Source organism: Pseudopodoces humilis, chromosome 6 (genome assembly GCF_049639895.1).
Source record: "Pseudopodoces humilis isolate 2021_Gansu_Grassland_sample_001 chromosome 6, ASM4963989v1, whole genome shotgun sequence".
Taxonomy (NCBI): Eukaryota; Metazoa; Chordata; class Aves; order Passeriformes; family Paridae; genus Pseudopodoces; species Pseudopodoces humilis.
In genome coordinates this window covers 70087926-70658776 of record NC_142205.1, presented here as the reverse complement: position 1 = coordinate 70658776, position 570851 = coordinate 70087926, and the positions used below count along the sequence as shown (strand labels likewise).

Sequence of the window (570851 nt, the reverse complement as noted above, 5' to 3'; positions counted from 1 at the left end):
GCCTGGGCCAGTGTCTTGATTTCCATTTCAGAAGTGGAAATACCCTGCTGTAGATTGAGCCAGGAGTAATTGGCCAGACCTTGTGTCTTAACAGAAAGTTTTGAGCAGACAGATAGAAGGAAAGATCACAAAGTGTGAGATGGACAATCTCTGTTTGACCATTTTATCTCTAGTCAAAAGCATTTTTAGAGCTGACTGGCAGTGCTGGTTGTACATGCAGGGAGGAGGTTCTAGGCAGGAATGGTTTCCAGGGAATGGATGTTCAGGAGAAACCATTTCCTATGCTTTACCAAAGCCAGAGAAAGATTCTCTGGGTATAAGATTTTATCATTAAAGGCCTGAAAATAAACTATTCCAAACACATTTGGAAAGGTACCTGAGCGTGATGACTTATTTGAACCTCATGATAGTGTTTCCATGCCCTCCTGGGGAAAAGGAACCTCCCTGACAGATAAATCATCCGGGACAGAGGTTTTTAAGTGCAGCCTGCAGGGCTCTGGAGGCTTGACAAGCCTCTACGTGCAGCCTGTCAGGGGATTTCTTTTAAAGCAAGTAATTGTGTTTTTCTGGGGTATTTATTGCACTGTGGGTGAAGGAGATGTCACCCAGGCCTGGCAGCCCCCTGATGGAGAGGGGGACTGTGAATGGGAATAATCCTGGGGGAGGGCTTTTCCTAGCAAGAACCTGCTACAGCTTTCTTTAGGTGTGAATAAGGGCAGTTTGAATATTTTTCAGTGCCTGCTGAGGGTCGTAATTACTTTTCTGAACTCTTGTTTCTGGCTGCATCTGTCCCAGGTAACCAGCCCCAAAGTGGCTGGAGTAGTGAGAAACCACCTCCTTTGCAGTGTGCATCCTCTTTATGGTGGTTAGAGAAAAGCCAGCTAGGAGCTGCATCTGCGTGGAAATATGAACAATTTGGAAAAGTCTGGCTGCAGAGCCCCCTCAGCCCTCAGGGCTGTGTAAAATGGGTCACTGGGAGTGTGTAAGCAGAATGAAAGGAAAGCCTGTTAATCCTGGGGTTTTTGGCTCCTTGGGCGCAAATTTAATGTTAAACTACTTTCTGACTTCAGGGATTGGCACGTGCTAAAAAGCTTTGCTACAAAGAGGGGAGAGAGCAGCAAGGCATAAATGAAAGGGTACTCCTGTGCCTCTGAAAGCAGCAGTGATTCGGTGATTTTACTGAAACATTTCAGAAGGCATGGCAGAAGACTCTAGGAAAGGGCTCTGAGGGTGAGATGTCAGTAACTTGAATTCTTCTCATTAGCTCAAATCATTTCCACCTGCCTCCCATCACCAGGTAGCTGAGGAAGGCAGGGAAAGGATCTCCCCCACGTGCTCAGGTGGGAATAATTTGCAGGGAATTGGGCAGCCGGGCCGTTCCAGGCTGGGCCCAGGCGCAGAGGCTGCCCTTGCAGCGAGCTCCCTGCTGCTTTTGGGAGACCCAGGGAGCAGGACCACCTTTCTCAGGAGAGAGGCTTGGGAAGCAGAGTTTGGCTCCAGAGGTGATGGTTCTTGCTACTCTGCTGCTCTCAGGGCTCCTGATGTGGTCACGCTTTCCCCCTGTAAGTACACACAGTTTTTCTAATTGTTTCCTTGTAGTTATCTGATGGCTCCTATTGAATTGTGAGAGGAACTTGTTTATGCACAGAAATATGCCTCACCTTGTTTCAGGGGCAAGGAGAAGTCTCTGTTTGCACAGTGTTTCTCTTGGCCAGGTGTTGTCAGGCAGCACTTTGAAGAACACAGGCTGGTTGGTGTGCAACTCGTCATGGAAGCAAGTTGAGTTGGAATTTATTCTTTGTTAGAGTTCTTTGCCAACTGCAGTTTTATAAAGAGTTGAAAAGATGGTTTTAAGGGAAGAGTTTGTTTTCTCTAATGAATTTGGAATGTGGAGAGCTGTTGTTAGCCTGTTGTGAACTTGCAATGACAGCCTTTTGGGTTTTTTTGCGTCTTGTTTCTTCTGGTTTGTTCTTTCTGGGGAGAGGTGTAAGATTTTGTGTGCCTGACCAGTCTTGTCATGCTGGAAGTAGAAGGATAATGAGAGAATGAGTGCAGGAAGGAGCAGAGCCAGGATTCTGCTTTTTCCATGCAAACTTTCCCATTGTGTTTTTGAACCAGAGCCTGTCTTTCTCAGTAAAACAGTGTCCACAGAACAGAGGTTTAGGGTTAGGACAGCAATTTTACTTCCATTTCAAGTACTTGTAACTTGCTGTGGCTGCCTCATCCCTGCAAGTGTCCAAAGCCAGGCTGGATGCAACCTGTCTAGTGGAAGGTGTCCCTGCCCATGGCAGGAGGGTGGGATTGGATGGTGTCTAAGTCCCTTCCATCACAAACCAGTCTGGAATTCTATGTGCAAGTGGCTGCAGCAAGCCCCTGTTGTGACCCTGAAATGCAAGTGCTTACGTGTGCCTCAAAAGAAGGTTTTTTTTTTTCTGTGGGTGTGGCAGAAACGTGGGCTTGAGGTTGGGCAGGAGGGTGACTAACCTTAGGAGAGGCTGGGGAGGGAAGGTGTGAGTGTGCTGCTATTTATGCAAACACTCTGATAGCTCAAGCACTTGAGAAAAGAGTGTAGAAACTGAGGAAATATCATCAGGAAATATCAGTTGGGCAGGGCAAATTGCTGTGGCGTTAGTTGTGGGGGACTGTGATGGCTCAGGAGCTGACACAGACACGGTGTGATTGGATGTGCACCTTCACCTGGATTGCCCCGGCCTGAAGGAGGGGAGGAGGGAGGAGAGGACGTGGCAGGAGCAGCCTGGCACGGAAGCGGTGCAGGGCCAGTGATGGGCAACACGTCTGCCTCCCCTCGGAACGCAAGTGTATCACCTTGGAGCCGTGTGACGGCTGGCATGGGGACTGTGTGACCTCCTGCACACCATCACATGTCTGGTGGCATCAAGGCAGGATGCAGCAGCCTTCCTCTCCTTGCCTGGGGATGGTCCTGGGGCTCACGGAGCTGGAGCAGCAAAAATATCTCGATGGCATTTAGCACTGTGACCTTTAAACACTTCCACAGGCTGACCCAACAGCACGGACCACACTTGGGGTGAGGCAGGGCTCGATGGAAATGTGCTGTGAATCACACTCTTGTGTTGCTGTTGGTCTCTCACTCCCAGGCATGTCAATTTGGGACAGATAAACATCATTTCCTTTAGCTTGACGAATTCAGCCGGGGAGGGCCCATTGCAGTTGCCTCCAAAGGCTGGATGAGTGTTGAAGCAGTGGGATAGACTTAAATCATTGGTTTACTTTGGCTGTAATTTCCCAAATATTGAAATTCCCAGCTTTTGAAGATGTTTGGCTTGGAAATGCATTTTATCCACACTCCCTGCAAAGCTCTGTGCTCTCTGGGGAGCAGCTGGATGCCCTGCAGTCCCATGGGGTGGCTTTCCCAGTATCACTCCCCTCCAGCTGGAATGATAACCAGTCCTAGCAGACAGGAAAAACCAGGCTCAGGGTGGCTGGGACATAACTGTCAGGCTGGTTATATCTGCCAGGCTCCAGGGCTGGATTCTTCCTGGGAGGCAGCTTGCATGAACCCTGGGGAAAAAGCCCTTTCCACAGGCTCTCCATCCTTTGTCTTTCCAGAGGCCTGACACTGAAGGCTGGCACCCTTGTTAGTGTGTTGGGCTAAGCATGTCTATGGGATACAAAACTCCCTTACAAGCAGAACCCCAGGAGAAATTAGCAAGGATGTTTGCCCTGTGCTCCCCTACGCTTGGATCCCAAGTTGCTCCTGTTTGGGATTCAGTAAAGAGATCCCAAGTGTGTGCTCTGCCAGGGTTTAACCACGAACAGGGTGGGGTGGCACACTCGAGTGACAGCCTGTGCTCTGCTTGTCCAGCTGCTCCCAGTGGTAAGCCCCAGCCCTTGTGTTCCTGGACTTGTGTGGCACTCAGCAGCTTCCAGCTGTTCCCAGGTGTGCAGCTGAACCCTCTCAGGCTCCTGGCTCAGCTTAGGACTGCTTAACCTCTCAGCTTTCCAGCTGGGAATAGAGGCAGGGCACACTTGCTGGAAAGGCATGGCACAGAGCTCTAGGTACACCAACAACACATCTCTGGCGCTGGGAAAGCGCAGGAGTGATGTAGATTTCACCCAGCCCCCAGCCATGCAGGAGGAAGAAGGCAGCTCTGTGTATTCCTGAACTTCGAGGGTGAGCCGTGCAGCGATGTTCCTCAAGGTCCCTCTACATTGCTGCAGGGTCTGTGGGGTCTAACCTGCATTTCTGGATTTCCAGGATGCCTCCATGCCTCTCCCCATCCAAAAACCTCCCCTAAACTCTGCTTTGCTGCAGAACATCAAGACAAGCCAGTTCTGCTGCTGCTTTTGCCTGGGAATTGAGCAAAGAGCACCAACCTCTCTGTTTTGGGAGAGGAGGGAGCCCTTTGTTCGATTTCAGCTCTTGCCTCCTCTGTCCTTCCAGTGGTCTGAGTTCTGGTGGTTCAGAAATGCTCCTGAAAGCTTTCTTTCAGGGGGAAAAAAGCCCCTCTGTGATGAGAGCAGGCCCGTGTAGCACCTACAGAGATCATTCCTTATTTCTCTACAGTCAATTTGCTCGGATTGTGATCCTCTGCCTGGGATCCGGGGGCTTGGGCAGATCCGGTTTTTCCTTGCTGGTTTGCTCTCTGTGACAGTGGTGTCTGCTGCTCTCTAGTGGTCTCAGCTCTGAGCCTGCACGCGCTGCAAAATGAGAACCTAGGTGGTGCTTTTAGATATATATTTATTATTTTTTATTTTTTATTTTAATTTATTTTTACACAGCAGACTCCTGCCACGGCAAGTCTAAACCTTGTACCTCCAGAATGCCAGCATTTAAGCTGCCCACGTTCCCCCAGCCCCAGCCTGGAGGCAAGAGGAAAGTCCCTCATTTGTTGTGCTTAGGTTATGTTGGGAGACATCTTTCCAAGTGCATTCCTCGTGCTCCACGTGGCCGGAGCTGCCCCAAACACCACGGGAATGTGGGGTATGGGAGGGAGGGGAGATACCCAGACAGCTTCAGGAATGTTCTGTATCCAACCCAAGGCTGTGCCCTGTGACAGATTTGAGTCTTTCGCCCTTATTAGCTCTCAGGGTGTGTTTCGTAAGTGACAGGCGAGATAAAAGCTGAGGGAAGATCAAAGAGGGTTTCATGGTTTTTATGGCTTTGTGCTTCTTGGTTTCACTTTCATGTGTCTCCCGGAGCCTTTCTTCTCTCCCTGTGCGCTGCCCTTTCATCTCCCTCCCCGTTTCCACCTGGCAGGACCTAGCTTGGTGACCTCCCAGCCTGGGGCACGACTTGTGTGCTCCATCCACCTTTCTTTCAGCCCCCCAAATCTGAGCAATGCTGGGTTATTTAAGCCCAAGACAGCTCCTTTCAGTATCGATTCTTTCAGCTGCTGAGATTTACCTCCTTTGCAGAAGTTGGGCTGGAGTTTCTCTTATGGGAGCATCTCCCAGTGTGAGTGCTGATTCAGGGGTGCTGGTTCCAAGAGAAAAGTGGACAAGGGGCTTTCCAAAGGGAGGGCTGCTCATTTCCTTGGTATTGCAGCTTCCTTCTCAGTGAAGACCTGGATTTCCCCTCCTTGCCATGTGCATTTCTCCTTGCTGCTGGAGAACACTTGCTCTTGGTTTGTTTTGGTTTTTTTTTCCCTCATATAAAAATCTGTGCTCCTGTGGTGGCTTGTGGGTGAAATGTGGGGAAAGCATCTTCCCCAAGGGGAAAAAGTGGGGAGACGCCTGGCAAGAGGAGGAAGGGCCTCAAAACATTTAGAGGACATGAATAATGACTCTGGGTGTAAGCCCAAGATGCACGGTTGAGTTGGGGTCCGTTCCTGGAGTGTATTTACCTTTGTGTGTGGTTGAGGAGAAGCGCTGTTTTCCGTGGATGACCTGCTGTCTTCTGACTTAAGCTGTAGAAGATGGGTCAAGGCCAGGTTAAGCTCTACCAGAAATAACAGTTCTGGGTTATTCTGCAAGTAATGTGGAGACAACTAAATGATGGGCTCAACTGAAACGGAAACCACGAATAATGGGAAAAATATAAAATGCTTTACCAGACTCTAACCAAACTTGTAGCTGCTGCATTTATCAAGATGTCAGACTTCAAGGGGAAGGGGAGGAGACTTTGCCATAACACTCCTGGAGAGCTTGGTGCCAGGACTGTTGCCAGGTGTTTGCCTGAATGTGCCACCCCAGTAGGAATAACTCGGCTCCAGCAATCGCAGCTCAGCAGAAACTTCCCAGCTCACAAAGCACAGGCTGGATGTAGCTGGAGGAGTTTCCAGGAGCGTGTTTTGGTTTTGTGAATGGACCTGGAGTGCTTCTTCACCAGCCCCAGAAGGAAGGAAGTGCTGAAAGCCAAAGACCTTCCAGCCAGCCATGTAGAACACGAGGTTGACACGAGGTAGCAAGGCCGAGTCTCCAGGCACAGCTCGCTTACAGCATCCCCAGCTGCTGTTCCTTGGCTCCCTCCTGCCCCCAGGATGAAGGTGTCCCTCCTCATCCCCTTGCTCCACGGCCAGGGTTGAGCCATCACTGTCACACCGTGGCCCGATGCAAATGGCCAACGGCGCCCGCGGGCTCGGCGGCACCTGCGGCGTCTAGACCGGTTCCTGTGCCCACATGCAAATTGTGGGCAGGGAGCCGGGGCACACGGCCCCAGTGACACTTCCTGGGAAAGTCCTTGCCTCCCATTCCTGCTCCACATCCTCTGTGCCAGGCAGAAGTTATTCCAGTTGAGGAATAACGCCGTGTCTCTGCTCGGCGTTGGATCTGTTTTGGAGTAACTGGGACTGGAAACGAGTCGAGCGCTCTGGAGCAGCGAGGGCATGCCGGGGTGTTCTCCACGGTGCTTTTCTAGCAGCAAGGACCAGCTGGCACAGCAGTCTGGGGCTTTTCTCCTGCGCTTGCTCGGTGCCATTTGCATCTCTGGGGTGGCCAGGACTTCCCAGAAACGTTCCCCGTTGTGGGGCCACGCGGTGGCCATGTCTGCTGTTCCTGTCCCTTCAGCAGAAAGCCGCTCCACAGAGGTCCTACGGCTCAAGATGGACTGGGGAGGCAGGAATATTAGATTTACATTTCTTAAAAGTCTTCTTTAGTTTCTCTTCTTCTTGCTCCCAGCCTTTTTCCATCTTCCTTATCCCATCCCTTCCGAAGCTCCATCTTGCCATATTCCCTTCTTTAGCCCTCAGCACACCAAATACATTTCTAGATGCCAGAGCGGGTTTCTCATCTGCTTGCAGAGGTGTCATGACACCACTCTGTCTCCAAAAATGGGCCAAACCCACAATTTCATCCCCTTGCATCACCAGCGAGCCACAAATCTTCACTTGAAGACAGCAAGTGACAGTGAGCTCGATGTGTTGTTCACCCGAGCTAATTTCGGACTGATTTCGTTAGGCTTTGGCTAATTCTGGTGCTCTCACGTTGATGCTGAAACGTGTGTGGGTTTCAGGTTGCTTGGGTTTTGGCAGGAGGCATCTTTATCTTTGAGGCAGGTGATGGACCACAAACCACAGTGGTGAAGATTGATTGCAGTTGGGGTTTTTGGGGGATAATTTTGAAAAAAAACCCACAGGTTTGGGGTTTTTTGTTTGGTTTTTTTTTGTTTGTTTGTTTTGTCTCCTGCAAGGAGCCCTGAGTGAGTTGTGGGCAAAGGAGGGGTAAGCTGAAAAATCACTTTCTCTCAGCACAAGGGGAGTTAATGGTTTCAGTGTGGCTGAGAGGTTTGTTTGCTGCAGATGTTTGTGATGCAGCCTCTTGTGAATCCTCCCTGAAGGGCTGGAGAGCCGCGTCTCCTTGGCACTGACGTCAGGGTTGGGTTTCTGCCCATCCTGGTAAACATGGAAAAGGTTTTCCATGTGGCCTTTAGGTGCTGTTTGCACCACTTTTTTTGGAGGTGTCTGATTTAGGTACCATGGGAAGGGTTAAAAAGTATTACAGGTGTAAAAAATATTGCGAAAATTCAATTAAAATTAGGTTAAAAATACCTGAAATCCAAGTCTTGCCTGTACAGGGGCAGCTGCTGCAGAAGACGGAGCAGCTGTGAGGGTGCTTTGTACTGTGTTTCAGTTGGTGCTGGCCTGGATGAGGCCACACATCTCTATGTGAGGGCCACTCCTCTGAATTCCTGGCATCCAGGAAGCAGTCAGCTTAAATACAGCCACGGCTCACATCCTCACCCTGCTTCTCCCTTGGCAAAGTTACCACTCGTCGTGCAGAAATATCAGCCGCCGCCACGACTGCGGCTTTTCCTTCTGAGAAACCACCCCGGCACTCATCACTTACACGCTACTCATCCACCACAGACCCTCTCAAAATCCATCCAGCTGGTGCCTCTGTGGCTCCCACTTCTTTCCAGGGCAGGCAGGAGCTGGACACCTTCCCTGTGGCCACAAATCAGGGGCATGATCTGGATCCTCTTGGTCTGTCCGTTGCGTGTGTCTGGGGATAATTTTCTTGTTGTACCGTTTTCATTAAGCACTGCCAGGGATGCTGTTGGATTCCTCCAGTTCCCATCTTTTCCATTGTGCAGCTCTGGGGAAAGTTGATTTCACTTCTCTTGTTTTTTTCTCCCAGCTCTAAAAAGTAGGATCATTTTGTAGTCAGGAGCTTCAGAAGGATTTTCAGATGCCCTTTGTGTCTCCATAGCAGTTTGCATAGGTGTCCTGACATCTCGCCGAAAAATTGCTGCCTTTCCCACTGTTTTTCCCAAGAGACTCCTGCCACAACCCAGCAAAACCAGTCCTTGATTGTGTTCCTTCTAATAACTCTTTGCAAGGAGATTGAAAACTCTGAAAGAATTAAACAAAATCCCGTTTTAAGGCTCCTCTTCCACTGCTGTGACAGCAAGGCACCCCATTCTTTCTGTAGGACTTTGGGAATAGTTCATGGAAATTGTCCCTGGCCTCTCTGTGACCCTGGTGTACAGGGAGTTGAAGTCTCCAATCATCTCTTGGACAAGCACTTCACAAGACTTTTGGACCTATCTCAGAAGAAAAAACAAGGTGTTCAAAGAGAGATGCGTAGCTTGAGTTTGAGCGGGAGACTTTTTTAAAATTGACCATTTTGGTATTATATAAAATGCTGATGTGATTTGAAAGCTCCAAATTACAACATTACCACGCAGCCACATCTCTTTTCTTCTGCCCTCTTCCTTCCTCCTCGCCTCACCACGTATCCCCTTCTGCTTTTGCTTCCCGACTGGTGACTTGGCCGACTTTATCCGGGGCAAAGCCCCCACCCCACCAGCACCCGAGGGCACGGGGTGCTCCTGTGGCCATCCTGGGTGAGTTCCTCACCCAGCCAAGTGTGAAATTTGAAAGATCTGAGTGGAAACACAGAGCAGGGAGATCACCATTGTTTTTTATTGCTTTTTCATGGTACGGCGTGAGGCGTTTTCGCTGATGTGAGAGGCAGCAAAAATAGCGTGGGGAAAAATATAGCTTCAAGAAAGAAATATGTAAATGTTTGAGTAGACTAAAAACCCCCCTGCTTAGTCAGGGGCTTGCACTCTGCTTTCATTCTGGGCTTTTTTTGTGGCTGAGGGGCAAGTGCTCAAGGGAATGAAGGGCGATGTGGGTACAGGAACAAGGCGCGGGGGAGATGTGTGGGGGCTCCAAACGTCGCGCTCCGTCCCAATGGCTGCTTTTAATTAATAATATCGCCCACTGAGCTTGTGGGGAGCATCTGAGAGATGACATCAGCTGTCTCCATGCTCCGCCAGCCGGCTGTGACTGCTGAGGTGTGAATTCCGTGTCGGAGCGTGACCCTCCCTGATAAATAGGGGTGTCGGTACGCCCCGTCCCGCAGAGCGTCTGTGGGGCTGAGCCTTCCCTGAGGATGGGAGCCCCCCTGCTCCCGTGGCTGCTGCTGCTGCTGCTGGTGATGTCCCACTGTGCCCACGCAGGTGAGCTCCGGGTGGCTTTGCTGGCACCGTCCTGGGCCCAGAGCCACTGGGGAGCTTGGGGTGCTCCTGCCTGTTTGGCTGAGGGCTTGCCTTGTTGCCAGGGAAAAAGCACAGCCGTCCTTTGCAGGGGTCTGGTGTAGCCTTTGGGTGCTGTGTGGGAGCAGGGAACAGGTGGCAGCTTGTCACCATGCTCCCTGCAGTGCTGTCAGTGGAAACATGGGAAGGGGAACTTGCTTTGGCTCCTGGAGCTGCTGCATCCCTGTCAGCTCTGTCTATAAGTTGTTTCCTTCTCTCTCTCTCTCAGCCATCCTGGAGGTGAACGGGAACCTGAGCTGTAGGTGTGCCAAGACAACCTCGGAATACATCAGTCCCAGGAAATACGAGAGCATTGAGATAAGGCCTGTGGGCAGCAGCTGCAGGCGCACGGAGATCATGTAAGTGCCGTGGGCTCTGCTGCTGCCGCCATCCCGCTCCTCCGCCGCCTTGCTGGGATCTAAACTGGTCCAAAAATGCTACCAGCTTACTCGCTGGAAAACATCAGGTGCAGAAAGGCAGGTCTCCAGGGCCTAAAGGAATCTCTCCAGCAGGGGAAAGGGTGATTTCCTGGAGCTGGAGGTGTTTGCAACCTGGAGGAAGCATTTCCTCAGACACTGAGCCATAACCGATTTTCCCAGGTTTTTGTAGCTGCTCGATGTCGTTACGTTTGTAAATCTCCAGAAAAAATTGTCTTTGAGTGATGTTCTGGGCTTCAAGTCTCTGCTTCATGTGTTGTGCCTTGCTTGTTCCCAGCCATGCTGTGGCTTCCTCTGTCTCTGGCAGCTTTCTGCAGTCGCTGGTGCTGTGGGTGAAAGCTGAACCTTGCCCATCAGCTCTGGCTGCTTGAATCCCTGCCCTTGGAGGGGACAGGAATGCTCAGGAACTCTCCTTGCATTTCAGAATTAAACTAAGAACCTCAGGGAAGGTGTGTGTGAATCCCGAAGCCCCCTGGGTAAAGAAGCTGCTGAAGCGCATCGCCAGCACGTAAGTTGTTGGATGGAAACTCGTTTGGCTCAGGTGTCCCTGGACAGCATCCCAGCACATCCATGGTTCTGGGAAGCTCTCCTGGGCCCAGGAGCTCTCTGCTGCTGTCCAAAGGAGCCACTTCCAAGCGAGGAGGAGCAACACTTGGCTGTGCAAAGCAGCGTTCAGCCCAACATGACCCATCTATGTGTCATGCTCCCCCTGGCTTTGGCACGGTGCTGCACTTCCAGAACAGTTTGGGGGGACAGCCAGGAGGGGAGCAGTGGCAGGAGCAGGGTGTGCTGGTGGCAGGTGCAGTAGTGTGTTGATGCAGGGCTGGGAGAGCTGCAGGGCTGGGAGAGCTGCAGGGCTGGGAGAGCTGCAGGGCTGGGAGAGCTGCAGGGCTGGGAGAGCTGCAGGGCTGGGAGAGCTGCAGGGCTGGGAGAGCTGCAGGGCTGGGAGAGCTGCAGGGCTGGGAGAGCTGCCGTCCTCGGTTGTGCCTGCGCTGGGTTTGTGGCCATCCCGGCGAGCGATGCCCACCGCGGGGAAACGGCAGCGACTTCCCTCGGCTGGGACAGGAGCTTCCTCTCCCAGAGCTGCTTTTCTCTGTGTTCACACATTTCTCCTCCTTCTGCTTTTCGCAGGAAGAAAAAATAAGTTTCCTGCTAAGGAAGTTGGTGCCCAGAGCCCCGAGGCAGGCTGGCAGACAATGCCCAGGTGTGCAGACCTGGCTGCTCCTCACTTTGCTCTCACTTCCTCCTCTTCCCGAAAGCCCCACGTCTGGCTCTGGGGGCAGTGGCTGTGGGGAGGGTGGCTCACTGCTGGCCCCAGCCCCATAGCAGGTTTGTGGGGGGGTTCTCCCCTGCTCTCGGTCCCTGGATCAGCGTGAATGTGAATCCTTCATTGATTTAGTTGCCTGTGGACTGCGAAGCTCTTCCCTGGCAGGGGCTGCTCCTGCTTCTTTAGGAATGACTTTGTGACTTCTTCCATGTGAAGTGCTTGGTGACAGAGCGTGTGTCTGAGGGTTCTGTGGCACAGCGTGGCATGTCCTGTTCCGGAAGCTCCAGTGCAATAAATTTCAGGGTTTTCCTTTCTGTTGCATTTCCCCTGGATCTCCTAGCTTAGAGGCCATGTATGACATAGAATCACAGAACAGCTTGGATTACAAGTGACCTCAAAGCCCCTCCAGTCCCACTCCCTACCGTGGGCAGGGACATTTTCCGCATTCCCAGGTTGTTCCCAGCTCTGTCCAACCTGGTGTTGGATACCTCCAGGATCCAGGGATCCAGGGGCAGGCTGGGAGATGGGACAATACAGCCCGAGTGCCTCACATCCAAGTAATGGAGCTGGGATTTACTGGTGGCTGTAAGGCTTTAAAAACCAGTCCAGGTCAGTAAGGAAACACGTTGGGAACGGGCATGAAGTCACTTGGCAGAGTTTTGGGGTAAAAAAAATTCCAAATGTCACCAGAGCGCTGCTGGGCTGTGCCTTGCTGGGGGGCAATGGTTGTAGGAGAAATGAGTAATACCCGATCGTGCAGGATAGAGAAGCACCCCAGAAAACCTCCGGGCTCGTGGGGCTGTGAGCGCTCAGAACCAGGAGGTTCTTAAGAATCTGGAGGAAACGACAAAGAAAGGAAGGGGAAAGCAGAGCCGGTTTCGGGAAGCTGCCCCCCCCCCCTGCCAAGCCCCAAGCCACGTTTTATCGTCAGCAGGGAGAGGGGTCGGGCAAAACCACGGCGACCCCGGGGCCTCCCGCGCCGCCTCACTTCTCCTATTTCCCAGCTCAAATAGGGAGAGGGATGGGGGCCGGGGCTGGGGCCGGCATGGCTGTGCGGGCAGCCCTGCTGCTGGGGGTGCTGCTGCTGTCCCACCACCCCGGGGACACAGGTGAGGCTCCCCTGCCCCCACGGCTGGGCTTGGGGGTTGTGGGGGCTGCCAGGCTTTCCGGGTACGGGGATATGGGGTGGGCGATGCGTTGCCCGGGGAGGGTTTTGGGGTTGGCAGCGGCTTTTGAGGTGATGCGTGTGAGCCCCTCCAGCAATCCTGGAAGCCAATGGCAACCTGAGCTGCCGCTGCCTCAAGAGCACCCGAGCCTTCATCCCCCCGGAGAAGTACAGCAGCATCGAGGTGTGGCCCGTGGGGAGCAGCTGCCGGCGCCTCCAGGTGGTGTAAGTGGCTCCCGGGGGTCCGCCCTCCTTCCCTGTTTTTTTTCTTCAGTTTCGTGCTGGTTTTGGTTGCGAGAAGGGAGCCTGCAAAGCGGGGAAGTGGCGCTGCTGAAAGGCCCCGTGTTTTCTAGGATTAAGCTAAAGAGCCTGAAGAGGGTCTGTGTGGATCCTGACACCCCTTGGGTGAAGAAACTCTTGCAGGACCTCCCTCAGCTGTAAGCTCCCCTTTGGCCCTGAGCACCAGGGGCTCCCCGCAGGACCAGGGGCATCCCGTGGGAACCTGTCTTCACACGTTCCTCCCCCTTCTGCTTTTGGCAGGAGGAAGAAAAAGGCTCCCCGCTGAGGAAGCTGCCGCCAGAGACACGGCCAGATGTGCTGGGCCCAAAACTGCCTCTCCTCCCCATCCTGGTGTTGCCTTACCCCGGTCCAGAGGGGAGCATGCTGCTGCCTGAACCCCTTTTTATGCCTTTAAACCCTTTTAAACCCTTACAGATGCCCATCCCTGCTTCCAGCCTCTCCCATCCCGGAGCCACGCGCTGGGTGTCCCTTTCGGGCATGACCCAATAAAGGTGGTGGCCTTCTGTCACTGTCCCTTGCCTGCCTTCATGTGACATGCCAGGGGCTTGGGGTGCCTGGGGAGGGTGGCACGGGGGGCACCAGCCTTTGGCCAAAACCACGGCAGGTTTGATGAGGAGGCCACAGCATTTCCTGCTTTCTTTTTGGTGGGGAGGCAGCACGGGCCACGTGCAGTGCGGGGGGGAAGCGATGGCAGGGAAGTTGAGGTGTGGGGCTGCCCCTTTTTCCACCCCCCCCTGGCACTTCCCAGCCCTGGAGGGGGATTGTGAAATCCCCCTCTGGGGCGAGGGGCTGGCTATAAAACAGGCCTGGCCTAGCTCGGGGCGGGCAGCGAGGATGCGGCTGCTGCCGGCGGCGCTGGCCCTGCTCCTGCTCCTGAGCAGCTCGGTGCCGGGGGGTGGTGAGTGCCTTTGGCTGTCTGTCCATCCACATTCCCCTCCAAACACCCAGACAGTGGCACTGGATGTCCCAGACGGGGCTGAGCGTGGCTTCTCGTAAGCTTTCAGATGGGTTTCTTGGCTGCCTTTGAGCTTGAGTTTGTGGCTCAAGCTGGAGGGGAGTACTGGGGGTGCAGAGGGGGGTTTCGCCTCGTGGCTTTAGGCTGCTTTTTCTTTCAGACCCCCGCAAAACTGAAGTGCTTGCTGGGTTGAATTCATGAAATGTTGGTTAAGTTTTCCAAGCCTGCAGCTAAAACCCCTTCCATGTACAGGAAGAGAAGGTCTGAGGCTGTGCTGGGAGGGATTAGCTGCAAACCCCATGAGCAGCAGCCCGTGGGTGTCAGGGATGGGATCCTGGCGAGGGGGTGTCCCCATGTGGCTCCCCCACGGGGGGCCAGACCTGGTGTGGGCTGTCCTGGGGCACAGGTCTGTCTCTGGAGAGCCTGCTGACCAACATGAGGTGCAAGTGCATCAAATCCACCGCCCACGTCATCAACCTGGGGCTGATCCTCACCATCGACGTTACCCCGCCGGGCATTCACTGCCGGAGGAAGGAGGTCGTGTAAGTGCAAAGCCTGGAAACCAACCCCTGCAAATTGTTCCTTTGTGCAAAAGCACGTGGTGGGGGAAGCCCACCAATGGTGGGGTGACTCTCTTCCCAATTGCAAGGGGGTTCCTTCCCTGTGTGGCTCAGGGTGTGAAGGTTGAGGCCCCAAAATTCCACGTCTGTGTAGCCCAGGGATCGTATCCCTGCCGAGGGAGCGGAGGGGTTTTCTCTGTGGGTTAGAAAAGCTTTGGGGAAGGGACGTGCACGGGGCTGAGGGGCCTCCTGGCCTTGCAGCCTCACCCTGAAGAAGAACAGGCGGGTGTGCGTGGCCCCCGAGGCGCCCTGGATCCAGCTGCTCATCCACAAGCTGATGCAGAGGTATGTGATGCCTGACACCTTGGCAGGAGCATCCCTTCCCCCTGACCCCCCCCAGATTCCTTTCTTTCCTCCCACAAAATCTGCAGGAACGGCACCAAAAAAGCGTTGCCTCGGCCGCGGCGGGACGCACCGTGCTGCCGGACCCCTTGGAGACCCCCCACCTTCCCACTGTCCCGATCCACGGAGTCCACGGTCACCAATTCCTCGTGGGACAGCAGTGACGCAGCCCCCCTGCCCTGAGACACGCTGGGTTTAGTGGCACAATGCTGGCACTTCCTCTGCTCCCTGGGTTTTGGCAGGGCCAGGAGCCTTTCCCTGCTTTCCCTCTGTTTCCCTCCGTTTCGGGTGCCTGCGCTGTTCCCAGGCGCCACCAATAAAAGGATGAATGTGCTTCCCCCCACCCTCGGCTGTGGCAGCTCCTTCTGCCCGGATTTGTGTCCAAATTGGGATTTTTGCGGTGGGGAGTTAGGCTGGACTGCGGCACCGTGAAGCCTTTGGTTGATTTGCCAAGCGCGCTTTCCTCTGCTCCAGGATTTGGTGCCTTTTTCTGACAGCTCCTGGCAGGAGCTGGTAATTGCAGGTGTTGGGTAGGGTCTGCTGCTGGCTCCTGGCTGTGGGAACACAGAATGGGAAATTTCCCAGAGTCTGGCTGAGGCTTTCTGTGGAGTTGCATTTTCCTGGGATGGGGACCCCAGCCTGGCGCAGGAATGTGCCTTGGCCACGCGGACCGAGGTGACGCGGGTGTGACTTGTGACCCTGTGCAGGATTATCCCCGTTTACAATCTGGTTTGGCCGTTCTGGGAGGAGGATTTTAACGTCCATAGGAACCAAATTTGTGTTGCCCACCCACTGGATGCCCAAAATGTGTCCCTGGGCAGTGGCAAACTGGGAAACACCCACCCAGTCCCTGTATCCCCCTCCGTCCTGCCCTGTGCTCCTGAGGGGTAAGACTTGTTCAGAAGAGCTATTTGTTGACTCCAGAAGGACGTGGAAGTACACAGGTGGGAAGAAACCGGTGGATGTTTAGCCCTGTCCATCATGTGGGTGAGCTCTCCCATCTCCATGGTGGGCAAATTAAAAAAAAAGTAGTTTTTAAGGGGAAGAAAAATGTAGCAGTTCAGGGGTTTGATGACCTCCCTTTCCCCAGCTGCCCGAAGGTCCAGGGCAAGCGGTGTTTCCTCATCCCAGAGCTCAGCACGCTCTCAAAATTCGAGCAAAGCTGCCACTCCCATGGGGCAGGGCGTAAATCCCCCTGAAACTGTAGCATAAGCACGGCCGGGAGTGACACGCTGCAGCTGCCCCTGCTCCACGTGCACTTCCATCTTTTCAGGGACGGGACACGGGAAAGAAATCTGTCTCAAAAAAAACCCCGAGCTCTCAAAGCAACCGCTGTGAGATGGTGTGGGAGCCTCCAAAGAGGCTGGATGAGCCCCAGGATTGCTCTCACCTTCACCATTCCCACAGGGAGGGGTTGTGCCATACCTGGATCTAGATGTTTATAATCTCCACCTAAAGTTATTTCTAATTAAAGTGAGTTCTTGGCTGATGCTTGGCACGGAGGATTAAGATGTGAGTGGTTCCCACCAGGTTCTCTTGGGATCTGCATCACCTTGGAACACCGAAGGGTGAGGAGGAGGAGGGTTCAGTCTCCTTACAGTGAAAGAAGGAAGCGAAAATATTCAGCTACATTGTACAAAATTCTCTTTTTTATATATATATATGTATATATATACACACACACAAAACCCCGTATCGGACAGATTCACCAGGTTGTTTTAAAAAGTTGCTTGTAGAAGGGTGCTGGATTTTGTTTTCTCTGCTGGCTTTAGGCAGTGCTGTCGCTCAGGAGTGGACACCAGGCACCACGTTTTGGGAAGCAAACAGAGGCAGTGAGGAGCAGGGAAGGGCCTGGAGCCTTTTTTCCAGGTATTGCCTTCAACATGCTGGGAAAGGAGGCTGGGAAAAAAAGCACCATCCCCTCACTGCTCCTGCTGGGAAGGGAAAACCAGGAGGAAAACAGGAGGGAGCCGCACAGGGAGAGGCAGGTGAACATGTACATTGACTGAAACATAAACAAAACTGGTTTTTTTTTTTGGTGTGCAATGTCTGTTAAAGTAACATTATTGTGTTCAAAGCCACACGGTGTGACGAGCGTCGGGAAGTGCAGCAGAGAAAATCCGATGGAACACTTCCACCGCTAGAAACCGAAGGAAAATCCAGCTGGAGCAGCTTACAACGTTTGCCAAGGTCTGGGTTTTCCCCGTCCCCGTCCTCTCCCACCCCCGTATTACAAAACATTGGTGCTGGGTTTGGATTTTTATTACTAAATGGGCTCCTCTGCAGTTCATAGACAATCACGGGCGAATTGGAAATTCCATTTTATACAAACAGCTCAAAAAAATATTGGGAGTGAAGTATGATTAGGAAACACTGCTCATCACGCTGGGATGGCCGTGCGTGGAGGAGGAACAGGAGGAGCAGCCTCAGGAGCGCAGCATCCACCCCCCTCCTCCCCAAAAAACATACAGCAGCTGAATACAGAAAGGTAATGTCCACAAAATGAAGTTTTTCATGCTATTCTACTTTCCAGTGCTCTCCAGTCCGTGTGCCATGGCCAGGTAGGGAGCGCTGAGGTATATTCCAACCTGCACCCAGAGGAAAATCCATCTCTGGAAAAAGGGCTTCCTTTTTTTCCCCCCCCCAATTCTTTTTTTTTTTTTTTTCATTTGGGTTGGTTTTTGCACAAAGCAAGTGCTGCACAGGAATTTCCCCCAGCTCCCATCGCTTCCAATTTGATCCATAGATGACACCTCCATTTTTTAGGCACTTTTCCAAGGGAGTTGTCACTTTGCTGAACCCATTTTTGCGTTCTGGCCCGCTCCACCCCCTCCCTGGCCCCCACTCACAGTCAGGAAATAGTTTTTCCTCTAAGTCAAATTGATTTTTTTTTCCACCCCCCCCCCCCCCCCATGGAAAATTTCCTGTGTATAAAATGACAAAGGAAATATTTAATTAAAGAGGAACAGCCTGACTTGGCAGTTTTGCAGGACAGAGGATGGCTCTTTAGTATTTAAAACCAATTTCACAATTCAAATTGGACTTTTTTTGAAGTATACGAATGAGACATAAATATAGGCTTATCAATCTGCTTAAAAATTTCAATCACATCATGGAAAATGTTTTTCATTTATTAAAAATATCACATTTGGAGACTAGAAACAGTAAAGTGCATGAAAAGTTTCAAATAGAAATTCAAGAAAATCTTATAGCAGCAAAAAAGCAGAATAAAGAAAAACTTAAAAACACAGACACGACCTTTTCCTATCACTGTGCCTTTTTTTTTAAACATTAAGCAGCCAAACAGGTTTGGGTTTTTTTTGTTGTTGTTTTTTTTTGTTTGTTTTTGTTTTTTTCAGAAAATTGCATCATGTTTAATGCCTCTCGAGGCACAAGGTTTTGAACTGGCCACCCAGAGCATGAAAAGGAAAGAAAACAAGGATTTCCAACACATCCAAAGAGCATTAACATTTGGGAAGGAACCAGCAGTTTTTTTACTTCAGCCCTGACTGACAACAGCTCCCAAACAAATTGGAATCAGGAGGATTTAGAGCTCAAATTTGATCACAGATGCTTGGCTATCTTTGGTTTTCTGATAGTATTGAGATGAGGGGCAGGGCCATGCTGCCAATCATTTATAGTCAGGTATTAAGTGCTTTGCTAATGTGCAAAATTTATATTGGATGCAGAGTTGAGTCTCCGTTCCGGATTCAAACAAACAGTATTTCTAATAATATTCTTCCTACAAAACAAGCATCTCTAGCTTTGTTCTTCTTTCTCCTAAAAGTTTGGCTCAATTTGCCACGTTCTGGAAAAAAGCATTACCTTGAAATATGTTAAATGCAAGTTTTCAAACCTCTTTTGTCCGTTTAGAAGTGCAGCTTCCTACTGAAAAGAAAAAGCCAGTTTAAAGTAAAAAAAAAAACCAACCAACCAAACAAACAACAACCAAAAAAAAAACCCAAACACAAACAAAAATTAAATTAAAAACCTGGAAAGGGGAATAATACTTTGGTTCCAGCCCTAGTGCCAAATAATACCGATATGCACCAAAATGTGCAAAAATCTCATATCAAACACATAAGGAAAAGGAGCTCGAAGAAGCAGCTGCAGGTTGGCCATACTTCACTCCTATCTAGTGGGATTTACAAGTGTACAGGTCCGTGAGGCAGGTCCGAGGCGCCCTGGGGCTGCACTACCTGCGGGAGGGCAGGTGCACGCCGTTCACCAGCGGCAGCAGCGGCGGGTGCAGCTCCAGCTGCGTCAGCAGCGAGAAGTGGTCGGAGGGGATGTGCGGGTGAGGGCAGCCCGTGATGTTGTTGTCCACCAGCCACTGAGGGTCCAAAGGCCCCAGGACTCCGAGCACGTTCATGTGGGTGTTGGAGTAGAAAATGTAGTCAATCACACCCTGCGAAGAGAGAGGGAGAGAGCGCAGTGAGGGCAGGGCCCGGCCGGCCGGAGGCGCCGCGCCCGCTGCGTGCGCCCTCCTTAACCCGAGCTCAGGGAACTGACACGGCAGAGGCAGCTGACTCCCAGAGAGCGGAGCTTACTTTGAAGTCAAAAGTGTAATTGGTGTAAGGCATCAGGTTGTTCTCGTAGGCGCTCTTGAGCTGGAAGCCGTGCGTGATCCTGCCCTCCGAGGCTCCGTTCTTCCCGTTGCCGCTGAAGTTCATCAGACACTCGTTGTAGCGCAGCTCCTTGAAGTCCTTGTGGTTGTCAGCTACTATGCCGTTGCTCAGGTACTCCACTACACCTGTTGGCGAGGGGAGGGGTTCAGATTGTTGCTTTGAAGGACAGCTTTGGCCCGGGGATGTTAAAAAGCGGAACGCCACCGAGGCGCCGTGAGATGAGAACTGGCAAAGCGAACCCCTTTCCTTGGAAAGTCTTCATCGGGAACTCGCATCTTTCCTACTTCTTATCGCTGCTTCGGGCACGAGCGTTTATTTAATGGTTTATTTAAGATCTAACTGTGCTTTTCTGTCCTTTTGTAGGTGCAGCCAGCTCTCCCTCCTGTTCATGCTGGGCAAGAAAAGCAGGCCCCTCAACCGGAGCACTAGCGGTCTCTTCAGGGCAGCTGTTCCTAGGAAACCTTTTACTCATACCTTCCCCGGGGAGTGCAGAACAACCTCATTGCCTTCAGAGGAGAAAGTGGACTCGAAAGTTGTAAGGTAAGTTAAAAAGCAGGCCAAAAAAAACCAGCCTTACCTGAATCAGGCAGCGAGTTGAGATCCGCACACAGCACCAGAGGGATAGAGTTGGGATCTGCTGTCGGGCTACTGGGCCTGCTTGAGGCTTTCTCCAGGATGTTTTTCAGCTCTGAGACGAACATCATGGTCTGGATGAGTTTCACATCTGAGTATTCGGGGTCCCAGTGCATGTGGGCATTGGCCACGATGAGCAGCTGCTTGTCCACGTGAAGCGATTTCATACCTGGGTAAACAATTTTAGCGGTGAGAGGTTCTGTGAATGCAGCGCGTTCCCGCTTGCTCATACTCGGGGTGCAGCTCCTCAGGGTCAGACACACCAGCAGATGGGTGTGTTTTCATGGCTTAAACCTGCTGAAATGCCTGTGAACAGCCCAGGAAGCTCCTTCCAGCCCTGGAATTTCTCCTCCTCTGAAGCCATGAAAACCCCAGCCAGGCAGGCAGAGCAGGGTGGCAGTTTTAGCTGGGTTTGGAACTGTCTGCTGCATCTGATCAAACCTGATGAAAATGTGGCAGTCAGTCAATCAAGAGGCAGGAAAAGAGACCCGATCATCTCCTCCTTCCACACCAGTACATGAGCACTGACATCTAATCACTGGGGGAAGGTGGAAGGAGTCAATCCAGGGGAGGAAAAGAGAGTTGAAAACAGAAGATGAACACTGTTGACAACTACAGGTAAGAGCAGATGTGTGTAAACACCGTGACCTTGGCTTAGGTTGAGCTGCTCAAGCAGAATGTAACAGTGTAAGTAAGCAGGGATAAAAGCTTGAAAGGAGAAAAGCAAATGCTGGGTGAGCACAACCAGACCATCCGTGCCTGTCTGGGCCACCCAGGGGCTGCGTTGGACTGCGCCACCAACAGGCACAGCGTGGGTTACCTAGGAATAAATCACACCTGCCGGTGGAGCTGAGGAGCGCTGCGGACACCACAGTCGTACTCACTTGCTCCGAACAACTCCTTGTGCACCTCCAACACCACGGCGACTCCGATGTTGTCCTTGGTCATCACTCTGTTCAACATGGCTTCCGAGCCCTCCGAGTTGGCCATGGCCACCTGGTTGAACTCCACCGTGTGCTTCTGCACCAGCGTGAACCTGGGCAGCGGGGAGAGAGCCACGGTGAGCAGCTGTGAGCGCGGCCCCCGTGGCACCGTCCCCATCTGAAAACCATCCCCGTCTGCTCCCACAGGCTCCCTCTCTTCCAAACCGCTCCAGCTGCTTCTAGACACTGCCCAAGAGCTGCATTTTTCTTTCTGGAAGCAGCACAAACTCTTGAGAGGCAGCTGAGGCTTTGGGAAACTTCCATCCTAATTACTGGAAGCTGTCCTGAGGTTTTAGTGTAAAGTTTGAAAGCTGCTGCCGCCCCTTACTTGTCCGTTTTGAAGAATATCGCGCAGCCGTCCACGTGCTTTTTCTCCTGCTCGGACATGATTTTGGCACGTGACTTTGGAGAAAAGAATCCGTCGTATCCCCGTTCTTTCAAGGCTGGCAGGAAAAGGGTGAAGTATTGCTCCGTTTCCACTTCCTGGAATTGTACACAAACACCTCAGGCTAAAGAAGTGAAGGAAGCCCTTCCTTGTGCCTGCCCTGGCTCGCGCTCGGAAAAGCTGCACAGTCCATGTCAGTGCCCAGACTGCTGGGAACTGATGTGCATTCCTGGATTTCCTGGAATCTCTCCCAAAGGCCAAGTGACAGGTGTGTTTTGAACAGCAGTAAACCACACCTGATATGTTTGACACTGGAATACAGCTACAGAGCTTGCATTGGGAAGACCTGCAATGTGCTACCGAGCAGGTGACTACGGTGTTCCCGAGGGAACAGTTAATCCTCAAGGTTTTCTGTTTCTGATGGAAGATGCAATTATTTTTAATTACCTGAAGACTAATGATATCTGCATCACAGTTGACGATTTCTTCCATGATTCCCTTTTTCCTGTACTCCCAATTGAGTGCCCAGGATGGGCAGTAGCCATAGAGCTGCCGGGTGGCGTATTTATCACACAACACATTGTAACACATAACTGTAAATGAAGCTGCGAGGAGAGACAGAGAAAGAAAGGAAAAGGTTGTCAGCCTCTGGAGATTGTCTCTGGCTTGGACAAGAGTGGCTGGAAGAGCTGTGACAAAGCCCAGCATGGACAAGAAATGCCCAGCATCCGGTTCAAATGAGAAAAATGATATTGACAGCACAGCCGTATGTTGATTTTTCTATTAGTACAAATGAACAAATTGCTGTTTTCACCCTGATCCTGGAAAACAAAGCCCAAGACAAGTTTCCCAGCGTGTCACCTTGTGAACACAGATTTACCTGAGGGCAGAATTTGGTCTCGTTCTTTTAAAGTAATCCATGGCCTTGGAGGCAGCTGCTCTGGATGAACTAGAAAAAAAATTAAACCAGTGATTAATTCAGAGTTTCCATTTGGAAGTTAAAACTTCTAAGTCAAAGTGTGATGACTGAACAATAATGTGTTTTGCATCCCCAACTCCCTGAGTCTTCAGGGGAGGCAAAAATAATTTAAATGAGTAGCTCTAGTAGGAGCGAAAACTGTCATTTTTAAGATTCCTGACTACTTTTGTCTCTTGTTTTGGGATTTAGAAGCACCACCGAAATACTCCCGCACGTTGAACAATCTGCTGAAGAAGGAGGGGTAAATCCTGGCATGGCTCAGCCATCCCTACTCCAAGGACCTCGCCCTGCTTCCCTCGTTCCTGCAGTGCCTTAACTTGGGAGACAGCGAGTGGCAAAGCAGAAGGCTCAGTCACAGAACCACAAAGCAGGACTGAAGTCAGGTACTGGATGTTCTTAATGCTGTTTTTTGAGCTAAATTTGATGTTCTGCTTGCATTCAAATGATTATTTCTGGTGGGGAGAAAAAAAATGGCTTCGGCAAGGCAGACTTTGCCCTTGGCTGGTAATTGAAGGGTTTCAAAGAGAACAGAGAGAACATTTGGTTGTAACACAGGAGAACCTTAGACAGTACATATCAGCCTCTTCCACTGGGGGTGAGGCTGTGTTTTGGGATGTGACTGGAGCCACCTGACAAAAACACTAAAGCAGTGAGGAAATACTGTCCCTCCAGGGAGTCAGAGTCTTGCTTTAGCAGCAAATCCTACTTTTAAAGGCTTTTGTGCCCACCAGATCCGTAGGGCTGTACCTGCTAGATTGTCAAGCATGTAGTTCAGTAGCTTTCGGGTTCCGTCTGGATCCTGGTAGAGGCTGAGAATATCTTGGGATAAAGGATTGCCTGCCAACAGTACAAAACAACAGCGGGGGGATCAGCTGCCTGCCTTTCTTGAGGCTTTCCACCCAAAGGAAATCTCCCAGAATGAGAACAGACAAATTAATTCAGCAGGTTCAAGGGTTTATTTCCCTGACTGCAGATTTGAAACGAGCTCCTAAGGAAGTTTAGCAGCATTAAGAAAGACAAGCATTGTTTTCCCAACTGCCTGGTCATTTTTGCTACCAACTTAATGCTTTAAAATAACCTGCAAGAAAACCTTGAGGTAATAGAGGAAGGTTTTGAGCCCAGCCCCCCTCAGGATTCCTGAGAATTCGTAGGAATATGGAACTGGAAAGAGCTCACCTTTCAAACCCAGGGTTTGCAGCTGGAAGAGCCGTCCAAGTTCATAAGGCAAAACCCGTAACAGATTGTTATTTAAAAGCAATTCCCTGCAGCAAATGCAAAAACACTCTGGGTGAGCATTATTGCAGAAGAAACTCCTGAAGTGCTCCTTAAAGAGAACACTTTTCACCCTGAATTTTATTATGGGAAGATATGCCAATCTTCCCGTGTCAAAGCACGACTGAAATACATGCACTGGGGGGAAAAGAGGCACAAAACCCAAGATGAAACCAGGGATCAAAACAGTGTTATATCAACAACCAGAAAAAAAAGCCCAGTGAACCCAAAAGTAATTATCAGCAGCAAAGCTCTGCACCAACCTGGAGTTTTTCAGCATTATTCGAAATACAAGCGCAGGAAACAAACTGAAACTCTCGTTCCCGATCCCACCACAGAGAATTTTTTGGGAAGTCAAGCAGAGTAATTCCCCTCACCTGAGAGACACCATGTTTCCTAGTTCTGCTGGTAAACTTCTGAGTTTGTTGGATGACAGATCCAGGTAAACCAGATTGTGAAGCTTGGCAATATCAGGTGGAATGCGAGTAAGGTTGTTGTCATTGAGGTGCAGAGCAGTCAGGTGTGTCAGCGACCACAGCGACGTACTTAAGCTCCGCACTCTCCCTGAAAGAGGAAAGCAAGGATCCACCTCTTGACTCTGGAACCACCGGACACAAAGTGGATCTGGAGCAGTCTGGGGCACCAGCTAGGGGAATTTAAACCCCAACCAACTCACCCGAGATCTCTAATTCAGCCCAGTGCGACTTCTTCCCGTTGGCCACCTCTTCCGCTGACATGATGGTGTAAATTCTGCGAGGATCTGGAGGATCATATTTTTCCTTTGGCATCCCTGTTAGTCTGAAAGACCATCACAACTGTTACTCCACAGCATTCCTTCGTTTCTACCCCACCACGAGCTGACCTTTCCCAGGGACACCCCGCAGCGACGCGTCCCGGAGTTTTACGCGCAATAAATACTGGGCTGCCAAGCAGATGCTCACACCTGGGCAGAATTCCGGGATGGAAAAGAGCATTTCTTCCTAGGAAGTTGGGGTTTCTGCAGTCACCTGCTGGCTTTCCCACTTTATCCCCCACAACCCACGGAGCTGTTTGCCGTGTGCAGAACCTGCAGACAAGATCAGGGTGTTCCGCTGTTCCTGGATTGCTCTCTCCCGTAGTTTGCACAGGGAACCAAGGATTGAAGGGAAGGCTTTTAATTTCAGCATACAAAGTCCCACTTCTCCACTGCACTTATACAAGGCTTGAAATTGCAGTCTGAGAGGGAATTAGCTCTATTTTCCCATTAACTATCCAGCTTTTGTGTTTTGTGCTTTTTCATGCTCGGAATCAGTCAAGACCTTTGTATTCCTCATGGCCCCGGAGCCATAAAAAGAGATCAGGTAAAGTTCCCATTTAGCTGTTCTGGGGCACGAAGGGCTCCAGCCCAGTGCAAGATGTCAATATCAGAAGCCTAAGGATGAGCCTGCACACACCAAATTCATCCAATTGTCCTGACTGCCAGAAAGGAGCTCTGATGTCCCATTCAAAAACCATCCACTTGCCAGGGGACACAAGGAGAGATGTTATTCCATGCCTCCCTAGGCTGTTGTGCTGAGCAGGACTGTGTGTGATTTAAAAACACCAGGTTACCCGAGTTTGCTGTTGGCCGGTCTTTTCCTCCCCAGACACACAAATCCACAAGCCTTGATTTTATACAAATCCAAAGCAGCTGCTCCAGAGGATGCAGCTCTTCCCTCATACAGACATCTCTCCCAGAGCCAGCTGTTCAAGCTGACCTAACTTGAATTTGAGGTAACAAGCTGAGGGTTTTGTTCAGTGAGTCCAACTAACCCAAGATCCCACTTTCCCTTTACGAGGGTCGCGTCCATCCTGCAGAGTTTTCCAGCTGATGCCGACAGCCAGCCCGGCGTTCCAGCAGGGTGCCGGAGCTGTCAGGGCTGTCCCCTGCCAAGGGTCTCAGTTACAGGGCTGCTGCTTCCTCCTCTGATGAAGGCCCAAGGAAAATGCAAATGGGAGCCCCACATCTAATTATAGCCCCCTGTTATTTCCAGGTGAAGTCACACGGCGAGCAGAGCTACGGGATAAGAGGATTCTGCGCTCACACTGCCTGGCATGGGGCCACGAAGGGAACCAGTTACTTAAGGACAAGGGATTAGACCTGAAATCCTTCCATCTTTGTTCCAGAACCCCAAAATCAGAACGGCCTTCCCCTCCCCTCACACGAGCAGGCTGCGCTTTGGGAGTGCCAAGTCTCCGGCGTTTGGATTTTGCTGGGTTTGTCTTGGCTCTTCAAGTGCTGGTGTGAAAGTGGGGAGTGCTTGAACAGACTCCTCACAGCCCCTGCCAGGCCACAGGAGCCCCATTCCACCTGCCCTTGCTGTTTTTAACCTGTCAGATCTTCAACTGAGCTGTACCTCTACGGCACCTGCACCCAAAGCACGGCAAACTTTGCTGTTCAGAACCCAGGATTTGGGTGAGTGCTCTGTGATGAAGCCCTTCAAACCGTGGTGCTGAGACCACCTGAACCACCCCCCGCCCACCCACACCAGCCCCCAGATGACCACTGACCCCCTGACACCATCTGAAAGCTCCAGGATTGCTCCTGAAATGATGTCAGAATACGGCTTGTTAAAGACAAGTGCTCTGCCCGTGTCAGGGGCCTTCCAGAGAAGTGAGCCCTGAGCTGGGAGGCAAAGGACACGCACATTTTTCAGCCCTTAGTCACTTTAATATTGCTTTGAAATAGTGGTGAGTCAAACAGGCAGCAAGCAGCGTCATTGCCACAGTTACAGAAAGGAGAAAACAAACCTAAATCAAATGCACTTTTATGTTTTTTCTCCTTCTGCATCACAGCAACATTGAGCAAGTTTTGAAAGTCACCGTGTGTATCTTTTTTTTCTCAGCCAAAAAATGAATTCTGCTTGGGTTCCCAACTCCTGCCGTTCCTATCTCCCACTCTGCTTGTCCTGGAACTAAAATAATATCCAGAAATCCCAACCTGTTCTTGCTCAGTCTTGAGGCAGCTACATGGAGCTCCCTGAATCAGTTAACCCCAAAATCCAACGTGCATCAGTGCAAATTTTGGCAGGCTTTTCTCCTAAAGGCTCCCCTTGGAAAACTTCTGAAGCTACTAAAACTTGTTCTCTGCTACAGATCCAACCCTGTAAACTTAAAATAGTGTGACCCTGATTTCTTGTAAATGAAACACAAAATCTCTTCTTGTTTTTGTGTAAAGAAAACCTCAAGATGAGGACATCAGTGTGTTACTAAGAACAGTATTTAAGCTCTGGGGATTCCTAAAGTAACTCTTTGGGTCCAAGTCCATCCCCAAAAACCCAGAGATGACTGGCAGAGTAGGATTACTCAGTTGGAACCTTAGGTGTGGTCCTGGGTGAGCCAAAGCAGCTCTCTGGGGTGGCTGTAAGCAGGGGCTCTGTGCCTGCCTTTTCCTTGGACTTTTGGGGTTTTACACTATTTTATTTGCTGTTTTTTTTTTTTTTTTGCTGACTGCCCTTTAAAGCCTGGAAAAAAACCAGATGAATAATGGAACACTACTGAAGGTGTGAAGAGTGTCAGAGAGGAAAAGTCCAGCTATTGGGTTGCAGCAGAGGCTTTTACTAGGAAGAAATGGGTTTTTTTGAGCAACAAACAACAGGAACTTCTGGGTTTCAAACACACAGCCCCTTCCCCAAGAGAAGATGCATTTCTAACTTACAGTGACCATAAGATGTTTTAAGTTCTTTCACACTTCAGTGCATAAATGAGTTGTCAAATGGAGAAGAGCTGTGCCTGCATCCTGCTGCAGCCCTGTGTTCATGGATGTTTGGCACGGTTCCAAACCCTCCCCTTCAGCCCAGTGACATTCTTTGCGATTATTCTTTTTTTTTTCCCCTCAGCCTCTGTATGTGGATGAGTCAAACCGCCAAAGCATTTTGGAAACAATCCAGCAGCCAGCCCTGAGTGGCTCCTCCTTCCTCTGAGCACAGCTGACCGTCCATCCCTTTCCATATGGTGATGCCTGCCAGGAATCAGCGCTGCTGTTGGCTCGACGGGGCACGCGCGTGTGTACGCACACGTTGTTGTCCGGCGTTGGGAAGTCGGGCTGAAAGCTGGGGAATGGCCCCATTTTTATCTCTCCATCTAAATGTCTATTTATGTGTCTTGTAATCGGGCCTGAGTGGCTGCAAAGGGCGGGAGAGGAAGGCTGCTCCTCTGCGCCGCTCTGCTTTTCGGGGAGCGTGGCAAAAGTCTCCCCGTTTCGGCCTCCCCAGGGAGAAGAGAAGCGTGGCCAACGCTCACAAACAGAAAAACTGGCTTGGAGTAGTCTGGGGGGAGGAAAATCAGGTGATTGCTCAAGGGGGTGTTAAGGGGATTTAAAGGAAGGTGCCAAGACTGGGGGGATGTACAGATATGTTAGCTTAAGGTAAACTATTTGCTATATCCCTATACACAGGATCTAGTGTGTATAAATCAGCAAGAAAATGTTGGAGAGTGGGGAATTCTGATGGGATCTGAGCTTTTTCCATGGTGCTTTCCTGCAGGAATATGTCCAACCACCTCTGTGTACACTGCCTCTCCCAAGAATTCAACGAGCATCCCCGAGTCTGCCAGCCCAGGTACTGTGTCTTTCCAGCTTCTTATTCCAAGTACCCTGACTGGGGATAGAGATTAGCAGGGAATCAAATATAAATGACTCATTTTAATAAAAAAAACCCCACCCAAACAATTAAAAAACAATGTTTGAGGAGATTGGAAAGAACCCCCGAGGAAAGGCTGACACAGAGCACAAGGAAATTTGAGTTGGGAATAGGGAAAGGTAAGAGGTAACGGTGAAGCTGCAGCTGTAAATTCAGTGGTGCTGGGGTCCCAGGGGGCTCCACCTTATCTCTTTGAGCCCAGAGAAGCACAGACAAATCACAGAAGCAAACAGCAAAAGCCAAGGGGAGGAGTGGGAAGGGAGGGAACGAGCTGCATTTGATTAATTCCAGAGCCAACTGGCACTCGCTTGATGGAAATGCTAATTTTCCCCCTGACATACACCCACTAGTCATTCCCCTCATCTCCTCTAAATGAAGCAGTCTTTTCTTAAACCACAGGTAGTAACACAAGAATATCCAGGTTTCCACCCTTCCTTTTCCTCTGTGTCACACCCCCACTTACAGGACCAGCTGAACTATTTACTGCGTGGAAATGCTACACAGCTGCTTTTTATTGCTGTGCTTGGTTAAGAGTCAGCCCTCACTCCAAAGGAACACTTCCTGCCCCGCTGGAAGCAGCCTGGGACAACTCCTGAATATCCACACCAGGTCACTGAGCGATACCTGCAGGTGCTTTTTACACTTTGTGCTCCCAAAGCAGCTCTTGGGGCTGCCTCACACGCAAACACAGGGCAGGCTGCTCCCCAAAATAAAGCTCTTTCTTACCAGAAACGCATGTGAGGGGCTACTGTAGAGGCAGAAGCGTTTCCAGCAGCCAGCCTGTAAATAAATGTCATCAGAAGCCCCTAAAGGGCTGGTTTAAACTGTGTGCTTATTTATTTACACAAGTATCTTGCACTGTTTCAGAGAAATGACCCATTTGCAGTGTTGCTGTATCCCCTGGAGAGTGCTGGGCTTCTAATGAGATCCAGGACAGAGTGGCTTAAAGGATTAGGAGCTGAAGTCACCGGGAGTCTGGGGAAGGAAGAAGCCGGCACTGGATCAAGACAGGTCCTGGGCTGTGGGGATGGAAGAGAAGCAGCCAGGGATGGCTGCAGCTTAAAGCAGAAGGTTTCCCTAGGTCTGGGCAGGCAGAAAACTCCCACCAGCAGGAGCAGAGGGAGCGGGCAGTGCCGTGGAGTGCCCCGAGCCGTGAGGGCTGACAAGGCTCATCTGACACCCATTCAGTCACTCCTCAGAAATGATCAACATCTTCCTCAGGCTGCTGCTGTGAGCCAGCACCGTGCCTCATTCAACTCCTCAGGATCAATACCTGGAGAGAAGTCAGCTATTGACCTGTTCTTTGGGCAAAACTGCACGGGAATTACCAATCCATGCACGCTGCAGGAACTCGGGAGAGGTCTTCTCAATGAACCAACCTTAAGATACACTTGGAATTATCAATAGCCTTTCATCCTTCAAAGCAAAGTTTGTGCTAGGAGGAAAGAAATGAGATTATTTCCACGGTGTCATCTTGCCTTTTTAGTGGGAGACTGCCAGCTCTTCCACAAAACAAGCAGAGCCCAGCAACACTTGAGTTGCTCTCCCTCTACAATCCAAAGAAAGCTGCCACTGTAAAACTTAAACAGCTTTGGAGTTACAAGGCTTGCCTTGTTCAACCACAGGTAAGTTGGGATGAGTCAAAGATTTTAAAAGGAAGGAGGAGGAAAAGGAAAAAAAGCCAAAGGAACAAGCACACAGTGATAGTGGAAACTGTTTTGCAATCACTGGCACAAGAAATGAGCCTTTTCAGTTGGAACAGGCTGCAGGATGCTGCACTAGTGCTCAAAGTAGCTGGGCTTGTATGCTCAGGAGAAGAGAGAAGGGATCTGTTCAAATCCCCCCCCCCCAGTTTACAGGAATAAACCCTGTTCTCCAGAGGGTGTGTTTAAATGTACTTTGCATTTTAATCTCAGAAGAAGCAAAGTTTGCCTAATAGCCTGAGCAAAGCATATTATTTGAATATTGAAAGATAGTTCAGCTGCCTCTGTATCTGATTGTCCCAGTCCTTCCCATGGGCATTTACACCATGCTTAAACTTCCAAACAGAACCCCAGACTGGTTTGGGCTGGAAGGGACCTTTAAGCCCATCCAGTTCCACCTCCCTGCCATGGGCAGGGACACTTTCCACTCTCCCAGGTTGCTCCAAGCCCTGTCCAACGTGACCTTGGACACTTCCAGGGATCCAGGAGCAGCCACAGCTGCTCTGGCTAACCTGCTCCAGAAGAGAGGCTGAACCTGTGTGGGTTCCTCTGTTCAGCCACGTGAAGGGATTTCACCTAAAGCCAGGGAATACCTTTGGCAAGTTTTGCTGTAGTTTTTCAAACAGGTTTGTTTTCTGGTATTTCTTAACATACTGGAGGGTGAGAGGTTGATTACTGAGCTCTCTAAAAGTTAAAGAAGACAAATGCAGTCCAAAGCCCTGGTGCCACCTCCCCTGCTGTACAGGAATTGAGAGTAAAGGAAGAGCACAGACACAGTGGGTTAGGTGCAAGAGGCAGGTATGGATTCAGGAATGCTGAAGCCTTGTTGACAGCCTGAGGTTTTCAACCACGTAATTTTCCAAGCAGAAAATACTTGTGAGTCGTACTCATCTCCCCACGTCCAAGGTTGTTTTGTTCAGACCTGCAGCTGCCATGAAATAAATGGCCAATGACTTAAACTGAATTATTCCCCCTTTACCTGCATGGGAAGCACCTGGGGGTTCCTAGAGCAGGCAGAAAAACACCTTGCAATTCAGTCCCAAACCTCCTGCTCTATCCACAGGTCTCAACATCCTTAACAGATCTGCTTCTCCCATCCACTCCAAACATTCCTAATTCCTCTGATGCACTCCACTCCTTCCCAATCTTTTGCTCTGGACTAAGGAGGTGGAGGAAGAGGTTTTACACGGGTACAAACAAGTCCCTGGAGACTCCTCCACTGCTCCCAGTGGCCAGGAGTGACTTGGACGGAGGAGAAAACGTGAGCCTGGCTCTTCCTGGCACCTGGGACTGTTCTGGTATGTGAGAAGTCATCTGGCCCTGCTTTCCTTTTGCTTTCTTAACCTTGCAGAACAAAAAAGGGATTAAAGGAAAGGCGTTCACAAGTGGAAATTTTGGCTGGGCAGTCATTCATCCTGTACTAGCTCTTTCCCACTGCCAGGGCCAGTTGTAAATTAATGTAATACAATAAGTAAGAATCGAATTTTAAGCTACAGGGGGAGCAGGAAGAGCAAAGGATATTCTCCACGTGTCGAGGCTGACTCAGGATAAAGAACATTTTTTATATCCAGCAAAGCACACAAAGTATGTTTTCTGCTTTCCCCCTTGCTCAGTTTTCCTGGGAGTATCCTATGGAGAAAAAAAAAAAGGAGCCACAAATCTGCAGAAGGAGGGCTTCAGCACTCTCTTCAGATGGTGCTTAAATCCAGAGCCTTCTGAAAGGGCCTTTAGATTGATTTCTTACGAAGGAATAAAAAAAAAAAAGCAAAACTAATTTGTGATTAGAAGGCACAAAGATGTTCACTCAGATGGAAGCATTCCTGAAAAGCGAGGGGAAAACTACTGGAGCAATTCATTCAGCTGCCCTAAAGGGTAAACAGCAAACTCCAACACCATCCACAAATCCTGATTATTATTAACAGCTTGACCAAAAGCTGGTGGGTTTTGTACTTTTCTTTGTACTCCTGGAATCCGATGAATTTAAGAAAATGTGTTTGACACCAAAGCAAGGAGGAGGGTCCCTCTGCAGCAACACGAGGCTAAACATTCCTCCCTCTCCTGCAGCTTTTGGAGCTGCCTCGGCCTAGGAACGTTTTTTGCCTTTAAAAAAAGCAAGTCAGATGTTAAATTGTGTCTTCCCTTGCAGGCCTTTGGAAGGAGCAGTGTGAGGAGCTGCTGACTTGCAGAGGAAACTCTGGAAGAACCGGTGGCCAGGATGAAGAACACTCAGGGGCAGCTTTGCTTTGCATTCCCATTCCCAGCCTCTGGAGAGTGCAGGTGGGTACAGAACTTGGGAAGGGGACAAGAGCTGCCTCTGGTAGTTTCCCTGCAATAAAAATTCCTGCTGCTCCTAGCTGAGTGCACAAGAGGTTTCTCTTGATGCTTTGTTTAAAGTAAGGAATAATCCAGATTCACATCAACAGGGCTGGTGGCAGGGTGTTCTGAAGGATTTGCCTCTTCATGTTTGAAATTTCCCAACCTTCCAGCTGCAAGTGGGGGGGAAACCAAAACTAAACTCCTGCTGAAGGGATGTATTTAATTTAGAACAAGCACTTACACCCTGCAAATTTGCATTTGGAGTCCCACAGCCCCTTCATTCACATTTTTTCTGTCTTTCTCAGAAAAAACACCAAGCTCCTCCCCAGGCAAGCAGGACGGGGAAGACAACACAGCACACACAGGTGAATGCTGAGCACAAATGGTGCTGTGCAGTCATAACCACCACTGATGCCAGCCCTCAAGAAATGCCAGAGCAGGGGGCAGCACACAGGACCCTCACTGCTCTGTCTCTGCACACACAGGTTACGAGCTGTAGGTAAATTACTCCTCTGCCAGACACCCAACAGCTCACTGGGGTTCTCTTCTCTTCCCCCGGTCTGGGTGCAACTCCCAAAATCCCTGACTTGTAGCTACAATTGCTTGGAGCTGCTTTTTGTTTGTCCTGGAGCGTTTTTCAAAGTGCTGGTTTAACATCTCCCCCTAGAAGGGGGATAAAGTGTGTTTCTCGTAGATCAGTGCATTTCTGAACATTCCTAAAGTTACATCTCTGTAGGGAGATGCCCAAGAGGCTGCAAAAGTTGTTCTTCTAAACGGGATTCCACAAAGATTTTTATTTTTTTTTTCTTCCAATGCTCTCTTTTATTCAGAGTAACTTCAGTTTGGTGATTGTTTTTGTTTTGGGGAGGGTGGGAGTGTGGATTTTTTTTTTTTTTTTTTTTTTTTCAACTCTAAGAGGGGAATTTTCTCCCACACAACAGCAGCCAAGTCAGGCCCTGAACCTTGCCACTGCAGGCAAGTGTCACATAGCCCTTTTGTGAATTTACTGAGCCAGTCAGCAAGTTCAGCTAAAGGCCTTCCACGGTGCCCTCTGCATCCCCCTCTGAGACCTGAAGGCACAAATGGATCCAGCAAATCCTGTGCATGTTAAATTCTTTCTGCCATTTGCTGCCAGACGCTTCAGTTTACTTGAAGTTGATGTTTTTGGGGTGGTCTTGTGGTGGGAATTTTGATGACAGCCTCGAGGTGCATGAAAGACAGGGAAGGAGAGCAGCAGAATTCCAGAAATATTGTCACCACCTAAGGATCTTGATAAAGAGACCTTTTTTTTTGTTTGTTTTTAAGTCATTACAGGTGAGATGGAGAAGCTGCACAGACAAATCACTGGAACCCAAGGAATTAATCAGAAGGTGAGGCTACACCACACTGTCAATGCAACAAGCACCCAAGCCTTGATTACAGCCTGCCATCAAGAGAACCACAGAATCTGGACAAAAAAATAAAAAAATATTACAAGAGGCTTAGCATTTAATGCTCTAAAGCACTAAACCCACAGCAAATCCTCCTGAATCTAAATATGCCTAAGACATCTCTTAACTTATTTTTTTCAAGTTTTCACAAATGCCATCTTACACTCTCAAAAAACTAAGCTCTTCTTATTTAACTCCAGGAAAGTTACTTTTGCTTTCTCAGTAGTCTGCAAATCTGGTTACATCCTGTGCCTCGAGTGCCCTTTTGGCACTCCCAAAACCTCTCTCCAAAAAAGAGCAAGCAAGTAAAAAGTAAGCACTTATTTGGATTTATCTCCCCTTTTAAGCCCAAGTAACCCAAAAAGCGTGCAGCAGATTACAGCTGACAGAAGCAGAACTTCTTGGGGGAGGTTCAAGAAAGTTTGCCTGGAAATTGTGCACGTTACTGATGCATAATTTCACCACTTAAAACCTTGGGGAAGGTTTTAGTAAGAAAAAACACATCCCCCCCACTTGTGCAGATTGACTCAAACAAAAAAGCCAGTGGCTGCTGTGATCCACCTAACTCTAAGTTTTAATTCTTGGTGGTTTAGATTTAAATTAAGTAGAGACTTAGACAGTGTGGAAATTAATTAATTTTTCTCCACTGGTGCTTTTTCATTCTTCTAATAAGAGTCTACACACATGCCTTGGGATCACTTTCTGGCTTATTTCTCCTAGGACTGGTGTGAAAGCTAAACTTGGTCAAAAGCCTGCCTGGCTTTTTGCAAAACCACGGCTCTTAATGGAAAACAACGAAACGATCCCAGTTTATCCCATGAAAGGGAAGTTTCATCAGCACCTTCCGATGGGAAGGGAACAGCTATAACCTCACTTAATTCCACAAGACAATCCTCACTGCAAATGTGATGGAGCTCCTACAGCTTGTGGATGGGAAGAGGAGAGCCACGCACGGGAAATACACCCGGAGCAGCCGTCCCTTCCCTTCCCAGCCTGAGCAGGCTACATCCCTGCTACCAGGGACAGGGAAAAACACCCTTTAGAAAACGAAAACAAGCTCTATCAGTGAAAGTGCACTTCTGCAGATAACTGCTCCTGCAGCTGGGACTTCTGCTGCCACAGCTCTGTCATTCACGGGTCACAGTCCGTCACCGCTCGCGCAGACAGAGCTGTGCCAGCAGAAGTTTGCCGTGCAGACCCGGTGGGAAGCTCCACTGACACGGATCTGCAAGGTTTTGCCTTTTTTATTCTGCAGCAGAGGTAAGCTCGTCCAGCAGGCTGCTGATGGGCTGTCTCACCCCTGACACATTAGGGTCTGGCCTTCCAGGGACAGGAGAAAACTAAACTTTGCACAGGGACACCCATGGGCCATTTACACTGAGTTTTATCCTTCAGTTAAATGCACAAACTAAATGAGAAAGAGCCCTTGTAGGAAGAGATAAAAGGGAATAAATTAAATTGTGCTTCAGCACTTGGAGCAGCCCCCGCTTTTAATAGTAAGAAGGGAACAAAACTGCAAGTGTTGAACAGGATTTGTTTAGCAGACAGCAGAGCTCTGCAGAATTTCCACTGCTCTGTGAAACCCAACAGCCACGCTGCAGCGGGGCTTTTGGCCTCCTCAGTCACCTCTGGAGGAGATGGCATGCCCAGGCTGCAGCTCAAACACAAGTTCTGTTTGGGTGAACCGACAGGATCCTGCAGCTAGGTGATGTGGATCCTTATTCCAGAGCAGGCAGCAGGGAGCTGTCAGCAGTGCACATCGTCCATCTGCTCCAGAGCAAAACTCTAACATCAGGCTGGGAATCCCTCCCTCGGTGAGGAGGGAACGGGGCTCCGTCCAGGACACCAGGTCGGGCTGTGGTGCTCCAGATCTCACCAGCCTGGATGCTGGATGCACGTGGCCCGTGGATGCTCCCTTGCGGGACAGGGATGTTTGGCAGGACCACTTTCCCTATTTTTCACAGAAATAAAATCACTGGCAGGGCCGTCTCTGTAAAGGCCGTGCTCTGCCCTCACCAGAGAGCTCTCTGGGATACGGCTTCTAGGAATTCCCAGGGTTGTGTCACGTTGTTGTTAGGAATAATGTGCTATTTTTTTTCATTTTAACAATAACCACATTACTGTTGCTTTCATTATCAGCCCTGTCTACACACCATGAACAGCTTCTGGGTGGGTGTTTGCCCCTCTAGGCTAGCTTCAAGCTGTGGGGAGGGCATCGATACAGATTTAATTGTAAAAAATTCCCTGCTTAACCAAGGCCGTGTGAAATCCTTATCAGCACGGCAACTCAGGAGAAGTTGTACCTCCCCAAAACAAATACTCAGCCTATTCAAAGTTTCCCAATGGGCTCGATAATAGCCACTGGTCTAAAGATTTCCAGAAGGTCAGATAAAATGTGATGTGACTGGGAGCGGCAGAGCCCTCCACCACATTTACCAGGAGCACTCACTCCAGTTTAACAAGGGGGCCCCAGACTGTATCAAACCTCAGTATTTAAGCGTGTGCTTTCACTTGCAAGCACCACCGCGCCTGGGCTGGCAGCCCAGGTTTTATTGCAGGTGCCACTCCTGTCATCTTCTTCCTACAGAACTGCTGCGGACCATCGGGAAACCACTGGGAAAAGGTGGAGAGACCGGGGTCTCCCCAAAACGCCCTAACCCCGAGAGCACCCTCACCCCGAACACACACTCACCCCGAGCACACCCTCACCCCGAACACACACTCACCCCGAGAGCACCCTCACCCCGAGCACCCTCACCGACACGCTGGGGGTCACCCACACTGCCGGGCCGAGCTCCCACCGTGGCACGCCAAGGAGATTGGGGCCGAGCGCTGGCCCCGTGGCCAAGTATCACCCTACAGCCGTGCCTCACCTCACGCCTGGGGTTAGTCCCGTGCCTGAGGTTCACTTCATGCCTGGGATTTGCTCCGTGACCGGCATTTACCCCACGACCAGGATTCACCCCACAGCCGGGGTTCACCCCGCGGCCGGGATGTGTCCCACGGCAGAGGTTCACCTCACGGCCGGGGTTCACTCCGGGGCCCGGGTTCACCCCACCGCCACTCTTCACCTCACGGCCGGGATTCGTCCCGCGGCCGATCCTCCCCCCATGCCCGGAATCGGCCCCACGAGCACGGCTCGCCCCACGGCCGCCACCCGCGGCCCCGAGGCGAGCGCGGCATCTCCTCGGGCGGCTCCGGCCGCCGCGGCCTCTCCGCGGGGCCGATCGCCATCTCCCCTCGGCGGGGGCCGTGCCCGCCCCCCTCCCCCACGGCGCCCGCCCGCGGCGCTGCCGGCGGGGCCCGACATGGCGGCGGGGCCGCTCTCACCTGCATGCGGCGCGGCGGGGCGGCGGGGCCGGCGGCGGCGCGGCGGGGCGGGCGCACACGACATGCGGGCGGCGGCCCGCGGGCAGCGGGGACGGAGCCGCGGGGCCCGGGCGGCGGCGGCGGCAGCGGCGGCGGAGAGCAGGAGGAGGAGGAGGAAGAAGAGGAGGAGGAGCGGCGGCCGGGGCGCGCAGGGCGGAGGAGACGGGGGCGGGCGCGGGGAGGCGGCGGCGGGCGGCGCCGGGGCCGCGGCGGGGGGAGCGCGGGCTGTGGCGGGGCAGGGACAGCCCCCACGGACGGGAGACGGCAGCACCGGCAGGGGCCCGAAGGAACCCCTTCCCCAGGCCCGTTTTACCCCCGCAGTTTTCCCCTTCCTTTCCACATCCCCACCCCGGTTTTACAGGCGAGGACGCGGCTGTCATCGCGCTGCGGTGGGAGAAGGAAGAGTCCACCTGGGAAGGCGGGGTGTGCCGTGTTTTTGAGCGTGCGGCCATCCCGTCGGTGCCTGGCACCTTTGTTTCTCCTCCTCTAGGTGCTGGGGTTTGATTCGGCGCCCAAGTGTCAGCGGCACGGATCCTTGTGCAGGTAAATGAGGCTCCGGTGCTGAAGTCCATCGCTTCCCAAACACGCCGGCATCCCTTTGGTGGCCCGCTAGGATGGGCGTGAGGGAAAGGTGGACTGAAAGATAAAACACGAGCCCGGGCGCGGGGAGGGATGTGGCTCTGTGCGTGCCCGAGTGGGAAAACGGTGCTGGAAAAAAAATAAATAAAATAAAAAAAGCGCCAGGGAGACGTAGGGAGTGTCTGAGGAAGCAGCAAGTGGTCGAGAGAGCACAGGGAGGGACAAGACATCAGGCTCTGGGGCTTTTAAGTGGAATTTGCTTTCTGTTGCAGCTGCCGGTGAGCTCACGCTGGACCCAAAAATTTCATTGATGGCCGGAGAGCGGGACGTGGCTCAGCGATGGAGCAAGGGGTGTTGGTAGGAAGCGGGCTTTGGAGAAAGTGAGGTATTGGGGATGGCTGCCCATGAACTGTGAGCCCGCGTTTCTCCCAAAATCCGTGGTCCACGGCAGAGAGCTGGCGTGCAAAAAGCCGGAGGCTCACAGGGGAGATGGCGAAGGGCGCGGGTTACCCGGCCACAGGTGCACACTGAAGTCTCCTCTGACATCCACCACCTCCACAGGAGCCACCCACGCCCGTCCAAAATCATTTCATTTCCCCCCCAAGAGTTCTAAACAAGTGTTCGTCACTCCTCAGCTGAGGCTTTTCCCCCACACGTCCCCACTCCGTCCTTGCCCAGGATGCTGAGCCAGGAGTTGGATTGGATGAACAGAGTTTTGTTACAATTCCTTTTACACAGCCACCCGTGTCTGATCCCAAAAGTCTTGGACGAAGATCGATTGGGGAAGACCGCGGGATTGGAACGTTTTTAGTCCAAAGCACATGGGCGTGGAATAAAAGCCCCCTTTAACCATTGTAGTTTGTGGCACCACTCCGAACAGATCGGGAGATGGTTCCACAGTCTTTCTAAGCGGATGCTGCTCCAGGAGAGTGAACGAGGCATCTCTTTTCCCACCCAATCTGCAAGGGAATAGGGGTGAGATGGCAGCCAGGAAATCTCATTTTGGAATTAGGTGTGCCTTGCAGCGGACAGTACCGAGCGTGTGAGGAGCAATGTTCTCCCGACCAGACGCGTCTGAGCAGCTGTGAACGCCCCCATGTCTGAGGGCCGCGGCTCCGACTGCCCTCAGCAGCCGCCGCCATGTTGTTTCGGGGAAGGGGGACCAGTTTGTCCTGCAGCGCTACGAGACAAGCGCGGCTTTGCCCTGAGGCCCCTCTCAGGCCGGTGAAGAAGCGAGCCGAAGGCTTTTAAGCAGCCCCCGGCAATCGGTCACCTCTCCCCGGGCAGCGGGCAGGCACCGGAACCCCGCACCCGCGGAACGACAGGCCCGGGCGCGGCGAGCGGGGGGGACGGCAGTAGGGGGACACCGCTAGCGGGCCCGCGGGCGGCCGGAACGCTTCTTCTCGGTCTCGGGAGCGGGTTCCGCGGGGAAGCGTTCCGGGGGTGCACCGGGCGCAATGGCGGCGCCCAGCGCTCGCTGCCTGTGGCGAGGTGAGGGGGCCGCGCTGAGGGACCAAGGGCACCGCGCGTCTCTCCGCCTCCACCGCCGCTCTGGGGCTGGAGGGGGGCGAGGGGATCCTGCCCGGGCGGGTCAGGGGCGCGGGAGGCCGCGGCGCTTTGTCTGAGGCGGTGTTTGCTCTTGTCCCGCAGCACTGGCCCCGCGCTGCGGGCGGCTCCTCCCCGGGCTGGAGCAGCTCCTCGCCGTCCCCGCTGTGGTGAGCCCCGCCACCGCCCGGCCCTACGCGGCCGCAGCCAAGTGAGTGCGGCTCCGGCGTCCCGGGAGGCTGCCTTGGCCTGTGCGGGTGGTGTTTGGGGGGTGTGGGGCGGGTTTGGTGTCCGCAGTGCCGCTCCAGCAGCCGCCTGACCCTGCGGGCATCCCGCGGGCTCCCGGAGAACAGCCCGGGCTCGCAGGGAGTGTTTTCTGTGGCAGCGGCACAGGGAAAGCTTGACGCTGATGGTTTTGCGGGGTCACAGGTCGGCGTGAAAGCTGGTGAGCGCCTGGAATGGGTTTCAAACCCTTCAGATGGCTTTTTATGGTTTAGTTTGCCATCTCTGTAATAACTCGGCACGGCTGGGAGAAGCAAAATTGACCTCTGTGTACAGCGTTGCCAAGTGCTGCAGGCCCCTTTTGCCCTGCTTATAGAGGAATGGAGCATCCAGTTATCATTTTAATGTTCTTTTCCTCGCCCGGAGACCCTCTGAAAACAGGGAGGAGGATGAGACAAGGGCGTTTAGCTGAACGCCAAATGGAAGGGGAGGAGAAAACCTGTTCTGCCTGGGGTCGGGCTGCCGAGATAATTAGCCAAACCCTCCAGCTAGCCACTTAACAACGAGTTTGGGTGGGGTTTTTTTTTTTTGGCTTTTCTTGTTCTCAGAACTGCCAAAAAAGATGCCAAGAGGCCCAGGCAGGAGAAGGTGAAGGAGAAAGCCCCGCCCCGGAGGCGGCGGCTGATGGCCATGCCCGTGGACGATGTGTACCTGACGTGGCTCTACAAGAGACCCTCCTACGAGCTGGAGCAGGCCGTGGGCATGCTGAAAAGATTCCAGGAGCTGGATTTCACCCACCCCAAGCAGTTTGTGTACATCAATGTGTTCCTGGATATGGCTCTGCAGAAGAAGGTGGGCTGGGAGAGGGGCCTGGGAATTGGGGCGCTTCCGGAGGCGTTGGGTCCATTCAGACTTGGGGATTGTCACAGGGGGGAATTGCAAAGACAGGCTGCAGCCCCTCACCTCGTTGGCATTTTTGGTTTTTTTGGTCACATTTAGGGGACCAACTCTCTGTGATTGTATAATTTACCCTCAAGTCATAACTTCTTACTGTTTGTTTTAATTTTTTTTTTTTTTTAATTATATTTTTTTATTTGCTCGCCAGAAAAAAGTGGATCCATTTTCCAGCAGTGTCACTCTTCCCCATCGCTTTACGGATGAGGTGAACAAGGTTTTGGTGTTCACAGAGGTGGGTGAGCCAGGATTCCTTTATTTTCTTTATAAATTCCTTTATTTATGGAAGGATTCCTTTATTTCTTGCTTCTTTCCCTAAATACCAACCAATGTCAAGCTACCACTTTATTTTATTTTCATTTTTTTTCTCTCGACAGAATGAGCAAGAAGCTGAAATAGCTCGAGAGCATGGAGCTGCCATCGTGGGAGGACTGGAATTAATCAAATGGGTACCTATTTTCCTTAAAGAATTCCATAAATATCCTAATTAAAACAGGATGGGGGCCTGGGGAGGGGGAGAAGCCTGATACTCAGTGAGTATCAGCCAGGGTGAAGAGTGCCAGGTGGGTTTCTGTGCCTGGACACTTTTATAGATATGAATGAAATGTGTTGAACTGTGCTTGTTGCAGATCTTGGAGGATGAAATCCAAGCTGATTTCTATGTGGCCGTCCCTGCCATAATACCCAAGTTAATACCCCTGAGGAACAAACTGAAAAGGAAGTACCCCAGCAGCAAGAGGAGTAAGAAGCAGTTCTTTGTTGCAACTGTTACAAATTGCTGGTGGAGATGGAGCCCCGGGGGTGCCACTGAAATGTTTTTTTTGGGGAGGATGTGTAGTTCCATTCGGTGTTAGGCTGCAGGGCGACCCCACCACTCGTTTTAGGTCAAGGTAACTCGAGGAATCTGTGTTTTCCTACAGCAGGCAAATCTGGGATTAGAACCCAGATAAATTTACCTGCTTATTGATCCTGATGAATGGGGAAGGAGGGAACAGGGGGAGCTGTTTTTCTCATCTCAGTGAGGCCACCATTGTCTTGTCTGTGAAACTGCGTTTTGGAGTGGCCTTTGCTTGCCTTAATTAACAGATTGAATTATCTCTTTCCTGATTCCACACCTATCTGTGCTAATGGGCATTACTCAGACAACTTCTTGGCTTTTTTTGGTTTTTTTTTTCAATAGATTCCCTGGGCAGTGACATTCCCAAAATGCTGCAGTTCTTCAGAGAATGTCACGAGTACACGGTAGAGGATGAGGATATAATCAAGACAAGAATAGCCAGAGTAAGTTTTGTAGAGAGCTCTTAAATTTTTCTCTCCTGAGCGGAGCTGTAGTATTCAAAGAGGGGAAAAAAACCCATGTTTTCAGTCTCTTTCTGAAAATTGACCATTTTAACTAACCTTAAGAAAGAAGGAAATAGAGCTCCTTGTTGTGTGGCATCTTCAGCTGGTTGTAAACTTTTTCCTTTTTTTTTTTTTGGTAAGTAGATAAACTGTGAGCTTTTAAGTCTGTGTTCAGTATGCACAGGAAAGTCCAAAAGTCTTTGCTTTACCCAAATAATTAAAGACTTCTAATTTTGATAACTATAGTTATCAGCTGGAGTAGAAAGCAAGAACTGTTTGTGTTACACCTGAAACAGAACATTCATTTTTACTTTTTTTATTTATTATCTCTGCCCTAAGCTGTGGGGTTTTTTTGCTTTCCTTCTGGTTTGTGTCTTTGTAATCCTGCCTGATATTTAGTTTGAGTGTGGCCATGGAAGGAGGGGTGGGAAAGACCTGAAGCTTTACCTGGCAGTGTTGGAGATAAATGAGTTTATGAATTCTGATTAGCTGCTCTGAGCTGTGCACGGGCATCCCAAGGGCTTCCTTGTCTGCATTTTTGTGTCTAGTTGGAATTCTGGATCTTGCTGTTGAAGGAGTCAAACTTATTTAAGAAATAAAAAGGGAACAAACAGCTTACCTGAACCTTTTTGCAGCACCTTGTGCTGCTCTGGAGAGCAGTGTTCAAAACTTCAAACATCAGGATCGGTGTGCATCCACAAGGATTTCGTGTGGAAAGCTGGCTTGGAAGCTGGGATATTTATTTGGATGTGGGAACTATTTTGAAGTGTTTGGAACCCTCTGAGCATTACCTGTCTTCATTATGGAGCTGCTGAGTTGATTCTTTTGATTGGTTTCCTTCTATTCAAGCTCTTAATGCCTTCAGTTTTAGGTGTGTTGATGTTTTTGGAGTGGATCCATTTCATGCTCTTTGACAGCTGCTTCTTGAAGCTTCTTTCCCCAAATCCTCTGTTTTAATAAGGTTTTTGCAAAACCTCTTGTGCATGTATTAATTTTTTTTTTTTAAAGACTTCTCACCCCCCACCCTAAGGCTACATGTTGTTACAGAGCCCTGGGAATTTGGTGTCCTGAGTAGAAATCTGGAGACCATATCAGCATGTATGAAATAATTATTTTCTGAGTCACTTGGATTTGTCCATGGGATTTGTCCCTCCTTCACAGGGAACACGGACAAAGGAAATCTATCCCAGTGCTGAATAACCTTTCAGATGTATTCAGTGCTTTCTGATGTATTCATCTGGGCTCCAAGCATCACCATAACTAACTTGGCATTATCCTTTTGCAGCTGGATATGCCTGCTGAGCACATCATTGCCAATCTGAAAACAGTTATCCACGACATCTGCACCTTCAAGCCATCAAATTTTGGTAAGGAGTCCTCCTGCTAACGTGCTTGTCCAGGTTGCAGCCAACAAAAGTGGGAAATGGATGTTCTTTGCTGGATTGTCATTAAATTACCTTTCTGTTCTCAAAGTGAATCTCTGAAATTCCTGCTCCTCGAAGGGAAAAGCTCTCTCTCTCTGGTTTTCTCTGTTTATTTTCGGGTTTTTTCTGTTTTTTTTTTTTCTGTTTTTTTTTCTGTGTTTTTGTTTCTGGGTGTTTTTCCTGGATGTTTTTCCTGGATGTTTTTTCTGGATTTTTTTTTCCCCCTGGATGGTTTTTTCTGGATTTTTTTTTTTTTTTTTTCTGGATTTTTTTTCCCCCCCTGGATGTTTTTTTTCCTGGATGGTTTTTTTTCCTGGATGTTTTTTTCTGGACTTTTTTTTTTTTTTTTTCCCCTTTTCTTTTCTGGATTTTTCCCCCCTGGATTTTTTTTTTCTGGATGTTTTTTCTCCAGTTTTTCTCCAATTTTTCTCCCTCCCTCTCTCCCTCTCTTTTAAACTCCTTAGCAAAAGGAGCTACAAAGGACTAATCAAGCCAGCTTTAAGCAAAGGGCATCTGCCTAATAGGTAGAGGAAATGGTGATTCGTGAAATCATTTTAGGCAAGGAGCTTTGTGTGAGCTAAAAACCCATTTTTTTATGTTACTGCTTGCTTAATGTCTGCCAGAAGAATCATCTTGCTTCTCTCCCAGTGATTCTGTTCATAGTAGCTGCAGAGACCAGACCATAAAAAGCCAACTACACATGCCTTGAGAAGCCTAAATAAAATCTGAGGGGTTGCCTGACTTGCAATACAATAAGTAGATGGCAGGAGGGGTGTTTTGGATTGTTAGTTTCTTTTTTTAAAATCAATTTAAATCAATTTACATCAGAACTAAGGATTAGCTTTTCTGGTCTGAGTAGCTTTTCCACTGATTTGGAGAGTCAGGCTTGATTCTTGTGGTGTTCTTTTACTTGATTGAAAACATTTTCTGAGAGCAGTCAGCCTGGAGACATGGAGAGGGGTGGACTGACCAGCTTGGTGGTGGACTTTTGTTTCGTAGATCCCATTGTGCGGAGGTTGGTTATCAGATCTTCCACCAGTGAAGGTTTGCTGCTGAACCTTGATGGAATCCTGCCTCAGGTGGAGAAAGCAGAAGAAAAAGAAGAGAACGCGGTGGATGAAGATGAACAAAAGCCAGCTAACCAAGAATCTGTTAGTACCTGATGTCTTCCCCTTGCTCTAGCAGGGGGAGCAGATGGTGTCATTCAAATCATGCTCTGTGAGAACAAAAAATAAATGGGACTTGAGGATTTCAGGTGTAAATTCGGTTTAACCTTGTCACAAACAGGAGCCTGCTGCCAGAACCATACCGACCTTTTCTCTAAGGAAGAATTGGATGTGTTTTGGGGGGGTGGCAGTGAATGTGCACTTGCTCTGATGTATTTTCCCGCCTGGTTTGCTGGAGTATGAACTGGAGATCCGGCTCTCCTTCCCGGTGCTTTCTGCTTTATTTCCAGGAGGTGGCGCTCCCGCCCTTCCCTCCTGGATAGGCGTTGGAATTTCTCCTCGGGTGGGTTTTTTTGGGGGGCTCTGTTGCTTAACACATATTTGTAAAGCTGCACCCCGAAATGTAAGACAGTCCCAGAAAGTATTGGCTATTTACAACAGGGATGAGCTGGTCCAAATTTGGGCAGGTTTGTGGCTTTCAATCATTCCTATTATTCTTTCAGCTCCCATCTGAAGCCTTTGGCTGCTGTCAGTCAGGGTCGCCAATGCCTGTCAAGGCCGTGCTGATTATTTTTGGTTGTGTGGGATGCTTTGCTCAGAGTTGGAGCAAAAAAATCCCTTTAGGTGTGTATAGGAAGCTTTCATACAATAGACTTTCCGTGTTTTAAGTGGGAAAATGAATGCCAGTGCACTTGAATATCTTTATTGCTCAGGCATTAGACATGTAAGGAATATTATGAGGCATTCCAGTGGCTGTGTGTTGTGACCCAAAAGGAACAATTGGAAGGTGAGTTTCCTGTTGGTGTAGAAAAGCAAAGCTTGTGGTATCACCTGCATAGAATTCCTTGCCTTTTCTCTGTTCTCTTGGCCTGTTTCCAAGACTTCACTATCCATTTTGGAAAAAGATAGGCCTGCCCTCTTTGATGGGTGGATTTTTAAAAGAAAAAAAAAAGTGATGGTTTAAGCATAAATGTAGAGGTGAGCTTAAATCAGAAGCTCTCGGACTGCTGAGTGCTCTCTCAGAGAATAAAAGCACGGAATAACCAACTTTTCTGCAGGAATCTGTGCTTGGAAAATCCCAGCACGGTGGGGACAGAGTAAATCTGGACCTCTGGAGGTCAGGTGAGCAAGAGAAGTAGCTCAGCAAGTTTTGAGGCGCAGTTCTGGACTGGTGTCACTGCACCACTGATTGCTAAAGGAGTAATGCCCCTGCCCTGTGCCATGCTGAAACAGTGCTGTACAAGCTGTTGAGTGCACTGTGACGACTTTTTGTCCTGGGATGCTTGATTGGCACGGGGGGAGAGATGAAAGGGAGGGAGACAACGTGAGGTGATTCCTCTTTAATAAGCTTAGTCCCCAAACACGCGGCGTGGGAGCTCGTACGTGCGGTCCTTGGGCCGGCGTGCCTCAGAAATCACTTGAGTTGTCACACTAGGCACGGTGTTGCTGGCTTCTGGAAATCACTGTGGGAGAGAGGGAGTGCTGCAGCACCTTCAGCAGCGCAGATGATGTATGGTGGCTTTTAGATTTGTTTTATCTGAACCTGCTGTTAGTTTAGCTAAGGAGAAGAGCCGGGGTTCACACACAGAAACGTTTGCCCAAACAAGGAAGAAGTTGTCCTAGAAACCTGTGTGCAGTTGTGGGGAGTGCAGGGTTTAAGCTGCCACTCAGTCTCAACCTGGACTTGTAGGGGAATTCGTGGCACTGCAAAAAACCTGGAATTTCTGTGGGTCAGACTGAGTTCATGGGGCTTGTGCTGCGAGTTGTGCCACGGTTAGAGGAGCAGGGCAGGGATGTTCCAAGTGCCACCAGGGATGGCAGGTTTTTAGTGCTGAGATGGTTGTTCTGAATGATTAGGTGTGATGATTTTATCCATTGCTCTGCAATACCATTGGTCTTGGCAGCCTCCAAATTCTGGGAGAGGCTGATGCCAAAAGTCTGTCTGTGGGAAAACTGAAATAGGACAGAGGGGGACAAAAAGCTCTTGAAGCTGACTAAAAACACTGCTAGGGATAAACATAGTTCTTCTCCAAGCATTTACTTCTGTCAGTGCCTCAGCTTGAAGGTGACTAGAGGCTTCATCCCACCAGGACACGAAGGGAGAATTGTCAGTGTGTCACCTCCAAGACCACTTGGAAAACAAGAGGAAAACCTTCCCAAATCTCCAGGTACTGGGAGATGCTGGGTTAAGTTCCCACGAGGTGACACTGCAATGCCAGATTGTTTTCATGGGCTGATCGCGTTGATTTTAAACAGGCTTATTCAAAAAATCGTTAAAAACCCAGTTAAAACCTGGAAAAATATTGAACTGTCAGGCACTCTGGAAATGGGGAATCTGCATAAAAGCTGGTTCACTTGCTCCAGAGATGGAGCCTTCTCAGAACCACGTTTCTCCAGCTGTTCTGGGGAAGCCTGTGCCAGCACATGCCCAGCTCTCCAGGAACACAAGGTATGTCTGGCTCCAGTCTCTGGATTTGCCAAGTGGAGAAAGGGATCTTTCACACCAGCTTGCAGAAAACTGACCCCTGCCCTAGAGGTTTGATAAAAGGGGGGCTAAAAGTGATTTATTTCTACAAGCCCAGTGACTTTTTGTGCCGGTGTTTCTAAGATCCGTGGCAGCAGCTGACAGCTGGGCCATGGCTTTGCAAGTTGCACCATTCAAGCTTTCAGCCTTAGAACTATCTCCTATTTCTCCTGAGAGAGCCTGAAGCTTATTTTATATCTTTATTTGCTGCTAATCTGTAAAGAGAATCAAAACAGAAGTGCTGCTTTTGTGTTAAGTAGGATGTGAAGGACAAAACTTCACCAAACTTTGAATTTCTGAAAATCTGAAGTCTTTGGTGCCCAGTGCAAATCTTGAGAAATGCTGGAAATGAGGGAAACGCTCTCCCTTCACTCTGTGGAATGGGTAAATCTGCAAAATTATGTAAGGTAGAGGTCTTGAGTTCTTCTGACTTTTAACAGTGTCTTTGGAGCAGTGCTCTCAGGACAGCAGGAAGGAAGGTAGCAGAAACGGAGGAGGAAGAGGCTGTAGCTAGGCTTGTACAACTTGTTTCCCTAGTCCAAAGAACAGCAGCAGGAAGATGAACAACACAAATGATTAAAAGATGTAATATGTTATTTGTATGAAGTTACTGAACCCTCTGTGTGCTTGGTTTTGATTGTTTCCACCTGTTCTTTCTTGCTGGTGCTTCTCTGAATTTGGTCAAGTTTCACCTGAGGAGTTAGGAGGGAACTGGGACTCCTGTATTTCTTCCTTTTGTCGTTTCTGCTGTGTTTGAAAGAAACATGAAATATTTCTCTGCTCAGTGATGGTGTGTGCAGAGGTAGTTGTTGTGTCTCCCTGCTCCTGTTTTTATAAAAAGCTTTATAAATTTTTAGGTTTTTTAATAATAAGCTTTTATAAAAACCCTCTGCTAATGGCTGATGAGTATTAACTGGGTAGAGCAGAGAGAAACTCATCATGCCAATCACTGTTTGGATCTCAGAGCGCTGTACATTTCTCTTCTCCCGTTCCTTGTGGGAATTCCAGCACGGTGACTGAAGGCATACAGTCCTGGGGAGGAGAAAAAAAAATAAATTAAGAAATCTGACCTCCAGCTCGGAGTTTGAGATGGTAGTGTTCATTAGGAAGTGAATCAGAACTGAACAGATGGAATTACCACGGGGAATTATTATCAAATTGAGCTGCCATCGTTGCATTTAATCAGGCAAGCAGGAGATGAAGACAGCAGCAGCCCAGCCCTGTGCAAACCTACTGCTATGTGGGAGCTGGGATACTGCTATGAAGCAGGAAGGCTGAAATTAGCAGGGAAAAAAAACAACATTTCATTCATAGACTAGTAAAAATAAGCTCGCTTTCTGAGTTAATTTTAATTTGAGGCTTTGGCTCGTAGCAGTTTAATGGCTGTAACGTCGAACTTGGGGCTGTTTTTCTTTGTCCTGTGACTCGTAGGAGCCGAATTGGATTTGGAAACGTTGGGGATCTGTTGAGTGTGCAGTGCTGGAGAGGGGTGACATGGGAAGCTTTTTTTCAGTGGACTAGAACTGTGTGTGTGGAGGTGCTTAAAGTAAGAGAACGCTGTAAGGGCAAGAGTTTAACTTGAATTTTGGGGGGATTTGTTGTTTTTTTGTTTTTTTTTTTTAGTTTGAGCGGTTAACTCTTAGTTGGATTTGCTCTAGAAAGGAAGAGCAAAGCAGCAGGCATGGCAAGAAGAAATGGACGTGTGAACAGACCGGGCTTTGATAACTTCTCCTTATAATCCTACAACCCAATCTGGCACCCAAAACACCCCAAGTTAGAGGCTTCCAACCCCGGCGGGAGAGAGGGTGACCTCTCCCTTCCAGCCGCCGGGCTATGGATCAACTCAGTGAGGTCAGATCCAACACAAACACGTTGGTTTTGCCTAATCCCGGCACTGCCGCGCCTGGGACGGGCTGCGGGATTCCCGGCGGCTGCTCCATCCCCAGGTGGCCGGCGGGGGAGGAGGAGAAGCCAGGCTCCTCTGGCCCCGCAGCCAAGGTGCCGAGGAGGAGGAGGAGGAGGCGAGGCTCCGGTGCCGGGAGGAAGGAGGGAAGGAGGGCGCAGCGCTGCCCGGGGCGGGGCGGGGGGCGGGCGGGCTGCGGCGCGGAGCTGCCCCAGTGACTGCGGGCAAAGTTTGGCGGCGGGGCGGGGGCCGAGGCTCTGCCCCGGCACCTGCCGCGGGCCCGGCGGGCACTCCCGGCTCGCTGCTCGCCGCCCCGGGGCCATGAGCGCCGCCCGGGCCACCCCGCTGCTGCTGCTGCTGCTGCCGCTGCTGCTGCCGCTGCTCCGCGCCGCGCCGGCCGATGCCGCCTCAGGTGAGTGGCCGCGCCGGGCGCGTCCCCGTCCCGCGGGCTGAGGGATTCCTGAGGAGAAAAGCCGGCTCCGAGGCACCTTTGGCTGCGGCGAGCGGGACGGCTGTGCCTCCCTGGCTCCCTTGCCGCTCTCCCGGCCCGGGCGGGGGTCCGCCTCCGCCCCCCGCCATCTTGTGGCGAGGTGAGGGGGAAAGGGGCGAAGCCGTGCCCGGCTCTTGCCGCCGGTGGCTGCCCGGGAGCGGCCGCGGGGTGCCGGGCGTGGAGGAACGCGCGTCCCGCTCCGGGCATGGCGGAGCTGCCCCTCAGGCCGGGCGGGAAGGGAGGGCAGCCCGGCACTTGGCCGTGCTCAGGTGAGGGGGTGCTGGCCCGGAACGGCGTGCGGAGCCCGCAGCGAGCGGCCCCTGCCCGCGCTGAGGGGCCGAGGCGGGGCGGGAAGGGCCGGCCGCAGCCCTCACACACCCCGCGGGCGGTGCTGGCCCTGGGGAGGGCTCGGGAATGCGGCGGTGGGAGCCGCTCGGTGCCCGGGAAGCGTGAGGGGAGCCGGCAGCAGGCATCCTCTCTTTCCCGTGTTAGGAGGGGGCGGCTGGGTCCGAGTTGGCGTGTGGGGATGCCGCGGTGGGAGCGCTCGGAGGGAGGGACAGCGGGCGCTGGGTTTTGTCTGGGTGCGCTGGACAGGCTGCCCGGCAGCCACACTGATGGTATTGGGAGTTTGGGAGTGCGGACTGGCTGCGATCGTGCTCTTGGGTCGTTTTCCAGCCTGTCCTTCGGCTGTAGGTTGTTGGTTTCCGAAGTGGCACTCTCCGCAAACCCTGCTTCCCAGCGTGATTCCCGTTTGGCATAGCTGTCTTAGTGAATAACAGCAGTTAAACTCAGCGATGTGTGTGTGCGAGCTGAGCAGCTGCTCGGTGGGGATTTGGGATGTTAACTCGTTGGGTAGGGCTCTGACAGACCTGACTTTTACCAAAAATAAAGGCTTTCAAACCAGAAAACTGCATTGCATCCAAGAAATCCCCCACAAAAATACCACAGCAGGAAGTCTGGGGGTTTCTTCAAGTCAGGTGCTTGAGCATGTGGAAGTCATAATTTGCAGAATGCTTTTCAGGTGTGCTTTGCAACAGGTGTTGATCACAGCCAGGACTTGGAGTTGCGTGGAAAATCAGGGTGCTGTTGTACGGCAGCCTCAATTAACGTGTCTGTAGTGTCTTTGGCTCCCTCATAATTGGGAATAAAAGTGAAATTTGTTTGTAACTAAGGATTTTCCAGGTCCTGCAAAGCTGGGTTATATCTTAGTATCTCTTGGTAATGGAGGGAGATAGGTCTTTGCCCTCGTTGGGGAAGGAGGATCAGACTTGTGTGAGTTTGCTTTCTGGTCCTACATGGTCCCGATTCCCTGCTCTGGCCCCAGAGGGGATGAGCACACTGGTATTTTAGGGAACTATAGCTGTCAGTGAGCTAAAAAGAAAAGGCAGCCCTGGAGGGGTAAAACAGATGGGTTGTACTGGTCTTAACTAAATGATATTAAGTTTTCGTTGTTTTCTGTTTTTTTTTTCCCCCTTGTGCCTTCCAACAATGTGTGACCTTGTGGCTTGCATTGAATTTTGAGGTGCAGCTGGATGGTGAGCCTTGAAATTATATTCTCTTGCCTAAAGAACAGCTATTTGCTGAGTTTGAGAGAAGTGTGACTGGGCTCCCGTGGCTCATCCTCCTGGCAAGGGAAAATAATTCCCCATGGTGCCTCCACAGCCTCTTGCAGCTGAGCTGAAGATGAGCTCAAAGGAGGAGCTTTTGATTCTGAGAAGTGTAGCTCCCAGGTTTTCTCTACCGATTTGTCTAACCTGCATTTCTCGGGGAAGCTCCGCTCTTTGAGGAGGAAATTCTGACTTTTCTGGGTGGTCCCTCGAGGCAGCCTTTCCCGTGGTCTCTTTCCTTTTCATCTTGGAGTTCCTTTGACAGAGGAAAACTATTTTAGCAGGTCCCCCCTTTTTGTCTCTGCCTCATTTGTGCCTTTTTTGAGCCCGACTAGGCTGAAGGTCCTGTCCCTTATCCAGATGTTGCCCAGCTGCCCCAAAACTGCATTTTTTGTGGCTGCCCAAATGTATTTTGGTGGTGTGACAGAGCAGGTTCACTGGAGGCTCTGCTGCTGCTGTTACTCGCTTCTAACCATGTTTATTTTTGTTTTGGTCCCTCAGGTGCCTGTGTCTACCACGGCTTCTTGTTTGAGGTAGGTGAGCTTGATCACGTTTGTGCTGGGGGACGGGTTTGTGAGGGTGCTGTTCCACTTGACTCTAGTTTCTGCTTTTTGTCACCCCTGTGACAAGAGTGACAGGTCTGTCAGCTTCCAGTCTGCTGGAAAATTCTCTCCTTGGAGAGGTTGGGAATTCTCCCCGGGCCTTTGGGCCCAGCCAGTCTGACCGGGGCTTCAGTGGGTGAAAAGATGCGAGGGATTTGCAGGGGTGGGCAGTCCCAGGCAGGATGGAGGTGGTGCTTTGTAAAACATCAGTGCAGGGCCAGGCTGTGTTCTGCGTTTCTTTTCCTGAATTAATGAGCTATTAATGACAACAGCTTAAGGCTTTTTCCCCTCAGCTGATCACGGTACCCCGTCTCATCCTTACAAACACGACACATTTTCCTGTCTGGTGTCTCTAGAAACGTAACCCATGAGTGACTTGGTACAAGAATCAGAGCTTTTAAGAATTCATGAACAGTGTTTTGCTGGGTAGCACTTGTCAGCCTTGCTCCGGTACTCTGGGCTAAAAGGAGGTGGCTGAGCTACTTTGTGTCTCTGGAATGCTTCTGGATCTGCTTGCAGTCCCACCGCAGGCTGGCTCAGGGATTTGCTAGCCGAGGCTGGGAGGCAGCAGCTGTCGGGGGTTTTGTTTCTCCCCGGGCAGAAGTGGATACGTGCTCTGCATGAGTGGCACTGTGGAAACAGCTGGTGGCTCCTTTGGCCTTCCAGGGTGGACTCCAGGCCCGGGAAGTTTTTGTGCTCCAAGAAGGGCACGTAGGGAAATGGCTGGAAGGGGTTGTTTTTGGTGGGTGGCTCGGGAGGGAGTTGGGGCAGGCTAAATGTGTTTGCTCCTGTCAATGATGCTCTGTGGAGGGTCTTGACAGCCCTCAAAAGAATCCTGTAGCAACTTTTTGTTGTGTTTTAGATGATGCTTGGAAACACTGTTTCCTTTCAGCGTCTCCTGTTACAGTCAGCATTTTAATCCGTGTTTGGTGCAGAGGAGGCCAGGATGATTAGGGGGATGGAGCCACCTCTTCCATGAGGAGAGGCTGAGAGAATTAGGATTTTCCAGCCTGGAGAGGAGAAGCTTAGGGGTGACCTACGTGTGGCCTTCCAGTGCCTGAAGGGAACATAAAAGATGGAGAGAGGCTGTTTCAAAGGGATGGAGTGACAGGACAAAGGGGAATGGATTCAAATCGGCAGAGAAGGGGGTAGGTTTAGATTGGATATCAGAAAGGAATTCTTGGCTGTGAGGGTGGGCAGGCCCTGGCAGAGGTTTCCCAGAGAAGCTGTGGCTGCCCCTGGATCCCTGGAAGTGTCCAAGGCCAGACTGGACGGGGCTTGGAGCAACCTGGGTTTGGGAGAGGTGCCCCTGCCCGTGGCAGGGGGTGGGAGTGGATGGTTTTTAGGTGTCTCCCAAGCCGTGCTGTGATTCCACGTGGAAGTGGCTGTAGGTGAGCTGCTCCTGTGTTATTGTAGGGATTCTGTTTGCCGCAGAAGTCACTTGGAAAACCCTGGGTGCATAAATGCCACCTTTGAGCGCAGCGATGCAGGCACTGCCGGCGTTGGTAACGCTGCCCAAGTTCTGCCTCCTCCCTCGGGCTTCTCCTGTCAGGGAGTTTTCAGCCCCACACAGCCAGCTCCCTTTGCTCAGAAAGAGGAAAACCCAGGTGATTTCCTCGGAGCTGTGGGCCACGAGGAGACACGCTGGTGTCACCCTGCAAGTCGGGGTGTGTGGGAGGTGTTGAGCAAATCCACGCTGCTGGCGTCGTTCTGCCAGCTGGCTGGTGCCAGGATGAGGGGAAAAGGAGAGGGGAAGGACAGGGCTGTGCCTTGAGGTGCTTGGAGTGCTTGGAAAACGAGCCAGCCTCTGGTAGAGGCTGCAGCACGGAAGGACGAGTCCGGCTGAGCAACAAATGTAGGACATTTTAATTTTGTCCTCTTTTAGGATGGATTTCTAGGCTGGCAGATTATTTTGGAAGTTTCCCGAGACACAAAAATAGGTGCTTTGTTTTAACACCATAAAGCACTAAGGAAGCATTTGTTGAAAGGAAATGTTTTTAATCTTTGGGTTGAAAATTGTGAAGAGATTTAAAAGCCTTAATTCACAGTAAATGGTACTGTGCTTGTGCTTCTACCAAAAGTTTAGCTTCCCTATTTCCTTTTGAAATGTCTGGGTATGCTTTGTTGTCAGAAGTTTTAAGAAATCCTGATTTTATGCTTTTAAAACCAGATTTCTGTTTCTGTCAGTAGTTTGTGTTGAGAGTGGAAAGGTAATAAATAAAAAATGCTGGGTTTTTTTTCTCCCCCCAAATTTTAAATCTCTTATTCCAGATAGTCTCTACTGTGAATAAATTCAGTGGCTTTTAAAATAAATGTTAGCAAGCGCAGAGCACTTCTGGTTAGGGATTATTTCAAATTAGCACTGGAAAATGAGCTTCATTTTAATTTCATTAGAAAGATAAGAAGTTACTACTGAAAAATGAGATCAGAATTGAATATTTCAGTTGAAAAGTTTGCTTGTTAACTCTCACAATGGTCAAGATATTTTTGTTCTTAAATAATGTGATTTAAATGCCACTACTTAGCCTGGGGCTACATCCTCTGCATGTTTTGTAGTTAAGATTTGTTAATACAGTAATGCTCTTGTGGAGCAAATCTCATCTGCTTGTGGGTTTCAGAAATCAACTGGGATCAACTAAAATAAAAGCCATTTTTGAATCAAGACTGTGCTGCATGTGTGTTCCTTCTTTGTTTTCCTTGAAAACAGCAGTACAATACAGAGGGATGGGGATAGGCACTTTATTTCATGGTAAAAGAGAAGTCTTACATCTAAGGTTGTCTTGAGGAGGAGGTGAATTCTTGTCCCTTCATCAGCAAGGAGACAGAGGCACACGTTTTTTTGAAATGAAATAATTTTTCTTTTTTGAATCTTAGTGGTTCTGAATGTCACCTTCTTGCCCAAGAAAATGAGCCCTGGTGTAGAAGCATCTCTCAATTCCCCCTGGGCTCCAAACCCCGGTGTCTGGGAGCAGCAGTGGCTCCAGCAGGGCCCACTCCTGGGTAGCCCTGTCCTTTTCCATGCCATGTCAAAGCAGGGATGAGGTGCTTTCCTGCACCGAGCACATTTGCCCTGCTGGCAGTGAAGCACCAAGCCCATGTCTCTGCTTACCCTGAGGTGATTTATCTCAGCAGGCATTGCACAGCAGGCTGCAAATACATGGAATTTATCATCACCTTCCCTCCCCTTCAACCCTTCTGTGCAGGTGGGTGCGTCTGTGCTTTTGCACAGTGCACTCGCTGCTCAGAAATTGTGCTTTTTCCTCCTCCTCCTCCCTTCTTTTTTCCTCTTCCTCCTCCCTTCTTTTTCCTCCTCCTCCTCCTCCCTTCTTTTTTCCTCCTCCTCCCTTCTTTTTTCCTCCTCCTCCTCCTCCCTTCTTTTTTCCTCCTTCTCCTCCTCCCTTCGTTTTTCCTCCTCCTCCTCCTCCCTTCTTTTTTCCGCTTCCACCTCCCTTCTTTTTTCCTCCTCCTCCCTGCTTTTTTCCTCCTCCTCCTCCTCCCTTCTTTTTTCCTCCTCCTCCTCCCTTCTTTTTCCTCCTCCTCCTCCTCCCTTCTTTTTCCTCCTCCTCCTCCTCCCTTCTTTTTCCTCCTCCTCCTCCTCCCTTCTTTTTCCTCCTCCTCCTCCTCCCTTCTTTTTCCTCCTCCTCCCTTCTTTTTTCTCCATCTCATATTCCAGCAGTCCAGAGCCCAGCAAGGAAGTTGTGCCTCTCTTCAGTTATCCGTTCACATTTAAGAACAGCCTTTGGCTCCATGTTGGCATCCATGGGGTGCTCTTCCTAACATGCAGGGTATTTTTTTGGCAAGAAGGGATTTTAAAACAGCCCCCCCTTTCCTTTGGATAGGAGAAATTCCTGAACTACAAGAGAATTCTGGGAGTTGTGGGGCTTTTGAGCTTTAATCTGAGACTGTGGTCTGTCCATAAGGACTTCTCCTTGGAGCTGTGAGTGTCTGCTGGCTCTGATGTTCTGTGCCAGAGGTCTTCTCCATCCTGCTGGTGAAAGACTCGTGCCTTAATCTTCACTGTGTTGTGGGAGATCATCTGGCTTCAGATTTTTTTTGGAGATCAGGATCTTTACAAGATCTGCCCTGCTCCACGTTTTCCATCCCAGTGAGCTTCCCAGACAGGAGCTGTTGGTCCACGAGCGCTGACTGGAGTAGATGATTAACATTTAATAACACAGTTATAGGAGCTGTTTGCCAGAGCCTTGGCATAGCTTTCCCCATGGATTCATTCACTGGGACAGGAATTCAACACTTACCCAGCTCTTAGAAATTTTCCTAGTTGTTGTGCCTTCCATCCTTCAGGATGCATTTGAAGAGCTCTGTTTAGGAAATCACACCTTACAATTCACCTTTTTAAATCCCCACTGTGCAAAATGCCTTTTTCCTTTGCTTTTCCTCATTCCTTCCCTCTCCTCGACCCTTTCAAAACCTCGCTCAGGATTCCCATTAAACCTTCGGCCAGGATTCCCATTTGCATTTTCTCTTTGGAGAAGGGCTTGCAATGTCTAAGTAATTGATAAGGGAAATTTTAGAGCTTTGCTGTACATTTTCAGTGACCTCCAAAGAGCTTAAGGGTTTTGTGAGATAACTGAGGGAAGTGGATCCTCGCTTTGTTGGCAAATTAAGCATTTTGCCAGGCCAGGGTGTGTTTGAGACCTTGTTCTTCACCCTCAAAACATTGAGGGTCAAGAAGTTAAAAGGAACTGAATGCTCTCTCAGGCTTTTGAAATAGATTGTTAGTGCTTTAATTCATCTTAGGCGAAATTAGACTGCTGTGTCTGGACAGGGGTCCCCTGTGGAATTTCTCATCTCTGGGGTGATTTCATTGTGTTCCTCTTTCCCTTTCCCCCCTCCCCAAACAATCCCCATCAAAAATGCCATTATAGTTAAATTACTCTGTTCAGTGTTGTCCAGGATAAATCATTCCCAGTGCCTTTTCAGCAAACATTAGCTCTTCAGTTGTTGTAACCACTGAGTTCACCCAAGATACTCCTTGGTGCTTTCAGGAGGACAAAAGCTCCCAAATCTGGAGCTGTTCCCGGTTGTGTGCGTTGATTTTATGACCAATCCACTTTGGGAGGGGCTGTCCGGAGCCACGTGGTGCCCTGAAGTTTTTGGTGCCAATGTTTCTGCCATGCATATTAAATAGCTTCCAGTGGGAATGCAGGAAACAGACTTTTCTGGGAAGACTCCTGTAATTCTCCTCGTGCTGTGGTTTATTTGCTGAGCCGTAGATTAAGGAGACCCTTGAGGATAAAATACTCGATTTTGTAATCTTTATGTGTGCTCCAGAACCGTTCTGTAATGAATCCTCTAACCTCGGGAGCTCAGCATCCAAAGGATCTTTGTATTACCAGCTGCCATGCTGCAGCTCAAGGAGAGTCCCAGGCTCTGTGTTTCTGAGGATCAGCCAGGGGAAAAAAAATCCTCTCCCTCCTCCCTCAAAAGATAAATCCTGAACATGACTTCTTCCCAGATTAATTTGAATATTTGAATAATTTTAAGCCAGATGTTTTTTTACTAAAAAAAAAAAAAAAATTAGTTTCCTAACCTGCTTTGCATGTTGTTATATGGAGATCAAAATGAAACATCTTCCGGGCTGAAAACTGGGAAATTTTAATTTAAGGATAATAATTTTTTGGGGACATCAACAGGAGCTGAAAGTCGGGATCTTGCAGCAAGATGGCAAAGATAAGAAACTTTGAACCCTTTGGTTATCAAACCAGATATCTTGTTTCTAATGGGAATGTAGAAAATAGAATGTAGAAAAAACATCCCTGGAAGTGTTAACCTTTTCCTTTCCTGGGCATTCACCTGTTGTCCTGCATGAATCCATTTGGTCACGGTCGTGTGGGATTAATTCCTTTCGTGTGCTTAGCCAGCTCGAGGCTGATCTGCCATACATCAGGTGTTGTGGTTCGTGGCTGTTGGTATTTTCAGAGGAAACACAGGGTTGCTTGTTTAATTATGAAAAACCTCTGCTGATGGAGGCACAGTTGTCATTACTGACGTGCCAGGAGCCAGCTCCGAGTTAGTGGATGCAGTAAATCCTTTTATGCATCAAGCCTGGAAAAGTGGTTTCAGGGGAAAACATGAGCAAACTTGTCTTTCCCACTTTTTTTTTTTCCCCCTGCATTTTTATGGATTCTTCTGTGTACATAAAAAGCCTGATTTTCTTGAGTGCCTCAGGAATTCTCAGTATTGCAGGGTAGAAGTAACTTGCTAAACTTTTATTCCAGTGGGTTATTTTTTTGTCATTATTTTAAAAATCAGGATTCTAAAAGCGTTCCATTTCGAAAACCCGGGTTTGGTTTTAAATTGGAGGCACTTAAAAATTGCATCTGCTTAAAATTGCAGCTACTCCTTCCTGTCTCAATTTCTCAGCGAAACGGCGAGATCGTCGCTTTTATGGGAAGGGAACCCTAAAAGTGCCTCGATCTGCTGTTAAATGGAAATCTTCCAAACCAAAATTGAATTATGTGCTTCCATTGAGTGACATAAAGGGTAATTCTTAGGCCTCTTTTCCATGTTTTATTTAAAACAAAAATTCCCACAATGAAACAATAAGCTTAATGAAAACCTGTTTAAATTTTAATGAAATCTTTAAGGACAAAGCAAAGTCGAGTATGTTACTTCCAAAGACATGGGGAGACTTCATATTGGATAAAAAGGAACCATCTGAGATACAGTCCATTAAAAATTGAGGAGAATTTGTCCCAGAATTTAGGCTTTAAGCCCTGTTAGTGCATCCCACAACTCCAGAAGTCTGGCCATGACTGCAGGGCAGTTGTTTTGTAGTTATCTTTTTTTTTTTTTTTTTCCCATGTTGTAACGTTACTTCCTAAGGGGTTTTTTTGGAGGCTTGAATGCAATCCAGGGAGGGATCCTGTGTATGTGGTGTGTGATGAGGCAGGATAGCTGAGGCCCATTTTACCAGCATGGTGAAAGCAGAATGGATTTTAAAGTCATTTATCTCTCTCTAATGTTGTTCCTTTTCTGCCTGGTCCCTTAATTCCCTTTGATTCTTCTGAGCAGACTTAATGAATTCAACACAGGTGTTTCTTTTGGAAGGCGATGTGGCTTTAGCCACCCTGTGTACATCCTGCTGTGCCCCATCGAGTTTCTCTAGTCACAGGAACCTTTCCAGGGGGTTTCAGAAGGATTTGCTGGCTTCACAAGAGTGGTGAGGCTTCGCTCTTTGGAGAGGAGTGTGCTGGAGTTGCCACAGATCCTTCCTTCTCCTCTGACCTCATTTTGTGGGGGAAGATCTAAGCTCACAAGATGTAAGACTGTCAGTTCTCCTTCTTGCTTCGGGCAGAGAAATACCTGTGAGATCAGAGACGAGCCTCTTGAAATCCCTAGGAGAAGGCATCATCCCTGATATTTTGCAGCCTAGGAGGGAGCTGTGCAGCTCAGCTGCTTTTCCTGCTGTGATCAGCATCCTGTGTTGTCCAGTTATCCCCTTGGATGGCATTTGTGTCTGCTGAGAGCTGGCTGTGGGCACCTGGTGTGTCCAGGCTGCCAGAAGCACTGATTTGTGACATGCAGCCCTCTCATCACCAACTTTTGAATTATTGTGGCAATGCTGATTTATCTCGTTAAAATAGGAAGTATTAGTATCAAAAATAAACTGGGTATGATGCTCTGTAGGCAGAATTTTTTTGCTGGGCTTTCACTGCTTATCAGCAAGCAATGCTTGATGCTTTTGAGCCTGTGGCTTTGTGAAGAAAATGCAGGATTGAAATCTAGCAGTTTGTTCATATGTGATCGTTCCCCTCCTTTTAGTCTAGCCTGGGAAGAGGCATTTGGTTCTGCAGGTACCTGATCTGATCTTCAAGGTCAAATCTTTTCCTTGGCATCCTGTTTATACAGATGCCTTCATTACATTACTACATTAGCCTCTACAAATAGCTGCTAAATCCACATCTTTGGACCGAGATGATAATTCCTCATGTGGCAGCCTGACTGAGTAACCTTGTTAAAGTCAGCTGTAGTGCTATGTAAAAGGTGCTGTGAGGTCTCTGTACCTAATATTTTTAGTGCATTCTGTGTGGTGCCAGAGCGTTTCTAACCTTACTGAAGTCATTTCATGCTTCTGTAATTCACTGGGTTTTTAGTGTATTTATAGATGCTGTTTTATCAAGCACTGCAGTAGAAATGATGAGAGCATCTGGTTAAATCCATCACATCTTGTGCAACAACCTCCGAAAAAATAACCTTGGTAATCGAGCCTTTCCCCCTTTAGATGGTTCCACTAATATTTTTAAAAGGCTTTAGATATTTAATATCACTGGGGTGCCATAAAGTGTCACTGCTGTGCTTTTCTGTGGTGGAAACCCCATCAGTCAGCGACGACGCCCGAAACAGCGGAGCCGCGTTCCAGCTCGTGCCAGGAGCCTCGGCCGTGACGGTGTGGAAGCAGCAAAGCTGTGATTTGTTGGGATTCATACTGGGAAACCTCCCTGAGATGGTGTTGACAGCAGCATCTGTGTGGAGCGACAGAGCGAGGTTGTGTGAGGAGCGTTGGGCAGGCCAGAAAAATGGGAAATATCTGGCTGTGCTGGCAGGGAGAAGCTGTTCCCGCGCTTCATCTTTCAGTCTCTGGGAAGCGGTGCTGGAGTGATTTAGGTGGGGTTTGCAGCCTTGCCAGCTCGCAGCCTTGCAGAGAAGCTGGAGGTGAGGCTTAGGGAAACACGATCAGCACAGTTCTATTTGGGAAGCCCACATTCCTGCACTCCTGAGCTTCTGGAAGTGCTGGAGTTGCTTTGATGTTGGTGGACCCGGGCATTTTCCCAGCTGAGCACTTGACCCTGGCGCTGGCAGTCAGCCTTCCAGACACTGAGCTCATTTAATGAAGCGGGGCTGCAGGCTGGCAACAGCCTTGCCAGTTGGTGTTTTCCAGAGAGAGCGTGGATTTGCCTTCTCACTTGCCTTGCAATGGATTTGCAGCAAGCCCAGCCGCTGTCTCTTTTTCTTACATTGCCTTGGCCCTGCACGGGAAGTTCTGGCTCTTGGTGTGAGCCAAGCTCCCACCTTCACACATCAAGAAATGATTTGGCATTGGATCTGGAAGTTTAGGGAGGAAGCTGGCTTTGGGCAATGTGTTAAAAGCGGGATGGAGATTCCCTTCACGTGGCTGCCTTTAGGCGCCGTAATGCTCAGCTGCCTTTTGGGAATGCAGCTGCCTGTGTGATTCTAGTGCTGAAGAACCACTTTTGTGGGGGGCAGCATGCTCTGGCATCCAGAGGCTGCTAGTCCAGGCTGGAATGCCAAAGGTGTTGTGGGGTTGGCAAGGTCTTTCCTTCACCCATTCCGGTGTGGGTACAGTCCATGTCCCGGTGACCTTCTCGTGACTGAATTGGGCAGGCAGGGCTGTGGTTTGTGCTCTCTCCGTGTTCCTGCAGTAGCTGCAGCAGGGTTACTCTTACTCCAGTCAAACACGATTATCCTTGCCCTCCCAGGCGCTTGGACTGTTGGAAATCCATCCGTGCTTTTGCCTCTGGCTTCCCTGGGAGCAGCTCCCGGCTGTGCTTTGTGTTGGTGTCTCTGTTTCCTGGCAAGGCAGTTGCTGTGGCTGCTGAGAAGTCAAATGAGGTCCTTGACTGGGGTTTATTTTTCTCTTTGCACAGTCCATTTGGTCGCTGGGAAGGTGATGATCCCTAGGTATCTGAAGGAGATGGAAAATGGTATTTTAGGAATCCGAACAGAACTGCATTCCCTCATTTCCCCTTTCTCCTAATCACCAATTTGCAGAGACTTCCAGAGGGTTTTCTGATGAGCTTTTGGCCTCCTTGTGTTCTAAATGCTGCTTTACTGACCCTGTTGTCCATATGGGGACCTGGAAATGAAAGCAGTGCAGTGGGACAGGTGTGCAGGAATCTTGTGGTATCCTTTACACAGAGAGTAGATTTTAAATTTTAACGGTATTTTTCTATAGGGAAGTTCCTTCTCCTAGTCTTTTTACTGGCATTTTAATGTGAGCATGTATACGAATAAATAAAAGTTCCTGCATTTTTTTTTTATTTTTTTTTTAATTGTACTTTTAAATAGCTGTGCTTACAGGATACTGTTTCCAATTTCATTCCATTTTTTACAGACCTAAGGAAAGAAAAAGCCTTTCCTGTGGTTTTTTACACAGCAGAGGCCAGAGTTTAAGTCCTGTAGGAGAAGATCAGCAAGGGGCACTCACCCCGACCCTTTGAAGTGTTAAAAGCAGGTATGCACCTCCTGTATCCAGTCTTTGGGCAAGGTGTGTGCACCCTTTTAAAAAAAAAACTAACTTGGAAGCTGAACTCAACAGTGGTTGGTTGTATTTCTGTGTCCTAGGGTTTGCTGGAGGTTTGTTTTCTGCCAGGTGTTTTGCTGTTTAATTTTGCACACAGCGAACCTGAAGAGCTGCTGTTGGTGAAGGCAGTGTTTTGTTCCAAGCAGTTCCTTGGAGTAGCATTAAAAAGAAAAAGAAACCTAGAGAAAACTCCTGCAGAATTTATCAAACAGAAGAGGCTGTGCACCAAGGGGTTTGTTTGTTTTCAAAATAGTTTTTTTTGTTTGTTTGTTTGGTTGGTTTTTTTTTAAATTTTTGATTCAGGATTTAGGCCAGCTCTGGTAAACCTGTCACCTTTGCTGGGGTTGTAGATGATGGTATTTGGGAGAGAAAAAACCCCTTCTGGTGTGTCTTGGATCTGTACCCATCTTAATTTCCTCTGAGTAGGACATGTCCCAGCCCCAAGGAGAGGAAATCTCATTTGTTTAAGTGAACCCTCTCTGGAGAAGTTCAGAAGCTCAGGGCTTGCTCCTCGTTGTCCGTCTCAACCAGATTTGTGCACAAAACAAACACAAAGCTGGACTTGCCTTGGAAAGCACTGATTTATGGTGTGGAGTCACTAAACATGTTTGCACATGGGTCCTTTGGGCGTGCAGAACAGCTCAGCTTGGGAACCTACCACAAAAGCTTATCTTGCCCCAGAGGCCAGGGCCAGTGGTGTTCGTGTTCCCAAAGAACCGGCTGCAGGCAGAGATGAATTAGAGGGGGGGATCTTCAGGCCTTCTGAAAGGGGGAACAAAGCGATACACTTCACTGTTATTTATTAAAAAAACCCCTCATGTTATGATAGATTACATCTGAATACATAATACAAACATCTTGGCTTTTACTGGAAATAGTGTGGCCAGCAGGACCTGGGCAGTGACATTGAATTTTAGGGAAAATTTCTTTAGTGGAACAGTGGCCAGTCATGGAAACAAACCTGCCCAGTAGTGGAGTGCCCATCCTGGAGGGATTTAAAAGCTGTGTGGATGTGGCCTTAGCAGTGCTGGGTTGATGGTTGGACTCCATGATCTAGAAGGCCTTTTCCACCCTGAAGGATTCCATTGTTCTGTGATTCTGTAAAACCTTTTGGGGGCTCACGGCGTGTTAACACTCTAGTGTTAAGGCGTGATAAAATTCCTCTGTGAGTATTAGGGGCTTACAGTTCAGGAGGAGCAGTGTTACATTAAGTGGGTATTTGGCATTGCTGTCACAGCTGGAGGAACATTAATCTGATTTTTCACTGTTCATTTGTGGTGAGGTATTGGTGGGGGGACGCACAAGGATGGAGGGGATCGGGAAGAGAGTCATGATTCCTCATTACAAAGGACTTGAGCTCAGTCTGCATCGGTTCTCAAAGGGAAAGTTAAGGGGTAATTTGTAGAATGCTACAGAGGGAACAGAAATTATTATAAATAAACCTCTTCTACCCATAAGAAAATGGAGCAGCCAGAAAATGAAAGCTAGATAAATTCAGCTTAGGAACTAGGTAGACTTTTACTGTGTAGATTGAAAATCATTGGAACGGTTTCCTGACGTGTGCCATGAATTATTCTGTATCACTAGAAATCTTTAAATCATGGTTGACTTTTTTTTTTCCCCCTGAAAGTTACACTTTGGTTAAATTGAAGCTTTTGGACCAGAGTCAAGAATTCATTTATTAACTAGCACAGCCCCCCCTTGCATTATGAGCCAGGCAGGCTCCGTTTTGGGGTGGCATCTGTGGAAGAAGGGTGGCACAGGGACAGCACTGGACACAGGACAGTTGTGGGGAAGGTGTAGAGCTCATCTCTCCTGCCTTTTCACACCAGAGGGGAGGCTGGGGCAGTTTTGTCTTGCTCCTCTGACGTGTGTGTGGAAGGTAAAGCCCTCTCCTGTCCCAGGATTAAAAGCTGTGTCTTGCTTGCACGTAACTCTTGCCGAGTAAGAGCAATATACACAGAAATGGCCAAATGGTTGTGCGCTGCTTTATGCCTTGCTCTGGGAAAAGGGAAAGGAGGGAGGGAAAGGAATCCTTCCCACCTGCTGGTAGCATCCAGCTGATTTACACCCTCTCCCCGTGGGTCTTGTTCTCCGTAGCTGGGGTGAGTGGCCAAATGAATGGCGATGGCATAAAACTGATGGGAGAGCAGAATTATGGAGGTCATAAGCTTGTTCCACATTAGAAGCCCAGCTCGCAGGAACAAGCTGTGCAGCGTCCTGGCTCCTGGGAGGATTAATTACAGATGGTGGCTGTGGCAGCTAAATCAAGCACCTCTAATGTTGTGTAAACTTCATTAAACAAATGCCGTAGCAGGGGCTGTAATCTATGAGAAATGGGATAGGATGACGAGGGTAGAAAAGGAAAATACTCTGTAGGAAGTTAAAAAAAAAAAAGAATCCTCAGTGTCTAAATCCACTGAAGCAATTTCTTCTACCTCTTGTGCTTTAATGGTAGAATTTGAAACCACAAGCTTTTAAACTTATTATCTGGTAAAGCCTCGGTAGCTTGAATTAATAACAACGTCCTGCTAATGCCTTGCTGAATTCCTCTTAGTCAGCAAATCCTGATATGCTCAGTCCTTCCTGATATTGTGATATCCTGATATTCCACCTGCATTTGGCCATTTCTTTTTCACCTGTGCAAGTCACAGAGGAAGACACACCGATGAACATTTCCCCTGCCTCCCTCAAAGGAGGCAGAAGCCTGAATCAGGGAAAAGGGAATGAATCTGTGCTGACTTAGCAAGTTAAATCTGGCTGGGAATCAGGGCATGGAGGGAGGACTGCTCTGGGGGAAGAGTTTGTGACAGGGGCCATGGTGGGATTAATTCATCTGCAGCTTGTAATTTCACCCTTACTCAGTTATTGCTGTGGTGAGGAATTGAAAAGCCAATTAAATTAACTGAGCTTTTCCAGACAGGGAGAATTAACTGAGGAGGAACAGCCAAGTGTCTGCTTGAAAGCACTTTTGGTGGCCAGTGAAAAAAGTTTTGTGCTTGTTTAGTTCAGTTGTTTGTTGGATATTGGATAGTTGGGGTTGTGTTAGACATTTGTCACTACACTCTCAGTGTGACCCTTTGAATAAAGTAGATAGCAGCTTGTCCTTAAAGAAACTACAGGAGACCTAATACCCAAGGGAGTGCTTTTCTTAATTATTATTTTCTCGCCCTCTCCCAAATCCTTGTCTATGGACAAGGTGCTTTAAGGTGACTTGTGTAGCTCTTTCAAGATCAGGAGCCTGAAGTTAGGATTTGGGGATCCTGACTGTGGTTTGAATCTTTTCTCTGCTGTTTTAGCTGTATGGTGGCTCCACAAGTCTTGTGAATGGTCAGCTGAACACAGGATTTTTGGAGAGGAGCAGTGAACACTTTGGTGCATAAATTTAGGCTCAGGAGCTTGACTTAGCTCAGCTGGTTTGGAAACCGCTGACTTTTGAAAATGTCATCTTTCTCCAGCAGTTTAGGAGGGCTTAAAAAGAAACCAGTCTTGTCCAGTGTCTCTTTTTTTTGATGTAGGAAGCGAGTGAAAAAGTTGTACTGTTTAAAGAAAGGTAAATTTCAAGCAGCAGAAATATTTCAGCTTTTATGTTGGCATTACGTCAGTTTTGGCTTTGAAATGCATTTTTAAGTCCTCTGTAAGGACTCCAGGACTAGAGGGCTGGCCCTGCACTGCCCTGCAGGTAAATGCTCAGAGGAATTGCTTTTGGTTCCCCATGGTTTAGATGCAGCTGAAGAGAAATATTTTGGCCTTTGGGCTTCATCAGATAACACGTCCCAAGCTCTGTGATCAGTGGGAGCAGCACATGTTCTTAGGGGAAGTGCTGGAATTTTTATAATTTGTCACAAAATGCTGCGAAATTCCTTTTTCTTTTCCTTTCAGAGCTAAAGGGGAGCCCTCATTCCTTCTCTAAAACTGCTTTTTGCAGTAGGAAAAACAACACAACAAGCAAATAAACGCTGCCTGTCCTTCCCTCCCTTGCTCCCTTCTCCTCAGGAGCAGCTCGGGAAGCGCGCGCGTGGTTCGTGCTCTGTGTATGATTAATCCTGAGGAGTTTTACAGAGCTGATGGTATCAGTGGGATCTCTCTTAGCTCGTTTTTCAGGAAGGAGGGATGTGGCTTTCCTCAGACTGGCAGTTTGGCAAGCAGCCAATGGGGTACCAAAAATAATAAAATCGTGCAAGTCTGGACACAGCCGAATTGCAAATGACTTTGAATGGGCCTGCCTGTCAAATCCTGGGGCCATAATGATGGAAAGGCCTTAATTGCATTTCTTTTTTGAAGAAGCATCTCCAATTCTGACAGTCCAGAAGTCCACATGGATGGGATTGGGGGGGAGGAAAGACTGATAGGTCCACATGTGCAAACATTTAGTCATTGCATTTCTTTTTTGGATGCTTGATACCTAAAATGAGGGGAAATTGGAATTAAAAGCTAGTTTAGGGACAGGTAACACCTGTACATTTCTAGTTACCAAGGCATTTATTTTGTGAGATCTCTGCCAAGCCTGGGAAATACTTTTCTGTAGATTCCTTGAAAAGGAACATTCCTGAAGAAATCTCAGGTTTATGATCATTTCTTTAACCCCATTTCCTTCCTGTTGTTTGGATTTATCTGTACCACTGTGAGTTATGCTTGCTCAGGAAAATTATTTTCCAAGAAGGGCATTTTCATGTATGGAGGATAATTTGTTTATTTGTTTCTCCTTGAGGCGTCTGTTATATATTTATTTATTTATTTATTTATTTATTTATTTATTTTTTTGAATCATGGTTTTTTGGGTCTTCTTAGCCCTGTTGGGAAGTGTAAAAAAACCCAAACCTATAAATCATGGATCCTTTGGGAGGATTTCCAAAAAATCCCATGTCTGGACAGTTGGGTGCTTTGGAGCCAGGTCTTTCTTATTTCCCTTTCAAAAGACTAAAGTAGGTTTTCTGGCCTCCTGGGTAAAGCTCGTCCTAATTTGCATCCCTCTCACCTGCCTCGGTCTACGTGAAGCTCCAAAACGTCTCTAATTAGGGAAAACATTGAAATGAAAAGCAATTAAAAGAAGAGTTGTTTCTAATGAGGTTTTGACACGGGTGCTCGTGCTGAGGGCGAGCTTCCAGGAAAGGGGGAAGTGCCTCACGGGGAGGAATGATGGCAGGCTTTGGTGGATCTGGTTAGCCACTGGAACACATTTTGCTGCTTTGAGCAACACAGAAATTCTTCCTGGCTCTATCTTACCGTTCCCAAGCTCTTCCTGGAGGGAGGTGACAAGCCATAGCTGCTGCACGTGAATGCAGGAGCAAGCAGCCTCGGAGTCCCGGGAATTGGGATAATTTCTGGAGATACCTCCTCACCCCTCACCAGGAGATCTGTGTGGGGGAGAAGAGGAGCTGGGTTGTTTTTGGAGCTTGGCAGGCAGCTGGGTGTGAGCCTTGGGCTCGGTTCAGTCGGTAGGAGATGGTGTTGCTGAGATTGCACCCACGCTGCGTGTCCGGCCACGCCGACGCGTGCCGGGCTGCGGAATCCGTGGCTGAGCGCTCTCGGATGGAATTCCAGGTGCCTGTTTCAGCACTGCCAGGCAGGGCTGGTAATGAAGGCTCCAGCTCACGCCACTGTGCCTGGTACAAGGCTCTTAATTGCAAGTTCTGACCAGTAAATGCCTGTTGGATGTGGTGTAGAAGAATTAAATCCTAATGGCCTGAGCAGATGACACAAAGGCCTGTGACAACTGATGGATGATAATGGTTCCCTCAGTCACTGGAGATGCAAACAGGCGCTTCATGCACCATTTTCCCTGCAACTGTGCTTTAGTAGAAGGATTGGTTGCCTTGGATTTGAGAAGGAGGGGAAGAGGGGAGAGGAAGCCTGCGCTTGCTCATGTGTCTGTAAAATGCTGAACACACAAAGATGGAGTAATTGAGACAAGCCAAATGTTTATACAAGGGCATTTCTAGTGCCCCCATCCTTAGCAGGACCAGAGTTCAGCTTGCCTGGGGGAGAGGATGAAATGAGACCAGAGACCTGTTTTATTTTGTTTATCTGCAGGAGAATCAAAGCAGGGCAAGGGACGGCTTTGATGCAGGGTCAGACATGGGTTTTCTTAAGTGCCGGGTTGGGTTTTGATTCATTAGCTGGATGCAGAGGGAGGAGACCTTGCCTGGATGAACACCAGCAGGGATAATTGTTTTGCTGGGAGAAGAAGAAAATCTAACAGTGGAGTAAGGCTGTGTTTCTGCTGACCTTGTTGGACTGCAGTGTTTGAGCAGTGAGGCACCATAGCTTTTCTTCTGACTTTCCCAGTGGCAGATACTGAAATGGCCTTCAGAAGGGCACCTGTCTGCCTTTAGCTGGTCCTTTTTAAAGAGCTTATTGTGGAGCACCTCCTCTTATGGCTTTTTGCAGTTCTCATTTTTTTTTTTTTCTGAAGGCACATACCTCCCCTGATGATTCCCTCTGAACTAAGAGCTCTTGGATGAGTTGCAGCCTGGTACCTTGCATGTGCATGGAACAGCCAGGGTTCTCAAGTTGTCAGCAAATGTTCCTGGCTCCTACAGACAGAGATTTTGGAGATTTTTGGAGAGATCAAGCAAGTTGTGTTACACTACACTAGCAAATTATTGGTGCTGGACACTTGTCTTTAAAAAATTGCTTACAAAGGGCATATCACAGCCAAAACTTCCACAGGTTTTGGCTGCTCCTGGTTGTCTGATCAAAGTGCTTTGTGGGGAATCAAAGATCACCCTCTTAATGCTTCATTGGGTTTTGTCTCTTGTGCCGTTTAAGGGGACACTTGTATGATTAAATCACTAAATCACCATGTGATTTAGAGCTGTGACTGTGCAGGGGAAGGGCTGTCACTGCCAGCTTGTTTTGTGAGGGTCACCAAGCAGGAGTGGCCATCATTCATTAACACCTTTCTGAAACAGAAGCAGAAAGCTCTGCTTTTCTGCCAGTTTCCCGAGATGTTCCTTGCTCTCTCCTTCCTTGGAGCATGTGCAATTTGCTGTTACATTGGAACAGTGGACAAAGTGCGAGTATTGTCTGTGACAGGCTGCTCCTCCTAGGACTTCCATCTTGCATAAATCACTTCTCTTATGCCTCACCATAAAATTTAAATGACATCTGGAAGGAAGGGACCTGCCAGCCCCATCCATCTGAAATATTCAGGTTATTTTACATTACAGCGGCGTTGCTCAAATCAAAATCTCAGCCTTTGGGATGGGACTTGTGACCACCTAAAAATTAGGGCACAGCATCCACAGGAGACATTTTGGAGAGAAAATGTGATATTATTTCTTACCCTAAGGGTGTGTGAGCTGTCGATTTTCTTCTAGTGTCACACTGGCTGCTGTGACTCTTCATTGAGAGCAATAACTGCGTGCAGTCCTTGGTTTTTGGGTCAGCAAAACTTCCAGGCCTGGGTCTACTTTACATTCTGGTCCAGGAAGAAACTGTCCATTGTCTAAAGTGATTTTCCTTCAAACTGTTAGGTCTTGGAAACAAATGTTTTCATGAGACAAGGTGGTGCACTGGAATACTTCACCCTGTTTTTCCTCAGAGGTATTTCTAAGCAGCAATAAAATGTCATCTCCTTTCAGAGTCTCTTTACGTTCTGGGAAGGTTTAAAAACTTAAATGTTGGAAGAGAAGTAGGCTTTGCAATCTGAAATTTGTGAAGAGATTTGAATGATGAGATGGCAACACAGTGGCAAAATTTGGGTTTTTCTTTTGTCACAGTGGTGAAGTTTTGGAAAGTCACAGCAATTAGCAGAGCCAACTCCCAAAGCAAGCAGGGAAAGGTAAATGATGTGAAATGGGCTGAATATTAAGAATGTAATGAATGATGTCTGAAAGAAATGGAAAAATATCAGGGAGAAGAAAGGAGAAATGACAGGAAAGAAGGACATTCTAGGAATGTGTGGAGTAGTGAAAGCATTTGGAAATACCTCCTGACATGATGGATTTTCTGAAGGTACTTTGTGTTTTCCCAAACCAGCCCCTTGCTGGCCATGGGGATTTCAGTTCAGGAATGCTCAGGGGTCGGGGCAGGAGGCTGGATTAACATTGTTAGCAGGCTCTGGGGTTTGGACAGTCCCTGTGATCTTTTCTTATCCCCTGCGACGTGGTGGGAACCGTGCGCTGATGATTCCGAGCAGATGATGTCGCTGGAGGGGATTATTGGAAGCACAACTCCCTTTTCTTTGCCCTGGCCACTGCTTGGAGGTCTGGCGAGGAGCCTGGGGGCCTGTCTGGTGTCCTCCTGCCCCAGGTTTTCCTCCTCTTTGCTCTTGGAGCCAGAGATGTTCACTTTAGCATGGCAACATGAGAAAAACCCCATCCTTTTCCTGGCATCCTGAATGACATTTTCCTTATGCTTGCAGACACGAGGTGGAAATGCAGCTGTGACAGTGTCTGGATAAGCTTGCTACAAAAGCTCAGGTGGGGTAGCTAATCCTCTTCCCTGAGAGGAGAACTCTCTTTTGTTCAAAACCTCTATTTTTCCAGTGCAAATGATGGGGTGGGGTGGACACGACAGGACTTGTGCACGTAGCTCATGGGCGCTTCAGTCTCGGTGTACTCCGTCTGCAGATGTGGGAGTGGTGCCCAGGTTAATCATCCAGGGAAGGGTAGGGGGAAAAAAAAATCCGTGTGTTGGCTTGTTTTCAAGTCAAGCGTGCTCCGAGCTAGGCTCCGAAATTCTGCCTCTCTCTGTTCCTCATCGTGGGGCGGGAAAGCTCTGCAGATTAATAAGGGGTTAAGCAATTTTTTTCTGCCTTTGTACATCCTCATTTCCAAGAACAGCGTGTCTTGTCTGTCTCAATATCTCAGCCCCTTGGGAGCTGGTGTGGGCTGGGGAATTTGGGATTTCCCTGGAGCAATCTGCTTTTGCAGGGAGAGCTCTGGTTGTCTCGAGGCTTTCATCGAGCGAAGGTGAAGGGAAGCTGGAGGATTTTTAGTGTGCTGTGTTCAAAAGAGTTTCAAGCATGCCTTCCTCTTTGATTTTAGGAGTCTCCCCTCAGTGGGAAGCTGTTTCGAGGAGAGGATGCTGGATGGCTGCAGTTCCCTCGGGGTTTAGCTGCTATTTTAGCACGTTTGTCCTGGAAGGTGATAATGCAGCAGCTTCCCGCTCGTCCCTCACTGCACGCCCTCTGTTCAGCGTTTCCTTGTGCAAGGACTTTTGTGTATTCCTAGAAATAGGAGACAGTCTTAAATGACATCAATGACACGCATTTCCAGCCCTCTGCCGTGGGCAGGGACACCTGCTAGACCAGGTTGCTCCAAGCCTCATCCAGCCTGGCTTTTGAGCGCTTGCAGGGCTGGGGCAGGCACAGCCGTAGTTCAGATCCCAGAAGCTGAAGGTTGGATTCCTAGCACGAGTTAAAACAGCTGTCAGGTGGATTTGTTATTTACTGCACTGTAGAAAAGAGCACCCAAGTACTTGATGTTCCCAAGCTCCTGAAAAATGGGCTGTCTCGCCAGGAGTGCACATCATGGCAGTTTCTTTCCAGAGCCTGAAACAACATTCCTCACGGAGAGGGAAGCATCAGGCACAAGGTGAAGGCTGTGATTTGGGGCGTGCTCTCCTCTGGGTCGGTGCAGTCCGGGAGCTGTGGCTGATCCAGGCGCCGCTGACCCAGGGAGTCACGGTTGTTTCCCTGCAGGAAGGGAGGGAACCTGGCTGCCAGCTTCACTCTGGTGACCCACATGGCTTTCCTTTTTTAAGATAAAAGTAACTAAAGATTCAGGGAAGAATGTGGCCTCTGAAGGTCAAATGAGATGATGGATGCAGGTGTTTGGAAAAGCCATCCATCCACGCTGTTGTGTGTAGACCTCTGGGAAGCGTGCCAGTGCAGAGGAGTGGAAGAGCCGTGCAAGAAAGAAAGTTAATTCAGTAGTCTCCAATCTCCCAGCTCAGGTTTTTGTTTTGCTGAGGGCAAAACAAAATAAAATAAGGGAAAGAAAAGGAAGGAAAAATACAACAGAGTATTTTTCTAAATCCCCTAGCCTTTTTTGTTATCAGGTCCTGCTTTATTGACGTGCTGCTGGTTTTGAAAGCGTAGGGAGTAACAGGTAGAGAGACACCTGAAAGGCCTTGCTGCTGAGAATTCCCATCCCCAAGATCTTCAGGAGAGATGGATGTACGGAAACCAGGATCATGATTGGAGCTGCTCTAAGTACTTGTAGTTCTGGGAATGTTCCTTCTTGCTTTGCTGCAATGTTCTTAGAAATAAGTCTTGTGCAGCAAAGGAGATTAACCTGCTTTTGCTTCAGAGGGCTTCTTCCTTTGAACTGTGTTGATCCCTGTGATCACATAGGTCCCATTTGTCCCTGGTGTGGGATTTCTGTAGCTCTAGGAAGGTGCTGGGCTGGTGATTGCATCAGTCACATTCATGGCACAGTGGGAGTGAAGGTGGGGAAAGTGCGGAATAATCTCTCAGGTTTCCCAGCTGTGTTATGGGGGAGCATCTCCCTCTCCATCCTGGACTTTTCATTCCTAACCCATTCAGCAGTGTCCTGGTTTAGGACAAGTAGAGAGGGCATCACTTCCCTCAAGAGTGTTTCCTGTGCCGCTTTTCCTAAATCTCTGCATTCTTCAGGGAAACTCTGGATAGTTCAGGGTACAGGCAAACCCTCAAGTGTGGGGCTCTTCTACTTTGAGACCTTCTCAAAGTAGATGCAGATGAAAAAAAACCCTAAAAACCTTAGGATCCTCCCGGAATCAGGCGCTAAAAGCATTGTGAGATGTTCCTTAAGCCATGTAGAAACTACATGAACAAAACCTTGCAAAATGGGATTTCCTTCTTTGAGGAGGGGAAAAAAAAAAAGAAATTAAAAATACCTAGGCCACATCATAATGGTTCATCTGTTTCACATCTTCAAGAAGGAAGAGAAGGAGATAGCGAGGAAGAATTCTGCCATATCACAGTGTCATGATTAAATTTGTAATGAGGCAGCAATTACTCCTAACCAAGCGTGAAGTAGCCTGACAGGAATTGGCTCACAGGGTGTCAGCCAGCAATCTTCAGCCTGGCAAATATCCATGGCACGAGGAGGGATGTGAGGAGAGCTCTGTGTTCCTCCTCTCGCTGGATCCGTGTGGATGGTGATGCCTGAGGCTTCATGGGCACCTGGGACGTGCTTTGAAAAACACCAGGCACTCCTTCAAGCTTATTAAGGAAGAAGAATTAAAATGGTTGGCAAAAGCACGTTCTTAGGCGTTATTTACTGTGATACCCAGCGCATTCTTGCTGCCTGAGGATGGATGGAAGTGCAGCCTGAACTTAAGGGATGCATATGTTTTGCCCCTGCTAAATATTTCATGGGGCAGCTTCTGTAGATTAAGACATCACTACAGTGAAGGAGCCAAGTGCTTTGATATAAAACTGTCCCTTTTTCAAACGATGAGCATTGGAGAGATTTAGGAACCCCTCCCCAGTCTGTTTCCAAGAGTATAAATAAGTGCTTATGCATGTGCTTCCTCTTACCCTTGCTGCTCCAGCCCCCATTACGGGCTTGCCGTGTAAATTGTTCCGAGCTTTTAGCACAGATTTATTCTGAGAGAGATGTTAAGTGCTGAGAAGGGGGTGAGAGACAAAAATTCATGTGCAGGAGCTGTGGAGGGGATGGTAATCCTTGTCCCTGAGCTTGCTTCTCCTGTGGACAGGCAAATTTTGTCAAGTTGGTCTTTCTATGGAGGGGGAACTGTGGTAAAGGGAACAAATTGGAGAAATGCTCTAAGTATGGATCATGGTTATTTTCAGAGCAGCTCCTGACATTTCCCTGGCACTGTGTTGGAAATCAGGTCACAGAGTCACGGTGTTACACACCGAAAAAATAAATATGCTTTAGATAGGATTACAGGGCTTTAATTTTAAATAAATATTTCTTTTGGCCATGACCTTTCTCGTGGTGCTTCCGAGCAATGAAAGCAAAAGGAACTGTTCCAGCACGAGCTCAGAGATATGTGCAGTTTGTTTCCTGTTGAATGCTGCCACTTACCAATGGATAATATGATTTATTTCTAACTGCTGGCCAATCATGCTAATTAATAGACTGGTAAGTCTCCTGAGGCCAACCCTGTTTCTCTGTTCATCTTCTGTCTGCCCCAGGGGAGGGAGTTTAAATGCCTCACACAGCTGTTCTCTGAAAAGCAGTGCTTTGTGATTGATCTCACCACCCTTTCCAGCCCTGGAGATACTTTTCCCTCCACTGCACCTTCTGGCCATGGCTGCTTCCCTGCTGTTGTTATTCCACAGGTTTTGCCTCCTCTCCCTCAGTTTGCTCACCCAGGATAAGCTTTTGTACCCCTAGCCATTCCTTCTTTCATTAGCTGTAGTTCTCCTCAGTTGTTAGGTGTGATTTTGTTGTCACTGTAAAAAAAAAAAGAAAAAGAAAAATCATCATTTTTAAAGCTTGTGTGACCCAGTGAATGCCAAGGACGGTGCTGCTTGACTTCTTCTCTCCTTCCCCCCTGTGCTGTCCCTCTTGAGCCCAGTGAACTCCATCACACTTCACAATCCTGAAGCACGCCAATACATACAATCATCTTTTGTCCTTTCCAGGATATTTTAAGCCTCATTTTGTTTTTGGGCCTGTACTTTCTCTGTGCCAGAGTCAATTAAGGGAATCATTTGTAACAGAAAGCAGCAAGGAGCCTGTGTTTGAGTCGAGCACTGATGTGTTACCCACCTTCTGCTGCTATTATTTGGTTTTGGACATAAGACTGTCACCCTGTTGAATCTCAACAGCTCCCAGGGAACCAGAGCAGTACTGGGAACAATCCTGGAGGACAGTCTGCACATTTCACTTATTCTCCAGGCTTTTCTTCATCATTTTTGCTCGGTAATGAAGCCTTTGTTCTCCAAGATTAATGACTGTGCAGTGGTCCTCTTTCACTTTGGAAGGGAGGAGAGAACCAGTTTATTAATCTGCTGCACAGGGAGCTGAGATGGAAGATAAGGCCATAAAGGGTTGTATTTTCTGGGAGCTGTGTGGGAGATTACTGTGCTTGGACCCACAGTGACAATAGTAGGATTCGAGGTGTGTAATTCCTTGCTTTGAAAGGATACATCCTAAATATCCAGCCTGGAACTGGAGATAGCTCTGTATTTGCTGACACGGCTTGCAAAATTGCTCTAGAGCGGATTGTTGCCTTCAAGAAGTAGAATTCAGAGTTATGTTTCACCTGGTGCAGAGCTTCCCAGGGCCGTGACTGGTACTCAAGGAAATTTCCTTTCTCTGCTGAATCAGCTGCAAGGATTTTCATGGCCTGGTAGGGTTTTTTTGTTGTTGTTAGAAATGGGATAAAAGGCTTAGTCTGTCTTGTTCGCTCTGCCCCGGCTTAGACGCATTGGAAGCATTTGGCCCACCATAACCTACATTTTTAATTGAAATCCCTCATCCTGCTGGCAGTCTCACTTCATCATTTCACACATCAGTCACTTGCTGTTGGCTGCTGATGTCCTGGTGGCTGTCCCAGGTTCAAATTTTGAGCAAGTAGCATCATTTGAAAGGGGCAGAACATCACCTCCTTGGTGCTTTGCCATCGGTTCACCTGCATCCAGAGCATCCCACAGCAGAGAAGGGCACCCCTGCTGCTCCAGAAATAGCCATTATATTGCAATAAGTGCTGTCGTTAAAGCTGTGATCTAGTTCAGATTAAATTAATCCCTTACCTCCCTTCTTTTTCACAGCTGTTCAATCAGGTGCTCTGGGTTTGGCATCCATTAACAGTTTGATATCCATTCAGAAGTCATTTTTGGGGGGAGGATGTTTGAAATTTGCCGGTTGGCAGGTTAGGAACTACTCGGGCAAAGGGGAGAAAAGCCAGCTGGAGGACCCCAAATGTTATTCCTGGATGCTGAAGAGGATTTCTGGTGTGTGCAATTCATCAAAACACACAACTGGGCACGGGAAAAAAATCTACAGCATAAGAAAATGGGAGAAAACAGTCATTGTTCGTGCTGTCAGTCATTCACCGTGTCCATTTCTAGATGGATTTAGTGAGAAGGAAGTTTACAAAGAGGATGCAAGTTGTTTTGGGTGAACCTAATTGTGCCAAACCAAAAGGCATTAACCTTTCTAAAGGATCACTGCTGCTCCCAAAATATTCACCTGTTGGTCCGAACAAAGGTCTCTGTGTGCTGATTTAAATCCTGTTTAGATCTGATGATTTGAAACCATAGTTTTACTCCCTGTACCCCGTTTTCTCCGTGCATTTGGTTCATTGGGACCCTTTCCTGGTGACTGCTTCTGTGCCTGTGTGAAAGACAGGATGAAGATGACAGCAGCACCTAAGTACTTGAAGAAGATTTTGGCATATTGTATCCCTGAAATATCTTAGGACTACTGGGAAATGTTATTTTTGGACTCTTGATTTTTACAAGGCTGGTACAACTGGTGAAAGACTTTCACAGCTGGAAATGTAGTAGACTGTTGAACTGTGAAAACACTGCCTTGTTTTACTTTATGTAACTTGTTAATTCCCTGACTGGAAGAAGGGGAGAGCTAGTTCCCAGTTCCTGGAACAGAGTGTTCACGTTGCTTGCTGTTAATAAAGCCCTGGGCTTTGCCTTAACTGCTCTGTGCTCTCCTAGGAGTGTAGGACTAAAGCTGTTTCCATTGAGAGGAGCTGAATTTCCATTTGATTTCCGAGCCGAGTCGTTCCCGTGTTGTTCTCCCATTGCGGGCATGCTGGAATCTGCCCATTAAAACCCCCTTGTCAAGGAGTTTCTATTATATGCCAGCAAATAGCAGATCTGAAAACACACCCAGCAGAGCAACAGCTCCCCGTTGCCAGAGATAAAACATCAAATCCAAACCGAATGGACGCTGGGAATCCTTTATGTGTCTCTGAGTTCCTTTCATCTCCTCATGGCTCTGTTAATGGGTATCCCCACAGACCCTGCAGTGCTCTCTCTGCTTCCCCCTCCATTCAGGCTTCTCCTGCCAATTGCCTGGCATTGTCGAATAATTGGAGTGGAAATGACAAGTGAAAGCGGGGCTGTGGCCATGCCAAGGCTCCTCGCCTGGCAGCCGGTGGGTGATGCTGGTAATTGTTACCAAAAGTGTAATTGCTCCGGGCTCTGCCTGCGATTTCAGCAGAGCAGCCTGCAGTTCCTCCTCTGAGACACCCGATCCCTGCCTTTTCTCCATGGTCTCTGGCACAGGAACGACTTGGGAGGTAAATCCGACCTGGCACTTGGACCTAGAGAGCTCCCTTGGGGTTTCTCCACGTGGTGTGACCTCCCCGCTCCCCACAGGAGAGTTGGGTGGTCTGGGGACAGAGCAGCCTCTGGGAGAGTTCATCCCAGAATCCCAGAATAGCTGGGGGTGGAAGGGAGCTCTGCAGATCACCCAGTCCAACCCCCTAGCCTAGGCTGGGTCACCTGGAGCAGGTGACACAGGAATGAGTCTGGGTGAGTTTGGTCCCGGGGCAGCTGTTCCACCTGGTGAGCTCTGCCACCCTTATGGAAAGAAGTTCTTCCAGATGCTGAGGAGGAACTCCCGGTGTTTTAGCTTATGGCTCTTACTTGTCCTGTCACTGGGTGCACCGAAAAGTCTGGCACCATCCTATTGACACACCTTGGAGGTATTTGTATGGATTGGTGAGATTCCCTCTCAGTCTCCAGGCTAACCAACCCCAGCTCCTGCAGTCTCTCCTGATGAGAGAAGTGTGCTGGACCCCTCATCATCATCATCAGGTGATTTGTGGGGTACAGGATAAGCAACAATCCCCTCGTTTTTGGTGTGACACCACAAATGTGCAGCTCGACCCCTGGCTGACGCGAAGGCTGCAGCTGGGCTCTGCTGGCTTCACCCTGCTGAGCAATTGCAGCAATGCCACCACCCCAGGGACCGGCTTTACAGCTCCTGCGTGCTGCAGGGGACAGCCCAGCTCCCAGTGACATTTTAGGGATGGACTGGATATTTTCAGGAAGCCGTAAGAGCTGGAAAGGGGACACAAACCAGCTGTTGTGTGCTTCTTATTTCGCCAGTCTCTGCACCAGAATAGCACGGACTGTTATCTGGTGGGACGATATCCCGTGATGAGTGGTACCTGATTAAATTACGGAGGCTTTTCGCATATTAATAGCAAGCAGACTGGTTATTTTTGATTTGTTGGGTGGGTTTTTGGTTTTTTTTTTGCTGAGGCAGAGGAGGGACAGGTGCAGCTGTGTGAGGTTACGATAGCCAGTTGAAGAAGCAGTGGTGCAAGGGATTTAGGTCTTTCTGTGCTCTGGTTAATGTGACAGGGTGACAGCAGCAAACCAGGAGCGCTTACAGCTGCTCTGGCCTCCCTTTGCTCAGTGTCTGCTCTTTCTCTTTAGCTTTTTTCTTTGCTTTTACTGCTTGTTGTTTTCTTGCCTCCTTCTTTTATCTTTCTGTCCCCTGTCTTTTTCTAAATCCTCATCAGTATTCGCCAAACCCATCACACACTCACACTGTGCTCCCGTGTCTCCAGCTTTATCTCATTTTGTCTTGGACTGGGTCTCTGCAGGCTCGAAAGGTTTGTGAGAATTTCTTGTTCTTTTGGCCCCTGTTCTGCAGCCTGGCCCAAGTAATGTGGATGTATCTCTTCTTGCAGCATGGTGTTTTAAAATTCAGTTCAGTTCAGTTTGAATTAGGTATCATTTCTTCTTTTGATGTAGGGAAATCCAGGGAATTAATAAATTATAATGGCTCTACTTGGCGCTTAAGGAGTGCTTTCCATCTTCAAAGCGCCCTTTGTGTGGTATTTCATTATTTATGCTGTTAATTATATTAGTTATTATAAGGGAAAAGCCCTTTAAATTGTCATAGATAAAAATACACTCTCAACAGGATTGGAATCTAGCACTTAGATTGCAGCAGATAATTTGTCCACTGAGGTGCAGAGCCTTGAGGAAGATGTCAGGTGGATTTCCAGCAGTTCTTTAAGCACCTACTGAAAAAAGTCTTGCTTCATGTTTAGAACTCTGTTGCCTAGGAGCTTTCAAGTGTCCTGGTACTCGCTGGGTGAACACTAACAAAGCCTCACAACAGGACAGATAGGTGGGATCCAGACCTTCCAAATTGCACTTCAGGTCTATTGCCAGGAATCTTAAGCTAAATATTGAATTGTCCAAAGACCTGCACGCTGAGACCCGTGAAGAGCTTGGAAGGCTCTCATATCCCAGAAAATCTGGTGGTAGTTTCCTGACTATTAACTAGATATTGAATTATTAAAAACTCTGCAGAGAAGTGTCGGTTTTGATCCGGTACCTGGCAAGAGGAATTTAAAAGCAGCTGGTTTGAGCCCAGAGACAGAAGCCAGCCTGCTTGGGCTATGGTAGAAGCCAGGGGGAAGCAAGGAGAGCAAAGAGGGCTTTACTTTCACAAGCCTGAGCATTTAATCTCAAAAGGCGAGTAAGGGTGGCTCGGTGTTCCTGAGTGGTAATTACCCTCCCTCTTTGCCTTACCCCAGGGGGCTGTGCACCTTCTAAGGTCAGCATTGCCACCTTCCTTCCATTAACAGAGAATCTCCCAAATTTTCTGACGCTTCTGAAGCATTTGTAACCTTTGCATGAGCCTTGCCACAGAGAGGAGCGCAGTTTGATCTGGGAGAAATGCTTTCAGAAGGCAGGGGAGAGAAACAAGGAATTTTTTGGGATGTTTTTGGCCGTCCCGCTATTTGCAGATTGACGCTCTTGATCCAGCACCCCACAGAAGTGCCCGAGCAAGTGGCCTGGTTTTTCAGGATATTTATTCTCTCATTAAGCGGCCTAATGGGCCTTCAAGGCACATTTCTGTATTTTATCGTTATGTTTAACAGTTTTAGTAGTTAGCTGTAAATGTGCTCATGGCAGTCAGCTGTTAATCATCCTTCCTAGCTTAATTTGCCAAAGTCATACTTTGCACTGTGAGTAAATTGAAGTAAATCGCTGCATGGCCGAAGTGAGCAGCAAGCTCTGGTCTCCTTGCAAATCCCTTTGAAACCAGGCTCGATGGCTGGAATAGAGGCTGTCCATCCTCCCCAGGAAAACATCCTGGGTGGTGTCAGTTTGGGGTTGTCTAGCTGAAAACGGCGTTTCAGATGAGAAACTGATCCTCCTCTTCCCGTTTTCTTGTGGAGGCAGCGTGGGATCGCGACCTCAGCGCGGGGGGAACGGAAGGGGGTCAAGCAGGGGTGGTGAAAACCCTGGTGAATTAGCTGTGGGTGTTCCACTTGGGTGCACTGATGTGCTCTTTGCACATCTGTCCCGCTCTCTGCTTGGCCAGAGTCTCCTCCGTGGTGTTTTGGGATCGACGTGCCCGGGTGGAACCCACTCGTACCTGGCCACGCGTCCAGGGGTGGGTTTGCCTCAGAGCCACCTCTGCTGCCTCAGCACGACCTGGGATCAAGCTGCAGTGTGGACAGGCTGAACCTGATCACAGGGAGGTTTTCCAGAGCTCTCGTACCCACCTGGAGTTCTTGGAGGTTGGATTATCTTGCTGTCAGGGCTGATTATTGGCTGTGCACGGCCTTGTCTTTCAGCTGTGTGCTGGAGGCTGTTGAGTGAGAAGTGGGCCTGATAAGCGTGTGGGAGGGAGGGGGCCTCTGTTTCAGTCTGCCTGTGGAGCTGTTTTGTTCAAACAGGACGTGCCTTGTGCTGCATGGGTCTCGTTTCCAACTTCATTTGCAGAATAACACGTTCTGGAAGCCGGATTCTTGCCAAGACTGCCGATGCCGGAGCAGTGTTGTCACCTGTGAGCCTACAGCCTGCAGAGCCCCTCAGTGTGACTTCCAGAAGGTAAGGGGCGAGCGTTTGTGGCTGTCCAGAGCCAGGCACAGGCTCTGTGTCCTTGTGCTCCTCCTTGGAGTGAAAACATGTGCTGTGAGAAGCCTTTGTCCCCCTCGCCGCGCTCCAGAGGCCGGGTGTCGGAGCAGCTCGATCCCAAAGGATGCCCCTGAACTGGGCTCGAACCTCCCAGCATGAGCCCAGCTTCCAGTCCCCCTCGGTTTGGAGGTGGGGCTGGGGCTCCCTGGAAGGTGCAGATGGGCACTTTCCACTCTGCTGAGCAACAACAGAGCTGAGATTGTCTGTCTTCCCATTTCTTCTACCTCGTGATGGTTGCTGAGCTCTCCTTGTCTCCTGCTTGTCTTTGTCTGGGTCTTCATTAATTGGCCATGGAATTGGTCTTGCATTAACATCTGGATTGCTGGGGTAGAGTGCACAAATAGCAGTGAAAATGAGTGCTTTAAAGAGGCTGTCAGTATAATTATATGGCTTTGTGAAGCAGGTTAAAATGTTTCCCAATATGACAGCACTAATGAGGAAGTAGTTTTGATTCTTACTGGTTTTCCCCGTTATTATTGCTGTATATTGGTTAAAGCTAGACTGAACTATTAGGAATTTTTGTGCTAAGGAGGAGGGAAATCGAGTGCTGTCGTGGCACACCTGATAATGAATGCACTAGATAAAATGATAAAAATCAGATAAATGAAAAGGTGGTAACTTTAAAGCTCATAAAGGGAAATAAGTTTATAGTGTGAAAGGAATCTGTGTGACTCCTTGACGTGGGCAATCTTCAAGACATGAAGTTTAAGTGTTCCCAAAAGCATCTGGCCATTCAAGCATGGAAAAGGGTCACCAGGGATCTCTGAAGAAGAAAAATACTTTCATGCTTCAAGGCTGAAACACCAAAAGAAAAGCAAAGTCAGAAATCACTGTCCCTCTCCATGGTTTGTTTCTCATCTACTCCTTATGAGGTTTATTAGCAAATATTGTTGATCTTGTTTCAGCAACATCTGTCCCATGTTTCTCAGTGGCCTTTCAGTGAAGAATCTTGAGTTTTGTCTTGAACAAGTGTTTTCTATTCTTTGAAAACTTCTGGTTCAGCTGAAGAATTCCCAACTGCACTCTTGGGGAGGTGTAAATTCTGCTGTTATTTTGAGGGTAAAACATCAAATGCACAAAGTGCTGTGCCACCTCTCAGCAAGGGGACATGGTGTAGCAGCATTCTCTATTTCACTGGAAACCTTTCTGAGCTGAGAGCACCAGGTCCAGCAGGGCCTCCTGTGAAAGTCCCTGTTTGATGGCAGCTGTTCATTGGAATCCTGTCTTCTCATTTTAGGGAGAAGTGCTCCAAATAGCCTCCAACAAATGCTGCCCCGAGTGTGCCTCCCGAGCCAAAGGATTCTGCCAGCACGAAGGACGGATCCACAGCGTGAGTGCTCCATCCAGTTCCTCAGCAGGGAAACTCCTTACCTGTTTGTTCCAGCCAGTGGAGGATTCTGAGCTGGTGTGCAGGGGAAGGATAGATCATCACATTTATATCCTGTCACTGTCAGATGATGGGATTTAGCAGGAGTTTGGTCAGCAGGGTGTGCAGAAAGGGAATGTGTTGCTGAGCAATTGCGTGTCCTGCACGACTTAATGGGTGAAATTTCCCCACTTGTTCCTTCCTTTTGCTGTTTCTGTGGATGACTGAGACAGTGCAGTGACATCAGGAGGGGAGCAGAGCACAGTGGACTTGACATATTAGCTGTGCTTTTCTCTCAGTAGCCATCTGTGCTGCTGGAGATTGATTGCTGCTCTGCGACCTGGGTTCTGCATTCTGTAATCCTGAATTATTCAAGAAGCAGGTTCTGGGATGTGGTTTCACCTAAGGGGGTTGAAAGGCCAAAACAATCAGAATAAGTGTCTGGAGATAAGAAAAAAAATCAAGATTCACGGGTAGTAGTTAATGAATCATGTCAAACAACTGGCAAATGCAGAAAAATGGCTTAACAGCCAACTCAAGTCCTATGTGTGGTCTCTTACAGACTTTTCTGTTTGACAAGGGGCAAGTCAGGTCCAAATCTCAAGAAATATGCTAGAGTGCCCAGACACATGTGGGCTGCACTCTCCACACCTGAGATGGATGTTGTAACCCTCTGTTCCAGCATGAGGTGTGGCCAGCATGAAGCTGGTCCGAGCTAAACAAAAACTGGAACAGGAGGGATATCACACCCATCCCCTTCTCAGGTTTCTTTGTGCCTTGGTGGCACTATGGTGCTGAATTTGGTGGTACTGTGTCCTATCATAATGCATTTTGTTTCCTCTTGTGCTATTTCTGCATTTTCCTGTGCTGTTCTCTTGCTGCAGCTTCTGTCTTTTGGCTGTTTTTGAGCCTGTTCTTTGGGTAGGCATCCCCACAAGAAGGATATGGACCTAGAAGTACCCACAATCACATTTCACATCCCAGTTCCACTGTCACAGGGTCAGAAAGCCACTTTGTCACCAGTGCCAAGTCTCATCCTTGAGAGAGGAGGAGCTTGAAAAGGGAGAGGACTTACTTACAGCTCTCACTGTGCTTTCTGTGTCCTTTTTGTCTCGTGTACAGCACGGCACGCAGTGGGCCAGCTCGGGATGTGTCCGGTGCTCCTGTGCCCACGGGAAGGTGACCTGCAGCCCCAGGACCTGCCCAGCCCTCACCTGTGGGCAAGGGGAGCTGCAGGACACTGCCCAGGGCTCCTGCTGCCCCAAATGTGTGGGCCGTGGTGGTGAGTACTGTCTGGTTTCATTGATCTGAGCTCAGAACCTCCTTCTTAGCCCCAAATCTGGAAAGCTTTTCTTTTCTTGTTCACTTTTGTTGGGAAGACGCTGGGGGCAGGCATGTCTCTTAATTCCCTTTCTGTCCTGCTGCCACATTTAGATTTTTAAAGGCTTCTCCCATGGGCCGGGAGGTGGGGACATGCTTCAAGCACTGGGAAGATGTGCATAATGTGTCCTCATTTTGGAGATTAAAATTGGGGAAAAAACCTCAGGTATTTCCTAGGAACTTGGACTTGGAGAGTTCCAGAAATGCTTCTTCAGCTGTTGGATGCCTTTTCTTGTAGAGTCCCAGTGGGAGAAGTTCATCCTTAAATCACAAGCCCCTTGGAAACTGGTGGAGTTGTTGCCCTCTTCACCTGCTTTGACAGACTACAGATTTGAATTCTGAGATGTACAAAAGCTGTGTGTTCATGATGGGTGACAGGGATTCAAGGGTGTTGGAAAAGAAACGTCCTTCTTGTTTTCCTGTCCCTTAGAGCCTTGCTCCTTCGACGGCCACGTGTTCCAGGACGGCGAGGGCTGGAGCCTGGGCCGCTGCTCCAGATGTGTCTGCAGGGATGGTGCAACTCAGTGCTCCACAGCTTCCTGCCAGCCTCTGCTCTGCAGCCAGGTCAAGGACCCTCCTGCCTTCTAGGAAATGTTCCTCAGCACCTCCTTTTCCTTGGGCAGTGTGCATTTCTCGTGCTGGGGACCAAATCAGCAGGCAAAGCTTCTGGGTGACGAGTGGGTGATGTGGAAAAGAGATATTTGACCTGCAGAAATGGTGTGGACTGATGGTGAAGCCTGTGTGTCTCTTCCCTGGTATTGTCTTTCCCCAGCATTTTATTTTTATCATCCCTTTGCTGGTTAATTAGGCACAAATTCTGTTTAAAGAAATTGCTTTTTGTTTTCTACCCAAGAAACATGATCTGGAATTGATCAGGAAATGTTTCTATTTCTGTTGAGCGAAGGAATGAAAGCACAAGATTTATAATGGGGTTTATCTTCACAAATTTCAGTGTTTAGTTTGCAGCTGGAAAGTTTGATTTGCAAGTCTTGTTACTTTTTTTTTTTTTTTTTTGTACAAGAACTCTAGAAATGCTTCTGAGGATAGCCAGCTGTGGATGAAATTCCCCTTTTGCCTTCAGGAGTTCAGAAATACAAGGCAGTAAAGTCTCGGAGCAGTGTTCCTTCCGTGTGTTGGTGTTCAGAAAACAACAAAACTGGGAAGAGGAGTTAGGCAAGCTCATGGTTTTAGTCCAGTTGGGAGAACACAGAGACATTGCTGTTTCCAAGGTCTTTGCTGTGCACAGGTGATGAGTTTTTTGCATTTATGCAGGGATCAACACAGCCAAAACCCTACAAGACTCTACAGAGTGTTCACACAGGGTTAGTAAAGGCAGCAAACTGCACACAGTACTCCAGACTCCGGGAAAATCAATTTTTGGAGTTCTTCTTATTGTATTCCAAGTGCTGAAGGGTGTGACTGTGCTCTTTGGGTCTTTTTCATTGGGCCCATTGTACCCTGGTTTTGGGCCCCTTGGTGTACTCCTTTGCAACAGCACGCCTGGAGCTGGCTCCCTGGAAATCCTCATCTCTGACCTTGACTTGATGTTTTAGGGGCTGCCATTTTCCAAGTATTTTTAGGTCTGTTACCACACTTCAGTGACAAATCCAGAAGCTCCCTGACTGAGAAGTCTTCACTGAGAAAATCAAAAGCAGTACTCATAAACTTTTTTTTTTTTTTTTCTTCTGTTGATGCTTTCCCAGCTTTCTGTTACTGGACCAGATGTTTGGACAATTAGCACTATTTTTTTAAATTAATTTTTATTTGTTGGATAGAAGAAACCCCACCTGTTTGTGTGTGTGTGTGATAATTGTGTTTTGCTTTGTCCTGAGATATTCCATTAGTATTCATTTACTAAGTACTCTGCATGAAAACAGATTTATGCTTGCTCTAGATCCCTCCTTTCCCACTCCAAGTGGACTGGTGTAACCTGCTGAGCCATTGCACTAATGTTTAATCAGCTAATCATTAGGATCTAATTGGTGGATTCGGGAGTGACTGTGTTGTTGCTGTGATGTATTTGAGAGTAATTGGCTGGCAGCATCCAAGTTAATGCGGCAGAAAGCCAATTCTGATGGTGTTCCAGATATTTCCTACCAAGGACATTTCCCGGTGGAAGGGACGTTAGCAGGATGTGCAAGGAACCTCTTCTGATCTCAATCAAAGCTCAGTTTTCTTGCATGGGCCTTTATCTCTGTCCCTTCCTTTGTTCTCCACTCCATCAAAAGCCAAGACAGAAATTCTCCTGGGATTAAACTCTCATCTTCCATCTTTCAGATAACTTTGCTCTTCCCTAAGTGCTGAGGGAGAAGAATGCCAAAAAATCCCTGTTGCATGCCACCAAAATACACAAAAAAAAAGTCTTTTAACTCTGCTGGGAAATCTGTCCTTGGTAACTTTGGCACAAAGTCTTCCACTCTTTCTTTGGAAGCCCAGGATTTGACTGATGAAGAAGATGAGATGGTGGTGCTTGGCATTTCTACTGTAATTCCAGGGTCTTCTGATCATCCTGGTGTGGCTGGAGGGAGGTGCTGATGAACAGTGCTGTTCCCAGCTGGGTATTGGATGTACAAGGACTGGGAGCAGTGGAATTAGACAGGTTTTGGATGGTTGGAGTTGGGCCACACAAGTTATATTGGTGTGAAGTGCCAGCCTTTTCCAACGTGATTGAAACCTGTCGTAAAAAAAAAAATTGAAATGAGAAAAATGCAGTTTTAAGCATAATTTAACATCTGCACAGACAGTATGGATGGATTTAACTAAAACAGTGCAGATGCCTGAGAGGTGGTGAGTGTAAATCACACCTTCCAAACCTCAAAATGTGGCAATTCCAGAAAAAAACTTCTCTCATCCATCTCCTGCTTTATTGTGCTTCCCTGCATAGCTGTATGTTTATTTTTTCCCCTGTGTATCTGCATGCCTGAATATAAGTACTTTATGTCATGTGTATGAATTTATCTGCATCTCTCCATGTATTCAGACCTCAGCTGCCACCTAAATAAGCCCAGAAAATGAGGTGGAGGAAACATCTTTCAAGCCTTTTACTCTGCCCTTGTGCTGCTTTTCGGGCCAAAACGAAACCCTGAGTGGCAGTGGGTTATCCCATGGATGCTAAATGCCTGGAATTCCAAGCACTGATGCTGACCCACACGTTAAGTGTTCATTCTTTCTTCTCCTTGTCTCTGCCTTCTGTTTAGGAGGAAGTCATGGTTCTGTCTCCTGGAAAATGCTGCCCAGAATGTGTCCCAAAGCCCTGCTCCGTGTCGGGAAGAACGTTCCAGGTGACTTGTGACAAACCACACCAAAACCACTCACAATTTTTGGCACATCTCTCTTTCCCTTCTCCCCAACCTCTGACTTGCTGCCAGCACTGAGAGCTCAGTACAAACACTGCTTTTTTCCCCTCCTGGAAAGGCAGGAGAGTTGTAATCCATCAGGCCTAGATAAGAATTTGCTGGCCAGCAGAAGGGAAGTTTGCTGGGCCAAGCAAATGAGGCACTTTTCTTTTCACACTTGCTTTGAAGGAGGAAAGCAGAAAGCACTGGTGGTCAAAGTATTTATAGCTTTCATTGTGTCATCTGGAATTAATGGAATGCATTAGTCAATGAATGTATGTATGTGGGATTTTCTGTCCATGATTTTTTTTTGCTAATAATAGCAGTTCAGGCCTCCCCAACGCCACTAGCTTGCAATGAATGAGAAATACACACCCGGAGTGTCATCTAGACCTCAGTCCCTCTTCTTCCTGTTTGCTGAGCATGTAGAGATCAGCATTTGTTTAAGAAAAGTTTATTATCTGATACAGACGTGCAGAAGGAGCCATCATATTCCATAAGCAGCTCAGGTTTCTGGAAGGAATTTGGTTGTTTTCCAAGAGTGTTCAACAACTGCATCCATGTTCTTTTTCAACAGCACGGGGAGCAATGGCAAAAAAATGCCTGCACTGCGTGTGTGTGTCAGAGAGGGGAAGTGAGATGTCTGAGGGAGACCTGTGGCTCTGTCACCTGCCAGAAGGTACTGAGAAATCACTCACCTCTGATGCCCCAGCCGCACCTTCTGCTGTGCCAAGGGCTTCAGGCAGCCCTGCTCACTGCTGGCTGGTGTTTTTAGGGGGAGAGCAAGGTGCAGCGCCCTGGGAAGTGCTGTGAGGAGTGTGTGTCTTCCAAAGGGAGCTGCTTGCACGGTGGCACCGTCAGGTACCACGGAGAGATGTGGAACAGCACCAGCTGTGACTTCTGCCTGTGCCAGGAGGGGCAGGTCACCTGCCAGGGAGCTGAGTGTGCCAAAGTGGAGTGTGCCAAGGTGAGAAAGGCTTTCTTCTGCCAGGATGGACCTGTCAAGTCTTGGGATTTTTATTATTTTTTCCCCACCTCCCTTTCTATTTTTTCTCGGCTTGAGACACTTGAAGAACCGGCCCTTGTTTTGTGCAGTCCCCTCAAAAACATTTCACAGGGAAGGAGAGCAAACCTGGAATATCCCATTTTTTATTCCCATTGCTGTTTGCTGCAAAACTAATACCCTCCCTGCCAGGTTCTGTTCTATTTGCTCTGCAGTGGATGTGCAAAATGCATTAGATAGGGTCAAATGCTTCACCCACACAGGTACAAAAATGCTTTGAATTGGCTTTTTTTGCAGTGGGATAAGACTTGTGCTTTGTTTGTCACTGCACGGGCTGAGAGGATTGGGATTGCTCAGCCTGGAGAGGAGGAAGCTTTAGGGTGACCCAATTGTGGCTTTCCAGTACCTGAGGGGCTCCAGGAAATATGGAGAGACTTTTTACAAGGGTCTGGAGTTTCATAAGGGGGGAGTGGGTTCACAGTGGCAGAAAGTAGTTTAAACTGGATATTAGGAGCAGGTTGTTCCCTTTGAGGGAGGTGAGGCCCTGGCACAGGGTGCCCAGAGAAGCTGTGGCTGCCCCTGCATCCCTGGAAGTGTCCAAGGCCACTTGTCCCTTCCAACCCAAACCATTCTGTGATCTGTTTCAGTTGGTGGGCTCTTACCTGTTTTATACCTACTGCTCCACAGTGTCAATGAAGAAAAGGGAAAGAACTGTGGCCTCCTGGGTTTTCTGTCTCAGTGATGATACTTTTTCTGCTGCTAAATCTTGAGCAGCAGCACCCTTGTGGTGTGTCTGAGGTCCAGCCAATACCCAGACATAACAGTTCCACGGGATTACCTTGTTTTAATGAGTGTTCAAAGGAGTGAAAATCCACACACAGACTCCCAAACTGTACAAAAAAAGGGTGCATCAAGGTGTAAAAAGTGTGTGTTCAGCTGTGACCGTGCCTTTGAAACAGCCAAAACGCAGTGAGCCTGGGACCCAAAGTCACCCCTGCCAGGGTGCTGCTGCTGATCGCACAACCTGAAACTGCTCAGAGAGATTTTTTTTTTTTTTGCTGGATGAAAAGTCGTGGTTGTCATAAAATCTCGTGCACTTGCAGCTGTTTGAGCGAGCTGCCTTCGTGCTCCTGGCTGTAAATTGGATCATTTACACTAATGATGATGGCGTGTTGTCATGGCTCAGTGGGGAGGATTAGTTAATATTCATGCTCACATCTTGGGTACTGACAAAAAAAATTCCATTATCCAGAAAAGCCAGGGGTGTTTTCCAGGACAGGAGCTGGAGATGTTAATCTGTAGGGTTCAGGACTCCTCAGGTCATGCTCAGTCCTAGTTTGCCTCAATAGTGCAAGGTGTGCATTAATTAATTACAAAAAAATATTTATTCAAAAAACAAATTCCATGTTTTCTTTTTCCTTTGTATTTTCCTTGTGAAGTTCATTGAGGCACCTGCCTCAATAAAATCAGAGCCCATGAGAAGCCAGGAGCACTTGGATTTCTCTCTTCATAAGGCACCTATTTATTTCCTGGTCACATCATCCTACTGGAAGTGTAATGAGGCCACAAATAGGAACTGTGAGAGGTTTAGCTCCAAACCCTTTCAAACAAACTTGTCCAGCCAAGTGTCCGTGGTGATTCTGACCTAATCCTCAAAAAGCCGTTTTCAGTAGGCTGTGAGCACGTTCTCAACCTGGAATATGATCAATCTCTCTGCAGCAAAGCCACAGCTTATCTCCCACAGCCTCTCCCTTTTCTGAGCCTTGGCAGAGCAGCATAGCTGTGTTTTTTTGGACTAGGCAAGCTGTGTTCCATGGATAGTCGCTCCCAGTTTTCCTGTAGCCTGTGTTTGTGGATGTGGGTGGGAGAGTTTACAGTACACAGTAGTGACATGAGAGCCAAGCCCTGCCAAAGGCATTTTGGAGTAATTCAAGAGCAGAAATGCGTAGAAGCAGCAGAGGGAGGTTTAGGCCGTGTGTGGTCCTCAGTGACTTAAGAAACCAGATGGTTCCTCCTCTGGCATCCCCTGCTCAGGAATGCACCAGGGATGTCAGAGTGTGTCACTTAGGTGTTCTCCCTTGGTGAACCTAACAATGAGCAGTGCTGGTGTCACCCTGTCTGTGCCTTTAATAATTCCCCTACAAAAACTGAGTGTGCCAGTGTGGCACAGGGAAAATTATCCTGGAGCAGGATTGGCATAAATCAGAAGAACTACTTGGTAATCTTGGAAACTGAAGCTGTTTCTTGTGAGCTGTGTCCTGGTTCCCTAGGAAAAAAAGTCTCTCTCTTTTCTAAATATTCAGCTTCCACTTGGGCACAAAGAGTTGTGGTGAATTGGGGCACTTTATTCCTTTTTCCTGCTGCTAAATTCTTATCTTCAGACTGAAGTTATTTAAGTGGAATCTGTGGAGCTGTACAGTTGTGACAAAGAACAGGCTTTTTCCATCTGGGATAAATAGAGCATGTGCTTTGAAATTCTCTGGGGGAAGTAAAAGTAGAACATTCAAAATGAAGGTAAGCCTCTATGCATTGAAATCTTGAGGTTGGTCCGGTGAAATCCTAGTGATCCACGGAGAAGAAGGGGGAGTATTTCTCTGCGGGATTTAGGGATGAAGTAATGGCCTTATCGCTGAATTCCGAGGCCTTTTCTGAGCTTTCTTCAGCAACTGCAATATTGCTAAGCACATTTTTCAAACTATACCTGCAGAGATGAAGTGGGATACGGAGAAGATAAGGTGAAATTAGATATCGGAGATTGCATTCCAGGGCAAGAGCTGTTCTGCCTCAGCATTCCACAGCGGTTTTGGTGATGTCGATTCCCTTGGAATTGCTGCAACCTTTTCTCTTCCTCACAGGGTGAAGACTTAATTCACTTAGAGGGGAAGTGCTGTCCCGAATGTATCTCCAGCCGTAGTTACTGTGTTTACAAAGAACATACCAAAGCTGTGAGTATCCTTGTACTTTGCAGCAAGGAATGGAGAGTTCTGTTCATAAAGGTTTGGAGGGGTTGGCTCTCCCTCTCTGGTTCTGAGAAGGATATTATTTGCAAGTGTTAGCAGAAAAATAATCCATTAATATCGTCTGCAGATTGCATTTGCAGTTTGCAGAAACACTCGTGTGCATCGGCTGCAGAATTTCACTTTTCCTTGGTCTCCTTTGTGCAGCTCAATCAATCATTTCCCTTTAATATTTAATATCCCTGCTCAGAGGTTTCCTGCACATTTCATAAAGATAGTTGATTTTAATCCTATCAAGTAGAAGCTACAGAGCTGGGGCAGTGTGTAGCTTTCTGACAATGTATCCCACTAATTATCATCTTTACAGCAACAGGAGCCCATTATTAATATTTTCAAGGAACTTCCCTCTGAAGTTGAAGAGAAAGGAAACATTGATTATCTCAGTTTAAATATACCAGTGGTGGATTTTTCCTTGCCCTCACAGATGAGCACTGGAGCTGACAGCTGCTCTTTGCCAACAGATGCGGGAAATGGGAAATTTAATATTGTTCGGGGCTTTTTTAACATGCTGAGCCTTTCTTTGCTCAGATCCCTTTCCCTGCCCCAGGTGAGGTAAAACACTAAGGTGGGAGCTTTTTTCCAGTTGCTGCTTTGTCCTTTCTGAGAGAGGAGCTGGCTTTGTGAGCATTTAAAATGCCTGCTTGTCTCTTTTCTGCGGAGCCCTTCATCCCTGTGCTGTTTCAGCCGGAGATCTCTACACCTGCCAGATCCACTCAGCACCGAGGTTTTCCTTGGCTCCTGAAGCTGTGTTTCTTTCTCCTGCAGAACGGGGAGACCTGGGCAGAAGGGCCGTGTCGGGAATGCGAGTGCAGGGATGGGGATGTGACCTGCTTCCAGCGCTCCTGCCCGCCCTGCCCGAGGGGCAGCCGGCCTCTGGAGGCCAAGGGAGACTGCTGTCCACGCTGCCAGCCAGGTACAGAGCCAGGGAAATCCTTCTTCTGGAATCCCTGCGGCCTTCACTCCCCCAGCAGCACTCTGATCCCCTGTGGAATCTTATCTTCTCTCCACTTTTCAGTTGCTAATTAACTCGTTTCCATACAATTTAGTTCCTAGATAAGTTTGAGGCTCCCAGTGACTTCCCCTGATTTAAATGGCAACTTTATTTTGGCGTAAGAACTTCTCCTCAGGGTTGGTGTTTTGGAAGAGTTTTGTCTTTTTCTCTTTTCTTTCCCTGCTCCTTTCTGAATCCTAGCGTGAGTTTCGGAGTTTTTGGGCCCCTGATTATCTCTTGGGAGTGGGAAGAAGAAAGAAAGTGCATACACTTCTATGCCACAAGCTCACCTGGGGCTGAATGGCTGCCAGTTAATAATTGTTTGGAAAGACTAGCATAGCCTTGGCTTATATGGTAATTTTGCCTATAAATTCCTTTTTCTCCAGGATATTGTCATTCCCCTGCATTTACGTTTCATGGTTGGGAGGCTTTAGCTGTGGATTGCTCCTTCTTTTTGGTAGCTCTTCTTGTTGCATTCATATAACTTTGGTTTTATCAGGGTGCTCCAGTTAATGCTTCATCTCAGTAAAAAAGAGAGTAGCTTCACAGTTTAATTGTGCTGGGGCACATTTAGCATCTCCTTGTTTTAAAGCTTGTTATTTGCTGCATGCTAATGGAAGTGCAAAGCACTACAGAAAGAGAAGTGAGGAAAAAGTGGGTTTGGTCAGTTCAGATGGAATTGTCCTGGATTCTTGAGAGGGAACAGCACCTGCACAGGCTGCTGAGGGAGGGATAGATGATGTAGTGCTCTCAGCACCTCTCCCTTCTCCTTATCAAGAAGTACCTCTGTCTGCTGGTTATCCCTGAAAAAGTGGTGGCATCGTGGTAGCATTTTGGGAAGCCCAGGCTTTGGAGTCATAGAGAGACATACAGAGCCAAGCCTGCATTTTTTGTGTCCTGAAGGGTAACTGGCAATTTCCCTTACCCAGGCCTGCTGTTTTCCCTCTGTGTTTTTCTGTCTCGCAGCGGTGGGGGATGAGAAACAAATGCAAAATGCAGCCTGCAGCGGTTCAATCTGTGAGCTCAGAACACCAGCCCCTGCTGCATCTGCTTCCATAAAGCCAGCAAAAATTGATTGCTGCTTCTCAGAGGTGTTCTGGGGGAAGCTGGCAGAGAGAACCCATTCCTTTTCAGGCAGGGGAAACCAAAAAGCCCTGGGCACTGGTGTATTTATGTTGAAACCAGCAAATATTCCCTCTCACTGAGAACTTTTGGCTTGGAGTCTCGCTGAGAACACTTGGCTGGGAGCAGAGGGGCTTTGTTTTGTAACCAGAGAAAAATTGCTCTGTTCCATATCTCTCCAAGTACCTGTGGCCAGGAAGTACTTCTGTGGTGCTGTGCCATCAAGGTTTTTCTGGAGGTGGAAGCATTCTTCCATCTCTACTCTGACCTGGCATGGACACAGAGTCTTGACATACTGCAGGGTTTGGCTTTAAGAATCTCAAATTCAGGTTGTTTCGGGCTGTTAATTCCTGGTGGCTCACAGTTTTTACTGCTGAGAAACCATGTGGACAATGAATACCCTTTTAATCAATTGCCTAGAAAATCTGAGTCTATATAATGACTCCTCACATAGTAAATCGAGCAATAAAACATTTAGCCCCTTCGATATAATCCAGTATATAAAAACCCACTCCAAAGCTAACGCACCTTGTACCACCCAGGGAAACAAGCCACGAATTTCACTTTGATTTTGGAGTGGCGTTGTTTTGCTCCTTCCTGGCTGCCAGCACTGCTCTGTGTGTTCCCCCTGTGCCAGGTGAGTGCCACCCAGACTGTGTGAGCTGCTCCCAGGCCTCTGATGGCTGTGACTCCTGCCGGGACCCCGGGAAGCGGCTGCAGGACGGGCGCTGCGTGGAGATGTGTGGACAGGGCTTCTACCAGCACGGGGGGGCCTGCTTAGGTAATTCCTGCAAGGGGCTAGACCTCTCCTTCTCTGCTGCATGCTGTACTTCTGGTTGTGGGATCCTGTGGGTTCATCCTGAAGAGATTGCCAGGCTTTGGTTGGAAGAGCATCCAGGCATGTGCTGTGTTGGAAACACGAGGCTTTGTGAGGTTTCAGGTGGAAGCAGACGCAAATTCTTCAACTCTTTAGGCAGAATGAGGCAAAACCATCTCATCAGGGCGGGGGTTCTTTCTGCAGCAGGGATTTGGCATTGATTTTTCTTCTCTCTTCTTTCCCCTGGAAGCCTGCAATGAGACCTGCTCAGCCTGCACCAGTGGATTTGAGTGCTCCTCATGCCAGGCACCCCTGCTGCTGAAGGATGGGCAGTGTGTGAGTTCCTGTGGGAAGGGCTACGTTCAGGATCAGCTCCTCTGCACAGGTACCTGGGAGCAAAAGAGGCTGCAGTGCTCTTGTGATGGCAAAAGCTGTACCTGGGCTATGGGAACCCTCTCTCTTGAGGCACCTGCTGTTGACATAGGTGTTAGTGTTTACCCTAGGGTAAAGGAAGGAGTCAGTGAACAGAGGAACCAAGTCATACAGGGTAAAATTGATCACAGCTTGGGGAAATAGTCACGGCAGCTCCTCAGTGGATCAGTTCTGTTGTGTGTTTTTTTGACTTCAGTGCAGACTGCCTGCGCCTGCTCATGCCAGACCTTTCAGGATATGTTACTTTGAGGTGGATGCAAAATTGCTTGGAGGGGTGGGGGATTGATAGCACTCAGGAGATACTTTCTGGGGAAGTTTCCTCCTTAGTTTTTTTCATTCATCTGCTCCGTACTATGTGCACTTCCTGGAAGTGCATTGAGTTCGCTGCTCTCAGGAAGCATTTTCACAGAGTGAATTGGCAATTCTATAAAACACTGAGATGTGTCTCAATCCTTTATCTTAGCACTTGGAAAGAGTGAGAGTAAGATGTGGAAGTTAGCTTTCTCTTTGAAGGAACTATGACAGTGCTTTTATGAGCTTCCCCATCTCCTTTGAAATAACTTTAAACTCTCCCCAAACTGTAGAGCAGCTGCTTTTTCATCATGGCAGTTTAATTGTTTTCTCTAAAATTAACACTTTTCTCGTCTTGATGTTGGCCTTTTGTAGAAGGCTTCTAATTATTCCTGCAGCTCTGATTCAGCAGAGGGGTGGAACAACTGCTTAACTTCTGAGCCATCTCTTTAATTTCTTTGGAACTAACTGTCTTGCTCAGAATTTAATACAGGCTGGGGGCTTTTGGCACATTTCAGGGCAAAGCGCTTTAGATGGGAAGTCCAGCTTCCTTTTCTCAAGTGCTTTCCCTTGAAGAGCTCACCACTTGTTTCAGATTTTGAAAGGCTGAAAAAACTCTGTCCTCCAGCAGCCACTACAGCCCAGGACTCTGCTGTGGATGTATAAAATAGACAAGAGAGACCCAGTCCAAAAGAATTTATAGGCTTAAGTATCAAATAATCTTCTACTTCATTGGGTTTTATTTTATCATTTCCTTTCCACCTGCTCTTCGTGTTTTAATTGGCAGTGCACATGTACTGCTGAAGGGGTAGGGAAAGGCTAATGTTTCATTTTATTGCTGGTTTGTAGATTACCGACTGTACGCTCCATCCAAATTTGCAGTCACGCATGCTTGTAGCTGAACGTTGCTGGGAAAATTTGTTCCTCTTTCCTCAAGGGAATTAAACCAATTTGCTTTAGTTCTGCCTGGCTGCATTTTCTGCATAAAGTCAAACCAGTGGAGAAAGTCTTACATTTCAGATGCGGTCCGTAATTCACGGCCGTTCACTCTTTCCTTGTATCCTCTTTATTCCTGCAAATCTCTAATCACGTTGTGGAGACGGGCCTCAGACTGCTCCCAAAGATTTTCCTCATAATGGTTTTAACATCCACAATAAGCATGTTCCAAAATCACAGCAAGGATGAACTAGACTGTGTTAATTGCTATAGTTCCAGTAAAGTCCCTCTTGAGGAATTCGCTCTGGACTTAAGAGAGACTTAGCACCAGGTTCCTTGCTCTGTCCTCTTGTTGAAACACTGTTGTCTGTGTTGTAGAAAAACACAGTGAATTAGCCTTTCCTTTTGTTCATGTTTTGTAACAGCTGGTCTAATTGAGTCCCTTTTCAGTTTTTGATTACAGTTGTTTGATCTCTGCCCTATTTTAATCCTACACCAGGGTTGTTTGCTGCCCCCATCCCTCCACTTGCTTCTGTGAAAGTGGATTTAATTAAAACCATTAAGAGAAAGTAAAATGGAGAGTAAGAGGTAATAAGTTCAGTTATGTAGCAGTGGATTAGAAGATCATGGTTGAGTTTGTGTCAGGCGGAGTGGCGGGTTCTCCCTTGGCAAAAAAAGAGCTTCCCCACCGAAGGCAAAGCGAAGGGAAGCAAAGATAAACTGCGTGGTAGAATGGAAGGGCTCGAAGGACTTGCAGTGTTTAATGCTCTCACTGCCTTCTCCTAACTTAATTATTTATGTTTTCAGGATTATTCAAAAGCCCAGGCAGAGCTGGAGCGTTTCAGCTTTCATCTCCCAAAATGCGAACGTTGAAGTGTGTAACTTGACACTAACAGACCCATCTCACTCTGGAGCAAAGCACTTGGATTTCTGCTCCCTACATGTTGCTTTTCCCTGCTGTCCCTGCCTGTGGGGTCCAGGGCTGAGTGTGGCTGAGCTGAGCTTGCCCAGCTCCCAGGGTGGAGTGCAGGGGAGAGGTGGCACGCATCTGTGGGACCCCCAAGCCCAGCAGTGCCTTCTGTGTTCTTGCTGGGATACCACTGGCATTGCCCTCCTGCTGTGGTCAGACCTGGGAAGAGAGAGTTTGGTGAGCTGCAAAACAGCCCCTACAAATCCCAGCTGGAAATAGCCAGGGGGTTGGAAATAGCTTCCTGGCCGTGCAGTCACTTCTGTTGATTTATTTTCACACAGCCACTTTGTTGCTGCAGGCAAAGATGTTTGAGCTGATGGTGACTCATTTATGCTTCCATTTTTCCCTTGTTCTTTCTGTGGAGTTGGTGCCTGGCTGTTTGGGTGAGGAGCAGCTGTTAAGCCTGGCAGTGATCCAGTGCTGAAAGAGCCAGGGATTCTGGAGTCCAGGGTGTGTAATCACGGAATCACAGAATGGTTTGGGTTGGAAGAGACTGTAAAGATTATCCTGTTCCAACCCCTCTGCTGTGGATGCTTTCCACTATCCCAGGTTGCTCACAGCTCCATCCAATCTGGCTTTAAACACTTCCAGGGATCCAGGGGCAGCCACGGCTTCTCCCAGCAACCTGTGCCTCACCCCCCTCACAGGGCTTTGCCAAGGGCCAGCAAGAGCCAACTGGTAACTGTTTAAAAACAGGCTGCCAGCAGGGAAAAGTGTCTCTTGGAAAGGAGCAGCACCTCTAGGGAGGAATTGAGAGCTTTGCAAATGACTGGGAATGTTGAGAAGTGCTGACATACTGAGGCAGGTTAACAGGCAGGGGTCCCAGCCATGCAATGGGAAGTCTGCAATTAAGGGATCTGAGTCCTGGCACCCACTCTTTCAAATACATGGTGAAAGTTAGACTTAGCTCAGAGAGGAGCAGAATAGGCAGGTCTGGAAGGTGAAGTGAGGACATTCCACTGCTTAGAAATTTACAGCATGAACTCATACTCTGCAGTTAACTTTGGAGTGTAGACGTGCCCTGAGAATCATCCAAGCTGGAGTGAGATGCAGGCTTTTTTATCAGCAAGGGAAATGATCGACTGGAGCAGGAAACTCTGCACATGCTCTGCCTTGGGATGGGATGGTTGGTGCTCATTGTGCTGGGATTGTGAGGGGAAGATCCTATCCAGTACAGGATGCCCAGGGTCCTTTTGAGAGACCCCTCACACTGGAGTGTTCAGGAAGCAGAAGAGCCACAGCATTCTGGAAAGATCAGGAATGAGGTGGAGGGAAAGACGATGCAGGAGGGTGAGAAGGGGGAGAGCAAACAGCTAATCAAGACAAGAAAAGGGAAGATAAACCAGGATGGAAGCGTGGAGAAAAAGCATCCAGAATGCCAAAGGACCACGTGCTGGGCATGAGCTCAAATTGTCCTGTGTCTTCCCCCCTGAACACTCCCTGTTCTAACCCCAGGTGTTCCAGTTCCCTCCGTGTGAGATGGAGCTGATAGCACTTCCCTGCCTTGGGCAACAGTGAAATCTCCTGGGATGGATGGGGTGTTATGCCTCTCTGTGTATAATGTGCTCTTAGCTCTGTGGATGAGCTGCTGCTGGTTTCTGCCTTGCACTGATGCTACTCACAGATGAGATTTTTCTTGGGTGGCTGCAACTTCGGACATGTTTGCAGGGCAAACATCGAGAAGTTTCCTTTCCCCCACCTGCCACAGACTGGGAGCACGAGCACGTACCTGCCTTATTGTGAAATAATGAATTGAAGAACATCTTTGGAACATACTTGGGTGTAATTAAGAAAAAAAAAAAACCAAACCAAACTTAACAGCTAAAAGAAGTGTAATTTGCACCATTCCTGCAACACTGGGAGTACATGATCTGATAGGAGTCTGTGTCCTTATTTTCCCCAGGAATTACTCAGACTGAGCATGTGAGGATTCCTGATAAGTCAGTTCCTTCTGCACATGGAAGGACAGGAGGAGTTGTTCCTGGAAGCAGGCTGGCTTGTTTCTCATTTTGCCAAACATTGAGTTCAGCCCCACAGTGCAGTTCTGCGTGTGTGTGCCCGGAGCTGGGTTACTGTCAGCAGTCACCCCCAGGATCTGAGACGGGATCTATTCCTATTTCCCTTTGTGCTTCTGCAGCCCCTGGCACCAGGCACTTTACAGTGTTCCCAACACTCTTCCTGGGCTGATAACAGCTACTCTGATCTGTGCTGCTGTCACATTCCACGTGCAAAATGCAGCTGGAAGTCGTCCTGCCGGGATGGCTTGGATGAAAGGTTCTAACCTAAGAGTGACAGTGGGTTGTGTTTGTTATTTTTTCATCTTCTGGAGCAGTGCAAGCCTGAGCAAACCTGTGAAGAAGTGAAGTGGTGCAGGCTCTTTGTTGTAAGGAGCTGGCTGGAAGCGGGTTATTGGCTAATCCTGCACTTGTCTCCCCTGCAGCCTGTCACGAGTCCTGCTCCTCGTGCTGGGGAGCTGCAGAGAACCACTGCCTGTCCTGCAAAGACCCATCACACGTGCTCCAAGCGGGGCTCTGCCTGCCCAGCTGTGGCCAGGGCTTCTACCCAACGGATGGCATCTGCACTGGTAAATAGCTGGGAGAGAAATGCTCTGCACGAGCGGGAATCAATATTTCATTTAGCCGTGCAGCAGCTGTGACTTTATTCGAGTCTGACAAGCCAGCTGCAGCTCGTGCCTTCCTGCCGGATGAGGGAAGCTGCTGTTTGTTTGTGAGATTATTAAATTCATTAACGCTAATCAGATGCTGCAAGGTTTAAGGGGTTTTTCCTCGCCGAACAGCTTGAGAACCCGAGTTGTTTCTGAGGGCTTGACAAATCCATTTGTCTGCAGAAGGAAAAATGGCTTTTGCTGGCAGGTTTCTGTAAATTTAATTATAATTCAGCATCACAGTAACTAATACCTGCACAGCAGATGTGCCTTGGGAGCTGGGAAGGTTTGCTGGGAGAAAGGGAGAAGAGGTGGCTAGAGGGAATTAAAAGACCTAAGTCAAACAGATCCTGAAGGGGGGTGAGAAAAAAAATCTCAAGGAATCTCACATTTGCCATATGCATTTCAGAGGACTGTGCATGGTCAGTCAGGGCTTGTTGGGCTTCAGGTGTGTGGCTCACACAGGTGTGTCTGGGTCACACTTCGCTAGAGAGAGTTTAAAAGCTGGAACATGGTAGCAAAATGATTGCTATTTGTGCTTATTCTGGATGACCAGGTGTTCCTCTTCATTTTGGTCCATGTCTGTACCAGGTAGTTTTATTCACCTATGTTTTAAGTGTGCAGGCTTGAAATCTTATGGCTGAAAAGGAAATTTAACTTAGGTTTGGTTTTTATTGCCAGTGGTTTCTCGAAACCCCATAGCTGCTCCTTGAAACCTCTGAGGTTCAGACCTTTCACCTTCTACCACAATCCATGCATTTTGATACCCAGCTGGAGATCTGCTTTGTGCTTTCTAGTGAAAAGAGACAGAAATTGGTTAAGTAAAATGCTTGACATAAAAATATCCAGCAGCATATTGCCTTAGGGAAGCCAAAGTTCCATGGTGCTCTTGGACAAGAGGTCAGTTCAGAGCTGATTGCCTGGGATAATATAGACCACAGGAATTGATAAGAAAAATTATCATGTTTGATCTTAGCTGCATTTTCCCCCTTTGAAGAAAAGGGGGAGGGGGGAAATTACCATTTGTTGAAATCATCTTTCCCCCGCTCCTTCCTGAGCAGTCTGGTAACTGCTGCTTGCTGTGCACTGCCATGTAAAGATTTATAGGGTGGTTTCCATACGTGGGGAGAGGTTGATGGCTCTGCTGTTGTTCCCTAATTGAGTGCATGTCATTAATGAGCTGTTCTCCTGGCAGCTTGTGGCCAGTTCTGTGAGAGGTGCTCTGCAGAGGCAGCCAGGTGTGTGAGCTGTGCTGCAGGGAAGCTGTTACACGAGGGGAAGTGCATCCCTCGGTGCCCAGACGGGCATTTCCCGACTGCCAGTGGGAGATGCGGAGGTAAGAGGTGGATTTTGCATGACCCTTTCCAAGGCTCTCAAGGCACTCTCCTTGCATTGTCTGCTCTTCCATAAATGTGGGGAGGGAATTTTAAGAACAGAGAAATGGGAGTGGGGACAGGGAATTTTATTTTTTTTGCTTGTTTTCCTTGGGTTCACTTGTGATGGATTGTTTCAATAACCTCTTTTCCTTGCGAAACATTCAAAACATCGTGTGAGCGAGAGTTATTACTGTTAGTACTTACTAATACATGGGCACTTCTGCTCTCACTAGTTCACCTAGCTGAGTCTCATTCCAGCTGGGAGTTTTCCACAGCTGGAGAAGGCTGTAGTCAGCAACACCACTCTCAAGGAGTAAAAATGGGATGTTGCAGCTCTGTGTGCTCTGTTTCTTTATCAGCTTGTCACGCTTCATGCTCCACGTGTGAGGGACCTCTGGCCACTCACTGCACCTCCTGTTCCTTCCCTCTGGCATTGCGCCAGGGCCAGTGCCTGGAGAGCTGTGGAGAGGGATTTTACCAGGATCACAACATCTGCAAGGGTAAGCTCTGTACTTGGGATAAGTTCCCCAGCTGCTGTAAACCAGGTTTTGTTTTTCCTTTCTCCAATGCTGAAGCAGTGAGTGCTTAATTCCTGCCTTTCCTGTTGATTGTTTTCTGCTTTGAGAAAAAGCAAGTTTTCCCACATAATTTCTGCTTTCACACCTCCAGGATTTAGTGATTTCAGGGACTTTTTTGGGCTTTTTCCTTCTTCTCTATGCACACTGCTGAAATAAATGTTCATTGCTTCCGGTTTTTACCTCAACACAAGTTAAGAGGTGGATGAAATTCCACATCTACCTGGTATGAAATTCCACATCTACCTGGTATGAAAGTCCACATCTACTTAGTATGAAATTCCACATATTCGTGGTATGAAGCTCCACATGCATCTGGTAGATTTGCAGAGACTGAGGTCATCTTTGCAGTCGGGGGAAAAGCGAAAATAGGGAAGGCGAATTTCTGCTTCGTGTGAGCCCTTCTCACTGGCATTCCTTGCTGTCCCTCCTAGTGAGATGGAGCTCACTGTTGCAGTTCCACAAATTAAAGGAGAATTGGCTGCCTGTGGCACAGGGCTGTGGTTTCTTACTTGTTCATCAGCTTTACTCGGGGGAAAAAGCGCCGTTCCTTGCGGGCGAGGGGAATGATGTCAAAGTACTTTTCTAAAATCCCTGTTCTGTTGTAGCAACCAGGACCAGATGCTGTTGGGCCTTGGGAAAGCTGTCCCTTGTCCTTCTCCCTGGCAAAGCTGTGGCTCTGATGGCTCTCTCCCCCTGTGCCCAGGTTGCCACCCGTCCTGCCGCTCCTGTGCCGGCCCGGGGGCCGCGCGCTGCCTGCGGTGCCAGGCGCCCGAGGACGTCCTGCAGCCTCACCTGCCCGGGGAAGGAGCTCTCCATGGCCTTTGCCTCCCCCTCTGCCCATCCCAGTTCCATGTGGATAGCACAGGAGTCTGCAGAGGTGAGAGGAGCTGTTCAAAGCCCTGGAGCGTGGGTGTTTGGGGGGAGCTTGTACCATGTTTGATTCGTATATGCCGAGAGCCCTCGTGACTGCCATGAGTGTTTCAACTCTGTAACTTTCAAAATGGCAAATCCTAGTACTTTTGAGGGAAAATGTAATCTACATAAGACTCGTGACTAAAAGGCCCAGGTACTTTCTTTTTAAGTGCCTCTGTTCAAGCCTGCACGGCTCAGCTCAGCGTAGCCTCCTTTCCATTGAAACTGAGTACGTGATTTTTAGCACCGACTTACTTTGAAGCAGGATGAATCCTTAAAGCCTTTTCAAAAAAGACTGAGCTTTCTCCTTCTTAGTCCTTGGAGCAGGTCAAGACATCCCACAGCAGTCTTTTCTTTTGAGGAAGCTCTTCTGCTACATGCCCTGCAGCACACCTGCCATCCCTGCTCCTGAAATACCAGCTAGCATTTCCATGAAAGCTAGAGTTTGGAAAAGTGGCTCATGTGGTGTGCACTGGGGATATGTGTGGTTTCCCACCAGTCAGAGAGATAGTGACTCAAGTAAAGTAGTAGTAATAACAATACTAACAGCACGATTGGTGGCTATTTCTTCCACTTGGAAAAAAAATAAATCTTTTAAAAGTGGACATAATTTAAAATTGAGTTATTTAATGCAGTTATTTTATGGCCTTGTCTCGGCTCATTGGAATGAATACAAGCTCATTCCAGTACTTTGACCTGATTCCTGAAGGCATTAGTGTAGTGTACAATCCATGCAGTGGCTGTTCCTTGGCAGGTAATGGGTTTTCCTGGCTGAGTCCAGGTCATGGGGTAGAAACTGTGTGAGGAAATCCATATATCCCTGCCTCAGGTGGGTGACCAGGCCTGAGCAGAGCTCAGTGACAGCACTGAATTATCTCATGGGGCAAGAATCCCAGCACAGCCCTTGTGGCATTGGCTCTGCTGTGTCAGGGGTGGCATTAGAGTGGGAGGTTGATTTATTGTAGAAAGGGGTGAGAGCTCAAGATGTCAAGCTCTGAGCTCTCACTATAAAATACTCATGCGAGGTTTGGAGGTTCAACCTTTTGGAAGAAGCAAACCCCCACAACATTGTGCAGAACAGAAACATGTTCATATGTAGGGCAGAATGCTGGTTTTGTAGAATCGTAGAATGGCCTGGGTTGGGAGGGACCTTAAAGATCTCCCTTGTAGCCAGCTAAGTGTAGTTGTATAAATTATTTTATTTCATTTAATGTCTTCTCTCCAGCCCTGTGTCTTGTCTCCCCACAGTCCAGATGTCTGTGTTCAACCCACACGGTGGAACCTGTGGCCTCCAGCCACTGCTCTGATAAACGTGAGGTTTTTAGCTAGTGAGTTGATGTATTTCTTTAATCAGACAGCTTAGTTGGAGATGGTTTGCTTTAGGGTCAGTGCCAGGAAAGAAGTGCAGTTTTTAACTGCGCTCTTCCTTCTTGCTGGATCATCCTTGTGATGAGCTTCAGGTGGCCAGTCCACCTCTGTGGATGTTTGCTCCAGAATGGCTGATGGTAACTGTGCAGTGACAGGAGAACCTGCCTGGAGTAACTGCAGGGTGATAACAGAAGGTGGTTCCAGCAGCTGGTAAGTTTGCAGAACCCCAGAGCTCTTCTGGGGAGGACAACAGCATCACACGGTGTTGGGCAGCTCAGCTTTGCATTTCAGTAATGAACTGCGTGGGTGCAAAGAAATATTAAATATGCAGCTGCCTCTGCTTGCTCCTTATCTTCAGGAACTGTGCTCCACTTTGTACTCCTTTCTGCCTCTTACAAGCAGAGAATTCTGTAAAGGAAAAAAATCCCTTCCTGTCATCCTTGGGAAGAAAGCAATCTGGCCATATTTTGAGGCAGTAAGAAGCGAAACAAGCCAGAATTAATTTGGCTTTCTGTGTGTTCTTGTTTTTTTTCCCCCTTCCCTGCAGAGTGCCACCCCTCCTGTGCGAGCTGCGTGGGGAATTCTTCCCAGGACTGCACGGCTTGCCCGGCTCCTGCCGTGCTGCTGGAGGGAAGGTGCCTCCCCACGTGTCCCCAGGGAATGTTCAGCCACGGGGATCGCTGCTCCTGTGAGTGCCCCTGCAGCCTGCCCTGTTGCTTTTTATGAAGCTGTTGAAGTGTTTTCAGGGGAGAATAGGGTAGTCCAATTTCAGGGAACGGAATCTCCTCCTAATGGGAGAGAGATGTACACTTGGAATCATAAATTATACTCAGTTTTGCTCCTCGGGACTGTTTCCCTGAAGATGTTTTGTGCTTGATTCCAGGATGATGTTCCTAGCTTGTGTGCTGTGGAAAAAAACCTCTTTAATGGACAACACCAATAAATAGAATGCTTCTATTAGGCTAAGCCTCAAATTCAGAGAGAAGAACCTTTTCTAAAATCCGTTGCTCATTTATTCAATTTTTCCAGCCAAGGAACAGCTCTATAAATAGACTTCTTTGGCAGACCATTGTGAAGATTCATCAGTTCTGAGGTGTGCACTGCCACCTTAGAGCTGAGGTAACTGCTGAGTGCTGCTTTACGTGGTTTCAGGCTCATAAAAATGTCTTAGAAACAAAATTTCAGTGTCAGGAAAGTGGCTTCTTGCAAGCTGTGTCCTTTTATTCATAAAGAGCTTTGAGAGTAGTTTTTAAGATTTTTTTACTGACTGTTAGCCGTAGTATTTTTATCTCCCTCAGATCTGTGGCATGGAGATCTGACATCTGTCTTTCAAGCTGGAAGGATACAAAAGCAGTCCATGAAATGTTTTCTGAGCGCTCTTAAGCCGCTTTCTCTGCCATGTCTTTGCTGAGCCTTTAGCAGACAGAAAATGGCTAATGAGCTGGCTGGGCATTCCTGCTTCAGAGGTTTCAGTCTGGGAGGGCTTGGTGGAGAAATCCTTCCTCAGTTTTCCTCTCATGCATATCAAGCTCCACAGTGGTGTTCATACAGTCCCAAGAGAAGTTTAATTTATCTCCCCTGTGCATCCCACTCTGGTTTTTTATATGCACAAGCATATGCAGGAGGGAGGAATAACAGGGCCAGTCTCTCCCTCTCTCTTTTATATTGTGCCTGGATCTATACCTTGATTAATGCGGGGAACAAATCACATTTCTTAAACTGGCAAGCCATTCCTCATCTTGTTTATTCAAAATGAGGATATGAGAGCCTTCCAAACCACAACCCTGCCGTCCCCTGGTGTCATCAGACCATTTTATGCCCGTGTTTTGTAGGAATATAAATGATGGTGGGAGCTGGTGTTTTGGGAAGGGAGAGGAGAGGGTGCATAACCAGGAGTGTCGATTCTCTTCCTCAGCCTGTCATCCATCCTGCAAGACATGCCATGGCCCCTCTGATTGGGAATGCTCCACCTGCCACCCCCATGCCACTCTGGATCGTGGGAAGTGCAGGACAAGCTGCAAGGAGGAGCAGTACCTCAACCTGGTGGGGTATTGTGTGGGTGAGTAAGGGGAGCTGCTGTGGGGGATGAGCCATTAGTCTGTGCCATTAGACTGCTGCTTCACACTGCCAGGAAAGCTGCTTAGGTCCTGCTCAGACCTTCAGGGAAAGGAGTTAAGTTAAAGTTTGTGATCCAGAGAAGCAGTTTATGGGGCCCTAAAGAAAAGCTGGCGCAGCAAGCATTGCCGTGTGCATTTTTGGGAGGTAATAGGATTTCTGGATAGGGGTTATGCTGTGTGGGTGCTCAGTGCCTGCACTTAAACCCATCATCTGAAACCACTGATTGCGTTTATCTGTTTAAAAAGAAAAATCGCTTTTAATCCGTCACACAGACACATATAAACCTATCCTGGGAACTGCTCCAACAATTTCTGAGCTTTATCAAGCCTTTATCCATTTTTTTTTGCCTTTATCAAAAAAAGCTACGGTGTGTGAAGCTTAATCCAAGCTGAACAGTTCCAAATGAGATAAGGAATCCTAAGTAAAGGGAAAAAATGCATTAGAAGTAATAAATATATCCATTGGAGAGGCTATTGTTCTCAGCTTAATATGATTTCCCTTCACTGAGCCTTCTTTTTCCTTACATCTATGTCCTGGATGTTTTTTTGTGAAAGACTTGTTTCGTTGCTCTCCACAGCTTAATTCTGTGAACCATTTCTTCATCTTCCTTTTAAACAGCAGCAATTGTTTTGTCTGCAGAGACAAAAAGAGCGGGGAAAGGAAGTGTGTGAGGAGTAGGAAAGTACCCTAAAAGTACTGTACAGCTCCTTAGGAATTCAGGTTGGGGAATGGAGATATTTCATACAGTCAGGTAACTGCAACCTGGAAATAATTCAGCTTCTCAGTGTAAAGAGGTGGATCTGTCCTGTACAATTTCAGGGCATACAGTGGTGTACTTAATAATGTCCTGTCACATCTCAGAGCTCTATGCACTTTATTTCTTCCATTAATTCTTTATTTCCCCATTAATTTGCACTACGCTTCCTATGAAAGAAATCCCGTGGAAAAATGGCCTTCCCCTGTAAATTTAGTTGGGGAAAACCTTAGTACCATTTGTCATCAGTCAGAGACTCTTTCTGAGGAGGGTTCATTCTGCTGCTTCAGTTACCCCTTTGCTTGGTGTCATGGACACCAAAGCTCCCAAATCCCCGCCATCAGGGAGATGTCACAGTGCTGGAAGCTGGAAGCAGTGGGTTCCCTCAGGCAGGGTGGAGGGAATTCCTCGTGGCATAGGAACCCTCAGTGTCCAGGTGTTTCTTTGTCTCACTGAAGCTGTGAGAACCCTTGCAGAGGAACATAACTGAGGCTTTTTTTTTGCCTCCACAAACAAAGCTGCGCTTTGGCCCCGGCTCGGCAGCCTGAAGTGTGTTTGTGCTAAATTTATGCCTGGAGTTTAAGCAAAGGATGTTTGTCGCCAGTTCTCCTAGAGATCAAGAGGTCCACGTCCAGGTTGTTAAGTTTCACTCCTTCTTCTCATTCAGCACTGATTGAAACGCTGAATTTGCCCTTGCAAGTTATTAATTATCGGTTAAAGAGCAGCTGTCCCATAAAAGAGGACATAAAAACTCCTGACACGCTCATAAGATATGATTTGCATCAGAATCTAACAAAGCTTTTTCCTTTGCCTCCCAAAGCAATATATTTTTACAATTATCTTCCCATTTATCTTCAATTCCCGGCCCTCCAGGCAAAATTGTGTTATGGCTTATAGGGCCTGCTGTGCGTTATAGTCACCTGCCACACTTTATGGACCTGGAGGGGAAAATCTTTCACAGAGGCTGGAGAAAACCAGCTGTCACTCCAAATCATTGCCTGGGAATTAATGGTGTTACTGTGCATGGTACCTGAATGAGGATTGGAACATTTGCCTTGTTAATAGGAAAAAAAAAACAGGGTCTTGTTTTCAGCAGTTAATCAAATAAGCATTTCACGTTTAATCAGAAGCAAGACAAAATGTCCCCAATTTCCAAAAAATCAATGAGTCTCTGAGCTCTGCTTTGGGCACACAGAATTTGTGCCAGTTCTTCCCTGAGAGTGCTCAATTGATTAATTTTATTGAATAGCCTGAGTGTGTGTACAGCAATCTGCTTGAGACTTGATCCATCCCCTGCTGGATCTCACAGCTTCTGTGGGTTTTGTTTTCCCAGTTTGAAAACACTCCATGATTTCCCTCTCCCTCTCATCCAACTCGATTGCAGCTTGAGGAAACTTTGCAGTCACCAATCTGAAAATCCCAACCACTGCTAAAAGTCTTGTCCTGCTCATAAAGCCCTGCCCTCGCTTTTCTGACTTGCAGTTTCCCTGGAGATCTGGAAGCTTCCCTGTTGATCTTTTCCTGACTGTGTGGAAGGGCAATTAGACAAATGCAGAGGGACTGGTGTGGAAGAAAACTGTGAACACCAACTGGTACAGAATCCCTCCTACCCTGGTCTTAACTCCAGCTGCATCTTCCAGCTGCAAGGGAGCTCCCAGTCCGCGTGTTCCGCAGGCCCTCGCTTTCTTAGGCTGTGTGCAATTGGGAAAATGTTCAAAGCTAAACCAGAAGAGCTCGCTCAGGAGGGGGCCTGTAACAAGCTTTGCTGCCTTGCTCTTAAAATTCCAGAGGGGACACTCTGACAACAAGAAATATACTCGGTTCCTTGTAAAATTAATGAGCTGTTGCTGTCCTTTTAGAGAGACATTGATATCATCACAGAGAGCTGAGCAGAGCAAGAGGGGCTTAGCTCCACTTACTCACTGGCGTGCAGCCTCCTACAGAACCAGCAGCTGAGCTGCCAGAGGAGGAAAAATCCTTTCCCTGCTTTGGTCTGGGCTCCTTTGTGCCAGGCACCATCCAGCTGGATCTCCCACCTCACACTGCCTAGGGAAGCTCTCACACAGGATACAAACCCCTGCAAACGAGGTTGCACTTCACCAAGAATTCACTTGGCTTGTTTGAGTGACAGAGTCCCTTTCAGGTCATGGAAAAGAGAGACAAGAAAAACGTTGCATATCCTTTTAAACCAACCACACTGACTTGCTTTCTGGATTTGCTGTAAGACCAGAGACTTCTTTGCAGGTGCCTGCAAAGTGTGTGGTGTTTTCAGTGCTGATTTTAAGTCATGCTCTGTTGTAAACCTCAGGTCTCACCTTAGAGCACAGCACAAAACTCACATCAGGAAATAGTTTTGTGGAGAGCCCCTAAGAGAGGTGATGTGTTTAAACAATATGAGTGGGTGATTGCTTAGCAGATGGTGGAGCAGAGAGGCAGAAATGCCACTGGTTTCCTTTGTGAGCATTCACAAACACTTCAGAGATGGTTTTGTCTCCTCAGCAGCCTCTTGTGTCTTAGAGCAATCTGTAGCAGATAATTTCCACATAGGAAGGGCACAGTTTTCTTGCTTTATTTGCTAAGAGAAAGCTTAAAGAGGCTGTGCAAGTCAAGTAAGTCTGGAAATCCATGTAAGTGTTTCCATTCTATTTTACAATGAAAGTGGCTTTATAGGAAGGTCAGTGATAGGTGTTTTTGCATAGAGGTGAAGAAGGAGGAAATCAGAACCAGCTGGAAGGAGAGCAGGAAAGCATTTTGCTTGGAGAATGGGAGGAAAGGCAGTCTCAGAAAGATGAGGAGGGAGGCACTGGGGCTACGAGCAAAGTGGTGAGAGACTTGCAGAGAATCCAGTTTGCATACTGGAATGGCTCTAAGGGAATTAACTAACTTGTGTTGCAGTGACCTGCAACAAGCTGGGGGATGTGAAGGCTCCAGAAAAGCCAAATCCCACAGGATGCAGGGTGCCTGCTGGCCAAGCTGGAGGGAGGATTGACAGGGAGAAGGCAGAAGCAAGTTGGGCTGTGGGGTGTTAGTGAGAAGCACAAGGAAAACATCTCCCTTCTGTTAGTCCTCGCTTCAAAGGGAGCCTGCTGTGAAGAAGTGAAATCATCTCTCCCTAAACAAAGCCCTTCAGTTCTTCCCTCACTCTCACTCGCTCCCCAATGTCCCTCAAATTCACCATGAGCGTCAGCCCCGGGTTTTTTCTTGGTGTTGTGTGTGCTTTGATCTCCAGGCTTGCAAAGGAACAAGAGAGTGATGGGGCTGATTCATCCTAAAACAGTAACTGAAGAAACTCTTTCCACTCATAGGAGCAAAAATAGAGGCTTGTAAAGAGAAAACTCTGCTGCAGCAGCACGGAGTTTTGTAGATACCTAGATTTTTAAATGTTAGTTTGGGAGACTCTAGATTTTTTGTTGCGTGTACTGATTGTTTCTCCATTTATGAAACCTTTTGACCAGATTTGTTACTCATTATACCCTGCCAAAGCTCCTTATTAGAGACCAGTGGCTCCAGCAGGAGATTCAACTGGAGGAGCATTATTTTAGTAGTAAGGAGAGTCAACATATTACCAGATAAACGTGGAAGTACAAAATCTAATTGGATTTATGTTAATTTTCTTGGTTATAAGTGCATGAAACTTGTCACCCCACCTGCAGCCCAGGGAGGCTGCGGAGCAATAACCCCCGTGAGCTGGAACCCCTCTGGGGAGGTTCTGAGCTTGGTCACTGAGTTGGGGAGCATGACCTGGTGTGCTGTTTTGCTTTTATCTGACGCACAGAGCCTCTTCCTGCACTCCTTTATCCCAGCTCTGGCTGGTAATTTCCCAGCTCTCCAAGGCTGAGAGCACGGGGCAGAAACTCGATGGATTCCATACCCTGGGAAAGCAGGAGGTGAAGGAGGCAGCTCTCTAAGAAGCTTGGATCCCTGCCTGCAGCCAGGACTGGATCAGTTCCTGAGCTGCTTCTGGGCTTTTGCAGCAGTGTTTGGTAAGAATCACCTGTGTGTGATGTGCAGGAGACATCAGGAGCTGGGGCGAGGCTCCGGTCGCTGCTGCGCTCCTGCAGCTACGGACACGGAATTCCTCCAGGCTCCAATGTGAGCCTGTCTTCAGCTTGTAAATTTAGATTGCCTGACAATCTGTAGTAGTGTTGTCATAAGAGACAAAAGACAGAAAGGTGAAGCTGCAGCAGAAATCTGACAAGAGGCCAGGTACTCAAATCAAGCCTCATTGTTGCATATCTTTCAAGACACTCGTCATTTCCTTTATCATTTTCTCAATTACCATAATGAGGATTAATTTGGCTTCCAGGTTGCCTTACACTGTACCTTTGTGCACACAAAAGGCTTGTTGTCAAACCTTTTGAAGCACCTAAGTTCAGGCAGAGGTCAGGAGACACAAGCTTGTGTCCTGCTAGGGGAAAATGGGAAAAGAAAAAGGTTTTGAGGCACTCTGATGCCGCTCTTGGCCTGGCTTTGAGGGCTGCTGTGGCTGTTTCAGGGTATGGATGTCTTGTTAGTGTGGGAAAATGCAAACAGCAGGAACTACAGGAGAAGGTCATGCAGCTGTACAGGTTCTGCTCCTCATTTTTCCAATGGTGGGAGCAGAGGGAGGTGAGTGCCTGAGGCCTCCAGCAGAGCTAAAGAGAAACCTGTAGGCAGAAGCACTCAAAATCAGAGAAGGGTTTTGGGAAGCAAAGGGCTTTGAGCTGGATTTGTGCAAAGCCTTCCCAAGCTCACTCAAGGGTGGGAAAGAGGATGCTTGAATGGGGCAGGAGGGATGCAGAGGAAGAAGAAAATGCTGTGGTGCTCAGGAAGAGCACGAGATGAGGAGGAGGAGGAGGCAAGAGGAAAGGACTGCTCCTTGGATGCGACAGTTCCAGGTAGCAGGATTTGCTCTCAAAGTTCAATCCCTCGTGCCCACCTGGAGTTTTCAGCTAAGCTCTGTGCTGTCCCTCTGTTCTCAGTGTCCTCTTGTTCCCTGTTCCCTCTAGACTGCCACCCCCTGTGCCAGCAGTGCGTGGCCAACCTGCGGGACACGGGCAGCGTGTGCCTCAAGTGCCAGAACGCGCGGCACCTGCTCCTGGGGGATCGCTGCCTGCCCGACTGTCCTCCGGGACACTACGCCCAGAGCGGAGCCTGCAAAAGTGAGTTGGGCCCTGCACACGCCTCGAGTTGCTGCAAGGAACTGCCTGGATCCTTGTGAGAAGTTCCATGAAGCGGTTCCTGTTTAGTAGAGAAGCTCTGTCCGGCTGGCAGGATGCTGCACTTGAGCGGTTTGGGGTTTTTTTCCTCGCTGGTAGGAGTTCCTCAGGATATTTTGCAGCCTGAGGTGGAACATCACCCTAACTAAGGTCTGTTATTGAGGCTTGTCTTGCTGCAGTGATGGCCCAGAAGGTGATGGCTTGTAGCAGCTCCTAAAACAGAAAGCCAATTCCATTCATCATTCTAGGCTGGCACAATGGATGCAGTGCTGGCGGCGTGTTTTATTTTCTAACGTGTCCCTGCATCTCCTCCACTTTTAGTTGTTGATGTGGTTTGGTATTCCAGTCATTGTCTGAGCTGCTTTATACTCCCTGGGCTCTTAAAAGGAAGCAGGTTCCTTTTCTTGTTCTGTGGCTGATAGAGATGTGGTAAAGCTCAATGCTGAACAAAGGGTATTTAGTTTCTGAGAAAGGAACCAAGACCAGAAATTCAGCGCAATGTAGATGCTCCTTTTGCAGCAAGTGGCATTTCCTAATCTAGTTTAGGGTGGGTAATATTTCAAAGCTTCTCTCCAGCATGCCGGGAGCTGTGTGTTTATTTACCTGTTTTTGACAGATGAGATCTCAGAGCTATGAAACATACTCTGTCACCTGATTGGAAAGGCCCCTGAGAGAGAGAGAGAGAGGTTTTGCCTTCCTGGAAATGTAAGCCTAGGGATAACATATCTTCCCTTTGGTTTAAAGGTTTCATTTAAAAGGAGTTGTGCATTTTTCAGACTATGCCAAAACTCATAAGACATTCTGTTCTGGCTTTTAAGATTCCCAGCAATCCAGTGTGGTTGCTTCTGATTCTTTTGTCCACTTTGACTCATGATTAATTTTACACCTATCATGATAGGTGTAATGATGACATCAATCTTTAGGTAAAGGCCTGTCAAGAAGTAAAACAGACTAATAATTTTGTGTGTAACCTCTCAGGAGAAAGTAATAGGGTACATTGACCTCAGCCACTGTGATATTTTAAATTTCTTTGGTCAGACTAAGAAATGAGCTTGAAAAGTCATGAGGGTGCATGGAGGTAGTCTGGTCTCCATCAGTGCAATTCCTGCTGAAGGGATGGATGTGAATCTTCAGGGAAGTGTGGAATTGTCAGAAAAGCAGTAGATGGTTCCTGCATAGACAAAGAGGATCTAACCTGAAGCTAGTTGGGACAAAGTATGAGAGGGAGGTATGTGCTTGCCCTTTTTAATTTAGACAGGTCCTGGCCAGATCCTGCAAGGGTTTTTCTTAAGAAGGGAAGCTTGAAGAGGGTAAAAAGAGAAAGAAAGGAGAGGATCCTTTCTTGGGCAGGAGGCACTGGGCACCACTGAGGACTTGGCAGGAGCTTCTGGTGCTCGCCATCCCTGCTCTCAGTCTCTGAGAGTGTTTCTGCTGAAGCTTGTGAAACTTGCCCTGAGACCTGCTTTTCCTTGAACAGAAACACTGCTTTTTGCTGTCCCTGCAGGGTGCCACCCTTCGTGTAAAAGCTGCACCGGCGAGGGTCCCTTCTCCTGTTCCTCCTGCAACGCCAGCCTGGTTCTGTCCCACATGGGCGCGTGCGCTCCGCTCTGCTCCCTGGGATACTACAGGGATGACAGGCAGACCTGCAGACGTGAGTGCCTCCCCTCCAGCCCTCTCTCCTTTCCTCAGTGCTCTTACCGACGTGTCTTTTCTTGTTCCTTTGCTCACTGTTCCTGTTGGCTGGAAAGGAAAGGTTTCAAGTGCCTAAAAACGCGATGTGAGTTGACAGAGGTGATGAGCTGCCTCAGGAGCAGAGCCTACAGCAGGGCTGAAGTTTGAAAACAGTTGCAGTTTTGTTATTGACCTCAAAGACAAGAGGCTTTGTGTCCTGCTGTAAAGAATCTGCAGGAGCACTTTATGTAGGTTTCCCTGTGAAGGATTCTGAGCTTGATGGAAACCTGGCGAGTTGAGACCAGTTTTAATCAATCCTTACTAAGGCAAACCCCCTCCCCACTGCACTGCCTGCCAGTACATGCCATGGAAGCTGCATTGTAGCATTTATATCCATTTCTCCTCATGTGAAACCCCAGAAGAAACAAGGTACACCTTGGTAGACACAGACCTGAGCTGATCCTAATCATCTGGTGGAATTCATCTGATATTAAGTTATGTTTTCTCCTATTCTTGCTATCCTTTGTTAATCTCTCAGGGCCTCTCTTTTCCTTTATTATTTTGTGTTCACTCTGGCCCTGGGTTATTCCTCTCATAATTATTTGGCTTGATGCTTCAAAATGCAAAATGGTATGGCCCAAAGATAGAATAAACTGGAAAAAGCTCTGCTTGAATTGCCCCACTGTAATACACACATGTGAAAATGAGTGAATAGTGGTTTGGTCACTGTGAACCTGAATACTCAGATTATTGAAGTCCTGCATTACCTTGATTTAAATTCTCCGGATTTATGATAAAATAACTCTGTTACACTGAGTCCAGGTGTCAGTGTCATCCTACCTAGACCCAATTTTGTCACTGATGAGGTCCTGTAGGAGGAAACGGATGTGGTTGTCAGCTTTACCTGCCTTTTGTTGAAACAGATGGTTCTCCTGAACCTATTATTTCCATCTGATCAGCAGAAATGGAGACACATAGGTTCAAGGAAATAGACTGGAAAGGTGGGAAGGACTTGTGCCATTCTTCTGTTGTGGGAAAAAAAAAAACAAAAGGATTCTTGCTCTTCTGGCTGGTTTCCTACAAGCTCAACAAAATACTTAGTCTTCTCCTGCAGTAGGGATTCCCTGATTGCTTGCTGCACCAGAATATCTCCCTTCCTAATTAACATGCCCCTTTCTAATTAAAGTTGTCCTGCCGACAGCTCCTGCCTCAGGATATCAAGGTAGACCAGGAATGTTCCTGAGGCCTGCACCCTTCCTGAATTTGGTTCAGGGGCTCAACTTCAAATAGATTTTTTTTTTATTATTATTTTTTTTTTTTGCAAGGCAATTCAGCTACTCTAATCTCCTCATTGCAAATGGCTTTTTAAGAAGTGTTTGTAATCCTTGGAGCAGCAGGCTCAAGGCCAAGTGTGTTGGATTTTTGTCATTCCAAGTGTCACTTGTGCCTTTTCAAGTGCTGCTGATAAGCCACGGAGATCCAAATTGTCCCAGGCTGCTGGGAAACTGCCACTTGGAGGGAGTGAAGATTGTTTAATGGGAGGTTGGCTGTTAGGCTGAGAAAATCTGGTCTCTCTTCAACGTTTATTTTAGTCTCTTTGCACTTTTGAGGAACTCAGGGTTGGAATGAGGTTCAGAGAGATGCTAAGTGCACGTATGGGCTCTGGGAGATATTTTTAAACTCAATGACATCCTGGCCCAGGAACAGGGAGAAGCTTAACAAGTCCTTCATGGGCTTAAAAATGCAGATACAGAGTCATGCTGATAAAGCAAGCAGACAGGTTTGCTTCCAGACACAGCTTTTGCTTGCTCTTCTGGCATGCCTCCATGGATAGCCTGATTTCCATGGATTTAGACCTCATGTAGAATGCTTTACTGTATTTTCAATAGTTGGTTCTTTGGAGCACTTTAAAAAAGTGATTTTTTTTTTTTTTTTTCATGGAGTGTTCTTAAGTGAAGAAAAATCGGAGTGGCACCTAACTTGAGTCTTTAGGTAAACATTTTGATAGAAATCATTTGTTCATCACTAAAATGCAAACCTTCTGTGACATTTTTTAGAGGAGCTAAAACAAGGAACTGTTTTTAAAAACACCGTGTTCTTGCTTCAGTGAGAGCAACGTGGGTATTTTGACATTTCCTTTGGTATTTGGAGGTTTTTTGGTTATAAAACTGTGTTTTGAATTAACATGTCAGTATTTATCACCCAAACTGTTAGTACAGCCTCCTGTGAAGTTTAGTTCCTGGACATCAAAGAGGTGAGTTGAAATATTCTGAACCTCTGGACTTTGATCCTAGATTCAGTAAATCCTTGAATTACTTTTTTTTCCTGGCATCTTTATTGCTCCCTGCAGCTCCAGAATTTCACACTGTGTGCAGATAAAAAGGTGGAAACGTTAAGTGAAATTACATGGGCCTTTGGTCCCACCAAGGATTGCAGCAGTCTACTCTACTCTCCAAATTCTCTTGTTTCTGGGTAAAGAGTTATATGAAATTCAGGTTGCCCAAGGGAAATTAAGAAAAAAACAGAGACAGGGAAAGCTCTTATCTGGGGATTTGGATTCATGTTTTACTTTGACCTGTCCAGAGAAGAGTAAGAAGCAGCATGAAGGGGACATTCCAGCAGATTCCAAGTGGAATGAGGCTCTTTACACTTTAGAGAACGTGAAACAAAACAAGCAAAAACTCTGAATTCTCCACAGAAGACAAGAGGAGCAGGAAGGCTGCAGGGTTAACACCATTTTTACTGGTGCAGGAATGACTCTGATTTTCCTTGTCTTTGCACAGCTTGCAGCAGCCAGTGCCGGAGCTGCGATTCTGCCGCCGGCTGCACGTCGTGCAGAGATGCAGCCAAGGTCCTGCTCTTTGGGGAGTGCCAGGATGACAGCTGTGCTCATCAGTATTACCTGGATTTTTCCAGCAACACTTGCAGAGGTGAAAGATACGTTGCTGGTTTCAAGGAAAAATTAGAAATAAAAAAAATTAAAAATTAAAAAAGGAAAGGAAAAAGGAAATAAGTACAAGTGCCTTGGCTAAGGATCCGTTAGATGGCAGCGGGAACTGTGCAGGTGGCTTGCTTTAAAAAGGGTGTAGGAAGGGGAAAATTGTTCAGTGACAGGTTGCTTGCGAGGTTCCTGCAGGTTTTTTTTTGCTTTTTGGGCAGCCTGCTGTCACATACTTGAGCCTTTCAGTGGAACAAGATTATTGCAAATCGCTCTCTTGTAAATGATTTTGTAACTGAGCCAGCAAAGTTTTCAGGGGTCAGGTCCAGCAATTCATTTAGTCACGGGTCAGCTGATAACGAGTGAGCTTGCCAGGATAAGTCTCTTTTAGGGGGCTTATCTGGCCTCCTCTACTTACCTGTCTCTCTCTCTCTGTCTTATTAAATCTTGCATCACTGGATGGCTGTGCAGAAACAGCAGTTTGGAGTGATTTAAAAGACATGTGACTTGAAAGATTTCCAGAGCTCCTCAGCAGAGTGTTCCATAATGAAAATAAGTGATATTTTCCCACAGCTTGTAGACCCCGAGTGCCGAGCCCTTGTGCGGGGTGAGCGCCCCAGAAAGGGCTGCCCTAAAGTGATTTTTGTTTTCTTCCAGAGTGTGATTGGAGCTGTAACGCCTGCAAAGGTCCCCAGAGGACTGACTGCCTGCAGTGCATGGAAGGCTATGTTCTCCATGAAGGAGCCTGTGTGGAAGAGTGCCCTCCAGCTTTCTACCGGGAATCAGACACGTGCCAGAGTGAGTTTTTATGGAGCATTACTTCTGACACGTTTCCCTGCTTGTCTCCCATGTCAAGTTGAGCTCTTTGCCTGTGTGTGTCTCTGTAGGGTGTGATCAGCCCTGCCTTCAGTGCCACCAGGCAGACAAGTGCAGCCTTTGCCCAGCCCCATTCTTCCTCCTGGGCAGCCTTTGTGTTCCCAAATGTGGGCAGAGACACTTCCCAGACGAGGCACAGCGCCGGTGCGCAGGTGAGAACAGCGAGCTTGGTGCAGGGACAGTGGGCAAACGAGGAAGGAACTTGTTGCCCACTTCTGTCATAACTCTCTGCCCGCTGTCTTGACTCTTTTTGTCAGGTAGGTAAGACACACACCCTAAGTGGTGTTTGTGCTCTGACCCTGGGGACGGCTCTGCGTGGTTTTGCAGTGTCTCATTGGGGGTTGTGCTTTCCACTCGATGCAGCTTGTCCTCCTGGGTGCCTGGAGTGTGACAGTGGCAGCCTGTGCCACCTCTGTGATAGCACCACGTTTCTGAAGAACAAGACCTGTGTTTCTGCCTGTGGCCAGGGTTTCTATGGCAATACACGGAGCAGGGAGTGCAAAGAAGGTGAGTGAGAGAGCACCATTTATCATCAGTGTAAAACCAGTGACAAAATATCTTGGGGGAAATCCCTTCCTGAATCGAGTTTAGTGGCTGCTTATCCATTCTTTATTCTAAATGAAGATTTACTAGCCTGTCTGCAGGGCAAGCCAGAGAGTGTTGGCTTTTAATTCTGTGATGGGGAAATCGGGGTGGGAAGTGATTTACCCAAGTCGTGGTGGCGATTGGGATGGATTGCAGTTCACCTGGAGTCGGGAACGAGCAGGGCACCCAAAAAACAGTGGTGACAGGCAGGATGCCAGCACAGCCCGCGGTGATTCCTGCAGTAACCCCTCTCCCTTCTTTCCCTTCAGCCAGCAGGCACCCCTCGAGCTCCCGTGTGAGCAGCACCCTGGCGGTGGGGATCGGTGGGGTGCAGCCCCTCGACCTGGCCTTGCTGGGTGTGTGTGATGCTGCCGGTGCCTCGGGCCAGCCGCTGTTCCACGTGGAGAGCGTTCCCTCCACCGGGCGGCTGGTGATGCTGCGGGATGGGCAGGAGCTGCCGCTGAGCCGCGGCCAGCGCTTCAGCTGCAGGGATGTGCGGGAGAGGAGGGTCCGCTTCGTGCACAGCGCACAGGAGCCCAGGTGATTGCAGGGAAGATTTTTTTTTCCCCGAGTTTTTGCCTCACAAAAAAATTGCTGTGTCTTAAGAAGGGCTATTTCCTTCTTCCTTGGAAGCATTCCTGCAGGGAGGCACGCTTCCCACTGCGGCTGAATCAACTTCCAGCATACTTACACTGTACCGTAGTGTAACCGGTGGTGCAAAACCTGTCAGTTCATGGTACAAGAGGTCACTGTGACCCATCTCCCAAACCTGCTGTGCTTTTGGGGTGCAGCAATCTGTCCCATCTTCAGGATACTCAGCTGAGAGTTAAAACTGGCATGTTATTAGTCTGATTGTTACCACAGTTTGTTGATGCTGTTAGGAAGATGCTCAAGTGACATCACTGCTGTGCTGTTTGTTTAGTTTGCCTTCAGCCATTCCTCATTTGCCTCCAGTATGAGCTGTGTTAGTACCCTGGAATAATTAGTGGTGATTAGTGACTGGCAAAGCTCACACTGGAGGGATGGTGCAAGGAAGCAGGTTTTTCCTGCAGCCAGGCAATAAGCCAGTCATGCTGCCAGATTTCCCACTTGATTTGCATCACCTTAAAGCCTTGGCAGCAGAGTGACGTCGGTGGAACTGTTCTGACTTTCTGGCTGTATAAATCAGGGAGGTCTTTGATGTAAATAAGATCTGAAGAAGACTTTCAGGGTGTGCTGGTGCCAAGGGTTAGTTGGCGTTCATCAGACTTCAGGCATTTGTTCCCGTGTCCTGCTTTTTTTTTTGTTCATCTACCTGGTAGTCACCATGACATGTTAGCATCTCGTCTCGAGAAACAAAGCTGCTTTATTACTAAATATTACTCTATTTATTATTCATACTGTTACTTTAAACTTCAGGGTGTTTGGGTGGCATCACTGAAAAGTAAATGGGAAGGAAAAACCCTGGCAAGTCCTGAAGCCAGATAAGTGACATTTTTGTTTAGCAGCAAGTGGCTGACATTTCCAATTGGCACTTTATCCTGGGGATGCCATCCGACGTGGATAACGCTCTTTAAAGGGAGATGAGGGTATATTATTGCACAGCTAAAGGTGTTTTTTATTACCTGTTGTGACTGTTGTGAATCTTGAGGTAAAAATACTATAAAAACGTAATTGAAGAAAACTTGAGCTAAAGCTTCTGTCACTGAGCCAGTCATTTTTGCTGAATATATAACATGCTTATCATTCTTGATGATAATGATCATGGAAGAGTACTTCATTAATTTATATTATCCTGTGTTTTGGCTTGCTGGGGACCTGTTTAGGAAAGGACAGTTTTCCTTGAAGGTCAGTGATCAGAAGTCGTTCTCCCACCTTGAGGTGATCAACATTCAAGCCTTCTCAACACAGGTAACCAAGCCTGGAAACAACCCCAAATTTTGTACCATTTGAAGCCCTGGTTTCCTGCAGGGATAACAAAAAAGCTGGGCAGAACTCGAGCAGGGGTTCAGATCAGACAAATTGGACTCAACTCTCCCTTAGGGGCAACAGCCGAGGGTCACATGGAGGAAAGGGACTTGGGGAATTGACTGGAAAAGCTGGCCTGTGTCATCTTGCTTGTGCAGGGAGTTGCAGCTCTGCAATCACAGAGCAATTATCAGCAAGGGCTAAGGAATCCCTATTGCTTCAATTATCCTTTGGATCTGCTGATGCTCCAGTTCAGCCTCTTGCTGCAGGGCAATTGGGCCAGGATTGATCCCGATGGCAGGAAGGCTTTGACGTTCAAGTTCTGTGCTCAGTTCGAGGGCGGCTGGGAATTAAATCAGCATGAGCTATTTCAAGTTTGTCTCTTAAACTTCTCACCACTTGTGGGCAAGGTGATGGTACTGCCTGTTGTCCATGTATTACTGTTATTTAAAGTCTGTGGGACAATACATGGTTCTCACCCCAGAATGGGTACAGGCACCTTAAGGGGTTCTAGGTTTCCAGGGGGGCTTTGCAGCTTGCACTGAGCTCAATCAGAAGTTGTGACTACTTGGCATATCCTTACAAACAGAGACCTTAAAGTGCAAAAGAGAATCTGCTGCTCTTAAGGCCCATTTGCATCCTCAGAGGGGCACCAAATGACTTGACAGAACTCTTTGGTGCTGGCTCCTTCCTGCCTACAAGCCTGGCTCAGCCTCCACCCTCAGCACAAGTAATTTATATTCCATATTAGTCATTCCCATAACTTCTGGAAATTAGAAACATTCTGGTTTGTCCTTTAGAATAAGACAAACTGTGGGTTTTGATCCTGCCATGTGTATATTGATTCTGGCTGGTGCTGAGATTTTGGCTCAGCCTAATCTCTTGTTTACCTCGGCAGGAGGTTCACCTAAGTTAGAGCTGCAGTCACTGCCCCAGAATACATAAGTGAGGTTTAATGATAGGAATTTTGCCTGATGATCCCTAATAACCCTGGGAATTGGTGCACAGGTGAGGTGGCAGCAGTTGGCTCCCTGATGGATGATCCCAGGGCTTTGACTTGGTCTCTGCGGGACCGCCTCCCTCCCGAGGCAGCGCATTACCCTTGGCAAATGATGTTTGTTGGGATCAATAGAGACTGCAGATTGAAACTTTCATGATGACAAAGAACTGGAGAACTAATTTAAACCAGCAGAAATGTGGCCTCTAGCAGATCTTTGGTGTAAGTTGAGTAAGGCTGTGGGGAGTGTTGGAAATGAAATAAATACTGATGATGGAGACACCCAGTTTCGCTGTCATCTCAAAGGGCTAATGAGGATCAGCTAGTCAGATGCTTCCTATATACATGTCCTAAGTTTTTGCCTTTCCTAAGCCTAATGTGGCATGAGAACCTCCTTTTAATGGCACTAATTCTGTTTAAATGCTAAATGTTATAAGATCTGCCCATCAGGGGGAAAAGGTGTGGAGAGTGATTCTCTTCTGCTAAGAAACAGGAGATTTCCAGGTGGGAAGTGAGCTGATGTCCTTATCCCCAAACTTTTAATTCCATCCTTTGATCGTGATCCAGTCTCCCAGGTTCACCAGACGCCTCAGAGCTGCTTTTGTGTTCCAGGCCCCGTACGTGTTCAGGAACGAGCCCCTCCTTGTCGGCAGGGGGGAAACAGGGACGGTATCGGAGCTGGTGCTTGGTGTGGGGGACAGTGACAATCCTCAGGACGTGGTGCTGATGGTTCTGGAGCCTCCACACCACGGGAGGCTGCTGGGGCCCTCTGGGAACCCCGCCACCTTCCACCTGGCTGACCTCGCGGGCGGGCGGCTGCGCTACGCCCACGACGGCTCCGACAGCCGGCAGGACGCGGCTCTTCTGCAAGTGAGCGACGGGTACCACTTCCAGAACATCCTGCTGCACATCAGGATTGCTCCCAAGGTATGTGCCAGCACATAAACCCTGGCAGGCAGATGGTGAGCGTGGAGAAGTGCAGCTCTGTCCCTGAGGTGTCACTAATCCTGAGTAAGCAGCCGGAGAAAGGAGTGGATGGGTTGGGTTTTGGAGGTCGCCCGAATTTTTGGTTTGCAGCAGCTCGAGTCGTGCAGCTTCGATGATTCAAAGTCCACAGTTCTTTGATAAAAAGTAATAAACTGTAATAAGAAGAGAAGGAGAAAAAGCTGAAGATATCTTCATTCCTTATTCATGTGAAAGAGTAACAAAAAGTAGAGCTGTCATTAGAGCTGCCAGTAGAGAAGGTCACAGTTTGCAGTCTTTTATGTAGAGATCTGACACAGTGTCTTCGAGTTCCCTGGGAAGGAGTTAGGAGGAGATGACATCGCCCCTCGTTTGCCCTCTCTGCTGAGTCAGATGTCTTTCACAGCCACTTGGGCATGAGAATTTGAAGGGAGCGTGGCGAGCACTCTGTGCATCCGTGGAGTTCCACACACTGAGGCACTGATCCCATTTGGACCCTGCAGGTTCTCCTAAAGCTACGGTAGTAATTAACGTTAATTAGCACAGTGACTCACACAGCGCTCTGGGGATGAAAAAGGAATTGCTTTCAAGGCTGGTGCTGTTATTAGACTCCTGGAATAAGAGGAGCTCTGCCTGTGGTTTCTTCACCCAGACCGCTTCCATGGCTCTAAGGAGCCTGTATAGGATCACAAGGACTGTGAAAATGCTTGGACACCACTCTGTGTTCTTTGTAACGCCTTTCTCCCCCCACTGTTGATTAAGCTGGTTCTTGTAAATGCCAGTGAGGGTGAATTGCTGAGAGCAGTTCTTTTATTACCCTGTTTCGGCCTCCCTTGTCTCTCCTTATCGTTCCACGTTTCTCTGTGCAGCACTTGGCTCCAGAGGAGAACGAAGGTGGTGACAGAGGTGAGAGCAGGGCAGCTTTCAGGGCTTTTTCCAGTCCCTTTGGTTGCTCATGGCTGCTTTTCCCATCCAGACCCTTTGCTGGAGCTGTTGCAGTCTGAAACAGGGACGTGGAAGCCTTTCTTTTCTGCGAGGCCAGGGGAAACACAGGAAAAAAAGGCAAAAGATGTTTATTTTTGGGGTACCCCAGACCTCTAGAGATCCAGCTAAGGGAGGTCTCCAAGGTATTTGCAAGGCAGCTGACCTTGCCTTGCCTGGGAGCAGGTAGCTGGAGCATGGGCCAGGGAGCTTGTGAGCCTCCCTGAGCACTCTGAAAATGCTTTTACTGTGCTGTGAATTCATTCATGTTAAATATGTTTTTAAAATAGATTTCCAAGCAAAAAGGGCTGTCTCATGAGTCTGTTCTTACTAACAAGCAGCATCAAAGCCATGTGGGAATGGCATCACAACATGCTGGGTGGGTTTGATGTGGCCAGTGAAGGAACATTCAGTCATTTAGTGACCTAAAAGCTGAAGGTTTCCATGTTTATAACAAACCCACAGTGCAAGTGGAGTACAAATTAGGTGGGTGCACGGCACACATGCCAAAAAGGAGGTGGGAAATCATCCTGTAATGGGGCTCCTTTTCACCAACATCCTTTTAGCTCTCTCTCCTGTCTCTGTGGCAGATCCAGAAGAACACAGCAGTGAGTCATTTATCAATTTGATTATGTGGAGTAGTAAATGAGGAGGGAAGGATCTACCCTTAGATGGAGCAGTCAGGGTTTTGAATGATCACACAGTTCAGGGTGAACTGCAGCCGCAGCCAGTTTCAAGGTGAATGTGCAGAAATCTAGAAAAGAAGTCACTTTTACAGCAGCTGGGGTTATAAGAAGGAGCCATGGCATGGAAGAGGTCACGGGGATTTTGATGACCTGTCCAAAAAGGAAATTAGAGCCAAAAAAGAGCTGATATAATCCTCAAATGCCAGAGTAGTGGTACTGAAATAAATGGAAACCGTAGTGAAACTATTGCTGCAATCCAGTGCTGACATTCACATTTCAGGAAGCTTAAACTAATATTAGATAAATATTCATTTGGGAAAAGAACCCCAAAAAGCAGCAGGAATAGTTTGAAGGTTAGGAGCCACTGAGTAACTAAAGATTTGGGTGGATGCTCAGAGGAATGAGGATGGTGGTAAAAGACAAAATTATGGAGGGAGACTTGGGTCAGGAAGGTTTAGGGTCAGCAGCAGGAAATTAGGAATTAGAGGACAAGGTCAGTTCTCCAGGCTGGGAATTGGGTCTGAGGGATTTCTTCAAGCAGACAACCAGGGTGGAATGCATATGGAATTCCAGAATGCTCTCCTTGATCCTCTCTTTCCCCTTGCAAGTCTGTTTCCATCAGCATGGCGTTGCTCACATTCCAGTTATCCTTTTTCCTGCTGTTCCCCTGCCTGCAGAGTGACGGGAGCCCCCGGCTGGTGACCAATTCCCTGGTCTGGGTGCCCCAGGGAGGAATGCTGCAGATCTCCAAGACAATCCTGCACGCCGAGCTGCCGGGTGCCCGCGACTCTGACATCACCTACACCATCTCCAAGGACCAGCCCAGACATGGTAAATCCCTCTGGAGTTCTGCTCTCCGAGAGCAGCGCCCTTCCACGGTGTTGTGTGCACCAGCAGTAGCATTTGGGGGAATATTTCCTTGGAATGGCACCCTGGGGGAGTGCTGCTAACCTCATCTTTTCCCACTCCTAATGGTCATGTGAAGGAACAAAGCACTTCTGCCCTTCCTGATCATCTGTGTTTCTGTGGTGGTGGAATCCTGGCGTATTTACAGCTCTGGGAGAGCAGAATCCTACTGCCAAAAGATAATCCTCCACGGTGAATGTCTGGTTTGAGGAGCACAGAGTAGTATCTACCTCTAGAAACTGCTGAGCAAAAGTTTACCTTGAAGAATTCCTTAAATTCCGTGCCGTGGGATTTAATTTGTCCCAGAGGAAGGGGTTGCCGACCGAAACGGGAGTTGGTGATGTTTGGATCTGTAGATAATTCTTGTCCCCAAATTCCTTTTGAGAAGCTCTGAGCTGAGCTTTCACCAGCAGCCCCGTGTTTAGGGAGGATCTTCTGGGCACAGCTTAAGGGGGAGTGTGGAAGGTTCTGGGATTTGTGACTGAGCTGTAAATGGAGAAAAACAGGATGAAAAAGAGGTGTCACACAGAGGGTAACGAAATTCGGATAGAAAAGAAAAATGTTCTTTTCTTACTCAGCATCACCATTTTCCTCACAAAAACCATGTCTTGGAATATCACATTTTGCACTTGTGAGAAATGGTACCACATTTAATTTGCTGATGTGGGAAAATTAGAGGATCCCTCTAGCAACATCCATGCTTTTTTCTTTATTTTTTTTTTTCCTTTTGCTGTGAGGACAGGCTGGTTTCCATAACAGCTGCCAGCACCTGATGGAAACAGAGATAATGAGAGTTGTTCAGTTTAGAAGAGAAGTAATTAATTTGTATTCCCCTTTTAGTTTTCTGCAGATGAAGGTCTGTCTTCTCATTTTTAATAAGCATTTACATGAAAACAGGATTTTTTCCCCGAGGAGCTTGTCTCCTGCTGCCTAACCCTAACTAAAATTTATAGTTTTGTGTTTGTATCACCATAATTATTGCTGCTGTGATTAATTGCAGGAACATAAACAGGTTTGTAGCTGCAGGTGAGGAATAAGCAGCAGAAATCAATGCTCTCCAAAATTTTATCTAAAATACTGTTTTGCAGAAAGGGAGGGGAAAAAAATAAGAGAGACAGAAATGTGGGAAATTGATCCTGAATCCAGGAGGGCTTATCTTCCTAACTTAGTCTGTGACTAATGGGAAAGATATTCATACCTATAGCAAATATAGATTTTGATTTTTAGGGGAACTCCCATGAGCAAAACCATAAGATCTGGAATATAATTGGAGTACTGATAGAGGAATTTTAGCTCAGAGTTCGGTGATGGAATGGAAGTGTGATACTGCATCTTGCTGAATTACTTTTGTTGTTGCTCCAACTTTCCAAGGGTGGAAAGAAATGGGAGAGCTTAGGATGGATGTTTCACGTAACAGAGTGATGAATTATCAGCCAGCAGAATTATCAACCTGGTTAATGGAATTAATTAACAAGATTTCCCAATGTCACCGGCATGTCTCAATTTCTGCCGATGGCTTTCGGGAACTCTGCCGGTGTTTCTGTCACTTTACACTGCATGGAAAAAAGCTCTGACTGGGTGGGAATTTACCTTGGCTGCTCCTTAGTTGGTGCAAAGGCACCTCTTGCTCCCTGTGTTCTCCCAAGTTCCTCTTTGCTTTTCCCAGGGGAAGTGGTGCTGCTGGTCCCGATGCCGGCAGATGGCCCAGCAGGCTCCTGGCAGCTTTTACCTGATGGAAGAGCAGCCTCACCCACAACCTCCTTCACCCAGCAGGACATCAGCGATGGCATCGTGTGGTACAGGCACTCTGGAGCTGAAGTTGAGAGTGACTCCTTCCAATTCCAGGTATTCCTCACCGTGTCCTTAGAAACAGCACGTGGCAGTTCTCTGAGGTTACTCCGCTCGCGTCTTGTGAGCCCGAGTTTTAACAGTAACACAGATGTGTGTGTGTGTGAATACACCATCCTCTCGTAAAACCTACAATATTTACACCAAGTGAAAATACATTCCAAGTGCCTTTTGAGAAGTGGTGTGTTTTGTGAGCCCCAGAGCCACGCAACCCTTGGTTTCTAAGCTAATGATTTAATTTTGCTTCAGAGCCCTTCGTCTCGCAAACAGACCAAAAGGTAGAAATACTCCCCAGCAGCTGGGAAACTGAAATAAATCCCCACTCCCCACAGGTTTGAGAGCCATAAAATTCCTCAGACAGGTCCTTGCTGTTGGCTGGGAGGGTTTCAGAGCCTCCCTTAACTAAGCCTGCGTGAGCACTGGCACGCAGTGTTTGTTACATCTGGTTACAAGGCAGAAGCAATTACTGTAGCACGGGAGAGGCAATTAAGGTAATTTCTAAAGTAATTAACATAAGTGATAATGGGGAATTTGTGAGCTTCGGTGTTGAACAAGCTAATCTTTGGCTTAATTGCTGCATTCCTCTTATAGACTATGCATTTTGCATGAGTTGAGTGTTTGGGTTTAGTATCTGGGAGCAGCAGTAATTGTTCAGAGAGCTGGGAACACCTGGTCACATCAGGAGACAGTGGCACTCCTGTCCAAATCTTGAACTTTGGGACATTTCAGGGCCAATGTGTTGTTTTCATCTGTTTTAGGACAGAGCAGGTGCAGCAAATGGCTAAAACGACATTGTTCCTTTCATCAGAACTTTTATTTTTATGCATTTTCTAAAAATTAAGCTTCAGGATGTCTATTCCCACTCAGAAAGTTCTCTGTGGAGTTCCAGAGCACACTGCCATCCCTACTAAAAGATGAAGCCATAACTGAGTCTATCAAAGAAGGGAGCTGAATTTTTTTGGGTGCTTACTTCACCCCAGGATTGCTGGGAACATTTGCAGGTTCACCTCTAGGGAATGCTTCTGGTACTCTGAGTTTTTACCAGTTTAATAAAATTAGCTTTATGTATCTTGGCTGCAGGCTTGCAATTAGGAATTAGATACCTTTGACTTAATTTTTTGGTGCTAGAGTGGAAAATACTTACGAGTCTGTGAAACACAATTGCAGTTTACACTATTTATACTATTTATAATTACACTGTCTTGGAAGCTGTTGGGATCACAGGGAGCCACTACCAAGGGGCAGTCTGAAACTGGTTGAGAAATCACTTACCCATTCAAGTGATCTTTCCTTCCCAGGTGTCCAGCTCTGCCAGTCCACAAACCAGCTTGGAAAGCCACGTGTTCAACGTTGCTGTTCTGCCCCAGACACCCAAAGCCCCTCAGCTTTCCCTGGGCTCCTCTTTGCACATGGCTGTAAGTGATAACACCACACAGATGGCTGGAGTAGCAATGGGGGAAAAACAGATGAGAGGAGTAACTGGTGTGGGAGTGCAGGAAATACCCGTGAGAAGTTGAAGAACTCGGTGTTAAAAGTGATGAATGTACAGACTGTAAAGGAGAAGGAGAAAAAGATGCAAAATCAACGTTTTATAGAATTCTTACCCTTTGCTGGGAAGCCAGGAGGAATGGCAAGAGGGGAAAAACTGTGGGTTATGTGGGTAATGAGTGGATTTTGCCAGTGGTTCCACTGTAAACTTGATCCAAACTGTGAGTCTGGGAATGACCATGTGGATGAGAGCGGTCTCTCCAAGGCGGTTCCTTCCCCGGCTGTGTCGATTGGAAAGATGATCTCGGAGTTTAAAGTCGGTTTTGTGGGCTCTCAGACTGTGGTGCAAGCCTTCCCTGTGTGTCCCCATCACGTGTGGGTGAAGTCCAGCTGTCCCCTCTCCTTCTCCTCTTCTGTGTGCCAGGCATGGGGCTGGGAAAGGCAAAGGAAGCCATGGGAGAGCGATGAGTACAAAGTCCATGGCACAGCAGCCTTGTCAATGTTTAAAATAGTGGTGACCTTTCCTGGGTGATAATGAAACATGGTCAGACTGCTGCTTGGAGCCATTTCTCTTCCTGCTCCTGACTTTTTGTTGTTGTCATTATTGACGAAATTGATGGGAGAGATGTCTGGTGGAGCCGCGCGGCACTGGGTTTTATAGCTAATTACTCCCCACAAAATTCAATAGGGCCATAAAACACCTTTTACCTCACCACCTGCGAGTCCCACCTTTGGGAGAGACAAATGGGCCTTGGAGGCAGCGAGGAAGAAACATAACCTTAAATCTTTCCATCGAAAAATTGCACTTCCCCTGCCCCAGCGTGATCGAGTTCTGTTCATTCGTCTTCAGACTCCTTCAGAATGAGACTTCTAAAGCTGAGAGGAAAGCACAATGTTTTGAGTCTTCCCATCCCTCTAGCCTTGACTTTGACTTGTGCTGCTGAGAAAGGTCAAGGGAAGTTCCATGACTCTTTTTGTTAAACTGGACACAGCATCTGTATTGGTTTTTCTTCAGTCCAGTTAACCTGCTTCCCCTGTATGGGAAACCCTATATGGGTTACCCTATATGGGTAGCCTTTCATCTTCCAAAGCAGATTATTTAAGTGCCCATATCCTTCATTTAGCTTGTTCTCTCCCTGTTTTGCTCGAGATTATGAAATGAGCTGGATGCTTTTCATACCCAGCTGAGCTGCTGTTTAATTTGGCGACTTCTCGGAGCTGCTAATTCTGCAGAATTAAGGGTCATGAACATGTGGAAATTAACTGGTTTTGGGCACTTGAGTCTCTTCAAGCAGCCCTGTAATTCCTTTAACGCCCTGCCTGCCTTTGGCTCACGATAATCTTGTTATGGAAGGATCAGAGCAATTTTAGACAGGTTTAAAACAAAAGGGAAAGCTTTGGTTCCTCTATATTCCAATGGGAAGGGCTGAGTCATTTTCAGGGTTTCTTTTAAATGAGGATCCAGTCCAGCCACATCAGACTATATGAGAAAACCACACAGACAATGAATTATGTGTTCATCCAGGGAGTTCTCGATCCAGCTAGGTTTTCCTTCCTCTCTTTTGAATTGCTGCAGGCCAAAAGAAAAGCCTCACCCCCTGTGAGTGTGGAGGTCGTGCATCTCCAGGGGTCAGGGGGTCAGGCTCAGGTTTAAGGACCGGGCCTTCACATTTAAAGACTCTCTTATATTTAACTAGAGCAAAGCAAATTCTCTTTCAGTGCGTTTTTGGGTGAATCTTCCCATGTCTCTGGCCTTGATGCTCATGGTCTGATGTGTTTATTGAGGTGCTGGAGGACCGTGTGACAGTGATTGAGCCCCATCACCTCTCCTTTGTAGACCCGGAGATCCCCAGTGAGAAAATCCTGTACAACGTGACCGTGCCTCTCCTTCCCGGGCAAGGCAAGTGAACCTGTCGCTGCTTCATTAATTGCCATTTTTCTGAGCACATCTCCTTCTTCCCTCGGAGTATCACTCCGTGGAGGCACCTGTTAATCCATTTGGCCTCTCTCCTTAGCTTTTAAACACCTTGTTCCTTAGCTCCCATTTCTTTGGCTTCTTCCTGAATGTGCTGCAGAACTCAGACAGTTTTTGCTAATGTCTGAATAATACTGAATGTTGTGTCCCGTGGCTTTCTGCTTCCCACCTCTCCTAGTGGGAGGTTATGTGAAGAAATGCTTCAGTGAGGGAATCCCTGTTTAATTTCTCTCGTCCCTAGAGCCCATCCTCGATGCACTTGCATCCGTACGGCTCATTCTGGAACGGGTACAAAGAAGTACAGCAAAGGAAGCTGTGGAATCAGATGGAGTAATGAAGCCCTCCTGGTAATGCTGGTGTCTCTGCATCCACAGGTATTGTGGAGCACAGGGACAGGCCTCTGTCCCCAGCCAGGTTCTTCACCCAGGCAGACATAAACCACGGCAGGATTGCTTATCGCCCGCCGACCGCCGCCCCTCACCTCAGGGAGATCATGGCCTTCTCCTTCGCAGGTGAGTTCCCCCCAGTGCTCCTTGCAGGGCTGGGACAGACAGCTGGACAGCTGCTGTTCCTCCTTGCTGAGGAAAGACTCCTGCCCTGCTAAACGTCAGCGCTTGCCATCTCCAAAATCCTCCAAATCCACATCAGCGCGTGCTTTCCTGTCCTGACCGCAGTCACTCTGTGCTTGTGTTTGTCCCGCCAGGTCTCCCAGAGTCCGTGAACTTCCGATTCACAGGTATGTGAAACCACTTGCTCTTTCCTGGCCAGAGCAATTTTCATCCTTCTTCTGCCCTTCCCAATGCCTGTTACTCCTTGGGCTTTGTTCTGCTGCAGGCACACCTGTGGGCACTCGCTAGGAATTTCTGGAAATGCTTCTGCCTGGGGAATAACAGTTTGTCTGGTTCCCAGCAATGTTTTACAGAAGCTGAGCTGCAGCTTGCTAGAGACATCTTTTTCCGGTGGCTGCCTGGAATCAGTCCTAAAAGCCTGATTCATTCCTGTTGTCCCCACAGTGTGAGCAAGGAGTTTTACACTCTCATTTTTTTTTAATACACCGTGGAGACATTTCTCTAATTAAATTCACACAGATAAGCTGATTGCCTGTTTAACACATCCTTCTGTTCCCATGTGCTTTCTGGCTTCCACCAGCAAGGAGAAGTCTATGGAGAAGTTCTGGGTTAGGGACAGAGCTCTTGGCCTGTGTGAAGTGTGTGTGTCTGACCACAGACAGAGGTGTGGCCTGGAAAGGTGTGGGAGATGAGTCAGGGATGTGGGATGGTGATTTTTGTACAGACAGGTGAATTTCCCAGGTGAAGGGCCCCTGCAAACCCATCCCTGCACTCAGGCATGGTTTCTGTCTGTGCCTAGTGTCTGGTGGGGAGCACACGACCCCGGAGATGGTGTTTGTCATCCACCTGCTCTCCGCCGAGCAGCAGCCTCCCGTCTTCCAGATCACAGCTCCGTTCCTGGAGGTCAGCCAGGGGGGCAGAGCCACCATCGGTGAGTGGGGGGCGTGGGGCAGGGTGTGGGGCTCAGCTCACTGCCAGGAGGCTCAGGTTCACTTGCACAGGGGTCACTTGAGAGCCACTCGAGGGGAGAATTCCCTGGTGCAACCTAAGCATCATCAGGGGACAAACTATTTCAGTGAAACCTGCAGCTCTTGAGCTAGGGCAGCTCCAGAATTATCTACTTTTCTTGTGCTGACTGAATTAGGGGGTTTTTTGGCTCCATTCACACAAGCTGTGCTCTCTTTCCCTGGCACAGGGGTCCAGCTGGCTGTAAGTGACATGGACACAGCTCCTGAGGGGCTTTTCTTTGAGCTGGTGAAACCTCCCCGTCATGGCATTGTGCTCAAGTACAGCGCAGATGTGCAGGAGCTCATGAGAGCAGGTGAGTGGAGTAAGAGTTTCAGTGCAGGAGAGGGGTCAGCCTGGCTGGTTTAGCTGAGCAGGAGGAGACAGATGCCCCTGGCAGATAAGGATGCATCCATAGGGAAGCTGTGAGCTCACGAAGCTTTTGGGAAGAAAAGGAAGGTTGCTGCCCTCCTTGAGAATCACGAGGAGTCGCTGTGTCCCTGGAGCTGGAGAGGTCACAGCTTTTCCTCTGCCCTGCCAGCTCCTTAATAAATGTCCTCATAACTCACAGGCCTGGCAGGATGGGATTAAATGCCAGTTTAGTTCTTGGTTAAGGTTGTTTGAGTTGGATTCCTGCTCTGAACAGAGCCTTTCTGACTGGTGTGTCTCCTCCCTGGGAAGGCGACACCTTCACCTATGAGGACGTCACTCGGAATGCCCTGCAGTACGTGCACGATGGCTCAGCAGCAGCAGAGGACAGCATGGAAGTCTCTGTCACCGACGGTGTCACCACAGTCACCACGCTGCTGAGGGTGGACGTGTCCCAGCTGGACACCCACGGCCCACAGCTGGCCCCAGGGTGCTTGTTGGCCGTCACCGTGGCCAGCAAAAGCTCTGTGACCCTCTCCCGACAGCACCTCGCTTACACGGTGGGTTTTCATCTGTTCCTGAACCCAGGGAATGCTGCCAGCCCCCCTTTCCTTATCCCACACACACCTCTCTGCTGTCAGTGTGGATTCTGGGTAGAGAGCTCAAGTTCTGACTGCTGCCAAGAAGGGGATAACACACTCTTTCATCCCACAGGGGTTTAAGGTTATCCCCATTTGACTGTAACAGAGGTGAACTGCCATGCTAAACATGAGAACCTAGTTAATCCCAGATTTTTCTATCAAACAGACTAATAAAGCACATGGATTTGCTAAGTGTTAATCCCTTGAAAATTTCAGCCCCCTCACTCGCCTTCCAGAATTGTCTGGTTCTTTTTCTGGGCAGGTTTGAAGGGGGAAGGATTTAACAACCCCAAGATGCTGCTGCAGCATCTTGGTAACTCGGTCCCAGGGCTTGTGTGCTGTGCAAGAGTTATCCTGCTGGTGACCTTCCCAAGAAAGCTCTGTACTCCTTGCAGATGATTTAGCAACCTCCTGAGGGGAGGAGAGATGGCAGTACAGGTGTGAGGCTGGAGAGATCTGAGCTGAGATAAGCTGGCTGTCAGAGAGATGGTGGGGAATTTTATTTTTTTTCAAGGGATCAGTCTAGATTCAAGTCTGGAATCTGTCCTGTCCTCCTCTTGAGGACAAAAGCTGACAAGGGAGCTGCTCAGGTTTAATCTGAGCAAGAGGACAGCTAGGGAAAAGAGGATTTCACTCCTGACCCATTTGCTCAGGATGTGTTGATTTCTGCTCTGGGTCTTATTTTTCAACCACCTAACAAAACTCTTCTAAGAAAGATGACGTCTGAGTTGTGATACCGTAGTGTGGTTGTACTTAATGTGGTTGAAAAGAGACAAATCAGCTTTTAGTTCAGTTTGAAGTACTTGGGAAACGAAAATACCAGGTTTATGTCTGGGAGACTGTGTTCATGTGATACAAGGACATAGAGAAAGCCTTTCTGAGCTGAGAGAAAATGATTTTATGTTTGATGATGTGTTTGAAAATGTCAACCCTCTTGACTCTCTTCTCATCAGTAGAGCTTCGTTTAATATTCATCTGTGGGTCTGACCCAGCTAGGCAGGTGTAATTCCCTATAAAATACTTACTTTTCCTTCCACTTTTAGTGGAACAAAGCAATGGCTATTTTTGCCCTGTTTTGATTTGGTTTGCTTCTTCATGCTTAGGACAACAATTCTCCTGACTCAGAGATCAGAATCCAGTTGATATCTCTGCCAGCCTATGGAACCCTCCTAAGGATGTCAGGCTCCCACAGTGAAGAGCTTTCCAAGGTTTATAATTTCACCATGGAAGACATCAACAGCCAGAGGATCAGGTAGCAAAGAGCACTGTGCTCCTTCAAGCCACACCAGTTAAAAACTCTCAGTGGGCTTTTCCCCAGGGATCTCTGGGCTACTTAAAAGAATTCAGGGAATGAATTTGAAGGAGGGTTGGGAACTGAGACACCGCCTCTCCTCCAAGAGGATTGCACTCACTTGTAACTGCAGGGATGGGATGCATCTGCCTGGGGGTCAGGGAGACTCCCTGACTCCCTGTCTCCTGATCCCACAGCTACTCCACCACGTTTGAGACCAGCAACCAGCCCGTTACCGACATCTTCCACTTCTCTGTGCTCGATGCAGACAACAACCGGCTGGACAGGCAGATGTTCACCATCACCATCACATCTGCCCTGGCACCGCCCGCACTCATCGCCTTCGCCGACCACGTCACTGTGAGTGGCTGCCCAGGACCCTGGGGATGGGCACAGGGACAGGAATGGCTGAGATGGGAGCAGCTGAACAGTTTTCCTGGACTGGGGGGGAATCACTGAATAAAACGTAGTGCCGTGCAAAGGGTGAACGAATCTCTTGGAGGCCAGAGGAGGCTGACAGTCCATCTGCATCCCTGAACTTCATCTGTTAACATCTGTTGTAGTCAGGAGCTGCTTGTCCCTAGCTTGTCCCTTCTTGGTATCAGTGGAGCAAGTCAGATTTATCCCTACTGAATGTTTCACCCCTGATTTCACCAGTGTGTGTGCAAGAGATGAGCAGAAGACAACGCTGGAGACACTTGGTGCTTTGGACTGACACAGAGTGTTTCACACTCCTTTTACCAAAGCCTTTGGAAGTCATCTCCCTCCTTTCCAGCTTTGCATTCCCCCTCCCTTGCCTTCCAAAGACTCTCCACAACAAGAAATGTGCAGGTCTTGCCTTCTGAGAGGTCACTATGACTCTGCCTGTTCCCTTCCTGCCTTGATAAAGAGCTCACAGGTTCCTCTTGGAGGCCAGGCAGGCTTTGTTCTTCCCATCCCACCCCTCCTCCCTGCTGAATTCCCGATTCACAGACCTAGGGGAGGATGGGACAGTGCTCCAGAGCCCGGACAAGCCTCTTCCAGGGAGTCAGCCTCATTTGGTAAGGATTTGTGTTGGCTGCTGTTGCTTTGCAGGTGGATGAGGGAGGCAGGGTCCTGCTGCTGGCTCATCACCACTTGACTGCTGCTGATGATACTGCTGCCAGGGAGGACCTGAGGGTCACTGTGGTCACTCTGCCTGTGTATGGCTACATCGAAAACACCAGGACAGGTAAACTGCTTGGCTCTGCCTTCTTTCTCCTGGTTGTTTGTGCTCCTAAGAGGAACACATCTGTCACATGCCACGGAGGGGATCGCTTGTGCTGCCTCTAAAACTGCGGCTTCCCCAGTGCCCACTCTAACACAGCACATGTTGCTTCCCTCAAAGGCCACAAGATGTGGGAAGTCAAGTTGTAGAAAGGAACCTCCCTCCTTCTGCAGCCTTCGCAATGTGCCTTTCTTCCCCTCATCCTGCTGGGTTTATGTTGAGTTTATCAGCCACTTGAGCATCCTTTCACCAGCGAAATTCTGGTTTGCAGGCGAGAGCTTTGGCCCACGGAGTGAGTCTACAGGGACCACAGATGCCTCCTTTTCCCTTCAAGATGTCCTGGAGAACAGCATTTACTACTTCCAGAGCGTCCATGAAAGCATTGAGCCCACAGGTGATGTTTTCCGCTTCTATGTGAGTGATGGCTTCAGCCGGTCAGAGGTGCAGAGCATCAACATCACAATCCAGGTATGCCGGCTGCCAGAGCCCTCTCCTCTCACACAAACACTTCCAAGGGCAAGCTTTACTCCTTGCTTTTTCATATGTGGGAAGGAGATTAAAGGGAGGTTCCTTCTCCTAGCACAGGCACATAGTTTAGGTCTGCTCCCCAAGGAGAGCTGTGCACTGCAGCCTGTTCACCAGGGGTTATTGCTCTGCTGTCTCCTCCCTCTTGGAAGCAGCCATGATGCTGGATAGATTTGGAGGGGCTGGTGATGCCAGCACCACTGCTGTCATTTGGGAGCCTGTGTTCCATTAGGGTGGGTCTTTCCCTGTGCTCATTTTCCTTTCTCTGGCTGCGTGCCTTTGTGCAGCGGCAGAACGACGAGCCCCCGAAGATGGCGCTGGAGCCTGTCCGCCTGCAGGAGGGCTCAGCCGTGGTTGTTACCAACGCCTCCCTCAGCCTGCAGGACTTGGACACCAGCAGCAGTGAGCTGGTCATCGTGGTGAGCCAAAGTCCTGAGCATGGTATGTCCTGACAGGCCGGGGGGGTGAGGGACAGGGAGTCTTTCTGCGTCGGTGTCTGTCTGTCTTTGCTGTGCGCGTGTGTAAGAGCCCCTGGCACGTGGGATAAAGCACAGTTTGGAGCAGGACAGCCCTGTTCTTGGCGAGCTGTCCCTGGCTCTTTGCTGGAGAGCAGAAGGGGGCAGTGCCTGTGCTTCCCTGGGAAGTTCCCCGCTGTGTTCCCAGCTCCCTGCTGGCAGGTGCAGCACCCGAGCCAGGCAGGGTGTCAGGCGAAGGCTCCGTCCCCCGCAGGCTGTGCTGATCCCTCCGTTGTTTGCCAGGCCAGCTCCGCAGAAGGCAGAGTGCGGCAGAGGCCCTGGAGCAGGGACAGGTGCTGTCCAGAGGCTCCTCCTTCACCTACCAGGACGTTCTGGATGAGCTGATCGTTTACACTCGGAGCGGTGCCGCAGCACAGACGGACGAGTTTGGCTTCTCCCTCACGGACGGGCTCTACACACAGGCGGGGAGGCTGGAATTCTCCATGGAGCTGCCGAGGAAGCAGCCCCCCACGGTAGCTGTCAACAGGGACCTGCAGCTCCCAGCTGGTAAGGGGCCAGGGAGGAGAGAGGCATTGCTTGGTGCTGCTGGATGGTCCAGCCTAAACCAGTCGCTTTGCTGGGCTGGCTGAAGCTGCTGAAGGTGGGGTTTGCTTTCTCTGGTGTAGGCTCCACAGCTCGGCTCACGGCTCAGCACCTGAAGGCAGCTGCTGCTCATTCAGGGGACACGGCCATCAGATTTGTCCTGAGGAGGGACCCCAGCAGGGGCCAGCTGCAGCTGACCACAGCTGATAGCCCAGTCCAGATCTCTGCCAAAGGACCCCTCCAAAGTTTCACCCAGGCCGATATAAACAAAGGTGAGTGCAGGGTTTTAGGCAGTCACAGCAAGTGTATAAACAAAGGCTGGTTTAGGTAGTCCCGTGAGGAGTAGGGAATTGGACCTGATGATCCTTATGGGTCCCTTCCAGTTTGAGATATTCCATGATTCTGTGATTCTTTATGAGAGAGGGAGGGAAAGAAGTAAGAGCTGTTAGATTAGAGCAGAACCATGTATCATTAAACAGATGTTAAAACAGCTCTCTCAGCAGGAGAAAAAGAATAAAGAGAGGAAGTCATGAAACCCAAATTCTGGAGCTCTGTCAAGCCCCAGGTGCCTCAGCTGATGGGGCCAGCCTGCTTCCAAAGTAAGAATTAGAAGCTGCAGCCTGTAATGAAGCATCTCTTTTCTGCTGTCCCTCTCTCCAGGGCATGTGGTGTACAGCCACAGGAAAGGGGATCCCGGCGGAAACTTCCCCTTCACCTTTGATGTGATGGATGCAGATGGCAACAAACTGATGGACCAGGTTTTTTACATCCATGTCATAGGTAAAAGGCAGTTATGCTTTCTTTGCGGCAGCGCTCAGGGCTGCTCCCAGATTCCATCCCACATGCACTGCAAGGCGAAATGTAATTCTTGAGACTCGGTTCTGATGCGCCGTCAATTCCAAGGCCTTTGAAGTGAGGGGCACGGGGAGATTTTGCAGATGTAAGGGTTCATTCTTTGGCTTCTGACAAGCTCAGTGAAAAGGTAGAAAAATTCCCCTTAATATCTTTCTCATTTTGTTGAGATTGTCTATAAGACATTATAATGTTATCAACCCTGATCAATGGCAAGGCCTAAGTTCCTGTTTTGGAATTATCAAAACATTTGTGCGTGCGTTTTGTTTTCCTGCCCAAGTACCCACGGGAAGAAGCATCTCCCAACTCAGCTTTGTGTTTAACCCTTCCAGAGGACAGATTTCCCCCCTCTATCATCACTAACAAGGGGCTGGTGTTGGATGAGAACTCGGCAAAGACAATCACAACCCTCCAGCTCTCGGCCACTGACCAGGACAGCGAAGCCTCCCAGCTCCAGTTCAAGGTCACCCGGCAGCCACAGCTGGGGCATCTGGAGCACGTGGCTTCCCCAGGTGAGCTGGGAGGTGTTGGGCCCTCACAGCAGCAAAATGCTGGAGGCTTTTGAGCCCTAAACATTCACTGCAGGAAAAATGTGCCCCAGAGGCAGCGACACACAATTCCAATTCGTGTTAGAAATCAAAGCTAAAAAAAATGAGCCCAGAGGGGAATAAGGTGAGTGGAGGCAGAGCAGCCCAATAATCCCAGTTTAGGATTTATTCAGCCTCTGAGCCAGTTTCTGGCCCTACTGCTGCTTCTGCAGTAGGTTTTCCTTTTCTCACAGGAAAACCTTTGGCCTTTGCTGTAAACAGCAAAGAATCCATCCCTTAATGTCCTTGGAAACAGCTCATCTTGGTGCACAGACTGTCCTCCTTGGTGCTTTCTGTCCTCCTCTTGGCCAGTATGTCCCTTGATCCCTAAAGCCCAGCCTCTTTCCCTAAGCTGTGCTGTGGAGAGAGGAAGGGAACTGTCTACTGGGTTTAACAGGAAGCAATGTTGGGGTGTGATGGTTGTGCTGGATAATGAACTCTGGTTGTTCAGGGAAGGGGCTTGGTCAGTTCTGCAGATGTGATCTGAATTTCAGAGCTGCCTTTCGTGCCTGCTGACTGTGTGAGTGTGCTGCCTCTCTCTGATGAATTAATCTAAATCTGTGGTGTCATAAAATACGCTCTTCTGATTTTATTATACTCATCTAAGGTTGTATTTCTTCTTAGCTTTAGATTTCTCGTTAATCTCTCACCCTGAGATTAAAGTGGAAGTATCTGCTGTGTGTTTTCAAGATGCAGACAGTCCCTGTACAGCTCAGTTTGGGTGTGTGGTTTGCCTCATCTTCTCACAAAAACATGTTGAAAGGGCAGGAATAATGAATGAGTTATAATAAGCAAACCTGCTGTGAGAGTAAATTAAAAACTTGCAGTATCTTTGTCTAAATTGCAAACTAACCAGTGAATCTTTTACTTTGGAGACTTGAATTAAGGGCTTTGTTTCTCCTGTTATTTAAAATCTGATGATGATTCTGATTTCTCTGCTTTTTCATGTCTGTGAGGGACTAATAAGGCTACAGAGTCACAGACTGGGAAGTAGCTGTAACCATGATTTAAATGACCTAAACCTAAGGAGAGAGTACTGAAGTGTTCAAAAGAGAACCCAAACCTTTCCGGCTGATGAGCTCTGAGGAAATATTAGCTGATCATTCCATTGTGGCTCATTTATTTAAATCAGATCCTGGTGTCTTCTGTAGTGTGGCCAGCACTTGTCAGCAGCCATTTAGTGTGGTATTTTGGTGGCAAACTTCTTGTCAGGATGTTGGTTGATAGCAGCAGTAAAAACTGTTGAACACAGCAAAGAGATTTAAAAACGCTCAAGTGTTTTTTAAAATGCTTGTCAGGTACCTTTCTGTGGCTGTGTCACACCTAATGGGCTGTAAAGATGTCACTATAAATCAGTGCTGGAAATGGGACTGGGTACTAAATGCAGGGGTATAAGGAAGGGCAGAGAGAAGAGATCCTTGGAAGGCATTTTGGAAAACTGCTGTGAGGCCAGGAGTAGCTCATCCTCAGTGATGCCATGTTGGATTAGTCCTGCCCAGCAGTGACAACCCAAGTGTTACATAGACAGTTTTTCTCCCAGCTTCTCTGCCCCAGGAGGCTCACTGCCAACAGGAGGAGCTGAAAAGAAGCCTGGACTTCTTTTTGAGAAGGAAATTTTAGGAGGCTCTGTGCCAGCTAAATCCCTGGCTCAGCTGAGGGTTCACAGGGCAGCCTGACTTGGATCAGAACCAGCCAAAACCGAGTCCTCATGCCTAAATATGTCCTGCTTCCTGTAGTTTTTCCCTGCCTTGCTCTTTCTGCTGCACATTTCCTCCCCGTTGTTCATTTTCCAGGGACAAGAATTAGTTCCTTCAGCCAGGCAGACTTGGCCTCTGGCAGCATCCAGTACATCCACACCAGTGACGAGGAAAAGCACACGGATGCCTTCACCTTTTCTGTGTCCGATGGGGCAAACGAGGTCAGTCCCAGCCTGACTTTTGCCTGAGTGGGCAGATGTGGCTGTTCCTCCTTCTCCTGCTGTGGGATTTCCCACATCCCTCAGGTCAGGGAGGGAGCAAGGCCTGTGCAGGGAACAGGGAGCCACCTGCCCTGTGGGCTCACCAAGATCTGAGTGCCTGGTTTTCAGCTGCTTGCCAACTGCTCCTGGAGCTCAGCTTTGATCCAGTGCACTGACAGCGTAGTGATGGCAGCCAGCCCCTGGAGAAATGCCTTTTTCCTGCTTTCTGAAAGAGAAAAAGTCTAGCTGCACATAGAGGGAGAGGGGCAAAACAGAGTGAGAGAGGGAGGGAAAGTGGATGTCCATAAATATCACAGAAAGAGGGAGAATTAATGAGTGGGGAGGGATAAAGAAGTGATCTGGGCTTAGCAGCTCAGACAAGGCTGAAATGAAGAGACCCAAACTGGGGATCGCTGTGCTCTTGCGGTGAAGTCACACTCTTGGAAGGCTGAATTCAGCAAGGGAAGCTTTTCTTCCTGTCCCAGGTGAGCCAGACATTTGACATCACCATAAACCCCGTGGATGACTCCTTACCCATCGTGCAAATCTTTGGGATGACAGTTCAGGAAGGGGTGAGAAAAACCATCACGGAGTTTGAGCTCAAAGCGACAGATGCTGACACAGAGGTAAGGCAGGACCACCCCCAGCCTCCTTGCTCCCCTCTTGTGCTGCACATCTGGGCTTGTGTTTAAAGACTTAACGCTGAGTTTATGCTCCGCATGGATGGAAATGGCACTTCCTCTTCTTCCTGGGTCTGGCCAGAGGCTGAGCTGTCTAACACTGGCTCTATCTCACTGCTGCTTCCCCTGCAGCAAGAGATCTGTCTGCCTGAGCCAAAATCCTGCCCCAAAGGTTTCTGCCCTGGCAGAAGTGGCAAGGGACACACTGCCCGGAATGGCTGCAGGACTGGGGACTGCTCTTGTGTTCGTGGAGCAGGCACAGGGGTGGGTGGGAGCTGTCTCAGACCAGCTGAAGCAGGAATTCGGTGGGATGTGCCTTGTTTTATAGGGAGACACCTACAAAACAAAATCCCTTGGGTGAGGGACAGGGACAGGGCGGGGCTCAGGGGGAACCAGGAATGTTCTGTGCTAACCCTTGGGTTGGGAACACCAACGCAGGGGAGCTGCCTGGCCAGAATCCCTGTCCAGGCCTCCTGAGCTGGAAGGGCAGTGTCCTGAGGTCGTGTCCCCAGCTTTGCCCCTCCATGTCCGGGCACAGGTGGAGTCCCTGACATTCAGGGTGGTGCAGCCGCCCCGGCACGGGCTGATCGAGTGCAGCGGCCGCGGGCAGCGTCCTCTGCAGGCCACCACCTTCACCATGGATGACATCTACCAGAAGCGCGTCAGCTACAGCCACCGCGGCGGCAGCGCGCTCAGGGACCGCTTCACCCTCACCGTCTCCGACGGCACCAGCCCCCTCTTCGTGGTGCAGGAGGGAGGGAAGAAGGTCAGGGAGGAGAAGGGATGGGAGGGGGCCTTGGGATCTCACAGGGAGCTGCCTCCTCTCGGGGCAGGGGGGACTGAGATGCTGACTGAATGTTCTCAGTCACGTCTTTGCTCCTTCCCCTCCCTGCAAACTCTGCCCTTGCTGCCAGCAGAGCCGAAGGGAGCCGAGCTGGTGACGTGGTGGCTGAGGCTCTGACTCGCACAGTAACCCCCCGTGTCTCTGAACTGTTGTCAGGTGGTGACGGCAGCACCGCAGCGCTTCCAGGTGGACATCCTCCCTGTGGATGATGGGACACCCAGGGTGGTCACCAACCTGGGCCTGCAGTGGCTGGAGTACACGGATGGCAAGGTAACACCTGCCTGGCCTCAGCTTGGGCTGCTTCTCAGGCTGCTCCAGGAGAAGAGGCTTCACAGGAGAGCATCCTCATCCTTCAGCACTTTGATTTTTGGGATGGAGAATACCCTCCCCAGGGTACATTTTTAGCTTTGCTGACGGTGGAGATGTCTTGATGATGTGCTGCAGAGATAGATGGCTTTCCAAGGATACGGTGCAGGAGTTTCTTGCTGTAACATGCCTTTGTTGTGCTGAAATCCAAACAAAACCCCACAAAACTCTCAGCTTGTTTTTGAGGAGCCAGCACTAACTGTAAAGAAACACTTTGGTTCTTCCCAGAAAAAAAATGAGTGGAAAACGCTGTAGTAAGAAATTGCATTAAGAAATGGCTATCTCAGCTCAAACTCCTCACTTCAGGAGAAGCACTCCTGCAGCCTCGAGCAGCACAATTTTCTCTCTTTCTCCTGCTGTCAAAAACGTTCTGCTTTTGAAGAGAAAGCAAAATGTGGTGGAACTGAATCAGATCCACATAAGGGCATTTGAAAAGTGCTCTCCTGGAGGCTATCCAGGCTTGTGTGAACTGTCTTGAGTGAGTCCTTCGATCTGAGGCTGTTTGCAGATGTTTTTTTGCCAAGCAGGGCCTCACCTGAGCGTCAGCACAGCTCGTGGAACAGAGCTTTCTAAGTGAAGCCCAAAGATTTGTCCTAGCTTTTAGCCCCAGCTAAATAAGGCTGGGCAGCTGCTTTGGAATTTTCTTTTCTTTGAGCCACATCTGTCTTTTTAATTAAACTAAATCTGGTTTAATTAAACCAGATGAGAGGCAAAATTTGAATCTTTGTTGTGTTGTCAAACACGTTGTGGGATATCTCAGTTCAAGGCTGCTCTGTGCTTTCACACCCCTAGATTTTCCCTTTGTCTGTTTTGACAGAGGGATGGTCGGGCTTTTTGTGTGAACAGTCAATCAGACTTGCACTGCTGGAGCTTCAGTTTTACTCCCTTGGTTTTGGCTTTAATCCAGGCCACCAATCTCATCACTAAGAAGGAATTACTGACGACAGATCCTGACACAGATGACAAACAGCTGATCTATGAGATAACAGCCGGTCCCAGAAATGGCCACGTGGAGAACAAGCTGAAGCCGGGCACAGCTGTGACCACCTTTACACAGGGTATGGAGCTGGGCTGTGTCCTGCCGCTTTTTTCCATCACTTGATTCAGTCTGTTAAAATCAGGAAAAAATAGGTGTGAGGGGAGAAGACAGGGGGCAGATCTCCAAAGTGTGTTGACAATAAGCATTGAACTTGGCTGTCAGTTGCAGAAATCCTGTCATTTCTTGGAGACACCAGCCTGTGTCCTGCAGCTTGTCCCAGGTTCTCCAGGCTTGTTAGAGCTGGAGCTGTGACTTGGGGCAGTGAAGAGGGGTTATAGATCTTGCAGGTGTTCATCACAGTCTGGCAGAGGTGTAGCTAGCTGTGCAGAGCCAGCACAATGTGGGGAGAGTTCACTCTTGCGGGGCTGAGGGAAGGGGAGGTGAGGGGGTAACTGCTCCCTGTGATCCTCGCTCCATGTGGCCGTGCAGACCCACACTGCTCATCTCCAAAGCTGCCTTGGGATTTCTGTTCCAACTCCTTGGACGTTCCCTCCCGGCAGAGGATGTGAACCAGGGCCTCATTCGGTACGTGGCGCACGAGGAGAAGGTCCAGGAGACCGCGGACAGCTTTCAGTTCCTAGTGAAGGACAGCAAACCCAACGTGGTCAGCGGCAACGTCTTCCACGTCCAGTGGTCCCTTCTCAGCTTTACTCACGGCAGGTAAGTGGCACGAGGAGCACTTGGCTGGGGGCTGGGCTCTTAGCTGAGCTCCCTGCAGCGTGGGAAGGCAATTCTGTCAGTGAGGAGAGGGGCCTAGAGCGTGGAGCAGCTGCCCCGTGCCCAAGTCCCCGGTTGTTATTGTTCCTCGGATCTCCCAGGCAGGCCGTGCTCACCCCCACACACCCGCACGGGGTTTGCTCCCCAGCCCGTTACCTGTGTGTGCTCGATCCCTTTCCAGCTACGAGGTCAGGGAGAGCGCCGGCTCCGTCAGCGTCGCCGTGAGGCGGGTGGGGAACCTCAACCAGTACAGCATTGTCCTGTGCCGCACCGAGCAGGGAACGGCCACCGCTGGAGCCACATCACGGCCTGGGGAGCAGGACTACGTGGAGTATGCGGGGCAGGTGGGTGGGCCCGACCACACCTGCCACAGAGCCTGGAGGAAAGTACAGACAAAAAGTGCTAAAAACACCGAGGAGGGTGTGTTTTATTCCTAAAGTCACGCGGGTTATTTGCTGTCAGAAGAGGGAATGCCTCAGAGCAGGGTGAGACGGGAAGGACGGGAAGCTCCAGAGCCCGGTCCAAGGACAGCAGCCAGATTTCTGCCTTCCAGGTGCAGTTTGAGGAGCGGGAGGACACCAAGGCCTGTACCGTCACCATCAACGACGACGACGTGTTCGAGGGCACGGAGATCTTTTCCGTGGAGCTCAGCATGCCGGCCTACGCCCTGCTGGGGAACGTCACCCGGGCCACCGTCACCATTGCGGACCCCGAGGACGAGCCCACACTGCAGTTCGACAGGAGCGCCTTCCACGTCAGCGAGAGCGCCGGCTTGCTCTCGGCTCCCGTGCAAAGGAAAGGTGGGTTGGGCTGGGCAAGACGTCCTGAGCCCCATGGGAGGGACATGTGGCAGAGGGGGAACCCTCGTGACAGAGAGCGAGCCCTTGGGCTGTGCCTGCTTGTGGTTTTGGGGTCTTCTCTGATGTTCTGTGGCACGACTGTGAAATGGCAAGCTACACACACTGTGTTTGTTCTTTAAACCTTTCCTGTCTCTGCTGTTAAAGCTTCTTGGGTTTGGATTTGTTTCAGCTCCCAGCAGGAGCAAACCCTTGTATTTGTTTGCTGCTTCTCTGTGATCTAGACAGTGTTTTATGTGGACCCTGTCACTGGGCTGTGTGTTAATAGGCAAGTGCCACCGGTTTCCTGAGTGTGGATTTAGGAGCATGCCTGGAAGTCATGTCTAAGCCAGCTGCCATGCAAGTTCAGGAGCAGAGACAGTGTTCTTTTTCATTCCTCACCCTCTTTTCCGAATGCTGCTTTATTATTTATGTGACCTGTGCCTCCAGCAAACAGATTAAAAGTATTTCCACAGAATTACGGAGTTTTCCTGTTGCTTCCTAGGGGATGCCAGCAGCACCGTGTCTGCCATCTGCTACACCATCCCCAAATCGGCCAAGGGCAGCGGCCTTCACATGCTGGAATCCGGCTCCGACTTCAAGTCCCGGGGGCTGTCGGATGAGAGCCGCCTCATTTTGGGGCCAGGTGTCACCCTGGTGACCTGTGATGTCACTCTGATCGACGACAGTGAATATGAAGAGGAAGAGGAGTTTGAGGTGGTGCTGGCCGATGCCTCGGACAACGCCCGCATCGGCAGCCGGGCTTCAGCCAACGTGGTCATCGCCGGTCCCAATGATGCCTCCACGGTGTTCCTGGGGAATGCCACCTTTACTGTCAGCGAGGCTGCAGGTGAGGAGCAGGGGGTCGTGTTGGGATGCTCACTGTAGAAGCTTTCACCACCAGGAGGTGCCAGAAGGAGCGATTCGGGGCACAGCAGAACTTCAGAGATGTGCAGATGGGCTCTGGTTCCCTGTGTGCCCAGGGGGAGCCTGGGAGCAGGAGCAGTGCTGCAGGGCAAGGCAGGGGTTTGTGGAACGTGGCTGCTCTCTCAGTTTGTGCTCTCTCAGTTTGTTCTCTCTCATGTGCACGTGCTGCTGCAGGACACATTGAGATCCCAGTGCTCCGGCAGGGACCCGACCTCTCCACACCCACGTCAGTGTGGTGTGCCACTCGGACGTCAGACCCGCCCTCGGCCAGCCCGGGAGTTGATTATGTCCCCAGCTCCAGGAAAATAGAGTTCAGGCCAGGCAAGACAGAAGAGGTGAGGAGCCACTTGGACTCCTGCTGGGTCTGCTTTGCCTGGTGACACTTGTCTTGTGTTTCTGTGCATATCTACCATTTGTTTTGAAAATCCTCTCTGGGCCACTTGAGAACTGTTAATGAGTCTGCTAAGCACAGAATCCCATCCCATCAGCACTCCAGCCAGGAGAGATTTGGTCATGCCACCTCTTCCAGGATAAAGATGGCTGCCCTGTTCTCTGAAATGATAAGCTGGATTCACGTAGAACGTTCTTTGCATTGATTAATGGATTCAGAAAACCCAATGACATAATGGCTTTACACTAGACTGCCAGATGTGAGTGCTGGGAGGGATGAAAGCTTTGTACGTCTAACAGCAGGAATTCCACTTTCCTCCCAGTTCTGCCCCCTGACAATCCTGGATGATGCTCAGTACCCAGTGATAGAAGGGCTGGAGACATTTGTTGTTTACCTCAGCTCCCCCTACGGAGCCGAGCTGGCAAAGCCGTTCCAGGCCGTTGTGGCCATTAACGACATTTTCCAAGACGGTAAGTTACCCCTGGCAGCTCTATCTGCTCCATTCCGGCCCCTTGGCTCCCTGAGGATCCTCAGCTCTGCTGGGCTCTGTTTCTGCCCCTCTGCAGTGCCCAGCATGCAGTTCACCAAGGACACCTACACGGCCAAGGAGAAGGAAGGGACCCTGCACATCCCCATCTTCCGCACGGGGGACCTGAGCTACGAGTCCTCCGTCAGGTGCTACACATGGAGCCAGACGGCGCAGGTCACGGAGGACTTCGCGGAGAGGAGGGATGCAGAGGAGTCTCGCATCACCTTCTTCAAAGGGGAGAAGGTGAGCTGGACCTGCCTCGTGGGGGAGCGAAGAACCGGTGCTGGAAGAGAGGTTCACGTCTCCTCCTCGGCTCTCTGTCGTCAGAGGGAGCTGGCAGAGTTGTCCAGGCTGGTTTCAGGTGACACAGATTCTTGTCCTAGCAGCGTGAGCCACTCTGAAGGGGCTGTGCGTTTCATGATGAAACTGGTTACATTATGAAATGTAAATCTGATGCATCAGGAGGACTCAGGGTTGTTCTACAGAGAGCTGTGGGATTGTGGAAAGAGATGTCTTTGCTGATGTGTCTCCTCATGTAACAGGCTGTGCTTTGTCCACACTGAAGTAGCAGCCCTAAAAATAGAAGGGTTTTTTCCAGGATGGACAGCAACCCTGGATAGCAAGGCACAGCCTGGCCTTTACAGGGCTTTATCAGATGTATCAGTGTGCGCTGCTTTCTCCTCTTCGCTTGGCTGTAGGTGAAGAACTGCAGCGTCCACATCAGTGACGACTCTGCCTTCGAACCAGAAGAGCAGTTCCAGGTCTGTCTGGGTAGCCCCCTTGGAAACCATTGGAGCGGAGCTCAGGTTGGGAAGATGGACGTGGCAACCGTAACTATCACCAATGAGGAAGATGGTGAGTGAGGCTGCTCTGCAAGGATGTCCTGCTGCTTCCCAGGGAGTCGGCACAGTCCCAGGGCTGCAGTGAATGCCTTTGGTGCCGTGGTCACAGCCCTGTGCTGGGCTGAAGGGAGGGCTTGGCTAAGAGAGCTCAGACCCACCACCTCTCCTGTTTCCATTGCTGGAAGTTGCTGTGCTTCCCCTGGGAGATGTTCCTCTCCCTCCACAGCATCACAGCCTGGAGAGATCTGTGGGGGGAGAAGAGGGATGCCAGGGATGGGAGAATCATTTGCCATCCTCTGTAACCCAACGCCCTCGTTAAGTTCTGCCCTAAGTCACACCCAAGCCTTTTTGGCCCCTGCTTTGAGGAGCCCCTCGCTCCGAAGGCGTGTAGACGAGTCTGAAAGGAGCTGAGGTGAGCCAGTCAGGGGTGCAAACCCGGAGCTTTTCCCCTCCCTGCTGTGCCTGCAGCCCCCACCATCGAGTTCGAAGAGGCCGCGTACCAGGTGCGGGAGCCGCTGGGCCCGGAGGGAGTGGCTGTGCTGAACATCCCGGTGATCCGCAGGGGCGACCAGAACAGAACCTCCAAGGTGCGCTGCAGCACCCGCGACGGCTCGGCACAGGCCGGCGTGGATTACTACCCCAAGAGTCGGATGCTCAAGTTCAGCCCAGGTGAAGGGGCCTGGCGGGGAGGGTCAGAGATGGGGACGTGACCAGGGACGTTTTGTGCGCACCAGGGACGTCCAGGAGGTTTGGGAAAAGCCACTGGAAAAGCATGAAGTTTGCTGTAATGTTGTTACTCAAAATTAGCTGATGTGTTTAAAGGAAGGCTGATCAGAGCAGGGGAGGAAGCGCTGGCACTTGGCAGAGTCAAGTCCTGAAGGAACATAGGGCTGTGAACACCTCAGACCACCTTGCTGGACCAAGAAGCCCTCACCAAATGGCTCTGCACACTGGTCTGAGGAAGAGGAGGGATGGGAATGTGCTTTGCATCCCAGATTTTTCCTCCAGACAGCTACTACAAGACAGTCATTATTAATCCTCTGATGGCATCTGCTAGTAAATCTATCACCAGATCGATTGGATCAGTTGTCATAGCTGGAGTTTTATGTTTATAGTGGGCTCCTCTGGGTAAATTATTACCAGCAATGAGTGGAAATAAAATTTATAATGCATATTTTACCTAATGGTCTAATGCTCAGACCATAATGCTGCTGGTCACAGCCAGGAGCAGGGTCTGGATGAGAACTTCAGAGCAGTCTCTGATGATGAATCCACTTCTCTCTGTTTTTCTTGTACTCGCTCCCTCAGGCGTGGCCCACATCATGTTTAAGGTGGAGATCATGTCCAACGAAGACCGGGAGTGGCACGAGTCCTTTTCTCTGGTGCTGGGCCCAGATGATCCTGTGGAAGCAGTTCTAGGAGACACCAGCACTGCCACAGTGACTATTTTGGATCAGGAGGCAGCGGGGAGCCTGATTCTCCCAGCACCTCCCGTGGTGAGTGGATGTGAGTTGGTGCCCTTCAAGCACAGAGTGGAAACCACAGTGGGATTTGGGAAATAGAAGGTGGGGCTGCCGTGGCAATGTGGGAGGCGAGGATGGCTTTTTCCACCCTTTCCCTCGGCTCCAGCTGAGTGCTGCCCTCTGGTTTCCCACAGGTGGTCACCCTGGCTGACTACGACCGCGTGGAAGAAGTGACCAAGGAGGGTGCTAAGAAATCCCCCTCCCCGGGCTACCCCCTTGTCTGTGTCACTCCCTGTGACCCTCACTTCCCCAAGTACGCCCTGATGAAGGAGCGCTGCGGCGAGGCCGGGATCAACCAGTCTTCCATACAGTTCAGCTGGGAAGTGGCCGCCCCCACGGACGGGAACGGAGCCCGCTCGCCTTTCGAGACCATCACGGACAACACGCCCTTCACCAGCGTCAACCACAGGGTACGCGGGCGGGGAGGCACCGGCACGGCGGGGCCACAGAGATTCTGGCCTAAAAATCTCCTTGGATTTGGGACTAGCTGGGAGCCCTGGGTGCTTGGGGTTAGAAAATGGAGCGCTGGTTTTCCTTAAGCCCGCTGCTTTCCCCCTCCTCGTTGCCTCAGGTGCTGGACAGCATCTACTTCAGCCGGCGGTTCCACGTGCGCTGCGTGGCCAAGGCTGTGGACAAGGCTGGCCACGTGGGGACCCCCCTGAGGAGCAACGTGGTGACCATAGGCACAGACAGTGCCATCTGTCACACGCCAGTGGTGGCGGGGACGGCCCGAGGCTTCCAGGCACAGTCCTTCATTGCCACGCTCCGGTACCTGGATGTGAAGCACAAGGAGCATCCCAACAGGTACGAGCCTGGAGAAGGGGGAGTGCAGCCCTTCAGCAGCCCCTCCCCGAGCTCACAGGGCTGCCTGGGCTCACAAGCACGACGTGTGTGTGAAGCCACATCACTCCTGGAGCGTGGGGTTTGTGCTGTGCCACTCTTCTCACACCCTGCTCGGCCGAGGGGGTGCCCTTCCCCTCAGGAGCTGGGAGTGGGTGGGACAGCCTAAGGAGCAGGTGTGTAGCTGGGGAAATACAGCTCAAACTCCACATCAGGCTCACCTGCCGGGGCTGTGCTGCTGTGGGGATCCTGTGCCTGCCAGGCTGTGCTCCTGTTCTGCTGTCTCATGTGCTGCTTGTTCCAGGATCCACATCTCGGTGCAGATCCCCCACCAGGATGGGATGCTGCCCCTCATCTCCACGCTGCCACTGCACAACCTGCATTTCCTTCTCTCCGAGTCCATCTACAGGCACCAGCACGTCTGCTCCAACCTGGTCACTGTCAGAGACCTCAGGGGCATCTCAGGTAACCTTCAACGCCAGCCTTTGCTTCCTGAACGTGGAAGCCTGGAAAGAATCACAGAGAAGGGTGGCTTTGTCTTCCTCTGGGCTCTCTTGACGTGATGTAAATGGCAATAAATCTTCCCACTCTGACAGCAGTGACCGGAGTTGCCCCGTTGGCGATGGGATTCCAGGCGTGGGAATGTTTGAGCTTGTAGCTTGTGGGTTCATGTTGTGCTGGTGATTTTCTGCTTTTCACATCTGTCTTGTGATATCCACTTGGGCAGAGAGGGATCTGCAGGGCTGGATGGCTGTGTCTGGGTCACTGAGGTCTCCCATGAGGCAACAAAAGCAATTCACTGCTGAAGGAAATGTCAGAGCTGAAAAGAACAGGCAGATTGGTGTCTCTGATACTGCAGGCAGTGAAATCCATGGTACATCTAGGCGGGCAGCGAGTTGTGCTTCACTCTGATAATTCCATACTCAACCTGTTCCTCATTTCTTAAAGGTTCACTTCAGCCTTGAATCAGCAGGTCCCTAGGTTCGATTTTTTAGCATGCCATTCCTGTAAGATTTTCCCCTGTGAAGACCCGAGTATGTCCTCCGAGTTTGACCTCCAGGATAATGAAGGGAGAGGAGCTCCCGTTGATTCAAGAGTGAAGCAAGGCCTCCGTTCTTGGCCTCGGGCTGTTTCAGATGGGGAGGGATCAGTGTCCTGACTTCTCTCCCACAGAGGCAGGGTTCCTGGACGAGGTGACCCAGGACAGCTTCGTGCTGGGCCCGGGCTACGACCGCCCCTACCAGCTGGACCCTGCGGTGAGGGAGCCCAAGAGCATCCAGCTGTACCAGCACCTCAACCTCAAGAGCTGCATCTGGACCTTCGACGCTTATTACGACATGACCGAGTTAATTGATGTCTGTGGGGGCTCTGTCACCGCTGACTTCCAGGTGAGAGGCCCATCCAGAGCTCTCCAGGTATCCCAGATCTGTCTCAGTTCTCAGGCACAGCTCTGCCTTGTGTGGAGCTGCTGCTCTGCCCTGCACAGGTGGAGCGTGGCTTTTCCCCCCCTCTCACCTGGAAGAAAACAGTGCTGTGTGCATTTATTTCATTTATTTTCCATTTCATTAATTTTCCATTTATTTTATTCTCTAAATCTTCAGAGTGCCAGGAAAATACTGGGTTTTTTTAATGTAGGGCCATACTGGAAATACAAAACATTCTCAGCTGGGCTCTCTTTTATAATTTTGACTGTGTTCTCGGCCAATAGAAATGAGCAGAGGACAGAGCAGAGGCGGCTCAGTCCATGCTCCACAATATGGGATATTTCAGCTCATTTCCTAATTAAGAGACCAAAAGCCAAAAATGTTCCTCTAGAAACGAGTGGCTTTCCCTATTTGGGGTGTCTCACTGCCCTCTCCTGGCTGCGTTATCCATCTGCAGCCCGCTCCATCTCCCCCAAGCTCTCCCATTAAATTCCCAGCCCACATTCCTTGGACCAGCAACATCTCTCTTAATTCCTGCCAGCCTGGAACTTGTTCATGAAGTTTCCTTTTATAGCTCCAATTGTTTGCACAAACCCAGAGGAGCCGCTTGGCTGGAGAAACTGCCCAGTGGAGCATGTGGAACCTGGCCCCAGCCAGGCTGGAACATCTCCCCGAATTCTCCAGGGCCTGCAAAGTACAGCTGCACTCTGCAGATAATAAATGGAGAGCTCTGGGAAGCCTGAGCAAGCAGAATTGCTCATTTTTAATTCACAGCCTTGGAAATCAGGGGGGTTTTGAGGTGAAATTGTGCCCAGAGTTCCTTTGTCCCGTGGTCCCAGGGAGCCTTAGCATCGCCCCTGGATTACAACGCAGGTTTGTCTGAGGTACCTGCGCGTAAAGAACGTCCAGAGTCACCTCTGACTTCACTGGAAGGTGCGTAACCCCCTTTTTGGGGTTTTATTGCCAGGTAAGGGACTCTGCCCAGTCCTTCCTGACAGTCCACGTCCCTCTCTACGTGTCCTACATCTATGTGACGGCACCGAGGGGCTGGGCTTCCCTGGAGCACCACACCGAGATGGAGTTCTCCTTCTTCTACGACACCGTTCTGTGGAGGACAGGTGAGCCTGAGGCACTCCAGGGGCTATGGAAGAAGTGGTTCCTTCATGTTTTCCCCTTAGCTCCTGCACTGCCCCCAGAGTCCTGAGGGAGCGGGGAACTCGGAATATTGCCTTCCTCTGTGCTTGCGGGAGGCTTAGGCAGCCGATGGCTGACGGAGGGAGCGTGCAGCTGGCTCACTGGAGGGCGATCCCAGCTGAACCCTGCCTTGTGGAGGTGTCCCAAACGCTTCTGGGGCTGGCAGAGCCCAGCAGAGGAGAGCGAGGGTGCTGTGTGGGCTCCCAGTGGCGCTGTCCTTGCAGGGATCCAGACGGACAGCGTGCTCTCGGCCCGCCTGCAGATAATCCGCATCTATATCCGCGAGGACGGACGGCTGGTCATCGAGTTCAAGACGCAGGCCAAGTTCAGAGGTGAGGGCAGTGATCCTGGCAGGGACACAGAGCAGGGTCACACAGAGCTCTGCTCTGACGGCACAGGCAGCGGAACGAGTCCCCGTCCCCGCCGGGAGCCCCTCTGCCCCTGCGAGGTGGGGCCTCTCCGCGCTCTGCCTCCCGTCACCTCCTTGTCCTCCCCCAGGGCTGTTTGTCATGGAGCACCACAGCCTGCCAGATGTCAGGTCCTCTTTGATAACTCCAGAGCACCTGGGAGGCATCGAATTTGACCTGCAGCTGCTGTGGAGTGCTCAGACTTTTGATTCTCCCTACCAGCTCTGGAGAGCAACCAGCTCCTACAACAGGTGAGGGCTGGGGGTGCAGTCCCCTCCAGCAGCTTCCCCCACAGCACCACGTTCTCCCTGGCACCCCTCCAGCAGCCACGCCAGCAATAGCACGGAATGCTCAGGAGCTTGGTCAGAGCTGGAGCACCGTTGTACTGAGAGAAAAATCAGCTCAGCCTCTTGGAAAGGAATTTTTCCAGCAGTGCAGCCTGTGGATAGACTGATCCCAGAGTCACACTTGTCCCTCGGGGACTGCTGGATGACATTGCTGGGGCAAGGGAGAGGGTGAAGAGCTTTGAGCTCTGCTTGGTGACTGCAGGGTCTCCTGTCTGTTCCCAGGAAGGATTACTCTGGAGAATACACCATCTTCCTGATCCCCTGCACGGTGCAGCCCACGCAGCCGTGGGCAGAGCCTGGAGCCAAGCCCCTGCCCTGCACAGCTCACGCTCCCGAGCGGTAAGAGGGCAGGAGGGCAGGCTCGGCCCCTTTGGGGTGCACACCTGTCCAAACCTCATCTCCCCTTTGTTTCCTTCCTTGTCCCAATTGCAGGTTTTTGATCCCGATCGCCTTCCAGCAGACAAACCGCCCAGTTCCGGTTGTTTACTCCCTGAACACAGAGTTTCAGCTCTGTAACAACGAGAAAGTTTTTCTAATGGACCCCACCAAATCAGAAATGTCTCTGGCAGAAATGGATTACAAGGGGGCTTTTTCCAAGGGTAGGATTTACCTCTCCTCTTCTGCCTGTGCCCAGCATTTCTGCTTTCACAGCTTCCATTCCCTGGAGAGGAAAGGGCAGAACCCACATGTAGTTTTGCCTCTTCTACAGCAACAATTGACATCTTACAGCCCTGTGAAAGAACGGCGTGCTCTGGCACCGCGTTTTGTCACTCCCACACACCGAGCCCTTCCCAAACAACCCAAACCCTTCTGAACACGGACACTTGGCTCTAGCAGCGTTTTCCTGCTTGGGAAATTTCACCTGCCCCTCTTTGTCCTGACCTCCCCAGGGCAGATCCTGTACGGGCGCGTGCTCTGGCACCCGGAACAGAACCTCAATGCCGCTTACAAGCTGCAGCTGGAGAAGGTCTACCTGTGCACAGGCAGGGATGGCTACGTGCCCTTCTTTGACCCCACGGGCACTGTCTACAACGAGGGGCCCCAGTACGGCTGCATCCAGCCCAACAAGTACCTGAAGCACCGATTCCTCCTCCTGGTGAGTGCTCTGCTCCTGCTTCTTCCCGTTTGGGATTTGCTCTGGCAACCAGCAGGTGGTGGCTGCAAAGGGATGAGGAAGGGAGCCCGTGGGGGATGTTTTGTGCTGCTGCTGCTGCCAGCTGTGAACACCAGATCGGTTTTTGCCCACCCTTTGAGTGTGTTCCTGAATCGGTGCCCACGTGTAAGATGGGGCATTCGGACTAGATCCCTGACACAGGTGTTTGGTGGGGCTCTGGCTTTCCAGCCTCCCTTGGGAAAGCAGACAGCATCCCTCACGACACTTCTCTGACTTTCCAGGACCGAAACCAGCCAGAAGTGACGGATAAGTACTTCCACGATGTGCCTTTTGACGCCCACTTCGCTTCTGAGCTGTCCAAGTTCCACTCAGTGAGCAGCATGCCCGGAGTTGATGGATTTACTCTCAAGGTGGATGCTCTCTACAAGGTATGTAGTACCCAGTGCTTTTGGTAGCCCAAAATGGACTTCTCTGTCCAGGACCTCCCAAACACTTGGTGAATTGTAGACTCTGGGCCTTCACAATTCACCTCTGATACAAGAAATGAAGATTAGGATGTTAGTCCTGTAATTTCATTTTTTGTTTTTCCTGAGGCACTCATGAGAAAGCTCTTTAAAAACACATTATTCATGTTCCTGAACGAATTAATGCCATTGCAAAGGCTGGACACCTCACTGGGTGGTCAGTGCTACTGCAGGTGCTTATTAAAACCCACTGAGCTGACTTGGCCAGACACAGGACACAAAACACAGCAGCCCTTAACAGAACCACTTGCTGTGACAGCCACCGTTAACATCCCCTCCCTCCGTGCCTTCCCTCGGGTACAGGTGGAAGCTGGGCACCAGTGGTACCTCCAAGTGATCTACGTGATCGGCCCGGAGGGCACGGCCGGGCCCCGTGTCCAGCGCTCCCTGGGGCGGCGCTGGCAGCGCGGCCGCCGGGACCTGCCCGGGGGGGCCGGGAGGCCGGTGCTGGATGACCCCCTCATCTACGACAACGAGGGCGACCAGCTGAAGAACGGCACCAACATGAAGTCGCTGCTCTTGGAGAGGGAAGAAGCTGCCGTCGCAGCCTCCTTGTCCCAAGCGGGCGCTTCCCTGGGCAGCGCCTTCGCCGCCCTCACCCTGCTGCTGCTGGTGCTGTCCGGAATTTGCCTCCTCGCCAGGAAGTGCCGGCGGCTGCGGAGGAAGCGGGAGGCGGCCAGGGCCGCTCCCGAGGAGCTCCCCTTAAACACCAAGGTGGAGCTGCCCCGGGGCGCCCCGACGGCGGCGGGCAGCCGCTGCTGCACCGTCAGGAACCTTCATCCACCGAGGGACAGCGGCGGCCTCTGCCAGGGCCAGGGCAGGAGAGTGAAGCAGGTGAACTTGGAAGTCAAAGTCCACAGCAATTTGCACGACGGCACGGAAGTTTAATGGAGCACATGCATTGGGAAAAGCTTTTTATAAACTGTAAAATAAAGATAATCCAAAACTGAAAAGCCACACGGGTATTTTTTTAGTCTGGTGAGGAGGGGCAGTTGTCAATTCCACCTGCTCCCGTCTTAGCGACTGCACCGCTGCCCTCCCTCCGTGCTGCTCCAGCTCTCCCGGGCTTAACTGGGCAGGGTGGCGAAGGCATCTGCCACCCCTGGCATGTGGGACCGCTGAGCCAGCCGAGGAGCAGCCGGGTTCCTCTTCGTCCTCCAGAAGAGAGTAAAGCTAAAATAACCCGCTGTGATCGGGGTGTCCCTTCTTGCGCCGCCCCGCCGATCCCCCTCATTCCCCTGGGGCGCGGCGGGCCGGAGCCCCACGGAGCTGCTGCGCCGGGGAAGGGAAGGAGAGAGACGCGGGCGCCCAGCTCGGCTCGGGCCCCGCCGCGGCCTCGGGGGCGGCGGAGCGGGGGGACCGGGCCGGGAGCGCTCCGGGGCTGCGGGACCGGCCCTGCCCAGGCGGGGGCGCCGCGTCCGCACCGGGACCCGCAGCGCTCCCGCAGCCGGCACCGCCCTCCCGCGGCCATCCCGGGCCCGGTACCGATCCCGATCCCGGGCCCGACCCGCCCCACGGGGGAGAGGCGGCACCGCCCGGGACCCCAGGGCGGACACCGGCAGGACCCGAACCCCCCCATCCCAGCTCCGGCTGTGGGCTCCGTCACCCGCTTTCGGTCAGCCCCGTCCCGGCATCGCGGCAGGAGGGGGAGTCGAGTCCCGGCGAGGGAGTGCCCAGTCCCCAGCCTTGTCTCAACCCCAGTCCGGCCATGCTCCGCCCCCCCCGAGACCCCCCAGCCGGGGCCGGCCGGGGGAGAGGCGGCACCGCTCCGCCGGCGGACACCGGCGGGACCCTGCCCCGCTGCAGACCCCGTCCCGAGCCGCGGCCCCGCCGCAGCGCGCAGGGCTCGGAGCGGAGCCCGCCGGGAGCAGCCCCCGGGCCGGGGCTCGCCCGGCGCCGAGCGAGAGTCCCGGGCCAGCGGCACGGGGGGCGGGGCCGCATGAGGAGCGGGGCCGCGGGACACCGCCGGACCGCGCCGGGGAACTGCGGGGGGTCGCGGGCGGCGCCGCCTCTCCCCCATCGGGCGGATCGAGGCGGCATCGGGCCCGGGATCGGTCTCGGGCCCGGCATCGGTCTCGGGCCCGGCATCGGTCTCGGGCCCGGGGTCGGTACCGGGTCCGGGATCGGGACCGGGCCTGGGATGGCGGCAGCAGTTCCCGCTGCTGACGCGGCGCCCCCGCGCGGCCCCAGGACAGCGGCACGAGGGGGGCGGGGCCAGGGAGGGGCGGGGCCGGCGCAGGTGCGGGGGGCGGGGGCACGGGGCGCGTGCGCAGCCCGGGACAGCAGAGCGCGTGCGCGGCGCGGGGCCGCCTCAGGTGTGCGGGGCGGGGCCGGCACAGGTGCGAGGGGCTCCAGAGCGGCTGCGCGGGGCGGGACCGAGGGCACTTAAACCCCGGAAGGGCGGCGGCCGCCATTTTCTCCCCAGTGCCGGGAGGAGCCGGCTGCGGCCGCTCCGGTGAGGCGCTTCTCGCTCCTCTCTGCTTTTATCTCTCCTCTCTGCTTTTATCTCTCCTTTCTGCTTTTATGTCTCCTCTCTGCTTTTATTTCTCCTCTCCGCTTCTCTCTCTTCTCTGCTTCTCTCTCTCCTCTCTGCTTTTCTCTTTTCTTTTTCTGCTTCTCTCTCTTCTCTGCTCTCTCTCCTTTCTGCTTTTATCTCTCCTCTCTGCTTTTCTCTTCTCTCTGCTTTTCTCCTCTGTTTCTCTCTCCCGTCTCCTTCTCTCCCCTCTCTGCTGTTCTCCCCCCTCTCCCCTCACCCCCCCCCCCCCTCCTGCCCCCCCTGCCCCCGCCTCTGTTCCTCCTCTGTCTCTTCCTGCCGCTCCCTCCTCACCCGACCCAACCTGGCTCTGCCCTCCGTTCCCCTTCTGTCCCCGCTCCCTTCCCCTGCTCCTTCTTTCTCCCCTCCGCCGTCCCTGCCCCAGCCGCCCCGGCCTCTCCCTGTCTGCCGTACGGCCCCGTTTATCCGTGTCCCCCTTCTCCCCTCCTTGTCGGCGCTATGGCCCCTCTGTCTCTGCCGCCCCTTCCTTCTCTGTCCCTTGTCCCTTTCTCTCTTCCCCCGCAGCCGCGGGGCTCGGGGCGCCGGATAATAAAGCCCCGAGGGCCGGAGCCGGCGCTCCCGGCGGGAATCCCTGCACGGGGCCGGAGCCCGCGGTGCGGGTCCCCCCACGCACAACACGGCCCCACACTGCCGGGTGTCCCCACATCACACTGGGGGCTCCCGGGGGGGCCGGGGCTGGGAGGGGGGCTTAGGGTGGGCCCCCTCCTCCGGAGGGGTCTGGGGTGGGTTAGCGAGGGTTGGGGGGCTGGGGGGGTTCGGGAAGGGCCCCCTCGTTAGGAGGGGTCCGGGGTGGGGGTGGGTTAGGGAGGGCCCCCTCCGGAGGAGGGGTCCCGGGGACGGGCGGGGGGCGGTGCCCCCTCCGGATGGGGGGGGCCGGGGTGGGGGGGGCTGGGGGCTTCCTCCCCCCTAAGCCCCTCTCACCCCGGGCCCTCCCCTCCGGGCGGGGCCCGGCCCGGCCCCTCCCCAGGACCCCTCCTCCGGACAGGGGCCCTCGGGGGGCGGGGTGGGTGGGGGGAATAGGAGGGGGAGCGCTGTCGTTTGACACAAATGTGCGATTACCGTGCAGAGTGACGAGACCCCGCCTGCTGCCCCCCACCCACCCCGCCCCCCCCCACTATTTACTTCTATCTAATCCCTAAAATATTCCTTCTGTCCCTTACAGATTACTTCAGGTAATTCCCCCAAATGGTCTTTGTTCCTTACAGATGATCTCAAATTTTAAAGCCAAAACTTCACCTTACCAGTACACTACTGATTACTTCAGTTTGCCTCAACATTTTCTTTCTTTACAGACTCAGAACCCGAGATTTTTCCTACCTGTTACTATTCACTACCTCATTTTACCTCACAATGCTCCTTCTCTCCCCACACAACCTCAAGTTTTAATCCCAAATTTTTCCATGCCCATCTGCTAATGACCACCTCATTTTTACCTCGGGATTTTCAGTCTCTCCTCTATGAGTTAACTCACATTTGAACTCTTAAACATTCATTTTTTCCCTATAGATTACTTCTACTTTCCCACCAAGACCCCTCACCAATTACCTCTACCTGTGTACCACTCCAGATTACCTCAGTGTTTTCCCCTGAAATTTTCCCTACCTGTCCAGTACTTTTTAACTCCATATTTACCTCAAAATGTTGTTTTCTCTCCTCTACACATTACCTCAATTTGACCCCTAAAATTTTCTGTGCCTGTCCACTACTGATTCCATCTGTTTACCTCAAAATGTTCATTCTCTACCCTGGAGCTTATCTCAGTTTTTAGCCACAAGTATTTCCCTCATGTGTGCTACTGATTACCTAACTTTTAACTCCAAATTTTCATTTACTCTGCTAGAGGTTATCACAAATCTCACCAAGGTTTTCCCTACCTGCCTCCACTTTTGATTTACCTCAGTTTTACCTCAAAATAATTATTCTCTACCCTAGAAATTATTTCAAGTTTGACCCTCCAGTATATCACTACCTTTGTGCTCCTTATTACCTCCATTTACCTTGAGATGCTCATTCTCTCCCCTAGAGATTGCCCCAGGTTTTATCCTCAAAATATTCCCTCTGTCCACTTCTGATGAGCTAATTTCCCCCTCAAAATCTCCACTCTCTGTCAATATAGAGTACCTCAAGTTTACTCCCAAATGATTCCCTCTGTGACACTGCTGATTACATTGTCTTTCCCTCTAAATATTCATTCTCTCCCCCAGAAAGCACCTCAAGCTTATCCCCCATAAATTTCCCTTCCTTACTCATTGCCTCAATTTTTACAATAAATCGATCACTCTCTACCCTCAAGATTATCCCATGTTTTACCTCCCAGATTTTCTTTCCTGTACACTATTGATTTCCTCTTTTTCACCCCAAAATGAGCATTCTCTCCCCACAGCTATTCCCTCAAAATGCCACTCATTCCCCTCCACATCCCCTCACACTTTCCTACACAAACACATGTTGGGTCCCCTCTAAATTACAGCAGGTTCTCAGCCAAAATAATGTCACCTCTGTCCCCTCTAAGTTATGCCAGGTTTTCCCAGCTCAGAGCTGCAAAGAATTCAGGCAGGTGAAATGACATCAGGGAATAGCTGTAAACAGATTTTACCTAGGCTTTAACCTCCCAAGTTTTCATTGTACCTTACTTCAGAGCAAACCCAAAAACTCCCCTACCTGGACACTGCCGATTACCTGGACTGACCTCAAAATGTTCATGCTTTCCCTTAGGTGTTACCTCAGATTTTACTGACAATCATTTTCCTCAAAAAGGCCATCTGGCTCTTCTCTACCTGAGATCTCCTCCAGCTTCCTCCCAAAAACATTCCTTACCTTTTACTGACTTCCTCAATTTACCTATAAATGTACATTTGCTCTGCTAACAATTATCCCAGATTTTACCCCCAAAACTTTCCTTGCCTTTCACACTTACAGGTAAACGCTGACCTTACCTGGATCAGTCTTAAATTTGGCCCTGACTGATCTTTGGCATGGTCCCTGCCCAGAGCTGAGGGAAATTTGACCTAAAAGCAATAAATAACCTTTGCTGAGAGCTGTCCACACCCCTGTCCTTCAGGCTGTGCAAGATTTTGTAGTGAGGAGACCCAAATTTGAATTCTAAATCTCAATTTCTGTCAGCTTTCTCTGGAAAGATACTTGACAGGAAGTCATACAGCAGAATTAAAAGGCTACACAAGGAAAAACAAAAGATCTTCCATGACTAAGGAGAAGTTCCTTTTTTTTCTCATCTCTCTGGGACTGTAGGACTGAATCTTTGCAACCAAAAGACAGCACAGTTGTTATTAATACTTAAACCTTTCAAATATTGCAATTTCTCAGAGAACTCTTCTGTCTTTAAGCTACTCCCACATGCCTGGAATGGTTTTGGGAATGGCAAGACAACATCCCACTTATGTTTGGAAAAATATAAGATAACATAATGTAATTTCACTTCTTTCTCTGACCCATAAGCAAAGTGTGTAGAACAACACAGACTATTCAGCTGGGGGGAAAAAAAGCAAAACCAAAAAAAAGCCCTAAACAAATAAAACCACCCCACATTTCAAGGTGAAGACATGTTGTTTCCTTAACAGGAGCTCACAAAACTAATTTAAATCAAAAAGGAAATCACAAACCAGAAAAAGAGCCAGAAGAAATGCTCTCCATTGATACCCTCTGTGGTTGATAATTCCAAAGAAAATTCCCCATGGATCAAAAGTAATTGCTAGTATTTTTTCCCCTGTAAAAATTACTGCCATGAGTTTCTCAGAGACTCTGTCCTCTGAGGGAAACACAGCCTGATGAGACACAGCTCTGGCACCACACACCCTCCTGTTTCTGGTGTCCTTGGAATCCACAAGTCAATACAATCCCTTGGACCGTGCATCCCTGAACATGAGGATAAATAGAGTTTTAACCAGATCCCACTAAACAGTAGAGCTGTGCTTACATTTCCTGGAGAGTTAACCCCAACAGACAGGAGAAGGGAAATGTGTCCCCCTGACTTACCCCACGGCATGTGCAGGACCAGGTGTGCTCCAGTGCAGGCTGTCAGGGCAGGAGGCTTTTGGGTTTGGCTGCTCAAACCCAGACAAAACCACAGGTTTAGGCGTGGCTGGGTCGAATTAAATGGTTTTTCCTGTCCTGAAAGAGAGAAGAAAAGGAAAATTCAGTTAGCTGTGCAAGTCACAAGCTCCTGGCTTTCACATATTTGTTCTCATTGCTTATTATAGAGCTTTTAATTTAAAAAAGGAGAGGTGACAGCCATATTGAATATATAAGTGCCCTCCTCCAGGATTTTTATTCAAACCTCTTTCAGACATGAAAAGGATGCTATTTGTTCTTATTGTATTATTTGCATGATTTTAACAGACCCATCATGGTCCCAGACCCCGCTTGTGAGCTATCCTTTGGCACTGGACTTTAGACAGGAGATATCCAGGATTACTTCTGCCCTTTGTTCACAGAGCTCAGCACCATCCTCTCCTGAGAGCAGCAGAAAACTGCTCCAGAACAAGAGGCCATTTGGTCACAGCCCTCCTTCTTCCATAGGGATGTGGCTGCAGCTCACCAGAGGCAAGAAAACTGCCTTTCAACTCCATACAAAAACTACCTGAAAAGAGCAGGACATCAGGAGCAGCAGGAATTCCTTCATGTTTCTTGCTCACAGGTATTTTCATGGTTATTTGCTTCACAGGGGCTTTCCCACCAAGCTCACTTGAATCTTGTTTTATCTTGAAAAATAACTTTGAAAGCTGAGTTTGTTGAGAACTGGTTCATCTTTGGGTTATTCCTAATCTGGAGTTTTTAGTGCTACACTTGCCATGATTCTTAAGGCACAAGGAACTTTCCAGATTGACCCAAATCTTCACATCCAACTTCCTCTGTTCATTGCACGTTATAGCAGTTCACTGCCCCCTCAGAACAAGCAATGGATCTTCTTGAGTGCCAGGACCTCCTGTGCAGCACAGGGCATGGAAAGGGTCACAGAGCTCTTTCTGAAGCCACAACATCCCCGGACTGGATTTCCAGTGAAGTATTTTGCTCCCTGCACAACTAAGAAGACCCTGTCAGTGCTTTGTTACTGTTATCCAAAGCCTCAAACCCCATAACCTGCCAGGGAGGGATGTCTGTGCTGCAGGAACATCATTCCAAACCTGTTGCTGCAAACCCTCAGCTTCTCACACCAGCCCATACGGGACCAGAACCGTCACAGCAGGCAGAAATGCTCCTTTAGGGAGCACCACAAGCCATCTAGGAGGTCCCACTGGAATTCCATCTACTCTACAAGCTGTGAGAAGCAGTGAACCAAGCCGTGTCCTTACAGGGGAATCAGGAGCTCCTGTTCAGCCAGCAGCAGCCCCAATAACAGCACTGAACCAAAACCTCACCAAAAATGCATTAAAGCAAATGCCAACACCTTGACAAGCACTTCAGTTCTCAATTTATAAAATAAAGCCAAAAGAGTTTTTCAGACACTTGAGGAAAAGCCAATCCCACTTTTTTAAACAAATTTCTGGGAGTTGTTTCCAGGCTCCTGATGTTCTTTTCTCAGCTCACAAGTAGCTGCCAGCGTTACAGCTGGTTCTACACAGAGGCAAGTGGCTGCTGCAACTCATCATGCAACTCAGCAGTTCCTTGAACCCACAGTGCACTCTGGGCACGTTCAAGTTCCAATTTCGTGCCTAGAGATGTGGCACTGATGTGGCAACGCCCAAAGTCAAATCCCAGTTCCCTGGTTCTTGTTGAAACTCCATTGTCTGTTTTATCCAGTCTTCTGCTGTTCATTTCTTGGCTCGTTTGAAGTGTTCATAGCCCCAGGGTGCCACGCTGTGCTCTCACCAGCCCCGAGTCCATCCAGCACTGACACAGCTGCTGGGAGCTAAAACTCCCCCTGATACCTCTCTTTCCCTGCCTGGAAAACAACCCCTTCCAGATCCTGCACCCCCTCCTCTTACTTCCTTGAAAACAAGAGCTGCATCCTCCTGGATCCCTCAGCTGGATGCTCCTGGCAAATGCTGAGCCTCACTGAAGGATGCTGGACTAAAGCACGAATTAAAGTGAAGGGAGTCACTGACCCATCTGTCAAACTCCTCCAACCACTGCAACTGGAAATTAACTCCCAGAACTTTCCTCTGATCCTGATTTGCATCTCCTCTGTCCTATGAGACTCAGGGAGTGAGGAACACCCTGACATACACAGACTGGTAAATGACACAAGTGAAGTGGCTCATTTGGGCTGTCCCCAGCTACCATGAACACTCTGGATTTAAGGTTATATCTTGCCATTACAAATTTTAATTTGCCTGTTATTACCTCTCTGCTTAATAAATAAGTCATTGTCTGAACAGACTTGATCTGCCATCCTTAGAACTTGTGAGCCAGAGTGATTCCTTACATTATAAGTGTTGACAAAAATCTGAGGCTAAGGCAGGGCTTGCCTAAAGCTGCCACTCATCCCATGACAACCTGGAGCCTGAGGATGCTCTGGGGATTGCAATTCACAGCCTCAGGCAGCCCTGCATGGGAAAGCCAAGTGGGTTTTCCTCTTCCCAGGGAGGAAAAGACAAGGCAGGAGGGGCTGTCCTAGCTGACCTGTCCCTTGTGGGCATCCCTGAACAGGATAATCCGTCATGTCTCTCTCCGTTACTGTAAAACACTGCAGACCCTGTGCTCCTGGGATTTAAAAGCTCCGTTTGTGTCAGCGAAAAGCGAGGGAGTGCAGAGAGCAGAGGGGAAAAAGCCCCTCAACTATATCATTTGTCCTCCTCTGGGGGTCACAAGTGGGGAATGATCCCTAATTTAGACTCATATTGGGAGCTTCAAAGAAAGTAATTCTCAAGGTGGCACTGAATACATCAAATTCCTGACACTCCTGCCCCAGAACCACGGCCCATCAGGTTTCTGTGGGAACCTGAAATATCTGTGTCATTCAGAAGCTGCACACCCCTAAAGCTTTCCTGTGGGACCGCAAAACTTCCCACATGTGTTCAGTACACCAATTTGTACTTCCAGTGCTTTCCAAGAGAGTTTAAACGAGAATGAGCTGACTTGGTGACAGCACAGCATCAGATCAGGGGCGTCAGGGCACTCACTAGACAATGTCCAGGGCTCCAGCTTTTCAGTACAGAATCCACTGCCCCTGAACCTAATGTAAACCACCTGGCAACAATTAACATTAACCCAGTGCATCACCTATGTGTCATCTCACTAAGTATAGCTGCATAGTCAGTGGCAGGCACCTGACTGAAATAAATACATATATAATACATTACATTATGCTGTTTTCTGAGAGGTTTATGTTCTCCTGGCATTGCTTCAACATGCCTGAACCCAGGTTCTGCTCCCTTTTGTGCCCTCAGTCCTAAAGAACAGCTTGGATATCATCAGTGATGCAGCTCTAGATAATGAGATTACTGCTGCAAACAGAGAGAAACCAATGGTTGGGGGAATTATTGCAGAAAAAAACCCTGTGCACTTCCCAGTCCCTGCCCAACACACCCCAGTTCTCTACTGGGAGCGTAAGTCCAGTTCTTATTGCAGAAACTCAAAGATTTCATATAGATGTGTTTTAGAGAAAAGCTTTGCAAGGCAATTGCCTCTCCCAGCACCAACAGCAACCCTCTGCACTCCACCAGCCCCACGGGAAAAGCCACCTAAGGCTTAAAAGGCACAAAATTAGCAAAATGCATTAATTCAACATTAAAAATATCAGTAAACAACGGATTTAGAAAACATTCGCCTCATAATGTGCACGGAAAGAGGCTGTGGGATGCCAAGGCAAGCTCAGAGATCAAGAGATCCTCATCCTTGCCATGGCTTTACCCGGGGTCACTGAGTACCCGCCCCACCAGCATCTCCCACACTGAAACATCACTCCAATTTCCACACATCATAAATAGATGACTGCAAATTAACTGTATTAACTGCTAATAAACTATAATTTTACCTCACTGATGCAGGAAGCAGCAGCCCCAAACCAGGCAATTCAGATCTCCGGCCTCAGGTAACGGATCTTATATACCCTTGGCCGGCTCGTGATTGGTGGGTGCCGTGAGGCGATCGCAGCGCTGATTGGGCAGAGGGGGGCGAGCCTCGCTCCCGCCCCCGCCCGCAGGGGCGCGCGGAGGGCTCGGGGCGGGGCGCGCGAGCCTCTCCCGTCCCCGAACGCCGGGATCGTGTGAGGGGAGCGGGAACTCCGTGCCCCAAATCCCACTAAAACTTCTCTTTTCCCGTCTTTCAGGTCAGAGCCAAGCGCTCGTTTGGTGTTTCCCTAACTGGAGATGGAGGGAGACAAGGTGTTTGCCTGTGGGAGAAACGTTCCTCGTGGCCATAAAATCGGAATTGTTCGCTGCGTCAAATGAAAGTTTTGAGGTAAAAATGAGTCAACAAGTAGTGGACAGACAGGGAAAAATTTTGGAGGAAATCTGAGGCAGTCTATAGTGCAGACAACGAACATTGTGAGGTAAACGGAGGTGATCAATAGTGCACATGTAGGTAAAGCTTTGGGGATAAAATTTAGGTAAGGTGTAGGAAAGAGAATGATCATTTGGAGATAAACTGAGGCAGGCAGGAGGGAACAGTAGGCAATGTCATAATGTACTGGATTTGGGAGTTTCCCACTGTCAAAGGCCTGAAGTTATAGGCTGTAGTGTGTGGAGTAAATGGCTTATAGCTACAAAATCCACTTATGACCTGCCAGCAGAGAATTTGGTCTGTCAGTATTTTCCAGCTCATTGAATTCCACATTGTGAATCTTCTTGGAAGCGCCCACAGGATGCTCCACTACTTGTAGTCCAGTTTCATGGACTGTTAAGTGAAAACATAAAGTCATCAGTGGAAGGAGACAGCGACCACCCTTGGGTGGTTCCTACTGGTAAGGTTGTCAGGGATGGTGGAATTTAATAAACAGCTCTCTGCCGCTGGTCACAGAGGCCCACTGGCATCTTCCAGCGTTTGCTGGGAAGAGAGGCAGGACGTAACAAAATGTCAGTAAAACTCATTGGTGAGCTGTGTTGTGTTCAGAGTAGAAAAAAGCTTAGCTAGTTCTGGTTCATATAATTTGTAGGCAGAAATAAAAAAAATAAAGCTTTTTGCTTCTCAAGGGGGAAAGCATGACTAACTTAGAACGTGACTCAAGGCAAGGTGTTTACTTTAGGTATTAATGAGAAATGACCAGTGTCTTTCAGCAAAATAGCGTTTCTCTTTGGAAGTACTGACATTGTTGTGTGAAACTGGTTGGGCTGGGATTTAAAAACATATAAAAGCCAGTGCTAGCCTACCTCTGTTCCCTGACACTGCCATGCTGTCCCGGGCACACTCATCTCTGTAATTCCCCATTAGTTATCCCTGTCTGTTTTTCCCCACTTGTCCTCAGGCCAGCGGGACAGCTGTGTGCTGGAGGGGCATGTGGGTTTTTTGGCTTGCTCTGTGTGGGTTTGACTTGGATTTGTTTGATTGTTGGACTTGTTCATACACGGTTGTCTGTCATTGGAAAAGGAGGAGGGAGAGGAGCTGTGACAGTAAAAGCCAGCGAGCCACCGTTGCTACATTTAACACTTGTACATTTTTATTTAGTTAAATCAGCCATTGTACACATTGCAGCTATGTATTGTTAGTGTTGTATGTTTTTAATTTTTAACTAATACATGCCCTCATAGATATATTCAATTAGTGTTATCACCATGGGAACAAGATGCTGATTCGTCAACTTAAAATTCACTTCTTCTCACAGTATTCAAGTTCTCTGATAACACAGCAAAAAATCAAAATAAGAGGTGAATAACCATTATGCTGTTACACAGAACATCATCTGCACCGCAAATAACACAACAGAAATGCATTTCTTGAGAGCCCCATCCTTGAAGACCCTCCTGTGCTGTCTCGGACAGTCAGGAAGCCACGATGCGCTGTGAGATGTTTCGCCACGGGTCTCGTTCGGTTTGGCTGCCAAAACACTTTTTTTTTCTTTCACTTTCCTTTCTTGCCTGCCCAAAAAGTGTCAGCACGGCACCTCGGGTGGTTCTGCCCACAGGAAGCCAGAACTCCAGAGATGTTTCCATGCTTTTGGCATCATTACCTTAATGAGGAAGTGCCCTTGTTCTGAGCACTGAGTGAGTCGTTAAAAAAAGCCCAAAGAACCCTATAATTGTAGAAGGCCAGATAAGCTTGGACAAAGGATTGCTCCTAGAGCAGAGGGTTGGTTTTACTCTGGTGTTGAGCCTACTATTAAAAAAATGAAAGAGCTGTTTAAAAGCATTAAGTTGGTGTGTTTGTGTGTATGCGTGTTATGCTAAAACCCTACAGAGCTCCCTCCATTAAATATTAAGGTATAGAACACTCAAAACTTCAGATCCCTATGTTCCCTTTTGGAAAATAAAAGTGCAGACATGCCAATGTGGTTTCCAGAGGGTCGGTTTAGAAATATATATATATAATATATAGTTACATAACAAAATATGAACAGAAACCGGCTGCAAAGGATTGTGAGCACTTGTTCTTTAAAAAACACTTGATCAGAAGATAAAAACTGCTCGCTCAGTGCTAAGAGGGCCAAGAAGCTGACATGTTTCTAGGAGGGTTTGGTTTTGACCTTCAAATGCCGCATGCGTGTATCGGCTAAGAGGCAATCTCGATAAAACACGGTGAATTAATTATTCTCCTTGTATAGTGGGTTAAGTCTTTGTCCCGTAGTTATCTACAGTGCAGTGGCCAGCAGGAAGCACCCCCAGTCGGTCGGTGAGGTCGGCTAAGCGGTGATGGGAAGGGGAAGCTACCGGAGTTAGGATTGTTTAATACGCCCCGCCACAGGTCCGGATCTATAGGCTCTAATACCACAGGTAGAGCTGCTAGCAACTTGGGTACCTAGTGGGGAAATTTTCCTTTCTTTTTCTTTTGGAAATGTTTCGGTGGCTGTCTGAAGGTGTCTGCACTACTGATGGCCACAGTCAGCTGTGATTCACGTGAACAGCTGCCTTTCGCCTGCCTCTCGCAGCCTTTGCCTAGACCGGATCTCTAAACAGTGAGTCGTGGTACTCGGTAGCTCTGCAGCGCTTCCTCCCGGGTCGGTCAGCGTTTGCAATCCGGGTGGTGCCGTTCCGCAGGGTCACTGCACCCCGTAACCCACGACACCGACGGGCAGCGAGTGTTCTGCGGTCTCGTGAGTTCAAATACTCTGCTATTTACAGTTTACACGTCAAGTCCTTCGTACGGTGCATGTACACAGTCAGTGGAAGAGGCCTGTCGATGAAGTCTGCTTGGCAAGGGCCGTGTCAGTAAGCGAGCGCCAGAGCGAAGGGACAGGGACAAGTGGCGACGCCGACAGGGTGCCAGAGTGGCGGATAAACCATCCTGCCTGAAGGATGCTATCTTTGGTCACAAATTAGCTTACAGGGTGAAAAATCAGAACAGCACAAAATGAAACTTGGGATGGGGAGAAATGAATTCACTGCAGCTGCACAGGTAGGAGCGGCAGTGGCGACTCTGCTACCCGGGGACGGTGACGGCTGCGTACGGGAGGGGGGTCACGTGGCGCTGTGCAGGGGAGGCAGCTTCTCACTTGGCCTCCTGTGTCCAGTCCTCTTGGCAGAAGTGCCTAAGAAGCTGCTGGAGGTCATGCTGGAGGTCATCCCTGGGGAGCGCTTCTGGGGTGTCTTCCAGCTCTTCTATGCGAACGTGTTTTCCATAGCGGTCCTTCATCACGGTCCTCTTCTGTGTGCTGGCTTTACTTAGTATTGTCCTGGAACCAAAAAGAGGAGAGACCTGACTTAGAAAGGCCACAGTTCTGGAGGTCTGAGAGGATTTTTAGGCTTTTCCAAGGTAGGGTTACACATGCTGGAGAGAAGGCACTGCAATGTGTAAGTACGTGCAACAGCCAACTCCTACGGATCTCTACCCCTTTTCTTTTATATACTCTCTGCATTCTTTGCACATATATTTGTAGCCTATTATTGTAACTGAGCTTCAGCATTTTCCTAGGCAGAAAGACAAATCAAATTCCAGGACCCCTATGCTATCTTAGTATTCCTTAGAAACCAAGATTGAAATCAGCTCTTTAGGACATATTTTTAGCAACAGAGCCGAATCCTCATCCAAGGGGGGGATTTGGAAGGTGTTAGAGCTGGAGTCATTACTTCACTGTGTGTGCTTTTAACTGGGGGCTCTTGTCAGATATGCTGATTTGCAAAACTGATGAAGATTGTGCATGCATCATGCAGGGTGTGCATCCTCAGCGTTTCCCACCTGAGGGGCCTTATATAAAGCCACCCCTGTTTACCACCCTGTGTCTGCCTCTTATTTCTAGGACAAGAGAGAAAGGCATCAGAATGATCCATCCATCCATCCATCCATCCATCCATCCATCCATCCATCCATCCATCCATCCATCCATCCATCCATCCCTGTGCTACTTTGCTAAACTGATAAACCTGTATTTGCCCCATGTGCAGGTGGGCACGTTCCCATACCTGGCCCTGGGGGCCTGCAAATGAAGACAAGCCTTTTTATTAACTCCTGTACCAAGGTTGTGTGCAAAATCTTTTATTTCCGTGCTCTTCACGCCATTGCCAGGTTAGTCACTGCTTTAGTACCACTGCAAATAAAGCTTTGCAGGCTCTCACTGCAATCCACTCCTGTGACTGTTAATTTGTCTGCAATAACACTTCAACTTGCCAAGCCAAACCTTTTAATGACTGATCCATCATCTTTCTTGATTTCTTTCTCCACCAAAGCAGGGACTTGCACTGCCATGTGGTGACCTGTATAGCTCAAAGCCTCCAATGACAACACAGACTTCATATTACAACATACCCAAAATACCTGGAGCTCTTCCTACCTTAGTCCTTTGTATTCACACAGCCCAGTGCTGAGAAGATGCTGAACAGGTACCTGAAAGCATCAACTGTGGCCCTCTCCTGAAGACACATCACACACAGTTTCTGCTATGGGGCAGTTTCATTTCAGTAATGATTGTACCAAAGCCTGTGGCAGCAGTGGCTCCAGACTTCTGGATTTACTGAGGCCATAGCTGGGAGCGTTCCTTCCCAAGCTGTCTCTTTGAGCCTTTACCAGACAGTTCTTGCCCCTTGTTTGGCCTCTGTGAGAAAAGGGGGACCAGGCTGCTCTGGAATCATCTGGATTCCTGGTGACAAAACCCAAACCCACGTCACCTACTGCCACACAGCTTTTATCTATCTATTGATCTATTTTTATGTATTTATTTCAGCCTCTAAGACATGGAAACAAGAGACTGGATTCAGGGGAGGAACACACCCCTTTACCCAGGGTGGGGGCTTAACCGTAGCCACTCCTACAATCACCTCCACAAGCGGTAGCGCAGGAATGAACTTTAACTGTACTCACACCCAAGACTTGTGAGAACTTCACACAAAGCCTCCATGATGTTTTTCTTTAGTCTTAGCAAGTTTCTTAGCTAATTCTGCATGTCAGCTTTCACGACACATTTACATATGGATTGTTTTGTAACATGGCTGAGTCTAAGAGCAGAGTTGCACTCAGCCTGAGGCTGCTGGGCCACCAATAAAACCTCTCAGGAGCACAAGCTTTGTCCCTGGGCCCGTGGCGATGCCTGCTGTAAGGCTGTAATGGACCGAGGTGATTTTTACCTCTTCAAAGTCCTCTTTGGCTGATGGAAGATCAGAAGCCAGGCTGGCATCCCCCAGGTGTTTCTCCATCCTCTCTCCATGCACTACGGTGGTCTTTATGACCTTGCTGACTTTCCGGCCCTCCACTGGTTCGGACTGGAATTTGGAGGCACTAGAGAGAACGGCGGGTTCAGACAGGGTCACCTGCAAGGTTAGAGAGCACAGGTAAGCTGGAGGTGAATTCCACACCTCGGGATGGGCACTGGCCAAATCAATTTCTGTGTCTATGGGCTCCACAGGGTAAAGTGCAGATCTGTCAGGATCAGCTTACTGGAAACAAAAAGAAAGAACCCAAAAAAAAAAAAAAAAAAGGAAAAATAAGGGGGAAAAGAAATAAAAGGGGGGAAAAAAGGAAAATTAAGAAAAAAAGAAATAAGTTAAAAAAAGGAGAAAAAGAAAAAACAAAAAAAAGGAAAAAGGAGAAAAAGAAGAAGGAAATAAGTGGGAAAAAGGAAAAAGAGAAAAAAGAAAAAAGGATAATAAAAAAAGGGAAAATAATGAAAAAAGAAAAAAGAGAAAAAAGAACAAGAGTAAAAAGAAAAATAGGAAAAAAGAAAAAAGCAAAAAGGAAAGAAGAAAAAGAGGATAAAAAGAAAAAGCAAAATAGAAAAGAGAAAAATAAGAGAAAAGAGAAAAAAAAGGAAAAAAAGGAAGAAGAGGAAAAAAGAGGAAAAAAGGAAAAAAAAGAAAGAAGACAAAAGGAAAACAGAAAAAAAGGGGGAAAAAAAGAAAAATGGAGAGCGGGAAAAGGGAAAAAAGAAAAAACCAAAAAAGAAAAAGGGAAAATAAAAAAGGAATTAGAAAAAAGGAAAAAAGTAAAAGGAAAATAGAAAAAATGGAAAAAGGAAAAAATTAAAATAGAAAAAAGGAAAATACAAAAAAAGAAAAAAGGAAAGAAAATAAAAAAGGATTAAAAAATATAAAAAGGGGGAAAAAATTAAAAATAAAACAATTAAGACTCTTGTCACTTTACTCCTAAAGAATGAACTCTGATGAGTAATTCTGGCAAGCAAAGGTATCAGTGATGTTTTTCCCAATTCCAATAAATGCTTGCTACCCTTGCTTTTGGCCCAGCACTGCTGAAAGCACATCCAGGGCCAGCTTCTGGCCCTCCCTCAAAACTCAGTTGTGCTGATCCAAACGCCTGTAGGGCCAGACAAGTGAGGTATGGCACTTACCTTCCCAGGTTGTTTTAATTTTTAATTCCCTGGCTCTGAAACAGTTTTTGTTTAAGCCATAGATGTTTTAGCTTCTTCAAAGCAAGAACAGACCAGCAAGGTAAACTTGCTGTAACTGGGGGGGGTTCTAGGACTGAGTGGCAGGATGAGCACGCTAAGCTGCAGTGACTACGAGCCCTACCGGGGTGCTGCTGCTCTGTGCCACAGCAGGCAAAGCACACCCTACCTCTGAGTGCTCACTGCCACTCTTGAGCACCACTCGCTTCACCACTTTGGAATAACCATCTCCCTCTTCCACAGTGACGGGGGCTTGCGGTGTTCCCTGCATTAGCACCTCCTCTTTTTCCGTGCCATCTGGAGCAACGCATCGCCGGATGATCTTCCGAGTCACCTGAAGGAATGGAGTTTAGACCCCAAAGAAGCAGCAGTAAAATATTCCTCTTTGTTCTCTAGCTAGTATTTGCTACTCAAAGGCTGTTTTGTCCTGCATGAAAGAACCTTTGTAGATGGTTCTATTCCTCAATGCCTACTCAAGAGACTCAGCTGGTGCTCTCGAGGCACTGGCTGACCAAAGCAAGAAGAGAATTACAGGGCTCAAGATGTGAAATTGCCCAGGAGGATGGGTGTGCATCCTTCTGTGGATGACCCAAACATTTGCGTGGCATGGTTCAAGGCACAGACCTATCTGTGAGAATCGTCACGCTCACCACTGTGCAACAAGACCAAGGAACCTTTGGCTGGAGCAGTTTACTGATGTCTTCTCAGAAGACAGAAGATGGGGTTTGCCACTGGCCCAGCTCAGCTAAATCCCAGACCAAATCTCAGAGGATCGAGTTGTCAGATAAAAAAAGGACCACAGAAGTTTCACTTTCACTTCCATGCTGTGCAGAATTTGCTTTTCTAAGCATGATCTGATTTTCAAGATCTAGTCTCTGAGTTTATCTTACTCTTTCAGACCCAGCCTTCCTTTGCCTTCATTAGGACAAGTAAACAAACATGTCAGGTAAGATTGTGGTGGAGTGCATTTTTTTGTGGGGTTTTTAATAAACAACTTTCCTCTAAAACGTGTGGATCTATGCAGAATTTTCCTTGGACTTAAATGAAAGTTAACAAAATACATCCTGTTAGGTTATACACCATAACACAGAATGATTTTGAGAATCTAAATTATTGTTCAAACTTTGCTGTCTCTCATGAGCAGAAATTCTCATTCCTTCCCCTCTCTACTCTTCAAATCACACCCCTTCACAGCAGAAAGGCTGGCATTTCTGTGGATAATTCTTCCTTCCTTTTACAGGAGAGGAAGAAGTTAGCAAGTGGCAGAACTGACAATACCTTCTTTACCACTGTGTGGCCATGCTCATCTGTGTACTGCTCTTCTGTGACTGTTTCTGGTGGCATTTCAGGCATACTATCGGCCTGTACGACAAAGAACAAAGTTGGGTGAAGCCAGGCCTTCACGTGGGTCTTGAAATAAGCCATTTTAAAACCAGTTAATTGGTTGCAGAATGAAAAAAAAATCAGCAATGTTAAGAAAAAAAACATGTTATGCAAACAAATCCTTAGAAAGGCATGCAAAGATAAGTGATGCCACAGCATACAGGCTAAGATATGTTAGTTGACCTTGTTGCGCATGGGGCTGTCAAGCCTTCATCTTCCTCCTACTGAGGCATCTATGGAATTTAGAGCGGGGTTAGCTGTGTTACTGTAATCCTAAGGAATTGGAACAGTTTATGCAATGGAGATGCATTATTTGGGAGCATCCCAGCTTGAGGTGCAACACCAACTCAGGGCCTAAGGCAGCACAGGCTCGTGCAGTCGTTCACCACTCGGTACCTGAATGATCACCCGGCGCCGAATGACCCTGGTAGTGACCATCTCGTCCTCGTCCGAGCTGAGCTCCAGCCCACCTAACTCTTCTGCTAACTCCTAGGGGAAGCATGACTCTGTATGTGGCACTAGCAGTAGCTACAGCTTCTGCCTTCCTACACCAGCTCTGATTCTTACATTTTGCATATGTTTTCTAGGCTAATTTCACAGAAAAAATATACAAAAGCTTTGTAATCCTCCACAGGGGGAAGTACAGAGCACAGGTTACAGACAGTAGGACTGATCAGTTTTAACTAGAGGACAGTATAGCAGTAGCCTCAGAAAGATCAGGAAAAATTAAGGAAGAATTAAAAGTTTAAACAAACACGTCAGAGGGCAAAGAGAGGCTGAAAAGAATCAGTTGGAAAATAGCTCTAGTATAAAAACAAAACAGGAAAAATAAATAAGGGGGGGATGGAGAGGGTATTTTTGGTGGCACCAGCTGCTGTTGTCGCTTCATTCAGGAAAAGAACTGGAGGGAAAAAGCAGTACATTATTTCGAGGGCAGCCTGTCTTCTACTGAGCCCTGCTGTAGATACTCTTTCAATCATCTGATATACTTAAAATTCCACCCTTCCCTGAGATCCCAGAAGCAGAGCTCTGAACCCTTCATTCTAGAAGTGATTGATACCTCTGGCCACTCAGCAAAGAGAGAAGGGCTTCTTTCTAATGAATGCAAAGGTGAAACAATTTCTGCCTCTACAGCTGCACCTTCCTGCTCTAACTTGACTTGTTCATTGTTATTACTTTGTCTGCATTACATCTGTTCCAGTTTGTTACTGACACTCTCTGTCTCTCAGGCACAGATCTAACTGTCACAGGCCAAAGGACAAAGAAGGGTAGTGCAGAACCAGAATCAGCAGTCTAGACTTGGGGATCTGGGATTTGCTCCCACTTTGAAAACCTCAGGAGAAAAAAAGCTTTTACTTGACCCTTTTAACCACAGAGGGAAGGAGAAACAACTTGGTGCCAGATGCAAAGCGAGACTTAATAATTGGTTTATTGTGTCAATTACATTGAGGCAAAGTTGTTCATTTACCTTTTCTAAAGATTCCTCTTCATAGCCCCTTCCAGACTTCTCCATCTGCTCCTCAGTGGACTCCACTATCACGAGACTAGATCTCCTTGGAGAGAGGCTTTCCTGGTGGAGCTGGGGCTCCTCAGGCTCTTGGACGATGGGGGAGTCCCCTCTCTGCGCAGAGGACGGGGGCTGCGGGGGCGCTCGCTGCGTCTCTCCCTTTGCCGTGCTTGAGTGCGCAGATTTCCCGCTCGCTGCTTTTCCAGCTCCTGCGGACTGCTCGGTTCCTGGAGTCGTGATGCTGTGAATTACAGGTCCAAGCGAGTTACCACCGTGCAGCGCTTCCCAGTTTCCAGCAATGGAACATTAGGCACTTCATATTGTTATGTTGCCTGTTGTCCAGCAAAGACAAGAAATACTGATACTCCTTGACAGGAGCTACAGAGTGGAGACTGGCTGGGAATCCCACCCATCTTCCTGAGCAGATCTCCAAATGGACATCCAACCCTTCCATGCAATTCTGCAAAACTTGGTATTTGTAAAGTACTTCAGAGAGCTTTGCTGTCACTTGTGCCCTCACATCTCTACATGCTACCGTTTCTTTTTTCAGGGGGAGAGCCTGGATCGCTGTAGAAGAATGTGAGGCACCTACAACACTGAGCACAAGCTGTGCAGCTGCAAAGTGGAAAAAACAGCTTTCAGGTGTAATTCTGGAACTTTTAGCAAACAGAAATTTAGCAGAGGTTCATGTTTTGTTTGTAATGGAATTTTCATGGTCTAACCATGCTGTGATCAATCATTGCCCCAAGTCAGTTAAACCTATTATATATGTTACTATGTAACACATATATAAAGGAAATACATCTAGTCCAAGTATATGTACATTCAATATTGTTTCTAATTCCTCTTGCAGCCTGTTCCTTACCAGCTATTTAAATCTAGCCTGATTTCCCACATAGTTGAAATCAGACCTGCAGTATAGTGACATTCCCCTGTCATCATTATTCTCGTGTAGTTGTGGCACTATTGTCTCACAAGTATTCTCTGTTCCTCAAAGACATTCATTTCCTGATGCAAATCCTTAGGAAGCATTGTTATTTTTGCCTAACACTGCAAGAGAAGCTTTCCTAGATGGTATTTTCTGTCTCCCACACTCTTTCCCAGCATATCCTGAGCAGAAGAATTCCCTAAAAGTCCATTTTCTGGACTCAGCTGCCCCGTGACTGCTGGGAGCTGAATCTCCACAACAAAGCTAATCACCTCCAGGAAAATCACTTATTTGGATAGGGATTCTTGATATTTTGCTGGCTTATTAATACCTGACTCTACCCTGATGAGAGGTCTCAGCGTGGGCACATAACCAGGGAAGTTGTAGAGAAATAAACATGATCTATTTCAAATGATACCAGCCTCACTGACAGCCCCACCTCAGAATTTCAGTTTTGTTTGCAACAGGTCTTCTAAATGTGTACTGTATCATGTGTTATTACTTGTGTCTCACCTCTGTAAAACCCCATTTCAGTTCCTTTGACCATCTGAAACACACTTTTAAAAGCCCAATTCTTAACAGGTAGTTATGAGTTTTTTAAGTAATGATTAAATGGAATAAATTTTGCCTCCATTGAAAAAGCCATCCCCAATCTGAAGAAAGGGTTCTTTAGGACTCCTTTCATTAAGATGTTATCACTTGTCTTCCAAAACATGAAAAATATACATAACCCTCCCTCCACTTCTCTATTAATTATTACTATTAATTGTTCATTATTACCCTCTTCTCTTCTAACTGTACTAGACACAGTTATTGCTTTCTGTTCACAGTGACAAACTGACTCTCCTCAGCCTTAAGGCTTCCTCCACATGGATTAAAAAGCAAAAACCACAATTGAAGGAAAATTCTAGTATGTTCAGACGTTTCAAATGCAGCTGTAGAATCCTCTTATCACACAGAGAAAAAACAACCTGTTCCCTACGGCTTCATCCTGGTCTTTTGGCACTTACAAATATTCCTGTTGTGAAGCAGATGGTTTCCCTGGCACATCTTGGGGTTTCCCTGAGAATTCAGCTTCTACTTGTTCCTTGTGTGCTTGCCTCAGAAGCTCAGCCATGGACACGTCTGCCTCGCTCCTGGGAGTACTGTCCTGGAACGGGGAATAACTGACAGACACGTCTTCCTCGGAGACCAGAGGGGGGTGCTCGGTTGGCTCGCTGTCCTTGGATATTCTCTGCTGCTCTTGCTTGTGTCTCGAGCTGTACACTTCCTCTTGCAGTGCTGAAAACCCTTGCCAAGACAGAGAGATGAGAAATATCGTTACGAGTCTGACCAGAAAGCACAAGTCCTTCCCGTGCTCCATGTGCACTGAAAATCCCCGGGCGCAATATGTGACCTGGAGCTCTTGAACTCCTTGAGTGGGAGGGGACCTGGCCTCTAAGAGTAGCTCAAGGAAGGCTGGATTGCTGCTACTGTGGCCAGATTTGGACAGTAACAGGCAAAATAGCATTTACCCAGAAATTTACCTCGAGTAATTGTGCCCAAACCCCTCCAAGTATAGAAGAAGATTCACAAAATATTTTTTTTCCAGCTGATTAAGGATAGATTTTAGTGACTTGTCCCTTCCATATCTGTTATGTATCTGCTTCTGGGAAAATTAAATGTATGAAAAAAGATGAAAACACTTCCTAGAGGGCTAGGTGCAAGAAGCAGCTCACTGATGTGCCAGATTCACTGGAAACCTGGTGAACGCTGAAGAATAAATTGGGGGGAAAAAAGAAAGCTTGTATGGAATTTGAGCTGGATGGAGAGGTTAACATTCTGAAACTACTTGGCTGTGATATGAGAACACTGACTGTAACAAACAACCTTCTATTCCTACATTCTCCTCAAGACTGGGACCTCTGCAGCTGCCTAATATGTTTCAATATTGAGTTAGGCACACAAAAGCATCACTTCTGGAAAAGAGGATTCTGTAGCAAATAAATTTGGAGGTGTTTCTTCATTTTGCAACCACTGGATCTAATCCAATGAACTTTCAAACTTAGGAAATGCAATAGCATCCTAACAGAATTACAATATCCTGTATATTCGGATCCAAAGGGGTGTTCTGTCAAAGCACCGAGGAGTTTTCCTTTTTAATATCTTGGTCAAATTCTAATACAACCTTCTGAACTTTCATGAAAGCACTTGTATAAGCAAAAAAACCCCAAACCCCAAGGTAAACTGGGAGAACGTTGCTGGCCACAGCGTTTGCTTCTGAAGAATCAGCTAAAGCGCAGATCTTCTACCTGGTGAAATGTGACCCCTGTGATGCCATGCTTGCGTCCGCCCACACTGTCTGTGCTTTCACAATGGGATTCCTGTGCTCTGCCACGAGAGCTGACAGATGAGCCTGGGCCAACCCTTCAGAGCAGAGTGATGCTTAGAGAGGCACCCTGGGTCAGGAGCCACTTACCTTCACTGTGGTCCAATGCCAAGGACTGCTCCGTGTCCGCGTAGGTGCGCGTGCCGTGGCCCTGCATGGGGTCTATGCCGCTGGTCTCCATCAGGTGAACGATGTCCATGCGGTTGATTTTCGTGAGACATTGGGTCAGGTTGGTATCTGTGCCATTGGAACGACAGAGCAGCTCGGTTAACAATCAAGCACGCTCCCTCCCTTCTCCATAGGAAGGGCATATACAGGTGACTGACTGGTATCATATATAAATTACAGATACATTTAGAAGCAGTGCTATATAAAATCTAAAAAGCACCAAGCGGCTGCCTACAAAATCCAGCGCTCTGGTTTTTTCCTTTTAACAAATTTATTGATTTGCTGTGTTTCACAGAAAAGACTAGAAACAACATTGAGTGCAATCCCTGGTCATCCTTTCTGTAGCCTCAATTTCCCCCAAATTTTCTTTGTGATTACAACACACACCTGTCACCTCAGCTAGCAGATTGGAGACAGTTACACACAACAACTGGAGACAAACCTGTTGCATGTTTCCCATCTCTTTCAAGCCAGTATTTGAGGAGTGCATGGCTCTGGTCTTGAAGCGAATTGGGATTTTCAATTCGGATCTGGTGAATTTGCTCCTCTGTGAAGTCCAGCTCTCTTGCTAGCTCTGAAAAAGAAATCCACCTCTGTAAAGATGTCTGCTGCTGCTAGTACTACTACCACTCCTTGGTCTAATTTCATTCAAAGAAAAGTAAATGTCTGTGAAATATCGTTTAACCCCAAAACCTGAAAAAACATTGCATCTTGTTCCACGCCACTTTCACTTGTCTCCACTACCCTTTGCTGCCTCAAGTCTGTTAAATCCACGATATTTAAAAGGCTGTTTAGAACAGGCTCCTTGTTAACACATTAAGGACTCTCGGTATCCCAAAGACAATAAGCTTCTGAAATATTTTTATGAAACATCTTTAGATAATCAGAAAGTCATCCAAAATAAACATGATGGGATTGTGGGCCAATCCCCTCCTTGCTCTGGCGCAGACAATGTGCACTTTACCTGTCCAGCTGAATCCAAGATGATCTGCAATGTGGGCCAGTCTTTCCTCTGTCCTTTCCTGATCATCCTGTTGATCTAAAGGTCAAAGAGAGCTACAAGTTGCCTTTTGCAAGTTAAAAACCATTTCCATAGGAGAGAGAGCCCAAGAAGGGAAAGCCCTAGTCTTTTCATAACTGCTGTGTCTAAACATGGACAAGCTGCGTAATTCAAGTGAGGCCTGTAAATGCCTAAGTCCAAAATGAAACCAAAAAGCTTGGTTTTTTAAAAAGCACAGGACTACCTAGTTTTGCTATCTGAAAAACAGGCATTCATGTGAAAATAAAATCTAAGACTGAAGCACCTACTGTGTCTACTTTGGCCAGGCTTTTTTACTCTAAAACTTAATTTTAAAGTTCAGTTGAAGACTGGCTAAGTCAAGAGCCATAGTTTTCCATGCCTCCTTAGTAAATGCCAGGGTTGAAGAATTCATTGAGACCAGTGCTTCTGATCACGTTCGTTCTGTTGTAGGGCAAGTTTTGTTCAAACAGTCCATACATCACTTCAGATTATGGTCTGCACGTGAGATACTGCTAATTTCAGCGTCTTTGACCCTTTGGACGGGGAGTGAGACAAAATACTGACAACGAAGGCAAGGGAAAATCAGATAGTCATTCGTCAGTCCTCATTCACTTCACTAATGGTGAGGCTGACGGCTCCTCCCATCCCCAGAGCTAATTTGAGGATGGTGGAATTTGAGTTTTGATTTTCCCTGAATGCACACGTGGATTGCGACACCTCCAAATCGGGAAATTGCTTAGGGTTCGTGATATGCACGTGTCATTCCGGCACCTGATTTCCATTAGGGCTACTCAGTACTAGCACACAAATAGGCGAGAGGAAAACCAAGCACCAGAAAATGTGTACTAAAGTTACTGGTGACTCAGAGTTTCCTTCAGACACAGACTGTCAGAAAAAAGGAACGTAAAAAGCTTCCTTCTTCATAACTCCTGCTGATCTCTTTGTGTACCAACTCAAAAGCATAAATTTGCCCATCTCGCTTTCAATTGACGCCCCGAGCATTTTATTATTAGTAGCAGTTAATAGCTAGTAATAGGGCCAGGGAAAGTCAAAAGCCAAAACGTGCATGACCTAAGCAATCAGTTTAATGACAAAACCATACATATCTCTAGAAGTGTTTTTGCTTCTTAAGGTAACACTTCCCATAAGCATTTATGGTTTGCAATCTTGAGATCGTTTCACAGACAAGAACACAGACACAAAACAAAAAAACCCAAACACAGCTCACAAGGGGAAAAAAAAAAAAAGCACAACTAACCACCAAAAGCTGAAAAGAAAGTGCCACACGCATTACACCTGTACACAAACGCACACGCACGCACACACCAAAGAAAACAAAAAACTAAAGAGTTTAATTCATGACATGCGTCGCACAGGGAATCCCAGTCGTTGGCAAATACCTTCAGCACGGTCATGGGCATTTTCGTCAGGGATACGTTCAATCTGAGTCTCTACAGACTCATCCCAAATGGGTCTGATGTCAAAGATGTCTTCAGGAACTGACTGCTGAGTCTCACTGGATGGCACATTTTCAATAACTGAAACTTCTAGGGCGCTACTGCTTTCATCATCTGAAACTAATTCTTGTTCTCTCTCTGACTGCGTGAGTCTTTCCACTAATTTAGAAGCTTCGTCACTAATTTCTTCAAAAAACTCTATGGAGTTTTTATAAAGATCAAAAAAATGGTCCTTACTTTCTTTTGTGGGACTAAAAGCACCGCGGGAGCCTGTAGTGCTTCTGCTTTTAACTGGCAACCGTGAAGAAAATACCTTCGATCTTGCTGTTGTTGCCTCATCTGAGTCTAGCTCAAACTTCATCTCGCTCTCCCTCTCCCTGGCCTCTGCCTCTGCCTCAGCATAACTCCTAGCTTTGATGGAACGTTTGGTCTTTGGGTCCACGGGGCTACTGGCGTCGGATTCTGATTTACTGCGGCTGTCTGGCTTTGCAGGGACCACGCTCGTCACGTCGAGCGCTTTGGGTGACTCTGGCTTGCGGACGGACGTGTCCGCGTACGAGTGTTGTGGTTCGGCTTTTTGGAAAGCGGTTTTCACGGGAATTTTAGACTTTGGTTTCGCTGGGTCATCTTTCCCTTCACACTGCGAACTGTCCAGGAAGTCGTCTGGGGAAAGGCTCTCGTTTTCCGCCTGTTGTGAGGATTGCGATGTGGCAGCAGCTGTTCTTACAGGGATTTTGGATTTGCTTTCACAAGAAGGCACACTCTCCATTAGAGCAGTGGGGATTTCAATCACAGATCTCTGTTCCTCTGGGGAAGAGTCTGGGGACTCAGCACCCTGTTCAGAACTAACCAATCGAGTGACTTTGGAAAAATCTAATTCATCTTCTGCCGCACACTGCTCGGGAGAGATGGGGCAAGGCACCTGACTGCTATCGACCGTGTCGGTCTCCGTTCTGGAGAGGGGCTCAGCTTCAGAGGCAGCGGTTTCTTTCTTTGGTGATTTTGAAGAAGCTGAAATACCCATTTTAATTGGAATTCTGGATTTAAGATCTGCTTTCGCAGTGCCTGCACTGGCACCTTCACCCGTCATTTCTTCAGATCTATCACTAGACTCGGGTGATGGGGGTGAATATTTCAACGCGTCTTGTTCTTGTATATCTGGCTCCTCTGACTCTGAAGGTGCAAATGGGTCCGGCAAGTCCTTCAGCTTTGGAGATTCCGCCTCTGCTGCTTCTTTCACTTCTTCACATAAAGAAACTTCTTCCTGAGGCTCCTGCCCCACCTGGAAGAACTGAAAGCTTTCATCTGGGTAGTTCCTTTTGGTCATGTCAATGGCTCCACTTCTAGTCATCTCAAACAACTTGCCTTCCTGAAAAAGAAAAGGATTTTGTTCACTGAGTGGCGTCCCTTCTTCGGTGGGTGTCCGGGCTGGTGTCGTGTCAGGGGTTGTGCCTTGGGATCGCCTGTCTACCATCAACCCAAATATCTTTTGTTCCTCTTCTTTCACCCGAGCTTCAAAAGCTTCATCGTCTTCACGTATTTCGCTCCACATGTCAGAATCCACATCGGTTCTAGTGATGACAACCTGACCCATCAATTTCTGTGTTTCATCTCTTATATCCTCAAGGACAGATTCAGATAATTTTGTTGAATCTGAGGTCGGAGACCCTTGTGACATTGTCTGAAATCCATCCTCTGGTTTGGGCGCTATTTCCATGTACACCTCCTCTGAAGAACAACATTCACTGCCCGTGTCTCTGCTAAGTAAAGTTTCACCAGTCTGATCTTTCCCTTCTGCAACAGAACAGGTTTCCCTAGATAGCAGACTTCTACCAGATCCTACCTCACTTTCAGAGTCAATGAAGAAATGTCCAGAAGACACATTTTCATAAGGGCTCACTATATATGGAGCACTACCGTCAGCAACATCTGCTGCACAGCTGTCAAGTTCCACTGTGTCAGCGCTTAGGGATGAAAACTCTGGTAAGGGCTCCTCAGCATGACCAGCCCTGTGAGATGTCTCACAACTTGTATCTGCTTTCCCCAAATCCCCTGCCGAAGCAGAATGGTCAGTGGTGTCACCTTCGGCCAGTTTGCCATCGCGTGGAACAAAGTACTCGGTGGTACTGTGCCCACGAGAAAGACCATCTGCCTCCTCTGACACAGCTCCCGCAGAAAAGAGATCGCTGTGTGGTGACGGGGCTGTGGCTTTGACATCCTCTGCAGCAGCATCGCACCGCCCCATCGTTAGTGAAGACTCGGCGTGAACCTGTGTTTGACAACAGTCACCGAGAGAGTGACAGGGAGCACACCCAGATCGTGTGACCGGGGCGTCGGGACTGACTGTCTCACAGTCACCTCTACCATCACAACATGTTGATTCTGTGCTTTCTGCTGATGCACAACCATCGGAAGGACAAGTGCCCGTGGAAGGCTTACAGCTGCGCCCAAGGATAAGCGGCTCCTCTTTGTCACCTTCACCTCGTGCTTTAACCTCACCTATCCCGACAGAGCACGGCTGGGAATCAATGGGTTGGAAACCTGCTTCGTCAGGGCTAGAGCTGGAGTCAATACTAGATGGTAAAGGTGAGGGTGGCTGCACTCGGATCACAGGCTCCATTAAGAGGCCTGAGTCAGCTTCTTTTTTGAGCCGAGTCAATTCAGGCTCGCTTTCGGAAGAGGAAGAACTCTTTCTAGACTCAGCAGCAGGTGCCACCACCGTGGGTATGTCCTTTTCTACTGCAGCAGCTGGCTCTGATGTTTCAGCCTCACGTGAGGCTTCTGAATTGGCAACCACAGAAGATTCATCTTGCTTACAACTCTTTTTATAATCTCTTTTCTGCTTTGCTTCTTGTTCCAATTCATCAAACATTTTGATTTTGGTCACCATTTTAAACATCTCTTCTTCAGGGGTAAATCTCTTCTTTGGTTCACTTTCCGAATCGTCCTCCGGTTCTTCGTTGACTTCAGGGATGGTGGCTGACTTGGGTATGTCTGCCATTTTAGGTGTGATTTCATAGCTAATTTCTTCCGAACTAGGAGTTTCGGGGGAAACGGGGCTTTTCCCTGAGCTCTCCATGAGGGATGTTTGCTCTAGACTGTCGTCATCGGCACTTCCCTCAGGGTCACGGAGAATCCTGGAACGCACCGATGCCAGCTCTGGGCAGGCTTCTGCTTTGCTAAGAACAGACGGAAGAGGACCCTGCCCCAAAATACAAGCTTTCACTGTTGGTTCTACAGGGCTGCTTTCAAGGGAATCGCGGCAGGGGGACTCTTTCATAGGGCTGGGCTCCAAAGAGTCAGGTGTTTTGTGTGATGAGTTATCTTCTAGCACTGGGCTTGCTTCCAGGGAGTCTTTATGACTTATAGTCAAAGAGTCATCTGCAACTGGGCTAAAGGCTTCACTATCATGGCTAGCAAGTGAAAGTTCCAATTTCTGGGGACTTCTAACTGTAAGACGGCGTTCACAGGCTACATCTTTTTCTTTCTCTAAAGCAGTGTCATGTGTTTCAGAAGACTTAGTGAAATGTGCAGTGGTTCTGGATTCTTTATCCCTGCTAATATCTTTCATAATGGAAGCTGAGCTACTTTCTTTAAGTTTATCAGCCTCTTCTTCAGAGGCTGGAGGTACATGCTCTTCTGATACACGGTCAGAACGAGATTCACTAGTCTCGGTAACAGCATCTAGCTGCCTCTCAGTAATACCTTTTTCATCTTCCTTTGAGGAGAGTTCCTTCGTAGAACATGTTTCTGCTGTTGTGTGTACTCGAGCCGCTCCTTTAGCATCTTCAATTTGCCCATCAGTTTTCTTTGGTGATAATGAAAGACTTTCTGGGCTCGTTTCAGGAGTCTCTGCCAGACCCTCATGCTTGTAACTTTCCTCCGAGCTGATCTGAGGGGTTCCGTCAAGTAGGCTGCCTGGAGAGTCAGCCACACCTTCATGTTTAAGGCTCTCTGAGCTCCCCTCAAGAGCAGCACTCTGCAGAGAAAGAGCAGGAAGGAATCCGTCTTTCCCATACTCTGTGGGAAAAGCAGCACCGAAAGGACTGGTCAGTACTTGCTCCAAGTTAAGCTCTCCCTCCTCAGTCACTGAGAGGTGTCGGAACTGTTGGTATTTGTCATTATCCTCCAGTTCTTCTTTAATGACATCAGAGAAGTCTGTTGAGGTTTTCCTGTCAGGGCTGATCTGGAAGTCAGGATCTCCCTGATCATCAGGAGTCCTGCCCTTCCCAGCTGCCGTGTCTTTGGCACTTTCAGCAACTATTACCGGAGGGAGAGGTTCAGTTGGCTTTTTGCTGCTCTGCTCTTTCACTTGGTCTTTGCCACCAGCTTTCTTGGCAGTTTCGATGGTGGAAGTTTGCGTTTTTCCTTTCTTAGATTGTGGCTCTTTCTCTGCTTTTGACACCGTGCTCGGTTTGTCCTTCTGTTTGTCTGTCTTGAGGTTTGACACTCGCCTCGTTTCACTCTGGGAAGGAATCGTTTTCTTGCGCGGAGTTTCCTTCTCAGGAGCCTGTTGCTTCTGTTTGACAGATTTGTGCTCAAAGAGTCCGGAAATATTCTTGGACGGGTCTTGCCCTGACTGGAAGGCTTTCATCAGTTCCCGAACGGACATGGTCTCTTCGAGTCTCTCTGTCTTGGATGAAGGTGAGACGGGTGGCTGGGCTTTGTGTGCTACCGGCTTCTTGACCTGTGCTGGTTTTTTAGGCGCCTTTTCGGCAGGCCCTTCTTTTGCCTGAACTCTGACGGGCAGTTTTGACCGTACTTTTTGCTCGTCTTCCACTCGTTTCTGAAGAGCTTTCACTTTATCTTTTATTGAGCCAATGGGAGTTTCCTCGATTACAGGGGACACGGCTTTAGGCTCTGGAGCACCTGTCACCTTTAGGCCAGCCTCCCCAGCCGGCGCCTCGTCTGCAGTGAGCTTGGGCAGCCTCAGTTTCTCTCCGCTGCTGTTCACCTTGCTTTCCTTTGGCTTTGGCTTTTCTTTTAGCTTTGTCCTAAGAGGCTTTTTAATTTCTGAGGCTGCCTTCTGTTGCTCCTGTGAGCTTGGTTTCCCAGTTTTTGGAGATTCTTTTCCTTTTTTTTCAGAATCCCTGCTTACTACTGCAGCTTTGACTTTCTCTTCTACTACCTCCTCGTGTAAGGCCTGTGGCTGTTTCTCATGAAGAGAAACGCGTGTTTTTAAATCCTTTCCTTTCGTGTCCGGCTCCCCCTTTTTTGTTGTCCCTTTGCCTACCCTGACTTCTAGGCGGCTCGGCTCTGTGACTTCTGATGGAGCATTTCTCCTGGCCTCTTCAATTTCTTCATCACTGACAATGATCCATTCTTCTTCTAAGGGTTCTTGTCTGGAAAGGGACTTCTGCAAAACATGTTCTTCCCTGGTGTAGGATCCACCTCTCAGAATTTCATTTACTTTTTCTAAGTCCTCTTTCACTCTTTCAACTATTTCAAAAGGTTCTCCTGGCTCTTCTTCAGCGGACTTTTCAAGATCTTTCACTTTAATGGAGCCTGATTTATCAGAAGGGTCAGTTGTCAGGATGGCAGTCATTTTGATCAGATCTTGTTTCATCTCAGAAACTTCAGACAACAGGTCTGGACTGGCTAGTACAGGGACTTCATTAACCAGATGGCTTTTCAGGACAGATGTTTCTGTAGATTCTGTCTCGTCATCTTTGATGCGAATGAAAAACATTGAAAGTAAAATGGAAATCAAAAATAGAGATTGGAAAATGCAATCAGGACTGAAAATGACAGTCTTTGGCTGTAGTGGTAGGAAGGTCAACAAAATGGGCCGGGAATGGTGGATCCACAAGATCTGAGGGTACAAGAGCAAAGCAAAGCTAACGGGGGGGTGGGAAAAAAAAACAACTGAAAAGGAAAATGGCAGGAAATAACTTGCTTCACTTTATCGCTAGAGCACAACCACACATACAGTATCAAAGCTGGAACAAACCAAATCAGGACACCACTAAAAAAAACCCAAAACAACAACAACAACAAAATTTCAAATCAAAACCAGAAGAAACACAGTGAAGTTACACAAAGAGAGGCATCTCAAGATTGTTCAGATGTTACAGATCAATGTTCAAATAAAAAGAAAAACAAGAAAAAAGGGGGAAAGCATTAGAACTGATTGAAAGTCAATTTCCTCTAAGAGAAAGCCAGTGTTAGCAAACTGTCAGAATAACATCGGGTTAACGGGTTTTTTTTTCTTAATGACCAAAATAAAAAGTGAAAAGTAATTCTGCAGTAATCTAAAATATGATCAAATACGTAGAGATCTGAATCAGCTGCAAACCGGCATTTCATCTAAGGGGATTTCACACCTACACAATGAAACAAACAGGCTTTTGTTTTAAGAGGCATGGTCCTTTCCTTGGAACATCCTCATTGACAACTAATGAACTGACTGAGGAAAGAGAAGACAGAGAAGAAAAGGAGAGATAATAAGAAAAAACTGTGAATCAACTTAGAAGTGATTTCAGAGTTTTAAAAATGTAATGTATGGCAACCCAAAGTCACAGACAGTCACACTAGACACATACGTACAATTCATGTAAGGCAAGTTATTTCCATGCAAAGCAAAGGTGTTGCAAATGCTGCTGGGTATGTAGCTTTGGTTAAAAACAAGAGCTCTAAAAATTATTCATATAAATTAAAGGTACATGAAAACACTGTAAAACATACTGTGGTGAAATATTTGTCTAATCTGGCAATCAATATACAGGACGGTGGCTGCAGGTAATTCCCATTATGCCATAACTGCCTGCCGGTAATATTTCATTTCAGCAAGGACTAGCAGAAAATGGATATTGAACAGAACAAAACACTGGAGAACTGAAGCAAGTTACAAACAGAACACAAAGCTTAGGAATCACAGATGGACATTTTTCCTTTAAAGGTAGCACGTCACGTGGAACTGCACATTTCGGCACCCCAGTGAAAGTCAAAGAACTAATGCAAATATGGAGACCTTAAGCAACACATAATTAACTTATTTGTAAAAAAGATCCATTTTGCAACGCTGTTCTCCTGGGTGTAAGGAATGCTAAATACTTGTGCTGTACATTAATTAGAGCCAGATTGCTGCAGGGTATTGTGGTGCTGAAAATGTGGTCTTTTGGTGCTGCTGCTTTACAATGAACTGTCTGGTGCACGCTGAAATGCCAACCAGTAATTTTGTAAATTTGTAATATGTACTTTCATAAATAACAAATGTGTGACTTTCACTGGCCAATAACTGAGTTAGTCAGCCTGAAGCAAAACAACTCCAGTGGGAAATAAATTGGAAGTGCTATCCAGACAGTGTGTGGCTGGAGCAGGAACACTCTCTAGGGTTCTCTGGGGCACTCAGCAGTGAGAAAGCGGCAGGAGGACAATACAAGACGTTGCACTTTAACTGCAGACAAGGCGAGACGTTGCACTCCAAATTGGAAACACAACAGATGTCATTCTTTTCCTGAACAGATCCAAGAAAAGGCTGCATTTGGAAGCAGCGCTCATTAGGGACACTTCCATGTGTTCAGATATTAGTTTGATTTGACTCTCCCGTAAAGGAGACGTTTGCGAACCCCTTGCCCGCAGTCTGTCATGGTCATGGCCTGACTGTGCATTTACAGGGGGTGTTTGTGCTGTGCCAAGCCCTCAGGTCAGATTTCCAGCCATATTTCACCACAGTAAAGGGTGGGGCAAGGGAGGGAGGGATAAACAGCCTGATTCCTTTGGACAGTATCACTTTTTGGCATGGTTGTATTCCATGAGATTAATGAAATATATTGGAGTCCTCATTAGGTTTTCATTAAAAGTGATACTGTCATCTGTCTCAAATATGAGGCAAGAATGTGTGTCAACAAATGGTGAAAACAAAAGAAATGGAGGGATGAGCATTCATACAAGCAAAATAGCAATAGCAGGTTCACTAGGGATGTCAAAGGAAAGTAAAGGCTTAGATGAACGGTTTTTAACTGTATTACTCGTTAATTTACATGTTAAAGTGTATTGAATTGGATAGCTGCTGAGATATTAAATTGGTTTTTATTACATTTTTTAACTATTGATGTTATTAGCAATAGCAGTTAAAACTTAGCTCTCTTTCATGCTTATCTTTACTCTTAACCATCTCTCATACAAATTGCATTATAACAGTCTCAAGAAAAAGAAGAAAATCTTACTTTTTTCTGAAGTCATATCAACCTGGAAGAGGAAAAAGCAGGAGATTTAAAAGTTCAAATATAACTGCTACACAGAAGCCATGGGTGAAGTGTTAGTTGTATGGAGACACATGGACTTAAATGGAACCAAGAGTTCATTTAAAATAACAGTAAAAGCATGGCTTAATTTATTTAGGGTCTCCAGTATCAGAAAAATGCTTACTTCACAGTAGCTTCAAAATGTTGCAGTGTATTTTCTTTAAATGCTCTTTAGCAAGTCTGGAGGACCTAAACTTTTGCATTACCAGGTGTTTGGTTGCATTGCTCTCAATTTATTTCTTCCTCTCTAACACAAAATAGTCCAATATGGTTATGTGAAGGCATGTGGTCCATCTGGAAGGCAACCAGGAGGTTTCATCCATTGTGTTTCCTTGGACACATTCACTCTGAGAGCATCAATCACATTTCTGCCTCTGTGGTCAGTGATGATGAAATGCAGGTGCAACAATGAAGGCAGAACTGCCCAAGGCATGACCAAGGGCTGGATGCCACTAATAGCTATTGATACCTTTAAATGGAAGCTGTGGTGACCCTCACAGGCACCCTTTTTGATTTTTCAGAGTTATTTGGGTACAGATCAAAGAAAGCCATACAATTTTACTGTTATTCAAAAGAAAACACAGTCCTTGTCAAAAAATAATTAAACAAAACACCATCTCAGACCACGAAAATTCAAGAAGCAAATTTTTGAGGTTGCTTTGTAATTTCAGTTTATTTCAGTTCTGCGAGCATTTGTCCACACCAGCACATGCTGCTTAAATCTGGCTATGGAAAAATATGCAAAGTTGCAAGTAGCATTAAAGCTCTAATTTCCTATACAAACTTGTGGTAGGGGTAGGACAACTGTGAAGAATGCAAATCAGCTGTGCAGTACTGCTGGTACAAGATACTGTGTATGGTAAAGCCCCCAAGGTTTTAGTGAGTGCTGAAAAGGTTTAAATAGCTCAAACTGTTATTTATAAAGATAAATGCAATATGCAGTCTCAGTCAAGATGTTAGAAATCCGTGCCTTTCCACGAGCTGACGCTGAACAGAAGGAAATCCCTGGCCACATGCGCATGTTTGTACATGCCTGGTAATCTTTCAGGTTCACATAATTACACCTCACAGTCTGCAGTGTGTGCAACACATGCGTAATAGCCCGAATTCCTCTGATGCACACATGGCCCTGCATGGTAACCCTGCATCCCTAGGATGTTCCAGCTTCCCTCACTTGCAGTTCTTCCACATCAGTCCAGATTTATGTAAGCATAGGAATTAATACTACTGACATAAAAATTCATGAAGTCAATAAAAAATATTTTAAAATGCTTATAGCTATCATTTGAGCTTGTCTTTTTGTGCTTTAGTTTCCCATAGAAAAATAGAGGTCATATTTACCATAGGAGTGGTAAGTACTTTTGTAATGATAATAGGAAACCGCATGCCAAGCCACAGACCTGCTGAATCTGTCGTGCAGGGCATGGAAAAGATGTGCATCATCTCTGGGGAGCTGGCTATTCTCACAGTGTTTCCAACAGCTGAACATCATCAAAATGTGAGGACACTTCTCTAATGTTACTCCTTTGTGTAGAGGTCAGACCTGAAGTAACGTAAGTGCCAGACCAGGGCTGGGAGCTCTGGGGGGAGCTGATACAATTTAGTTTATGCTAAAGGTGAAAATTCTAAACTTTTTACTTGTTAACTTCTGGGTTAACACTGGTTCTGTACTGGATGTCAGTCACCCAGCCCAGTAACCTGTAACGTCCTGTCTACTGGATGTTACCAATGGAGAAGTCTGGTCACTTTAACATGGGGGAAGATCAACTCTGTCTATTCCCAAAGTGAGTCTGTGCAAGGCCCTCGGTGCTGTGCTTGTAGCACTGAGCTAAGGATCAGTTCCGAGTTGTGTCTGTTAATTGTGTTTGAGTAACGTGTGCAGGCAAGAGCACGCCGATTTAGCAACATTACCTCTTCTGGTTCTGGATCTGAATCTGATTCCTTTTGGTCCCAAAGTGACATGCAAAAAGAGAATGGGGAAACAGAGCAGGCAAAAGGCAATTTTTAGAAGAGAGTAGGAAAAAGTTAACTTCCCACAACATTTAACAGAAAAGAAGAAAACACAGCACATTTCTGCAGTTGATTTCTTACGTCCAAAAGCAGCAAAACTAAACACAAAAGGCTACAGAACCGAGCAAAATACAAACAGAAAAGTTAGACATCTAGTGAACCTTATTTATACAAAACCTTTAAATATATAGGTGCTTTTTCACCCATAAATTAGCATATATAAAGACTTAAAATGTTCAAGAACTATTACCATTTAAAGTCACAAAATGCTGAGATGCTCTGTTTTAAAATCATACTATAATGCTAAATTGCTATAATAAAGATTAACTATATTCTAAAAAAAGCTGAGAAGAAAATGATCACCATTTTGGGCAAATACATCCCTAAAAGGCACACGGCTTCTCATCTGACCAGGATAGAAAAATAACTTGTGTTTTCAGAGAATAAATGTAAACTGACACTTTCTAAGGAATGAAATGTTTAATATCTGAGGACACTCCCCTTCATCTCTTCTGAGTCCTCAGGAAATACCTGATGATGTCTTCAAACACTGGCATTAAGAGTACCAAACCCAAGACACTGAAACCCCTTGCATGGAATTTTTTCCTCTTTCAAGCCCCTGCCCACAAAGCTTTAATCCTGTTTAGCCCTCCCCCTCATTTCTTGTTTGTATGATAACGCTGATGCCTGCAGCTGGGTATCATTTCACAGTACCTTTGTGTAAATGGGTAAAGTGATGTTTAAATTACATATGGCTTGATGAACGAGGCCTCTGGTAGACTTTGGCTCTTTCATGAATGATAATCGTCCGCAGGGCTCCTGAGTGCTATCTCGGACCTGGCACAGTAAAAATACACACATTTAGCCTGCTGCTCTGCTGTGTGAGCTACTTGTGTCTCTCAAAACTAGTCAGCAGGAGGGACCAGATGGGGAGAAAAAGTCCATGTAGGCAAAAATAATGTGTTTTCACTTCTCCCCCCCTGCTGTTTGTAAATGTATGTACAGATGTATTTATGCATTCAATATATGCTGAATGTTGTTGGTGGAAATTTCAGCAGGGGGGAATATCTGCAAAGCCAAGGGAAGGCAGTGGCACAGATGAAGTTGTAAATTAAAACAAGCTTACCAAATATTGCTGGTAAGGAAGGAGAAAGTTTAAAGTTTGTCTAGCAGCACACAGCAAGTATAACACGATGGAGTGGATTGATTTTCTCCACTCACTGGAAGTTTCCATTCATAAATCATTTCTCTAGGGCTGTTATTTATAGAACAGTAATAGTTTCCTCCTTTGTAGTCAGAATGTCAGGGTAGAGGGAAAAGTTTGTGGAAGAGGTTTCCAGTGCTCTCTAGTCTGCCTCTCAGAAGAGGTGGTGATGGTGGTTCGGTGACAGCAGCACTTCTGACCACAGTGGGTTAATGCATTACTTAATTTGAGAGGAATGAAGGGTTTTCACTTTGGCTTTCATTTTACAAATTTTCCTACTCATAAAAAAAAGCTTTTTAAATGGAATAGTACAGGGATAAAATTAGGTTGCTGTTGGGAACTGACATAAATTAAGTAGTTTGGTTTTCCTTTGTTCACAAAACATATGGTAAAGAGTTAACTTGAAATATCCAAAAAGGAGCCATCAACATTACCTTCACAAACAGAGGAAGTCTGTTTTCTTTGAAGGCAAAGAAACTGAATATATGGTGCTGCCCACTCTTTGTGAGTGGCACCAAATTGCCAAAGCAGTCAACGTAGATGGGTTTTCCTTCTAATACCTGTTGGAAAGGAAAAAAAGCAAACCATCAATTTATTATTGTGAGGTGATTAGGATTGCTTCTGAAGGATAATTCTACAACAGTTCAAAATCAGTTTCTGGAATTGTTAGGATTTGTCCTAAAAATTTACAGGATTTGTTAAGTTCAGTGACCTAAAATGTTTGGAAACATTTCAAATTATTAAATTCCAAAGAGAATAGACTGTTAATTTAGTAACAATAGTGCAGTACTTTAAATGACAGCAGTATATGACTTAGTGTCATAAATCTGGGCAAACTTTTACATCTAGATTTTAATTTGGATTTTTGATTGACTCCAATTTTAGCACACTTTGTTAACCTGGCCTCACCACCACAGTCAAACAAACATTTTCTTCAGCAATCAGAATTCAGCGTGTGTGCCTGCTGAGTCCATTTATTTCAGATGGATCTGTAGAGGCCTCAGGTAAATATCCCTGTGAAATCTCTCTATAATACAGCTTGTATCTTCAGATTGCTGCTGTTATGGCCCCTCCACATGTCTGAGTATCAGATCAGCAGTCTGGGAGATGCTTCATCCAAAGTGCCAATCTGTTCATGGCTCATCCTTACTTTCCAGAAATTGAGCCTTGTCATTCAGTTTGATAAGCCCATATTTTATCTTGTTGCTCTGCACAAGAGATGCTTGTCAGAGCTTCAGGAGCAGCGAGGACAAATCTTTTAAAGGTGGGATTCTCATGGAAAAGAGACTGAACTAAGCAGAATGTGCCACATAAGTTAAAGCACCTTCAATTTGTCATCCCTTCTGAGGAAGCTGACAGAGCCAGAAAAACTGCATTTAGCAGGCAGTTTGGTGAATTCTGCATAGGAAAGCTTTTGCCTGCTCAGCGACAAATTTCATGCAATTTTATTTTTTTAAAGCAGAACATTAATCAAACCTGCTACTTTAACTTCTTGCTATGTGAATGTGCTGACCCCTGTCAGTTGCCTTTTTGGTTAGTGATGTGCATTTATGGGGTTACTGGAAGACAGGATTTAGCCATCATTTTTGGCCCCAACCCTCTCCCTTTAGCCCTATGGACTGAGTTTGTCAGTGCCCCTCTGGGAACAGGATTTCCTCACTACTTTCTCCTTACACATGACTCAAGTCCAAGTTTCCATCTTATTGTAGCTGCTGATACTGTGTTGTGACAGCAGCTGTTGACAGATTATTTTTCAGACATTAAAAAGCAGAGAAAACTGAAAGTCTCGTACAGTACCTCTACATCCCTGCTTCTGGCAACTTCAGCAAAGTTTTCTTGTTGTTCTAGAGTTTTATCCACCTTGTCATCCGTCATGCAGAAACATCTTAACCGTGCTTCAATGGGATCATGGGATTTGGCAAACACCACAAATTTGGCCATGTAGGGGACACAGATAATTTCTCTGTACACTTGGGAAGCAAAAGTAACAGATTCTTGTGTCTGACGACAGTCTATCAACCAAAATCTGTAAAAGAAAATGAAGAGTTGTGCCAACGGCAGAGAAGGATTTAAGAAAGGAAATTCTATTTTTACCCATCCTGGCAGCATTAGCTCATATCTCACAGCAATGGGAGATAACAAGGCAGAATAGAGTAGAAAAAGAATTGTCACTCTTGGTTTTTGTCTCCCACCCAACTTAAAGGAAATAGCAGTCAATTCCTTACATACAACAGCAAAACCTGAGGTCTTTAGGTGAACGCGAATGACTTTGTCCACTGCGCAAAGCTGCACGCAAAATCAGAAATTATTCCTATGTGAATTTAGTCACCGGGCACTTTCCTAAGAGTAACACATCCTGCCTTCTTTCCCAGCTACCACTTGAGTTTCTCTGTGGAGTTGAAGCCATTTCTTTTCAATAAAATCTACTGTGTGGGTGGAAAGCTTGAGTTTCCCAGCCAGCAGATGAAGGTGGAAGTCAGGAAAGGTCAGAGGCAGCTCAAAAGCTGCTCTGTTCTATAGGGGTGTTACTCCTCATGGTGCTTACACTGTAACCCCAAAGCACACCTCTGGAGTGTGACTGCCCTGCACTTGCACAAATGCAGCAGAATAACAGCAAATTCCACGCTGTGCTCATCTTTAGAATGTTTAACAAATGCACTGCTCAAAGCCCCCGGCTGCTGACATTCGCAAGAGGGAAAGCATGTGTGCGACAGAAAGGCTCTGCACGCTGATCCTCTCCTTTTCCTGCGTGGGAGAATTATGCTGTGCTGGACTCCAACTGGAGAGGCCACATCCTCTGAGAAACCACCAGATGCCTCAGTGATTTGCTGTCAAACACCAGTGGCTAAAAAGCCACAACAGATATTAAGTCTTTTAAAAGCTGCAGCTCAGGAAATGGAAAACAAACACTGTGCCTCCAAGTCTGCAGTGTAGTTCACATGGCAAATGTATCTCTTTCCCTAGCTCATTTTGGACAGAATTAGTTTTATGAATGGTAAAATTGTTGCCCATCATTAATGCTTAACTAGACATAAAAAAATTACTGTAAGTAGCAAAGGGCCAGAAATTAGGTGAAAAATCCAGTTTTTTTAACTGTACATCATGTTTGTGGCAAAGTAGATGGCTGAACATTCATTGACATTAAAAAGAAGAGGCAGAACCCATTAAAATCTCTAGATGGGACCCTGCCTCAATCACAGAATATTAATAAGAGTAACCAGTTTTCATGCCATCATTAGGATTAAGAAAGATCCACCAAAAATACGGGTTGCAGCACCATAAAGTGTCTCCCTCATTCTGGCTATCATGTGTGACTACACAGTCCCCTGCTGCTGGGGACTTGAAAATTTTAGGGATTTGGACCTCTCAAACTCTACATCTCGTTTCCACAAGTGGCTCTTAAATTAGTCTTCCACTCCGGCCTCCAGCTCTGCAGCAGCAGCACTGAGCAGAACGCGCTGCAAGATCCCCCTCTCGTGGCCACCGCTGCTACAGGGGAATGTTCAGCGGCACCAAACAGAAACTTGCATCAGCAAAGCAGCCAGCTGAACGGGAAAACAGCCCCGTTCTGAACTGAGAAAGGATAAAATAAATAATGCTTTATTTCACCTAATGTTAAACTGGAGGTTGGACTGCAAGAGCTGACCTCGTTTTAACACTGAATACGCTATTTCGATAAATAACAAACCGAATTAGCCGCAATAACTGCCCCAGACATTGAATGTTTGCACTGAATTTCATGGGCAAGTTATCCATGATTTTTTTTAAGTGTTTGCTGGAGGACACAGCCTAGATGGAATATTTCCAGGTCACGGATTGCATCTCCTGTTACAGAGGAGGAGATTTTTGGGCCTTTCTGTGATATGCATCATGGACACAAACTAAAATGCATTCATACATTCATATCTGTTATTCCTTTTTTAAAATGAAAATCTGTTTTCAATAAGAGAGCAGTTAAATCTCATCAGAAGAACAGATGTACGGAAGAGTCGCTTCTAGACCCCAGTCTGGCACACCTACAGGCCCTTTCTGCCTGACTTCTCAGTTTTGGATATGCCAGAAGTAATATCTCCTACAAGATGTCTAGTGTGGTACCCAAATAAGGGATTTCTGTTTCCATATAAATTTTCATAATAATCAATATTTCTGTTTGTTCTACTCTCCAAACTAAAATAGTTTAACAGAAATATTTGTATTTGAGAGTACTCCTGTATAAGTCCTGTTTGGTTGTGTAGGTACCTGGCAGACACGTTCGTCGTGAAGGAAACACATTCATTAACAAATGTCAGTGGTGTTGTCCCAGTGATGTCTTCCCATTGGGCAGGGGTGGTTCCTCCTGAAATTGCAGAGGATTAAAAGTAAAATGAAAACCAAGCAAGTCTGCGACTTTTTTGCTTCAAAGAAATTCTTAACGGTTTTTAATTGCCATGAAACAAGTAATAATCCCAGATATGCCTTCTCCTTGGGTCCACTAATGCTAACAGGACCAGATGGGCTTACTGTGAAAAACCCAAATGCACAAATGATTTTGAAGTGATGAGCCCTGTGGTACAGGATTTAATTAATTAAATTAAATACTTGCAGCTCATTTGTGTCTCTTAAGGGAGACTGAAGGAGATGTTAATCACTTCAGAGCCATGGCAAGTTAAGTGTTTAACTCCAGTATTTTCTTCCTAAGCATCCTGCAACTTTAAGTCTGTACTACTGCTACTCTGCCAGGCAGAGCTATGTTGGTTCTCAAGAAACAAACCGTAAGGAAAATGCAAAAAAACCCACCAAACCCAAAGTATGTGATTAGACACATCTCTTGTTAGTGCACACAACAAATGTTATTTCTGGTATAAATCAATTGTTTGGAAAGTAGCTTATTTTCTCAGCTTCTTGCCCCACTCAGATTTCCACCCAGCTTCCCCTGGGTGCAATCAGTTCAGCATTTCCAGCCCCTGGGGACTGCCAGTTTCAGGATGCACATGGAGAGCTGCAGGCCTGGCATCCTACCTGTTATGCTGCATAGTAACCTTAGAGTGGGCGTGTCGCCTCCATAGCCATTCATGAGCCCATCGCTGGAGGCCTTGGGCACGGGAATCGTCATCGTGATGGGCTTATGGAATTTCCTTCTCCTGGGCTCCAACGTGACTATGGGGCTGAAGGTAGCCTTGTTGCCCAGAATTTTCTTTGTAAGTTCAGTGTGCATAGGCTGAGCCTTTCCAAAGCAAGAGGAAATAACAGAGCAGTTACTTGAAAACAGTTTAATGACATGTAAAGAACTGGGTCTGTATATTGCCCGCAAACCCCTTAACTTTTCAAATGGCACAATTTCCTATGAAAATCTGCAGACAGAAGAACTGACTGCCAGTGAGAAGGGGAGAGCTCACTTTTTCAACTTTGCCATGCCTGCCTCTTCTTCCTATCCCCTTTCTTGCTGCCTATCAGATTTTTACAGCATCAATTTAAATTTACTTAACCAGTAGCTAATGATAACCTGGTCACTTTTTCCCCCGAGAACAAACTCTGGCTGTTTTGCAGTGCTATTCAGCAAATCCCAGGAGATTTCAACAAGCTCAGTCTCCTGGACAAGGTAAATCATGGATGCATGCAGCAGGAGGACAGGATGAGACCAGAGAAGACTTCCCTCTCTGCAGGAAGTGAATTGTTACACTGGTTCGGTCACACTGAAAATCCGTACATTTAGTAATAGTAGCACGGCTAATTATTGCAGCACTTTGTACTTCTCTGATGCCTTTCATAAGAAGTATTTAGGAAATTCTATGACTCATATCCGCATCATCACCAACATTTCTTCCCAAAGTTATAGTGACATTTAATAGACAATAGAACTAAATGGAAAACCCAATGCTTTACCACTTGCTTTAACCTTTGAATGGATCTTTTTCTTTTATTGCTTTTTTCTAGAAGCGTTGTAGCCAACATACAACACGACAAGCTGGATAGGCTGCTTCTCCGTTCCAAAAAGGAGATTTGTCACCAATAACGAAAGCAAAACTCTGCGAATGCTTCGCTGTACCTGGAGGCCAACGCGAATTCTCTTGGTGAGTGCCCCTTCTGGGAAGACTGCCTGCACCTGTGGGACCACGGTGCTGCTCAGCACCCCTCCCTCGGGCCCGATGAGGTTGCTGTCCTGTTTGATCCGGGACACCACTGCGAAGTACTGAGGGAAATCCCGGGTGATGATGCGACAGATCCGCTTCTTCTCGAGCTCCTCTGGAGTGTCAAGTACTGAGGGCAGAAGAGGGGATGGTCAGAAGACCAGAGTTTTATAGAAACACTACAGCCACCTTCAAAATGCACTCAAGCTTTCCACAGTGTTGCGCAAGTTACACGAAGTACTTTGTCTAGAAATAACGGGAAAAGGAAACACATGCCTGTGTTCAGCTGAACCAGAGCACTCAAGACAGAACAGACAGACAGATCGAGCCGTGAATTGAAGGCAGCAAACAGAACAAAGTGACAACAGCTCCAAGATCAGCAGCCAAACAAGCCAAGGGATTGGTTCCAGCCCCTTCTACCTCACCTATTTACAGTGTCCCACGAAACAAAATTTCAAAACAGTATCAAAACATGAGTTTGGCTTTAACGCTGTGAGTTGTCTTGTTTACTTTGGGATTTGTGAGGTTTTTTTTGAAAAAAACCACAAATTAATAACAACTTCTGCAGCTCCTAGACAGCCCGAGGCCATTCTGTTCTCTCAGAAAGCAAGAGTACCCATGACTGACATTTCCTCCCACACACAGAGCTGCTCTGAAAGGATCAGTATGGTAATTGCCTTGTTTTGGAAAGATGTTTGCTATGGAAGCTTTTTGTTTAACACCAGGAGAAGGAACAGGAGAAAACACACGTCTGGAATCTACTGTCAGCTTCACGAAGGGGAGACATCCTGTCCCACTGCTTCAGCAGCCCATGCAAAGGAAGTGAGCGCCATGGTAAGAGCCGCTACCCTCAGGGTACAGAAGGAACACGGGAGCAGGATAAGAAACCAAGTGCCACCGGATACCTTCATCCATCCCATTCAGGATTTCGTTCAGTTCATCCTCAGTGTATTCACAGAAATGCTCCTTCCAGCTGTCCCCGTTCTCGCTGCGCAGGATCACCAGCTCTCTCTCCTTCCCGCGCAGGGCGGCAAAATGGGGAATCTCCACAATCACGGGCCTGGCACAGCAACACAGCGCATTAAATGCACACGGGAGAGAGGAAGAAACAGGATTAACAGCAACTCTATTCAGTCTGCTACAAAGTGACCTGGAATTCTACCTATTTGGCTGGAATGCTTTGGCATTGTCCTAAACTAGCAGGCCACTAACACAGACTAGATTGTTACAGGGACCCAGTAAGTGCTGAAGGACAGATGAAAAAGTGCATTCACCTTTTTCCACAGTGTGAATGAGATTTGGTAAGATAACAGTGCTTATCTGGAAATTTGGTGATTGTTTTTGCAAATCCATCAAAAACTCATGCTCGTTTTAGTTGTCACTACTGTCTGGGTTAACCTGTGCAACTTCATTTCAAAGAGAATCTACTGTAACGTATAGGAATAGAGGGACAAATTCTGATCTCACTTATACTAGTGCAAATCAGAATAATTTCATTGCAATCCGGAGGCGAGTGTGTCCCGTGCCAATTTAACTTTGTAATTCTATACATTCCAATGAATTTATTCCTGATTTACACCCTGGGGGAGATACAGGAAGTCTGAGGAGATTGTCTGGGTTACTATTGCAGTATAAGAGATAAGAATTTGCCTTGTTGCCTTGCAAGTCAACATCTGCACCAGCATATGCGCCCATATATATATATAGATATATATATACACACACACATATACAACACATATGTGTACATATATCTGTATTGAGATATACATATACATACATAGTCTTAGAAATAAGAGAGAAGATATAAAGATATTTGTAGGTTACACTTCTCTAATTAGAGGACTCACACAGGTCACCAGGTATGTAGTAAATGCCATGTGTTCTATCACACTGGTGGTACCCAACATATAACTTATTGATTGATCGCTCCTTGATACAAAAAGAACAGTTTAAAATTTACAGTAGATTCTTTTTTTCTTTTTTTTTTTTTTTTTGTGGTCCCAATCCAGGTTGCTTTGCTACAGACATCAAGCACAGAACTAGGAAGATTTCATGCCAAAACAAAAATGAAGGCCACAGTACTTGAAGAAAAAGATACAAACATACCACCAAAACAAAACCACAAACCACAAAGGTTGAAAAATGGTCCACTAAGGGTTAAGAGTACAAAATTTCAAATGATAGAAAGGGACGATATCATGGGCATAATGACATAAAAAAATCATATTGCAGAAGGAGGAGAAGAATGGGGAGGTCAGCATCCATCAATTTGTTTCAAGTCTCTCCTACCCAAGGAATTTGGTCCCAGGAGGCCCCAGCTGAAGGATTCGGCTGACCAAGCTTTCTCCCTCATTAAGTGGGGGAGGAGCCGTAGGCAGATGAAGTTTACTGAGTACATCCAAAGCAGCAGTGAAAGAAAGAACATAAATAAACTTTATGTATTTTTTGTGCCAGAACGCCAGTGCCACTGTCTGGTCCACAGAGTGGAATTAGGCTGTACACTGAATAAGGTTCCGTCCTAGCCGTGACAATTTGGTGACCCAAATCAGAAAATTCGTTTTGTTCATTTAGGATCTTTTCTTTCTTAGGGGGGTTTTGGCTGTGTACTGAATGGGAGCAGGATCTGGACCTCAGAATGCACCCCTGCAAACAGTACAGTGATTTTCTGATCTCGCTGCCAGCACAACACCTTGGAAAACGCTTCCAGGAAGGGCACAAAGACCTGAGAGTGAATAAACTACACTATATGCTTGTCTTGCAGGGGAGACACTCTCATCAGATAGGAAAACCATTAAAAAAGAATGGGAGACATACTTAAAATCCATTTGTGAGTGACAAAGATAATGGGAAGACCGAATGTGACAGCACAGTATTTCTTCTGCTCTTTAGATTTCTTTCTCCTTCTTTTTAGAAATGACCAAGATGTGAAAAGAATAAGTGGTAGCACTAACAAAGATGGTGGCTCTGACGACTGCCTGTTGTAACAGGATTTTAAAGCAACTGAGTTGTTTCCAAATGGATTTAAATTATTGGTGTATTCAGCCACTTTTTTTACAGTTTCTGAATGAAGTTAATTTACTGCATTAGAAGGGGTTCCTTCAATCATCCACTTTTGGATGTCACAGTCTTTAGGGAGAATAGTTGGTAAAACTAATTTTCAGAAGTGCAAATGACTGCTGCTTTCAGCTGAAAATTGCTAAAATGAGCTCAGTAGCAGACACAGATCTGATCTTGCTATGGGCTTCGCAGCACAGGAAGAGAGAAATGGCCAAAAAAAATCCAGAGTTGTCCTATTGTTTAATTTAGCAATTTCAGCCCCAGAAAAATCAACAGCACTGTGCATCCCTGATAGTCCAATTTACCGATGCCATAACACAAGACCCTTAAATAAGCTCCTGTTACCTTGTGTTGTGTAGGTAGCAGGCTTCACATTTGGGGGGTTTGATCAGTGCAGTACCATTAATTTTTTTGATATAGCATGAACTGCCTTTTCTGGCTGCAAAATTCTTTTCCCACTGTAATATCACAACACCGAGCAACAATAATAATATCCAAGGAAGCACATTAATCGCAGCGCTGATGTTTGAAACAGCTGTTTTGAACAAGAAGGTGTAAAAGCTTTGCGAATCGTTCCCTGCCAGCTGCTCTGCGTTTCTCACGACTGCTCCGTTTGTCACCACACGCTACAGAGATCCTTCTCAGCTCAATTTTGCCAAAGGAACCATTTCAGTGCAACGCAAACACGAAAACAGGCTGAAGGTTTCCCTTCGGGCCACGCGGCCCCCCTTACCCAAGGAACTGAGCCCCAGAGGGTCCCACTTCGATGAGGCGGCTGGCCAGCCCTTCTCCCTCCACCATGGGCGGCATGGTGGCCAGCCTGTGGCGCTTCACCAGGCGGCACGTCACGCGTGTCGGCGCCGTGCACTTGCGCGGGGGGATGATGATGCGCAGCCCGTTGTGCCGGCAGCCCCGCATGGCGCCGCCGCGAGCGTCCACCATGAAACTCACCAGGAAGCTGCAAAATCAGGGCAGACAGTGAGATCCAGAGCACCAACTCCCTCGGTTATGTTCCACATACGTACGAACGACGTATGCAAGTAGAGCTCTCGCTCAAGAGGTACAATGAGAAAAAGCCTTTCTCCCGTGTGAAGCACCAAATCATGCTGAGTTCATTATTAATTAAACTGGCAACTACTACCCAATAGTTCTTCACAGAAAATCTTATGTCACGGGGCCGCTGTTGGTAAAATACCAGCAGACTGTGGTCTGTACCTATTGCAAATGCAGCTATCGCTACTCTATACCTGCAAGCAGCTGTATTTAAAGTTGGCACTCTTCAAATACTTCACGAGCAAATACATCTTATTGAAAAAAATTATTTATGATTCAAAAATATAAAGCCAATTTTGATTGGATGGCTCAGGTTTTTTAGTGTTTTGGGTTTTTCTTTTAGATTCTCAATAGTAGTTCTCAATAGTTTTCTAGTTATTTGATAAACTATAATTTCTTAGAGAAATGGGTTTGGATATTAAAAAAATCAAATTTCATTCTGGGATTAATGAATACAATTCATACTCCATCAGTGGGGTTATCACCTATTTATATTAAAAACCCCAGTGTGTCATTTGAAGGCAAATTTCAGGGTTTGGTTAGATGAGAAGAGCTAGAGCCACTATAGACAAGGTTTTTTTACGGATTTTGGGTTTTCTGTGATACAATGTCTGGCTGGAAAACTTAGAAACGTAGGAAGCCATCTACAGGGAGCCTACTTCTAGCACAAGGTCAATTGTTCATTCCTTTTTCTCTAAAAAGGAGAAAAACATGTCATTTTGTTTGGAATTTCTCTTGCGCTGAATTTTTTTGTAGTTCCACATGTACCAACAGGTAGATTTTGACAGATTGGGGACATTCTTGGGAAACTACTAGAACTACTTCCAATTTAATTTTTACTGTTTGATTACAGGATCATGCCTGATGTGGGATGGTAATGTCAGGTTGCTGGAAGTGAAAATAAGAGTAGATGAGACAGAAGGGTGTCAGGCCTACTTCTAGCCACTAATATAGAACCAGCACAATGGGGAGTCGCAGAAATGCTACTGAAGGACCTGCAATAGAGAAAAGCCCTTATAACAGGAGTAACAAACACAGGGATTTTTCCACTGCCCCCTTGACCGTTCTGTGCAACAAACATTGCATCCATTCATTGTCCACACAGCTACAAGAATTCCACATGCTGTAAAAACACAACACTCGACACACCGTGCAGGTCAGAGATGGACGATGGGAAGGAGCCACAAGCGCCAGTCGGAAGCACACCATGCACCACGGATGCTAGTCTGTCTCACACATGCAGGCTCCTAGTCTACTGCCATTCAGATACCTCTAGGATTTGCTTAGGGTAAAACTCTGGGCAGTACAACCATTAGCTCATTCCTTAGAGGTTGGTGTTTCTGTGGTTTTAACAAGGGGGAAAAAAAGAAAATGAAAACATTTTACAGCTTCGATTGTCTGGGGATTTGTTGAGAAAAATGGGAGCTTCCTTCACAAAATACATTATTTGTACATATTAGAGATGAAAGAATGATGAAAGAAGAGCTTAAGAGACTCTAAATGCTCAATTGTTGCACTAATGCTCACGGCTTGTGCTGCAATTGCCCCTGAAGCACATGAAATAGTGCTATCAAAACGGTTCTGCGTGATGTTTCAGAGAATGTGTCCAAGACTCCAGTACAATGGGTGTGTTGGAGGCAGTCAATGACACTGCTGGAAGAAGAGTTCCTCATTTTACGACTAACACAAACACTCCCCCCACAACTCCCAGAAGCTAATGAGAGCTCTGACTGAATTAAAGCAGCATTCACATTTCTCACTGTGCGAGCTGTCATGAACTCAATATTTAGGATTCAGTTATTTTCATTACTGATGTAATACTCAGGATTGTATGCTTTAACACCAGGATCACCTTTTTTTTGCTGTCCGTCACTAAAATATTACTGCTGGGTCACCTGCTGCCCCACGTTCTCCTTAGCTTATCTCCCTACTTGCCCCCGCAATGCCAAACCCGCTGCTCACTGCCACAACACAGACACACCAAAGGTGAGGATCCAAATACAGAAAGTAATCTCCTTTCTGGATTCTTTTTTCGGTATGGTTGCAACTCCTTCTTTTAGTTTGAGCTCACTGAATGTGCCTGATGGGTCAGTGAATCTATCACCAAGTCTAGCTCACTCCAGCCATCTCTCACTGGAACCACCCATGGCTCCAAGGAGTGGAAAAGCAGGCAGAGGTAAGTCTCACTGGGAGGTGAGCACAGAGCTAACAGTGCTAGGATAAAACCAGTGGGTTATTTTAATTATTATTTGCTGTAAAAAAAAAAGCAGTTTCTGTCATAAAGAAGATCTAAAGCTGTTATTTAGACAGCACAGGAAGATTACTGCCAATTATCACATTAACTATGGAGGAGCCAGTACTCATACCCAGCTAGAGTACTATGGAATTCCTGGAAAGGAGATTTTGGAGAACTAGCATGAATAGAGTGCAAAGGAAAGAAACTGAAGGGGAAAATGTTTGAGCTTTAGACCTGTAGCATAATCCTGTAAAGACAGAACATCGACACAGGGTTTGTAGACACAGAGTGTAAAAGTACATCCTCTTCCACTATACCACTTTGCTTTTTTCCCACATTTTTACTACATTCCTTTTTTCATCCACTTATTCAATCAAATTTCTTTTCATCCTTTTTTTTTTTTTTTTAAATCAGCACATTTCACATAATTTTGGCTATGCAAAAGTGAAGCAAATATTTCATAAGAAAGCCTTTTCTGAATCACACCAGCCTCTTATTCTGCCTATGTGCTACATAATAGGGCATCTGGATGGGGCCATCACTGTTCCAAGACTGAAAAAGCTATTCCCTTCTGAAGGAGTGTGTCTATCAATATACAAATAATTTGTACAAAACTAATGCATGACATAAAACATGCTTTCTGAAGCGTGCATTTAGGAAAGTGAAAAATTTCTATGACTAATATAGAGTAAATGTAAAATTCAAGCTAATTATTTTGTTGCCCACGCACACACACGTTGTTTTTCCTCTTCCACCTCTGTTACCAAGTGTTGTTAAGCGACCAGACTGAGATAGGAAGAGATTGCACTCAACAAACAACACTAGCAGGGATAAATGGCAGATGAAGCCATCACTCTGGGAAGTGATACCTTATCACGCTAAATTCCCATGGCCAGAAAGAATCTAGTGCATAACACTAGCACATGAATAACCCTAACATCCCATATACTCTCCAAAGCTAAGCAGCCAACTCGGATCTTAGTCCATGTTCCAGCTGCATGGAGCATTACTACAGCACTATCAGCCACCTACGTACGGAGAATGAAAGGGAGAGGGATCATTAAACACAAATGGCGGAGGAGAGTTCAAGAGGGGAGAAAAAAAAGAAAGAAAAACCCAGTTAATAAAAGGGATTAAAGGAACTTGAAATTCAATTAAATGATGACTCAAAGTCAAAGCAGATTGCAGGTTAAAGCTGCGTCTTTCTCAGTACTAACACAGCCTTTGAGTAAGTTTCATTTCCAGTTTTAAAGGTTCTGTTAGAAACAAAGCACGACACAAACTTGCGACCCTGGCAGTCTCGCAAACTGGATCAATACTGAGATTTCCTGAGCTTTGGAAAGGTGGTAGAACAATATTGTAGCCAAATTGGTGAAACAAATCAGGTTCAGGGAAATCATTGCCCTCTCTCTTTTAAAGAGAATGAAGGGTAAATCAGAAATAGAAAAAATAAAGTACAAATGCAATTCTCTTAGACTGCAGGGGAGTCTACACATGCTTCTTTTAAACACACAGCAGTCAGCTCAAGCATCATCCATTCTTTCTCAATTTAGCAATCTTACTAATAAATTACAGAGGCCATTTAATTCTTCTTCAATTTTAGAGCAATTGAGAACTTCATACTTGCCATATGAAAGATATATCAAAAAACACTGGCTCTAGTGGCCTTGGGGTTGAGTATACACACAAAAGGCCCCTAAATCCTTCAGGCTGTTTTCACACCTCCTACAGAAAGCAGAGCAAACAGCTCTCAGGGTTTCCACTTGATCAAAACACAGACAAAATATATGCACTGGAAAGAAGAGGCAAAAAGTTGGGGTGTATTTTGATGAAATATTTGTATTTTAGATCTGAGCCTGAGTTACTCCCTTTGCTGATTTTATTCTTATAGAATTAACTCGCCTTTATTCCGTGTCTATTCTCATGTGAATGATAACAGCAGGATGAACAAAGACACTGGAAACTGGATGTGTCAGTGCTGGAGGGGGTGAAGGAAGCCACTTGTTGTGTGCTTTGAGAGGAGTCCCTGCTGTGTCAAGAGGTTGGCGCAGGCAGAGTTTCAGGCGGCCACGGCCGCAAGCATGGGGGCACTCATTCTGCAGAGTCGTCGGGGGAGCCATGCAAACCCAGCAGGTGAGGGGGCTTTCTGGGACAGGCAACAGCTCTTGGAACACACGGAACCAAACCAGACAAAGTCTCCACCACCACTTCCATACGCTGGGCTTGGGGGCGGTTGCTCTTCCCGAGCAGCTGGGCAGGCACACATGCGCTCGGCAGATAGCAGGGAACAAAGCTCCAACCAGAGCACACCCGGTGTAGACACAGTCAAAAACTTCTCAGCACACATTATCTCAATTTATAAAAGAAACTGGGAAACAAGGAGATAGCAGCATTCAGTGTTAGTCGCAGTGTGAAGAAGCAGCAACAAACAATCGGGGTGCTTCGGCCATCGGAAAGTGTTCAGCGGGAGAAGGAAACCGGAGAGAGGCTGCAACCCAGAAAAAAGGCCTTGATCCAGCTCCCACTGAAGTCAACAGCAAAGTCATTCAACTACCTCAGAGTGCTTTCCAGCAGGCTGCAACTATGCCATCCAGAAACAAGGCAAAATTCACATTCCAGGAGGACAAAAAACATGATCCTAACATAGGAAACTGCTACAATATTAACTTGTGGCAGCATTCTCTTCACTGCATTAGTCAGCTGCTGAGAAATTCAGGGACATGGCCTAAAAAGATGGGCCACTTGAAAATTTTGCAGAGCTTAATATTTAAGGCAATTTTCACCTTTCTAGGGTTAGGCTGGAGGAGGTGAACAGGTCCTGTGCCAATTAACAGCCATTTTGCCAAGAGAAGATAATCTCCTTTGGGAAAGTTCAGCTTCAGGCTTTCTGTGCAGGATGTAACGTGCCAGTGGTTCAAGCACTGATGAACCGTCACACAAAAAATAGGTGTGGCATGAAAAATAATATATACTAAGTCTGGGCTGTTATTCTACCACTTCAAATATGGTGGCACAATTTGGGAAAGGTGGCTTAGAGAGTGGCTCTGCAATATTCTTTATACAGACAGGAGAGGTGAAAGGCCCACTTACCAATATAATAATTACAGGGGTTTGTGTTGAATTATCTGGGGGGAGGACTACTTCTTTAAATATTAATATTAAACCATGCCACCAACGAAGAAAAGGTATGGTTAAATACATCAATGGTTAAAACAAGCTAGGATGGTATAAGGAGGTTTGTTAAGACTTTTTGCAGTGTCCAGAATTTGTTTTGTTAAAGATGCCAAAGCAGATGGGAGAAAGTGGACACTAACTGTACAAGCAAAGTAGTGCCCTACTTAACTATTACTGCTGGTTAGATTTATTTTTTTCTCTTGGCTAATGGGCACTATCAAGACACTAAAGCATCCTGAAGTGAGGTAAGAGGGGAGGATAAATAGGGTGGGTGAGAAGTGCAATGTATTAAAGAAAGAAATTATGCAGAAGTTCACCTGCTGTTGTCAAGATCAAGACATGGAGAAGAGCATCTGCAATAGAATAGATGGTTTAACATCACAAAGGAACAGAAAGGGGGAAAAAAAGAATGAGTTAAATGAAATACTGAAGTACTGGAAAAATGAAACAGATTTCTAAAGCAAACACATGAACATATACATATATATGCATATTCCTCACATGTGGGAAGGTAGAAGTGAGTATGGAAAACAAGCCTACATAAAGACCCTCAGCTCCAAGTGGCCACTACCAGTACAGCAGTGAAAATGGAGGGATCTGGTTTCTCTATGGACATTCTCACACTGGAAGCCAGACACCTAATATGCACACTTGGATTCTGAGTAAAACTTTCAGAAGCAGTTAAGAGGAAATGCTGCTTGGTTTAGGTATCCACATCTAAAATGTGGACCGAGGGATACCAAAGGGTAAGGAACCTAAGGTAATTCCAGCCAGCGCTCCTGATAGCACAATAAATCATATTTTTCTTTTCTTAAAATCCTCTATCAATACATTGTCCTCCACTTCCCTCCATTTTAACATGTTTCTTGTCCTCCTTTTGTTCTATAAAACAACAAATTTCAAACTCTCATTTTGACCTGTTCAGGCTCTCAGTAATGACTTAGTGTCACAGGGACAATTAGTTTTCCAATGTCCCTTGTTATTATATGGATCTCCATTGCCATTTTCTTCCATTGACACGCTTTGCTATTAATGCAACACACTCACTGTTTCTCCTCATTGTAACTTTCTGAACAAAGGCCACAAAGCTGCAGCATAATTTGAAATCATTTAGACTTTCAGATTTAAGAAATGACTATCAGCTGGTCGCTGCCAGGTCCTGTTTCCATAACGATTTCCAGGAAATCAATCTCACGTCGGGAAAAAAATATTATGGATTCAAAATACAACACTTGAAATACATTTTGTTTACCTTGTTAGCAAGGATCCAGCGTCCTTTTTTGCAGACATGCAGCTAAGAATGATAATTTACATTATTTGTCACATTAGGAGCTGCCCAATCCCTCACCTTTTCATTGATGGAAACAATGACTTCCAGCAAGATAAACTCAATAATAATAGCCCAACTGTGTAATTTACTTTAAGACACTGACCACCCGTTAGTCAGACAGGGACTTCTTCAGCAAATTATGTAAAATAAATTAGGATCTTTCATCAAACAGGAGTTTTACTGTGAGTCAGAGTTGGAAAACCTGCTGGGTATTTGCTCTAGAACACAATACCAAGTTAGTATCAAAGCACAGACCCAAAGCTCCTTCCTCTCAGTGCCATGATCCTGACAACATGTCAGATTTGCTCTCTTATCTACTGTGCCTCTACACAGCTGTCAGGAAAATTCTTAGAAATATAATTTATACAACTCATTTCACTCCATCACCAGAACACAAGTAAGAGAACAACACAGTTTTGCACACCGTTAATAATTTAAAAATCTTACAGTCACCCTTATCTTCACCATTCATGCATATTCTTATGGGAGATAAAAATATGGTGGTGCCAAGCAATGTCTAAATGCTGCAAATCCTCCAGTTCAGTGATTTATTTTTTTTTCTGCCTTCCAACTTAATAAAGATACACATGTTCTTCCACAACAGGATATTGTGTGGTATAAGACTAAGACTGTGAAACATATTTGCATTTTTGTAGGCAGTAGTTCTGTCTCTCACATTCCAGCACGAAATTATAAATTATAGCCCCTAATACCAGCAGCCAAAAAGTCATAAAACTCTATCTTACTAGATATTCAGCACCCAAATTTTTTGGCATATTCAGAGATCCTTAACTTTGCTCAATATGTAAGATCAAGTAGTTTTGTGAGAAGAAGAAAATCTGATTTGCTTGAAAGGGAGTTTAAGTGCAGGAATTGATACTTTTTTTTCAGCCAAAGTAGGAAACTATCTGGAAACTGTCAGCTGTGTAAAATGACCAGGAGATCTTTATTTTGAGATTTTGAGCCCCGCAAGAGCATTAGAGAAATATTTTTGGGATTTCAAGATGGTTGCTAAAGACTCTGACCAAAGAACCTACTTTTTATTCCTTCCTGATGAAATTATCAACCTACAGGAGGAGCAGTTATATTTAAAATTTAAATGGATGGTTAAAACATTTTTCCTTCTAAAATTTCACAAGATTTGGTCAGTCATGCAAAGGCTGAAATATGTGCCTGTGAAGGTCCACACTGGGAGAACAGCTCTCTATGAATTTATCCTTTTGCCTGGGGGTGTTAAACTGTGACCCACAGCAACACTTCCCTACAATGGGAGATCAGTAAGGACCCTACAGCAATTTGGGGTTCACCACGGGACTGGTGCACAAAGAGAAGTGTCATTTCTCTCCTCAGATTGTACAGAATACAAACTTGCACCTGTGACAAATAAATTACCGTCCAATACTTGGCTGATGTGTTATTTCTCAAAAATACCATCTGAATTCAATTAATTTTCAGTGTCTTGGGCAAAACCTTGCATGGGACCACTGACAATGTTTATCCAGGATTTCTTGGAAAATTCAAAGAGTTTCCCTTCATGGTAGGTAACTACTAGTTCAGTGCATGCCCTAAATGTCAGCAGTGCTGCTGCTTTATAAGAACCCACTAACAGTGTGTGTCTGCATGTGGAGGGGAGCGTGGCTGACCACAGGGCTATGAATCACAAATACATTTGTTGTTCCAGCAGAGTGAGCACAACAACCATCACCTTCTACAACTGTTTCACTTTTAAAATAAGGTCCTACAAGCAAAACTCTATGATAACTTAATGATTCAAACCAACCTAAACAAGATAAAAATGAAGTGTTGTACTGCCTTTTTCAAAGGCTGAGGGATTGTTATTCGAGGTTTCTTTATTACAATATTTAGTGTCAGGTTAGTGTGTATATATAGAAAGAACATAATTTGTGTTGTATTAAACTCCACTGTTTCATATAAGGCTGCAAAGAGTTTTGCTCCTATTAAAATCAGATATTTTATCCTACCATTAACATCCTGGTCATCCCAAAAAATGGAACATCACTCACATTTTTTAAAAGAGAACAACAAAATAATTGCACATCCAAGAAATAAATTCCACTCCTCTACAAATTACTTAGTTAATCATCTTCAATCACAGCAAAGACCTACCTTTCAGAAAAGGCAAATTAATACATCCTTTGGAAAAATATCTGTAAACTCTCTAGAGTTAGAATAAAGCACCAAAGCAATTTTAACACTTTCATACCAGCATGTATATAAACAGATACACACTTTACATATTAAGCATTTTCATTTAATTTGTTAGTTTTGGAGCTCATAAGAAGCAAATCCACACAGTGGTGGTCACAGTCAACTATCCTACAATCAGCTAACAAGCAATATTCTCAACTATGTCACGTGAGTCGATCTGGCAATATTGTTCCTCCTCTAGATCAGGACTGCCTGTCATTCCAAATGGGACCTCAGTGCTATTTTTTAAAAATACTGACTGTAGGATAGTATTGAACTCACTCAAGATTCACAAAAATAATCTTTCCCCTTGTGCTGTCCAGTCATGCTGTGTACACAGCCCACAGAGATTAAATGCTTTTAATTACTCCAGTTTCTTCTGAATTCATCTGCATGTTCCCCATCTAATCCGATGACAGGACATAAATAAAGAATTCAGTGTGAAGACTGAAATTACTTAAAATGCAGTGAGAGCATTTAAAACAAATGCAGTCACTGATTTTAAGGCCAGCCAGGATAAGGTTTGTAAATATGATCTTGGCTGGGCCTGCATTTTGACCTGCCTTATGCCATGACAGTGAGCTTGCCTAAATGCAAATGCTTACAAAGAGTCAGCTGTACATGAGGAGAGTGGTCAAATATGTGCAAAGCACCATGATGTTTAGGTTGCTTGTCTGTTCATGTAATTTAGAAGGCAAACACTGGAGCTGGTGCTCACCTCAACTACCCCACCAGCATGGTAAGTACAGACCATCTGGAGTGATTAAGCACTTGGTGTCAGTAATTATTATTAACTCTGAAAGTCATTGTACTTATTTCTCCATAAAATACACACAAATGCCTGTTTGTATGTGTCATTTATCACATCCATTCCCCTTGAATTTGACTGAGGGCTCAGTGACTCGCAGTGATTTCAGTGAATAGCCTTGGTACTCAGGCTTGCTTGGTTGTCAGAGCTTAAAAGATCATAACAATTTACTAGCAGCTCCAGGAGGCAATGAATTAAAATACAGCTCCTAGTTAAGCATTAGTTGAAGCTCGTGTCACTGCAGATACTCTTTTTCTCACTATGCAGCATAATGTTAATTGACAAACTCACCCAGAATGAATAGGGCTGGAAGAAAGAGCCACATTGTCCAAGATTTCAGGGCCCAAGCTTAAGCGATATGAATTCCTTTCAGCTTCTTTGGCCAGAGTTGTTACCTTGGGAAGCAAAATAACCCCATTTTACTACAAAGAAATCAATTAACGGACAAAAAAATAATATGTATTTTGCATAGTAGTGGCTAAAGCATTTAAACATTTTCTTTTAAAACAACAGACTACTAATAGCATTAAGATAACAGAAATCCTTATTGTAGCATTTGCATTTCCCTAAGTAATCCTACATTAGTGGTCTCAGTGAAATGAATCCTGTGATTTAACTAAGAAGGCATTTCCTAAATCTCTTTTCTTTTAACTACAAGCACATTTCAAGACAGTATCTTTTAGGACAATGGCTATGAGTTCATTACATCCCCTGAATGTGTAGCACGGTGTCTATTAGCAACATTCAAATATCAGTTAAAATGGAGAACATCCAGAAAACAGTCCCTGTGCTATATTCCATTTGTTTCGGAATCGAGTTCAACACAGCACAGCACGCCATTAAATATGCCTAGAAAATAGAGAGATTTGTACTCAAACACACCAAGCAGCACACACCACACAGTCTCACCAGAACAATTTGCAGAGCAACCTTTCCCTGTTTCCTGATGTCTGCAGCCAAGAAGGGGCTTTGAGAGGTTTGCTCACCTGCTGGCTGGGGATGACCACGGTGTCGTCGATCATGGCGCTGTCGCGCAGGTAAGAGGCGTGGCTCAGCGTGTGGGACCTGTCGGAACTGAAGGACCGCAGGCTGGGAGGTTGGTAGGATGCCAGAGCAATGCATCAGCAGCACACAGGATGTTGCAAAGGTGTCATGAGATCGAGTGGGAGAATGAGAAAAGCGTGCTATTAGCAACACCATGCAGCTTCCAGGGGCAGCAGAGCGCAGTCAGGGGAAACACGGCTTTACACGCCTGTGTTGTGCCACGGGCCACAAAGCCTGTGCACTAAACTATTTGCTTCCAAATGCAGAATCTAGAGATTAATCTAAATGACAGTTTATTTTAAACTCACAAATACTTGAGATTTGGCTTTGTGGCATAATGGTTTCCTTACGACAAAGAGCATTCACTTCTGTTAAGGCTCTTTGGAGAACTCCTCTGCTGCATCACACAAGCAAACCACTATGGAAAACCAGGATGCTACCACCTGAAGAAAAGCTGGAATGACTCTTTCTGAAACTTTGTTAGAACCCACTCTCTCCCCTTAAACTGTAAACCAGTAAGCCTGACATTGTCCCCTGGAAGGTACACACGGAAAGGCGAAGTGTGGCCAGCCGCAAGCTCCTGTGTAAAACAGAACCTTCCCCCAAATCCCAACAGCATCTGCAGGGAGCCAGCCCCGGTGTGAGCACTCATCTCGCTGCAAGTACACACAGCTCTACAGAACACTGGTTGCTGTAGCAATGAGAGGTGCAAGGCAGTAAACAGGCTGCTTCCAAGCACTGGCTTAGAACGTAGCTGCGGTATTCACCAGCAAAAAGCAGAACAAATAGACAAATAAAACACCACAATTGGACATGTTGAGGTAAATGGGGCTTCTGCTACCAAACAGCACGAGTTTTGTCCTTTTAATATTCACTAGCTGCAGTATGACAACAATGATTTTTAAAACCAGATCATCCACCTTCAGTTGTTGTGCATGTACTCTGTGATGTTGATGTAGACCTTGAGGAATATCGCACCTCTAACTGAAGGGAGCAGTTTTGTGTTCCTGGCTTACACATCCGTGAGTAGTGTTCATAATGACTAACATGCTGGATCAGAACAATAGGCCATTTATCCAGATCCACAGAGTTTTAAGGGATAATTCATTTTCAGCAGTTAGCAATAGAAGTCATGGGTTCATTACAGACGTGAGTTTCAAATGCTTTAAGTGCATATCAAATATCATCTGAATCACGGCCATTTTAAACAATAGTTACATTCACTCCGTATTTTTTTGATCCATTTCTAGGAGCAAATGGTTATCTTATTTTTATTAGAAATAAATGACATTGAAGAATAATGAGTGCTGTTGATCATTAGCTTATACCAATGGCCTGTTCAGCATCCCAGGTGGATGGTACAAAACTGAAAGCAAAGACAGGCGTTGTACAACTGTCGGCCTCCAGAAAGCCTTGAGAAAAAAGCAAACCAAAAACAAACATTTTTTTTCTATGGTTAAGGAACAAGCCTCAGTAGCAGACCCCATTTGCCATCATTATCCTGCGCTCATTTCCGTGTTTGACACTTCCAGAACCGTTTTGCTGAGCCATGCAATGCTCGTGAGTCACCATCCAAGTTGTAGGTTCTGCTATTCAGATAACACCACGGGCTGGATAGATACCGAACGAAGGGAAGTCTGAACTGCATTTGGCTGGTTATCCCTAGGGTGATTCTGTCCATCCCCACCACTACGAGTAGCCCAGTGCTATTCACTGTGTAGAACCTGTACATAAGCTCTAATGAATACATCAGGGAGTGGGCTTTATCTGCAGACAGAAAAGACTGAGGTCTGTGGATAGTTACAGGTTTAAATTCCCTGCTACACTCCATTTCAAAGGTACTGCTCAGATGGCACCGCTCCATCTGTGCATCAGACCAGCTCAACAAAGAGCAAACCAGCATTTAAAAGGTCTGTGCTGCTCAGACTTAGGAATAAAGTTACTGATTGAAATGACAGTCCCCTTACGGACTGAACACGGGATTTAATGTTAATCATTGTCATAAGCATTCAGGAATTCTACTAAATGTAAAGAAGCCTACCTAAATCAGACACAAGACCATCACCTAAATGCAGACTCTTCTCAAATGTGGTTGATAAATCTGAAGTCTGAAGGGCTGCGGGACCAACAGCACCCAGTCCCAGAGGCAGAGCTGTGGAACCCAGGAATGCCGCAAAGCTCCTGAACCTAAGAGTGCACCTTTCCTGTGTGCAAGGGCACATTTCACCCACCTCTAACCCAGAACAGGACCCTGTTGGTATCCAAAAAATAGGATCAGCATCCCCATGCTCAGTTCCTAATCTGCTTGACTGAAGGACTTGCAGTGCACAGCCACTTCCCAGCCTAGACCTAACGAGCTCTAGTCCAGCTGAACATATCTTTTATTTATATATTAGTGTACATTTACGTATGTTCTTTCAGGAGCTGAGGAAAAACTCTGAGGCCACTGAAAACTGTCTAAATCAACTGTGAAAACGTTTCTCAAGAGCAGCATCTTTCCTTTGGTTCTCCAACTCAACTTTCTGCATACAGCAGGCCTCCAAAGTGGATGAACAGAGACAGGTGCCACAGGAGGAGATAGAAACAAGAGGTGTTCATGCTGTGTTGTACCTACCTGGGCATGATGCTAATGAAAGCATATGGAAAAGAAAAATGAAGGGGAGAGAAAATAAAATAAATAGGGAAGATGGTTACAAATGAAAAATATATGTTTTTAAATCAAATTGTTTAATGCATAAGATTACATGAGTCCAGACTACTAATACTATCTTGCTTTACTGAATTTCCTGAATAAACAAAGTCATTGTAATGCAATGAAAACCACATTAAAAGGAAATGGAAAACAACTGAAGCAGTCTCTGAAAACTCTTAAAATCAGTAACCTGAAGGTGACAGAAAATGAGACCATGGAGTTAGAAAGAAGTCCTTCTTTCATTATTTCTCCCTTTAGAATTTTGCTACATTTCAGTATAATTTTGCTTGATACGGGATTTGAAATAATTTTCATACAAAATAAACCATATCAGAGACATGCCAGTGACAATCTACTGAAATTTACTGACAAGATTTAAAAGCTAAAATATTCTAAATGAGAACTTAACTTGAACTGGCTTAACTGGCCTGCACAATCATTTCTATATTTCTATTCATCTTAAAACCTAAAATCTCCCAAAATTTGTTACCTTTGAAAAGAACAAAAAGTTTTGATTTTAGGCATTCTGATGTAGTTCATAAAGTCCCTCAGAGAGTTAAAAAGCCACACAGTCACTTTGTTTTCGGTGGACTCACTGTCTAAAAACCAGCAGAGACTCCAGGCTTGCAGGACCTGAATGATGGGATTTACACATGCTGTGAGGCAAACCAAACTGTTTCCTGACATCTTTTGTTCCAGAAGCAATTCCCAGCCTACTCAAGTAAACAGAACGGATCCTACTGATTCCACTGAGTTTCAGAAATGCTGCCAGAATAACAACCAAGACTGGAAAAACGAGGTAGCCTCAAGATTCTGTTGCCAAGATTTCAACCTTTATTTCTTTTATTCCCTTTAGTGTCTCCCAGTTCTAAAGACAGTGAGTCTGGAGACAGCGCTGATTACACCCAGGCATGCCTGGGTGGCTGCTCTGAGCTAGAACTGTGGGGGTTAACCTGCCAACTTGAGCCTACACTAATGAAGGCTTTCCTTTTGGGAAGGGAGCTCCATATTTTTTGTACACTTCAATGACACTCTCAAAAAAAACCCCCAAAAACCTCCAAATAAATAAATGAATAAATAAATAAAATGTAATCAAAGCTGCAGGCATTATTATTCCACAAAGACATCTAGGCTTAGGTTCAACTTGTTAGATATAAGCAAATTAGTACGTTGTCTTTACTGAACACACTAATATTTCCATATTATTATTATTACTGTTGTTGTTGTTGTTGTGTCAGTAGAACAATTATTCTTTCCTGCTAATTCAACCATGAGGAACCAGATAGAGTGAATGTGCTTGCAGACACTCACTGCCGGTCCATTGCTCCTCTCCTGATATCTTGAGCCAGCAAACCACTCCAAAAAAGTCAGCTCACCTGGTGCTCAAAGCCTGTCCACCCACCCCCTGACCCGTGGCAGCAGGAGATGAGGGTGACCACACCTTCCTCCTGCCAAGTGGTGACTGCCACGCTGCCACACCGAGTACACCAACGCTGACCAGTGCACGCCAAGCAGAGAGACCCTGCACAGGGATTTCACACTCACAGCAAAACCAGTGCAGAGCTGTCATGAGCAAAGTTACGGATTTGGGCAAATACCTGTCCGAGCGTCCTCCTTCCAAGCTGTACCTCAGGTAGTTCATTCCATCTAAGAACTGGCTGCTCGGCAAAGAGTCATCTCCCAGCTCCCGCAGGTCTTCTGGCCTAAGGTACTCCCCTCCATCTCCTGTCATTGTGTCATCACCTGCAAATCAACCACACCAAGGGTAAGCACACACACGAGTTTGATTTCATTGGCACCTCAGGATCTAACAGCTGGATGGCACAATGAACAGGAAGGCAATTTCCACTCAGGAAACACTGCAAACCACAAGCAATTAACGTATTTAATCAAACTGGCACGTCAAGCAAGATATTTTGAAAAACAAAAGGAAAATCAAGGCTATTAATCGATTAGATTTCAAATGCGTTTCGCTGTTACACACACTGGCAAGGAGCACATCTCTTGCTATGCTCTAAAGTGTGTTCTTTAATCCATCTTAGCTTCCTGAACACAGCTATGCTGTATCCCAGCCTGACAATTTATGGTTAAATACCACCACATATTTGATTGTAATCTACGTGTTTTCAGATGAAAACATGTTTTCTGTGGCCTTATGCCTTGTCGTTGCAAAGGCTAATTTAAACACTCTACTATCCCAGCTCTATATCATACCAGGCTCTGTCACCCGTATTCCAACATCTTTCTGTGATCAGCAACAAAATTTATATTTCTAGAATGTGGCAACATCCATAAACTGGATATAAGCTCACTTACATAGATGGGAATGATCATAATTCGTAATAAATCCCTTCCTAAATGATCATTTGCTATCTGACACAGTAACCTTTGTGCATATACTCTGAATAATGAAATTGAATCCTTTTTTTTTAGGTCCGGAATTCTTTTCCCCAGGAAATTCTGTCTATATGAAGTCACAGTTTGCTTTTCCCCAGCAGACTAACAAAACAGATTCCATTGCCAAGCAACGTGTAGATGTTTCTTTTCATTCCCACTTGCAAGACACTTCCTCTCCACAGTCTCTGCCTGGACACTTCAGTCCTTTTCCCGCTGGTAAATCACTGCAGTGTGAGGCTGCCAGAGGCTTGGTGTGTCCCACAGAGGCACACAACATGACCCCAGGCCACCAAGAGCTTCAAGCCTTCTCATTTTCTAGGCTTTTCCGAAGCTCATCTTGATACTTGTTTTCACAGAGCAAATCAAGCTATTTTTTCTAGCTTGACATTTCAGCTAAGAAACAAATAATTTAATTATTTCTCATCTAAAACTGAGTAAACTTTGGGGAGGGGGTGTTAAGATTTTTATGCACACACAAATATATGTAAAAATGAGTCTTGAATCTTCTCAGTGTAACAACAAAAACTCTTGAAAATTCCATCTGCCCACATTAAGAGGGAGAAACTGGGCACAGTTTCACAGAAAACAATAAAATGCACTTAATCATTTAATGTTTCCTGTCTTCTGACAGATGATGCCTCCTGTTTCCTGGGAATGTCACATTAAAAAGCACAGGGCTTAGTGAAAACTTGGAAGATATTAAGGCAATGCTGTTAATCAAACAATAAAAGGAATTTCAAGTTATATTTCAAATAAACTAGATAATTATAATCATGCCAGACATTCCATTTATAATAGAAACAAAGGCAAAATCTTTACTGCTTCCATCACACCCACAACCTTTTTAAAAAAAAAAAACAAAAACAACAAATCCAAAGTCTGCTCTGATTTCAGCTTTGGCCTCTCATCTGAGAGCTGTCAATAGCGGGGCTAAGTCGCAGCGTTTGATGTGATGGGACATCTGCAAACAGTAACCAGACCACGCACGGATATCTCGCAGCAGCAGGCGAGGGCTGAGGGAGCTCCCCCCAGCCCCTGTGCCCTCCCATCTTCCCTCCCTGAGATGAACATGCAGTGCCTCCTAGCACATGGAGAGAAAAAACAGGGCTTTAACTCAAAATGACTGCACGTTTGGCTGACCAAGGGCTTCCTGACACGGCAGATCTCACCAGATGGTTGCTTTGTGGCGATACGGGAATTGCCCTTCCTCATCGTGCCAGAAACAATCCGTCTGCCATCTCATTCCCCATCAAATTAGTGCCAGGAGCATTTCCATCACTTACTAACCACTTTGGGACAAATGTAACCCTTGACATTGATGCTCCATGGTTTGCAGTGGCCATCTATCAATTTGCAAAATCCAACTGCTGTACGAGAATTGCTCTGGAGTTGTTTCTCACAAAACATAGAGAAAACATAGAGAAAACTTTAAAATAAAATAGTAAAGGAATGGGGACTCTGTCAATCTGCCAGAAATTGCTTCTAATAGACGTTTTTAAAGCCACATACAGCTATGAGTTTGCCAAAATTATTGTTTTCTCTGCAGCATGCAGGTAAGTCTAAAGCTCACCACAGAAGCGCTGTAGATGGAGAAAGGACAACTATGGCAATAACAATTTTTATGGAATTAATTTTTTTAGGGAATATTCCATAAATGCAGAGCTTCTCTGACACCTTCTTTGGACGCTTTCACTTCCCTAAATCAATCCTCGATTTAGTGGCCCACACTAGCAGCTTCCCTGGATTATAGCCTGGCTAATGCAGTAACTTCGTTTATTTTTAGCCAGCCAGGAAAGTGGGGTTTCACATGTGGTTTCAGATGTTGACACATGACTTAAAATGAATGATCTTGTCAGCTATTGGGAGCTCAGGGCAGCACTCACAGAGTGGCAGGAGGTGATCTCAAAAAAAGAAGTGCACTTCGACTCCCAAGGACCTCTGGGGAAAGAGTAACACCTTGATTTTGTTTTCTTGCATATTTACCCATTGCAAAAAGAATTCCAGTACTTGACAGGTGGTTACTGTGGTATTTAGGAAGTTGCCCTTGAACTAGCCCTAAGCCACCGAAGCTTTAATTCTGTAAACCAGCATCCTGTGGCTACTTTTTAGACTACTGAATACAAAGTGCTCTATTTAGAGGGTGAATTAACTCAGCGGTGCTGCTCTGAATTTACTGTGCTCTAAATGCGCAGTAACAGCAACATAAGTCTATCAAGAAAAATCCCTGGCTGCAACTTTAATTTCCAGTTTTAATTAAGGAAATTACGTTTTCCCACAAATTCAGGTGCTTCTTCAGAGGAATTACGTGCATGTACAACAGCAGTGGATTCTGCCCAGATTTAGCTGCTCATTTCTCACGTATATGCAGCAGCATTAGCTACTCCAAGGCCATGCGTGGGGGCACTCAGGAAATTCATTGCTGTATTTCAGCACGGTGGGGGTTTTTCTTTCTCATCAGAGATCTGATGCAGCCAGATATAGGATCAGCTGTGAACTGCTTCCTGGAATCCAAGGTCACTACAAGGCAGTAGCTCAGAGTGTCCGTGAACTCTTTGCACATGACAACCTTCCTCCATCCCTTCTCTGCGACTGCAGGGTCAGCACTAATTACAGTTTGGTGTGAGTCAACTTTCCTGGTTGCCATCGCAGGCCATGCTGCTCCTGACAGTGGTGTTTCACCTTCGACTTCAGCCTTTCCATTCCCTCCTGCCTGCAAAAGTTGTCTGGCTGGAAAATAACTCATCAGGACAAAGAAAGAGATGCATTTGCAGACAGACGGGTTCTCTGGGCTGGGTCACCACACGGTGAAACGCATGTGCTGCCAGAATGGAGGATGTGGGGCAGCACAGTCGGAGCTTGACAACTTCTGCAGCAGCCAGAACTTGGTCTCAAGCAGACAGTAGAACTACAACTTTTGAAAATTAACTGGCAATGAGGAGGCTCAAAAAGAAACCAATGAGAGCTCTTGAACATCCTGTTTTACCAGTTGTATTCCCTCTCTATAGCACTACGCTTACTGCACTATCTCCCACGGGAGTCTCAAAGATAAACCACTGTATGTTTGTGCAGCTCTTCCTCACAAAAATGAGGCATGGAATGAATACAGAGGAGCATATTACTATATGGGAAAATAAGAAAGAAACCAGGTTCCTGCCTTTTCTACATTTTCCTGTGTGTCTACACAGACTCAGCCCTAACAAAAATATTTACTTGTGCTTAACTTCACTAATTCTGTAGACATCACTAAAATACATTTCACAACATGCTTTGCAGTAATTTCCCTTTACTGTTCTACAGATCCCTCAGGTGCAAAATGCTTCTTTTGTGGTGACAGCCTTAAAGCAACTGAACTTGGCAGCAATACAGCCAAGGCAGACACAAGGATGAAAATGTACAGGGTTTTTAGTGCGACTTTATCCACACCGAGCGTTTCTGCTGGCAGGGGTACACGTTGCACAAACCACATCTCTTAACAGCTCTGCCTATGGGAGTCTGCAGTGAAATCCCCATGAACCAGGATTAACCACCATTTCAAATAAATGATTTGTTTCTGTACAGAAGGAAGATTTGGTTCTGCAGGTAGCATAAAAAGTAAAGAATTATGAATAATAATTCAGTGGATAAAGACAAAAATGCTGCAAGAAAATGGAAGAATTAAAGTGACTCTTGGTCCATTCAAGGTATTTTAAAATAGGCTACGCCTATTTTATAAATATAAAGTATCAGGACCTTTTTAATTTATAAAATAGCAGCACCTTCCATACCATGATGAGCTATCTGGTAGATCTTTGTCTTTTATTTTATACTGCTAAGACTGGATGTTAACGTTGTTTTAGGGATACAATGAAATATTGACAACATGACAGCAATTGTGCAATATAACTATCTTCCAAGCACAATGCAAAGTACTTATCATCAGTGATGAACATGCTACACAATGGGGCCTGAAATACTTTGCTCAAGTACTTTTGTGTTTAACTTAACAATTCTATAAATACAGCTGGCGGGTTTGCAGCAGCACATCGATTTATTTCAGGACATATCGCGTCACTTGAAGGAACACAGCGTCACAGAAACTTTACTGCTAGCCTCTCATGAAGCTACGCCAGCACTAAAAGGTTCATCCTCTCTCTGTTCAACAAGTTCTGCAGCCTTCCTGTCCCCAACTATTTTAAATTTCTGTGACAAGAGCCATCCACATTAGGAATTCTTGCAGCGAATGTTAATTCAAAGCACAGGAGAGCATTAGTCATGCGGGGCAGCCCCTTCAAGTTCTGCCAACACGCTCAAAATATAGGTAATAAATCTGAGACTTTCTGGCTTCCCTTCCTCCTCCCACCTTTCAGGAAACACACACTCAGCCACACTTCAAAATTAACAGAGAGGAGCAGTGTTAGGTACCCAAATTATACAAACATGTGTTGTTGCAACACAAAACAATAAACCAAACAGTCATAGTTAAACAAAAAGAGAAAGTCTGTGGGTCTTACTCCACGAGCTCCTGCTAACAGCACCCGTGCCACTATATGCCTCCCCATCACTGAAGGGCTCCTCATCAGAGTGTTTAAAGGCTGTACAACACACAAATTGGTTGGAGAAAAAGGAACACCCTGGATTAATCCTGTAGAAGCAGGAAGACATACTAGGCTTTGTGGATTTAAAGATGATTCAACAGCAGATGAGGAGAAAACTAAACAAGGTGAACATAAGGAAATGAGAAATTTAAAGGCAATTCAACTTAATAATTACACAAGTAGTTGAATGTTTCTTAATCAGAGACAAAGCAGCAAAATAATTTCACTGGTCATGATGCAGCAGAAGATAATTGATTTTTAAATCACACTTGTTTACTTTTGCACTTTAAAATAAAAAGTTGTGTCTGGAGCCTAAGCATCATATTTTCTCAAGAGTATAACTCATTTATCAGCATAAATCCCATTGCTAAAAGCAATACAAGCACTTGTAATTAATGAATGCCATTAACTCTGTGCACCATTTAGAACCACAAGTGCATCTGTATTCTTTGTAGAAGAGAAATACCAACCCTGTAACTTGAGTTTCTAAATTCCCAGGACTTTCTGGAAACTACTCACTCCACAAATTATTTGCATGAAATAATAACAACCACCATAAAATGGTACACATAGGATATTGTAATATTAACAGGGCCAAGTGTAAAAAGGAAAAGAGAAAATCCTTCCAAATGTGTTTATTAATATTGCTGTGACTAAAATTTCTAAGTCACTTTTGAACTCTTAGGAAAGGATGGGTTTAGGCCATTTCTGCAATTCTGAGCTGTGTAGAAGCGTGATACGTTATCACTTCTCCCAGAAGATCACTAAATTTCCTTGGGATGTAGCTAAGTGGTGCAACACATTTCCTGTCTCTGTGTGCTAAGGCCTCTGAAACCCAAGCGCCAAACTTATCAGCCTGTTGTTACTTTATATCACACCACGTGCCAGTTGTTACTTTATATCACACCACCATCCTTGAGCCTCCCTGCACCAAAAGCTCCCTCAGGGGAATGCTCTCCTCACCCTCCACCTTATGCATCTTCTGACACAACTGTTTCCAATTAGGCGAAATTCCTGGATATTTGTATCTGATACAGGTGGCACAGATCCAAAAAAATGTATAGCTCAGATTGCTCTTTATGGAGGGCTCAAAGCCATCTTTGGGACAGCTCTACAGTGAAATTTTAAAGACTGTATTTGAGAAATGGTCTCATTTGCCAATTTGGTTCCGATCAGTTTTTTCTGGCAAAGGCACAGGGGTCCAGGATTTTGCTTTCTTTCAAATTTTGGCATCTGTATATAAATACCATAATGATTACACCATTAAAAAAAAAAAAACAACTTCATACAAGCACAGCAAAATGAAGATGTCAGAGTACTCAAGCAGCTTTTTTCAGCCTATATAACAGGTTACATAGGTGATATGGAAGAGGAATTTAGCAAAGTCACTCACCTTCTTCATCTGACACATCCAGGACTTCAGTCATTGTCTCGGGTACATTTAGCTTGTGCTTCTCTGTTACAGTCTGCAAAGACAGAATCATCAGTCAGAGAGCAAAGTTTAGAGCAGGGTGTTTTCAACAGACAGCAGCAAGATGTGCTGAGGCTTTTCATGAAGTGTTTACCCTTCCTCTAACTCTCCTTTTCATCTTTAGTCCAGAAGCTCCTATTCTCAGCGCTGCATAAGGTAACATTTCTTCTGGCAGAGAAGTACAAAAACATAAGATAATGAGCTGGTCAGAGAAATGAAATTTATTTATAATGGTGCATGTAGGACAATTCAGCTGAATGTTTCCAAGATGATTTTAAAATGAATTAGGTAATGTCTACAGAAGAGCTTCAGATAGTTGTATGGGGCATATGGAAATTATTAAATTGTAAAGCATTTGGAAATGAAGTTATGAATGATGTGAAATTCCTAAACTAAAAGAAGATGTGAAGGATTTACACAGATCACTTGAAACATTTCTCCTCCCTCTCCAGAAAAAGGTGACTACAGTGAATATTAATTATATCCTTTTCATAAATCATGTATATTCCTCCTAGGCACATACACATCAGAGGAGAAAAAAAAAAAGTTGTTTGAAGATTCTGAAACATCTTGTGCATCTAAAAACTCAAAATATTGTGAGTCAAGGCAAGTACGGACTGAGGAATAGTGGGAGGATTCTGGTTAAACATGAGAGCACAGAGCACAAAAATACTGGATGTTTGTTGTTTTTTTTTAAAATGCAATTTCATCTTCATAAATGAATTCTGGGAGGAAACAGAAGATGTCCAGGGGTGCTGAATCAAGAGTGAGGACATCTTTTTAGGATGCAGATTCAGACTGGAGAAGGAGATGAAGAACATAATGCAGAGGAACTGTAGGAAGCGCAAGATGTGAAGAAGTTGCCTGCAGGGAACTCCTCAGTGCGTTACGATACAGGGGACAAAATGCCAAGGGCTTCAGAAGGAGTGGTGATCACAAGTGCCTCGGTCACAACCAACAAGTACCAATTTCCGTGGCTCCTCCCAGCCGAGCTGGGGAGCTGCTGAGGGCAAGGGCCCTTAAGGATGTGTGGGAGCACAGGTGCCCCTCTGGCATGGAGAGGAGTGCCAGGAGGCCGCGTGTCTCCCCTAAGAAAGCCCCTCTGAGGCAGCACTCACTCCACTGCCGCAGATCCCCTCTATCCCATGCACGCGTTAACGTTACGTGCAGAGGAGTGAAAGTGTTTCACGGGAGGGATAATTAAATCAGCCAAACCCTCAGCCCCTTATGCAATATTCTTTTGGGAAAATGCCCACTGATATCAAGCAGTGAAGTTAATAGCAGCTTTTGTTGCACAAAACTTACTAGTTATTTCCTGATCCTGTTATGTGCTTCTCTGTTTCTAACAAACTGACAAAGCCAGCATTCTTGCTTATTGTAAAATACTGTACTTTCATAAATAACTAAGTTACCAACCATATAATTACTTTGGAAATTAGTTTTTCAAGTCTGCTCTATATTTCTGAAATCTATTTAACTCTGACAGCAGTTCCAGTTTACCCTCCTGAGGTACAGGGAAAGAACAATGCCCTTTGCCTCAACTAGCAATCCCAATTAGGCTCCTAAATTCACTCTTCCCCATGAGTAAAAACAACTAATTATTTCTGTTGCAGCAGAACACATGCTCAGGGCTGCAAATTAGTTTATATTCACCAAATGTCCCCACCACCAGCACTGACTTTTCCCCTGTATTCCCATGGCTTTCCTGGGATAGAAATGTCAGGCAGCAGTGGGGTGACAAGGCCAGCGATGACATATGGGGAAGTGCTATCATTCAGGTGGCACTGACTTTGTTAACTCTGGTGTTGAAGAGACAAAGAAGCTGAGCAATCAGCTAAGTTAAAGCACAAGCTGCAGGTAGAGATGATCACTGTCCACTTTTCTATCACCCAGGCAACCAAGGTTTATAGACCACTACATCCATCTAGGCATTACTTAGGTTTTTACAGGCCCCTATATAGTCTGGTCTCTAAGACTGGCAGACATTATTATCTATTTACAGGGAGGCAAGGATATTTGATTGACTTCCTGGCTTTCCCCCATCAGTAAGAAAAAAATTACTTCAGAATTGAACAATTGAAACAAAGCTTGGAGAAGAGATTCACAAGAGTGTGTGCGCACATGCACATTACAGAACAAAAAATCTTCAATGCCATCTTTGGAACACTGAACTCGGCAAGAATCATTAAGTGATTCTGCATTAATTCTAATCCAAACAACTTCTGTTGGGAATTAATGTTTTTAAAGGAGCATCCAGTGTGATATGAGATTTTTTTTAACTGACAGGCACATCAAACACTCTCAAAATTTAATATCCATATCTAGCCCCATGAATGGCCCACGTGGAAAACTGCTCAGTGTGTATTTCTCAAACTCCTTAGGTTTAGTGCCACTGAGAATTCCATGATGGAATTTAAATAAGGCCTCTGTATTTGAGCCTTCAATTGTAAGGCCAGAATTTCATTGGCTGGCATAGAATAATTCCAATCTATAATTCAGGTACGTAATCCCACATGTGCTTTCAGCAATGACTTACTCACAGCAGCATGCTGCAAACAGCCTGAAAGCTCCTCATCTGTTCATCCATCCACAGCTTGTTTGTATAAATGCCCCCAAACTTAATTGCATAGCAAACCTCTTAAAGTCCAGTTTATCCTCATTTCCTACTGCTCCCTAGTTTGTCAGTAAAAAAAGTGCATTTTACTCTCTCTGTTGCTATATATTCATGTGGCTCCACTAATAATACAAGTAAGAGGAAGATTTGTTCCAAGTTAGAGTGAAGAAAGGCTTTGGATCTTTCCCTCACCTCGAGTGGCAGTGACTTGCATATCAATCATGTCCTCGGTGCAGGGCTCAGCCCAGCCTCAGGGAATGAGGTAGCTATGGTGACAGCACCTTCTCTCAGGGCTCAGGTCTGGCAGCACCAGCCTCGCCATCTGGAGAACCTGACTGCAGGGAGCACCTGCTACTTAGGCCTCCTTCACAGGAATTGTTCTAAATTATGTTTTAATCAACATCCCCCCCAACAAACACCACCACTCCATAATCCCTGAGGTACAAGGCTTAGATGAACTCATAGCTGGAGAATCTGATGAGTTTATCGAGGGCTCCCACCTGACTTTTAAAGTATGCAGACACAGATCAAGATTTCAGATTTCTCTGCAATCTGCCCTAAAGGTCAACTCTACAAGTAAGTTTTCAGTACTTGACTCAGTCCTAAACCCCAGGCATCAGGTGTCTGGTAGGAAAAACATTCATCCTCAATGTTTAAAGAAATATTTTTCCAAAGTAAATAACTCACGTGTGTCTTTCCGTAGTGTGATTCTTTATTTTAGACATCTAACACTTCAGGCGTCCTCTGAAGCTTGAAAATATAAGAACTAAAGTTTCTCCAAATAATTTTCCTTGTTTTCTATTTTTATAGAATCTATTTAGTTATAAGTAATTTTTTCTATTTTCCTAAACTTCTGGTTTTTACACATATGTGTTTGTGTATGTACACGTGTGATGTGCTATATGATTAAACAAAAACATGAAGTAGTAACTGAGACACAAAGTCTTTATCAGGAGTCTTCTGGAATTATGCCGAAATTCCTTCTCCAAACCTGACTCAGCCTGATCTTTGCAGTTCATTAATAAATTATGACTAATTCTATTTGTAACCTTATGCCATGTTCCTCGGTTCTTTCACCATTGCATCTTCCTTGATTCATATCGAGTGGGATTTGCTGTCAGCATGCAATGAAATCAAAATTATTTTCCTATTTCTTTACAAGAGAATTTGGATTTCTCATCTTATAATCCTCCCCTCGACTAAGAAGTGGCATCTTTTTAGTAATCTAGAGATTTTTACAGCTCTAAGCTCTTAAATGTCATTCAGAGCTGATGAGGTTTCTATATCACTAATCTTGCATTTTAAAAAAAAATAAAGAAACAAAATAAAAAAGCATGGCCTTACAAGAGTGTTTCAAGATAAATGCAGTAACCAAGATATAAATTAAATATAATTTCTTAAATTATGCACTTTTCCTAAGGTTCTCCCTTCCTAGCTGCTATGACAGTTGTAGATGGGAGGTAAAAGTGCAAGGAGGGAAAAACTTCTCCTCTTAGGGTGTCCTAATAGATCAGCTTTTCCTGGCTTAAAGCTGCAGTACCACCTTGCTGATGTTCAGCACACAGCATTCACCAGCCCTGATATCAAAATAGAGACTCCAGGAGTGTGGAGCACTGAGAGGACTGAGCAAGGAAAGATTCCTCTGCATTTTGGAATAACAGGATCTGTTTGAACTGGAAGTGACTGAAGTAAGAAGATGATGGATGTGATTCACAGCCATCCAGTGAGCATCATTCAGCTTGGCTCTGGGCCATGGCGGGTGCAGTCCAAACGTAGAGATGCTGCAAGGATTCAGGAGCCTCAGGAGGTGCCAAAAGTGTGGAGATGTAAGGCCAGATGGAAAAGGAGAGGTGAAAAGAAAAACAGAGAAACAGGGCAGGATCTAAATTACACGGCACAAACTTCTGCAAAGTTTGGGTTTGCAGTTCAGACCGGGTCTAGAAACAAGATTTACTTTGAATTGCTGTTTACCATGGCTGTGCACAGAGAATTTGTTCCCTAGCTCAGGGGAGCCTGTTGCCTTGCACACATTTCCACATGCTCCTAAGATACACTCAAAGCACTGTAGCAAAAATGCAACAGAAAGGGAAGGGGAGGGGGGGGAGCTAAAACTCCCCAAACAGAACAGAAAAGGAAAGAGATGCACGGAGAGCCTGAGGGGAGAGCAGCAAGACAACACTCTGAGTAAAGAAGAGGCACATTTGAATGCATGTGCAACTCACAGTTGTGGTGGTGGTGATCTCCTCCGTTACAACCTTCAGCGTATCGACCACGGAGATGTATCCCAGGCGCCTGGCGATGGCTAAGGCTGTGTTACCATTCTGAAGGGAAGAGAGAGGGGGAGAGTGCGCTGAGAGAGAGGGAGGATTGTGATGTGAACCAATGAGATCACTCTCCACGCTGCATGAGCCAGCATTTCCATCCAAAACAAGGCACAGCCTAGGAAAATCACGGCTTTTTTACCGTTACATCTGACTCTGTCTTTGTAACTTCTTTAAGACTATAGCCCCAATTGCCATGGTAACACAACACACATCTGCCAGCGATTCCAAATACTACGGCGCTGTATGGTTTAACCCCTCAGGGCTCACATTTCCCTATACTGCCTGCATCAGTTTGGGGTTTATTTTGCAGAAATACTCCTCTAAAAAGTAAGAAGTATTTTAACTTTTCACAGCTTCACTCCCAGCTGAAACTGTTACACCTTTACCAGGTACAATTCCTTATCTGGGGAGTATAAAATTACAGCTGTGTTGTCCACATATACTCCTATGCCTTCATACAACAAAAAAGTACTTCCATTAACAGTTCACAAAAGCTAATGATTTAACAAATGCAAATCACAAAAAGCTTGGAGGTGAGGAATATAGTTCCATTTAAATACCTTTACTTGCAGTTTGAATGTTCATAACACATAGAGATGTGTCATTCACTAAATGTACACTAAAATAATTTAGCAAGGGTTTAGGCCTATTTATCCCTATTTCATGTCCTGGAACACTTGCAGTCCACAGTCCCAGTGTCACTGAGATTAGGGAGGGGAGGAAGGGATGTGCTCCATGCTTCTCTGTAAAGAGAATTGTTCCATGCTATTTCACACTGAACCAAGGGACAACATGCTGTCCTCCTGAGGAATCGTGGACCATCACTCTACCGCTCTTTGCACGGAAATGGTTTCCCTTGTGACCCTGCTGCACCATGAGCAGGGTTTATCAGGGCTCTCTCTTATTTAGCTTCTTTAACTTTAGTTATCTTAATTAATCTTAATCTTATAATTTAAACTCTTCTGTATTAGTCTAGCTCAGCCACCCTGAAGCAACACAGAGTTTGTGGATTAGCAGCGCACCATGAAGAGATTAGCACCTTCACAGCACAAATAATTTGACTGGTACTGTCACTTGCACATGAGCTGCTCATACACCACTCCCACATCTCCCTGCCAGATGTCTCAGGTTGAAATTCTCTCTTGTCTCAAGACAGAGGTTGCTCTGCATGGACAAGGACAGCTCAAGTATCTGTAGCAGCAGCCCAATGCGCAGCAAGGACACATGACTAAGGCTGCTTGGACTTGGGTTAGACCTGGGCATGACAGCCCCAATGTGAGGACTGAAACCAAGTCAAGAGACCCTCAGGTGAACACCCCAAACAGTACCTACAGCCCCAGAAACTGACTACAGTGGTCTCTCTTGATGATCCAATGCACAAACTGGAATTTTGGATAACTTTCACACAAGATTATTCCACTTGATTGTTCCAGGACCAAATATGGTGCCAATGCTGATTTAAACTCTAAAGGCATATGGAAAACCGATCCACTCTGGGGAATGGCAGGAGTTTTGGACACTCTGGCAGTGTTCTAATGATTACCCAGTTAGAGGTGACTAACAACAACATCAACGTGAAATAGGACAGTCGTGTTCCTGGCTGGCTGACTGCAGAGGAGGAGCTGTGCCAGGAGCTATTGATGGTCTTTGAGGAGGTATTAACTTAACTGAGTTCACTGAGGTGAACACAGTAAGAACCTGAAACCTATCCAGTGGGTGGAGGGACAGAAATTTGGGTCTAAATTTAAAAAAAAACCCTAAAAAACCAGAAACTCAGGTTCTGAACTGCTCTTGATTTTTATGGAAAACTCCTTCTGGAGGTATCAGTTTCCAGAGAGAAGTGTTGAGGCGGGGGGAAGCTGAATAAGTTTGGCACAGACAGCTGTGGCCAGCCTGATCCTGCAGCTCAGGAATCTGCTTCTCCACCTCACATTTAGCTTAGTGCACAGTTAGGTCGGAGTGAACTACCTTAAGAGGATAAGGGAAAGCAGAGGAAATTACATTTCCACATATGACAACCAGCTGTATGAGGAATACTTTCACCAAAACAACGGCATGCCCTTGAGCCCTAAGGAAGGAAAGCAAAGAGCTGCCCAGGGAAACAAGTTCCCAGTGGCACGCCAGACTTACCGTGGTGATGGCGTTGGGCTTGGCCCCGTGCTGCAGCAGGACGTTGATGATGTGAGTGTGGCCTTGCTGAGCAGCCTGGTGAAGAGGGGTGTACCCATTCTGTTATCCACGGCGGTGACAGCAAAAGCAAACAAAGAACAAGAACCCATCATCAGATCAGACGTTTCACTTTGCTTCCTTCTGCTCCTTTTCAGATATTTCAAACGTAAATTATGACACAAATCGACCCCAAAATAATTCTCCTTCGGTAATAATAATTCTCCTTCCCCAGATAAATGAATATATAAAGGAAGGTAATATTCTTATTCAAAAATTATTTCTCTCACAATAAAAGAAATCTATGAAAAGACATTTCTCCCCCATTTTCTAAATCAGAGGAAGGAACAACGTGGAACAGCAAAGTTAAAGGGGCACTCTGAGGGCACAGAATCACAGCTGAGGCAGAGAACATTCCTCTTCCTCTCACATCCTGGTTTTCAACAGAGGGCCCAAGATTTGCCTTGAAAATATCTGAGTTAATTTAAAAAACACATCATTTTTAACAGCAGTGATTAAAGCCTATTTGCTTTTTAAAAGGCTAACAACAAATACCTACTACAAATGTCAATCAACTTTAGCTTCTCTTGGCCCCCAAAAGGCTGGACCAAGCTGTAATTACACTTAGAAACTTGTACACAGTGTCTACCTTAATAAACATGCTTAGTTCAAGACACTCATCCGCTCCAGTGGTTTGCTCTTGTGTCACACAGTACAGAAACACAACCAAAGCGTGCTTAAGCTGGCTGATCTGAGATGGTATTGTGTAAGTCCAGTCAGGCAATTGATTTACAAAATTATTTGCAACTGGCTTTGCAAGCATGCAGAGAAGAAATTGGAAGAAAACCCCAGGTTGATCTCACTGTAGCCTTACGTAATGCCTGGGGCAGGCTCTGAAAACGTGCTCTGAGAGTTCTCGCAGAGCTGCAAACAAATAGGTGCCAGCACGCTTTGCACTGCTAATTAGACACTGATTGATAGGTCAGAACTGTTAGGGTTCTTACACTGACAGTGTGAGTGCATGGACTGCTAAGAACTACTGCTTACTGTAGGTTCTAGTGGAAAGTAGATTCACTACCTTTACCTGAAAAGTGCAGTCCTTCAAAAATAGAATTCATGTGCTTCTTTGCACATGGAGGCTTTCTCTAATGAAAGCCCAAGCTGCAACAGGGGTTATTTGTTCTTTACCACGACCATCCTGAGTTCAGGATTTATTCTTTAAACTGAGTCCACAGCACCACTTGACAAATTGCCAGTATTTTTAGTGGTCCCTAGGTGTGAGATTTTGGAGAGCTGCTTCCTTATACAAACTTGCTGACTATAATGCAACTATTCTAAATAACTAAAATACCTTGGTGAATGGAATCATAATCTGTCCCAGTGGCCCTTTAAACACAAAGACAGACCTAATCCTGAAGACACAACTTGGTCTGTCCCTTGAGTTAGCCTCCAAATACGTCAGCTGAACGTCTTGGCAGCTGTAGTTTGGATCCCACTAGTGCCTGGTTTATTAATTCTCATCAGCTGTTTTTCTAGTAGTGTTGCCTGTCCTTTCGGAATCCCCGAGTTTTGCCCATTGATTCTGGCTAATCCCACGAGGGATGGGCCAGAATCTTTTATTTATTTACTTGGCTCTTTCTTACCACATTGAGCTGTGACCACAGTGACAAATAATGCTACTCTGAGGAATGAATCATCCCGTAGGCCCCAGCTGGGGACAAGGGAGCTGACCAGTGGGACCAGCAGACTACAAGCCAGTGATTTTGATGGGATTTTAAAAATACTATCAGTGAGCTGCTTCCTGTTGGTCCCAAGACATGCAGCTAAAAGCCAGTAGCCAGTAATTGCCTCAAGTCAGCTTTAACCAGGCTGGAGCCCCACAGCTTCTGAGTTAGCCTTCTCTTTCTGATAACAGTGATGTGATGATTTCTGGGATGCAACACACACTGTTGCTGCCATCAGAACCTCTCTTTGCATTCTCAGAAGACACACAGCTCTTGCCACAAAATGCATCCCATCCAGCTGTTGTGCCCAGCAGTTTATCCCCGGAGAAACTGTTGAAGTCAGGGAGCTTTGTTCAGACTTTGTTCAGACAGGTAGTCAGGCCCATTTCAGTGTATCTGGTCAGACTTCAGCACAGATTCCCCTCAGAACACCCCAAACTCTCCCTGAGTAAACCACATTCCCTTACCACAGCTGCTTCCTCTCCCAGAGTCATCCCACCCACACACTGAACAGCAGCAACCCTTCCCACTCTTCTCCCAGCATATTGGAGAGAACCTGGCATCACCCTCAAAGTGTCTGAATTGTTACTTGCTAGTTTGGCAGCACAGTGGTATTACAGTGGTGTAAACCACGCGGAAACGAGGTCAGGAACAAAATTCCATTTGCTAGTTTGCAAGTAGTAAGAAAAAGAAAAATCAGTTAAATCGATAGTCTGTGTCATTTTTTCATACACACAGAGTTATCTAGCTTTTCTTTCTTGAACACCACACCATGAGATGGAGCAGACAGAGGGCATTCCATTACAGCTACCATAGGCAGACACCTCCCATACCATGGTTAGAATTCCCAAGGGATAAAGCACATATGTCACGGAGGAGTGCTGGGTTACCATGTTCAGAATAAAGAGCAAAAGCAAAGCAATGGAAAATTCTTTACCTTTGTTTTAGCATTGACATTTGCTCCGTGCTTGAGGAGAAAATTCACCATTTTGATGTTTCCATAGTGACAGGCCACAATTAAAGGTGTATAACCAAGCTACAGGAGGAGAACAAAGAAGTAAAACTGCAAGCTCAGTGGAACATTCCTTGGACAAGGGTAGCACCCTTTGGCATGCTGGAGACAGCAGCCACTCAGTGATTTACCTTTGTCTGAGCATCCTGGTTTGCACCGTGTTTGGTGAGGATTTCGGCTACATTCACTTTATCCTCTTGAGCTGCAAGGTGTAACGATGTCAGTCCAGCCTGGAGATGGAATATAACAAGTAAGTAAACAAACAGATAAAAGTAAGAATAAAACCCTACTTTATGTAAGGAAAAAAATCTAGACTTTCCCACTTGCTCATCTTTAAAACATGATCAGATCCTAACTATAGCTCCTGAATATGGGTGGTGTTTTTAAACAAAGTAGAGTGGATGTCGCTCCTGTTCCAGCTGACAAACAGCTCCAAAACAATTATGCCACCGTAACCATAGAGGGAAACTTTCAGGCATGAATGCTCAAGATTTTCTATGATAATGTCATTTGGGAAGCTGAGAATCCCATTAATAAAATGTGCTTCCCACTCCTCAGACAGAAAGGGGAACCTTGACAACTGCAGGCATGAGCCAGATGAAGACATTAACTCCAGAAATAGATCCCATTCTTTATTGCCAGGGAAAAGGATGCAGCCTCTAACTGACAGCTCACTGCAATCACGTGCAGTGCTTTCCTGTGAACAAGGCATGGAACAAATTTTGTACAAGAAATGAAAATCACCTTGTTTCTATTAGCAGAATATATTAACTTCATGCAAAGAGATACCTGAGCCTTCTCTTCTAACTTACATGAGCAAAAGCTGCAGGCTTTCCATCTGCATAAATAAGATTTGCATACATGCCTGGATAAACCCAGTGACCCGTGAAGATTTGCAGTAATGGTTTGGGGTTTTTTTATGACCTTGTTTTCTGTAAAAAAGCTGTCATGCAGAACCATTAAAAAAAATTTGGAGAGGTCTTCCAAAGAATTTTTCTTATTCTACTCCGGTAATGCGGTTGTTTTCTTATTTGCCAGAGAATGTAAATTTCTTCACTTATCACTGAAGGATAAAGACATGTTGATAAGAGCCTTTGCCGGTGAAAGCACTGAATTATTTCAGACTGGAGCTCTCAGGTTTCTGGTGCAGGTTGTTAAACCCACCCACGGACACCAATGCTGCATCTTACTGGATACTCCCACCCATAATGGTTCTCTTCCAATTGTCAATTACCTTTGTTGCCACGTGGATGTTGGATCCCTTCTCCAAAAGCAAAGTCACCATGTCAGTGTGACCTTCCTGGGAGGCCAGATGAAGTGGGGTGACTCCCTGCTTGGTCAAAATGTTGGTCTCAGCCCCGTAGTTCAAGAGAGTGGTAGCTATCTGCATCTGGTTTTTCTTGGCAGCGATATGCAGAGGGGTGTATCCATTCTGACACCAGACAGGGAAAAAAAAAAAGGAAAATAAAGTCACCACAACAACCATGGAAGCCTGAGAAGTCAGGCACCATGAAACAGTATTATTTGATGTTACACCTGCTATTAGAGATGAGAGTTCATTAAATTTTCAAGGCCAGACATGTCCCACATGGCCCTGCTGTTGTGTTGCTTTGTCCATCTGTTATTTTCATCACCTAAACCAGAATAAAGCCAGCCTTCACCACAGTGGGCAGGACTGTTCCACCAATACCTTCAAACTATTCCAAGTTTGACAGCTACATTTTGTACAACCTATGTTGCAAATAATCCCTTTTGACTGGTGAGTGACATTCCCCGTGGAGAGGGATGGGTGCACACCCTTCATCACATGCTTTTTCAGAGCATGTGGGTAGAGACATGCATATGGAATTTTGATCCATTTGTGTCAGCCACAGGCTGAAAACAGCAACGGGGTGCAATGTTTTTGTGATCAAATTAATAATTTAAGCACAGAAGAATGGCATTTTCTGGCACTAAGACAACTTCCTAATTGCTTTATAACACATCGTGAGGGGAAAATCCCAGGTGCCAGCACGCAGGTGCTGTGGGGGGTGCTTGGTTGGGTTGGCCTGTGGTTGTTTCGTTGGGCTTTTTTAAGCGTGAGTTTCCCAAACTATCCCGCTTTCCATGCACTGCCATGGAAACCACATTCCCAATGCAATCCCTGAGCATTTCCTGAAAGCCTGCAGATCAGCAACCTTGCACAGGGTAGGACACTCTGGTATCGCGCCCATCTGGTCACCATCTCCCCCTCTCATCAGCTTTTGCTTTGCACAGCAGTAGCACAACACACTCCTAAACCCCGGAACGATTTGTGTGCATGGTCAGAACACACATTTCTAAAGTCACTGCTAATACCACACAACAGCGAGGTGACTTCCAGCTGCAACCAAAGCTCTGACGGGGCTGGGTCCCCTCAGGGCTCCAGGGTCCCCTCAGGGCTCCAGGGTCCCCTCAGGGCTCCAGGGTCCCCTCAGGGCTCCAGGGTCCCCTCAGGGCTCCAGGGTCCCCTCAGGGCTCCAGGGTCCCCTCAGGGCTCCAGGGTCCCCTCAGGGCTCCCCTCCCTGCACGGTGATACCACACCACCACTCCTAACCCCGGAATAAAATCTCTAATGTCATTGCTAGCACTGCACATTAGTGAAGTGACTATTGTCACATCCAGCCGTGACTAAAACTCTGCAGGGACCGAGTCCCCTCAGGGCCGCCCTCGTCGACGCAGCGACACCACGACACCACTCCTAAGCCAGCAATGAACTCCCCCTGCGCTCATCGTTCCCCACACGCCCGGTCAGAACACACATTTCTCAGGGCACCGCCGAGGCCGGAGGCGAGGAATATCCATAAGACGAGGGATGAGGGCTGCCCTGAGGGCGGGCTCACCTTGGCGGTGGCGTGAGGCGAGGCGCCCTTCTCCAGCAGCAGCAGCGCCACCTTCTGGTTGTCGTAGTGCGCCGCCACGTGCAGCGGGGTGAGGCCGTTCTGAAAGGGCGGGCACGGCGTTAGGGCGGCGGGACACGGCGGGACACGGCATGGAGGACACCGGGATGGGGGGCTCCAGGGGTCAGGGGGAGCGGGGAGGGACTGGGAGGGGGGAAATGGGGGTGGAGAGCAAGGCCATGGCAGGCAGCTAGCTGGCTGTTAGTGGGGAGAAGCAGCGTACCGGGAGAACCAGGGTGGCGGCTGCAGGCTTTCCTCACGCCGCGCCAGGGGAAACCTGGGCTTTGCGCCTGTGTTTATCCATTGGGAATTTAGGCAGCTTGGTGGAACCGGTGCTTCCTGAGCCACAGACACACACCTGCCCTCAGAGCAGCCGTGTGCCCTTCCTGCCATGGACCCAAACTCAACGTGCCGTGTGGTAGCAGCACTCTCACCCAGGGGGAGACACGGCCCCAACAAAGCCACAGCCACCATGCAAAAGCAGCTGCAGCCTTTTTTGGGGTGGATATTTCACGCAGCTCCTCCTTAAGGAAGAATCCAACACACTTGTGAATTTTTCTTCCAGGCAGTACCTTGCCAGCAGAATCAGGACAGGCACGACGCTGCAGCAGAAGCTTTGCCACCTCCAGGCTCCCGTATTTGGCCGCCACATGCAGCGGTGTGAATCCCTTCTGAAAAATTCCAGGGGATAAAACACAGATGTTTGTGTTAAAGGTCACGCTGACATCTCTTGTGTAAGAACCGTGTGTTAAGCACTTAGTCTTCAACATCAGAATCGACAGCGAACCTAGAAGGAGCAGCCTGCCTTGAAAACGCTTTGAGAAGCATAAAATACAAGAAAATACTTTCCCTTTTATTATTTTTCCCTACTTATGTGCTCTCGGGCTGGCAGACATTTTATCTGATACAGACCGTACTAGCAACACACACTGCGTGGGGGCAATGAAGGCACTTCTTCAAATTTACACCCCAAACCAGCTGCATCTTTTTTTTTGTTCCATGATGACAGCTTTACAAGTATTTCCTGCACCAATCGTTGCCAGTAACAGTGAAACACCAATTAAATTCATCTGAAAAAAAACCTCTGAACTCCAATTCCCTTCCTCCAGCAGGGTTTGGTGAAAAACTATTTGTACTTGGATTTGTGTATTCAAACAGTAACAAAGTTCTACTGAAGCTAAAAAAGAGCGCTTCTCTTTGCCTGATTTAATTAAAAAATTGGTAAGGAAAGCTCAGGAATGTATGACAGTAGGTGGCAGCCTGCACCGCTGCCTGACAGTAATTTTGGGAAGCTGCAATGACCTATTTGCCTGGCATATAAGTCATGTTTAATGTTTATTATCATTGTCATTTAGTTCCAACTAATCCCTCCTCAGAAAGAGTTTATATTGGGTAACCTCAAACGTTTTCAGTTCACAAATCGCAGGTCTATAAAGATATTATCTAGCGGGCTCCATCTTCTCCTATTCATAATTACAGAATGTTCCTGCAATACTAATTGCCATCAAGCAATACGGGAAATGAGGAAAGTATTTAGTGTATTTTTAGCCATTCTAATGTGATTTAACAGCTGGATAAAAGGAGAACAGCAAGCCCTCCCAGTAATCCATGGATCATAATTTGAAAATTGCTGGTTTAGTCTTTTAAACCCTAGAAGACATGCCGTTGTTCATAAACATGTTTTAAGCTCCAGCTGTAAAACCAAGGGTACTTTTATAAATAGCGAAAATTACGTGATTCTCCCTTACCAAATGCTTTAAAATCAGAAAAGATATCTTGGTATATAATTCTCTTCACAGCTATCTACTTTCTTACATATTCATCTCTCTGTTAGGAATACGTTGGTACCATTTTTGGCTAACAAAACTCACTAGTGATTCTGGAGAGCATTTCTTTTATAATCCCAGACAAAATGGCCTGTTGTGTCACATGACACCTCATTTTAGAACCACTGAAAATAGATCCAGCATTCGATGTGACTAGGCAGATGCTGACTTCTATGTTTTAGGAACAGTCCTTTCAGCTAGCACAGGGCAGAATTATTTTGATATTTAAATAAATAAGGTATTGAAGAATAAAAGGAGGCCTGATCATAAAAAAAAATGTGTCATTGCCGTCTATTTTTTCTTTTTTTGGAAATTCTGCCCAAAAAAAAGCTGTGCCTATAAGACAAAGGGAAAGGGAGAAACAAGGACATTTTAAACCTGCTGGGATTGTGTAATTATCAAGATCCACATTTGCCTTCAATGACAATCAAACTCAATTTTAGATGACAACAAAGTTAAAATTTGATTAACGTGTGACACGTTTCTTCAGTCTACCGGACTGCTGCCGATTAAACAAGAACACAACGAAAGGCCCAAACCACTTCCCATTTCTCAGTGTGAAAACACACTCATAGGGGTGTGAAGAGTTCTGCCTGACCTTGGTGGACATGGAGTGTGAGGCGCCCGCCTCGAGGAGCACGGAGGCGACGTCCAGCTGCCCCTCCCGGGCAGAGATGTGCAGCGGGGTGTAGCCATTGGTGGTGGCGGCGTCGGGGTGGGCCATGTGCTGCAGCAGCAGCTGCACGATCTCCGTCTTGCCCAGGCGAGAGGCGATGTGCAGCGGGGTCTGTTCTTCCTACAACTCAAATCGAGTGCGTCATTAGCGCTGGGGAGCCACCCTGTGAGCACAGCATCCTCCTGGTCCCCACACACCTTCCTATGCATTTGTCATAGGAAGTGATAACAGGAAAAATGGAGTAATGGAGGAGAGGAAGGTGGTGGGTGATTCCTTCAGCCGTGGTTTTAAGAGGGGAGAGAAACAGCATTGTAAGCAGAACACCTACCCTGGCTCGGGCATCAACCAGGGCCCCGTTCCTCAGCAGGCAGCGAACCACTTCCACCTGCCCGGCACGTGCTGCCATGTGCAATGCGGTTTCTCCACGCTGTGGGAAAGCAAAAGCATTTCAGTGTCCTAAACTTCCATGAAGAAAGATCTTTGCCAGTGCCAGTCCCACCCATGACAACTGACACTGGGACCCATCCTCCTGCCGGCTGAGACCCTGTCTTCAGCCCCGGGGTGGGGTGTGAGTACCTGTCACTGTACCTGGAAATGCCTTGGTCTGCCATTTGGCCAATCCCAGACAAACAAAGCCTTAACACCACTGAGAGAATGAAAACCCCAGCTTAGGAAAATTCTGTCAGATAGGCTTGCCCTGGACACAGATGTCCCTCAGCTTTCTGCGTGACGTGGCATCAGCTCGTGTGCCACACAGGAGATGAGAGCACACTGAGCCTGGCTCTCTCTAGGGATCGCACGGCGCAGGAGCCTCAGGATGGAAGGGGATATTTTTCCAGATGGTCCCTTCCTGCACACTGTGTGGAGCTGGCAGCATTAAGAGGCCTTGCAATGGCTGAGCACAACTCGGCCAGCGCATGAAATGTGTGAAATCTGTACTCAGCGGTGTGGCTCCGGGCTGTGGAATCAATCTTGTTTCAAGCCTTTTGTAGCTCACAGAATTGGAAAAATAGGAAATTTTGGAAAGCTGACTGAAGTGATATGCAATTTCAGATTGGGAATATTCAAAGCATTTTACTTTTTGCATAGGTTTTCAAAGAAACACTGAAAATGAGGATTCCTTGAGGGCAGCTACAAACCCTCGTCACCCGCAGTTAACTTAGCTTGTCATTTTTAAATTAACATTGTGTTACCAACTGTGATTAGTAGGTATGCAACAAAAAAATCCCACAGCCCTAATCTTAATAATTCCATCATATATAAAGTTTATTATCTGAAGAACAAGCCGTTTAATAAGTGAAAAACACTCTAAAGATCAAATTTCTGCAATGACCCTTTTGTGCTTGAATTAGCAAAGTAATTTAGGTTTTGGAAACCTTAATTCAACAGGGAACCTCAGCTTGCCAAGTGAAAGCCAAGGCACCTGTGTAGCAGAAATTGCAAAGTGCTCAACTTCTCACACAAATGCCTGGTAACAAAATATTTTTAACTGCTTCCACGAGACTTTCGTGTTGGTTTTTTTTTATTATCAATAAAGTTCTTGCATAAAGATTGCTTCCATGACAAAGTATGAAAAGTCAGTTTTAATGATTCACGTAAACAATTCTGCTTGCTAACTATTGCACTGGGTTCCATGTAAGATTTTTCTAGCTGAGAAAAACTAATGAGTCCAGTGTACCAGGATTATTAAATTTTTGTTGTTGGAAGCACTTACCTATAACCTTACGTGCTGAAAAAAGCTACTTTCCAAGAACAGGTGGTCCCAAGTTGAATATTTGTTTATACTGACAAATTCAAACGGTAAAATATCTTATGAAATACATCTCAGAAAATTATAATGTTGTTTCTGTTGTTGTTTTTTTATTTTGTAACTAAGCTGTTGGTATACAAACACTGATTTCTATGGTAAGTCAGGTTCTGCATTTTGTGTTACATCCCAAAGGTCACATTTTCCAGATTTAATCACCAGTTCCTGGAATTTCCTGTCTAAGAGGAACATTCTGAGTTTCCCAGTTTTGCTTTTTGTTTAATTGTTGGGGTTAAAGCATAATAAAAGCATTTTATACTCCTTCGCTGACAGGAATGACACAATTTCATGGCAGCCAGCGAAGTTCTGCAGGCAGAAATTAGAGCCATTTGGACTTTAATTCCATCCCTCAGAACAGAAACACAGACTCTGTGGGATTTGGCTTATAATACAAATTTTGGATGTTTTTGGTGAGCTTTGTCTGTTTCTAAGGAAAACTTCACCTACTTGAGCATCGTTGTAGAACACATGAAACCAGAGATGGCTGACAACACATGCAGCAGCCACCACTTTCCCCTCTTCACTAAAAACTCTACAATAATTTGCCCTGAAGGGCAACAATGAATCATTAAAATGTGACCTTGGGTTGAGCTAGGTGGTGACCAAGGGACTTGGAGTGGGTCCTGAGCAGATGTTTCCAGCGAAAGCCATACTCACAATGTTAGTGACATCGGGAGAGGCTCCGTTCTGCAGCAGAAGGAGGACTATGTTCAAGTGGCCCATAAATGCAGCCACGTGTATTGGTGTGAGGCCCGACTGCGAAACAAAGCAAGAGCAGTTTTACTCCTCTGCACGGCTGGAGGGACAGGCTTCTTCGTTTAAATAAAACACACGGGAGAGTGAGGCATGACAGGAGAGAAGGAAAAAGGAAGCAAAAAAGGAGAGAGAGAGAGAGAGAGAGAGAAAGAATGTGTCTGCAGGACATGAATCATTTTGCTACCTCTGTTATAGCCTGGATTGAAGCCCCATATTTCACCAGGAGTTCCATGACTTTGATGCGATTTTTCTTGCAGGCAATGTGCAGTGGAGTAAAACCATTCTGTGCAAAAGACAGTGATGTTAGTTAGGAACATGCAGCTACACTTCCCACACAGCTCCAAGCTGGCACACCGGGAGCACAAGGGTTAGACTACCACAAGCAACTCTTCTTCAAACACAACAGGTTATGAATTACAGACATCTGCTATCTGAGGCACAACAAAGCAGTGCTGCTGCTTTCCTCCCAGGCAGGGCGGAGGAAGGGAACCTCCACCTCCACACTGAGATCTGCCCGTCCTGACTGCAAGTGTGTGTGTGTGTGTGTGTGTGCTTCCTGAGGATGCACACGTGTCTGTGAGGAGGGCTCCCAGTGCTTCCCAAGACTGCCTAACACAAAGGAATTAAGAAATTACAGCGAATGCTTTAGAACCAGTGCCTTTATAAAGCATTTCCTGTACCTCTCTAGGAGAATCACAGAAGGTTTGGGTCAGAAAAGCCCATCTTGTTCCTACCACGTGCAGGGGCACCTTCCACTATCCCAGATTGCTCCAAGCCCCATCCAGCTTGGCCTTGGACACTTCCAGGGATCCAGGGGCAGCCACAGCTTCTCTGGGCAACCAGGGCCTCACCACCCTCACAGGGAAGAATTTCTCCCTAATATCCAACCTAAATCTACTCTCAGATTGAAGCCACTTGAACTGAGAGAGAGAGAGGAACCGAGTACTTCTTCCATATTCCACCTTAAACCGTCTTTTTACTTGAAATCTAAGGAACTGCGTGTATTTCTGTTTATACATCAACCTCAGGTGTAATATCCACGTTTGTATGTGCGTGTACACATTCTGAGGTACCTTAAATTAAGAACCACCCCTTCAGCTGTGGTGTCATGATAATCTGATGACAGTTAATGCAGGTTAAGAGCGTGTCTGAAGCTGAACAAACACATTATTCACTGCATGTGAACATTTTAGTGAAAAGCACAGGTAACATTTTTTAGACAATGCTGAAAAATTGCTACATTTCCTAATGAAGAGATCGGTATTGCCAAACAATCAACCAGCAGTAACCAGAACCTAGCAGTGAAATCTTAGTTTATGGGAAGAGAGAATCATGTGACAATTATTCTACAGCCTGCTTCTGTTATAGGAAATGTTAATTCTTAGTTCATTTGAGGGTGCTTTAAAGCATATACACATTGAAAAAGCTGAGAACTCACATAGTGCTTGTATCCCCAAAGCATTTTGCAAACATTAGCAATTATTTTTTTTAAATGTAGCTGAAAATGAATTCTTTGTAATACTTATTCCATCACTGAACTCTGCTGAATATTACTGTTTCTCCAGTTTCTAAAGAAGGAATCAAAACCATTTGATATTTTACCTCCCCCACAACATCTCTCAATATATTTCATAGGGAGTTTTACTGCTTCAGAAGTTTACATTTTTTTCACTGAATTTCACCACCTCAGTTGATTTAATTTTGCTACTTCTGTTTAAGTGAGGAACAGTTTGACGGGGACGAGGAGAAGGCAGGAAAAAAATGTATCACTTACAAAAATTATGAGCTTCATTTAATATATTAAATACTATTAACAAGCCAAAGGCGACAAGTCCCTGATGGCAGAGAGAGAGAAAATGAGGAGGGGAGGAGGAGAGGGGGGAGAGAAAACCAGTTTGGTGGCAAGAGAGCAGAGAGGCAACAGCCTGAGGGTGTTCTCCTTTTGTTTCAGATGTTTCACTGAGGGAGGGAGGGAAGGAGGGAGGCATGGAGGGAGGGGAGCAGAAGATATATTTCTGGTCATGGAAGGAAAGAAAGAAGATGTAGGGGCTATGTGTGGGTAGCTGAGGAAAGTGCAGCTAGAGATAATCAGAAGACTGGCAAGGAAAAAAAACAAGGATGAAAACGGTGTCAAACAAGATCAACCAAGTGAGCACGGCACTGAGAAAAACAAAGCAAGAAAAGTGTAAGAGGAGGAAGCAAAAGGGGCTATGGGATTTGTTGGTATGGAAAAGCCAAGAGAAATGAGAGGGCAGAAGAAAATGGTGTCAGTTCCAAGGAAGTAAAGGACAGGGGGAGCCTGCAGAGGAAAACAGTGGGTCCTAGTGTGGGCAGGAAGGGGGGAAGTCATGCGAGTGCCCTGCAGTGGGGATTCTGTGGAGGCCCCAGTGGCAGAACTCCAGCCACGCAGGAGCATCTCAACTGTTCACAGACTCTTTTTCTCCCTGTCATAGTGCAATATACTGGTACATGAACTCCCAGCCAGCTAACAGTTCCTAGTAGAGAAAACTGTCATCTTGTCTGGCTTTGGATACATTAAAGACTCTCAAAATGTTTCCAGAGTCAAATGTGATGTTTTTCTCCTTGTTAGGGGCAGTGGTTTGATCAGTGAGTAAAAGCAATCATACCTGGTGTCCTGTAACCAAAAGAACTGTTTTTTGAAAAGAAAGGAAAATGGCACCTAATAGAGGAAAATGTCATAATTTGATAAATGCAGAAATACTAGCTTTACAATATGTTTTCCCTATGCCAACTGACTCACTAATTCAGTTGAAATCCCAGAAATTATTTGTGTATCGTATTGCCTGGTACAGAAAACTGAACCACTAATTCAAGTAGAACACCAATGCATACACCAACATCAGCCAGAGCCAGCCCTGATTTTGGGGACTCTGCAGAGCTTCCAGACCTAACACTACAGCCACTTGCCACGGGGTGTGTTCCGTGACTAAGGATATAAGGCACAGCACTGGACACCCCTGTGGCTACTGCACCTACTTAAGGCTTGGTGGAGTTTGCTGACACCTCTCACTTGGCTTTCCTGCTAAGAGCTAGCAGCCAGCTTTGTTACACGACCCAGGTGGGACAGGTTTACCAGGGCACGGGCGTTGGGGTTGGCTCTCTTGTCCAGCAGGAGTTTGGTGACACGGTAGTGGCCGCAGTGAGCAGCCACGTGCAGGGCAGTCAGGTAGTCCAGCGTCACGTCGTCCACGGGAGCCTTGTGCTGCAGCAGGTGCTTGACACATTCCACGTGGTCCCCCTGGGCTGCCATGTGGAGAGGGGAGAGTCCATTCTGTGACAGAAGAGAGCAGAACAGCAGCTTCCAGTAACCCTCACTTAAGACTGTGGCGCATCAAAGAATCGACATTTGTTGTTGTGAGGTGCTGCTCAGTGAGCTCTGCTATTGTACAAATATCTTCCTCTCATTAGTTTCACCAAAGAGACAGAATTTGTAGGAAATGCCTTAACTTTGTATGAATGTTTTTATATGAAAGTTTTCCAGATGTGAGGAAGAACACACCAAAATAATTTTCCTAGTTAAAAAAAAAAACATAAAAACAATTAGGAGAAACGATCCTCGTTATCATATATGGGGACTCAGAAAATTTGTACCAGGAATCACCTCATGAGTGACTGACCCAGCTTTTTTTTTGTGCACTACAGTCTCAGGAAGCAACACGAGGTAAGTGCTGGCAGTAGCACTCCACATCATGTGTTTAGAGTGATTAGTAGAGAGAGGGGCAAACAGGAATACGCTTGTCACATATTTGGAAAGGATTATGTAAGGAAACCTTATTTTGGGTCTTTCTACCCATTAATACATCTCCTTTGGGAGGACAGTTACGTTCCTGTCTTCCTCCTCGTCCTCTCAGCGACACTGAAAGCTCTGTGGAAGGTTACAGAGGTGTTCCATACCCTAACAGGGCACACACACACACCTTGGTCCGTGCGAGCAGTGGGGCACCTCGCTCCAGGAGCAGCTCCACAACCTGGTCATGGCCGCTTCGAGCCGCACAGTGCAGTGGCGTGAGTCCATCCTTGAAGTAAAAGGAGAGAAAACAAATGAGGACAGCCCCAACTGTTTGTCCTGGCACTCTGGGGAACAACCTGCCAGGAATGCAGCCCCCACACGTGTGAAAAAGCTCCTGTTCTGACTCCTAACTGAAACTGGCTGCACAGCACCAAGTTTCATCCCTGTTCTTCCTTGCACCAGGTAAAGGACACTCTAAGGTTACTGATGGAGAGAGGAAGCCTGTTGTGTGCTGAAATCCCTTCTCAAAGGATAATTGTGAGGGTGCACTGCCTCCTCCCCTCCCTCCCTTCCCTCTGCATGGCTTTGAGACTGCATTGCCTCTCCCTGGGTGATGCCTGCTGGGTTGAGGATGCTCCGTAAAGCAACCCATGTCCTTTGGATTGCTTTTGATGCGGGGATGAAACAAGAGATGCTCGTGCTAGAAAATCGGCTCTAGAATTTTCTTTTGCTTTTAAACAGGCATCAAGATAAATAAGAGTTTAAAACAAGAGAAAAAGAGAGAAATAAACAGAACCAAATCTTTCACTTCTGAGATTGAGGGGTGAACACAGAGCTAACAATTGTTTTCTAAAATTGCTGTCAGACCACCAACTCCACAATAGTTTTTTCCACTGCAGAACACCATTCTCTACCAAAAGTCTTGCTCACAGCAGTGGTAGAAAAAGATGTGTTGATGAACTATTTGGATGGGAGAATGAATTCTAGGTAGCTTTTGTACAGTTTGGACTTTATGCAGAAAAATAGGTATGAGGCTGGAAAAATAGTTGCGAAAGAATATCAGTGCTGAATGACACAAAAAGGTAACAGGTAGGATATGAAAAACCAAGTTTTCATCTCATTAGCCCTCAGTATTGTTCAAACAGGCACTCAGAGATGTCATCAACAGTCAACAAAGGTGGCTTTACAAAGCTGAAACGGGAATAGTTTTTAATCACAAGAACAGCCTTTTCCCTTTGAGACACGCTGCTCATCTTGTGTGACATCGATGCTGTTATTCTGAGCACCCCATTGAAGAATCCAGTAACAGCTTGATTAAAAGGAATTATTCAGAGGCTAAAACAGTAGCAAAACTGCAAAAGCATGGCACTAAGGATGAGCTGGTGACCCTGCTTCAGAGGCAGATGGGCTGTTCACCTTGCTGGGGTTTGGAGGAAACCTGCAACACTGTGTTTTTAAATTAAAAGTAGCTCTAGACTACAACAGAGCCGCTGCAACTACAATCTCATTTCAGCAATCACTGCCCTGTAACACCCTACAAAAGGCAGTTCTAAGAAGTAGAGCCTCTCTCATGCCTGGTTTCCAAAGCACAGAGCCCTTTCCAAGTGAGCAGCACCACAAACCTCCACAGCTGCAAGGAGCTGAAGTCTGCAGGAGGAATTTTTCTCCCTTACTTACCTGCTTTTTCCAGAGGCTTTTGAGACACACTGACAGGGTTGGGTGTGCCTTGGTGCTCATTGTCTCAGGGGCATCCCTAAATCCCACACAAGATTTGTGCTGAAATTCCACAGATGGAAGATCAAACCCAAAAACAGAACTTGCAGCCTTCAGCACTGGCAGATGGGCTCAGTGTCAAGAATTAGGTGGAACTACTTTACTTGTTTTTCATGCACTGAATCTTCAGAGTCCTCTAAACCAAGTCTTTTTTATGGCCAGCTGAGGTATATTATCATCTCATTGCCAGAGGAATTCCTACAGAAAACTCCCACTGGCATTACAAAGGTAAGACTATATCCCAAATGCATTTCTAGGTAAGGTATTTATTTGGTACTTCTTTCCAGTTTCTGGCCTCTTCTGCTCTACTTTTTTAATCAATGTGAGAGGTTCACTTTCCCTATCTGTGTGGTGGCTTTGATGTTACTCTACTTAATAAAACTGAAAAAAAAAAAAAAAAAGGAAAATTGTGTGAATCCTTGAACAGAAGCAGGACAAATCCCAAGAGGCAGAAAAAGAAGAAAAATATAAGCTAAAAAGCACATCAACTCCACAAGAAAGTCTGGTTAAAACAACAACAACAAAAACCTAAATAATTAAAAAACATAATTTCTTCTTTGTTCTTATCTACAATTCCCTTTAAAAGCAGACATAGAAATTTGCTACTTATCCTATTCTACCCTGCCATAGCTGTTTTGAGGGCTTCCCACAGAACCCTCTTCCCTTTCCTCTTTTTGTTCTGAGGAAAACAGCACATATCTTCTAAAATTATTTTATATTCAATAATTTAAATTATTTTGCTTTTATCTTTTATTCAAAAAAACCACAAAGAGAGAGCTGTTGCAGTAGAAGAATTAGGAAACAATGCAGACAAGGTGACAAACCAACACGAGGAGACACACAGATGTACCAAACTAATCCTTTTTTGCACCATTTATCTGTTTGCCAAGAGCCTCAGTGCCCTCAAATCGACTTGAGGAGCTGGCCTAAGCACTTTGACTGTCAATCATTGCTTTGCTAATTGAAGAACATACAGTGACCAGTGCATCAGGCACATCACAGCACATCCAGCTCTGGGTCAGAGGGACACACACTTGGAAGCACAGATACAGATATCCCTTAAACACAAAGGCTGCCACACCAGGAGACAAGAAATGCAGCAATTTACGTTGAAAGAAGTTCATCAGTTATCTCCTCGACCCAGATTGTGCGGAGTGAAGAGTTAAATGTTTCCATCTCCCCACTGACATCCCACACCTGGTGTTCTGCTGTTCCCACACATGGTACTCTCCTCACTCACAGTGTGATGTAACCAACAGCTGGGTCACCCTTAGAAATGGCAATGCAGTCCCCTCTGTGTGCATGGAAGCCACAAGCTTCCTAATAATCAATCCTAATTCTCTTTTAAATGATTCTCAAAATAGAAGTGTTGTTTTTTTTCCTTGAAAACCAATCACTGGTCGTTTTTCAACCTGCAAAATTAATTCTGAATTCTGTGCATGATTCCTAACTGCAGGGCTTAGGAAGATGAGTTATTTGGTCATTTCACAAATGCTTTCTTTCAGCTTAGCAGAGACACTGAGACAACAAGAAGCTGTGCTTATGAGGGATTTTTAATGGGAAATGATGTGGGCAGCACATTCACAGGACAGTTGCTCACATTCAGTGCTCATTCGACCAAAAACTCACAATAGACGTGAACATCAAAGGCCAAATTATCAACAAATTATTCTAAACTGCAGCTGCATGTTCTCATTTTCATAAGGGTGAAGCAAAACTTTAGTATTTCATATGTCAAACATGCAAAATTGTCTACATTTTCTTGACAAATAAAGGGCTTTTAATTTTTTTCATTTTTCATTACAACTAAACCTCATCTCTTTAAAAATGAACGAGGCAGTCTCCCTCTTGCTCTGAGCTCTTAGCATAATTAAACATGATGTAAAGTATTCCTCCAGGTCTGCCATTCACAGCACAAATTTGAAAAATACAGCAAAAAAATATACCATGTGCTTGCCTGAGTATCAAGATAGTAATACAAATAACTCCAAATAATAGTCATTTTCTGTATAACTTGCTTCGACAATTCTTACAATTCCCCTTCCCACTCCCTTGTAAACATTATATGAAGCCAGTGAATTTTTCATAGAAAATATCTGCATTGTGATTAGGTATTTATAATCTGACATGGCTTTAGGAACAGCAGAAGCTGCCAATGAATTATTAGTGCTCTGTTCATGTAGGAAGATGGGGAGAAAATGTCACAGCAGCATTACTGCAGGAACAAACACTCCACAGAGCATGGAGCCAAGGCAGGGCCAGGATGCTGCTACAGTGGTTACCACTCCCATGTGCAAATAGCAGAGCCAAGCCTGTTTTGTCAGGATGCAGATGTACAAAAGGAGATATTATTACTAAAAAACCTCAGGAGGTTTCCAGAATGACTGTTAAGGGGTGTCTGAAGCACATTAAAAAAACCCAAACCAAACCTGAGTCGTGCCGCCCACAGTTTCCTTCCTTCTGTTCTCCCACTGGTACCGTCCATCTCCAAGAGTGACCTGCCACTTCTCTCAGCTCCAGCTGAGCCTCCTCCTTTCCGTGGCCCTTCTCCAACCCAAATGGTGCACCAGACCTTCTCCCACCATTCCCACGCCTATCCCCGCTCCAGCTCCAGCTGCCGCGCTCCGGGCACACGGCGCGCTGACTTTCCCACACGATAAGCTTTCCCTTCCAAGACTAGATGCTCTCTTTCATTCCATGGATTTGATTCAATTGTAAATATTCAGGATGAAAGCCTGCAAGAGGAGACTTAAGAAAAGTCCCAGAGCAAGAAGAATCTAATTTCAATATTGGCCAAGATTGAATAGGAAGAACACAAAACGTGTGACAGCTTCAGTGGCTCAGACAGGTGAGAGTGTTCCTCCCCCTCTGAAGGGTGTTTGCTTATTCCCACAAAAATGGAAATTCCAGCAAGGTGATAAAAACCTGTGATAAAACTGTATTTTAAAAGGAAAAAAGCATGCAGAACTGAAAAAGCCTCATATTCTTGTTCCTTATTTTTTCCCATAGAATTTATAGAGAGAGATGATAAAAATAGAGATAATACAACGACTGCATTCATAAAGAATATTCCTAAAACCTTGTAATAGCCAGCAATGTTTTCAGGTTCTGTAGATGCATACTGTTATGATTCCATTATATGAGGACTTTTTAAAATAGAAATACATGCATATGGCCATGCTAAAATTGCTTTTAAATGCTGAGGATAATTCCCCCTGTAAGAATCCTTAGTGTGTTCCAGGGAGGCTGTAAATGTTTTCCTTCCCTCAAAATAAAAGCTGGTAATTGCCACGCTGCCCCTGATCACCTGACAGCGAATTAATCATAAATTAAACTTTCCACTGTCTTTCAGAGAACAAATTTCTGCACAATTTTTCTGACCCCTTAACTCTAACTAATCATCAGGATCTGCACGGGTCTGAATTTTGGCCAAACATTAAAATTTCAAATAAAATTATGTCATTGAAGTTCTTAATAATGTAAGAGAATGTAGAGAGAATATAGGTTTGAGCAAAATTTTGAATATGAAATATTTCAGTATAGGAAATTTTACCCATTAATTATTTGCTGAACAAAAGTCTGGGTAAGCCTTGTATGTAAATGGAAGTTGCAAAACATATACCAGATATTATATAATAAAATATGTTTAAATATTATTTTCATATTTTATTACCATATAATTATCTACTGCTAAATGTGATATTTTGTTAATATATAATATTATAATACTATCTCTAATGGCTAGTACTAATAAAAGTATCCTACTATTGTATTTGGGAATGGAGTTTCCATTTCTGCTTTGGATACAACAAAAAAGAGAAATTAAATTTCACATTTTAAAACCTTAGTTAGGGCTTGGTTGAGAAAAAATGGTAGAACTTGCCAAAAAATAAATAAAATATTATTCTAAAATATGTAATTGTGTCGAGAGATCCACCAGAATTTCTGCACTTTTATGGCTTTGTGAGAAATGCCATAAAATTTCAGCAAACGCATTCTGAAATGTACAACAAATAAGAATACTAATTCCTGAAGAAAGCAGAGCTTTCCTTTTCATGCTGCATTAACTATAGAACAGCAGGACACACGCATCATTTACTCCCTTTGAGGAATAGACGTTTTCATTTATATTTTTAGACAACCCAGGGGCTCCTAAAGAATCGTTCCAATGGAACATTTTCAAACACAGAAAGCTTTCACAGATTAACTTTGCAAAACTGAAGTCCTGAAGCTCATCTGCAATCCGCTAAAACAAGTTTCTGCCTCTTAATTTATGCAGCATCAGATGTCACAGAACAAAGCGAGCTAAAAATAAACGGAACGAAAGCGGCGAGGACCGTTTTAACTGAAGAGCTTATTTGGATGTGGTGTGGAGCACAGGAACTTGGCACTGAAACACCCCAGTACTTCAATTCCGCTGTTTTGCAGTGACTGTGACCTGCTGGAAGAGGGCAGGTGCTGCTGAGAAGCCAAGGGAAGGCAGCAGGGAAGGCAAGGTGTGTTAGTACCGCAGCGGGGCAGGCGGGCGCTGTCCTGCCACGGACAGAGCCCATGGAACACATCCCTGCCTCCTCCACACCGTACGGACTCACAGCCAGAGCCAGGCACACGGGGTCAGTGGACAGAGCACAGGGAGAACAGACACACACCCAGGTAACATAAACGGCTGACACAAAGACGTGGACAGCAAAACCCAAGCTCTGGAATCTTGACCGCCACCACGAGCCCTGGAGCAGGGAAGAGGTGGAAGGTGAAGGTGATAGGAAGCTGGGGAGCCTGTGCAAGCTGGGATAGGTGTGTCTTAGGATTCCTGTATGGGTTTTCAGGGATATCTTTGTACTGACATTTTGAGCCCAGGTAGCAGCTGACACAGGGCAGGGAGCCGAGACAATGAGAAGAGTCTAAAATTGGTCCCTCCCACCTACACTGGGCAAATCCTGTTCTCTCAGACGTGTTCACAGCTCCACTCAGCCTTTGCAGGTGAGCAGGGATGGGAAAACACTTTGACCTCTTCAAATCCAAAACATCCCTCATAATCATCTCTGTCTAAGTACTGAACAGGAAACAGGTGAATTCAATACTACCACTCCAAAGGTCAGATAAGCTATTTATGTATGACATGCTTAGGGGCATGTGGAATATCCTGACTGAAGTATATTATTAGCATTTCACGCCTCTTTTCCATGAGGTTTTAGGTATTTATTGTGGAAAATGCGAGCAGGGGTGATTTGCTGCACACCTGCTTTATTTGAAAAATGAAAAAAAATAGTGAGGTATCATTTCATAATCAGAAACCAGATCACAGTCACATATGGAGCTCACAATAATCGTGATTGTCTTCAGAGTTTATGAAGCAACACACAGTTGATGTAATTAACATCCAAGTAACTGCAGAGGTTAAATCAACCCCAAGGGCAGCTGACTGCAATTTCTTCTGCCTTCCTATAGGGTTAAACAAAACTCTCATGTCCAGGTCTAAACCTTGTGTTCTAAAACACTCTTGATCACTTGGACATGTAACTTTGCAGAACAGCTGCCTAAAAACCAACAGATCAGTCTGAATAAATGACAGAATGAGACCTGTGGAGACCTGTCTGAATAAATGACAACATTTTCCCAGGTGATTCCAAAATCCCATTTGAAATAATTAACCCTGCCCATATAAAATGATGGGGTTTTTTTTTTTGCACTGAATGACTGTGAAATCACCCATAAATAAGGGGCAGAGAGATGATGTGACATTTCAATAGGACAACAGGGAGGAGGAAGCCAGTGAGAGTCACCTAATTAGTACCTCATGCTTTGTCTGGGGAAGAGACACGTGGCTGCTGGCTCTGAGGAAATTACTTATCCCTGTATCAGCTCTCCAATAAAAATGGACTGAGCCCACTAGAGCTTCCACAGGCCATACTGTGACTGGCACAGAGATTTAGGGGTCAGGAGACTGAAAGGCTTAGCTGAGTGCAGACCTTGCATTTCCTTTTGCTTCCATTCTCCTTTTGCATCATATGTGTTGCGCATCATCTTGTGCCATGTAAAGCTGGACCAACTAACAGGCTTATTCCCTAAAAACCACCAGTTTCATCAGCTTTTTCTTGTGTGATGTAGGCAGGTTATACAGGAGACTAAAAGAAATAGTATTTCTGCCTCCTACTATCTTCTAATAACAGCTGTTCTTTAGTCTGATACCATAGAAAACAGTCTACACGAAACAAACACACAAGAAATCCCCAGAAGCAAGCAAGGCAAAAATCCCAGTCCATTCCCCAGAAGGGACAATATCATATTCAGGGAATAGAAAGACTCACCCTGGTTTTGGCATCGATCTGCCCTCCGCGATCCAACAAGAGCTTCACCATGTTTGTGTTTCCCCTTTTGGAAGCCACATGCAGTGGGGTGATTCCATTCTACACCATGAAAAGAACAAACAATGAGCTGGATGGATCTGAAGGTGCGCAATGGGGGTGAATTTGGGTTCGGATCACAAAAAATGAGACCATCACATGGGAGAGAATCAACGAGAATGTACTAGAGCATCAGAGCTAGGCACACACCATATAAGCTAGAGTTAGTAATTCCTTCCTAAGCAAGAATCCTCCTCCATTGTTTTGGGGTCCTTGAATAAAGGAAGCAGCGCATCTGCCCAAGCAGCAAACATCGCAGCCCCAGGGCCAGACAAATACACAAACATGTATCAGAGTCCCAATGAGCCAATAGTCACAAAACACCGATGCATTTCAGTCACTGCAACGTACACAGAGGACACAAGTGCGTCACTCCTACACAAAGGAACCTTCTTGTGTAGTGCCAAGAGCATAAAGGAGTGGTAGGCTGTGTAGGCTGTGTAGGCTGAAAGTCCTTGAAAACACTTTGGGTGAGGCAAGAGGTAATATTAGCAGCTACTCCAGATTGGAAACAGGAGGGAGTCAGTCTGGAAGGCAGAACCCTGAAGTAATTCAAAGCTTGTCTGGCAAGATTAAGCAGCAAACTTGTGACCTGGGAGCTGGGTTGAGATTGCCAGAGGTTTTTACTTCAAACTATGTAACGTGCAACAGCAAAGACACCGTACTATGAAACTCTGCAGATTGCTTACCATGAAAGACTAGTCATGATTAATTAGTTCTTTTATTGTTGAATTTGTATAACAGCAGTATACTTAACTTTCCGGTTTGGAAATATAGTTAGGTGTGAAAACATCAAATTAAATTGGTATAGCAAATACTGAACACCAAAAAAAGCCAATCAATCCTACATCTACTTCCAGAGTACATCTACCAAACAGAAAAGCCAAAGGGAGCTGACACATTATAAGAATTTCCGGAGCTGGCCAAAGGATCCTGCTTCCTCCAGCTGGGAACACTGGCTGTTACACAACTCCCAAGGCCTCCAGCGCATTGCACAGAGACAACCTTCCAGAATTTCAGCAAAAAAGACATCTTTGATCCCAACAGAACTCCAGCATTACTTTGCTCCTTCCTTCACTCAGCTCTTGCCCGAGAGTTACCCAAAGAAGCCCTCTGATTTCCGTAGGCCACTAGAAGCAGGGAGATGGAGGGGTGAGGCCGTACCCTGGCTGTGAAGTCGACCGCAGCTCCGCGGTTCAGCAGCAGCGTGGCCACGTTGACGTTGCCGTAGTGCGCGGCGATGTGCAAAGGGGTAAAGCCGCTCTGCAAAGCGAAACAGCCCTCGTTACGGGAATCTCCTCGTACAAGATCTCTAGCTGAACTAGAACCTGAGTTTAAAACGCTGCCCAACTAATGCATCGTGTCAGTTTTACCCAGACCGTGTCCACCTGTACTAGAGCACAGCCTTTCAGGCAGAGAGGCCAGTTTTCAGGCCAGAGATTATCAAAGTGTTTTGTTCTTTCGTTCCCCAACTCAGTCCCCCACACCAGTGGCCAATGAGATCAGTTTCCATCACAGAAAATATTAATATATTAGCCATTTTTAAAGAAAATAAAGCAAGATCCTTATTACCATTTGGAAGCAACATGGGTCTTTTAGGCTGTATCTATTTATAGGGGTAAGAAAAATTACCACAAAAGTTGTTGGACTCTTATTTTACTCCTCTTAGAAACAGAAATATGGACGACATATTTCCTATTGGGGTTTTTGTTTGTTTGTTTGTTTTTGTTTTTTGAAAGCAGCAGTTATTCAGAATGCAATTAAGAGTCTGGTTTACATGAGAAACTACTCAGTAGCATAGTAAAAGAATCATAATTATTTGTATTTATATACAATTTGGATTGCAAAGGGTCTGAAGAAACTTCTCAACCTATAAATCAAAACCCCCACATTTTATTTATTGCGTTTTGAATACTAGAAGGTGAAACCTGCTCCAGCTATGAGATGTAGAATCGCTTGACAACAACATAAAAAAAGATTAAATTTTCAGAAACCAGGACAGAGAGCAAGCTTTTATTCTCATAAGTAATTCAAGTAGAAAGGGCCTTGCTTTTGAGGTTTCCCTGAAGAGCTTTACACTGATTTGATCGGATCTTGCTGATAGTTATAGAAAGGGAGGACCACTTCTGGCTTCTAGACTACAGCGTGCTCTCAGCGAGGTTTCCTTCCTCTCAGTATCCAGACCACCATTTTAAGTGACTCCTGGAACAAAGGAATGTGGGCACGTGCTGCCCTCCTTCAGCAGGCACTGTGGCACTCCTTGCCATTTCCCTCAGGGAAGAACATGTCCATGGAGCTGGTGCCCAGGGAAGCTGTCACCCTTCAGTTCACATCACCGCTGCCTCCTGGCAGCCTGCTCATGTGTGCACACACCAAGAAGGGAGCACCTTGCCATGGACATGTACATCCATAATTCATTCCTTCCTCCAGCAGAGAAACTCCATTATTCAAAAGCAGGTATTGAAACAACAATCGCATTCCTGGAAATTGTTCTTTCTCCTAAGAGTGGTGATGATCTTTGGGGAAAAATCCCAGTCCAAGCCAATCAGCCCCAAGACTTTTAGTGGAAGTAAAATCCATGTAAGAAATGTGTTGTTTTCTGCAGGTAAATTCTGAGTATGTAGTGTCCCTGAGGGCTCTGCATGGAAAAAATTGTAGTAAGAAGAAAGGTAAAAATAAGCAGATGCCCTGAACAAGTTTTTACCTTGGGGAATTTGATTATGCTTATTATTGTAAAAGACAGAAAATTAATTTTACCGTTATTCTGGCTGAGCCAGACACCCTGATTTAGTTATGCCAGGTGAGCGCATTTTCATAATTAATGAAATTGAGCTCAAAAAGCATCTTTATCCTCTTAGCTCCACTACTCACTTCAGACTCCTTTGGACTGATGTGAATTCTCAAAAATGCCCTTCAATACTGACACAAATAAAAATAAATTCTAAGACAAAGGATGAATAAAAATAGGTTCTTCAAGCCATAGATTTCTAAGTATTAAAAAAATAAATGAGTCATGTCTTTTATTGCTAAATAATAAAGAAATATTGGCAAAGAGCAGAGAAAATAGTCATAAGTAACAGAAAGAGTAATTAAAAATTGTTGATCTCGGTACCTCAGTCGTCCTATTCACCATCATCTGATGCAGCATGGTTTGGGAAAGAGAGGAACAATATTAAAGACTGGCCACAAAACGAAGAACTATGTTGCTTTTTCTGAAATGAGTTATGCTGTTAATTATGAGAAAAGCCATTCAAGCATGCATTAACTTTAAACACAACCTATGTTCCCGTGGGCAATAAACCAGTATCCTATTTAATAGGGAAACAGTGATTCTGCTTCCGTTCCAGTGGCTTCTGGTTTGCAAATAATGAGAAAAAGCTGGTTACCGAAGAAATGGGAGGCATAACTAAAAAGCGAAAAAAAAATGAGCACTTTTAATTACTGTGTAGCTTAACACTGCAAACTTAGAGGTATTACTGGTGATACTGGTGGAGCAAGTCGTCCTTCCCCGCCGGGGCAGTTTGGTTTCCCCATTAGGATGTGGGGATTGAAGGTGCTGTCCCCTGGGCCCGGAGCTCTCCCCGTTACCTTGGACTGCACGTCGGCGTTGTGGTCGTTCTGCAGCAGCAGCGCCGCCGACTTGGTGTCGTCCTTCCTGGCGGCGATGTGCAGCGCCGGCAGCCGCACCTTGCCCTTGGTGTCGTTCTCCAGCAGGATGGCCACCGCCTGGTTGTGTCCCTGCTGCAGTGCCACAGCCAGAGGGGTGAAACCGTCCTGGAGGGGGCAGGAAACGAGGGGTGCTCAGCGCAGCCGGACAGCCTCGGGGAGCCGCGCCGCGCCCTTCGTACACACCGACTCGGGAAGCACGTTCCCAGCTGTTTTCCACCTCTGCACTCCATCTCCAGGGACATGAGATTGGAGGCACAACATTTTAACTCTTTCAAACACCTTCAGAAGGCTTTCAAACGTTTGAAATGCTTTGAAAGATCTTTTACACTTCCAATTAGTCTTTTTTTAAGTCAAGTGCAAGCAAAGGATCATTCTACAGCACCTCTCTTAATTACTTACTTCTCGTCTTAAAATGGGCCACAAAGCAGATTTTTAGCAATTTTTTGTAAATTTACTGAGCACTGAACAGCATTGATGTGAAAAATACTGAGTGAATACGTTTCTGAATATCTCTCATCGCTGCAAAAAGAAAAGTGTATCAAACGTGCTTGCTGCTGTTCCCATTCCAAGTTACACATGAGCCATGAGTCAAGAAATCCAGATCATGTTTAGGAACGTGATCTGAAGGAGGAAAACATCACATTATTTATATTTTTTGGAAAAAGAAAATCAGAAGGATCTCTTTGCTTGTCATTCATAGTTTTAACTTTGTTTCTAAATCAGTTTAAGATTGTCTTGCTCCTCCACACGTGCCTGGGATGGCCAGTGCTTTAAAATCCATGCTAACATGATAGCAGCCTGCTCTCCCAGCTGAAGTAATATGGGCTACCAGATATTTCATTCTGATTTCCAACTGAACCCTCGCCCTGGTCATGCACCCTCCCCAAGCACAGGTGTGCTGTGACCACATGAGAGACAGGACAGCATTGCTTTGGAATAAGAATATGGAAAGATGAGAGAAGAATAAAGACCAAGTTAAGAAGGAATGAGAGCTAACATATGTTGAAGGAAACATCTGAAGAATTGCCAAGGCAATTTTTCCCCTCAGTAATCTAATAACTTTCTCTCCCTTTTGCGCTGAGCTGTGGGTAGGTGCATTGTAACAGCGATACTGCTGTGGGTTCTGCCTGGAACAGAGATTAAATTCTGTACAGTGAATGAAAAAGGGGGGAACAGCTGACAAAACAGCTGAACTGTAAAGATTATTCTGAGATTGAGGCTACATAAGGTGTTGAAATGGCTTAATGCATTTGCCTTTTGCCTCTGGGAACATGAGAACAAATCCTGGATTAGAGACTCTGAAACCGAGCTCACCCTTACTCTCCTTTTTTGTCTGCACATTCATAAGCGTGAGAGGAAATGAAATGCATCCAAAGGCAGTGCAAGTTTCAAGGCTTCAAAGACCAGTTCATCCATTTGATTTGCACCATTTCATCTCGCACCCTTCTCTAAAAGGACACAACTCTTTCTGCATTTCCCCCTCCTATTGCCTCTGGAAAGCCTGGCTAACCAAAGCTTGGGGACAGCTTTTCATTTCCTCACCTCCCATGCGGAGGGCCAATCTCTGATGCTAAACAGAAGAACCTTCTCCCTGTATTTCAGCAGCATCCACAGTTCAGGCTGCCATCCCACCTTACTGAATGTACCATTTCTTCATCCCACTCATGAGATGAACTCAGGGCATATATGAAAGCGATGGTGGCTCAGGCCTTCCTTCAGGAACATTCACACAATCATGGAAACCATCACCTCCTCAGCGAGACCTGAACCTAAAACTGACCTAAGTTAAGCAGTAAAGAGGTCAAGAGCCTTTACTTTACAAGCTACAGAGTGAAAACTGAGCTTTCTGATGACAGAAGACAAACTTGGAGTCAGGGTCAGAATAGGAATATATTTTATTTTTTCTCCTTTCTGCCTTTTCTATATAATCAGAGTACAGTGTGAGTTCTGTGGATGTCTGCATTCAAAAGAGGCCACATGAATTATAAGCAGCTCGCCCTCACAATTTTTGTGAGCTGAATGAATTCCCAGCCTGGAGAAGTTCCTGGGAGCTGGCTGCCAGCAGGTGACTGTGGGCTGCAGCGGGGCTGGGCTCATGGACAGCCCCAGTTCCACCTGGCTCCTTCACAAGGAGTGTTTTTCTGCCACGTTGCCTGGCAATCATATGGGACTTTTTATTTCAGAAAGCTGACGTGTAATGTGATCACCACATCTATGAGGGGATTATTCTATGAGCTGTCATCAAATGGTGCCGTATCCACTGAGAGAAGGGACAGTAAGACAGCTGTTAACACTGACAGGTTTGAAGGGAAGGAGAGGGAGCATAAATGCACCAGCATTGCAAATTCTTCCACTCACAAAGGCAATCCAGACAAGGAAGGTTTCAGGACAGGCTAGAGAAAACAGTAAACATGAACAAAAGCTCTGGCCAGAGAGGAATTTTGCTATAGCTACTTCTCATGTCACATCCAGAACCACAGAACAAACAGAAAGATGACACATTCTGCAGCATAAAGCCTGTTCACTCACTCCCTTGGCTGGAATAAAGAACATTTGGCAGAAAGGGGAAAGAGAATGAGCATAGTCCTAATGCTCAAGGAGTTTTCTCTATTGTTCCTAAACCCCCCCTCACATGCAGAAGGGACCTTGTGGGATTCAGTTCCTCTTGAGATGGAGTCTCCTCTCTCCAACTTAGGCGCCTCTTCTGCTTGCACAGGAGTTACTGCAGGTTTACAATCCAGATCTCCAGTTAATACCATCCTTCTGCCCAGTTACACCCATGTGGTCCAGCAGCAGAAATAAAAGTGTTTGTGGAGAAAAAAGCCTGCCAAGCTCATTGATGCAACCCCTGTTAGTCATTTGGTTTCCAATTTACACTGGTCACAGCCAATAATGAATACTCACAGGTTACACCAAGTCACAGGAGAGCCTCAGAACCAGTGTAACTTCGGGGAAGTTACAGCAAGAAGAAGAACAGCAGCAAGAGGCTTGAGTAGGTGCCCTCCCAAATGTGTCTGTGAACCCAGCACCACAGAGAGCCTCACCACTTCTGAATTCAACTAAAATCCCCAGGACCCAGGTGCTGGGTTAAGGGTTGGACTCGATCTGAGAGGTCTTTCCCAACCTAAACAACTCTGGGATTCTAAAAGGAAGCTTGCTAACAGCTGCCTGTTTGATGCCAATTGATACAGACAAGCCCTCTGTACACAGCCCATGCAGTTCTGACTTCGAGTCATCTGAACACACAGGCAAAGGAAATCATGAGCAAACCCCCTCACCTCGGTAGCTGTGCTTTGGTTGGCTCCATTCTCCAGGAGGTATTTCACCACCTCAATGTGGTTCTCTTGAGCTGCCATGTATAAAGGAGTAAAGCCATTCTAGGAAGGACACAGGAGAAAATAGTGTCAGGTGGAAATTAAATGTACCAACAATAATGAACCACAAATGGATACACAGCTAAAAATGCATTTGTCTTCTTGTAAATAAATATAAGAAGAACAACCTTGTATTTTTCCCCTAATACAGTTATGTTCAAAGCCATTTAAACCCACAGAACTCCCCATGCTTTCACACTCATTTTCTTCTGACATATTTTAAGGAAGCAATGGACACACTAATTATTAATACAGCTATTCCTTGCTGATAATGCTCAGGGATGCAAAGCTGGCAATAAAGCTTTATGAAAGCTGACAGGAAAGCAAGAGTTTCCTCCATTTATTACATTTACTGAACCAAAGACGTCATCCCCTGGAGACCATGAAGTCCATACCTTCTGACAAGCCCAGTAGAGATGGCAAAGGCTTAACGTACTACATAAAATTTTGTAATACATAAAACATCGCAAAGCATCCAACATAAAGGAACTCAGTTTTGCAAAGAAACAACTTCTGGACATACAGCAGGTTCAGCTATCATCTAATTAAAAATATACATTAAAATGACCTAAATTTATTAAAATTATTTGCTCCCGATAAAATGTCATTTTAAAAAATGATTCTAAGTCAATCAACCTACAGTAGAAATGTGACTTCTTTCTTCACCATAAAGTACTCTAATGCAAACAACTGTAATTTTTGATACAAAATCTTGATGAAAGAAAGGCATGGAAGTTATCTGTCTGCCTGATCAAAAATATATTTCTAAGAGCTTTTAGGATTTCTAAGAAGACCTTAGAAAGTTCTTCAGTATTCTGTAGATTACTATGTAACATAAAAGGGCATAATCACCTACACCTCTGACTTGAAATGTCACTTGTAACTAGAAAATAAACCATGAACCAGACTTCCAACTTGCAATTTATTTGATTTTTTATTATCTTGTGTGCTGTCGCACTGAATGACAAGGTTGTACATTCACACAAGCAATCAGAATTAATACAAATACAATGACAACCAAAAACCTTTTATTATTTCTAAGAAACCTGCTGTGGAAACATTTCAATAATTTCCTAATGAAATGAAATCTCATTTTTCAGTCACTAGATAATATAGAGATGGTACAACTGATGTCTTTGCAACCTCCCTCTGTGTTTACAAATGTAGAGGACTGTTCAGGCAATAAACGTAATTTATGTTGTGGATGTCATGTGATATCTGTCATAAAAGTTGTAGCAAATATTTTAATGCTGCTTTGCATAATATTCTGGCATTTCCATCGACAACCCTGGGACACAGAATTAAAAAATGGCACCCAGAGAACACTTAACAGCAGTTCAATGCCAAAACAGGGGGGATGTATTATGAGTGGCATTGTCCAACATTCTCAGAAATTATTCAAATTCTGGACTCTTATTATAGTCACAGACAGTATGACCAACATAGGCTGCAATTCCCTCACGGTACAGGATCAGCATTTGAAACTGTGTCAAAAGACCTGGAAAGGTAATTTAGTAGGGACAAAGGCAAGTTTTTGCACGACTGCCAGAAAAAATAAACTAAGCACACAGGGAATGAAGAATTCTGCAGAAAAGGCCCTGAAGGTCACAGCAGTCTTCCAGAGAATCATCACTGGTCAATGAGCTCATTCTGCTGTAATAAAGACAACCCTTGCACTGGCATAAAAATGGAACTCCTTAGGGAAGCTATCTTGCTTTGAGAAGAGACTAATAAATGGTGAAGGTCTGTTCTGCACGATGACTGAAACAAAAAAGCAGGGTTCACAAGGCTGCTGGAGGGAAAATTCAGGTAACACATCAAGAGAAACCACTTAACACTAAGGTGAGGCTGATGGGTATCTTTCCTCCTCCCAAATCACTGCTAAAAGCAGGCAGCAAACTGGAAGCACACAGAGCCAGCCTCTCCCATGTCCCCCCTCTGAGGCAGGAGCTGGGGAGTCAGGGACCTCTGGTCTCCCAGCTGCTCCTCACACAGCCCTTAACAGGGAGAGGGAGATAACAGATCCCATCACAACAGAAAACGAAGGAAGGCTGTTCACTGAGTAACTGGGAAGATACAGGGGATTCTCAAGCAGAGGCATGAGCTGGCAGAGGGAATTAGGAACAGATTGGGTTCTTTTCCACAGCAGCTGTAGGGAACAGCACAGAGGAACCTGCAGGTAACCGAGCTGGCTCACTGTTCCAGCTCTCCTTCCCACTCCGGAAAGAACCAACGTGACAAACTACGAGGGATAACTCATAGTAATTTTCCACTCACCTCAACAGCATTTTAATGGTAAAGTCCAATCTTTCAAATGTAATACATGCTGTTTGTAAAATCCTTCTAGCTCAGAATACCAAAAGGATCACCCCCACTGAATTGGGTGAATATGACAATTTTCAAGCCGCAATTAATCAGTTTGCTTAAAAGCTTTAAAGAATCTTACTTTTTTTAATCAACTCAAGTCCCTGGTTCTGGAACAGAACTAGAACAATAAATCCCGGATTAGGAGACTATAAACAATACGTACACGGCTTCATGACCTTTTAATACCAAGAAATACCAAATGTTTTTCTACACAGAGATCCAGAAGACTGCCCATTCTGTCACGCCTGTGCTGTGATCACACCTGAAACTACAGCAGTTAGGAGACACAAATTACACAAAGTCATAGTATCTTCTTTTTTTTCCCTTCAGGCTTTATTTATAGTCTGAAACTACTGTATATATTTTGTTGAAATCTGGCTCATTTTGGGAATTACAACATGCTAAGAGCTGTGTGCAAAACTGCCTTGACCAGATATGCTGGAAAAGATTCCCCTGAATTTCTCCCCCATGGCAAGGTCAAGCCTGACTTTGTCTGCTGGCAGGGAGAAGTCTGCTTTCCCAGTCTGCTTTCAGTGAAGCTCTGGTTTCAGAGCTTCTAATTGCAGTGTCCCCAACTGCAGCAGTCCTGGCCCTCGGCCAGGAAACTCCTATTTTAGGATTCCCAATATGCCTGCTCTCCGTGGCAGAGCTGTGCCCAGTGGGATTCTGTGCTAGCCCTGCTGGAGCTCTTCCTTCTCTCCTGGCTACTGGACCCCAGGTGTTCCATCCTTGTCCAACCCCATGTGGTTTATGTGATGTATGTGTCTGTCTGTCTCCTCCACAGCGAGTTGCTCTCTCTGAGCCAGGCCTGCACTTCCTGAATGGAAATGCCCACACAAACCTGATCTTTCCCTTCATTTCCTTTCCTTTTGTCAATCTAAAATCCTCTTCTCATTTTCTCATCTTTCAATTGCTAAGAGCTTTACACCAATACTTCAGCTCTCTATTCTGCTTCTGGAACAGATATGTCAAAGCTCAAAATCCCCAAACTGAAGAAAACATTTTCCCTTGACTTTTGTTTCGCTATCCCAAAGTGTCTCCTGCTGTATCCGTGGGAAATGATTCTCCGTGGCCATACTGCAAGGGAGACTGATCTCTCCCCTTAGCATGTGGAATGAGACTCAGCAAGTTTATTGGGCCAGTGGTGAGCACTTTCTATTGCAGTACATTTTCCTTCAGTTTCTGACCCCATATCATCCAGAATTAAAGGAAGAATACCAACTGTGACCTGGAAAAGGAGAAATGCACTACATTTTTCTTTCCTGTAAAGCCCAGCTGTGCAATCATGTTCTGTGTGTTTAGATTTGGTGCATCATCTGAAAAATTGACATTAATTATGTAATGATATATAACATTCATTTCCAAACAATGGATTCATCAGAGTATTCGTGGTGAGGACAGAATACTCCAAATTTCATTACCCCCACAAATGTGTACTGCAAGATATTTACTGCTATAATATAAAGTCAGAATGAGAAATTATCACTAAACTGAGTATATTTCATACTCCATTCTTTCTACTACATTCACTGATTTACTGGCTAATTGGAGAAAATGAGTAGCTCTCAAATGATTCTTCAAGCTATTAATGTAAATTGGCAAGTCTATATATGACTCAGAATTTGTATCATTAAATTGTCCCCGAGCCCTAATGAAGAACACAGGCTGAAGAAGCAGAGGGATTATTAGAGTACTGAGAAAATCATGCAGTTCTATAGCTGGGTGAAGGTTTATTTCATGGCAGGCTTTCAAGGAACTAAGGCTCCTCTTTGCATGCAGCACTGAACTGTTAGCTGTGGACTTCAGAGTCCATACACCTATCGTATCCACATAACTTATAACCCTATATCCATATATGAATATGTACCTTTTGTTCCATACTGATATGGAAAAGAGAGAAAACAGAGGTACATAATCTCTATATTTTGCCTGTTTGAAGAGGATTCATGAGGGTATTGACATGAAGGATGAGACAAGAGTGAGACAAACATAAGATGATTCATCAAAAATCTCACACACATTAGAAAAATCTGTGTGTCATGGTCCTGTGCTAAAATACTGTTTCATGCAGTAAGATCATGATCATTTGGGGGCCTTCAAGACCTTTTTCAGGGTTTTTTCTATTCTTCAGAATAATGCTCAACTTCAACAAAAACAGGAAGTTCCTGATCTAAATCTTTCTTCAGCAACAGACAGTTGATCTTCCTGTTTTCCCCATTCCCCACTGGTACCAGTCTAAGCCAGTGACAACTCTGCCTCACCTGAACATTTCTACCTGCAGGCACTGCTTCCCCCATCCTAGTTTCAAGGAGTTTCTACAGGCGAGAAAATACCTCCAGCAAAGGTTATTCTGCCTCAAACGGCTGAATGAAGCAGTGGGCACAAACTGAGCATCACTTATTTACTGTGAGGGGGACCAAGCACAGGTTTGCCCAGAAAGGCTTTGGAGTCTCCATTCTTGGAAATACTCAAAAAACCACAACATGTTCCTGGACAGCCAGCTGTGGGTCACCTTGTTCAAGCAGAGGAGGGGATAAGATGAGCCCCAGAGGTGTTTTCTATCCTCATCTCTTCTGCGACTCAGTGAAAAATCCTCCAACAAGCCCAGCAATAAACTTATTGTAATCAATGGAATATGAGGGTAACAAATAAATGCCACCTGCAAGCTAAATTCAAAGTACACATCTTGATAGAACCATCAATATCACAATTCTGGGAACTTTGCTCAGTGCATTACACTCAGAGCATTATTTTCAGTCAGCCTATAAATAAACTCTTCATAAGAGGATTATATCCAAGCAGGAGAGATTCTCTGTATAAAAGGGTGAATTAAGGCTAGATCAAGGTACCCATGTTAGTTTTTTGGAGTCTCCTTTTTGTTGGTCTTAGCTTACATCAAAATCCAGGATTTTAACACAGCAGTAACTTTAACAATTATTCACCTTCATATTTCTTTTCCATTAAAATATATTTTCCATGAAACAGATAGTCCATACTCTTTTTCATTAAAAAATCTCTTAAATAATTGAACTATGATATCTATATTTATATTCAATCTACCAGCAACTGTGAAATTTGTGAAGATAAGGCTATAAGATAAAGGGATATTCACATAATTTAATTTTAAGGTGCCTAAGGAATATCACTTTGCCATACACTCAACAGAAAGTGGGCTACTCTGAAGAAAGACTGGACATATTCAAATCAAGAGCTCCTCCAGGTTATGAGAGATATTCAGGAAAAACACCTTTTAGATACATCCACAACCCAATGAAACACTGTGGATTTCTGATGAAAGCACCACATGTTTTTGGAGCAGAATCTTTCCTCCATGCTTCCAAGTGAGCAATACATTGCATATTCACTTGCCTGGACTAGCATTTCCTTTTATAACAAAGCTGGAAAGTGCTAGTAAGGATGACACAGAGATTAGATATAAGTATCTGTGCACAAAGAAATGCTGGATGTAGAGTGGTACATCCCTAAGGGGAAAGCAAGCTGCTGTATTCTGACCTGCTGTAAAATCCCCCAGCAAGTGTCAGCCGATCGTTTAGGTGACAATTCTTGCATCCATCACACATGGCAGATGCCGAGGCCCACAGAGTCACATAGATTCAAGATGAGAAAAGTACTCAGGAGCAAGATAAGAATTATTGGATTTAGGGAGGTTGGTCCCTAAATTGATCCAAACAGTTAAACAAACAAACAAACAGAAAAAGAGTATTTATTTGTCTGAGACAACAGATTATAAACTAACTTGTAATAAATACTGCTTTTTTAAATGTGGTGACACAGAAGCCTACACTGAAAATAGCACCACCCTTTCAGCTGTCCCACTAATTCTCTAGTAATATAAATAGTGTTTGCCACTCTATACTTACAGGATGGCAATAATGACAAAGCCTATGGATAAATGATGCTGCCTGGGCTGTGACAAACTTGGCAAGTTCATTCATGAGGGATCACCCAGGACTCCAAGAGCAGCACTACGTATATGACACCTGCTGCCTGCCCACTGCAAGGCCCCTCTCCTGGGAAGTGGGAGTCAAAGTCACTTCCCAGCCCAGATGCTGAATTTAAAGAGAACAAATATTCTATTTCAGCAGCTTCAAATATCACATTTTTTTCTCTCAAGGACAGCAAAGTAATAACAGGGCCTGAAACACAGCCAGGCAGAAATCAAGATGTTCTACACTCTGGAAACGGTATTTTTACACCGAGGGAGCCTGTAATAGAAATGGAGCTGATGGAGAATAATGAGATGGGAACAGACTGGTCATGCACAAGAAAACACCACCTTGGCACCAGGCATAGGTGAGGACCCAAAGGCTTAGTCAGGGAAGAGTCTCAGATTTGAATCTATTTGGGGTTTGCCTTCTGAAACAAAGGAAAAGTCCTTTCACAGTTAAGTCCTGAAAGTGTCCATTGATTTTGTGTGGCTGAGGGCTGGAAGGAAGACAATATTGCGCTAAAACCAAAAATAAGATGCTTCTATTTATTTGGTTGTGGCTCAGTCATCCCCACACTCATAAATATACATGGCCAACATTTGCACTGCCTGGTTCTCACAGTCAGCACTGCGTCATCCCAGCAGGGGAGAGATATGGTCTGCTGAGCCCTTACCCTTCCGGCTGGCATGTTGAGTACCTGCAGCCTCCTAAAGCTAATATGTTCTAAGAATAAATATTATTGACTGAAAAAACCACTTCTTGTTCCAATCAGAGTCTTTCCACCTGGACCATTCAGCCTTTCATAGTCAGTTCTTTGAATTTACTGCTAAGATATATACTGTAAATATTTTCAGTTTGTTTTCAGTTTTTGCTGAAATATTTGTGATTTTTCATTCCCTCTAATGTATTACTTTTGTTAGTATCTCTCAAAACCCACAAAATCCTCCAGAAGGCATTTCTTCCCTTTTTTTCCCCCTCTAGTGAAAAAATAATGGGCCTGCCCCTTTATTACATTAGCAATGACCAGCTGTGGCTAAATGACTCCTCTTGACAGACAGCAGCCAAAAATCTGCCTCTCTAACTACATTGATATAAAAGCAGAAAGCCCTGTTGGTGGAATTAAAACCTTTTGTCCTAATGGAGCAGCAAATACTCTGCAAAATGCGCTCCTCTCCGAAGGTTAGATTATCCTTACAACCCATGGGGGGAGCAATCCCTGGTAAAGCAAATCCTGGGGCATCCTGACAGAGACAAGCTGATCACTTCTCTGAGAATCACCTAAATCCTCCCTTGGCTTTTGCGGTAACACGGAACGAGCTCACAGAGCTCTTACCGCTCCTTTCGGGAGCACACATCGGGGCTGCAAACGTGCTGCTCTAAGGACTGCTTCATTCTGATGAGATGTCTGGATAAGAATGCTCCAGCAGTCACAGCAGCCTCTCTTCATCTTGACCTAGGAAGTGGTGACCATAACAGGGGCAAACTTAAGCAAAAATATTTCTTGGCTAATGTGTTCCCAATGCGCTTAGAGGAGGATGTCGAGGAAAGGAAACCGGAGGGCTTTTAAATAACAAAATCAGCTTGGGGGAGGACCGATTTATCTAAATCCTTGCTCTCTCTATCTGGGTCACTTTAAATAATCTGATGATTAAAAGGTAGCTCCTCCTTTCATGAGGGCCCCTATACAAAGCAGTGGTTAAAACATAACCTGCTCTAATGGGGAACATGTTCAAACTCAGCGGCAGGAATTTTAAAACTGAAGGGAACCACTTCTTTCCTAGGCCACTCCAGGGTATGTCAGGTCCCAAACAGGAGCAGATTGCATTTCCTCATTTCACCTTCTACATTTCAACTTTGTACCTCAATCACTTGGCATTTGTCAAAGTGCCTCATCCTAGGAGGTGCAACTCTCCACAAGAGGTTTTTCTTGACCTCATCTGGAATGGAAGAATGCCAGGATGGATCCATTCCCTAAGGAAGGCATGCTCAGGACACCTCAGCATCACTGCTGCAGCGACAGTCTACAGGTACACTCAGTTATGAGGATTTCTGCAGTCAGGCTATCAGCACATTTGGAAGGCTGATTTCCAGGGATCGCACATCTCTGATGCCTGTACGTGAGTCAGAGGGTCCAGGACAATTTAAGGAGAAAGCAACAGGGACAAAGAGTAATTTATCAAAGGAAAGGGTTGGACTGAATAAATCTGGTGATATTTCTTCCACCTGGAAAAAGTTCAAGAGCTCACATAAGATACTCATGATATCAATATGTTTACTGTTTAATATTTGTAGCCAAAGGCACTTGTAACTGAGCCAAAAAAATCCACCCTTGTCCAGTCCCAGGTGGAAATATGCCAGCCAAGGGCAGCATCTTGTAGATGTTTGACCATTCTGGGTGTGCCCTCGTCCCAGCCTTTGCTTGAAACACACTCCAGGAAGATGTCAGCTCTCAAAGGGCACGCACGCAACTGGAAGTGGAGTCACTCAACTGGTAATCACTGTGCAATTAAACTTGCTATCAAAATAGAAATTACTTCTCTAAAAATAGCAGTGATGACATGTTAGCTCAAAAGGAACAGAGTTTTTAAAAGAGGAAGATGAACAAAATAACAGCTCCAAAGGCCAACGTGAAACTGAAGGGCAAAGCAAAGTAATCTAATAGAAACCCAAAATCTATAAAATCAGAGCCCAGAGTGCTTAGCAGCCTCAGAGAGCACAGATGGGGCTTGTAAACCCAGTGGTTACAGTGGGTTTAATAGCATTTCCTGAGATAATTCTGTTATTTTGCTGTTGCAAGGAACTGGAAAATCAGTGTGGTGTTTCAGATGTCATTGCTTGTAAGTTTTGATAAAGGCCAGTGTTTTTATGTAATTGAATGGAGAAAATTAAAGTAGAAACAATAAACTGAACAAGCTCGAGTTGCAGCTACACCTTTATCTACCAGTTCACCATCGAAGGAGAAATTCTGTCGCTATGGGAAATTGTCATCACTGAAAATGAGAACGGCTTTGACAGATAGTGAATTCTTGAAAGAGAAAGTGATGCAGCAACCTGAGTAACTCTCCTGGCACTAAATCACTACCAGCAAATGGCATTTCACGGGGGCCTGAAAAAAATAAAGTGTGAAATAACAGAGATACCAAGGAGAAGATGCAGTACACCCTCAATAGCAACAACTGCTGCTAAAAGATTTAAGGGTGACAGTATGGCACCCTATTTTTAAAAATGGAATTGAGGGAAAACATAAAAATGAGAAGTTGAGTATTTCATTCATAACTTCTCACTTTTGTATTGTACACCTTAAATTTGTATTTTTGTTCATTTCCCACTTTCTCGACTAAGCTCTTTGCTGATATATTTTTCTTCTCCTTTTTTTTCCATGTTTCTAGACAACAAATCCTGAGTTTTTGAGAACTCAAGCACATTCTGCTCAGTCATTCTTTTTCCTATCTAACTTCATACTTTTCATTTTTGACTGGCTGTAGTTAGATATGTTTGAACCTTGCTTCATTTGTTATCATAAACCGTGTGCCGATTCTTTATTAATTTGGGAGTTTCTGGTTTTTTCTCCGTAACATTTCTTTTCTATGACACGTGATTCTTGACACATCAACGCAACCTTGAGCAGCAAGGCAGCATTCATCGCCTTCATTCCATAAAAAAGTTACTTTATAAATAAGGGATGCCATCCACTGGAATGCCTCCTTTGGCAGTGGCAGCAAGAGCCTCTGAACATCTGCCTGAAACAGCTATTCCCCATCTTATCCATCTCCTCTGGAAAAGCACAGCCGGCCACAAAGACACAACACAAGGCCCCAAAGCTGGATGACACCACATTAAGGACTCCTGCTCCCGGTCAAATCAACAGGACTTGTTTAATTAAGACAAAAAGGCAGGACATCTGTATCCCAGCAGCTCCAATCCATCCTGCCTGGAAGCAATCAGTGAGCAGTAATGGGGAAAATGTCCTCCATCAGATTAACTCAATTAAGTCAAGTAGCAAATGCCTGTTAACAGCTCTGTGTACATTACACAAAGCATCCAGTGCTAACAGTAAATGTCTTTATAACTAGAATACTGTAAAAAGTAATACCTGTGAACACATTTTCCAGTTCTAATTGGATTTTCTTTTTTTTATTTAGAAAACCTCATTTATTTTTTCAGCATAAGGAAAAGCCTCTAGGAAGACTTTTGAGGAATAATGTTTCATGAAAGTATTATTTTTAACAATTATTTCTCTTACCATGCACAAAATATTAAAGAATTTTTTTGTCTTCTAATACACACGAAAAGGCTGATAAATGTATGAAGAAATCATCCAGCTTGTTCATTATGAAAGGAGTTTGCTAAATTTTTGAACAAAGGAACTATGTTTCTTTATCTTTAATTGGAATAGAGCATGGGGACAACTGAGCATCAGCTGTCCTGAGAGAGCTGTTCCATCATTTTGGGGCAAAAAGCATAATAAAGAATATACTTTTAAAATCTTGGATTCAGGCAACCTAAGTTTTTTTTCAGTTTCCTTCTCTTGTCTTAAAATGCGCTAAAGGAACAGACAAACATTCATTTTGTGCAGCTGTTCATTCATCTCCTGCTCTCTACTTACCTTACCCTGACCATAGTGAATTTGTAACGTCAAACAATAGGAAACACTCCAGGTCCCATTTTCCCAGGTGTGGGTAAACAAGGTGTGGAGCTAGTACTAGGAAAATTTTCTTTTTTATGAGGATGTCACCAGCCAAGTGCTTCAGAAAGATTTACTTTCTTTATCATCTATACCATCTGTTCAGGCCCTTATAGCTACAGACAGTTACTATAGTTAAGGCAGCATTTACAAACATTAATAAAATTATTTATTTGATAAATGGTTCTTAATCCTAATCAACGGGAATTACAGGTCAAGGACACCACCCTATCCTCTGGTGTGTTTTGGAAGACCAGACAAGTTTCATGTCAGTGGAAATAAGAGGGCAGTTTTTACAGTTGGTTTTCTGGCCAGGACAAGGTGATTTTCCCCAGTTCAAATGTTCCTCACAAACTTTTGACTGAAATTCTTTCTGATCACATAAGGAAGGAGTTTGGAAGCCCAGAATAAGTTATCTGCAAACTCTTGGCCAAAGAATAACCATAAAAAGCAATTGTACAAATCAAGCCCTTGAAAAATTCTCTTCTTCATTACTGCTCAGCAAATTCCACTCAAATACAATATTTATATACTTTGGAATCTTCTAGGAATTCCTAGCGTGCTTCTATAAATTGCTTCCAAAATTTTTCTATCACCAACAATAGGAGTTCCTGTATCACACAATGAGCATGTAATGACTTCAATTCAGTATTTACTTTTATTCTGCTTATGAGAGTATGCCTCCATTTTCTTGATTTGTCAGGCTTGGATGTTTAGAAGCAGTGTCTAATAGCTCAGAACTTACAAGAGCTCACCAAATAACTTTTAGAAGTGAGAAGGAAAAAGAGCATCATACCTGAGATTGTGCATTAATATTGGCTCCTTCCTTCACCAGAACTTTGACAACTTCAGCTTGTCCTGCTAAGGATGCAATGTGCAGGGCTGTATTCCCTTTCTGTTAGAGGGGAGAAATGCAAGTTATTATTACCCTTCTTCAGGAATCATTTCAATCAGCAGGTTTTTTTATAACGCTCATGCACATGTGCTTGCCTGTGGAAAGGCTAAAGGGAAAGCAATTTATCCCACAGGTGTTTTTCCATTCTGTTACGGGTAAAAAGACTCTGGATATGATAAAGTCAGTTAGTGATTTTCACAGATTTGGAAATCTTGGAGCTATGCTAATTCTCCTTAAAATAAGGAGGACCTGTCATTGGATATAAGGAAAATCTGGCATTGCTAAAAGCTTCTAGTGCTTCCCCTGTCTTATACTACAAAATACATTTTCCCCTTCATTTACTACCAATGAGCTGCAGCAAAGACAACTCCCAGGCCATAACAGAAACAACAGTTTAAATACCAGTGTGGTATTTATACAATTCTCTCATTTTGTACTTTCTGGGGTTTTGTCTATATTTCTCATATGTATGGAATAAACTTAGAGACATGCATCAATTACCTTAGTGGCAGAATCCACAGCCGAGCCTCTTTCCAACAATTCCTGTACCAGTCCCACGTGGCCCTCTTTGGCTGCCAGGTGCAGAGCATTGAGCCCATTCTGCAAGCACAAGGGCCAGATCCATTACAAATATCAGATACACATTCCTACCTCGCCCTGGGATCAGGAGAAGATTAGGAGCTGGAATACTATGACATCTCTTAGCTGACTGTCTGCATAAGTCAGATACTTTGGACACGGCTATTTAAGCTGAGGCTCTGTGGGACAAACTTCTCCGATAACATTTTTCTCATAGCAACAAATACATCAAAGCAAACTGTGTTTTGTGAGAATCCAGAGAAGATTCCTCATTTTCTAATAACTTCCCATTACCACAGACTACTACTTTGGGGATCTCCATGGAGCCCAGTGTTTCAAAACTTGAGTGTATTTCTGCCTCACTACTGTAACCTTATCCAGCCCTGCTGAGGTTTTATCAATACTGAGAAATCACAGGACTTAGCCAAATTTACACAGGATGTGTCTGCTCAATCAGGGTTAGTCCATGCTGACGTAGCCACCCTGAACCCTGGTCTCTCCTCAGGGATAACAGGTAACAAAAAGAAACCCAAAAGCACAAATAGGCCAAAATGGCTGTTGATCACTTCTGACTTGCAAACTGATCCTTGATCTGGCACTTCTGCTGGTGTCTGATGTGCAAGTCTTCACTAAACTTTGAGGTTTTGCAATCTCAGTCAAAAAGGAAAAGAAAACCAATTAAATAAAAGCTAGGATTGTTGAAAAGGTAACCTAAGAAAGTCAGCATCTAAATCCTCTCCACATTAAACAGAAGCAGGATACTTTATCTCATATAAATTCCTGCCATGGAAATTTGATCTCCTTCTTCCTAGTATCCCCTCCCCCTTCCACCCAAGGAAAAAAATTAAACTGCAGTCTATTGTAGCTGAATTGCCAACCTGTTTTTCACAATCCTGAGGTATTTTTCATGCTACATCGGGCAGGTGACAGGGACAAATACTGCCATTCCCTCCAGCATTCTCTTGGTTTCCATATTGCAGGCATCAGGAGCAATACTCAGGTGTTTGAGCAACCGGCAGCAGATTCTGCGCTGTGCAATTTTTATCACTTTGCTTGTCTCTGAGCAGTTCAGAATCACTTCACTTGTGAAATAAACAGGCAACTTCCTTGCTTCTATTTGTGCATTCACAGAGGCAAGTGGAGCCTGTAATTCCCAGTGGGATGTTGAAGCACTTAGCACTTCACAGGAGGTATTTGATGGGAGTGGGTCCAGTGGATTCAGACACAGCAATCCAAATGCATTTCTGCACTAACTCCATTTGATTCCACATCCATGTAAGTAGCACAGGCAGATTTTGTGGTCAAATTCAGAAGTGGAACGATGAGAAAAGCAAAGGGACTAAAGGAAGGCCACAATCACAGGCTGTCAAAAGCAGAGGAACCCCCTTCTGCAGCCTGGTAGTTAGGAAATGTTAATGAGAAATATGGTTTAAAGCCCCATTATGTGGGAAAAGCTACAGCAACCAGAACATCCTTATTACAGAGGAAACACTCTTACTACGGAGCTGCAGAGCCCAGGGGTAGAAGCAGTGCCATGCCCTGTTCAAGGATAAATCCTCAGCCAAAAATATGTGGTGAGACTGATCATAATCACCAGGATAAGGAATACTGCACATGTCAGGGAATACTTTTAAGGCTAAACGCGTTTCAGAAAACTCTGATCTTGCTTGTTTTTAATCTCAGCTGAGTATCAACTAACCACAATTACTACCTACACTGGCTGAGAGCTTTGAAATAGCTTTTTGTGGGGATACACTGTGTTCTCCTCACCGTTTTATAAGAAGATTGTTTATAAGAACAAAGACCTGTTCTCATATCTGATTTCACAGATTGTCATCAATACTTTCCATGGGAATCCGAAGGGCAGCTGGTCCTCCTCACAGTGTACACAGCTGATGTATTGCTGCCACATGTGACCAACCTTCTTCACTCTTTGGGAACAAAGAGCAGAGGAACTGCAAAATTCATGGCCCATAAACAACTCTGAATGCAAAAGGATGAGGATAAGCCTCCATTTTAGTTTACCAGGGGCCAAAATATGGAGAGAGCAAGGCTTGTCCCTGTGCATTAATCTCTGAAAATACTCGTATTCCTACCTCTGAGCCACATATCTGTTGATGCCACAATAAGCACCTGGAAGTTGATATTGCTGCATAAATTGAGTTCCTTTGCAACACAGGACTTCATTTTAATTCATTAAAACATCAGCAAAATTAATAGTTGAGGTCCAGTAAAAAGTCCAGGAAGAAACTCTAGCTTAAAAATAGGACTATAGATATTCAGAGTCCATAATTCCTTAAATAAAGCAAGCAGGGGTAAGCAGCAGCAAGCCCTGCACTTAAAATGCTGAGGGCCAGCACAACTGAAGCCTTAAAGCAACTTTTGTTCTCTTTCTCCCTAATCAGAACCAACGCTGCAATTATTTCCCAGCCTACGTGGCTGATCCCTGCTACTTCTGATGATGGAATCTCAGATTTAATCAATGCAACTCCTCCGTTCCTGTCAACTGGATTTTTGTCGTTCTGAACAACAAAGGTTTCTGACACGTCCCTTTTTCTCTCCCCTGCCCACCAAAAAGTTGGGGAGGGTGAAATTAGTTGTCTGCTAAGCAAAACTGTGCCACATAAGGACAAAGCTTGCATATGCCATAACTGCCATTCTTTTGGAGACTCCTTGGTAATTTTAACTCTCATAAAATAACACAATACTAAGCCTTCCAAGCTGGTTCTTGTTTCCAAGTGTTTCCCTGCAGTGCCTGATTCCTTCAAGTCTCTTTCTCCTCTACCGCTGAGGCAAAGACGTCAATGCTTTCTATCCCATGGGCTGCTACAAACGTGCACCTACCACAGACTGCTCACAGCACTCTTATAGTGCCACACAAGGTATTTTCACCACACTGGAAAAGTCCAGGGATTTCTTGGACATCCTATAAATCACCAGCCTATTTGAAGCTGGTCCAAAGTCAGTCACTTATTCCCCGTAAGACAGGCACTGACACTGCTCTTGTCTGGAAATCACCCCAAAGAATTCCCTGCTACCTCTGCCTTTGTATTCCGTTGCCTCACGGAGTCATCCTCATGCAATGGAAGCTATTTCATCACTGCCTGGCTCAGCATCAATCCTGCTGTGCCATTTACTCCTTCTGGGACATCACCCAGACCCAACAGCTTCTCCATTCCCACCTAATCCCATTGTGCCAAAGCAAATTGACACCATGGAAATGCAATGTCTTGGCAGAGTATCAGATCAACCTGTAGTTCAAAGGACATTTTAAATCAGCCAAGTCAGCACTCTGTGGGCTTTTACACCTTTCCCTCTAAGCTCAGCTCTAAGTGACAGGTATAGACAATAACTTGGCAATCCCAGAAAGCTCGACTCACCTTCTGCTGGTGAGACTTCATGAGGATGATAAAGAACTTATGATGTAGAAATGGGGAAAAGAAAGTGTTTGAAGGAAGTGGGGGGACGCTTCAATGATAACAGCCCAATAGCAAAGCATAACTTCAAAACACAATGAAAATTAAGAAGCTTTTGTGACTAACTCTGTATGGTGGCGCTAACTCCTTTTGCCAGCAGAGACAGAAACTAGAAAGCAGTACCATAGTCTTTGTTAAGCTCAAATACTTTTCTCTCTTTAGTAGATGGCTCTGCAAAGTCTCTCCTCTGAATAAATCTCTTGGGGGAATAAAATGCGCGTGTGGCAACCTCTTTTCAAGAGAGTTTTGGGAAAGGGCACATTAGAGAGCTGGGCACGGCTTTCTGAAGTCCAAATATTTATGGAAGTTTTTCCTAAAAATATCGCAAAGAAATTAAGTGGACAGTGGAAAAAAAAAAAGAAAAACATTATCAGGTTATGAAAATTCTTACTTTCTGTTGCTTTATAGTCTAGGAAGTCAAGAAACTGAATTAACCTATAGAGTGACATCAAATGTGGTGCTGCTGACCTCATTATGCTACAGTGCTCCTTCAGTCTATAGCTGGCACTGCTGGGAGAGGCAGTGCCTTTCCACTTGGAGGGAGGGAGGGAGTAATTAACAGCTGTGCTCTGTCTCACTGCCACCGCAGGAACAGAGACAAACCAAATTCAAAGGAAGCCAACAAAACCAGAGCAAAAGCCAAACTGACAGAAATTCAGAAAACCTTGGAGCTGGAGGCCCCCAAAACAACCTAATGCTCGAACTCTGATCTACTCAAGGCGTCAGACTTCATGGAGGAACACAGAAGACTTTTGCAAAGTAAATGCCAACGCCCATTGCATTTTCCCTTCCAAGACATCACCCTGAAAACTGACAGGTCTCCAAAGACAAGATGGAGAAATGCTACTTTATGTTTCCTTTAGACCCCCAATTCAGTTTCAAAACTCTCAGAATAGTCAGGCTCTGGGGTCTAAGTCCTGCTGGAATCTTGGGCTGTGCAAATGCACAGTGTGACATTTGTTTTGCTAAGCAATGTTTTGAACATGATGATGAAGCAAGATGTTTTCTCTTGCCACATTAACTAGAAACAGTACCCACATACTAAAAAGCTACATTTGTAGCATAGAAAAAGAACTTTAAAGGAACCGGGTATTTCCAATGGCTATTGGTTATCCATCCTATAAAATACCAGGAATCGGATTTTTCTAAGGGACTCTTCATAAAACTGGGGAATTTTGTCCCCTGATATTCCTAACTCTCTCCAGAAATAAACAGAATTTATTTATGAATGTCAGAATAGATGACAGTGCTTGAAATCAGATTAAAGTAAGCAATTCCATAATAAGTGAACTTGTTATGATGGTAGCATTCAACAAAGCATATTTAAGTAATACCAAGTTATTAACTCTATAATTGTTTTATTAACTACTCTCTGTGTTCAGTATATCCAGAAACATTAAGCTCCATCATATTTTGGCAACAGTTACATTGGGGAAATACTTTGATTATCTATAAAGACATATCACTCTGAAAACTCAGGATCTGAGAAAAAAAACAGTGAAGCTGAAGAAAGAATCTCCTGGTGTTCTCTCCATTCTGGAAAGCTTATATTTAACATTATGTATGGTTTTCTCAGATGAGATCTAATCTAAAAATAGCATTTCACTGAGCAAAAATACCCTGCACATATAAGGCTTAATTTTTAAAAGATCACTGAGAGATCTCACGCTTAAAAATAAAATACACCCCTGCATTTTGCACAGACTGTGTCTGCTTCTCCCCTTATACAGCTGGAACACAATGACATGGCCAGCCCTGTCAAACCCCAAGGAGAAGACAAAGGAGGAGGAGTAACTTGAAGGCTGCAGTAGCAGCTGCCATGACTTACTCAGTATTCCCTGACCTCTAGCAGAGGGAGTCTGCTCCCACTCCCAACAAAGTTTACACTACACCAGCGATGCTTAATCAGTGGAGGCACTGAGGGTCTTAGTTACCTCTGCAAGCAATTTTATACAGCACCAGAACTGGAGTCTGGCAGAAACTGAAGTGCTTGGTTGTGCTCAGTGGATGGTGAAAGCTCTGATCTCACCTACACAGTGCAAGAGGAGCTTTGTCACCAGCTGCAGGTGGGAAGCACTTTCCACAGGGGATCAATCTGCAGCAACCTTTGTCATATTCCTCCCATAACCAGCAAGAGAATATGAACAGCGGGAAAAAACCTTGCAATGTTCCAAAGTAATTATCAAATTAACTCTGCTCCTTCCTGGGGGTGAATGTCTTTGTTAATATTGGTGTTTATAATAAAGCCGTAAAACTTGTTGGATCTATTGGAACAGAAGAACTTGAGTCTAGCTTTACTCTCTCCTAACTGGGAAACTTGGAGTTTGCCAGGTCATGTCCCATATAACTCGGGAAGTTTTTCCTTAACAGCAAGTCTTTCAAAGGAAACCTTCCCCTACACAGTAAGACAAGGACATTTCTGTATGTTTTCAATAAGCACAACATGAAAATCCCCAGCTCTTATGCTCCTCATCATTAAATTCCTTGGCACAGCCAACAGATCTGCTCTCACTCCTGTGCCCCAGCTTCTATTTGACACATGGCTGCTTTAGTCACCTGCAGGGAAGGTGATGGAGCCAAATACTTGAGATTATTTCATTCCTTACTCTCCCATTTACTCTTTTTTTTTCCCCAAAAGAAATAGTGCTCACAATCCTGGAGTTTTACTTCCAAATGACATAGCCATTGTCCAGTTAGTGGTCACTCTGATCAAATCTGGCAAATAGTTAGGGGAAAGCTGGACACCATAAAGCCTGAGCTGTCAAATTCCCCACCAAAGAAACTGCAGTGATTTCACTAGAAAGCCAAGACACTTCTCAGAAGTGATGCAGACACTTATTTGCATATATATTTTAAATCACAGTTAAGAGTCTTATTAAACTTGATGGTTCTAGTCACTTAAATAAACGTTGCAAATGAAGGTCCCTAAGCTATGAAGCCAAAGTAATTGGATTTGTATGACAGACCTAGAAAAGAGACAAGCCAAAACATTGTATCACATTACAGTAACATCAATGGTGAAACTTCAACAGCGTATTTTTACAGGAGCAATAACTTCGCTGAAAGGGAAGATGGAATATGGTAAGTGCAACACCTAAGTACTTTTTATGTTATGTTGTAGATATTATTGACCAGTGATAAAAACACATTTAGTTTTGTGAAACAAGGTGAAAAGCCCATGGCTACCCCTTTAGCCGTCTGAGAGTAATCAGAACTGCAATGCCAGTGCAGGTGAGTGCCAAGATTTTAATCTGCTGGGACACGAGTTATCTGGGCAGCTACAACAACACCCACTCAAGTGCTAAGCTGCTCCCTGACATCTCACAAAAATAACAAGGGAACCCTGAGATTCCCACACCTGAGCTCTCCGGGGATCAGGTGCTTCACGTGGGATGGCTAAAGAAAATCCACAGGCTGAGCTTCCCACATTCAGCAGGGTAAAGAGATAAATCACATTTCTACAGTGCCCAGGTTTCTTGCAATTCACTCTTGCAAACTTGTGTCCCTTGAACCTCTTACCTGATTGCAGGTGTTAATGTCTATTCCACTTTTCAGGTATTCCACTACTTTGTCCAAATTGCCAGCTCTGGCAGCTCGGAGAAAGCTTGCATTGCTGTCAGACTGTAAAAATAGAAGAAAAAAAAAATTCTCCAATTAGCCCCTAGTTACAGCAGAGCAGAACTTAATCAGTGGTGAAAGGTTTCTTCATTTTATGCTGCAAGAGAAAAAAACCTGTGAAACAACTGAGTTTGAAATATATCTGCATTAATTAGCATATTTAAATTAGGCAATAGTGGCACAAAAGAACCGCAGACCTGTCAGAGTGAACAAAACAGAGCAATAATTGCTGACATTCAAAATTTAGCAAGAACTAAAAAAAAAAAAACAAACCCTGACATAAATCATAGTAACTGATATTGTCAACAAGCAAAAAATAAATTTATCAACTTGCTAACTATAGTTTCCTGGGGAATTATATCTAAGTATATATTCTCTTTATATATAATTTTATGTATGATTTATATATGTTGTTTATAGATGCGTATAGATGTTATTTACAGATCTAGAGCTATTATTTTTAGATAGATATGCTCCCAGTGGGCAGCACTGCACATGTAGCTAACCTTAGAACAAAGCAGATAAAGTACTCAAGGCTGAGTATCTAAATCCAGGATCACGTTGTAAACATTCCCATCCCTAAACTGCCTGCACTCACATGTTAAAAAAGGGTTTAAAAATCCTATAAAAATAAGTTTTCATTTTTCAGCCAGGTTTGTGGCCTGTACCGTTAAGCAATGGAGCTTAGAACGCCTCAGCCCTCTCGCCTTTGTCTGTGACACAGAACAACAGCAGCTGCTTGAAACCAGCCCAGGTTTGGATGTTCCCACACATGGGCAAACTGGCTACTGAGGCACCTGAGAGCGGGACACAAGCCCAAGCCGTGCTACAGGAGCAATGAGTACCCTGAGTAAGCCCTCGGGAAGGCGACCAGGGCCAGCAGCAATTGTCCCAGTTCAGTAATCCGAGTGGGAGTGAGTGCAAGGAGCAGGTAGATGAGCACGAGAGCCTGTTTGTGGGGGTGGGAGCCCAGAGGTCGAGGATGGTCCATACTCCGGTCTGGGTGGGACTCACCTTTCCACAGGAACGCCTCCGGCTGAGCGTGTTCTCAGCTAATCCCACCTCCCTGTCACAAACCTCAGGCAGAACCACGCTTCCACATCATGAGAATATCCTAAAAGCCTCCCACTTCCAGCCACTTATTTCAGCTGCCCAATCCATTCCAATGCATTTATTTCCGTCACCCTGCTTATCACGCTGCACTAACTCGCTTCACAATCCCCGATTCCAACCTATTTTAATCTGCAACAGATGGATGTCATCAAAATGAGCCTCCTTACAACTGTGCTACATGCCAAGACAAAAATATTCTCTTTTAAATTCCTTTCAGGAAACTCCAGCACATTTTCCACATCTTTTACTGTTGGGAAAACAGACCATTTTCCTAAACATGCAGCAGGGGGAAAGGGAAGGTAACGCAGGAATTTTCAGTGACAGAACTTTTGGATAGCTGCAGGCCTCAGTCAGAGGAGCATTTGGATGAGATTTGATGCCAGTGCAGGTTTTGACAGGAACCTGAAAGTTCCCTTTGAAGACTAAAGGATAACTGTTGACACTGCACCCTTTCCTGAGATGATGATGCACTCATAAGGACACCAAATTCTGTTTAAATGTTTAAATACCCTCGAAAAAAATCAAGTGTCTTGGTAAAAACATTAACCAAAAGCAAATATCTGAGTGCATGAGGGGTAAACCTGGACGCTCTGGTTGGGAAAAGCATCTTTGCCCTCAATTAATACACACGTTTTACCTTCTTTCCCCCCATTTTTTTCATGCTTGACTACTACAACAATAATTTACCATATCAAAACTACAATTATCAGCTTGATACTTTTAAAAGGTTAAGAAAGAATAATGCAACAATTTATTTAACACCTGTAAATTTGGGTTCTTAGATTTTAATCAATCATTGCTTGTTTTTCTTTCACACAGACAAACATAAGAAGCTGAAAATGCTGACATCTCCATTATTGCTGGAAGCTCAGATTGTAGCTAAGCCCACACAACTACATGCCATTTGTTTCTGGCTAAGAAGATACAAGCAGCGCTTTCCAAGTAGATCCTCATTTTCTTGATTCATAATTTGATTACCTCATAATCGAATTACTGCAGTGTACATCACTTCAAGTCACTTCAAAACACTTTCCATACAATGCAATGTTGATCATAATGCAGAATATGAACTTCTTGTCTACATAAAGAGTAATTCAGCAACCCATATGCTTCATATATAAATTCCCATACAAATACCAGAGACTGGTTCCACAAAACATTTGAAATATTCAGCACTATGTTACAAGGCTTAGAAAACTTAGAAGTTGGGAGTACTCAGGTCTATTTTCTTTCACAGTTGGCCAAATCTAATTTTTCAGTAGGTTGTCACTAGTTTGTCCTTTGTCCCATTCTTTTAATGTTTTTTTAAAAGCATTTTTGTCAGCACCACTGTCTCAAACATTTATTCACTTTAGCACAATTCAAATTCAAATGCATTTTGACAAAATCCCCTCAGTAAACAACAGCAGCAGTTTCCTGTAGTCGTGCCATGTCAGAAGACAACGAATTTGCATCTGTTGGCTTTTCCAATGGATTCTGTCACCTCTTGAAATACTTTGTTATACAGCCCCCCACAGTCTTCAGAGCTCCTCAGAGCCCCTCAAGGTCCCTCAGAGCCCCTCAGAAACTCTCTCAGCCCCTCACAGGCCCTCAGAAGCCTTCATGGCCCTTTAGAGACCCTCAAGGTCCCTCAAAACCCCTCACAGTCTCTCACAGCCCTTTAGAGCCCCCCTCAGAACCCCTCATGGCACCTTCATTGACCTTTTAGAACCTCTCACAGCCCCTCATGGCCCTTTAGAGCCCCTCAGAGCCCTTTAGAGCCCCTCAAAACCCCTCACAGCCCCTCAAAGCCCTTTAGAGCCCCTCAAAACCCCTCACAGCCCCTCAAAGGCTCTTACAGTCCCTCAGAGTCCCTCCCTCATGGTCTCTCATAGCCCTTTTGAGCCCCTCAGAGCCCCTCACAGTCAATCATGGCCCTTTAAAACCCCTCACAGCCCTTTTGAGCCATTCACAGCCCTTCTGAGCCCCTCAGAACCCCTCCTGGCACCTTCATAGCCTTTTTAGAGCCTCTCACAGCCCCTCACAGTCAATCATGGCCCTTTAGAGCCCCTCAAAACCCCTCACAGGCTCTTACAGCCCCTCAGAGTCCCTCCCTCATGGTCCTTCATAAGCCTTTTGAACCCCTCAGAGCCCTTTAGAGCCCCTCACAGCCCCTAAAACCCTTCACAGCCCCTCAGAGTTCCTCCCTCACGGTCCCTCATAGCCCTTTAGAGCCCCTCAGAGCCCCTCACGGCACCTTCATAGCCCTTTTAGAGCCTCTCACAGCCCCTCATTGCCTTTTGGAACCCCTCACAGCCCCTAAAACCCCTCACAGCACCTCAGAGTCCCTCCCTCACGGTCCCTCATAGCCCTTTTGAGCCTCTCAGAACCCTTTAGAGCCCCTCACAGCCCCTCAAAACCCCTCAGAGTCCCTCCCTCACTGTCCCTTACAGCCCTTTTGAGCCCCTCAGAGGCTGCCAAAGCCCTTTTGAGCCCCTCAGAACCTCTCATGGCACCTCCATAGCACTTTTAGAGCCTCTCACAGCCCCTCACGGCTCTTTAGAGCCCCTCAGAGTCCCTCAAAAATCCCTCACGGCCCCTCACAGCTCCCTCAGTGAGAGAAACCACCATATTGGTCTTTATAGTTTGGTGACTGGTGAATAAAAAGTGTCAGCAAACTGTCATTTGAAGGCACTTCCTTCACAAGAAAGAAGACAAAAACACAGACCCAGAGTCCCGTGCGCCATATGGTATTTATCACATCTCCTCTTCCTAAGCACACACCCCTGAGGGGTTTTCTTAGGAGTTCCACACAAGTAAGCAGATCGTGCTTGAAAGCAAACACTCTGCCAGAGAGGAAAGGAAAGGTTTAAAGGAGAAGAGCTCACCTTAAGCAGCACTATGTGAGCCCTGTAATTTGGGAAGCCCCAAAGCTGACATGTTAACGTGCAAAGTCTCAGCTGGCAGCTCTGCTCAGTCAGGCAGAATTAAGGCTCACGTTGTGTACATGCAGGCACTAAGGTCACACAATCAAATCAATACACGATAAACATAAGAATATGGTACGAGGGATTAGAAAATATTGAGCTGGTATTTCATAGTATGGGATGAATTCACCATCTTTGGATATAAACAGCTTTTTTTAATGCACTGCTCTCAATGCATATACAGTGACAAAGCACTGCAAGTCCTCGCTAACTACTTTTTTTTTTAAAAAAAATATGTTTGCAGTGCAATTCTAGTACATTATATAGATACAAAGGTAAATTTACATTAGATAACAGAAGACATTTTTCCCTGTGAGCGTGGTGAGGCCCTGAGGTTGCCCAGAAAAGCTGTGGCTGCCCCATCCCTGGAAATGAGCAAGGCCAGGCTGGACAGGGCTTGGAGCAACCTTGGGCTATTCAAGGTGCCCCTGCCTGTGGCAGGGGGTGGAACTGGGTGACACTGAAGTTTCATTCCTAAACCTATGACTTCTGAGGAATATTTGGTGCTGTTGGACCTTGTAAAGATCTCCTATCTTTTAACTTTTCTTAAGAGCTTTTGATTGAGGATAGGTAATTCCAGCTATAAATAAGACTATTAGGAATAAATAAACTACAGTGTGAAAAACATCAATATATGCTTAAGTACACTTACAGCATGTTACAAACAAATTCAGTTACAAACACTACTTTGTAACAACCTAGCTGTCAAATACAGCGTAAGGAAATACAAGAAATGATCAAGTGACTATATGAATATATGACTGTGGATTCTCCCTCTTTCTCGCTAATTACATTGCTGCAATTTAACCTGAATTTGAAACATCTCAGTAAATAAATCATATATGGAAATTAGTACTTTAATCAAATAGTCAGACCTTCCCTTCTGGTTCCTCTGTCCCCACTCCAGCTGCCCCTCCTGTTCCATGATGTACCACATCACTTACTGCACACAGCACACGCCTGTTTCTCGAGGACATTTTAGAGAGAAGTGCAAAAATAAATCCTGAAATCATATGCTGCACCAAACCCATAAAAACTTCTCCAATTATTCAAATTTGCTGGTGAAAACCAGCTTCATGCATAAGAAGGAAAGATTAGGGGAGTAGAAGGCTTCAGTTTTCAAAGGATAGCTTTCATCAAAACATTATCCAAAAAATCCACATATTTGTTTTAAATTGTGTCTGTAGAAAAACTATTCCTGCAGGTTGGATTTGGGTTTTCTCCTCCTCCAAGTAATGAATGACCCTAGTCTGTCCAAAATCAGAAATACCTCTGTGAGAGAACCCAGTCCAGCACTATAGACCCCTGAACATTTCTAAGCTACTAAATACAGTTTTTTAATGGAATGCTGATAAAAAGAGAATTCAAAACTCAAGCCTAATATCCAGACAGTATGTTTACACCTCGATTTAACTTATTTGGTTTGTTTGCTTTTTACAATGTGTATCTGAGTTGTAATAACCCTTTCAGACTTACTTTTCAAGCACAAACTTGGGGATGTACTGCTCCGATGTGACCGAGAAAAACCTATGTAGCTGTAACTTTTGGAGGTATTTTCCGTGATCAGGACATGAGAAAAACCTGCTTTACATAAATCAAAAAACTCAAATTCTTATGTGTTTTAAAACCTTTGAATTTCAAATGAATCCTGTGTTATCACTTCAGGTAAAGCCAGCATTAAGCCACAATTAATCAGTATGGCAGGAGTAGGTGACAGTGCTAACACCATTTGCAAACTCCAGAGTTCTGAGGCACTGCTTGTCCAACAGCTGTTTCTATAATTAGCAAAATGCTGATAGCTTCTGAACTCTTCTTCATTAAGGAGCTCCTAATTGCCTGGTGGCTCATCATGCTAATATATTCAGGGAATGCCTGCAGTTGAGAATCCAGCTCATGGCAGAAGGAAGGTTGCACCTTCTAAACTCAAATTTTCATGGCTTCTTGATGTTATTCAGTACTTAAAGATGCAAAGGGAAAAAATAACAGGCATGTGAACACATACCATTATTTTTTTTTATTCCCTACTTTCTAAAGTGTCAGTTTAAGCTTTAAGTTTTACCCCTGAGACAATTACTAAATTTTGTCCCAGTTGGCCTGGTTATGCTCTGTTTTCAGGAACCATCTGTTCCATCATTTAATTGGGTGCAATTCTACAAGTGGCACAGACCAGGTGTTACCATTACCCAACTCACTCGTCACAAAGGGATTTTTGCCCATTAAGGAATCTTCTTCCATACCAGCATTCAAACATAAAAGACAGGAATTCAAATATAATGCTTTTCCTCATGGAATACTTTTTGTAAAACTTGCCGGCAAGTTTATCCAGCAGGTGGATCACATGTTATCTACTGTACATGGAATTTTTTATTTTTTTTATTGAGCTGAAAGTGCTAGTGCTCCCCAAAAGGCATCACTCTAGAAGATGGAGAACTGACTGCAAAGAGGCAAAGGGTTTTTTTTATATTTTTTGCTTTTAATTAAACTCCCAGAGCAGAGTCTGAGCCTGCAGTTCTGATATACAAGCTATAATAAGAGCTAAATATTCCACTTGCCGTGGCACAGGCTCAGTAATCTAACACTGATAAATGACTTAAATGAGATAATAACAGCTATAATGGACACATATTTTCCCAGCTTTTAATGAAATAACATTCATCTTCTGAAAGAAAAGAAATACAACAGTACTTTGCTTTCAAAGCCACTTCCTTAACCCATAAAAATGTATGTTTCCATTCTATTCATTTAGTGGGAGTGATGAAGGAAGACAGATTAAATCACAGATCCTAAAGAAACTCCAGTATCTAAATTCCTGAATGAACAATGGGCCCAATTTTCTTATTTCAATATCAAAACGAGTTCTTATCACTCAGCTTTTCCCATTCAAACATGTACAGGCATTTCAGATCAGCTTCATCCTGCTGTGTACCTTTGGTTGTATGGAATTTGTTCATGAATAGTTGAACTGAAAAGCCCACAAATCTAAAATAACAGCTTTCACTAAACAAACATCATGTTCTCATAACCTAGAGCAAGTTCTTATCCAGGGAAAAAAACACAAGTGACTTTACAATAAATTAGTATTTGTTTAGACAAAAAGAATCCCAGAATTTGTGAGATGTGAAGAGGAAGATAATCTTTCAGAGGTAAGAGATTGCTAGCAAGTTAAATATTCTCTGCCAAGATGGAGTTAGTAGCATTTAGTAATTAATTGTTTTAAAATGTCAAAAGTCTGTCTCCCTAGCTTGATATTGATGGTTATAAATCAGAAAAATAAAACTATTCTTTAAAGTATGTATTATGAGCCTGAATAATTTAAAGTGCTTCAAGTACTTAGGCCAATTAATCATAGAACATCATGAAGGCTATAGAAAAGCTGGCACCACTTTTTTTCTGGCCCTGAGCTGGAGCTGTGGCTGGAGCTACCCTCACCACGCTGTTGCAGATGTTGTGGATGTGTTGATATTTTCAGCAAAAACAGATCTTGGAATAACAAGATGGTGAAATAGGTATGAGAGGAAAGAAAGCCTTTGTGCTATAAACTGCATATGACCCAGGATTCAAACAATCACTGATTTCAAATCAAAACATTTTTCAACACAGAAAATTATTCCCTGACCCAGAAACCTGGGCTTTGACCAGATTCCTCTCAGTATGTGCTGTGCTCCTCAGAATGAATATTCCCTCATTAGCTCTGCTGAGGGATGTGTAGGAGCCCAAATCAAGCATTGCCAGAGCAGGTGGGAAGGGTAGTGTTGTTTGCATTTATTATACATCTTGGTAAAAGCTTTCTTGTGTCAGACAAAGAGGCTGCAACCCAAAGGAGATACAGCATGCAGTAAGATTCAAGATTTAGAGCGTCCTCAATAAATGAATTTCATTGGTATGACTGGAGATGGAAAGAACTATGGCAAAAAAAGCAGCTCAGAAAATAAACTAGGTTAAGTGATTTATGATTTATGCACATTATAAATAAAAAATGTATCACAAGTCCAACATATTTTCATTAACTTCTGCTGATTTCAATATTCGCATAAAACAGTTCTGTGGTAGTTTTATACCTTTTTATGAGACTGTCCTCAGAAAGCTGCATTTGAAATTTAAGAAGTTTTTTTTATAGCTGCTACATTACCCCAACAAACATGTTTTTGAGCAACACAAGGAGGAGGAAACTGCCCAGGTAACAGCCTTACCTGAACACCAGTTCCTGCTCCCAGATCACTCCTTACAGACACAACTGAACAATTAGCAGTGCTGATGGACACTTCTAATTTTTACTAGTGAAAAAGCCAGGCTCCAGCTATTCCATCTCTTGTTATTGACAGAAAAATTCTCAATTGTTCACAGGGAATGACTTTTATTTTAGGCTGGTCATTATATTTCGTCACCTTTGACTCTTTTGCCAGCTCTGTGAAATTCCAGAGCTTGCAGGATACCATCCAGCCACATTTTTCTCTCCGCTGGAATGCACAAATGCCTGATTAGTTTGGCTTTGTTTTTAACCAGGAGAAGAATAAAGGGATATTTTGCAAACCACTTGAAACTATGCTTGATTTTTATCACTTCTTTAAGTCTAAATCTCAAACTAAACAGATTTAATTTATTTGCTAAAGGGAGAGCTTAAACACTCACTTAACCTTGTTCCTGAATTTGGGCCAATATTGGCAAATACAGTAGCAGCAGAAGAGGAAGAGAAAACAAATGTAAAATCACCCCTTCCTTAAGCCAAGAAGCAAATGCCTTCTATAAACCTTTTATGATCCTTAGCTGCCTCAGACATCTGTAGGAGTCCTCCCACTTGTTCATTAACTTGCCATACTGGCCTGGCTGCTGACTGTACTGTGTCAATGAAGGATTTGTGAGAACTGAGGCACAACTGCATAGTTCTCTATGGAAAAGAAAGGAATAAAAGTCTTTTCCCCAGCTGCATGTCCCTTCCAAAGGCAGTACTTGAAATGATACAAGTTATTTTGATCCATACTGATTTTGTAATATAAAGCAACATCAGCTAACAGGGTTCTAATATGGGACAGCACATCAGTACTAGCTGAACTTCAGGCATGTGTAATCCCTGTCCTTCCCCTGGGCTATTCATCTTCTCCAAAACAAACTTTTTGGTATAAATCCCAGCTTGGAAACAATGTGTGGGAGTCTGAATTAGCATCGGCAGGAGTCTAAAGAAACAGATGCTCAAAAGTACCTGGGAAACATAATCTTTATATTTAAAAAAGAATGAAGAGGAAAAAACCCCAAACCACTCTGAAACACAACAAACCAAACCCCAAAGGATTTGGATTTCAAGAATGGAAGATTTTATAGTTTGATTAATCCTAAAAACTAGAAATATTTTTATTACTCTAAAAAGTAGAAATGTATAATCCTGTTGTTTAATGGGAACATTTCTTCTGCTGAAATTTGAGACAAAGAATCATTTAGTCATTTCCTGAAGCATTAACGATTTGGGATACATTTGGAAGAGCCACATGATTAATCTTGGTTCTCCTAGCTGACACACACATTTACTGAGGTCTCTTAAATACTGATATAGAACCAAGATTTCCTCTAGGGGAACTGATTAATATTAAAGGAAGGAAAAAATATTTAGGATCCTCTGGATATCATATATTGAGATGTTGAGGTACTGGTAACAACTGCAGAACTTGGCAGGCAACTAAATTATTTCCATGGCAAGTTTCCATTACTGATGATGATCCTAAATAGAGGTAATAATGCTAGAACACCTCTAGGAAGAATTAGGATGCCATTCCAAACATTATCTAGCAGGATAACCAGGCTTAACAAAAATCCAGGCTGTAAGGGAAGTTTATGACAGACTGCTGACGGATAATTCTATCGCTCTCAATTTTTCATTCCCTATGGCCAAAGTGACATTTCCTAATAAAAGAAATGTGCTAACACCATCCATGATAAAGAGTCAAACTGCTTTACCCACCCAACACCATTAACCGATTGCCCATTGATTCAAATGCACTGGTTCCATAAAAGAGAAAAAATTATTCCATGCTGCTTTGAGATGGGCTAAAATAGATGTAAACAAATGGTGTTAGCACAGTTTCTAATTCAGCAAGACTCATAGCAGAGATCTTACTTGTACAGAGAGGTAAAAGGAACACTCAAGAAGTAAATGAATAATCTTGTAATCCTGGGCCTAGACCTTAAACAATTCAGCTTTGGTCAGCAGAGAGAGGAACCAGTTTCACCTAATTTCACCTGCAGAAAAGCAACAATGATGTAAAAGTCCACCTTGCCAAATCCATTTCCTTGAGCAGAGAGATAAAGCTCTTGTGAATGCTGCAGTAGGACTCTGGGACAATCCTATGCTGAAACTCAGAGAGCAGTCTGTCCTAGGCAGTCAAATACCTGGCCCTCAAGCAGCAAATTGCATTTGATTCTTAGCTTAGGAAAGATGAGATTAGCAAAGCAATTTTGCCATCTGAGTTGGCTGAATATCAGCTGATTGTTCTGAACCTTGTATCTGCCACAAGGCTCCTGGAGTCATCATGTTCAGCTTGATGTGGCAACTCTTTTTAATGAGCCAAGACAGAGAGCATGGCTACAGTTACACAAAGGCAGAGGAAATCTATAACAGCTAACAGGGTACCATGCTGGATACCATATTCCTGTACAGGGGGAAAAAGAGATATACAATTTCTCCCTGCAGAACAAAGCTCGACTGACATTTCTAATTTAGAGACACTTCTTTTTCTTTTAACTTTTTTTTTGTATGGAATCATAAGGATGATGACAGACTGCAAACCTTCTCGGGGGAAATAGAGGAATTTTCCTTTGTAATCCCCCAAGCACTGTAAATCTGAATCAAGACAGACATTCTAAAGAAACTTGGCCAGTCCCTACCAGGGTCACATAAAGCCAAGATCTTATGATCGAACACATCAAAGACATTATCAAAGTGCCTGATCTCTGCCTGCTATGAAAAGCTGTGTAGGCTGAATTAAAAGTATCCAGAAAAATGAAAAGGAAAAGAAGCCTCAAAGATCACATGCTGCTCACTCCTGCCTCCTCTGAGGGCTGACCTTATGCTGAAGGGCAGCTCACAGACGGGACGTGCCGGGAGAGCTGTTTCACTTTGCTTATTTGTGTCACAGGGCCTTCCATACCTTTGTTAACAGCTTCAGGGAGATCCTCTAATGCCCAGTGAAACCACCCTGGGCAGAGGAAGCAGGCCCATCCTCCCCCACAGCCCAAGGAATCCCACTGTCCCTCCCCCTGACTGCGTGTTTCCCATCACAAACACTAGAGATTGATTGTTAATTCAACCAAAAACTGCTTGGTAGGAGAGAAAAAACTTGTCTGCATGCTCAAAGAAGTAGGTTACTTTCATGTTTTAGCTTGAAGAAAGTTGTATTTCAGAGGGTTTGGAGATAGATGATCTTTAAGGTCCCTTCCAACCCAAACCATTTTGTGACTCTACAAAGAACAGGTCCAGCTGTGTTGTCAGTGAAATACAACATAAAACCCACCAGAAAAATCCAGCCAAGTAAATGTGCTACCAGAAAGCCAAGAAAGCATCAAAAGTGTTTTCTAGGACAATGCCAAACCCCTTGTGAGCTGCTGCTGGGAGTGCCTCGGGTCTCCTCTTCCCCTACAAGCGCTGGGACTCAGCTCACCTATTCTCTGCTGCACTGCAGTAACTGAGGCATGTGCAAAGCATCAGTTTTAGCAGACATCAATTGTAGAGAACGTAAGAGTTGGATATACTGACACTGAAGGTTTACTGATCTTCCTGTTCTGCCAAAAGTTTTGACACAATATAGTTCCATTGCCAATTTTGAATGAAATAACCACTTAATGAATTTCTCAAACAGAACGAGAAATAAAGGGAAAGAAGAGAGAAGAGACACTTCATTTGCCATAGACACTATACAAGTATTCACATCTTATAGATTTTCTTCTGGTTTGCTGCACAAATGCTGCCATGACTGCCATGAGCGTGACCCCCTTGCCTGTGCCTGGTCCCACACGCTGCAACCCTCATCTGCATTAGGATCTGCGCGGCTCTGTCTCGACTGCACACGGAAAACAACATCACGTACGGGGCAGGCAGCAGCTCAAAAGTGAACTACTGAGTTCCAGTCGGGAGAATGATCAATACAGGGTCACTCCTAGCAGTTGTGCAAACCAGGATAACTGGATAACATCCATTCATTGCAGGGCTTGTTTCACCCATGGCTTTCTCTCTTCACATACCTCAACCTTCTGTAGCTGGCAATTGCTTTGAAGCCACTGCACGGCTCAGCGACAGCGGCTTTTTAATCACAGTCAGGGCAGCAAAGCAAAGCCTCAGCATGGACATGTTCAGCAGATCCCTCACTCGTGCAAGCTACCCAGTAAGGTTCTGAGCAAAGAGATCCTCTGCAAGTGCAACATGCACAACCCTCATCTGAATTTTTCCCTGCGATTCCTGTTTTCTTCAGCCAAAACTTACCAGGGCTTCAGGCTCTTTACTTTCTTCACTGTTGTATCCATAATAATCAGGAGTTCTATCCAAATCCTGTATGTGCCCTTGCGTCCTTAAGCCTTTCTCTGAATGACAAGCCTGGCAAATCGGCGCATTGCCCATATCAGTTCTCCTGCTCCCTTGCAGGGCAGGGGGTGCCCAGCGCTCCCGCAGGACAGGTGCCCGGCCGGGAGCAGGGTCCTGCCTGTGCTCCGCTCCCCGGCCACCGCTCCCGGGCTGCCTTCCCCGAGCCGTCCCGTATCCCGGAGAACCCGAAACCCCGGCAACTGCGGGCAGCGCTCGGTGACCATTTCCAATTCAGGCGCTGCCCGGCTATTTTTACACCTACCAGGCCAGCTATGCATGTCAATGGCGTGGGGTGGGCCGGGGGACGGCTCTCCAGCACGGAGCCGGCCGGCCCAGCTCGCAAAGTTAAAGTCCCACCGGGCGGAATGCCCTACACACACGGGTTATTGAGTTACCCGCTTGCGTGCCTTTCAATGTTTTGATTTTTTCCCCTGCTCTGCTCGGTCTCGCTGTGCTTACATAAAGTAGCGAATTTCAGAGTGTTGCTAAATGCCTTCTGAGTTTTTAACTCAAAAATGTGATTTATTCAAGTCTGTTATTCAACATCTACTTGATATTTACAAACCCAGACAAAGCGTGTGAGCACAGATTTCACGACGATTTCATTTCGGTGATTCACATGGTATTTCATGTTTATGTAGCCAATAACTGTGATGAGCTTGCTTTGGATTGATACGTCCCCCGGGTATGATTTCAGATGAGCTCAAATGTATCCAAAAAGGACAATATCTGATGCTAGATCATTTCTGCTCTTGTCTGTGACATGTTTGTTCTTGTTTGGGATTTTTATTGTTAATTCGGTTTAGGGTCACTGTTATTATTTTAGCTAGAATAGTTATGATTGAAAACCAAGGCAAGAAAAGAAGTTTAAAAAAATAAATAAAAAAGGGAATATAAGAACAAGCCCACCAGAACTGAGAATAAGAAGATTCACTTTAGGTTGGAGTTACTTATCATAACTACACCCATTAGGATAAAAACAATGTTCAGGACTGCATGTTGGAATCTACTCACTATGCAGAAGAGGCTCAGTGCAGAATTAAAAAACACTGACACCAAAGCAAACCACACCACCAAAACCCAAACAAAACAAAACAAAAAAGGAGAAGGTAGTTGAGAATTAATTGGCAGTTTTCAAACACAACCAGCTGGGGGTAGCAGAGGTGGTGGGGACAAAGTGTCTGTAGATACCAAAGTCCTGCAGATCCAACCCGAGCAGAGTGTGGCATGTATTTGAAAATTTAAGCCTCAAATTTCTCAGAAAAAGAGAGATCCTCAAAGGATTGCAATAACCAGCCAACTTTTTTCCCTTTGGGGTTTCAATCCATTGCCAGTATGGCAGCACAAGTCAGCAGGCAGCGCTCCTTGGCATCCAGTTGACTCCCACCCAGTTCCCCTTCACAGCAGCACCATTTATGACCCAAGAGACCCCCAGCCCCCATTAGGGGTTATTGATGGGCACAGGGTTCTCTTTTTTGCTAATTATCCTGAGGAGATTTTAAGTGGCTCTGTAATTTTTCCTTGCTGATGAATGCCCAAGGATGGATCCCTCAAGTGCTGTGATGGATACTGGCTGGACAGACACATCACAGACTAGCTAAATTGTTGCTTTTGCCTTTTCGACATTTTTGCCAGCACTTGGCAAATGTTTCAGAATGTTCATGCAAGGCTCACTTGCCCATAATTAACTGATAACAATTTCCTTCAGCTCTTCCAGAGCATTACCCTGTGACAGCAGTAAGGCACGTACACACTGCCAGAACTTCTTAGTTCAGTTATCAAAATAAAAGGACAAGAAGGAATCCCACCAAACGCTTGACTCGAACAAAGTTCATCCAACCAAGATTCCAACACAAACTGCAACTACAAATCCTTGGATAGAGCAAACTATTTAATATGCAAGTAACTTACTGGAAAACACAAGGCACCCCTCAGGGGGAAAGGGCAGCCAAACTTGATTAAGAGGCATTCCTGAGTCTTTTTTTTTCCCCCCCTTGTTGTGGAAAGCTCCAATCTGTGTAGCCATCAGAGGGAGTGCAAGGGAGAAGCCTTCTGCCAGAGCCTTTCAACAATATTCCTGTTGTTTGCCCAAGCGGCCCCAAGACTTTAGGGCAAATTACTCAGAAGGCAAACATCCTTCACATCCTAGGGTTCACGTCCTGCCAGACTTGGGGCACTGTATCCTAACAACACACATGTTGGAGGGTTCAGAGCCTTTGTGGGGGAACATGTTGCTGTAGCTCTGCATTCCCATGCTCTCTGCTGTCCGGTTAGAGCTGCACATCCACCCCAGCGGGCAGCAGTGAAGAAACCAAACCCAGAGGCACAGCTTGCAGGCACAGAGCTCATGCCAAAGCACCTCAGTTCTCTTTAGTAGCCCAACAGACCTTGCCACAGCACCAGCTCCAAACCTCAATTATTCCCTTATGTAGGAAACCTTCAGAAACTAAATTTAAAGTGCCTGCAAAGAAGGAGAGCAGAGTATCCCATGTATTAAAAAACTGATACCAAGGCAGGGTCCCTCATTTCTCCCCAAATGGGGGAAACATTCTGGTTTCTTCCCTGATTGTTTCTAAGCCTGCAGCACCTACAATCTTCAGCCTTGGGGCAACACAAACCAATAAAGCCCTCAGCAAACTTTTGGGAATTGCAACTTTCCCCAAGGATTCTCATAGTAAATGTTGCAATGGCTAGATAGTCTCAGTTTGTTAGTACAGGCCATCAAAAAAAGCAGCGACTGACTTGCAAAATCCCAGCCAAGACCTCAAAGACTAACAAGTGAGAAGCAGCGAAATCCAAGCCGTAAGCTCATCTCCGGAGGGATACTTGATTTGATGGGGTACTATTCCACAGGCCAGGAATGGCAAAAGCTTGAGTATTGTAAGATGAAACAGGACTAAGGACAGTCATACACACCCAGGTAGGCAGCAACAGCAGCAAAACTGCTCTGCTGCCTGGAAAACAGCTTCTTTATCCATTTTTTGTCATTACTGTTAAAGCTTAGCTGTCAGCAGATGCTTCAATTAGCGTAACCAAAATGACAATTCAGGAGGCACTGCAATAGCACTTAGCGCTGGAAAAAAAAAAGAAAATAAATAAAAGGGAAAAAAGGGGATAATGAAGAGAGGAAGAGTTCCAAGTATCAAGGCAAATAACAATTGTTAGCAAAATAAATCCCCACTTTTATTATTTTTAAATCTCTCCCCAAAGAGCCATTTCCCATGACACTTTTATGGTTAAACACAGTAATTTAAAAAATAAAATAGAGAGAGAAAAGAGACTGCGCTGGGACCTACATACTTCTAGGAGATCCCCTGAACTTTGAAATTATTCCTAAATGCAAAATCTTTCATTCCTGGGGATTTTTTCTATGGGAAGGTCAAATAAAATACAGCTGACTTGCTTCTAGCTATTATTTTGGGTCAGATGTTGAGCTCATGTAGACTATAAACTCTGATGAATCATAACTTTATATCATTTATGTCCCCCTTTATGCTTTACAATAATGACACTGATGAGATCACTATTTCCCAAAAATTCAGCCTTTTCTTCCTCTGGTCACAGAGACCACAATAAGCAATTCCCAAAGCCTAAGCAGCCTTTACAAAGGGGCCATTGTCTGCTCCAGAGAACCTCGCAAAAAAATCCTCTTCAGCTTAAAAATTTTGAGTCCAATCAATTGCAAAAATCTATTTTGAGCCATTTTAAAGAGGACTTGCTCTGCTTTTGATGGTGAATCATTTGACACATTAAGCCTAATGATCCCCTCTGGACAGCTCTTAATCCAAGTGACACCATGTATATTTGAGCCACTATGAAATAAGGGAAAGAGACAACCTGAGGTTTAATCACTGCACCTACAGATGCTGAAAAAATTCTTTGGTGGATAGGCAAGTACAAAACATATGCAAAAAGGCACCTGACCTTCCATCATTCCACAGAGAAAACACATCCTTTCTTTGCATATACAGGAGCTTTTGGACGACAGGCGTAGCACAAGAAGGTAAAAACATCCCCAGATTTCATAGAGATGCCCTCATGGGCACAGCAGTTTATTTATCACCTATTTTTCTCATAAAAAATTGCAGTTGTTATTTCTTTTCTCTCTCAGCCTTGGTTCCACCTCATGGGCAATGAAGTAACACGAGGGAAATCCTACAGGGATTGTTGACTAATCACAAAACTAAAAATCAATGCAAGGAGATCTATTTGAAAATACCCTGAGAGTAAAGGGTTAAGATGCAGTTCTGGTCCACCCATGCCAACACAGCTATAAAGTAAATTATCACTTCTCGTGCCTAAAATACCTTTTTTTTTTTCATCTTGACAGAACTAAGGCATTTTTTGAGAACTTCATGGTTTTTATATCCTCCTGTGGCACTAAGCTCTAATTGGTGCCTATTTGTATCACTCTAAATCTAAACCAAATCTCTGGCCCTTTATTAGCTCTGATTTTTCTTCCTTAACACAGGCTGGATACTAATTCTGCTTTAAACCATCTTGAGGCTATTGTGAAGCTATCACATTCTGAATTTGGAATATCAAGTAAGGCCTCAATTCTCTTCTGCAACAGAATCATCCCATTTTCCCTTCTGAATACATCAGCAGGAGCTCTCTGCTGATTCTGAAAACTCCAAGTCTCCTAATCTGCTGTTTCTGAAATGCAGAGGGTTCTCAAGTCCTCACTTCTGTTGCATTTCCTATGAATTTGACACCATTTCAAGACCAAATATTGCCTATTTTGATAGAAAATCAGTTTGTTTTATATGGAATGTTTTACATTCCATATAAAACACATAAAAGACAGTTTGCCTCATATACATAGGAATACAAGGTATAAAGTTTGCCACGTGTTGCATCATTTGCTTTACTGTAGTTGAACCAATTAGTTCAATGAGAAATGAAGTAACAATGCCAAATATATCATCTTGCCTTTGGTAAAGAGCGTATTCCCAAGAATCCTCAAAGAATTACATACTTTTGGTTAGCATTGTGCCCCTGATTTTAGCTTTTTCTCTTGCATTGTACTAAAGGCTGCTGCAATGGTACATCAGTGATGGTAAATGATACAAAATGGTTCATCACAGGTTCTTAAGTGAAAACCCAAGGTTCACTTACTCGGTTTCTCTCTTATTTTGCACCTTGTGCCTGTCTTATTTTGGGCCCCATTAAACACTTCTGTCAGAAACAGGAGTTAATCTGCATTAGAAAATCCTTATCTCTTGACTATGAAGCCATTTGTTTTAATGATTTTCTCTTGATGCTTAAATGAGAAACATAAAGAAAATATCACTGCAAAGAAACGAAACCTAATGTCCACAATTCCCACACCAACATGAGTTAATGCACACTGAATATACCTGTATCAATGCTTAAAACAACCTGGCCATGCCAAGTGCACCCACATTTCATTGAACTACAGCCATAAAAACTGCATCTTTTCTATTCTTCAATATTATAGCTGCATTTTATGTGCTTGGATAAGCGCACTGGCAGCTACTTTAAAAAACAAAACAGAATCCAGTGTTACTGACTCCGAGTCTCTGCCTTTAACAAGGCTCTGGTGCACGTGAACACACATCCAAAGCTCCAAAGGGTTTATCTTCCCAATTTTTGAAGAAAAAGTGAGTCATGAAAGGGAAAATTATGTGCTCTATTCATCACATGTCAACAAACAGTACTTGAAAGCTTGGGTTTCTATCACTCCTGTCTAATATTTTGCCTTTCCCTGCACTGACAGAGTTGCAGTAGACGATAAAGAAAAGATGACAATCTTCCAAAAGCAATTCCCTATGATCAAAAGGGTTCTAGCAGAGTACAATCAAGAATTTTTGTTTCTGTAAGCAAGCAATTTGTGCCTTATAGTTACATAAATCATCCAAACGAGGGCGTTTGGATAGCGTGAAAAGCAAGTAAGTCTGCTGAGCAAGTGACTGAACTTCATTATCACAGCCATACACGCAGTTCTAAATAGACAATTTGAGATCTTGGGATTGAAAACACAGCTTCACATCATTCATCAGCTTCTTAAGGCCTGTCACCCCAGGAAAAAAAAAACAGATCACCTCCATAAAGTTAGTAGTAACACCAAAGGTTATTGGGATGAGCTCGTTGTAACCAAAGAGAGCCAAGGAAGGCACAGTGGCAGAACTGAGCAGTTTATTTCCAGGGAAATCCTAAGAATGCTGTCATATCTTCTTCTTGCCATTCCTAACTCATGATATTGTGAGATGCACATTAATGGTGCACATCCTGCGGCTGTTTGAGGCAAAATAACCAAGGTTTTAAGAACTTCATATTCTTATGAGAAATAAACATACAAGAAACAGATAATCCAGTGAACATTAGTTTTGAAGATAAGACATTAGAAAATTGAGGGAAGCATGGAACAGAACACCTTTCACAAAAAAAAAAAAAAAACAACAAAACCCAAACTTCTGAACTCAAAGAGGAGGAGCTTCACAGGTTCTCTGCAGTTCTCAGTAGCACCCCAGCAGATGGGATTCACACAAAAACTGCCCCGAGGGAGCAGCAGAAACCCAAATTTAAACTGTACTGTAAAAAGAAATTACCCCCTTCTCTGTCTGGTATCTCTGAAGACACAGATAACAAATGAGCAGTACTCATCTGGCTTGCCTGGAAGCCATGAGCTATGGAAAGGAACATGCAGCATGAACAGATCCATGCAAAAAACCGGTTTCTCACAAAACCCAATAATGAAATTTTAAGAAAAGCATAATTACATAAGAACCAAAATTAGGTGCTAGTAAGGTCCATTAAAGGACATCAGTTACAATAGACAAACCAGCAAAAATCCCAGACATCCATAAACCCACAGATTTACTGCCAGCAAGAAACAGAAAAATTTACTAAATCATCTCACATAAAAAGCCTGTGGTTTTGGTTTAAAAATTTTATGGCAAGAAAAGGGCTAGAGCATTTATTTGAAATTTTATACTACATTATAACTGTAGCAGTTGATCATTACCAAATACATTATGCTAATGAATTCTCCTTTACACTCCACAGTGTCCCAAGAACTCAGAGAACCCTTGGCCATGACCACTCCCCCACCCACTCTTAACAAATTCCCAAGACTCCCACGTGGACAGAGCCCAGGCAGGAAAACCCAAATGAGCATCAGAGAATTACATCCCTCATGACATCCAGCCCTCTTCCAGCTGGGAGCACCTTCCCCCATCTGCATTACTTCTTGCCAGCCTCACTCTTACAGCTCATTTATTTGGGTTTCAGGGCCCAACACCAAAATTTGGCCCCAGGGCAAGTGGTGACAAGGAAAACAGGCCACAACTTCCACAAACCACTCTCTTCTCTGACACCTTCTCTCAATACTGGATTTCCATCTTTGCTCCCTGACAGCATCTTCCCAACACCAACTGAGACAAAAATTTATAAAATTTGAGTTACATGGAATGGAAAATTCATATATTTTCTATTTGGTAACAGGAAAGGTCAGATATAGACTCCAGTTTATCTGGACCTGCCTCCTGTTACCCTTCCTTTCTGAGAGCATAACTTCCTCCTACAACCAGCCTGAGCTGGGAAGGCCCATGGACTTCTTTATTTAAGTGCTCAACAACAGAAAAAAAAAATTGCTGAACTTCTCCTTAGTCTGTTCTACAGTAAACAAATCATTATGAAAAACAGGGAAGACAAACCAAGATTCCCAACCAAGATTATTTTGTGGAATGCAGCACCAAATTGATTCTTTCCTACAAAACTTGTAGCTTTAGAACTTGATCCAGATGGTCTTTCGGAAGAACGGCAAAGTGTGTTCTGTATTTGAGCTACAAATGGCTATAAAGCAGTCATATGATAATGCAATTCAGCACTGATGGACTGGAAGAGTACATGTAAATATTTCAGCCTGAGGTCATGAGGGCAGCCACTGACAAAGCCCCACATCTCAGGACTGCACCAGCTTGACTATAATTCCCATCTGAATTCGCAATTTACGCTCAGAATGAGTAAAAACTATAGGGAGAAAAAAAGGGAATTTGTAAGCTAAACAATAGCCAAGCCCCCAAGACAAGGAAAAGCACATCTATTAAGCAATGATACTCTAAAATAAAGGCATTTTGTATAATAAACTACTTGAAGAGGCTAGCATTTCCCAGGCCAAATGAATATTAAGGAAAAGACCTCAGGTCCTATGCGAGGGTTCCAAAAGTCCTGCTGCATTCACAGTGACAAATGAAATTCTTTATTACTGCAGAGATGACTCATTTATGGGGAGCTATCAACACCACATGGGAAGCAGCTGTCTGATTAAATGAGTATTTGTCTATTCTTATCCATTCTCCATGAGCCTGCTCTAGCACCCACTGAAGTGAGCCTGATCTTTGCCTTTGGATCACATTAGGATCAGTTTATCCCGGGCCAGGAGGTCCTGTCTCTCTCTCACTGCTCCAACTCCCTCCAGCACTAAAGGACTGTCAAGGACAAAAATCAAAGAAAATAAACCCCGTGGCAGTTCTGTCAGCCAGATTCTCTACAACCCACAGCCTCATTGATCAGCCACAGAATCATGGAATCATTTAGGATGGACAAGATCCAAGTGTTCCCCCAGCACTGCCAAGCCACCGCTATCCCATATTCCCAAGTGCCACATCCACACATCTTTCAAATCCCTCCAGGGATGGTGACTCCACCACTGCCCTGGGCAGTCTGATCCAGTGTCTGACAACTCCTACAGGGCAAAACTTGGACTCTTTCTTGCCTAATCAGGAACCACCACTTGATGCTGCACTGTCTTTACACAGCAGGAAAACATCTATTTTTAGTTTTTGAGCACTTTCACAAATATCCAAGATAAAGACACTGATGCCCTGAAGCAGCACTTGGGATGGGAAGACTTTTGTTCATTCTCTGATCGTGTTTTTCATTGACAACAGGGGTCTCCCACCTCCACAGACTCTGAGGGGACTAAAGTTCCACCAAGCTTCTGTCATAATCATCTCAAGGCATTACTATTAGTTCCATATATTAAAAAGTAATAGGAGATTACAGGATAAAAACATGTTGCAGATAGTCCTTTCTGAACTGAAAGGATCACTGATTGGAAGAACCTCAACTGATGCAAATCACTGTCAAAAGTAAAACCAGAGAAGAATACCCAGAACTTATGTTCAGATGAGCTAGAAGTGCGCGGGATGCTTTGCAAGGAAGCATGCTTGTTCTGCAAAATGCATGTGGACATCTCTAGGAGTTACAGGTGTTGGGAAAAACCACCTTCATTTTACCCCTCTGCCTTGGCAAATTTCTCTCCAATTCAGTTTGTGATTTTCCAGTGCTTTCTGCTTCTCTATTTATTTTCATCATTATTTTTAGATGGGTATTAAATTTATAAATAGTGTCAGAACAGCAAGGTTCTCCTCGTGCCAACAACAGGGTGATTTGAACAGGAGGGGACACAGAACATAAGAATTATGTAAAGAACATTTTGGACCTCAAGGTACATTTGTGTGACATTCTTTTCCACCATAAATAATCTGTCCTTCAATCACAGAGCTATATTACAGAAAGTGCACACGTGTTTAAAAATTACGTTGAAAAATATAAATCACTAAGATGGTTACATAATAGGAGGTGAATTATCTCCTGGTTGAAATCATCTGGAAAACATCTAAATCTCTTGAAATCATTGGCAAATCTTTCAGGGTTAAGTTATTATATTCAGAGTTAACATGATAATATACAGTATTATAAAACCAAGTATTCCTTTATAACCTTTAATTACAGTTCCTTATCTCTAAATTATCCTTGTCCATTTCGAACACCTCTTCCAGAAGGAGGCTGTTTCCTCTCAAGCCTCCTGCTTTTGTGTCATTAAGTTTGCATATTGAAGTTAGTTTAAAAAGGATAAAATACTCCTTCCTCTGTTTCACGCTTCTGGGCCAATGATCATTACTACAACTATGCAGAGACTACAACATAATGATGGTTTATTGCCCAAAATAATGGAATGTGTGCTGCTAAATCCAGCCAGATGATGTACAAAATGACTAAACTGCAATAAAGCGAAACCTGGCGTTAATTAACCTTTTCAACCACCTGCATATTCATCAGCTGTGGCAGGACTTTGGTTCCTCCTAAGCTGCCCTCAGACAATTTCGTTCGCTCCTCTGTTTTAATGAATTTCCAGGCATTGCTCAGAGCAAACACACTACAGGTTGGTGTCAGAGTTCTGTTCCACATCTGCAGGGACAAATCCCCCACGGAACTGGGAGGGACGCAGGAGCCCAGTGCTGGATCTGCAGGGAGCCGTATCCCGCCGGTACCGCGGTGCCATCGGCAGTGCCACCCCGCAGGCACGGGGAGCATCACCAAATCCTACACCAAACAGGTTAAGTGCTAGGCTTCCTTAGAAATCCAGGGAAGGCAGCCAAGCACGTACTTCCTTAAGCTTGGGAGAACTCGTGCTGCAATGCAGAGCTGGCTCTGGGCACAGCTATTAATTATTTCTGATTTTGCTGCTTTGGGAAACCTTTTCTAGGGCCTCATCGTTCACCAGGCTAATACCCTGCGCCACTTGAAGGTGCACACAGCTCTGTTAAAGGACCTAGTGCTAATACCTGCATCCCAGGAAAGGAGAGGTCAGGAAATCAATTCTTACCAAAGGTGTGGCTCAGTGGTTTATCTACCCTTCAGACAACACTGCAGGCTTTCTGCTGTCCTTGTCATAATCAACAAAAGGGAAAAAAAAAATACAACTTGGGGGATTTTTTCATGATCCTAAAAATACCCCTGATGCAGTCAGTGGCCAGTGGCTGCAGCAGCCATTCGCCAAGCACAGTTATGCTGCGCAGCACAGACGCCGTGGCTGTGGGGGCAGTGGGGGATGGCTGGATTCTCCCAGGAAAACACAGCAGCAGCATGGAGAATATAGCACACGTCTCATCTAGTTGCTATGGAGGCTCTGTGCATTTCCTCAGGAAAATTCTGCTGCGATCACAGCAGTTGAACTGACCAGTCAAAATATTTATTTTTTTAAAAATCTGTATCGCTTTCTGTCTCCAGCAAATGTCAAATTTTGCAAAACGAATCCGTGCTCATGAAAGCCACCCAGCTCTGCACAAAGTAGCTTGCCATGGCAGTTTAAGGCTCACATCAGCATTTTAGATTTTACTCAATTCATCCTGCTAAGTCATAGCACTGTACCAAAACATTTTCACAAGTTATCTATTCATAAGCTTTTCCATAAAGAGAAATAGGCATCATTTGGAAAATGACTGGTTTTCCTTTTGCTGTTACATCAAGTTTTGAGGTTCAATGTATATATAATGCAGCAGTGTTGCTTCAGTAACAAGAGGCAACAGCTTCACACTGAATGAGGGTAGGGCCAGATAGAATATTGGTGAGAAATTCTTCCCTGTGAGGGTGGGGAGGCACCAGCACAGATTGCCCAGAGAAGCTGTGGGTGCTTCATCCCTGGAAGTGTCCAAGGCCAGACTGGATGGGGCCCTGAGCACTCAGGGACAGTGGAAGGGGCCCCTGCCTTAAGGAGCCTTCCAACTCAAACCATTCAGTGATTCCATGACTCCTGATAGTAACTAAACAGAGCTAATATTAAATCCACGGACAGCCTGCGGAGAGGCTAAAACAGAGATAACTTGCACTGTTACCTGATTTATCTAAGCGGAACTGAGTCTCCCTGGCCTAGAAATGAGGATGGCAGCAATGATTCCTTTCCTTCAGGCAGCTCTGATGTCCAGCCCCATGTTGATCATCAGCAAAAATAGAAAAGATTTGCTGAGCTTAACTATTCTCCATTCACATATGGGGGCCTTTTGGGAAATCTTAGTTACTGCCTCCTCTTGCTTCAGCAGTGAGACTATAATCAACACAACACACGTGATTTCTTCTCTCCCTGCTGCACTGGTGCCTTTAAAAAGAAATGAAGCAGGGGAACAAGAAGGCTCAAGTGGGTCTCCAGGCAGTCCCCAGTAAATCATGGCCTGAGCAGCGAGGCACGAAGTGGCTTTTGTCTGCTCGAGTCTCCTGTTGCACTGTCAGCCTCACTGGTTTTGAGCAGTGACACGTCTCTGTTGGACATCCTGGCATAGCACAGGCCAGAAGGAGTAAATAATTTAAAGTAAGCTTAAATTATTCAGCCTAAAACAGCTTAGAAAGGCTTGTAGTTATGGTTCTATCGGCTGAAATCATTTTCTACCAGCCTGGGGAAATAAGAGCTACACTCATTTTGGGTGAACACCACTTGTCAATGCTGCCTTATTTTATATACAGGAATGAAGAGAAGGCAGATCTAAATTATCAGGCCAAAAGAAATCCACACCCCTCTTCTCAGGACACGTACAAGAACAACACCACATTAATATCTGCTAAATATGAAACACTGTGAGTTTTTCCTGACCCAGACAGTCAGTCTCACTGGGCTGTTTCAGAACACAGGCAAACAGGGTAACTTTTTAAATCTTGTGTTACTTCCCTCCCTTTTCTCCTTCTCTTCATTCCTATCTTCATCAGGAAAAGATTGTGCTAGAGGACAAAAAGCTGACCTTAAACAGAAATGTATACTCTGAAACCTACTTAGGCTCCCTTGCCTAAAATGTCTCTTTTACAATGCTCTAAGGAGCTAATGAACCTGCTAGATTTTGGGTAGGTTAACATGCTAAATCCTTCATTAGCATCAACAAACAGAAGGTAACTACAAACATCATTTAATTGCAGCCCTTGTTTTCAGTCACCTGCAAAAGGGCAGCTAGCAATTAATCTGTACTGATCTGTAAATGGGATGTCTTAGCATAGGAATGAGTGTTTACATGGTTTTGAAGCAAACTCTGAAAAACTCCAAGTAACACACTAAATCTATTTGCAATATATGGAACTTTCATAAATAATTGGCAAGAGAAAACCCTTAAACAGCACCAAGTCTGTGAACCACCCGAAATTCACTTAATTATATTTGTCAGATTCCAGTAATTCGTATTATATGCTCCAATACTATATATAACTGTGTAAAAGTGGGGAATATCTAATCCTACCTGGACAACCACTTGGACTGAACAGGAAAAAAATATTGATTTTAGCTGTCTAGGGCTAAAAGGATAGGTTGCTAACAGGCACATTCATCAGGATGTAGTTAAGTAAGGAAGAGTTCATCAGACATTCAAACAAAACTACCAGCACTACGAGCTCACAAAAGGAGCTGCTTGAGACTGATCCAGGGAAAGGGAATTCTTTTTCCCAAAACCTTAAGCAGCACCTACATTCTGAAAAGGTAACCCAGAGGTTTTGTGAGCAGAGGCCAGTCAATAAAGTACAACAACCCATGTGATTGCCAGCTGTACTATGGTGCACCATCTCAGGGAATGGCAGCGCTGCCCCGCTCAGGGCCATCCTCGCTGTTCCCACCCTCTGGATGCGCTATAGATTGGCAAATACATCCACCAGGGCATGGCTCCAGCTTTCACCATCGAACTATCAACTCAGAGCTCATATGCCACTCTCACTTCGGGTGCCAAACTTTCCCCAGGAGTTCAGTGGAAAAGCCTGAGGGATTGAATTACAGAAGCCAGACTTCAAAAAGCTCAGCACTCTGCAGTTTAACATCTGACATCCTCATTAAACATTTTTTTAATTGCTTAACACAAAGCTGACCAAACATCACATAATAATTCTTCCAGTGGTGCAGGAAAAGTTGTGAATTTAAAGGACACAAAATATTTTACAAGAAGGCAAACAAAACCACTCCCAAGGCCAGAAAACTTTATCAGGGATGATTTCCTACCATGTGCAAATGCTCTCTCAACTGTTTTTAAGCCTTCCTGCTAAGTTAAATTTGCAGATAGGTGGACAGTCACCGTAGGTAGGTGCTGACATTTCTCCTCTCTCTGGGTTGCTCTTTTAAAAGCTCAGCAGAAGTTCTTCTTACTGATTAAAACAAAGTGAGAGATGGAAACTTGGGCATTTTGGACACTTTCATAACTTGACGAAAACAATCATATAATGAGTTCATGCAGCCATAAAATCCAAAGTGTCTGCCATGACATTGGGTTGCATCCAGCAAGCTTTACAATGCAAAGGGATTTAGCATTCCAGGAACATATTTTCCTCCTCCTGTGTCCAGTGTGTCACACAATAGATCCAACACACCCTGTCAATCTTTTCTCCAGTATTCCAGATATTGATTAATTCAACTTAAACTTGTGAAGAGGCACAGTCACCCACAATACCAAAACCACACTGAGATAAACAATCTGTGTTTTGAAATACTGTCTACATGTGATTTATTAAGATTGAGTTAATCTTGTGTTTCAAAAACTACTAAGGAAATTAAGTCAAATACCACATATAAATCAAGGAATGATTAGATAACAATATAAAGGTGAGAAAATGTGAACTTGAAAATTACTCCTTTCCCATCAGAAGCAAGAGAACAGATCATCAATCTTTCTTCGTTTCAGAACACTGTGTATTTGTGCCCATGCACAAATCACACCCCTCAAACAGGACATGGAGAAAATGAAGCAGCAAGTCCCCATCTATTCTGAAGTGCAACATCATCTAAAGAAGCTCCATTTCACAAGGAAGCAAACTAGTGAGGTGTTCTTTTCATGCCCAGAAATAGCTCTGTAAGGAAAATACAAGCTTGAGATACAGAAGGAAAATGCTCAAAGGGCATCAGGAATAGGCACCTCCTACACAAACACTCCATTATAAAGCACCAAAAAGATTTTTTTTTCATGGCTGGAGAGGCATTTGAAACATCTAGAAATTCTAGTGAATCACAGAGACGTTTGCCAAGGCAACGAACACAACAGAGCAGACAAGACAAATTCAGCGCTAAGGAAAGAACAGTAGGTTAAAGCTGCAATGAACCTTGAAAGCTTCAGTGTACAGAGGTCAAGCAGTGAGAGACTCTTTCCCTTCCTTATCCTGATCCAAACTCCACAGGGATCCCACAGCAGGTTCACACCAGGTGAGAGAGTGGTTGGCATCCATGAACCAACACAGGAGTGACCAAGAACAAAGAGCTGGATCTCTGAGTGACTTCCTCCTCCTCGGGATGCCTTTTTCTAGCACAGCAAGTACTCCTTAGTTCCTCCACGTCCTCCTTCCTCACTGAACTCTGGCCCTTTCCAAAGGGATGAATTTTGGATGGTACAGAGCCAGCGTACCCAACGACAAACACTCGCCAGCAAAATTGCTGGAAATTCAAATGGGCCTGGATCTAAGACAAATCTGACAACATTTTCTATAATTTGAGACGTCTCATTTTCTTCTTTTGTGAAAAAAGGAGATGGGCATGTGAAACAAGGTCTGCTGTTGAGGTAAAACAAAGCAAACTCATTCCCTGTCTCCTGCAGCTCCATGATGGAAGCCACTTACTGCATGTTGACTCTTCCCCCATCCTTGTCCTTCTGCACATACTGCCCAGCAGTAGCTCGGTGTGAGCTTCAGCAATGCTTACGGCTTCAAGGGAAGGACAAAATTCACCTGATGCTATTGGTTCTCAATCTCTTTTAGCAAACAGTGATGAATATTCCAGATGCTGTGGAACATTTTATGCTAACAAGGCTGAACTCACGGCCTTCAAGAAGGTATAAAGGTTTTTAAAACCTTTTAAAAATACTACATAAAGACCCAACTACTGCTAATAGAGACCAGATGTCAAACTCTGTCCTCGTGACTGATGGCAAAATGGTAACAGCCATCAGCTTATCACATCTTTAACATTCAAAAACCAGTTTCATTTGGCAGCAGAACCCATTTTTCTAACAGGTTTTTTAATTTGCGATTTTATTTTATGTCTGTTTCCAAAAATCTTTTCAACACTTGTCACAAGCAGAGACAGGAGGCTGTGTCTGCTTTGAGAAGTACTTTAGACAGGGAGAAGCAAGCGTGAGTTACATAGAGCCGGGGGCTAGGCAGCTGGATTCCCAAGCTGTAATTCCAGCTTTGCTGCTGACTCAGTGAGTGACCATCATGGAATCACCCCGGTTCCCTCTCCTCACTCTGCAAAGGGTGAGCCACAGGCAGCTCTCTCCAAAGACACCGAGAGGCCAGTGGAGCTGGCCCTTATATATCCTGAATTTAGTTAAAATTGAATTAGTCATGCCTAAACTGCAATGAAATCTATGTATTTGGAGCTGCTCACCTCCTGTTTCAGCACCTGGTTTTTAATGCTCTTGATATATTTGGGTATTCACACAACTGTTCAGAAGGTTGGGGGGCTGCTGTGTAACATGTTTACGCACACCTTTTTTTCCACATTGCAAGGTAAGGTTGCACCTGCATAAAAAGGAAAATTTCCAACTTGGATGCAAAATAAGCAGACCTGCCCTTTTGTCAACTGGTTTTTAAAATCAGCTGAGTCAATCTCAGAATGCAGGAGAAGGTCTTCAGCGTGCAAACTCCTTTCCCCTGTTTTTGAGCGTGGAATAATTCTGTTTGTCTTTAAAGAACCACCAAGGATGGCCAAGAGACGATGTGAGCAGCTCGCTGCTGCTGCTGTGACAACATCTCAGAACATTCTGGTGCTACCCCAGCAGCACAGAGGCTGCAGCCACGGTTTGCGGTGCTGCTGCCCCGACCGGCGACACTCACACGGCAAAACACACAAGAGGCACAGGCATTACGAGCCCACACCCTGCGGCACCCCTGGGAGCTTGGAGAAGGGTGGGATGGTACCAACAGCTGCCCAGCATCCTGCCAGAGTGCAAGAGTTAAGGCCATGGCCCTTCATTTATCCTCTTTTGCATAATCAGGATGTTCCAGGGACACAGGAAAAGTTTTTATCACGAGGCCAAAGGAGCGCTTGGTGCACTCGGCACGTACTGGTGCATGGCACATATCCAAATGAGGGTTGGGAAAGACAGCCCACGACACCTGACATGTTCCCCCCATTCCAATGATCCTTCCACAAACAAAATGGATCTCCCTCCTAGGGCAAATCCACTCACTGCAGTGTAAGGCCTTTCAAACAAACCACAAAACCAGATTTCCCCTATGCAGAAACATTTTAAGTACTGAGAGCATTCAAAACCATCTTCATTTGCATTTTGCCTCTTATGGACCCGCACACCTAATTTGTTCCTAGCCTCCATTTTCCAAGAAAGTCAACAAAAACTGGGAGGGCCCCTACTAGGAGATAATCCCATTTCACAGTAAAACCACTTATTGCTCTTCAGGAATTAAAGTGACAGATACATAAATATCTCACAAATACATATCTCACTTAAATCAATGACTAAATAAAAATACTATATGTACCATATATTCTCTATTTGGATTGTTCTGTGTGTATGATGGGTGTGCCTACTTACCCACATATGTGATCTGCTCTACACCCTGCTTTCTGCACAGCACAAGCATGCAGAGATACAGACATAAACAAGTCATTCCTGTGCTGCTGTGTGTCTCCTGCAGCAGGAGCAGGATGGAAAAGCCCAACCTGACCCACCCCCAACCATCTGACTGAAGGCAAGTTTAGGGTGCAGCCAGGCACTTGTTTATGTAACAGCAAGGTACAGCCGCAGTAGAAAGGAGCCAGGAGCAGGGGCTGAATGTTAAAAAGGAGGAAACACACACAACACTGAAGTGTTCTCCCTGTTTTCTAAGCAAAGCCCACTGGTGATCCCTGGATCCAAAAATCTGATTAGGAGCCTGCATCAGCACACATGATTACCAACATGAACACGGCCTGAGCCTGCCTGCTTGCAGCCAGGGATATGCAGCACTCTGGGAAAAGAGATAGCAGAAGGGGCAGTATTAATTCTATCCAGCTTTAATTAAAGTAGTCCAACAGGCATTTGCATCAAACATGTTGAGGAAATAGGATTTGTGAAAATCAGGAAAAAGAACACATGCTGTAATGAAGTAACTGAGATGGGTGCTGGGCAGATAGAAAAAAAAAAGCCCTTCCAGCAAGGACATCCACACATTAAGTACAATTTTTTTAAAAGGCTGTTTTGCAGAGGATTCCACAATCTAAAATGTAATCACAAAAACTACCTTATGCTGCAGTGTCCCATTTAAGGGATTAGGAGAGTAATCACAATCTGCCCCAAGCAGCCCTGCCCAGCATCCAGGCACTGCATACATTAGAAATGACATTCCTGGTTTTTGATAAAGACCATTTGGATGTGACTTAATGAACTCCACAAAGTGAGCCTTTGACAAGTCATGGAGATCCCACCCAGAGGTCCCAAAGGCATCCAACGGCCTCTGTCATTTTATTTAAGCCATGCAGTTGAGAATAGAAAAAGCCCTAAGACTGAATAGAAAACAAATTCAAAACTGTCCAGGTATGCCAAAGGAACAGATGGCTTCTGAATTCTACAGATCTGCCAAAAGGATCTGTAAATTCAAACATTGTATGGCTGAATTCTAGGCTTTTCTTTTTACAAAGATCTGTGTTTACAGGCAATGTAGCAGAAAGGGGTGGGGTGGGGGTGAGGGGGGGAAATTGCCTCCTGATATTTTTCCTTCCAGAGAAATGTATAAAGAATGGATAAAAACACAGTGTCAGGGAATGAGTTGATGCAGATCACAAGCTAGAGAATCCAGACATGGGAGGAAAGAAATGGCAATGAGAAGGCATTAACACAGGCACTTCCAATGCACCACAGTCCTAAAGCCAAGATTAACAGAACCTTCATTTCAGTATTTTCTCCACTTCTGTATTTTCTGTGTCCTTGGAAACTATAGACTGATCTGGCAAACCAATCACCTCCACTGATTTTTTTACTCTCCTCTATTTTTTCATCCCAGACAATGAGAGTTCTCATTCCCTCTAACACAGAAGGAAAACAGTTAATTATAAATGACAAGAATCCTCCCCAAAATCACAACTATCTAAAGAGCTATGCCTTAAGAGAACTAGAAATTGCCATCAGTAACAGAGGCAAACCCGACAGATTGCAGACTTGTGTGCCAGGCCCTACCTAGACAAATACACCTGCAGTGTGCAGTGTAAATACACTGAATCACGGCGGCAAGCCCAGAATCCCTTTCATGACACCCAAAAACTGCAACACAGCTCAGCTGATGCTCCCAGCACCGCAAGGCAGGTCCTACACACAGCGCTGAGCACTGCTGGGGAGGTGGGAAGTGGAGCTAAAAATGGGAAATGGGGGAGAAATGCTGTCGTGAAGCAGAGAAATGCACCTTCACGCTGCAAAGCACAAGCACAGCCACCTCCCTCCCTTGAACTTCTCCAGATCAGCCAGAGGCTTGGAACACCTGGCTGGGAACGACGGCAGGGAGCTCCAGGCCCTTTGGGATGAAGGGAAAGCGGCGTACCGGCTTGCCATCCTTACACGCACGACCCCTGTGTGGCTGTGGGCTGCCATGGCTGGCAGCACTTTAATCCACTGCAGATGGCCTAAGTCCACAGCAGGGCTCAGAGGGAATGGGAAGGGATGCAGAAGGCAAACATTAAGGGAAAGGTTTGGGAAATGAAGGGGACAGCACTGCACGTGGCAGGGAACACCTGTCTGCAAAGTGCCGCACAGCCAGAAGGGTGGGGGGGAAGGGAGAAGGGGGCTGGTTTCCCCCTCGTACCTTGCGTTTCCGATCAGCCCTAGAGATTTTCCGCTGCCTTTTCCTTTCCTTCTCAAGGTTTCTCTCCCTCTCTTCGATTTCAGACTCCCGAACTTTTTTAATGGAAGCGGCTGCGTGAGCCATTTTGGCGAGGAAAACACCAGCTCCAAGGAAGCTCTTCCCAGCACACGCGGGTATCCAGGTGATTTATTTTTTCCGCAAGGGCACTGGCTACGAGCCAGAAGTTCACGGCGTAATCCACTCTTCTTCCTCCGGCACCCCAGGAAAGGTCAGGGCTCTGCCCCAGCCCCTGCTGCTGCACCCATAGCTCGGGAGAGCCGCGGCCGCACACGCAGCGTGCCAAAGTGCCCGCAGCCACACACAGAAGCGGGCAGAAAATACCTCCTAGCAGGCTGGAAACCCTTCAGCTTGGCTCTGGCTGCAAGAGAAGGCGGGCTTCAGACTCAGCTGGGAAGGAGAAAAAAAAAAAAAACCAACCCAGGGAGGGAAAAAAAAAATTGGAAAAGAAAAATCGGCTTTTAAACACACATCACCAAATTGGGAAGGTCTTTTGGGATCCCTCCAGAGAGGCTGCGTCTTCTGGCTGGGAGGAGGGCTCCACTTCAGCATCCCCAGCGAGAGGGGGAGGGGGCAGCTCCCGTCAGCTTCTCACATCGCCTTTACACAGGGTGAGAAGAAAATGGTGCAGTCTGACTTAGTGACTTGCTGCTGCGACCGGCTGTGCCGGAGCCCGGCACACGCCTTCCTGCTCCTCTCCTCCTCACGATCCTCCCTCACTGCCGAGGCGGTCCGCAGGAAGCCGGGAGGAAAAGGTGCGGGGCTGGGAGAGCCCAGGCTCAGCCTGCTCACCTGCAGGCAGCAGGAGAGACGCCTGGAAAGGGCTGGCAATGCTCAAGTCCTCATTGTGCCCCTCCGCAGCCACGTGAGGCTGCATCAGGAGAGCTGCATTCAGCAGCGAACAGAACGCAGCGAGGAGGGACAGCACACAGCACGCAGTGTAATCCGGGCTCAGCCTGCCCCGCTCGGCTCAACCCCACCAAAGGAAAAATCGTACCACCAGGGGTGCTGCTTGTTATTTTTTTCAACCCCAAAAGATGCTCTGAGGCGCTTCCTAAAACAACTTCTGAAGGCCCGCCTTGAAGATGGACAGTGCTTCTCCCTCCGGACCAAAAATATGTTGTTACTTAGTAGCCCTCACTCCCCAAATACCGTGTGGGTTTGGAACACTAATTACTGGTGTTAATATCCGAGGCAGATGGGTCTGTCTTTTCCTCACTGCTTATCCCCCTGCTACACCAGCACATCAAAGTTCTACTCCTGCCTCTCTGGATAACTCTTACCATGATTAGCATCAAGATTTTATTCGTCAGAACAGGACATAGGCAGATCAAAATAGACTTTGCATTAGTTGCTAGCAGACAACTGATGCCATTTCAGCTCCCTCCAACACCACTGCTCCTCTTCAGGCAGGTGCTGAGGAGAGGCAGGATGTGACTCCCCAGTGCAGCAGAATCATCTGTATCCCTGGCTTAGTCACCACCCCAGAGTCACAGGGACACGGCAGCTCACTGACACCAGCGCTAAACCCCACCAAATCCAAGAAACAATTCCCAAAGCCAAGTTTCCCCCTGCAATACATTCCCTGGTGTCAGGGAATTGTACTGACCAAGCACCGTGAATTCCCCTGTAACAGCCCCACCACATGAGTGACAGACATCCTGAGCACTCTGCAGCTCACAGACCAGCCTGAATTCCCCCCTCACACTGCCGTGGTACCCAGAGATCTCAGTGGCCTCCAGTTCATGCAAAGCAGGACCATTTATTGTCACCATGGAGCTGCTCCTCATTGATGACTTCTGTCGTTACTATAAGGTTTCACTTGGAGAATATCACGGACCAAATTTTTACAATGGATTATATATCAAAACTACAAAGCACTATAAAAGCATCTTTAAAACAGGGATCTATTTTGTATTGGAGCCAGTGATCTGTGCATTCAATCAAAAACACATTTCCCTAGTGGAAGGAGGCATGGGAAGCAGCAGGGCAGGGAGTGCCAGCCAAGCTTTTTCTGGCTCCTCTCTTTCTACAGGCTCTTTCTCCCAGTTGTTCCCATTTGTGGAAAACTAGGCTACACAAAGCTAAGGGCTAAATCACAAGTGGCTGCAGCAACAGCCACCAGAACAGTGAGACAGGTGGAGGCACTCGGGGAATAAAATAAAGGGGGAAACTGGAATCCCTGATAGGACTGCCATGCCTTGTCTTCTTCACATTGCATGAACGCCACAGGTGCCATCACTTGTAAACCAGAAAATAACAGCTGGTAGTCTAGAACTGAACTTTCTTGATAGCTTTCCAATCTTTTCATGGCATCTTAAGAAGTTTGAAGGTAAGACCAAGTCACAAGCCACCCCACTTAAAAATCCCAGTCTTAGGATTTCCCAGGATCATGGTTCAAGGTGTCTAAGCCACTAAATGCTTAAATCCTGAGGCATGGTGCACACAGTAGGGTTTGAGACACAGGAGGGATTATGGCAGTCATTATTACTAAACAATTTAATATTATTAAACAATCATCTTTTGATGATTGATACATGCAGATACATCACCTCAGTAACAAATAATTTTTCTTTCAGAAAACTTGCTTAGAAGTTAACCAAGATCTTGATGTACTTTCTCACCCATGGTATACGAGTAAAATATCAGACACTGGAACCAAACAACTGGTGCCCAGCAAAATCAAACTAAATAGAAAATATTCTTTACAGGATTACTGGTAAAGAAGAACTTCAGGTCAGCTCTGTGAGTTCACTACTATGTTCCACAAATATTTTCTCCCTAACCTTAAAGAGATATAAAAGTAATTCATAATTTTGTGGCCAAAAAAATAAAAAAGAAGGAATAAAAGTTACTTCTGATAGATTACTTTGGAAAGAACATAACTTGTCTGGGGAGAAGGACATAAAGTATGTATCAATATTTGACACAGCTTATGTCCCTGCAGGAAAGAAGTGTTCCAAGACAGATTTTCCTAAAAAGAAGTAGAAACAGTCTTGTCATCGCATTGCCTATACAGATCCTAACAAAAACAAATCCTTCTGCAGACATCAGTCTGAAGATTACATTTTCAAGTAAAAATGGAGACTGAGCGATTTCCCCCTAAACATAGAAATGTATTATGGAGGTGCTACATCAGAAAAGCAGAATACACAGAGATGCTGTCACAAACAGTGTGTGGGAGGGGAGTGGGAGAGTGGGCAGATGCACAATAACAGAAGAACACAGTTCCAGAGAAAGGGTGAGTTTTCTCTGAAATGCATGTGTCATCCTCAGCTTAGAATGTAGAAATACAGAACTTGTGAGATTCAACAAATTCCCATTTGGGATAATAAAGCTTACAAAGCTTCCAAGGCTTCAACCTGCACAGAGCCCTGTGTGATCTGTGAACAGACTCCAAGTGATGAACCTCACCCAAGATGGGGATGCTTAACTGGGGCTCCAGCTGTTGCCTGCTCACAAACTGGGCATAAAGCATCAGCTTCCTGACCTGACCTGCTGATTTCACAGTCTCCAGGTTATTTTCCCTGACCTGGCCCACCAGCTGAGACACTCAGCACCAGCACTGCAGTGGCCACAGCTAGGACCAGCACCAGGCTTTACCTGCCAGCTTTCAGGCAGGCTTGATTTGCTGAGCAAATCAGCATTTGCAGTCCATAAAAACCTAGTGGGTGAAACCCAACAGTAATTGAGTACAAAAAGAGAGGATGTAAACAAGTGATTATCTTCCCTGAAGCATATCCAGTATCAGGGCCCAGCTCACAAAAATGAGCTGCTCTCCATATAAATCACGTGGGCAGTGCAAAAATCAAGTTAAGACCAAGTTTAGAAACCACGCCGAGGAAATGTGACTCAAATTTGTTCCCAAAGGTACAAAAAGAAAAAAAAAAGGGAGGCATTGATGGAATGGGAAAAGCCTTTCATGCTTCATAGCCAGCATGGAGACTTGTTTCCAGTTCTAATCTCGGGTACATTCAGGAAACTGCCTGGAAATCAAAACTGGTTTCAAAGAGCTAAAATGGGAAAGGGCTGTCCTGGGCAATAGCTGGCCAGGATGAAAATTGGACAGCTCAATATTTTGTCTAAGGACATGAAAAGCCTGTCTGGACAAGACAGATTACCATTCAGTAGGGGAATTAGTCTCCCTCCAAAGCGATGCCCTGCCTAACTTGTACAGGATAATGCACAAGTGCATCCACAAGGTATTTTGGGAAATCTGCAACAACCATCATCCCTGTCCCTAGGAACTGTGCATTGATTTAAATTTCTGAGAGGCAGGACAGATTATGCCAGGCTTGGAAATGTGCACACAGCCACGAGCGGCCTGGAAACCAGAGAGCCTGAATTAGCTCGCCTCCACCCACAAGCACAGATGAAAACCTTCCCTCTGCTGCTCTTCCAGCCAGGCTAAATGGAGGAGTCTTCTCCCTCTGCTCAGAAAATCTCTCAACACCTCCTCTTGAGGGATGTGGATGGAGATGATGGAATTGTTTTAATAGGCTCAAAAATAGTTGGAAATGCCAGAGCAGAGTAACAAAGTACTTAATTCAACTGTTTAAATGAATTCAGAGGGATTGTGTGTATTAGCATATCCTGCCATTTCAGTGCCCACAGGCCTGGGTATTCCTAAAAAAGCACCAAAGTAATCCTTGCAGAAAATAAAAGTACAAGGATAACTATGGAAGCACAGGCTGCAGTTATAAATTACCTCCTGTACCACTCATTGTTTAACCCACACCCTTAATTATTAATCACAAATTAGTTATTCTATAGGTATGTCATTCTACAGGTACAATAACTCTGGAAGTAAGTTAACAATCTCATATCCATGCTGTATAGGTTTCATTTTATATCTCCTGAGAGAAAATACATTAAGGTTAAAAAAAAAAAATTAGGAAAAAGCTCTACATTCTTTCAGTCTTATTTTACTGAATATACAAAGACAGCGTGTTCCTCAAAGTTCTGTGATGGAAATTAGTGTCACTGAGCTGGAAATGAGAAGATGATATATAAAACTATGTCCTGCCTTTTTCTGTACCTTGAGTATATCTATTTTATTAATTGAAAAACAAGCAATACCAAAGAAATGAAAAGAGGCAAGCTGAGGTAGGAATGGACCTAAATCAGAGCAGTTTTAACAACTTTTCCTTCTTTTCTGTTAGACCACCAGAGTATAAATCACAGCACTGCCACCTCTAGTGGTCATCACCAATAACATATCACAGATGATACAGTAATATCTCAAATACCACCCCCACACTCACAGCAGCAGGTTTTTATCTTGAAGGTGTTCAGCTCAACACTGACAAACATTAAATGCAATTAATTATTAATCGAGGGAGGGCAAAGAGATACTGCTTAGCTACCTTCATCTTGGGAGAGTTACTGAAAATAATAATCTGCTCTTATAAAATTATTTTTCATACGTTATGGACATTGAAAATGAGATAATATGTTCCTAGTAAAGTACGAGCAGTCGCTATGGACGAGATCAATGTCTTCTGGCTCCAACAGTGATCAAAAATCGGGTACCTAACAAAGGGTAGAAAAGGGCAAACATGGATGATAATTTCAAGTACTCCAGCAGGTTCTGCTTGTTTCAGACAGCTGGGCACCTGTGCCAGGCATTTCCAGTTACGCAGCCATCCTCCCCGGCTGTTTTCCATGGAGTTATGCAGCCTCCCTCTGAACCATTCTCAATTTCCATCATCCACAACATAGGAAGGAGGCCAAATTCTGCAGCTCAGCTACGTATCCAAAGTACCACTGTCACAGGTGAGCGCTTACAGACCAGCAAGGAGCCAAGATAAGGTAATTGCCATTAGAGAATCATGAAAATCCTTCCAGTCAGCCTTTGTTGCTGCCCAAGCTGTGCCATGGCAAAGAAAAGCTTTGCACACACCAACAACTTATGAACACCAAGAAAAGGATGTAGAAATGCCCTTCAGGGACTGATGCCTCTGGTTTAAAGAAATACCCCAATTATGAGGGAGAGGTATCCCAGCTGCATCTGAGCTGGTAATTCAAGCAGCATATTTGTTTCAGCAACATCCTAAATAAACTGCAGATAGGTATTTCTAGCAAGTGCACCCATCCTGTGGTTTCCCACTGCTTGCTAAGTTGCATTAACTCCAAATATTGCTCCACTTGTATTTGTTTTCATATTGATTGAAAATATTGATGTCACATTCTATTTTAACTAAGTCAAACAGGGCCTCTTGCAATAGCTCACTAAGGGCAACAGCAGGCATTTTATTGATTTCAATGGGTTTGGGAACAGGACCTTGCTCATTCAATTCAACATTGCAATGTGCCTTGTCTTCCTGTCCTACCTGCTTTCACCTTTGGTTAATGTGCTTGGCTCTGGTCTTGTGAGGGCAGAAGCTGCTGTTAACGCAAAGCAGGACCCAAGGGACCATCATCAAGGTGCTCCAGACCTGCCAGGTCTGATTCCCCAAGCGCACACTGCGTTCCCCAGGCTCACTCCTCGCATTCCCTCATCCCTGCAGTTCCATTGCTGGATCTGCTGCAAGGGGACAGGGCCCCACTCTCTGCAGGTGCAGCTTCCCAGCCTGGTGCCTGCTGCCCTCAGAACACCAGGAAGGTCACCCACGGCCAAGGGCAGGGGAGCTCGCTGGGGTCCGCTTCTGTCCTGCTGCTCCCCCAGTACCACCTGGTGCCACAGCCTAGTGCTCCAAGAGCCTGAGGAAATGCTCCTTCTCTAATCCTGCACACCCAGTACAGGACATATTTCCATCTTAAGAGCAATTACCTGGGAAAAAGTCACAAAAAGCAAGTTATATGCTGAAACATAGCTGCATATATTTCACTTGTGTTCCTGATCAATCCTAGCACTTGTAATTTAAAAGTTCTATTACTTCTTTTCCCAGAGACAAGGGGAATATTGCCAATGACCAGCCTGAGAAGTGAAAAGGAGGGCTCTCCATTCTAAACCCACTGACCTACCTGATGTGCTAGCTTAGTCCATTCAGAAATTATCCTGTTACAATAATATGTCTGAACTACAGTGCTGCAGAAACATCTGCTCATCTGGAAACAGAATTCTCTTCTCCCTAAGCCAAAAGGGTGATGTAAATAAAAATAATTTCACCAACTACAATGATATGAAAAATAATTATGCCAGGGCAGCAAGAGCTTATAACAGGAAAACTGACTTGTTTGCCACTGGAAGCCTTAAGCCAGTGTGACCCACATCTCATCCACTTAAAATCCTTTCAGTTGCAGCCTCGCTGCTGCACATAATCAGCTCTGCTTAAGCAACCTGCTGTTATGTGTACAAGTGTGCCTGCACTTCATTGTTGGACCGGGTGACACGGGTTCATGGTTCAAAGGGCTCTATCTACCTCAAATTCGAAGGTTGCCTGCCCCTAGTGACCAAATCAAAGGCCTGACTGACTGTTACTAACACAAATTATTGTTTAATATGTACACATAGGGATTTTGCCACTGTTTCTAACAAGAGAAGACCTGTCTGCTACTGTTTATAAAACCAGAGGATAACGTTTTGCACTAAGGAGTCTCAAAAACTCTCAGACATTATTTAAAATACACCCCAAATTAACAACCATAGGAAACACAGTAACATAGGAAACATTTTTTCTAAGCTAGATGTTTTTCACCTTTGCCTCACCAAGGAAAGAGGGTGAGATTGCTTTACTTTTGGAGTCTCTTCCCTCACCAAATAACTTCAGTGATCCCAACGTGTGGCCAAACGAATACAGACACAGCATTATTGCCTATGGAATACCGAATTCCATATACACAGCCAAACGGTGCTGTTAGCAGACATTTCTTTGGAAAGGATAGCAAAAGAAGGTATGGAATTTGCTACAGAGTGAATCCCAAAGCGGAGCACTTTGCGCTGCCCTCGGGCACCCTCGGTAGAGGTGTCCCGCTGCCTTTGGAGCAGCACCCTGGAGAGCGCCCAGCACCCTGGAGAGCGCCCAGCACCCTGGAGAGCGCCCAGCACCCTGGAGAGCGCCCGGGCGGGGATGAACGGAGGTGAGGGGGGAAACACCAGGAGCGCAAAGCCGAGGGGTCAGGAGCAGCTAGGGACCCGAGCTGGTCGCCATCTGCAGCCACTGAAAAGTCAACATGGAAAATCTAAGAAAGGCAGATGTGCTTCCTGTGGCACAGGCTTGTTTCTGCTGGGAACATGGAGGCGAGTCAAGCAGAGTCAGTGTTGTGCTTCCCACCAGGAGTGCCCGGGAATGGGTGGCAAACGATCCCCCTCTCCTGGTCAAGCAACGCTAAAGCAGACTTGGATTCACTTTTCATAGAATCCCAGAAGGATTTGTGTTGGAGGCACCTTAAAGCTCATCCAGCCCCACCCATTGCCATGGGCATGGACACCTCCCACTACCCCAGTCCCTTCCACTAGCCTCGTCTAACCTGGTCTTGGACACTTCCAAGGATAGGGCAGCCACAGCTGCTCTGGGCACCCTGTGCCAAGGCCTCACCAGCATCACAGGGAAGGATATCTAGTCCAAAACTATCCTTTTCTCAGTTATTCCAGCCCTACATGCCCTCTCCAGCTCTCCTGTAGCCCCTCTGGACTGAACACCCCCAGCTCTCCCAGCCTGGCTCCAGAGCAGCGCTGCTCCATCACTGAGCATCTTCATGGCCTCCTCTGTGCCTGCTCCACCAGGTCCACCAGGTCTCTCCTGTGCCGGACCCCACAGGGCTGGAGGCTCCAGCTGGGATCTCACAAGAGGGGTGCAGAGGGGAAAAACCACCTGCCTCGACCTGTTGGCCCCACTTCTGTGACAGCTATTTCATTATCAAAGCAGCCCAAGCACCAAGTTTTGGGATGGCTGAAATACAGGCCTGGTTTAGGGTAAAACAGAGCAAGACGCTCCCTGCAGGACAAATCCTGTGAAATTCTTGGTATCTTTCTGAAGTCCAAAGACACAGACTACAGGGGAATTTCTAGAGGAAGCACCTGAGAAGATCTAAACACCCATGGCAGCCAAAATGAAGACATATTTTTCCCTACATGACAGATAAAAGCCAGATCTCAACACCAAACCCAGCAAGAGGTCATGGGCCTCTGACCAGGGTCCAGGACACTGCTGAAGGGCCCTATGTCCCTCCTGAGCTTCTGTTGTTCTTGGATCAATCATTCACACTCTTCAGTAAGCACCTGCCAGGTGACATTTTAAAAGCATTTCATGACCTATTACAAATAACTTTTCTAAGTAGTATCAGTTTTAAAAGTCATTTTTGAGTCAGCTAAATACACATTCCTCAGAAATCACGGCGGATGTAGCTCTTTGTCCTTCTATGACTTAAAAACATAATGCAAATCTCACTTCCAAATATTAGTTTTTTCCTTGTCCTTCCTAAAAGTAATACTGTAGAGTAATGTTTATGTTTTGGCTTTCAGGCCTGTGTTTATGGGACCATATACTGAAAAACTCCTCAAAGACACACACACACACAAAATATATTAGATGCGCAGCATTTTCTTTCATTGTGAACTCATCGGGTAAAAAGAGCTTGTCCACTCCAATACACCTTCAGTTATGTGAAACAAAGCATTCCCCAGAATCAGGAGATACATCTGACACTAAGTACCTATTATCATGGAGCTGTTCCTGAGGTGCCTTCAATTTCCATTAATTCCTGTGGAAGATGAGGATGAAGTATATAACTTTTCAAACAACAGGAATGGCTCCAAATTCACAGAACAGAGGCAGCATTCTGTCAAGATTAATCACCTTCACTTTGAAAAGTACTATCTTTCTAACAAGAATAATTTCTGAAAAACACTTTGTTACTTCGTAGGAGCCTTGGGAATAAAGACCTTACAAAAAGGGAGCTGTCTGAACCACTTTCCCAAACAACCTCCTACTATTATGGAGACGTGAAAATGCACTGCAGAGAACATTACCAAAAACACCTCCTTGTAAAAGCACGCTGTAATCTGACAGGCCTGATGTAACTGGGAGTCTTGCTGGAACTCAGTTGTGCTCATTGCTTCACTATCCCTCCAGCACTTAGTGATTTAACATTTCACAGAGACAACAGCATTAAAAATGATGAATAAAGACTACAGCAATTTACCCATTTCCTTGTCCTTACTCTGAAAGAAAAGGGATGCTCTCGCTTGGAAATCAGACATCTGGCTGACCAGGATTAAATTAATTGTGAACTGAGGTGGGCATGGACTGGAAATATTTCTGCACAAATCTAAACAAAGCTGGCCCTCAGCTGCCAGAGGGCCAGAGGTTCAAGTCACATATCGTTTGCACATATGTGGCAAAAGGGCAGGTGATTCATTCACATGGGTTAAGGCTGAGCTCTGCAGTGGAAAGGGATAAAGGCAGCAAGTAGAGACTTAATGTTATAGAGATGGACAAAAAGAACTGAAAATGTCTCGGTCTAGACCAAAGCCACGCTTCATCCCAGGCTTTCCCTCAATTTATCACCCTCGAGCTCTTGCAAAGAGCAAAACCAGCTTCTATCCCCACAACAGGCAGCACTGGATTACGGCAGCATTTTAATTCCACTCTGCCCTCCTCATGCTCCTGGAGCACCTGTGAGCAGAGTGTGTAACAGAGGTAATCCTTCCTCCTGGCTCACAGAGCTGCCAGAGTGAGAATTCCTTTCAAGACAAGCTGATGGCACAATTACACACCATGGCTTTCACCGTAGGAGTTAACTGGCCTGTATGGAAAAGGCAGGAGCTGGACTTTGCAGTGAGAGATAATGAAGACAAACACTAGCTAACATTTAACACATCACCAGGGATGTGAGAAACCTAGATTTAAAATCTCAGGTGTCATATCACCTCGATGAATTAATGGCCCAATTAAAACTCTTATTTATGTAAAGTAGAACAGCTCCCAAAAAAGAAGGAACAGACTAGTCAGGCACTAATATATTCATATGGGACTTCAGAAACCTCTCTTAATCCAAAATCTCCAAGTAAAGCCAGAAGCACCAGACTTTTAACACTGTGCAATGGAGCAGGCTGTCAGAGTACTGAGCCAGCCAACACATCCCCATGGCAGAGCACTCTGGTCAGGTGTCACAGCAGGAAAGGCACCTCAGCACTTTGTGCCCCATCTTTCAGCTGGGTTAATTTGTAGCCTACTGTTCTCATGCATATCTGCTCTTCTTTGGTGCTTGAAGGTCACTGCATTGTCCACTATTCCACAATGCAGAGATATCCTGAGACATCATCTTTTCCATACCAAAGGGAAACGTTTGCAAACTTTTCAAGATCCTAAATATAGCAACACAATCCCAAAGATTCACCTCTCTGTAACTGCAGCCAGCCAGCAGACAGGATTTACTTCCTTTAGGCATCCTCTCTCTTCCTTGAGGACACAAGGATACACAGCAGAGGGCTTCCTTAATAAGAATCAGTCTTAATTCAACACCTGAAGAGAGGGAAGGCGTGGCAAAGAGGAACCACTACATGCTGTACAGCATTCCCTGCACTGCTGCAGGAGTGCAGAGGAACCAGGAATGAAGGAGAAAAGCTGAGCCTGGGGACAGGAATTAAATGCTTGCTTAATACATGGGGTTTTTTTCCCCGCTAATAAATAATGTTTAAATTCGCATAGGTGATGCTGATGCTGAGCACCACACGGTGGCACTCCAGCCCTGTCTGTCCCCAGCTGCCTCGGCTCTGCCCGGCCTAAGGAAAAGCAGGCACTTGATCGCCGGGTGCCAGCACTTCACTCTGCCCTGAGCTGTGTTCTCTGGCTTTGACACAGTTAATACTGTTTAACATTTTCATGCAGTTGAGAGGAATAAGAAGCTCTCTGCTGGGCAACAGGTTTTTACTGCCTGAAATAAAAAATAAACTACGCTCCCACTAATTTTCAAGGTCCCCTCAACGTTGTCTGTCCCATAGCAGTGAAATGGCAATTCTGCTGTCCTGAAACACTGCTACGAGCACTGATTCCATTCACCTCTCACGGTAACCCTGGCAGACAGGTGCTGTCAATTTGTGTTCTCCCGCTGTGGAGCAAGCAGGGAGAGGAAAACAAAACAGCAAACCATCCTGAGTTTCTCCTTACAGAAGCCTGCCTTTAAGACAAAGGAGAAGACTTGATGATGAGCCTGATGTAGTTGACAATGTCCCTACTCGTGTCAGGGGGTTGGAATTACAAGGCCTTTAAAAGCCCCTTCCAAACCCAAACTATTCCATGATTCTAGGATGACACCCGGGGTATTTTAACACACTAATTGTAAGGGAAATCTGCAGGCAACGCCCTGACCCCCTGGCAGTGGGGTAATTCTGTTCTTCCCACCTACTGCCTGGAGCTCTCTCTGCCTCCCCAGGGGCTTTTCCTTTCTAAACACTTCACACTGCAATAACCAGAAACAGGGGCACAACTCAGCAGCGCTGCCGGGCACAGCCACCCCTTACATTGACCCCTAAGTGTTAATTGCAGGGTAACAGGTGTTCACAGAAAAGAACAGACCATATGACCCTGACATCTGTGATTTTATATTGCATTTAAGATCAACCACTCTGCTTCCACCGCTCGCTGGACTACCCAGGACAGAGCACAGTGCCTCCTGCTTTTTGCACCATGATACCTTTCTCATTTCTCCAAATCTGCTGCTCTGTCGTGGTTTAACACATCGAGGAGGTCACATCATACAACCTGTGATGTAACTGCACACAGTGTCCAGAGTGTTCCCCCATGGGAGAGAACGACACCGGATTTCTCACCGACCATCAGCAGAAACGCCTTTGGGATTTAGTGATCCTTTCAACGCACAGGAAGGACAAATCTTTCACTTTCAAATGCAAAGAACTTATTTTTTGCCATTAACACAGGTGCCTTGGAAAACAGTGTTTTCCACAACCTCATCATCCCCCAGAGGCAGAGAGAAAACTGTACCCAGCGAGGACCGAGAAGTAACCTTTGCAAAGTCTCCTGCTGGCTTTTGCTCTGTATGCTCTCAGATTAGCTGCTGCTGTGCAGTCATGTGTAAGGAGACTATTTCTGAATTAATCACCTATCAAACTGCATGTGTGTGCAGGAATAATCACTTCAGGAGGATACAAGAAACCTGATTCTTGCTATTTTGTCCTTTCATTTCTTCTCCCAGATTCATTTACTGTTGCTGTTTTATCCTGTTCCTATGCTGGGAAAAGGAATTTCTGCAACAAAAATATGGTTGGCAGGGTTCTAAGTGTGGTCTCACCTCCTCCAACATCTCAAACTGTGAGATACGTACTTAACCTTGCACCACATAGAAATGCACTCAAGGTGAGACGTGTGGGGGAAGATGCAGCTGGTAGCCTAGGAGAAGAGTGAGGGGGCTGAGCAAGAAAATGCTATCAGATGGGAAACAACATGAAAGCCTTGTCCTTTCGAGGAGCACAAAGAGGCACGCCCACAGCCATTTCTCCTCTCTGATCTCCTCATCAGTACAGGCTCAAATAGGAAATTAACCCCTGTGCTCTGGGAGCTGAACACTGAATGCTCACTGTGCAAAATGATGCCGTGAGGAGCCACGAGGCTCCTTGCCAAGACCCCTCAAGCTGCTCTTCACTGTTCTTTCTTGGGAGCCTTTCAGCAAGTGCAGGGAGTTAACTGCACCACACAAAAATCTTGGTGAATATCAGATCCAAAGTCCTCGTGCAGCTCTTTACTGTGAAGGGCATTGCTAGAACAGCTTGTTATTAATACAGATTTCTTATGGACTAATACAGGCACTAAGAGAAAACTCACACTTTTGGCATGGCATCATGCAACGGTGCAGGAAACAGTGCACAGTGTAAGAACATTTAGGTTGCAAGGACAAGCACTTAAAACCTAAAAAATTCCTAATTCAAGACCATAACCTTTATTCAGTCCCATTACACACATGTCCTGTGAGACAGTCTGTGCTTAAGGATCACTCACTATATATTTGTGAGACCTCTGCCCCCTTCAGTGAGCAGGTCCAGGCAGCACACACTTGAAAAACCGCTTTGAGCACTTATTTTCTCCTTGATGCTCAACGGGTGGCAGAATGGCTTTCCTTCTGCACAATAAACCTGATTTCTGAAGATTAAATTATTAATTCCCTTATAGGTCTCTCTGTAGTTCTCACTGTCATATATATATATATATATCTGTAATAAGTACTAATGCATTGATTTTCAAGAACAGCTTTGGGACATGAAAGGCACTTAATCTTCAATTTACAAGGCCAAATATACCCTCTAATTTTGTCTGCACCAACCAGAAACACTTTGAACCTTATTTTTCAGGATATATCCGTTACATGTAGCAGCTGTAATGCCAAAGTGACATTACTGTGGGCTTCATTTGCCACAATGGATGCTCAGAATTTGTACAGGTAGACCATAAATCACAAGCCAAGCTGTGATTAGCACGAACACAACTGCTGGCTGTCCTTGAAAAGCTGAATTTTCCCATGTGAGCTGCATCACACATCCTCTGAGGAGAACCAAGTGAGAATCCACAACCTCAGGGCAGTGCTCAGTTGTCTTACTGTCCAGTTCTGCTCTGTTCCTTATGATCCCTCATCTGAGACTTTCCAAAGCAGCCCAACAAGAACTCTGCCCTTCCCTGATTATTAAACTCACGTGTAACTCAGGTCTAGCTGTGCCCTGTAAAAGTCATATTAATCACGGAAAAATAGAGCACAGCGTCACCACGGAGGTCTGAGTTGGAGGACACACCCCTTATTTCTGACACCTTTTCATCTTTATGCAGAAGTGTCCTCAGACTTACTCCTGGGAATGTCTGGATGCTCAGAAATGCTGTTGTACTGACACACCAAGTGTCAGGCTACCATGTCACCGTTTGTACCAGCACCAGTCTGCACCCAGGAACTGGTGAAATACAGAACGTGCCTCAGATCAGACAGTTAAAAAAAAACAAACAGAAAGGGAATAACCTCCCATCAGCAAGAACTCTATGTAATGCCATCTTGGCACCTGCCTTCCAAATCAGCTCCTGCACTCAAAGGTCACCTAATGACACCTTTATGCTTTTGGCAGCAATCTCATCATCCCTCTTCCTCAATGCTTTACCTCTCCTACACAGCAGTATTTCCCCACAGCCCTTCTCTGCCAGCCCTATTCCACCCAGGGTGGCCCTGTTCATCCTCCCCTGAGTTTTTGACGGATGTCTCCAGGCACCACTAGGTGTTTTGCAGACGATCAGAAAGCTCGGCTCCAAAGCCTCCTTAAGCTCATCTTTGCTGAACTCTGTCACCAACCCTCTTCCCGGCAGCAGCACAACAAAGGCCCCAACAAAAGGCAGGAGCCGGTGAGCCGAGGGCAGGCCAGGCCAGGCCAGCAGGGATCAGTGCTGAGGCTCATTCCGAGCTCGTTCCCTGCCCCGATCACACACAGCATCCTTAGGGCGGATCGCTACTGCGGAGAGCCCCGGTCCCCATAGCAACAGAGCCTGGATGAGATCCTGCAGGAGCCGGGCACAAAGCGGCACCGACGCGGGATGAGCCCATGAGAATCGCAGCATTCCCAAACTCCAAGGATCTGCACAAGAAACATTCTCACATGGGTGTGCCACCCTCCTGCAGATTTGGCAAACCTGCCTCTCCAGCAAACACTGGTGTAGTATAAGGAACAAACGCAGCAGGGAGGGACTGTGGTCCAGAAGCTGGAGAGGGAGCAGACACTTGCAGGATATTTCTGGCTCATCTGCTGATTTTCTATTTTTCTCCAGGCAAAACATATTGAAATCGTGTAAAAAAATGTGTAGAGTGCTACATTCTCTGTGGTTTTGCCAAGCACTCTGATAACTTTAGCGGATAAATATGCAGACAAAAGTAAAGAAACCTCTGACAGCAGATGTGTTACCGTATTAAGGCGCACAGATAAAAATAGAAAACCAAGTTCCACACACCTATCATCATGCAAATTATTTTTTTAGCAGAAACCTTCACTTCCCACCACCCTTTTTTCCCCCTACTCTCCAAAGTGGGGGAAGAAAGTGGGTTTCCCCTCTATCCACACATTCCTAGGCATTATGGTACCTACTGTAACACCTACACAGTACAATAAACTGGCTACATTTCTTCTCTCCCCTTGCTTTGCCCATTTTCTCACCAGTAGCCTGAGCTACCAGGCAGCTGCACTATTGAAACGCCATAAAACAAATTCCTACATCGATACTGAGTAACAACACAACTTCCCTCCCCACCAACCAAAAAGCCTGCAATTTCTGGAAACTCTCCTAGATAATATATACTGATTTAGACTCTTGTTGTGGTTTGGTTTCCTCTTGTCCTAAATATTAGTTAAATTGTTTTGTTTCTTTACTCACAGAAGCCACTTTCTGTCAGTCTATACACACACAGACATCTGTATTCATATTGACTTAAAGCCTCTGCTAAATTAATCACTGACCAGAGTTAAAAAAGCAGTGGAGAGATGCAGAAATTTCTGAAGGATGTTGCCTCCCCTGTTCTTAACAGGGAACTTGCATGTGCTATCACTGATCCATGCCAAGAGTGAAATATCCTACTCTGCAAATGCTGGGCTGGATGAAGATCCATCAAAGAGTGACATCTTGAAAGACTCTAAAGAACAGTTGGGGTACAGGGCTGTTGTAAAGTACAATAGATAAGTAGGCTTATTTCTAATTGACCCAGGGCTCAATGCAGAAGAAAATGAGTTCTTGCAGCCTTACCAGCTTTATTAAACTCTATTTCTACAGAAGCCCCCGGTAACAAGAGTCTTAAAACGCATTAGTAAATTATAATTAGGGATTTCTTATCTCTTTTACATGCTTACAAATTAAAATCCAACTAACTCAAAGAAAGGCTTCCATTGACCTAGAAGGCTTTGGAGAATCTCCCTGTAATTTTCAGTGATGGTAGCAGGAGCTGTGTTTGCAAAGGGAAAATAAGAAGCTAATATTTTGCCAAGTGAAAACCACAAAGTGTGGGGAATACTTGGTGAGCATCATTTTATAAACCAGGAGAGCATGTGGAAGAAAGACAGCGAAATCTACTTCATAGCAATTAGTGACATGGGAGCTCAGAGATCTCAGTTAAAGCCAATCCCAAAGCAGCCAGGTCAAGCACTGGCTGTGCACAGCTGGCTCACTCACCTGGAATAAACAATCTGCCCAGAATAGTCGGCTTATGGGAAATGTTTCCTAACACACACATGACCTAAGCCTATTTACCTTAACCATTAATGGCAGGACACCTACACACACTCCAGTGACCTCAGCGTTGGTGTGTCATGGCTTAGTTCTTCAGAACAGAAAGAGCAAGGTTTACATTTGGCAAATGAAATTAAATTAATTGTTTTTACCATGATAACAATTTTTTCTACCTGTGACAGGCTGCATGGCTCAGCAGTGGGACCAGGTTCTACCAACAGAGTCAACGCTCAGTCTCTGCAGGATTTCTGTATATTTCTGTATTGTGACTGGACACAAGTCAGTTTTGTTTTTAAGCCAATAATATTTTTTTTTAAATTCTCAGAATCATATGATATTGAAAAGTATAATTAAAACTAAATGCATGCATCTTCTGGCTCCTCTAATGCTTTTTGAAGGAACCACCCAGAGCTACTTTCAAAACATAGACATCTCTTTTACTCTCTTTAAATAATAGTGTTCCACACTGATTTTGTATTCTATCTCCAGCAACAGGTGTGGTATCACTTTGGTTAATTTATCTGGTTAACTAATAAAACCCTCTAATTTACAGGAATACTTTGTAATATTCCAGCATCAACATACTGAGCTATCAATGCCATGGAGGTGGAGAAGAGGCCATGTGATGCTCAAAATGCATGTCCCTACCTAGGGACACAGTTCACTGCTGAGTCCTGGGTTCTTCCCTCGGGAGTCATCAGCTCTAGAAACCCCAACAAAAATCACAGAATCATGGAACAGCTTGGGTTGGAAATGACCTCAAAGGTTACCTGGTGCAACTCCCCTGCAACAAACATAATATAATGCAAAGCCAGATACCTTAAGACCTTGCCTGCTTTTAGTCTGAATCGTGCTCAAAACATTTATTCCATCTAGCAAAAATTCAACATATTGATTCCCTAATATCAAGGGTAAATATTTATAAAAACACCGAATAATTCATTACAATAAACAACCTTTTTCTGCCTGTCCAAGGCTGCAGCACAGACAGAAACAAACACTTCACAGAACAGAAGCCAAAGGAATTGGTTTCCTACCCCTGCCTCCAGTCTGACACTTCCAGCTAAGCCAGAACACCAATCTGATTGTGAGGCTTTTGGTGGCTGAGGAGAAGCAAATTGTGGGTGCTTAAAGATGGGGATTTGCACCCTGTGTGGAATCAGATCAAATAACTTCCCAGAGAAGCTCGGGAGTGTTTTCCATAACTTGCAGTGAAAACATCTGTCTGTGGTTACAAAAAATTTCTAAGTGAAACTTTTCCAGGTGTATAACAGCTTGTCAATACAGCATTCATAATGAGCTATCTTAGCAGATCATAAAAATATCTAGTTTCCACTGTAAAAGCTGCCTTTGCTTATTATAGACGGGGGAGAAAAGCAAAAAGAAAGCGAGAGAAAAGCACAAAAAATTACTTCCACCCCTGCTGAAACATTTCTGCAGAGGAAACGCTCATTTTAAACAACAACAATCACTGTCACTCAATACTCAAAATTAATGAGGAACTTAGGGACGGTGAAAAAAGAAAAATTCCCCAAGCCAGAACTATTTTTGGATGCTAAGCACCACGCAACACTCAGGAGAGCAGTCTGCACAGGGCTGTACACAGCCACACAACCTGGGAGTCACTTTACCTGCAGGCTGATTAACCTGCTCTGCTTTACCTATTTTGATGTTTTACCTTGATTTGCCTCAGGACATCTCTATAAATAAGTCTAAAAACTGTTCCCACACTTTTCCATTGAACTACCATGCCAGAAACTCTGATCATGGACAATGATGCCTCTGGCTGCAGTAAACATGCTGAGACATCACGAGATGTAAAGTGCAAAATACAGCTGTATTTTGGATTTATCACACAACTAATGTATTTACAAATATATATATATATACATTATTTACATACATATTCATAAGATTCCAAATTAAATTCCAAGGTGAAGATACATCTTTAGGTAGCTAGAGAGTAGGAATTAATTTGTAAATGTTACAGCCTGAGCAGCTGTCACTCGTGTGACGTATTTTTGCTTTATTTTAAAATCACACTGCACCAAAGGTCAGCCCTCTGTTATCACCTGATGTGGATCTGGTGGACAAGACAAAGGAATCATACTGGTTAGAACTTGGTGAGGACCTGTCCTTGGAAATGGTTCTACAGTAGAAGGAATGTGCTAATTAGGACAGCTTCTTTCCATATCATTTCAATCCTCTGTCAGACCCATTTGATCACTCACTGCAGCTCCTCAGCAATTTTCTTCCTCTCCAGGCTGGTAACATCACTGATCCAAAAGCTGGCCACGCTGTTCCAGGAGGCTCAATAGCTTTCTCTAAGAGACTGGGCTAATTACTGTAATCCCCTGCAGGGTTACTGGGGTGGCAAAACCTCAAGAGACTGGAACCGGTGATGATGGAGTGATGATGGGCATAGGGACAAAGTTCCTATATTGAAAAACTGGCTGTGCTCAGTACCAGCAGCAGCAACTATTATTTCCTTCTTTTGTTTTCCTTTTTCTTATATTCAGGGTATAAGGAACAGCAGCAGTCAAATAGGTTACTAACCAAGCTGTGGAAAACAGCTACAACTCAAAAGCAACGAAGTACAGCAAAGGTTGCATTTTGTGATTTCTACCAAAGTTCTGGAACAAAGGAAAAAGAGAGAGGAGAAAAAAAAAAGGAAAGGTCAAGCTCTGGAACAGGCTACCCAGAGCAGTGATGGAGCCACCATTCTCAAAGAGATTTAAAAGATGTACAGATGTGGCACTTGGGAACATGGTTTTAGTGGTGGGCTTGACAGTGCTGGGGGAACAGCTGGACTCCATGATATTAGGAGTTTTTTCCACCTTGAATGATTCCACAATTCTATGCAGAAGAGAGCAGAGAAAGAAGAATTCCTGGCTGATTCACCAAAATTTTGTGATAACCAGAAAAACACTAAAAAAAAAAAAAAATCTATTAAAACAATCAAATGATAAGGATTTGGAGGAAGGCCCTGCTGCCCTAGCTAGGAATATTTGTGCCCTTAGAGATCCCAAGTACACTGTGACTGTCATAGTCCCACAGGCTCTGGCTGTGTGTCCACTGGGCCCCCCTGGCAGCTGCAAAGCTGCCCTGGTGGCACCTGCGTGGCTCAGCAGAACAGGGACTGGAAACGACTCCCTGCTGACTGGATGGCAGGGAAAATTGGATAACCTTCACAAAACTACACCGAGGACTTCCATAACAATGAAGCAGCCCTGACATAAAGGGAATAATGATCAGAAGGAGCAGACAAAGTCAATTTTTTAAGAACCTAATCACGTCAAATAAATTACAGTTTCTGGGGTGGTTTTATTTTAATAAGGTCTCTCAAATGGACTTGTGTAAGCAAACTGGTAGGGAATAGATGGAGATAAAATGATAAAAATAAGGCTATTTCCTATTCTTTGCTATGCATTTCTGAACTGTGAGTGCTGGAGGTTGGATACAGGGTTTGTAGAAATTTCAGCAGCTTGGAAGTTAAAACACATGTGGGGAACACCCTCAGTGAGGGGGGGAATGGACTCAGATTTTCCCTACTTATCACACTGCCCAAAATTTGGTTTAAATTCCAAAAATCAGAAGGGGGCAAAATCAGACAGAAACATTTAAAATGTATCAGTCAACAATTCTACTCATCTGAGTGAAGTTTTTCTGGTTTTCTGCCAGTACAGATGATACAGAAATATGACTCTACACTCACACATTTCATATGTTCTGCAGCTCTAATTGCTCGTCATCTACTAATTGCATTACTTGTTATTTCTAACACAAATATAGAATAGAGGTATCTCCTTACTCCATTTGTCTCTTCAAAAGCATTGCCTGCTTGTGCAAAAAAAACCTTCAGAGGAAAATAATCAGAGGAAAAAATTCCAAGCCTGCTGCAGATAACGTTAATTGCAAAGTACATCTTCGTTATGAAGATTTGCCTTTGATTTGGACACTTGTTTCAAGAAAATTAACATACAAACCAGAAATTATCATAGAGAAGACAAAGGATTAAATTAATTTTACCATTTCTGCCGCCTTTTTTTTTTTTTTTCCTACTTTATTTCAGTAAAAATGGGGACTGGTGCCTTTCATACACCAACAATGAATTTGGTGAATTTGTCAGGGGGATTTTGGTATCATCTAAAGAGGTCTTTGGCATTCAGCATAAAAACTGACCATCCCTTTATTAATGTGCTCCCACTCCTTTGTTGACAAACAGAGGGTGTAAAAAAGTCATGGAATCATAGAATGGTTTGGGTTGCAAGGGACCTTAAAGATCCAAGTCAGCAGCAGAGATTCATTAATTTGAAACCAGTTATGTTTTAAAAATGACCTAGTGAGAAAGTAGGTCTTCCTAGTCTGAAACATGAGGGTAAAATAATGCTTGGATCAAAGTATATAATTTTTTTCCTGTTAATTCTGTGCATGTTATTAAAATGACTAAAATTTATCTCAGTAACCCATGGAGCTGATAGTAGTAATGTTCATTAAAGAACTATGCAGAGAGAAATGCTTATTTAAAGCTTAAATGCCCCAGTGTGAGATGCAGACTGTTCACTACAGGAAAAAAAACCACACACACACCATCCCCACTAAACACCTTTTTTAGAAAAGCTGTTGATTATGTCTCAACATTTCTCAGCCTTCCTCATTTGTGACTTCTATTACAGCTATCTCAAGTCAACCCCTCCACTTCTTGTCTGCAAATAACCACCAAAACAGGCACAATCATCCTTCACTCTGAAAGTCATTAACAAAGAACAGAGTTTATCTCCAAGATGCACTTGAAAAGCAGCACTACTCACACTAAAATGGCACGGTAAAAGCACTGCAATGTCTTTTACCAGAGGGATTTGTAAGATTGTAGTCTGGAATTTTTATCTCAGTGACATAATATCCTTTTAAACTAGGCTGTGATTAGCAGGTTACCTTGAACATTCTCAGTACCTTCAACTATACATTTCTGAGGTGACATACACACAAATTCATACTGACTAATACGTTTAAATAAATGCAGCCAAAGTGATACAAACCCTTCTGAAAACACTCTTGCAGGCTTTTAAATATTAATTACTTTTTTAAAATGTAAACTACGAAAAATAAATATGTATAGGGTTTCAAATTAATACACAAATGCAAATAGAGAGTAGATGACATGAAGCTCAATTGTCATTCCCAAGTTACTCTGAACAGTAACTCCTTGAGAGCTCCAGTACAGAAATACAAAAAAACTAATGAATCTGAGAGAGAATTAGATACATTTCAAACTATCTACTCATTAAATACCAAAACAACTAAAATACCATGCTGCTTTATAGCCCTCCATTTTTGAAAAGCAGCAGTCTAAACTAATTCCAACGCTATTTGCCCTCTTAGGCATATCCCTCAAATAAAACACCACCTGGCTTAATTAAGCACAATTGAAAATACATCTCTCATTGCAGAGGAGCTGAAACTCCTGTCACCAGTGCCCAGAGGAGACAAGAGTCTGGAGCTCCCAGATGAGGGTTCATTTCTTTATATTCTAAACCAAAATGAGATCTTTTTTCAAGAAGACAAGGTATGGGAATGCACCTCTTCTGCTAAAGCCTGGGAAGGTGGTGGGGAAGCTGCTCTCATTTATCTTGGCCATGGCACCGCCTGCTGTCACACTCCCTCTCGGGGAGCCCAGCACCTGCACAGGGCTGACAATGTCAGTGGCATAAGGACAAGAGCTTGAATAAACTCTGAACAAAATGCTTGGCTGGCAGCCGAGCCCAGTGAGACAGAGGTTTTAGGCATATTGTGTAAAAATATCAAGAGAAGAAATGAAGGAAAGGGATGATAAAGCATATTTTCAAAATTATGTGTAAAGAATAGAGAGATGCTGATAAAACCCCTGTGTTTTTTAGAATCAATACATTATTCTTTTTTCAAAAGTTATTCCTTTTTGGCTTTCTAACTACTTTCCCTAAAACCTTTCCATAATTTTCTGTGATTCTCCTTTTTATTTCACTGCAACTATATCATCTGCCAGCAATCCAGTTGTGAAACCCCTGCAAGTCAATAAGTTCCCAGAGGCTACAGAAACATTTCTTGATTTAGTACAGCTGAATAAATAGTTCTTTATTTCAGCAGACAGATGCATGGAAGGTGTTTAACTACCCAAGAAAAAAAATCCACCGAGCACTGCATGAAGTGACAGTGGCTGGAGCGGAGAAAGGCCTTCAGCAACCAATTGAAATTTAAGGCCAAACCTAAAGATTCAGATCAACTTTATTTTTATCTTCTTTTCTTTATCTTTCTTTTATCTTTCTTTCACCTCTCTCCTGAAATATTTTGTAACACAAAAAGTAATTAAAAAATAATAAACTCCAAATAATCCTTGCTGTTTTTTGTAAGGGTTTCCCACACCTGGAAATCTGTAGCTCTGTTATCAGCAGCTTCCAACAAGGCAGGACAGAACAGAAGTCATCTCCCAGCTGAGTGAAAGAAGCCCCTCCAATCAGCCACACCAAGCCTGTCACAGCCTGGGGGATTTGTCTTTATAACAGGGCAGCGTTAGTGCTCAGATTCAAGCACAGTCAAGAGGAATCTCACTTCATATGTTGGAAACCATGATGCAAACTCACTTGCCAAAAACTCATCCTGATTTCCAGCAGTACTGAGTGGCTTGTAGGAAATCAGAGGAATAAAACTCTGAAGGTTAGAAAAAATAATTTAAACCCAAATATCAGTGAAAACAACATTCTCCAGAAGAAACTGTTGTAAAGCCATCTGGAATAATCCACCTATTTAATAATAATTAATAATTCACCACCTCAAGGCACTATGTGATAGACTTACCCAATCCTTACTGATGAGATACAACAGGTTGGAGCTCAGAACTGCCTTTAGAATTTAAAGATGAATTGAAATGTTTCAGGAAGAGAAGTAACTGCATGTTTCCACAGATATCTGCTGGATTTTATGGCACGTGCCTGGACACAGACTGATAGTATTACATGTTTTCCACAAACACCAACATAGACTAATGGCTGTCATTACTGCTGCAATAAAGCCAGCCAGTGATTTTATTAGGTAACAAGGAAAAATTTTCCAGAAAAGGATTAAACACTTGGCCCCAGAATTTATCAATCTGAGCCCTAAGAATATTGAAAACCAGTCCTAAATCAGCTATTTACGTAGCCATAAATGTAAACAAAAAATATTCTACTTGTTCCTGATGGTATGAATTTCAAAGGCATTAAAAAGTAGTCAAAACTACTGAAGTTAATAGAATCCTTCCATAAAGTTCAGCAAGCTTTGACTCAGGTTCTAAAAACAAGCTGTGGGTTTTATTTGAACACAGCTAAGGTAAGGGTCTGCTTTCCACAGCACATCCAACCTGAAGTGAGTCCCTGAATACTTTGAGTAACCTTTGAGAAAAGACTTCAGGCTCAGAAGGTATTTGGGTGAAAAGCAAAGGGCAGGGAGAGCACAGAGAAGAGGCAGGGTTTTAAAACAGAAGGGGTGTGAGGAATAAAGGTCCCTGGAGATGATGCCCAGCAGTAGGAGGGATGCAGAAGAGCTGAGGATCACTGGATCCTCAGCCTTGTTTTGGCACTTGCACCTGAGGCTGCCCCAGGCAATCCACTGCAAAGCAACTGCCTGCAGTGATAGCAATTTTCTCCTGTAAAGCACGTTAGCTGCAATAATGAAAAAAGCTGCTTGAGAAAATGACTTCACATTAATATCCCTACCACCATCAGAACGGCAGCCCAGTCTCAGCTGGTTGAACCAAGCATTACAGCAGTGTAAATCACTCTCTCATTTCATGTTCCTGCAAATCACATTTTAGACAGAAAAAAAGCACTAAATAATTACCTGGTTTTCAAGCTGTATCAATAAAGGGGTTTTATAAGAACACAGTAGTGAAAAACATCTCCCTGATGATCTAGTAAAGCACTGAAACCCTCACAAAAAAATCTGCCTCACCTTCTCTATGCCCCCAGCTGCTCATTTCCATCCCTTCCCACCCTGTACCCCGTACAAGGCAGAAGAGGGGAGCTCAAACCCAGATGAATTTCTTACTCTGCTTCCCAGGAAGAACATTCAACTAGTGGCAGCAACACCTCACACCATTTGTCCAACTGCAGCCTCAGGCTTAGAATACAGAGATCCAAACCCATAACCCAATCACTTTCAGGACTTATTTCTAAACACAATTACAAATGCCACAGCTGCACCACAGCCTTGGGAGACTAGGAAGACTTTGGAGGCTTTTCAGATCGGAATCAGAGGCATTCTGTTTCCTTCTGTACTAACTAGTGTTTCTCTTTTGGGGAGATCAACTACATCCATTTTCTCAGAAAGTTTCACTCAAAGCTTAACTGTTTGTTCCCTCCTTTAGGAAAAATAAAATAAAATAAAATTCATCATCACATTAATCCTCCCAAGAGGATGGGTGGGAGAAAAGAAACAAAGGCCCCAGTTCAAAGGTGACTTCCAATGTGAATCATCTCTTAACTATGGGCTCCAGCATCAACATCTAACACATGAAGCTTCCCTTACTCCAACTCATACTAAACCAGTTTGTAACTGTACCGTTGTCACTTTGATAATATCAAAAAAGGTGAATTTCTTTAACTGTATTTATCACTTGCATGCAACGATGGTTTGGGGTTTTTTTAAATGCATCTGGTTTCCCTTTAGATGAAACTACACAGCGCAGAAGTGATTTCCAGACGGACTTTTTTCCTCCATCACTGAAAGAAATTGGGATACCATACACAGAAATGCTGTATAAGTACAGTCCAGACTGTATTATTTCTGTTCAGAGGTAATACCTGGTCTCTACAATGATTTCTAGGAAAGGCACGGTGTATATCACTGTCCTAATTGCTGTCAGCCACATTTCAAATGGGCCACATTCTTAAGCTCCTTCTGCAAAGGAGCAATCTTGAATCTTAAAGTGTACATTAGTGCATAATGAGTTCCTGGCAGCTGTTTTCCAACTGAAAGCCATCGCCTGCTGCTTCTGTTGGGAATGTGGCTGTGAAAAAAGCAGTTCTGCTGACGAGCAGGGGGGAGAGGGGCGTGTACGAATACACAGCACCACGTATAATTAACCATGAGCCCTCACACGCTTAGACCTCCAAACACAACTGCAGCGACTGCAAGCTCTGCAAGGGTCGTGGATTCCTTGAGAAACACCTCCTGTACTACTACAAGAGATTAATTAAAAATGAATGCAACAACCAAAGCCTGGCTTGTCTTTCAGGTGGGGAACACAAGGTACAGGAAGGAATATTCACACTTTTCCTCTCCAACCCTGAAGGCAACTGTTACCAAGCAAAATAACTTTACGCTTGACCCATTTAACTTGTATTTCACACCAAATAAGAGGCTAACAGCAGAACCAGGGCTGAGTGGGAGGCTGTGATCTCTAACCAGGGTAGTGACCTTTAGACAAGGCACAGAACACGTTTCCATCTTTCTCTATCCCTTGTTTTCACGAGTGCTGCAGTCATCGTTCTTTCTTCAGCCTGGGCAAAGCAGTTAAAGCGCAAATGGAAATGCCAGCTCATAAAGCGCCTTTCTTCAGTGTTTCAAAGCTAATGAGCATGAATCACAGATTGATTGGAAAATCTGTGCCCATTCCAGAGCTTCTGTTTCTGATATTCACCCCGCTCTGCTCTGTCAGAGGTGCACAGCAACAAGAGCCCAGCTCCTCAGCTGAAGGCAGCTGGCAGGGCCCTGCTGGCTGTACCAAACCCACGCTGACATCCAGCGCAGACTGGAGCCCGCTGTGCTCCGTTGCCATGCTCCCGAAAAAAACACAAACAGGCTGGGACACGGCACCAGACCACACACCCAAGTGTGCACACACACGTCCCAGGGCCTCCTTCTCCTGGTGTTTATGCCCATTCATTCACTTTCTGATTAGATCATACCAATGTCCCCACCAGCACAGTCAGATGAGGTTTCTAATGGCTCACGCCATGAATAAGTGCCACTGTTTCTTGACATTTATACGTTGACATCTGCTCTTCGATACTGAAAGCTGCCAGATGTATTAGACATTTACAATGTCCTAAAAAGGAGGACTAGCAGAGTCTTTTGATCACAGGAAAGCAGCACAATTTTTGATACAGAGACACAAGCAAGGTTTAGAATTGTTATCCTATAGAAGGGTGTAATTTGTTCATCAACACCAGTTCCCACTTTCATTTGTGTACTCAAAGCTATCACCCATGTTCTTTGCTGCCTCCACTATGCTGACACTACTTCAAACTCTGCCTTATGAAGGAACCCTAGGAGTGGAGCAATTAGCAGATTTAATTGATCATGAAGCTGCACTGTTGCAGGAATTTGTGCATTCCTGGTGCCAGCTGAAATCCATACGCTCTGCTTGCTGCGATTCCATACTGCAGTGTAACATAAAATGCACGGCACCAAGCCTGAATGAAACAAATAGAAGCAAACAACTCCTTCTGAACCACTCAGCTTGTGGCAGAAACCTATACACTGTTTAACCTAGAAAATCACTTCCAGCTGCAATTACTGCCATTTACTCTATCCTTTCCTTCGAAGCTGATCCTATTCCCCAGAGAGCACTTCATTCATGGGCTAAATTGGGGTGTGTGTGTGTGTGTGTGTGTGAGCTAAACCCAGAGAAAACAGAAGTAGGTTACAAATTGTGTACCTGCTTGTAACCCAAGACCAGACAGATGGAAGGAACCACAGAAGAGGTGAGAATGTGAGTTGGTGTCTACCTGTGTTCTCCCTAAATTTCTGCACACCCAAGTAACATTTTTATTTCAAGAAGTCTTGGAGAGGACAAATCAATTCCCAAACTGGCTTGGAATGCACAAAAAGATACACTGACTTTTTGTGTAAATGGTAAAGATGTAATACTATATTTTCCATCCTCCAAACTCATATTTAAAATACAGAAAGATGAATTTGACAATCACTTACATGTCCTTTCAACTATGATTTTTCTTTTGACGCGAAGTAATTCACTATCTCTCTCACACAATTTTAGAAACCGGTCTGAAGGAGCCTTAAACATCGGCCCATCTCCACCTACTTCTAAAATATTTTTTCCACTTATATACAATGAAATGAAGTGGAAATAAATGAGAAAATGAAAAGCTAATAGGATCCCATTGAATGAATAACAGCACTGCAAATTTCTACTGAAAACAGAAATACTGGATTATTCCTACACAGTGGAAGCATAATGACAGGAAGCTCAAACTTTCAGCTCAGCAATTTCTGTCACCAAGACAAAAGAAGCCTACTTAATCAGCTAGGAAAGATTTTGAAATAATTAATTCCTGAAAATAAATGAGAATGGAAAGGCCTCTGGCCATCTTAGTATTTTTTTGGCCTCCCTCTGTTCCTTGCATTTCAGAGCTCCGGGGCTCCCAGTGTCTAACCTAAATATCTACGTGCTGCATATGTCAGTCTCAATTTGCAGAATGAAAACACATCCCTAGCCAGAGATGTCATCAAAAGCATCAACACAGCATGCCCCGTGCAGACGGGGACACAGCACCACAAAAACACCACAGCCCTGATAGGGACTGGCAGGTAAGAGAGGTGGATGCCATGAGGATAGGGAGGCAAAAGGAGCACGTGGTTGCCTCCAGCGTGGTCCCCATATCCCCAGAGAGGCAGGACAAGCGGCTTGAAGCCCAGCTCAGCCTCTGTCACCGCAGGAACGCGCGACAACGCTGCGAGATGCGCCAGCACGATACAATACGTGCGGTACTTGATGGCCCCAGGCACCCTGCAGGGAAAAAGGGAGGCTGCTTAGGGAAGAAGGGACTTGGCTTCTCTGACTCGGTTGATGTTTGCCAAACACTGGTGAAAATGAGCAAGGACTGTGAATGCTAAATCGGGAGCCCGGAACACGCGGCAGGCGGGTGCAGGCTCAACCAGCCACACCATCGTCCCCTGTAACAGTCACCACTGATCCAGATCATTTCCTCCTTGTTATCTTCACAGTATTTAATCTGTGAAATGCAGCGCTGGCACAAATCCGCTAATACACTGAAATAACTCCATCCCTTTGCAGGTTCCTATTACTGTGTTACAAAAACATTTCTAAAACAATGTATATATATATTACCTTTAAAGGCCACAGTTAACAAATTTAACCTTCCTGGGAGTTGTGTTAGACCTAAGACTTGCTCGTTGCATCGATACAATAGAGCACAGTAATGGCTGAAGTGACCCTGTTACACAGGTCTGTGGTCCTGGAACACAGAGACCTAGAAAAGCCAGGCTCAGCCGTGGGGCCCAGATCATCTAGTAAGACTTTCTGTCTTACACACTTCACGGTGCTAAAAAAACAACCACAAAACGCTCTAGTCGAGATGCTCAGCTCTAGCACACATCATTATTTTCCCTGTCTTGTTGCTCTAAGTAAATGGAAATGATTTCTCCAGAGTGTCACTCACCACAGAGCTGTCGTGACGGAAGCACGGAGCGTTTGCTGATGCAACCGGGGACACAGAGGCGAGACGTTCTGTCCCACAGTGGGAGAAACACACAGCAGTTTTGAGTTGTTACCATCACACATAGTAACTAAAGCTAAATACAGCAAAGCATCTGCAGCTACAATTGTAGTTTTACACCTGGCACGAAATGTGCTGGAAGACTCGTGATAGGAATAAAAGAAAAAGGGAACAAGCAAATCCTGATTTCAATAACGCAAGAATAGCAGAGGACTTGCATCAGATTAATGATAGTGCAAACCATGTGAAAGCACAGGGCAGACATCCAGGAATACAACCGATTTGACCCTTAACACTCTTAACAAACCTCTCCATGACTTAAAAACAGGCTTATTCTTTTTCTCTAGGTAACCTCTTCCTTACACAGCAAATTCTAGAACTATTTATCTAACTGTTTACTTTCATGTAAATTGGATTATAGCTCTCCTGAAAGCAAAGCAGTTCCAGTTCTCTCTCACTGGTTCAGCTGAAAGAATAGGAGCCTTCCAGCAGCTATGTTACCAGTAAAATTAGCACTATTGAACACCAGTGAGCTGGGTTAACTTGAAACTACCTCTCTTCCTTTGTGATTAAGTCTTTTCGATATCTACTGCTGAAAGAAAGAAAGAAAGAAAAGCCTGTAGTTTTTCTCATTAGCTCCTTTCTGCCTGTTCAATTTCCTGCTTATTGACTGAAGAGAAACCTTCTTTCTTCAAAGCTAGAGGACGCCATCTCCCTCAGGTGGCACCCTCAGGTATCATTCTGGTTGGATCACCAAACAGCACAGCCAAGAGCAGTGTGGCCACAGCCATTTGTCTGTCACCAGTAATAACAGCAGTGTGGGGCAAAGAGCAGCAACTAGAGAAAGCACAGTGGGACTTGGCAAGCGTGGAATGAGGGCAATTTGGGGAAACACCACCAGAGGAATGGAACTGCTGTCCTATCAGCCCCCACATCAATTTCAGGAAAGATGGTCGCTGGTTCAAACCCCTTCTTTTGATGGCATTCGATTTTCCACTAAATTTGGTAGTTGCAAGAGTGAAATAACTAGGTAAACAAGCATTTAAAAATACTTAAATAGCCACATTTACCACCAATTAAAAAGCTGTATAGTATTATTATGACACTCTAAATGATGCAGAAGAAAGCACAGAAACATGGGAGCAAGAGGAACCTCCTCGAAGGAGTTGAATCCAGTCCAGTGATACGTTAGATAAATCACATCTCATACATAATTAAGTTTCTCTTGGCTTTTTATCTGATTAAACCTATTAGAAGGCTGCAGAGGAGCCTCATTTCCTTTTCCCCTCAGGTTGCCTTTGCTTGAGCGCACTAAAGCCAAGATCCTCCGGATTTTGCGTAGGACAGGCTCACTCTTCTGGCGACCACTCTCCTCATGTTTTGTGTACTCTGGGGTTCTTGTTCTTGAACATAAGTGACCAAGGTGACATTTGTATTCCAAAACAGGTCTCAGTTACCTTATGCATGGGATAAAAAGTCTTAAGTCATTGAAATTATTTAAAAGGATTAGCTTGTACACTCTAACAATTCCATTAGCAAGCACACAGCTTCCACTGGAAGTACTTCACTAATGCAGCCAATTTTACTCAAAACAGGAGGTTATGCTTAGGTTAGAAAAGGAAGTCTCATTCCTCTTCTTTTAAATCAACATTAAAACTTGCTCCAAGTCTTTTCCACTATAGGTTTAATTCCAAGATTTTAACTTCTCTTAAAGAACGAGCAATATAAGTAACAAGACTGGAGTTCTGCAATAAGCCCAAATGGATTATTTCTGCATTGATCCACCAACAGTGTGGGTTATGAAGAACCTGTAAAGTTTAGGAAGAACTTGTGGCTCCTAGAAGCCCCTTGGCCATCAGTGCCTTAAGTACTAGATATAGGAAATGCTTAATTTTCCACATGATGACCAACAGTAGTTGATTTTCATCAGAAACACTCTAGAATAAAAAAAAAAATATCCTTGAAAGGAATTCTAGGAATTTAGTACTTGAGCCCTTTGCAACAGACTTGGCTAAAGACAGAAGGAAAACACTAATATATTGCAAATCACACATCACTCACTGCATTTCTCCTTCAACACCAATCCCCATCAAGTTACACCAACAGCAGAACGAATTCTGTCCACGACTGCATCCTGTGTTCTTCAACACTAGAACTGAGCAAACACGGACTTCCTTCCCAGGAACAAAAATTTGATCATATCCCAGTTATCAAAGGGACAAAATACCACAGGAAAACTGGACACAACCCTACCACTGGATCAACAAACCTATTAAGTCAGCCCACTGACTGACAAGAACACGCAACGCCACAACCACCACCACAAGGATTAAATTTGGCTTTGTGTAGGCAGCAATTTTCCCCATTCTATGATAATTCCAATTTTTCCCATCCTGCATTAGGACAAACACAAAGCCCTGTTTTTTTTTTTAAAGTGTGCAACTGATTTTTTTTTTTAAAAAAAAAGGTACTGCTGAAAATTAGAGAAAGTCCTACTCAGCTTCGTGGCTAGGACACCCTCCTAGAATACAGAAGATCCAGCTGAAGGCTGTATGCGAGAAGAGCCGCTCTCTGTCTCTCCCAATACATACATCAAACTCATCTAGCTCAATTAATATTTAATTATCCACACAAAAGGGATCAGCTTCCACAGAACAGATAGAGGGCATATTGGCTGGTGCAATGCAGCTTTGTTCAGCAAAAGTAGTTCAGGACCTGAAAACAGGCTACATTACTTGGGATTTTGGAGCTCTTGCACATGGCACTGTTGTCTCTCTTCCCAAAATAAATTGTGCCTACCTAGTCAAAACACAGAGGAATTCGACCTGGAATTCTTGTACTCTTGGCTATTCCAGGGTGTATCTCCCTTATCAAGAAAGTTACCAATTTTGAGATTTTCAGAAAATAATTTGTAGAATTCTTCAAGAAGTAGCAAAGGCAGGATCTGTATTTCCTTATGAAGTCACCTAAAGGTGGAGATTGGTGAGAGCTTATCTAAAACCATACCTGAGCCAGCAACATCTAGTGCATCCAAACTCAGGGACTAACAATATTTTCACTTAATATTTGTCAACAGAAAATGCCCCATTAATATTTTCTAGTTGTAAAAGACTGATAGTTGTAAAAGAAGATACTCAAGCATTTATTATGCTTTTGAAAAGTGAAGATGAATCAGCTGTTGGAAGACTCTGAATATGGAAACTCAATATAAGAGGTGCTTTCCAAGCATTCATTTGGCAGTTGTTGCAACCTTGAAAGGCTGTGGGCTACTTTACTTGGAAAACAATGGGGAAAAAAAGAAAGCAGAAATACAGAGATGAAAAAAGAAGCAATCCAAACACCACTTTGACTCCTTAGACCTTCAAAACCTCTCCCCTAGTATGATATTGTTTCCAAATAACGTAACAGTCCAATTAAAATGTTTGCTATGCACTTAATTTTTTGATTTTTGCTTCTTTTTATGGATTTCCATACCCCAACAAATAAACCTTTCAAGTTCAGAGCTGAGACAAATCAGATATCTTCTTTCCTACTAGGTTCTGCTTAAATATAAGGCCGAGATGCTATATAAAATCCCCCACTGTGTGGAGATCCAGGCAATATTCCAAGCACAATGGGGTGGAGTGAGGGTGTTTTTGTTCAAATTCTCATTTAGGCTGGATTCTCTCATCCCCTTGTGGTTATAGGTACAGAATCTTCCTTCTGTGATAAAAAGGGGCCTAAAAGTGTCACCTATTGCAAAAGAGCTCATCCTCGTCGGGTCCAAGCCCATGCAGAAGTCCCGGAACACGTGTCTGCGTGTTATTACAATCTGTAACAATTTGTCTCGCCCGTGTACAGGGTTGGTTAAAATGCAAATTCTATGCAAAAATGAAGGACTGAAGAATTCATCAGTGAATGCTGCGTATGGTTTAAATAATTCTTCTTCATCCTGTAAGCAGTCCGCCACATTTCAGTGGGGTAACTCAGGTTATAGCAATTGACATAAAAGAAGGGGAGGGGAAAATAAGTGCAAACCCACTTATGTCATAATTATGCAGCACCACAGGCATCTCTCCTCCTAAAGGGGAGAGAAAGGCCAAACAGAAATAAATAGCTGCCTGCAATTAAAGCCATTAAAAAGAGATTACCTCAAGCAGGGGGGCTGAAGCAGCGGGCACGGCAGGCTATACCTTGAAAATCAACCATTTGTGACAGAAAGACCGGACACGGAGAAAGTGCCCTGGGAACTGGGTGTGGCTGGACAAATTCACGTTTTCCCCCAGTTATTTGTCATTAGCATCACCGAATTACCACGGATGGTACAATAGCCAGCAACGGATCTCCCTATGACTCTTTAAAATATGACCTTAAGAAACATCTCCAGAAAAATAAACCAAAGGTTTATAAACCTCCATCTCTGTAGCTTGAAGGAAAAGGGATGTGTGGCGGCACATGAGCCAATACCATCTTCTGTCAAAACAAACCACCAGCTCTCTTAAGGGCAGGGGAGGGAAACCTGTGCTGAGCAACATCCACTGCCAAATGACACCAACTTCAAGGGAACAAAAAACACAGAAAACCGCCTCTGCTCAGCCATCCGGCTCGGTTATCACAACGCTATCGATTCCGCATAGAAACAGATGGGGAGAGACCCCTTGCTGCCGGGGGCAGGGCAGGAGCATCCCCCCGGGCTCCGCGACCCCAAGCACCGCTCCCCGCCCGGCTCGGCTGCTGGTCCCGATCCCGGTCCCGATCCCGGTCCCACCTTCTTGGGTCTCTTCCTCCGCTGGCTGCCGCCGTTGCACTTCTCGCCGCCGTCGCTCTTCTGGGCCGCCTCCTCGTTCATCCTAGCGAGCGGCAGTGCCGGCTCCGTGCCGTGCCATGCAGGCTCCGCGCCCAGCCCCAGCCGAGGGTGGCACCGCCGGGGCAGGGCCGGGGGCGGGCACAGCGACAGCGGCGGCGTTGCCGTGGTGGCGGCGGCGGGGCGGGGACGGGCGGGGACGGCGCGCCCGGGCAGGAGGTGATGCTCCGGGGGAAGAAATGCTGTTGGAATCACACAGTGGTTGGGGTTGGAAGACTCTTAAAGCTCATCTCCGAGTAGTTCCAGCCCCCTGCCATGGGCAGGGACACGCTCCGCTAGATGAGGTTGCTCCGAGCAGCCCGTCCCGTCCAGCCTGGCCTGGGACGCTTCCAGGGATGGGGCAGGTCTGTGGTACGAGATGCTGCTCTCACACCTTCCTTGTGCCCAAACCCACTCACATGAGCGAGGTATTCGGCCACAAATGTAACATGCAAGAGATGATTCACTGTCACTACCAAAGCAGACAATGGCAGCATGATTGGCACAGCACAAGGCGTTAGTTTGTACTGCTAAAAGAAATCACCTCCTCCTTAGGTTGGAAGAACAACACAGCAACATTCACATGTAAATGTATTCTTCTATTTCTTCTGATGAACACTTGAAAAAGAAAAAAAATTACGCTGTTCCACTTCCAACTGAAAAAAAAAAAAAAAAACCAGCCAAGTAAAGTTGCCCTCCTTGTCAAACAGCAGCGAAGGCTTGGGAACAAAAGAACAAACTCCCTTTAACTGCTTGCTCAGCAGAGGAGAGGCTGGAGAAAGTGGAAAGGACCCAGTGAGGCATGAACTCACTCTCCCACAATCGCGCTGTCTGCCAACACAACGAACATCTGCAGCAGAGCAACAATGTGAGCAGTGTAACAATCTCAACATCTTTTTTTTTTCCTGACTTTAAGAGCCACTTCTTTGTTACTGCGAGCAGTAGTAAATTCTAGACTAAAATGAGAAAACTCATGTAGAAGTAAGGGTGGCTACAGATCTTGAAGGAGGCGGGTGCTATACAACACTGCATCTGTTATCCCATAATTAGAGCTGCAATCACAGTCACAGCAAGGATTTTGGGGAAGACACACAACAGTCATTTGTTATCAGCGTCAGACATCCACGGAATTCATTTGGGAAACCTGTGGAGAAGCAGCTATTCTTTTAATTTACAAACACAGATGCTGGTTTTAAAAAGAGATGTCATCTTCCATTTCTCATTTTAGAAATTTTTAAATTTTGCACAAATTCATCGCCCTGCCCAGCCCTTTCTCACACCAAACTAAGCCATTTACAATCTTTGTGAGACATCTGAAACACTAATTTGCCTGACAACGAAACACTAAATTACTTTGTCCCTCCATATTAACACCTAAGAGTTTCTGGGATTCTACTGTACTTCTGCATTAAAATTACCAGCCAATTGTTTATTCCCAATAAGTATTCTTGGGTTAAGCACATAGCTGAGGTATGTGGGGATTATGTACTGGGTGTTTTCTTCTTACCATGTTTCCTGCACTATTAAAGAAATTAAATCACGGATATTTCTGTGTAAAGATGAAGTAAACTTCAATCACACATGATGGTTCTCATAACTAACGATCATGTGTAATGGTTCTGAAAACCTGAAGATCCTGTGATACTGCAGTGATGTAAAGAGGATGAAGAATAAATTATCTCACTCTGTCAAATCCATCACTTGTCCCTCTGTCCCTAGAGATGAGCATTTTTATTATATTTTTAATTCTATATTTACTTTTAGTCTTTAAGCTGAAAAAAACAAGGAAGCAGGTTTGCTGGAGACTTCCATGATAGCCAGGAAATGAGCAGCTTTTCCGGAGAGACTTAAATGATGGAAGGTTTGATGCCTGCTGAAAGCAAGAATTCTCTGGGAGTCACTGTGAGTAGGAAAAGGGCAGCACCCCAGAGAGGCAGCCAGTGCTAAGTGCAGGCTGGAAGGTGTGAGGGAGGAGTGAGACAGAAACACACAGTTGGAGCATTTCCAATTTCCATCCACATTTCTCACCTCACCTTCCCCTTTTTCTCCTTCAGTGCACGGGAGTTGCACTGTCACACAACTCCCCGGCGAATCAAGGGTACAGCGTAACAGTGTCTGCAAACAAAATACTGCAAAAGCCTGTTGTCACAAGTATTCCAGTACAAAACCACCCCAAATTCACAGGTACAAGTTTGCTGAAGGATGACCACCTCATTATCCTGAACTGCTCTTAGCTCCTCTCCCCAAATCCTGGGCATTCACCTTTGGCAGTGCAGCTTTACGTGCAGTCAAAGAAAACAAACGCTCTCACTCTGTTAACAACACATCAGTACTCTTCATTTCCCATGATCCCAAAATCCAGCATGAAGCCAAACAAACCTAGCCAGCCAGGGAATCACAGCTGGTGTCAACTGACAACAGATCTAATAACAGCACAAAATTAGCCCTAAGAACCACACAAGCTGCCTCAGAAATTCCCAAACAGCCAAGGAAGGCCTAAATAGTCAGAAATGCTGGAGGCATTCATACTCATTTAAAGCAGTTAGGGAAAAAAAACATTATAGCATGCATATTCCATTTCCTTCACAAAAAATATTAGCTGAGAAAAAAAAATATGTTGACATGAACTTACTTTCTGCGTTATTCTCTGTGCTGGAAGTTTTAACTTGCTTGAAACAGGGCTGCAGCCACACACCTGATCAGCCCTGGGCAGTTTACAAAGGGGATATCAGATCTCCAAAGCCTATTTATGAACCTGCAGAACCAGGAGCAATGGCTGGTGATTTATGATGGACAATTCCCATGAATGAGGGTTTAGGTGAGCAGGTGGATTAGTGTGTGGAGACTTCCCACGGATATATCCCATGGGTTATGTTGTTTCCAGGCTGTATTCATTACACCTAAGTCCAGCTGCTTAGCTCGCCTTAATCCACCCCACATGTGAGCCCCAGCCTCATGTAACAGCCTGTCAGGTTAACAACCTCCCTTCAGACAGCTTTGATCAAGGGCATTTCACCCTGGTTTAAATTTACTTTACCAAGCTGAAAAGCAATGATGCAAAAGTGTGAAGCAGCTTCTGAAAGTCCTTCAGCAGCGTGCTGGTCATTCTCTCTGAAGCACTGCCAGAAGCTTCCTGCAGTACATCAGCATTCAGGGCAGAGGTACTGCAGGAATCCCTTAAACTTTCCAAGTGTGGTCAGTCAGAGGGGCTTCCTTGCTGAGTTTTGCTGGAGTGTTTTCCAGACCCAGGACCCTCGCTCCCAAATTCATTCCTATTGTCATGTAAACCCAAGGCAAAGCAGAGTGTCCTTGTTCCAGCTGTAGGCAGATGGCTCCAGCCTGCACCAAGTAGTGTGGTGGTGCAGCTGGGTCACCGCTGCTGTGCAAGATAGCAGGCTTATCACTACCTCAGGCATGTCTACACCATCAGTCTGACACAGGACTTCCCAGAGTCATTCCTTCTATCAGCATTCTAGGCGGCTTCAGCAATTAAAACTTTCATCCTACAAGACCAGCTCCATTCCCTCTGAATTTAACAGCAGCAGATGCATTAAGATGTTTATTGTAATGGTCAGAATTTACACAATCAAAATTAGAACTTTATATTCTACTCAAACTACATCTTCTTTCTACATCCTGACCTTACTTCATATTCTGCACCTGCATTACATACATATTAAAAAAAAAAAATAAAAAAATTGAAACAATGTTGTCAGCAAGTCAGAACACTCCCACATTCACATTTTGGAAACTCAAGACCAGGGGTATCTTATCAGTGTGTCAAATACAAATGGTAGAGAGGGAAGATCAAGACAGGCTCATCTCAGTGGTACCCAGCAACAGACACAAATTGAAATGCAAATAAATAAACACTTTAAAAGTAAAGAAACATATTACCTACCTAGACTATGAATTCTTAATTCTTAGAGATACTAAACACTTTACGAGGCACAGTCCTGAGCAACATGCCCTGGCTGACCCTGAGCCAAGACAAGGATTGGACAATGATCTCCAGAGACCCATCTCCAATTGGCCTTGGTCCTAAAAGCAAACCCTCTGCATTTGTCACATAACAGTGGTTGTTAAAAGCATTAAAATACTCTGCTATTCCAGCTGAGTAATTGCAAATACTGTCATTGTTAAAACGGTGACACCTATATTCTCTCAGTCGCTTCAATGCTTATAATAAAACCTCCTCTAAATACCATGTGTGCCAAGTGCTCTGTGTCTACTCAGCAGTGCACCACAGATAATCATGTGGGATTTTATCGACCCACCACTACAGGAGTTTCTGCTGCTTACCTTGAGCTGAACCTCAGCTTCCATCTGGCCCTCTCTGATAAGAGAGCAACAACAGAGCAAAGCATCAGAGGGTGAAAAAGCTGCCTATGGTTTACAACTGAGTCATTAAACCAAGCTGTAATAGCAAAGAGATAAATTATGCATTTAATTTTATTTAAAAATCTGAACAATTATTTTTGTGATCATGAAGTAAAATAACACTTATCACTCAAATAAGCATTCTTACATTCTGTTAAGCAAGTGCTCCTTATTTATTTCCCCCTCAACATATAAAGGACAGACACAAATTACTAATGAGCAGGTTCCTCCAATTGCCTATCACAGCTTTCCATTAAAAATCACAGAATTCTCGCAGACCATCTCGTTCCAAACGCCCTGTCTTGGGCAGAGACACCTTCCACTAGATCAGGTTGCTCCAAGCTCCATCCAATCTGGCCTTGGACATTTGCAGAGCAACTACAGCTTCTCTTGGCAACCTCCTGAGCCAGAGCCTCACCATCCTCAGATGGAACAAGTTCTTACTAATACCCAATCTAATCCTGCACACTGTCAGGTTGAAGTCATTTTCCCTTATCCTTGTAGAAAAACTGTTTAAGAAGTACTGGAATGCTACAGAGTTTGACTCTAAAACACAAAGTGATCTTTCTTTAATCTGGATTTCTGTTACACAGCCATGATTAACTTGGTATTTAATCATCTCAAGAAAAAAGGACGGCCAAAAAATGCGCAGTTTCCAGGAAGCACATCTGATATGCCCTGCCATTGTTTCAACAAATCACATTTGAAAATAAAAACCAGTAAAAACACAATAAATGAGGTATGCCAGCTCCATTTTACTCCTTATTTCTGCGGAAAACTCTTCAGCACCTGTGCCTTGGACGGCAGGAGGAGCTGAGCCTCTCTTCCTGTGCCAGGTTGGAGAGGGTCTCTGGGGACAGACCCTTGACACCTGCACAGCACAGACACCTCACGTCACTGGTTTCCACACAGCACAAAGAGAGTAAATATTTCTGTGGCAAATACACTTGGGTGACTCACTTCCTCGGAGGAGTATCTGTTGCTGGTAGCAACCTCAAAACAAAGAGGATGTCTCTGCATCCTTGTGTAAAGAACAATAGGTAGTAGTACCCTGTCATCATCAGTCACGTACGACACAGTTGACAATGTACAGTGATACTGAAAGTGAGGATTACACAAAAGGTTCTTCATTCAAAGGTAAATATTTCCAAATCATGAAAATTTAACAACTGAGTTGGATACTGTTAACAACTTGTATACGTGTTTAAAATACATATATTTAATCCACTTGGCTGTATTCCTTGTTGCTTCTGTCCTCTAGAAAAGCATCATTCCATGAAAGCGGCAAGGAAGTATCAATATTTAACATCTTTTAGCAGGATTCTCAACAGCCTTTAAACACTGATGAGTCAAGTCAGCAGTGCCATATGCTGGAAGGAATCACAGGCTACCTATCCAAATATCCAATAAAAAATTAAGTAATGCAGAATGCAAATTGACATTCTTTCCTTTCTAGAAAGAGTATCCTCTATTTTTTTTTTTCTCATTATTGAAGCCAAGCCACTACACTAACTAGACACAGGGAGTAGATGTGAAAACATTAACTTTAAAACAACGGGTTATTTTAATGAAACACTGGCTTTGTCCCTCAATAATACCTGTGAGTTTCTGGGATTCTACTTTACTTCTGCATCAAAACTATCAGCCAAGTTCTGCAGAGACGGGGTTGCCTGCCTAGCTCGAAGTGCTCCACAAAACACGTACACAGCAACCAGTGCTCCACAAACCAGTAGTCAAAACGTAGATTTAAAACACGCTGGACCAGGGAGAAGAAATCCCTGCCCTCAGTCGTGGCGTGCTGTAGATCAAACAAATTAAAATCCGTGAACCGAACGCACCATTTTCTGCCCAGTGGGAGCTGCAAATTGATCGTTTGCATTACCCATCCATCTGGGAGTCAGGATTGCGGGGATGTGACCTCACGTAACACCTCTGTTGAGAAGACATCCAGCTTGAGCAAGAAAAAAGGCTCTTAAGTCCCCTGCAATTATCATGCTGGTCACATGCTCCATGGCGATTGCTATAGTAACCAGACACTTGCCATGGAGACTTTCTAGCCCAAAGCATTCTTCTCTTATGCCTTCAATTATTTTTCTTCTGATAACTGTTAATTTACGTTTTATTTTGGAGTAAAGGAATTGACATTTTTTTCTTGTGTTCATCCAGCAAAGGAAAGACTAGCAGAAATTAGTTACAATAGAAAGGAAAATTGCAATAGAGCTTTGTGCCGTGGGTTAATAAAATACCGTATTTGTATAATTTAGCATACACAAACTACGAGAGAAATGTGTCACATTTTCAGCAGAATGTAACAAAACTAAGAACCCATTTTCCCCCCCCCCCAGGTACTCAAATGAGCATTTAAGGCTGCCATTACTATAGGCTGTTAGTCATGATTGCTGTATAGAACCTTCTCTCACTAGGTACCATTTTCCTTTTCCTGTAAAATATTCTGAATCAAATTTCCATCTCTTGAATTTATGGTTTTTGATACTGTCTCAAGAGGAAATTGAAATGCTCATCTAAAAGAGTTTAGCTATTTACATGCACATGTTTTGGATCAAAAAACACTAAGAGGGTAGCAGGCTTGCCAACACTGCTGGCAAGAAGAACCAGCAGGACTGAATCAGAATGGTACTGGTGGTACAGGATGGGCCAGAAATTACCTGGAGGTTTTAAAAATGGAGATGGACACAAGAGTCAGTGCTTCCTAAAGCTAATATTTCCCAAAACCAGGGAGGAAAAGGTCAAGAGGATCAGATGGTTGTCTACTGTTCCAGAAGCAAGGAAAACTAAGTAGCAAAGGTACCCTGGTAACTTTAGTTCTTCCTGTATTGATGCTTTATATACTCTAATCATATAATTTCAGATCTATTACTTCACCAGAGCCACCTGGCTCTCAGGGCCGAGATGGCCACACTGAGGGATCCACAGGAGATTCAGAGCAAGGGCATCTGGTGTCTGATTTGCAGGCAGATTCAAAGAAATTGGAATACATAGTGTAGGACAAGGAACGGGGTATTGTTTTCACAGCCAGAGCAACCCATCAGCACAGCAGATAACAGCACCCATGCTGCTCCATCTGTCCCCTCCTCATGCTTCATACGAGACAGGTGCTTAAAAACAAGCTGTTCACAGAAAGTTTGTCATTTTGTGGATGCTCCTCATTCGCCTTGTGATCTTTTCCTCCAAGGGTTAAAAAGTCTTAGGCACAACTACAGTCAAAAGGACGGTTTCTACCTAGGATCAATGAGAAGAAATACACTAACTTGGGAAAAAAAAAATAATTCTATTTTCCTCTACTAAGGATCCAAACACTCAAAACTTTTGAGTATCTATCTCCCTGTCTTTCAGCAGTCCATCCACTGAACAGGAATAATTGTGTCACTTCACTTAACAGAAACATAATGAAGATGAATTAATTATTTTCCACACACCGGACAGCGCTTTGATAAGCACGATAGATGAGCCCCAAGGGACTAATAATTCTGTCTTCAAAGGGATGTTTAAACAACATGTTCTAAATAAGGCCTGGGGCCACAAATCGAGCAACGAGTGGGCAACAAGCTACGGAATAGCTGTTCATTAAATGTGTATCATTAGTTTGCTCATTGAATGCAGCAGGAGATGGTGGAAAAAGTATTAGGGGCATGTGTAATTGAAGCCTGTATGGTGATGTTGGGACGTGACTGGGTCAAACAGAGGTTGTAAAAGCCTCTCCTAACTCTGCCCTCTCCATTAATTCCTTCCAGTGCAGCTCTGATGTGTGTGTGTATATGTTCATATATACAGTGAGTAAGGACTCAAATATGAGATAGGATGAGAGAGTGAGATTTCCTGATTTGATAGCTCCTGCCATTTCAGCCATCTCATCTCTTCGGTATCAAATGTCAAATCCATCATTAGAGAATTGTTCAAAACAGGAAAACGCTTGCAAGAATTACTTCAGAAGCAAAAGGAAAGGTTAATTAACTGAAAATATATATTCCACAGGCAAAACAAATCACAAGCCCTTCTAATCCACCACTGACACCAGCTCCTTTGGGTGTTAGCAAACATCACCAGAGCCAATCCCTGACACTCCAGGAGAGGCTCTGAAGCTGTTGTGTCCAACTGCTCCATACACCAACCCCATCAGGGACATAACCAAATGCATCTCACTCCAAACTGATTTTGAGAAGGCCAGAGAGGAGGATGAGCACAAAACTCAGCAGCAGTTTGAGTCCACCCACAAGACAAAGAAATGATTCATGCAGTGGCCACTTACAGCACAGAGCTCTGCACAGCAGTGGGGACCTTGGGCTAAGTCACGACCTCCTTGAAGATTTTACTGCTCTTCACGAGGTTTTAGTTTCTATCATTATTGCCATTACATGACAGATTCCTTCAAGCTGTTCCACAAGCCTGTTTCCTCAGCCCCAATGAGTAATCATAAAGTACTGCGACCTTGAATGATACCTGCCCCCTAAAAAGCTTCAGATTCTATGCCTCACTATACTGCTGTCTCCTGTACCCCATTTTTTCCTGCCACAATGTTCCATTTTCAAGTGTCATAGTCAACTATCTGGGACAGTTCTTTGCCTTGAGTGAAAAAACACTTCCTCCAACTTCCAGAGAAAAACTATGTGTCTATATATTTAGCAACAAAAACTGGAGTAACGTTTAACAAAGAATTTGTTCTTCCCTTACTGTAGAACACCACTTGGGCTCGACAAGCTGGCATTCTTCTACTGAAAACCCATCTTGTTAGAAAATACTCTCTTTGGAACAGCACCAATACGTACTTAATGAAATACACATTTGAAAAAAAGGAAGTGAAAAATATTTTTGAAATAACCACTTTCACGATATTAGAAAAAAATAGGAGTTATAAGATGGATTCTTTGTGTTCAGACAAGACTTGGTGCACAGAGCTGTTTAGGTCCGCAGTGCTGGACTGAAGACAAACTCGGGCCCAGGCTGTGCTGGGATTTTTTGCCAATGTGCCTTGGTCATCCAAGGTCAACAAGAGATCCCACCCAGTCCTGAGGCTGCTCTGAGCTACTCTGGCAAATGGCACAGGAGAAACTCAGTTTCAGCTGACCCTTCTGCTGTGTCCTCAGCCAAACACTATGTTGGGTGATCTTTTAATTCGGTGAAGCATTTAATCACATCTGTATCACGATGATCTTAAAATGCATGCTGAAGGGGGTAATTATAAAATAACCTCCCACAGCAGCCTGTAAGTTCACCTGTCCTGCAAATTACAGTGTAAAACAACAGCACATAATTTCTCTGTCGTTTCTTACCTTGATTGAATCATCTTTAAACCATAAATGTTTTTAGGTCAGAATTCTTAGACAGCATGAAACAAATGCTGCTCCTGCTTTCCAAGTTGCACTGGACAGGCAGAACTTACCCAAGACATATAACAATTTACAAGTAAATTGTACTTAATAATCAAACCAATGATAAGTCCTAAATAAAAACATCAGCTTAACGTCAGAGCATGCTGCCCAATAGTGAGCTCCATTCTGGAAACACACTGGAGAGACCATCTCTTATGGCTGACTCCTCCTCCAACAAAAATTATTCCATGTACCAGCCTGGCTCTCTCAGATTCACCTTAAGAAGGTGACACTGCTCTTACCATGTGGCAATTAGCACTCCCACGGTGAGTAACAGGATGAATCATTCTAACAAAAGCAAAAACCCCCAATTTTTTCAAGGGAAATGGCTGCACTGTCTATTCTTCTGCTTTTCACACATCGTACTGCGAACAGCCCTGGCACATTAGATCTCAGAATCCCATTGATGTTTACAGAACCCTAAGCCAAAGTGTATAAAGCCATGAATGCCTTTCTTTTTAACTCCCCGTCTCAATAGGAAACTCTGACAATGAAGAGCAAGGACAGTCTCTAGATGATTGTTTACTCCAGATCCAAGCCTGGGGGTGGTGTGGGACCCCCTGGCTTTGGGAGACAGCAGTGTCTGGAGCCACCACCCACATCAACCAGAGATGATTTTTCACATGATCTTCCTCAATAAATGCTCTTCCCAAAAGCTGTGTTGGTGTCATTGCTGCCCACACAGGTACTTGAGGTGACCTAACTCACTCTATCTGATCATTTCAGCTACTGGGAGAAATATTCTCCCTCTTGTGTGAAATACAAAGGGGGATCAGAGGGAAGAGAGACACCTCTGCTGTGCACAAGGAGCTCACTTCAGAAAATAGTAATCATTTTAAGAAGAATACAAATACAATGCTGGAGAAAAGTTCATCTGGAAGATGAAGGTCATCTAGAAGATGTGTTCAGGATGTAGGATAAATTTGCCCATAAGGATAAAGCTCACAATTGATGTGGTTTGAGACAACTGCTCTGGGAAATGGAGGAACAGAGTACAAACCTGAGCTGGTTCTCAGAAAGCAGGATTGAAAAGAGTTCCAGAAGTTATTGGCTGTGTGAGGAAAACCTTTTCACTCCACAGCGGCAGCAACGAAATAGACTTGGGAAAAAAAAAAAAAATGCTATCCAAGTACTCTTCCAAACACACCTTTGGTTTGCTGAGCCCACCCTTCATCCAAAACTAGTTCATTTTCCCACAAAAGCATTTTTCTGCTGACATCTACATTACTTCAAGAGCAGGGAAGGTGACCTCACCTCTTCTATTTTTGTTCATCATATTCCAACTTTTTTCTTTACTTCCAAACCATTTGCTAAATTTACTGCAATATAACTAGATTTCAAATAAAAAAGAACACATATTTTTGGGTAACATATACTATTTATCACCAAAAATATTTTGGTAATTGGTCCATGTCTCTGTCAATTAAAAAAACCTCTAAAACATCTCTATCTTGTGAACTACTGTCAAATTTTCTTTAAACATGACTTTGGGATAGTAACCATCTTGCTGTATTTCTGGTGGCATTGGAGAGGAGTGAAAAGACCAACTTGAAAAGTCACTAGAAATGAAATCTGGGAAGGAACAAGACCATCTCAAGAGCCACATGGCACAGGGGCAGCTCTGCTGAAGACACAACAACCTCTGCTACACTTGACCTTGAGACAAGAGAATGGAAGATTCTGGGGTCAGTCCAAGCACAACAGGAATTTTTCTACTGGTGCAAAGAAACAAACAAAAGAGATAGGAAAGCAAATAAACCCAAAGACAGTTCTACCCTCATCCATAATTGATAAGACACCATGAAGTCAGTGAAGTAAATGAACTGAACCCAACTTCAAAGTGAATCAAAAAAACTCTGAAAAAAGATCTTGTATCTATAAACTCTGGGTTATAAACACAGTTTCCAGATCAGCAATTAACACACGCAATTATCTGGGAAAAAGCCTGAAGTGTTTGAGTCCAATAAAGGGAGAACACAACAGGTAGCAAATAAATTTGGATTACGATATTACAGAGTAGCTCTCATTGAAATAGGTAGTATACATGCAGTATATGTTTTGCTGTATTTTTATAACAGAGATATATTAATAATGGCTTCTTTCCCTTCTGCACTTAAGTCAGGATTCTTCCTCAGCACAGACAGAATACAGAGTGGCTTTAGCATTTCTCTCCCAGAAAACCAGCTACAACAGCACAGACAATCTTGAAACCCAATCTGATTGAAAACATCAGAGCTAACAGAACACTTAGGAAACTGGTTATTTTTAACTCTCTGTAACTGCAATTGCAAATTTTCATTCTGGAAACACAGGCAAGACTTCCACATGCGGAATAATCAGAAAAGATAAACAAAACATTTTATGTAAAATAAATGGATGCCTTATCTTGCAAAGACTTGAAAATATTTCCTGTTGCCAGCAAAAATACTCATAAAATTTGGAATGTGTAACAACAGCTGGGAACAGTTAGCTACAGGAGAACCAGTCTGGTTTGCAGTCATTCTGGAAATCAACGCACTGAGTGGCAGCCATAGGCTTTCATTTCCTTTGTCATAAGCCTTTCATAGAGAGAAAATTCAGCAGTATTTTTCCCTGCCATACTTTGAAACCTACTATGAATTTCATAAGCTCGTATTTGAAGGGTCTAAAGCAGACTTGAAAGCACAACAGTCAAAACAACCTGGAAACCACCGTGCAAGGGATGAAAAGGATCCTTAGTCATGTGGGAGCATAAAAACCACGAGGCAGCACCAGGCTTGGCCCACAGTCACAGCGCTGACTTTTTACTGACCTGTTTCTTGATTCTAGCGGAGAGAACCAATTTATTCATCTGCTGGGTGAGTTTCTTCCTGCAGCAGATGTACATCTTATCTCACAGGGCTTTCTCAAGCTTTGTTTCCACAAACACATTCTTGATTTTTACTGCACAGGATGAGAATCAAAATCTGGTACAAGACCAGGACTTTCAATTCCACATAAACAAGTACACAGCAAATAAACCTCGTCGGTTGTCAAAAGATAGATTTGCTTCCTACCACAGAAGACAAGCTTTATTCAGATGTGTGTTCCCACAACTGTTTTCAGATTCTAACTGGAGAGGTAGAGAGCTGTATCTGAAACATGAAGAAACTAAAAAGGCTGATGTCAAATATGCAGACTTTGTTCCAGCAGAAAAGCTTTCATTAATTTCTCACTTGATACTGAGTTTTTGTTCCTTCCCTGCAGTATTTGTAATGTTAGAAAAACACTCTGTGCTTTGATAACATTTGAGAAACACAATAAGTCAATTTTGTAACTTTCTAGTTTTCAGTTTTAATAGAAATATATGCACTGCTGATATTGGCATGAAACCTAGGGAACATCTCTGACTAGAATAAAAGCTATGGTGAACAGCAACTGGTAAACACCATTTCTCAGTGTAGAATTTGGGTCATTTTACTTTTAAAGCATAAAACAAGCTTGGGTTTTAACACATGACTCCAGCTGCACATTGCCATCAACAAGCAAAACCCAATAATCTCACACAGGGCTTCTAATACAGACATAAAAGTGCTCACTTTACAAAGTGTTTATAAAGTTCAACAAAATTAAACAATGCCTTGGTGGAAACTTTTATTTCCTCTTTTTCAACAATCCCTACAGCTTCGTGTAGTCTGTTGAATCAAGCACAGATGAAGGCAAATTCTGCATTTTTATATTGTTGTCTATGCTTTCATAAGGTACATGACTTAATTAAAGTGAAGTCAAGGGCTGGTGTTCAACACGAGGAAAATCAAACTTCAAGTCTTTTCATTAAGGAGAAGGAACCTAAATACAGATAAAAGTATTACCATTACATATTTTTATCTCATGCTAATACTCAGAGCTTAACCACATCAAAGACTGAGATATAACCGCTGTTATTAGAGGCCTGGAATGACTTCACAGAGAAAACACTGACAGGTCAGTTCTCCCATGTCCAGCTCTATATTCTAACAGGATCTCTTCCCTCCAGAGCTGCTTTCTGCTGTTGCTCTCTCCAATCAATAGTGCTTCAGAACATAAATCAGATCTGTCTCCCTGCCCACAGCTGCATAGGTCAAGCTGACCATCAAATCAGTGTCTTAAGGAAGAATGGATCCAGGGATTTCAACCTTCAGGAAAGGGGGGAACTCCTGACAGAAAATCCACTTGCAGCACGCCTCGCTCCATTGAAGGCAGACCAAAGCCTGAGGTCTGCTGAGGCTCTGGACAGCCATGGTTCATTCTGACATGCAGAGACTCACAAGGGCCAGCCTAGAACTGGTCTTGTTCTCCAGCAGATTCCCATGAGCACCACAGATTTTGAAAACGTTGACTCCAGAAAAGTCAAGCCAAACAAGTTCTTTCAGAGCAAGGACCATAGAGGCAGGTCTCGGGGCTTCTGCAGGGACACAGGAGAAAGTTTAAACCTCTCAAGATGGAAAATTGCCTTGATATTTCCTTCCCACCATATAGTATCCTGTTTCTATATAGTAATGTAGTTGTCTGCTGTAGTTCCTCCTTTGGTTTGTAATTTCAAGTGTTTTGACTTTTATCTAGTTCCTCCTGTCCTACATATAATTTTTTCTGTCCTATTTTTTCCCCTACAAATTCTTCCCTTCTTTACTTCGTCCCATTCTCTTGTGTTTTCCATTCACAATTCCCCTTTTAGCTAAACTGCAGCCAAATATATATATATATATGTATATATGTGTGTGGGTGTATATATATATATGTGTGTATGCTTATGAATAATAACACACTGTGAGTGTTTACCAACCCTCCTGCAATTTGTTTTTTCTAGGCCTTCTGTTGCCCTGTGTATGAATCATCCATTTAGGCAGCAAATTCTTCAGGAAAAGGACCTCTTGTTGTTCTAAATCCATACAGTGCCTAGTACATACAGCCCCATTCTTAATTATTTTAATAATTGAACCAGTGCTTTTGGTTTCCTGACTTCTAGAATGCTGGATGCTTGCTTTGTGTGCCTTCACTTCTCTAACAAACCCTTAAGAGAACAACTACAGCACAAACAGCACGTGTGACACAGCAAAGCTTTGTGTTTGACGTGGAAACTCTGAGAGGAGCACGGCACCGGCCGAAACAGGTCCTGCCCACTCTCCCTGCACAGAGCATCACCCTCAGCTCCCAGCAGAGCGCCTGATGTACCCTCGTTTTCCAGATGAAATGCACAATTCCTGTGAACATCCACACCAATTTCACATGCACTCCGTAAGGAAAATCCAGCCCTTTCCACACAAGCATGACCTACTGAAATCCAGCCCTGGCGGAGGGGCAGCAGTAAGAGGAAGGAATGGCATGTTCCCGCTCCCAGACACTGTAGGACACTCTGAGCTCTGCCTTCCCTAACAAAAGCTTCTTTTCATTAAAGGGTGGAAAAAATCCCCTTTTATTCTCTAGCCTTTGAAGGGCTTACATCATCGCTTCTTCAATTTCAGGATTTTAGTGAAAACAAGCTTTCTGCAGGGCTGGTCAAATGACTGTTAACTAAGAATTCCTGGGAGTGTTTAAGCTACACTCTCCATTAATTTATCATTAGGGTACCTTCTAATAATGACTCATCTAATGAAGAAACAAAACCACAGCAAAAACCCTCCCCTCTCCTACAGTATTAGTTACAATGAACCTGGGCATCTCTCCACCAAAAAAAAATCACTTTTTTTCCCATCCCCCAATTAGCCCCAAGGCTTCCAAGGGAAAAATGCCATGAGCTTTACATATCGTAAAGAAAATATTTTAACACTGGCTTTTCATCACACACACAAAAAGAAAATTTCATCATCAAGGTTGTGTCCTACAGCTGCCTTGAATGTGATGACAGGAATTATTTATGAATAGGAATAAAATTAATAAGGGAAAAGGAAGTTGCACCAGCCTCATATGGTTTTTCTCCTCGCATTTAAATTTTAAAAAATAACTTCTTTTTTCCCAAAGACACTTCCATCCATGTGCCTGTGATTTATGCCTTTCTGAGAAACCCATGTAACCCAAAGTAAAACAGCTTCAAGAAATGTGAGCACACATTTAACTTTCAGCAGGGAAATCCTGCACTGAAGGCTGAGGGAAGCTCCATATTAGGGAAAATTTGTGTTTTATTAGGAACAATTAAGTTGTGCTAGCAATTTTCAACAGAAGGCTCTAAATGTGATTCTTCCCACCTCTGAGCCCTTCCACTTATGTTTTACAATTTCTACAGAAGAGGCTGCTTGAAAGAGCTAAGTGCACCCAACAGCACCGAGTCAAGGCAAAGTCATTACTTCACCTACTTTCCCCATCACCAGGCCAAGAAAATCCACTTGGGCTCAAAGCTATTTTTCATACCTCTAACAACACAGGGCATTTACAGGTCTAATAGCAATAGTTTTAAATTTCAGGCTAGATGCCGTGTTTTTAGTTATGGTTATCCTGAAACCCGAGAGGCAATTACACCAATCTCTCCCCAAGCCTGGGCAGCAATTCCATCTGTCACCTGCAAATGAACTAACTTCATGCAAGGCTCTGCTCCCACTAGCTGTTTGCCTACAGTCAGTCTTTGTCCTGACCTGTACATTCATCAGAACGGCCTGCAAGCCATTCCTGACCAAAAGTTGCAATGCACTCAGCTGCAATTTGCTGTAGAGCTTTCAATAGGATCCACCATAAATCCTGGGCCACTTCTTTAGACTAAACAAGCGTCAGTTCTTTTGGGTGACACAACAGCCTGGCTCAGAGCAAAGCCAGAGAGCTGGCACAGAAAGGGCTCACCACAGGGATAAGCACCACAAGGCACAGGGCTGCTCACAGCTCTCTCCTGTTCAGCTCAGAACTCCAGCACCACACAGACTTGACTGACCATTGACAGGTCAGACAGGTGTGTCTTGGAAAGGCGGCCATCCCCAACAGGCAAAAAGAGACACACAAATTAAAACTGTGTCTGAAAAGGGTAAGTCAGAGATGCATCTGCATCCTCTGTTTTGAGAATATGTACCAGTAAGCAATGAAAGAATGTCACTGGCATGACATAGCAGAGTGCATCGATCACAAGATGTGAAATACTTTATCAGTTAGGTAATTGTTTAATGTACACTCACTAATATATATCAGCTAACTTTAGCCTACAGAGACAGATATTATTTAAAAAATAAAAAAAAAGGCAATTCAACTTCCACAGGCACAGATTCAGACACTCTTCATGTATTTTGTCTGTGAAATTAAATTGCAGTAAGAATAGTTATCCGAGGTGAACAGTAAAGCAAAGGACTTCTTACAGTTTGTTTGCTTATTGTCACACCCCACCAGTGCTCACAATCCAAATCTTTCAGTGCTAAACTAGTAAAGGAGACTGAACATAAAACAGACCCAAAGGAATCTGCAGCTGGAAACAAGCCTTGGCTCAAAACCGAAAGGGACTTACTTCATCTTATCACCTGGAATGAAAAACTTAAATATCCAGCCAAGGAGTAAGACAAATGCAACCTGATTATTCACATGCTCCTCTCTGCAAATGTGTCTGACCCAGCCCTTCCAGCACTCCCTGACTTAACACAGATGCTTTCTTTCCCCCTGCACCAGACTACTTAACACACATAGAATATGAATCCTTAAGGATTCAATAAAAGATACCCTTTGGATCAGAAAATTGAGGTTGACTTCCCAATGCGTCACAGGTAGACAGTGGTACTTATGAATTCAGATTGAATGCAGGGAAAGTTTTTCATCCTGGCAACACCGTTGCCATAGCAATCTGGGCTGATCCGATATTCTTAGCAACCGCTCCTAATTCTCCATCCCCAGCACTCCCTGCTTTCCTCCAAGGCTGAGCTGCATAACCTCATTTCCAAAACCCCACTGACCACCAGCAGAACCACAAGAGCAGCACAAGCTCACAAACCAGAGTGCCTTCTCCACAGGTACACCTGATGTGTACCTGATACTCCAGTACAATGTGCATTGCAAATGGGAGGATGTGGAAATCACACTTTGCCTCAGGACACTGAGCAGGGGAGGGAGTCATGCTGGACCTATTCTGCTAACACTTTCAGATCCTGGGGATGCAAGCAGGAGAGCAGCAAGGGTCTGTGATGTTCTACGACCACAAAAATCCACATTATTATTTCACACGTATACCATAGTTCACCATCATTCCTCTGGGCTAAAATAGCATTCGATAAAGTTCATCTGAAGTTGTGCATTTGAAGGCACAAGAAGATACATATAAGACATGACCTGAGGTTTTACACCACACAGCAATGGAGCAGTTAATTATTACACTATTAACAACTGTCTCTATTGCACAAAACTAGGTACGCTGTACTCCAGCAGGCTTCTGAGGCAGCTGAAGATAAATCAGGAACTGGCAAACCACAACACCTGTGTTACTCCACACATTGTGTCTGGCAACCTCCCTCACATCCTGTCGGAGGCTGCGTGCTACCACTGCTGCCTGTGGCTGGGCTTCCCTCCACTAGAGCCAAAATAAAGCCTGAGTTCTCACACTGGTTCCGTGTAGGACCGAGTGACTCACAGCTCCTCAGGCAGGTAAAGCTTTTTGGACTTCATCTGGGAATGAAAAAACAATTGTAGAAACTACTACTCTAGTGGAGGTGGAGGGGAAAGCAGAATGGATAGAGCAGCTGCTGATTAAACACAGGTTTGGGGCTGCTAGCCAGTACCAAGCCCAGATGTGCCACCACTAGAAGCACTCAATAGTGCCAGGAGCAACCAATTTGATGTGATTGGCAGCTGCACCACAAAGCCTGATGACCCAGCTGCCCCGTTCTGGACTGCTACTCACTAAATATATCACTTATAAGATCTGGAACAAAAAATAAAAAACCTTCTCAGAACAAATAATCCATTACAACACATTAACCACGCACCCAAGAAATAAGAGAAAATATTTGGCAAGTTTTAATACAAGTGTTATGGCTCTGACCTTAAAGGTATTTTCCTACCTAAGTGGTTCTATGGAAGTAGACCTTCAGGGAGGGCTCTCCAAAGGGAAGGTTTAAAAGCAGCAGGCAGACAAACAGAAAACACTATGTAATGGCACATTCTGAAATAAGACCACCAAACTACGAAGAAACAGCATTTGCAAGGTCTTTTTTGACTGTGTTTCCAAAAGGCAAAGAACTGCAATTTTCAGATATGTTCTCAGTGTCAGACTGCCTTTTTTTCTATCGCTATGGTAAATTCCAAGTTTCAACTAAGATTAAGGGCTAAAACACATTCACACCACAAATGTGGAATAAAACTCTCACTAATTGAGGTTATTCGGTGTTCCTAGACTAGAAAGCTCCCGATAAATCTTTGTCTCCCTTCCTGAACAGAATCTTCTGAATGTTCCCCGCTGAAATAATGAAGCACCCCTAGTTTGACATGTGAAAACTACAATTTGTGTGAAACACTGCAGGAGGACAACAGCTGCTTGGCAAACATCCCGATCTTGACCCATAGCAATAAACACCAAGGATAATTTTCAGAACCGCACTGGCTTGCCCTCAATGTACCCAAATAAAACAGAGATTAATCTGGACATTTCAGATGGGATTCACGTTCATGTTCAGATTTCATGTCCTGATGGGACACTTGTAGCTGGGTTCTTTTTCCCCTTCAGACTGAGACTGATGAGAGAGCAGCAGTTTTCTCTTGTTCAGACTTGGTTGTTTATTCTTCTTTTATCTACATTACATGTATACAAGGAGCTACGTGCACTAAGATAGAAAGGTGCAAAACAAAGAACTTTTTCAAGGTCTTTTATATGTCTTTTTACCCAATTAACAAATGCCAAGTAAATTATTTTTCTTAGTGACCCAACACCTGTGTGCTGCACTGCGGTGCTCTCTATCCAATCACTTACTACTACCCAAAAACCTCTAGAAGAAGAAGATTAAGAAGAAGGAAAAAGAGACAACACCCTAAATCCTCCATCTTGTCTTTTGTTCTCTAAAATAGTTTAAACCTTAGATTTCAACTTTTTCACCTAGTGACTTCAGAAAACTTTCTAATTTACACACTTCCACTCCTAGCTTTCCTATTTAGCTTGAACAGTGGTTTTCACGGTGTATATGAAATTCAGTGTTTCTTGGATGTCAGAGCCAGGTATCAGAGATAAGGGCACTCTATGTCTCTGTCTCCAACATTGCAGTTTTGCTATTTTTTATCAAGTGCAAGATAAAGAGAATTCTGCCAGATGCTTAGCTAACACACAGACAATTTGCTAAATATCAGTTAATGCTTTACTTCTCCATTTCCTGCCTATTTCTCTTCAGAGGGATCCTGGGAAGATGCAAGACATAGCACTGCAAAGCACCCAACAATGTTGTATTTACTTGGACAGATTTTGCGGTCTCTTTCAAGCTTGCTATATATAGCTGATTATTTTGCTTTCTAGTCTAGAAAAGGAAAATCACAGCTGACACAGATTTCTTCTCAGCGGTCGCCTGCAAGCCCTGGCTGCAGATCTCCTCCCACAGCACAGAAGAAGCAGCAGATTCCTGTGCTTGCAGGTGCTCTGAGCATACACTGGACATCTACTTGTGTTGTTTTCTATCCCAGAATGAAGCACAGATAACAAAAGGGAAATGTTAGAAATATCAGTGCTTCAGGTCAGTTACCTATTTATTGTATTTGAAACTTAATCCAGCCATCAAAGAGATTCCACAGAGCATATCATATTAGCCATTGGGCTTAATGTATTCTGGAATCAAAGATAAGGCTGCATACATTGCAGTATCCAATTTATATACACAAGCTTTTTTTTCCTTTCTTTTTTTTTTTCCTTAAGACCAAAGAAATGCCAATTGACAGCCTTTCACAGTTATGTCACTTTGATGGTGCTGAGCCAGAACCCCCATGTGAGGAACCCTTACATAATTTATTCTGGTCATTTTCATTTTGAATAGGTGAAAATAAATATTTTAATGATTCCACTTTGAAGACAGCAATTTTGCCTTTTTTAAACTTTTTTAAGAGCTTTTAATGAATAAAAAGAAGTCTGATGATATCACAATCTACCCAATACAATTTATCCTCTTAACTTGCAATCATCTCCTTATAAAGCTCTGTTCTTCAAGGTGAGAAAATGTCAGGAGCTCTCCATCAGTAACATATGGTGCATTAAACAAATTTGCTCATCTCAAACTGAAAGAAACGGCGCTAAAAGAACATCATGACTGCAAATCCATAAACTCATGCAGTAGGAAAGCCAGAATTACACAGTTTAAAATCTGCCCTTTTGTATGTCTCAATGTCGTTTATCACAGTACTATAGAACAGTGCCTTTTTCGCATAAGATCCAACAGCAATTAGGGGATGCCTCATCCAAAAGGCCCTGTTCTTTCTTTTTATCTGTTGTTTTTTGTCAGGTTTTTTTCTAACAAAATGCCTTTGTCCAGTGTCAGAGCTGTTATTGCTCCTCACCCGGTCTGTGAGTGACTGTTCCCTCTTTACCCACTGCTGGTCCACAATGCCCAGGCTGCTCTCCTCTCCCAGCTCCAGCCACCAAAGGATGGCAAATTCAAGCCTATCACTGTGGGGGTTTTAAAGCATATTTTATTCATGCAAAATAGAAGAGCTAGGAAGGGAAGGAAGATTCTCAAACCTTCAGCAATTCATGTGTGATACAGTGAGGCAATGCTGTTCCTATCAAAGGTTATTTGGCAATTTTTTGGCTAAGAATCCAGCGAGCCCAGCTCCTTCTGTAACTTAACATTGAATACGAGCACCACAAACATAAACAGCATCAGAAAAAAAAATCTGGCAGGAAATATGCGAACAGCAAAGGTCACCAGCAGCCCAAGCAAGAGAGACAGCCAGCTACTGCACCCATCTGTGTGCTGGGGTTAGAAGGCAACACACCACAGAACCATGACGCTGCGCAGTGGAGCGCCTACGGAACCACAGAGAATTCCAGAATGCTCGGGGTTGGAAGGGATCATCTCGGTCCATTCCTCTCCACCTCGCACTTGACACATGAAAAACAGTGCCTAATTCTAGGACCATGTTCACAGTGTGATCCTCCAAACCTGCACAGCTTCATGCTTTTGCTTTGAAAGACACACACACTCATAAATGTAGTCGCATCTGTTATTAGTTAGTAAAGAAACCAACTTAGGTTGTTAAGTCTTATCCCTACCATCACAAACCTCAAGCTGTAATAAAAGAAGAGGTACAGAGCTTATAAGAATTTCTCCATAGACTTAGAATAAATATTTTAAACCGGAGAGAAGCCAGAGATTTATTCCCTGGACATTCCATGTTTGCAAAAAGACAGTAAATAACCTCCTTCCTGCATTTTTTGGAGGCAGCTGGGGATGGTAGTGTTAGTCTAGAGTGCTTGAGTTTAAAAAGAAAAGAACCAAATGGAAATTCTGTCCTGTAGCACATGATTAACACTTACTTTCAGAGTCTACTTCTCAGAGAATTATAGGGAGAACACAGGGTTATCCCCCAGGTTTTACATGTTTTGTTTCTGTGCATTTTCATTTTCAAGATGTCAGTTTCTCAGAAGCTGATAAGCCTTGAGCTCTAACCCAAAGTAAATAAATAAATATACAAACACAGGAAGATTTTTATGAAAACCCTTCTGGGGTATGCCCTACATAGCTGAGAAAGGCCAAGATTTTATATGAGTTAAGTTGAGTTACTCTAAAATCTCCTTGATAACAGAGATCCAAAGCTGGCCTGGGCACTGGGGAAGTTCATGGCCGTGTCACAGGAGTCAGAATGCAGCAGGCTAGCTCTGAAGAGTAACTGAAGCATTGAGGCCACGACAGGAGGAAGGACAAAGAAAATCAGAAAATAACAATAATTGTGTGGAACAATTAGTTTTTTACAAAGCAAAAGAAGTAGTTGAAAAGCTAACCCTGAAGAGATAAGTTACAAAATGAATTCTCAGGACACCAGCTATATGCTTATTAAACCATGTATAAACATTCCAACGACAACTCAGCACTTCTGCAGTCTTTTTAAATCTTCCAACTATTAAGAAAATACATTAAAGGGAACAAAAGTGGATTGCCTTTAGTTTTCTTTATATGGAAAATCCCATCAGGCAAGCAAAAGCCACATAACTGCTATTCTATAAAATACTTTGTAATGAGAATATTCACTAGTTCTATTATTAACGTCAACAAGTTATAACTCAGATGGCCTAAAAATCTAACAGCAACTCAGTCCTCATGATGGATTTGTTGTTTCCTCATACCAGGCCGCTGTTTCTGATTATTATAATTGGTTACTACTGGCAATACTGTATTTAGGAAAATTAGGCAATAAATTATATAGTTAATCATGTGGTCACAGGAATCATATAAACATCATATTACTCTGTCTAGGAAACTGCCTGCTGCTCTGCTTGGACACTTAAGTAGAAAATGAATAAAATCTTTCACCAGGCCAATGAATGTCGGTGTTATTTTACCACTGATGCCTCGTTTAGCTCGATGCCCCGCAGGCACGACCTGCTGAGACGCCAGCCCGGCAGGGTTAGTTCAGAAACAGAGACAGCAGAGCCAACGCAGAAACTCAGGCAGAAATTCAGGTCAGCAAAGACCCCACTGCTGCAACCCCTGGGACAGTGAGGGAGGAGGGAGGATCTGGAACCTCCTGTCCCAGCTCTTCCAACCTCCTTCCCTCCTGGACCCATGCTAAACAGGCAAGCCAGAGCCTCACTAAATCTCCTTCTGCTTGCCATTTGACTTTCCAGGGCTCATTAACTCTAATAACTCAATGCACTAAGTCAGAAACTGTGAAAATATTTTCTTTTTGGGTATTAATTGTGATCAAGAGGATCACATCTCTGCCACAGGGCAGAACTCCCTTCCCACCTCTTTTAAGGAGATGTACAGGAAAAAAAAAGGAAATTCATCAAGTGTTTTGGGCCCTATTCTGCCTTCCCCCAGCTTCCTCTTCCCACTCTAATTTCCCTCAATACATTGAAAAGGCTCATTGAAAACACAGCTGAGTGGGTGATATAGTATATTCAGATTTGGTTCACATGAGATTTGACTGGGTCAAAAGATTTCTTCAGTAAGTTTCCATTTTCCTTCGAGTGAGATGTACATACTAATGGGGAACTCCTGGTGTTTTTAAGATGAGACAGATTCACATTCATGTTATTCCTTTTATTTTTTATGTATTCTTTCCACTGAGTTGCTGCAAGGAACTCAGGGTAGAAAATGCTGTTTAAAAACAGGGTAAAATTTTGCTATCGCAGAAACACAGTAACTCCTGAGAAAAAAAACAGGAATTCTCCAGTACTCCCCTAATTGCAGACTGAACTGATCCTGAGCCATGTCAGCTGTCAGAGGATGGCTCCTTTAGTTACACATAAATAACCTGAAGGCCCATCTGGCTGTGCTTTCACAATTTCTAGCTAAAACTTCAACAGCAAAGTTTGCCAGTATGTTGTGATGTGTAACTTAAATTTGTATTGCTTCACAGAAATAGGTCAAGGATCTAATTTATTTGTTTCCAATTAGTCTATTAAATTGATGAACAATCTTCCTGCAAAGCTTTTTACTTGAAATACGTCTAAGAGGCAACATCATTTTAGTCATTCTAGTCTGGTGTGAGCTCAAGTTAACTGAATTTTGGGATTGCAGTCCAAGTCCAAAGCCAGGATGCTTGGAAAACAGAAACATGAGCCGAGATCACGAGAACAACCACTGCTAGAACAATCCCTCCTGTAAACAGAGAGCATCCCTAATTGTTGGGTTTGTTATCTACCCATGGTACCTGCCTTAATCAACAGCTATTGATTTACCTTTTAATTATAGAACCCTACAATCATTTAGGATGGACAAGACCTTTAATACCCATCTCTCACTGAGCACTGCCAAGGCCACTGCTAAATCATGTTCCCAAGTGCCACATCCACAAGCCTTTTGAGCAGCTCATTAATTCTGCCAAAATGAGTAACCACCTAAAATTAATTCCACTTCTAAATATTAAAGCATTGTCCAAAGTGGCTACGCTGCAGAATGCTCCAGGCTTTGCTATGACTCTTTCCTCCCTAAGGAGAGAGCTGTGTGCAAGTTAATTTTTATTCATGCTAAAACCAGCACTAAGATATGGAGCACATATAAGATACACACAAATCCCAACCATTTATTCCTCCAATTCAGCAAATCTCATTCTGTTATTCTTTGGCCACTGACATCAGAGTGAAAGATACAGAATATTTCCTATATTAATTTGTAATTAATTCATTCACTACACATTAAATGCTTATATTAACAAACTACATCTTTACAATTTTTATAGTGATTACATTGTTGGAAATTTATGAATTTATGAGTATTAATTTTAGAATTATATATAACATATCTATATGAACACAATAATGTAACCATTCTGCAAGCATGAGGAGGCCCACCTCTCCTTTCTTCTGCTATCCTTACTTGAAGAAGTTCACAACCCTAAGAACTCTTACAAGAAAGAAAAATTGAAGTGATGAACATCACTATGAAGTGAGTAAGGTCATGCTAAAAAAACAGTGCAGAACAACAAAAGCCTAGGAGATATTAATCATGCACAGCTAATACCAAAATTCAAAGGCTTGTCAGAAACCAGGCAAGTCCATGTTAATTTTGCAGGGACGATTAAAAGAGAACAACAGCAGCCTTGTTTGTAGTGACAATAAACCCATGAAATAGCAACACACAAAATAAAAAGATACAGCACAGGAAAATGTAAGTAGATTAACAACATTTCAAATTGCAAAAACCACGGAGTTTTTATACAATGCCACTACACACTATCTAATACTGCTGAGTGGGAGCACCAACAAAGCAGAGAAAAGGATTCAGGGTATAGAAAAGGCTGTAATGGGTGGTGGGGAAATCATCCAAGTCCTCCTGATAGCTGTACCCCTGTGATCTCCACAGGCTCAACGTGTCACAGCGAGCCAAAGAGAGGAACTCGATCCCCTCCTCTGCAGCTCTGGTAAAATCTGAGGAGAAAAACTTTTAAGGAATTCTTCTGCCATGCAGAAACAAGATGTACTACGTGGAAGAAGAGGGTTATTTAACTGGGTTCAGGCTGGAAGCCTCGACTCAAATCTCCTAAATCTATGACAAAAAATACTTAGCAGGTTAAGCTTTCCCAAGCCCCTGGAATGATCTTATACTGAACTAGGGCTCTCTTACTTTTCCTCCCCTTGTTTTTATTAATGTTTTACGTTGCTGGGTTGAGGCAGCCGGTACACACAGCCTTGCAGAGTTAATACAAATATAGCTGCCATCAGAATATGCTTTTTCTTTAATTTTTAATTAATACTAACAATACTGAATCATGTGAACCAAACAATATGGCACAATGGGAATTCAAGGATATCTGTACTACTCACAGACAGTTTTAATACTGGGTCCACTCTGCCTTTCAGGCCTAATCTTTAGGTGGCGCATTGTTATAAATCCCTTGGGGTAGGTGCTCTCCACTCCAAAATCGTTAGAAAGTGCTGGGTTGTAATTCAATGCCTTGTCTCTCTACTTACTGGATATGTGCCAGTGCACAAACTGTATTGACAGGTGAAATAAACGGCAGTCAAGAGCTTAAATAACTTCAAAAACCCAACTCAAGGACCACAGCGAGATACACTGAGATTGGGAGCTCTAATAGAAAAGCACATTTATTAAATGGTCTTCCTAAATTCTTCCTTTATCTAATGGAAGTGTGAAGACCGAATACCAAACAGCAATTTTCTATCTGTTTTCTACACTCATATTGGAGCATGTACTAAAACATTATGTCATCATGAATACAAATAATGTCCAGCAGAACATGTTGTGGTGTAGCCAGAGTTGATGTTCTTCAATCTAATTATTCCATGTTGCTTTTAACACATCTGTTTCTCTCAGCTGTCAAACTTGGGCTCAATTTTCACATATTGGCCTGTGCTACTGTTCCAAATTGAAACAAATTATGAGCTCCCTGACCTGGTATTTGCTTTTCTCCAGTCAGCTCATGGCACAGCTCAGTGTAGAGTGGAAAGCATGTCATTACAACCCAGTGAAACTGAGCAAAGCCAAATGCTCTATGCTAAATGAATTTTTCCCAGGACAGACTGCTTAACATAGCAGATTTTTTTCTACTGACATTTAAAAGTATGGCATTGTTTTGTTCTTCAACCACCTGAAAAGCTCCCAAGGTTGGCAGGAAGAGTTAAGTCCTAATCCTCTAAGTAGACTCTCCCAAATACACAATTGTTTGGTCTGTATTTCCATTTCAATACATACACTTACTTGCTGGATATACCAGTTAAAAAAACCCAAAAACCCACAACTCTGCTAAAGTCATAACACAGATTTAAATCAAATACCATCTTTAATTAACTTGTGTTTTAATTCACTCCTTGGTAATTCAGGACTAATCAAGACTGCTCACGAAACTGTTGGAAAAATAGTGATGCACAATGAATTAGTCACTCCAAGTTACTTTTACTTCTTTGTTTTCTACACAAACAAAACCTGGGATGGTCTTTAACAGCTCCTCCATACCCTTACAACAGCCCTGATGGCAGGCTGCTGCTACAGGACTAAAAGAAAGATGTGCTTCATATGCCAAAGTGTTTGTCACTGCTATTTTGAGAATAGAAAGTGTAGAGAAAAAAATTTCTGCAAAAAGGACAAAGTAACCAAGCAGCACAAATGTCACAATAATCAATTTCCTTTAATTCCTTTATAATCTATAAATGGTTGTATTTTCTGTAACATTGGAGTCTGATGTAGCACATCTTACTAATACAAAATACTGTTTGTAAAAACCAAAAATTTCAATAGAATTACTAACATGAGCGAAAGCCGTTGACTATGACTGCCTAAACCCACCTAAACCTCCAAGGTCAGTGGCTTCACATTGGTGAACACTTCTGCTGATTATATTACCCCAGGCAGCTATTTCACTTACACACCTTACCAACATTCCTCACTTACATGCAGCTTAAAAACCATTTTCAATAATTTCTCTGAGTGGAAGCATGCTACAGAATATAATACAGTTTTTTTTAATTCAACACAAAAGTTTGATTTAAACGCTACTTCCTCAAAATACCAAAGAGCTAAAAATAGTTTAGAACCCCTCCTACTGAACAGCCTCTTTTCCACAGTAATTTGCAGCGTGATGATGAAATGAGACAAAAACATAAGGGGAAACCCATATGATAAAATACCAAAGCAAGTATTAGTCATAAAATCATAAAGTGACAGCATTATCTCACAAAGAGTGCAAAGATGAAAACAGAATCAGACCAACCTGAAATAGAAACTCTTTCAGTTTTTCTATCAAACATTCAAGTGATAAAAAGTTCAGAGTAGGTCTCTGAAATGGGTTTTTAATTGCTTGCTTATTTTATTTCCTCCTCTAATGGTATAATTACTCTCCACATGACGAATGAAAAAGCAGAGACCTGTCAGAGCCGTGTTCATAAGCAGTCTTGCAGGACCAGATATGAACATAAAAGAGCCCTGGAACACAGCAAGTGTCAAGAGGACACAAGCTGTGGGGCTGATTAGCTATTTTGATTCTATATTGAGAGAATCTGGTCCATTAGCACGAGGAGATTAGAAATCACTCTGCTACAGCTGTGGTTCTATACTGCCTCCTTTTTTTTTTTTAATTATTATTTTTAAAGTTCAGGTTTAGCTGATTCCCGAGTCATCGGCTCCAAGTGAAAAGGCAAAGCAATTAAAGAGAATTGCTCTAATAACACAGGAACACATGGAGTTAACAGATCCCTTAGTCCACTTCCAAATTAAGGACATCAGCAAAGCCAAACCAAACAACAATGCTCAGGAATTACTGCATTTAGGTTGCAGCATCAGGAGAAATATTATTTATGCAAAATTAATAAGAACCTTGGTCTCTCTGTGAAATGCTACAAGGGAATTTCTTTTGTGCTGCTGATGTAATGGAATATTTATGAGCACTGGGAATCAGGGCAGTCAGAATTACGACAAAGAGAGGTCACAGAAGGTAGGATCGCAAGGTTACATCAGTTGGGTTTTTTCTTTATATTTGTTTTTTATTGAATTTGTGCAACATGCCTCTTCACAGGTATTTTTATTGTCCTGAACAAATAAAAAAGGCACTGTTGCAAATTTGTCTGGATGTGACCTGGATATATGCACTGCAATAGCCATCTTAATTTATTTTTAATAACTATTTTTTAATAATTATCTCCATTTGCACCAGCACCAATACACACACAAAGACCCCACTGCTCCAGTGCATCTTGGTTTTAACCACAAAACTGCTTAAAGCTAAACATCAAAACTAAAGAACAACAAAGGGATCACACTGAGCCGGGCACATCAGGAATGTATAAAATGTGGATGGACACAACAGTAGTCGCTACAGGAGGAATATTTTAATGCTCTTTTTTATTCCATATACAGTTACCAAAAACTTTAAAACAGCAACCAAAGCAAAAAAAAATCCTCTCAGATCAAATTTGCAGAGCATTAAAATATATATTATTATAATATATATATATACATATACACTTGCATAGAACACAAAATGTCTTGACCTTCAGTAATGTTTCAATGTTTTGTTCATAAACTGGGGCAGAATCCTTTTACTACTTAATTGGCAAGAAGATGCAAAGTTTACAGTGCTACTGGAACATGCACCCATCTCCTGTTGTTTTCCTTTGTGTCTACACGAATGACCCAATTTAGCAGGGCACTGAGGGAATCTCTCCAGATGGGCAAAGTTCATGAAAATATTCATAGGAGGAAAGGTATGTCATTATCCCCAGGCCCTGGGATTGTAATTAGAAAGATCCCTCTTTTTTAGCAGATGGGTCTCCTAGCTTCTTTCCAGTCTACACTTCATGTTGTCTATTGTGGCAAACCAAACTGTTAAGGAAAGAACTAAAATAAAGCATTTCCTAGTTTGGACAGAACCAACTCTCATATAGGAATGTGATTTTTTAATCAGTTTGAAATAAGAGGCACGAAGGCTCAGTCAATTGCTAGCTGGCTATAGGATTATCCAAACAAGGATAGCTGGAGCAGAGCTCGTTCCACACCGCAGGGACATGGTCATTATTCCATGACAAGCCGGTGATCCCTTTCTAATTCCTCCAAGACAAGGAACTGTCATAAGAAATACGTCTTTATACACAGCCTTTGTCAGCAGCCCTAGCAGGAAGATCAGACAAGAACTGAAGGGCCTGTTCACTTCTCTAACAGCTTTGCCAAGTCAAAGCCAGCCTGGAAGCTTGCACCAGAGCTATCTGCTGTCCCAGTAAACAGAAACCTTCCAGGCTGTTCAGTTCACCCTGATGACAGACATTTTCTCCCAGCCCCACCAAACAAACCCAACCCAAAGGACACTTGGTTCCAGGCTGGCTGGAAAGTAGCTAAGTGATGAAATAGAATCACAGTGCCTGTGGAATAATAGCTAAGAAGGAAGGACACCATACCAACAGCCATGAAGCAAAGAACATTTTAAGGAACCTAATGGCGGGCGCAGTAGAAGTGGTGTCATAAAGCTTTGTGTGCTGTTTGAGCAGCATTTCGCCAGTGTGTTCTGACAAGAACCAAAGCCTGCATGAAAACACCGCTCAGACTCCAGAGCCCGCCCGGTCTCTGCAGCGAGCGGAGCTTGTCAATTAACGTGAACTGTGGAGATGATCCGAGAGACGGGGATCCGCCTGCCGCAGCTCCCCGGAGCCCGTCAGGCTCATTTTACACAGCCTATTAGAACAGCTATTAGACGGTGTCGATTTTCCCTCACTGTTACAGCTGAACAAATAATGAGAAAAATTATATGCAAACATCCCCATGACTCCTGTATGATTCTGCTTGAACTGCGTCCCCACATTTGCAGTTTGATTATCGTGGATTCCTGACATTTTAAGGGAGGAGTCTGCTCTCAGCATCCTCTCAGGACCACAGAGTAAATCTCACTATCAACAGCAATTTTCATGGGAGGAGGGGGGATTATTATGCACAAAATTATGATAAATAACAAACAAGTTTCTTAAAATTGCAATCTGTTTGCAGACAATCTGCAATCAAGAAAGGAGGCTCATTCATCAAGCAAATTGTTACTGGAAATTGTCTTCCTCAGCTATAATCACACACCCAGGGCACTTGCAAACAGAGGTATGAGAATCCTAGCACCAATTTGTGCTTTTATCTGCTTGTCCCCAAATGTACATTTAATTTAGGAACTTTGTATGTGGAATGAGTACCACAAAACATGCAATCTCAAGTAATGAACTTCAGTGCTAACACAGCACACACCCACCGAAGGCTCAGGCCTGTCATACTTATTTGGGTTCTGCCATAGCTTCCACTCTGCTCTCAGTCTCCTACTCCCCCTCAGAAGCTGGAAAAAAGCTTCTGGAATGATTTTGGAGGGAGATCAGTCATTTTGGCAGAATCGCTTCTGTCTGGCACGTAATTAGTTTACTTGAGGAAAATCATTTGCTCCCTCTTCGCCCACAAGCTCCTCTGTGTACACTGAGCATCCTGAGAGGAAAGATAGCTGGAGGTTAAAATTAGCAAGGAATGCAGATGCCATTGTCTCCTCTCATTACCTCCTCCCACGGTGCAGTGTCTCCAGCCCAAACCGAGAGGGGCTGGAAAACACAAATCTAAAGCACAAAGAAAAAGAAGAACATAACAAAAATAATCCCTCTTCAAAATGACAGATCCATCAGACTTTTCTGGACAGTGACAACTCTGCAGATAATTCTCCAAGCAGTAATGACAGCATGTGGCTTCATTAGCATCTTAGGGTTGTTACTTGCCATTGCTTCATGCTAGGATTAGATTCCATTATCTCAAGACAAGAAAATCAGGAGTATAGGACAATTAACACTTCAAATGGCTTGAAAGAAAACGAGGAATCTTCTGAATAGTCTGTTTCTAGGATGATGTGCTGTAAACAACAACGTCAGCACTGACTTCAGCTCAGCTGCCACAGAAAAAAGAGCGTCTGTTTTTCTTCTTGGCAAATATTGATCACCACTGAAACGTTCTCATATATTTGAGACACACCTTTCAAAAATAAAATTAAGGAAAAAAAAATCATTCCTACAGCTACATGTTCAAACAATTTTCAGAGATCCATGTCTAGCCTGACAAAACAGTGAATAAGACCAATGAATTGTAGCACCTTGAAAAATATTTCTCCTCAGAGGGTCCCCTCTGTGCATCCAGAGAGCAATAATACCTGGGTTTTTAGGACATTGCTCTTGGCTGTGTTCAAACCTTACCCATGCAAAATGTGACCAATGAAACACCTCTGAATGCAAACGAAACAATGCACTGATCCATAATTTGCAGTCACGTCAGGCCATATGTGTTACTGTGAAAATGGGGAAAAATATACATCCTCAAATTTTTGAGTTGTGTCTGTGTATGGAGAGAAAAAAACTGGCATTACTGCTCTGGTGTAACCAATTCTAACACATAAAATTTCTTGTATTTTTACCCAATATACTAATGCTATACAGACCTGCTAACTGCACTGGCTTGCAGGCAGCTCTCAACAACACCAAGATAGTGCTTCTAAAATGTGTCAGGAGCCTTAATAGTGCAAAATATTATGAGTAAATTAATTATTCTATCAAACGGCTGACAGCAACATAAAGGGTCAGGGTTTACGTACACAAAAGGACTCCTCTTGAAAAATGACTTGGCCATCTCCTGCTCCCAGACAGAAAGCAAGAAAAATGAGGTCTACATTGCCCTCAAATAACCCAAATAAGCAGATCTTTGCTTACCCAGAAGGACTTGAGACACTACCAAAGGGAGGGTGGAAGAAAAATCTTTATTACTTTAATCAAGATATCAAGGCAAGCCAGCTCTTGATCACAAGGTTTACCCAGAAATTCATAAGCCTCCAGTAACATAATCCCTATTAAAAAAGAAGATAAAAATGTGGTTTGTTAATGTAAGTATTTCATTAATAATGAATTAATTACAAGTTAACATACATAAAATGTTCTGCACTTCTGTAAGCCTCCAGTATCTTGCATTAAATACATTCATGGAGATTTCTGTTCAAATTCAACACTACCGCCTATTCATAATTTAAAAAGCAAGGAAAAGATGCCATTCTTGGATGGCATCACTTTGTACCACAAAGTTGTTTAACACAGTGTCACTGGTCACAGAAATGCAGACAGCTTCACTGGCTCTTGGGTTATCACAGATTTACTACCGACTTCAACAGACTGGGTCCAGACCCCATAGTTATTGTGGAAAAGGCTCCACAGGATAACAAAAGCCATCATCTCACCAGATTCCTTCTGACTATTTGAGTGATGACACAGAGAGAAAGGAACAGGAAGCCAACAACTTCCCAGAAAACAATGTTCCTGCCTTACACAGCTTAAGTTATCTTATAAGGAATAACTCCAAAACCATTAAAAATTCAATTACTGGAATGAGAAGTCCAGCAATTTTCAATTCCAAAAGCTGACACTGCTAAGAAAGAACAGCAGTGGGTTTTGAAAAGATAGAAAGAGCAATAATAAAATTAAGGATAAAACATTTCCTTTTCAATTAAAGACTAGAACAAAACAGAAATTGAGAAGCAGAGATATGTTGGGATTGTGACCCCTGAAACTCTGTATAGCTTAATGCCAGGCTCTGAACTGAGCTACTGCAGCCTCAAAGGGGCATTCCTCAATTGGCTGAGGTTTAATGCAGCCAAGGGATTCCACAGGCATTAGTATTGATGAGGACAGGAGGTTATAAAGCATGTGCTCTCTAGGAGTAAAAAGGGAAATGAAATCATGCAGCTTCTTTCTTCCCCTGCCTTTGGCAGATCCTGCAGACTCATTATCAGTGCTCTTGACAGCTGGGAATCCATCTAGAGCTTGGAATGCTGTGCTAGAACATCCCACCCCTGTGGCTGAGGAGACACTGGATCTATACAATAGCGAACACTGACTTATTTCCAACAGAGGCTAATACTGGCCATTAGCTGTGCTATCTGAACCTCTGGAAATTATGCCAAATCCACAGCTATAGACATGGAATAACCACTGGGACACGATAAAAAAGATGAGCACTTGTACACAGCCCCATTACACACAGGGTCACCTAATGGATTTCTCTACCTGCCCAGAAGAGCATGCAACGTGATTTTCCACCCTGCCAATCAACCCAGGAGTCACATCTGTGAAACTAGGGAGCCATTCCCTTGACCTTCCCTCACACAGAACGAAAAGAGTGCTTGTACTAAAGCATCGGGGAATAGGTTTGTGCTCTAACAGCTGATGGCAGCTGAGTTGCTGTGGTCACTTCCCTGCTGACCTTCTTTCATTCATTATCCATAGTGCACATTTCCCAAAGATCCAAATTAAGTTGGAAGTTCACTGTTTAGCACTGCAGCAAAGACACATGCTTAACCAGGATGCACTGACCCTCACTTAAGGAAACATTATAAAGCTTGGGAAAAGATTCCAAGACCTAGATACCATAGCAAATCCTCCCAAGTATAAATTACACCCTTTGCCTTTTATTTAAGGAAATGGTACAAAGTTATCCCAGGGACCTGCAACTCCCACCATAATGCACTGGGCAAGCAGAACAAACCTTGCTCCACCTTTCCCTACTCGTTCTTCCTTTCTTTGTCTTCTCCTGTCTTGCATCACTCTTCCTCACCCCATTCCTATACCTTTTCCCTCCTCCATTTCTGGTGTTACTGTCTTTTCCTCGTTTAAATCAATTTCCTGTCCCATGCTCCTAAGTCAAACACAGCTCTAATGCATCTATCCACTTTGTCACAGCTTGTTTTGCCATAAGATGGCCAAAGGGAGCCAGTTCCTTCCAGCACTTGCAAATAGCTCCAGAAGAGTTAAGCACAGGAGGAGATTCAAGGATACAGCCTCAGCAGTAATGGCCATTTACCTCCTGACACAGCCATGACCTGATGGGGAACCCAGTGCACGCGTGAGAGGACACGAGCTGCAGCTCAAACCCATCCGCTGCCAGAACTTCCTACATCAGACACGTGCAGTCCTTGAAAGATGTCTTATATTTCAATATAATATATTTCAATATTTCTTAGCGGCAGCAAGAGACATTCCACCATTGCCACCAAAGGGAAATGTTACCTCCGTGCTCACTGAAATAAAACCTGGACAAATGGTGAAAACTTACTCCATTTTAGTACTGGCTCATCCAAAAATTCCAAGCAGATGTTTCATTCTGCAGCTGATACACAAGAGCTCTGTCCCTCGCTTCATGAGGACCTCAATTCAACCCAAGAGGATGCTATCCCTGACCAGTATCCTGAGGACATTTCTATTCTGTTGGACAGCCTAAAAGTTAACATTATTTCCCATACTAAGAAGAAGCCCATCTTTTCCAGGCCACAGTGCAACAGCATCATCCAGTGTAAAGCAGCACAGGAATTAACACATGGGACTGCTGCTGCCAGTGCTCAGGGTAGAGAGTGCCCTGAAAGAAACTAGAGGGAAGGCAGAGCTACACACAGAGCTCCAGGCAGACTTCCCATGCTGTTTAAATCCATCTGAATATCAACAGTGATTAATTTGATCTTAGCAGGCAGTTTGAACATCCTTCTTCAGTTTTAACCCTGGCAATCTGAGAAACAACCAGATTAAGACACTCAGGTCTGAGGTTCCAGAGAAGTTCCATCCCTGAACTTGCTACATCCTCTACTTGTCTGCCTTTTCCTTCATTGCCTCCATTGCTGAAGAGGCTCAGCAGCTGTCACCCAACCACACACCTGTTTCTTTTAGATCCTGACTCCTCAGGGTTAAATACCAGGACACTGAGGAGCCAGATCCTCACTCCAGCTCCTCCTAAAAGCTGCCATCTTGTTCTGCAGATCACAGACACTTCTTTGGCAAAAACAGACCATGCCCTCGTCTGACCTTTGATTTTCTATGCACAAAAATGTAGCTGGGAGCCAGCCTCTATGAGATAAAGAGGGGGAAAAAATCATCCCCACCAGCTCCTTATGGGAGCAAGACATCAGAATCCAGTTCTGTGCATCTGCACAGAAAATTCAGTGCAAAAGAATGCCCCACACAGTGAGACAGACAAGTTAAAGTCAAATTTTCTATACATCAGCTGGCACTCAGGTTCCCAGAAACAGAGCATTAAAAACACATCAGTACTTCTCCGACCTCCTCTACTTCCTAGATAAAAACTTCGTCATAAAATAGTTTGTAGAATTTAATTTTACACAGGTTTGGCTTTCTTCATATTATGCAAAAACATTCTGTAACTTGAAATCCCCATTTGTTCTGCCTAGATAATTATAAGGAAGTTTTCCAGAATCACTCAGAAATGCCTTGAGGAAGTGCCCAAGCAAACAAAGACAGGAGGCCTCAATCCAGTTTTCTGACAACTTGGATGAAACAATTTGACATAAATGCCCCCACAGAAATCACCGCAACACATGGAGCAGACAATGATTAACAAACTCTTCTGTTTCTGTTCAAGTGCTCCCTTAGAGCTCAGTGTTATACTAAAACCAAAAATTAACAGGGCATTTCGGATTTCAGTCCATGGAAGCATCTGACACATCCTGCAGCTCCAGACAGTGACCAAGTTCGATCCTGATATTTTCTTGCCCAAAAGTCAGACATTACATCAGAAGCAAAGGTGACCCTGTGACTGTCATGCTCTGCTCTATTGAAATGCACCTTCACGAAGGAAGGTTTGATATGCTTTAACAGAAAATGTCAAAGCTTGACTAAATGTCAAGATATCATTACACTCTCTAACAAGCACTCACTGAAAATTAGTTGCAAGCTAGATCAATTTTTTAAATACATTTATTGATACTACACTGAACAACAACAGAAATATTTTTTTTTAAATGGTACTAAAATACAGATTTTGACAGAAGTTGCAATTACACTTTGCGATTCCCCAGTTATTTTACATTAGCCTCAATCTAATTTGCAATTCTTAAGCCTTAGGAAGCCCACTGCAAATTACAGACCAGATGTTGATGAGGTTGTTATCTAGTGAGCTATAAATTGAAATAAAGCAATAGAAGCTGACATCCAAGAAATGCCCAATGAAAATTTTCCAAGCAGGAAAGCAATGAAAACTAAAATAGGAACTCGTGAAAAAAACGCTACTGTCATAGTTTGAAAGCTAATACAGTAACCCAAACAACCGGATGTGTAATCACATCATTTGTGCAAAACAAATGTTATTTTGCACTGTTTATAAACACGGGTAAAATACGATGTATTTGGGGACCTGATATTCTCACCTATACCACATACTTCCTGATAGCTGCTTGGATTTATTTCTCCCACAACTCTGACTCCAAATTCTTTATCCTCACACACTGCAGGTGTTGAGCAGATAAAAGGAACCTGCTAATTGTAGTTTCTAAGTAAGAGGGGAGGAAGAACAAGTGTGTAATGATACACCTGTTTCCTCCTGTGGATCTCAATGTGTGAAGTTTCAAGGCTGATTCTCTTTCTATCCAATTCTCCTGGCTAAAATTACCTGTTTGCAACATCATCAAGTTTCCTCTGTTCCCTCTCTATCCTGAATTTTACCAGAGAATCAATGTGTCCTTCAGTTTTAATTTGAACAGCATTTTGATAAGAACAGAGTTTTACTAGTAGCATCACAAGGGATCTGGTGTTTTTTATTTCTCTCTTCCTGAGTTCCTAATGGAACAGCAGGAGGTAAAGTCTGTGTTTAGGCCATAGAATAAGTCATAAATGCCAAAAGAGTAAACATTCGGGGGAGCACTTCCCAGAGAGTACCAAGCAGAAATCTTCAGAACAAATCAATGCACTTTAAGTAATCAATTCTACAATTCCTTCTATTCCCTATTAAAGTGTCCAAAGGCTAAAATTACTTTCAGATTCTGCAATTCACAATGCAATAAACAAATATCGATGCTCCAGTTTGTGATTTGTGAGCTTTTAAGGTAATGGAAATCAGACTGATTTGCCCTGTGCCAGAGAAAAGGCTTAGGTCTTAGTTTTCAAAATGATGAAAACTACCGTTCATTTCGCTATGGAAGATATTTTACTTGTCTTATCTAAACTGGGCTTTACGTTCAGGAATCCAGAAGAGGAACTGACACTTCCCTTTAGCACAGCTTCCCTGAAACTCTGTAAAATTAAATGTCATTCCTGGTGCAAGTCCTTGGGTACAACCCACAACTGCATCACGAGCGCCGTGGAAGATGGACAAGCAGAAGGTGGCAATAGAGCACCAGATCTAAATCCATATACACTTTATTCCCAATTAGATGCTCGCTCTCACCACAGCACACACCCTGTGTGTGAGTTGTGTACCTCCACTGAAAACCCAACACGATATAGGTGTGATTTCTCACAGCTGCATCACCCCTGGGTAAAAGCAAATGTAAAAAGTCTACTTTTCTCCCCAGGTGAGGTGATATAATTACAAGATTTCCACAAGCACTTCAGTGTGCTGCTGACGCAGCTCTCTGCATCTATCAGAAAATGACAGAAAACAGGGGGGTTGTGTAGTTTGTCAATAAAAAAGTCCTTATAAACCTATGTACCTCCTCCAGCTGAAAAACTAAATTATAAGCACTTATCTTAAAGCCAGAGTGGAAAAATGTCATAAGATATTATACAATAATATTCCCCTTCATTTCTAAAAAAAAAACATCTCTTGAGCACTGGTGGAAAGGGTATGGAAAACTTCTTATTCTTTTCAAGATTAAGAATACTTCAGTGTAACACTTCACTATTAACCAGGTAACCACAGAGAAATCTGGCTCATCTGAAGTTTGCAGTTAAAGGTTTTAACTTTCAGTCAGAAAGTGCCATTTCATACAGGTTTGTAGGGTCTTCCCAAATACACAAGGATTATCTGAAATATTCTTTTCCATTGTAAGCACGTAGGAGGGTTTGAGGAAGGCAGAGACCTCCCTCTTTCGGCCAAAGGGAGGCAAAGCAGGCACACACTGCCTTTACGAGAGATTTTAAGGCAAATAGGACTGGACTTATCCCCCACATCTCTGATGGAGACAAATAAAACAGGATAAAACAATGAGGGGGGGGTAAAATTTCACTGGTGTCTCACATGCAATACTCCCAGTGTTGACACACTTAACATGACAAGCAAAGACTGATCTTCATGCACCACAGAAAGCAGTTTTTCTCAAGTTTGACGTGGCATTAATATTATTTTGAAGCTCTGTATAGATTTTCTGGTTTCGAATCTCTTGAAATAAAGGTATTTCTTAACATGAACATAGCAGTATAACAGATTTTTTTCCTGCCCTGCCTTCCCCTGCTGGAGCTCAGCAGGCAGCAATGCCTGAGATGCTGCCCACAGCTGGACATCAGACTTCAAACCCTCCAGGGTTTGAAATGACCGCCATCTGCCCTAATAAGCCACATAAAATTAAAGCCCACAGAACCATGCTGACTAGCTATTACTTGGGTTTAAGAGCTAATGTTGCAGGTACCTAGAGCTGAAACCCAAGTAGCGTGTGTCTCTAAGTTATTTACTATCTCCCCTCGCACGTACACCACGGGTGCTCCACGTCAACCAGCATCCCTCAAGAGTGAGGTATGTGAAAGCAGCCTGGTGAAAAAGGGACAGTGGCTAAACTTTCCCCCTCAACAATGAACAGAGGAGAAATGAGAAGCAAACCATGAGGGAAAGTTTCCCTGGCTCAATGAGCAGTGCCCACGGCCGGGACTGGCAGGTCTCCGTGCCCCATCAATCGCCTGAGCTGGAAGTCGATATGCAGCAGGCAGAGGTGAGCCTTCCTCTGTGTCTGTACAGTGATTACAACTTGCTAACTAACCATTCCTGGCCTCAGCTCCAAAGGGCTGGGACTGGATCTCTCCCAGTACTGCTGGCTGGGGAGCCGGGCGAATACCGAGCTATAAATACAGCCATGGATTTGCTCGCTGCTCACCCACCACTAAAAAGGATCTCTGGAGCAAATCCCTCACTAGACACAGCATTTTCTCTTCTATCACTGCAAAAGATCGGGTTTTAAAACACCAGCAAAGTGAAGCAAATGGAAATAGTCAAGATTTCTGACATCCTAAAAAGCCTTCCAGACTTAAATACGTCATCAGAAGTTATCTAAGTGGCAAAGAGAAAAAAACTGGGATTTCAAATGATTTAACATTCCAGTGCATCATATGCAGCTTCCTCACATACCTGAGAGCAATTTTCAAAGAAAGATTTCATCAACTGACCATTTAAAAGCCGTGGTAAAATACACACAACAAGCAGCAGAGGGAAAACAAATATATATAAAAGGCAGAGTGAAGTACTCACATGTTCTGCCAAAAGAGTGAAGAAATCTCTCTCAGCAGTTATAATTTCAGGGGCTTTTAGTATAGAAATTGTCTGATAAATACCCTTCCTCCCCTGAGATTAAGGAATTTAAAAAATAAATCATGGCAAAATGATCCCCCCAGCAGCAATTAATAAAATTATTAATAGACAGTTTCTAAATGAAAGTGTCTGCTTCACTTAAATACGAATCACTTTTTATTACTGAGCAAAGAGAAGCAACTCAAGTGTAACACAGCAAACAAGCTGTTAACTACACGCTGGATATTCTTTTAAAATAATGCTAAAGGCTAAGCTACGCAACAGAGCAACCAACACTTAAAATGTCTTAATTATCAGTGTTTTTAAATAACTTTGCTTCACTGCTGTCCCAGCTACAGCTCCCTGACTGGTTCACAGATAAAGAAAATTATTTAAATGCTATTTCTTGCCCTGGCTTGGTGACAACATGACACGGCCCCCACTTGCCAGCAGGCTGGCAGGGGACCATCATTCCCATTTAACCTTCATTCCAGAACACTGGCCTTTGTCAGAGAAATGCTGCCCTTCAGTCCCATATAAATAACTTTGCTTCCCCTGGAAACTGGGATTTGGGCATGCTTTGGGCTTGGAACTGCTTCTTCCAAACTATAACTAGAGTTAGAGGGTTTGTTCTTTGGCGGCTGGAAAGTATAAAGTACATTAGACAGCACAAACTAATTAAGCTTTTTGATTTTGTTTGAAGAGATGTACGAAGGACACTTTGTTTAAAAAAAAAAATAAAAATAACTCCTAAACATTTTTTTTCTTAATTCTTTGTGTCCATACCTCTCAGTAAGTTCTAAGTGACTGACAGGTCATGAAAACAGTCACACACTCAAAAATGAGCTTAACAATCATCAACCACACACCCCCCCAAACCTTGGAAAGACATAATTTTCAAGCTGATTTTATCCAAATAACGTAACAAAAAAACATAATTGATATATATATATTTGGAGAGAGCAGCTCAGCTTAGAGAGACTATCCCAAATACTGACAGCAGGAGTTTTAAAGTAATAGTAAGTAATGGAAGAATCACTGTGGACCTTAAAGATCTGGACTCATGACCCAAATTCAATTCCTGTTATTATACAAATGCCTTTTGGAAGTATTTATTTTAAAAGCAATATTATACTGTGATGTGCTGATCTATTTAAACATCAATTCAGCTCTCTGCATTTTCATAGTTCCACCCACTTGCAATTAAAGTAGAAGTTGTTTAAAGAACAGCAAAAGATTTTCTTTAAAGTCTCTGACTAGGAACTAAACCAGAGTAACAGCTGGTTCTGCTGTGGTGCAGAGAGCAACACCTGCAGACTGTCCAGTGATTTACGTATCAGTCATGTTGTTTTTTATTACACCAAATGTAAAACCCTCCCAGTACTTGGCATCTACCTCAGGCTGACAGTCTAGGCCTATAAAAAAAAACTGTGTGTGCAGAACAGCTTATGTTAAGAAAACTCTCACCTTCTTGCTGAAAGCTTGTAGAATATTCAGGCTTCCGAGCACAGCCTTAAAAAACCTGGCTGCCATACCAAGGATAAAAGGGCTTTGTGCTATCCCCAAGACAACTAAATCCAAAACTGAACAAGTCACAAGCCTTTATAATCACAGCTTACACTGAATTTTACAGCATCTTGAAGTCCAGATGTGTTCTGGTGCTCCTGGGTGTACTGTGAGGAGGAAAATAAAGGTGGGAAACATTGCTGAGCAGCCCTAGCTCACCAGGGACCTCCCCAAAGGGACTCCATGGAATAAGGCCCAATCTCCCATTTTTGATGAATTTTTTAAGTTTCTGTATTTTAATAAAGTTACTTTAAAATCAGGAAGGTACCAAAAAAAGAGAAAAAAAAATTAATGTTCATTATCAATGTTTCAAATGAAAGACAGGAACACCACATAAAGCCAAAAATAAGAAAATCAAGTACATTAATTTCTTCTATTATGAAATCAATAGTGTCTTCACAAAACTCCTGCATCACTCAGCACACAAAATGGATGGAGCTTCCTATTTTATCTTCCCTTTTTAAACCCAGCTGTGACTACAGTTATTCATTTCCTGATGGCTTCCTTTGGAAAGCTAATATTTTATAAATAAAGCCATACTTAGGAGAGCAAGAGAACTGACAAGACAAACAGTCAAGCACTGCCAAGACACAAATGCCTCATTTGGATAAGGATTCCTGTCTTTGGTACATGGTATTCTCTTTTTCAAATGTTTTGGGTTTGCTCTTGACCATATGCCTGTATTCAAAATAATATTTCAACTGTAGCAGTAACTATTCATATTCTGTAATATGATTGCTTTCATCTTTAAACCTCGTATTTCCTCTCCCTGAACCTAAAAACACGTTCTCAACTCTAGGAGAGCAGATCTTGTGTGTCCCAGCCCAGTGGCCAGAACTGAGGTGGTGGCAGGAACTTCCCTGGGGGAAGGGGCTACCTCAGCTCAAGGAGGGACAAGTTTGTAAAAGAAAAAACCACTGAGGGTTATTAAATCACAGAGAAAATATCCAGCTCAGGAAATCCTGAGCCGAAAACAGCTGGAGGCCAGGAGATTATTTAGTGGAAGTATAAGATATGCCTGCCCTGTTCCTATTCCCCAAAAACCAGGCTGTGGATATTGTTGAGGAGAAAACAGATCCTCAGGTCTGATCTTGAAATGAAGCTTTTATGGATGACAAATATGGCTTGGATCTGAATGTCCAAACAAAGTTTATTTCACTGCAGGTTTTCAGCCAATCTGAGGAACAAGGCAGGCAAGAGATCATTAATTAATTGCATATTTATGGTTTCAAGACTATCTATAGACCAAAGTAATTTTTAAAACACCATCTAACAAACTAGAAAGAGGATTGAGAATGAAGTGTTTCATAATTTTTTGGCCACCATAGACCTCAATCTTCAGCTGGACAAACTGGTGTAGAGTTATGAGAAGACCTGGAGCAAATAGCAGCTCCCAGCTAACCTTCCTGACAGGGGGATATAAACATACCCTATCAACCTTTTTATTAACAGGAGGATCCTTTCTTCTTCCCCCTCCCCTGCAAACACCCCCTGTGTTCTGCTGAACAGTACAGGCCTTGCTTGGGAAGTCTCTGTTCTGTTTCCGATACATTTTAGGACACGTGTCCAACCTTGAATGTTATTTATAGAGGATCCTACATCAGTCTTTTGATTCTTAAAAGCAAAATTCAGGTTTTCCAGCTGCTACTCCATTTTAAATTTTGGAAGACCAGTGGATCAGTCCAGAAACCATGAACCTCTTTCCTTGAGCCGTTACTAAATGTGGATCCCAGCAGCTCCTTGCACTGCACATTGCCTCGTGCTCATCCCCAAGCAACACCTCCAGCCAGAAGGGGCAGCTGAAGGCTCTCTGCAGCTCCATCACCACTGACCCCTCAGCTTTACAGCATTCCAAAGGCCCTGCTTAGCACTTTTGATTTCAATCCACTACTTGCATTTGCTTAAAAATCTCTTACGCCACGAATTGCAAACAGACTCTTTAGAGTCTGTACCAAATTCCCATTTAAAAAATGGTTGATTACATCTAAGGAAAAGAGCTAAATGTAGCAGAAAGTGTCTACTACCTACCCTGGCAGGGTTTTATCCAAGGGCCTTGAGTTTTCAGCTCAGCTACATCAGCTGACTCCCCTCAGAGAATTTTTAAGTTCATTAACGTTTGCTAATCTCAAATCATGAATATGGACTTTGTTTTATTTAATTATTTGTATTATTTTTATTTACACCCACTCACACGTATATATACTTATACACACACGCACATACTCTGATATTTTCTTTTCATTAGGAATGTTTTGGGAGAATACTGTGTCCACAGCTTTGATACACGCAGCTTCCTCTCTATCATTTTATGACCATTTTAGTTAATATAATTACCATTACAGCAGAACGTAATTTGTTCTCATGGCCACAAATTCATGAGACAAACTGCTGTGGTGCTACAGTCTGATCAGAACAAGAGCAGGCAGCAAAGCAGCCCAACTTCCACCAGCTTCTTCAGCTGAAAGGCTCGAGTACAGAAAGGAAATCAAAACCACTTCCTCTACCTTGGGTTCCCATTTCTGCAGCCATTGCTGCCTTTCCACTGGAGACATTACAGACACGGGTGGCAGTGAAAACTACAGAGCAGTTTTACAGCTTTTTTTTTTAAATATATAGATACACGCCAGCCCTTTTCCTCCTTCTCAGAGAAATCTGGACAATGGATTTTGGGGGGAGTACACAGATAGCTTACCTTAATGAACCTGGACAGTTCATTAAAAGCTTTGCATTCCTAACCTAAGGTATATGTAGGGGGAAGATTTTGTTACCTCAGCTTGTTTACCTTTAATAGATGAAAAAAATTTGGGCATTATAATTTTTAAATTATTATTTCAGGCCATTGTAGAATAGACATGAGAAGACAATGATTTATGAAAGCAGATGCATTACCGACACGCCACTGATACTTTAGGAAGGAAAAAACCCAGGCCTATCCATTACAGCAAAAAGAGTGATGAGACTGACCTAGTTTGCCCCCGGTGGTGTCTGTGGAAAACTTTCTACCATTAACACTTGTATAAAACACAAATCTCACTTCCAATGCATTTCCCACTGACTCTTGAAATAGAGCCAATGAAACTCATCTTCAGAGAGGGAAGAGCATGCATGGAACACTCAGACCGACGCAAGATTAGTCGTACATTTTTAAGAGGCACTTAAAGATTTAGGAGTGAAAATTCTGCAGTACACAAACACACTTAGAAGTAGGCACAAACTCAAAAGGATGACATTCGACACTCCCAAATCATCAGTGGTGTTTGAAACCCTGGCAAGGATGTGTACCTTGGCCCATCTTCAACCTCTACCTGTGCCAGAAATAGCACTGCAACACAGATGAAGAAAAGGAAAAGCAACAATATTCTGCATTTACATCTTATCTGACATTATCTCAAACATTAAAACCAGGAGAATATCTTTAAAAGCAGCTCAGCAAAGCGGCCATGTTTTCATCTCTTCTGGCACAATAAAGAAACTGCAAAAGCTGCATTAAATGAAGTGTGTTTTCTAAACAAATGTTTATAAACAGAATGTAAGAAATTTGTCTGGCTGATAAAAACTACCCATTCTCTCACTGGAAAAACAATGTCCTTTTGTCTGCCATGCTTGTGGTAAAAGAAAACAAATAAGATTTTGGCAGAAATGCTAATATAGACTAAAAAAATTTGGCAGCCAACCTGTTGCTCTTAGCAGTCAATGCTTCACATGTCAGGTTTTACTTTTTGTCTGGAAAACAAGCTGTGGAAAAGCTCAGGCCTATGTGAGACACTTCTTCAGGATTCAGACTTTGGGCTCTTTTTTAAACAAATCAAAGTCACCTTGGGAGATTTTAGCCTATTTGTGGCTTCTTCCTTCTATTCTTATGCCCAGTGAAAAGGAAAAGGAAAGAATCCACATCAGAACAGAACAAGCCACTAAAGGGCCACACACAATCTGCTTCTTAAACCGTGACTGCTTCAAGCAAGAGCTGCTTTCCACACTCATTTCCTTCCCAGCCACCAAAGTGGAAGCAGTTTTCAAGCATGGCTACACAATCTCTTAGAGCAGCGAATTCTGAGTCACCGTGCGGCATTCAGCCCTTGGCCAGCACATCCCATCTCCCACTCCTTCTGGTGGCAGTCTAGCTACAGACTAGTGCTGGACACTGGAATTATCTTCCCTGCCTTTACGGCCCATTAGCTTCAATTTCTGGTGCAGCAGAGTCGGTTCTTAGTTGGACTTAGCTCAGCTGCTAATTGTCCCAGCATCTGAACGCACTCCATGTGAAAATCAATAGCAAACCTGAAACACTTTTAAGTCTGCACAGACACTCTGGAATTTTTCCCATTTTGTACTCACAGACCTCAAGGAGTCAATGAAAACAACCATGACTTCTCCATGTTCATTTTGGTTACCGTAAAAATAAAGCTTTTCCTTGTAGTTTCCTTGCTTTTCTTTTTGTAGTACAGGGGATATCATGGTGGATTAAATTCATCATGAAGAAAACGAGCACCTTACAAAGAAATACACAGAGGCAAAAAGCACTGCAAATGTACCACACACCATTCCACTCTTGTTTTGAAGGAACAGCCTAAAGTCAAAGGCTAATTTATTCATTATGCCCATTTAAATTTTCATGTCCCCTTAAGGCTGCCAACAAAAACACCAGTTAATGTGAAACGCAATCCTGCTTTTTATTCCAGATGTAGATATCTGTTCTTTAGAAAATCCAAACAGGCTGACAAGAGCCACAACTTAGAATGATGATACATCTAGAGAGAATTTCAGGATATGTTTGTGCATACAAGCATTTCTGACACTGCTCTCAAAGATGCAGTTTCACTTTTAATGTGCACAAAAAAATCCTGAAGTGCTGCTTCCATTTTTTTTAAAGCAGCAAAATATTATCAATGTGCAGACATCAGAGCCTTCTGACAGTTCTAAAACTTGCATTGCTCACCAAAAAAAAAAAAAAAAAATCTTAATACAAGCACACACATCCTCCACTTACAGCCTTTTTCATTACTATGACAATGAAGTCACCTAAAGAAAAATGCCACTACCAGAGTGTGGGACACAGGCAAACAGCCAAGAACTCAGAATCAGCTTGGGTTAAACAACAATTCGGGCTCAGGATTATCTGGTAAGTAGACCAAGTGTTTGAGCTCTGGAAAAACAAGTTTCCTTTCTTTGGACAACTTCTTTACCTACATGTCACCACTACTTGATGATGATGATTACAAGTCCTTACAAAAATAAAATCACTTTTTAAATTATTACTGGCATCAATATGCACAGTACATTGGCAAGCTACAGAATTCATCAGATGTTTAAAAAACCAAAAGAGCATAGCAAGCACACAATCTAAATCATAAGATGCAATAAATATCTCCCAGTTACCAGATATCCCAGATCTTGTCAGTCAGTTACTACTCACAGAGTTTTTTGGTTCTCCAGTACTAAAAAGACCTGGGAATGATGTTAAGAGACCCCTGGCAAGACCTCTTGTGAAGTTGGATGTTGAACCCTCCCCACCAGTCACCTCAATTTTTCAAGGAAAAATTACTTCTTCCCTCAGCATTTTATCAGGTGCTGTGCAATTGCCCCAGATCAAGATCACCAGTAAGAAAAAATGTGGCTGTTTACAGCCAAGCCAGAGACAAGAAAGGAAAGAATGGATGGCGCCTGTCCTGCTGCCCAGCTCCATGGAAAGCTGGAGAGACCAGGCGCCAAAAATGCTTAAGTGTCTTTCATCAAAAGCTTGAAGAATAAAAGACATAGCAGCATTTCCCTGCTGCTTAGCACAACACTGGCCACCTTGTTACCCACCTAAGGCAAATAAACACATTTACATTTAGGGTATAAAAATAGATACCCACAAAGAGGTTTGATTACCAAGTCCTTAGTACATTGGAAAAAAGAGAACACCTACCTCTGGAAAAATCCATGTGAATGCAGTCCATGTTTCCACTGGTACCTCCATGATCATGCAGGCTAGAAATGGTGATGTTAAAAGGAAAGGCAAAATTCCCAGAGAACCAGAAAGCTTAGAGGATTTTGACCTACCTTTGTGAATCCCTGCTGGTTGGCATTTATCTGAATTAACTGACAACATGACACAGAGATGGTGAAGTCCTTTATTGACAGCTCAGACTCGCACACACGGCTCAACAGACAAAAACGTAAGGTACCAACGAAAAACAGAAATAAAAAAGTGAATCTATACTTCAAGAATCAATATTGCTCAAGATGGTGATGCTGTAGCTCACAGAGCAATGTCTATTTTACCAAGACGACCTCTGAAAACTTACCAAGGCATAATATTATTATTCCCATAAAAAAATAAAGGAATTTTGTATTCCTCAGCAGCAGAGTCTCCACTGGCTTCTGATAGAAGGTGCATAATTACAGCAAAGGAATAACAACCCACTACTGATGATCATTAAGACAGACAGGACACGACATGTTTCCAAGAGAAAGCTTCTAGTTATGTTTCAGAGACCTGATAAGATGTCAAATGCAATAAACTAAATTGCCCGAGACAAATAACTCTAATTTCATCTTTTGATACCATTATATCTGCTTCCCCATGATGCATCCTAGTGCAGCCCATGGGACATAAATTCACCCAGGACCAACTTGAATTCATTTTACACTTAGCAAATACATGAGGCATTCAGTAAGCATTGCACCAGATCTAATATTGTTGCTTGCTATATTAAAGTAGTGCACAAGTAATTAATGCTGATTTTATATAAATGTTTATCAGTTTCAAGTAACCAGGGGTTATTGGTGCTCAGAGCTCCATGTGCAGAAAGCAATGACTGTACTGCACTGCAGGTTTCTCCTTCATTCCCAAATTTCTGCAAGTATTCCCTCCTTTTCATAACTGAAGTTTTTTTTAAATGTCTAGCTCCTCAAATTAAAAAAAAAAAAAATTCTAGAGTGGCCATAAGCGGCAGCATTTTGTTTTAACGTTAGCCAAGAACTTTCTCTTTTCAAAGGCTAAAATGATGCTGTGGAGTTCTCTGGGGAATAGAAAAGACCTTTTAGTTCCCACAAAGACACTTATTCACTGATAGAAAGCAGAACTTGTACACATGGATATGTTTGTGCTTCTGTTCACAAAGACCTGTGAGACAGTAAAACTGCAGCAAGCTCCAGGAAAGAAACAAATTGGTTTGTTTTCTTGCTTGATTACAACACGTTTATACCCCATCTTTCAAAATACCTCTTACTTAAAATGCAAATCCAAATAATTAAGTGCAACCAAGGTTTCAGGTGGACAGATTTGCTCTTTAACTGAAATATTCCCAAACTCAGTTTACTAGATCAGTTTCAGGTGAGTCTTTGTTTCTCTACAACATTTCTTTGTCAGCAAAATCCCAGTGCAGACAAAGGAAAAGCAGGAGAAACAGCAGAGAAAGCAAAAGTGGTTACATGCAGCCCATAATGGAAAGTCTGTAAAAGGGAAAACCAGATTTTTTCAGCCAAAAATCTAGTCAGAGAACACTTAATTTTTGTGTCCAATACAGTCTGGGATTTTAAACTCAAAACTGATGGAAGAAGAACAGATAACAATCCATTAGATTCCATAATTTTGTCACAAGTAGGAAATTCAGGGATAAAATCTCAGTTCTCCATCAGTGAAATCAGAACTTGCATCAGATCATTATACCCCCAGACATTTCCTAATCAATAGGTCTATCTTCCTCTTCACACCCTTAATCAAAAAGATGAAGAAGTAAAACTTCCACTCTAATGGAAATAACTAGGAAACAGTGACATTTTTCTAAGCCAGAATCCTCTTCCTTGAACCAGCCTTCGTGAGGATCCTTCCAAACAGCTTGGCATTACCATCCCTAATTGGTATTAACAGGAATTGCTCTCTGTAACCATTGCTCTCCCATCAACCCACACTGTCCTGAGGGATTTCACAGACAGCAAAATGACAACAAACATTCTACAAAATGATAATCGATTATCAGTGATGTGAAAAAGTCATCAGTAGGAGAGCTACTGCAAATGAAACATAGCTGGGTTTTCTTTGATGCTTCTGTGTGGGTGTCAGCAGCAGAAGCTCCAGCATTTTGTTCACAGCATATTTACAGACATAATTTCCCAATGCAAGATAAGGCCTCACATACCTCCAGATCCATCTGGCTGCCAAGGAAGGAGCTGTTTAGGGATCAAATCTGGGTTTAGCTTCCTCAGAGTTACTTAGTGGTATCATGTCTTAGAAATCAGATGCAATGCATCTATCACTTTATAATCAGCATGTAAAACAGACTTTCCAAAGATCAAAAAAGAGATTTCAAGAATGATACTTAAATATTTCATTCATCATCACCATTATATTATTACTATTATTATGACTTCTTTTATAGCAAGTAAAATAATTTTAGTCAAGTAGCTAGAACCAGGTTCTTTAATTTCTCTGCCAAGACAATCTCAATAGAGGGGAAAAAAAAAAGGGAGGAAAATCCTCATTAAATATGTACTCAAATTAATTATTTGCACATTTCTTATTGAATCTAAATCGAAATACCTTTTGCAACATGCTGGCCATTTAAATGTCAATTCTTCATGTCCCCTGCAGTTACTTACCTAAAAAAAGAAAAACAGAAAAACACATTAATTTTCCATGTTCTCAAATGTATCATGAATACATACCTTGCTCTCCATGGCTCCCCAGTAAGTTTTCAGTGGTTATAAGTTAGGTAAGACAATTAGGATAATGGGTTTTGGTTGTTACATTAGTCTAGATGACATGTTCCCACTTTGCCTCAGCAAAGCATTCAGAAATTGAATTTAAGATCTTTTTTTCTTATTATTGCTTTTTTCCTCCATAGTACATGATTTCTAAATAAAAGCTACTTGATATCCTCAACTTGATTTTCATAGTCTGGAAAAAGTCATTATTGCAGTCACAGTAATGGAAATATAAAACATTCAGCAGAAGAACCCCAATGTGGTCTTCAGTACAAACATTTGTGCAACTTCTTAACAGCCACTAGCAAAACATATTTTGGGCAGAGAGAGCACAAGACAGCACACCCTCAACACTGCCATGCCTGAAATCATAACAGAACTGCATCTTGTAGTTAGGAACAGCAAGGGAAGCATGTGCACAACAGGCTCATCATTCTCCTCCACAGAAACATGGGATTTTACACCTTTACACACTGCATCTGATTTCTGTAAAATCTTTCCAAACCTGAAAAACAGGCAGGTGTGAGTTCAAAACCTGCTAGAGGTTCTGTCCCCTCCTTCTCACCCCCAAGCTCTTGTCTTGAGCAGTCAGATGGAAAAACCTCTGGCTCAGCCTGGCAGCAGCCCACAGCTAGCCAGCAGGACCACGCAGGCTCGAGAATCCAGGCTCAAATCCAGGTGATAGTACTGCCCTTCCCCGTAACCCACGCAGGAGGCTGGGCTACAACCACACGTGTCAGGATCTGCCAATCTCAAGTGAATCTCAGCTCCTGTTTCTCCCACCCACACGTCATCCAGCACTCTTCTGTGACTGAACTGCATTTATCATTATTGCCTTTCTATACTCAAGATAATGTTAACAGTTCACAATACATCCTATAAATGGTAAGACAGATTTAAATGGTCCTTAACTACCAAAACTATATCCTAAAAGAGAAGAAAACCATTTTGTATTTCATCCATACCACCACTTTTGCCACGTGCCAGTTTTTTAGATGTTTTCTTAACCAACGCAAGTTGAAAACTGTAAAAAACACAGGTGAAACCCTTAACAACTAAATACCTTTCATATTCCATAAAGAGCTTGTCTGAATTTCTTTAAACTCATTATTTTTCAGCATTAAGCTTGCCCAAGATTTCTGACAAATTTCAGATGGAAATATCACTTTTTCCCGTAATGTGCTCACACTGAACAGAGCGTACAGGCTCAACATTCACTCTGCCTGCACGCAACTAACTTTATTTTAGACTGAATTTTAAATCCCTGCCAAATTCAGACATCTCCTGCACAAGTTCTTCTGCTTCCACCTCCTGTCAGCCTCCTCTCTGATGCCTCCAAATTAACCCTTTTTTGTTTTTAACCTGGCAGATCTCTCATTATCCTCCTCTTTCAAAGCAGCACATTTTGGTCCTCTGGTCCCCATGCGTACACATGTTCTGCCTTTGAGGGCAGTGTAAGTGCCAGCTACAGCTCAGACCTCTCCAGGATATGAGCCCATTTCAGAATACATAACACTGCTCTGCTTTAGCTACAGGAGGTACTGAGCTGGGTTTAACATATACTACTATAGGTTTTTGTCCTTAAAAACTCAAAGTTATAATTGCCATCTGACTAGAATTATCTGATGAATCATGCTAGCTGTCAGGTTTGGTTCATTTTCCTCCCTTTTAAGGAGAAGCATAATTTTCAAGGTTAAAGAGAAAATAAATTGATTCTGTTGATCACAGGCACTCCCAGGGCTAAGCTCCCTACAGTAGTTTGTAATGATTACCCACATACCCATTCCACAGGAAATTCTGAATTATAATCAAAACTTGATGGACTTCTCTTCAGTGCCTGCTTTAGAATTTAAGAAGTTGGGAGGGTTCCCCACAACAAGTACATATTAAACTTCAAGTGCTACAATTAGAGCTTATTTCTGAGGAAATATACCTTTGTGCTTTGCCATCTGCAGTGTTAAACTGATCCATTCACCTGGGGCTTCAACCAGAAAAGCCAAAATTAAGACAAGCACCCCTTGGTGCTCTTTAAGATCAACCAGCAGGAGCGCACATCCTTCTGTCCTTTGCCAATCTAGATGGGGTCACAGCCTTCCACTCAAATGATGTCTACATTTCTCCTTTATCAGCAGAAACAATGACCAGACAGACTTCAAATGAGGTGACTCACTGGCAGATAACAAATCCCATTCCATTTCTTCCACACAACAGCCTTCATTTTGCACCGTTTGCAACCCAAGGCATCTCAGGCTGTACTGAGTCAGGAACCCTGAAGTAAAACCTGTCCAGACTTCATTTGGCATCCCAAACAATTCCTTTCAGAAACACCCAGTAGCAGGTACCGTACCACCGCCTTTATCCATGCCTCACCTCCCCTCCAGTTTTAGAAGGGGACAAAGATGCAATATAGTTACTGTCAATCAGGGAGCAAATCTGTCTAACATTTAAACATCAAGCTTCCTGTGAAATAGGATTAGCACTAATGGATGAAGCTGTCTCCTGTCTGCCTAACAAAAGAAATGATCCTGCAAACTCTGACCAGAATTGTATTAACTACCAATTACAGACATAAATATAGCTATGAGACTGAAATCATATTTTTTTCCTGCTGCTGCAGAGGACTTGAAATGAAAATAGTTCCATCCGAATCAATATACAGCCATCTGCTCTGCAAAACGCTGACAAATCTCCTTCCTTCGGGATCTGTGTCCCCCAAATTAGATGAAGAAGTTGCCTTACCTTCGCAATCCTCATTCCAAGAGTCAGCAGAGGCTGGTAAAGTTCTGCTGTCTTACACTGATGCCTGATAAGTGCTTTGGCTCATCCTACATCCACCAAATAACTGTGTTCTTTGATTTCCATGCCAGGTGCTTGCATCTGCTTAGAGCGCCTCATGCGAGAAGCCGACACTGCGGTGTGCTTTTTAAAAGTCACTTCAAAAAAGCCATTAACACAGAGCAAGCTGAAAGCCAAAACAACAGCCTACAAGAAGACAGAGTACTTTTATTTAGAGACTGAATGGATGGTCCCTGGTGGAATTGTATGGAGGACTCTTCTTTTAGGCATCATATGCATAGGGGTAGAAGCACATGAGCTGACAGAACCTTTGCTTCATATTTCCAAAGAAAGCCATAGCCAGGGAGATTCATGCAGCTCAGTTTTCAGAGCATTTGCAGTGGTTCAAATCCACACCTGGTTACCACTTCTAACATAAAAAGTAAAATATTAAACCCTACAGAGCAGTTAACATGGAATATAAATCTCAATTTGTATCCTGGGACCATTATACATTGCCTAAAATGTTAAACAAAATTAATGTCTTTTTCTGCTCAAGCACTTTGAAACCAGCTGCCCCTGCATCCTCCTCCTCAGGAGCTCCACAGTGAGCTTCTGATCTTGTGCAGCAAATGGTCTGGGCATGCTGGCCGTGCACCGATTCCCTGGGGTCAAGGAGAAGGGAACAAAGCTGCCTTTGTGCACGTTCCTTGGACGGCAGCGAGAGCTCGGTCACAGATGCAGTACCAGCAGGGACAATCGCAGTGTGCCCAACCATGAAAACACTGACAGCACTGACCCCTCCACTGTCACAGGCTTTCTAAGTCCAAAGCTCATCTCAAGACTATCTGTTGAAAAAATCCTCCCAAAAATTGCTCATGTCTAACTAGAGCTTTATAATTTCAGAGCCCCCTTCTGCAAACTCTTTGAAGCCATCAGTGCTATTTGTAAGACTAGAAACTCTGTCAAAACAGGAATTTATTCTCTCTTCCTCCTAAGCCTAAGGACCACTAAAGGGATTTTAATAGATTTTGAATCCACTGTGAATCCATTTAAATCCACTGTGCTCTTGCAGGTGTTTTATGTTATCAGCAAATTCATGGTCCTGCAAATCCCAGTTAAATCTTGAGGGTGGGGTGGCAACTCAAGATACCTTTTTATACATAGACACACTACCTACATAAAGTTATTGCAGTATTTTGCATTTGGCTTCATTTACCGTCATGACAGCAATCTTCTTAAAAGCACTAAAGTTCAAGACTAATATTTGAATCCAAGCTACCGCTGAAGTCAATCTAGGTGTTAGTGGCAAAGTAATCTATTTAATTCTTTAGGGAGAGATAGCTAATAAGTAATGGAAATTCAGCCAAAGGAACATCTCCACAAAGCTACCCAGCCACAGAAGGTGGGGCAGTAAAAAAGTGTAGTACTGAAATACTACAGTTTTTCTGCCTTCCTACCCTGCTGCAGTCCTGATCCCACCTGCCGTGCCGGCTTCCAGGCTGAGGGTGAAGCAGCAGCTGACTCGAGGCCAGCTGCAGCACCAAAGCTGTCAGGTGAGAACACAAATCCCACACAGAGAGGATTCAGCAACAGGTAGTGCAACACAGTTTTTCTCTGCTCCATAATACAGAGCGCAGAATTTGGCCTGTGATATCGAACTAGAGAGAAAGGTGAGACAAAGGACTGAGGAAACAATCGATCGATTTGACATTCCTCACCTCCCTGAGTAGATTTAGAGACTGCAGATACTCATTAATGACCAGTAATTAGATAATTGTCCTCCATAAATGTACACTGCTGCTTCCACTGAGAGCATTTGAAACAACTCCTTACAGGAATGACTGCTAATTCAATCCCCAGTTATTGATAAAGTAGTTGATAGCACTTATGAATTTTGACACATTTTCTGAGACACCTCAGAACTTCCTTGCTCCGCAACCCAAGAAGACCTTGCTGTCTCTCTCTCTCCCAGGACAGGTGTCCTCTGGTGACAGCACTCCCAGTATCACAAGGGACTGTGAGCCCCAGGGTGACAGCACGGCATACTGTGACATTCACCGGGTGCCAAGCTGCTTGGGACGTCAATAGATGCTTTGGAAACGAAGCTGAAGGACGCACGGCTGGAGCCCCAACTTGCAAGATGAAATTATCTCAGCAGTCATAGCTCCTTGGCGGCCTTCCTATTTTTCACGCTACGTGTTCAAGAGGCTTTAGCTAAGACTTTTACTTAATTAAAATTAAGATGCTGATCTCATTTTTATAAAAGAAAGCAGACTGTAAATGTGGCTTGGGAAAAAAAAAATTTGTCTTCATTACTGGGTGTCGCCAGACTTGCAAGTTCTTGCCTGCCCTATTTTGGGGGAGCAGGGCGGGATGGCATCTCACAAAGCAAAGGGGGTGATAGCAGAAACGCCTATTTTATTTCAGTTACATGATTCCCCCAAAACTGGTAGTCTAACAATTCCTGAACAGCTGTAACACAAAATTAACTGAATGGAAAGTCACAAATCTGAGAGGGGATGCCAGCTGTTAAGATGTCCTTACTATATTAAGGACCAAAGAGGACTTGTAGTGCCCTTTAGCTGACAGGCCTAAGCATTTCATTCCTCTCACCAGTTACTGAGCCATTAGCACATTATAAAAATACATCCCTGAGGATGGCTCCACACAACAGTTTGAGGATTAAGCCACTTACAGCCTTTAGATGAACGTTTCCCTGCTCAGTATGGAAAGCCTAATGAAGGAGAGTTCTGGGTCTGGGGAGGTGTAAAGGGTGAGTGCCACGGTGCAGAAGCCCCGATAACAATTATCACTGTTTTGGCCTTGCAGAAGAAGCAGTGACCACTTCCCATCAGCCAAGCTGCCATATTCCAAGGTACAGCACTCCGCCTCGCTCCAGGCTCCGCGCTCCACCAACTCCTCTGGCATCATCAGGTTCCCCCATGCTTTCAGCAGCACTTACTGCATCAGCTTGCACATTATCCCTGTGGGTCAGCACTGGCTCACAGCCAGCCTGCACAAGGGAAGCAGTGGGCAGGGCTGCCTGGAAATGGCAAGGCAGACATGCCCACAGTGGTCAGCACTGCAATCCCAGGCCTAGACCTGGAAACAAACTCAGACTGCTGGCCCCAATTCAAAGACGGGTGCTGCTCCCCTATCACCTTTCAGACATGAAACGTCTGAATCGGGAATGCAATGGAAAACACACAGAGAATCTATTTTCTGCTTGACTTGGTTTTAAAACAGAGGCTTCTATTAGCAGTTAGACTTTTTACTTGTATTTAATTAAAAACTGATTCAGTGACTAAGAGAAGAACAGCCCCAAAAGGAAATGCCAGCGTGCACTGCACCAGGCACTAGGCATTTCTCCATGAAGCATAAAATGCCCATTGGGTTTGGGATTAAGCATAAATTAGGCATAGTTTTGAGGCTGACCTATAATATTTCAGATTAAAGAGTCCAAAACAAGCTTAAATTCAAAAGTCACATACTCCTACAAGGTAATTTAAAAAAAAACAAGGAGCCAGTATATTATGCTCCTTTCTTCATCTATTCAAAGAAAACAAGGAATAAAATTTTTAAAACATACACTCAGAAATAACCCAATTTCTCCCAAACTCTTTGGACTTCTTTCCTCAGGGGGACTGGGGGGAGTGGTAGAATAAAAACTCAGAGAGCACAAGAAAGTCAATAGGCAGGACCATGCCAAACACCCAGGTGTCATTTTCAACCTCAGTTCACTCTCGTATCTTAATTTCTAAAGCTGAGCCACCACAGCAGCCAAACATCTTTCTCCAAAGCTCCTCAAAACAGCTTTTCTTCTAAAGGATAGTTTGTTGCAGAAAAAGTTAAGTAAGTCAAAAGCCACATTTGTAAGCAAAACATGTTAAAATTTCAAAATATCCCATTTTGCAAATAATAGAGTATCCTGTAATTTTGCCATGTCTAGGCGTCATTGAGAGCAAGAGACTGCACTTTTCCCTATTACCAATTGCTAACAGATGTTCTCCCCTGTGTTGTTAAACAAGTCTTGATAAAAACACACTCGTGTCTTAATAGAACTGGATGTACCCTGAGTGGGTTTCCCATTTGATCTGCTGTGTGTCTCAGAGGCTTTTTTGTCTGCTTGTTGCAGCACAGAGTGAGTTTGGTCCCACAACAGTGACAGCTGACAACTGTTTTTCCTGTTTGCAAAAGCTTTACACCGTTCAACTTGAACCAAAAGCATTTGTCATATTGCAAGGCAGTGAAGTAGATTTAATCAGATGAGGCCACTAGCGTTGTCAGTGCCAGGCTGAAAGAATTCAGCAGGACAAAAGCTGGATTTATCTCTCTGGGAGTCCGTGCGGGGAGCAGCAGTGCATCTTTGTGAATGCACAAGGGGCAATCTCAAGAGGAGAAGAAAACCAACCCAAGAGAATATTTTCAGTGCAGTTAAGCCAAAAAATAACTGTTCCTAAGTGACCAGCAGGATGCTCCTGCCAGCCAAGAGCACGTTTGTGAGAATTTTGACAGCATAAAGTGAATCTTCATGTCCCTTTTTGAAATGTCACTAACAGAGCATGGTACTTCTGTGCTCTATCCCTACATAATTCCATTTCCAGAATATTAAGCGTCACCTAATATCTCATCACATTCAGCAATCAACCTGCAAACAATTATTTACAGTGAATGACTGCTCTCCAACTGCAGTGACAATCCTCCAAAATAGTCTTAGGACTTCAAATTTCTTACAAGTCACAACAAGGCACATACCTCTCCTAGCTAACGTCAGAGACCACACTAACTAAAAAAACCCCTACAAACAACAAACCACTAAAAGAAATAAAGTCTTAATCATTTCACATGGCCACTGAGATAATATTTTATACTCTTGGTATCCTTTTGGATGATTAAGCCTTTCCAGAAGATTTACACGGGTAACTTAAGCTCAGAGGAAAAAGAATGAAACCATATATGCAAAAATCAAATCAGAGGCTTGCAGCTTTTGCAGCACCCGACAGTGAGTGAGGAAACAGCAGCTCCACCTTAGGAGTTTTGCTGATTTACATCACCCTAGTGCAGTCTCATTGAGAAGTCATGTCTTGCAAAGAGGATGCTGGTGCTTTCCACCTGCACCAGAGAAGGAGCAGGAAACAAAATACCCTTAGTTACCGACAGAGTAACAGGACACTGATCATGTTGCCTTGACATCCCCTTGCATTATTTTAAAGGGACAGTATTAATCTGCCCACGGTCTGATTAAGCAGCTGCCAAAGGTCAGAGGAAGAGGCGCCTGTATTTCGTGCAGAGTGTGCTGGTATAGCCGGCTCTCTGCCATGGCACACCCTGCGTTTTGGCATTCCTATATTGAAAGCTGCCTGCAGTACATTAATGAATTGGAGTTCAGCCTTGCATGAAGTGTTTCAACATTCACTCCAACTGTGCTCAAGGAATTTCCCATTCGCCTTTTTCCGCTAATTAGAGAGCCGCTGGGACACAACAGGGCCTTTTGAGACGCGCGGCAAGCCCTCGAGTTCTGCTGAGTCAGCAGAGGGGCGGGATATTTCGATGCACTCTCAAGACAACCTTCAACTTGCCAAATGAGGCTGCAAGCAGGACAGTAGCTATAAATGCTAGCTGAGATTTACAACCTACAGGCACCAATATCCATCTAGACTTACTTAGTCCTTAATCCAGGGGATAAGGCAGCAACAGGAGCTGGTGAATGTACAGATTTTTAAAGACTTAACTCATTTCAGTCGATATCTCTGCCTTGCCTAGCACACATTTTTTATGGACACATCTTCAAGGCGGAACACAATACTGAAGCAACTCCTTAGAAAACACATAACTAAAAATCTGTTGCAAAGCCTTGGTACAGCATTCAGGTGTCTGCAATCTCACTGCACCTGCAGACTGTCCTGCTTCTGAATCCAGACCTACCAAGACAGTAGCAACACATTTCTATTGCAACAGGCTCAGCAAATCTTACGTGTTTATTCTTGATTTCAAACTGGAAATACCGAATTTTAAAAGATATCAGAACTGCCTCAGAAATGCCTTGTCATTTACTGTATCCTGAATAGACAGAAAACCACTTTAGAGCTGATATCTTTTAAACTGGCTTCAAAAATGCTGAAAACAGATGCCTGAATTCTCGTGTGACACTACGTCCGTGCTTTATTTGCATCCAAGGAAAACACCTGCTGCCCTTCAGGTTGTGCAGTGCCACATCTCCCTGATGCCAGCTGTGCAGCAGATGAGGCAGAAGATCAGCAGCACAGGCCTGAGGGTGTGACCCTGCTGCCACTGGAATCTCCCCACCGCAATATCTCCTGCCGAAGCAGGTGAAACCTCTCACCACTGCTCAGCAGGCATTGTCCTGTCAGCAGAGGCTGCTCCTGCAGCCCCACCGCTCCTGGCTGTACTGTCTGCATGAAGCAGCATTCTGCAATAGTGAGCACAGCATATCAACCACGACATTCATTTAGTATGATAATCATAATACTGATGTATTCCAATGCTTTCAGACTGAAAACCAGCCAAATTTCCCATTTGTTTTCACTCTTGCAACAACAACAAAATAACATACATTATACCAAAGATTTAAACACAGTTTCTCTACTGGTTTGCACTGATATTCTCCAAGTTCAATGTTTTATCTGAATATTAAGACATAGAGCTAATAACTGGTCAATAAAATTAGCACTGCAAATTTTTACATAACATGCAGAATATTAATACAAACCATTTTGACTGAGGTTAGCATTCATGGCTTGGTTACCTGACCTGGTATTTGAACAGTAGACTTCACTTCCACTACAGTACTAAGCAATATTTAATTCTTAAGCCTCTTCTTCAACTTGATAAAATTTGATAAACATTTTACGTTATTAACGGCCTTTTAAGTTTCTGAAAGTGTGGCTTTTTTCACAAAGACAATAATGGCCAGCCTAGGGGAGAGAAAAACTGAAGCTGAAAGCTGAATTTCCTCCAGATGTTATCAGTAAATTGGCATCAATACCCAAAAATGCAGTAGGCTCCCCTCTAAACACCTTCCAGACAGGACACCATCTGAAATATGGGATGGGAGAATCAATGAGTGCAGGACTCTCCTCAGGAAGGCAATAACAGCTGCAACCACATCCTCTCCTTTGCATATTGGACGCATTTCATTTTCCTCCTGTCCCTAATATAAATATTTGTGTTCACGTCAGGTTTTGTACAATTTCAGAAGCCTCTTCTGAAGGGCAGCCAAAATCCCAGGGCCAGGCCCTGGGGAATCTCAGAGGAAAGTGATATGAGGAGAGATTGAAAACAAAGATGGCAAGCAAGGAGCAAAGGAGGCCAGGCAGTATGAAGAGCACTGCACCAAAGAAACCCAAGAAGGAATAAAGTTGCAATGTTTTATTTCCCTTGAAAAACAGAAACCAGGAGCAGTTCCACCTAAGTCCCCAGCTGCACCAACCAACCTGACCCAAGTATGCACACTTCCAAACTCATTTGCATCAAAAGTTTCATTTTCCACTCCCCCCTTCCAAAAATACACCATTTACTTCACACTTGGAAAATCCTTCAAGTACCCATGCACAATAAACCTAAAAGAATCTCCTCTTTAACCACCATTAACACTGCTGACAACTGAGAACACAATTTCAGAGCAGCTTTAAAAAAAAAGAGAATGGAGGATATTCCCCTACAACACGTTCCCCATTTCCCCAATATTTATTCTTCAGTTCTCTTGTGGAAATAACTGAGGCTCTGAAGTACAGCTGCTTCCCATAGTGCTTCAGAAATTTAATTTCTGATCTGTATTGGCACAAAAACACACCCAAATAATCAAATACCATCTTTCTCCAATCTTAAAATACCCAAGAATCACTGTCTGCCTTATCAGGCATTTCTTTAAATTCCTTGTTTACTTAAACACAATATTCATTTTAATTTAGAGTAAATATTTTATCTTTGTTTAATAACTCCTGATACTCAGAACTCTTACAGGAATTTCATTCCAAAGTCCTGAGCATCTCCCTCATTCTGATCCCCAAAACCTGACTGATTCCAGCAAGCAAGAAAAGCACACAGCATCCAGAATAATCTTACCCAACACATGCAAAGATCACAACTATCTGTACACCCTTCTAAGAACACAAGGTAGGAAAATAGGAAGCCTTAATTCAAGAAGAGAGTCCTAACAGGATGACCAAAAGGAGTTTCCCTTTTATCCTAGGGGATCAGCAACTCTGGGTCTTCTCCATCTTAAATCAATGCCCCAATCCCATGTTACAGAAATCAAAGAGTTAATACCAAGTCACCCTGCTTTCCTGCTTTTTTCACTAAATTAAACCAACTGCCTAGTTTGAATTTAACAGATGTTAATACAACTCTTCTATTCACTGCAATGTTTTAGTCTTTACAGTATCTTAATTAATTTTACTCTTTAAAATGCACGAAAATTTCACATCACCTTTAAATATTTATTGACAGATGAATATTTCATGCTGATTTTAAAGAATAGAGAACTTTATCATAACATTTGTTAATACAAAATGGTAACTCTACACTCTCAGATATGCTCTCAGTACAACGAAAAGGAATTTTTTATCTTGTTCAAAGCAGACTATAAACACTACTGCAGAGAAATAAAAACATCAAGGATGAGTTTTTTCAGAGCTACTTAAGTAATTAGGGAGCCCACAAAGCTCCCATTTGCATGAGTAGTAACTGCACGTCTCAATCTTTTCAGCAATTTTGAATATTTCATTGGTCTATGAAAGATTCTCCCAGTTAAGAGTAGTAGGTTGGGAGTAATTAATCGAAAACATATTACCTGTGAGGTACAATGAAGACAATTTTCATAGCACAAGTGAGTATTTTAAGATGCTAAAACTGACCACAAAAGCTCTACAAACATAGGACCACCTATTTAAAACCAAATGCCTCATTTATGCCTAATACCTATCATCCCTTGAAACTTAGCATTTTTCTGCCTTTTTGGGTTTTTTAAGAGGTTTTTTAAAGCTGCTGGAGATGCAAGAGTAAGAGCACTGTGGTGGGTCAGACTGACTTAAGGAAGCTGGGGCCATGAACAGCTGAGACACTGAAGGCGAGGCAGGTGCAAGTGCTTTCCCTGATGTTAAATCAATCAGTGCAGTCAGTGTTGGTTGTTTACACACAAACAGCCCTGTATACCCAAAAAATCCACCTGTGCTAATATTTAGTTTAAAACAACTTTTCCTATTGCCACAGAAGGTTGTAAACATTTATAATTTTCAGAGACAGGTGTCCAGAGAACGAGTTCTTCAAAACAAAAATTACATAAAAATACAGGCCAAAAAAAATCCAAAACACCCAAAAAAACACGCCAAGAAAACCACAACAGTTAAAGCTGTAACAGCAGCTTAGCATATACAGAAACCAAGGTATTAATGTCCAAAATGCCTTGCAAATACACTGCCCCTCCCAAAAACTTCTTCAGTCAGTAGCAAAAGCTTCACATCAGGTGGTAGGGATTCCAGACTTCAGTGGTTCCTATGCTAATTCTGCCTGAAGAAATATGAAAACAGGAGCTAAAGTCTTTTAGCTAATGCAGAACACTGAGAGCTTGCTTTTCTTTGTTCTCAGGAAAGGCTAAAATTTTTCCTATATTTAAGGATATTCTTTTATTTTGCAGTCATAAAATGGGTGAAAAGGCAAATGACAAGCACCCAAACAGAGGGGTGGAAGTAAGCAGAGAAAAACTATGGTTCTTTTCAGAAAATGAACACTGTGGTTAAAATAAAGCACTTGAAAATGCTGTGCCACAGCCATCATTACCAACACGTTCATTAGCATTAAATTAACATGGACATGAAATATCAGGATGTAAATTAACAGCAGATAATGCTGTGAAAATGTAAGAAATTACTGTTATTTGCCAGTAATTCAACTAACAAAAGCAAATTCTGTTTATCACTGGTAAACTCCAATAATGTGTTACAGTGTTTTGGTTTTTTAACTAAAATCAACTAACAAAAACTAAGAAACAAAAAAATGTTACAATTTCACACTCACCTTCTATTTGGTACTGCTTGTGTTGGACACTAATTATGTCAATGATCAAATCCAGGAAGCAATTCAAACAGAATATTAGACTCAGTTTTACAGAAGTAATCCTAATTTTTAGCAGAAAGAATTTTAAATTACTTGTAATTAGATCTTTGCTCTTTTCCCTGAAGACCTGATTTGTAATGTTTTCCAGGTCCTTTAATATTTCATTTTAGCATTCTCTGCCAAAGTGACCGCAATATTATGATCAAAAACACATTTTCAATAATTATGCCCTAAATACTTTGCAGCACATCCATATATTGACTTACACTGCAGAGGTCAGATATTTCATAGTAACTTAAAATTCTGCATATCCTTCTCATCCAGGGTATTTCATGACATGAAGCCTGCACAGCATTCAGGAGTCATTCCAACACCCACACCAAATGCTCAGTCAGAGCAGGCAGGTGGCAATAATTAGAATGAAGATAAGCTGAGGTGACAAAGCAATGAGAGCACATCAATTACTGCCTGTCACTCAGACCAGGGAGCATCTTGGAAGATGGACTGATACCACTGTATCATTCCCTATTATATTCAGCTTTTCCCTCCTTCATTTCCTCAAAATGGAAGGTCACCACAAAACCATTACATTTTTTAATACAAGTGATTTTTTTAGAAATGTTCATTGTATGCACAATACAAATTACTGTTTGCCTACATCTCACAGGCTGCACACTGTACACAGAATAATGCTGTGATTTCCAAAAAGTAGGTCACATGAGAGTAGTGGGCATGAACACTCCTGTTTAAGTAAGAGAGAGGTGATTCAGAATAATTTTATAAGGTTTGTTTTCCTATATAATTTTTTATATTGGTATTTATCTTTTATATTCATATACACACAAATATATCTAAATCTATCTCTCCATCTTGAGAAATAAGTAGACACACTGTATTTAAATTCCTTAAGGGGCAAGAGCAAATACACTCCCAAGCACACACCCTAGTGCTGAGTTATCAGCAACAAGTTAAAACAAAGAAAAATCCAAATTTTTAAACCTTAAAAAATTTTCACAGGATAGGTTTGCCATCCCTTCCTTCTCTCTGCTGACCATCCTGAAAGTAGCCAAGTAATTCATGTCACCTATGATCCAGCTACTTTACGAGTAGGTAATTCTTGAAGGCAATTTTAAGATGTTTCTACACCATCTTTTTTCCCATAGGATTTTATTATCCAACTGTCCAAATGTATTTTTGCCTTTAAATAAAAAGCAAAGCAAAACTGAACTCAGGCTTTCAACAATCGGTCAAACCACCTAACTACATGATTACAAAAAAAGCAGCCCGATCTAAGGATACGTGTCATGCAGCCTGCAAAATCTTGCAGCCACTGCTTCCTTCTGGTGATAGCAACATGACTCTTGAGCATAAGGCTCAAGGTACAGGACAGCAAGACGAGAGGCTTCCAGTCACAGGACAACAAATAAGGGACTGGCCAGGTACCATAACCCTTTAGTCATCAACTGTGCACATACATAATCAAGTTTTCCTTCCATAAAATAGATGGAGGTCAAGAGAAACATGGCTAAGATATTTTTCCTTGCCTTTCATCCTGGACGTCAAAAACTGCCTTTTAAATCCAGACAGCTGTTAAAAATGGCCAATTTTCAAGCAACTGCATTTAGTGGAAAATGCTCTGATCACTAGAGCAGATGGCTGGTGAAATCACTAACCTGACACAGGAAGATTCACCACCCTTTTTTGCACATCTTCCTCTTCCATCAGCCAGAGGGGCCACAAGGGCACATGACCTCTGTGCTTTTAGCCTCCTATCACACTTTTAGAGCCAATATAATTGCTTGTGCTAATCAACAGTGCAAAAACTCCCCACAAACAACAGGTAAGGTCTGTGAAATTCCAGGTGCTCAAAAATATTTTTATTTGCTACTCAATGACCTTTCTCTTGGGATAACAAAAAAAGGCAAGGAACAACAAGAAATATCAGGAGGACCCTGAAAGCTATTCCTGGCTTGCACACACTTCTCTGCTGGACACCCCCTAGCCCCCCATACTCAATATGCTTTCTGCTGGGCTGATACTCTCCCTTGCAGAAACCACAGTAGAAAACACTGGATGTTTTCATATCTCTTGGGGCAAATGGAGCCATCTCCTGCAGTGGCATACACTGTGTCAGAGGAATTCCTGTACCTGCAGCTCTATTTTATTAGTGAGTCATTTCAAAGGCTAGAAATAGAAACCTTTTAAGTGCTTGTACACAATTACCCAATATTATTACGGAACACTGACAGCTGAACGCTGCTCATCTCCCAGAAAAAAAACCCTCCTTTTTCAAAATTAAACCAATAATTTTTTCTATAGTACATAATAATTTTGTTTCATCCATGTGTGCACTCCACCTATTGCCTTTCAATCAATCGTTCAAAACCTATTTTATGGAAGAAAAGACAGAGCTGAAATGCTTTATCTTCCCAAACAATATATAGTCAAGAACCTGATCACCCGTAGGAAGCCAATGAGTGTGCGACACCTGGGAGTGGTGAGCACCCACGGCAAGGGAAGAGGCAAGGAGGGAGCCAGTGAAGGTGCCTCACTGAAATAACTCTCACCTAGATGTACTTGGGTTAATGGCTTTAATTGTATTGATAAAGATCTCTGCTATCGCTCTGAATAAAAGCAGCATGTTGATGAAATCCGAGGAGCATCCTGGAATGCATCCCAAGGGCCACTTTCCTTTCCAGGTATTCATCCTACCCTGGTCCCTGCAGCCTGGCATCAGCACTTTCACCCCACACACTTCATTCCCACAGGTGACAGGGAGGAAGCACGTGGAACATCCAGCAGGGCTGGAGAATTCCAGACATGCAGGCAAGAGGCAGCAGCTGCCTGCAGAGCACCGAGCTCCACACGAGGAACCGGCCGTATGGTTTTGTTTTTCTGAACCATCAGATCGGATCCATGAAGTAAAGTTTGCTATGAAATGAGCCCAGCTGCTCTGCTGGTCGGCTGCTGATGTGCCAATCAGAGCTCTAACTGCACGCAATTCAGATTTTAAGTCACCGTCACTGTTTAAAATGACTCCAAATAAAAAAAAGGAGCCCATAGCAGCTCAAAGCATAACGTTGATTTCTCTGCTTACAAACCAATTCCTGAATCAATTCATCTTCTTAAAAATTGATAAATACTCATTTCTGGCCGTCATCAACTTTCTGTTCAAGAAATAAATAGAAAAAGAGGCTCTTATAAATAGGTTCTTCCTGTTTAACACCAAGACCATGCTAAAACATGCACTTTCTGTACAAGCTATGATACGTAAAATTCCTTTGCAGCTAATTTTGCTGTTTCCCTCTAGGTAGATTATAATTGTAAAGCCACAACTGATTTAAGTCATCTGTGTGTGTTAGAATCTTGCAACTGCCCTACATCTTTTCCCAGAAAAATAAAGATATGGCATTAGAGTTTTCTCTCCACAGCTTCAAATAGCAGATGGGAAAACACCTAATTTTTTAAGCAAGTAAAAAACGTATGCTGCCATCAATGAACTCAGGAATTGGAACACAACAATAGGACTGCTACAACCTCAGACCTGTGCTGAGCCACAAAATAAAAACCCCAACAGAGTTCAACTATTGTTACCAGTGAGTGGTGAATCAGTGCACTGTAGGTCAAAATAAACCCAAGGGATCATTATCTTTTGTTTAGCATGTGAAAAACGGATTTACATTCAAAACAGTCATCTCTATAAATACTTTTCAAGACTCTGGAATATTGTAGACAACATTTAAAATTAACTAGTTTTTTTTAAATAATGATATATGTTGCTTGTTTTAAAAAGTTCTCCCTCCCTTACTTACCAAAATGAATTTTTAGAGTGAGCTAAGAGGTGGTGAGTCAAATTCTCTTTTATACTGATGTATGTACATGTGTATGCATAAATTTCTTAAATATAAATAGATATTTTTAAAACTTATGTGCTTCTTCTCTCCAAACGATGTTACAAAGTTGGGGGAAAATGTAAAATGAAAACCTCTGTCAGGAAAAAAACAAAAGAGTGGGGGAGGATGAAGACATTGTAAAATAAGCTGAAATTAAGTTTTAGAAGCAACTTGGAAATAATTTCAGGCCAATTATTTAATAAGAAAGTACTTCCTCAGCTTAAATTGAAGCATATTATATGAGTGTTTTTGGAATCTAACCCGTGGGACCAGATGAAAGCAAATGAAACAGCACAGGAAGGTTTGTCAAGTGACAAGTTTAAGCATCCAGTTTCACTGCAAAAGTTGAAGAGGGGACAGATGCAGAAGAGATTCTGGGGGGTGGGAAGGCAAAAGGACGTGTCCGGAGGAGGAATAGGTGTTCTGCTGAAAGAACAGCTAGCCAAGCAAAAAAATTGGAGCACCAAATACACATTTTTGATACTCTTTCAAATAGGACCTATAGAAAAATAAACTTGTCCTGGACAATGGTGACAGCAGACTCGTCTGAAGGGAAACACAGTTCACACTTGTCACGAGGGGAAAGCACCGAAGAGCCGGTGCCGCTGAGGAACCTGTGGGAGCCTCCACACTGCCCACTCCCTGTGCTGGGACTGCCCTTTTGGGGGCCTGGCAGTCAGACACACCCACATCCATCCCACCTCCTGCCCAAAATGTTCACTCCAAGAGGCAGGATTCCCTCTGCAGCAGCCCACAGCCAACAAGGCTGAGCTTTGTGACTAAGTGGGAATACATGCTGAAAAGATTTTAATTTATTTGGATAAACAAATTTATTTGGATAAAATACTGAAGCAACAGAAACGTATTTACATGACCAGTATGCATTTCTTATGATTGTAAAACTCTAATTTATAACTAGATGTTACATAATATGAAAAAATACCTCTAACAGTCTTCTTCCAAGAAGACAGATGTCCCAAAGATCCCCACTATTTTGTTGGTTTATTCTAAGGAAGGGCTGAGGCTGTGAAGCTTAAAATGTAACTTTGTATATAGGTGTTAGTCTGAAGTAGCAGAGCTCACATAATTCAAGAGACCCAGACTGTACACTTAGCAGAGCACTCCCAGCGAATGGGACTGAACCACTTCCAGGAATCTGAAATCTTCTGAAGTTAAATACACAAATAATTTTGGATTACAATAGCAGCAGTTGCCGGAGGAGAGGTTTCCATGCCATTATCCCCAGGGAATTACATTTTTAAGTTGCCATCAGAATCTGCCTTATCTTGTCATTGTTAATACACAACGAACTCCAATGTTGTGTTTAACAACAGGAACCGTCTCAGAATATTAGGTTGGAACTGACAACAAACAAAGGCTTTTCTCACAGTTGCCCCACATTAATGGTCTGGATTTATCACCAAAATTAAAACAGAGGCATGTAAGCATATTATACTAAGAAGCCCATACATAGACAGGCCAACAAATCCAGGTATTGCCTAGTTATGTAGGAGACACATATTGCTCAGATGCACTGTTTGATATTGTATTTGCATTTATATGAACCCCTCACAAATGGATCTAACCCAATAATCTTCGCACACCCTGCGAAAAAGAAGGAGGTACCACCAACCCTACTTTACAGAAACGTTTAATGACTTGCCCCAGGTCACACGGGAAATCTGCCGTGGCAAAGCAGAGAATGGCTCTCCTGGGATCTCTGAAATCCCATCTCAATATTCTGGCCACACTGCCACCCGTCCTCAGCCATACTTAATACGACTAAATTACTGATGGCAACAAATAGCAGAATCTGACTTTCAGATGAGCTGATTTGTACAATGAGTCAATCCATAACTTTTGTCTCCTCCAGACACTTAGATCGATGGGCTGTATGCCCAGCACGTTATAATAACCCTGAAAAGCTTTTGGCTCAGCCTGCAAACACATTAGCATTAACTTAAATCTGCTGCTTTGTTTACTACACGAGATATCTGCTTGTGCTCTATGCCCAAGCGAAACCAATTAAAGAGATCCAAATACCAAAAAGCCCACAGAGCAGTACAAGACTAAAGCTACCCATGGACATAAAATTTACTCAACTTTAGATGGTATTTATTCCTCCAAAGCATTATGGCCTGACAGTCACGTTTTTCTTTTCCAGTCATGGACTTGTCATGATTTACATTTGGAACCTTCCCCAAAAAGCGATTCAGAAAGCGTTGGAAACTGGCTCCCCTCCCACTGCTTCCGAAATGGATTAACGCAACTCCGGCCTTGGATCCAAAAGACTACAAATTACAGCGAAGCCACCCCTGATTTAAGCAGTTGGAGAGCACGACAGGAAAATCACCAAAAATTCTGCTCTTTCAGCTCTTTAAACCCATTCATTACAGAGTCCACAGGGCCACATAGGTACCAGAGTAAATCACTCAGTGGGAGAGGACATCAGCCAGTAACAAGAGGCTTTTTTTATTTCCTCAGAGGTACAAATGTAGCAGGACCAGGAAGGGTCTAATTGCTCTCAGAACACCCAAGCAGCATTTGAAGTGATAATTTATTGAGCATATCAGTGTAGCTTAGTGCACAGAACGAAAAGACAAGCCGAGGATTGTATCCGGACCACTGAAATGCCCACAGCTTGCCAGGGTAGGCAGACTGATGCAAGCCAACAAAATAATCTGGCAAAACCCTAAAGCAGACTTATAATGAAACCATACTTAGCTTTTTACTGGGTTTTAGCAAAATAAGAGAAAGGTAAGACTTGAATTTCATTTATAAATATTTAGAAACAAGTTTGGGAAAGGTTGAATCCGAGTCCCTAATTATCCAAATGGGCAGCAAGGGAGCTGGTCCAAAAATCTATTCAGGTTGGCAGGGTGCTTTTTATCAATCACAGTGGTCACTAGATGAAGCCCTGGAATACCAGTGCTAACCTGATTAGTACTGGCATAGCCTTTAACTCAAGCAATAATCACCATCCAGTGCCAACCTCTGCATGGCTCTACCCTTCTGTAAGCACAGATGCTGGAAATAACATTGATACACAAGGCACCAAAGTCAAACAGAACGGCAAAAAAACTTGTTAGAAGTGTTTCCTTGCCCTTCCGTACCAGCCCACTCTTCCATCTTGTGCTACCAAAAAAAAAAGTGAAGGTTTCTGAGTGAGAAGTGCAACAGATTCACAAACACTCTGCAGCAGCTACAACATCCTACTCTCCAGTAACACCTCCACAAACCTCAAGCCCGTTTTGCAGAAAAATGAGGAAAGCAAACAGCAACAGGGGAATTTCACAGACACGACCCCATCCACATACAGTGACTCATGGCTGCTTAAGCATGTTCCTGGAATGGATTTTCCCTCTTAAACACCCTAACAAAAACAAAAATAGAGTAAAATAACTAAGACTAAAATGGGAAAGATTAATTAACATCTCTGGGATCTCCTTTTTCTCCTCACTTGTATGAAAAGATAGGAAGCTGAAAGCAAAAGCAAAGGTTAAATCAATCTGTCTTTTGAAGAGGTGACACACCCAAGTGCCTTAGTCAAGGCTCCATCCTTGGCTCCTGCACAGTCAGAATCTGTTCACTGCTGCCAATGGAGCCTGGAAATCGTTTGGTGGAGCTGCAGACAGGAGCAGCCTCTACATTCAGCCGTTCAGTATCAGAAACGCTAACTAGTGTTGCTTTATTCCATCATGAGGGAAAATTAAATAGGAAACAAGGATTTAAGGTGCATGTCTGATAGTCGGTCTTCTCGAGGAGAAAGAAAGGGAGAAAAGCTCAGGAACTGAGAACATTTTTGCTTCCTCTGAGCCCTCATTCATTCAAAGAGAAGAATCAGAAACCCTGACTACCTCCTCTAGCAACCCCCTCCCATCACATCGAAGGGAAAATTTTTCAAGACAGCTCTTTACAGAGAACACAGAAAAAATTGACAAATCTCCCTCTGCCTCTTCCCTCTCGGAACGATGATCTTTCTCACCCGAGGACTGCAGAAAGGCAGAGTTTGCACGGCTGAGGCAAGCCCCACTTCCATGCAGCTCTTCCACAAATGCAGCAAGAGCACCTGTGACTACCAGCGTTACACGGCTGCGGGATGGCACCCAAAATTCTCTCTGCACCTAGCAATACAAACGGGGGCTTCCTACCCCATCCCCTCATCTGCCCGACGTGTTACTTTGGCAGAAGGCAGACTTCCCGCCTCTGCTGGAAAAAAATAAATTTCGACTATCCCTGTCTGATATTTACATTTCAATAGTTCCATACACAGGACAAGCTCTGTGTCTGCCATTGACAAATACCGATGGGAAACAGAAAAACCGCAAAACCCCACCACCCAAGCCACAGCCACGAAACACGACACCCTTGCACGGGCTCTTGGATGGACAGCGACCCCGGACAACTTACTGACGGGCGTATTCCTTCCTCAGCGCCGGGTTCCTGCGAGCCGCCCGTCACAGCGCCGGTGCTGCCGCAAGCCGCGGGCGCTGCCCGCCGCCCCCCGCCTGTGACAGCGCCGAGCGGGGAGCCCTCCCTCTCCCCTCCCTCCTCTCCCGCTACGTCCAAGCTCGCTCACGCCAGATCTGGAGCACGGGCAGGCAGGACGGCACGGAGCCCGCTGCTGCCCCCGCCGGGCGGTGGCGACAGGCGGGACACCCGTGGGGGCGGCCCTGGCCCCGCGCCGCCCTCCGCCGGCTCTCCGCTGGAACCCGCGCCCGCAGCGGGGGAGGAACCTGCGTGGGCACCCTCCAGCTCGGCTCCCACGAGGGGCGGGACAGGGGAGCCACAGCCCATGGCAGGCTACGCGCACACACCGCCCTGTTTGGTTCTCCCACGCCCCTCTTCCCCCGGCAATGCACAGAGGGTACACCTGGGGCCGGGGCTAGCGAGTTATGGGTAAACCAAGCACAGGAGCCGTGCCGGGAGCAGGGACAAGGGGAAACTGAGCAAAGCAGCTGCTTTCAAACAGCTTTGCTGAGCCACGACGAGGCCAGCAAACAGGGCTGGTTTTGTCTAAAGACATCTAATTTTGCATTACTGCCGCATTATGATGTACTTCTGAGACTACAGCTAAGCTAAAATAATCATGGAATAGCTGAATGGACTGGGTTGGAAGGGATCTTAAAGGTATCTCCTTCCAACACCCCTGCCATGAGCAAGGACATTTGCCACTGGACCAGGCTTCTCTGAGCCCTGACCAACCTGGCCTTGGACACTTCCAGGGATGGGGCAGCCACAGCTTCCCCAGACAACCTGGTCCTCCCTCTGGCCCCAACCAGGGCCTCACCACCCTCACAGCCAAGTTCTTCCTAATATCCAATATAACTCTGCCCTCTGTCTGGTCACTCCATGCCCTTGTGACAAGTCTCTCCCCAGCTCTCTTGGAGCTCCTTTAGGTACTGGAAGGTCTCCCCAGAGCACTCTCTACTCCAGGCTGAACAACCTGCTTGAGGTTGTGCATAGCTGGAGTGAGAAATTAAGCCAGTAGTCCAGGGAACATCCAAAGGCAAAACCCTGGGAAAGGAGCAGCTGAGAGAACTAGGGACAGAAGGAAAGGCATGTCATGGCATAGGGCTGGCAGAGAGCAGACAGCATGTCAGCACCTCCCGTGAAATGCAGCACAAGACAGACCCCCTGCTTCAACAGCTCCACGGGGCTTCGCTCCACATGCTGACTCATGTGGTCTGACACCTTCAGCCGCATGGGCCGTGCAAAGCCCAGAACACAGCAGCACTCAGAAATTACCAGTGGTTCAAAGATGACAGGTAACATCCCATTCTCCTTCTAGTCTATCATCACTTGAGCATAGAATGGACAAAGTTTGATGCTTTTACAATATTAGGGCTTCCTCGGTGCAATAAGGGGAACTTACAGTGAAGGGCGCCAGGTATTTTCCGTAGCTGTGCACTTTGCCAAAAAAACAATTAAGCATACAAAATCTTGTAGTATAAACTCATGGATATTGAAGCCTCAATTGTTTCAGCCACATAAGGTTTGGTAATTTTAGTAAGAAAATATTAACCCACACATCAAGAAACACAAGACAGTCTTTGATGTGCTGCAAAAATCAGGATATTTGGGTTAAAGAGAACAAGAAATATGAAGAAATGCAAAAATAGAAAAAAGCTACTCTGTGAAGCTGTACACATTAGCTCTTCTCAGTGCTGTCTGAAACCAATACTGAGAGAGATTTAGCAGCTCTCAATACTCCCATTAACACTGTAAATGAAGTTTAAAAAAATAAAATCCAGCATAACAATCTTAACAGATCTCTTTCTGTGCATTCCCTCCCCCCTTCAAATTAATTTTGTTACGCTTCCACATCACTGATATAAAATGACTGATGTGACCTCCGACATCACTCTGAGACCAAAGCAAGCAGTGGCACTGTGTGCGTAGCCAGATGAGGCTGGGCACTCTGAATCCTGCAGCACAAAACACATGCCAAGAGCAACATGAAGGAAGTCAGGAATAAAGCAAGCTAGGAAATTGCTGCATTGAAATATGTGACATAAAACATTCATTTGTTTTTCCCCATTCCTCCTTCTCTCATTTTCCAGATACATCTAAGTTCTTTCATTCATAGCGAATGCAATCGATAACGCTTTTAGCTCTGTGTAAAGAGCTCAGCATAATACTGCACCCACTTCAAATCTAACCCCTTCTGGAATTACACAGGAGCAAATCCCAAGTATAAAAGAAACTCTGGAGCAGGACCAGCACAGCCATAAAGGATGGTTGGTTATTAAGTAAATACACATACATACACAGGCATTGGAGCTTTGGATGGTGAAAGCAGCAATATTTCAATGAATTTGGTGTCAAAGCAGCTCTTAGGGGGAGCAGGTCATTTCACTAATTAAAGCTGTTCTTCCGTGTTTCATTTTCTGACATCTGAGCAGTCCGGTTGCCTTGCCACAGGCAGAATGGAACATGCCACTGAGCTCAAGCCAGAGGCTGGTCACTTGTGACTCAGCTCAAATTAATACACACAAATAAAAAGCTCAACCGACAGGTTACTACCCAAAGATGTGTCCATATTCACTGAGCTTCAGAATGTTGTGTCCAACATGGAGTTAATCTATCTTTCTTACATCACAACTCAACTAACAAGAAGGAGTGGCCAAAACAACCTGTCATCAACCAGCAGAACAAGGAGTTCTCTCCTGCTAGGAATGTTTCAAGGGTTTCACCATTAAATAAGTTCTCTGCACAGCAACAGGCTATGAAGAAAATCATTCTCTCCAGCATCAATCCCTTCAGAACTAAGTTCACAAAGGCCAGCTGTGAGAAAAGCCCTTCACAGGCTGTCTCCTGAACCACAAAAGCAAAGACCTAAAGGATGTCACCTTCCAGGCAGAGGAAACCACAGAGCAGCAGCTGCCAAATGCAATTAGCCCAAGGCTACACAACAGCTTTGGACTAGTGGACACCAGAGCCTCGTGTGCGTCAAAGGCAGCATGGTTAATTTGGGGCTTTTTAAGTTGTATTCTCCATGGCAGTTACTTCACGAGGCTAACAGCAACAGTGAGCTTGGAGATCCCTCCCAAAAGGAACTGCTCCTGAAAGGATGGACTAGAAATGTTACAGAAGCAGTTCATATTCCTCCCAGGGGAGGCTCCACCTGCAGGGAGGGCAAGACACTATCTACCCCTGGATTTGGGTCTCCACTGTCGCTATCCACCACTAACCCCAAACCAAATTCCACAGAATCACTTTGACCAAGGAATGGGAAAAGCAAAGATAAAGGAGAGTGCTTATGTCCGTGACTTCTGCTTCCAAAACCTAGGAGTTTTGAATGGAAACCCATCAGGGAACCTCACGTGGCCAAATTAGCAAGTGAATGATGCTGGGGAGTCACTTTTTACTTCAAAGGGTGACTTAAACAATTGCTTTACACTCTTTCCATTTTTCTTCACTGTTGTTTGCTTTCCTTTTCCTTCCTCTCAAAGCCTTACTGGCAAGGGCATCTAACTTCGTTTGCAGAGTAGGCAAAAGGAAGCTCTCCGGTATTTGTTCGTTTCCAGCATTATGTCTTCCTAATTAAATTTCTGCGCATCTCTGTTCAGTGTTAGGCCACTACTGAAGGAGGTGTCTCCTGCAGTTCAGCCACCAGCGTGAGCCAACCTAAGGCTTTTTTCCAAAGCTCACGACAGGAACAAGCAGCTTTCCAACCAACCCGACAATTCCCTGGGGAGCTGAAACCACAACAGGCAGCTTCTGTCAGTATTCCCAGACATGACCACACTGTAATCCTTACACAAGGACAGATCCACAGACTGGATCTACTCTACAGTATCCAGCAAAACTTAGATTCCCATTTTTCCCCTAAGAGAAATTGTAGTCTTATCACATCAATTCATCCTACAGCCTGTGGAAATCAGAGCTACAGTGTTCACTCGCCGAGATAACAAAACTTGCTATAAAGCACAAACTTGGAAAAATCACATTTTTGCTAATTGAGTACAACTTTTCCTCAGGCTTTCACCTACCCCCAAGGGATGCTTACTATCTTCTGGGATTAAACTCACTGCAGAAGCCTTTGGAGTGTGCCAAGAGCTGCTTACTCTTGCACATAGGCCATTCTCAGACCAAATTTATTGAAAATACTTTTCCCACTGCACCTGAGGGATGTCTGGGAAACAGTGTTTGGAGGAAAATGAGAAGAGCCTGAAGTCAAAGAGTAAGATGCTGGCAGGAGACAGTGTGAACACAGAGGATTATTAATAGTGTCTCCTTTTTCCACTTGAAAATAAAGAGAGTTCTGGGTATTGAGATACACCCCCCTAGGCCTACAGATGAATCCGGAGTTTTAAACAAAGGCTTCTTGTTAAACAGCAACAATTAAAAACAAAAACAACCTTAGCACACGATATATTTTAATGGAACCGTCCTTGACGTGCAACATGAAGGCAAACTCATTTCCTGGCAGCCTGACTCAGTCTAATGGACTAGGAGGCTGCAGTTTTTCCACTCCTCCTAATGACTTGTTGCAATGGAGATGAGTGCTCTGCGTACAGCAATGCCATCTTCTGGCACAGTTCCTGTGAGAAAGGCCACTTGCTGAATACCACTAGAAGAAAGCTCCTGTTTTGGGAAAACAGAAACTCAGACTCCACAATAAATCTCAAATATTTCCCCTCTCCACTGCACTTGCTGTTGGGCTCTAATTGTTTGAGGGCGTAGAGCGAGGCAGTGGGAGCACACACATTGTGTGGCTGTAGGAGCCAAGTACAGCACTGAGGGAGAGCATTTACAGGCTCAAAACAGGGATGAGTTCAAAGCCCAGCGATGGAGGAGTCTGGCAGGAAGGGCAAGCACTCACCTACAGCCAACTTTCCATATTCCTGGGAAAATGAGCAAAGGTTTCACACGTCTGACTTTTTTACTTCTGTATTCCTGGACAGATAATCGATATTAAGCAACAGCAAAGATTGAAAACACGTGGTATTTACACTGAGGAAACGAACATGGGCTGGCATTCCATGACTCCCTCACCATTCCCACTTGCTGAACAATCTCCATTTGGCCTACGGAGGTGTAGTAGGACAGCCTTAGGATAAGATTTCCCACTAAATTCAATGCCTATGCTTCTTTCTTTCCCCCCAAAATTTCCAAGATTCATGCTACAAGTATGCATTGAGAGTACAGACTTAAAACTCAAGAAAATCAGATCTTAAGTAGTTCTAGACTGAAACAATACCTGAGAAGAAACAACACCGGAATTCCTAACTACTGTGTCATTTGATACCAAAAAATTTCTCCCTGGGAAGCAGATACACTGCAGAGGTGCTAACCTGGCAAGCTCAGCCAAAACAGCCCATGCTCCGCTGCTTCTAAGATACCTACAGCAGTAAGATGATGACCAGACAATTGCAGTTGATTCCTTTTCCTCTCTGACATTTTCATGATGCAACTCATCCAAAGATGAACTCATCCAAAAAAAAAATACTCTGCAACACCCATAAAAGCTCAATTTCATTTTCACTTAACCAACAAAAAAAAATAATTAAAGGAATTGGGTTTTGCGACTGAAATCAGCCACTCGAGCTCTAGGATATTTGTTTATTAAAAAAAGTTCCCCCTTCACATATCTATTTAATAGAAGAAAAGCATATTTTAAATGCTCACACTTCCATGCATGAGAAAGATATTTTGGGCTGTAACTTGTCGACAGTCGGACAAAGCTGAAAGTGTTTTACTTGCATTTCCAATTGCTTTGATGCTTTCCATTGTTTTTCCTTTGCTTCTTTCCCACTGTCAGTTTTGTTTACCTCTTCTCTCACCCCTGCATCTTTCAGGGAATTTCAATTCCCATTAAAAGGGGGCTTCCCCAACTTCCCTGTACAGCAATTATTCTCTTTTGCTTTTGCTCTAAGTCTCTGAGAAGAGTATCGCCTTCCTCAATGCTTGCAATTTATATCTTAACAAGTTGTTTGTACAAAAAAAGCAACTAGAAAACACTTATGTTTGAGGAAAGTTCATCAGTTACTTTTTAAGATAAGAATTTCATAGGTTTTGGACTAGAAAGAAGATACATGATAAATGCCACCCAGTTTTCAGAGCCCTTCAAGTCCTAGATTTCTGCCTTATGCTGGTGAACAACTAAACTGGCTGTCACATCAAAGGTGTCATTTTTCTAAAGCCCTAACCTTTGAATCTGAGTTTCCAGTGCTGCTGCTCACAAAGCCAGGTTTGTTTTAGTATCAGTTTTAAAGAACAGCCACTTGGGCAAACCAGACTGTCTGAATCTGTCAGCATCTTGGCCTGGCATATCTCGAGGCTATGTCCTGAAAAAACTCCTTCCAATCCACACTGCTAAAGCATTAAAAGCAAATAAGAGGAAGAAATGCAGCTTTGCAGCCATCAGAATTGCTCTAGGAGATGCCCGAGTTATTTGAACAACATTAAAGTTGCAACATGAGTCGCATCTTCAGAAAATGCATATGGGAAATGTCTGACTGAAATGAATTCTTAGGTGACTAATGAAGAGAAAGCTCCAAGAAAACTGCTTCCCATAACAAGTTGTGTCTTGATGAACTTATTCCCATAGACTCCCATTAGACTAAGGTCAACAGTTAGAGATAAGATCCGTTCTCTCAACAATTCTTGCTGGTTGATAATAATTTGCTATCAGAAATTCCATGTCTCATCTTTCACAATTTTAAATATGTGCAGAGGAAAATGCTTTGATCAGGCTCTCTGCTGACATTTTGGCAGAAAGAAGGGACGCACATATGGAGGCCTGGCCTACGGTTCAAGTGCATTTTCAAAAACTGTTTTGATTTATCTGGTAAACCATTCTATAAAAAAAATCAGCCAGGCAGGCACCTCCAAGAAAACAACACTAATACTGGAAATACTTTTGGTTAAATAGAACTTACCCTCTGGACACATTTACGTAACCACCCCTAACGCTGGCCCAACATATGGAGTAAACAGAAGAAACGGGCAACTGCAGTCACTCAAAACATGAGGCTGAAGAGCTGACACAGTCAGGTTTGGGTTTAAAGGCCCTTTCAGCCAAGCATCCTGTTTATTTCCCCCTCTGTGGGGGATACCAATCGTTCAAAATAATATTGCTTGGGACTTGCTGCCCAAATTCTCAATCACTGTCTAATTTTGCTTTTTAAGAGAATTTGAATGCTGATGTTCTGTGATCATCAAGCAATACGGCAAATAACACAATTATGTCTAGAAAATACACAAAAGCTGCAGAATCATCAATACCCCCAACAGGGCAATGGATATGAAAACGGTGCTACTGATATCTTGGGAGCTGCAGACTTATTTTCCTTACAAAGCTACAAATTACTAGCTTAAAGCTACTCCAGTATCTCAGTTATTTATGCATTAATACATATGACACCAGGATGAAAAGCTCATTTTTTCCATCTTACCATTCCATCTCACCTTGATGTTAACCACGCTTCCAACACAACTGTGGCTGCAAGCAGTTGATAATGCAGCAGGGCAATTCCAGAGGCAAGGATGCAAACTGTTGTGCCTGGGTGAAGATGTTTGAAAGCAAAAGCAATATCCTTACCTCAGCTCTAGCAACCTTCCTCCACGTGAGCAAACAGCAGGCTGCCTGACAGGCTTTTGCAGAGACATGTGAAATCAAGATCTGGTCTCTAATAGGTAAAAATTCATCCTCACACAAGATAAAAAAGTGCCAACAATGAAGAACACATTGCTAATTTCAAGATCTCATTATCTGAGAGTTCTTTCCATAGGGGTTTATTAACAGGTCCAACCTTTTCTGGCTTGGGCAAACCTACAGTAAACAGAGACTTCCAATACCCAACATATGAAAAACCTTAGGAAATAGAAATCAAATTGAATTAAAAAGCACTTAGGGCCAAATGTACTAACTCTGCAGCTCAGCAGCTGAACACGGTGGGGTTTTTTTCCTACTGGGTTATCTTTTCAGAGGCCGTCCAACTACACAAACCAGGCAATCTTGCCCATGTGCCTACAAGGCTTTTCACCCAGTGCAGAGGTTTAACTCCAGGTTTTTAAGTGCTCTTGCAAAGGAAGGACTGAGGAAGGCACAGAGGACAGCATGAGACACAAACACATTCGTACGCAGGATATCTGAAAAGCGTACGCTGTTCAAATATTTGGCTAGTTACACGACTTTTCTTCTGAAGTTCATGCATCTGGGTAAACACAAGCATTTCCCATGTCTACTGGTGGCCAAATTCCTCATGAACAATCCCAACAATGTAAATTTGGAGTCGGAAGTGAAATGTTTGTGGTGTCAACTAATACACAGCAGCAACAGTGTTTGTGTCTGGCAACAAAGTCAAACAGTGGGCCCTGATGGCAGCACCAAGGCTGGTGGTTGCTTTGTTTGTTTTTACAGTTGTAGGGTTTTTTCCCCTCATATTCAGAGTAACACCTGAATTACACAGAAATAACCAATCTTGAATCCCTGCACTTTGCAAATCAAGTAAACCAAAGCAAGGCAACTCTGCAGAGCTTACACTTGGGGTCACAGATGGCACAGCTGCAGCTCCACACCATGTTTCAGAGCTGGTTTGACACTGTTCTCTTTGGAGAAAGAGCTTGGTGCCAGCTGAGCACTTGTCAGGTAAAACAGGATTAATGGATGTTCTTTCCTCAAGAAGGCGAGACATGAGTGTTCATAGCAGGGAATCACGATTGATGACAACTCATCTCAAAAACCTGAGACAGACTTCTTCATTTTTTTTTTTTTTTTTTTTTTTTTTTTTAACTGACATAGATGCTGATCTGCCCTTTAAAAACTGACTTTTGTTACGTCTGGTATTGTGGGCAATACAGACAAATTAAAAGCTGCCTATATCAAGACACAAGTAACTTTACCTGCAACTGTTCATTTAAGACTTCGAGGAGGGAAGATTCCCATCTTTCCTGATACCTTGTTTCCAACTGTTGCAGCCACCAGCGTAAAATTTTAACACGACTTTTCCAGCTTTACACCAGAGTAACTTTTCAACCTAACGACTAGAGCAATAAAAAGGTAAATAAAATTAAAGTAAAATTGCAACCAATACATCTAGATGTAGATGCAACACTGCTTTCACCTTTGCCAGGATCCTTAATGGAGATATTTATTTACTAGCAGGAGATAAAATTACATTTGCACAGGTTTTACATCCACAGGAGGGATGGAAAACCAACACAAAATGCCAAGTGCATACTCTTGTCCAGTATGTGTCTGTTAGAAGAGAAGGATTTCTCCAAATGTGTACTGATTTCTATATGAATGTTTATGATCATCTAAATTTGATACTCATATTGCATAAATTATACATTAAATGGGCTCTGAGTGAAATACATCATCATTAACATAATTAAAAAGGCAAGAGGAGTGTTACCTTTTATAGTTATTCCGTGGCTTCCACTGGATCTTAAGTATAAAAAAGTCAATGGCTCAGCTGTCATAATCTATGTTACCATGGTAAGTGTTCTGCCATACATAATTCCATCTGCCTACAAACAGGGACCAAAAATACATATTTGTGTCATCTCTAAAGGAGAAGATTTAATTTTTCACTCCTATGTCAAAGAAAACACATTTATATTTGTAACGGCATTTAGGTCAGGGTTATTTTATGACAAGTACAGTCAATGTGCCAATTACAGATATCAAAAGTTTAAGAAAGATTTGATAAACCATCCATTTACAGCAGGAATTTTTTCTTGTCTTTGATTTCTCAATACTTACTTCTCCTGCTCTAACCTTTTTATCTTCCTACAATACAAAAATCTTTCTTTGGAATGCACCTTAAGCCAGTATTTTTCTACTTTTTTCTTCCAGATGAGTGTGTCATAATGTGCTATTCTAGCTATATCACTGGAAAAATAAGTCTAGAGGGGTCCCTGCAATTTCTTCACAAAGTCTATGATGGACACGCTGCCTAGTAGATCCTGAAAAGCGTGTATTGCCACAGCAAAAGGACATCACGTAAACCTTCAAGTATCTTTCACCAAAAGCAGTGTTCTCTTTGGAATAAGACTTGAAATGGCCTCTCTTTACAACACTGGACATTCCACAGGTGAGCAACTGTGACAAGTACAAAATAAGTTCCCTTGGGAATTTTTTAACAAAGATTCTGCAACAATGAGCCACTCATTGTTGATCGATTCCTCAGGTTGCATGTGCAAGCCTTAGAAACCCCATTTAAAAACCATCTGAACTGAAAACTAAGACAAAATGAGTATTGAGACAGTACAATCCCTCCAACCTGTTGCACATGTTCAGTTTACCTCAACATGTGTGTTGCAACATTAGCTCGCTTATTCTAAGTCATCCTTGGCAGCGCATTCCAGAAGCAGAACCTAACTAAAAAAGTATTAAAAACCTGTTCTTTACACAGACCTGAAGTTGGCTGCCCTGGGGTGAATATGGATTTTGTTACTTCTGCAGAAGCAGCACAGACTAAATAAGGGATTTCAAGCTGAAACTAAGGTGACCAACTCCCACCAACCTCTGTTGAATAGCAGCAGGACTGGGCAGATAATTGCTTTATGCTCTGGGTTTGGTTTGTCATAGCAACAAGTAGGAGAGGAAGCCGGAGGGTTCACTAGGAGCTTGTTTTTACAAAACATGGCATTTCTGGGATTTCAAATTGATAGATCATAATTAGGATCACAGTCATCATGACATTCTATTACTCATTTCCAAAACAAAATGGTGTTGCTCAGCAATTTTCTCTGAAATTAATCTCTAACCTGCAAAACCTTGATGAAAAGGAAAAGAAATCACAGATGCAACACAGCCACACTTGGAGGGGAAATTGTTGCAGGGAAGAGAGAAGCATGCTGCACTTCTACACCCCATAAAGATCAACGCCAAAGCTCCCAGAGACGCTGCTCAAATTAAAGCTCCACGGGACAGCAGTAGCAGAGACTGGCTTTTCTCAGCTTCCAAATGCCTCAAATGACAGAACCTCAGAGAGGTTTAGATAATTTTCCCTTTGCAAAACAGCAAAAGGTGAGCACCTGCCCTTGAGACGTGTGGGAGGCAGCTCCAGGTAAAGGTCTAGGTCTGTGTGCACCCCTCCAAAATGGGCACAGCAAGAAGCAGGCTGACAGGTGCAGAGAATACCAAACTATGTTTAGTTGCAGCAAAGGCTGAGTCAGGTCACATTACAGATAACCAGAGCTTTCTTCCAGCCCCATCACCGCTCTTGGCGATGCCAAGGTTTGCCCCTCACCTCTGCATTGAATCATCAGCAATCTGGTGCTTTTAAAAATACCATTGCAAAGGAGACCCCTGTTTTGTCAAGTGGTGAAGAGTTTCATCAAGGGAGCAGCAACAGCTTAGTTCACACACTAGTGCCAAGACCAGAAGCAGCTACACTACCTGCCAGGAGCAGTGTTATTCTGGGGCATAAGAGGTTGTCACTCATTAGCCCATGCTATGTAATCGATTAAGTCATCTCATGTTACAAAAATAGAGCTCCAAATTGATTTTCTGCAATGCCTGCACCTTGTACCAAATCTAACCACCACCTCCAAAACCTGTCACACAAAATGCTTTGATATGGATTTCATACACATTTGCTTTACTAAATATAGACCCTCTTCTTCGAGCTGAACAAACAGAAGGGGAACTGGCAGCCACTGGAGCCAAAAGGAGTTTTGCAGAGGTAATTTTACTTCTAAATATTTGTACCCAGCTCTTCTGGCTCCCTACTTGCTCTGACTTACCCACCTGTCATTCTGCGAACTGTAAGGCCTCCCCTTTTGTCATTTTAGTGTCATAGAAACTTAAGATCATCTGTCCTTCTCAGCCTCTTTTTTCTTTTTCTTTTTTTTTTATTTAACAAATTATATTCTCCAATTGCATCCTTACAATTTCATAACTCCCATAAAAGCATTACTAAAAATCAAGTTTCTTGTTTGGGGCTTTTGTTTGCTTCAGCAAGCGATCCAGTGGGATGATTAATATAAAGAGCAGGTTTGCTGAATATGAAATAACCCCTCTAATGGTGAAGTGACACACTTAACAGCTTATTATTCCTGTAACAGGGAGGAGGTGAGTGCTCAAATAGCAGGAATCTGGGCTCCTGCTCCAAAGACATTCCTAAGCCATGCCGATTGTTTGCAAACAAATACACAAGAGATCTGTCAGCTCAGAACTGTCAAACTTTCAGCCCCAAATTTGCACATTGCTTATGCAAGGCTTGGACCCAGCAGGTACAAAGTCTATTATCCATTGCTTTCAGCACTCTGTGACCCTCGGGAACAGCCTGTTCTTGCTCTCAGTAAAGTCTGAAGAAGGTTGTGCTGACACTTGCTTGGCATGGGGGGTAAAAATAGGTCTGCAATGGCATCTTTTCATCAATTACTATCATCTGACAAATCATGCGCGCTCTTGGTCCCACAGTTAGAAAAATTCAAGCCAGGTTCAGGAGTGTCAGCTCTACTTTCTGGTTTTCAGGTATGTTCCAGTACTGTCCATACCAGAGAAGCTTAAAATTGTTTGGAACATCCTCCTTGTCAAACACTAGCCAGCCAGGAGAGAGCAGAGAACGCACACACCAAGACAACAAAGAACCCAGTAGGGATCCCAGGTAGAGCATTTCCAGTGCAAGCCTCCAACTGCGACAGGAATAGCCTCATTAAAGGGCAGGTTCAGATACAAGAAGCTATTTATAGGCAATCTAAGACTAAATTATTAGTGACACGCTCTGGGTCTAAAAATTCCCCGAGTTTACAGTGTTACAAGAGCCGTGCACGCAGCATGTGATGCCCCTGAGCGCTACGCTGGGCTAACCCACGGGCTTTGGCTTCCGTGCACCGACCAGCTGCTGCTCCCGGCAGGAACTAAACCCTTCTTGAACCGAGGCCAGGCTATTCACATCCAGCCCGAGCAAATGCGAGTTCCCAGAAAGCTCCTGTGCCGCCACCAGAGTTCTACTCCTGCCCGAGCCCTGCCTCTTCCCCTGCCAGCTCCTGCCACCCACGCCGGGCACACATCAGAGGGAAGGGCAGGCTCCATCAGCCGGTGCCGCTGGAGCCCGGCGCGCATTCCCGAGCGCAGCAGCAGCCGCGGGTCACGGGTCACCAAGTGCTGGCAGCCAGCCCACACCCGGAGGAGGGGGAAAGCCAGATTTTAGAAAGACAAAACTACAAACAAAAAGGTCTCTGAGTGCACTCACAGAGTCTCCAAAGGATATTTCAGAAGGGTTCTGCTCGTGCGATCCAAGAGTCAGTCACTAGCTTAGATCACATACCAAGCACTCCACAATTAATCGGAAAGTTTATTTTTTCCTCTTGGAGCCGCGTATGTGGGAGGGCATTCGGAGAGAGGGGGTGTTTGTTCTGTTTTTAACCCAAAGACTTTAGGTACGAGCTATTTGTGATGGTACGGAGGAGCTGTAAAACACAAACTGCCCTCAGTTTGCTATTCTCTGAATGTACATAGATAGACACATAAATAATCTAGAATTACTTTTTCTTTTCCTCCCTTGAGAAAAACAGGAACCACAACGTTTAGAAACACTGCAGGAGATGAATGAGGTCTGGACACCCTCCATCTTTTCAGAGGTAAGCTCATAAAACAACACTTCACCCTCTGACCTAATATAAACAACAAGGGTATTTACAGCATCGTGTCACTCGCTCGAACCCAGCCACTCCGAATGCTTGAAATTCATTCCCGTCCATCAGATGCCTGTAAGCATCCCATGAGATTCAAGTTCTCTAGCAGGACTTCCAACTTAAGCCAAGACCTCCTTATGCAAGATTGGCAGGACTCTACGTCGCACACACCATTTCCTCACCTCAATCTGCGCCTCACACACGTCCCACGTGCTGCTCAAGGCATAGGCTATTTTCGACCCCAGAAACATCACCTTCAAACAACCAGACCACCTTAATAAATAAAGCAAGGGATGCACTTCATAAAGTTTCTCAGCAGTTTCCAGCAAGCACAGCTTTAATGCTAAAGGCAGCACCCAAGCTGTGGAACTCACCTTGGCTTTAAGTGGTCCGAGCACCATTCCAAGAGAACCCTTGGGAGAGACAGGTCAGCAGTCTGGCCTCCTGGAGCTGTACCTTTGCTTGCACCAGCAAAACTGAACTCAAAGAGTTAACGTGGCGAACACACAACATCTTGTGCAGGGGAATATTGATGAATGTACCCTTGCTGCATAAAAAAAGATTCCTTTAGCATAGGAAGTCACAACTGCCCCACTATATACTGTGCTCCTACTTCTCTTTAGGATCAGTCAAGCTCTGCAGATAAATTAAAATGCTTCCAGACCAGATGGCCAAACCAAACAAAAAACTACAATGAAGTAAATAACATAAGCAGAGACAACAAATACTATCGCTGTCACCAATTTCCTGTCCGGGATCACTTCTGATACTTGTAGGGAACAAGGTGCAGCTTTTGGCTCTGAAGCTCTTCGTCAGAAATTTTATCAGATTTTTTCAATCAGAAGCACACTAGCAAAGCTCTACCCATCTGTGCCTCAACAATGGATGCAGGACACAACCTGCTTCTCCCACCCAAGTTCATAAATCTCCAGCGGGTAATGAACAACAATTTCTAGCTCACACCCCCTCCCCTTTCCCTAAATACTTTTATTTTTCAAATACAGTTACATCTTGAAGTCTGCATCCTGCTGGATACCACAGTTGTTTCTGTGTTCCCAGCTGACTCACCATCTCAGTAAGGACAAACAGGCACTTCAGAAAGAAGGATAAAAGGGAAATAAAGGACAGCCATCAGAACAGAACATATTGTGTTTTCCCCACTCCGTTAGTCAATTCCTTATTAACGCTCAGCCAGGAGGCTTCCATCACCCATTTCCCAGTCAGTGTTTATAGATAGAGAACATGCATTTTCTGAGGTGGCCTCACAGGACACCCCAAAATGAAGCCTAAAGTCCTCTACATAGACAACATTACAATAAATACTTCATAATAAGACACGTGCAGAAACAAAGTATATGTTTGATGTACAGTAGGACTGCAAAAAGCCTTCCAGTAACTTCATAAAGGTCTCACCTCAACAGGCAACAAAGCCACAGACATTAGGAGCAACAAGCTGTGTTTCCAGCAGACAAATGTAATGATCAGCATGGAAAAGCTCACAAAGCATTTTGAGGGTTTTGAACAGTGTGGGCATTTCTGTATGCTTAGAGGCTTTTTACTTACTCATGTGAAAAACGACGTTCACTGTTCCAGTAAATTTCAAAAGGTTTAATAAAAAAGACAATAGGAGATAAAGACAATAAAGCAAATGGTTAAAATGGCCATGTGTTTGGCTCTCTGCCAAGAACTCACCTGGTGTTTTGGAAACACCCTTTATATACCATTTCTATTGCATCAACTTGATGCATGTTCACAGACTTTATGCATATCCAAACTTTTCCATTAACTTGTCTATATTTTCCAAGAACTTTTAAGCATGGCCATTCCTTGGGTCCACCTTTTTAGAGCATATGTGTTTCCTTGGCTCCTTCTTTCCACAGAAGGTGAGTGTTGATAATCAGCAGGGTCCCCATCATCTGTTCATTGAATCTTATCCTAACTAAGCAGAAAGTTCAAACATACTATATTGACTATTACAGCAAAGCAATTTTAGCATTATACATATAGCATTCATCTCCATACTTGCAAAAAGCCAATATAATATGTATTTATAACACTCAGAAGAAGCACAACTTCAGCACTTAACAGCTTAAGGAGCAAACCCTCTAGGGCAGGAGGTGGACAGCGGCAGCTTTTTATCAAAGCAACCTGTGCTATTTGTTTGCTCTCCCATCCCAGTGCACCCCAAGCACAAGAAGAGGTTGCAGCCTCACTAGAATTCCCACAGCATGGCAGGCTACCTGCTCCACCACACCCTGATGGATGACAGACACCCCCTCACCACACAAAAAATGGGGGGAAGCCCCCTCCCCACACTAAAAATGGTGGGAAGCCTCCTCCCCACACACAGAATGGCAGATGGGCTCCCCTCCCCACACAAAAAATGGCAAAGAGACCCCCTCTCCATACAAAATGATGGACAGGCCCACTCCCCACACAAAAAATGGCGGACTAGCCTCCCTCCCCACACAAAATGGCGGACAGGCCCCCTCCCCCCCACAAAATGGCGGACTAGCCTCCCTCCCCAAACACAAAATGGCGGACTAGCCTCCCTCCCCACACACAAAACGATGGACAGGCCCCCTCCCCACACAAAAAACGGCGGGAAGCCCCTGAGGCAAGGGGTATCTCTAACTACGACATGTACTAAGAAAGCCTCAAGCGTTGGTCTGTAAAGTACCAAATCTGCATATCAACATCCAAAAGTCAACTTTCAATAACTCTGTGAAATACAAATCATGTAAGGAAGGGAAAAACACGAGGGAAAAAAACCTGAAAGAAATAAACAAAAAAGAAAAGGAAAAAAGGGGAGAAAAAAAGAAAAAAAATTAAGGAAAACTAAAAAAGGAAAAGGAAAAATGAAAAAAAAAAAAGAGAAGATAAAGGAAAAATAGAGAAATTAAAATAAGAAAAAATTTTAAAGAAACAAAAAACCCAAATAATTCAAAAATATTTTTAAAATAGAAAACCACACACAAAAATCACAGAAAGAGCTAAAAAAAGCCAAACAACCCAGCAATCAAACCCTCTACTCTTCCCTCAGGGTATAATCCATATAAAACAGAACGCCTGCAAACAAACTCCACATCACAGCATCTCCCAAGCAGAAAGAAAGTAGAACTGACACACAAATCAGCGCCAAATTACAAGCCTCACTTCAGCCTGCTTCCTAAGCACTTCTAATAAAAACAAACATGAAAAAACCCCCATGAAAATACAGAGTAAGCCCCTACCCGTGTGTCCCAGGAGGAGCCCTGCAGTCCTAGTGAGGCTGTGGCTTCTGGAACCTTCCAGCCCCAGGTGCCGCTGATCTGTGGAATGAGCCCCTGCCCAAGGAGCATCAGCTGGGGAAACTCACCCAGTCCGTCCAGGACATGGGAACCCATCGATCTATCCTCTCAGAAACTCCAGAGATGGTAATAGTAACCGCAAGACCTTGTCTGTTTCTCTTCCCACCTGACTACTCTGATATTGCACAAACATCAGAACAGCTGAAGCTATTTACTAAATTAACTTTGTCTGCAAACTCGTTTAATGCCCACCTGGAACTGGCTTTTCTTTCTCCATTTTTTTTTTTATTTTGCTTTTCCACACTTTTTCAGCAAAACCACAAGAGATCTAATTGGAATATGAACTGCAAATTTTTAATTCTTCCCTTCCACCGTAGGTTAGAAATGGTAGCTAACACGAAAGGGACTTTTGTGGATGCGGAAAATTTTCACATGTCTTAATTCTATTAGTTTACAACTACTTGGTGCTTGGTTTTGCAACGCAAATAACACTATAGCACTGTAATTTTTATTTGCTATCTCAACACACATAGTCATTTATGCCCTAGCTGTAATTACTTTTTCCTACATTAGGCTACATCTATTATGCAGCAGGTTCATTATGTTTTATATTTCATCATTTCAATTCAGTGGGAAGACATTTTCTAGCACCCGTTCCCCTTTGATATGGCAGAGAAGAGTTCAGTGGAATAAAAAGGTTCAGTTTGATGGATGTTGGCTTTATCCTGTGCCATGCCACCTAAGCAAGTGCTTCACTAGCCTGATTTTTCAAACCATTCTAGTTCCCAAAAAATTACTTGTAATTCTTTATGGTGGCAGAAGGTAAAATAAAAATAAATAAATAAATAAATAAAAAGAAGGTAAAATCAAATTCAAGTTCAAAGAAGCCTTGAAGATGTGGATTTCAAACAAACCAAAGTTTTGAAATGATGGAACTAGAATCAGCAGCAGCAGAGATGTGGAGGGGAACAACATGCTGTCCGAAGCAAAGAGAGGCTGGGAGAGGCATTGGCCTAAATCACCCATGAAAGAGAAGCTTAAAATATCCTCAAGTCTTGCCAATTGTTAGCAGGGGACAAAGTACATCCCGCAGTAGGGGAAAACCTGGATTAGAAAAGGCAGGAGCAAAGCACAACAGTAGCATATGAACAGCCACTGGGGTATGAACAACCTCTAAGAAGGATCAAAGGGAGTATAAAAGAAGCAAAACTGAGCAAAGTTACAAGGAAACTCCTTGAGAAAAGAAAATAAAAATAAGAAATCTGGTTCCTGCCCTCCCACACCAATTGAAGAAGAGATTTTTGTCAAGCTCTAGGAGCAGACTTCACACCAACTAACACACATCTATTAAGAGTTCATGTAAGCTGACAGGCTGGAAAACTGTAGGATGTGAGATGAATTGGCTGAATTCTCAATACAGGGCCCTTTTGCCACTCAAACATCCCTGGAGAAGCAGAATGCCAGCAGCTCTGTTCTGCATCTTCCCACGTCCACACCAGCACTCTTCATCTGCACACCACGGTGTTCTCTCTCCAGTTTTAGAGCTTTAGTTCTTAATCCAAACCCCAAGTTCAGAATCCCCAAAATACCCACGTCCTTTTGGATTTACAATTACATCCAAGCATATTTCAGAGAAGGGGAAAAAAAAAAGAAAAAAGAAAAAGCTGGAATAGGAAAAGAAGGATATGCATTTTATGGACAGGTGTCTTACCAAAAGAAAATGAGATGGAATGAAGCGATTTAAGGGGGATCAATAAAGCACGACAGCAGGACAATTAGCACGTGAATGCTGTACATTGCTTGATGATAAGGAACTTCACCTGAGATTAGTTGTATGACTGTGGAAGACACTCCTGCACACTTTCTTTCCATATCAGATAATGGATTAGGATCACTGATTTGTTCCTGCACACTCAGGGGTGCAGTGGGAGAGCAGTACCTGCATGTTAGTTACCATGTTCTCATGCAAGACACTATCTGGCCTGCTTATTTTATTTGAATATTTTTTTACTGTATTTAAATTTCTTTTTGAAAAGTGCAGCATTGACAACTAAAAGGAAAAACAGTGGAAATAATTCACTTGACTGCTGCTAAGAGAAACAACCTCCATCCTATTCCAAATACAAGGGTCTCTATAGTGTAATTTACAACAGCTTGGTCTTTTATTTGGTGCATTCTTGATCAAGCTTTATGTAACAAAAGTCACTGTTATCTTGACCCCAGTAACTTAAGCCAAATTTCAATGTAACAACACAGGTGTTTCAGGTAAAATGCAGTTCTTGCTAAAACAGGTTCACAGATGTAAATATTATCCTCAATTCTGCAAGTGCCCTCAATATATATTTCAAATAAAGAACACGTTTAAAGACCTCTTAGATGAACTGAAAGACAGGAGAAACTCCACAAATACCAATTTGTTTCTTCAGTGAGTCTTGCTCTCAGGCTGCAAGCCAGAACTAACCTCAAGGATCTCCCAAAGGGACCCGAGTAACGGGAATTCAGCACGTTGCCAATATCAGTTTTCATTCAACATGATCACAACAAGTGCAATGTGATAGCAAAAGTCAGCACAACAGCTTCAGACAAACATGTTCACTTCCCTTTTGTTTGCACTCCTCCCCTGCTAAGGATGCAAGAAACGCTTGGCAAAGTGAGAGGCCAATAGCGATTTGTAGGCATACAGATTGACTTCTGCCAGTGCTGTGTTCTTTACCTTGGTCTGAAGCGCCTTTGGGAATTTATTTACGGAGTTTCCCGCTCCTGTGAAGGTCACCCAATAAGCTGTGTGTATGATGTCTCTTTGAAGGGCAGCAAAAAATTAAAATAAATGAATAAACAAACACTCACCAGACTTTACCTCAGTCGTAGTTCAGAGAAACATGACTGATGAGTCATTCCTTTCTAAATGCAATTAAAAATAATTCTAAACATAGAGCGGACGAAATGCAGAGGAAGACAGTAAAACAACCCTAGTAGGCATTTTTTTAATGAGTAATTTCTGCCTACTGATTCAGGATACTCGTTTCTTTCTCATGTAAAATGAATAACCCCGTGAGAAGTCAATTCAGAACGCTCCGGAGAACGCAGCAGTCTGGGTTTGCTGCTGGATGTGCAGCGATAAATAATTGGTAACCTTGTGTTTCCCAGCTGCTGAGGAGCAAACCAAAGGTCTGAAACAAGGAGGATCATAGGAAGGGAGCTGTCTTCAAAGGACTTGGTCGCTGCTGGGAAGGATACTGTTTACCTGGTCTCAGTAAGCACACGGGCTACGTTAGAGGCAAAGAGAAGCCAGTTTCAATGAGGATCCCCGGCGCTTGGGGTCCTCACCCCCAACTCTTTCCTCCCCTACCTGGGACTTCCTTTCCATCCTCAATACTTCTCACCTATCCTTGCTGATGACACCTACTATAGGTCAGCAATAGACTGGAGAGATCCTTGCTGGTCATTCGCCCTCCTAAAACCAAACTTCAGGACTAAAATCACTTTTTCTTCTGGTTTCCAGCGGGGAACAGAACAGGAAGTGCCAAAATACTCGGGTCGAGGGGGCAGCTGTTCTTGTGCCATTTGCAGCCAGAGTCATCAGCAAACCCACACAAAGGCCTTTTTGCTGGAGTTGCCCAGCCCAAACTTCCGGCGTGTAAGGGGACTGGCAAGTTTAAATACTCCTCCAAACTCTCAGATGTCTGTCCAGACTCCTGAGATCTCCTCATCAATGCTACCACCAGTAAAAATGGAAGGGGAGGTAAAAAAAAAAAAAAAGTAGGATGGGATTTATATTTGGATTTACGTTTGAGTACATACATACTACACTAATCTGATTACTCACAGGGAATCCTCCTTTACAACAGCTTTTCCTTTATTAACCTTATTTTCTTTATCAATAACCACCGTAACATCCCAGCCTTAGCAGGAGCATGCAAACGGAACACACGGGCACCGCAACCCTCCATTTCTGCCTCTCCCATGTTCAGGAGACACCGAGGGCTCACGGAACGAACCCCGCAGACACCCAGCAGCAGCTCGGCCTCGCCGACCCAGCCGGGTCAAGAACGTCAAACAACACCTGGGACCAACTTGCCCATTGCAAATGTAAATTAATGCAGCAGCAGCCGCCGCTAAGAACAGAGCTCCCGCCTTGCGCGGGGAGAGATGCGAGCGGAAAAGCGCTGCATGCAGCAGGAGCGGGAGCAGCCTCTCGGAAACTGCTGCATTAGGTTAATTAGGATTTTATTCATGCCTTCGGACCCGCGCTGCAGCGCCGCACCACTGTCAAGTTAGACACGCGTGCCTGCGCTCCCCTCTGCGTGTGACGGTGCGGGCACACCTGCGCAGGTGCCGCCTGCAATGCTTTCGGCATAGCAACGGGATCCCTGCTTTACTTGTCGAAGCGGGCTTTTTACCGAATAGAACAGAAGCCATCCCTCGCTCCACCATCCACCTGCCTTCCTCTAAACTGCCCGATGCACTTGCCGGCCGCTCGCAACCCCGCCTCCCGCGCCCCCTCCGCACCCCGCGGGCTCCGTGCCCCCCCCGCTCCCCGCTCGGCTCGGGGGGACGCCGCGGGCCGCCCCCCGCCCCTGCCCGGCCGGGGAGCACCCACCTGGCGAAGGCGAGGCGGGCCGGCGGGGGGCGAGGGGCCGCCTCCCGGCGCGGGGGGCGCGGGCGAAGCCATCTTCGGCTCCTTCCCGCCGCCGCCCCCCTCCTGTCAGCCCCCCGCGGCCGCCACCATGCCGGGGAGCCGCGGGTGACCTTGGCGGGCCGGTGGGCGGCTGGGGGTGCGGGGGGTGCGGGAGAGCAGCGGCCGCGCTCCCGATGGATGAGCTCACGGACACATCGGCGGCTGCCGGCGGGCGGCGCGGGAGGAGGACCCGCCTCGTCCTCCCCCTCCCCGCCCGACACACACACACACACACACACACTACACCCCACCCGCGATCACACCGCCGAGCTCACAGACACGGCTCCTGCACATCTGCCAGCCACGCGTGCTGAACACGCGGGGGCTTTTGTTTTAAATGACAGCGTTGTGTTGCACCTTCCCCCTTGGGCTCCAAGTGTCAAAACACAGGGATAAACCCGCGGCCCGGCGTTGTAGAGAAACGCGGGTATCCTCAGCTGTGCTTGTCCTCATATCCCACCCCTCTGCTCGCAGGGTTTTAAATACCCGAGTGCCTCTTGGACATTGTCTGGGAGGACGATCAATGAGGGAGAATTCTTCCCTGCTGCCTGTATTCGTATCTTTTAAGGCCAGGGGGAACCCTATGATCAGAGAACCTCATCTCCTACATATGACAAGAATTTCTGGGAATACAATTTCCTTCGAAAACACACCCCGAACAGCTGGTGAAGCTACAACATACGCATCAGGAAAGCGATTTAAAATAACAAAGTTAAGATAAATCCATTCCATCCCTAGGCAAGCGGTTCCAATGACTAATGACACTAATTTATCTCCAAATTTCAACCACGGGAGATCACTACACCCCTGCCTCCCTTTCTGCCCAAGGAAACCTTCACTCGCTCACATTCAGATGGCACCATGCCACAAATCCTCACCAAAATCCCTGTCTCCTTAACAGAGCAATCTGCTATGAAAACAAATGATCCCCTTATTCAGCAGAGAATGAATTTGCTGCTTCACTCAAGTTCCTTTCCAAAAATAGTTCGTTCTTTAGCACGAGGTGTTGGAAAACCATAAATCAACATTTATTCCCCTGCGAAAGTCGTACGGGTGCCCTGTCCCAGCCTGTCATCACATCAGCCTTCCCGCATCCCGGCGCCATCAGCTAAAACCAGCCCTGGGAAGCACAAACTCCGAAGTCGCCATCATTTCCAGCGCATTAGGGAGATGCTAAATTTACTCCAACCTGCTAATTAATTTAACAACTACTTAGTCGCGTTTGCATCGGGATTTAGCCAATACCTTTAAGCCCCACCTCCAGTTCCGTGTCCCTACATCCGTTCCCTGCTGACGCCTTGGCAGCTTTTTGTAACACCTGGCACGTCTTTTGCTGAACAAGAGCCACCGGCTGTGTGAAGGGAAAGCACCGTTCTTCCTCACTTGTGGAACGCTGCAGAGGACATTTTTCCAAAACCACGCGAAAGAAAGGTTTCACCTGCTTGCCTAACTTCTGTTACCACTCTCCATCTCCTGGTCCATCCTGGAGGAACGTGTGTCCAGGTCACCTCTGTCACACAAGGGCGCATCTCCTCCTAAAATCCTGCCATAATGTTATAGATACATATTATATTGTTGGCTTTTTGCAAATATTAAAATGAATGTTGTATGTATAAGGTTAGAAAACGTTATATTAATATAGTTCCTTCTGTTATTGATGAAACTTAGAAATAGTGGTATAATATACATATATGTTGAGCTATGGCATAGTATTAAAGCAAAAACTACTTTTGTTTCTATAACCCAAAGACTGAAAAAGATGGTCAGAGACCTCCCTCCATTCTTAGATTATCTTGTCCAGATGAGGACAGCAGTGACCAGAGCTCTGGGGGAGGAATTTATTGCATTTCTGTTATCAGGAATGTAAAACTGGGTGGAGCCAAGAAGATTGATCTATTGGGAAGGGGGCGAGTCAAAAACTAAATAAAGAAACATCCAAAACTTAAGAAGAATGTTTGAATCATGTATGAGAATTTATGGATATGTAGTAGGGTTCTGTTTTTAAGGGACAATCCTTTGTTAGTAAGGTGTTCTGTCTTGGCTGAATGCAGAGACACCCAGCCGTATCTGTATTCTTTATTTTTATCTCCTAATTGTCTTTCTATTAAACTTTTAAATTCTATAAAAAATACGTGAACCTCGTTTCTCACAACAACCAACAGGTTTATTCCTGGGAGGTACCTGCACATCTCCAGCATGCTTCAGGCTGGCAAGGTAGCTCAGGAACTCCGGGGAACTAGATGGATCTGGATGACAAGGAAAGCTGAGAAGCAGTAACAACTGGTAATAGGTGATGGGAATTGGAGACTTGGTTATCAAAAAGGGTGGAGCAGAGGGAGTCACTGGAAAACCAGGTCCCTGGTGAGAGGAAAGCAATATTCTGGCCATGACCACAGGTCCTGTATTTAAAGATTTCGTTGGAGGATGTCCCAGGGAAGCTTGGAATACTGCTCCTGCTCGCACTCAGATTTAGGTTTCCTTTCTGGTTTCTTCCAGATCTCTTTAACCACTTACTTTCAAAATAGTTTGGCTTTTTTGCTCCTTTCTTGTCTCCCAAACCTTTGCCAGGTGAAGGGCTTTCCTCACCTGTGCACTCAAGTACAACCCATTCTAAGAACAGAGCTGCTGGGGAAGAAATCAAGGACATAATAAAATTCCCTGGGGTTCCTAGGAAGTTAATCTAGTCGAGAGAGGCTCCCTGTGGTTCCCACCATTCCAAACAAAACCCCCTTTTCCACTCCTCATCTGGCTTAGTGTTGTCACATCAGAGGTGCAAAAATGGGCCAAAAGTGAGAGGGAGACACCTGGTAGGAAAAAAAACAAAAAAACAAACAGAAAAGCCTTAGCAGGGATGATCCCTTCTCCTGTCCCCATCAAGGCTGCTCGAAAGCCATGTTTCCAAACCAGACTTCTCAGCTTTGGCTTCAGCCACGGCTCTGTGCCAGCGGGAGCTGTCGATGGCACCAGGAGAGGAGCACAAAGGGAGGCAGAAAGAAAAAATCTGACTGGAAATTAGTTGCAGTGCAGAGTGGCTGTGATTTTCAGGACTGCCTAAGGGACTTGGATGACCAGTTCCTACTTAATTGGGCATTATAATTTCCTAGGCAGCGTTGAAACCCTCTGCCAAGACTTAGGAACCGTTCATTTCCACGTTCAGCTTTGGGGAGCAGCCCTTTCTGTCCCAACACACAGTACAAGCTTCACCTTAATGAAGAAAACCATTTTTCTGCTCCAAGAATTGAGTTTTTGTGATGAGGACATCTCTTTCCAAGCCACCCTTGTGTCCTTGAGGAGATTGTTTCTGTATTTCGATATTAACTCTGATATTATTCCATTTCTCATTGATACCTGCATGTCCTGGGTTAAATTTAGTTCCTGTACACGACCTGTTAACAGACCTCCAGCCTTGTTCCCCCACCACTTAAAGTAGTCTCCCCTGTGCCTGGAGTTAGAATCCCCCCCTTGGCACAGCTTTGCCCTTTCGCCTGCTTTTCCACTTGGGCAGTGATTTTACACTCCAGTTCCTTTTGGATGAACAGCCTGTAAGATTCATGGAACCGCTTTTCTCGCTGAAATATTTCTAGTATCAGGCTCCAAGCACTCTACTGTGAATCTTTGAGCAGGCTCAGAGCTCGGGGGTTTCCCGAGGGATGCTAACCCTGGGCTTAAATACCAGGGGCCAGGTTGCTCAGCCTCCTGACTCAGGACCTGACATAAAGACCAGGAGTTCCTGGACCTGCTGACGTGGTCATTGCTCCGGTATCAGAACAATTAGCAGAGAATTAACAGCGAGGTAACAGATAAAGGAGCTGACCTCACCCTCGCCAGCTGCTGTGTGAAGGGAACGATGCTGGGTGTTACATCTACAGATCATGAGCTGTCACGTCCGTGCCATATAAAGATAAAATTTGAGTGCTGCAGCAAGCAGCATGGCTGCTCCTTCTTGTCATGCCTCTATTGCTTTTCCATTTTACAGCAACAACCCCTTTGGGTAAGGGCCCTCCTCTGATTTTGCGAAACGTGACAGGCAAAAAGCTGAGCTGGATTCTCATCTATAATCACTCGGTTCTGTTAAAAACCATCAATCCATACTTCCCAAAGGTTTGCCAGCGAGCCAGGCTGCAGGACGTCTGTGTGGCTGATGCCTAGCAGCCCTGCAGCACGGAACACGCAGTGAGATGCGCCGCCTCGGGAAATCAGCCGGTGCGGCGTGATGGAGAAGAGTGCTGCCTGCAGACAGGTCTGCACACAAAGCGAGAGCACCATGGAAACTGCCGGAGAACAAAGGAGCCACAGAGAAGGTCGGAGAGGCGAGCTGTGCCAGGACCTGCACACAGGAATGTCCGAAATACTTCTCCGTGCCTGCTGTGTTCAGCTCCCGGAGCTGCAGCCCCCACCGCGCTGAACTGGGGCTCGCCCAGGGATTGCAGCGGGCTCTGGGCTTTGCCTCTTCACCTCTGATGAGGAAAATTAGGAATCGTGACAAGCAGATTCCGCAGAGGACTGTGTTTTCCATCTCCAAGGTGATGATGCAAAGTAGGGCAGCCCGCAGGGAATACACAGAAAAAGCATTTACTCCTCAGTAAGGACTGGAAAAGAGCCTACTAGAAGGGATAATAAGCAGGAGTTAAAAGACATACTTTGCCCTCCAGAGGCTCAGGGGCTATTTCGGGGAACTTTCAGCATCTGTTTTTCCCATTTTTTTTTCTTTACATCTTCCAAGTGCCAACTGCTGGAGATGTGTGCTGAGTTCAAGGAAACCTCAGTCCCACTGGGTATATGGCTGCTCTGATTTGTTCCTCCTTTGAACATCTGCTGCTAGCCAAATCTTCATCTAATTTGCTTTAAGACAAGTGCACGGAGCGATACCAGCACATTGCAGCTAGGGGAGTCCCCACTGTACGCTTTTCCTCTAGTGGCTGCGCCGTACAGCAGCATTCAGACCGTAGAAGGGGCAAGCTGACACACCAGGCTCACCATCCATCATCTCCTCTGGCTCAAGAAGGGCTGAAACACGATGTAACTGGAGCTTTTGGTCTAGAAATCCTGATGGATAACAACAGTGTTTACTCCTAGGATGGAGTGGTATTTATAGATCTAGTGGATTTTCCCCCAGATAACATTTCTATGCCCCTGACAAGCACCAGGAAACAAGCCCTAGCAATTCCCACACTGCCTGTAATGATGTTGAAAAACCACAGCGTGACATTGCCAGTTCTTTTTCCTCTCCAGTGGCTCCGAGTCTCAGTGACAGATGAATACAAAACAGATTGGATGGTGGCAGAACCTCATCAGATGGACCTGACGGGGCCTCAAGCTGCCCATGCTATCGCATAGATTAGTGTCACATGACGCTGGGCTTTGTACTTCGATATAGAAAGCCACACACTGGCTTTAGTCTTTTGTCCTGTCCAAATGTCACGATCCTCAATTTTGATATTATGCAGAAGGTAGACTTTAGAAGATGTATCTATATTTCATCAACTTTCTGTGCTAACCTTTGAAATGGCACGAGAAGCTCTAGTGCGGCGTAAAAAGGCTTTTTGAATTGCTGCATTTAAAAAATCAGACCAAAAAACACTAAGCAAGTATCTGGTCTCACTAGATTTTTGTCATGCATGCTTCTCAGATTGCTGTTACTTCACAATTTATGGTTATTTAATAGCCATATTAATTGGAAATACTTGTATCTGGCCACAGCAACAAATGTGACATGTCCACTCAGTCCGAGAGATCCCTGCGAGCTGTTCTGTGAGCATCTACAGCAGAGCCATGTCACTGAAAAATAACATCTCTTCCCTGTGACATAATTGCTCCTTGCCTTACCCACAGCAGATGTTCCCAAGGGACACTCACTGCAGTCACACCACAGAGTCAGCTTGCTGAGGCCAAGAATATCAGTCAGATTCTTGCTGATCTACGGCGACATGTGCAGCCCCCTGCAGAAGGGTCTGTCCTGCCTCTGCATAGAGCCACCATCATGTCCCTCTCAGGAAACATTGTGCCACGCTAGGAGAGGTGAAGGCCAAAAACTCACTTCATTGGGAAGCAGAGTTGCTTGGTCAAGCTGGTGTTGTCAGAGGGGTCTGGTGGATCAGCTCCTCTCAGGAGGTTTCCGGTCAGGCTTTAGCCATGATGCAAACCCCAAGAGAACAGATCCCCTGTGGTACCTTGTCACTTCTCATCCTCATCACAGCTAAAGCCAGACATGAGGGAAAAAAATGGTTTTAAAATTAACCCTTTGAACGTGGCTCAGGGCCTCTCTGGATGAGGCAGCCATGGAGATTTGGAAAGGCTGAAATCAGAGATGCTGATGAACATCTACCCATCCAGCAGGACACACTGTTTGCCATCCAGCAGCCTTCCCACTGGGAGAGTGGAAAGGGAACATTTTCTGGGCAAGCTCTTCGCAGTGCAGGATGCCAGCAGAGCAGTTACAGAAACCCTCCTCTGGGTTTCCCTTCTGGTTTCTTCCAGGTCTCACCCACCAGACCACACCCAGAATACACAGAATACACAGAAATAGCTCCATTTCCCCCCAGAAAGTGCCACCTCACATCCAAAGGACAAATTATCCTCTCCATATATCACATGGCCACACTTTGCATTAGCTCTCCCAGCTGTACCTCCACATGGTGAAAGATCCCAGCCACCCCTTTCCAATAAACTCCTCAGCAATCTCCCCAAGGAGGGGCTCTCTCTTCTGCATGCACCACTTGGCTATGAGCTGCTTTAATCCATTTCAATTTCCCTTACAATTGTTGCTTTTGCACAACAAAAGAAATTATACATCTATATATATGTATAAAAATTATATACACATAATTTAAGATAAAATAAATGAGATGTTCCCAACCAACAAAGCCAGCAGGTGTTTAAAAGAGTGGGACACACTCTCATGCCTCCCCTAAAGGCAAGATTCCAACCCAGCAACAAGCTACGTGCCCATGATAAAACACTTGGACGACAAATGGGATATAAAACACAGCACAGGAGTGGTAATCAGGGCACCTGAAACTGGGGATGTGGTGCCAAATTCAGGCTTAAAAGCTGCAAAGCGGCTCTGCGTGTGTCTCCCTGCTGGAAGCTGCGGATGACCGGCTCTCCACTGCAGCCGTACCTATATATAGTTGTACTCAGGGAAAGAGGTGGCTATAGAAATACATCTGTATCTGCAGCCTAAACCCAGTTAGGCTACACAGATGCATGTTTCAACACCCAAACAATTTTCAATATTTTGCCTTGATTGTAATCATGTTGTTCTGGTTTTTCTATCAGTGTAAGAGCGTGGCAAAAGGACACAGATCAGAGCTGGAAAATTTCAGAAATGCTGGTGGGTAAGGAAGTGATGAGAGCTGGAAGGAGAGGTTCACCTTTAATCCTGGCAGCCAGCAGCAAAAAGAGAAGAAATAGGCATAAAAGGAAGATAGTAAAGGAAAAGGAAGACTGTGTGAATCAATAAGAAAAGGGAAATTAATTCCATCTTGCTTTACTTTTTCAAGACACTGTGTTTTTTCCACAGCTCTGCTTTTTACATGTAAAAATTATTTTGGTGCATACACAGACCTCAACCAACAGGTCAAGTATACTTTGTACAGGTGGAAAGGGCTTTCTAGGCTAAACCTTGCAAGAATTTACCTATTGAGGCACCAGATATGATGGGCATGATCTGAGACAGCAGCTCTGTTCCCAAAACACTCACCGAACCAATAACACAAAGCACCAGGTTTGTAACAGAATGTTTCAGTGTGTAACAAGTACGGGGAACAGAAGCACCAGCCACCGGGTGCTTCTGTTTTGGGAGCTTTTTTTGGGAGAAAACAAACCAAAACAAAGAAGAAAAATGAGTAAGGCACGGAGGTGAACAGGTATTCAGCCATATCTGCCATCATTCAGGGGTAGCAGAAATTCTTCTTTCCCAAAATAAAAGTATACAGCCCAGCTGACCCCAGCGCCATTTCTGTCTCCAGGACAGCTGGAGCAGCTTTGCCCTCTGCTGGTCCCGGGAGGACCCTCAGCCCAGCCCAGGCAGGAGCCTCCCTGTCCCAGGACACCTCCTGGGGCTGTCATCCTCACCCCCAGCCCTTCCCAGGCCGTCAGAGCAAGGATTAGATACTGCATAGGACTTGAGGAGTTGTCAGCTTGGCCAGGGTAGTAACATCACAGTGGGAGTGAAAACTCTGGAAGAAGAGTAAAAAAAACCCAAAAAACTAAATATGATGGAGCTGAAGTCCCTGCTCCAGCCCAGAATGTTAAAAGGGTTAGTCAAACAGCCTTAATTAAATCACACCATACTGGAAGGCATTTCCTATCAGACTTGGACTCCTCAATGCATTCCAAGTGCTTTCATTCACACACATCACCAGGATTGCACACTGCAAGGAAACATTTGGAAACAGCATTCCTGGCAGCCAACTGCTTCCAAGGAGTGCACAGGGCCAGGGCAGAGAGACCCCAGGTAGCCAGCCCCTCTGCCCACAGAGACACCACTCATTCCCAAGTGCCAGAGCTGGTTTGACCCTTCCTTTCACCCCTCTCCCAATTGTTTTGCCTCTTGAGGAGTTTGTTTGGTTCCACTCAAAATGCCACAAGGCGAGAAAAGCACAGCAGTATTTGTCCAGCACAAAACCAGTCACCTTGGCAACAGCCAGCAAAGCTTTCCCAGCTTCTCCTGCTTCGTTTTCTCCCGCTTTTGCCAGCATTGGTGTGACTTGGGTGATGGCTACGAGTGCCAAGTATGCCGTCAGCACTGCTCCTGGCAAAGGCAGGGGTGAATACAACAAGAGCTGGGCTGGCTCTGCTGCAAACTAAGGGAAGCTTGTGTGCTGCCAAGCCTCCTGGGAACCGGCAGCTTCCTGACACCATCCGCAGCAGAGCCATCCCTTGCAGGTTAAGATAACTGCACTACTGCCTCACTCAGGCAATCTCAAAGTCACCCAAGCATACCTGATCTAATTATTTTGCCAGCACTGTGCAGCATTATTCCCATGATTTAATCCTGCCCGGGATCATTAGACACCGTAGTACCGTTAAGAAAGCAATTATGACACTGACCTGTGTTTTCAGGGACCTGGGCAGGCAAGTGCCTTTGTCATCTATCAGAAGGTAATTTCCTAATGTGATTTAGAACATCTCAAGAAAAAGATAATTTACTTACCTGCTGGCTTTCAAGGATGCCTTGAAGTCTGACTTAAACTAGGGTACGGTGGATATCTTAGGGGGAAAAACCCCCCAAAACACAAGTATTAGCTGTGTAAAATAAACCAGGCAGAAGAGGTTTGCTCCAGGTGATGGTAGGATGAGGAGAATCAAAGAAACATTAACCAAAGGTGCAAAATCAAGTGTAAAAAGGCTTTTCCACTCAGCAGGGACAGGTAGAAGGGACAGTGGGGTAGCAGCATTACGTGTGAGTGGGATACTGTGCTGAGTGGGGGCCACTGGCTACTGAAAACCAGCAGGTCCAGTAATCCTGGAGTATCAGGCGTGTGTTCCACTAATACCAGTCCTGCTGCTGCCATGCACAGTCTGCAACTCGTGAAGAGAGGTAAAAATATGAGTGCTAAAAATAATTTCAGATTCAGCCCCGTGCTGGGTCACAAAGAGCAGAATCAATGCTGGGTTCTGCTCCAGGCAGATGGATGGTAATGTAATGATGTTATTTCAAAACACTCAGTCCGGGGAGACAGAAAAATCAGCAACAACAAAGGACCACTCCAAGGTTAAGAACTCCTACAGTTTTACAGTATCATACTGAATTTCTAAGTAAAATGTATTTATTGGGGAAAAAAAAAGGGAAAAAGTCAGTGTGGGAAGCTCCTAGAGGTCAAACAGAAGTTGCTTTAGGGATGCAGCTCTTGGGCTGGTAAAATTCAACAACCAGATGGGGAAAGACAGCAGCAGCAATTAATTGTCACTAAAGAATTAATTGTGTACTCAAAGAAAAAATACACAAACCATTCTGGCATGCTTGAGAACCCAAGCTTCTTTTGTAAAAGCATCTAGGCCGTCCTCTCCATTCCTGTCTTCTGAATTTAGTAGCAAAAATTCTGTTATTAACTCCTCCAACTGGCCTTCCCTGCTGGAGAAGATTGCTGCACTGTTTTGGAAAAGGAGAAAGAGAAAATTGATGTTTAAGTGCAAGGAATTAACCTGCATAAATATGGAAAGAAACAGAAGGGTGACTTCTATGTGTTCAAGCTAGGAATTATTAATAAACGAGCAAAACTCCCCAACTCACGCTTTTGCAGTTCTGTTCCACTCTCCACCAAACATCAAAAGCCTGAATCATTTATGACCTAAATTATTTATAACACAGATATATTTTTGACTTAAATGGATTTCAGCAGCAAAATCACAAGCATTTTACCCAGGGTAGGCTGTGGGGTTTATTTTTTTCCCTTTCCGTGTCACCCAATCTCTCACCCACCCAAGAAAAGAGTTAAAGATTTGATAACAATAAATTAAAAATGCTGTAATTGGACTAACCAGGAATTCTGCAGGAGTGCCTGGCATACAGGTTAGCTCCTGCTTTTCCCCTGCAGCCCTCTGGGAGGAATCCTCCATACACCATTTCCAAGAACCATCAGCGAGCCCTTCCCCTCCAGCCCCCAAATCTGGTCCCTTATCTTGCACTCTTCCCCTCTGCATTCTTGCTATCTGCAGTCTGATTGCTGCTATTCCCTCTCCATTCAATCCTGCCCTACGGGCAAACTCAGTCAAACCTTCTGGAGAATTCCAATTTCATGTTTAATTTTCCTTTTTTTCTGATTGCTGGTCTCACATTAAATACCTGAAAGCCATTAAAATCACCATCCTAACTTGTGAACTACACAACTTGAACACTTATCTGTGAGTAACAAGATGAACCAAACATACTCCCATTTCTTTCTCTGAAGATTCTTCTAAAAAAATAAAAGATGTCTAAATTCAGTTCAGTGTGTATCAATACAAGTAAATTTCCTTCCAGACTCCTCAATGGCAGATTTCCTGCCAGCCCTACCCACTTGAAAATAACAGAAGCTTATTCTACTCTATTTTGTAACAGCTTGATGGACTAAAAAGAGGCCTAGAGAGGTTTATGTAGCATTTACCACTTTTATTATTCATAGTCTCATAAAAAGCAAATGGAAGAATAAGAGATACACAACAGAAATTCGCCAGCATTTTATTTTATAACCTAGTGTATAAAACATACAAAAACAAACAAAAAAGAAAACAAAAACAAAAACCAACCAACCAAACAAAAAAATCCCAACAAACTGGAAGTGAACTAAAGGAAGATCTCATAATACACATGTTCCAAAAAGCTTTACCTAAGGGCTCAGAAGCAGTAAACATTCAGCCTATTAAAAATGGGATTCAGAACCAATCTTCACACTTGCAGCCTGCACAGTTATGGATCCAAGGGTTTAGCTGCTGTAAGCAGTGACAGATGTGAGGGCTGGATTTGGTTGTTTTGTTTGGAATACCTACAGTTCACTTCCAAGCTCACCATCAACCCTGGTTAGTTGTCATCAGTGAATCGAATGTGTTTGCTTGTCTGTTGAGTCTTCTCCAGTCGCATCCTTTCAGCTTTGGCAATCAACTGCAGGCAGGGAAAACGATGGGGAAAATTAGAGGGAAAACTATATTGTTAGGATTTGACTTTACAGTCAGGGATATATTCTATCCCCCCTTCCTCCCAACATGGTTGAAGACATTGAAATTGCAATTTCAAAATCCTAAAATACAGCCTCATGCAGGAAGTTAAAGAACTCTATCCTTTTATTAGATTAGTTTTGCTACTGATGTACAAAAAACAAGGCTAAATCACCCTAAAAAAAAAAAAAAAGTACTTTATGAATATTGTGGAATTTTAAACAAGAAAAAACCCCACAAATCCCCAGCACACCACAGAAACTTTACATGAACCCACTCAAGAAAAACCTCAGCACAGGAAAACCACACAAAAAATAAAGAACCCTCATAAATCCACACATGAACAAATATATAAACACACTGAAAACACACACAAAACGCACATGCCACAAAAAAAACCCCAAACCCAGGCAGAAACATTCACACTGAAATCACAAATTCACATAAGAACACGCACAGAAACCATAAAACCTCTAAAACCCATACAAGAACCTCAACAAACCACAAACTGAAACGACAAAACCCACAAATCAACACAAAACCACACCTAAAGGCCCATAAAAACCCCACAGAATCCAACACGTGAACACACTCAAAGGCACATTCAGAACTCAGAACTCCTCCCCTGCAAAAAACCAGCTTCCCTAAAAATAACAGAAAAAACCCAAACCCACTAAAAAACACCAAAACCCTGAAATTATGCAACCTGCCAAAAAGATTTGCCAGATTTGAACATTTTCACATACAAATCAAATTATTTATTAGTTCTGCATACCACCAAGTCCTGCACACAGCACGGAGGTGCACGTTGTGCTGCCACACTCACTGTGGCAGTCAGGATTTGAGGCTTTCCCAACCAGTTTCCAGCAATAAAACTGACCTAGAGATGGCTAACTTTTATTTTCTGGTGCCTAAAAAAGCCCATTTTAAAATAGTTCAACCCTAAGAGGAAACAGAGGACGGTGGTTTATTCCTTCAGCATATGGGATGGAGAATGACAAACACGGGAAGGGAAGCTCTGAGTGTTAAATCCCATTCCAGAATTTGCAAGAGGCCTCAAGGATTTCCATTTCTAGCTCATCAGCCCAGTAGCAGCACCTGTGTAAAAGCACACCACTACTCCTGAATCCAGCCAGGGATCCAGCCATTCCATGGATACCAGAGTCACAGAAACATGGAAATGTCTTCTGGAGTGGGAGTTGTCCCAGGGGCCACAGACAGGCTCAGTCTTGCAAGGACACAGATGAGCCCCAGGCATCATCAGGAGAGTGGGCTGTGCCCAGACATTCCCACCATCCTCTCCTTTTCCACTGCAAATTATTCCGCCCTTGACAAATGCTCAATTCTCACTCCCTCGCCAAATGCCTTTCACATCCACCACCCCTCCCACCCTCTTAAACTTCCTCCTTCCCCCTGTGGAAGGGGGTCCAAGGTGCAAACGAGGTTCAGCAGCACCTCCCTCCAGGAGATGAGGATCCAAGCAGGAAGCTTGCAGGCACTCACGCCTTGGCTTTGGCAACCAGAGACTCCAATCGGTCTGGAGTTTAAGGCTACAGACTGATGAATTGCTTTAGGTCTGAATCAAGTGGCACTGCCCTAAAAAGCAGCTCTGGCTGGAAGTTTTCCATCTGTATCAGTAAATCACAGACCTGGGTTTTATCAGGCAGTTAAACAGACAAAAGGGAAGATGGATTGGGAAGGGGCAGCAGAGGGAAGCAGAGAGGTGACAATCTACCCAGGGCCGGGGGAAAGACACTTTTTCACTCGAAAGGATGGCCAGGCCTTTTCAGAGGAACCTTGGGATATCCTATCTCTTTCGGACGTCTGGTTTATTATAGGAACTATGCCAGAGGAAGTGAAATCGTTACCACTTGCTTTGGTTTGGGGCACCGCACCAGCCATCTGCTGCAGTGATCCTTAACCCTTATCCTGAGGAAAGCCAAGTAGCCCTGGACTTTTTAGAAGACATGGAAAAGAGGAATCTCAAACTGCCTCAACTCAAACGTTGTGTGATGCCTGTGATGGGATGCAGTGCATCCATTTCAACACTTATTCAAAGAAAATATAAGATGTCTTAATTCCAAGCATAAAGCAGCTAACCGGCAAAAAGCTCCACATTGAAATCCTGTAAGGGATTTCAAAACGTTATTAGCAGATAGACCTTGACAAGAAGGGCACATTAATGGCACATTTTACTCAAGATGTTCAGTTATCAAGTATTATGTTACTTTTTTATACCTTTGAAGCCTTCAAAAGAAATCACCTTGGAAATACTAAAGTAAAAAAATTTCCAACATTAAAATATTAATGAACAGAAAATTATTTTTTTATCAGCAATCTGTATTTCGGCAATACAGCATGTCAAAAAGTAGGGAAGGGGTTAAGACTTACTGACTGCAGTGAGGCATTCTAGTCTTGATGTTTTGCTTAACAGTCTTAGCATTTAAATAGAATTCCCTGGCTTTGAAGTTCACACCTCCCTGTGTGGCAAGGTGATGGGCAGGGGGAAGGAGCAGGACTTTGCATCCCTGTGCTGCCATTGTTAGGCAGAGCTGAGACAGTTTGTATTTGCAAGCCTAGCTGAGGTACATTACTGCCCAATTTACACCAGCTTGGTCAACAAATACCAATCTTCAAAAGAGGAAGGAGAGAAATTTGAGAGCAAGGGCTCCTACTGTCAAAATTCAAGTCAAAGGTCTCACTGGCACTTTTGGTTTAAAAAAGTAAAAGTACATTAAAAAAAACCAACAACCTGGCAGCAATCAGAAAAATGTTGTGAAGCAGTAGTTTTCAAATTTGCTTTCTGCTCATATTAAAGAATAATGGCTCAAATCAATGCCGGTTTTAGGCTTTTAAGGAAATTAAATTAGACCTTTGGACAAATTCTTTATGCACATCTTTGTTTAAAAAAAAAAACCTTATTTGTCTGCAGGATCTCTGAAAGAACACTCACACAAACAGGATAAGACATGCAAAATATGCCTTGTGCAAGATAAGGTTTTGACCTGTATGACTGCTGTTCCTTTAGGTTAATGAAGTATTTATTTTCCATTTTATATGGGACAGTACTTTTTCCAAGCATCCAGGAAACAAAGAGTCTCCAAAGTCAACAACAAATAATTAAGGTCAGATGATTCTGAAGTTTTGCAAGCCACAGCAAAAAAAAATTCAGGCTAAAGCCAACTCAGAAACCTTATCTGGAGTATGTGTGAAGCAAACCTGGCAATAAAACCTCTGTGAAATACTCTCTGGCTCCTCTCTGTCAAGTCAGGGATCTGACTGGCTTAATCAAGGAACCCTTCGTGCCTGGAAGGATCTGCTGGAACTGGAGTAGAGGCTGCAGCCCGCAAGTTAATTGCAACACTCCCTGGAAGCTGCAGCCCCACAGGCACAGCGAGGAGAAGGCTGCAATCTCCCAGTTTGGAACTGGAAGCTGTACAGCTATGGATGCTTGCAGCAGCACTCAGATTTGGCTGGGTCAGAGCGGTCACTCTGGTGCACAGGCTCCTGGACACTCTGGGAACACAGCAGCATTCGCCACAGCACGAATAAAACTGTGTTCATTGTGAGGGGAAATGAGATTCATTCTCAAGAAAATGATTTTCTGGGTTATAACTAGAGATTTGAGAGCGTAGCACTAGACTTAATTTCACTAGAGCACATCAAGACTACTTAAGTTATTAATGAGCTCATCCAGACAGGGTTTCAAAAGAAAACCAGCTTACAAATTAAGTTCAGGCCTTTAGTCATGGACTTAACTTTCTCCAATTGTCCCTGTAATGACAAGCCCTGCTCTTGTCAACTGGAGCAGGACAACCACATTCTCTACTTTGTGGCTGTAAAGCCCTGCTGCCAAGTCAGTGGGAAGTGATTTAACAGAATTAAATACACAGAGTATCAAAAGATGTGGAACAATGCAGAAACAGTGTCGCTGTGATTTGCAGTTACCTTCTCAGTACCCCGCTTCTTCTCTCGAGGCTGGTTCAGCTTAGCTTGCCTGTCCACCAAAATCTTCTGCCAGTAACGTTGTTCATGGTCACCTTGGGGGGAAAATTAACATTGAGGAATGTCAATAAGCCTAGCCATGAGAAGTGGGTGAAACCCTTCCTAAGATGAAAATACCTGTTAGGGAAACCCAACAAGTACTTTGCCAGTAGTCTTAAATTTCCTGTCCACAGAAGCCATATGGAATTGCTCTCTACCTGTCATCAGCAAAAGGAGCTGAGTTTTAGCTCAAGTTTGACCACAACACAGGCAGACCGCTTTGATTTACTGATGTACTCAACCTCTGATACATTTTAAACAACTACCAAACAGGAGGAAAAAAAAAGGTAATTAACTGTAAGAACAACTGAGACTGTTGTGTTTCATCAAAACCACTGCCTGGGGACTTCAAGAGCTGTCAGGAATATCTGGACATGGACAGCAATACAAAAGCAAAAAATTCTGCAGCTCTTCTCAGCAGCTGCTTTGCCACCCTCTGGTTCCTTCTGGTTTGTGGTGTAATTATCATAATGGGAATTCTGTGATATCATTTTGCACGATCACAGGGCTCACCTTCAGCCACAGGGAAGTTTCTGAAGGATCTCAGAAAAGATTCCTGGAAAAGTTAGCATCTAAACATGATCACAGATGCTTTACCATCTTGCCAGATGCCAAGCTGAAGATACTTAAAGTCAAATCCTGAAGAGTAAAATACTGCTGGGAAATCTTTAGTCCCTACTGTAGAAAGCATTAAAGATTCTTTGCTTTTCATCTCTCATCTTCTGCCACCGAGAAAAACAAAAAACTTTACTGTGAGTCCCTTGTGCATTCCTGGAAAGCTTTTCCATTCTCATTTCAATGAGCCAGTTAGAAAAAAAAAAAAAAATCTTAAGACTATGAATGGAATGCTCCTAGAATGTAGTACTTACTCCTAATCTCCTACTACACTCTTATGAAAGGATACAAAACCAGGGACAAACAAACAGACACAGAGCAGGAAGCTGTAGAACACAAAATTTGAGGTTATTTCTCTATCCCTGAAACGCAGAGCACACAGGAGACAAATCTATCTCCAAATGACATTAGCAGCACTCACTGAGTCTCAAACTTCAATTAACTTTGATGTGATCATGAAGGTTAATGCTTCCATCAAAGCTTCTCCTCCTGCAATCCTTAACTGGCATCTACATCCCTGCACCCACCAGACTGGGTCCTAAATGACATTTAGGCAGGAGTGGGGTAAAATATATAAATATAGATGAGGCAGTCTCAAATTGATTGTTTAACCTGTTGTTTGGTTTTTTCCCCCCCATATTTACAATTTTTGGTGCATCTCTCAAATACAAAAGTTTTATGAATACACCAAGTTGGACAGACTTTCTCTTTTTTCTATCCCTCAGTCCCACAAAGCGGCTTCTCCCCACTTGGCAAACTAATCCACTCTAATACGAGATACAAATTTAGAACAGCACAGTAATTTCAGAATGAAATAACACACATTAAAATAATCAAGTTGAAAAGTAGAGCCCTTAAGAACCCTTCTTATTCTGGCCTAAATTATTCAACTTCCTGAAAAATAAAGATCAATTAGTAGGTAAGTGCTAAACCCATTTTCAGGGTATCCATGCTGTTAGATCCTTGCCATGTCATTTCACACATATGCTCAGTGTTTTCAAGAATGTCTCCCTTTAAAATTCTTTCACATTATCAGAATGTTCTATTCATAAAGCTGAAATGTGAATTAAGTTCTACAGTCCTTTGCCATTGAAAGTGAAGCATATCTATCTAAAAAGAACAGAATTAAGCTTGTAATGGCAAGCAAAAAATCTTAATTTTGCTCTGAACGATGGCATAAAATCCCTTTTAGTTTTATCAATTTCATGGTAATTGCAAAATAAGAAGACTCTCATTAAAAAAAAAACCAACTAAACACACAATCTTCTTTTCCTGAGTTACCTAAATATATCCATAAATTCACCAGAAACTATCCCTTTCACAGTAGTTAAGGCTTCTCCCGTACTTCCATGAAAAAAAGAAGTCTTACCAGTGAGAACTTCGAATTTCCAGTTGTTTTTTATCTGTATTTCTTTGTATGATTTCATGACAGTCTGTGCATCCTCAGGAGTCTTAAAACGGACGTGACATTCGGTGTCTCCCTCCAGCATGTCAACATAAGCCACCTCAGCCAGCACTGCCAGAGCATCCTGTCAGAGCATGAGACAACACACACCATAAATCAGCCTTCAAAAAGAGAACTTAAAAAGAGTGACTTTTGACCATTCCATTTGGAGGTCATTAACATTTTCAAAAAGGTCATGAAGTAGGAGGCAGCAACTGAACTTGGTCATTTAATCGATCAACCTCTTGTCAAAGGGTTTTGAATTGACATTTTTTCCTAAGAAGGTTATAACTAAGTTCTGATTGATGAGCCTGCAACATCTAGCCATCTATCTCTCATCCTCCCCTCCCATTAACAATTTAAAGCAGTAATTCCTGGAAATGCTAGGGTATCATTTTACTAATGGAGCATCACCCATTTATTTCAACACTGCATCTGATTTTTTTTCAAAAGTAAAAACAGTGTACTATAACGTTGATAGATCTCAGCCTAACAGAAAAATATCAAACTTGATTCTACACATTAAATGTACAAAAGCAAGCTCATGCATGGGAGATTATTTGAGAAAGGAGCAGTAGTAAAACAACTCTATATTTATGAAGTGACCTCTGCCTGAAAATTTTCACTGACAGCTGAAGGGAGAAAAGTCACGCTCTTGCAGATGAAGTACTTCACTTGTAATTCCTGCTGTTAGGGAAATTAAGTAGGACCACACATTCCTAGTCAATTTTGTTCACAGCAGGCAGCTCAAGTAAGAGGCTTCTATTCAGCAATCACAGGCTGCTTTTAACCCTCCACTACCAAGGGCAGCCTTAAAACAAAACAAAAATTAAGTGACAACACTGTTAAGATCATTTGAGAGCTGACAAAAGCTACTTTCAAGCCTTATTCTGTTATCCCAAAGTCATCATTTAATTTAAAACTAAAACAGGCCGAAGAGTTTGCTGGAGCTGGCAAAAGTTACTAGCTTTGAGGAGCACCTTAAGGGCAAAATAGGGAAGCAGTGAAGTGTAAAATGAAAACATCAAAATAATATTTAAACTACACTTCAAAGACCTTTCCAAGCTGTGTGGCATGCATAATTGTTTCCATACAACGAGAAATGCAGGTCAGTTTGGAAGTCTGAGGGGGAAAAAAGCCCTGGCAGCACTGCTTAGTGGCAGTTTGCTGCAACTGATAGCCTGGTAACACAGCAAAGCCAGGTCTGGTTGCACTTCTGCCTTCCAGTATTCAACTAGTATGGCCAGAAAAAAACAAAACAAAAAAAAACAAAAACAAAAAGGAAAGAAATATCAAAATAATTTAAGATTTCTGCTGTTTAACTTAAGCTTTTCTGCTACCCATAGCGTATCAAGGTGTGACACAAACTTCTGAAAGCCCAGCACCAGTGAGATGAGGGTTTTCAGTGACAGAGGCTCTCATGTTGTTTAGGTTCATGTACACACCAAGCAAGCCTCACACACTTGCAAGCAGCCGGTGACTCAAAATGGCTTTCCTAGTAAGAAATGTTTGATAAACAGCATCAAAACTCGAATTTTAAACCACTCCCTCACTGTCTTGAGTAGGCTGGATACGTGCACCAACCTGAGTTGAAGTTGTTCAAATTCTTTCCAGCTGTTACTCATCCTAAAGTGTAATTCGGGGAAGAAAATGTCCTGCGTGACATTAACGGAAAATTCAGAATCTGGAAAAAGCCTGTTATTTCCTTTGGAAAACTCTTAATATTTCCATTTCAAAAGGATGCAGCTTAAAACTGGTATTTTCCTTAAAAAGAAATTACGTGTGTGTAACTTTTGGTTTGTGTCATCACACAAAACTGAGGGTATCTAACCGCTTTTTAAATCGAGAAAAACGAGTGCTTGCATTAGGAAAAGAGAGACTGAATCAACAAGTTCCACTGCTGTCACTCTCGCTGAAGTGGAGGTTTTGTCATTGTAAAATTCTTTCTGAAATAAAGAAAATTGGTTTCTCATGCAGAGAGCATTTTCCTGCCCCCAAATTCCCGTTAATGATAAAAACACCATAAACTTTTAAAAATCCCCACAGGTACACTTTTATAGCTCTCTTGTCAGGATGACTGGCACAGTGACAAATGCAGAACACTGAAGCAGTCTCCAGCTCCTTTTTTTTAAACTGGAAAGCACTAAAGCATTGCTTATTCTCCTCAATATTTTCATTATAAACTTGACATTGCTCCAAGCACACTAAAGGCTCGGTTTTACTTTGAGACATACTCCTTTACCCTATTTTGCCATTGAAAAATTTGCCATTAACAGATACTAAAGAAGAATTTGTATTCAGCTACTGGCCAAATAGATGAGAAAAAAAAAAAATCAGTGAGACTGGGTGAAATGGTATTCCATATTCAAACATTTGGGGGGCAGGGTAAGAGGAAAGGCTAACAGCTACCCTGAGGTTACAAAGGCATTACCTTGATCTGCTTCCTGCCCGGCAGGGGCTCGGTGCTAATGATCTTCACAATTACTCCGCTGACAAACTGAGGCCCCATTGTGTTGGCCTTGGCGGGAGGGGCACAATCTTCACCGGTGGCTGGTCAAGTTAAAAAGAGGGTGGGGGGAAAACAGAAAAAAGTTTTTACATTTATTAGGTCGAAAAAAATTAGGACATTATGAAAGCGTAGAAGCATCAAATAATGTTACTGCAGACTGAGGTTTATTAAACAAAGGTTTAAGATTGTGCATAGGTTTGAGTCAATTCTATTAGAAAAAAACAGTTTCAAGTAAAAGTCTTAGGAGAAATTTTTACAGTCCATAGGGTCCTTCCTATAAAGAGATTTTATATTGTACCAATAGTAACACCGCAGTTTTCAAGTGATTAAAAACATGGTGAGGGGGCCATTGGAACATCAGTGTTGAGGTTAGTGAAGAGATGCACAGAGTATTCAGAACAAATAAAAGAAAGAATTCTAAACCTGAAAAAAAAAAAAAGGTAGAAATTTAATTATGAAGATATAATTTCTAAGCTCCTCCTATGCATAGAGCTCATAAAGCCCAATTTCAAGTTGTTGTTTTTTTTTAATACCTCTGGTACAGGTAAACCCAAGCAGGTCGGGCCCAAGCTGCAGCATCAAAGAAAGCTGATTGTTGATTTACCTCTCTGAGGCTTTATAATTTACAATTACCTAAATATTTCTGTAAGCCTGGGAAGTGCTACCGAAACATACTGAAATCACTTTAGTATTTACTTAGAACTCCTTAGTCCCAAATCTGCCTTAAATACAGGGAGGGGGTTATTTTTACTATCTGGCTTTTGAGAAAACAGCAGCATTTTACAAAATAAAACCTTGAGGAAGTGTTTCTGCAAGATCAGGGTCTTGCACCACTTCTGTTTGCATACAAGAAAGACGAAGAAGACAAAACCCAGGATTACTTTTGCCATTTTCAGATTTCTGCACACCAGATTCCGTCTCCATCTCTCCCACGGGCTCAGGTTTGATTTGAGACATGGTTTTCTTTAAGGAGGCCATACTGGCTTTCTGCAGGGCCAAATATTCTTGCTTCAAATCCATCCATTCAGTCCTAAAAGCAACAGGCACAGGATGTCAGTTGCAAACGAGAAACTGATGTTTAGAAACTTAAAGGTAATTTAACAGGTTACAAACAGCTTTAAGTGGACTTGGTGAACAGTGCAGACCATTCTGCCACTGGAGATCTCCCTGCACTTTGGTCAAATTCACGTTTGTCCCTAACTCACTTTCACATGACTTTGCTTCAGAGAGTTCCAACAACATCAACCTATCATTCCTACAGAGCGGCTTTCAAATATTCAGAAAGCATAGGGAAGAGTTTGGTGAACTGTGTGTTCCACTGGAACTACACAGAGCACAGGCAACAAACTCAGAGTTAATTCAGAGACAGTGAACTCTCGATTCACTGGATTAGTTCAGTGAACCCGCTCCTGTGTCACTATATTAAGAATCAGTCATTCATTTTCTAGAAAAAAATCACTGATGGAAAATCAACAATTGGTTAAACTCACCAAAAACCCAGCAAGATAAGGACATTCCTCACTATTCAAATGCACTTTGGTTAAAAAATACCCCCCCATGGAAGCAATTTATATATTTACATACATTTAACATGGAGATGTTTCTGCAAACAGCGAGAGCTTTGCTCCACAGCAACACAATGCCCGCAGTGCCACTGTGAGAACGACTCATTGTTACCCTAATCTGTGCTATCAAACAAGCTGATAGAGGATTTTTAAAGAGGAGGATATCTTGTGGTAATGGTTTTAGCTGTTAACAGTGACAACTGTATACTTCAAAAAAGCATCCAGACTCACCCAGGATCATACATTCTCAACAGAGCAAAGGCATTAAAATAACAAAAGACCCACGTAATGATTCTTGGGAGATAAAAAAGGCAACACCATCCCATAGCAAGGTTTGGTATAAATACAAGCTCAAGGAGAACCTTTGTGAGTTGCCACTAAGGAAGAGGAGACCGTGGGGAATGAGTCAGGCAAGTATTTGCAATGCTTACACTCTTTAAACATTTTACCGCTTTGCTACCATTGAGTAACTGTTAACCAAAACTCTTTGTGTTTGTTGCAGTTTGCTCAGAATGCCGACGGCAGAGGACAAGCTTCGTCGATAACCTTTTATTTTTTTTTATTTTTTTTTAATGTGGACCCCTTTTACTTTAACATGGAGGTGCTTTCTGCGATATAGAAAAAGTAAGTGCTTCCATGTTTTAGTAGAGGTGAATCCTGATCGCAATCCTGAAACACCATCCGGGATTATATAAATTTTTTTTTTTTTTTTTGGGCCTGCACTTCAGTTTAAGATTTTGACATCAAGATTTTTAGATCCGGGAAAAAAGTTTAGCTGTGAGCACATCTTTTCCAAGAGCTAAAATCTAGGTGGCTAAAGTTCATTTGAAGCGATTTTTAATTTTAAAGGTCTCCCTTTGCTTTAACATGGAGGTACCTGCTGCCTAAAAAAGTAAGTGCTTCCATGTTTCAGTGGCGGTGGATCCTAATCTTCAAAGGCTTCTTAAAGGAAATGTGCATGTATGTTTTTTATTACTGCATCTTTGTTTCAATTTTATGTAATTTCTCCCCTGAAGGACCCCCACAACTTCAATGTGGATGTGCTTGCTTTGGTTCACAATAGTAAGTGCTTCCATGTTTTAGTGGTGGTGAATCCTTTTAAATGCAACACTTTCCTCTGGGAATGTATCAAATTATGAAAAGACGTGTTTCTACATCACGATTTTGCAGCACAAGGCGGCGAGGACCCCCTCTACTTTAACATGGAGGTGCTTGCTGGATGCCTAAAAAGTAAGTGCTTCCATGTTTTAGTTGTGGTGACTCCTAAAAGCCCATCAATTTTGGATTATAAGGCTGGCAGAACTCCACACATCAAGCAATGAAGACAAACTCTGGTACTTTCATCTACTTGCTACAGGCTAATACTGTTGCTAATATGCAACTCTGTTGTATAAAAATTGGAATTGCACTTTAGCAATGGTGATGGACTGTCAGACATACCAGAACTTAAAGAATAAATTATTTCAAAGGTTTTAAATAAATACGGTGAATTAATATTTTAAGTGATGAGATGTCAATAAAGTATACAAAACATGTGATTTTCCTCCAAGTGAAAAATAAACTGCATACTGCAGAAAAACCTGAACATACAAAAACACCTGACAAACATTAAAAATTTGGGTACCACAAAGCAACAGTTGTGTACAATATCCCCGAGGCATACTGAATTTGTAGCAAACTAAACAAAACTAGAGGCCAAACACACGAGATTAAAGCTTGTATGTAAAACCTCTGGGTTTTCTAAGTGTGACAAATGGAAAAACTCGGGTGGGATTTTGTTAGCATTGGTCTCCTTTAGGAGTTCCCTTTACAAAGCCAGCCAAGCACTTCCCACTTCTATTGATCAAAAAAAAAAATCACTGATATCAGAGAACAGAAAGAAAGGTAATTTATGTCACCTACTTGGAGAGTACCCTGAGGGGAATAACTTCTTCACCCATTTTGTGTCTTTCTTTGTGCTTTTTCTTGTGTTTCCTTTTAGACTTGGAAAGGGATGTGTCTTTTTTGTCTTTGTCTTCTTCTGCAGAAACTTCTACATTAAAACAGTTCAAATTAAAAGATTTAATTAAAGCATGGATAGTTAAACGTTACTGCAATAAAATCACATTCAATATCTACTACTTCTTTGAATTAACTACTTCTAGTCCATTTCATTGACTACCCAAGTTTACTTTGCTTCTCACACCAAATCTCATTTCAGTGCAGCTTTTCTTATCTCATGGAACAAACGGATCATTACCTTTTCCCTTTTGTATTGTAATTTATTTATCTAGATTCCCGTGCTGTCTCCATTTGCCCAGGCTGTCTGTTTAACCCACACTTTACTTCACTCGGCTTCTATTGATATCAACTTCTTTGAACTACTTAGACTTTTGATCAGATTTCCCTACTTTGGTGTTGCAAGTTCTTCCTCATTCCCTGTGTGAGTGACTCCTTACCCGGTTTCATTTTAACTGCAGGGAACACCAATATGCCCAAACTGATCTAATACTTCCACCATATCCAGCCCATCACCCCTCATCCTTAAGGCTTATCTAGCATTTCATTCATGCACAGAAATCATAATGAAAAGAGGCAAGAATTTTCACCATTGGAATCTTTTGGGGCTTCTGTTGTTTCTTCTTTTATTGTTTCCACTTCATCTTTTTCAGCAGTTTTCTTAACTTTTGGAGCTGATGTCTCACCATCTCCCGAGGTGGTTCTTTTTCTCTTTCCCGGCCTGCTTTCCCAGGTTACCTCTGAGCTCTCTGTTCTGTCCCATTTCCTCTTCTCCCTTTTGGAGGGCTGCTTGGGAGTCTCAGTTCCCTCCATCTCAGAGCACTCTGATGGTGTCCTGTGTCTTTTAGACTTGGGAACTGCCTCTGTTGCAGTGTTAGTGTTTGATTCCTTTGGCTCTGCAGCTGCCTGCACATTGCTCTCTTTCTTGATTTTGGATTTCTTCTTTTTCTTCTTTTTCTTCTCTTCTGGATTAAAAACATAATATTTAAAACTGCCCACGATTAAATACTAGATTAGATTATTAGGATAAACAATCAAAGCAGCACATATCATGACAAATTGGGTTGTTAATCTATGGAAGAGATGCAAGACATGGACACAAAGTTTTGCCTGGGTGTTTTAAGAAGAGGAAAAAATCTCAGAGGTTAAGAAGGGTTTGAAAACTGTTGTTTTGATTTCATTTCCTAGAAGCTGCTGGTATAACAAAGAACTGGTGATAACTGTGAGGAATATTAATATGATTTATCATTAGTCTTACAAGAAAGATGGGAGGTTGTCTGAAGTCTGGGAAATTGTATTACAACACCAGAAATGAGGGAAAATGTTTTAGTGGTGAAACTGCAACATAATCTGTGATACTGGTTCGTCAATTACAGTAGATTTTTCATACTTAAGCCCATGCTGGCCAAAAACAGCAACATGAATTGTTTTCATTAAAAGCTTTTAAGACATATGAAATTAAACTGCAGTAACACAGCAGATGAGAACGTTTTCTTCAGAAGCTGAGCACAAAACTGATCCAAATAACTTAATTACACTTCCTTGATCCCAGTAATTCAGTAACACTTACCTACTACAGTGGTGTCACTTGAATTCAGTGTAGGAACTGGTTTATTCTTTACGGTTTTGGGGAAAATCCCAGGTTTCCGTGGTGCTTCTTCTGGTGGATTATTTAAAAACTAAAAGAAGGAAATTGAGAACCACATAACACTATAAAAATCATACTTTCTTTAAAGACTCTGCATTCAAGTTAAAACCAGCAATCCTCATCACATATATAAATATATAAATCCTTTCAAATCACATTTTAATACAGAAAATTAGGTATGACCGTGCTTACTTGATGAAATTTAAACACCATTTATTATTACACAGAGATTTCTTCCTGTAAAAGATGCCAAGAGTGGCCCACCAAATTACTTACAAAGAAAAAAAAAAAAGCCATTATATTTCTAAGTCTTCAGGTTATTAATAGAATTCAATCTTTAAAGAATTGTGGCACTGACTGTAGGTCTGGGAGCAGGAAAGAGGAGCTAACTCCTGTAAAGTGAAGCTTTTAAATGGTGATATTTTTGTAATTTCTCTAAGATTCAGTGTGTGACCTAGTAAAGAGCACACAGTCCATATCACAACGTGACACCAGGAACAGTGTCAGCAGCAGAGGCACCAGCACTCACCTCAATGGCTTTCTCTGCCTGTTCTTTAGTTTCAAATTCCACAAAAGCAAAGCCCTTTGGGTCCCCAGTACTTTTATACCGGGGGATACTGACGTAAACTACATTGCCACACTTCCCAAACACCCTCTCAATCCAACTGTGATTGACGTTTTTGGGAAGCAGCTCCTAAAGAAGAAAAAAAATATGGAAGTTTCATGAGAAAACGTTGAGAGGCAAAGTATCCAGGTGTTAAAAAGAGACCTGAGAACAGATCTCTAATTATTCATATACCTGTAACAAACACATTATATATTTAATTTAGATGCTTATCTTGTTCACATGACAAGAGCTCACCTGCAGCTGGATCTCTGCAACATAAAATCTCTTGGTAAATTTAAAACCTAGGAGCAAATGCCAGACTGGCTTGTCCCAGACTACCCTCTGCAAAGCACAAAGCTATTTTTTTTAGCTGGTGTTAATGCAGACAGGTATCACAGAAAGAATTCCTGCAGGCCAGTAAAGAGTCACTGCTGATAAAATTTTTACCAGTAACCAGTCTTTTCAAGTTTAGCAGTTAGAACTTAATTCATCAGATGAGCAAAAGCTTTCAGGCAGCTTCTTGGGTGACAAAATTGTCTGATTTTTATTTCTATAAAGTCCTTAATATAGCAACATGAGTTTTTGCAGCTTGCAGATATGGTGTCTGAGTTCAGCATTTCCCCTCCCCAGTCAAAGAGAAATCATGTCACACCGATTGCTCACTAGACCCAACAGAACACGTTAAAATCCCACTCTCAAATTCATGCCTAAACAACAAGAGCGTTGGCACTATTTCATTTTGTTTTCACTATGAGTTACTGCACTGAAAGGTTCTCCTTGTAGGGAAACACTTATCACATTCAGATTTTCTTTTTTTCATAAACTTTGCCATCCTCAGAAAAACATTTTGTTATGGTTTGGCTCTAAGTTGAAAAGCCAGTTAAGTTTTTTTCCAAGTTTTAATAGTATATTAGTCAAGTCTGTGGTAGAGCATATAAAAAAGTCAGATTATTCCAGAGAAATTTAACTTACCAACACTTGGACTATTTCTACTCTCCCCAATGCCACATACCAGCTATTTACAAAACATTTGGCCACACACTTCAGCTCTGTATAGACAATGTAGCTCATGACTTAGAATATCTTATCCAAAAATGATATAGACAAAGTATTTCAGAATTCTAAGCAGTCCCTGTAATCATGTTAGGAAAATATTATGTCTGGCACATTGTATTTAAAAAAACAAAAACCAGCCACCTTTTCTGGGCCTTTGTTAAGGGAGAAATCCTCAGAGCAATTCAGTATGTCCTTATCTAGATGGGCTAGCATTTTGGCCATGATTATTGTGTATCTATCACAGAAAACCCAGTGTTGTCTGGAAAATACTAACCCAGCTACTAACAGCTACAGGTACATAGCAAAAATTGCCATAAAAAGCAAATAGAGACAAAGCAAATTCCACAGTGCCTTCAAATCTAGTAAATAAAATTGCCCAGGGTTTAAACAAGCAAAGCATCAGATTTCTTTGCAATCTACCACTTGGTTGGCTCCACAATGTAACAGCTTATTCTCTCTGACAGGGATGAAATACCATGGTGAGATGCAGACTTATCCCATCAGCACAAGCTATTTTCATTTAAATTAAGCAGTCACTCCAGTATCAAGGTAGCCATGGGACAGTGTGCTATTAGGAGGACAGTTAAAATTTTTCAGATATAGTCTTGCCTTTAAAAGAAAGGTGTTTGTGGGTACAAAACCAGAGGCACTTGCAGTAACTGATCTTATAAACAGATAATGCTGTTTAAAGTACCCTGATAAACTTGGGAATGCAACTAGATCCTGTTTGATGAAGCTAATTTTGTCATTATTAGAAAGCTTTAACTACGTTAACGTAATTAGTAAATATTTCTTAATACCACTGGTGCTGCTCTGATGGCATTAAAAAAGCCCAGTGAACACATCAATAGCTCAGTGCAATGAAATTGCACCTTTTCAGCCTGGGAAGCAGCTCCTGGCTCGGCATTTACAACAATTTAAGCTGGCACAAGAAATCCCTGCACCAAACGAAGCCCTTTCTTTCCACAGTCGCTCTCAGCCCTTGCTCACCTGCCCTTTGTTTAATTAATTTCTTTTACCTTTGCTGCACAACTGGCAGCAGCCAAGGAAAATCCTGATGCACGAATGGCGGTTGCAGAGCTAGGAACAAACAGGCAGGGACACACACAAGTCCAGCCTTACCACATAGACAGTCCGGCTGTCCACGTCCTTTGGGCGCTCGCCCAGAGGTTGGCGTCTCCTGATCCTGGTTCCTTCCAAGTCCAACTGAAAGCAGGGAGAAACAAGCATTTTCCATGAGATTACTGCTTACTTCGGCACCCCACCAGTAATTTTCCAGCACCAGCAAATACAGAAGGGTGAGATGTTAAATACCTCTACAACAGATGAACTTTTAACTGCCCGAGCGATCAGCTTCCCGTCAGTAGTCAATTTTTTCATTTTGTTGAAAGAAACAAGAAGTGATATGTCAACATCTAGGGGGGAAAAAAAAAGTGTAATTATGAAATCAGATGATGTATTCTACTCCACTTGTTTTCTTGTGAAACAATCTGCAACAATCTAAGTGTACTATTTAACCAAGAATTAACAGAAATCTCTTACTATCAAAATTTAAGTTTTAAGTACACCCAAATTTAATTTTCTTCCATGCCAGCCTTTATCAAAGGAATTTTGCTCTTTTTCCTCCCCGCTGATGACTGTTGTCTTTGAAAAGAAAGGAAGAAACCCCCCCTTTCTGTTGTAGTTTTACAGCACAAAAACAATTTGCATTGAAAACACGCCTCTTCTTCAAGTACTCGTTGAGTATTTAACCCAGTGCTGCCAACACAGAGCCCCAGCTTGCACCTCAGTTTCAACCTGACAGGCCGCTAAAACCTTGACAGAAAATTATGTAGCACTAGTCTTAATAAAAATCTAGACATTTCTAGTACCTCTAGAAAATGTAGGGTGCATTTTACTTATTTATTATTTTATTAATTATTTAAGGGGGCCCTTAGAAAAGTCCAAACAACCACGTAAAAAATTGTCTGAAGAGACTCACAGTAACCCTACCAGCAAAATCACAATTTCTCATCAAACTTGTAGAGAGAAAAGTGACAAAATTCCTATGCTTACCAACATATCTGTGTGACATTTTAACCTCTGCATCTATCTACCCTGCAAAACAAGTCCAGTACCTCTGAGGGCAAAATGACTCTTGTTTCATGGCTTGTTCTTAAAATTATAAAAAAATGGAAAAAGAAAATCAGGTCTCCCAGTCAGTCATTCCTACCCTGGCAGATGTCTTTATCTTAGGGCTGATAAGACAGGTGAAGAGAAAGAGCAAATAAGATTTTAAAAATCTAGTACCAGTTCTGCCTCCTGAGCTGCTGATGCCGATTTCCAGCATGGCACTCTTGCCTTTCTCAGGAGAAGACATGCACCTCAAAATAACCTGTCACTGTTGCCAGCAGTACAGGGAAGAACAAAGTGAAACCTAAGTGTTTGCTGAAATATACTGAAAATAAACTTACACCCATCTCTGGACTTCTCTATTTGTTCTCGAAGAAATCTGTCTTTGTGGAGGTTAACATCACCAAACCAGAAATCCACTTGCTTGGCTATATCTGCCAGCACCTGTTTAACTCTGGACCTCTTCTTCTTCTCTCTTTCCTTTTTCTGCTCAGTACTTTCTTCTTCCATGGCTTTGTCTCTCGCTGTTTCAGTCTCCATCCCTGTCATTCTGTCAAATGAGACATATGTATAATTTTAAAAACACAAAAGTCTTACTTCAAGGAGTAAATGTTCTTGTTTAATCATCTGCCCTGTTACCAGACAAACAAGTTACTTGCTAAAAAGTGTCTACAACAACTAAAGCTGAAAAGCAGGTAGTTTCCCTCCTCATAAAGATGTTTTTCTAAGAACTGAAAAAACATAGATAATTTTTTCTCCACTCCCCCGAATTCACAATACAAACCATTAGAAAAAAATCAGATGCAAAACCCAAGAGCGCTAAACACTTCAGAAACTAACCTTGTGTAAACTTTGATCACGGTAGTCCTGGGAGCAGTAAGGTTAGTTTTTAAAATATTATCTTTATTATGCCAAAAACTCAAACCACTCACTCCCATCAGCTACCAAGGCCCTGACTGAGAGCAGGAAGTCAATAAAGTGTCTCTAATGGCTAGCCCAGGTCTGCCAGAACTCCAGAACAGGCCCCTGGAAAATAAACATTAACTACAACCAAGTGACTTCACATACAGATTCGTCTTGAAAAATATAAAACGGTTTTAACGCATCAATCTGCCTCTTTTGTCCACGATTCAGCTCGCTGTAGCTGAGAACTGCCAGTCACCACTTCACTACCTCATTTCACACCAGCGAAACAAGGCAACGCTGCCAGAAGCAGAGAGCTTTTGGAAAATTCAATTAACACAAAAATTAAAGTAATTAATGTCGCAATCACCATATGAAAGACTTCTCAGCGCTCTGCCAAGGCTGCAGAGAGGGAAAGGAGAGCACAGCCATCAGAGAGGAAGCCCACCTCGACAACAGGATGGCGAAATGGAAATGGTCCCCAAATTATAGTGCAAATCAGGCTTCCTCAGCCGGAGATCAGTTTTTCCCCCCCTGCCGTGAGCTGACGACTCAAGACAGTGAAAGGTCAGCAGTTACCTTGGCAAGATTAGCCAGGGAAAACTGCTCAGCAAGTTCAAGCTCCGCTCAAGCCCTTCAGCAGGTTTCTTTTTGTGTTAATAACCAGCAGACAATACTGAGGTGCTTCAGAAATTCAGTAAAATGGCATTATGGGCTATCTGTGGTGGCTGAGCAGCATTAAGGGACCACACCAACATGTTAGCGTGGCCCATGGACACCACAGACTTGTTTTAAGAGGCATTTTGAGTCGCTCAGCTCTGGGATTTGCTTCCCAGAAGAGGGGTTCTCATTCAAGCTAGAAGAAAAGCAGCTGCACGCTGCATTCCAGGCTTCCCTCTCACTTTATGTTTTAGAAATGAAGCTTTGAGGAACTTCAAGCTCCTCCAGAGTCAGAGCAAATATCAACTATTACTAAGTAGACAAGAATCCAAGCAATTAATGCAGCAACCTCCACATGACCCGGTGTAAGGCAGTCTGTATTTTTCACATGTCAACTCTCACACTACCAGCACTACTCTGATAAACAATTAAAATCAGAGAAAAGCAAAAGCAGGGTTAAAACTTCACACTGATAAGGCAAAGGTCTTCTCAAGAACAATAAAATCGCAGTGCCTCTGTGTGCCAGAGTGAAACCAGAAAAGGAGGAACCATTAAACGGGGCAAGGAGCTTTAGGAAAGCAAAGATAATGCAAATCAAAATAACACAGCACCACACTCATCTATAGAAAATTCTCTAGGCCTGATAAAAATTAAAGATATCAGTGCTAACCCATATCCAACCCCAGTTTCTGTTATTATCAACATCTGGAAAATATAATAAAATTCAACTGTAATACAAGGTCTGGAAGAAACAGGGTGCAGATATAAAATATACTTTATTCTTTTAAGCACCGATGCAAATGTTTGTTTGTCTGCTTGGGGTATTTTAAACATTAAAATGGGCCAAAAGGGGATGAGGGAGAAAAAAGAATTCAAAATATTTTATGTACTATGAAAATGCTTTTGTAGAGTCAGGGGCAGCCCTAAGAATACTGCAGAATAAATGCAAGTATTCAGCAAACCTGAAACTGCTTTAAAAGACACATCCTGAAACGGTTTTACACAAATTCAGACACAGGCAGAGCTTCAGGGTGAAGTTCCTGCACTGCCCTGCCTCATCTCTCTACCCAAAGTCAGGTAACAAGGGACATGAGTTAATACATGGGGGCCAGCACAAATTTCTTAACCTAAAAACAGAGCAAATTCTGCTTTCCCCCTGCCATTTTACTCAATGAAACCAATGCATTATTTTAAACACAGTTTTAAAGTATTTAATGGATTTCATTAAACAGGTGTGGCCACAGACAGAAAAGGCTTTGCTTCCACTTGATGGTGCTGAGTGTTAAATCTGTTCCCACACACAGGGAGATCCATGTGTGCTGCTTGTGCCCTTGCCTCTTCTCACCTCAGGAGGTGCAAAGTGCACTTATTTGTGTCAGGACTGGATGTGGGCCTTAGTGCCATGGTCTGGTTGACAAGGTAGTGATCAGTCAAAGGGTGGACTCGATCTCAGAGGTCTTTTCCAACATAAGCGATTCTGTGGTTATAATTAAAATATATGCCAGCAGCAGACTCTGACTAGGTGGATTCACCTGTATGGCACCAAAAGGGCAGCCCAACTCCTTCACCTCCCAGTATCTCACCTCCAAAACACAGAACTGAATTTTAAGACCTGAGAACTTATTTCTGGTTCTTCACCGTTGGGAAAACCAGGTGATCAGGGAACTGAACAAGCAGCAGAGCTGCTGGAGGGAAACAGGAGTAAGTAACCAGAAGTAGAGGGGAAGTGGTTACAAAAACCAAGCATTCTGCTGCCCTGGTAGCTGCTGCACTAAACCAAAAACACTGGAAAACTGTAGGAGAAGCTCACCTTCTTTACCCTTGAAACAAGGGGCAGACTACAACGTGAGATAGATTTTTCTAGCCCTGAGTTATCCTTACAAGCCTGACCACCATACACTTACCACTGCACAGGTACTGACCACTGCAGGTGCTGCTGCTGTAGCGACTCACAATTCTCAGCGACGTAACACTTAAAAAAACAAGCACAGACTAAGTCTGAGGGGCCCAAAGCCCCCTCAGCACGAGTCCCTCTGCCCCAACACGAGGCGTCAAGACACGACACCACGCAGAACAATTCACCTGTGCATCACTTGCGGGCAAAGCCACCTCAGCGCCCCGGGGGCAGAGACGAGCCCTCAGGAAGGCGCCACACGCGTCGGGAGCAGCGGGCACGGGGAGAGGAGAAAGAGGATGATGCCCAAGGGCGGGCAAAGGATGGGTCAGGGCCACAATGTGATGCCGGCGGGCAGCGACAACCTGAGAGGACCGACGTGACCCCCTGGCCCCGGCCGTGAGGGGAGCGCGCGGGGGCGGATGGGGGGGGGGGGGGGGGGGGCGGGGGGGGGGCTCCGCGCGCGGGCGGCGGGAAAGCCGCTGAGGGGCCGACAGCGCCCCCTGTCTGCACCGCCACCGCTGCAACCGGCAACACCACAGCCCCTCCTCTCCCGGCCACCGACCTGCTGCGGCCGCCGCCGCGGTCACACACCGCTTCGGTTCGCCTCCGCCCGGCCCGTCCGCGGCTCTGGCTCCGCCACCGTCCTCCGCAATCCTGCCGCCACGCGCTGCCCGCTGTCCCGCTTGCCAAAGAGGAGAAGAGAAGAAGAAGGAGGACCGGGGGGGGGGGAGGGGAAGGGGAGAGAGAAAAAAAAAAAAAAAAAAAAAAAAGCCCCGCGGCGGCCCCCGCGCGTGCGCGGCGGCGTCGGGGGCGCGCCCGGCTCTGGGCGCACGTGACTTCCTCCTGGCGGGGCGTCGCGGCGTCGTGACGTCATGCGAGGCGCTGCGGCGGGAAGTTCAGAAGGGCGGCGGCGGCGGCTGCTGCTCCTCCCGTGATCCCGATCCCGATCCCGATCCCGATCCCGGTCTCGTTCCCGTTCCCCATCTCGGAGCCGCTGGGTAGGATCGCGGTGTCCGTCCGGCTCCGCGGCTCGGGGGATCCCCCTGGGAGGCGGATAAAGGGAGTGCTGGGGGTGGAGGGCTGGGGAAGGAGGGCTGGGGAAGGGCTGTGTGGGGACAGCGGGTTTGACAGCGGCGGGGCCGTGAGTTCGAGTCCCGCTGCCCGCGACATTCATTCCCCCGGGAGTCATCCCTAAGGGTTCCCATTCATCCAGCTGCTCTACTAACTTAAGGAATAACTCTGTCCTAAAAGGCCTGTCCAAGATTTTCACTTCATGAAGCACCCAAGGAGGTGACAACCATAACAAACGGCGCGAATCTTTCCCCTTTTTTTCCCTTCTCACCAATCCAAGGGGGATATAAAAATTTATTTTAAAATATTTGGCCGTCTAACTTCAGATATGCAAAGAGGTTTGGCTTCACGGGGAGCTGGTTTGGAGAGTCAGTTATTTTTTTGCATGAGCAAAACATGCATGACCAACTCCACACCTGTGGCAAAACCATTCTGGTAACGGCTTCCCTGAGGTTTTAATTTCTTTTGTGGAGTTTTTTAGATTTTTTTTTTCTGTGTTTTTTGTTTGTTTGTTTGTTTTTTGTTTGTTTTTTTTTCTGCAGGTAAACTAGATTATTTAGATTTTTAATTCAAGTAATTCTGAAGAAGGGTATTCCCAGTTGTCAGCCATTCATTTAAATGAATGAATTCATCTAAAAGCTGGAAAATATCTTGACATCCATTAAAAGAGAGGGGGTTTTATATTTTTTTTTTTTTAAAACCAACAGTCTGTTAGATTGTTTTTGAGATTTCTCTTTAAAATATCCACAGCAGCTCTACCCCACGGGTTTTGTACTGTCTTGCATCTAATTATTTTATTTTGGGGGGAAAAAAAAAAGTAATTTTTATTCACGCTTTTCCTTCACAGCTCTGGTTCATCCTGAACATTTTCCTGTCTCTCAGGCTGTGGGAAGATGTGGATATTCGTGAAATAAGCTGTTTGATAACCGTGTTGTCAAAGCAATGGCTTCTCAAGAATTTACTGTGAGTGATTTTTAACACTGTGCAATTAAATAGGAATAAGTTTAAAGACTATAGCTGCTGAAATATTTGAATGTTTTCTTACTTCTCATTTTTTCAATATTTTAAACAGGTGTTATACACTCACCAAAAGATGAAAAAATCAAAGACATGGCAAGACGGAATTCTGAGGGTTAGAACTGGCAGAAACCAGGTGAAAATTCAGATTTAACATGGTTTGATTTAATATCATCTGCTACTGCCAGTGGCAGTCTAGCTGATTTGTGAAATAACTGGTTATTGAAAATCCTGTTTTTATATTGCAGGCTACTTTGTTTGATGATAAAGGACAATGTCTGGAGAGTATTTTTATAAAATCTCAGGTATGTTTTGTTCAGAGTTGTTATTTTTATATCTGATTGTAGTTTGTCTTTCAAGCAGCATTTCAAACACTTGTTTTGTAGCCAAAACAGTAATTTTTCTTCGTGTTGATATAAAACTCTGCTGCAGTGCAAATAATGGAAAGGGAAAAACTGAATAAATAGAATAAATGTAAAGCTTCTATTTGTTAGTAGATCTTACTGTTTGTCCAGAAGGTTTCATAGAATTTTTCTTCCTTTGTGGCAAAAACAGTGTATTACAGTGATATATGAGATTATCCTTGAAGCTAAGTGCTAGTGCTTTTTAGGATATATGTGTAAATAAAAGCTTTATATAGCATCTGTGATATAGTTGGTATAAGTACCCGATTTTTTTACATAAAAGTACTTAAAGGACTATATTTATTTAAAATAAAACTATATAATATTGTTTCTTATATAATACTATTATGTACACACTACTGCTCTCTCTTCTCCAGGTGACTCCTGGAGATGATTTGGAAAGTGAGCGATATTTAATCACAGTTGAAGCAGTCAAAGTGAGTGAGCAGCCCTCCAAAGACCAGCCAAAGAAAGCAGAAACTCCAGCAGCGGATAGAAATGGTGTAAAACCTGCTCTTCTACCCCCAAGACATCTCCCTGTCGGCTTGAAAAGGAAGTTTACGGTGTGTTTTTGTTCTAGATTTTTATATCTCATGTTTACATGCATTATAAAACACAAGGGACACATATTTTCATGGGTGGGAGATATAGAGGCATAATTTCTCCCTGCTCCTTTTTTTTTTAGCTGTAATCCAGAATGTGTTTTTTCCACATTTAGGAAATTTGGTTTAGCAGGATTGCTATTGCTGAGCCTGCAGTAAAAATCACGAGGGCTCGAGGTTGTTTCACGCTTGTGGAACCCTGGTGTGGACTGGATCAGAATATGTTTTCAGGCCCTTTGATCAGAATGCAGTTCGTGGAGTGTGCCCCATTTTCAATATTTGATTACAAAACATGGTTTAATTGGAAATTTCTCTCCTAGGGGTTCCAAGGGCCACGCCAAGTTGAGAAGAAAATACCAGTCGTGGACGACGAAGGAAAACCAACAGTGGTGCCTTTATCTAAGGAGTGCCAAGGGAGTTTTCCATCCAAGTTTTATATCAGCTCTCCCTTATTTTCTACGATTGGCAAGAAGGATGCAGAAACAAATCCCTCTGCAGGTTGTCAGGAACAGGGATGTAGGGACAGCAACAGAGAACAAATGTCTGTGTCCTCAGTGCTTTCAGTTTCCTTTAGTGACAGCTGTGAGGAGACAGAGAAGCAAAGCTCCAGTCAGTTTGTTGTGAGGCCAGAATCTCCTCTCCTTGCTGGGCACGCTGGTCCCGGGGCAGTGTCCCATCACATCAGGAGCACAGCACAGATAATTGCTCTTCTGAAGTCTAAACCAGCACAAGGACACAGGGAGCAAACATCTGGAGTCACAGGTTGTCTTTCCAGGTTTCAGGCAGCAGAAAATGCGGAATTATGTGACAAAAAAAGCCCCGTCCTACCTGCGTTTTCAGGTGACCCTAACAAAGGACTCATTGCAGATACTCAGCACCTGCCTTTTATGCAGGGAACTGTAAATGATAAAAAGCTCTGGAATGCTCAAACACATCCAAATTCAGTTGGACAGCCTTGTGGTGAAGAAATCACGGGACAGAGACAAGACAAAAAGGTAAATAATTTAAGTCAAGAGTTACAAGATCACTGCAACTCCGGTAGTTACTTCCTACCCGAGTCCACTGTAAGTAGAATGAGTGATAGTCAGTTTGTCCCATCCTCAGGTGACATTTCATATTCAGCAAGTCCAGCTACCTTTGAAAACAATCCCTTTGGATACAGGGAGCATTCAGGGACTGACAGTCCTAGGGAGAATTTCTCTGTCAAGATGCAGAGTGAGCTTCATCCAAGACAAAATTCAGAGGGAGTGTCCAGTGACCTGGAGCTCTCTGGGGATGTGATACTGACTGAAGCTGGAATTGTGAAGGAGGAGTTCAGTTTGCAGGGCACAGACAGCAGTCCTGATGGGGAACTGATGGAGGTTAACTTTAACCTAATGGAGACTTTTGATTTTAATGACATAGACCATGAAGATGTGTGTGAAAGAGAAGGGAAGGATTTCTCTGAGGGAGACTCCTCATGGAGCCCAGGTTGCTTACAGGGAGAAGATGTAGCACAAGATGCTGCCTTGAGGCCTCATTTGAAGCCTCATTCTTGCTATGAAGTAGAGACACACAGCAAAAATAAAGTGAAATGTTCAATTTTTGATGGAGAGGGGGGTCCACCATCCCAGCTTTGTGACAGTGATGACAGGAGAACTGCTGCAGACGATGCTGCAAACCAGACCAAAACCAAAGCGGAACTTTTAGGTGATGGATGCAACATAAAAGAGATCAATGAGGGTCAATCAAGTTTTGGAGCCACAAACAAAGGGGAGGATCTGGATGGCTGTGCAGCACTCACCATTGATGGCACATCTTGGATAAAAAACCAGCAGTCTGATCTCTTGCCTGATGACACCAAAGTTAATGAATGTCACCCTAAAACCAGGGTGTCTGAGGCAACTGGAAGTCTTCCAGGTATTTCTCCCAGCAGAATAATTTCTGCCATGGACAAAAAGACCGAGGAAGCAGTTGCACATCTTGGATGCGTGGAATCCCCAGATGTTGGCTCAGAGCACTTCTGGGGTACTGAGAGTGATGACATTAAACCAGGCAGCCCTCTGCTGTCTTTGTCACAAAAATCAGATCCTTTGGGAGCAAGTTATTCGTCTCCAGAGGAAACAGCAGTAGGAGAAATTGCGTTGGAAAGTGCAGAGAGCGTAACTGCTTCTCCTGAAGCCTGCAAAGGAGAAACAATAGGGGTGGATAGCCTGAAATGCACAGCAGTGGCTGAGAATTCCTCAGGACTCCCTGATTTGGTGAATGATATTGCTCTTCTCAGAGCTTTGGCTCAGCACAGCACAGCATTAGAGAGTTTGCAAAAGATGGAGGAAAATGGCAGCGTGTTCTGTGAAAGAGACGCTTCTAAGGAGACACTTGAACCCCTTCAAGAGAAGGATGAAGGTTAGGTCAGCTTGTGTTTTAAACTGGATGCTCTATGTCTGTACCTGTTTGATTTCTCTCACTTCACCTCATATTCAGAAATACTTTTAGAGTGATGTGTTATGTAGGGTTCCTTGTGCAATTTTTACTGTTTAAAGCAATGTTGTGAGCTCTGAATCAGTCTGTTCGCTCTCATTCAGTTAAATCCTAACTGTGCAATTTGTTGCCTGGGTAAGGTTTGCAAGACCTGTAACTATTCAGATGTTTTCATGTAAAAAAAAAACCCAGACTGTTGACTGTAACTTACTGTGCTTTTCCATCTCTTGTAGCTAGAAAAGAGTTTACAGAAATGCCTTACTCAGAAAGTTTACAGGCATCTTCCTGTTCATACTTTGATTCTCCTGGCCTTATGGTAACCAATTTTTGACTGCATATATTTATCTGTACAAGATAAATTCATTTTCCACCTGGCTCCTGGAATAAAATCCTTGGTTTATGGAACCATAGAGGTTGAGCTACAAATTGTTTAGAGGCGTTGTTTATGAAGCTGGTAATAAATAGAGGATGTCACCTTAGCAATATCCAGGAGGCCTAATGTATTAAAGACAAGAAACTTTATGAAACTTTATGAAAATTGTAGCATTTAGTAATGTTTAATATCCCATTAATATGTCTGGTATTTCTCCTTCCATACCCCATCTTTTACCACCTTCTTTTTGTTTTTTCACTATATTTTTAAATTAATGGCTGTCCTTGGAGTTTTAACATTTGGGTTGAAATACACTGGAAAAACTGTTTGTGTTTGATAATTCACTGTGATTTTTATCCAGTGGTATTAACAGCCTTTTTTCTTGTTCAATCCATCTAAAGCTTAAAGAAAGATTTTAGAAATCCTTCCCTTTTTCATGTTCTGTTTGAAAAGCAAACATAATTTCATTTCCTGTCATGGATAGTTCTGGCTTCCAAACTAAAAAAGCCTGTAACTGAAAAGGCTTCTTTTGTATAAATATGAGACATTTCTTAGCCTAAATTTTCACTTTAAATGGTTATTAAATTGTTAGACTAATTAAATTTTGTTACTTTCCTATGCAGCCCAGCTGTGTGGATAATTTATTCCAGAAGACAGAGGCATATATTGTACCCATAGCAGCAGCCCAGAGAGACCCTGGGACATCTGACTGCCAACCAAAGGTACCTTTTCTGTGGAACTGAAGTATAATTAACAGTGTTTGCTAAATTTCACTTAAATGATTTGCAGATTGTGATACATTACACTAAGTCCTAATAAAGTTTTAACCAGTTCTCATAATTTTTAGTACAGTTCACTGCAGGAAGTTTTCCAGCAGAGTTTTAAACTCAAATTACAAGGAAAAAACACCAGATTTTTTTTGTTTCTCTACTGCAGTGTCAACAGATTATTTTTCTTGTATGTATAAAAACTATCTGTGTCGACTGTAGGTAGTTGCAGAGCAGTTTTTACTTCCTGTTAGTGATAATTCCAACGCTTTCTGTAGCGTGTTGCCTTCCGAGGGTACCAAGTGAAAGGATCAGCAGCTAGTGAGGTCATGTTGAGAGCTCCATGCTCCCAGCTAGGATGGCAGCAGCCCCCAGAGAACGTGGACTTGGCAGCTGAGACATTGTTCTCACCCCTCTTTTCGAGGAATAATGACCTTTATGACTTCAGACAGGTAAAGCATTTTTTTGTTCAGTTATCCTTGGCAAGTACCCTGCCCATTTAGGATAGAAAATAGTTCATTTTTTAAACTGCTACAATCATATAGAAATCAATTGTTTTTACTTACCTTTGTCATAGAACTTTGTAACGTGTGACTTGGTTTTTTCTGCTCCTTTGTTCAGTTGCACTTTGGAAAAAAAAAAAAGAAGATAAACAGTTTGATTTCTAACAAGTTTTTTGCTTATACTTTTTTTTTTTTTTTTAATAAAGTCTCCAGGTTCCAGGAGCCTTCATAAGGATGATGTTGACATTATCAGAGAAGGGAATTTTCAAGTGATGCCTGATGTTATTGAAGAGCCAGGAATAAATCAGTCCTGTAAGCGAAAGTAAAAGGAGAAGGGCAATGATTTGCCTAAAAATTTCTGCATGACTTGAGTGCTTCATGTCTTTTTCCCAGCACTGGCATTGGATGTGTATCCTGAACATGTGCCACCATGGACAATGCCACGCTCACCCTCTGACCTGAGACAAGCACGGTGGGCTGCCTGGGAACCTGGCAAGGTGGGGATTGACTGACTCTTGCAGATATTTTTGGCTTTATTTCCTCTGTGTTCATGGCAATTTCTTAGTTTTGAAGCTGTTTTATCTCAACTCTGAAAGACATTTCCATTGTTTAGAATGGTGAGAGAGAGAATACTGATAAAAGAGCTGTAATCAGGGTTTTTTCCAGTCATTCACCTGCCATATTAATTCTTCACCTGTAGACTTCCCCACTTGATCCAGACTCTACAATTTCTCCACCTTGGGAAAACGAGGACACTGTTGGAGACATCTGTGAGCCCCTGACACGTGGGATCTTACCAAGTGAAGCAGAACTCCCAGATTTTTTTTTCAGTAAGAATTTACAGTTTTATATTGGCACCTCACAGTGTTTTAGCTGAAAAATCTCTGAGGATTCTTGAAGCACAAAGAATTGGGCTATCATAGACAGTTACTCTGCCAATTATATTCTATTGAAAGAGACTTTACTAGAGGGATTTAGTTTTATAAAGACAAATCAGCTTCTAGTTTGGGGGCAAAAAGGCTGTAAGCTAAGCTTCTAAATGACACCTGTGTTTTTATTTACCTGCTTTTAGTTTTCTTCCATATTCAGCTGTTCTTTGATGCCCTCCCATCTGACATCTATCTGTAACTGTCATTATTCATAATTAATTTAGTGAAAAATGGTGCTTTTTGGTACTAAGAGCTTATTTATCTGCACTGTTTAATAGTAATTCATAAGTTTGAGTTATCTTTTGGAAAAAGCAGGAAATGTGAAGCTGGGTGTTTTCTACCAGCTGTCAGTGACATGAGATTAATGATCTCCAAAACACACCCATATTTAAATAATGGTCTTCTCTACAAGCAGTGTGGCTACATAATGTGTTCTGAATATGGAGATTTCAGAGAATTATAACTCATTAAAAGAATCACACAAAACCCATCATTTAGTGTAACACTGCACAGAAACAATTCAGAGAGGTGTGTAAAAGGAAGAACTTAGAATTCCTTTCCTTTTGTACATCTAAAATGCCATCCCTAGGTGCTACAAGTTGCTTGTAAGCTGTATTTGCCCCACAGCTCGGGAGAAATCCAGCTATCCAGAGGAATGCAGCCTCCCAGGATCCCAGCCCGTGATGAAAGCACGAATTCCATTTGTCGCTCTTCCTGCCACCAACGAGATTCCTGGTGTGTTTCACCCCACTGAGGACAAGAAGCAATCTCTGGGCTCTTCAGGAGGCAATTTGAGCAGCGAGTCAGTGGCATCTCCTAGGAGCGCTCCTGGCCCCGAGGACAGGAATTATGAGACCTCCGTGTTTGGGGAGTACACGGAAGATGGACAAAGGGGATCTGTGCCACAGGTGCTCCCTAATGTGACTGCCCAACACAGACAAAGCAAATGGCTGAAGTATCAAAGCAGTGCTCAGTGGGATTTGATCCCTGAGAACAGCGCTGACAGGGAAGAGAATGATGATATCTGTGCCCAGAGCATCCTCGGAATGCTGCCGGGCGACACAGGAGAGGGCACAGCCATGAATCCAAGTGCTCCCAGCTCTGCGCCGCTGCTGCCAGCCAGGAGCTCTCCCGGGGAATGCTCCAGGGCTGCAAACACCAGCCACCCAGATCTGGTTTCAGATGGGAAGGTACTTTCCCTGCACTTAAGGCAGACACCTTTGGCTGAGGCCACACAAAAGGTGTTGAGTCACCTGAGCTGCCACGCTGGAACAGGAGAGGGCCAGGTGTGTAACTGTTGAAGCAAACACAGCTATCACTGACACAAACACATTTCTCTGGCCAAAGGGACTGCAATTTATCTCATTTCCTGCAAGATGTTATCAGTATGATTGGATGAAATGTTTCTACCGACGTAGTGACACCAAATATATGTTTTTTTTAGTGCTGTGACTAATCCTTTGTAAAGGTAATTCCTTGGCACACACAGTGCCAGATTTAGATTTTTAATCTGAATCTTGGTGGCAGGAAGATGAAAGAAAAGCTGCTGGGCTGTTTTGGCATCTGTTATTGGTAAGAAATTGCGTGCACAAGGGGTTTTCCTTGATTGTGGTATCAGCGTCATCTTAATGAACACCTAATTTTCCTTCAAGGTATAGTCTCTGGCTTCAAAATATTATAAATTCCTTCAGTTTTAGTTGTGTAAAAGTCAAGTTATAGCACTGAATAAGCACCTAAAAATTCAGCACAGCTGTTTGTGACCAGTAGACAAATGGAGTAAACTGGGGGAAAACATTTAAAATTTTAAATGTTTTTTTAAAACATTTAAAACGATTTTAAAGCTGTCAGATGGTTTTGAGAGTTAAAGAAAATGTTAACTCTAAGTTTTTTGGTTCTTTAAAACTGTCCACTACAGTATTTGTGTGAAGTAGAGGTGAGGAAATAACTAATACATTTCATATGTATATATGTAAAATCCATGTATACTAGACTTAAAAAGCTTATGAAGATAGTTATAATTAATTTATTTCTATGCAAAAATGGTGAAAAAAATGGAGTTTGTGTGCCCTTTCCCCATGCCTAGTGCTGAAAAACATGATTTTGAATGACATAATTTACTCTAAAGCCTTTGGAAGTATTATCTGGGTTATTATAGATGCAGGCTGTTTGGCATGGGGCAAATTTTTATGTCATGATGAATCCTAACTGGCAGCCTAAGCACTAGGGAAATGTATTTTTAAAAACCTGCAAGGTTTGTCTCATTCAAGGTCTTAAAAGTTTTTAAGGGTTTATTTTCCTGGGTCTTTTTAGGACATAACAATTTCTGAGTTGTCTTTTCCTGCTGTGGATAAAGTGAAACATGCCAATCTTCCTAAAAGAAAGATTTCTATCCCAGCTGTGTTTCAGTCTCACACTCACTACAAACAGGTTTTTAAAGCTGCTCTGACAGGTAAGTCTGCTCTGTGAAATGCTGTCCTTTTAAATGCTGCCTATTAAAGCAACAGGGTCCATTTCATTTTTTATATATATATATATACTGAAATATATTCAGTCTATAGCCAAAATTGCCAAGGCAAACCAAAAAGACAGTACACTTCTGTTCAACTGTGTAGCCTCAGGGCTGTTTTCCAGTCTTAAGATTCCTAAGCTTTTTTTTTTCCCCCTGGAATAAGTGGATTTTGCAGGTCACATGGTTTCTTTTAGGACTCAGATTAAATATCTTGATTTGGGATGGCAATCTTCCAGTGAAAATAGGTTTCTTTGAATGTTGTGTACCTGTGTAAGCATTTTAAGGCTGTGCTAATGATTCTGTTTTCTCCCCTACCAAGAGCAATTGAACATAATGCTGTTTGAGTTGGCACAGAGACTGCACAACGCCCTCTCCAAAGTGGATATATCATTTTACACTGCACTGAAAGATGGGCAAAGCCAGAGCCAAGGAAGCTGTGCTCCAGTCTGCAACCACATGCACCCTGCTAAGCTGGTGATGGTTAAAAAAGAAGGTCAAAACAAGGTGCTGTTTATTCCTTGTGTTTTTACACTTTTGAGGTGAAATTATCAGCTGCTTTCTCTTCTTTCCTTGCTTGTGTTAGTGCTCATGGACTTCTTTTTTTTCCCCCCTCCCTTCCCTTGCAGGGTCGTTTGTTCTATGCCTGTGATGCCCCAAAAGCTGAGCAGTGTTCCTTTTTCAAGTGGATTGAAGATGTGAACCCCACACAGACAAAATCCAGACCGAGTGCAGTGCTCCATGATACAAAAAGTATTGGGACATACCTCAGGAGCCAGAAGATTGCTGTCTATGAGGAATGCCAGCTTTTGGTGAGGTATCCTGAAATGCTGTGCACTTCTCTCAAGTGCTGTGTGAATTCAAGGTTGATAAATATTCCAGTAGTTCAGGATTTAAGGCGTTTTCTGCATATTTTAAGGAGTAAAGATTTCATTCTGTAATGAAATGCAAGGGTTAAATCGGTGAAGGAAAAATATTTATAGCAATGATATTTCTTTTTAGCAAGAATCAAAACTGCTGACCAGCCACTTGATCAATTGCTTAATGTTACAACTGTTGCGTTTGAATTATTGTTCATTTAATCTTCAGTAGGAGAATGTGATTTATTCTCTTGGAGATTCTAATTTTAATGCCAGAAGTCATCTCAAAGGCTACTCTGAGCTGTTTAACTGTAGAGGAAACAATTTGATTGTGGCTGAATATGAGGGAATTTTGCAGTATTAATTAATTAAGATAAATGTATTTAAAACTTCTTAATGTAAGATGATGTACACCCACTTGGTCCAATCTGTGGAGGTTTCTTATTTTTGGTGCTGAATCCAAAATATGCCTATGGTTTACCTACTTTTTTTTTTTTAATTACAATTTCCCAGGAAAGCATTTGAAATTCCATCACAGAAGTACAGTAAGTTCAAGAAATTTATGAATAAACCTACCAGCTTTGATGGTGACTCCAAATCCAAATTATACCTGAAACTAAGCAGGAAGGAGCATTCTTCTCTCTACAGCAAAGGTGAGCACATCTTAAATATCAGATTTAAAAAGGTGGCAGTAGGAGAAGCTGAGGAGGACTCTGATGTTTTCTTGGCAGATGACATCTGGGTTGTTTCAAAGACTCTGAACTTTGATCCCATTGATACTTTCATTGCAAGCAGTGCTTTCTTTGGACCATCCTCCAATAATGAAATAGAATTGCTGCCACTGAAAGGCTACAGTCCCTCCAACTGGAGATCAAACAGTGAGTTCCATGGCAAATCATTCAGAACTGTGGGACACAGCTAAGGAAAAATCCAGCCAGCAATGAAGGATGATTGTAGAATTTCTCACATCTTGTACATGATTTAATTCACAGTAATTTCTTTTCCTTGTATGTTTGAATATATTATTTGAATACTGTTGTAATTAATGCAATTAAACCTGCAAAGTAGCTGGCAAATTCCAAATGGATGGAGGAGAAATGAGAATAATATAAAGTAGTAAATTATACAATATGAGATAGAATGCAAATTGACTGTCAGAGTGCAAGTTAAACTAATATGTTTTTACTGTCCTTGAAAAACAAAATACAGAAACCTCAAACAACTCACTGGAAAATATATATTTATATAAAAAGCCATGTACTAAATCTGTGATTAAAAGTGCAAAAGTTTCTTGGTTTTGCTGTTGAATTGAGTTAAAGCTTTGGGGTTGTTTTGTTTTGTAAATGGAGAAGATAAAATCAGTTAATGACTCTTTTGGCATTTTATAATAAATCTCTTTAGCTAGTTTGAAATTTCTGCTCGTTTAATTTCGTTCTCATTTTGTTTTTCTGTGGCCTTTGCAAGTGCGTGTTCATGCCTTGCTGGTTTGCAATGCCAGTGGGGAGTTGGCATCCTTAAGGAACTTGGAGGAGCACTTCAATCCATCCACGTTACCACTAATCCCCTATCTCCTCAAAATGTGAGTTACTGTTCTGTGATACTCTGAGCAGGTCACCAAACACCAGCAGTCCAGTCTAGGAATATCAGAACCAGGAGATGCAAATTATATCCTATCATGACTTCTGGCTATTTTTTGTTCTCTTAGGGATTTTAATTCTGAAAATGCTACGAAAAGAGTCGACAAAAGGAAATTTACTCCTCCTGCCATGAGCATTAAGTGCTCGATGATGTCTGGCCCTGTGAGCTCTGAAGTGGCGATGGGAGTGGCTGAAGAGATGATCCAAAGATTCTCCCTGAACCCAGACCAAGCAGCATCACTGATTCATATAGCTCAGATGATGACCTCCTGTGAAAACCCCAAACCAGGGCAAGGACATCAGAGCTTCCCCATCACAATCATACATGGTACACAGCCAAGAATTGTGACATTTGCTGCTATTGTATCTTCTCAAAAATGTTGATTGATGTGAAATGGCATTAATGTGACAAATTCCAGAATCAGCCCTTGTGATAATGACCGTGACATTAATACATCCATTCTGTCAGCACAGAGCTTTTACCCCTTAAATTTTCATTCTGCCTTTTGCAGGATTTCACTGAAGCATAGGAGCTTTTGCCTAGGAATATCTACACACAAAATCAGAGTTTTTAGTGTCTTCTGCTTCTTTCTTTTCATATTAAGACCACTTTTTGTCATGTATTAGCTTTATTTTAATAAGTGTAAGGTTGCCCCTGGACGCTGGTAGCTGCTGAAGCAAACCCATGCAATGTTTTTAGAGGAATCACATCATAACTGAAATTAAAGCAATTGATTCAAACTTTCTAGGAAATTCTCACTTGTAACTTGGGCTTTTTCTTCCGAAATACCAGGTGTTTTTGGAGCTGGCAAGAGCTACTTGCTGTCTGTGGTGATCTTGTTCCTCGTGCAGCTCTTTGAAAGCAGCGAAGCTACGGAGGGTCCAAGGGCAACTCCATGGAAACTTCTCATTGCTTCTTCCACCAACGTTGCTGTGGACAGGATACTGCTGGGGTGGGTTGTTCAGGCTTTTACTGACTCTTCTTCCAAAACCAGTAACGTACTTAACATTGTAGTGATAATTGTGTTGGTATTTCCTGTAAAACAGGTCAAAAGGGTTGATTTCTTTCCCTATAAAGTGCTGTGGACAGGCTTTGATTTTACCTCAGCTCTTTTCACACAGTTAAAAGAGTGAAAGCTACGGAAAACATTTACAGAAGATGACTTTAGGCTCTACTCTCTCATCAAATTTGGTATTAAAATCCATCATGACCAGGTAGTAGTGCTCAGGAGTCTTTGGGATGTAGCGGTAGGGGAAGGAAGAGCAGAGAGAATCAGATCTGTGAAAATTCAGCATGAAATAAATCCATAGTTTGAAAGGAAAATGGAAGGAAAGATAGATATGAGAGCAGGATCATCAAGGCATTAAGCATTTTTGAGGTAAATCATGATGAGGTAATTTATTTTAATTTTCTTGAATTACTGAGGTACTTCATCTCATTAATCACTGAACTTTGTGTTCCTTGGTGTTGTGATGTGTCTTTTGAAACCACTTTTAAAGTTTTCAATGTTTCTTTTTTCCATTTCTGTAATGTTTATCATCTCTTTTTCTTTCAAGTCTGCTGGATCTTGGATTTGAGGATTTTATAAGAGTGGGAAGCATAAGAAAAATCACAAAAGCAATCCTTCCCCATAGGTAAGAAAGCTCTTTGAGGGATCTGATGCAATTTGGGGTAGGTTAATACATTGTTGCAAATTGCTGTTATATATAAAATATGTTTATTTTTCCAAGCACTGCTATATTCATTAAAGTATGTTACAAAATCTTCTTTGAAGTTTACATGCAGGCTCAGGAAATGAAAACGAGCAGCTGAAAGAGCTGCTTGCTCTCATGAAAGAAGATTTAACTCCAGCTGAAAAAATATATGTCAGGAAGAGCATTGAGCAGCATAAACTGGGGACCAATAAAACCATTCTGCAACAGGTACAGCCAAAGAGATGGAATGGGAAAGCAGGAATTTGCTGTGTCTTATCCACAGGGCCCAGCAAACGGGAACTGGGAATCCCCTCTCACACCTACCAAGCTCCTGGTTTTGAAATGTAAAGTGCATGTTAGGTTTGATGCCACACGTATAGCTTAGTGTCCTGTTTGTAAAAACAAATTTAGGTGTATTCTGCTGTACTTAGGTGCTGCACAGAGATGAACCGTGAAATGATCTTAACTTTTTGCCTGCCCATTTTCTCCTCGCTCCTGACAGGTGAAGGTGGTTGGAGTGACGTGTGCTGCCTGCCCTTTCCCATGCCTGAACTCACTCAGGTTTCCTGTGGTGATGCTGGATGAGTGCAGCCAGATGACTGAACCTGCTTCTCTCCTTCCCATCGCCAGGTATGGCCTTCCTGTGGGGCTTCAGCAGGGACACAAGTCCAAGTGGTGCCAAACTCCACACCTTTCTGAGCATGTGAACCCCAAGGTCTCACCTGAGACAGCAAGAGGAGTCATTTTAAACTGAGGCCTCTCCTTGGGTGTCATTAAACTGGGGTGGAGAAGGGAGGCTGGTGGAAGCAACGTGGTACAGAAACAGCGCACGCTTTGCTTATGAGCTCTTGAACATTGTTTTCAGAATGCTTTTTTCTTTGTTTTTTCCCATTCTTATTTAGGTTTCAGTGTGAAAAGCTTGTCCTTGTTGGAGACCCCAAGCAGCTGCCACCAACTATTCAAGGGTCTGAGAGTGTTCACGAGCAGGGATTGGAGCAGACTCTCTTTGACCGGCTCTGCTTAATGGTAGGTGTTGCTAAACACACCTTGGGAAAAGGTGGAGAGTGGAATTGTAGGTCTCCTGAAGTCACATGGGGAAATCTGGTTCAGGTGTCAGAGGATCGGGGTTTTCAGCATTGCAAAATAACCTAAAATCACAGAATGGTTTGGGTGGGAAGAGACCTCAAAGCTCACCTAATCCAACCTCCCCACCATAGACAGGGACACCTTCCTCTAGACCAGACTGCTCTGAGCTCCATCCACGTGAACTCTTCCCAATCCTAATTTCTCTCTCCTCATTTCTTTAGGGACATAACCCAATTCTTCTTCGGACACAGTACCGCTGTCACCCTGCCCTCAGTGCCATCGCCAGCGAGCTGTTCTACCATGGGAACCTCATCGATGGGATTTCTGAGGAGGACAGGACACCTCTATTGGAATGGCTTCCAACACTCTGCTTCTACAGCGTTCATGGCATGGAGCAAGTAAGTTCCTCAACTCTTCTTAAATATACTCCTTATATAAAAAATCAATATTGTAGTTTTTACTCCTTTCCATTCCTTTTTACATTGTCGGTGAGAACTAATTCCCTTTTTCCTTCTTCCTAGATTGAAAGAGACAACAGCTTTTATAACATGGCAGAAGCTCATTTTACAGTCAAGCTCATCCAGTCTCTGATTGCAAGTGGAATAGAAGGAGCTGCTATTGGTGTGATAACCCTTTATAAATCACAAATGTATAAGGTTTGTACCATAAATCAATAATAAACATCAGGAAAGCCATTTTCTTAAATGTGCACTGAGTAGCCAAACTCATCCCCCTTCCCCGTTTCTTTGCCCACAGATCCAGAATTTGCTCAGTGGGGTTCACTCCCAGGCTTTTGAAGTCAAGCCCGTCCAGGTGTCCACGGTGGACGCCTTCCAAGGCGCGGAGAGGGAAATCATCGTCCTGTCGTGCGTCAGGACGAGGCAGTTTGGGTTCATAGGCTCGGAGAAGAGGATGAACGTGGCACTAACCAGGGCCAAGAGGCACCTGCTGATCGTGGGAAGTCTGCCCTGTCTGAGCAGGAACAGGCTGTGGGGAAGAGTAATTCACCACTGCAAAGGTAAGAGTTTCTTTGCTGGGGTTTTCGAAACCGTGCGCCTCGTTTTCTTTAATTGGGCTGTGTGTAATACACCTGATAGTGCTTATATACTATATAACAATAATATATAAAATATACAGTATGTGCACTGCAGCAACCACTGTATTCATTACACGTGAACTCCAGTTTTTAAGGTTACATAGAAAATCTAACATATTGCAAGAAAATGCAAGAATCACGTGCAAGTTGCGCATTTTTACCTGCAAACTCTTTTTATACTCGAAGGTTTTGTTTTTGTTTTATCCACTAATGGAACTTTACCTGCTTGGCTGACAGCAGAGAAAGCATCTTGGTAGTGAGTGACTGAACTCCAAAGAGCCGTTTTCCAAGCAGAAATATCACAGCCAGTCAATACTCTTGGGGAAATAGATGTTATCATTGCCAGGGGCTGATTCCATGATGGATGCTGTAGAGAGAGATGTAATTATCCTGTTTATTGCTGCTTTTAGGATGGGAAAATGGCTTACAACATGCAAGCCAGTGTGAGCAGCAGCTAAATGACATTCTCAAGTCTTACTTGGAGAATTGGGAGGAAGAAGAACAGAGTAAGAAAAAGGAAAAATAAAATATGTATTGATTTTTGTGAACAAAATATTAACTGCTTGTCTATAGCAATAGCTCTGGTAATTTTTAATCTAGTATTTATTTAACGTGGGGTATTTTTCTTTGGATCTCAGTGCACTGATAATTTTGACCTTGTGGTCATGTGACTGAAAATTATTAAAGTGACTATTTGGTTGATAACCGTAAGTCGAGTGACATTTATCTGCTTGAGAAGTGAAATCCTTTTATGCTTGCAGTGTAGTTACTGATATTAGTGGTGTTTCACTGTTCTTCAGATTAAACACCTTGATTTAGAACAATTCTGTCACCTTCCATATTTACAGGCAGGTCATGTCCAGGAAGGAGCTTGGCTGTAACAATTAAAATTCACTTCCGCTGCTCTTGGGAAAATCTTAAGTACCATCCAGGGCCTATGAAGGCTCCGAGAGAGCTGGAGAGAGACTTGTTACTAGGGCACGGAGGGACAGGACAGGGGACAACGTCTTCAAAAGCCAGAGGAGGGTTTAGCTGGGATATTAGGGATAAATTCTTCCCTTGGGAGGATCGTGAGGCACTGGCACAGGTTGCCCAGAGGAGCTGTGGCTGCCCCATCCCTGTAAGTACACAAGGCCAGGCTGGACGGTGCTTGTGAGCAGTGCTGCAGTGGTGTCCGTTCTGTCAGGTGCCCGGCACACCGGGAACTCGCCATCAGCTTCCCGATTTTCCCGATCCCGGGTTTTTGTGTCTCCCGCGGGTTCCGCCGCCAGATGGCGCCGCGCGCGCGGCGGAGGGAGCCGCCGCGGCGGTGATGCGCCCCTCCCGCCAGCCCGCCACTGCGGCCGCGGCACCGCTCCGCCCTGAGGGGCAGCGCCGGCTCCTTCCGCCGGGGGAGGGCTGAATAGCGCCTTTAAATTACTGCTGACACCCCTGTCCCAGCTCCCTAAAATCTCAATCAACAAGCCATTAGAACTCGACGGGAGTAAAACTAAATCCTCGTTTAAGTGTATTTATCCGCTCTCTTTTCTCTCTTTCAAATGCTAAATCCATTTCAGCATATGCCCCTTCTTTCTCTCGCCTTTCTCTAAAGACTGGCAGCTCGCACTACTCTTGTAAATATGAAAGATGCTAATCATATGACATATCACGTCTCAGTCGGAGCCTGGAATAAAGCCTTGAGATTTGGGATCATTGCCTCCAGACAACAGCTTCATCAGCCGGAAAGTTGGGTTTTTTTCTCCTTTCCTTCAACTCTCAATCCCTTCTTTGTCTGAGGGAAAATGCAGCCAACTCGAGCCACCCCGGCCATATGGTTCACTCTGTGTTTTCTTAGTTGAATCCTGAATTGTTTGTGACTTGCGAAGGGTTCTTTTTTTTTTCTTTTTTTTTCTTTTTTTTTTTTTTTTTTTTTGGAAGTGTGTATAAAGACATAGAAGAAGCTGCCCGGACTGGGATGGCTCTGCAGGGTTAACTCCATGTTCTTCACGTGTTCGCCTTCGGCCACCTCACCACACAGTCAAAAAGTATAAACCTGCAGATACACTTTATACCAATAACCTGTTCCAGGTGTCTGGTATTCTTCCCCTTCTGGGCAAAAATAGGTGTTTTTCCCTTTTCTGGATGGATATCCCTTCTGGAAACACCATTCGTGTCTTAGCTCAAAAAAACAGAGTTATTGCTCAGTGGCAAATTCCTTCTAGAAATGCCTTGACTAAGAGAAGCCCCTGAGGATTTTGGGTCAAGAAAAGCGGCTTTTTAGACCTGTATAAATTAGGAGCCGAGTGAGCTCGGCACACCCGAGTTTGGATATCCCCGTTTGATAGCCAGCCTGCCAAATTTTCTTTCTCTCTTTCCTTACACACCACCGCCCCCCCCCCCCCCCAATAAGGCCCTTTCACCAAACCATTAAATTCTACAGAGGTGGTCAAGCTAGTCCTGCTTTTCAGGCGTTCAAGAAAGAAAAGGGTCCTTGAAGTTTAGAAGATGCCCAAGGAAAACTCATTGAATGACATCAAAAGAATGAGTTTCCATAGCTGTTGAAGCACGAGAGCCGTGTAGCTGCACAAAGGCGGGTTGGGGCAGTGGGACTGTCCCACTGCTCTATCCCAGCACAATTGGGTCACTGAAATAGGGAATTAATTACCATTGGAGAGTGGGCAGCCCATTCACCACTGGCTGAGTTTTATTAAACGCCAATATAAATAACAAAACAACTCTTGTGGCTGCACTATTCCTACACGCCAAAGGAAGGATTATGTTGGGGATTAACATCTTAAAGTCTATGAGACTTTCTGACTCAAGGCTCGGAGCTGGTAATCGTATTTGTCTCCTGGTTCAGCGATTAGTGCTCTCCCTCGCGCACCTTCGCCTGGATGGCCAATGTCCCTTTTTGCAGGCACTGGGTTTTTCACACAATCGGCTGTTCTTTTCCCCACATCTATAGAAAAGAATAAGAAAACTGAAGCGTGTTCACGCGATCCTCAAGATTCTTCTCTTCTTCATGGGAAAGGAAGGCACCGGCAGCCTTTTTTCACAAGGGGTGGGGGGAGGCAAACCCTCTTGGCGGGGGCGGGAGGGGGGGAGCCCAGGACTGCAAAATCGCTCCGCAGGCCTGCACCTGCCATGCAAATCCACCGGGAACAATCGGCCCCCGACGGGGGCCAGGGTGGGGGGAGCCAGGGAAGGATGCTGGGACAGCGCTTACGGGGAGACCCCTCCTCGCCTCGACCTCAGAACAAACCCCAAATGTGCTGATACAGCTTGGGAGTTGGGGGGCTGGTCCTCATCTTTATCCCTCCTTGTGCCAGTTCTTGCTGCAGCGTGCACGGGGTGTTTGGGAAGGACCTGGATCAGGGCGCGGGGGATACACACCCTAGCGCTTTTCATTTCTTCCCTCTGCAGGGCACCCCAGTGCTCTGCTGTGTGGGGACATATTCTCACATCCCATTTAAGAGCAGAACCACCCCACTCTCAAGGTTTGTAGGTGCTGCCCAGGGCTCAGTACCACAGGATCCAGGGCACCCTGATGTGTGTGGGCAGCTCTGGGATGCCCGAACCCTTAGGACGCTGCAGGCTGTGGGGTTATGAGGGAGGCAGAGCTGGGAGGGGTCAGGCCACCCTGTCCCTACAGCTTTGTCCCCACATTTCCCCGGGATGTCGTGCCCCTGTTCACCTGAGGCAGGCTGGCCATTAACGCCGGCTCTCAACTTGTGAGGTCGACGTGTGGATGGGCTGTGCCCAAAGGTCTCTCAGCAACACAGACCCTAAACTTTTAGGGCTATTGGGTCACCTCAGAGTTCAATCTTCTTACAGCAAACAAAGCCCTTCTGAAGGTCTCCCCCTCTCCCCCACACGAGCTCAGCGTCCTTTATTTCTGGGCTGTGTGATAAGCTTAAATCATTGTGCTCCCATTTCTTGATCGTTGCCTACTTTGGCCTTTTGTTCCCCTAAAGTAGGATTGAGTCTGGCAAAGGGGCTGAAGTTGAACAGTTTGACCCTTGGAGGACAGTTCAGGCGCTGGGCAGTGGCAGCAGCATTCCTGCTCCCGATCCCTCTCCCCCCGCCGCCTCCTCTCCCCACCGCTCTCGGCCCTCGCTCTGCCCACAGACCACACAAGCGCCTCTCGGGAGCTGTGAGGATTTGGCAGCTGACCTGTCCTCGGTCACCTCGTGCTCAACCCTACAGAAAAAAACTGCTGGCAGCAGGGGCTGAACCCCAGAAAGGCAGCACAGTGGGTTATGCAGCCACAGCGCTACCTCTGCCTCACCTCTCCTCTGCTTTGCATCAGCAGTGGGAGCACGGAAATCTCGGCACGCAGGGTGGGGACGGAGGGATGGGCTGGCCCTGTCACAGGCATACTGTGCTTTGTCCCTTAAGGTCCTTTTGCATCACTCTCCTGGGATGCCAGCGGGGCCTGAGAGCCTCCCGTTTTTCACAGGGAGGCGAGGGGAGTGATACAAAGTTTTGTAGAGTCACAGAGAATACTCAGTGAGGCGCTCGCCCAGCTTCAATCGCTCCCAAAGGCCTTAAACCCAGAGGGCAGCAAGAGCGAGGCACTCATTTGGGTCTGAGTTTGTGGTGTGCTGAGCACGGCTTCTGCAGAGGTTTCATCTATTTGGAGTGTACTGGGGTTTCAGTTTTGTATGTTCTCACTGTCATTTCTTTGACAAGGGCTTGGAATGACGGGCAAGAGGGGACAGCTTCACACTGACAAGAGGGCAGGGCTAGACGGGATATTGGAAGAAAGTCTTTGTGAGGGTGGGGAGGCCCTGGCACAGCTTGCCCAGAGAAGCTGTGGATGCCCCCCATCCCTGGCAGCGGCCAAGGCCGGGCCGGACAGGGCTTGGAGCAACCTGGGACAGCGAAAGGTGTCCCCAAGGGTTCTGTGGGGCAAAGCCAGCCTGCCGACTCCACGGGTATGTCACCAGGCTCTGCCATTGAGGGAGGGCTGGAAGGCAAGAGGGGTGAAAGTAATGAAGCTTTTCCCGGTGCACTGACAAGCTGGCGTTCGGGGGTTTTTTTATAAAGTCTCCTCCAGCCTTGTGAGCTGTATCTGCCAGCGCTGAGCTGCCCGGAGCGCAGGGCTTTCCCCCACTGCGGGTTTGGCCTGACGCACACGGAGCGGCCGCACGCCCGGAGCATCTCCCCAGCATGAAACCACGTACCTTTACCACAGCGCCAAGCGTCCCCAGAAGGCGAAACCCTCCCGGGAACGAGAGGGGTTGAAGGGGAGCCCTTCCTCCTTCCTTCCCTCCCTCCCTTTCCTTCCCTTTCCTCGCCGGGCCCGGCAAATGAAGCGGCTGAAAGGGGAGCCGGGCCCTGGCGCGCGCGCGTGGCGCGCGGGGCGCGGCGATTGGCCGCCTGCGCCTCGCGCGCGCCTCCCGCCCCCCCTCCCCATTCATTAATAAATTAGCGGCACGCTCCAGCCGAGCGCGAGGCGCCAATGGGGCCCCGCCGGGGGGGGGGCGGCGGCGGCGCCCCCGACAAGAGTCGCGGGCGGGGCGGGCAGGGCGAGGGGGGACCCCGGGGGTAGGTTTGATTGTTCCCCGCGGGGTATATAAGGGGTGTTAGGGAGGGCCGTGTGCCACCCACGCACCCCGACGGCCCCCGGGCGCCCCCCCCCCCGCCCGCCCGCCCCGCCCGCCCGCCGCCCCCGGGGCGCGTGCCAGCGCCGCGCCCCCGCCGGCCCCCCCCCACCCCGCCCCGTCCCCCGCGCTTTGCCCCCACCACCCCCCCACCCCCTCCGCCCCGGGACCCCCGCCCCGCTCCGCTGCCGCCCGCTCCGTCAGACCCGGCGAACCGCAACACCGCCGGAGAGGCGAGGAGAGAGCGCACTCGCCGCTTCCCGGTGCTGCCCGGTGCGGCCCCGTCCAGCCGCCGCGCAAGGATGCTGGTGAAGGCGGAGGTCCTGGCGCCGCCCGCCGAGGACGAGCTGCTGCTGCTGGGGCTGGGCTCGCCCGCCCCCTCGCCCTCGCTGCCGTCCAGCGCCGAGGAGGAGGAGGAAGAGGAGGAGGAGGAGGAGGAGGAGCTGCGCGCAGCCCCGCCGGCTCGCCCCGTCGAGGCTCCGGGCGGCCGCGGGCTGCGGCGGGCGGAGGGGAAGCGGCGGCCGGGGCGGTCCCGGGGCGCCCCGCGGGCGGCGCGCACGGCGGAGACGGCGCAGCGCATCAAGCGGAGCCGGCGGCTCAAGGCCAACAACCGCGAGCGCAACCGGATGCACAACCTGAACGCGGCGCTGGACGGCCTCCGCGACGTGCTGCCCACCTTCCCCGAGGACGCCAAGCTCCCCAAGATCGAGACGCTCCGCTTCGCCCACAACTACATCTGGGCGCTGACCGAGACCCTGCGGCTGGCCGGGGCGGCGCGGCTCGGCCCCGACGGGGCGGCGGGGGGGGCGGGCCCCGCCGAGGGCAGCCCCTCGCCCGCCTCCTCCTGGAGCGGCGGCGCCGCCAGCCCCGCGCCCTCCGCCTCCCCGTACGCCTGCACTTTATCGCCCGCCAGCCCCGCGGGCTCCGCCTCGGATCCCGAGCACTGGCCCGGCCGCTTCGCCCCGGGGCCGCCGCTGCCCCGCCGCTGCCTCTAGCCCGGCCCGGAGCTCCCGGGGCTCCCCCCGGGGCTGGAGCGGCGGCATCTGCCCGATTCCCAGGGCAGGGCGGGCTGTGGGAACGGCACCTGCCAAACCAAACTTTCCGTGTCTCTCTGTTTCTCTCTCTCTCTCTCTCTCTCTCTCTCTCTCTCTCTCGCCGATGTGCACTTTGTCCAGTTTTCCCAGATCTGTCACCGCGGGGCTTTTGTGTGTGTGTCCCCCCCTTTCCCCGCTCCCCTCTTTGCCATCTGTCCCTTATGATTTATAGGCGGGAGGGGGGTGCAAAGTGAGGAAAAAAAAAAAAAAAGTAAATTGTTTTGTTAGGGGTCCAGGTTAGAAGTCATTGTATAATTTGTAGGCTTTGTGAGGGCTGAATGCAAGCGTGGAAATTTAGGCTGAACTCTCTATCAAAAGGGGAAAAAAAATCGGGAGGGGGGGGAACGGGAAAGGATCTCCTCATACATTATTTATTTCGACCTTTAGGGGACAAGGAACTCCCCCCTTCTTTCAGGAGATTAAAAATAAATCAACAGACTGAAAACCTCAACAGACACGGAACATTACAGCGATCAGCCACACACGTGTTCACATTTATTTATTATAAAGACAGATTTCATGGAAAATATGTATTTTTTTGTATAATTTACAGAGTTTATTCTAGTATGTATTTACAGCTGAAGAGCAAAGGGATTGTCCTTGTGATAAAATATAAATAAAAAGCTCTAATTTTCGTAACTTTGGGGTTGCTGCTTGTTTCTGCTTTACGTGCCAGCGACTGGAATTACGGGATTGGGCCTGTCCTTGTCTCTTGTTGGAACCAAGGTTTGGTGGGGCTTGATGTCACTGGCTCCGTGAGCAACTGTTTCTTTGGGAAACAGCATCAGAGAGAAGAGAGAGAGAGACTGAGAGAGAGAGAGAGGGAAGTTGAGTGGAAGTTTACTGATCATTTACCTTCGGCTCTCAGTACAGAAGTTGCTGACAGCAAATGCAGGATGGATGGATGGATGGATGGATGGATGGATGGATGGATGGATGGATAAAGAGTTATCACACTTCAGGCCTATAGATTTTACCTGGAAGGCTGTAGGAAAGAAATGTTATTGAGGAAAAAAATGCCTGGGTTAAAAGAGGAAGAATTTCCTCTCTCTGAGGGTCAGATGAATTCCAGGCAATTCCAGGGAATTGGGTGCAATGTGTGCAGTGCACAGCCAGGGATGTCACCACGGAGGGGGATGCTGGAGGCCGCCCAGGCCCTTCAATCACAGTCCCCGTGCTCCCGGGAGCACTTTGTGACTTCTGGGTGCAAACACTTGGAAATCATTAAAAACCAGCAGAGGGGCCTGAATGTATTAATTAAATAAAATGCTCAGCACGCGAATCCCGCCCGGTGCCCTCCGGATCCTGGGAGCGTGAAACCCGGCCCTCGGAGCGATGTCCACCAAAGGAAAGCTGGGAGGGGAGGGAAAAGAGGGAAAAGAAAAAAAGCCCAAAATGTGTGAAAAGAGAATTAGTGAAATTAGGTTAGGCCAATAAACCGAGCGGGGGTCCCTCGGCCCCGCAGCCTCGGGCGAGCAGCGCTATCTAGCCTGATCTATTGTTTCCCCCGCTGGCAGGGGGGTTATTGTGTGATAAATAATTCCCTAAAAAAAAAAAAAAAAAAAAAAAAAAGTGGAAGCATTTGCATAATCACTGCTTTGATGTGGCCAGCGAGATGAAGCTGTGTTCCCCCAAATCCGCCACGGGCCAGGAGGAACAAAACAAGAGGGAGCCTTTGACGGCGCTGGCGGTGTGTGGGGCAGCCCGTCGGGAGAGCGGGTTTTTCACTCTCACTCGCTTTTAACGACCCCTTTGAATGACTAAACTCCAGGAATGCCAAAAAAGAAGCCTCTCCATCTTTTCTGGTCGGGCCTCATTGTCCTTCCTGGTTTCTCTCTTGTAAGAGGCGCTGGAGTAGGTGCCTTCGGCTCTTGGAAAGGGCGGGACGGATGGGATGCGCTTCTCTCTCGGTGCTGGAGCCACGCGGGAACAGGAGGGACATCCCGGGTGGCTCAGCACCAGGAAGGACGCTGCTCCTTGCCAGGCGCATCATCCTGGAGGGATTTCTCTCCGTGCCGGGTACAGCCCCCGTTGGCAGGAGCGTTATGATCCTGCTGGGGCTGTGGCGAAGGGAACCACCGTGGGAAAAAGCTCACGACGCGTCAGAGGATGGAGGGGGGGGGGGAGTTGGAGAGAGGTTTGGGGTGGGAGCAACGCCAGCCAAACCTTCCCTGTTCCCTGGGCTGGAGGCTGGCCTGGGTTGGAGATGCCCCCGGAAGAAACGGGCCTGAAGGGGTGGCAGGACCATGCTGGCACAAACCGAGTTGGAGCAGCTGGATTTGTCACCTAACCCAGCCACTCTCATCCTGATTTCTCATCTGAATGTGGCCAAAAGTGTTTATTTCCTTTTCTCGCCCCTTCACTTGAGTTTGTTCCTTCCCTTTGTTTCTTTTTTCATATATTTCCTTCTTTTCTGTCAGAAGACTGATTTTTGGAGGTGACAGGGAGTCCCCAGAGCCAACTGCAGCCAACCTGGCAGCAGAGCAGGAGATGCAGGATGGGCAAACACCTCCTTGGACGATGTGAGGAACCTGGGGGTGGTTTCCATGGCAGCCCCTTGCCCCAGAACATGTGTTTATGATCCTTCTGTGTATTGTATTTTGGCATAAAAGCTCCTCTGCGCCGGCAGGGCTGGAGGGGCAGCTTGAAGGCCCCCAGGGGGGTTTCCAGCCCTCCTTGGCATAAGAATGGCCACGAGGAGCCAAACCAGCACCCCAAGGGCTGCCGCACGCCGCCTTTCATGGGCAGGCATAAATCTGTCCACACAGTGCCATCGCTAAAGAGCCCTCCCGACACGGCTCTCAGCTGGCTGGTGCATTTTAAACCCAGCTTTCCTAAAGCCTTACTCAGGTGCCTCAGGTTGGGCTTCCCCCTGCTCCTGTATTATGTATGGATTCGGCCCACGTAGCGTCAATTCCCATTCCCTACGGGCAAAAAGGATCTCAATTATCTACTGTACTGTCAATCCCCTGGCATAAACAGAAATCCCAGAGGGATCTTTTCCGTAACCTGGTGTAGGTTGTTGTCTTACTACAAGGGGAAAAAAAAAAAATCTTGTCTTTTAAATCTGAGACACTTTTGCTCTGACAAGCTGACAATATAAGAATATACAGATATAAGATATCCTGCCTTCTACCTACGATTCTGCAACAGCTGTGCAGGTCCAGCAAAATTCTGGCAGCCTGCTCATCCCCCTGACCTCTCGTACTGAATTCAGATTAAGGAGAGGCAGAACTCCTGCCAGATTTAAAATCAAGCCTCTAAAAACTGACTGAGGAGGAAAAAAAAAAAAAGAAATAAAAATAAAGAAATCCTTGGAGGGTCACTTTGCAGTGGCTGGGAGGGAACAGGGATGGTGCTGGGGCGGCTGTGACACACAGCCATCCCCTCTCCCCGGCCTCCCCTCCTCCTCCTTTTATTAAAAAGCAGAAAGACCGGCCCAAAGCTGATGGCATATTTACCTTCATGAGTTTTAAAAAAAGTTAATTACCGCTCGGAGCAAGTTGGTCGGGCTGTCCTGAGCTGTCTTTTATTAGTAGTCGCCTTCATTAATTTCCCTCGCTGGATTTGCTGCTAATAGCTGCCTGGTCCCGGGCAGCACAAAGCAGCATCTGTGCCATTGAGCAGAAAAGCGGGAGTCAGGCAAAGGGGGGCACTGGAGAAGGGGGGGGTGACGCCGTTTGCAAATCAACCTCTATTAACGTGATGTCCCGCTCGGAGGGGACGGCAGCCCCGGTAGCCGGCACGACAGTTTGGGCTGTGCTGGGCTGTCAGCGAGGGAGGAAAGGCACCTGCTGCCTGCCGGGGGGATCCTGCCCTCATCCTGCTCCCCCGGGCGCTGGCTGTGCCGCCCGGGGATGCCCCGGGATGCCGGAGCTGCCTCTGTGGCCCTGCGCACCCAGCTCGGTGCTGCCCGGTCCTGCATTAAACAAACTCGGTATCTTTCCGGGGGAGACAGGCTCCGCCTTAAAGGCAGTTTGGCAGAGAAATTTGGGATCAGGGAATGGGATTAAGCTCTGTTTGGAGGGAGCAGCGGGCAGGCCCGGCGGAGGGGGGGCGACAGCCCCATCTGCTCCAGCTCAGCCAGGGGAGAGGGGAGATGATTTCATCCCAGTGGAAGAAAGGAGGGTGGCGTGTGTCACTCCCGGGAGAGGGGTGAGAGCAGCGCGCTGCCGCCAGCTTCCTCGCAGAGCTGGGGCAGTGCCGGAGCTCCCCAAAGGAGGCAGGTGACAGCAGCAGCTGCCAACACCTTGCTGCAAATATTCCGCTTCTGCCTGGTGGGAAGGAGACGCCGAGGAAGCGGCTGCCGTGTCCTCCCAAGCAGAAGGGATTGGGCAGCACGGGCTGCGGTTCTGCGCTTGCTGACGTGAGGCTTTCCCCTCGTCCCCCATGAATAGCTGAGTCTGGGGAAGGAGCTGTGCCTAAATCCAGCAGCTGGGCTCTGGGGGCAGCTGATGCCGGGTTTATGGCAGCGAGGCCGTGCTGCCTCGTGTGCAGGGGCTGCCTCACAGCTGGAGGGGTCAGCCCGTGCCCGCTCGCTGCCAGCCGGAACGGCGCGGGATGCTGCGGCTGCTCCCGGAGGGAGAGGGAGGGAGGCAAGCTTGGCTCGGCCCTGGATTGTTGGGATAACTCAGGGGCTCCCTTTCCACTGCATCTTTTCTATGAGAAATTCCCTGAAGTGCTCCACAGAGTCATTAGTTATCGGCAAACGAGTGAAAAAAATCCTTCTACCTGTTAGCAGGCTTTGGTTGCATCCGCTTGTTCCCTGGATGTCAAATTTACTAACTTGGATGCACAAGCACGACACGTAGCCAAAGAGGCTCTGCCTTACACCTGGATACCTGCAGAAAGGGAAGGAGGAAAAATCTCTTAGGCAACTACCCTTCCTGAAGGACAGGAAAATGCGTCACAGCTGTCACAAGCAGGCTGGTTTTGTGCCTGATTTACAGCAGCACTTAGGGTGTAAACTCAAGTCCTGGAGTTAAGGAAAGAGGGGAAAATGTTTGATGTTTCCTCAGGTGTGATGTCCCTACAGTTCATATTTCACTCTCCCAGCACGACAGAGTTGCACTGATTTTGTAGAGACTGGCCCTCAATGGTTATACCGAGTGCTTAGGTTGGAATTTGGAGAGAGTTACAATTAATCAAGCCCAAAAAGCATCGTGACAGCAAGTTACTTAATACATCTTAATACTTAATTGCATCTGCAATAAAAAATTCCAATTCCCAATTAAAAAATGAAAAAGTATTCCCGGTGTCTCAGTTAGTTCAAGTTACTTTATTCTGAAACCAGAGGAAATAAAGGCAATTTTTTCTTTTTGTCAGTAGCTCCAAGATGAAATTTACAGCCAAAATATTAAATTCACCACCCTCAGAGACACCTGTTTATTCCCTCAATAATCCCCTATTTGTACCACAAATATGAACCAATAATTTAAACTCTCTGTGTTTGGGGCCACGTGTGCGTCCCAGTTTTTCAGGCGATGAGGCGGTAAATCCATGATTTCCGGTATCCAAGCCCCGGATGAAGGCAGAGATCCTGATCCATCTGAAATTGTGCCCAATCCTGGAAAGAGTAAAACCAGTAGAATACGATTCCATGTCTGTTTTAACAGGGAACTGGACAAGCTGATCCTCGATCCTAACTTTTACCTGTGAGCAGCCGTAACTTTGGATAAAGTGGCAAAATGTCTCCTAAAACCGACTAAAGAAATAAGCCGCTAGGTGGAAATATTAGGAAGAAAACAAAATATTAACATTTCACAGGGATGGATTTATTCAGAAGCATGTCTAAATAAATTTCCTTCTTCTTTCCTTGAGCACGAAAGAGCTGGAAAACGCATGGCTGGTCAGGGCTCCCCAAACTGCGTGTGCTGCCGGAGCAGACACGGCGCGGCCGGCTGCCGGCAGCGCATTAGGACACTTTGTTGTGCAGAGATTGTCCGAGAGGTTTTGTTTTGCTTTTAATTGTCTCTATAAAGCGGGGAAAGCTTCTGCAGAGAGGCTTTAACACAGCATCTCTGCCGCCCATTAATTCCCGGGATCTTGCTAACTAGCTTTGTTTGCCCTCCGGAGCCCGGCGCTCGCTGGCCGGAGCACGGAGCTATGCGAGCGCGGCGTTTGTCCCTTAGTTAAAGCCAGCATTTCCCCACTGCCGAGGACAAGGCCGGCCTTTATTGGCTGCACAACAAGATAACGGGGCTTAATCTTCCCAGTAACACGTGAGTTTTCATGTATCACTTTAATCTGCGAGACACTGGGGCCGAGTGTCCCGTCACATGCCGATTTCACTGTTGTGCGAGCCGGCGACTGCCCAGCTCAATGATGGATTGTTTGCTGGCTCTTAACAACAGGCAAGATGGTGAATGCCCCGGGGTGACAGACAGTGTGCAATGGGAACGGCCGCAAATCTGATGGCCCGGTTCAAGTTCACCTGACAAAGCTGGAGCAGTCTGCGAGCAGAGCTCGGGAAAGGATTATTCACACTGGCATTATATTTTTGAATGCATTTTTCTCCCCGTGCAGCTGCGCAGCTCCCCGAGACTGAAGGTTTATGCACCATAATAAAGAGATTTAATTTTTTTTTTTTTTCCTCTTCCTTCTCCCTCTTTACACCTAGTTCTAATCAGTGGGCCCAGGGATAGGGCATCTTTCCAAACAACTCGGCACAAACATCACCTAGAAAACAATAGCATTGCTAAAGCGCGGGGACAAAAGCCTAAAAATCTCGGCTGGCTGCAGAAACAAAAGGGGATGGTTTTGTTAAAGCAAAGTCTGTCGGGTACCCATCTCTTTTTGTGGAACTTTGATGCTGTGCTCCCTCTCTCACGGAGAAAATCTCCCCAAAGAAATGATCCCAACGCTCGGGGGCAGCGGGACATCGGGGTTTTGAGGGGGAAGAGGAGAATGGGAAATGAACGCAGCTTTTCGCTGCCTTGCTGGACAATCTGCTCCCAAGGATGTGTAGGGTGAAACAGTGTCCAGCTGATGTTGTCATTCTGTGGACTGACCTGTGCCAGTCTAGACCAGCAGCTCCAGCGAGGGCCTCATCAGAGACAGGCAGCTGCAGATCTCGTTGCACTCCACGTGTTGATCGTTAAAGAAGTAGTGAATTCCTTTCTTCCCAAAGTTGGAGCGTGAGACGTCTTTGCTATTGAGGGAATGAATCTGGGGGTCTGTGAGGTAGATGAGGCCTTTCCCGTTACCTGTCACCCAACCTGAGGAAGAAATGGTACATCTTGATATCAAACACCACAGCCTCTGTGTTACCCCCCTCAGGACTCTCTGCCTGGCACGGCCCTGTTCATGTCACCTCAGTGGCTCCCAGTTACCACCTGCGGCAACAAAAGCAGAACCCTACGAGACACATAATGAATTTAAATTAAATTAATACCCCAAAGATACCTGTGGGCTAGAAGCTGAGTGTGAAAGGCATGAACATCACTGTCATACACACCTTGAAGGTCGACAACAACGTCAGTTCCCTTGGAGAACTCGTAGGAGAAGTGGCCGTAAGCCAGACCGTACTCCGTGGCTTTGTACTCATTCTTCACTACCTTGGTGTTGTTGGAGAGCTTCACAAACTCCCCGAGGATGTAGGGCTCCACACTCACACACCCCTTTATAGTTCTGTCTTCCAGGATCTGAAAGGAGACAGCCTCACTGCTGCTATAATCGATCCATGACGCCCGTCCCCATCAGGGCCTTGGAATTGCTTACGGGACAGTTCTTACCAGGAGCACTGCAGAGGGGATATAAAAGATTTGGGTAGGGACCTTCTGCTCATACAGCCTCTTGTTGAACTCTGTCACATAGTACTGGGCGGTCATTTGGCGCTCCACGTCACTGAAATGATGGAGGAGTCCTTTTTCTTCTTTATATTCCTTCCCCACATACCTAAACAAAAGGAGGAGTGTCTGAAGCGGTGTTTGTTCCGGCTGCTGCGGAACAGAATCATCACTGCAAAGCAGAACTTGTCAGAAGCAAATCCACCTGTGGGTGATGCATTTAAAATGGCTGTGATTAAAACTGGGTGGAGTTCTTTCCTATCTCACAGAGGTGAAAAATTATCAATCAAACCCTGAGATGGGAGTTTCATAACACTGGAATGTTTAAATTCAACTCTTCTTCACTCTGAAGGGAGACCTGGCTCAGAGGTATTAAAATACTATTCTCAATCCATAATAACCCAAAAGCTACTTCTAGCTAGAAGAAATTCTAGAAATTAAAAGGCAGAGTTACACAGAGTGATGGGAAAGATTGCCAAAATGTCCTACACATTTGGGAAAGCCATAAAACATTCTTGCTACAGCAAACCTTACCAGACAGTTTTTTAAATCCATACTTACAAACAAGCAGCATTGATAAACACTTGGTTTTAGAAATCTGCTAGGTCCATACCTTCCCAGGCTTTCCTCTTGGTGCAGGAAGTGTATCCAAAAGGCACTTCTCTGCTTGCCTTCCTTGGCCACGTTCAGGTAGTCCCCGATGAACACGGCTGTCTCCTGGCCCGTCCACAGCCCGGATTTCTTGGAGTATTTCAGAAGAAGAGCAGCTACAAAATAAAGAAAGAAATAAGTAAAAGGGAGAAATCAGCAGGACTGCTCTGAGCCTGTGCTGAGGACTGGCTGTTATTTATGTTTAACTTAATGATCATTATCTTAATTAGCTTTCAGTGATGGCACGTGGAATCTAAACTCAAGGAATGGGGTAGAAAGCAATAAAAAAAATCAAATCCCAATAAATGCTGACTAAAATATTGTGCTAAAAAGCCTGAGTCAAACTTATTCTCTGTGGAGGCACACGATGCTGTGTGGGAACTCACAGTATGCTTTGTGAAGCTCTTTGGCCCTGAAAATCCCAGTAGGCATCAGTCTCTGGACAAGCCAGTCATGCTCCACCCCTGCCAGAAGCTGCCTGTAATCATCATCCCTCAGAAACCGAGCGTCCAGGATCTTCTCCTTTGTTCTCCCAGGTGTGAAGGCAAAATCACTTCCCGTCGGGACTGAACCTTCAGGGAAGCTTGTGGGCATCTGTGCTGACTTGATCCATGAGCTCAGAGAGGAACTGGATTGTCTCTTGCTGCTGGCCACATCCTGAGACTTCTCTTTGTCTTCTTCTGTAGTGGCACAGTCAAAGTACTCTGTTGTGGACAACTTTCCCCGGGAGGCCAAAGCTGTTGGCACACCGGGAGTTGCCTCACGCTTTGGAGGCAGTGCTGTGGGATAATTGTTCACTAAGTCTCCCACACTGATGAGCTCAAATTCAGTGTCATCTATTGTTTCTGCCTGGGTGTCAACTTGAGGCACTTGGAGAGATGTGTTCCCCAGCATGGCAGATTTCCTCACCCAGTCACTCACAGAGGAGCCACTGCCCGTTTTCGACCCCATGCCCCTGTTTTGGGGGTGCTGTGCCTCAAGCCAGGGATCCTCAGGGCTATCTGCAGGTTCTCCTGGCTGCACCCACTCCAAGTGAGCAATGCCTCGCTGCCCGCTGCTGTCCTTGGTCCTGCAGCTCAGCTCCGCACAGGAAAAGGACTTCTCCTCCTCCTCCTCCTCCTCCTCCTGGCCTGTAGGAACAGAGTAAGAGGCGGAGAGGGAAGGAAACTCATTGTTCGAGCCCTTTGCTTTCTTTCCTGAAGAGCTCTTTCCACGGTGTCCTCCCTCCCGCAGCTCTTCTCCGCAGAGGGGCTCCTCCACCATCCTCCCTGCTGGAGGCGTGGGCCCCTCTGAGGAATGCTCAGGAGATCCCCCACAGCCATGGAGGGATTCTGGAGGAGCAGGATGCCAGGCTCCGGGAGGAAACGAGCACAAGGGAGCATCCTGATTGTTTCCATCAGATTCTGTGGTGCAGCACCACTCCCCCGCTGAGTCCTTCTCCCCTTGCTGCCCGTCCCTGAGAGACTCTCTGCTGCTATTGCAGCTTAGCTCCTCCCAGCTGGAAGAGTAACTGGATTTAAGCAGCTTGCACCAAGACTTCTCAGAAGTAGTGCTTTGGCTCCCGTTTTGCCCTCTGCTGAAAACATTGTTTTCGCCGTTTATTTTAATTTCTAATGGCTCAACCTCCTCTTCGAAGGAAATTTTCATCACACCAGAGCAAATGTCTTGATTTCTTTGGCCACTGGGTCCCTCTGAGGTGCTTCCTGCTGTTGGTGAGTCCAGGATTTTCCCAGCACCTCTCTTCTGGCGAACTGTGTCTTCAGTGGTGCACACAGTGTCCGTGGCTTTGGTCTCTGTTCTCAAGGTCGTGATACAAGCTCCCACCTGGATTTCTCCCGGTGTGGTTTTATGAATCCTGCAAGTTTTTTCAAACACTTGGCACACTGACAGGTGATGCTGGGAATGCTTGGCAAGGATTTTCTCAAAGCTGGTTTCCCCCTGCAGGACAGGTTTTTGTACTGAGCCTTTATAACTGTCTGGGACGTAAGACCTGGAATCTGAATTCGGGAAGCTTCCCACTCGCAGGCGCTTCTTCATGGACGCGATCACAGACATGATCTCTTTGGCAAGCATGCCTTTATCCTCCTCCTCTGGAAACAAGGTGCTGTAGGAGTGCAGTTTTCCCAGGGCTTCCCTGCACAGCTGGGCGACCTCACGGAGCTCCCGGCTCTCTCCGTAGAGCCATCGGTGCACGGTGGCGAGGCAGAAGGCAGCTTTGATGAAACTGTGCAGCTCCTGCTTGCTGGTGATGGCACTCTGCTCCTCCTTGGTGAGGAGCCCGATCTCAAAGGATTCTTTGGCTTCAGACAAGTAGAACTCTCTCTTTTCCGGGGGGCAGTCCTTGGAGTGGCTGTAGGACAGCAGGCACATCCCACGGATGTTCTGGGAGGGGAATCAAAGAGGAATGATGGAATTAAAACCACCTTTCTTTCCCTTACACAATTTGAAGCAAAGCTCGGCTCTAACTGCCTGCTGCTCTGTTTCCTGGAGGAAATAAACTTTCTCTTTTTTTTTTTTTTTTCCCTTGGAAATACAGCTGTAGTTCTAGGAGAAGCAGCCCCCATGGGGCTTGAAAGCCCATCCTCACCCTGTGGACAGCTTCCCTGACTGCATTTTGGAGCAACATAAACCCCATACAACCAACCAAAACCCTTGACACAGACCTGGCGCCCTGTGCCATGCACGGTTTGAAAGCCATGCCAGAGCCAAAATGAGCAGCCTGGACTCTCCCCCTGCCCAGATGCCCCTTCCAGAGGGAGGAGTGACACTCACCACGGCCGTGAGGACAAACAGGGGGGTGTACTGGCTGTAAGCAGCTGCCAGCTTGCAGGCCTCAGCCGCCGACAACAAGCGGTGGCTGAACTCCTGCAGGAGGCTCTGATGAAATAAAAAAAAAACCCAACAAAATAAACATGAGGAAAAACCTCAGCTCAAAGTTGCTTTATTTCCAAATACCTGGGGCAGGGACAATCATATCTCAAACAACAGCCTGGTCTGTTTCTGCAGGACCCTTTGTGCTGAGGTTTACCACTGATACTCTCACGTTTGACTCTATAAATATTCTAAATAGATACACTCTATAAAAATACTCTTACTATGTTCTTTTTCCTGAAGCCAGGCATTCTCCCATCTAGGTGCTACTGAACTTTTTCACTGGGAGCAATGGAAGTTCCTTCAGCCCTCTCAGCACAGGAGAGGGAATGTGTGGGTGAATTTGAGACCCCCTGAGGAATCCACACACACAAACCCCAAACCACGTCTCACCAGGTCAATGTCAGCATTGCTTTTAAAGCGTGCATAATCCTGCTCATTCATGGAAGCAAAGATGTCTGCCATAATACCCAAGGATGTGGCAATTCCCTGAAAAATAAATTGAAAATTTTCATAGTGTTCTTTTTTCCCCCCTTTTGAATTTTGAATTTTGCTGCTCTGCTGTGTAGAACATGCCAGAAAAAACAAGCAAACGAACACACTGACAGGACCCAAAGATAAGCGTGGCTAAGAAATTCAGAGATTGTCATCATGGTATGGTTTTATTAATTTCACTTGCAGGAAGTGTAATCTGGAAGACCTCATGCCACCTAAGGGCCTGCCTGGCCAAATAATTAAGAAAACCAGGTATGCTTTCACAAAACTCACCGCAGAATTCCCTGCTGCCGCTGAAATGGAGAACACTGAAAGGTTCTAAGCTTGAGGTCAAGCTTTAAGACATGGCAGACAAGAGGTGACAAGGTCTGGGTTTGTGGGATATCTTATGCTGGGGTCCAATTACAAATCCTCTCCAGGCATCACCCGAGGACTTGCCAGGCTTAGGCTCACATTCCCGTTTAGCTACGGACACAGGGTGCAAGTGCTGCCTCATCTCCAGTGGGAAGATTAGTGCTGCCCAGCCTCACAAAGGTGTTAAGGACAGGCACAGTGGCTGTGTGAGGTGTTCAGGTCCTGCAGGGCCAGGGGAATCCACCCCCCACCACAGATAGCGCAGAGCAGCTCCGCAAAGAGACGTGCTTGGGGGGGGGAAAAATAATTAGTTCTAATCTTAAGAAACAGCTAAAATCTGTGTCTGCACTCTGGAATTAGCCTGTCCTTGTCGGAGGCACCAGAGGCATCCTCGGGGATTCACTTCAGATGGTTCTGCTTAATGAGAAGTATTGCTTTCATCCCCCTGCAGGAAAAAACCAAGTGTGGCTAAGGCCGTGCATGCACGCGGAAACAACGCGGAATACAGACTTTGTGCTGCCTGTTAACCCTGGCTGAGGTGTGTAATCGAAACGCTGCTGCTGCAGGAAACAAAAGCTAAGCTGCAGTGATTATTGGATTGGCAGGGAGATGGGGAGTGGAAAGGAAATGCTACCTTTTTATCTGGCTGGGGAAGTTTGAAGTATCCCACGATTGAAGCCCAGATCAGCTCTGCTGCCTCATACCACATCCCTGAAATCAACCAAAGAACAGGCACTGAGCAGGTGACTGCCAAGGATGGCTTTCCAAGGCTTATTTTACACCTCAGGTCCTCAGAACAGGATAAAACCTTACCATGGCCATGTTTTGCTTCAGTGACTCTGACCACTTACGAGTTACCTTTAATTTTTTGGCTAAAACACCCATTTTGTCCTCATGGAAGTGTTCAGCTCCACAGCTGTGGAAGATTTGGTGTCTCAAACCAACAGCACAAAATGAAGGCTGTTGCCTCAAGTGCCAAACCCTGAATAGCCAAGTCCATCCTGCTGAAAATCAGGGATTTTCTGGTCTTGAGAGAGGGCATTGCTGGGATGTCACTGCCTTTGGGAGCAGTGAATTTGGGACAAACGTTAGCAAACACGGAGTGGCACGGGGGAAAAAGGGAACATTTCAGATGTTCCTTAGCTTCAGGTGAGATTAGTAATAAAATGATAAATCCTGCAATGCATTTACTTGGTACATGGATCCAGGCCCTTGCTGCAAAGAGATGGGTGTGGAACTCACCCTCTGTGCCTGATTTACAGGTATAGGGTGTTCACCACAAGCCAAAATTCTGACACGGGCCCAGCGTAACATTTTAAAGGTGAAAAAAGCCCAGGGGAAAATCTTGAGAGGAAGCTTTTGGAATAAGAGAGCCTTACCAAGCTTTTGCAGAATCTGCCCCCTGATTTGTAAGCAGACTGCCTGAACAAGAATCCGATCGCTCTCCTCGGCGTATCGCCAGGTTCCTGCAGGATGAGTGGGAAAACTTGGCATAGAATGAAAAATATTCCTGTTATTCAAAGCCTCCAAAGGTAACCTGAATCCCAGCAAACTGCCAGGATTCTCCTCCTTGCATGGAGGCCCTTTCCATATGAGAATCTCAGCTTCTCATGGAAAATAAACCAAGAGAACTTTTTTTTTCACACTTGTGCAGCGACCTGAATACACCCACTGAAGAAACCCTGAAGGAAGGAAAAGAAAACGTATAGAATAAGGTATTTATTCAGTCTGTAAGATCAGTGGGAGTGTGGAGGATGAACATTACTCCAACAATCTGGATTTTGGAGGGGACAGAGTTATCTTAGTTTTCTACACTACTCAGTTGCTTAAAATTGCTCCACAGGTTGAACTGCTCCATTCAGAGTATTTTCCCACCTGAGTGAAGGTATGCAAGGATAAATGATGGAAGTCTCAAAAATAATGTTTCCACATTTTAGGAGAGAATGGTGAAGGAAAGAGAAGTGTGATGTGAAGAGTCATCACTGGGGTTGGTTTGGCTTATTTGAGGCTGGTGTAACTGTTAAAATTTGGATCGGAAATCGCACCAAAATAGCAAGTATGAAACCGGAAAAAAAAATTTATACGTACCCGTTGCCCCGTTGTCATTAATCAGGCTGCTGAGGATATACTCAGCTTTTAGAAGTTTACCTGGTTGAAAATTAAAGAAAAAACACGGACAGGAAGTGGTCACAAAAATGTATTGCGGCATGACACGAATAAAAACACTCATCAGGTATCACCTGCACATAGAGCTGCCGCTGTCCTCAGCCAGAAATGCACGTGCCCCGCCTTCTGTAACACGTGGTTGCACAGCAACATGAAATTGTGAATATACCAGTTTCACTTTACACATTATACACTCCTGGAAGACTGAGAAGTTGGGATTCCCAGCTCTTATTTCCCTCCCAAGAGAAAGTAGTCTAGCCTGCTTCCTTCAGCAGCAATACTGCTGGATTCCCAAGGAAACATGGGCTTTGGAAAGCTGTTTAGGTCCGACTGGGGAGTGGCTTGACATCCCACCCCGAAAAGCACAGCCACAGGAAGATGTGTTAAAAATCCTTCAGGTGTCGTCCATGTTACAGGAATGATGGAATTTTATCTTTTTTCATCCTGGAGGAGTTGTAACCTGCATTGTTTGCATAGTCAAGTGGCCCCACTGAAAAATAAAAAGCAGCTGGGACAGTGCAGAGAAAAATGCCAGGATTCTAATTTCCTTTTTCAAGGCCCTTGGTCAGGAGTACAGCAATTCAGATACCCCTGTTTGAAACCAGCAGGGAAGATTTGTTAAGGGACAAAAGCTCCAATTAGTATTTCCCACACCCTTTCACCATTTTCTCTCCTGCTTTTGCCTCCGAAACCCTTTATATCGGCCCCTTTGTGCTAGTGAGAGGAGCCGGGAGGGTTCCAGGGGGCTGGGAGCGGGAAGATGGCACCGTCAGCGTGTCCCTCCCAGCGAGGGAGTCTCCCGAGCCGAGCAGCCGCTCCTGGCGCTGGGGGCAGAGAGGTACCTGCGTTGACGGCGAGGCGAGCCTGGCGGATGAGCACCTGCGGGCTGATGGGAGCGGCGGGATGCAGCCGGTGCAGCCCCTTGGCGATCCGCAGGAGCCTGCTGGAGGCGTCGATCCAGTAGAGGAAGCGGTCAATCAGGAACACCACGGCCGTGGCCGTGCTGCAGTCCCCGGCAAGGATGGAAGCCTTCAGATAAGCCTGGAAAAAAACCCCCAAAAAAAAAAAACAACAACCCAGGCCTCCTCAGGGAAACTCACCTCAAATGCTCAGCTTCAGCCAGCCTGGTCCTCACCCTATTTGCATTTTGAGGCTAGGGAGGTGCCAGGTGCTTATTTTGATTGAGATGTAGATATAATTCTTAATTTTTATTTTTTTTTTTGGGGGGGTGGGGGGTGAGTTTTTTAATTGTCTGATATCTGGAACTGCAGGATTTGGTGGTCTGCTAATGAATTTAAGTCATGCCCAGCAGCAATTAGTTGAAGAAAGCAGGGATGAGACTGGGAAGGCTGGAGGTGGTCGCTGTAGCCATTGTCCCCATTTGGAGCTTGAGACATCCACTCTGTACACCACAAACAGGCAAACAGACTGGGAATCCAATGCTTTTTTCCCCTGCAGGCCATTCTTAATGACTACTACGTGTCTATGAACTCTCCTGGATTCCCACAGCAGCCCAGCCACCGCACCCACGCGGGGACCTGCCAGAATTCCTGAGGTCCTTGCTGTTACCACGTCAGGAAGCCAGCAAAGACAGCCGTGGGAGACACACAGCCTCATCACAGCTGCAGAAGTCCACGTGGACCTGGGGACATTTGCCAAAACCCTGTCACCTCCCATGCTGGGCAGGGCCTGGTACTCCTGCCTGGTGGAGCGAGGAGGTGCTCCACACACTGACACCCAGGAGATGACTTTTCCAGAGACTGACAAGAAATCTTTGTCCAAATCCCCACCGGAGCATCCAGCAGCACCCTCTGAGGTGTGCAGGAAGAAGCCCTTGCCAATGTGGGGAAAAGTCTATGGCACGAAGGCCGGCTTGCATCACCTATCCACGGCAAACACTTCCCACCGAGGCGGACTTGTACAAATTTCCTTCCTTTCCCCCCCCTTTTTTTTTCCCCCACACTTTCCTCAGCCCGAGTTGGATTTTCTAAGAAAGAGGATGGCACTTGAAAAGGATTCCTGAAGCTCCTGCAGGGACAACTCCGCTTGTGCCGGCCAACAATGGAGGAATCCCCCTCTCCAAGCACCTGTAAACTGACACTGCGAACAAGCCATTCCAAATGCTCATCAACAGGCCATATATTTAAGCACAGAGCATCGCCTAATCTATTTTTTTTTCCTCCCCTTCTTCCTTTAATAGATCGGAGCACAAAAGCCTGAGAGAGGGTGACCTACCAAACAAAAGGGCCTTTGAGTTCCTAGGAAAAGTAGACTTGGAGGAGGATGGAAGGAATCCAAGTGGCCCTATTATTTCCACTTGCACTAATTAGACATTTTTCTGTCAGCTATTGAGCACTGCTGAGAGGCCAAACTCACTGAATTCATTTCTAAAGTGTTTACAGAAGTTTGCATCTGTTTGTGTCTCTTCAGGAGGAAAATAAGCACTTCAATAGCATTGTGGAAAATCTAAACGAAGCATCCTATTCTGAAGGGCTTGGCAGTCTTGCAGCTGCATAATTTAACTCCCCGCTCAATGCCCAAACCTCTTGTGTCCCTCTCCAAACCCAAATGGACACAAAATGTAGAAAAGTCAAGCCAGGGGGAGAAACCGGGCTATTTTTTTTATTTTTTTTTTTTTGGGAGGCAGGGACGCATGCTGTGTGGCACACAGCGACACGGTCCCGTGTCAGCCTTTGCGGTGGCGGCGTCCTCCTCCCCGTTCCGAGCAGGACACCGAGAAATTAATACCCGCTCCTTTCATTCCCTGCCAACTCGTGTGGCTGGAAAATTCCTCAGCACCTCCGGCGAGCGCACCGGGCACGCACCCGAGCCGCGCTCGGGGACCCTTTCCCCAAACACCGCTCCAAGATGAACCGGGACAGTGGCTCCCTGTCAGCCAGCCCAGAGCCAGGGAAACCCCTCTGGCTCCCAGGATGTCTCGGCCTGCTCCATCACAACCAGGAACTGGCAGCCTACACAGCTTTACTCACTTTCTCCATCGCTTTAGGCGCATCCAGAGAGAGAGGGGGGGGGAGAGAGAGAGGGAGGGAGAGCGAGGTACGCGCGCACTTTGTTTTCACATCTGTGCCCGCGATGTGAAATGGATCTGCCTAATTGAGTTTATGACACAAAGGGAACCTCGCGGCTGGGAAGTGGAATCAGGTGGTGGGAGAATTAAATTTGCACCAGATTTCTATACACGGACCATTGGGGGAAATGCAAAGCAGCCTTTAGTGAAGGGGTCTCGCCTTAATGGCGCTGAGTGGGAGGGTGTGCGGTTCGCATGGCTCCCCGCATTAGCGGGCTCAGCTCCTCCTCACGCCGGGGCTGAAGTTTGGGTCCCAGCTTTGGGTTCAAAGCCACGACGCCTCCTTTGCATTGACAATGGGGGCCGCTCCCAAGAGAGGGGAGAAGCTCAGAACCGGGGCCATCTGGCACTAGGACGGGCAGGAAAGCGTCAAAGGGAAATTATTGGTGCATAGTAAATGAGGATGAGGAGGAGGGGAAGGAAATAGGGGAAAATCTTTATGTGGCAGCTGATGTAAGAGGAATTACAAGCCCAAATAAATGAAATATTGATTTAATCCACTCTCTCGGCCCTCTTTATAATGCCAAGATCCCAGAGGCAAGCCCTCCTCCATAGCCTGCGGGCTCAGGAGGATCCCCTTTGGAAAAACGCCTCTACAAACAGCGTGATTAAAAGCAGGGGAAAAAAAAGATTTAATTTTTCAGTGTCCCCCACAGTTTTGCGGGTACTCTGGACTTTTGTGTTGGCTGATATCCGCTTGTCTCAGACTGGAGTTGCATTTGTGACTGCAGACAGGTTTTTAAATCTTTTTAAAAAGCCACAAAACTGAGAGCGGCCGGCAAAGGATTTCTAATTCCGTGCGCAAGGCGGGAGCGTCGGAGGCACGCACGTACTTCCAGGTGCTTTAGTCCTCTCCCAGGAGCTGCTCCTAGTTAGCACTCCACTGAACCCTAACAAATTTCCCGGTTTTCTTTCCTCCTGTCAGATTAAACACAGAGCCACGGGGCCGATGGATTGGGCTGGAGCTTTTCCCCCTCTTACCCCACGCGCCGCTAGCAAAGCCCGTCTTTCCCAGAGACCAAAGCTGCTGTCACCGCACGGGACTTCTCTATCAATCCCTGCCTTTCAGCTGGCAATCAGAGCCCACCCCACAAACAGCAGGGAATTAAGCCTCCCACCACCTCGGTGATGGGCAGAAGGAAGCGTGTCTGGACAGACTGACACACGGGACAGTCACTCAGAGAACTGCGGCAGACTGAGGAACTCCTGGACACTTCCCTCTTGGCCCCGAGGAGATGAGAATTCTCCCTCACCCTGAACCTGTTAATTATCTCGAGTTATTCGTCCTGCAGGCAGCGGAGAGTTGGGAATTGAAAGGCAGCAGCATTAGGTCCATTAGGAGCAGCTCAAAACAGCTTTTACAACCACCTTGATCTTGTTTCACCAACTGAGGAAGTCCTGGAGTGGGAATATCTCCCGATTTCCTCAAGAAAAAAGAACGGCAGCATTTTGTGACGAGAAGGAGAAATCTTAAAGTGTCCAGGAAGCTGCCTGGAGGGGGGTTCCTGGGGGCCTCGTATCCAACAGGGTAGAAGGGATGTGGGGGACCATGGCCACACGCAGGATTCCTGCTCTTGATTAGTACCAAAGTGTCACAATCGTTTTGTGGTCCTGGTTTGTTCTGGACCACTTATAAAGGTCTCCTTTTAAAAGGAGATATTTTAATATCTAAATATAGCAAAACGAGTGACAGAACCCCCCTGAGGGAGCAACAGCAGGACCATTATCAACATCTAAAAATAAAAGAGACTCTTCCCTGAACCCGTGTCCTCAAAACATCGATCCACATGAGAAGACTCCAGGAAGCTGCTTCTGGCAGGAATAAATCCTACACATGAGCAAAGTGGAGTGACAGCCTTACACAAACCCGGGATCCAGATTCCCCTTTTTTTTTAAAAAAAAAAATTAAAAATTTATGGTCCACGTAAATTCTGCTGTAGTTTTCCCACACAGGTGGCAGAAGACAGAGCACCGGGGCAGTCACACCCTGGACAGCTGAAGCTCTCCTGCCTGCACCTAATCTCGGACACTTCTCACTTACAGAGCCCCCGGGAGGCTGGGGTGCCGCGATTCCCTCCCGGTCTGAATCCATCCCGCACAACACTCTCTCCGTTTCACAGGGATCACCCAAGAAGAGCTCTTAGAAGGCAGGTAGCAAAAGGTCAGCCTCAACAACCGAGATCCCAGGGCTACCATTTAGGGCTTTAATTCTTCTATTACCACACCGGCAGCTAGAAGGAGGAGAAAACGAAATCCTCAGCCCCCGCTTTCGTTCTTTCTCAAAGGCTCCCAGCTCTGAAGTGCCACACACACACCTACGGCAGTTAGGGCCCGTCCCTTGGAATGAGATCCCTAATGGCAATCCATCAGCACCTAATTAGCCCAGGCCCAGCCAAGGGCTGCAGGGCCTTATTTTCCCCCCTTTTCAATATTCCCATTAAATCCCATGAGATTCCGTGCTAGCAGGGCCAAGATCCGTGCTCCCCCATCCACAGCAGGGAGCATGGAGCCAGCCCGCACAGCTCCCTACGGAGCAGCCCCGCTCTTGGAGGCTTTTCCTTTTGTATTCCCATTGCACCCGTCCCATGTCCATGACCGAATGCAGGAATTACTGATAGGTACCATAAAAATGAGGTAAAGCCCCACTTCATCACTATGGGTTTGCAAACGAGAAAACAAACAAACAAACAAAAAATAAAAAAAGAATAAAATTATGTAGCATGAATCATCCCACAAGAGAATTATGTGTGTGCATAGAGCTGTCCTTCAACTAAATCAACAGCAGGTTTTTTGGGATCAAAGCTTGCGTGGACATGGGCATGTTGCCCTCTATTGGCTGTTCACCGAGCATTAGGCTAATTTCATCTCTTGGGAAAGCAAAGATCTGCAGGAAGGGCACCCCTGGCAGCCTCCCTTTGGGATCTGCAGCCCCGTTCCGAACCCCACAGCTCACGTGGTGTTTAGGGAGGAAAAATAATCCCTGCTTACTTATCCCTCCCAGCAAGGATGCTGTGACAATTCAGACTTAAAAAAATCCCAGTGTTTCCCCGTTTTGGCTTTGGATACGGATGTTGGCTATCACCCTTTGAGCCTTAGTGCACATTCCCACCACGGGGGCTGCAGGAAGGGCTTGGTTTGCTGGCTGGAACCTGTTAGGAAAACGTGGAAAACATTGCCTTGAGCTTGCTGAATTGCGGTGGCCTTCGGGCGGTGAATCCCGGCGGGGAAAAGGAAAAAAAAAAAACCCTAAAATTCAAACCAAACCCTGCACCATCTATGGCACGCAGAGGGGCGCTGAGCAAAGGCGAAGGAGAGCACTTAGAGAAGCTGCCGGCGCAGGTGGCTTTGCCTTCCTGACGCCTCCAAGGAGCGCGGAGCTGCCGGCAAGGCGGATCCCACTTTTTTTTTTTTAAAAAAAAAAAGAAGTGTGACAACACCGAGGCAAACCCTTGAAGCCTCAGCCTAATCCTCTTACTCCCTGTGCCGGTCTCATGGAGCTTTTCAGCCCCCTCCCAGAGCGAGACATCCTCACCGAGAGCCCCGGTAGCCAGCGCTGCCTCCTGCAACACCGCCAGTGTGTTATGGTAATGATGCTCCTTTCATTCACAGATCTCAAAGCGCTTTTTAAATGTAATGAATTACGGTTTATGAGCTTATTCGAAGCATGGCAAATTAAAATAAACAGAGAGGAAAATTTTTTTAAGGGTTTTTTATTGGGGTTTTTTTTGTTTTGGTTGTTTTTTTTCCCCCTGAACAATGTATCGGTAAAGACTTATTTTTTTTTGTCCTTCAGGGAATTAAATTATTCTTCTGTCCCTCATGCCAAAAAAAAAGAAAAAAAAAAGTTGCTCAGACTTTTATCTTTCTTCATCACACTGTAATCACTTCTCTTCAGCCTCATTTCCCCCCCAGCTTTTTATTCAAAGGACTGAGGCAGCCTTTGCTCTGCCTTGAAATTTTATTTAAAATAAAAAAGAGGGGGGAGAAGGAATGGATGAAGGGGAAAAAAAAATCCCTTTTCCTGACTAATACTAATAATACAGGTCAAAATGTCAGTCTATCTACAATTAAATGGAAAACAAAAAAGGTTTTCCCTTTTTCCCATGGTACAATGGCGCTGGAATATAAATTACCAATGAAGATGAAATAATACTTCAAAGCACATGGGGAAAGGCAGCACAACGTTTACAAAGTATTTTCCACCGCGGGATGAAACATTGGAGACAACGGCAGCCAATGGACTTCAGGGGGTGTGGGTGAATAGCCCAAAACTAGCACGGAGGAGGATTTGAGGTCCCTATAGTCTCTGACCCCACGATAGGCTTTGTTTAACAAGGGCAGCTGCAGTTATCAACAGATGTTTCAGCAATAAATAATTGGTATCATCCCAGAAAGGATCCATCTACCTGGGGAGAGGGCATAATGCCGCAAACACTGCTCCACTATTACAGCCACATTAATCTCCCATCTAGCCAGGTCTCTCGGGGAGTTTGCTGCAGGTGTTTATCCCGGGAGGGAGCACACAAACGCTCCCAAGTTGGAGAGCTGCGCTGGCATTGTGAAGGAGGTCAACCTCCGCCATAAATTTCTGTCTGAGGCCATACACACCAAAGGGAGAAAGAAAATAAATACCCGAGAGCAGCCACTCCCCGCCCTCCCCGGGGAAATTCAGGAGCCCTGCGATGTGGGGATGCTGGGGCTCCCACTTCCCAGCCCTGCCGTTGGCTTTGCTGAGCTCCTCACTGCTCCATGCTTTTCAGAGGAATCAAAGCTGCTCCCAAAGAAAACCTGCTGGCCTCACTGAGGCAGGACTCTCCGGGGAAGGTGAGATCTCCTGGCCACCTTGGAGTTAAGAGCAGGCAGGAATGGGACGGTGCTGGCTTCAGACATGTACCACAGGAACAAACCCCGTCCCCATAAAATTCACAAACCTCGTCTTTATCACTGTCCTGGCTAAGGGATAGCCCTTAGCCCAGATATTGCATGGACCATGGAGAAAAGGTGTCCTCTATTTGCCACATGTCTGACATGTGTCTAGGAAAATCAGAAAAGCAAAAAGCAATCCACATTTCCTGCCACTTTATAATCTTTAAGCTCAAACTCATCGCTTTACGGGAGGGGATCCCCAAGGACCTTTGGGATTCTGCAGCACCTTACACACCCGTCCTTTGCTCACAGGAAAAATCACATTGAATCCTTGCCTTTCCTGCCTAGGTTTTGGCCAGCCTTGGTCCTCAAAGGGACCCTGTCACGTAATTTTATTGAAAGAAGAGCAGGTGATGAACTGTGCAAGTGAGTGATCCCCAGGATTTTGTTGCAGAGCAGAATTACCTGTCAAATGCGTGGGTTTTTAAACAAAAAAACATTACGTGAACACTTGTCATTTTTGTGTTATTATAATGCACAGTTCTTCAGGGAAGAGGGAAGCATTACCTTAGTGGAAACAGAACCACAGCTGCCCTGTGAAACCCCCCGAGCACATCAGCGGGACATTTTACACCACAGGTGTGTTGAACTCCATACCAGCAAGTCAGGGAGCCTGGCGCTGATCATATCTTGCAGGTTTGTTTTGTCTTCTGGGCCGAGGTCTTGTTTGTACTGCCACCTCTCCGGCACAAAGGGCCACTTCATTTCCTTTGCCTCCTCCAGGAGGCTCCTCAGCTCCTCAGGAAGCAGAGCTGAAAGGGTCAAAGAGCAGGTGAGGATATGGCAGCAGGTTCAGCCGCAGCGCCCAACACACCGATGATCCCTGAAAAAGGCCCTCTCCCAGTCGCTCCCACGGGCTCCCAGCCCTTGTCACCACCCTCGTGGGGAGGGAAGGGGAGCTGGCCTGCCATCCTGCCATCCGTTCCCCTTGGCTGCACTGCCCTCCAGGTGAATGGGAGCCTCCAGCCATTAAAAAGGCTTTTAGCAGGAAGTCATGCCGGCTGGTGGCTGCCTGGGCGTGAAGAGCTCTTTCCAAAAAAGGCAGGAGGGAACCTGGTCCCCTGTGTGAGGAGAGGACAGTGGGGTCAATGGCACAGAAGATTTGTCCCACTTGCTCAGGTGACAGTGGCAGAGCCAGTCTGGAAAGGCACTTCCAAACTGGGGGATAAAACCTGGAGCACAGACAGCAATCAGACAGAAATCCAAAGGGCTGTAATGAACATTAAACACAAGCCCTTGAGTGGTTTGTCCCTCCCTGCTCCCTCTCCATACTGGTCCTAAACCAGCTGGATCCTCAGCTTCGGGTGGATCTCCAACCTGATCCAACTAAGGATGCAACCACCAGGAGCCCACAGCCAGAGGTTTGGGCTTGGATCTGTCCCTTCCTTTCAGCCAGAGCCCACATTTCATTTTCCTTGCAAAAGGGGTGATGTGGATGTGCTGTGCCGTGCTAATCATTCGGCTGGGCAGCCTCTCTGGCCAATAAAAGTGGATTAACAAAGATTATTGACCAGATGGGGTTAATGGTGATCATCAGCTGCAGATCTGGCCCCTTCTGGCCATTAATCCCCCGAAAAACCCCTGCTCAGAGACCATCGCTGCCTTAACGAGGCAACACAATAAATGCATTGCTACCTATTTTTTAATCAGTCCTTTATGCAGGGACTGTAGAAAATGAACCTCATAAGGAGGATGCTGCACACTCATATTGCAGCACATTCACAGGTATGGTTTTCCACAGGCTGGGAAGAAACAGCAAGTTGGCTATTTAGGGCCCACTTCCGAAAAGTCAAGTCCACAATGTTACCGCTTTTCCCAACCCACTTTTTCTCACTTGTTGCCGTCCCAAGGAAACGTGGGGTTTGGGAATCTTCCCCTTTCACACCCTGGCTTAACGTAAAGCCCAGTTTTTCCTTATCCTCCTGAAGTGGTGCCTGAAGGGGCTCAGCCCTGAATGCCACGGCAAGGCGGCCAAGTGCCAGAGCTGATGGGGAGAGGAGCTCCCGCTCCCACTCTCACCCTTGCCACAGAAAACCCGTTCTAGAACAGAGATATCTCGTCACAGAGATGTTCATCTCATCACAGGGAATGCAAAATTATGGACAGAATGACTTATCTCCCGTGTAGAAGGGGGACAACTGAACTTCCTAAGTCTTTTCCTAAGGAAGATCCAGCTCCAAGGACAAGAGTTTAACCCTGTAACAGAGAGAGCTGTTCTCACCGCTGGCAATATAAACCTAGTAATTAACGAAGGCTGAATCGGCACAGAAGTGGAGTGGAATGATTTCTAGCCTAAAAAAAGAGAAATAAAGAAGAATTCCAGACCCACCCAACACCCATTCTGCCCCCTAAAGTGAGATAAAGATGCGCTCCTCCTCTCCCCTCTCCCCATCATTTCTGTCGATGTGGCTTTCAGTCCTTCCTGCCGCAGGTCTGAGAAAGCCGGGGGGAACAAAGGCAGCCTCGGGAGGAGAGGGGGGCCAAGAAAACCCCTCGGCCCCTGAGCTGGGAGGGTCCCCCCGAAGCCGAGAGCCGCCGACCTGCGGGGCCCTGCCTTCCCCAGGCAGAGAGCCCCAGCAGTTATTAATGTCGCTGTCACCACCCCGCTGCTGGGTATTTTTCTTCCAGCTGATGGGAACACGGCCCTCGGAAAAGCCCGAGCAGCACTTCGGGCTCTGATCGCCCATTTCCTGAAGCAGTTTACCTGAAGGACCGTGTCTAATCGAGTGATTATAAGGGCACTGATTTACCTTATCTGGAACTAAACTGATTACTTCTCATACTTTGTGGTATTTAATAGGAGAAAAGGAGGGAGGAGGATGAGGGGCGGGGGGGGGGGGGGGGAAATGCGCTACCTGATTAGGAGTTCAAGAGCCTATTCTGCGGAGCCATAGTAAAACTTAAAAAGAATTTGCGACGAGGAAACAAAGTACCCTTTGTTGGAAACAAAAGAAGAGGAGAGAAAAATCTTCCAGTATCCATAACAGAAACCTACACGCCACCCTCCAGCGCAAACAGACTTAGGTGCTTCAGAAAAAGGCAGCTGACCTCCCAGCAAGAACAAGGATGGTCGGAAAAACATATTCTCAACGGCTCCGCGCCCCGGGACAAACAAAGGGGTTTTAAAGATCACATTAACGTTACGGCCGAGCCACTCAAGCAAGGCAAAACTAAACATTATTAACACCAAACTGGAAAACGGGCAGCGCCGCAGATGTGTCACGCGAAGGGAAACCTTAATTCCGCTGGAATTAAGAAATAATAAATCCTCCTTTCGCAGCGCCGCAGCGATACCGAAGTAGCTGCTGGTCTCCAGCAGGTAACGCCAGCATTAAAACAAACGAGGAATCCTTTTATTACACCTCTCTCGCTAAACAACGCTGCTTCCTTTCCTGGTTATTTATTCCAGACTTTAGCCAGCACGGATTTTCCTTTCAAGAGGGATATTGCAAAGGCTTTTTTTTTTTTTTTTTTTTTTTTTTTTTTCCTTGGACACCACTTATAGAGGTCACACACATTTTACAAGATAAAGATTCGGGCAATGAGCTCTTTAATATATGAGGAGAAGCTGACAAACAGAGGGGGCCCTCCCCCAGTTCCTATGAAAGGAGAGGAAATATGTGCCCTTATTCAGAAGTTGCATCCTTTTTTTTTTTTTTCCCCTTTCTCTTTTCTTTTTTTTTTCTTTTCTCTTTTTTTTTTTTTTCTTTTTTTTTAATAACTGAAATTTATGTGCATCAGCAAACTTTTGGGCATTGTTCTTCCCCAAACTAAACTGTTCCTTACAGCCTCATGTTTACTGAAGCCTAAAATTAGAACTGACAGCAATTCACTGCAACAAAGTGGACTTCTTTCCCTGCCTGCCTGTAGCCCGCATCCCATTCATGGCCTCGAAATCCAGGCATCTCTTGACACTCATCTGCTCGGAGAAGAAAAATAGGGCAGGGCCGAGGGCCGGCGGAGTCCTGCCGCCTCTCCTGGGGAGAGCTCACCTTGGCACTGCCGGTATTCCCGCTCCTCTCCCTCGCCCGTGCCGGCCTTTGGTGCCAGGAGCGTGTCCAGAGCCCGCTCGCACTCCTGCAGCAGCACGGCCACGGCGCTTTGCTTATTCATGAGGGCTGATCCCACTCGGCTGTGAATTGGGTGTCCCCGGGTGCACGGTGATCAATTACTCAGCAGAAGACACGGGGGGGTCCAAATGAAAAGGATCCCTTCAAGGCTGAGGTACCTGGCAAACAAAGGAGGGGGAAAATGATTAACTAAAGTATCATCAATTATCTGAAAGGCTCAAGCAGGGGGAAATAATAGGGGAAATACATGAAAATACATGACAGCCTCGGAGGACTTTATTAGGGGAGTGTGTGAAATCACTGCGGGGTCCTGGTGACAGCGTGTGAGGGGAACATCTCTGAGATGCCAGCGAGACAGGACAGGCTCATCAGCGGAGCCGTGACATCCCGAGCAGGGAAGTGACTGTCGGGGCTGCGCCGAAGCCCTTTGCACCTGGGAGGCTCCTCGGGCTGTCACACACACTTAGCCGGGATTGAATGGCAGAGAGGAGCATGCTGTGTGCATTTCCCAGACCACGGAGATCCTCTCTTTTACCCTGGGATGCCATCCCGAGTGTGAATGTTCTCCGTGCACGTCCCCCTGCGAGTCCTCCAGGTGCTTAGGACACTGCCAGTGGTGATGCAGGAAACCCCCACCATTTCCATGACAGGTATCTGGCTCAGCTCCTGCCAGAACACTCAGACAGTTTTCAAAAATTAAGCACGAGATAAATATTTTGGGCTGGGCTTTTTTTTTTTCCACCCCTCACCAATTTGATGATTGTTTCACTTAGAAAAGCATTCCTGCAGTTTGAAGTGATCTAGACAGCAGCAGCCTCAGTGAACATATATCTGAAACTGGGGAAACACTATGGCAGTGAAGGAAGAAGGGGAGTGCAAAGGACAACACACACGAGGCACAGCTTGCTCTGCTGGCTGGAGAGCACTCACATTTTAGCAGCTACGCTTCCGGGCAGTTTTCCCCCCTTTCTGCTGCGGCTCTGGGATGGCTGGATCCTGGAGCTGGCGGCAGATAGGCTGTGCTCCCAACGGCACTGAGCGGGAGCAAGCTGCCAGACTGAAAAGCAGAGGGCAAAAGAGATGCACTCATGCGAAAGCAGAGAGGATCAGGGAGCCTGCCGTGGAAGGGCAGGTGGAGCAGGGCAAAAGATGGGATTCAGCGGCAAAGAGCCTGGAGGCAGGAGCTGCTCAGCGGGGCTCTGACTGACTCTGCAGACAAATGTCACAGAAAGAAGAAATTTAAAAAGTAGCTGTAAAAGGGAGACCGAGGGAAGGAGCACAAGCGCATGAGAGAAGCTGGGGAGCAAGTAAAAGATCAGCCAGAGGCGGATTAATGGATAAAAGCAGAAGGAAAACCTAGAAAGTGTTGCCTGTCTTTTTAGCCTGAAGTAAAAGCCACCAGGGCCACTCTGTGCAGGGTTTGAGCCTGAGCTGAGCATAATAGCTGGGTGCTGGGATGGCATCCCTGCGGATGCACCGGGCCCATTTAGGGGCTCCCTTCAGGAGCAAAAAGGGGATGGAGCCAGAGACAGGGCTGGGGACAAAGCTACAGCGTGGTCCAAAGTCCTCCCAGGAGATGGGGCTGAACTAGCTGTCACTGGCAAAGACGAATGGAAAAAAGGATACTAAAAAAGGGATTTGATCATGGTGCAAGGTCCAAACCCACATCCTAGTTCGCAAAGGTGCCCTCTCCCTAAGGATCTGTCAGGGACAGATCTCTGAACCCAGGAACAACAGCCAGAAAGCAGAGTCCTCTGCTCCACCCTGCCAGGTCTAGAGAAGCTGATCCAGTTGCTGGGTACCCATCAGGGAAGAGGAAAGCGTAGTCACGCTAGCACACCTATGCCAGTGTGGCTTTCCCTGTTAACTGCACTGACATCTGCTAATTGATTTATCTGATTACCCAGCCCTGTGGGAAGGAGTGTGCAGCCGTCCCAGGAGTACCTCCCAGGTTGGGATGAAGCATCCCTGCCATCTGGCCTGGACTCCATTCCTTTGTGTAATTGATTTCTCAAAAAAAATCTCATTTTCCAGGAAGCCCACTCCAGTGACTACCAAGCACATATACACCTGTCTTGGATCCGCTGTGGACGGTAATCCTGGGAACTGGGACCTGGGAACTGCTTCAGGAGGGTGCAGAAGCACAATGGAGAAGGCCTGCGCTCAGCTGCCACCTCACAGCCTGTAAATAAATGCTCATAAGCACAATTTGCTGCGAAGACGCACTAGAGCAAGCAGACACTGGGGTGTTTCCCTTGACAAAAAATAACCTGGCACCAGGAGCATCCAAGGGAGTTCATGGACGTGCTTCACTTCTCTGTGTTACAGCTCAGAGCCCCAGATCAGACTTTTAAGCCCAGCTCTCGTTGGGTCTTTACTGCAGGCAGGAGGGCCCCGTGGCTTTGTGAGCCACACAAGCTGCCACTCTCACAAAGAAATGCTGGGGCTTAGCAGGGAAGCTCAAATTAGTGTGGAAGTACAGCACTTGGCTTCCTTGGATTGGGAGGATTTAACTCACCGGGAAACTGCCAGGTCCCTAACAGTGATCTATGAATGTCAGCAAGCAAGGGATTCTTCCTCAAGTACATTCTTCCAAAGAACTGAATAAACAGCAAGGACACGGAGTAATAAAATAATGATTTACAGCAGCAGCAACACCAGAGTGCTGGAAGCACAGAGAAAAGTGCAATAAACTGTACATTAGTACTCAGAAGGTAGAGAGTCTATGGAGACCCATCACTGGGGACAATGACTCACATCATAAAATCAGCTTAAAATGCACCACAGAGCTTTAAACCACACCAGCATCCTTTACACAGATGCCACTTTGTAAGTTGTGTTTTGTGACAGCTGTGGCGTTGAGTGACAGCTGGGAGGGGGAAATAACCAGGCACGCAGCTTTCCTGGGGAAACACAGGACCCGAGCCTAAAGCCCAGGAGCAGAGCAGCAAAAACTTCTGGAGGCCTTTAGAACCCTCTCAATGGTTACTAATCAGCTTTCTCAGAGTTCCATTAAATCCTAACAAGTGGCACTTTAAGGAGATGGTTTTGAAGTGGTAAAAATTGCAGCTCGACGTGCTGCAAAACTGCCTGGGCAAAAATGTTTTCTGAGCATGCTCTTAGAAACGCACTTTGAAAACACATAATAAAACCAATTTTGCATCAGATTGAGGATTTAAGCACTCCTTGGTGGCAGGAAAGCTGCTTTACTCCTGTTTGGGGCAAAACCAGCTTTTAAATGCTTGATGTAATTGTTAAGACACTTTAAAACAGAAATGGTGAGGGAAAAAAAAAATAAATCTGTGCCATTTCTGATTGGAGCCTGGATTAAAACGACTCCTTGCATCAAATATGATGAAAAAAAAATATGACAAAGGTCTCAGGGGATGAGAAAATACATTTCTGTGGTTGCCCTCTAATTGGAGCTGGGGTTCAGAACAAGAGGGATGGAGGGAAGAATTGGGTGGGCTACAGAAAAATGATCTCTTTAATAAGAAATGGGCCATACTGTGACATTTCAGGGCCCTTGGGCTAGAAGACCAAAAGATCTGTCAAAGAGAAAGGAATTTTAAGTTCTGCCATGGATGTAAGGTAGCCTGGGAGTCAATCTAGCCGGTTTAAGACTGCAATTAGCTCTGGAGGCTTTAAGAAAAAGAAGATGTAATTGCCGCATTCAAACTTCAAATGCAGCAAGGATAACAAGCGCTGGTTTCTCAGACAACATCGTTTGGGAAATTTTCCACAGCATTATGGTCCTGAAACACAAATTAGAGATCACCAGACCTTTTCTCTCTGAAAATATATTATCCTAATTTTCATCTTATTCAGGGTATGCTCCAGGTCCAGGGAGACTAATGAAGAGGAAGCAAAGACCTGATGAGTTCCATGTGGAGACTACATTTATGGATTAATCCCAACAGGGAGCAAATAAACCTTATTCCCAGAGCTCTCGGTTGGGACTCGACACAATCAATCGAGGAATGGATAGTTATTTATGACTGAAGCTGTTTTGACTTTCAAATAAACATTTTAATTATTTTAAGTGTTACACTGCAACTTAGAATGTTGAGCCCTGTTTTCATTGCACCGCCTGGCTCTCCCATCTCCTAATCCCAAACCACTCCGGTCATTATGACACGGTGCAAATGACACTGATTTTCATGCCTAAAACATTTGAAAGGTAAAATCCATGGACCAGGCAAACTAGAGAGGAGGGAGGATGAGGGAGGAGGATCCCTTTGAGTGGAGCCAGCATAAATGAAAGGAACACTCTCAAACTACACTGAGCCCCAAGAAAATGAGGTGCCCAACTCCGAAACCCCTTTGTAATCAAGTTGGCACATCCCGATCCACCTTTGTATCCTGCTCTTCCCTGCCTTTTCCTACAAGCAATTTTAATAAGCAAAGTACTTAGGGGTGTTTCTTTTCCAGCAGCTCATTTTCAATTCAAGTACCTGCACCACTTGCACTGCCAGCTTTTCCCTCCAGCCTGACTCGGGGTGCTGTGGCCCTTCCACCCACGGCTTCCCTGAGGTTAACGAAGCCACACTCATTTTTAGGGAAGCTCTTCAGGCTGTCAGAGTCTCTTGCTAAATAAAGACAAGGGGTGAAATCACGACACAGAGGCAGTGCTAGGTCTGTTGTAGCTGTTGGGGTTACGGTCTCACCTTCACTCCATGTGATGGCATTTCACCTCCCTTTGCTTTTCTGTAGGGAGGCTGAAAAAACTGCAGGAGGTTGCCCTTGGAAGAGCAAGGGAACATTTGGGCTGGCGTTTTCACCTGCAGCAGGTAAGAGGGAGCATGCACATGACATAGCACCCTGGGCTGCCCTCCCTCCTGTGGATTTGTGCACGAGCCTCCTGGAGTCCTTCCCACCACTCCTGGCAAAAATAACAGGCTCAGTTTTATATTTGGATTTGGCAGCTTGAGGGATTAAAAACTAAAACAGGAGAAAAAAGAAAAAAAAAGAAAAAGAAAACATGTTCTTGGTAACTCAGCAAAGGTTTCAATAATTGAGTTAATATCACCTTCCACAGAAGGCAAATTCGGTTTCCCTGAATATTTCAGTGCACACATGCTTGTGTTTTCCTAGAGCATTTACCTCTCTTCGGAAAAGGATGGTTTAAAAAAAAAAAATAGATTTGTTAGGGCCTTTATTCAGTTAGTTAGCTAGTTTACTTCTCTGGCTTAAAGATTAGATGTTTTCTTTTGGTAAAGCTGGCTATCCCAACTGGCTGTATTAAAATAAGGAAGAATCTCAATCAAAAAGCCTCTCCTAAGGCAAGCTTTCTTGTTAATATGCACCAACATGAAAGGGTTTCTTTTCATCCTATACAACTACAGTGTGTGTAAATTGCAGGGGGCTCATTGGCATAAATCTTGGCTGTGACCTCTGAGGTAAACTGGATTTACATTACTTTCTGACAAGAATTAAATGAAGGCCTTGTGGATATATGAACAGCCTTCTAGACTGCAACAGATGGGCATGAATGTGCTCCCTAGGCAAACTATCAGTGACATCTGTGTCCTCCAAATTCTGGTGGTCTCAGCCAATTAGCAGGCAAAAGGGGGGGAAAAAAAAAAGAAAAAAAAAAAAAGGAAAAAAAAAGCCAGCCCCTGCACAGCTTCCCCAGCCAGAGCCGAAGCAGAAGTGCTTCTGTTTGGAAATGGGATCAAGAACAGCCTCCAGCAGCAAGGAGGTGCTTTGCTGGCCGCTGTCACTGTGGAGATAACACTGCAGGAAAAGCTGAAGTGGTTAGGTAGAACTGGTATTAATATTAACACAGGACAAAGCCCAGCCCCACCTAAGCCTGTGTGGGGCTAGGGTAATGGGGTGCCACCATGGATTTACACTGCTGCAGCCAAGGAGGGAGTTTTGTGGACCCTAAAAAGTAGAGGAGGGGTGAAGCCCAGTGCCTGAAACAGCTAGGGCAGGAAAAGCCCCGCTCTTGATCCATATTCAAACCCCCTCTCCCTGCAGAAGTAGCCAGAGTTGGAAGGGACCCATAAGGATTCCCAAATCCTCTCCAAGCATCCCTCCTTGGGTGGATGGGGTCTGGGGAGCAACATACTCGACGGCCACTGCACCTGCCTGCCCCAAAGCTCAGTGCTTTGTGGAAGAGCATTTCAGCTGCAAACATCCAGGGGGGAAAAAAAAAAAAAAAAGAACAACTTTTCTAGTTTTGTTTGTCAGAATGAGGTTTGGGATTCCTTGGGGTGCAGCGCAGCCACAGAACAGAGCCAAAGCCACACAGCCAGTGCTCACCACACGGAGGTGGCCAGAGGGGCATCAGGGAGTCAAAACCCATCTCCAGCCTACAGCAGAGCCACGGTTTTAGGCCAAGTTGCACCAGAGGAGTGACCCAGACCAACACAAAACTTCAAGCTTATTCCCTGTCTCCCAGTTTTTAATGGAGCTGCCATGGCAGGAGCAGGCAGGACCTCTGGCTAAAAGCAAAGTATGGAACAAAAGCACCTGTTGTTTCGCCCTGGTCATGACTTTTCAGAGAGGCCACTTGGGTGTTTTTCCCTCACCGCTGCTACCCCAAGTACTACCAGGGGATGTTAAAAAAAAAAAAAAAAAAAAAAAGGGATTAATTGAGGAGCAGATCAATAAATTAAAAAGTTCTAAAAAAAAAAAAAAAAGAGCAAAAGGAGAAAAGGCATAATGAATTTGGTACAGCACATATTTTTAGATCAAAGATGCCTTTGAAGTGACAAACCCTTAATCCATAAACTACTGAAGCACTTCCTTTCTCTCCCAAACTACTTGTTGTCAAATAAAATGGAAGTTAAGGAAATTATCTTTATCTGAAAATGGCCAAAAGAAGCCATCACCTAATGACAGCCTTGTCAAAATGACAATTGGGGAAATTGTTAGGAAGGGGAGGCCTGACGACTGGAGGAATAAGCTGGCTGTTTGCTCTAATCTGGTCAGGCAGGCCCCACACAATTCCAGTCAGCTTGCTGTGTGAAACAGCCAAGTCTTTGTCAGTGCAGGCAGGGGCTGGAAAGACTTCTCTTTCATGAATATGTATCACCACCCTCCACGTCTACAGAAAAAAAAAACCCCAAACCTTGCAAACAGCAAAATAATTTTTAAAAAAAAAAAAAAAAAAAAAAAAAAAATGGAACCAACAAAAACATAGAAAATAAATCCCAGAAAAACAAAATCCTGAGATGCAGAGCCGCACGGAAAGGAAAAACCTCTAAGCAATGAAAGCTCACGTTTTGGAAGCTCCTTTGGAAGGAGGATCCTCTTCCCAAAGGCTTTCCTTGCACTTTTATGCCCCAGTGGACTGGGATGAGGCACTTCAAGTGCACAAAGGCAGAATGGGGTGTTCAATGTCCACGGTTGTGTTTTATATTTGGCGTTGGTGGCACCAAACCCCAGGCCAGAGACACGCACAGGGCCGGGCTGGTGAGACGGAGCTCACAGGAATTCCCTGTGCAAGGAGGCAATCACCCGGAGCAGGTCTTAAAACACTTCCAAGGATAGGCACAGAGGCAGAAATTTCCCGTGAAGCCTAAACACCCAGGGAGAAGGGGTTCCTTGACAGGCAACAACGCAACTGAGGTGCTGGGAAGTGGATGGTGGCTCCCACCGAAATGATTTTCTGAGAGATGTCCACGACATCTGTAAATAAAACCCTCTGCAGCACCTCTGCTCAGGCAGCTGGAATCGTGGGTCACCTTGAAGTTTGGGAGACTTTTCTTACGTTAAATCCCAAGCATTCTGAAGACTGGCATGGAAGTGAAACAGGAGAGCCAAATGAAGTGTACTGGGCTGCCCAAACTCCTCTAAACCCAAAAATGGTGTTTAAAGCAACAGATGGGAAGAGAACACCGGATCCAACAAAGCCTGTGCCTGCTGCAGAAAACCCAAATGAAGATATTTTAAGCTGGGGTGGGTTTTGTCTCTGCTGGACAACTACGGCGTCATTAAAGCACAACAATGTTTGAAAAGTTACCTTCAAGTGCTTTTTGCTATCTTTTTAACTTTGCTAGTGAAACTGCAAACTAGATCTTGACTTTCCACAGAGAGCTTGTGGTGATACTATAAACTTGAGTTTTTCTCGAAATAACAACCAGAATATGAAAGTTTGCCTCCCAGCAGAGATACCAAGACACAATGCTCAGTTTTGAGGTCCCCAATATTATGCAATGTTTGCTGTAGACATTTCCATTCCATTAGCATATTCTACTTTACATGAGATCCAGCAATGAATGCTGTCCCTGATCTAAGGCTAATCCTCTTTAAAGAGCTACAGGCTATATTACATGTGGCCACAGCCACGGTTATGCCAGGGCTGAATCACTTTGAAGCCTATTGAACAGTGTTCCCTTGTGAGACCATACACAGAGCCATAAACCGGTGCTCCCTGTGCTGTGAAATCCTGCTGTTTCCACCACCAGGACTTTCTGGACAGCCTGGAGTCCCGGGCAAGGGGCTGCAAACAAGGAAGAGGTGCCCGGCTGCCCTCACCACCCCTCAGCACCAATTTATGTGCCCACAGTAAGAAAAATCCTTTTTTTCCTAAACCTCAACAACAACTTCTCCAAGGGAGGGCTTCCAGAACAATCAAAGGTGAAGGTGAAGCAGATACCTGCTTACCTGAGCAGGAAGGAAGCTGCTTGAGTAGTCTGGGACACGGATATATCAATCTGGGAAAGAAAAAGAGAGAAATGGTCCTGTAGGTACCTGTAAGGCTGCACTGCTCACAGCTGGGCACCCTTGAATGCTATAAACTGAGATAATGGAACTGTGTTTTTATTGCCAAACACCATGTGTTGGAATCTCCAACACCTTCACATCTACACAGATTGAAAGGGGGAAAATAAAAATGCAAAACAACAAAAGATCACTATAGTCTCTGGTCCTGCCACGTATAAGCAAAATACAGCTTATATTATCTTTAATTGCTCAAAATTACTTCCTTTGTTCAATGAAGGGAAATGAAAAGGTTGGCTCTGCTCAGCCTGCACCGTGCACATGAAATTTTCTCTGTCTGAATGGTATTAAACCAGACAAGGAGAGTGGATTCAGCCTCCACAGTAAAATGTGGGGCCTGGTGAAGGCAATGTTCAACCTCCTCGCTGTCAAAATAGCCGCACAAATTATTTTTTCCTTTGCAGCAGACAGAGAAAGGGTTCACAGAAAAAAGAAACAAAAGGCGGAGGGAGCAGCAGAGGGAATAGGAAAAATAATCAGGAGGATGGTGAGAGGGAAGAGCAGCAGAGAGCAGGAGGGGCTGGAAGATGGAAGAGAAACTGAGAAGGAGGAGAAAGGGAGAAGCCAGAGAGGCTCTAAAGGAGGACCAAGGGCAGATCACGATGAGGAATGAAAATGAGAACTTGGAAAGTGGCATAAACAAATTCCATCTTGTAAGGAATACTTCTCCTCAGCAGTCAAGGTGAGATTCCTCATCAGTTTCTCCAGGTCAGATGAGAAGGAAAGAGAAGAGAAAGAGTTCTTTTTCCTGAGTAAACAAGGAGCAAAGAAGGAAATAAACAGAGGGAACTGTGCTGTCTCTTCCTCCTTTGGAAGATCTCCTCTCAGCTTATGGAGTGGAGCTGTTCATGGCACTGGGAGCTAAAACTTCAGTGAGCACACATCCTCCCCATGCATCTCTCCTCCCTCTCACACTGACATCCAGTGGAATACAACGGGATATCCCCGGAGTACACCTGTCTTTGAGAAGGGCCCATTTCTTTTCTGCTTGCATATGAGGCCCTGGGTCGCTGCACGGTAACAACAACTCATAGCAGAACCTCACTACAGGTTGTTGCACACTCCATAGGGCCTTTCCCAACCCTTGGAAGTTATCACTGCCATTATTATCGCTAACTTGCAAGTACCTCGACAACTCTTGCACTACCAAAATTAAATTTGTGACTTTAAATGAAAAATAAAGATAAAAAGGAAAGAACTCTCCGCCCACTCCCGCCCCCAACCAACAACTAATAACCACAAAACACAAAAATCCCCCAAAACAAACGTTGTCTTCCCGTGTCCGGTCACACATTGCCATCTACTGGCTCCCACTCCTGTGCTCTGAGTGCTTGGGTGGCTAGGAACGAGAAAAGGGCTGTGAGCAGTTTATGGCTCCAAATCAATCAGCTCTCACTCACCTCCTCCTCAGTGACTTGGCAGGTCCCTGAAGGACGGTTTCGAGTCACCCTTGTGCCATCCCGGGAGGGCAAGCCCTGGGACAGGGTGGGTACAGCAGCATCCTGCCCAGGCCCACGTGACGGGTGACAAGACACGAGTGAGGCATTCAACGCCAGGGAAAGCCAGCAAACAGGGCTCATGTGCCTCGGGAGACACACCTGGGATATGGAGAGGGCTGGGGGGGACAACTACCCACCTACTGCTCCCTTCTCGGGCTCTCTGAGCTCACCAGGTCACGGCTGTCACCCGTGTGGCGCGGAAACGCACGGCTCGCGTCCTCCCGTGCCCAGAGCCAGCCCTGCAGAAAGGCAGCACTCCTGCAGATTTCTGCCTCGAAACCAACCCTCGGTGCACGCAAACCCATTGCGGTGTTTGGCACAAGAGGCGTCACCAGTTCACGGCACCCGCTTTCATGTTCACCTGGCGACGCTACAGACAAGCTGTGCCGGTGAGTGGGAGCGCTGGTGACCAAAAAACCACGGGAATTATACTCACACACAACACTTAGAGGTGCTGTCGCCCTTCACCCCTGAACCCACTGGCAAATCCCAGCACCACATGGACAGCTTGGATAACCAGGTGTAAAATCTGACCTTGGGAGGGAAGGGCAGAACTGTGGAAACCTCAGCACAGCAGAAATCGGGTCAGACTTCCTGTTGATTCAGCAGAGTGAGGATACTTTCACCATGTAAATTTAAGTAGCAGAGACAAGGAGAAAGTTTCAGACTGGTCTGGACTGCTGCTGGTCTCAAATGTCCACAGAAAGGTTTTTGTGCCATAACAGACACAGAATTATATAGGACATTTTTCCCAAGTGTCCAAGAAATGTCATCACAGCGTTCCCAACTCATAACCAGTCACACAGGTGATTAAGAGACTATACTTCCTATAACTCTTCTGACCTACCATGAACATCCCAGAAAGAGAAAGAAACACTTTTCCCCTCACTGACTCCTGCTTCCTGAGCCAGTTGTGACTGACAGCAACATGAAAGTTCTTTATATTTTTCCATTTCCCAGATTTGCTGACGTAGGCTCTGGAGTTACAGGAATCAGCTGTCAGAAAAGCAATGCACCATCACAGCCATGTCAAACCACCTCCAACTTCCAGCCTGAAAAATCCTAAATTAGCCCAAACACCACATTTATTCCCAGTTTCGCTTTCGACCGAAGAAATTTCAACTAAAAGAAGAAGTTATTGTAATACTGGAATGACCTCTTCTACAGCACAGAACAATTTTAGCAGAATGATCACCCAAGAACCCCACAGGCACAGAGTGCCTGCATTTTATTTTTTTTTCCTCATAAAGGGCAAACCTGGAGTTGTTTTCCTGAGGCTGGCAGCGTTTCAACTGACTAGAAACTTATTGCAGGGAGAAGCTGTAAATCCAGTTCCTGCCCTCCCCTGTACAAAACCACACAGAGCTATACTTAAATCGTAAAGCAATGAAGGAATATGCAGTTAATTTCACGTTACACAATCCTAGGGAAAAAAAATGAAAGGTCCGTACATACCTCAATAGTTACAAGTATCAAAATAATCCTAATCAGGAAAGTTGTCTCATGACCTGGGACTCAGGCTGTTTCCGGAAACAAAGGGCTGACAGGAATTATAACCATGAACAGATGCAATAAATAGCAGACTTGCGCAATTTCCAGAAGGCACCAAAGTATTTCATTTTTCTTGTGTGTGAGCACACAGGCCCAGCCCTGCCTGCTGTAAAAAACGCCTTCATCTGCGGGAGAAAGTTGGAATAATCTGTTTTCTTTCCCTGCTTTTCAACACAACTTCTTGCAGAATGCAGTTTAATCCCCTTTTTTTTTTATGATGTCAGGGAGAAGAGCCCATGGAACAACTGTGTTAGATTGCATACAGATAAAAATTATTCCACAAGAACTACAAAGAAACTTATCAGCCCACAAGCCATTTACCTGTTTGCTGAAGATATACAAAGAACCCACGAGTGAAAAGCAGTTTCTATGAACCAACACGGTATTTCACCGCCCGTGCCAAAGCAATCGAGCCCTCGGTACTTACTTCCAAGTCCCAAAGCTGTGGAGGCAAAGGGAAGGGGGGACACGGAACATCTGGGATCTGGATTCCAAAGGAACAGGTTTGCTTGGCCACTTGTTCTATGCTGGGGAGTAAATACAGATGAATATGAAAAATCAAGCCGCTGGATGAAGAAGAATCCAGGGCTGTGGCAGGATTTGTAAAGGGAAGAAAAAAAAAAATAGAAGTAAGAAAAAGTCTTCAGATCAGTTTAGACCATAGGCCAGGGAAAAATTGGGTTATTTCCCAAAGGCGGTGCAATGTTTGCTTTAAGCAAACAATCAAATATTGTAAAATAATTGGGAGGTAAAACCGAAATTATCTTTTCTAAGAGCTGAGCCCGGGATCTGACTTGTGATCCCTGACACGGCTCTGAACACATGTTCAGATAGCCCCGTAAACCCCGGACAGACCTGTGGCTATTCCTTTAGAGTTATTCACTGTAATAAATAATTTAACTCTTTTTTTCTACTTTTTCCCCCCTTATTTTTAAAAACAGTTCTACTTCCGGCCCCGCGATGCTCTCAGCGTCCCCTGCCTCAGCGCCTCCCCCTCAGCGCTTCCCGCCTCAGCGCCTCCCCTCAGCGCTTCCCGCCGCCTCCCGCAGCAATTACCGGGAGTGAGGAGCCGCAGGAGCCCTCGGCAGGCGCCGGAGCCCCGCTCCCGGCAGGTGAGGAGGCCTGGCCGGGCCGGGCGGACGTGAGGGGAAGGAAGGAAGGAAGGGGACGGGATAGATCAGCGGGCGGACCGGGATGTCGCCCGGCGGGTTCGGCCGGGGGATCCCGGGCTGGCCGTGCTGTGGGGTGGGGAGGTGGCAGCGAGCCTGCTCTGGGAGCCGGGGCTGGAGCCCATGTTCTCAGGGCTCCTCCGCGTTGCTCTCCTGCTTCTGGAAGTGGGGATAATGCCACTCCATCCCCCGTAGGAGAGGATGAGGTGAGATCACGGTCGGCTTGAGTCCAGCGAAGGCGCGGACAGCAGCAGGGCAGTGGCTGCCTCAGAGCTGCGGGAGAAATCTACAGAAAGTTTCTTTCCCCAGGCATTGCAATACAGTCTAGTAAGTAGAAACTCCTTTAGCATTTATGAAGGAATGTTCAGTATGTTGAACCTCGGTGAACCTTTAAGGCAGGACTGGGCAGCCGTGCTGGGAATGCCAGAGGCGATCATGGATCTGAGGCGGGGGCTGTGGGAGCTGCCGAGATCATCCAGGATCATCGGTGGGTGCTGCCGAAGCAATGGGTGAAAATGGGAAAATTCTTTCTTAATTAATGTAGCCATGTGTAAAACTCACTAATATGAACTAAAGTCACAAGTGTCTCTGTGGGCTGAACTGCAAACAAAGTGAAAGGGCTCAGCGGTTTTCCCCTTCACCAAAGATAACATCTTGTAATATCCCCTTACTGGTGCAAAACAAGGAAGGGCAGAGCTAGACACGGGGACTAGCCCCTCCTGGCTCACAGAGCTGCTTCCAGCATCCCAGAGTTGCGGAAGCTACAAGGAGGAGGGATTGATAATGGTGCCACCACAGCTTGTCTCACAGATGGCAAAGGAATAACCTGCTATCAGGGTGTCTGTCTGTATTCCTGCCAAAAAGCACAGATGACATTCCCTAGCTTGTTTTAAAGTGAGCTCTGCTGGAAATTCCGTGTTTCTCTCATCATCTGTGCCGCTGCAGCCTACTTCAGTAACCTGCTGTGTCAGAAGCGTGGCTGGTTTTGTGTCAGAGGTGGAAAGGAAGCAGTTTTGAGGTCTCACCCAGAAAATGATGCGCTGATACACCACCCTTCGCTATGCTTGGTGTTTGTGTGCAGCGTGTAAAAAAACACAAGTCAACTCCATCATCACAAAACACAATCATCACTTAATTGCAGTGATGATTCAGCTACTCATAAAGCTCTGAATGGAGCTGGTGAGCTCCAGATCCGTGTGAGACACGTTGGGAGCTTACTGCAGTCTGGATGTAGAAACATCTGCACTGTGTGATACCAGTTAAATGGCTGCTCACATGTTTCTCTGGTGAGTAACTGGGAACTCATTTGTTGGTTTCTACTTTCAAATAGCGAGACTTTTCTTTAAAAGACTCAGTTGTAGTGCGGGAAGACAGTGGCCTTGCTTTCAGAGAACCAGATGACAGCCTCTCCTGAGCTGTCTCAGGCTTTATTAGGATGCACTGCAGTCGCTCAGGCTTGGGAACAGAATTTGTTTCATAAGTATGTGGTCTCTGTGCTGCATGTGAAGGGCTTAAAAAAACAACATGAAACTACCAAACCCAAGAAAAGAAATTTTTTTAGCACTTCTGCAGCAGCAGAGAGCTGGGATTTTCCAACAGACAATGAGGAAATAGCTAGAGGTGGTGACAATTCCTCTTTTAGGTCTCATGGATAGTCCAGCTTTTGCATTCACTTTTTATGCTGTCACAGCAGTCACTTCTAAGCACTTCTTCTGTGCAAGAGGTCAGTTCGGACCCAAGAGCCTAAGGAGTGCTTTATACACACTTGAATTACCACTGCCTACAGACAGCGTGCTGGTAAAAGTCATTTGGTACCTTCCAGGCACAGGACACACAGAGAGCAGAGCGCACAGACCCAGCCAGTACCGTTTAACTCCATTTTAAGTCTACCGAGTAACTCTTACTGCTAAAAGACTTATTTCTTGCAAAGATAAACCTGCCTGTGAGATCCTCGTGAAGAGCTTGTTGGCAGCAATGGCCAGTCGTGGCTTCTGAGCTCCCCCTCCCGTGCTTTCATCATATTTACTGTCAGCCAGTCACCTGGAAGGTGCGTAGAGCAGCGCAGGGAGTATTTTAATGCCACGGTGAAACCGATTTGCTGGTGATTCCGTGCCGTGATTTCCCCGTTTTCTTGTTCTGAGGACTCTTTCCACCATGACCTCTTTCGAGGAAGCCGAAACAGAAGAAACAGTGACGTGCCTCCACCTGACCTTTTACCACCCTGGCCAGGATGAGAAGATGATGTTCCGCTGCCTGAATTTCTGCAAGCGTGAGCAGGTCAGGGCGGACGACGTGGCCAAGTTTGGCCGCGATTCCAGCGTCTGCCGCTACAACCTGATGGACACGCGCGTCTCCCGGATCCAGTTCTCCCTGCAGTTCTACAGGAAGCTCCAGGCCTCGGAATATGGTTTTGAGATAAAGAACTTGAGCAAGAAAACAAAACTGACCGTCAACCAAACAGAACTGGGTTACTTAAACAAAATCGACCTGCCCTGGAAGTGCATCATCTCTTTCGGGGACTACCAGATCCTAGCAGAGATTCAAGAAGGGGAGGCCATGGATTATTTTGAGACTCACTTACACTTGGCTGAAGCACCAATCCTACAAGAAAGGTGCCTGCCATGCCTGCCATCCCTGCAACCTATACCCGAGAATGGTGTTTCTCCTTCCTATTTTCTTTCCCAAGGAAAAAGCCCCACAGAGATGGATGAAAATGAGCTGTGATAGCGGGGAGAAGGAGGCTGGGTCAGGTTTTGCGGCCTGCACAGCTTCCAGTGTAGACAGCTCTCACCTCAGCCCGCTGTTCTTGGTGCTGCTCACTGACTGCTGCACATCAGTCTTCTTGGTGTTTTCAGCACAGGCATTCCAGAGCACTGTTCCACAGAAATGGATTCTTGTCTTCACTGAGGCCTGAGGGCTCTCCGATGCCCTGTGGGAGACAGGGGGTCACTCAAATCCATGGCAGCAGGTTCAATGCCAGAAAGCGTGGCCACGTGCCTCGAAGGGATATTTCACAGGCATTAAAACAGAGTGTGCACAGCAGGGCTTCGGTCCCAGCCAAGGGGTGACGCAATGTTTTGTTGCATGTTATAGTTTCTGCTTTGCTGTGGACACCAAACTCCAAAACAGTATTTGCAAGCCTAGGTTGTAACTTGACAGATTTTGCAACTTAGAAACACTTTGTCCTTTTATGTTTTTATTAGCTTCAAAGCAAGGTTTGTTTTTTTTTTTTTATTTTTACTTACTGGACATATATATATATATATATATATATATATATATATATATGTATATATTTTTTGCAAGTTAACTTGTTACTTTTGCTTGTGATGTAGACAAACATGTAGCATCAATGATCATGGTCTATAAAAATAAATTTTGTAATAAAAGCATTTTGTTCCCTAGTAAGGATTTGCTCTATTACACAGCTGCAATCTAAAAGAATTTTTGGAGAATAAAATGATTTCCAGGACCATCCAGGTAAGAGACTCACTGTCACTATTCCAAAAGTGCCATTTCTCCAAGGTCAGAATTTACTTAAATACTTTCAGGAAGTTTTCTACCTCTATCCTCTATCCAAATCTCTCTAATAATTTTCTTGTCTTGTAAGTATTTGTCAGGTTGTTTCAGTCAAGTTTTTCTTTGTCAGGGGCTCAGCTTTTCATTGGCATTTGGCTCTTTTTTAATTTTGTCAAGTACATTAGTTCTCTTGAAAGACACACTGGGGAGGAGTTACCTATTTTATCATCCTTAAATATTAGGATGCATTTCAGCATTAATCATTCCAAGAAAACCATAATTATAACTGAGGGGAGGGACAGCTGAGGTTCAGGCAACCAACCACGAGCGAGGGAAAGCCATGGGAGGGGCAATGAAACTCAGACAGTCTTATGTAGGATTTGTCTGTCCATCTCGTCATGTTGCTGTGTTTTCCACCCCTGGAACCAGTCTGTGGTTTCCAAACAACAATCCCTTGCACAGCTGTATCTGCCTGAGCTAAGAGCCAACCATGTAAAACACACATTAAAAAATGAACTGTCTCCTATCACTACATTGATCCACCCAGCAGAAGCGAATTTACACCAGGAAGGTTATTTCACCTTTGAAGTGGGAGGGTACAGCTTCTCATTTCCAACAGGAGAAGGGCTCTATGCTCCAAATTCCTCAGGTGTTCTGTTACTGCAGCTTGTTTAGAGCTTCCCTTCTAAAGCAACAGGTCCCCAAAAGGGACACTGTGGGATTCAGCAGGGCTCTGACGCGGTCCACCACAAACCCAGCAACAGATACACCACTGCCAAATGTAAGACTTGCTGAAAATTTTAATGACTTTTAAATTTTGTACAGATATGCATTTTACAGTACCCTTGAATTGTTTCACATATGAGCTGCTTATAGAATCTCTCAGTTTCTGAAATATCCACAAATACGGAGCATCGCTTCAGAGTCACTCAGCGTGGCGCACTGAGCGCCGCACGGGTTATCGTGAACTGTGGCTACAGAACATGCCCATCACTGAAAAAGCTGGAGTCAGCCTTCTTTTTCCTAGATGCTTGTTCATCCTAAGGGCAGGACTATCAGCTAATTGGCTTCCTCAAGGCATGGTCAGGACAAGGCCACCTCATGTTCACTGGCCAGGAAAAGCAGTGACCGCTGCAGGGGAGGTGGCAGTTTCAGCAGGTAAAAAACATGTTATGTACATGTTGAGGAAGTTGCCTTCCTTCCCATAGGAATATATTACAAAGAAAGGTCCAGGAGAAGTCACACAGCAGTAGCTTTAGGCCAAACCCAAAATATACATTTGATGTGTACAGATCTTTAAAGCTCATTACAAGTATTGCAAATATAAATAATGGCATGAAAATATTTCCAGTGACATAGCTACAACTGAAATGAAGAGATGGAATGTCACCAATAGGATTTATCTGTTCTCTCAGGTTGTTTGTACATATTTCATCCCAGTGTGCAGTATTTTTGTTCCTTATCCACGCTGTAATGACCCAAATATTCCAAATAGTTTCAGATGATCTCAACCAGTGACACAACTTTCACCAACAAATTCAGTTCTGATGGTGACAGCGCAGGGTCATTTCTTATCACAACCTGTTCCTTTTACTCCAAAACAAAGTTAAGCCCTGTCACCCTTTTCGCCATGGAAAAATGAGACAGCTACACAAAATAATGGCAGAGCAGAATGGCTTTGCTTTGAAACTTTGGGGAAAGCTTGAGATCTGCAAGTATTCTGCAGGTTCTCTTATTAAAAAGTAAGATTTACAGGGAATACTGGAGGAGACCACACAGCACAGGACGCCAGCCGTGCAGTCACTGAACACCTCCATGGATTTCATGGATTAACCACCCACTTCAGAGGCACAGGAAAGGCAGAGCACTTCAACACACTGTTAAAACATGAATTTTTCTTCTTCCTTTTCAAAATGCAGATATAGAAATTCAGTCTTTAGGTTCTTGTTCTTCCCACCCCAGCAGCAGCACCATCATCCCTACCCCAGCTGGCTCACTGAGTGTTGCTTTTCCATAACTGTTCTGGTCCAGTGGAATTATAACTTTTCCACAACTGAGGAATTTTAGGACCGTGTAGCAACAGAGGTTGGTCTGTCCAGGGAAAACAAGACTTTGGTCCTCCCAGTTCTCGACTGGTTAAAATTCCCGCTTTATTGACACGTAGAGAACTTGTATTTTACTTTATTTTTGTTTCTCTATCTAGCACGCACTTACCAAGTCTGGCATGTTATACAAGACAATATCTTACCTAACCTGATGAGTTTTACTATGTTCACTGAGTTTAACCGTGCTTGGCATAAAGCAATTGAAAAAATAAAGTGAACGGAAAAAGGACAACACAAGACAAGGAAGACTTTAAGCTAAACAGGAAAATCTGCAATTTGCCACGTGTCAAATCCGTTTTGCAGCTCTTACTTTTGCACCCTCTAAGCAGCTGAAGAGCGAGACAAAAAGCACGGACCAGAAGTAAAAATATTTTAAAATTGTTTCTCTATCTTCAAGTATTAAATAAATTATACGAGACTTATTCTGAGATAAATATTAGGCCAATGATGAATTTCAAAACAAAATCAATAGAAACATCACCCAAAAAAAAAAAAAAAAAGGCAAGTTAAAATATAGATAAGTCAAGCTACAAAGCTTCAATTAGTGCAGATAATTTTATATTAAATCCAGATATCCAGAAATATACACAATAGAATCATCCCAGTTTTCACAAAAGTGGAGAAGGTAGATGATAAAATTGCACTTAGTTCTGAATTCCTTCAGACAGCGAGTCCTTGCCGTTCCTCGCCGATCCGCGCGCAAGAAGAAGGGAAGCGGGTTACAAAAGAGCAGATTGGCTTTGCACATTCCATTTCCCTTTCCAGCATTTGGTCACAGGCAGGGGCCGTGCAGACATGGTCACTATCTGTCCTGGCGCTCGGAATCTGACAGCCTGACATCCGAGGCCGACAATTCCAGCACGGGGTTGACGAAGCCGGCGTACTCGGAGTTGCCGTTGTCATCCATCTCGGCGCTGACAAAGTCATTCTCCCACTCCAGCCCGTTGGAATCGTCAGAGGCTGAGGCTGGGTGGCTTCCTGCCTTCCTGCTGTTGAATTTCAGCGCTGCCCGCAGGATGTCCTCCTCCGTCTTGGAGCGTTCCCTCACCGGAATCATCCTGTTCATGCCTGGCATTTAACACACGTGTGTGAGAAACACATCCTTGTGAGTGCTCAGCTAACTTTTATGTTTCTGCTAGAAGAAACAAAGGTGAAATTTGGACAGGTACTGGGGTTCAATGGTCTAGGAAAGGTCTTGGGTTTGTATGGGAAAGGGATATTTAATTCCAGACAAAATAATACAAAATATGGTTCTGGAAACTGCTCAAAGACATCCAGACGTTCTTGAGGTGAAATAAAAAAAATCACCTACAGATTGGCTAAAAGAAACAAACCCTTGCTAATTTTTGGTGAGCCTTTCAATAGTGGGGGTCTCAACACTTCAGATAAACTTCCAACAAAGAGCTTTTGCAGGGTTAGTAAATAAAAGAGAAAGTACTGGTAACAATGAGGAAATACAGGAAACACCTGTAACAGCAGCAATAAGGACAGCTGGGATACGCCTTGGAATGCAGACCTAAGTCCCCAGTGAATGTTAACAGTACAAGTAATAAGGGTTTTTCCCAAAATATTTAAGTCAGACTCCTGACTTAAATATGTTCTACCACATTTTAAAAGGAAGAACAAAACAAGCTCTTCCTTCTGCTCCTAGCTCACGAGAGGGCAGTATTTCTTTACCATCACTTTTGTCAGGAGTTTACAGGTCAGTTCCACAAAAGGCAGGGAAACTAATTCATTTATTTGCTGGAGTATGCAAATAAATGAATTCATTTATTAGTGCTACCTCCACATTTATCAAAATAAGGAATTTTCTCTGTAGAAATAATTTTACAGTTTAACCGTTACAAGCTTGTCAGAAATTGCATCAGAAACAAGTTTTAAATCGCCTTCCCTTTTGAAAACAACAAATTTACAATGAACATAGCTCAAACTGTCAACATCTTTAACTTTTGAGTTCAGGATGGAGCTGAAATGCAGGATAAATACCTTCTTCATCTTCCCACTCTAAATCCAGGGAGGTGCTGTCATCGTTCCCACTCACTGATTTGGTTTTGGTCATCAAGTCACAGCTGCTCTCCGTGTTGGGTGTCAGCACCGTGGCATCAGATGAAAGTCCTATTTAAAAAAAAAAAAACAAAACAACCCATAATGTACTTTTAATTCGTAAATGTACTTGAATTTCAAGTTCAACATGCAAAAGTAAAATTTTGAATTAAGCTTTCATTGTGCTTTGTGGCCCTTTAAACCTCAGGAATGCTGGAAAAGGCAATCAGTTCAAAGAGTAATCAGTAGCTTATTAGTAGTCAATATCACTGAGATATTGCCTAATTAGAACTAGAAAGGAATTTAATAAGCTTTAAGCTGAGTTTGTATGAAGACTTGTTAAAAAAAAAAAAAACCAACCCAAATCAACCCTCTCCTCCCCAGAAAACTGAACTACTCACAGTATTTCCTGAAACACAGCCATCAGTCCTCCACCTTACTGGTTATCATGTACTGTCACCAAAACTTACAGATAAAAGCTTACCGAATAGCTTTCCTCAAAACTTAGTGGAATTTTTAAGTACAGGCAGCCAAACTCCCTCTTGGAACTTCATTAGGGGAAAATTAGGCATTAATGTGATTCTAATTACTTTGCCAAGGGGTGATTAAAAAAAGCTGCAAACACACGTCTGCATCTGCAGCACGGGGTCTGGTTTCACAAGAAATGTCCACCACTATCGTTTATCTATCAGCTAAAAAAAATTACCAGATCTTTTAATTACACACATAAAACTATAAACAATCTGTGTTTATCTAGAAAAACTCTGTGCCCCTCAGACTCCCTTAACACTTAAAGATGTGCTTAAGGAAAAGCAGACTTACTACTGCTTCGGAAAGCTTCATACTGGAATTTTGTATTCCTTAGGAAAGGATCGAGATCTTCCTCTGCCACGGAGCTGCAAGAACAATGTCCAGATTTTTAGCTTTAAAAACCTCCAAGGGTGCCACCAAAAATGTGTTAATCCACATTCCCCCAGCCCTGTGCTACAATGCACATACACCTCCAACTAAATTCTTTATAAAACCATCTGCAAAATACTTTTCTGTTCCTATTCATCATATCCCCTCCCAGTCTGTGCTTCTGCTCAATTTTTATTAGCATTTCCAGTTAAAAAGTAACTAATAAACTCAAAACAACTCTTCCCCTCTCTTCATCAGTTTAGACAAAATCTTAATTTTCAATTCATTTTTTTTTTAGAAATTAATTCAAACCCTGCTCCTGCAGTCCTAAAATCTGGCCAGTTCCTACTCAGTTTTCACAGCTCCTATTCTAATTGTGCTTCCATAGCAAAATTCCTCCTGTCCCCCATGTCTTCCATGCATGAGCTTTTTTTCCTCCACTTTTTTTTTTAAAAGTTTGTTTTTCCCAGCACCACCACCACTGAACACAGAAGGCAGGAATGAAGAGACTTAATCTATAAATAAATACGTAAAATATGTAATAAATAAATATAATTAAGAATTCTAATAAAGAAACAGGCAGACTCTATTAACCATTTAAGCAGCATATTTCTATTGGGTTTTTCAAACAGGGTCCTGAATAATAAAAATACTTTTATGTCAGCTGAAATTTTACATATAAACCCCTTTTTAAAAGAAAACCACTGGATTTTGTGTGGGTGTAAATATCTGTTAGTGGCTGGGAGCAGCACTGTATGCAGCAGTCTAAGAACTCCAGCGACAACCAGAATGAATCCAAACTACCCCCTGACTTTCCAGATGAGGAACAGGAGTACAAACAGCCAAGACTCGCAGTTATCATGGATGAAATTTGGTCTCTTACCTCTGGAACTCTCCATTGTTAACAGCGTGTGCTCTCTGTGTTATTCTGTGCTGCCTACGTTGCTAATGAGAAAAGCGAATCGTTGAAAAAGCTGAATACTCAGAACAGAGCTCTCAACACTTAATTCTATTTTATGCAACGCCCCCCCCCCAAAAAAAAAAAACACCCATCACTTTTTGGAAATGTGGACACCACCTCAGTCATGACTGCACCTGTCTTGTCTCCTGCCTTCTTAAAGAATTCTCAGTGCACAACTAACTCGCGGGTGATGTTTGATTTCTTTTGCTTCGTGCCCAGGAACAGCCACCCTGCCATTTAAAAGATAAATATTTCCTACAAATCCTTTTATCCCTGTGCAGAGCAGTCCTGCCATCTCCTCTGGCTGTCTCCATCAGCACTAAGTGCTTCATCTATATTAATAACAGCTTTGCTGCCTTGCAGGGCCAGAAGTATTAATAATTCTGCTAATGTCAACTTCATCTGAGAATTGCTCTTTGCTTTGGGTGTGGGGAGGTAACTGCACTGGATCTAGTGTTTTTCAGTCCCAGGATGACAGTGGGTTTGTTTTCTGGCACACTTTGCATCTTGGATATTTAAACAATAATAATTGCAGGTTGAAATGAGTAAATGGGGAGTGCAGAGAAAAAAGCAGAAGTAGAAATATCACGTCGTGGTGGTTAGAGGTGAAAAGACTTAAGAAGGCAGAGAGGAACAGACAGAAATTTGGCACAACACAGTCAACAAATCTGTCAAAATCAATTACTGACACATGCAACAATTTTCTTTTAGGATTGCTATACCCACATAACACCCAATTTAGATTATCTCTCCATTTTGCCAGGTCACATCCCAATATCCAGCACTGCCAGTTCCAGGACACACACACGTATAAAAATTCCCCGCTGTTACAGACCCTGACATTTAGTAGGGCACCATCAGCAAGCCAAATGAGCTTTGAAAGAGGCCACACTTCCAAGGAAAAAGCCATTTTCCCATTTGTGCCCGCAAACAGCAGAAAAATGAGTGATGCATTCAAAAATAGCTTCCAGTTTATCTAGAAGGGCTAAGTGCTTGATGCATATCTGGACAAAAAACGCTTCCTTAAAGTCCTTATAATCTTTATGGGTTTTGAGGAGGGTGTTTGAGCAGGAGATAAGTGGTACTAATTTTACACGAAGAGGAAATTAAACTCTCTATAATCCATTCTATCTTAGGCCCTGACTAAAATAAGTGCTTATTAAAGATACTGAAAGACAAGAAATACAGCATTTCTTGCACGGAACTTCTACAAAAACCAGTTAACGCCATTAAAAAAAAAAATCAAAAAAAAAAAATCTACTTTTGCTGGCTTTCTATAGATCAGAAGTGGTAAGGAAAAAAAAGCAGGCAAAAAGGTCAGAAAGAATTAACCCTCCCACACCAAATGGCAAGGGGAGAGAAAGAAATGTGAAAGGAGAGCTGTGCTTAGTGACATGAAAATGAGATGAAAAAACTCCAAAGCGGGGTCAACACGAAACACGAAGAGAAGGCACAAACACGGTGCACAAATACATCAAGTACATTTTACGAGTCTAAATGACGTCACAACCTGTGCTTAATTTCAGGGTTGTGTTTTTTTTTTTTACCCAAAAACCATCACAGATCATTTCACATTCAAGATCAGCAACTTCTACATGTTATATAAGAAGAGTGTTAAGCTAATTATGGATTAAAATTAAAGCTCGTTCAAAATCTGCACTCGGCGACAGAAGCTGTTTGAAACAATTATGGTGATTTTCAGCTGTTCCAACCAGCTGCACTTTCAAATCTTGTACTTCTTTCTCTACAAGCCCAAGCCCATCTCCTCGTCAGGTCTCCTGAGATGGGAAGGATATCAGGGAAGTCTGCATACATGGGAACAGGACAGAGGCTCTCATATATATTGGGGTCTTTTTCCCCTCACCTCCAAGAGCTTTTTCTGCTTTGCTGCCCTGGCTGCTTCACGCTGTGCAGCATATAAAGCCTCCTCTTCTAGTCTTAACTTCTCCTCTTGTAAGGCTAACTGTATATGAACAAAACAGTAATGGTTAACAAAAGCAGAACCTATCTATCTTCCTATTAATAAAGCCGTAAGTGCAAGGAAACAAAAGAAAAGCAGCTAGAAAATCAAAATAAAACAAAACCGACTACAGCTAAAGCATTAACTGAATTTAACAGCTTCCCTCCCCGCAACCAAACAGCCCGAGAAATTTAGGAAACTAACTGAACAAACACTTATTTTTAGCGAATTGCTCTAATGCTCTTTCTGGTTTATTATGAACTGCACAGTGAAAGGTTTAAAGGTTTTCAGTTCCATAGTTCACTGGCACTTTAGATGAAAGTTCATTCCATTTCACACGTGTTGTGTTCCACATCCTATTCCATCAGCTGCTGCAACACTAAAACAGAATAACAAATTATGCGGGGTTTTTTTTTCCGTAAGAAAGTTGTGGAGAAAATTCAGCGCAAGAAAAATTGAGTAGAGAACATTCCCCATTTGGTCTTGGACTAAAAAAAGGGTCAGATTTAAGAGGTCCTGGTCAGAGACCCAACCTATTCATTCAATTTTTCAGCTAGGAGGCTATTAAAAAGAAGGAATTTGTGCATCTTGTAGACTAAAAAACATTAACTGATGAACAAAACCCAACTGTTCCATGTGAGTGGAAACTCCTGGTGTCCATGGCTGATTCTAACATTTTTGGAAGAAAAGCTATTTATACTGTCACTGCAACCACTTACCTCCGACTGAAGCTTCAGATCAACAACCCTCTGCTTCTCAGCAATGGAGTCGTAGTGTCTGTCTTTCAGGTCTGCAATTTCTTCCTCAGTCAGAGGCCTGGAAGCACGGGAGAAAGACAAAAAAAAAAAAAGCTCCATCTATTATTCATGCATGACAGGTCTCATCTGCACTTGAACATATCTGTGTGGTCTTTCCTGACCGCTCCCTTAATGCAGATCCAACAGGCTGTGCTTGTGGCTTGTTCCTCCTGAAAGTTCCAGCTTATTCAGGACAATGCTGTCTCTCCTCAGCCTCACAACGTGGATTATTTATATCTTTGTAGAAAGCTTATTTTGAAAACCACCTCTGCTAACAGAACTACTGGAACAGAACCATTACCGTCATTAAGGTCCAGATCTCGCTCTATTTTTTTTTCCTGAGTTGTTTTTTTCCCTTGTTTTTCCTTTACTCCATTTGGTTCAATATTCACAGTGGAACAGCAGAGGGAAGGAAAGGTCCTCAGTCTCAAAGTCTTACCTGTGGCTGCTTCCTGGGCTTTCCCCCTGTTAAAATAAATAAAAAGGAAATGTCAGATTTTTCTAAAGAGAGAGCACTTCCAAAACTTCCCTTAGCAAAGCAAGCCAGGTCCAATTCTGTTCTCAGACCGAGGGCACTTTCTGAGTCTTATGCAAGAGTTATACCGGGAGCAAATTCTCCTTTAAGTCCTCCCAAACACGCTTTTCCTCCACACCTTTTCTTTCTTCCCTTCCTTAAGGGGTTATTTCCCATACTCCCCAAAATCAACCTCTGAGATCTTTATCCAAAGTCTTAAATTCGTATTCCTAGTGCAAGGAAAACTGAAAGTAAAAAAAAGAAAACAAAAAACCCGTGATTTAAGTCTACAACTCAGCTTCAAGTAGGAGGAAGATGGAGATGTTGGAAGCATTTTTAAGGATTACACGAGCAGGTTTCACAGGTACTCACATGCCCCAGGTACTCACCTCATCGCTTTCCACCAGGTTCTCAAACTGCAGAAAAGGAGAAATAAATCATTTTTACAATGCAATATAATGAACCACTGAAGACAGACAGCAAGCATGACTGCCTATTTTATGTGTCTTATAAAAATCTATGCCAATTCTAACAATGGGACTGTAACAATATTTATGAAAGCCCCTACTTTCAGAGGAATTTCATTTTTAGGGTTGGACCTTTCTTCTTACCAATGTTTCCTGTCTTAAAATATTACATTCTCCTAAAAGGAGAAGAGTCCGAATTAAAAAAAACAAGCATTCTAAACTGCACAAACTCATCCAGCAGAAGTTCAACTGCCACATCGGAAAGAAAAGAAAAAAAAAAAAAAAAAAAAGAAAAAAAGAGACTCCTTATTGACCTAATAATTTGGGAGGAGAACAATACCTCCTTTTCCCTGCCATATGTCTGTGGCAGGAACACCCTCTCACCACGGGAAGTTCTGCACCAAAACAGATTTCCCCCTCTGTACACATCCTGACCCCTTTCTCAACAGCCCAAGCATTGACAACAATAATTCATGTTCTCCTCATTAACGGGGGCAATCTGGCTGCTCTAGGACTTGCAGAGCACAGGAACACTCAGGGAAAGTAAACCAGGTTATTCCTGGTTAACCTTACACTACCCTTGGCAAAAAGGGAGGCTGGGAAAGGATCTCTGTGGCGAACAAAGTAGACCACAAATGCAACAAACTGTCAGGCAACCCCAGCATCAATTTGGGCTGGAATATCCCAGAATATTTCAGTGTTCATAAACTGTAAAAAGTGTTAAAGGCATTGCTAGGATTCAGCTTTTCCCACTTTTTCTTAAATCGCTAAAAATGTAAGTACTCACCTCTATGGTGAAGTGTTCTCCTGTTGAACATGTTCTAAAATACTTGGATCTGGAAAAACAAGCTTACAGTTAGACTACAGAAGACTCTTCAATACACAGCAGAAGGTTAATGAGCCCGAGGGTTTAAAATAGATTTAAAAACATGTTAAATGTAAAATAACAACAAAATCTTCATGTATTTAACACATTAACTGGAGCTCTGCATCGCTACTACAGCAGAGAGAGGCAGAAGCGTGTAAACATCTTCTGTAGAATTGGGAGAAAAAACTAAAACCCTTGTGTGATGAAATCATCTGTCAGGATGCTGGACTTGACATTTACAGACTATTAGCATGTTCTGAAATCCCTTTAATACATTTTTCCTGGAAAAAAACCCATTGTTCCAGGCAATTTCTGAAAATGCTGTTGCTCATCATGGCACTTAACTCTTTCTTGGCAGCTTCTACCTCATCAGTGTTAAACAATATATTTTATATATTAACAGCTTGGCACATCCAGAAGGGTGAGCCTCAGAGAAAAACATCCAAAAAGAGGTCAAGGCAATACTTTTAAACTACAAAAAAATTATAAAATTTTTATGCTCTAATTTTATACAGGGAATTGGTTTCTTGGTTGATTCCTTATTCAGAATTCTTCCTATTTTATTTTAATTCTTTTACAGAGGACAGTTAGCCCTGTCCTCTACAAAACCCAACACAGTATTAAGTTACCTGGATACATTTTTACCTAGCCAAGAAAGTTTGGCCACCGTCCAGAAGAACATTCTAACGTAAACACTCTTCAGTACAACATCCATTTCATCGAACTGTTTCCAAAACCAGGGTTTCCAGTTGCAAGTGCTGACTAGTACAAGGAATAAACCCAAGGCCTCAGGGATTTTTCTATACTTGCAGGAAAGATCATTCAGCTCTCGCAACCAACACCTACTCTGACAACAATAAAAGCAGCACACCAGCCAAAGCCTGAATTATTTTACCCGTATCGTATTTCATCTCCATCTAATTTTTCTCTGGAAGCCAGTTTAGGGAAGATCTCCCCCGGCAACTTGTTGCACAACCTTTCCTGCCACCAAAGAACCTTTCCCAGAGAATTCACTGCTGTGAAACCAGGGAGGAAAGGCCGCCTGAAACACGTGACAAGGGTAATTGGGACACGCGGTACGAACACTTGGAGCAATTTCACTGCTACCCTTCTCTGTAATTTGGTGTGTAGGAGCCAATACCATGAAGAATCTCATTTAATAACTGTACGAGGAAATTGTTCTAGGCTGTTAACAAATGTGTAATTCCAGTTTGCAGGCTTTAGGTAAATTACTTCCAACTTCCCAGACACTTGAGCAGCTTAGTTGCAAGAACTGAAAAGTGAATTAAACGCAGTGCGAGCTCCCTAAGCGTAATCACACACAGCCCAAAAGCAATGCCAGCTCTCTAGGAAGAGACTAGACAGTCCCAGAAAACCTAATTCTGTGCCAGACATTGAGCCCATAAATCCCAGAACTACGGAAGCTTGAGGTCATTAGGGACACAAAGAGAAGACCCATCAGCTTCACCCCTATACAAAACTTCAAATGAAGTATCAGCAACCTCTGAAAATGTTTACACCTCTTACAGTTCTCCTTTAAGCTCTACTTTTCCATTATTTTCTAAGACTTGAGGATCCTTTTGGTTGGATAGATCCTGGAGAAAACAATTCAGCTGATAGGTCACACGACCTATAGTGACAGATTAATCTTCCAAGATCTGAAGCTATTAAGGAGACTAACTTTTCATACATATATATACATACTCCATCCATATATATATATATATATATTTATATATAAAGCACAGTTCCAAGCAAAGGCAGCTTAAAGTCATGCAGGATATTAAAACACTCACTAAAAACTCTATACTACTTAGTTGTTTAATTAGGAGTTTATTTCTTACACGCAAATCTTGGAACATCTAAAAATAATGAAGCTGGGGGGAGGATCTGCGTGATTAAAATAATGATTAAGTTGATAAGCACCATTTTTTACATGATGGTGATCCAGAAATAGCCAAATGTGGACAATGCGGTATCGATCTAACCTAAAAACTTTATAATACGACACATTTTAGTTTTGGTTTTAAGGCAATTCCCAGTGGAAGTGTGAGGAGAAGAACCTAAACACTCGGATACCGCTCCATAAACTACCGCCGCACCCGGAAAACAAACCTGATCTGAAACAACAGGCCAGCAGCTCTCTGTAAAAAAGAACCTTTCGAGTATTTCCTGGTGTTCTCAAAGCACGACACACCGATACTTCAGCGCCAGCTGTCAAGGCACTGGAGGTGTTCTCATCTGCTCAAAATACAGGCAGGTATCCTCTACACGCACTGCCCTGGTTTTTCACCCGTGTCTTGTCTGGAAGGCCCTTCGGAAGGTGAGACTCGCCTGCCAGAGCTGATGGGAAGTAAGAGGCCACGAGCTTGCATCATGTGAAACGCTCAGCGCATCTGCTGAGAACGATTTCTACCCTTATGCATCAAAACTGAGTGATACGTGGGTAAGCAGTGCTGGTCAGGGTATGGAAAAGCCCCGAGCATTTCCTGCTTGCACAGTGCAGTTCCCATGAACTGGTTGTGGCACAACGAAACAGGTTGTTACACGTTTCCAAGAGATAAGAATTCCTCTGAAGCATTCTGCAACAGATATGAGTTCATCCGAACCATTCTGCTCCTGATTTATCCCAACAGCGTCTCAGCCTCTGACTCACAGAGAAGACGAGATCACATTGCAGAAAACCGGGTGTTTTTCCATCTTTTTTTTGCACAAGCACTGCCGCCTGCACAGGTTTTGCCAACTGACCCGAAAAACCCCTCTAAGCATCTCCTGCCGGAAAAACACCAGCGCTGGCCGGGGTAAGGAGCCGCTGACCCTGGAAGTGCATTAACCCCGAGAGCACAAACCTCAGGGAGCCCGGCGCCTCCGTCCCCCCGGGATGCTGCGGCTCCCGAAGGGAACGGGCCAGGGCCACGGGGTGCCCGCATCCCCCTCCCCACCCCGTCACCCCCTCCTGCCCCACGGGGAAGGCGGAGCCGGCACCTCCCCGCCGCGGGGAGGGGAAAGGGGCAGCCGGATCCTGCTCACCCTCCGCCGCGCTGGATCCGGCCGGGATCCCTCCGGAAGAACAGCCCGCAGCACCACTGCGCCCAGCAGTTCCCCATCGCATCCTGCTGGGAAACAGCTCCTGCTCCCTCCCTCCCTCCCGGCGGGACTCAGGCCGCCCCGGCCGTCGGGAGGGGCGGCCGCGGACCCCCGGGAACAAAGGGCCGGCACAGCCTCATGGCTGCGCAGGGGCGGGCGATGCTCGTCCCGAACGCCGGCACCGCCCCTGGCACCGGCATCATCGGCGACATCGGCCCGCCCCTCGCCGGGACCGTCCCAGCCGGGCGGGATCCCGCCCCACCCCTGCCTTCCCCCGGGGCCCTGCCAGCTGGGGTGGTCCCACGTGTAAAAGGGGGAAAATATGCCAGGGTTCCCGCGGGCAGGATGAAAAAGTATAGATAATAATAATAATAGTAATAATAGTAATAATAGTGATGATGATGATGATTATAATAATAATAATAATAATAATAATAGTAACCAAAACCAATAATAGCGTTTTGAAGGAGAGGCTCAAGGCCCCTGTTCTTATGGGGTTGAAAAAGCGGTGTCTCCGCAGTTGTCGAGCCCGGGCTGGGTCAGTGCCGTCGAGATAGCAACAGAGCCAGAAATAGCTGGAGCACGGGCACAGCGTGGTTTTGAGAGGTTCCTCGCATTCCTTGGTCTCTCTGGCTTCTTAAATCGCGGCACCGCACCGACACGCGGAAACACGGAGTCAGGGAATGGTTTGGGTTTGAAGGGATCTCAAAGCCCGTCTCATTCCAGCTCCCTGCCATGGGCAGGGACATCTCCCATCATCCCAGGTTGCTCCAAGCCCCGTCCAGCCTGGTCTTGGATACTCCCGGGGATATGGGGCCGCCACAGCTTCTCTGGGCAACCTGTTCCAGGGGCTCTCCACCCTCAAAGGGAGGATTTTTTTCCTGATCTCCAATCAAATATGCAATCTACCATCTATCTGTTTGAATCCATTCCTCTTTGTCCATGCTAAGTTAGTGGTGTCACTACAAATATGTTGTTATAAATGCATATCATATTATTGACTTTTTGCAAGTCTTATAATGAATATTATATGTATAAGATTAGAAAATTTAGCTGTAATAATATAGTCTTCTTTTTTTCTGTTATTTATGAAACTTAGAAATAGTGCTATAATACATATATGTTAAGCTATGACATAGCATTAAAACAAAACCTACTTTTGTTTGTATAACCCAAAGACTGAAAAAGATAGCTGGGGACCCTTTTTTTTTCTTTTGTAAACTATCTTATCCAGATGAAAGCAGCAGTGACCAGAACTCTGGGTGTGGACTTTATTGCGTTTCTGGTATAAGGGAATGTAAATCTTGATGGCGCCAAGAGGATTGATCTATTGGGAAGGGGGTAAGAGAAAACTAGACAGAAGAACACCGAAGATCCTAAGAAGAATGTTTGAATCATGTATGAGAATTTATGGATATGTAGTAGGGTTCTGTTTTTAAGGGACAATCCTTTGTTAGTAAGGTGTGCTCTTTTGGCTGAATGCAGACACACCCAGCCGTATCTGTATACTTTACTTTATTTTTTTCTCCTAATTGTCTTTTTTATTAAACTTTTAAATTCTATCAAAATTACATGAACCTCGTTTTTCACGTGTGGTTTGCTCCTTTCTCTTAACAGATCCAAAAGCATCTGGAAAAGCAGTGGAAAGGATAATTGGATTCCAAGCCAGCTCTCCATTAGCAGCACAGGACAGATGCCAGGACCCAGAGGAGCTGCTTGCTACAACAGTAGAAGGCAGGAGGGATATAATAAATCACTGCCAGCCACACTCCCATGTTTTTCTTTCCCTGGAAATGTGAGGTCGGCCTGGAAAGGTGCATTACTGAGATTGCACGTAGGGAGAGACAATGAGGGTGAAGGAGACACAAAAGCAACCAGGAATTAATTACAGATGGCCATGCATATCGATGTGACTCAGGAGCAATACAACGAAGGTTCCAGAAAATATTATTGGGATAGATGATCCCTCATGACACTGTTTTCCAGGCAACTGACAAAAATTTTGGGAAGGTGTATATATACTGCTTCTTCCCCGAAGAGGAATGTTGCAGTATTCCAGCCTGCCAGGTGTTCATAAATTTCCTCAGAGAAATTGAACAGCTTTTTTTTTTCCCCACAGTACCCTCAGCTGCGAAATAGAGGCCGCCAAACTGAAGCGGGAATATTTGGAACGCCTTTATCCCTGCAGTTTGTCACAAGGTTGCTCAACACGCTTTACGTGTCTTATCCTCTTTAAGGAAGCAGCCATTACAACATTTTATTCCCAAAATATTTCACGAGGCCCCTTTTCCACTCCTCACAAGCCGAGCGAGCCCCCACGCGCCTTTCGCGACAGGCGGGGCGCGGCCGCGCTTTACGGCGGGCCGTTGCCGCGGTAACGACGCCTCGGGCCGGGAGCCGCCGCCGTCCGCGGTGCCTCCATCCCGCTCCTGTCCCTGCATCCCGGCCCGGTCCCTGCCGCAGGGTCCGGGCCCTCCCGCCGCCGCCATGGACAAGTACCAGGTGCTGGGGCTGGTGGGGGAAGGCAGCTACGGCGTGGTGACCAAGTGCAGGAACAAGGACAACGGGCAGATCGTGGCCGTCAAGAAGTTCCTGGAGAGCGACGACGACGCGGCGGTGAGGAAAATCGCCCTGAGGGAAATGAAACTGCTCAAGGTGAGGCTGGCAGGAACCCCCCCCCCTCCCCCCCCCTTTTTTTTTTTTTTTTTTTTAGCAGTTTCGTGCTTAAAATTCTAGGGGTTTTGTGTTGAAATTCGCGGCTTCTCCTTCAGCTCTCGGCTCGGGTTGTGTCGCAGCACAGCGGATCTGGTCAGCCTTTACAAAAATTAAAAAAAAAAAATTAAAAATCCAGGCCGCAGGAGACTGGCGTGGGCCCTGCTTGAATTTCCGCCTGCAGATGAGTTGGACCCTCTGTGCTGCAGCCTCGCAGAGCTGCCTTTCCCTTAGCCCGGGCGCTGTGCTGGGTTCACCTGGTGAATCCTGGATTGGAAAAGCCTGCTGGTGTTCTGCAATGGTACGCGGGTCTCTGTTGCCTCCTGCTGGTAGCTGCCCACCCCCCCTTGTCCCAAATGCCTGTCCTTTGCTGCGGTGAATTTGCTGAAAAAGAGAAGAAACCTTTCAAAGCCGGCGGGTGAAACGAACGGTGACCTGGGTGTGTGACACTAAACGAACCTGCCGGTGTCACCTGAGACGGGAAAATGCTTCTAGGAAAGTTTTCCTTTATTTTTTCTTTCATTCATGGCAGGCAAGAGGCTGGAGGGGGTCTCCTATGAGATTCCCCCAGGTGGGAGGGAGCTGGCACCGTGTCCTTTGCAGTTGGAGTGTGGGATTTGCCTGGTGCCAGTGTTGTGGTGAAAGGGGGGAAGGACAAGGGGGAATGGATTCAAACTGAAAGAGAGCAGGTTTTGGTTGGATATTAGGAAAAAATGATTCCCCGTGAGGGCACGGGTTGTCCAAAGAAGCTTCCCTTGCCTCACAGGAATGCTTGTCCCTGTCCACGGGCACATGTGGGTGTTTTAAAGATTGGGACACAGATGATGTGTTTGGTGAAAAAAAGAAGGAAAATTTTATTGCACTCAGAGTGCATCCAGGCTACTCCTGTGATGTGGGGTGTTCCAGAGGTGGGAATACTGGCAAACCTGTGTCCTGTCTTCTTGTCTGCCACAAGTGTCTCCTCCTAAATCAGCCAGCTTAGAATAGAGTTCCTGTGCGCTGAAGGGGGAAAAAAAAAAGTGATGTTTGCCGTAACTGCAAGAGCTACAGAATTAGAGTTAATAGAAATGTGTGTGCTGGAGCTTGAGACACAGCCAGCAGCTGCAAGCATTATCCCTTCAAACCCTTTTGAAGGGGATCTGTGTGAGCCTGGATTGTGCCTGCTCCACTGGCCAGGCTCACTGGGTTGCTGAGCACCAGCACCCAGGTGTGTTGGGAATTAATTGTTTTTCCTGAGTGAATGGAATCTTAGCAAGGGTAATATTTGCATGTACAGCTCAGGAAGGGTGGCCTCTCACAGGGGAAATAAATACCTGGAGGTTTGGCCTCCTTGTAGTTCCTTCCCTTGTTCCCTATGAATCTTTGGTTTAAATTTTTTTTTCTCTTGAGTTTGGGCAGAAATTTAATTGTGTCTGAAAACAGCAAAACCTGTTCAGGTCTCCTGTGTGGGGAATAAATCATTCTTGGGGAAAAGAGCTTTTTCTCTTATTGATTATCCTTTAAAAATTCTTCTCCTGTCAGACTTTCTGAGAAATCTGGGCAGACACAGGTGCAGGTTGGCTGGCACTGCCTCTACATTGGCAGAGTTTCCCCTACAATTCCCTGTGCTCTGCAGTCCTTTTGCATCTTCCTGGGTCACACCCCGGGGCTCTGGTGCTGCCTCCAGGCAGCCTCTGGTGATGTTTCCCTGCCAGGCTCCAGCTAATAAATAACTGTGCTCTGTAGCATGGCCTTTAATGTTGGTGTCTGATAAATGTGTAACAAATTGGAGGTGGATTCTTGTCTGCTGGGAAAACGATGACAAAATAACTAGAAAAACACAGCTGCTTTTTCTTTCTCTTTTTATTCAAGTTGCCTTTTTTTTTTGATACTGTCCCAGCTGGACTGCAGTTAAAAAAATTAACTGCAAATTTTTTTTATTATTATTTTTTTTAATTTCCCTTCATTCCCTGATTTATGACAGCAACTCAGGCACGAGAATCTCGTGAACCTGCTGGATGTGTGTAAAAGGAAGAAGCGGTGGTACCTGGTGTTTGAATTTGTGGATCACACGGTTCTCGACGACCTGGAGGAGTCTCCCAGCGGACTGGACTTCGACACAGTTCGGAAATACTTGTTTCAGATTATGAGAGCAATTGCCTTTTGTCACAGCCATAATGTAAGTATGTGCATGAAATCAGCTCTCCAGCTAAAATCAGTAGATACATATTAGAATAGAAGCAGATACTTTTGTATTTATATATGTTTGAACTCAGGGAAATAGTGCTTTGTCTGAAAAGGAAAAGAGATGTATAAAATACACGTGTGTGAAATTAGAGGCTCTGTGTTTACCTGTAGTTTTTTATGTGAATATGAGAAAGCTGCACTTTTTGATGAGCCAGTCAGCTCGCTATGTACAAACAGGGAATTCGCCCTGACTTGCTTTTTTTTTCCCCTGTGCAGATAATCCATCGGGATATTAAGCCAGAAAACATACTGGTTTCCCAGTCAGGAGTGGTGAAACTCTGTGACTTTGGATTTGCCCGGCCCTTGGCATCTCCTGGGGAAGTTTACACGGACTACGTGGCGACCCGCTGGTACAGAGCCCCGGAGCTGCTGGTGGGGGACAGCAAATATGGCAGGTGAGTTTGGCCTGCCAGGCTGGGAAGGGCTGTGGGGAACACGGAGGCCATGCTCCATCTGCTGGCCCAGCTTTTGGATGGATGAAGTTGTGCTGAGCTGGGGTGGCGGTGGTTTTTCTCCCCAGGCCTGTGGACGTGTGGGCTATTGGCTCCCTGATAACAGAAATGCTTACAGGAGAGGCACTTTTCCCTGGAGACTCAGACATTGACCAGCTCTTCCATATCACCAAGTGCCTGGGTAAGAAGAGCCCCTCTTGCTTGCTCAGGAATGAAGGGCTCAGATTTGTTCTGATGGGTGGGAAGATCACTGCCCAGACTGTGGCCCTTACTGCAGTGCTGGCCCAGCATTTCAGCCTCTCAAATGTTTCACTGTGTCCTGTATTTTTCCCTGTGGTCACTGTGTTTGCATGATTCCAGGTAACTTAATTCCAAGACAACAGGAGTTATTCTATAAAAACCCCCTCTTTGCTGGCATGAAGTTGCCTGAGGTGAGTGAGCTCGAATCCCTGGAGATACGCTATCCCAAGCTGCCTCCTGCCGCACTGGACTTAGCCAAGGTAATGAATTGTTTGTTGATTAAGGTAATTAACTGTTTCCTGTGAATGTTTCTCTGTTTGCCTGTCCTTCACCTCATGTGGGAAAGTACAGGGCCGCTCAAGTGCCTTTCTCTCAGCTCCCCATCCAGCGAGCAGCTGCTCCCCATCCAGCGGAGGCAGCTCGGTGAGAGCAGAGCTCCAGTCCAGGGTGATGGGGGCACTCAGCCCTGCAGGGCCAAAGGGATCACTGCATATCCTGCAGGGATCTTTCACTCAGACGTGCCAAAGCCTTTGTTTAATTCCTGGTGTGTTTACCTCCTCCTGTTCACGTTGGTTTGACAGGAATGCTTGCAGATTGACCCAGACAAGAGACCATCCTGCGCCCAACTCCTGCAGGGCGATTTCTTCAACAAGGACGGCTTTGCTGAAAGGTAAAAGCTCCTTTCCTGCTCACTGCAGGCTCAGGTTAGAAAGAAGTGAAGCAGCTGTGCTTGAAGATTGCACACTGGGCCTGCAGAGCTGACAGCTGCTGAATGTCTCCGTTTGTTTTGGCTTGACCTTCCTGGAAACGGGAGAACAGTTGGAAGGGAACACGTTGCAGTGGCACATGTACCTTGTTGTGACATTAATTCATCAGTGGCACCCCATATTGGATAGTACAGTCTTACACTGTCTTCACTCTCTGCATCTGCCACAAACTGGGATGCAAACACCTTTATTGCTGTGTTGTGAAAAATGTGTGATAAGATTTTATTTTGTTTAATGTATACATTATATTTGGCTTCTCGTTAGTTAAAAGGCACAGTTTGTTTGACTACATAAAAGGCTATAGGAGCCAGCCTGGGCTTAGCAACTGATGATGATATTAAGATAAACAGAAGCCCTTTTATTAATTGTTTTTCCTTTCTGTTTATATGGAATGTAGATTTACTCAGGAGCTTAAAGAAAATATCCAGAAAGATGTCAGAAACTATCAGTTCCAAAAAAAACCTAAAATCATTAAAAGGGACAAATACGATGTTTTAGAAGAAAGAAAAATGATCAGCGTCCAGGTTGGTCCATCTATGTTTTCCAAACCTGTATTGTTTTGTTTTGTTTTGTTTTTCTCATGTTTTAAAATCATTGTTTTTAAAATAGGTGCAGCAGTTTAAATTCCTAGGAAATAGCTTGGGAGTGCAGGTGGCTCTTTGGCCAGTCTCTTGCAGTGAACCACACAGTGGTGCAGGTCCTGGCCATACAGAGCTGGAGGGGGAATCACTTGGGAAGCATAAGTCATGCTTTATGCTGCTGTTAACTTGTTTTAAAGCCCTGCCTGCAAAATTAAAAATTTTCCTTTCAGCTGGATACCAGGGATGCTTCAGAGTGATTTTCAGATGAATTTTTATTTAATTTCTTTGGAAGAGACACAGGATACAGCTGTTTTTCCTCCATCATTTCTGATTCTAGTCTCAAGTGACTTATTTACAGAGCATGCTGGAGCCCTGACAAGTTTTCTCCTGTTTGATGGAAAGCAGAGATTTCCTAACAAAACCAATTCCATCTCCATTAGATTCTTGCAGAATCTTGCACATGCAGGCTTCTGACGTGTTTTTTTTCCCGCATGCACTGCTGTAAACTGCTTTTTTAACACAACTGTAACAAAATGTTTGTCTTCCCAAACAGGATTTCAGCATGGGCCCAAGGAGAAAAGAGGGAAAGCTGATAAAGACCAAGCCCTTTAAACCTGATGCAGAGAAAGCAGATCAATCCTCCAAGCTGGGCTTCTACGACAGTGCAATCAAACCATTTAAATTCAGCCCTCAGACCAACCTGAAAGATTCCAGCAGCAGCTTGGACTGCGCCAAGAACCTGGGCACATTTATTCCTCCCATCAACCAGAACTTCTCTCCTACATTTGGTATAGGTTCTGGGCCTGGGAGCCTTGGTTACAGGTATGGGAGCAGAGCTAGGAGAGATTGTATCTATCATTCCTGTCCTGGGAGGTGCAGGGGTGGGAATGCGAGAGTTGGAGTCTGGGATACATTGCATCTGTTGCTTTTTATTCGCTGTGTTACCCAAGCTAATACCAGTTTTGGGGCATTTTTGATTACAGACTTGGTGAAAAGAGTAAAAAATACATGAACCCGTTGCTAAAGGCACGCAAGCCTTCTCCAGTGGGCCGTTGCAGTGTCATCTTGACACCGGTGAGTGTGTCTGTCTGTCTGTCCCCCTTGGCCAAGCAAAAATAAATTAAATTGTGTGTTGTATTCTCAAGAACTGATCCATCTTTCACCACAATTCCCCACTAGAAATATTTGGTTTGTTACCCCTTTTCTCCTGCAGATTTTTTGTTCATTATCCCGTGCTAATAGTTCTTATGTAAAATATGTCAGAAAACAATTTGAAATGAGGGGAGCAGTCCAGGACAGGGTATTGGTGAAATTTGGAATATATCCATGGTCTCCTGCCTGGCCATGAAAGATAGACCATGTGTGCTGGGCTACTGAAGCAGAACTGAGGGCTTGGATTTAATGCAGCCAGGGCCTTATTTAGTCATGTCATAAATGCATTAAAAATTGATACAGAAAACAAGTGAAATGGAAAGTTTTCCTCTGCCCTCACTACCTAGGTATGATTATTTCTGTGCCAGCCAGCAACATTTGCCTTTTTCCAGATAACTCATCCCAGTCCTTCTCCAAGTGCTGTATTTTATCTCTCTGAAAGCAGCCTCACTTAGAAGATTGTTTTTATTTTGCTGTTGCTTTTCCATTGCTTATGTATAAACAGCACTTGAGCAGGTTGAATTCCTTCACACACATCAGAGTCTTTTGTTGTCTCGCTTTTGCAGAAATCCAACTAAATCAGAACATTGCTGTGTTACTGCTTTTTTTAAGCTTGAAAATAGCTTTATTTCTTTTCTATATTTTCATGAGCTGTTCCTTATTCCCTTGGTTACTGGTTACTAATGAAAATGCCGTTCTTCAGGCAAGTAAGAAAAAATGGGAATTCTCCAAGACAGATATGCGTTTGCCAGAACTAAATCATCTCCCTGAGCTGAGAGGAGCGGAAGGTAGGAACTTTGAGGTGCTCTAAATAAAACCTGGGTACCAGACAAGTGTCAGGAAGCAGTGTGTCTGCTCTCCCTCCCTTAACATGGAGTGCCTTGGTTATGTTTTGCAGCTCGGCATCCCAGATTTGTGAAAAAGGAAAACAGAATGTTTGCAGAGTCCCGAGTCCCCTCCCTTGCTGCTATCGACCTTCATAACTCAAGTCTGGCTTCACAGCAGGTATCAAGGCAATAAAGTGGTTTGTGCTGCTCTGTATTTGTTTGGTTTGTGACTTCCTCAACAGCGTGGCCCACGGAATTCCAGTTTGACTCCTAAAGAAGCAGAATTTGACTTGGGATCTTAAGTCTTAACCTGGGGGAGCATTTTAGAAGCCTCATTTGACCAAAGAACAGATTTAAGTTAGGTGTTGGCATTGCATATGTCTTTAGAAGGCTTTTTCTGATTGTCTTCTCTGTTTATGCTGCAGTTGGAAATTGATCCTGTCTCTTTCTTTCCCATTTCACAGCTGTCAGGGACCTTGATGCCGGATGCATCAGAAGCAAACTTCCCCAGGGTCGAGCACTAGCCCTGGGGAGATGGTTCACACCTGCCTGTAAAAGGTGGGCTTTCTTTTCTGGTGGCTTCCAAATGGATGGTTTCATGAACACTTAGCTAGGGATGGGAATTGCAATAGGAAAATTCTTTTATAGTTCACATTCTTGGTCAGGACATGCAGCTATGACAGACTCCTTACTGAGGGCAGTACACAGCTCGCTGTGCCCGGTAAATCATTTTCCTGAGCTGAAGTGCTGGGCATTGGGGTTGGAAATGAACAAACTTGGAGGGGTTGAGCAAGATGGTAGAACAAGAAAAATAGGGGAAGCTGTCTGCTTTCATGTGAGGAGGGGAAAAAACAAATTTTTCTCATCTGTGAAGCACAGAGGTGTAAGCGCACAGCTTCAGCAAGGCAAGGATGCCTAACAAAAGAAAATAAAGGAAGCCTTTCGCCAGGGAGCACCTCTGTGTTTTGTTAGTCTGTCCAGAGTCATTCTCCTTTTCTCCTCCTGATGCAGGTGACTGAACAGTGGGAACAATCCATCTGAGTTTCCAGGGGTTAAAGCTGCCAGGTCTCTGCAGGGGAGAGGAGGATCCCTTACTCCTGTTGGTGCAGCAGGCTGCCACGGAAGTGGCTCAGGTCCAGACTGAGGACGGAGCTTGCACTGCCATTGCTGCTGGATTTTTTGCACACAAAAAGCCCCTGGAATGCTGATCTGGCTTAGAGCCAGGTCTTGTCTGAGAAGAGTAGTGGTCATTGGTGTGTGACAAGGGCAGGAGCTGCTTTGGAGGACTCTTGAAGGAAGCTGGGCTTTCTTTTGTCCAGCTGTTGCCCACGTGAGGGGGTTTATTTTTCAACGAATAGCTGCCAAAATTCTCATGTTTTGGTGGGCTGCCCGATCTGGGTTGGTAAGCACCTTTGCCTTGACGTGAAGAAAAGCATTTGTGCAAGAAATACAATATCTAAATGTGCAAATCTGCAGCTGTTCCTTTGAAACCCTTGCTAATGCACTTGTCACTTTGTTTTAGGTTCCTTTTCCCTTCATGTTTGGGCAGTTGTCTTTGGGGTGTTTACCTGGGAATGTTGTCTGGCTGTTGTTGATGGTGAAGGAAGGAATATCCCTGTGGAATACTGAGCTGTGATGCAGGTGACACGTGGAATGTCTCAGTAACTCGAGTCATCATTGCTTTAGGTCCCTAAGGAGAATAGGACAGTAAAACTCAACCGTTTTGAAACCATTTTGACTTATTTGCCCTTAGTTTGTCTGTGGTCAGTTTTGGGCTGTCCCTGTGTTGCTCACAGCTGTTTTCCATCACCTGTCACAACTCACATGGTGTCATTAACGTTGGAACTTATTTTTCCACAAAATACAGCCTTTCCCGTCGATGGATCATGACAGAATATGGTCTGAACTCATTGCATTTAGGGATTTGTCTCTATGCTGTGTCCTGATGTGTACATTTCATTTGTAAATAAAAAGATCTTCCGATTCCAGGCTTGACTGTCTCCATAAGTGGATGCTCCCCTTGGCCACAGCAGTCAGGTAGCCATGAGCAAATGCAGGGGGGGAAAGAAGGTTTTGTGAGGGCAGAGTGGAGGTTTTTGGGGGAAAGTTGGGTGCGTGGGGGAGAGAAAGAAAGATTTAAGGCGAAGGTTTTGCATGGGGAAGCGTGTGGCTGACAGGTCCAGGCAGGTGATCCTCTGCTTGGCCCTAGTGAGGCCAAATCTGGAGTGCTGTGTTCAGTTCTGGGCTCCACAGGGCAAGAAAGCTACAAGGAGCTACTGGAGAGGGTCCAGCGGAGGTTGAAGATGATGAGGGGTGTGGATCATCTCTCTCAGGGGAGGAGACTGTGAGAGCTGGGCCTGCTCAGGCTAGAGAAGAGAGAGAGGACAGCAGAAATCTCATCAATCCGTACAAGCATCTCCAAGGTGGGTGTCAAGAGGATCCCACCAGGCACCTGAGAGCTTTGTCCAAACACTCTTCGAGCTCTGTCAGGACTGGTGCTGTGACCACAGCCCCACGACCACCCTCTGGGTGAAGAACTTTTCCTAACATCCAACCTCACCCTTCCTGGCACAGCTCCAGCCGTTCCCTCGGGTCCATCACTGTCACCAGAGAGCCGAGATCGGTGCTGCCCCTCCAGTTCCCATCGGGAGGATGTTGTGTACAGCGGTGAGGTGTCCCCTCTGTTTCCCCCAGAAACCCATGGAGGTTTCCCTTCTTTCCATGGAGGTGGCAGAGCGCTGGCACGGGCTGCCGCAGGCAGAGGTCACAGCACCAAGCCTGACAGATCCCAAGGGACCTTTGGACAAGGCTCTCGGGCACCTCCTGGGATCGGTGGGGTGTCCTGTGCGGGGCCAGGAGCTGGACCCGATGGTCCTTCATGGGCTCGGTGTAGTCTGTGAATCTGTGACTCGTGCTGGAGTCTCCCTCTCCGGAGATATTCCCAGCCCACCTGCTCTGGGTGACCCTGCCTCGGCAGGGAGCTTGGACTGGGCGATCTCCAGAGCTCCCCTCCAACTCGATCCCGGCAGGCTCCAGCGAGACGCAGAACACCAAAGTTCGAGGCGGAAGGGGCGGCGGAGGGAAGCTATCTTTGAAAACGCCAAATCCTCCGGAACCGGCTGTGAGGAAGCGGAAGAGGGGGAGCGGGGCCAGGCGGCGGCGGCCATGGCCATGGCGGGGGGATCGCAGGGATGCGAGCGGGGATGCGAGCAGGGATGCGAACAGGGATGCGAGCACTACCGGCGGGGCTGCCGGCTGCGGGTGGGTGAGCGGGGTGCGGCCGTGCCGTGGCAGGAATGGTCGCCGATCCGTGTCCCGATCCATGCCGTGTCCTTCCCTTCCCAGGCACCGTGCTGCGGGAAGCTGTACCCGTGCCGGCTGTGCCACGACGGAGCCGAGGAGCACCAGCTGGACCGGTTCCGGGTGTCCGAGGTGCAGTGCATCCGCTGCCGCCTCCTGCAGAAGGTGGGTCCGGGCAGCGGAGCTCTCGGGAGGGGTCAGTGTGGGAGAGGTCATCCATCCCACCTCCCTACTCCAGCCGGATTGTCGGGGTTATGGCCCGGTGTTGTGTCAGGGGAGGTTTGGGTTGGATAGTAGGAAAAGGTTCTCCCAGAGGGTGGTGAGGCACTGGAACAGGCTCCCCCGGGGAAGTGGTCACGGCTTCAGTCCTGGCAGAGGGCAAGAGGCATTTGGACAGCGCTCCCAGGCACCTGGTGGGATGCTCGGAGCTGTCCTGTGTGGGGCTAAGCCTTGGACGTAATGAACCTTGTGGGTTCCTTCCCAGCTCAGGGTGTTCTGTGATCACAGAGCGTATGGCACAGGCTTGTGTCCGGGAGTGTGTCCTCACTGGAATATCTCTGCCTCTCTGGGCAGCCTGTTCCAGAGCACAGCAAGGAAGTTTTTCCTCCTGTTCAGGTGGAACTGCCTGTGTATTGGCTTCTGGCCCTTGCCTTCGGGCCTGTTTCTGGGCACCGCGGAGCAGAGGCTGATTCCATCCTCTTGGCACCTTCCACATCCCTCCAGACATTGATTAGATGCCCTCAGCCATCCCTTTTCAAGGCTGAGCAGGCCCAGCTCCCTCAGCCTGTTCTCATAAGAGAGATTTTACAGTCTGTTGATAGCTTCCTAGCACTCAGGCCTCGCTCCAGGTGCTCCATACCCCTCTCGGAGCCCGGAACTGGATGCAGCATTCCAGATGTTGCTGTCCCTTCAGGCCCAGCAGCGCTGTGAGGGCTGTGACAGCCTCTTTGGGGAGTACTACTGCGACATCTGCCACCTGTTTGACCGAGACAAGAAGCAGTACCACTGCGAGGAGTGCGGCATCTGCAGGTGCGTGCGGGCGGCGGGCCCGGCTCCGCGGGGACCGGCCCTGCCCTGACTCCTCTCTCCGCAGGATTGGCCCCAAGGAGGATTTCTTCCACTGCTCCAAATGTAATTTGTGCCTGAGCCTGAGTCTCCAAGGAAAGCACAAGGTGAGGATGCGCCGCTTACCTTAAAAAGTAACACCTTGAGCGTGAAGCTGGATGTGCCTCAGCCCCATCTGAGGCCACAGGAACAGGGAGAGCAGTGGCTTCTCCTTCTCTAAGTTCACCTAACAGCACAGTTATTGAAGACATAAGAAATTTTATTATTGGACCTTCACAATATAGAAAAACACAGAAAACTATGCAGCAGAATAACTTTTTCTTCTCTTTTTCCATTTGCCAAGTGTATCGAAAATGTCTCCAGGCAGGATTGTCCAATATGTTTGGAGGTGAGCAGCTTCTTTCCATCTCCTGAATATCTGTGTGGCCCTGGTTTTGACTGTGTCTGAATTAATTTTTCTTCTCTTTGGTCTTGCATTTGCCTCCAAACAGGATATTCACACATCTCGTGTTGGAGCCCACGTTCTGCCGTGTGGTCATCTCCTTCACAGGTAAAGCAGACACCTGAGAAAGGGGAATACCTGCTGCGTTGTGTTGGGTGTTTATTCAGCAGCATTCAGTCTGCATCAGCTGCTTACAGCTGGTTTCTGAGGAACTTGCACTGTGGGGACACTCTGTTTCGCCAGGAGATATTTTCTTTAGAGGGGTTGTCTTCCTTCTCAGTCTGTTTTGACAGTGTGAAGCTCTCCTGTCACTTGTCCTAGGCATGTTTTTTTAATTTCTGCCTTGGGGAATACCTGTGTGGCTTTCCCTTAGTGCACTCCAGGTGTGTTACCCGTCAGCAATTCCATTCTTCTTACTGACCTGTGTTTCCTTTTCAGAACATGTTACGACGAAATGCTGAAGGAGTGAGTATTTCCAAACACCTTTCCTCTCGGTATTATCTTAGTCCAAACATACTGCTTCAAGAGGTAAAAGTCATGGTGCCAATTCTGCACCAGCTAACTTAAAGACAGCTCCTAAAGGGATAAAGGGCATTTAATTTCCCCTTCTGTTTGCAAAAGCTTGCTTTTTCGTGGCGTTTGCTTGCCTGGAACAGTATGAAACTTGTCCCCACCAATGGACTTGTTTCCTGGCCTCGCTTCATCTTCTGATTTAGACGCTTCCCCCTCTTTCTGCCAGAGGCTACAGGTGTCCTTTGTGCATGCACTCGGCGTTGGACATGACCAGGTACTGGCGCCAGCTGGACAACGAAGTGGCACAGACTCCCATGCCCACGGAGTACCAGAACATGATGGTGGAGGTAAGAGCTCAGCCTTGCCACCCTTGCCTGGCTTTCATGGAGCTGTGCCTCGGAGTTACTGGCAGTAGAGGGCACTAGGGACGTGTGCTGGATCAGAAGTCAGACCAAGGGGTGGGGAAATGATGAGGGCAAGTCACGCGTAGCGTGTTCATCATTCCTGTTTCTATCCACACAAACACTGCTGGTGCTGCAGCCTCTCCCTCCCTTCCCTGTGTGCGTGCAGATCCTTTGCAACGACTGCAATGCCCGCTCCACGGTGCAGTTCCACCTCCTGGGCATGAAGTGCCAGAACTGTGAGTCGTACAACACGGCCCAGGACGGGCGGTGCCGGCTGTCCTTGGAGGAGCAGTGACCGGGATACGCGCGGCGTTCGGCCGGACAGGGAGCGCTGTGCCACGGGAGAGACTTGTTTTACAAACAAAGCAACTCTTTGTCAGTAAAAATTCCAGTATTCCTAGTTCAAGGAGTCCTTGACTGCGTCAGGGAGGAGGCAGATTAGAAGAGCAGCACGAGGAGATGCGGTGAGCAGCTGATGCAGCAGCGGGAGGAGTTTTGGGGCCTCATCCTGGCTCGCTGCCGTCCCTTCGTTCAGATTCCTTTGCCAGCCGCAGTCGCTCTGTTCCCCCATTTCTTCCTCATTTTGCACCGTTCACTGGCAAAGGCCCAGGTGGTGTAGGGTTTTAGGCTCGTGCAAAGCTCAGTTTTGCTGGTGAGGTAACTGAAGTGAAGCATATGCTTCACATCAGGCTGAGCCCGAGATGTTCACTGAGACAGCAGCAGTCCAGAGGTGCTCCAATGCTGCAGGGACCAATTTTCTGTGGTTCTGGCGTTCGTTAACTTCAGTTAGAAAGAAGTTTGTTAGAACTTCCCTGGGGGGGGGACAATGGGGGGGGTGAACGACTGCCTTTTAAAAGAAGTGAAAACCCCAGCCCCACCCTTCTTCGTGTGACCTCCTGCCTGAGGTGTTTCGCAGTCTTAAATATTGCAGAAAGTTCTTGATTCCTGTGAATTTCACATGCAGATGCTTTACAGTAATAGGATATTAAAAAAGAGTCAGTTACTTGTAAGGTTACAGCTACTCATTTTTAACTTGTTCTGTTGTAAAATGAGCTTTTCTTAATCCAGCAGTGCCCCTTTCTGCATGGAGTATTTAGGATTTGGATGATAGCTGTTGTAGCTTGCCTTGACTGGGGTATCTTTTTCTGGAGCACTTTTCTCACTGCTATAAATAAATGTAAAATAAGTTCTCTGTTAAAATAAACAAGTGACACTGCGTGATGTGCTCTTCTTCCACGCACGTACTCCCTGGAAATTCCCAGCTGAGTTTAAACCATGATTCAGTGCTGAAAAATGGTTGGATGTGAGGCCTGAGACACTGTTAGGAGAAGAAGTGCTTCATTTTTTACAAGCTCCTGTGTTTCTGTATTTTTGTTTTGTGGTACAAGCGAGACTCCCTGCTGCTTTGGTTGGCACTCGGTGACTCCACCTCCTTCCCTGGATGGAGACCTGCTCCCAGATAAGCCTGGAAGTGCCAGTGGGGCTCCCATCAGCCTTGCAGGGGTTGTCATCCCGGAAAACTCTGGCCAAATAGCCTTGGAGTATGTTGCTAATGGTAAAACCCGTGCTGGTCAAGTCAGTAACCAAGCAGGTTCACTGTTAAATGGCATGCTAATTTTATTCCAGTTATTAACTGGAAATATTCTTGTTTGGGTTCCAACCACAAGAGGAGGCTGAAAGGAAACCCTTGGTTAGGCTGAGCTTTGGAAGAGCAGGTCCTGCTGAACTGTGGTAGTGGGAAGGAGAACGATTCATGGTGTGGGATCCAGGTGATTTTGTCCTTTTGCTCTCCTTTTTTTTGGTGTTTGCCTCTGGAAGGTGCACGAGGGCCTGTGAATGCTGAGGGAACGCTGAACCGCTGCTCGGTGTGTTTATCTTGGCACCGAGCCCTCAGCTCCCTTTGCCAGGGAACAAATCCCACAGCAGGAAAAGGAATGGCATTTTCAGGGGATAAAGGACAATGGAAGGGATAAAGAGGGGAAAGGAGCTGCTTTATGGGATGGGAGGTGCTGGAGGGATCTTTGCTGCCCTTTCCATGCAGATGCAGCCGATGGGAGCGGGAAGGACGCTGGGATCAGCGCGCCGAGGTGATCCCGGGATGGAAGCAGCATCTGCCTTGGCCAGAGCTTGCCCTCTGGCTACGGGAGCCATAGGGAATCCTGCCTTGCCCACCCATCTAGGCCAGAATCAGGAGCAGATGGGATTACTGCTGCTTTGTGGGAAAAATGTGGAGTTGCAGCAGGCGCGGGGCCTGCAGCCGCACACGAGGTCACGGAGCTATTAATAAAGCCAGGGCCCGCCGAGGTATGCGGAACTCGGGAGAGGGACTCGGGAAGGCAGCGAGCCTGGGACTGGGAATGCGGGACTGGGGGGCTCAGCTGAGGCCTCCATCCCATGGGAAGGTGCAGGACAACGGCTCAGGAGCTGTGGGGAACGGGGATCCCCAACTTGGGGCTGGTTTGGTGCCTCTGGTGTGGTTTTGGCTTGCTCCAATAACATCATTTGGGATGGAAGTGGGGAGTGTTCCACGCTAAACCTCCGGTTCATCCGCCCCTTCCTGCGGCTTTCCCGGTGCTGGGGCCGATGTCTCGCCCCTTCCCAGCTGCAGAGAAACCATCTGTTTTTAAATTTCCAGCTGGAAGGAACGCAGTGAGGGAGAGGCTCCTCGTGTTGTGCTATTTTTACCTCAGAGGGGCAGCCGAGCATCCATATAGATCCAAGCTCAGCCCAGGGGCGTGCCGGGACCTCCAGGCTGGAAATGCGGCGCTTTCCTTGGATTTGCTCCTTCGTGGTCCCAGCTGGAGTTGGCTTCTGACACCTGAGCCCATCCCTGTGCCCAAGAAGCAACCAGGAGGCTGCAAACCAGGAGCTACTCATTGCTGCTCGCTGCGGTAACTCCACCAGGAGTCTGAGGAGGTTGGACGCTTGGAAACACGCGGGTGATACGTGGGACATTCACAATATTCAATATTCACAGTATTCAGTATTCACAATATTCACAAATGAGCCGAACAGGAGCATCATTAGGGTGGCCAGAGGCAGTCTGGAGGAGGGTGATGAAGCAGCCGGCGGCTCTGCAGCCAGGGCAAGGCGGGAGACGCGGAGACGTGATCGCGGCGTCCCC

General features: G+C 45.1%; 14 protein-coding genes across 69 annotated transcripts; 9 read left to right on the top strand and 5 right to left on the bottom strand.

Annotated features, from left to right (window-relative positions):
- The first annotated feature begins 1311 nt into the window (after positions 1 to 1311).
- Positions 1312 to 13643, top strand: LOC102104001 (alveolar macrophage chemotactic factor-like). 4 transcript variants are annotated; one of them, XR_015772678.1, is made up of 5 exons: positions 9776 to 9886; positions 10191 to 10320; positions 10823 to 10906; positions 11530 to 11602; positions 12926 to 13051. XR_015772678.1 is itself a non-coding variant. In XM_088056579.1 (4 exons), exons 1-4 carry the CDS (start codon positions 12226 to 12228, stop codon positions 13393 to 13395), a joined length of 288 nt encoding a protein of 95 aa, XP_087912705.1. In that variant the 5' UTR covers positions 12123 to 12225; the 3' UTR covers positions 13396 to 13643. The 4 variants fall into 4 exon arrangements, 2 of the variants coding, with proteins under 2 accessions (XP_087912705.1, XP_005531779.2); XM_088056579.1 differs by lacking the exons at positions 9776 to 9886; positions 10191 to 10320; positions 10823 to 10906; positions 11530 to 11602 and adding exons at positions 12123 to 12274; positions 13184 to 13267; positions 13371 to 13643 and having other exon boundaries at positions 12926 to 13055; XM_005531722.3 differs by lacking the exons at positions 9776 to 9886; positions 10191 to 10320; positions 10823 to 10906; positions 11530 to 11602 and adding exons at positions 12123 to 12774; positions 13184 to 13267; positions 13371 to 13643 and having other exon boundaries at positions 12926 to 13055.
- A 321-nt stretch (positions 13644 to 13964) lies between these two features.
- Positions 13965 to 15390, top strand: LOC148184238 (C-X-C motif chemokine 2-like). The gene is made up of 4 exons (XM_088056785.1): positions 13965 to 14028; positions 14492 to 14627; positions 14907 to 14990; positions 15077 to 15390. The coding sequence occupies exons 1-4, from the start codon at positions 13965 to 13967 to the stop codon at positions 15228 to 15230; spliced, it is 438 nt and encodes a 145-aa protein (XP_087912911.1). The 3' UTR covers positions 15231 to 15390.
- Positions 15391 to 18157: 2767 nt separating this feature from the next.
- CNOT6L (CCR4-NOT transcription complex subunit 6 like) lies at positions 18158 to 37430 on the bottom strand. 2 transcript variants are annotated; one of them, XM_005531721.3, is made up of 12 exons: positions 37365 to 37430; positions 24604 to 24725; positions 24305 to 24491; positions 23832 to 23917; positions 23403 to 23492; positions 22557 to 22625; positions 22124 to 22281; positions 21620 to 21774; positions 21193 to 21344; positions 20253 to 20477; positions 19598 to 19800; positions 18158 to 19455 (listed from the first exon to the last, which is right to left on the bottom strand). In XM_005531721.3, exons 2-12 carry the CDS (start codon positions 24713 to 24715, stop codon positions 19243 to 19245), a joined length of 1650 nt encoding a protein of 549 aa, XP_005531778.1. In that variant the 5' UTR covers positions 24716 to 24725; positions 37365 to 37430; the 3' UTR covers positions 18158 to 19242. The 2 variants fall into 2 exon arrangements, with proteins under 2 accessions (XP_005531778.1, XP_014115838.1); XM_014260363.2 differs by lacking the exon at positions 37365 to 37430 and adding an exon at positions 24871 to 24887.
- A 1978-nt stretch (positions 37431 to 39408) lies between these two features.
- Positions 39409 to 44717, top strand: MRPL1 (mitochondrial ribosomal protein L1). The gene is made up of 9 exons (XM_005531751.3): positions 39409 to 39473; positions 39633 to 39738; positions 40358 to 40601; positions 40855 to 40938; positions 41081 to 41152; positions 41333 to 41444; positions 41884 to 41984; positions 43330 to 43411; positions 44468 to 44717. Exons 1-9 carry the CDS (start codon positions 39440 to 39442, stop codon positions 44629 to 44631), a joined length of 999 nt encoding a protein of 332 aa, XP_005531808.2. The 5' UTR covers positions 39409 to 39439; the 3' UTR covers positions 44632 to 44717.
- A 4629-nt stretch (positions 44718 to 49346) lies between these two features.
- Positions 49347 to 154952, top strand: LOC102109088 (extracellular matrix organizing protein FRAS1). Of its 4 annotated transcripts, XM_088057104.1 has the most exons (73): positions 49347 to 49473; positions 51660 to 51691; positions 80677 to 80784; positions 82109 to 82201; positions 83360 to 83519; positions 84048 to 84181; positions 86815 to 86898; positions 87530 to 87631; positions 87728 to 87919; positions 90811 to 90900; positions 91738 to 91885; positions 93723 to 93866; positions 94153 to 94287; positions 98972 to 99115; positions 100392 to 100532; positions 100932 to 101072; positions 101854 to 102027; positions 103978 to 104118; positions 105346 to 105489; positions 111291 to 111443; positions 113005 to 113151; positions 115955 to 116101; positions 116767 to 116907; positions 116997 to 117137; positions 117349 to 117492; positions 117840 to 118110; positions 119376 to 119460; positions 121127 to 121441; positions 123822 to 123975; positions 125717 to 125895; positions 127197 to 127313; positions 129172 to 129286; positions 129736 to 129873; positions 130065 to 130097; positions 130730 to 130861; positions 131126 to 131251; positions 131617 to 131864; positions 133049 to 133197; positions 133434 to 133596; positions 134311 to 134446; positions 134754 to 134950; positions 135295 to 135448; positions 135766 to 136029; positions 136149 to 136337; positions 136726 to 136845; positions 137250 to 137429; positions 139298 to 139422; positions 139947 to 140087; positions 140680 to 140907; positions 141142 to 141255; positions 142259 to 142409; positions 142891 to 143050; positions 143289 to 143451; positions 143661 to 143907; positions 144449 to 144793; positions 145045 to 145205; positions 145584 to 145731; positions 145828 to 146033; positions 146489 to 146645; positions 147101 to 147301; positions 147941 to 148128; positions 148290 to 148565; positions 148727 to 148959; positions 149300 to 149460; positions 150169 to 150383; positions 151387 to 151537; positions 151838 to 151945; positions 152112 to 152271; positions 152590 to 152706; positions 152800 to 152966; positions 153258 to 153463; positions 153763 to 153909; positions 154309 to 154952. In XM_088057104.1, the coding sequence occupies exons 1-73, from the start codon at positions 49383 to 49385 to the stop codon at positions 154891 to 154893; spliced, it is 11997 nt and encodes a 3998-aa protein (XP_087913230.1). In that variant the 5' UTR covers positions 49347 to 49382; the 3' UTR covers positions 154894 to 154952. The 4 variants fall into 4 exon arrangements, with proteins under 4 accessions (XP_087913230.1, XP_087913232.1, XP_087913233.1 ...); XM_088057106.1 differs by lacking the exon at positions 93723 to 93866; XM_088057107.1 differs by lacking the exons at positions 148727 to 148959; positions 149300 to 149460; positions 150169 to 150383.
- Positions 154953 to 166090: 11138 nt separating this feature from the next.
- On the bottom strand, positions 166091 to 440204 carry ANK2 (ankyrin 2). 18 transcript variants are annotated; one of them, XM_088055999.1, is made up of 53 exons: positions 418426 to 418544; positions 397107 to 397165; positions 280151 to 280252; positions 273078 to 273176; positions 272478 to 272576; positions 260585 to 260683; positions 257226 to 257411; positions 256750 to 256773; positions 254802 to 254900; positions 253542 to 253640; positions 245648 to 245746; positions 244804 to 245001; positions 241894 to 241992; positions 241611 to 241709; positions 239475 to 239573; positions 239069 to 239266; positions 237217 to 237315; positions 236588 to 236686; positions 234961 to 235158; positions 233858 to 233956; positions 233652 to 233750; positions 230955 to 231053; positions 228723 to 228821; positions 223809 to 223881; positions 222332 to 222412; positions 217043 to 217187; positions 212695 to 212797; positions 212000 to 212103; positions 208615 to 208656; positions 207680 to 207715; positions 201633 to 201857; positions 200132 to 200230; positions 198745 to 198899; positions 197758 to 197969; positions 196731 to 196935; positions 195972 to 196068; positions 193530 to 193758; positions 192167 to 192292; positions 191243 to 191365; positions 190430 to 190459; positions 188441 to 188462; positions 180216 to 185939; positions 178759 to 178833; positions 178237 to 178368; positions 177717 to 177863; positions 176269 to 176548; positions 174292 to 174571; positions 173220 to 173312; positions 172719 to 172802; positions 171610 to 171774; positions 170167 to 170349; positions 169224 to 169315; positions 166091 to 168281 (listed from the first exon to the last, which is right to left on the bottom strand). In XM_088055999.1, exons 2-53 carry the CDS (start codon positions 397125 to 397127, stop codon positions 168098 to 168100), a joined length of 11958 nt encoding a protein of 3985 aa, XP_087912125.1. In that variant the 5' UTR covers positions 397128 to 397165; positions 418426 to 418544; the 3' UTR covers positions 166091 to 168097. The 18 variants fall into 18 exon arrangements, with proteins under 18 accessions (XP_087912125.1, XP_087912120.1, XP_087912118.1 ...); XM_088055994.1 differs by lacking the exons at positions 397107 to 397165; positions 418426 to 418544 and adding an exon at positions 440008 to 440204; XM_088055992.1 differs by lacking the exons at positions 397107 to 397165; positions 418426 to 418544 and adding an exon at positions 435351 to 435460.
- Positions 440205 to 451233: 11029 nt separating this feature from the next.
- LARP7 (La ribonucleoprotein 7, transcriptional regulator) lies at positions 451234 to 473511 on the bottom strand. Of its 5 annotated transcripts, none has more exons than XM_014260706.2 (14): positions 473343 to 473511; positions 472788 to 472855; positions 469662 to 469870; positions 468523 to 468623; positions 468331 to 468414; positions 466075 to 466239; positions 465468 to 465576; positions 464488 to 464862; positions 463802 to 463931; positions 461216 to 461364; positions 460257 to 460375; positions 457751 to 457910; positions 455671 to 455762; positions 451234 to 451669 (listed from the first exon to the last, which is right to left on the bottom strand). In XM_014260706.2, exons 3-14 carry the CDS (start codon positions 469867 to 469869, stop codon positions 451589 to 451591), a joined length of 1773 nt encoding a protein of 590 aa, XP_014116181.1. In that variant the 5' UTR covers position 469870; positions 472788 to 472855; positions 473343 to 473511; the 3' UTR covers positions 451234 to 451588. The 5 variants fall into 5 exon arrangements, with proteins under 5 accessions (XP_014116181.1, XP_087912576.1, XP_014116180.1 ...); XM_088056450.1 differs by lacking the exon at positions 473343 to 473511 and adding an exon at positions 472966 to 473180; XM_014260705.2 differs by lacking the exon at positions 472788 to 472855.
- A 188-nt stretch (positions 473512 to 473699) lies between these two features.
- ZGRF1 (zinc finger GRF-type containing 1) lies at positions 473700 to 490418 on the top strand. Of its 3 annotated transcripts, none has more exons than XM_088056969.1 (28): positions 473700 to 473778; positions 474699 to 474814; positions 474924 to 475004; positions 475117 to 475173; positions 475650 to 475835; positions 476195 to 478259; positions 478568 to 478650; positions 479331 to 479429; positions 480184 to 480289; positions 480371 to 480474; positions 480678 to 480807; positions 481534 to 482192; positions 483217 to 483355; positions 483735 to 483919; positions 484042 to 484229; positions 484786 to 484925; positions 485004 to 485150; positions 485737 to 485851; positions 485978 to 486237; positions 486703 to 486862; positions 487467 to 487544; positions 487685 to 487832; positions 488107 to 488234; positions 488507 to 488630; positions 488912 to 489088; positions 489212 to 489346; positions 489447 to 489708; positions 490197 to 490418. In XM_088056969.1, exons 2-28 carry the CDS (start codon positions 474794 to 474796, stop codon positions 490310 to 490312), a joined length of 6093 nt encoding a protein of 2030 aa, XP_087913095.1. In that variant the 5' UTR covers positions 473700 to 473778; positions 474699 to 474793; the 3' UTR covers positions 490313 to 490418. The 3 variants fall into 3 exon arrangements, with proteins under 3 accessions (XP_087913095.1, XP_087913097.1, XP_087913096.1); XM_088056970.1 differs by having other exon boundaries at positions 473737 to 473778; positions 474734 to 474814; XM_088056971.1 differs by lacking the exon at positions 478568 to 478650 and having other exon boundaries at positions 476195 to 476869.
- A 5255-nt stretch (positions 490419 to 495673) lies between these two features.
- Positions 495674 to 496366, top strand: NEUROG2 (neurogenin 2). The gene has a single exon (XM_088056823.1). The coding sequence runs from the start codon at positions 495674 to 495676 to the stop codon at positions 496364 to 496366; it is 693 nt and encodes a 230-aa protein (XP_087912949.1).
- A 5358-nt stretch (positions 496367 to 501724) lies between these two features.
- On the bottom strand, positions 501725 to 535798 carry ALPK1 (alpha kinase 1). Of its 19 annotated transcripts, none has more exons than XM_088056289.1 (20): positions 535713 to 535798; positions 535084 to 535183; positions 533243 to 533344; positions 533007 to 533108; positions 531490 to 531539; positions 527541 to 527755; positions 522796 to 523031; positions 519401 to 519555; positions 511632 to 511830; positions 510712 to 510771; positions 510003 to 510089; positions 509258 to 509334; positions 508168 to 508263; positions 507676 to 507780; positions 505290 to 507285; positions 504866 to 505019; positions 504199 to 504361; positions 503922 to 504108; positions 503476 to 503682; positions 501725 to 502031 (listed from the first exon to the last, which is right to left on the bottom strand). In XM_088056289.1, the coding sequence occupies exons 7-19, from the start codon at positions 522914 to 522916 to the stop codon at positions 503486 to 503488; spliced, it is 3597 nt and encodes a 1198-aa protein (XP_087912415.1). In that variant the 5' UTR covers positions 522917 to 523031; positions 527541 to 527755; positions 531490 to 531539; positions 533007 to 533108; positions 533243 to 533344; positions 535084 to 535183; positions 535713 to 535798; the 3' UTR covers positions 501725 to 502031; positions 503476 to 503485. The 19 variants fall into 19 exon arrangements, with proteins under 19 accessions (XP_087912415.1, XP_087912405.1, XP_087912408.1 ...); XM_088056279.1 differs by lacking the exon at positions 527541 to 527755 and adding an exon at positions 523804 to 523930; XM_088056282.1 differs by lacking the exon at positions 527541 to 527755.
- Positions 535104 to 539174, top strand: TIFA (TRAF interacting protein with forkhead associated domain). Of its 7 annotated transcripts, none has more exons than XM_014260753.2 (5): positions 535104 to 535159; positions 535598 to 535768; positions 536021 to 536152; positions 537648 to 537872; positions 537967 to 539174. In XM_014260753.2, exon 5 carries the CDS (start codon positions 537980 to 537982, stop codon positions 538547 to 538549), a length of 570 nt encoding a protein of 189 aa, XP_014116228.2. In that variant the 5' UTR covers positions 535104 to 535159; positions 535598 to 535768; positions 536021 to 536152; positions 537648 to 537872; positions 537967 to 537979; the 3' UTR covers positions 538550 to 539174. The 7 variants fall into 7 exon arrangements, with proteins under 7 accessions (XP_014116228.2, XP_014116229.2, XP_087912420.1 ...); XM_088056294.1 differs by adding an exon at positions 536221 to 536312 and having other exon boundaries at positions 535106 to 535159; positions 537648 to 539174; XM_014260754.2 differs by lacking the exon at positions 537648 to 537872 and having other exon boundaries at positions 535105 to 535159.
- Positions 539175 to 540126: 952 nt separating this feature from the next.
- On the bottom strand, positions 540127 to 553209 carry AP1AR (adaptor related protein complex 1 associated regulatory protein). 2 transcript variants are annotated; one of them, XM_005532170.3, is made up of 10 exons: positions 552990 to 553209; positions 549879 to 549927; positions 549014 to 549040; positions 548550 to 548575; positions 548033 to 548129; positions 547218 to 547316; positions 545276 to 545337; positions 544315 to 544388; positions 543436 to 543564; positions 540127 to 542517 (listed from the first exon to the last, which is right to left on the bottom strand). In XM_005532170.3, the coding sequence occupies exons 1-10, from the start codon at positions 553064 to 553066 to the stop codon at positions 542252 to 542254; spliced, it is 906 nt and encodes a 301-aa protein (XP_005532227.1). In that variant the 5' UTR covers positions 553067 to 553209; the 3' UTR covers positions 540127 to 542251. The 2 variants fall into 2 exon arrangements, with proteins under 2 accessions (XP_005532227.1, XP_005532228.1); XM_005532171.3 differs by lacking the exon at positions 547218 to 547316.
- Positions 553210 to 555419: 2210 nt separating this feature from the next.
- CDKL2 (cyclin dependent kinase like 2) lies at positions 555420 to 563986 on the top strand. Its single transcript, XM_014260757.2, has 13 exons — positions 555420 to 555701; positions 557722 to 557916; positions 558201 to 558379; positions 558505 to 558617; positions 558797 to 558936; positions 559258 to 559346; positions 559841 to 559967; positions 560578 to 560846; positions 561008 to 561098; positions 561880 to 561964; positions 562075 to 562181; positions 562468 to 562561; positions 563015 to 563986. The coding sequence occupies exons 1-12, from the start codon at positions 555534 to 555536 to the stop codon at positions 562525 to 562527; spliced, it is 1623 nt and encodes a 540-aa protein (XP_014116232.2). The 5' UTR covers positions 555420 to 555533; the 3' UTR covers positions 562528 to 562561; positions 563015 to 563986.
- Positions 563987 to 565152: 1166 nt separating this feature from the next.
- Positions 565153 to 568943, top strand: RCHY1 (ring finger and CHY zinc finger domain containing 1). Its single transcript, XM_005532168.3, has 9 exons — positions 565153 to 565264; positions 565349 to 565468; positions 566217 to 566332; positions 566397 to 566475; positions 566712 to 566756; positions 566860 to 566918; positions 567249 to 567275; positions 567550 to 567670; positions 567894 to 568943. Exons 1-9 carry the CDS (start codon positions 565169 to 565171, stop codon positions 568020 to 568022), a joined length of 792 nt encoding a protein of 263 aa, XP_005532225.2. The 5' UTR covers positions 565153 to 565168; the 3' UTR covers positions 568023 to 568943.
- The last annotated feature ends 1908 nt before the right edge of the window (positions 568944 to 570851 follow it).

Excerpts from the sequence above, each read along its gene's own strand:
- RCHY1 (XM_005532168.3), top strand. The coding sequence starts at position 565,169 with ATGGCCATGGCGGGGGGATCGCAGGGATGCGAGCGGGGATGCGAGCAG. Across the intron at positions 567,276-567,549 it reads TACGACGAAATGCTGAAGGA|AGGCTACAGGTGTCCTTTGT; the intron begins GTGAGTATTTCC and ends TCTTTCTGCCAG. Across the intron at positions 567,671-567,893 it reads ACCAGAACATGATGGTGGAG|ATCCTTTGCAACGACTGCAA; the intron begins GTAAGAGCTCAG and ends GTGTGCGTGCAG.
- AP1AR (XM_005532170.3), bottom strand. The coding sequence starts at position 553,066 with ATGGGGAACTGCTGGGCGCAGTGGTGCTGCGGGCTGTTCTTCCGGAGG. Across the intron at positions 549,928-552,989 it reads CGGATCCAGCGCGGCGGAGG|ATCCAAGTATTTTAGAACAT; the intron begins GTGAGCAGGATC and ends TTGTTTTTCCAG. Across the intron at positions 544,389-545,275 it reads AACAATGGAGAGTTCCAGAG|CTCCGTGGCAGAGGAAGATC; the intron begins GTAAGAGACCAA and ends TTGTTCTTGCAG.
- LOC102109088 (XM_088057104.1), top strand. The coding sequence starts at position 49,383 with ATGAGCGCCGCCCGGGCCACCCCGCTGCTGCTGCTGCTGCTGCCGCTG. Across the intron at positions 129,287-129,735 it reads GCCTCTCCTTCCCGGGCAAG|GTATTGTGGAGCACAGGGAC; the intron begins GCAAGTGAACCT and ends CTGCATCCACAG. Across the intron at positions 131,252-131,616 it reads GCAGGAGCTCATGAGAGCAG|GCGACACCTTCACCTATGAG; the intron begins GTGAGTGGAGTA and ends CTCCCTGGGAAG.
- ZGRF1 (XM_088056969.1), top strand. The coding sequence starts at position 474,794 with ATGGCTTCTCAAGAATTTACT. Across the intron at positions 478,651-479,330 it reads TTGATTCTCCTGGCCTTATG|CCCAGCTGTGTGGATAATTT; the intron begins GTAACCAATTTT and ends TTTCCTATGCAG. Across the intron at positions 486,238-486,702 it reads CCCCATCACAATCATACATG|GTGTTTTTGGAGCTGGCAAG; the intron begins GTACACAGCCAA and ends CCGAAATACCAG.
- LOC102104001 (XM_005531722.3), top strand. The coding sequence starts at position 12,687 with ATGGGGGCCGGGGCTGGGGCCGGCATGGCTGTGCGGGCAGCCCTGCTG. Across the intron at positions 12,775-12,925 it reads CCACCACCCCGGGGACACAG|CAATCCTGGAAGCCAATGGC; the intron begins GTGAGGCTCCCC and ends GAGCCCCTCCAG. Across the intron at positions 13,268-13,370 it reads TTGCAGGACCTCCCTCAGCT|GAGGAAGAAAAAGGCTCCCC; the intron begins GTAAGCTCCCCT and ends TGCTTTTGGCAG.
- CDKL2 (XM_014260757.2), top strand. The coding sequence starts at position 555,534 with ATGGACAAGTACCAGGTGCTGGGGCTGGTGGGGGAAGGCAGCTACGGC. Across the intron at positions 561,099-561,879 it reads GCAGTGTCATCTTGACACCG|GCAAGTAAGAAAAAATGGGA; the intron begins GTGAGTGTGTCT and ends GCCGTTCTTCAG. Across the intron at positions 561,965-562,074 it reads TGAGCTGAGAGGAGCGGAAG|CTCGGCATCCCAGATTTGTG; the intron begins GTAGGAACTTTG and ends TATGTTTTGCAG.
- NEUROG2 (XM_088056823.1), top strand. The coding sequence starts at position 495,674 with ATGCTGGTGAAGGCGGAGGTCCTGGCGCCGCCCGCCGAGGACGAGCTG.
- MRPL1 (XM_005531751.3), top strand. The coding sequence starts at position 39,440 with ATGGCGGCGCCCAGCGCTCGCTGCCTGTGGCGAG. Across the intron at positions 39,474-39,632 it reads CGCTCGCTGCCTGTGGCGAG|CACTGGCCCCGCGCTGCGGG; the intron begins GTGAGGGGGCCG and ends CTTGTCCCGCAG. Across the intron at positions 43,412-44,467 it reads CTTCAAGCCATCAAATTTTG|ATCCCATTGTGCGGAGGTTG; the intron begins GTAAGGAGTCCT and ends TTTGTTTCGTAG.
- TIFA (XM_014260753.2), top strand. The coding sequence starts at position 537,980 with ATGACCTCTTTCGAGGAAGCCGAAACAGAAGAAACAGTGACGTGCCTC.
- ANK2 (XM_088055988.1), bottom strand. The coding sequence starts at position 292,927 with ATGGGCAATGCGCCGATTTGCCAGGCTTGTCATTCAGAGAAAGGCTTA. Across the intron at positions 253,641-254,801 it reads CGGTCGACTTCACAGCCAGG|AATGGAATCACCCCACTGCA; the intron begins GTACGGCCTCAC and ends TTCATGGTGTAG. Across the intron at positions 239,574-241,610 it reads CTCCCGATGTCACTAACATT|CGTGGAGAAACCGCATTGCA; the intron begins GTGAGTATGGCT and ends GCTTTCCCACAG.
- LOC148184238 (XM_088056785.1), top strand. The coding sequence starts at position 13,965 with ATGCGGCTGCTGCCGGCGGCGCTGGCCCTGCTCCTGCTCCTGAGCAGC. Across the intron at positions 14,628-14,906 it reads TGCCGGAGGAAGGAGGTCGT|CCTCACCCTGAAGAAGAACA; the intron begins GTAAGTGCAAAG and ends CTGGCCTTGCAG. Across the intron at positions 14,991-15,076 it reads ATCCACAAGCTGATGCAGAG|GAACGGCACCAAAAAAGCGT; the intron begins GTATGTGATGCC and ends CAAAATCTGCAG.
- LARP7 (XM_005532174.3), bottom strand. Across the intron at positions 461,365-463,801 it reads CCCCTCAGGGTACTCTCCAA|GACTGAATGGATGGATTTGA; the intron begins GTAGGTGACATA and ends TGTTGCTTTTAG. Across the intron at positions 455,763-457,750 it reads GAAATTCGAAGTTCTCACTG|GTGACCATGAACAACGTTAC; the intron begins GTAAGACTTCTT and ends TTTCCCCCCAAG.
- ALPK1 (XM_088056289.1), bottom strand. The coding sequence starts at position 522,916 with ATGAATAAGCAAAGCGCCGTGGCCGTGCTGCTGCAGGAGTGCGAGCGG. Across the intron at positions 510,772-511,631 it reads TCGCCTCGCCGTCAACGCAG|GTAAACTTCTAAAAGCTGAG; the intron begins GTACCTCTCTGC and ends ATTTTCAACCAG. Across the intron at positions 510,090-510,711 it reads TAATGACAACGGGGCAACGG|GAACCTGGCGATACGCCGAG; the intron begins GTACGTATAAAT and ends CTCATCCTGCAG.
- CNOT6L (XM_005531721.3), bottom strand. The coding sequence starts at position 24,715 with ATGCCAAAGGAAAAATATGATCCTCCAGATCCTCGCAGAATTTACACC. Across the intron at positions 22,282-22,556 it reads AGACCAAATTCTGCCCTCAG|CTTCATTTACAGTTATGTGT; the intron begins GTAAATCTGTGT and ends CTCTCCTCGCAG. Across the intron at positions 21,775-22,123 it reads CAGATATCATTAGTCTTCAG|GAAGTGGAAACGGAGCAATA; the intron begins GTAATTAAAAAT and ends GTACAATTCCAG.